The sequence below is a fragment of the Mesoplodon mirus genome (genome assembly GCF_964341445.2).
Source record: "Mesoplodon mirus genome assembly, chromosome: 5".
Taxonomy (NCBI): Eukaryota; Metazoa; Chordata; class Mammalia; order Artiodactyla; family Ziphiidae; genus Mesoplodon; species Mesoplodon mirus.
The window spans coordinates 167,836,656-168,413,371 of NC_138980.1; the positions used below are offsets into that span (position 1 = coordinate 167,836,656).

A 576,716-nucleotide genomic window follows, 5' to 3' on the forward strand; every position below is an offset into this window, starting at 1 on the left:
ATTCCTGAGTTAAGTAAATTTTGGCACACGTTCAGTATTTGAGAATAATTGGTTACATGGTTATTGAGTTAATATCTATCTTCACCCCACCATCCAGACCATAAGGACCCAAAAGAGCAGGGTGTTTCTGTAGTTGGTGCATTTTCCACCTCCAATTTTTATGACATTTAGTGGACCTTACTTAAATACTTTTGAGTTAAATGGTTATATCATGTAGTGCCTTTAGACATGTTTGTATTTTTATTTGATTTTTGTAGTATAATACATCCTTAGAATACTTATTTTTTCTCCCAGTTTCCTTCCCATCATGCTTATAAAGTTTAATTAATTATTAATATAAGTAAAGGAGTATTGATTGATTGCCTAGAACTATCTCTGACCATATCCATTTGTGAATCCATAATAAGTGAACATATATACAAGAATGCAACAGTGAGAGTCAAATTCTAAGATAGGAAAAGCACATAAATCCCCACCATGTCAATTTATAATACAGAGCTTAATAGAGCACAGGCTCCTGCTGCTGTGTCTTTAAGGAAAATGTGTTTGTTTTCACTCTGGGGTAATCTAAGCCTGTGCAGATTTGCTTTTATTTAGGTAGCTGAGACACTTTAAAAGAATGATTGTGGTGTTGCTGACTAATTTGGGTTCCAGTTCACTAAGATATATTTCATGGTATATTGTATTTCCTCAATAAATGTAAATAACACCAATTTGCAAGCAGCACTTTTGTATATTTCCTCCTTATTACATCCCATTTTGGCCACAGTTACTGAGCAACACCGAGACTGATTTATTTCCTGAGAAGAAAATAAACTATCCACATTGTGAAGGTTAAATGATACATTAACAGGAGAGAAAAATCTATTTCGTGGACCCCTGAAGGATCTTTGACACAGCAAGAATGAACTCACAGATGGAACTAAAGTCCATGCTGATGCATAAAAGAGAAGAGGAAAATGGCATACAATTCAGCACACATAATTTCAGTTTTAAATTGTAGTAATTACCCTCAAAAGGAAAACAAAAGAAGGCACTAGGCCTCCTCACACTGTAGCTATTTTATTTGGATTACTGAATACATTATATATTTCCTGTCCTAAACTATATAGGAAGGGAGGGTGTATGTATATGCTAGGAGTTGTATAGAATGATGGTAGTTGGGGATGATGTCTTTCTTTCTTCTGTTAGAATGACTGTTTACATGAAGGCAAGTTCAAAACATGCACCAAATAGGTGTACACTTCTATTTTATTAGAATTGTTTTCTGCAAACCTGAAGTAAAAGTTAAGTACTACGGGCAGATATTAACACGTGTGTTTTCTCTTGTTTTTGCCATTTCACCTACTGGTTACCTTTGGCATCATATTTCTAATGCAATAATAATGAAAATAAGAATAACATTTACCAAACAGTTCCAATATAACAGAAATGTAGGAAACCACTTCATTTGCTTGTTTCATTTATTTAAGTGGTTGAGATATTTTTTTAAAGATTGTAGAGTTGCTGACTAATGAATTTCAGTTCCCTAGGATAGATGTCGTTATACGTTGTATTCCCTCAATAAATGTAGGAAACAGCAATTTCTCTTCTCTGTACTATTATGATTCTCATTTGGTGGTTAATAAAGCTGAAGCTTCTGAGGTGAAGAGATGTGCCCAAAATAACAACACAGGGCTCAGACACAGCTGAGCCAGGTTGTGAACCCAAGTCTGACCAACTGACACCAAAGATTGCTCTTACCTACTGCACTGATCTGCCTCTTATCATAAATATTCAACTTAATATCCAGACATGAATATTTGTATTTCATTTTGGACTTAGGGAAACACGCTCTTGAGCAAGCATATTTTAATATTAGATTATGTGTTAGCATTCAGGGCTCATAAAATATAATTAAATTTACCACTGTAAATGATTGTCCTTATACCACTGTTGACTTGGAATAAATGGAAATCTCACCTCTGATGAAAAGAGGTCATACAACTGGTCACTGGCTGCCAATGTCTTTGGCATGCATGAGCAGTGCACTCTATCAGGAAGAGCTGTCAACAACCTGGAAAGGCATGAATAAATTCTAGAATTTTTAAAAAATATATTTCAATAGTCTCCAACTGCTAGAAAGCAAAGTTCCTGAAATTATATAAATTTATTTTAGAATAAAATTTTTACTGTAGAAAATATTAATGTTCTTTAAAACGATTTTAGATTCAGGTTTGTCTACATTTTCCTTAATATGTAACTAACATATAAAATAAATATAATGTTTTCTCCTGACTTCTCATAGTACACACATAACTTTAGGTTAAGATTATAGAAAATGTTTATACCATAGGAAAACATTTGTAATTAAAAATTTCATTTGTAAATCTAAGATACATTGTCATTGTTCTGATGAATTCTAATATGGACAATCTTGCTTTGAAATGTGTAAGTACTTGAATTTCACTTTCCATTGAACATTTAATCATATTAGTTCTATTGGCTTTTATCCTTATCAGAATAAGTTAAAAGCGTGATCAGGTATTTCTGAAAAATTTTATAGTGATAGTAAATAAGTCTTCTAAAACAAGATTTTTAATTTCCTTATCAAGAAAAGCATAATGCAAAGAAAAGACTAGACTATCATTGTTGCTAGGCTACATCACTGATAAATAATAAAGGCAAATTATATATTAGTAAGCCATTTCCAATTAACTCTTCCTCATCTACATTCAAAGACTTTAAAGCATATATATCAGGTAAGTAAATGATGTTACCTTATTTTGAGTCAAAATTTAAAATATTTCTTTTAAATATTGAGTGAATAGTTGTTGAAAATTATATCTATGAAGTTAAAGAAAGTAATCTTTGAATTTAGTGAATTCACTACATAAATTAACTAAGGCAAAGTACAATGATATAATTGTATAGAAATTCATTTTGAGAAAATGTGTTCCTGATTTTTTTATAACAATTGGCTGTAGTTAAGAAACAAAGAAAATTATCAGAAATCATAGTAGAGCAAACATCAGTAAAAATATATTTATCATCATGATTTCTTAAGCTTTATAAAGTTATTTAAAGTTTTATAATACTATGATTTCTAACCAAACTGCAAAGTGTATTGTTTATCAATCTACAGAAATGGGTTGAGTGGATAGCATTTCTCAAACATATATATCCATGGACTATTTTTTTTTTTTAATGGAGATATCTTGCTGTACTGGTATTTTTAGGAGCCTATTAGTGAAAGGTTGCCTGTTTTGGAAAGGTTGCCACAAAGACAAACTAAACAAGAATCTATCTTTGACTTAATGAACAATTTTGAGCAGTTGTCACACTCTGTTTACATTTCAAGCATGCAATGGTAGACAAACCACTTTTAATTTATGATAAATCATTAAACATTGAAAGTCTCTTTTTTTCATTGGTCTTTGTCTATAGACTGATGTATCAATATGTTTTAGTTACCAACTTCTGACACCTGGTGTATATGATAGCTTAGAGAAATAAAGAGAAAGGCAGACTGACTTGAGCAGATGATTATTGGGTTTTGGTAAGTTGTTGGTTTATTTGTCTTTACTTTGGCCCAATCATCAATATATTTATATTCTCAAATATGCTGTCTTTAATAATTGATCTTACAATGATGCAATATTGACCACATTTTCTTTTTACATGGTACCATGCTATTTTGAGCTGGGATAATTTTCTGTTTATCTTATTTTCTTTTTCAACACCTTTATTGCAGTATAATTGTTTTACAATGTTGTGTTAGTTTCTGCTGTATAACAAAGTGAATCAGTTATATGTATACATATATTCCCATATCCCCTCCCTGTGGCATCTCCCTCCCACCCTCCCTATCCCACCCTTCTAGGTCATGGCAAAGCACAAAGCTGATATCCCTGTTCTATACAGCTGCTTCCCACTAGCTATCTATTTTACATTTGGTAGTGTATGCTACTCTTACTTCGTTCCAGTTTACCCTTCCCCCCACCCGTGTACTCAAGTCCATTCTCTACATCTGCATCTTTATTCATGTCCTGCCCTTGGGTTTAACAGAACAATTTTTTAAATTATATATATATATATATATATATATATATATATATATATATATATGTGTGTGTGTGTGTGTGTGTGTGTGTGTGTGTGTGTTAACATACAGTATATTTTTTTCTCCTTCTGACTTACTTCACTCTGTATGACAGACTCTAGGTCCATCCACCTCACTACAAATAAATAAATTTTGTTTCTTTTTATGGATTAGTAATATTCAATTGTATATATGTGCCACATCTTCTTTATCCATTCATCAGTTGATGGACACTTAGGTTGCTTCCATGTCCTGTCTATTGTAAACAGAGCTGCAGTGAACACTGTGGTGCATGCCTCTTTTTGAATTATGCTTTTCTCAGGGTATATGCCCAGGAGTGGGATTGCTGTGTCAAATGGTAGTTCTATTTTTATTGTTTTTAAGGAACCTCCACAGTGTTCTCCATAGTGGATGTATCAATTTACATTCCCACCAACAGTGCAGGAGGGTTCCCTTTTCTCCACGCCCTCTCCAGCATTTATTGCTTCTAGATTTTTTGATGATGACCATTCTGATCAGTATGAGGTGATACCTCATCGTGGTTTTGATTTGCATTTCTCTAATGATTAGTGATGTTCAGCATCCTTTCATGTGTTTGCTGGTAATCTGTATGTCTTCTTTGGAGAAATGTCTAGTTAGGTCTTCTGCCCATTTTTGGATAGGGTTGTTCTTGTTGTTGTTGTTGCTTTTTAATATTGAGCTGCATGTGCTGCTTGTATATTTTGGAGATTAATCATTTGTCAGTTGCTTCATTTGCAAACATTTTCTCCCATTCTGAGGGTTGTCTTTTCGTCTTGTTTTTGGTTCCCTTTGCTGTACAAAAGCTTTTAAGTTTCATTAGGTCTTATTTGTTTATTTTTGTTTTTATTTCCATTACTCTAGGAGGTGGTTCAAAAAGGATCTTGCAGTGATTTATGTCATAAAGTGTTCTGCCTATGTTTCCTCTAAGAGCTTTATATTGTCTAGCCTTACATTCAGGTCTTTAATCCATTTTGAGTTTATTTTTGTGTATAGTGTTAGGGAGTGTTCTAATTTTATTCTTTTACATGTAGCTGTCCAGTTTTCCCAGCAACACCTATTGAAGAGGCTGTCTTTTCTCCACTGTATATTCTTGCCTCCTTTATCAACAATAAGGTGCCCATATGTATGTGGGTTTATCTCTGGGCTTCCTATCCTGTTCCATTGATCTATATTACTGTTTTTGTGCCAGTACTATACTGTCTTGATTACTGTAGCTTTGTAGTATAGTCTGAAGTCAGGGAGCCTGATTCCTCCAGCTCCGTTTTCCTTTCTCAAGATTGCTTTTGCTATTTGGGGTCTTTTGTGTTTCCATACAAATTGTGAAATTTTTGTTCTAGTTCTTTGCAAAATGCCAGAGATGGTTTGATAGGGATTGCATTGAATCTGTAGATTGCTTTGGGTAGTATAGCCATTTTCAAAATGTTGATTCTTCCAATCCAAGGACATGGTATATCTCTCCATCTGTTTGTATCATCTTTAATTTCTTTCATCAGTGTCATAATTTTCTGTATACAGGTCTTTGCTCTCCTTAGGTAGGTTTATTCCTAGGTGTTTTATTCTTTTTGTTGCAATGGTAAATTGGAGTGTTTCCTTAATTTCTCTTTCAGATTTTTCATCATTAGTGTATAGGGTTGCCAAAGATTTCTGAGCATTAATTTGTGTCCTGCTACTTTACCAAAATCATTGATTAGCTCTAGTAGTTTTCTGGCAGCATCTTTAGGATTCTCTATGTATAGAATCATGTCATCTGCAAAGAGTGACAATTTTACTTCTTCTTTTCCAGTTTGTATTCATTTTATTTATTTTTCTTCTCTGATTGCTGTGGCTAAAACTTCCAAAACTATGTTGAATTAGAGTGGTAAGAGTGGGCAACCTTGTCTTGATCCTGATCTTAGGGAAATGGTTTCAGTTTTTCACCATTGAGAACAATGTTGGCTGTGGGTTTGTCATATATGGCCTTTATTATGTTGAGGTAAGTTCCCTCTATGCCTACTTTCTGGAGAGTTTTTTTCATAAATGATTGTTGAATTTTCTCGAAAGCATTTTTATGAAGCTATTGAGATGATCATGTGGTTTTTATCCTTCAATTTGTTAATATGTATCACATTGATTGATTTGCATATATTGAAGAATACTTGTATCCCTGGGATAAACCCCACTTGATCATGGTGTATTATCCTTTTAATGTGCTGTTGGATTCTGTTTGTTAGTATTTTGTTGAGGATTTTGTATCTATGTTCATCAGTGTTATTGATGTGTAGTTTTCTTTTTTGTGTGACATCTTTTTCTGGTTTTGGTATCAGGGTTATGGTGGCCTCGTAGAATGAGCATGGAAGTGTTTCTCCTTCTGCTCTATTTTAGAAGAGTTTCAGAAGGATAAGTGTTAGCTCTTCTCTAAATGGTTCATAGAATTCACCTGTGAAGCCATCTTGCCCTGGGCTTTTGTTTGTTGGAAGATTTTTAATCACAGTTTCAATTTCAGTGTTTCTGATTGGTCTGTTCCTATTTTCTTTTTCTTCCTGGTTCACTCTTGGAAGGTTGTGCTTTTCATAGAATTTTCCATTTCTTCCAGGTTGTCCATTTTATTGGTATATAGTTACTTGTAGTAGTCTCTTATGATCCTTTCTATTTCTTCAGTGTCAGTTGTTTCTTCTCTTTTTTCATTTCTAATTGTTGATTTGAGTCTTCTCTCTTATTTTCTTAATGAGTCTGCCTAAAAATTTATAAATTTTGTCTATCTTCTTAAAGAACCAGCTTTTAGTTTTATTGTTCTTTTCTATTGTTACTTTCATTTATTTTTCACTTATTTCTGATCTGATCTTTATGACTTCTTTTCTTCTGCTAATTTTGGGTTTTTTTGTTCTTCTTTCTCTAATTGCTTTAAGTGTAAGATTAAGTTGTTTATGTGAGATTTTTCTTGCTTCTTGAGGTAGGATTGTATTGCTATAAACTACTCTCTTACAACTGCTTTTGCTGAACCCCATAGGTTTTGGGTAATCGTGTTTAAATTGTCATTTGTTTCTTGGTATTTTTAATTTCCTCTTTGATTTCTTCAGTGATCTCTTGGTTATTATGTAAGGTATTGTTTAGCCTCCATATGTTTGAATTTTTTACATTTTTTACCTGTAATTGATAGCTAGTCTCATAGCATTGTGGTCTGAAAAGATACTGATACAATTTCGATTATCTTAAATTTCCCAGTGCTTGATTTGTAACCCAAGATATAGTCTATCCTGGAGAATGTTCCATGAGCACTTGAGAAGAAAGTGTATTCTGTTGTTTCTGGATGGAATGTCCTATAAATATCAATTAAGTCCATCTTGTTTAATGTATCATTTAAATATTGTGTTTCCTTATTTATTTTCATTTTGGATGATCTGTCCATTGGTGAAAGTGGGGTAAGTCCCCTACTATAATTGTGTTACTGTCAATTATCCATTTTATGGCTGTTAACATTTGCCTTATGTATTGAGGTGCTCCTGTGTTGGATGCATAAATATTTACAATTGTTATATCTTCTTCTTGGATTGATCCCTTGATCATTATTTAGTGTCATTTTTCTTTTATAATAGTCTTTATTTTAAAGTCTGTTTTGTCCGTTATGAGAATGGCTACTCAAGCTTTATTTTGGTTTCCATTTGCATGGCATATCTTTTTCCATACCCTCACTTTCAATCTGTATGTGTCCCTACGTCTGAAGTGAGTCTCTTGTAGACAGCATATATATGGGTCTTGTTTTGTATCCATTCAGCCAGGCTGTGTCTTTTGGTTGGAGCCTTTAATCCATTTACATTTAAGGTAACTATCCATATGTATGTTCTTATTACCATATTCTTAATTGTTTTGGGTTTGCTTTGTAGGTCTTTTCCTTCTCCTGTGTTTCCTGCCTAGAGAAGTTCCTTTAGTATTTTTGTAAAGCTGTTTTGTGGTGCTGAATTCTCTTAACTTTTGTTTGCCTGTAAAGGTTTTATTTTCTCCATCAAATATGAATGAGATCCTTGCTGGGTAGAGTAATCTGGGTTGAAGGTTTTTCCCTTTCATCGTTTTAAATTTTTTTTGCCATCCCTTCTGGCTTGAAGATTTTGTACTGAAAGATTAGCTGTTAACCTTATGGGGATTCCATTGTATGTTATTTATTCCTTTTCTCTTGCTGCTTTTAATATTTTTTCTTGTATGTAATTTTTGGTAGTTTTATTAATATGTGTCTTGGGATATTTCTTCTTGGATTTGTCCTTTATGGGGTTTTCTGTGCTTCCTGTACTTGACTGACTATTTCCTTTCCCATTTTAGGGAAGTTTTCAGCTATAATCTCTTCAAATATTTTCTCAGATCCTTTCTTTTTCTCTTCTTCTTCTGGGACCCCTATAATTCGAATGTTGGTGTGGTTAATGTTGTCCCAGAGGTCTCTGGGACTGTCCTCAATTCTTTTCATTCTTATTTCTTTATTCTGCTCTGTGCAGTTATTTCCACTATTTTATCTTCCGGGTCACTTATCTGTTCTTCTGCCTCAATTATTCTGCTACTGATTCCTTCTAGAGAATTTTTTATTTCATTTTTTGTGTTTTTCATCATTGTTTGCTCTTTAGTTCTTCTGGTTCCTTGTTAAATGTCTCTTGTATTTTCTCCATTCTATTTCCAAGGTTGTGGATCATCTTTACTATCATTATTCTGAATTCTTTTTCAGGTAGACTGCCTATTTCCTCTTCATTTGTTTGGTCTGGTGGGTTTTTACCTTGTTCCTTCACCTGTTGCATATTTCTCTGTCTTCTGTTTTTGTTTAACTTGCTGTGTTTGGGGTCTCCTTTTTGCAGGCTACAGGTATGTAGTTCCCTTTGTTTTTGGTTTCTGCCCCCAGCAGGTGAGGTTGCTTCAGTGGGTTGTGTAGGCTTCCTGGTGGATGGATCTGGTGTCTGTGTTCTGGTGGGTGGGGCTGGATCTTGTCTTTCTCGTAGGCAGGGCCACATCTGGTGGTGTGTTTTGGGGTGTCTGTAAACTTGGTATGATTTTAGGCAGCCTCTCTGCTAATGGGTCATGTTATGTTACTGTCTTGCTAGTTGTTTAGCATGGTGTGTCCAACACTGTAGCTTGCTGGCCATTGGTGGACCTGGGTTTTAGTGCTGAGATCTTTAGTGGGGATATCTCTGGGAGAGCTCACACTGACTGATATTTCATGGGGCCAGGATGTCTCTGGTGATCCAATGTCCTGGACTTAGCTCTTCCAACTCAGAGGCTCAGTGCTGACACCTGGCTGGAGCACCAAGACCCTGTTAGCCACATGGCTGTTAGTGTTGGAGGGTCTCCTCCAGAGGTGAAGTGTGGCTGTCCCTCACCATGGGGACAAGGACCTTGGCAGCATAAGTTCTGGAAGTACTTCTTGGTGTGAGTCCTCTCAGCATCTGCCATTAGCCCCACTGAAGAGCCTGGGATACTTTTCTGAATATGTTTCTCAGAATTCAACAATTTGGAATAGTACTTCAGAACTATCTTGTATAAAGTCTTGGAATTTCGATACTAATGCTAATTTTTGCTAATTGATGCTAATATTTGCAATAAAGGGTTGCAGTGGGTAGGTTGTCAAAGTATAGAACTTCTCATTAATATGTATTCTGATGAGAATTACCTTTAATATGATAAACAATTATTTTATATATTTTCTATGTATACCTATAAATGTATATATAGATATCTACATATAAATGTAGATATATGTATAGATAAATTCAGGTTAATAAATTACCAATTTGTCTTGAGGTATTTTGCATGAAAGTTTAAACTTTAACATATATTACACACTTAAGCCTAATGGGAAGGATAAAGAGTTAGACAGTGTTTATTTGAAGTTTCTTTTTTTTTTAATTTTGGAAATAATATAGTTAATGCCTATGGATTAGGTTTGTTAGTCATGTGAAATTCCTGCTGTCATAGAATTTGTATCAATTTTCATTAATTATTTTCACTAATAATTATCACTAGATAATTAGTGATAATTTAATTAATAAAATTAATTAATATTTATCACTAGATAAGAGAACTACTGACATCCCGTTTTCATTTTTTGAATCATTAGCTGTTTATTAATTAATGAATTCTTTCTTCCACTAGCTCTAGGGACTATTAAATCAAAGTTTAATTTCTGAAAACACACATTTGTTGAGGAATATATTAATGACTAGAGGAAAAAACATGTAGCTTGCTGATTCTTACAGATAAGTATTAGCTTCAGAATGTAATTGTTTAAAAAATCTAAGTGGTATTATTAAGGATGACTAGGCTTAGTGCTTATATCTTGAGTTTCCTCTATTTGGAAAAAAAATTTTAAATAGTACAAATTGCAGAAAACTTATATAAATCTGTTACTTGTCAGTTTTTTCTGGGTTCTCTGCCAGCCTTAATTTTTTGATAATTCACAAGTCCTATTCATTCTAATACAGTTGTTTCATTGTCCAAGATCCATTTGGTCTGTGCTGACACTTCCTGACAAACTATTTTTTCAAAAGTTTTAAAAAAGGATATAGAAACTAACATGTTTTTTAGGTTACCTATTGCTAGTGTTGACCAATTCTTTTTGATAAAAGATGATCAGAAAATGTTCTAAAAAGAATTGCTGTTATACTAAACTGCAAGTCATAAATATACATTGAACTTCTGTAACTTTATTGTAAGTATGCTATATTTCTAACTGTTCATTCCTTTCCCAAAATTTTTAATGAACTGTGAATAAAAATAAAAAATTATGTCATTCCCGAATTGCAGACAGGTTGTGCTCTCAAGTTTATTTATAAGCCACTGTTAGAATTTGAAACATATTTCCCCATAAAACCTGTGTGATGAATGTGGTTAGGACAGGAAGCCAACCTGCAAGATTCTACCTATATCAAAATGTAATTAAAATGTAGCACCAGCATTATTATAGAATCTGGCCATTATTTATCTGTTGAAACAGTTTCCTGTTTATTGAAACAGTTTATTCAACTATTTATTGAAACAGTTTCCAATTTCTAACTTGGAAATTGGAGCACTTGAACTTCATCTTTCTTCTTCATATCTCTAATTGTTTGCACAATCCTCCCTGCCTTTCTTCAGCCCCACCGTCCAGAAGCTCCCTCTTCAGTAATATAAATTGAGGTCGTTTATCAGTACGGAGAAACGTCTCTCACCCAGAAACCATTTGCAGTTACAAGATCTTCATAAATCCTATAGTTATCTCTCAGACTTGCCTTTAATGCTGTGTTCTGTTTTTTTTTTGTTTTTTTTTTTTTTTTTTTTTTTTTTTTTTTTTTTGCAGTACGTGGGCCTCTCATGGGCCCAGCCGCTCCCCAGCCTGTGGGATCTTCCTGGACTGGGGCACAAACCCATGTCCCCTGCATTGGCAGGCGGACTCTCAACCACTGCACCACCAGGGAAGCCCCCTGTGTTCTGTTTTGTGGTCCCTTCTGTGTATCTGCATTTTTCAAGAAAGCAGATCCTCAATTATCATATTCTCAAAAGAATCAAAGACCTCCTCCACAATACAAAAATATTGTTTATATAAATTCAGGAAAGTAATACAATATCATAATCAAAGTATCTCTGTGGTTATTGAAATGTGATAGAATTGATCATAGGAAGATATTTCAAGATAATAAATTCAACAATTGTTTTTCAGATGAGAAAAGCAAAAGCGGTACTCATTTAGCCAATTAACTTAAGTACACAGCTGGGGAGAAAGAGCAACTATGTTTTATCACATTATCTGAAAACTTTAAGTATAAAGAAATGTGTGGATTTTTTCCCTCTGATAATATTTTCCTAAGATAGATGTATATATTGTATTATGCCTTCAAGAACCTGCCCAGATTCTCAGTCCTGACAGGTTTTGACCACTTGTGGTCACACATATAAATCCTTCTGTTTTCCTATATTCTATTAGATTATGCCCTTTGCGGAGTAATCTCTTTCTTAAAATGGAACCATTAAATTTTCTAGCACAAAAAGCAGTGCAAGAATCAGGTATTTCAACTATCCTATTCGGCAAGTAACAAAAAGATACTTAGAGAGATTGTAACTTTTTCCAGAGCACAGCCCATTTTGTCAGTGTGCAGTTTGGAAGGAACCCACTGTATTTTCTGAAGGAAGGGGAGGAATGAGGACATTCTTTGTTTCTCTCTTAGAGACAAGCAGAATCTTCTTCACAAGCCTGGCTGAATGCTGTCCATGTCTTGCAAAATTCTATTCAGATGAATGAAATGCACAGTCCTTCAAAACAAACAAGAAATCCACACCCACACAAACAAAAGAAACTGCTTGTTATTACTTAAAAAACTAGCATGAGGGCTGAAGCTCCTGATTCCATCTTTAAAACTTTCTCTAGTGAGTCATTATTTTGAGTGTTAACTACCAAAATAGTGAAATGTTGCTCTGTTCATAAGACACATGAACTTTTTTTTTTTCACCTGCATTGTCAAAATAACTTAGAAGCTAGGAGATAACAAAACACAGTCTTCTCACCATTATTTGGGATGGAGTGGAGAGAAAGGGTGCTATTCCAAATATAAGGTTAGTCACTGACAAAATAAAAATTCTGACCTTTTGGTATTAGAAATTCTGAAGCTAAAAATGTTATGACAATACTTTGCCTTTTAATTTATAACTTAAAATGTCTAATGCTTTACTATAATGTGTGGATGTTTTACATTCTATGACTCGATTTATAGCTCCTTTTTAGCTTGTCTAGTTTTTGTACAGATTTGAAAGCTATATTATGATTATCCAAGCCAAACCCTAGTTAGGTAAACCTGTTTGTAGAGATATTTAGAAATGATTTCAAGTAAATTCTATTCTTTAGTTCTTCTTTGTTACATATTTGAACAAAAAAAGTTAAAAAGAAGATATTTGAAATAATAATAATAAAGATGGTAAAATCATAACATATACTATTTATTGATTACTTTCTGTATGCCCATTTACTTGATAAATACAGGATGCTTGATAAGAGTTAAACATCATAACTACTCTGCAAGATACAAATAAGTAAGTTCTGGTTTTGAGAATGAGAAATTAAAGTTCTGAGAGACAGAGTAACGATATGCATTGGCATCTGGGCATCCAGCCAGTGATGTCACCAAATTCTGTATTCTTCCTATGTATATTAGTTTTCCTCAAATTTGGCAGGTTAAGACAACAATTATGATCTCTCACAATTTCTAAGGACCAGGAATTTAGGAATGGCTGAGCTTGGTGATTCTTGCTCAGGGTCTCTCTCAAGATGGCAATTGGCTGGGTCTGCATTCATCTCAAAGCTTAATTGAGGCTGGAGAATCCACTTCCACCATCACTCACATAGTAACAAAAGCCTGCACATGACTTTCTGGTTGTTGGAATGAGGTCCCCAGCACTTTGACACATGGGCTTCTCTGTAAGGCAGCTGATGCCAGAACAGCTGAGTCCCCCAAGAATGAGTGATCAGGAGGGAGGGAGGGAGGAAGGAAGGAAGGGAGAAAGACCCAAAACAAAGGTGCAGTGTTCTTATCACAATCTCTAAAGTGATATGTCATCAATTCCGCCATATTCTATTATTAAAAATCAGCCACTGAGACTAGCCTACGCTAAAAGTATGGGAGATGACTCTCCATTATATTGATAGGGGAGGATTAGAAATTGTGTGGTTCTATTTTTAAGACCACCACACAACTCTTATAGACTGTTTCCATCTATGTTTTGTCACAGGTAAGATACCACCTTTTTTCCATGGAAAATTATGAACATGGTAAATTTGAAGTCAGGAATTCCCTATTAGTTTTATAAGGACTAGAAATGAATTAATAACATGATGGATTACTTTACATGTTTTGGTTGAATCAAGAAAAATTAGTTGCAAGGTAATGATACGTGTGGTAAAAATTAGAGTATCATGATGTTATTCTGAGACAGAGGCTAACTATTCCTTTAGGTTAAAATAATTCGCATGTTATTTATTTGGCTTTTGATTGAGATACTGGGATCTAGACCTCAGTTATTTTATGGTTCAAACACCCTATATGAAAAAAAATACTTATTCAGTGATTGAGTGATAATAGCCAGTTACCATTTATTTTACAAAATGCCATAATATTAACTACAGAAAATTTCAATATCGGTTTTTTTTGTCTAACATTTTATTTATAAATTATCTACATCTACTATTTCAAATTATATCAGGCAGTATATTCTAAATTTAGGTTTCATAGATATTTTAATGCATTCTTATATGAATTTAAAAAATATTGAATATATTTCAAACACATACTGCTTCATACATGAATAGTTATCTGTTCCAAATTCAATGAGCTGTCCAGCCTTTCTGAAACTTGGAACTATCCACCCCACATTTAAGACTTATTCTCAAAGGTCACTCTGCTTCTGATGCAATTAATGTAGGGGATTCAAATATAAGTAGATAAATTGAAAGTTAATTAGTGTGGCTCATGTTAAGATGAAGAAAGATTTCTTGAAATGAGTGAACAAAAAGGTAAAGTAACAAAAATGAAAATGCACAATTATATATTTTCTTTATTATAAATTTAAATATACACAGTTTTGAAGCAACTTCCTCTTAAATGATAAAGTTAAAAAGTAATTATATAAGAATGAAGTAAAATATCTACTTTTAGAAATATGTGTTGATTTGTAATTAGAGGTGATCAACAGTGAATCAAAATATAATGCCCAAGGGTTTCTCCAGTATATTAATAATAATTACAGTAATCATATAACTATAATTTAAGATGAGACAATAGTATACTCACCAAATCTTATACGATTATTTTATTTTACAATTTTATAGAGGAGATTGTCACCCAGAAGTTAAATAATTTCCAAGGGCACAAGTTTTTAAATACCAAGCCAGGGTTTTTAACCTACTCTGCTTGATTCCAGAGTTTGTTTTGATTTTTCCACTTACTCAGATGAAATTTTTGGAAGTCCTCTCTAAAACAAAGCCTTTATCAATATTTTTAAAATGAATATTATTCTTAGAGGAGAAAAGGCACTATAAACATAATTGTCAGTAAGATCTTAGTGCCGTCAGCCCTCTGAATCCAGGAGTTCTGCATCCTCAGATTCAACCAATCACAACTTGAAGATATTTGGAAAAACAATTTTCCAGAAAGTTCCATAAAGCAAAACTTAGCTGCACACTGGCGACTATTTACATAGATACTATTGATGTTGTATTAGGTATTATAAGTGATCTAGAGATGATCTAAAGTATACAGGAGGATGTGCATGGGTTATACACGAACACTACACCATTTTATAGAAGAGACTTGAGCATCTGATGATTTTGGCATCTGAGGGGCATCCTGGAAACCAATCCTCTATTGACATCAAGGGACAACTGTACTAAAGGGTATATTTTTAAAATTCAGGAGAACAGGTAAAAATAATTAAACAAAAGTGATCATAGCCACAAGACTAATATATTATTATTGTCACTAATTAGTATGTGTCCCTTCAGACTTTTTTTCAATTACTTATATTTAATTTGGCTTACCCCACACATAACATTTATAACATGCTATTTCACTTAGCAATGATTTCTTCTCATTTCCCACATAATTAAATATTCATACACTACATCATTTTTATTGGCTCATTAATTCTTAACATGGTTGTACCCATTTTACTTAAGCAAGCTTTTATTAGCAATCATTTTCCCTAAATTTTCAATAAGCAGCACTGAAATACATCTCCATAAAGCTCTGTATTTACACAATCTGTGCTCGATTTTATAGAATATATTCTGAAATCTGGAATATATTTCCTATATATCATTATTAACCAATTAGAAAATGTGCTAAGTTGAAATCTTTTCTTTACAATAGCAACAGTGATTGATATACACGTAAAATTAAGAAAATCACCTCACAAAAAATTCATATGACCTATGTAAAAAAGAAAAGCAAGTCTGAAAAACTTTTCAGAATGGACTCAATCCTGAATAAATGTAAAGCTATAGCATACTCCTGGATGTTATTATACAAAATAACAAGGATAAAAACAATTCCTGAGTCTATAAATTCAGTGCTATCCTTTTTGTATATTTTCTGGAACTAAAGTTCATCTAGAAGAGAAAGCACAGAAAAATCACATGTTCTTTTCAAATTAAAGTGTGGTGTATATGTATAAATATATATATGTAAAAGAGCAAAAATCTTAAGTACCTAGTTCATTGAACTTTAATGAGGTGTAAACTCACTCCTGTTCCCTTCACCCAGATTTAAAAAAAAAAAAAAAAAAAAAAAAACAGAATTGCATTAAAATACCAAAATTATGCTGGGCCCCTACTAAGCACTGCCCACCCTCTTCAAGGTAACTACTTCTTAAGTTTTAATTCCATGACCTAGTTTACTATATTTTGAAATTTTTATAAATAGAATTGTTCATTTTGTACTCCATGTCCTTTTTTTCCCTTTAACATTCTTTTGAGTGATTTATCCATGATAGAATATATAATTGTAATTATTTAGTAATTTTTGCTCTATATTATTACTCTGTAGGAATGCAAGAGTGCTGAATGATTCAAACATAGAAGAACATTTGGGTTGTTTTAAGTTTAGTATTATTATGAGTAGTGTTGCTCTTACATGTATGTACCTTTTGGTGAATATATGTACTCATTTTTGTTAGACATAAATATGAGTGGAATTACTGGATCATAGTGTGTATAATTTAATCATTGTTTAATGTTCACTGGTTATCTGGATATGCCCTCTTGTGAAGACATTCCATTTAAACTTTTTGCCCATTTCTTTTCTCATAGTGGCTTTTGAATTATTTTCTAGGAACTCTTTACATAGGAGTAATTTATCACATATGTGAATGGCAAATATTCTTCCATGCTGGATTGCCTTTTCATTCTCTTAATGGTGTTTTTACAGTTACATCTTACATTTCTTAATTTGAATGTATTTTCATTTAATGTATTTCTTATAATTAACTTTTTGTGTGTTGTAGTTAAAATACTTTTGCATACCCTAAGGTAATGAAAAATATTCTCCTGTTTTTTTTTCTTAATAGTTCTTAGTGAAACAACTCTGCCTCTGTCTCCCCCATTTCCACTCCATCCCTAATCTATGACAACTACTTAGTGTGCTCTCCATCTCTCTATTTTTGTCATTTTGACAATGGTATATGAGTGGAATCACATACTCTATGACTTCTGGGATTGGCTTTTTTCATTCAGCATAGTTTCCTGGAGATTTATGCAGGTGTTGTGTTTATCAGTAGGATATCTTTATTGATGAGTAGTTTTCTGTGCTATTGATATACCACAGTTGGTGTAACAATTAACCTATTTAAAGAAATCTGCATTGTTTTCCAGTTCTAGGCTATAACAAACAACCCTGCTAACAACATGTGTTTATGGGTATTTGCGTGAACATAAGTTTTCATTTATCTGGGATCAGTTACATTCCTGGGTCATTTGGAACTGCTGGAGGTTTAGAATTCTGTCATTTTTAAATCTTGGGCCCCTTGACACTTGGGGTTTTAGAGCAGAGAGAAATTCAAATATATCTAATGCTTTCCTTAGATAATCTACTCCCTTAATAAGATCAAGTTCAGCATTTATGGCTTTTTTTCCCAAGAAGTTTCATTAAGCTCCCTTCAAACAGACTTTTATTGGGGGCCAGTTTGCATGATATTCTGTGAAAAATCTATCCATTGCAACTAAAATTCTTTCTCCAGGAGAATCTTCATTTTATTCTCCCATTGCCACTTTTGCTATATTTTTCCCACAGGTTCAACTGACATGCCTCTACTCTGAGAGTGAACATAGTTTAGACTGAAGCTAAAATATCTACTTCCAAGAATGATGAACTAAGTTTCCATTAAAATGAGGATATTAAATAGGCTACCTAAACCTAAATTTTGGCAGTGAGAACAAATATCCAGAAGCAAATCTTCAACAAAGACAGAATTATCTGTGTACATCAAAGAGAAAAATTCACCTTCAGAAACTCTCAGGGCTTAAATCTAACCTCATCATTCTTCTTGAGCCCCTAAGAAATTCTGCAGGCAAGTGTGACATAGTGATAAATTACTTTTTGGTGTTCACTAGTATTGGGCAAGTCTGAGAGAAGATAGAAATAGTCAGAGGTCAAATTTCACTGACTTTCTAGCTCCTGAATGTTCCCAAGAACAGTTGTGAAGATAAATGGAATTCATTTGGAAAATGTTGTATGACAGCACAAAAAAATTCCAATTTTTTTACAGCTGACAATGCATCTATGGTTTCTTTATTTTCTCTAATAATGGAAAACACCTCCATAGTAAACATAAAGAATAAGTTACCATAAGGGAATTTAAACATATGTGTTTTAATAATTAAAAACTCAAGTTATACATTTTGAATCCCCCCCCCATTATTTTGGATGTGCCCAGCCATGTACTTAATCTTAGAGACCTAATATTTTGTCAGTACTATGTCACCTTTTAATATATCTATTTTCTTAATACTATGTCACTTTTTAATATATCTATTTCTCATATTAAATAGGTAATCAGAATACTAAATAGACATGAAATATATTTATTTATTTTACTAAAGTATCTTGAATTTTTTAGAACCTATATTCATATAAAATATTAGTTTCATTTAATAATTATATATAGGTATTAAATAGTTACTAATTTATATTTTTATGTGCATACATTGAGATCTGTCATTTTTTTTCAAAAAAGAGCTTAGTAAAATTTAAATAGATCCAATTTGAAAATATCAGTGGATCTCCTTCTAGTGATTTCTGATTTTTATACTAATATGCTTTAGGATGATTAGAAATTAGAGAATCCTTACATCTCTCCTTTTATAAAAATAAAGATAAAATCTTACCCCATAATCAGTACAATTAGTCTATCTTAAAATCATTTTTAAGAATACAAGAAATTCAACATAATAGTTACACAACACAAAACTGAAAACCTTCATGATGCAAGTTTGTGCTGTAAAATAAGAGAACAATTTTTCCCACCTCTGGCCCTTATTATAGAAGTTTTCAATATGAAAACTTGTGTGTGTGTGTGTGTGTGTGTGTGTGACCATCTCTGCTTATAAACTATGGATACTTTTAAAAATCATTAAATTTGGTCAGTATTTCTGTGGCCCAAAATATATAGTTTGCTCTTTCTTTTCAAAGTACCCCTGTGGGATTCAGTAATTTGCCATGTCTAGGAATAGTGTGGATACTTGCAAAGGCTATTCAGGGAAGAAGTTTCTCACTAAGGTACTAATTCCGTGAACTGATTAACATAATTTACATAAATATTTGCATATTTACAAAAATGTTTTATGTTTTCAATTACCTATTGCTGTATAACAAATAACTCCAAACCTTAACAGCTTAAATATCAATAAATACTTAATACCTCACATAATTTTTGTGTGTCAAAAAATCAGGAGCAATTAAATTGGGTGGCTCTAGCTCTGGTTCTCTGATGAGGTCACCTTCAAAAAGTGCTGGCAGGGGCATCCATCTTCTGAAATCTTGACTGGGTCTGAAAGATGGACTCATCTGTATGCTGTTGGTGGTTGGCAGGAGACCTCAGTTTCTACCTATCTGGGCTTCTGCTTGAGTGTCCACATGATATAGTAGTTGACTTCCCCCCGAGTGGATAATCCAAGAGAACACAAGGTAGAAGTTTTCTTGAAAGTCACACTCCATAATTTCTACAATATCCTGATCATTTATACAGCTTGACCCGCCCCACTCAATGTCCAAAGGGAATACACAGGTACATAAATACCAGGAGACAAGACTCATGGAGGTCATAGATCATTACAGACAAGATCTTAGCTCAAATGGCCAATTCTGTTAAGAATTTAAGACAATATAATTGATAATTGTATGGGTAAAAACATCACAAAGCCTGTACCCCACACAAATGTTTGTTTCCAACCCCTTTACATCCTGCAAAAGTAAATTTAAATTTGATTATGATTGATCATTTTAATATGCCAGAAAGTAGTGGTACTGTATACCACAGCATTAAATTTCCTTACTAAGGGTAAACTAATGTTAACTACAAGACTTTACAGATACTCTTGTCCATTGTATTTCTAAGTAAGTGGAATTCTAGTTGTATGGTTATTTTCAGCTGAGTCAGGCAGTGTCTTCTAACTTTTGTTTTTGATAGAGTTAATCCTTTTTTATTCCTAACATTGACTATTGTATCAAATGTGCAAATTGAATTTAGTTTTTATTTTGCAGCTTAAGCTCTCTGATATCCACCCAGTTGTTCATTTTCTACTCATCCTCACTTCCCACAAAGTGCTGGGACTAGGAGAACAGAGAAGTCAGCTAGAAACACAGTCAAATAAACTGTTGGCAGAACAGTTCCCTGTAAGGCATTTCATTTGTGGTAACCCTTCATTTTATCTTTCTTTCCTCTTACTAAGAGTCCCTCTCTCCTAATTTGCACCTAGGAAACACTTTTAAAAATGAAAGTTGTAATTACATTCCATTCTCTTGGTGAACGTGTGAGTCAGTTAGAAAACAAGTGTACATACAACAGGGAGACAAGATCTGTCCAGGCTGGAGTTTGTATCTTTTCCAAAGCTGATATTTCTATTCTGAAAACAAAGCACCTAATCTTTGGGAGAAATTCAAAGGTTATATGGACCTCACACCAATCTGATGCTAGAATATTCTCCATTGTCCTGCCAAATATAATCCAGTCCATGTCATAGGGCATTTAGTCACAGGGAACTCCATTATTTCCTGAAGGAAGCTTGAACAAGTTGTTTTGTGAGTTCTTCCTTACACTGAGTTTTAGAATTATAATATTTTTCAGTGTAATCATTTTTCATTTATATGTATAATATACCTCTAAGCCAGTGCCCATTCAGATTGAATGTCTCTAGTTCCTATAACTGTTTTTCATAAGAAGTCAGGATTATGCTCCAGATTATGTATCTTTGATTCAGGAAAGTTTCCTACCAGTACTTCAGGCCTAGCCTCATTCTTCTGCTGTTCCAGCTAGGAATTCTGAAATAAATGAAATTATATTGCCATTAGAAATTGAAACTATAAGATCACTCATTTCATAATGAAGATGTACTGTCACTTTAATGAGATAGAAGGGTACATGGGCTAGTAGGTACAAGCATATTGAAGACTATCATTTAAGAGGAATTGGTGAAACGAATGCTACAGAGAGCAGACCCCAAAGGCAAAGGCTGCCAATGACCATGTTAGAAATTCAGGAGGCAGAAAGCATCTTTGGTAATTAACCTTGGATATTGTGGTCTTATTACGGATGCTATCCACTTTTGTGGAAATAGATGGTTCACTGTGTTTTTCCATTAATAGTAAAGCTTCCTCTCATGTAACTAAATCCTTTTCTGATTCCACACTTACTCAGAAACTATGATTTTTAAATTGGTTTCCTGTGTAGATCCAACTCTAAGAAATGACTGTAGTAATTATTCTGGAAAAAGTATTGCAATCTACATGATATCTTAAGCACATAATTTGGTGTTCTGGAATAACAGTATCCTGAGTTTGATTAATGTGAGTTGGTGACATTTTCTGTGTAATGTCAAAATTGTCGTTTCTCAACAATCCAGCACCCACTGGACTGAGCTAAGCCACTGAACATTTATCTATTTAACAAGTTTATTGTTAGAGGCTGAACAACATTTGCCCAAAGATGTCCACATTCTAACCCCCAGGATGTGTAAACACATTACTTTATATAGCAAACAGAACTTCACAGGTGTGTTTAAGAATCTTAAAATGGGGGAGAATATCCTGATTATCCAGGTGGGCCTAATGAAATCACGCAGGGCCATGTAAGAGGGAAGTAGGAAGATCAGAGTCAGAAGAGATGTGAGAATAGAAGCAAAGGCTGGAACAGTAAATTTGAGATGCAGGAAGGAGCCACAAGCCAAGGAAGGCAGGCAGCTTCTAGCAGCTAGAAAGAGCAAGGGAGAAGATTCTCCCCAGTCTCCAGATGGAATACAGCTCTGCCAATAAATTGATTTTAGCCTGTAAGACTCATTTTGTACTTCTGACCTCCAGAACTGTAAAATAATAAATGTGTGCTGTTTTAAGACACCAAGTGTGTGGTAATTTGTTACAGCAGTAAATGGAAATGAATACATGATTAATCTTTTGAAGACTCTCAGATGGTACCCAGTTGACCTTTTCTTTTTAACGGCTCCATCTTGCATTGAAAAATTTCTTCTTAAATGTCTGCATATATATCTGATATCACAAGTAATTCTCTTCTGGAAAGAAAAAAAAACAACTTTTTGGACAGTTTGATATCTCACATTCCTTTTTATTAAATTCTATGTTTTATGTATGCATTTTTAAATCAGATGAAGAGTGTTTAAACTTATTTATTGGTAAAATAATAAAAATATTCCTGTTAGTCATGCTTCTCCAGAAACAGAACAAATATAAAGACATCATTCACTGTAACCCTCAAGTAGAAGCAATGAAATGAACATCAATAGCAATATGAATAAACAAATATTGGTACATATATCAAGGCAATACTGTATAACATTGAAAAGATCAAACTACTGCTATACATTATGGAATGAATATATATATATATATATATATATATATATATATATATATATATATATATATATAATGTTAAGTAAAAGAAACCACACACAAATGATAACATCATATATATATATATATATATATATATATATATGTATAATGTTAAGTAAAAGAAACCACACACAAATGATAACATCATATATATATATATATATATATATATATATATATATATATATATATATATATATACACACACACAGAGACACACACACACAAAATCTTCTTTATCCATTCACCAGTTGATGGACATTTAAGTTGCTTCCATGTCTTGGCTGCTGTAAATAATGTTGCTATGAACATTGAGGTGAATATAAATATCTTTACAAATTAGAGTTTCCTCTGGATATATTCCTAGGAGTGGGATTGTCAGATCATATGGTAGCTCTATTATTAGTTTTTAAAGGAACCTCCATTACTGTTTTCCACAGTGGCTGCACCAATTTAGAATCTCACCAACAGTATAGAAGGGTTCCCTTTTCTCTACATTCTCTCCAGAATTTGTTATTTGTAGACATTTTAATGATGGCCATTATTATCAGTGAGGTGGTACCTCATTGATTTGCATTTTTCTAATAATTAGCAGTGTTGAGCACTTTTCCATGTAAATGTTGGCCATCTGTATGTCTTCTTTGGAGAAACATCTATTTAGGTCTTCTGCCTGTTTTGTGATTGAGTTGTGTGAGCTGTTTGTATATTTTGGAAATTAAGCCCTTGTCAATCATATTATTTGCAAATATTTTCTCCAATTCTATAGGTTGTCTTTTCATTTTGTTTATAGCTTCTTTTGCTGTGCAAGGTTTTTAAGTTTGATTATGTCCCATTTGTTTATTTTTGCTTTTATTCCTATTGACTTGGAAGACTGACCTAAGAAAACATTGGTATGATTTATGTCAGAGAATGTTTTGCCTAGGTTCTCTTCTAGGAGTTTTATGGTGTCGTGTCTTACATTTAAGTCTTTATGCCATTTTGAGCTTATTTTATGTATGGTGTGAGAGAGGGTTCTAACTTCATTGATTTACATGCAACTGTCCAACTCTCCCAGCACCACTTGCTGAAGAGGCTGTCTTTTCACCATTGTATATGTTTGCCTCCTTTGTTGAAGATTAACTGACCGTAGGTGTTGGGTTTATGTCTGGGCTCTCCATTCTGTTCCATTGATCTATGTGTCTCTTTTTATGCCAGTGCCTTACTGTGTTGATTACTGTAGCTTTGAGTATTGTCTGAAGACTGTAAGGGTTGTCTGTAAGTGATGATGATCAATTACACTGGAGTGCTATGTTTAGTTATATTGAACTGCTTTCATGGTAAAAATCTGTTGAGAGAGGGAGAGAGAGTGGAGGGTGGAGGAGCAAGAGGGTGCGGGAGGGAGATGTTGTTAGAATTCAGAAAAGATTGAAATTTCTTACTGCAATTTCCTAGAAATAACCCCCTCCCCTCCCCCTCTCCCCCTCCCTTCCTCCTCCCTACCTCCCTTCCTTCCTTCATTCCTTCCTTCCTTCCTTCCTTATTTCCTTCCTTCCTTATTTCCTTCCTTTTATAATGGTGAGCTACTCCAGAACCTTTGTATTGGGGTTAGTATTCTTGGTTTGCCTCTGCTAGATATTTACTTACACAAATATTTTTCCAAATGCGAGTTCAGGTTTGTTGTTTTAGTTGTTGAATCTGTGTTATAATTTTGTCAAATATGGGAATTAGGGATATATTCATTTCTAAAAATAGTATCTATAAGTTTTATTTTTTTTACTTGAGATATTAGTGATATATAACATTATATTAGTTTGAGGTATACAACATAATGATTCAATATTTGTATAATAATGATCACCACAATGTCTAGTTAACATTCATCATCACACATAGTGCCAAATTTTTTTCTTGTAATGAGGACTTTTAAGATCTTCTCTGTCAGCAACTTTCAAGTATACAATACAGTATTACTAGCTATAGTCACCATGCTGTACATTACATCCCCAGAGCTTATTTTATAACTAGAGGTTTGTACCTTTTGACCCCCTTCACCAGTTTTGCCCACCCCAACCCTCTCTTCTTTCAATTGGAAATGAAATGACAAAAGAACATAGAAAGTCACTCACACAGATATTATTTTATTAAATAAAATGTTGTCATAGGTGTTTTTTTTTTTTTTTTTTTTTTTGCGGTACGCGGGCCTCTCACTGTTGTGGCCTCTCCCGTTGCGGAGCACAGGCTCCGGACGCCCAGGCTCAGCGGCCATGGCTCACGGGCCCAGCCGCTTCACGGCATGTGGGATCTTTCTGGACCGGGGCACGAACCCGTGTCCCCTGCATTGGCAGGCGGACTCCCAACCACTGCACCACCAGGGAAGCCCCATAGGTGTTTTTGAAATTATGTGAGTAGTTTAGATTATTTACATTATTCCTTTCCCATGTATCTTTTTTTGAACTTATGCATATATTGTTAATTCATATAAAATAGTAAAAATATACAATATAATTATTTCTCTTTAGATGGTTTTATTTATATTGTTAGGATTTTTATATTTTGTATAGGAACTCCCAGTAGTAAGAAACAAAATGATATTTCAAGTTAAAATAAGAAGTAGCCTCAAAGGAAAACAGTTGCTATGTTAGGCAGAATTTAATAACTTATCCAATTTTCTAAGTTTTTTTCAGAACTGTTTAGTTTTATTTTCATTGGTCTCTGTTCAATTAATAAGTCTTAAATTTACCTCAGGGTAAACCTCATCAAAGGTTTAGTGAAAACAATTTTGTTAACAGTCTTTTTATAACAAGGGATAATCTGAAGAAGGCAATCTTGTGGTAGAATTTATTTTCAGACTTTTTAGTAGTACATGGCCTCCAACTGTAGCTGTAATTTTAACTTTCCATTGACCATCAGTTGAACATATATAGAAAAAGACATGCTACTTGCAGAATTCTTCATAAAAGGTTTAAAGACTATACTCTTCAACATATTCAACTGGCAACCCATGCTTTACTGAACATAAAAATAATCACACATTGAAAAGAAAATAAACACTTGACGAACTATAGAACATGTAGAACAAGCTGTATTCCTTAAACCATGTCTCAGAAAGTCAAATTTAAACAAAGATGACATAAATAATAGCTTAATATTATATATTATAATGATGCAGCATAATACTAAGTGGTACAATTATTTTAATACTTTAAAGAGTAAGCACATTCCTTCAGTAAACTCACGAATCTATTCATATATAACTACAAGTTGAGATTTATTTTTGCATTTAGAAGTAAAAACAACTACAATATGTTTTTGGTCTTAAAAACTGAAAATTAAAACCCTTTATTTTTCAGATTCCAGTTCATGTGGTATTTTCAAACCCTAGTTAATGTTCAAATTTAATCTTTATATAAAAGATATTACCTTGAACATATAAAAGGGAATTACTTTTTAAAATGATATAAAATTGTGAAAGAAATAAAAATGATTGATTCCAAAACAATACTTTGAGTAAAATGGTAACCTGGATGTTTGTGTCACAATCTATAGAAACTATGTCTCTCATTAGATATAGTAAAATTCTTGTAAATTCTGAAAGACAAAACAAATAACTTCAAAAATGTAATACTGGGCAAAACAGTTATGACTCTTTCTCTAAATCATTAGAAATGAAAGTGCAAAAGTCAGCCTTAGAATAAATAAATCACAAAAACCTAAGGGGAAAAAAATGAGAAATTTGTTGGTGTAATAAATGATTAGTGGATTCATTATGTGAGGTCCTCAATGCCCATGACTTGGTTTTGGAGTATAAACTGTTTTGTTTTTTTTTTTTTCTTTTTTTAAAAATTTCATTGAACACTTTAATGGTATAGCAGAATTTTCCACAATAAGATCTCAAACCTAGCTTTAAGTAATAATTTATTCCATTGCTCAAGACCAACAACTGCAAACATTAGTTTTCAAACCTTACATTCCAAATGTTCATATGGATCAGTTGAAGAGCTTATTTAAAATGTAGTTCCTAGACCATATGCCCAAAGATTGGAATTCTGTAAATCTAGATTGGGGCTCTAGAATCTGCATTTTGGGCCATCTGGAGCATTTAGTAAGCATGGCATGTTTATAGTTTTTTTTTTTTCTTTCTGTAATTAAGGGTTAAACTACCTTGAAAAGCCCAAGCATCCAAGCACACATTTTCTTTTTAAGGATTAAATGCATTTGATAGCATGTTACTACTGTTATCAATTTGAAAACACCAAGTATATAAATTATTGTAGTTTTATAAAGTTGATAAAATACATTCAGTGATATCTTTATAACTGATAGAGTTAAATTTCACACTCCCTTCATTCCTTGCTTAAAGAGGGCTTATATATAATAAAATTCCTCCATAATTATGCATATGTATATTTTCTTCTGGAATTGTCATAGGGCATTATTTCTAAGACGGCAAGATCACACACTAATGAATTTTTTTGTTGTTGTTATTTCTTTCCATGTTTTGTTATCTTCACTTGTATCAAAATGAGTATAGATTGATGCCATGCTATTAGGCATTAATACTTCAGGGAGTTAAGATACAAACTATTTTTGAAATTAAAGTGAAACTATGAAATGAATCTTTATATTTTATATATTTAGTACATAATTTCTACTTAGGCCATTTATATCAATAATCCAACCTATTATTCTAGTTCACAAAGTACTCAAAATACATACAACTTTTTAATGTGTATGAGTTTCTTTATCTTGTAAGATTCACTTTACTTAAGTATACTAAGAAAATTAAATGTTTGATGTAACTTTTGAAATAAAACATCCAAAGGAGGAGTTGGTTTACACTTTATGTATATATTTTTTTTCATAAATATGTATTTATTACTGATTGTGCATCTACAATGTTATATACAATGGAGGATGGAAAATAATGGGATCTTCTTCGAATAATTTCAAAGTGAATTCATGAAACTTAAATTCAAAAGAACAGTTAAAAAAATTGTGTGCATCACTTTTGAGTGTGCAATTATTTTCTCACAAGTGAGTAAAATAATATTGTAAGACTTCTTAAGGTGAGCTGCACATATGACTTTTAATCATATGTATTAATGGAAGGAGATCAAACATGGGCAATCACAATGATGATATATCATTAAGAATTTTAATATTCACCTTAGGATATGGTATCCCCTAAATTTAGATATTTGAAATGTTACTAAATAATAATAGTACACCATGAAGTTTAGTTTCAAAACTACCAAAAATTTATTCACCTTCATTTGCTTGCTAGGGTACAGACCACCTTGACTATCATATAATATAAAATGAGCATGTATAAAACTTGATTAAGCTCATCAGTGAGAGACACAACAGAATAATAAAGGTGATTCAAAAAGCACTTGAAGATGTGGGTATTTATCAGCATTTAAAAATTGAATGTTGAGCTGAAATAGGATTACTTGGTTAGACGTAAAACTGATTGATGTGCTTCAGAACAATTACCTTTGATATTATCTTTTCTAATGGACAGCCATTTGCATTTGATCTGACAAAAAATCTCCACGTTATCATGTAACTTACACAGTACTGAAATTTAATCAATAGTAGAGAGCACATAAGACAGATATTTTTTCTAGATATTTAGATAATCTTTGAGTACTCTATTAAAATAAGGTTTTGAAAGGGCATGCCATCTTCCTGTTGCCTTGTTTCCAAGCTTTAGATAACTTTTAACATTTCTTCTGTCATCTCCTTTTATACACATCTCATCTATAATATGACTGTCTACTTTATGGCACCATTTAATAAACTCTTCCCCTCTCCTTTTGCCAGAATAGCACTTCCCTGGAGAGAAGGAAGTGATTCAGTGTGTGAAGTCAAAGGGGCTCCCTGCAGGGCTATAGGCATCATGCTAAGTAAGAGTAAATAGAAATTGTTTGAGATGTCAACAATTAGAGCAGACATAGTCAATGAGAATTTAGAGGTACGATTAGCAATGGATAAGCCACTATATAAGAAATATTTCTTTTGAGAGTTTATGGAATCTTTATTTGGAAAGTTCTGAGAGTCATATGTCTCTCTGTGAGCATACAAGTTTTTCAAACAGATTTTTCATTCTAACTTTAGATATTTTGGATGTTGCATTAAAAATACCTTCATGTTTTGAACAGATATAATTAAATATTATTTAATATGCCCTTCAAAATGAGACACTTTAGTAATTTACTGTACTTCATACCACAGTGCTTAAGTCCAGAGCAGTGATTACACCAAATTGATCTCTTGACATTTTTCACAGCACTTCATTTTCAAAGTAGTTGGTCTTGTACACATGCATTTCAACTAAAAATATTGCAATTCAGAGGAGCTCTTCAATAAACTGTCAGATAAACCTATCCTTCTTCAATGCTTCATTCACTTGAAAGCTAAATCCTATAGGTTTGATGGTTACCTAAATGAGTGTAATTACTCTTCATTTTAGGGCTTCTAAAAATGCTTCTTCTTATTTAAAATTACTCAATTTGCATTCACCTCAGTATGTGTGGATGTTATTTGTTATTTGGAAGCCTAATTTAAATAAAATCTAATTTAATATATTTAAGTGCCTAATATAGCTAAGGCTTTGTTGTGATAGCATGGATTTTTTTTTTTCTTTTAACTTCTGAATTGTTTCATCTCTTGTTACCACAGAATGGAAATTAAGTGTCTGGCTCATGGGGCAGTTAAAAAGTAGAAAAGAAAAGAAATAGAAATATATTTAGAAATTAATCTGAAGGTGACAATTTATTTGGTCAGTTCCCCAAAATAGGAGCTTTGCCCCTGCCCTTTAACACTCTCGAAGGCAGTGTCTTAGGATTTGACATTGTGTGGATTATTTTCATTAACTCACCTGGTAAAATATAATGGGGTTCCAAGAAAAAAATTTACGATGTCACTTTTAAAATATATAGAAGATGACAGAGGAGTAAGACGTGGAGATCAACTTCCTCCCCACAAATACATCAAAAATACACCTACATGTGGAACAACTCCACCAGAACGCTTCCTGAATACTGACAGAATACCTCAGGCTTCCCAAAAGGTAGGAAACTCCCCACATACCTGGGTAGGGCAAATAAAAAACAAAAGAATAAGGATGGGACTTGCACCTCTGGGAGGGAGCTGTGAAGGAGGAAAAGTTTCCACACACTAGGAAGCCCCTTCACTGGTGAAGACAGGGGTTGGGCAGGAGGGAAGCTTCAGAGCCACAGAGGAGAGCAAAGGAACAGGAGTACAGAGGGCAAAGCATAGAGATGCCTGCACAGAGGATCGGAGCCGACCAGCACTCACCAGCCTGAGAGGCTTGTCTGCTCACCCACCGGGTTGGGTGCGAGCTGGGGGCTGAGGCTGGGGCTTTGGTCGGATGCCGGGAGAGGACTGGAGAACACAGACTGAAGGGGCTAGTGCTCCACAGCTAGCTGGGAGGGAGTCCAGAAAAAAGTCTGGACCTGCCTAAGAGGCAAGAGACCATTGTTTTGGGGTGTGCAAGGAGAGGGGATTCAAAGCACCACCTAAATGAGCTTCAGAGATGGGCGCAAGCTGTGGCTATCAGCGCGGACCTCAGAGATGGGTATGAAACGCTAAGGCTACTGATCCAGCCACCAAGAAGCCTGTGTGCAAGCACCATCACTATCCACACCTTGCCTCCTGGGAGCCTGTGCAGCCTGCCACTGCCAGGGTCCCGTGATCGAAGGACAACTTCCCCAGAGAACACATGGCATGCCTCAGGCTGGTGCAACGTCACACTGGCCTCTGGCGCTGCACGTTCGCCCTGCATTCTGTATCCCTCCCTCCCCCCAGCCTGAGCCCCCTCATCAGCTTCTCCTTTAACCCCGTCCTGTTGGAGCAAAGAACAGATGCCAGAGGGTGACCTACTTGGAGAGGCGGGGCCAAAACCAAAGCTGAAACCTAAGAGCTGTGCAAACATAGAAGAGAATTGGAAATTTCTCTGTGCAACCTCAGGAGCAGTGGATTAAATCTCCACAATCAACTTGATGTACCCTGCATCTGTGGAATACGTGATTAGACAACGAATCATCCCAAAATTGAGGCAGTGGATTTTGGGAGCAAATATAGATTTGGGGGTTGCTGTATGTGACTGTGTAGTTTCTGCTTTTTATGTTTATCTTAGTTTAGTTTTTAGTGCTTGTTATTATTGGAGGATTTGTTTATTGGTTTGGTTGCTCTCTTCTTTTTTTATTACATTTTTTATTTTTTTAATTTTAATGTATTTTTTATTTTTTTTATTTTAATAACTTTATTTTGTTTTCTTTTCTTTTTTTCTTTTTTTTTCTCCCTTTTCGTCTGAGCTGTGGGGCTGGCAGGGTCTTAGTGCTCCAGCCTTGGGTTATGAGGAATGCTTTTCCAGTTTATTGTTTGTCTTGCCAGTTGTCTCTCTTGTTTTTTTGTTTATCTGTTTGCTTGTTTTTGATTGTTTCTTTGTTGTTGCTTTTTTTTTTTTTTTTTTTTGCCACTGAAGAGCTAAGCATTACCATTCTGTATTCTAGCTCTGGTGTCACACTTAGAAAATCAGTGTCTACTTCAAGACTATGTACACATTTACTAATAGGACTTCATTTTGTACATCTCTTTTTTAATCCAGCTGGATTTTCCTTTCAAATAATAAAAACAAACAAAAAAACAAAAAACCCTCAGAGGCTCAGGGTTTCAGGCCTGAGCCTCTGAGGTGGGAGAGCCAAGTTCAGGACATTGGACCACCAGTGACCTCCTGGCCCCACGTAATATCAATTGGTGAGAGATCTCCCAGACATCTCCGTCTCAATGCTAACACCCAGCACCACTGAATGACCAGCAAGCTCCAGTGCTGGACACCCCATGCCAAACAACTAACAAGACAGGAACACAACCCAACCCATTAGCAGAGAGGCTGCCTAAAATCATAAGTTCAAAGACATCCCAAAACACACCACTGGATATGGTCATGCCCATCAGAAAGACAAGATACAGCTTCATCCACCAGAACACAGGCACCAGTCCTCTCCACCAGGAAGCCTACACAGCCCACTGAATGAACCATAACTGCTGGGGGCAGACACCAAAAACTACAGGAACTATGAACCTGCAGGCTGTGAAACAAAGACCCCAAACACAATAAGTTATGCAAAAGGAGAAGACAGAGAAATACGCAGCAGATGAAGGAGCAAGGTGAAAACCCACCAGACCAAACAAATGAAGAGGAAATAGGCAGTCTACCTGAAAAATAATTCAGAGTAATGATAGTAAAGAGGACCCAAAATCTTGGAAATAGAATGGAGAAAATACATGAAACATTTAACAAGGACCTAGAAGAACTAAAGAGCAAACTAACAATGATGAGCACCACAATAAATAAAATAAAAAATTCTCTAGAAGAAATCGATAGCCAAATAATTGAGAAAAAGGAATGGAAAAGTGACCCTTAAGTTAAAAGAGTAGAAATAACTGCTGCAGAGCAGAATAAAGAAAAAAAGAAAGAAAAGAATTGAGGACAGTCCCAGAGACCTCCGGGACAACATTCAAATTATAAGGGTCCCAGAAGAAGAAAAGAAAAAAAGAAAAAGGGAATGAGAAAATATTTGAAAAGATTATAGTTGAAAACTTCCCAAATATGGGAAAGGAAATAGTCAAGTCCGGGAAGCACAGAGAGTCCCATCCAGGATAAATCCAAGGAGAAACATGTCAAGACACATACTAATCAAACTATCAAAAATTAAATACAAATAAAGAATATTACAAGCAGCAAGGGAAAAGCAACAAATAAACATACAAGGGAACACCCATAATGTTAACAGCTGATCTTTCAGCAGAAAGTCTGCAAGCCAGAAGGGAGTTGCAGGACATTTCTAAAGAGATGAGAGGGAAAAAAGTACAACCAAGATTACTCTACCCAGCAAGGATCTCATTCAGATTCAATGAATAAATTAAAATCTTTACAGAAAACTAAAAGTTAAGAGAATTCAGCACCACCAAACCAGCTTTACAACAAATGCTAAAGGAACTTCTCTAGGCAGCAAACACAAGAGAAGGAAAAGACCTACAAAAACAAACCCCCCAAAATTAAGAAAATGGTAAAAGGGACATACATATCGATAATTACCTTAAATGTAAATAGATTAAATGCTTCAACCAAAAGACATAGAGTGGCTGAATGGATACAAAAACAAGACCTGTATATATGCTGTCTACAAGAGACCCACTTCAGACATAGAGACCCACACAGACTAAAAGTGAGGGGATGGAAAAAGATATTCCATGAAAATGGAAATCAAAAGAAAGCTGGAGTAGCAATTCTCATATCAGACAAAATAGACTTTAAAATAGACTATTATGAGAGACAAAGAAGGACATTACATAATGATCAAGGGATCAATCCAAGAAGAAGATATAACAATTGTAAATATTCATGCAGCCAACATAGGAGCACCTCAATACATATGGCAAATGCTAACAGCCATAAAAGGGAAAATTGACATTAACACCATAACAGTAGGGAACTTTAACACCACACTTTCACCAATGGACATATCAACCAATATAAAAATAAATAAGGAAACACAAGCTTTAAATGACACATTAAACACGATGGACTTAATTGATATTTATAGGACATTCCATCCAGAAACAACTGAATACGCTTTCTTCTCAAGTGCTCATAGAACATTCTCCAGGATAGATCATATCTTGGGTCACAACTCAAGCCTTGGTAAATTTAAGAAAGCTGAAATCTTATCAAGTATCTTTTCTGAACACAACACCACTATGAGACTAGATATCAGTTACAGGAAAAATAACTGTAAAAAATAAAAACATATCAAGGTGAAACAATACGCTACTAAATAACCAAGAGATTACTGAAGAAATCAAAGAGGAAATCAAAAAATACCAAGAAACAAATGACAATTAAAACATAACAACCCAAAACCTATGGGATGCAGCAAAAGCAGTTCTAAGAGGGAAGTTTATAGTAATACAATCCTTCCTCAAGAAACAAGAAAGATTTCAAGCAACCTAAGCTTACACCTAAATCAATTAGAGGAAGAAGAACAAAGAAACCCCCAGAGTTAGTAGAAGGAGAGAAATCATAAAGATCAGATAAGAAATAAATGAAAAAGAAATGAAGGAAGCAGTAGCAAAGATCAAGAAAAGTAAAAGCTGGTTCTTTAAAAAGATAGAAAAAATTGATAAACCATTAGCCAGACTTAACAAGAAAATAAAGGGAGAAGCCTCAAATCAATAGAATTAGAAATTAAAAAGGGGAAGTAACAAATGACACTGCAGAAATACAAAGGATCATGAGAGATTACCACAAGCAACTATATGCCAATACAGTGGACAACCAGGAAGAAATGGACAAATTCTTAGAAAAACACAACCTTCCAAACTGAACCAGGAAGAAATAGAAAATACAAACAGACCAATTACAAGCACTGTAATTGAAACTGTGAGTAAAAAATTCCAACACACAAAAGCCCAGGGCCAGATGGCTTCACAGGTAAATTCTATCAAATATTTAAGAAGAGCTAACATCTACCCTTCTCAAACTCGTCCAAAATATAGCAGAGGGAGGAACAGTCTCAAGCTCATTCTACGAGGCCGCCATCACCCTGATACAAAAACCAGACAAAGATGTCACAAAAAAGAAAACTACAGGCCAACAACACTGATGAACATAGATACAAAAATCCTTAACAAAATACTAGCAAACAAAATCCAATAGCACATTAAAAGGATCATACACCATGATCAAGTAGGGTTTATCCCAGGAATGCAAGGATTCTTCAATATACACAAATCAATCAATGTGATACACCATATTAACAAATTGAAGGATAAAAACCACATGATATTCTCAATGATGCAGAAAAAGCTTTTGACAAAATTCAGCACCAATTTTTGTTACAAACTCTTCAGAAAGTAGGCATAGAGGGAAATTACCTCAATGTAATAAAGGCCATAAATGATATACCCACAGCAAACATCATTCTCAGTGGTGAAAAACTGAAACCATTTCCTCTAAAATCAGGAACAAGATAAGGTTGCCCACTGTCACTACTATTATTCAACATAGTTTTGGAATTTTTAGCAACAGCAATCAGAGAAGAGAGAGAAATAAAAGGAATCCAGATTGGACAATCTCAAGGAAAACTGTCACTTCTTGCATGTGACATGATACTATACATAGAGAATCCTAAAGATGGTACCAGAAAACTACTAGAGCTAGTCAATGAATTTGGTAAAGTAGCAGGATACAAAATTTGCACAGAAATCTCTTGCATTCCTATACACTGATGATGAAAAATCTGAAAGTGAAATTAAGAAAACACTCACATTAACCACTGCAAGAAAAAGAATAAAATATCTAGGAATAAACCTACGTAAGGAGACAAAAGACCTTTATGCAGAAAATTATAAGACACTGATGAAAGAAATTAAAGATGACACAAATAGATGGAGAGATATACCATGTCCTTGGATTGGAAGAATCAACATTGTGAAAATGACTCTACTACCCAAAGCAATCTACAGATTCAATGCAATCCCTATCGAACTATCACTGGCATTTTTCACAGAACTGGAACAAAAAAATTCACAATTTGTATGGAAACATAAAAGACCCCAAATAGCCAAAGCAATCTTGAGAAAGGAAAACGGAGGTGGAGGAATCAGGCTCCCTGACTTCAGACTACACTACAAAGTTGCAGTAATCAAGACAGTACAGACACAAAAACAGAGATATAGATAAATGGAACAGGATAGAAAGCCAGGAGATAAACCCACACACATATGGTCACGTTATCTTTGATAAAGGAGGCAAGAATATACAATGGAGAAAAGACAGCCTCTTCAATAAATGGTGCTGGGAAAACTGGACAGCTACATGTGAAAGAATGGAATTGGAATGAAATGAAACTCCCAAACACCATACACAAAAATAAACTCAAATTGAATTAAAGACCTAAATGTAAGGGTAGACACTATAAAACTCTTAAAGGGAAACACATGCAGAACACTCTATGACATAAATCACAGCAAGATCCTTTCTGACCCACCTCCTAGAGAAAGGAAACTAAAACCAAAAATAAACAGGTGGGACCTAGTGACACTTAAAAACTTTTGCACAGCAAAGGAAACCATAAACAAGACCAAAAGACAACCCACAGAATGGGAGAAAGTATTTGCAAACAAAGCAACTGACAAAGGATTAATCTCCATAATATACAAGCAGCTCATGCAGCACAATATCAAAAAACAAACAACCCAATCCAAAAATGGGCAGAAGACCTAAATAGACATTTCTCCAAAGAAGATATACAGATTGACAACACACACATGAAAGGATGCTTAACATCACTAAACATTAGAGAAATGCAAATGAAAACTACAATGAGGTATCACCTCACACCAGTCAGAATGGCCATCACCAAAAAAACTACAAACAATAAATGCTGGAGAGGGTGTGGCAAAAAGAGAACCCTCTTGCCCTTTTGGTGGGAATGTAAATTGATACAGCCTCTATGGAGAACAGTATGGAGGTTCCTTAAAACACTAAAAATAAAACTACCATATGACCCAGCAATCCCACTACTGAGCATATACCCTGAGAAAATCATAATTCAAAAACAGACATGTACCACAGTGTTCATTGCAGCTCTATTTACAATAGCCAGGACATGGAAGAAACCTAAGTGTCCATCAACAGACGAATGGATAAAGAAGATGTGGCACATATATACAATGGAATTTTACTCAGCCATTAAAAGAAACGAAATTGAATTATTTGTTGTGAGGTGGATGGACCTAGAGTCTGTCATACAGTGTGAAATAAGTCAGTAATGGAAAAACAAATGTAATATGCTGACACATATATATGGAATCTTAAAAAAAAATTGGTTCTTAAGAATCTAGGGGTGGCACAGGATTAAAGACACAGACATAGAGTATGGACTTGAGGACACAGGGAGGGGGAAGGGTAAATGGGACGAAGTTAGAGAGTGGCATGGACATATATACACTACCAAATGTAAAATAGATAGCTATTGGGAAGCAACTGTATAGCACAGTGTGGCCAGCTCAGTGATTTTTGACCACCCAGAGGGTTGGGATAGTGAGGGTGGGAGGGAGACACAAGAAGTAGTGGATATGTGGATATATGTATATATTTAGCTGATTCACTTTGTTATACAGCAGAAACTAACAGAACAATGTAAAGCGATTATACTGCAATAAAGATGTTAAAAAATAAATAATAAAAGGAGAAATAAAAATTTTAAAAAAAGGAATACAAAATCTCTACAGTGAATTTATTTTAATGATTGTAATCTTCTCCGTATACAAACCCTATTTATGACATAATACCTTGTGATGAAGGGCTAGTAGATAGTGAATAATTTTTTATTGTTTAAAAAATAAAATAAAATAAAATGTATAAATAAGTCTTTATGTAAGTCTTTATTTAAGACGCAAATTGACATGCAGTCAAATGAAGCACTGAAAAGAGACCATCATTCAGACCCAAACAAGGAGCTCCAACTAGGTTTGAGTGAAACATCTTATTGAACAAATCAAATACATTTCTTACATATGTGTCTAATCTCTCACTTATGCGCACAACTTTCACTTATAGAATGTTTAATATTCTAGTATTTTGAACACGTCAACTACCACTTACCAAATGTTTGCTACAGGCATAGCATTACTCCAGTAATTATAGTAAATACTTTATATCTGCTGTTCTAGTTCTACTCACAACAATCCCAACTAAGTAAATAACAAAGCAGATATTTCAAGAAATTCACCCACTGTCACACAGGTAATAAATGGAAGAACTGAGTTTTAAATAGTGACCTAGGACTTTTAGACCCATCTTTTTTTCTATTTCATCATTTTCTTTACAAATATGGCAGTTGTTGTAAGGTCAGTTTTCAATGAAATTCCTGTCGGGTTAAGAAAAATAAGTTAGTTGGCACAAATATTTTTAAAGAGCTACAAGTTTTCTTTAAGAATTCACACAATTTTTCAATTCACTTAGGGCATTATTATCACTGTATAAAAATCTCTCTTTACAACATTACACTTGATTTTTTTTTCCAGTTGACTCTGCTTTGATTAAAGCACTAATGCATTAAGCCAGATAAACTAATTTTAGTTAAAAGGATGAAATTAGAATATCATTCATTGGGTGCAAAAGGAACATTAATATCATATCCAAGTTTATATTTCTTTATCAAAATGGAAATACATATAATGGTGGATATTTGAATTCATGAAGAAATGAATACATAGTAATAAGACAGAGAATCACGTTTCTTTTTAATCAGATCTTCTTTGATAGTACTTATTTAAAAATTTAGATAATTTGAAAATTAATTTTAAGAGAGAATTACTTTTTTGCAGATTAAAATTTAAGCACCACGAATAAAACTTTTCACAATTTTGTTTTAGGTATGATACAGTATTTATTATAGACCCTTAAACAAAATAAGCTCTGATTTGTTACATCTACTGTGTTACTTATGAGATATAATTGTAGTTAAGTTACTTAATGCTTCTGAGCCTTGATTTTTTTTTCTTTCATGGATAAAATGAGTGTGTATTATACCTTCCTCTTTGAACAATTTCAAAGCGGAATGAAAGAATGAATATAAATTGTTTAACACAATGCCAAGCACCTAATAGGAACTCAGTACTTGTTGGGTCTATTAACTTTTTCCTTTCCATCATCAACAGAAATAACTTGGGAAGCATGACAGTATTCATAACTCTTTCTTCCAGTGATAGAGCCATTGTATAGGCAGCATGGAAAGTTGTATTGCCTGAGTTTCTTGTAATATTTTTACGTGCCTCGTTTTTATGTTGTGACACTTTAACAAAAACTGAATTCATTATATGAGTACCTCTAATTAGTATGTTATAGAATTATGGATGAAGCACTGCCATTTTGTGTACTTAAAGCATAAGAGTTTTATTTAAAAATTAGAAATCTAATCAAAATATAATGTTTGATTCTGTTTTTCTTTTTCAAAGATACTGGCAATTTTCGATAAGTTAAACAATTAAAATTTTAAAAAAAAGAAATAAAACGAGTTGAAATCCTTCCAATTTTCCATACCAAAAGGGAAGAGTATTTTAGAAAACATCTTTTATCCATCCTGTACAGCTAAGTTTTCAAAATGGGAACATACTTCATACAGTGCTCTGTAGCCACCTTTATACACCTAAGAAATTAGTATATAGTATTTCCATGTCAGTAATTAAAGTGATAACTAATCATCATAAGAACCTTAATGATAAGTCTTTCTGAGCATCTAATGTATGTCATATACTGCAGGGGTCCCCAAACCCCCAGGATCTAATGCCTGATTATCTGAGGTGGAGCTGAGGTAATAATGATAGAAATAAAATGCACAATAAATGTAATGCTCCTGAATCATCATGAAACCATCCCTTCCTCCCCCGGCCCTTGGAAAAATAGTCTTCCACGAAAATACTCCCTGGTGCCAAAAAGTTTGGAGACCGCTGAATACTGCATGCAACACTTTGCGTGCATTATAAAGGTATTCAGAATGATTTTGAGAACAGTTATTATCCAGTGAAGCATTTTGTCCTAGATTTCATTTGAAGCAGGTAGCAGAACCTGTCCTCAAACCCTTGCCTCTTAGGACCAAAGACGATGCTTCTAATTACCTACTTTGGTGACTTCATCTGACACTGAAATTCCCTGTTGTGATAGCCAGCGTGAGTCTATTTGTTCTAGGTGTTAGCCTAGTCTATTTGTTCTAGGTCTAAGCCTAGTCTCTTTGTTCTAGGTCTAAGCTTACTTGTTCTAAGCCTACTTGTTCTAGGTTTTACATCCAATCTATCGTGTTCCAAAAGAAAAGGGGTAATATCTGTTTTTTCAATCTATGCTACTACAAACACACGTGCCTTGCACATAGGCAGTTTTGGACAAGTCACTTGAAAGAAAATACACAATGATTTTAGTAGCTTCATTGTATTCCTTTGTGTGTACATGCTGTGAAGTATTCCGCTTTATCTCCTTTTGATTTATACTTTTGGATCCTTATAAACTCTACCACCATGAACATCCTTCCTGTTTACATTGTTGCACAGTTGTTCAAGTTTTTCTTCTTTGGAAGAAATCCTACAATTACAGTTGCTCAATCAAAGCATGCATCCATTTAAAATTGAGGCATACTGTATGGTACTTCTACCTAGAAAGACAGTCCCAGTATTGCTTTCATAGAAGTGAATGAGAGTGACTATTTCCCTCACTTTTATTTTATTAGTTTCTGCTTTATAACAAAGTGAATCAGTTATACATATACATCTGTTCCCATATCCCTTCACTCTTGCATCTCCCTCCTTCCTACCCTCCCTATCCCACCCCTCCAGGTAGTCACAAAGCACTGAGCTGATCTCCCTGTGCTCTGCGGCTGCTTCCCGTAGCCTCAAGTCCATTCTCAAGTAGGTCTGTGTCTTTATTCCTGTTTTACCACTAAGTTCTTCATGACATTGTTTTTTAATTCCATATATATGTGTTAGCATACGGTATTTATCTTTCTCTTTCTCACTTACTTCACTCTGTATGACAGACTCTAGGTCTATTCACCTCATTACAAATAGCTCAATTTCGTTTCTTTTTATGGCTGAGTAATATTCCATTGTATATATGTGCCACATCTTCTTCATCCATTAATCCAATGATGGACACTTAGGTTGTTTCCATCTCCGAGCTATTGTGAATAGGGCTGCTATGAACATTTTGGTACATGTCTCTTTTTGAATTATGGTTTTCTCAGGGTATATGCCTAGTAGTGGGACTGCTGGGTCATATGGTAGTTCTATTTGTAGCTTTTTAAGGAACCTCCATACTGTTTTCCATAGTGGCTGTACCAATTCACAGTCCCACCAGCAGTGCAAGAGTGTTCCCTTTTCTCCACACTCTCTCCAGAATTTATTGTTTCTAGATTTTTTTTTTTTTGATGATGGCCATTCTGACTGGTGTGAGATGATATCTCATTGTAGTTTTGATTTCCGTTTCTCTAATGATTAATGATGTTGAGCATTCTTTCATGTGCTTGTTGGCAGTCTGTATATTTTCTTTAGAGAAATGTCTGTTTAGGTCTTCTGCCCATTTTTGGATTGGGTTGCTTGTTTTTTTGATATTGAGCTGCATGAACTGCTTATAAATTTTGGAGATTAATCCTTTGTCAGTTGCTTCATTTGCAAATATTTTCTCCCATTCTGAGGGTTGCCTTTTGGTCTTGTTTATGGTTTCCTTTGCTGTGCAAAAGCTTTGAAGTTTCATTAGGTCCCATTTGTTTATTTTTGTTTTTATTTCCATTTCTCTAGGAGGTGGGTCCAAAAGGATCTTGCTGTGATTTATGTCATAGAGTGTTCTGCCTATGTTTTCCTCTAAGAGTTTGATAGTTTCTGGCCTTACATTTAGGTCTTTAATCCATTTTGAGCTTATTTTTGTGTATGGTGTTAGGGAGTGATCTAATCTCATACTTTTACATGTCCCTGTCCAGTTTTCCCAGCACCACTTATTGAAGAGGCTGTCCTTTCTCCACTGTACATTCCTGTCTCCTTTATCAAAGATAAGGTGACCTTATGTACGTGGGTTTATCTCTGGGCTTTCTATCCCGTTCCATTGATCTATATTTCTGTTTTTGTGCCAGTACCACATTGTCTTGATTATTGTACCTTTGTAGTATAGTCTGAAGTCAGGGAGGCTGCTTCCTCCAGCTCCGTTTTTCTTTCTCAAGATTGCTTTGGCTATACGGGGTCTTTTGTTTTTCCAAACAAATTTTGAAATTGTTTGTTCTAGTTCTGTGAAAAATGCCAGTGGTAGTTTGATAGGGATTGCATTGAATCTGTAGAACGCTTTGGGTAGTAGAGTCATTTTCACAATATTGATTCTTCCAATCCAAGGACATGGTATATCTCTCCATCTATTTGTATCATCTTTAATTTCTTTCATCAGTGTCTTATAATTTTCTGCATACAGGTCTTTTGTCTCCTTACGTAGGTTTATTCCTAGATATATTATTCTTTTTGTTGCAATGGTAAATGGGAGTGTTTTCTTGATTTCACTTTCAGATTTTTCATCATTAGTGTACAGGAATGCCAGAGATTTCTGTGCATTAATTTTGTATCCTGCTACTTTACCAAATTCATTGATTAGTTCTAGTAGTTTTCTGGTAGCATCTTTAGGATTCTCTATGTATAGTATCATGTCATCTGCAAACAGTGACAACTTTACTTCTTCTTTTCCAATTTGGATTCCTTTTATTTCCTTTTCTTTTCTGATTGCTGTTGCTAAAACTTCCAAAACTATGTTGAATAATAGTGGTGAGAGTGGGCAGCCTTGTCTTGTTCCTGATTTTAGTAGAAATAGTTTGAGGTTTTCACCATTGAGGACAATGTTGGCTGTGGGTTTTTCATATATGGTCTTTATTATGTTGAGGAAAGTTCCCTCTATGCCTACTTTCTGCAGGGTTTTTATCATAAATAGGTGTTGAATTTTGTCAAAAGCTTTCTCTGCACCTATTGAGATGATCATATGGTTTTTCTCCTTCAATTTGTTAATATGGTTTATCACGTTGTTTGATTTTCGTATATTGAAGAGTCCTTGCATTCCTGGAATAAACCCCACTTGATCATGGTGTATGATCCTTTTAATGTGCTGTTGGATTCTGTTTGCTAGTATTTTGTTGGGGATTTTTGCATCTATGTTCATCAGTGATATTGGCCTGTAGTTTTCTTTCTTTGTGACATCCTTGTCTGGTTTTGGTATCAAGGTGATGGTGGCCTCGTAGAATGAGTTTGGGAGTGTTCCTCCGTCTGCTATATTTTGGAAGAGTTTGAGAAGGATAGGTGTTAGCTCCTCACTAAGTGTTTTATAGAATTTGCCTGTGAAGCCATCTGGTCCTGGACTTTTGTTTGTTGGAAGATTTTTAATCACAGTTTCAATTTTAGTGCTTGTGATTGGTCTATTCATATTTTCTATTTCTTCCTGATTCAGTTTTTGCATGTTGTGCATTTCTAAGAATTTGTCCATTTCTTCCATGTTGTCCATTTGATTGGCATATAGGTGCTTGTAGTAATCTCTCATGATCTTTTTTATTTCTTCAGTGTCAGTTGTTACTTCTCCTTTTTCATTTCTAATTCTATTGATTTGAGTCTTCTCCCTTTTTTTCTTGATGAGTCTGGCTAATTGTTTATCAATTTTGTTTATCTTCTCAAAGAACCAGCTTTTAGTTTTATTGGTCTTTGCTGTTGTTTCCTTCATTTCTTTTTCATTTATTTCTGCGCTGATCTTTATGGTTTCTTTCATCCTGCTAACTCTGGGGTTGTTTTGTTCTTCTTTCTTAACTGCTTTCGGTGCAGGGTCTTGTTGTTTACTCGAGATGCTTCCTGTTTCTTAAGTGGGATTGTATTGCTATAAACTACCCCAATAGAACTGTTTTTGCTGCATCCCATAGGTTTTGTGTCGTTGTGTCTCCATTGTCACTTGTTTCCAAGTATTTTTTTTTATTTTCTCTTTGATTTCTTTAGTGATCACTTCGTTATTAAGTATTGTATTTTTTAGCCTCCATGTATTTGTATTTTTTACAGATCTTTTCCTGTAATTGATGTCTAGTCTCATAGCATTGTGGTCAGAAAAGATACTTGATACAATTTCAATTTTCTTAAATTTACCAAAGCTTGATTTGTGACCCACGATATGATCTATCCTGGAGAATGTTCCATGAGCACTTGAGAAAAATGTGTATTCTTTTTTTTTGGATGGAATGTCCTATAAATATCAATTAAGTCCATCTTGTTAATGTATCATTTAAAGCTTGTTTTTACTTATTTATTTTCCTTTTGGATGATCTGTTTATTGGTGAAAGTGGGGTGCTAATGTCCCTTACTATGAGTGTGGTACTGTCGATTTCCCCTTTTATGGCTGTTAGGATTTACCTTATGTATTGAGGTGCTCCTATGTTGGGTGCATAAATATTTACAATTGTTATATCTTCTTCTTGGATTGATTCCTTGATCATTATGTAGTGTCCTTCTTTGCCTCTTCTAATAGTCTTTATTTTAAAGTCTATTTTTTCTGATATGAGAATTGCTACTCCAGCTTTCTTTTGATTTTCATTTTCATGGAATAATTTTTTTCCGTCCCCTTACTTTCAATCTGTATGTGTCTCTGGGTCTGAAGTGGGTCTCTTGTAGACAGCATATATATGGGTCTTTCTTTTGTATCCATTCAGCCAATCTGTGTCTTTTGGTGGGAGCATTTAGTCCATTTACATTTAAGGTAATTATCGATATGTATGTTCCTATTCCCATGTTCTTAATTGTTTTGGTTCATTATTGTAGTTATTTTCCTTCTGTTGTGTTTCTTGCCTAGAGAAGTTCCTTTAGCATTTGTTGTAAATCTTGTTTTGTGGTGCTGAACTCTCTCAGCTTTTGCTTGTCTGTAAACGTTTTAATTTCTTCATGAAATCTGAATGAGATCCTTGCTGGGTAGAGTAATCTTGGTTTCAGGTTTTTCTCCTTCATCCCTTTAAATATGTCCTGCCACTCCCTTCTGGCTTGTAGAGTTTCTGCTAAGAGATCAGCTGTTAACCTGATGGGAATTTCCTTGTGTGTTATTTGTTGTTTTTCCCTTGCTGCTATTAATATGTTTTCTTTGTGTTTAATTTTTGACAGTTTGATTAATATGTGTCTTGGTGTATTTCTCTTTGGATTTATTCTGTATGGCACACTCTGTGCATCCTGGACTTGATTAACTATTTCCTTTCCCATATTAGGGAAGTTTTCAACTATAATCTCTTCAAATATTTTCTCAGTCCCTTTCTTTTTCTCTTCTTCTTCTGGAACCCCTATAATTTGAATGTTTGTGTGTTTAATGTTGTCCCAGAGGTCTCTTAGACTGTCCTCAGTTCTTTTCATTCTTTTTTTTTTTTTATTCTGCTCTGCAGCAGTTATTTCCAGTATTTTATCTTCCACCTCACTTATCCGTTCTTCTGCCTCAGTTATTCTGCTATTGATCCCATCTAGAGTATTTTTTAATTTCATTTATTGTGTTTCTAATTGGTGCTTGATTCATCTTTAGTTCTTCTAAGTCCTTGTTAACTGTTTTTTGCATTTTGTCTATTCTATTTCCAAGATTTTGGATCATCTTTATTATCATTATTCTGAATTCTTTTTCAGGTAGACTGCCTATTTCCTCTTCATTTGTTAGGTCTGGTGGATTTTTATCTTGCTCCTTCCCCTGCTGTGTGTTTTTCTGTCTTCTCATTTTGCTTATCTTACTGTGTTTGGAGTCTCCTTTTTGCAGGCTGCAGGTTCATAGTCCCTGTTGTTTTTGGTGTCTGTCCCCAGTGGATAAGGTTGTTTCAGTGGGTTGTGTAGGTTTCCTGTTGGAGGGGACTGGTGCCTGTGTCCTTGTGGATGAGTCTCGATCTTGTCTTTCTGGTGGGCAGGTCCATTTCTGGTTGTGTGTTTTGGGGTATCTGTGGCCTTATTATGTTTTTAGGCAGCCTCTCTGCTAATGGGTGGAGTTGTGTTCCTGTCTTGCTAGTTGTTTGGCACAGGGTGTCCAGCACTATAGCTTGCTGTTTGTTGAGTGAAGCTGGGTGCTGGTGTTAGATGGAGATCTCTGGGAGATTTTTGCCATTTGATATTATGTGGAGCTGGGAGGTCTCTTGTGGACCAATGTCCTGAAGTTGGCTTTCCCATCTCAGAGGCACAGCACTGACTCCTGGCTGCAGCACCAAGAGCCTTTCATCCACTCGGCTCAGAATAAAAGGGAGAAAATGTAGCAAGAAAGTATTAGTAGAAGAAGAAAGAAAGAAAGGAAGAAAGAAAGAAAGAAAAAAAGAAAGGAGGGAGGGAAGGAGGAAGGAGGAAAGGTAGGAAAAATAGAGAGAAGTTAAAGTAAAATATAATAAAGTATGATAAAATATAATAGCATTATTAGAATAAAAAATATTTATTAAAAAAGTTAAAAAAATAAACGGATGGATAGAACCCTGGGACAAATGGTGGAAGCAAAGCTATACAGACAAAATTGCACACAGAAGCATCCACCTACACATTCACAAAAAGTGGAAAAGGGGAAAAAATCGTAAATCTTGCTCTCAAATTCCACCTCCTCAATTTGGGATGATTCATTGTCTATTCATGTATTCCACAAATGCATGTACATCAAGTTGATTGTGGAGATTTAATCCGCTGCTCCTGAGCCTGCTGGGAGAGATTTCCCTTTCTCTTCTTTATTCTCACAACTCCCGGGTCTCAGCTTTGGATTTGGCCCCACCTCTGCGTGTAGGTCACTGGAGGGCATCTGTTCTTCGCTCAGACAGGACGGGGTTAAAGGAGCAGCTGCTTCGGGGACTCTGGCTCACTCAGGCTGTGGGGAGGGAGGGGTACGGAGGCGGGGTGAGCCTGCAGTGGCAGAGGCTGGCGTGACGTTACACCAGCCCGAGGCGCGCCATGCGCTCTCCCGTGGGCGCTGTCCCTGGATCCTGGGACCCCGGCAGTGGCAGGCTGCACAGTCTCCCCGGAAGGGGCGTGTGGACAGTGACCTGCGCTCACACACAGGCTTCTTGGTGGTGGCAGCAGCAGCTCCAGCATCCCACACTCATCTCTGGGGTCCCCGCTGTTAGCCAAGGCTCGCACCCATCTCTGGAGCTCCTTTAAGCAACGCTCTTAATCCCCTCTCCTTGTGCACCAGGAAACAAAGAGGGAAGAAAAAGTCTCTTGCTTCTTCAGCAGGTCCAGACCTTTTTCCGGACTCCCTCCAGGCTAGCCGTGGTGCACTAACCGCTTCAGGCTGTGTTCACGCCGCCAACCCCAGTCCTCTCCCTGCGCTCCGACCGAAACGCGAGCCTCAGCTCCCAGCCCCGCCCACTCCAACGGCTGAGCAGACAAGCATCTAGGGCTGGTGAGTGCCTGAGGGCACCGATCCTCTGTGCGGGAATCTCTCCGCTTTGCCCTCCACACCCCTGTTGCTGCGCTCTCCTCCGCTACCCCGAATCTTTTCCCCTCCACCACCCGCAGTCTCCACCCACGAAGGGCCTCCTAGTGTGTGGAAACCTTTCCTCCTTCACGGCTCCCTCCCACTGGTGCAGGTCCCATCCCTATCATTTTGTCTCTGTTTATTCTGTTTTCTTTTGCCCTACACAGGTACGTGGGGAGTTTCTTGCCTTTTGGGGGTTCTGAGGTCTTCTGCCAGCATTCAGTATGTGTTTTGTAGGAGTTGTTCCACGTGTAGATGAATTTCTGGTGTATCTGTGGGGAGGAAGGTGATCTCCAGATCTTACTCTTCCGCCATCTTCCTTTCCTCACTTTTAACCATATAATATTGGGGTTTTCTGCACTTAAATTATTAGCCAAATTCAGTCCTTCCAAAATGGTAGCACACTTGTTTTGTATAGTGAACTCCCAATGTCAAGCAACTTTGAAACCATGCAGTTCAGATGGGACTTGGACCCTTGGTCTTTAAACTAATATCACACACCTGGTCTCAAGACTTAATGAAGCTCAGGTTCTTGATGTCTTGTAGCAGAAAGAATTTGGCAAGAGACAAAGTAATAGGTAAGAAGTGGATTTATTTAGAGAGAAACACACTCCACAGACAGAGTGCTGGTCATTTCAGAAGGCGAGAGAGGTGCCAGTATATGGGGTTGTCAGTTTTTATAGGTGTGGGTAATTTCATAGGCTAATGAGTGGGAGGATTATTCCAACTATTTTGGGGAAGGTGTGGGGATTTCTAGGAATTGGGCCACTGCCCACGTTTTGATCTTTTATGGTCTTCCTTGGGACTATCTTGGCGCCCATGGGTGTGTCATTTAGCGTGCTGATGTATTACAATGAGCATATAATAAGGCTCAAGGTCTAGTGGAATTTGACTTGTCTGCTGTCTTGGATCTAGTTTTTGTCATGTCCTATGGCTATGTCATTCTTTTAAATGTCCCCCTTCCCCCCTGTTTCAGCTTCACACAGGTAACTATATTTCTCACTCATCTGAAGTCTTTGGGAGCATTGAGGGCCTCTGCTCACATAGTCCTTCAGGAATTAGTTCCTTCTGTCTTGTGGCACAGTCTTTCTCTAAGGCCTCAGTGTTTTCTCTGTTCATCCAGGAGACAGTTTGAGCAAATGGAGGATTAATCACAAGGGAGGATTTTATGGGTCATGCCTGGGAGTGACTTAATCATTTCCACCTGGATTTCATTGGCCAAAACTGAGTCATCAGGCCACCTTTAACTTTGAGGGGGACCAGGAAGTTAGTACAGCTGTGAGCCTGGGAAAACTGGAACATAAGTTTAGTAACCAATGAGCCAGTCTCTACCACAGTTTTCCCTTCTTGTCACCAGATATGTTTCAATCTTCATCTTCCATGTAAAGATTGAAGGCACAGTCATACCATCTCAAAGGAGACAGTCATACATCCCAGCTATAAAATGTCCAAAATGTCTTGATGGTTGTGTTCTCCAAAAGATCAAGGTCCAAAAGATAATCCCACCCACCCACCCACCCTATACCCACACCCAAAGTCAAGGGTAGGACTTGGATAGGATCACCACAATAAAAATATTCTCTCCTGAGGAATAAAACAGAAAGGGAGGCAAGCAGAAGTTCCCAGTCCATATTAATTTTGAAATACTACTGGGGATGGGACTCAGAATCTACCAAATGAGAGGTCTTTGGTCCATTGTTCTGTATAAGGCACCAGGTTTCACTTTATAAGTGATAATTTCCTTCTCTGTGTTCTTTCCTGACTACATCTAAAGCAGACACTGGTAACCCTTCTCCTCACCTGAGGACTCCCTCTCACAACCTGCTACCTGTATGCCAGCCTCAGGGTCCAAAGTTTGGTTTGAGTTTCAAAGTGCCAGAACATTTTAGTCTGATCTCCTTGTTTCTTTAATGATAAGATTTCCTCAAAAACTGGCAGACTTCTGATCAATTTGTTTCTAACCTTTCCATATGTCAGTAAGTGCAAAGTTATTACCTAGATGAAATTAATCTCTCCTTTATTTCCTTACATCTCACCTCTATGCCCCTTCCTTCCTCAGACCAATTTTGGCTACCTTGAGGTGATCTGGAACCAAAGAGTTGAGCGTGGAGGTGAAATTCTTAATCTATTTGTGCAAAGCATGTCATTTTGTTCAGCTGACACATCTCAACAAGTTTTGTTTTGTTTTTTTAAGTCAAAGATATTTTCAAACCTACATTTCAGTTGTTGGGGTCCATATTGCAGTCAACTTTTACAAACTTTTAAATCTCTGGACTATCTCTATTCCCTTTTATCTCTTACTACTTAAATACAAAGAAATACTCACTGAGCTAATCTCATTCTCATAATACTTTTGTGAAGACAACCATTAATAACCATCATTGACTTGTCACTTAGCATGCTGTCAGCCTTACAAGTTACTGCAGATGATAATTTTACCAAAATTTGCTACTGCATAACATAACAGGTCCCAACTACAAGGTACTAATACTAATTTTGATATTAGTTAGAGGAATACTAGCAGCTCGAACAGACAAACCCCACAACATTAGTAGTTTAACACAGTAGAAGTTTATATCCAGCTCAAATAAGGCTGGATTGGGACTAAGGGTAATTCTGTTCCACAGTGTCATTCAGAGACCAGGGTCCTTCCATCTTGGCTGTCTTACTCTACTCTAAGGGTGTAGAATACTGTGGGAATCTTTCATGGGCTAGGCCTAGGTGTAGTTTTTACCACTTTCAGCCATGCTCTACTGGCAAGAACTTAGGGAACATAGCCACCCCTGCAAGAAAGGGAAGGAGATATAACACAGCTGAATGTTGAGGAGGAAAGAGAAAATGTTGGTAGACATAAGCCAGTTGTTTAACTGCTGGGAAAAAAGAAACACTTTAAGGAATAACTTTAATTTTAGCTGCCTTGTTGAAGTTGGGACATAGTCTGAATAGGAAGAAGGATAAAGTTACAATATGGTTCTTTTTAAAGTTTATTTTACTAAGGTATGAAATGAAAAGTGAATAGGAAAAATGTATCTTCATGAATACTTTTTTCAATGAAAGTGATTAAACTATCATGTGACTAAAATTTTAAAAATACAAGGAGTTGAAATATATTTACACATAGTATACCGATTTAAATTAAAAGTTAAACATGTTCTTCCACCTTGATTTAACAACTTGATGGATCCAGTTTTATTTAGGTTATTTGAATTTAAAAAGAAATAAAATGATTATATATACATATATCCTTCATGGAAGAAAAAGCACAAAGTATTTTCATGTACACAACGGCAATTCCCCAGTTACACTAGAAAAAGTCAAAATTGATGAATTGGGAGATTGGGATTGACATATATACACTAATATGTATAAAATGGATAACTAATAAGAACTTGCTGTATAAAAAAATAAATTAAATTAAATTAAAAAAATTGACAGACAAAATAATGTACCTCTTTCCATAGTTGAACTTCCTGTTAATTTTGACCCCCATCCAAACCCATTAGCCAAGTATTATTATGTCACAATGCCAAACCCTAAATTCCTTCAATAGTTATGCATTAAGCATCTCTCATATGTGAGAAATGATGCAATTTAATGGGAATTCAATAATAAATGACACACATCTACCTTAAGAGGATTACAGTTGGGTGTAATGGTTATCAGATGTTATTTCTATGATAGGCAGAATCAGGATCACCTGTGAACTCATTAGACGAGCAGTCTCAGGCTCCACCAGCAATCTGTTTCTAACAAGCCTTCTGGGTGATTCTGATGGAAGCTAAAGGTTGAGTGTCACTGGCCTAATGAGATCCTCTAGGGGCAGTTACCATGTATCAGAGAATACACTTGCCCTCCCACACTGTCTTGTCCTGAGTATCTTTCTAAATTACAGCAGTAAACAGTCAAACATGTAAGAACAGAGCTTCAGTTCTATTTACCTGCATTATGTCCTATGCACATTATGAAGGTAAATATTCCTATCAGTAAGTGACAGCAGAGAAAGCCTTGTGTGTATTTGGTAAGCAGATTCATAAAATAAAATATATGTATATTAAATATATATAAAATAAAATTCAATTCAACAAGCAGGCTTTTACTTCTCTTTATATCAAGTCTGCCTTTTTCCCCTGGAAAGTGTATAAATATATAGCTAATGGGGAACAAATCAAAAGGAAAGATCAAGACACTAAAAGAAAGAAAACTAGTCTGTTAACTATGATAGTATATATAGATGGTCTGACTGAGAAAGATTTTATTCTTATCTTGATTTGAGCTAAGATTAAAAAGAAAGCATGGGCTTCCCTGGTGGCGCAGTGGTTGAGAGTCTGCCTGCCGATGCAGGGGACACGGGTTCGTGCCTCGGTCCAGGAGGATCCCACATGCCACGGAGCGGCTGGGCCCGTGAGCCATGGCCGCTGAGCCTGCACGTCTGGAGCCTGTGCTCCGCAATGGGAGAGGCCACAACAGTGAGAGGCCCGCATACAGCAAAAAAAAAAAAAAAAAAGAAAGCATGATTAGTTACATTGAGATTGTTACTATAGAGATATGTAAAATGCTTTGTTGTATTTTCATAAAGATGTTGTGGAAGATATTATTAAAGACATTAAGAGATCCTAAACTCAGTAGCCTAAAGGCAGCAGGCAGATAACTTAAATAAGCAATTAGGACTTGATGAGATGAAAAATGAAGTAGAGAAGGCTCTGGTGACCTGGAGGTGACGAGCCACTTTAAAGTGAGCATGTACCTCTCAGCTCACAGAGATCTTGCCAAACTGAGTAGACACAAAATTTCAACAGATCTCCAGGTTTTTTGAAAAAAGTTAGAAATTTGCATTTTTAAGTAAAATCTCACAGAGATCTTGCGAAACTGAGTAGACACAAAATTTCAACAGATCTCCAGGTTTTTTGAAAGAAGTTAGAAATTTGCATTTTTAAGTAAAATCTCACAGAGATCTTGCCAAACTGAGTAGACACCAAATTTCAACAGATCTCCAGGTTTTTTGAAAGAAGTTAGAAATTTGCATTTTTAAGTAAAATCTCTAAGTGCTTTAATATTTCAAAATAAGTTATATTTCATACCATTGTGTTGGAGAAATGACATGATTCTGAGTGAGAATATGCCCTAGACCATCTACTGGTTTACAAATTGTGTACTGCATCATATTTTTTTTCAAATTCAAAAGAATTATTTCTGAGTTTTGTATCAGGAAAAATAATTTGTTTATATGTTGACACTATGAAATACAAAAAGTGAAAATGCATCCTTTTGAACTTGGGTGCCCAAAGTCTTCAAGTCGTTTTTTTTTTTTTTTTTTTTTTTTTTTGTGGTACGCTGGCCTCTCACTGTTGTGGCTTCTCCCATTGTAGAGCATAGGCTCCGGACGCGCAGGCTCAGCGGCCATGGCTCACAGGCGCAGCCGCTCCGTGGCATGTGGGATCTTCCCGGACCGGGGCACAAACCCGTGTCCCCTGCATCGGCTGGCAGACTCTCAACCACTGCACCACCAGGGAAGTCCAGCTTCAAGTCTTTATCTTCAATTTTCAGTCAACTACCAGGAAATATGTAGGCCATTTAGGATTGCACTTTATAAAAGCCTTTATTTTCAACATCTTGTTTTTCCTATACCTCCATTTAGTGATCATTCCATTTTAATTTTGTTATATCTTATTTTATGGTATATAAACTCAAATATTCCTCTGGCCTCTTAAATTGGTAAGTACATGGGCAATTACATTTAAATACAAGCCCCTGTTACAGAGGCTTCCATCCATATTTTGAACAGGAAGTTCAGATTCTGAAAAGATTGCACTCATAAAATATTTCTGAGATTTCTTAGTGTGCCCATCAGAAAGTCTGCATCGTCAGCCCATATTCCACATGGCAGGTGCCAGAGAGCTGCACCTGTAAGACTCTATTACCTAGAACACAAGCATCTTATTGCTGGACGTGAAGAAAGTTGCAACATGATACAGTCATGCCAAGGTACCCTGTGTCCCTGAGAGTTCTGGAAATTCCGAAGGTTCCCAAAGAAGTATGTCTCCCAGTGACTATGCCTGCAAACTGTAGTGCTTTACTTGCTTGCTGTTGCCACCACTGATGAACTATCACTTATTCAGTTCCAGTGTAGACTTTCAATGATTTACATAGATCAGGACAATTATGGTACTTTAAGGTAAGGGGAAAGATTTTCCTTCGCTCTGAGCCATGCTTAGGTTTTTGTTGGTTGGTTCGTTTGTCTTTAATAAGATTACTGCCTGAATTCCAAAGTTAAAGTCCTTTTCATCTATATACATGGGTTTTTCCCCCAAGTTCCCATGGAGTGACATCGTGCCTGGATTGATAATCAAAATCAGCTGTGATCCATAACCAGAAAGACCACTTCTCTCCAGAAACATGTTAGTCCTTACCTTAAGTCCCCAAGACAGATGCCCCCTTCATGCTTTATATGTTTTTTTTTCTGAAAACTTTGTCCTTTAATGAAATTTTACTTCATTGACATCTCTCCAATTCTTTCTTTTTTGTTCTTATATCTTTGATTACCTCAACAACTGATTAGGTACCTCAATTAAACTTGAAAAATCCTTTAACTTTTACCACGTAAATGAACATTTGTCATCATTTATTGACTAGAAACAAGTCACAGATTGTTCCTGTATTCAAGGGAGGAAGATGATACCAGTGCATGACCCAGAGGGGTCACCTTAGGGTGTGTCTGCCACAGGGAGATTCTGATCTCTACCTGAATGTTTTAATACAGGTGAAGACTGACTTCCCCTGCCAATAGAATCTCAGTAGAGGCTCTTAATCATCTATAACATACTGTTTTATTTATATTTGAATAAGACATTTAAACACTCTATGCTATATATAGGGTGGGAATCAAATAAGTAATTAATTACTCCCATACACTCTACAAAAATATGAGACAATTTCCATTAAGGACTTAGCTCACCAGTTTCTAAGTGTAGGCAAAATTTCTGTAACATGCCCTATCTCCTTTTACTTTTACAAAAACCCAATATAGTAGCTTTTCATGTTGTAAATGTAAAGAGATTACAAAACATATCTATGCTTAGGAATATATTACATCCTAGAAACGTGTTTGGAATCCAAATTTCTCTTCTCTGGAGTCGACATTCAATTGTTATGTTCTGTTTCCTTTCTTTGTGTTATACTGATTTCAGTGAGAAACTGAAGAGGTCAGGAATAGAGGTTTATATACAAAATATATGATAAGTTTATGAACAGATAGGAAATAAATTTTAGAGTACTACATGAATTGAACTACAAAAGTGTTAAGCTAAAATAGGCATGGGACCAGATCTCTATTTGCTATTTTAATAAATAAAATTTAAATATTAAAAAAAAATATTTAAAAATAGTTTTTAATTTTAAAAATATTTAAATAATATTTAAAATAATAATTTTTAAAAATAAAATAAAATTTAATAAAGTAAATCTGCGAGCTGCTTGTATACCAAGCAGCACTTTAGGTTCTGAGATTACACACATGATATATTTCTCACTAATGTTGAATTAAAAAAAAAAAAAAAGTTTAGGAACCTGAATTTTGACTTTTGGAGCCATGTGATCCTGGGACAGAAAGACAGATCTTCCACTCACAAATTACAGAGCTTTGGTAAATTATTTAACGTTGCCAAGTCTGTGGATGATATATTAGTACTCATCTCACGAGATTGTTATAAAGATAAGAAAAAATAATTTATGCCCAGTGTTTGGTACCCTGCATATGATACAGTGATCAATAAATGTCAGCTAAAGAAAATGATGACAGGGAAGAGGATAATTATAAGTATAATAATAAAAATGAGCCCAAAATATGAAATGTAGTGCTGTGTGAAAGAAACATACAAAGGAAAGCTGACTAAAATGTATAATGTTGATGACAAACTTATGGTAATTCCATGAGAGTAAATCTGGCCCACGGATGTATATTTCTGGGCTAGCATCATTTCCACACTTGGCAGAGCAGAATGGACTGAACACTTGGACTAGGCCACATCCAGCTTTCCGCAGTCTGTATTCACATTGTGTACTTGTTTTACTGTATCTGCCTGGGCATTTAAGTGTTATGAGTCATTAAACTTGAAGTAAAAGTGATGGTTTTCTTGCATGCCTGGACTTCTAGCACAATGAAAACATAAACTTGCCCAGGGGAAGATATAGCTCTAATCGAAGAAATGTTATTCTGTACAAACATTTGAGGAAGTCTTAGAATTTTATAACACTGGAATACTCCAAAGCTGAGTTAACAGAATATCATATAAGAAAATCAAAATGAACCCTGGCTGAAAATCTTATATTATCAAAAGGAGATGGTAAAGACACTTATGAAAAATATAATATGGATTAAAAAAAAAAGCAACATCTGATTTTGGAATATCTAGAAAAACCTATTTTCTCCTCAAATTACATCAGAATAGCACAGAATAGACCACGTTTAAAGCAACAAAGTGTATCCCTCATTTATCACTTATAACATTTATTTGGACAGTGAAATCCACTGGCTTTTTTGACAAGAGCTACAGGAACTCTAAGGGACTAAAATGACGTTGACATTCCTCACAGAATTATGAAACCAACTCAGAGTTAGGGCATGGTGTGTCGTGGTTATCAGAAACCTCATTCCTCCTACCTCCACTTAAGATTTCATGTGCTTGTACAGACAGGACATATTTTTATGTTACTAGTATTGATATTTCATTTGATTTATCAGAGGCTTGTATGAACCTGTCAACTTTTATTTAGAATACTAGAGTTTAATATTAAAATATTTTGTGTGCTGCTTAAAATCTGAAGAAGGACTTTCCCACATGAAAAATTTAATGGAAATAACATTAACAATTATTATAACTCTGAAATTGCAATATATGTTTAGCAAATCTCATAGGAACTACGTCAACTGGCATGAAAAGTGACCAGAGATTTATTTGCTTATTAAAAATTGGGGAGATTGTATAACAGAGTTATCTAGAAATGTGAATTTAAATGGAACTTCCCATCAGCAATTCCAAACACCTTAGTCTGGATAATGTAATTATAGTTTTGACTAATAACAGTTTTAGTGAAGCTACTAATGTCATATATATATATATATATATATATATGTGTGTGTGTGTGTGTGTAAACTACTTATGTGGTTTACAAAATGGATTATTCTGTTTAATCCTCACAGCCTCCTCTAAGGACAGAAAGACATAAAGTGAGATTGAAAGTTTTACTTTGGCAATTCTGGATAGAGTTATTTTTCATTAAAATCAGAGAAAATAAATATTTTACAAAGAAACATTGTTAGTGTTTTGGTAGAGAAAGTAAAAACAACTCTTTGTACATTGTAATTATAATCAAAAGATGCCTATAATATTCATTTGGGTGGATCATCCTAACAGGTGAAATTACAAGATGCTTATAATCAGCCCTTGATCCTCCAGAGTATATAGAATGAAATTAACACTAAGGAGTCTGGGATATGGCCTATCACAACTGTATTGAGTAGAGTATTAATGAAAGAGAAAGGGACCCAACACATAACTTATTATTCTAACAACTCAGATTATTTTTTGAAAACTGGCATGTTGCTTAATGTGTTTACTCCTTAAAAATAGGGTGACACTACTATGTTTTAATGCCTGTGATTAGTTAACAAATTAATTTCCTGTTTATTTTCAAAAAGTGCTTAAGAATGCTTACTAATGTGTAAATTACATAGTTCAATAAACTAAACAAAAATCATTTTTTAAAAATGTTTGTTTTACCTTCTCCATAATCTGCCTTCACAACCACTTTGCCATTTCTAACTTTGTTGTCCCTTAATGATATTTCGGTCATATTTTAGAATTTTTCTGGCCACTTACAGTTACAAAAACTTTTTTTTAAGAAGTCTGGTAGAAAATATTAAACTTAAAATCCAATTTCATCCATTTCTATCCTTACCCCACTCTTGCCCCTCTTATTTCTTCTCTTTCCCCTCCTGTATTCTCCATGCCTGCAGTGCCAGCAGTAGCTGGAACCCTCATTCTTTTATTGAAAGGGATGAGGTGCAGTCATTTATCCCCTTTTCTAGACTTTGGCCTCCAAGATTGGGTATTGGGGAGGAATGGCAATGGAGATAGGGCTCATTTTATGGAGATGGGCAGATACTTGTGTTGGAGGACACTCCTCACTTTGTTCTGGTTCAGTCCATTTCCATCAGAGGACTCTAAAGATACAGTGGTCTCTAGTCATGTGACAGGTATGATTTTCATGAGGTGATGGATTTCTGCCTGACACCACACTACAATTTGTTTGTAAGTCAATGTACATTGATTTAAATAAGTGGCAACCCCAGAGTAAAATACAGTAAAGTCAGTTTTGTGTGTGTGTGTGTGTGCCTGTGTGATCTAGTATGCATGTCTGAGGGCCTGGATTATGACAGACTTTTATAATATATCTCTGAGTGGTGATTCTCTGCTTTTTAAAATGTTAATCATCCTGGCTTCTCTAGTTCTCTTCACTTGGGTCAGTGTCCAAGTAATCATAAATAAAACTTACGAGCTGGGTCTGTCTACCCAGAGATAGGAGATGGTGTTAAATTTTGGGAAAGAGATGGAGGAAAATTTGTGGAAAATCATCTGTCATTAATTTGTGTTCCTTCAATACATATTTGAAATGTAGTAATTTATCTATAAAATAATTAAAATAGCACAACTCTAAATATATATTTAGATAAACTGATTATTTTATAATCAGTATATATATGTTAGCTGTGTCATTTATATATATATATATATATGTGATACAGTGATATATATATATATATAATCACATATATATATATATATATATATATATATATATATATCACATTTAGTGTCTTGTAAATAAGACCCTTTCTAAGTAAATCATATTTATAGAGTAATATGCTATTAATAAATATGCTATTAATAAAATCAGAAAGTAAGTCATTATGGAATAGCCTGTATTCCAAGCTTTTGATTTAAACAAAGTCTTTTAGGTACATAGCAAATGCCACATTTTTCATGAGGCATCCAAAAGTTGGAGAAAGATGGATGAATAAATAGATATTTATATAGATATTCAATCTTTTTTTCTCACTTCATTGTAAGTTTCTTTACTTTCTAATTACTATCTTATACCTGTATATTTAATTCCATTCAATTCAACAAAATTTTGTGTTAGATGTATTCCTGGCAGGGTCAGAAGGGGAGATTATTTAGGTCCTCCTAACTAGTCCCACATATTATTATTAAAAAAATAAAACTGTCGAGCAACATGAAGTAAAATAAGAATCTGATTTTTTCTATGATATCTATTTCAATACACCTTTAGAATTATTAACTCATATTATGGGAATGTTTTCTCTGAAGGGATCGTTGGAAGGGATGAGTGCACATAAAAAGTACACTCTTGGGGGGCTAAGAGTGTACTTTTTATGTGCTAAGTACTTTCCTGGATTGCCTACAGAGTAGAAAGACTCTATTACCCAAACCTAGACACCTTTAAGTATGAAAAGTGTAGACACGAATAGTCATGTCAGGACGACAGGGATAAAATGAGACCTTCCAAGGCAAACTGGGATGTGGCTACCTTATTGAGAAATCTGGCACCAAAAATAATAGGTTCTTTCCTGCACCTTTCCCCTGGCATCTTAAGTGCTGCTCTGATTACTTGATACCAGATGAGTTCTCCACACTTTTGCATTTTATGGATCTTGACTTTGCACCTGCCATGCTCTCCTCCCTTTCTTCGTTATTGGACAAAACTTAGTTGAGTTCCCTGCTACTTCTCTTCCCCTTCCCCTCCTGGTGCCCTCAATGACAAGACTGCCTTTCCTCTGTATCCAGGCTGAACTGAGAAGTCACTAAGTACCTGTCAGGTTTCCCTCGATGCTGGGTTTCGTAAGGACATGTTTCCTTCTTGACAGGATAATAATTTGATTATACTGATTATGTGTTCTTCATGCACAATCCCCATTCCAGGCTGATTGCTCTCAGAGTTTTATTATAGAAACGCCTCAAGGCATAGTTGGTTTTGTGGAAAGGAAATGCTTTCTGCGTTTTAAGAGACTTGGTTTTGTTTTTGAGAGCAAAACTGGAGAACTCTAATCCACAAGTTTATGCCTTAAACAGTGAAAAGGGTTTTGGTTTTGTTTTCCCCACATAACCAGATTTGTCAAAGATGCCTCTGGTTGTGGAGGGGAGAGAAGCAAACAAAGAAGCATTAATCTGGAAACTGGTTGGGTCTCTGAAAAGTTATCATGGTCCCTGTCATCCCTGAACTTTGTCTAGGAAAGAGGCAGCTGAAAAAGGTGGACACATTTGTTGATTCAAAGGCAGAAGTGGCCTAACCTGTTTCCTAGTTGGATCCTGGGAAAATAAGTTCTGTCCCTTTATAAATACCAACATGCCTTAGTGACAATAGAATATAAATGGCAGCATTGCATAAACAGCAAAAAAAGATGGGAGTCAAGCCTGCTCTCCCCCCATCTTCAGCAGCCCTTGAGTGATGTCAGAATGAGCCAGATTCCCCATATCCTTGAAAGAAACAAAGTGACAGCCCAGAGATATTGATGAGCATGGAGAGACATTGAGGACATGGGGAGATCCTCTAGGAGAGAGAGCCAGAGACCCACGGAGACCGCAGGATTCTCCTTTGGAACAAGCTGGGATGATTGCCTCTACCTGACACTAGGTCCTCCTCCACCAACCCCATCTGTCACCTTGAGAAGCATAAAATCCAGAAAAGACGATTTTCATTTGCATAGACAGAATTTCCTAGGATTTGACTAAACTCAATCTTGAAATCGAGATTGAGTTTTTGTTTTTGTAGAAGTAACAAAAGCTATAGTTTATACATCTGGCTGTAGATTATACATCAAGCAGTTTCAAATTGAGAGAGAAAGGATCAGGAACTCAAAGACAGTAAGTAGTTGTCATTGGACAAGTCCTGTATTTGGTATTTTACATATATTATCTCATGTATCCTGCAAAATAACTAATATACTTACAAGAGTTCTTGCAAAAGTGTGTCTTTATTCAAGGGCTTATAAGTAGATGGTTTATATTGAGATGCCATCCTAAGGAACACATGTGACCAGTAGGACATATGAACCCAGAGCAGAAAGGAGGGCCAGTCACAGCTTGTCCTCTGGAGTTGGTCATTGTGGCCAGCTAGGGCTTGATGCAGCTGGGTTCTGAGGGATTGTGGAGAAAGTACTTCAGACTTGTCTGCCCAGGGGCCCAAAGATGGGAATATCTGCCCATCAGTTAGCATTTCCTCTTTGATTGTACACTCCCTTGCACTTCAAAGTTTGTGCATGCCAGAATGGCTGAGTTCGTTCCCATAGTGTCTGCGTGCAAGAGTAGCAAGAATTCCTGGGACAGAAAATGGGAGGTATGCTGAGCATTTAAGCAAGGCCCTGCTTAGGTTAAGTTTGAGCACAACTGGTTACCACACAAAAGTCAGAATAGTTAGGTCTAGAGGACTTGAAATAGGACATAAAAGTTGTCTCCTGGATCCAGAGCTGATTTCATGAGTGTACAACCAGGGCAGGCACACAGGGCCCTGTGCTCAGAAGGGCCCTGCACTGGGGGATTAATGCTCCATGAACTTCTTATGAATGTTAGAAGTGTGTTTTCTAAGTGAAGTCAGATGGGGCAGTGGAACACCCATTGGGACTTGGGGTATCACTTCATGTCGGATCCTATGTCCCAAAGTGTCCCTATGTTTTTGGCCACTTGGTTGGTGGCTGCTCTCTGGTACCCTGAGCTCCATCAGGCTTCGTTCCCCTCTTTCCCATCCTGAGACTCCTGCTGTCTCTTCCTGGGACAATGACCCAGTTGAGTGGGCAGATAGAGGAGGGAGGACCCTTCTGTCATTGCCCTCTGTCCCAGTGGGAGCCTGGGCCTGGCCCCAGGGAGGTTTAGGGTCGGGCCCACTCCATGCGTCTTGGCGAGGGGGAGACAAGGCAGCGGCCTTCCTTTCCCCAGGGCAGAGCCATGGATGGGACGTATGGCAGGAGACTCAGATCTCCTGAACACCTCCAAGCCAGGCAAGCATACCTCAGTTTGGAAGAGAAGGCAATCCTTTGAGATTTACCATCTGCAGTGGGTTGCGGGTGTGGGAACAGAGATTGGCTTGCCCACTGTATAAACTAGTTCCTAGTTTCCAGAACTGTTTTCTAGTTTCTACATCTGACGTTTGGACAACTGGGACCTTGCTGACTGAAAAAGGGATGCTTCTCCCAAGGCTAGTGCATTCTTAGAGAAAGCAAAGGGCTCTCTGCTTTTCATATGCAAAATATACCAATGCCAAGTTCACATCTCCTCCCCCAGGAGCCTGATCTAGCTCTTCTGCTGCAGGATGTATTGATTCTCCTGCCCAAATCACCCCAGGGGGAATCCTTCTACAACTGGGAGCCTACTGAATTCTTTCAAGGCACACTTATTTAGCTTATTTACCCTACCTCACTCATTATTTCCCTAGAAAACCACCATAAAACCTTTCTAGCAGTTCCCCTGGCTCACCCTCTGCCTTGCTCTCTCTCACCCCCACAACCTCTGTCTTCTCTTGTGTTGTGCTGTGTGTCATCGTACGGCACATTTTTCCCACTCTTAAGTACTGTGGGTAATAAACTGTCTTTTCTTTCTTTCTTTTTTTTTTTTTTTTTTTTTTTTTGGCGGTACGCGCTCTGTCTCTCACTGTCATGGCCTCTCCCGCTGCGGAGCACAGGCTCTGGACGCGCAGGCTCAGCAGCCATGGCTCACGGGCCCAGCCGCTCCGAGGCACGTGGGATCTTCCCGGACCAGGGCATGAACCCATGTACCCTGCATCGGCAGGCGGACTCTCAACCACTGCACCACCAGGGAAGCCCAGGAGAAGACCTCTTAAAAAGAGAAATAATTTGGGGACCATGGACAGTTCAGAACAAGCCAGGGATTTGAGGATGATAGCCTGGCAAGAGCATCTCAGAAAGCTCTGAGAATTGTTCCCCCCATTAGACGTCAAGGCACAGTTACATACATTGTTTTTGAGACACACGGCTATACATCAAATGATATAGTATTGACAGTTTACATAATCCAGTTCTAAGCAGCATCGTGGTAGCCCCTTACAAGATGAAGAAGAAATGCTATCTTTAAGGAGTTGTCTTGTTGGTGCTACGAGAATGTTGCTCTCTATGGCCGAGCAGGTATTCCTGCTGATGCGGGGGCTTTGGTCGATGCAGAATGCACACACACAACACACAGTAGAGGGGAGAGAGGAGACCAAAGGACAGAGAAGCATTTTATGTTGAAATTTTTCTTGGCTTTCCATAAAATACGAATAAGTAAAATTTAAATTTATTTCACAGTTTTCCTCTTTTATGGGCATAAAGTAGTATATTTGAGAGAATACAATATAGAACAAAAGAATTTTGTGACACCTGACACCTTTTCTTAGCACCTAGGAAAATATCTGTTTTAAACAATTGATTATTTTGAATGATTCTGTTATTTATTTCATTTTAAATATATAGTAATAATTTAGTCTTAGGTCATCAGATTAATATCAGCTTTTGAAAGAGTGAGTGCTTGTCTCCTCTGTGGGTCATGCTCTTCTTGGGGCCTCTAGGCCACCACATTTTACAAGTTTTTTCTTACCTAGCTAGTTTCTCTACCTCAAGCTTCTTTGACGGTGCTGCTGCATTTCCTATTCATCTAAATATTCGGGATCCAAGGGCTAGTTTCTTTAATTCATTTCTATCTATACTTGTTCCACAGATGATATTGTCCGGCTTCAAAGATTCAAATATCATCTTTATTCTGACAACTCACAGCCTGGAAATCTTTCTGAACTCTTAGCTTGAATATCTTTCTGCTCCCTCATCATTTCCAAGAGCTGATCAAATAGGCAGCACAATTTTAACGTGCAGAAAACTGTCCTCTTAATATTTTCTCCTATATACCATTAAAAAACGCTGCATCCTTAGAAACTTTACAGTAAATGGAAACATTTTGTAAATGAGAACGTGACCTTTCTGGTTGTTCAGCTCAAAGGTATTGGAGTCATCTTAGAGTTACTTCTTTTCTTTTTCTTTCTTTCTTTCTTTCTTTCTTTATTTATTTTTTTTACTCTCCATATTTTAATTATCAACGAATTCTCTTGACTTGACCTTCAAAATATATCCAAAAACTGACACTTCTCAGTATTTCAAGTCCAAGATGCTCTCATCTCTCCCTTGGCCTCTGGTCCCCAGATTTCTGCCTCTGTCCCTCTATAGTCTGTTCTCTACAGAGTAGCCACAACGTTCCTGAAGAAAAGCAAATCGTGTCCTTCCTCTGCTTTAAGCACACTCCACTCAGGTTCAAAGCAAAGTTCTTACTGGGATCCTTACAGGACCTACCTCTTCCTCACCTCACCACCTCTATCTCCTTACTCATCAGCCACCTTCCTGCTCTTGGAAACAAGGCTCAGGGCCATGAGGCCATGCAAGTCCTGACCCTGATTCTCTTCCCTCAGATTCTCTACAACAAGCATGATCACCTCCTACAGCACTTAGATTAATGTCAAAAGGGAAATTTAAGCTCAGTAGTTAATTTATGCCTATAATCTCTCTGTCCAATGGGAAGCAATTACTACTACTTACAAATTTATAACCAAATGTATGAGGCACTGAGACCCTCAGTTGCTAAGAATCTATGTTCTGTCTGTGCAAAGATTTAATTACATTCTATAGGATAGTATAGGTTCCTTTTTGATATGACGAAATATATTTTTTATAATTGGTTATTTCCACCCACACATTGATGTACATTAGAATAAAGTCTTAGTCCTGATTTCAGATGGAACCAGCTTTTAGTTTTCATCCAGACCTACTAGCCAACCTGACAGGTATTATATATATATATATATATATATATATATATATATATATATATATATATATATATATATATATATATATATATATATAAGCTAAGAAGAAAGAAGCAAATACTTTAAGAAATATTTTTTAAAATCATATTATAGTAAGGTTATTAGAAGCTGTTTAGAGTGTATTGTGAGTTATGCAAATGTAAACGCTTTTTTCTCCATATTGTGAAAGAAAAAGCAAAATGGAGTCAGTGTTGCTACGAGCTTTCTCTAAAATGCAGCCAAGAGGCCATCGAGGAAGTAGGACTTATGAACATTTCAGCCTGGATGGAGTCTGTACTTTTGACTGCTTATTATCTTAACATAGGCATCCAGAACATCTGTGCAATATTCTAGAAACTCAAAGTACTTATAAGACTCTTACCCTAAATAACTCATGGCAGTGTATCGTTTAAGGACAAATATATATATATATATATATATATATATATATATTTTTTTTTTGCATCAGAACCAATCCTAATTCTTGCAAGAAAACTTTTAACAACCTTTTGGCTTTTGCCTTTATAAGCCCCTGACTCTTTCTCTTTCCCAAATCACTTGTTTTTATCTGAATCTGTGTCTCCCAAATTGCAGTTCCTAAGACCCCAAATAAAGCTGTTTGTTCTTTTGTAACATCGATACTGATTATTCAACAGCATCTATGTCCACATGGATCATGTTCAGTGGCAATCATCTTTATAAATAAGCTAATTTCTTCCTAAATTACAATGAGCTATTTTTGGATAACTTAAGCTCAAATAACACTAATATTCAAATATTTATCTAAGTCTTTGAAAACTTTTCCTACTTAGAAAATGAGGTACATAACCTTGAAGCATAAAATATACTACATACTTTAAAACATGCTGTGTAATGAGAGGGACAAGTCAGACCAATAGAAAAATGATATTTTTTTTGAAAATCAAATGATACAAAGTAGAATAAAATTATCTGCAAATATGTGAAAATTGCCTTAAAAGTGCTATAAAAATTAGAAAGAAAAAGAGGCCAATGAGAAATGAACATGGAGGCAATTTGCTGTGATGGGACTTGGGATAATCTTTGAAGGACTTGGATATGTACAAGGAACAGAAGATGAGGAAACCACATGAGCAAATATGTGATAGTCGAGGTGATCAAAACTTGCCTTAACAATATTGAATGCAATGGAACAAGCAAAGCAAAGCATCTGGTTGAGAAATATTAGAAAATAAAGCTATTCTTTGGTGGATTGTAGTGTAGAGATTCTTGAACCCTGGCAGGAAATTTCAAATTGCTAATGGTTAGAGCCATTTACAATTTTTGAATGATGCTCACAAGCAGATTATTATAAAGTTGCAGTAAGAAGTTAAATATGAGAGACACCTAACTCAGCATATTTATCCATAAGCATGTCAAACAAACAAGGGCTTTTTTATCACTCAGTGATATTGCAACAATCTTTTGCTTTTAGCTAGTTTAGAGTCTTAAGTTGGAGTTTGGTTTGAGGTGAAATTTCTAAACATGAGACATTTTGTTAAATACATTTCTAATTTGAATGTAGTGTATTGCATATGAGATTGAATTGTTTTTAATTTGTTGTTTTAATGTTTGTATAGTTTGTCCTTCATAATTTCATTTTAGAGTCAAGAAAAATGAGAGATCTGTTTATAGGCTTTTTCTTGGTTTTCTTTTTTGCCCCCTCCAGTTTGGTAACAATAATGGTTAGATTTAATGTAATTTAAAACAGGATCAATTAATTTTGATAAGTCCATCAAACTTTAACTCTAGTTTCTCATCTGGGACTAATTATTTTGCTACTTTTAGAAGAAAAAAATTGAGTTAGTAGATGTATTAGTTTTCTAGGTCTGCCATAACAGAATACCTCAAACTGGGTAGCTTAAACAACAGGAATTTGTTTTCTCACATTTCTGGAGGCTGGCAGTCCAAGTCAAGGTTCTGGTAGGAGCAGGTGGCCACCCTCTTGCTGCCCCTTCACAGGGAAAAGCAAATTTCCTCCTTTTTAAAGGACATGAGTCATCTTGAATTGGGGCCCCACTCTCACAACCTCCTTTTAACCTAATCATCTCTTGAAAGAACTTGTCACCAAATAAAGTTACATTCTGATGTCCTGGGGGTTGGGACTTTAACATGAATTTCACGGGGATAAAATTCAGCCTGTAACAGTGGTCCTTCAATAGCCTTTGTATCCATCACCCTGATTTTGAATCCAATATAATTCACAGGTATTTAGTGTTGGAAAGATGTGCAATCTACCATCGTTAGAAATGACAGTACATATTTACATGTGTGCCCAGTCTTTTATTTTCTTACAGGAAGATTGCTCATGAGTTTTTTCTAACATGGGAGACGGGATACACTGTCATTTCAGATGCCTAATACTTGGGGACAGTACTTCTTAAACATCAGTGAGGATCAGAATCACTTGTTGAAACACAGACACCTGGCCCCATCTTGAGGAATTTACTAGATGTGGGGAAGGGGGCTTGGGAATTTTCATGTCTAATCAGCTCATAGTTGAAGCCAATGTTGATTGTGTATGGAGCACAATTTAAGTAAATACCAAAATTCTAAGACAACCCACTGACTCAAGTAAATGTCATTAATTCATTTAGCATGTTTATTGAAACCAAGTGAAAGCTTCAGACAATTAGAAAGTCTTTTGCTGTGATTCTTTTGGCTTTACCCAAGCAAATGCAATTCCTCTCAATAAAGAAAATAATAACTTTGCCTTCTCCACCATTATCCCTAAATCCTTCTCTTTGTCTAAAAATCACCTTGAAAATATCTTCAATGAGTTATCAGTTGAAAGACTTTCTTTATTCTCGTTTAAAATCTGGCTTCCCAAATATAGCAACTTTTTTTTTTTTTTAAAGAAGATGTTGGAGGTAGGAGTTTATTAATTTATTTATTTATGCTGTGTTGGGTCTTTGTTTCTGTGAGAAGACTTTCTCTAGTTGTGGCAAGTGGGGGCCACTCTTCATCACAGTGCACGGGCCTCTCACTGTCGCGGCCTCTCTCATTGCGGAGCACAGGCTCCAGACGCGCAGGCTCAGTAGTTGTGGCTCACAGGCCTAGTTGTTCCAGGGCATGTGGGATCCTCCCAGACCAGGGCTCGAACCCGTGTCCCTGCATTGCCAGGCAGATTCTCAACCACTGCACCACCAGGGAAGCCCAACAACTTCTTAATCTACATACTAGTTGATGAGTTCTTATTTGTTTTAGTGGCATTAAATCAAAATGCAATTTTATCTGTTGTAGCTAAAATGGATAATAATTATTAAAACATTCCTACTGGAAAACATACTGTGTTTTGAAGATCAAGCACAGCTGGGAGCTGCATACTACCTCCAGCACCAGGTGCTGTATCTGCTGTCATTGACTTAGAATTATTTACACACATGAGCAGAAGAGTGGGGCAGTACCAAGTATTCTCATTACTGCAAAATTTGTTGTTTTTTCTAGATAATACATTTATATGGCTTAAAATAATATAAAAAGGAAAAATAAAATATATACAAGAAAATGTCCTTTCTATCCAGTACATTCCACCTGATTCCACTCTTTTCCAAATAGGAGGTATTATAAATTTATCATATATTTTTTCGAAGATTTGCATGAGGAAGTAAATATGCATGCATATTTTGTTCCATTTTTAAAGAAACATTTAGTAGCCCACTAGATACACTATTCTGAAACTTTTCCTCCTTTAACAATGTATCTTGGACATCTCTCCATATAGATACAGAAGGAGCTACCTAGTACTGGGGGACCTCTCATAATCCCTTCAACTAGTCATCTGTGGATAGATATTAACAAGTAAATGTTAACAGGTAAACTTTGGCTGTAACAAAACATTTCCTTTTAACATGGTGTTAAACATTGCATAAGTTTTACATAGATGATTTTCTGGGCCTATGATTAAATCTTATACAAGGTGTTCCTCATACGGCATGAAAATAATCTGCTGACTACCTTTTATTCTTCTTTTCAATTTTAAATGACATGTTTTAACAATCTGTAGGACAAATTACTAGCGTAAATTTATTAGTCAAGAATAAGCTTTATAGGGCTTCCCTGGCGGCGCAGTGGTTGAGAGTCCGCCTGCCGATGCAGGGGACATGGGTTCGTGCCCCGGTCCGGGAAGATCCCACATGCCGCGGAGCGGCTGGGCCCATGAGCCATGGCCGCTGAGCCTGTGGGTCCGGAGCCTGTGCTCCACAATGGGAGAGGCCACAACAGTGAGAGGCCCACATATAAAAAAAGAAAAATAAATAAAATAAAATAAGCTTTATAATTTTTGTGGAAACTGATGATTATCCTCAAAGGGATGCACCTATTTTATATAACCATAAGTAATGTGTCAGTAAAGTAATGTGGCATGTCTCCTCCCACAGGCTTACCAAAGGAGTTAGCAAAACTTGGGATGGATTGATTGATTTACAATCTATTGAGTGAAAAATTGGATGTCAGTGTAGTTTTAAAGTTTTAATTCCCATGTCTTTTATTATGAGTGAGGTTGATGATTTTCTTAACACATTTGAAAGTTTTCTTATGTTTTCTTCCTGAGAATTGTCCATTATGTCCCTTGCCAAGTTTGGGGGGATGGAATTATTGAGCATTTTGCCTCCTTTGCTTATTATGTTCAGGCCATGTAGACATATTCAGTTTTTATAAATTGTTCTTTGTTTTGTTTTGAGTTTTTTGGTTTGTTTTAGATTTTATTTTATTTATTATTTTTAATTGAAGTATAGTTGATTTACAATGCTGTACCAATCTATGCTGTACAGCAAAGTGACTCAGTTATCAAATATATATATATATATATATATATATATATATACATATATATATATATATATATATATATATATATATATATATATATATATACACACAATTTTTTATATTCTTTTACATTATGGTTTGGATAGAGTTCCCAGCTATACAGTAGGACCTTGTCATTATCCAGTTTAAATGTAATAATTTGCATCTACCATCCCCAAACTCCCAGTCCATCCCTCTCCCTCCCCCTTGTCAACCACAAATCTGATCTCTATGTCTGTGAGTCTGTTTCTGTTTTGTAGATAGGTTCATTTGTGCCATATTTTAGTTTCTAAATATTGATATAAGTTATATCCTATGGTAGTTGTCTTTTTGACTCACTTCACTTAGTTTGATAATCTCTAGTTGCATCCATGTTGCTGCAAACGGCATTATTTCATTATTTTTTATGGCTGAGTAGTATTCCACTGTATATATGTACCACATCTTCTTTATCCATTCATCTGACATTTAGATTCTTTCTATGTTTTGGCTATTGTGGATATTGCTGCCATGAACATAGGGGTGCATGTATCTTTTTTTTTTTTTTTTTTTTTTTTTTTTTTTTTTTTTTTTTTTGCGGTACGCGGGCCTCTCACTGTTGTGGCCTCTCCCGTTGCGGAGCACAGGCTCTGGACGCGCAGGCCCAGCGGCCATGGCTCACGGGCCCAGCCGCTCCGCGGCATGCGGGATCCTCCCGGACAGGGGCACGAACCCGCGTCCCCTGCATCGGCAGGCGGACTCTCAACCACTGCGCCACCAGGGAGGCCCTGCATGTATCTTTTTGAATTATGGTTTTGTCCTGGTATATGCCCAGTAGTGGGATTGCTGGATTTTATGTTAATTTTATTTTTAGTTTTCTGAAGAACCTCAGAAAACCAACTTACATTCTCACCAACAGTGTAGGAGTGTTCCCTTTTCTCCACACCCCCCTCCAGCATTTGTTATATAAATTATTTTTTATCAATTTTTTCTTCTTTTATGAGTTCATTGGAAAAAAAAAAAAAAGAGGTTTCCCACATTATAGCCTAATACATTAATAGGGGTAGCACTACGATGTTCAAGATTAGTTGGCTCATACAATTCAACTTCATCTCTCACTAGAGACAGATGGCTTTCGGAATATCTGCTATTTGTATGATTCTGGGTACAGTCTTTCTTCCCCTGCTTTGCTGAACCATACTGGGTCCAAGAGGGTTTTTCTACTAACCTGACACCTTCCTTCCCCACTCAAGATCCCATTGCAGATAAGGTGTTACCCCAGGGTGTGCACCCTCACCCTCTGAAAGTTTATTTTGGCTGAGATTCATTACTAGTGGCTCCACTTGCTTCTGTGATCTCTCTTCAACGGTTCGGTTCCTTGCCTCCATTCCCTTCTATGTAGCTCATGGAAAGTACTTAGGTTCATTTCTATGGTTTTCGGAAGCCCTTACATATAACTTAGGTTATAGGGATTAAATGTTGTTAAGGAGTGGGTGTTAGTGTTTCCCAAAATTCACATGTTGAAGCCCTAACTGCCAGTGAGGCTGTATTTGGATCTGGGCCCTCTAAGGAAGTAATTAAGGTTAAGTGAAGTCATAAGGGTAGTGATCTGATAAGATTACTGTGCTTATAAAAATAAATAACAGAAACCTCTTCTCTCTCCCTCTCTCCTCACATGTGTGAACCAAAAGCTTGAATTCTAAGACAGATAATGAGAATTAGAAAATATATGAGTTTCAACATAGCTATTAGAACTGATGTGAAACAAAAGCATTTTAGGAACACATGTCCCTCCTATTTGGATGTATGTACTGACATGTAAACCCACACGGTCCAGCCCTGCAGCAGATGTTTCACAACTGGCTTTTCTCCCCAAAGGAATTCAATAGAATGATCATCGTTTTACTGCCAATAATAATATTGTTACTAATTACAGTTGAGAGATTTACACATGCTGGGCTCTTGGAGATTTGATCTCATATACTAATTGTATTATTCATGCTGGATGCTGTTATTATACTCATTTCAAGCATGTGAACTCAGAATCTAGTGGAAGTATATCTTGCTTAGTTGACCCAGTTTACTAATGATAAGTGGCAGAGCCAAGACTGAAACTCAGATCACCCTGACTCCAAAGCCCTATGTTTTCAAGTCTACCAAGTGGTTAATCCATATAGTCTCTCTAAGGACAAGGTGAATCATGAAGATTTGCTCTCTATTTTGATAAGTTACAAAGTTAACATGATGTAGGTGAAAAAGTGTGGACAATCATTTTTTTTCCTATTTCACCATATTGTAAATGAGCTTAGTTATCTACATTTGCAAAACCATGCTAATAAAGACACATTGCAGAAACAGACTGCTTTTTTCAAAATCATGTAACATAGTTTATTCTATCAAATAATAAACTAAAAGCCTGTTTGTTTTTTTCTTGAAGATTTTACATCTTTTGGAAGAAAAAAATGTTGTCTACTGATTTCAAAGAGTGTATGCTTTTCGATGATTCAGTATTTGTATGTTCATCAATAAGATAGGGAGTATTTAAATTAATGTTCATTCTTACAATTGTGATTTGTGGTAGTTAAAATTAACTTTGGGGACTTCCCTGGTGGTCCAGTGGTTAAGACTGTGCACTTTCACTGCAGGGGCCTTGGGTTTTATCTCTGGTTAGTTGGGGAACTAAGATTCCCACATGCTGTGTGATGTGGCCAGAAAAAAAAATTAAAACAAATAAATAAAAATAACCTAAGGGCTATAGAAAACATCAAATGCATTTACTATTTGGGCAAAAAGCAATTTCAAACATTAGTATAATATGATTCAGTGTAAAAATATATCAATTTAATATTCTTCTTTCATTTATCCTCTGTTGCTACAGCTATTATTATGATTTATCTTCAGGACTATATATGGATATTAATTTTTATATATGGAAAGTAGAACTTAGAATCAAGTGAAGAAAGATGGTTTTTTTGTGGGGTTCTTTTTGTTTTGCTTTCTTTTAGTTTTGTTTTTTTGCTTTTCTCTTTATACCCAATTGTATTGTTTTTATTTCTTTATTTTCATACCTTGAGGAGGTAACACTTTTATAATATGAGGAAATAATAAAATCATCATCATAATAAATGCCTCCAGGATAAAAATCTAGACCTAGAGAATGTACTTTTAATTATTTGGAAAATGGATATAAATGCCTTCTAAATATTCCCAATAAAGATATAACAGTTAAAAAAGGCTTTATTTTTATGGGACCACAAGATAGCAATTAAGTTGATATTAACAATGTGGTAATTTCCACATGTAAAAATATCAGCAAGTTATCTAATAATACTCTGGAGGACATTTTACAGTTTTGTTGTTTTGTTTTCACCATAGTTCAACAAAGTTATACTTTAGCTGCCAACAAGAATTCACTGGAGTACCCACAGGGACTTTATTACAGGAGACCCTTCCTTATATTCAGTCTCTTGAATGATTTTATTATGCAAGCATATTACCTGCTTAATTCTCTAATTGCTAAAAGCTATAAAATAGCATATACAGGAAAATGCAATAACTAGAGATAAGAACACCAAATTGCAAATAAGAACTCTGAGATTTCAGAACGTAAAAGTAAAACCCTTTACTTTCTTTCTTTCTTTTTTTGTGGTATGCGGGCCTCTCACCATTGTGGCCTCTCCCGTTGTGGAGCACAGACTCCAGACCCACAGGCTCAGCGGCCATGGCTTATGGGCCCAGCCGCTCCGTGGCATGTGGGATCTTCTCGGACCGGATCACGAGCCCGTGTCCCCTGCATCGGCAGGCAGACTCTCAACCACTGCGCCACCAGGGAAGCCCAAACCTCTTACTTTCTAAGCTCCCTCAAAAAACAAATATTTAATGTATCTCCTATTAATACCTCAAAATTTAGTAATGTCTTGAAAATTTTAGGGTTAGTTTTCCTTTTATAGGTCTGAGAAACTAGTAACAATATAGATGATGAAAGTCTTCTACAGTTTCCCTGTGTACTTTTTATTTACCGTAAATCATCTCAAAAGAAAATTTTCCTACCATTAAGGGAAAACCCACCTATGTAGAGTTTGTTCCTCGAGTTTATCCTCATTTGCAAGGATAAGAGAATCAGACTCATTTAAACCCTAAGCTCCTTATCTTATTGAAGCTATTAGAAGACATTTGAATATGTATGACTTTCATTTTTCTAAGTTGGTAGAAATATAGATCATGGTAATATGTAAGAAAACTCACATTTATCCTAAACATTATGTGTAGTTGAGTATCAGAGTGCACACATTTACTTTTTAATTTTAGGATAGTATTTAGACATAAAAAAGAAAAGGCCCTCCTTATCTTTATATTTAAATTTTGTGGATAGAAAAAGTAACATGTAATAAAAATAAATATGAGTCAAATGCTTAAATGGAATATCTATATAAAAAAAATTATAACATTACTGACTGACACATTTCAAGGGCTTATTATGTGTTAGAAAGAGTTCTCAATGCTTTATCTTCACTTGACTCATATAATACTAACTACAACTTATGGGATAGGTACTACTATCATACTCATTCAACAGCCAGGGAACTGAAGCTTCGAAATATCAAATAATTCTCATCTCAAGGACCAACGGCAAAAAGACAAGCATAGTGATTCAACCCTATGTCTATTTAAATCCAGTGTTAGAGAAAGACATTGAACTCAAATAGAACTGGCTTCAAATTTCATCTCTCAAGCAAGCTATTTAGATGCTGTGAGTCTTAGTATCTTCAAGTAGAAAATGATCATGAAACAATTTAGTTAAATAAGGTAATGGCTTTAATATATAGCTCATTACATAGCATGTAGTGTCCATGTTTAACATGCTAACTTCTGTATTTCATTCTATAAATATATGAACATAAATTCAATGTTAAGGTAGGCTGATGGTCTCTGAGTCTTGTTTAAAATATACTGTTTTAATTAATTGTGTAATTCTTCCCCCCCAAAAAAAAATACTTTATTCTCTAGGTTTCTATGGTATGCCACCTACACCCTACCACCACTACCATCACACTGCATATTTCTCCTCTTTTTTATACAGGCTATTGATCTTCTGCTTTTAACTCTCAATGTTGAATGCCCAGTACTGAGCCCTATGCCCTGTACCCTTACTTACTTTAATTTCTTCCAACATGACTTTATTACCCCGTGGCTTTAACTTACCTTAGTATCCTGCTGACTCTTATGCTAATACCTTTAGTCCTGATCTCTCCACTGAGTTACATACTAGTTTAGTTGGCTGCCCCCTTGACATCTTTTGGATGCCTCATAAGTAGCAGATACTAAGTTTAAAGACAAAAGTCTTAATTCCTACCTTGTTACTCTCTACTCCTTTTAATTCTTTTTGAATTTTATCTTCTAATCCAACAATTATATAGTCTAACACATAGTCTTAGCTTATCTATCTATCTTTATGCCCCCTTTGCTAGTAACTTATTCTTAGCTACTATCAACTTTTTTTTAAGGGAGTATTTTAGTTTAATTAATTTATTTTTTCTTCTTTTCTTTTTAAATTGAAGTATAGTTTATTTACAATGTTGTGTTAATTACTGCTGTACAACAAAGTGATTCAGTTATACATATATATATTCTTTTTTATATATATTCTTTTCTATTATGGTTTATCACAGGATATTGAATATAGTTCTCTGTGCTATAGAGTAGGACCTTGTTGTTTATCCATTCTATATATAATAGCTTACATCTGCTAACCCCAACCTCCCTCTCCATCTCTCCCCAACCCCCTCTCCCTTGGCAACCACCAGTCTGTTCTCTATGTCCATGATTCTGTTTCTGTTTCATGGATAGGTTAATTTGTGTCATATTTTGGATTCCACATATAAGTGATATCATGTGGTATTTGTCTTTCTCTTTCTGACTTACTTCACTTAGTATGATGATCTCTAGTTGCATCCATGTTTCTGAAAATGACATTATTTCCTTCACTTTTGTGATTGAGTAGTATTCCATTGTATATATGTACCACATCTTCTTTATCCATTCATCTGTTGATGGACATTTAGGTTGTTTCCGTGTCTTGGCTGTTGAGAATAATGCTGTTATGAACAATGCTGTTATGAACATAGGCTTGCATGTATCTTTTTGAATTATAGCTTTTTCTGGATATATGCCCAGGAGTGGGATTGCTGGATCATATGGTAATTCTATTTTTAGTTCTCTGAGGAAGCTATTATCATCTTTAACGTGCACTTCTGAAGTATGCTTCAAACTCTTTCTTTATTTAATCCTGTTGGTTTCCCCATATTCCATTCTCCCAATGAATGGTAGAGTGTTCTTTTAAAGCAGTTTATGTTATGCACTCCTCAAAATATTCCACTATCTTCTCATTTCAATTAGCAGAAAATCAAATGTCCTGAGTGATGTCAGCAAGATGGCAGAATATTAAGCTCCAGATCCTCCTCCTTCCCATGTAGACACTGATTCAACAACAATACACAGAAAAACTCCCATTATGAGAAATTCAGAAACTGGTTACAAGGCTTCTTCACTCCAAGCAAGTGTGAAACCAGACATATCAAAGTCAGTAGGAAAATTTGTGGTGCTCTTTCACCATAATCCCTCCTCCTGGAAGAGTGCCATGCAATTGGGAGGAAACTCTAAGCTGTTGACTTCTCCCTGAGGAAGGACAGAAAAGACTGGACCATATGTCTATTGCTCTAAATTTTTTAGGACACTTTCAAGAGAATGGCCTCTATCTTCTGTCTTGGAATGTTGACAGGATGCACAATAATGCCGACTCTCACCACGTCTATTCAACATAGTACTGGAAGTCCTAGTCAGAGCAATTAGGCCAGAAAAAGAAAAAGGCTCCCAAATAGTAAAGGAAAATATAAAATTATCTCTAATCACAGGTGACATGATCTTATATATAGAAAAACCTAAAGATTCCACCAAAAACAAAAACAAAAACAAAACAAAACACAACCCCCTCACAAAAATAATCCTGTTAGAACTAATAAACAAATTTAACAGTTGATGAATACAAAATCAACCAACAAAAATCAGGTGTGTTGCATTGCCGTAGACTTACAAGCAGCAATCTGGAAAGGAAATTAAGAAAACAGTCTCATTTACAATAATATCAAAAGGAATAAAATACTTAGGAATAAATTTTACCAAGAATATGAAAGCCTTCTACACTGAAAACTATAAAACACTACTGAAAGAAAATTATACACAAATCGGAAAGATATGCCATGCTCATGTGTTGGAAGACTTAATATTGTTAAAACTTCCATAGCATCCAAAGCAATCTATAGATTCAATGCGACTGATACCAAGTGACATTTTTTTACATAAATGGAAAAAAAATAATCCTAAAATTCATATGAAACCAGAAAGAATTCTGATAATGAAAACAATCTTGAGAGAGAACAAAGCTGGAGGTATCACACTTCCTGATTTCAAAATGTTACAAAGCAATACTAATCAAAATAGCGTAGTCCTTGCATAAAAACAGACATTGAACATAATTGAGAATGCAGAAATAAATACAACTGATCTTCAAGTGTGCCAAAAATATGCAATGGAGAGAAGATAGTCTCTTTAACAAATTGTGTGGGAAAACTGAATATCCACATGGAAAGATTGAACTTGGATCTCAGTCTTGCACCATATAAAATATCAACTCAAAATGTCTTAAAGAGCTAAATGTAAGATCTTAAACTACAAAACTCCTAGAAGAAAACGTAGAGGGTAAACTCCTTGACATCAGTCTTGGCAAGGACTTTTTTGGATATGACACCACAAATAAAGGCAACAAAAGTAAAAATAAACAAATGGGACCACATCAAGCTAAAAAGCCTCTGAACAGTTTCCAACAAAATGAAAAGGTAATGTATGGTATGAGAAAAAATATTTGTAAATCGTATATCTGATAAAGGGTTAATATCCAAAATATATTTTTAAAAGCATACAATTCTAACAAAAAACAAAACAAAGCAAACATTCAATTAAAAAACTGGGCAGAGGATCTGAATAGGCATTTTTCCAAAGAAGACATACAGATGGTCAACAGGCACATTAAAATGTTCTCAACATCCTTAATCATCAGAGAAATGCAAATCAGAACCACAGTGAGATATCACCTCACACCTGTTTGAATGCCTCTTATCAAAATGACAAGAAATAACCATTGTTGGCAAAGATGTGGAAAAAGAGTCCCGTTATGAACCAGTGGACAAGTAAAATGGTCCAGCTGCTATTGAGAACAGTATGGAGGTTTTTCAAAAAATTAAAATAGAACCACCATATGATCCAGCAATCTCATTTCTGGGTATATATCCCAAGGAAATGGAAACAGGATCTGAAAGAGATATCTGCATTTCCATGTTGATTGCAGCATTATTCACAATAGCCAAGAGGTGGAAACAACCTCTTGTTGTTATATAAGGTATTTAAAGTAGTCAAACTCATTAAAAAAAAAAAAAAAGAATGGTGGTCACCAGGGGCTTGGGGAGGGGGAAATAGAGAGCTGTTGTTCAATAAGATTTCAGTCATGAAAGATGGAAAATTCTAGAAATCTGTACAACATCATACTTATAGGAACAATACTATATAGTTAAGATTTGATAAAAGGGAGAGCTCATGTATGTGTGTTTTACATTAATATAATAACCCACATGTTCTAAATGACAGGGCTATACTGCCTCAGAAAGCTTAAAAAATAAATAAAAATTTCATTATCTCAGAAGCTCTTAGTGCTCGTCCTTCCGTCAGTCTCTGATGCTGTAGCTCACCTCTTCCCCATCTCAGCTCCACTACCTTTGAGCACATCTGGGTTGCACTTTTTTGTTCATTATAAGCTCATCTTGAACTAAGGACCTTGAAGTTCACTGTTTTCTTGGCCTGGAATGATTTTCCCTTACATCTACATTTATTTTTTCGTGATTCAGGCCTATTCTCAAATATCAGGCCCACAGGAGAAGCCTTCTTTCTGAGCACTCATTTCGAACTTCCCTAAATTCACTCGCCTTTAAAACAACAGGTTGGTTTTCATTTGGTTTTCCTTCCATAGTATATATTTATACCTAAAAACTATTTGTATATTTGTTTACTTTTTAAGCATAATATAATAATTAACATAATAAAAAGAACATTCTTTTTTTAGTTAATCGTCCCCAGCATTAGAGCAGTGACTGACCCATAATAGATATTCAATAAATCTTTGCTGAATATTAAATGAGTTTAATATTTGAAATCAAAATCCTTAGGTGAAACCCTTGAAAACCACATGAATTGGTATCCTCTTCTAAAACTCCCTTAACTCTTTCAAATATGGAAGATGCTATTTCTCATCTCAACTCCTTTTGCATGCTATTCACACATTTTAAAATATATTTTCACTTTCCAGTTACCTTACAGGATTACTGTGAAAATCAAATAATAAAGAATATGAGAATGAGCTTACACATTATAATGTAGCATACAATTCTTTTACAGCAATGTGGAATTTAAGCTATTTATATATGTTCTAATTCTCTTGTCAGTCTCTGATTACTTTAGGGGCTGCCTTCATTTCCATTTTTTAAATCTTGCTGTCCTGCAAATCCACAGTACAGTAAATTGCATGTTTTGGAAGTTGATTAAAAATTTTTATTGGATACAAAACAGAGAGGCAGCAAATGTCCCTGCAGTATTGGATCTGCAATAGTTTGGTTCATATTGGCATTAGTGAGTATACTATAAATTATCAAACCATATCAAAAAACAGTTTAAATTGAAAACCTCGATTGCTGTTTGAACCTCTTAGGCCATTATTTTTTAACTATGTAGTAAATTAAGTTTATGTTTCTTATTAGATGATTCAGAAATTCATTCAAATATATTTCTTTATGCCCACTCTGTTCCAATTATTTGAGAAATGACAGTGGATATCCATCTTGTTTTTAAAAATTCACAGTCTAGTTTGAGAAAACAAGAAAATGTGATAAATTTTTATAGAAATAAAATGTTTTCAGTGTGTTATGTGTGGGTGCAGGGAAGAGGAAGTGGTGGGGATTTCACTTTGGGGAGACATAGAGTGAATGGTGCTTGTGTTTAAAGGATGAGTATAAAATTGTTAAGGGCTAAAATTGTTAAAGCATCCAAAAGAATGTGGGCAAGCATTGTGCATTCAAAATACTGTAATTATTAAACATATGGAGTATAGAGTTTTAGGGGATATGGCTTATGATAAACTGTCTTCTTGATCTGTATTTTTGATCTTTGTGTAGGTTGTAGAAGTTGACAATTGGGTTATAACTAGAAAAATTGTACAGACAACATGGTTTATGGCATGCACTAGGATAAAGGAACACTGAGAACCATTCTTGGTTGGAGATTGTGAATCTCTGGTGACACCAGTGCACAGATCTGTTTGATTGTCTTCACCATGCAGATGGCATATAATGGGATAGTCTTAGGGTATATCGGGCTTATAATGAGATGTAAAATTTGGCTGTATTGCTAAGAGTATGATTGTAATGGTAGAAGGTAAATTTGAACCTGAATAGAAATATAAAGTTCTATTAATTATCAGACCATTTGAACACAATATTTTATGTATATATAAAAACATCACACATGGCTTTTTCTGTGCAGGACATTTTATCATATTTTCTCATTAATTAAAATTCAGAAGTGCAATATCTCAGAGTTAAATGATATTATGACTCCTATAGATTTACATTTCCTAAGGAAAACTATCTGGAATACAGTTTTAAATTCAAAGTTGTGGGCTTCCCTGGTGGCGCAGTGGTGGAGAGTCCGCCTGCCGGTGCAGGGGACACGGGTTTGTGCCCCGGTCCGGGAAGATCCCACATGCCGCGGAGTGGCTGGGCCCGTGAGCCATGGCCACTGAGCCTGTGCATCCAGAGCCTGTGCTCCACAACGGGAGAGGCCACAACAGTGAGAGGCCCACGTACTGCAAAAAAAAAAAAAAAAAAAAATCAAAGTTGGTTTGACTCCATATTTTACAAACTTTAACATATATGTGGCATGCTAGAAAAATTTAGCACTTTATTTTCTTATAAATTGGAATCAAGATGTTATATTTTAATTAAAGCAACAAACTTTCATATAAGTTAAAGAAACTGAAATATTTCAAAAAAGGGAGGATCGTATTCCTACTTTTTATAGGAAAAGATAAGCCAGTTTACTGTGGAAATAGTTGAAGAAAATATACTAGAGAAAAGCTAAATTCTTTCCATTCCATTGTAGATTTATTATACCCACAACTAAGTATCTTTTTGGGTATGCATCAATTTGAAGCACTTATGTAGTTACTTTATAAAATGTGTGTTTTCAAAAAGTTTTTCAGAACATATGGGAAACTGTTTTAAAATTACACACACACCATACATTATATGAATAGAGAACCAGAGCTCTAAGAAAAGGCACACAAGTATTAAATATTCATTATCAAGACATTATGCAAGTACTCTTGACTCTTAATGTTTAACTTTAATTTCCTTCCAAAAAATATAAAGTCCAAAATATAATTAAAATACTTTGCTGTTATCTGAATCATGGGAAATAATTCTAATAATACGTGCAAGTTGCATGTATTGTATCATGTAAGGTGTATGCTACTGTTGCTTTTAAGAGACAGACTTTATTTTCCCAGCAGTGGTGGTAGATTTTGACTGAGTCATCCAGGTAGTCTTGACTGCATCCCTACCTCTGATTAATTCTTACAGAGCTTTCATGAGTTATTAGACCTCTTTTACATATGAGAAAATTTGGCTAAGTTCACATGACTAATAAATAGGACACTCAAAACTGATAGAAGCACAAACCTGGTTTTGTTTGTTCATTCAACTGACTCTTGACTGCCTACACAAAGGTATTCTAATCATTGAGGGTATGAAGATGACAATTAAATTCTGGCAGGAGGTTGTAGTCTAGTATGGAAGACAGGCAAGGAAATGTGTAGGTCATGTGATAAATATCACTATAGGGGAAGAAATGCAATATTTCCTTTTACCTTTTAGGTTCTTGACTGGGGCTCCTGGAATAAGACCAGTTAATAAGAGAAAAGCATACAGATTTATTTAATATGATTTTTGTGTGACATGGGATCCCTCTTAAGGAAATTAAGACCTGAAGAGGCAGTTTGAGGCAGACACTTCCATACCGAGTTGGACAAAGGGCAGAAAATCATGAAAAAGTGACAAGACAAAGGGGCTTGGGCCAATTAATAAGGTAGAGAAGTGACTACAAAGATATGAATAAATTTAGCAAGGTTTCTTTATACAGATTTCTCTTGGTCTCCATTTGCCATCTCTGGTGAGAATGTTTCTTTCCTTCCAGAACAAGGAGAACATCTATATTTGAGTTTTATGTCCTGCTTTTAGTAAGATTGAGGTGCCCTTTTGCATCTGATGATTTTCGAGTGTCTTTAACTTAAAATCTGTACACCAGGTGGTGTATTTTGGGGTGGCAAGTTCTGAACTCCGTCATGATGGTAGAGAGAACAGGGGACCTTGGGAACAGAGTGATGGTCCCTGAAAACTCACTTGGGAAACTGGTGATGTGCTGGTTATTAAAACAGAATAATGAGCTTTTTATTTAGAAGAAACAGTGTATACAGAGGCATAAAAGCTAGTTTCCCAGGCAGACAGCAAGGATGAGAGGGAAGTGAAAAGCCACTAAATATTGAAAAGTCAGGAATTTCGTGTGAGTTTTTTCTTCTCTTTCGCACGTGAGGCAAAGACATGAAGGAATTTCAAGCAGAGGGTTGAGGAGATGATAAGTAGCTAGAGGGTAGATTTCAAAGGGAGAGTCATTGAGGGAGACCGTTGTCAACCCTTCTGTTTGCATTGTGTAGTGGTATGTGCTGGGGTTGACATAGTTATAGCATAAGATATGGCTTCTGACTTCAGAGGAAAAAGAGGGAGAAAAGCAAGACCTGCACATTTTCATATTTGTGATAAAAGCTGCAGAGAAGACTGTCATGAAAAATAAGTTCTCTGGAGTTTAGAATAGCTGTCATCCAGCATTGTCCCATGTTTTTATTCTGATTTTCCTTTCCTTCCTCTGTATTTTATTTCCCAAAGCCTCCTTCATCTCCAAAGTCATGGAGGATATACTGTTTCAGCTCAGTGGTTGTTAAATCAGGGTTATGGTCAGCTCTGAGTAACAGAAGCATGAAATACCTGTGGCTTTACAAAGACTGAAATACTTTCTCTCTTAACTGAGCTCAGAAAGGCAGCCCAGGGCTCACATGGCAACTCTGCTCTACAGTGTTCTCTGGGATAAAGTTTCTTGTTCCTCTGTCTCCAGGCTATGACTCTCATTCTCACTGTCCAAAAGGGAGCTCCAGCCATCACATTCAGGATTCTAGTGGCGAGATGGAGGGAGGGGAAAGAATAGGTCAGACACATGCCAACAGTCTTCTAGGGAAATTTCCTGGAGGGTTAACAGACAGTACTTCTACTTGTATTCCATTGGCTAGAATTTAGGAATTTGACCATGCTCAGCTACAAGTGAGGCTAGAAAATGTAGTCTTTATTCTGGGGGAGTGAGGTACAGAGACTTACATGTGGCATCAAATAGTGAGGCCACTAGGAGTCTCTGTACCAGTAGAATGCCTTTAGTATTTTTTCATACTTTAAATTCATTCAAATAATCCTTTTAAAATTAATTTTATGAATCCTATCATGTGAAATACAGACACACACACACATACACAAGAACATAAAACACAAAAATAGTGTGATAGGTAGAAATATTTTTGGAAGACATGAAGAAATTCGAAATATTCATCACTCTGACAAATACAGATAAGCAAGGAAATATTGCATTTGATACCATCAGTTTCTTTTTCTATTTTCATTTTCTAATTTTTGGAATAATGTCCACGAGGCATTATGAAGATTAGAATCAGCAACATGAAAACTGGGACTAATTCTATGATATTAGCTGTTGTAGCCAGATCAAACAATATTGTGAATATCATCTTGTGAATACATATACTTTCAGGACATTGCTCTTCCTACTTCTATGTATAATTTCAGGAATATATGAAACATTAAAATAAAACTCTACATAAGCATGTTTTGCAATAATCTAAAAATAAAGTGTATCTTGAGACAGAAGTATAATGACAGTGTGAATGGTCTCTGTTTTATATATATATATATATATATATATATATATATATATATATATACACACACTTACAAACACACACACACATATGCTTATGCCAACATAGTAGGAATGTTCATACACGTATTTCATCTATCTATATATGAATAAAATATTACTCATAACGGCATACAGTATGTCATTTGCAAAGTTTACTCATGCATATTTGGCTCAATATTTGAACGGCTTCCTTAATTTTCTCTGTGTTAAAACAAACAGTGAGAAAGCAGGATTTGATTGATGAAATGAAACTTTGTTATGCAGTACCTGCACGACTTTGATTGTGACAGGCTTTTTTTTTTTTTTTTTTTTTTTGTACGCGGGCCTCTCACTATTGTGGCCTTTCCCGTTGCGGAGCACAGGCTCTGGACACGCAGGCTCAGTGGCCATGATTCACGGGCCCAGCCACTCTGCGGCATGTGGGATCTTCCCGGACCAGGGCACGAACTCATGTCCCCTGCATCGGCAGGCGGACGCTCTCAACCACTGTGCCACCAGGGAAGCCCGTGACAGGCTTTTAAGTAAAAAACAAAGTATAATGTTAACCACATCAAAGCATGCTTTTAAAAAGTTGTGCTTTGTTTTTTTTTGTTTTTTGTTTTGTAACACATTCTTAAAATTAAATGTTCTAAATTGAAACTTGGTATTTTAACACCACTCTTGCTACACAAACCCTGAATTAGTATGCCTATTTCCCATGTATTTATCCCTTCATTCAACAAATAATTAATTAGTTATTGGCTACAATATGAAAAGTACTTCACAGACCAATACAGGAAATGGAAAATATATAAGACACAATGTGAGAACTCTAAAAAATCTGACACAAAGAAAAATTAAATAGCACCTATATAAAAAATTAAAATGGTGGTCTGCCAAAGTAAGAAAGAATTAGAAAAATGTTATAGTAATTCAGAGAAGCAAGCAGTTACATTGAACTATGTTATCCAAACATTCAAGTGAAGAATTTGAGATTTTATTTTACCATGAATCTAATAAGTTAGGTTGCAAACAGTTTTATAGATGCTGGCAGAACACACAAAACTCTGGATCCAAGACTTTATTATCCACAGCACAGCAGGCAGTGTGAGTTTCCCTTGCCCCTCACATGCCATGGGGGGACAGGAAGCAGCCAGGTACATGCCACACACATAGTGTATTTGGATCACAGCTAAAGAACCCTGTTTTTTGAATCCCCTGTCTTATACAGGTCTGCTAGCACACCTCTCCACCCTTTTTTGTAGAAAAATACATTATCTTTATGATCCAGTCAGAAAACAAGTCTACCCACTTCCCCCAAAGGAGAGGGAAGTATCACTTTTTCCAAAGGCTGTTTGATATACAGACATCCTTGAAAAGATAGTATGAAACAAAGCTGTCAGTGCCTCTTGCTCAGAAAATGTGCAGAAACACAAAAGACCCGAAGAGAATTGTCTCCCAAACTAGAGGAGTCTTTGTAAAGAAACACCCTTTAGTCCAGGCCTCAGAGGATAGGTTTTACTAAATAGAGTTTGGAGAATAAGGCTGTTAAGGCAAGCAACGTTGAATGAGCCATGTCAGGAGGTAATGCCTACAATACACGTGTAGTGTTGTTGTTTTTGTTGTTTTCTAACATCTTTATTGGAGTATAATTGCACATGTAGTGGTTTTATCACCATCTCTGTGAAACTTAACATTTCCAACGGAAAAACATTATGTAAAAGTTAATGCTTCTTGTTTTATGTATGTTATTATTTAGATATTTCATTATATTTTAAACAGAGCCACATTTTCAAATAATATAAAGCATTTTACCTTTAAATTCATATGTTTTAAATATATAATAAATATATATGCTTTAAGTGAATGCAATTGATTATGTGCAAATCTTGGGACTATAATAATATCCTAAATGGTCAGATTGAAATAAAAACTATTGATATGAGAGCCAACCTGAAAATAAAACTTGCAACAAATTTAGGTGAAGCGCCCTGCAATTTCCTGTGATTTATGAGTATTTGCATTTTGACTGTAAGCAAGAGCTGTTTAATCCAATGGAGAAGAGTAAAATGAATTATTAATCAGATAAATTATCAATTAAGGAAGAATAAAACACTAGTGGAAAAAAATAGTAAAATTGAGAATAGAGAACAGGAAGGTAAAACCAAAATTTAGAAGCCAGTATCATTGGAAATTGAATAAGAACTAGACTTAGAACAAGAGAATGATACTGATATTATCCGTAATTGGATCTGAAAATGATGGAAACCATAGTTCCAGGGTCAGATATATACCTGAGAATGCATCTTGCCAGCAATAGCTATTATACCTGTAAACACCAACCTAAAGGATAACTTAAGATTTTAGAACACAACACCCTGAAAGTAGGTAGTAAGTACACACATACATACATACAAACACACATACATACACACACAGATAGATAGTAGTAAATTTATTTTTATTAAACTTAAAAAAAAGCTTTTGTTCAGTATTTGTAACTTTTTCTTTATATATGTACCCCAGAATTCAAATATAATATAAATTTTCTTATATTTAAATCTGCCTGGCAGTATGATGGATTTTAATAATTTACCATGGAAAAGTTAAGTTACATCATTTTCAAGATGTATCACCCTCTCATGAAGAACAGACTTCTCATCCAGTAGATTTACAGGTTTGACATTTGGGAAGACCCCTTCTGTGCACTGGGTATCATACTACCATTAACACGTATTTCCCCACACAAGATGTCCTTATATATCTACAATGAAAACATTCCAAAAATATGAACTTTCCATCATACTTTATCTTCTTTTGACATTTTCTACTTTAGCTAAGTTTGCTCTATACAAAGTCAGGTCAATTCCAACCAGTAATATATAATGCTAAAGTTTAGAAGTTGGTAGCAATTATAACCCTAGGCTTTTTGAACTTGTGAAATAGTATCTTACATAACCCCACACATATGGAGAATGGAAAAATACATTCATAAAATGAAGTTGACAGAGTATTTTTTACAAAGAAATTTTCAAAACAAGCAAAAGAGCAGAGAAATCTTTTTTAAAAAAGCAAACAGAAGACATTCTCTAGACTTCTTTGGATTCCCAGTTTTATAAATTAAGAATGAATCAGAAAGAAAATCCAGTCAAAGGCCCAAGTTACAAGCAATACACTTGGAGTGAATATGACAGTATTTTTCTTTGAGAATGGTGCTTACTCAGAGCCCTTTGAAGGAATGACTATACTTATAAGCTATAAATGGCTGATCATTGAACCTTGGGTGATGTTCACATAAGTCAGCATAAGGAAAGTCTTAAATGATACACAGTTACTAAATCATAAATTCAAAGAATTAACTGAACATGCTTAAATATAATCCAATAAATTTTTTTTTTCATAAATGAGAGATGTGAAGCTCAGAGAATAAAATACTCATAAAGCAACATTTTCTACAGAATGAGCATTTGAGGTCAGGTCTCTTAACTCAGTACAGTGTCATTAATTCTACTACAGAAGAGGGAGTAGTTACAAAAGCAAGAGGACTAGTATCTGGAAAGCAGCATTGAATCACTACAATTAGGTACTGCAACGGGGAGAGACATCTGCATTACACATTAGTGCAGGTAATGCATTATTGGGAAAGAATTTTGTGTTTAGAGTATTATGGTAGTAATGCTTTTTATAAGAGAACATTTTCATTTTCAAACAGCAAAAGACAACTTTGGCCAAGAAAAGCAACAAATCAATTTATTGGAAGAATATTATGTAGCTGTCACTATTGGTGAGAGGCCTTAAAAATCAGGTTTGACAAGAAGTAGGAACAAACAGAAGTTAGGCAGTAAGAATAGATGTCAGGTACTCGCCACTGAAACTGCATGTCCAAAGTGACCCTTAATTCATGCAACTGCCACTGAACTCTCCATCATGGCTGCTGAGCTCACCAGGGCTACATCTGGGTCTTAAAACCTTTACCGCTGCTGTGAAAAATGTCTCATCTTTGCCTACATTCATCCATCATCTGCTCCGGGGTATGGGAGCCTGTAATTAATATGCATATGTCATTGGTGCAAGTTCTAACTAAAAGGTTAGAAGAAGAAAGTATCTGGTATCTAGGTGTTATGCTTATGTCTCTGTTTATCAGAATTCATATATTGGAGTGTTCCAGGAAAGCAGGAAGGGTGTTTGAAGGCTGCATGCTGCTTAGTTTAAAAAAAAAAAAAAAAGGAAAATGGCTGTATCATATTTTTATTATGTTATTCTCAACCAGTGGTTTATTTTATTATTATTCGCATTTTAATTCTCACCTATACAGGGATGGATTTCTTGAAATAGAGCAGACAATTTTCACATTTGGATTTCTGTCCTCTCATTATGTAGTATATCAAATTGCTTTCAAAAGTACAGTAGTGACATTTACATTTGCTCTTTTGTTCTACGGAGCCTTACTTACCACTTCTCATAATAGACATTCATAAACATATAATGCATAGGTAGATTAAAATGCATTTATGTATTTTGGAGATGCCATTCAAGATCATTTTTGTAAAGAAAACACTCATTCTACATATCTGTAATGCATTACAAAAGCCACTTTCTTCACCTTCTACTCATGAATTATGCTTTGTTAAATAACTTGGCATAAAGGGTAAAGATGTTAATTTCACTTAAAAATCACACCAAATGGTGTGAAAGTATTAAGAAAACAACACCTTTTATATATGAATCAACTTGACTTCTAGGAAGAAAGGCTAGTTAAAGTCTCTTTTTTGAGATCTGTGACTTGACAATTGAGAAATTTTTGATAAATTAAAAATAAAACTTTAAAAATATCCAGATAATTTATTAGGTGAACTGGAGCAAATATTAAAATCAGTTATTCATCACAAATGAGAAAACTGAGACTCAAAATTAGATGTTTCACCTAAGTGCATATTGTAAATAAATTGTCAAAAAAAAGAGAAAGCCTCTGTTTTCTGACTTTCTTTCCATTGCTCTTACAATGTTGGAGCTAAAATGGTATTTCTCTTTTTTTATGTTAGAAAAGTTTTTGAGTCATTTTAATTTAAATCAATCAAAAATGTATCTTTGCCCTTAAAAATATTATAAATTTTAATTTATATTTGCCAGCTGACTAAAATAAAATCCCAGTTCAAATCCAGTATAATTCTTACACAATTGGTGAGGTAAGTATTATTATTAACCCTAATTTATGGGGAGAGATACTGATGGAGAAAACCACCTTGCTCTGGGTCTTGTGATTTTTTTTTTCATCCCCTACTTAGTTTTCTCAATTGAATAGAATAATTATACTATGACTGATTATATTCACTTTTTAAGATCATTTATATTTTCACGTCAACCACCTTGCAATTCATTTAGATCTAGTTTCTATTTGTGCTGATTTGCAAGGGTGAATTTTATGGAGTGAGAAAGTGATTCATCTATTTTTTTTTTAGATGGAATATCTATAATCTTGAGTCATTATATTTTTTTCTAAACACATGTTGAAACATGCATATATAAAAATACAGCAAAACATGCTACACAGTTTTATGTGTTTTCAATAAGCTAATAATCTTAGTCAAGCTTTTCTGTCCCAAATCCTGTCTTTTGTCTTCCAGAAATGTTTCTCAAGTTTTAATTTATTGTCCAGTTGTACTAAAACCTAAGTCCAAGTCCTCAGCATTCCTTACTTGAAAATCAAAATATTTTCCCCTCTGTTCTTTTTACCACCATCCTTTTCTTCCTTATACCTCTCTTGGCCTAGCTGCTAGAATTTTGTGTAGTGTCATTCCCAAGCTTGAATCACTGTCTTGCCTGGAGGTAAAGATCAAATCCTAGCACATCATCTACAGGTCTATTAAAACCCATGCAAGCTATGATTCGGTTGTTAATATTACTCATGTTCAATTGTGCCAATCTTATCCCCAAGCGTGGAGTAACTTTCAGTGACATACAATTTTTTCAGCCATCTTCTTTCTTCTATTTTACTTACTAAACAATTTCAGTACATACTTGATTGCTGTGATGGTTTGTGAAAACTTTTCAACCCTGGGGAGTATTTTGTTGAAATTGTGTGAGTCATATGTAGTAGAAAATTGATGTACAGAATGTGCAGTAAGTTGTATCACATCTAACAAAGGCAAAATAAACACAAAAACAAATAAAAAAATTGCACTTACAGTGGAGTCCCTAATAGATCAGGTAGTGTAAGAGATCATACTATCTCAGTTCTATGCACATACTCGTGGTCAATATTTGAGCATTTTAACACTCCCTAGGGCTTCATTTTTGTTGTTTATGTATATATTATTTGAAACTATATATATATAATATATATTGATATATATATTCAACGATATATATATACATATATAATTGAGAATTAAAAATACAAGTATGTATGTCCCTGTAAAAATGCAGCATGCAGGATTATGCCTGGCTATGTGTATGTATGCTTGTGTTTATTTCCAAAATAACTTGCATGTGTTCTTTTCCTATCATCATCACCCTGCAGAAGAGTATAATTTGCATTTAGAGCAAATACTTAAAACTGCCATGTTTTGTAATGTATATAATTTTCTCTCTTTCGATTAGGTAGAAAATGGTTGTCCCTGTTCACCAGTTGTGAAGACTTAGGATCACACAACTACAGCTTTGATTCTTCAAGTGTTTCAGGATGTAAATGTAGTCTGACCTTTCCCTGCTGGACAGTTAAATCATGGACACACTAAACAATTTAATTTGGACTGTCCTTCCAAAAGATGCTTTGGCTTCTCTCTCGAATGCTCACTAAGCATTTGTAGCTGACAAGGAAAAGGAAGAAAACTGTGAACTGGAAAGTTATCTTACAATGAAAATTACGAGCACATCTTGCATCTGTCCAGTCCTCGTGTGTCTCTGTTTTGTGCAGAGGTGTTATGGAACTGCTCAACACAGCTCCATCAAGGGGACAAGAAACCAAACCAAACACATCGAAGGTGAAACCGAAGTCCACCACCGTCCCAAAAGGGGATGGGTTTGGAATCAGTTCTTTGTTTTAGAAGAACATATGGGACCAGATCCACAATATGTTGGAAAAGTAAGTTTTTCTTTATTGGTTTGTTTTTTTCCTCTCCTGGGAAATTGGGAGGTGGGATGAGGATGGAGTTGCAGTTGGATTTGAAGAGACATGGAACTTTAAGTGAATTATGTTATAGAATGTTATTTCTTATTCTAAACATTTTAAAATAATAATTATAAAAAAATGAACTTCACCAATCATGTCACATCTCCCTAAACATCGGTTCATACAGACTAGACTGAATGTTCTTTACCAGCATATTACTCTGTCTGTTCTCTCATGTAAAATGGAGACAGTTAATTAAACACACAATTCAGTAATTTTGTCTTTATTACCATGAAGATATATTAGAATTCACCGTGTCATTTATTGGTATGTTGATACAACTTTTTTTAATCTATTGCTATTGCACATGAGGCTAAAAAGAAGACACTATATACGACATCTACTATATTTCTGCTAATTGTTACAGAGACGGTATTTGAATTTAAGTCAGCCTTTAAAAACACATGGATATTTCTCCAATCCCCCAAATTAATTTCCATACAAATATCGATCTATTTAAATATAGATTAAATATAAACTGGGTGTACAGGTTTTGTTAAAATTCCAAAAGAATGAAGTTGACAAAATGATCAGTAACTTCAGACCAACTTCCCTCTCTCTCAGAAATGCAGACAAGACAATTTAATGGCTTGTCAAACCCTTTAGGAAATTGTACACTCAGTAATAAGGGACAGTTTAAGCACGTGTCAAGGCTCCAGGGTAAAGAATAGAGTGGGAAGTAGAGAGACCTTCTAATAGATTACTGACTGTTGGAAGCAGCCACAGTTAGGTTTGTTCAGTACCTATGGGAAAAGCAGCAGTCACAGCAGTAGAATCTTTATGACTTGCAGGCTCAATGACTTCTGCCTCGCTGCTTGACTATTTATTTTCACTTTAGCACTGTTAGTACTAAAAAAAAAAAAAAATAGTACTCCATCCAAGCCACAGCACTTCCCTAATGTGTAGGCAGCACAGGAGCACAAGCCATCTGTTCTGCCCCTTTTCCAACAGCGACTGAGTTGCAGCTATATTTTCCATACAAGGCAGGAGTTATGAAGTCAGAATGTGAAACACAAAAGAGATCTGAAACAATTCTATAATTTTCTTATGTGCATATTAAAACAAGAAGGAAAACCCCTCATATTCATCCTGTGCTTTTTTTCCTACAGACTGTTCCATGAAGTAAATGTAGATAAATGTACTAAAGTAAAAACATAATATGTTGAATTACTATAAAGTTATTTTTGTTATGAACTTCAAAATCCTTTTTCTATAATCCTCTCAATCCTTGAGAAGGAGGGAGAAAAAAAGGAACAGAAAAGTGTTTCCTTTGTAGAGTACCAAAAGGAAAAATTATATATTATTAAAAAATTATGAATATTTATTGTCACTTAAATTTAACTAAAAAACGGAAACAAAATTTGCTAGAAAAGGTTAGGGAAAGATAAGATAGCTTCTCATTTTTTGGTGGGTCGCCTAGTTTGAGTGAAAAATAAAACCTCAATCAGTAGATTAGTTGCAAACAGTCTTTCTGGGCTTGGGTGCCAATGAACATATGGTTGAGAGCTTGTTAGCCATCAGGAGGTGGTGAGGGCTGTGAATCTGTTCCTTTGTGGAGGTTCTGTGGAAATTGGTATCCATTCTGTTGTAGTATTGACAGACAACTTTAAAGGGTCACACCTAAAGTTGTGGCCCTCCTATTCCCTATCTGACCTGGGGCCCCTCACTCATACATAATCATTCTACTCAATATTCTTCTGCCTTTATGAGCAATTCTAACTTGATTGTGTGGATTCATTCCCCTCATCCATAACCCCCTGCATACGTACAAACACATGTACATACATACATACATATACACATACATACATATATATGTACATACACAACTGTGACAGTTCAAAAAACCCTGCAAAGTTCAACAATCCACATGTACTTATAATAACCTCCTGTTCCATTATTTTTTTAGAGAAGATAATTTATAATTCACACTTATAAATACATTCATAATGAACGAGAGCCATATATTTTCAAAGTGTTCCTGAATAGAAGATAAAATCGTTACAGTTACTATAAGCATGAGAGGGGAGTACCTCCAAAGAGCTGAAAATTATCTCCTTTACTCCCTTCTGTCACTGAAATTCCAGCAGGAATTTTGTCAACAGAAACAAAATAATAATCATACAATACAAAATAATAATCATACAATAATCCAATGCAATATTTGTTATTAAAATAATATATTTTCTACATGCATTATATAAGTTTGTTTCCAGTCATCCTTGAGCTCTGGATAGTAATTTTGTGTATCTATAGTTATATTTCACATTATAAAACAACATCTGAAACTTTTGATAAGAGCTCAAGCCAAACTGTTTTGATACTTACCAATTTCTTTTATATTGTTTATAATAATTTTCTTTGACTTTTCTTAGTGATTGTGTTTATTATGAGGGAATTTATTTTGTTGACATTGGTCAATATGCATTATTCACTAATAAGAGATTTTTTTTTAATGAAGCTAAGGCCATGAACATAAGGTAATTTTAATGGTACATAGTATAACTATATGTACATGTATAATACATACACCATCTCACCATTAAAATATATATATATATATATATATATATATAATTATACATGTATACAGATAACTATAGTTGACAATCCATAATTTTTTTCAGACTGTAAAGGCCATGAGAAATCACATACCAAAACTAGTGTATGAATATATCTCATGGATATAACCACATGGACTTATTAAAGATCTTTTTAAATACTTGAAAGATTAGAGTAAGGAAGCTATAAGTAGTAAGTAAGTCCTTTCTTTTTAGAAATACAGGACTTTTGTTTGCAAGTAAGTCCTTTCTTCTTGGAAAAAAATATGGTAATGTCATTATAGTTTTACAACAAAAATGTTCTCTCTTTTCCAAAATGTATGTATAAACTAATATAGACCATTTAAACTGCTTTTATTTTCAAAATTGAACAGAGCTGAATGAATTCCATTATACGAACATAATTTTGTATAAAATATCACACACATCCTAAAGTGCAGGCCATGTATCACACCTAGCATTAGAGTAGACTCATTGCCTTCATGAGATAGTAATGATTAGTGAGTAAAGAGCTGAGTTTGAGTTAAGGCTTCTCTGCTTATTATCTGTATTACAACTAGCAAGTGTCTTATTTCCCTGAATTTCTGTTTCCTTACATGTAACGCTGAGAAATACTGTCTGACATTTGTGTTACTAATTCATGTGTGTTATAAAGTTTGGTTTATAGTTTAGATTATGGGTTAGTTAAACCACAGCCTGTGTACAAACTCATCTAGTTGCATGTGTTGGTATTGCTTGCATACTAAAAAAACAAAACAAAAACAAACAAACAAAAAAACCCAAACTATTGAAAAAATTTAAGCAATAATGTTTTGTGATACATGGAAATGAAATGAAATCCAAATTCAGTTTCTGTAAATAATGTTTTATTGGAATACAGCCAGACTTACATTTACATATTGTATATGGCTGTTTTCAGTCTACAATGGTAGAATTAGATAGTGGCAAGGGAAATTAAGGTCCACAAAGTATAAAATATTTACTAATGAACATTTACAGAAAATATTTGGAACTCCTCCTTAAGATATCTACCTCACCTAGTAGACTGTGAATGCTATGAAAGCAGGTTCTGGGACTACTTCATCTTCCATTTGCACAGAATCTACCTCAGTGCCTATTTTAATGATCAAATGTGGTAATTCACTGGAAAGGGTTCTATAAACTATAGCTTTTTGTAGTCATGTTAATGGTTGTGATAATTATTTGAAATTATTGACACAAAAATATCTGTTTATAAACTCTCTGTTAATCTCTGTTTATTAACTTGGTGTTTTTGTTTTTATTGTTGTTTTGTTGCATTACATGCAGTAGTGTATTGAATGTTCTTTTACACACATCATTTAGCATACATATAGGTGTATCTGTGGGAGAGATTCCCAGAGTGGGATTCTCATTTAAAAATAAATAAATCTTTAATTCTGGTGCGTGTTACCAGATCCTCCTCCATAGGTGGTGGTGTATTTTGCACCTTTTTGATGTATGAGAATAAGTATTTCTCTGCAGCAGTGCCAACAGATGGGATTGTAAAACTTGGAATTTTACAAATATTATAGGTGAAAAATTGCATCTCTGTGTACTTTCAATTTACATTTCTCTTATTATGAGTAAAATTGATCATCTTTTCATAGTTGAAGGGATATGAATATTTCTTTTTTACTAACTGACACTTCAGGCCCTTTTGTTAGTCTTTTTAACTTATACTTGTTGATATTTACATAATAGATGAAATAATTTTTTGCCAGTGATGTTACCAATAATTTTTTCACAGTTGCCGTTTGCCTTTTGACTTTGTTTATAATTTTTGCTTTATAGAAATGTATTATTTTAATTTGATCATTCTTAACATTCCTTTGACTGAAACTACATTTTTATTTGGTTTGGATTCCTCTGAAATTTGAGGATTTTGGTGTTCAGAATTCGTGACAGTAGATTAAAAATGCATTCTTCAGGTCTTAATATCTACAGTTTATTACATATACTAGAAAATATTACTTACTGAATAAAAAAGATGGTGTAAAACTGGAATAGCTTACTTTAGAGATCAGAAATTATAATTTAAAATACACATGATTTCTTATTTTTGGACACTAGTTATTGGCTGTATTGCATATATGTTTCATATTTACCAGTAGAATATATCCTAGTGTGCAGATTGTAACTGCAAAGTATATTGACTCTTACTCGTACATGCTAGGAATATTTAAATATGTGTAACTATTAGAATTTAACTAAGGACATACTTTGGAAATAATGTCTTTTAACACACAAGTGCTGGAAATGAGCTTCATATATTTCAAGCGATAATTGCTTGTGATTAGCTAGGTGTTCTGCTCCATAAATACATGTTATTTTCATTTTAAAAACATTGTAGATGACCTCTTTATCCAAGAATTCTTATATGAGAAATAAAGGAAACTCTCTGTTTACTTCAGTATATCTTTAAGTGGATATTATCCACATTTCATTATTTGGTAATTAAAGAGAATAGAATAAAAAAATCATAAACAAGAAGTAAGACACCAAAAACTGTGTCCCTACTTAGTAGCATGTTTTAGGCTAAGGTATCTAATCTATTAACAGTGTTACATTAGGGTTTGGGCTATATTGACATTAAATATATACTTGACCATAAAAGTTAATAAGAACTTAGATTTTTTTCAAGATAAACAAATTATAGTCTCTGTCTTCACTTCCCTTCATTTATGGTGTATGTTCTTATAACTGTTAGAATTTTTTCTAGATATAAACTGTAACATGGAGAAGATATTGCTTACATCTATGAAGAATTTAGTTACTAAAATTCTACCTCTCACTCCCCTCTTTACCCATGTCCTATATGTGTAAGTAGCTAAGTGTAGACTCTAGGCAATTATTCCCAATTTGCTTTATTAAAACAACAACAAACAAAAAAACAAAAAGAGGGTAAGAAAGGAATTCTAGCAGTATAAAGTAACTAAGAAAACATCTTGCCAAATTCCTCAAGTAATAGAAGGCAATGATGCTCGAAACAGTTAAGTGATCTCTTCATGGGAAGGGGGATTAGTTATGACAGTGCCAAAGAGCAAATTGTAAGATGTCTGATTCTTTAATGAAAGTCAGTTTCTAGTATACAGTGCATGAAAATCCCCCTCTCATCATCACTATTATTGCCATTAGTTTATATTTTTTACTTTCTTTAAAAGAGCACCTTCAAATCTCTTTTAATATGAAGTACTGTAGCTTCAAATTAAATAAATGATTTTGAGGTTGAAGAGAGAATAAATCATGTATGAAGGAATGTGAAGGCTCAGGCTTTTCAGAAAAAGAAAAGATAGCTTTAATGTCATCATGAACTCTGAATTAAAAATTAAACACACAGCAAGAAAAGGTCCCAATTGTCATCTGATATTGTAAAGACAATAATTTTATGAATATTTTTACCATAACTTGTTTGAAATGGAAAATGTCCTGTATTAAAACATGACATTTAAATTTTACACAAGTGACAATGTGATGACATGATGTCATTTGAAATTAATTCATGGCATACAGTTCCATTATGGATATAGAAATGTCTCAATAGTCATCATGGAAATTTAACTCTTTAGATCCAGTCCTAAAAGAAATTGGGTGCATAAAAAAGAAATTTGATTTTGTATATACTTTATTTAATTTGTAGTGATATAGAACCTGTTTTTTTTTTTAAGAAATCAGATTTCACTAAGTTTAATTTTACTTTTAGAGAAGAGTGACATTCTATCTGAACTGTTTAAAAATGTTGAAATTAATAGCATTAACATTCATTATATATAGCGTTTCTCAATGCTATGCCAGAAAAATTTTAAACATCATCAATACAAAGCAGTACCTATTATGGACACAATGCATGCATTTATTCACCTCTTGAACTTTTTATCACTATGCAAATGCACCCACCTGTGTCTGTGTGTATGTGGGCTTGAGTGTTATCAATGGTGCTAAGCCAGAGGTGACTTTAACCCCTGGGGGTGTTTGGCAATGTCTGGACGCATTTATCGTCCCTGATAAATTGTCTGTTCATTTCATTTGCATAATCACTACGATTACGGCTCCTTACAGGGTTCAGGAAAATGTCATAATGTGTTTTCAAATCAGAATAAAATATGAAAATGAATATAGCTGTCTATATTAGTCTTTATATAAGTGCAACTGCAAATAGAATTTATCATTTTAATTGAAAAACAAAAAAAGGCCCACAAAAGCAAAAGGGCCAAGGGTCCCTGAAAGTTGTAATGTGGACCTGATTTTTTGTTGTGACAAGTAGGGATGTGGTGTTACTGGAATTTAGTTAGTAGAGGCCAGGGATGCTGCTACACATTCTGTAACACACAGGACAGCCCCCACCAACAAAGAATTATCCAGCGCAAAGTGGCAGTAGTGCCAGTCTTGATCCGACATTGACACCAATAGAACACGTTTTTCTTGATCAAAATGTTTTTGAATATATTGTCCATACTATTACATCACTATAATGACATTTTACATGTCATTTATAATACACATATGAATGACTTTTAAACTTAAGTTTTTAATGCAATCTGATGATTTATTTTTCTAAGCAATGATTTTATTCCATTGTTTATTTTGATTTCTAATATGCTTGGACTTATTACTACCAATTTATTTTGTATTTTATGGGCACTATGTTTTCTGTTTGTTGTTGTTTTTTTTTCTTCTTCTTTTATTCTACAATAATAACTTCTCTTGGGATTTTTCTCTGCTGGTTTGAAAGTTTTATGTTGTATGTTTTTGATATTTGTGCTCGCTCTTAATTTTTTGTGCATTCTTGACTTCACATCAAAACTTAGTGTCTCTATCAGCCTCCTATACAATGACGTAGAATGACCACATTTTGATTACGTTATTGTGTTTTCTACTTTTTACATGCCTACTAGCCAAACTGTTTTTAAGCCACCCAATCACTCATTCTTCTTCTTATTGTTATTGTTGTTAGTATTAATGTATAAAGTATATAGTTATTTATATGTTTAACATATTTAACAACTTTTTTACTTGCCATTGCTTCTATATCAAACTTCTTGGGTTCAGTTTACTTCTTACTGAAATATGACCCAATTTCTTTTTAACAGGTATTTTAGAAAGCTTAAATTTGATACCATTACAGTTACCCTAAACAATACGAATATCTTAGGATGTTTCAACATTAATCACTTTCTCCTTTTTCATATTATATTTGTCTAGCATCATTTTTTCTCATTTATTAAAAGTAATTTCCAGATTTTTTAAATTATTATTAAAGTCATTTAAACATTGTCTTGCTTAGATTTACCCAAGTTTACCAGTATCTTTGTTTGATACTGTGTCTACCACTGTTCTTTCTCCTGGTTTGATTTACTTATTGCCTATATATGGCCTTTATTTATTTATTTATTTTTCTATTTAGCATGAAAGCAGTAAAAACTTCCTTTCTTTATTTGAAGCACTGTTTTTTTTGTGTATAGGATTCTAGGTTGAGTTTTTTCATTATCATTTTATTGAAGATATATTTTATTTTGGACCCTATGTTTGATAATGAGAAATCTGCTGAAATTCCATTTTAAATTTCATCTCTTTCTCTTAGGATGATTTCAGGATTATCTCTATGTCTCTTGTGGTCTGTAGACTTACTAATGTGTTTAGGTGCTGAAGACTTTTTTTATGGGGAGAGGGGGCTTTCTATTTTTATTGGCCTATGTATTAATTAGCCAGAGCTTCCATAGCAAAATACTATAAACTGAGTGGTTAAACAACAGAAATTTATTGTCTCATTTCTGGAGGCTGGACGTCAAATCAAGATGTCGGCAAGGTTGGTTGCTTCTGTAGTTTTTGAGGGAAGGATCTTTTCCAAGCCTCTCTCCTTGGCTTGTAGATTGCTGTCTTCATATTCACATGGTGTTCTCACTATATGGGTATCTGTGTCCAAATTTCCTTTTTCCATTAAGACATCAGTCCTCTAAAAAGATCCTATCTCCAAATAAGGTACCGGGGTTAGAATTTCAACATGTGAATTTTTTTGGTACAAAATTCAATCCATAACAGACTGAAATCAGTATTTTTGTATAATTATTAGGATTTTTATACTTTACAGAAGTATGGCATCCCATCTATTTTTTTTTTGAATTTTCTTTTCTCATTTATTGTTTCATTCTGAAACTTCTATTTGATATAATTTCTCTCAGATTCATTTCTAGCATTCTAATCCTCTCTTCAACTAAGTTGAATAGTTAGTATATTCTTTGACTTAAACTCAAATATTACCTTTAATATAAATTTAATATATTTTTAAATTTTTAGTTATTTTTGGTTCCTTTTCTCCTTTTTATATGTGACCTCTCCTTTCATTTTGACCTCTATTTCTTCTCTTATGACTTTAATTATTGCAAGCCACCTATTTCAAAATCTTGTTCAAATTTTATTATTCTTTTCATGCTTGATTAATTTGCATATTTCTTTTGTCTATCCACAGTCATGGAGATTTGATCCTGGTATGCCTTTTAAAATTTTATATTCACTTGTCTTCAATAGTGTGTGATAAATGGGAATGAGGATTTTGATGGGATTTCTCTAAAGTATAGCTTGAGGAATATCCATAGAGAGTCACTTATTTCTTTGTTTCCTGACAAAAAATTGGTTTCATAAATCTGAATAAATTTTATTTTTATTTAACATTTTTTTAATCTTTTTGTTAGTTGATTTACAACATTGTGTTATTTTCAGGTTTACAGCAAAGTGATTCAGTTAAATATATTTTAATTTTTAATTTTAACTATTGATTCTTATCCATACCTTTAATGAACACAGCAACAAAAGAACACTAGCAATACAAAAATAAATCTTGTATACCTTTCTTCTGGGCTGCAAGTTTGGGTTTCAATTTATCACAGGAAACTTTTTTTCTACCAAGAGCTCTTAACAGACCACACGCTTCCTTGTTATTTTTTTAAGCTAGTGGGTAGATAGTCTAATTTTCATTTCATGGAGTTTGTTTTCAAGTAGTCTTGCTTTGTTCAGATATCTCCTTTCTAATTTTATACCTTGAGGGACTGAAAGCCATAGTTTCCAATCTTTAGGAGATGTAAAACCAAATCTTCCTGCTCATGGCCTGTATCCAGTTTAATTTCCCCCAAAGGCATCTGAATGTCTACCAGTTACAAATGACTTTCCTGGTAAAAATCTTCTCTTCCTTCCTTTCTCCAGTGAATTACCTTTCACTGTTTATATCTCAGTTGTATTGTACTTTAAATTTATAATTGTTTATTGTAAGAGACGTCTTTATTAGTTTTGTCTGCCACTTTTATTGTCATATGTTACCTCAGGTTTTTCTTTGCACAAAAAGAATCTTTGGATTAGGTAATCTTTTTAATATTTCTTCTATATATAAATAATAATATTTTTTTACCATGATTCACTATTTTCATGCAGAAGTAGAAATGAAAATCCAAATACTCCCAAAATGGGAAAGAGTAGAAATATGCATTCCAAAAAATCATATTGCACTTCATAACTAATTGTGGACTGATTTATTTCAACAAATATTTGCCCTAAGGAAATGAATAGTTTCAACATAGGTATTAGATTATTCTCAGGAAATGTTTCATTATTTTATTGATTTTTATCCAATGAATATTTGAACATTTAATTGCACCAGACCTCACATAACAAAAGCATTTAGTTTGAGGTTGAGCCTAGACAGTCTTCAAATACATCTACTTTTTACTTTTTTTGAATTTCATAAAGAAAATACCAGGCAATTGTTACAAGAATCACAGAGTTAAATATAATGAATTTCTTTCCTCTAGGATTATTTATGTTTCACACACACACACACACACACACACTCACACACACACACACACACACATATATATATATATATATATAAATGTTTTAGCCATCTCTGCTTTTATTTTTTATTATTTATTTATTTATTTGGCTGTGTCAGGTCTTAATTGTGGCATGTGGGATCTTTCGTTGCAGCACTTGGGCTCTTTGTTGCAGCACACAAGCTTCTCTCTAGTCATGGCACATGGGCTCTAAAGTGTGCAGGCTAAGTAGTTGTAGCACGTGGGCTTAGTTGCCCTGCTGCCTGTGGGATCTTAGTTCCCTGACCAGGGATTGAACCCACGTCCCCTGCATTGGAAGGTGGATTCTTAACCACTGGACCACTAGGGAAGTCCCTATATATGGTTTATTTGTCACTATATTTATAGACATTAGAATGGTATATGGTGTGAAATCCTATTCTATGCTAAAAAATAAAATAATATAAAATATAAAAAAAATTAAAATATACTAACTTTATATAGTCTTCTCTTTGGTTTGTTTTGTTTGGAACCATAGCTTAATTTCAGTTTATTTATTTATTTTTTCAAATTTATTTTTCAAATATTTTTATTGGAGTATAGTTGATTTACAATATTGTGTTAGTGTCAAGTGTACAGCAAAGTGAATCAGTTATACATATACATATATCCACCCTTTTTCTTGATTCTTTTCCCACATAAGCCAATATGGAGTATTGAGTAGAGTTCCCTGTGCTATACAGTAGGTCCTTATTAGTTATCTATTTTATATATAGCAGTGTGTATATGTCAATCCTAACCTCCCAATTAATCTCTCCCCCCCCTTACCCCTTGGTAACCATAAGTTTGTTTTCTACATCTGTAACTCTGTATTGTAGATAAGTTCATTTGCACCCTTTTTGTAGATTCCTCATATAAGCAGTATCATATGATATTTCTCAGCTGAGTTTATTTTGACAAAGGTTAGAGACTAGGTCATATTCATTCATTTAAAATTTATTGAATACCTCCTCAGTTCTCGTCACTCTACAAGGCATTGTGTATATAGTGGTGAATGAAGCAGGTATCTTGGGAGACATTGACATTAAGCCAACATTCATACAAATAAATATTCAACCATAAACTGTGATGCAGATCATGAAAGTATGTTGTACTTGTGTGTAGTGTTAAACCTAGATTGAGGGTGAGGGAAGAACTCTCTAAGGAAGAACAGGCCAGCATCGAAAAATGAATAGGAGCTAGTCACACCAAGTTGATGCTATGCTTGTGTATGATGTTTGAGAATGGGGGAGTGTCCATTATAAAGGAGTAACACATATAAAGATCCTGAGATGGGAAGGAGTTTGTGTATTTGAGGGTCAAGGAAAGACCAGTTAACTCCAATTTAGGGGATAAGCAGTACAGAAGAGAGAGATGAGGCTCATAGATGTTACAGGGTCTCTGGAATAAAGAAATGTAGGCTTCATATTTAGAGAAATGTGAAGACATTGTTGACTTTAAGAAGAAAAGGATGTGGCATCAATATATTTGTTGCTAAGCAATCACTCTTCTATATGAGCAACAGAATTGCAGGGAAAAAGAATTTCAGGAAAATCAAAAGTAGGTTTCTGTAAAGGAGCTAATATAGCATAAAAAAGGGGGTAATGAATCATAGTTTGCTTATTTATTTTTCCATAATGATTTAAGGGATACTATATTTATGGACCATATAATGTATTATCGACTCAGGGCAACACTTGACACATACTTGCAACACATATATAAGTAGAAAGAAGTAGCAGAAGGAACACTGGACAGGTAGCCTTGATTTTTCTACTATATAATTTTTTAACCTGGGTAAATCCAAACTTTCAGAACAAAGTTTTATTATGCACATTAAAGAAGCGAATGAATGAGATGATTGCAAGAATCCTATTTCACTTTGAAAGTTATTGCTTCAACATAAATCCAACTGTTAAAATAATAACAGCATGCCATACACTGTGCTAAATGTGGAGATTATACTAATGAAAGATACAATCTCAATAATTAATGAAACGAAGGCAGGAAGAGGCGATTTCAAGAACAAATGTTGACATCACAGTGCTACTGGTGCAGTAGAGGTGTGAAACATAGGAGATGATGGTGCAAGGGGTGGAGTAACATACTTGATTTAGCTCCGTTTAGGGAAGGCTCCTCAGAAGAGGAATAATTTGAACTAATATTTGCCATCAATAGAAAATGGGACAGGTAAACTATATTGGTTAAGAGAGACCTGCACTGGAATTTTAGGAATGACATATCAAAATTATATAAGTATGGCTTCCCTGGTGGCGCAGTGGTTGAGAGTCCGCCTGCCAATGCAGGGGACACAGGTTCATGCCCCAGTCCGGGAAGATCCCACATGCCGTGGAGTGGCTGGGCCCGTGAGCCATGGCCGCTAAGCCTGCATGTCCAGAGCCTGTGCTCCACAACAGGAGAGGCCACAACAGTGAGAGGCCCGTGTATGGCAAAAAAAAAAAAAAAAAAAAGTATATAAGTAGAAATTAAGGATATACAAATACAACAGTTGGAGCACAGATCACATGTTGAGAAGTGGAAGTGGGGATGAAACCAGACAGCATGACAGGCCACCGAGGGCCAGTGCTGGTTGGAGATTCAAAGGAGAATATAGCTTATCTCCAAGTGTTTCGGAATGAATTGAAGGATTTTCAAGTGTGAAGTGACATGAGACCTACAGAACAAGTTTGAAGGCAGAGAGGATGCTTTACCATTGCACAAATCTAGACATGCATTTGGAAATTGCAGAATAATTGAAGAGAGTAAATAGATTAAAACTTTTTATTTTAAGATGTAGAATTGACAAAATTTTGCATCTATTGGGAGTGAGAAAGGGGGATGCAGAGCTGTTTGAAGATGTTGGGCAGGCTCCTCCTTAAATTTGGGGGTGGCAGCTAAAGAGTAAAGGAGGAGGATCCCGTCTGGGGGTGATGGTGATGGAGCTAGGTTTGGATAGTCTATGTCCCAGGTGCTTCGTGGGCATGAAGGTGGGTAGGTATGGAGAGATGCAGAACACCGGAGGAAGGATGCAGGCTAAAGGGTAGAAATGGGAGTTACTGGGGTTTAAGTGGTGATTGAAGCCCTGCATCAAAATTTAGGGAAACATACATAGACTTCTGGCTCAGAATGGAATTCTGTGGAACAAAATGTTATAAGGGAAAAGAGAAAACTTGGTCTAAAGTTTGCAAATAAAATTCAAGAGGACTTAGAAACAATGGACCAGAAATGGAATCAGAGTCGATAAATAGGGAGAACAATCTCAGGGAGGAGCAATTCATCAACGAAATCTGAAGCATGAGTGAGAATAAAATAACACTGTATTGTATACTTAAAAGATTGCTAAGCAGATAGAATTTATGCTATGTTCTTATCACAAATAATATAATAACAACAACAAAAGAAGGCAGGAGGAACCTTTTAGAGGTGATGGATATGTTTATGGAATAGATTGTGGTGATGGTTTCATGGATGTATAATAATTTTCAAACTCATCAAGGAGTATGCATGTATAAATATGTATAGTCTTTGTGTTTAATCATACGTCAATAAAGTGGCTTTAAAAAACTGGTAACAATAAAATATTTTTAAAAAATGAGAATTGTATTTCCACAGCTAATTTTTTACTCAGGAAGTTATTTTCTCTGATGAACCTTATTATTTACAGGAGCCTGGCCCATATTCAAGAGGATCCAGTAATGATAGAGAAGGAGGCTATAAATTAACATGAATCCATGTAGTCTTTACTTATTTGTAATAGAACTGTTCATCTTCTTCAGAACTTCTCATTGTTGCCCTCTAGCCATTACTAATCCGTAGCATCTAAAAATGTAGGTATTCCTCTATATGGTACACATCCTGAACTGTTCTCATCTGCCTTAGTGATTGACATGTCTGTGTTGGTTTGTAATATCCTGCTGGCTGTTGAAAGAAACTATCTGAAACTAGTGTAATAGGGGAATTGATTTACTAACTTGCATATCTGAAGAGTAGAACAGACTCTAGGCAAAGGCAGAATCAGAGATACAAATGATGTGATTAGGATTCTAGCCAATTCCCTACAGCTGCACACTCAGAAAATATGTGAAGCCCAAGCCCCAAAATTGGCAGGCAACAGTTCAATCAGTTTCTATGCTCTGTTATAGAAGGGATTCCCTTGCTTGCAGCTAGATAGAAAGTGAGTTTAAGTGCCCAAATATTTTTCAAATCCACATTTTAGGTTCTGTCTTTTAAAGCCTCCCATTTCTAGGTACTACTTTCTCTATGAATCAGAGTCCTATTGTTGAAAAAAAACTACATTAGTTAACAAATATATATATATATATATATATATATATATATATTACATATACACACACACATACATATAATAAGATAAATTCATTTTATGGAGAAGGCATAATTTATTTGAGCCTTATTGGACTACTGTTCAAGCACATACTGAATTAATGGCAGCCAAACTGTGCTGAATAACTTAAGTCTGGATTTCTGATTTAACCATGGAGAAAGCTGAAGTATCATAATGTGTTTAGACCAGAGCTGTCCAACAGAACTTTCTGCAGTTATAATCTCATTTTATATTTGCACTATCCATTATGGTAGCTACTAGCCACATGTGACTGTTGAACATTTCAGATGTGGCTATTGTAGTGAAGGTTCTGAATGTTTGTTTTACTAATTTAACTTTAAATAGCTACTTGCAATTTTTGATTAAAATGTTGGACGATGCAGGTTTAGACCGATTAGATAGGAAACCTAGCCCCATATTCATAATATACACAAAAGTATGGGTCTGTGAAGGTCACATAAAATTATAGGCAGACAGAATGAGATTAAACACCGTGGATCTAAAAGCTTGACTGGAGTATGTAAAGAAGGTTATGAAGACTGGGAGGGTCAAACCTGGCTCTCTTTCCCTTGGTTTCAGGCATCAGGCATTTTTATTGTTCAAATCGTTTGTATCTGTGGAGGTGTGAGTAGGTGTTGCACTCAAAGGCATGATTTAGTAAATCATTTCCTCGACTGCAACAGAATGTGACTCAATAACTTAAGTGTAAAAGTAACTTTCCAGATGGATATTGGCTAGATCACAGAACTGACAGAAAGGCCAGTGAGTCAGTGTTGAATCAGAGCAGGAACCAAGGGAAGTTTAGTGGCTATAAATGAAGCCAAGTTGCTACGCCAGGGACAGTTGAGTCAGAAGATTGCTGTTGACACGTGCCCTCAATATGCACTGCTACTGTTCTTGATAACACAACCACAAATAATACCAAATCTGTCCCTTGGTCTTTTTGTCACTTGGTCACGTTTCAAAGCTCCAGACAAGAGAGCATATGTTGCCTCAGCCTGAGTCACGTGTCAGTGGTCTGGCTGCCCAAGTGGGGCAGATGCAGTCTGGCTCCTGAAGTTTACATAATTGAGGCAGAAATGTCTCCTACCAAAGTCTCACAATGGGGTACCAATTCTTGCAAAATAAGATGGGGTTCCATAAAAGATACACTTAAACCCACATGCACACACACATTTGGCACACTGTGTGAGAAAGTTTAATATATTTGACTTTTGTTTTACTTCATTATTTTATTTTACCTATTGTGTCACCAAGATATATTAAATGTCATTCATTCTATTTAAAAATAAACAGACTCAGAATAATTATAGATCACTCTTTCTTTTTTGAAAAAAAAAGAAATGTCCACCAACTTTGTATATGTATGTTTGTATATGTGTATATTTATATATCTGTGTATGTGTGTATAAAGCTAAAAGTAATGATTCATAAACTTGTTCTAGAACATCTTGTATGCTCCGTAATTGCTTGTTCAGTTCATTAGCTGCTTTGCATGCATGGGTTCTTTCTATTGTTTTATCAAAATTATAAGAAATATTAAATCTATCTATAGTGTTCAAAGCAATAGAAACTACTTTTAGTTAAAATAGGAGGACACTAAGCAGAAAGGAAATACTATAAGAGAGACATATATATTTTACTTGAAATTACATTTCCCTCTTAAATATGACCTATGTTATGGTCCCATGCCGTTTTTTTTTTTTTCTGGCATTGCCATTGTTATTCTTGTTCTTTGAACCCTGTTATTATTGTTCCATTGAATTAAATTGACCATGATGAGTTTTTAGTTTTATTACTATTTTTATAATCATTGAGATGAGGAAAGGTAAAATAATATCTAATTACATATTGATTATTGGCACAAATAACACTAAGTAAATATTTATGTTTGGGGGGGCTGGAGCGTCAGTGCAGTACAGCTGTGAGGGAGTAAAGACTTTCTGGAGAACTGTTAATTTGCATAGAAGTTATTTCTGTTCTGCGCTTTGCAGCTGCACTGTCCTTAGTGTCTGTAAGAAATGTTAAAATAACAAGAATGAAGGTACAGAAAATCCTACATTTGGGTTAATGTATTAAAAACAAAGCTTTGATCTGGTATATATTACTAGAAGACAAATATTCATAAGATAGATACCCATAGTTTTCAGCCTTCTTTGAATATTAGAATTACATGGGAAGTTTTTAAAAATCCTCAAGCCCAGGGTGAACATTCGATCAATTAAGTCAGAAAATCTGAAAATAGAACACTGATATCAGTATTTATCAAGCTACCAAAAAAAGCCTAAATTATCTTTCAGAACTACTGGTCTTTAGGTTCGTTTTCCTAACGATACATGAGGATACCTTGAATAAAGTGACAAGAATCTTTAATTGTGTTGTAAGTTGCCACTTTGTTTAAAAATTGACATCTATAAATGAATGCTTAATGTAACATATATGTGCTTAATCTCATGGTCTTGAATAATTCCTCTTTTAAAAAGAGGAATTAAATGAGACGAAGTATTTTTTTCTCTACATATATGTCTTCTTAACACCTTTATTATTTTAATATGTTTATTTTTATTTGTACTGATATATAATACATGTACATAGGGAAAAAGGCAAATAGTACAAAAAGCTATCACAAAATTGATATTCCTCTTTTTCCCTTCCATTCCCTTCTCACAGTTTTCCTTACAGATAAAAAGCAATCTGTAATATTTTAGTTCTTTTATTTTAACTTGACTAGACTTTACCTTGATTTCCTACTGCAGTATCAATATATGAGGATCTACTACTTTAATATTCCTACCTCTTTTCCCGTTTCTCCCATGTCATCTATCATTAATTATATAGTTCTTCCCTTGGTTGTCTTTTTATTTAAAATATGTAAAATACCGACATGTTTATTCCTACTCTTGTTAACTATAGATAGGCTATAATTACTTCCCACCTTGTAGAATGAAGTACAGAAAACCCTACCATTGTACAGAAGACCTTGAGATAGATGATGAGAAAGACCTTGAGACAGATGATGAGAGTTTGAGCTAATTTCATCACTATCTCCTTTTGTTAGTTGTCTCAGACATCTTAAGTTTTTCTTAAAAATTTCTTACATTTAATTTTTCCAAGAATGTGCACTTTTGTTCAGAGAGGTTAATGGCTGGCTGTTGAGTGTTCTGCTTGAAGACATCTAGTACTTTTTTTATAATTTTTCCATTTGCCTTTATGTTTTAGAACTCCATCTCACCCCTACCCTCCATTATACTTAGCATTTTTGACTCCTAAGCTTTTCAGGAAATATGCAGGACAAGGCAAAATCCTGCATGGCAGGGCTCTTCCACACGTGTTTAAGGATATAGTTTCCTTTGTCTTTCAATATTAGTCATCATTGTTTCATTTATAATTTGTCTTTGAGGAACTTACTAAAATGTCTTTTGTTTTGGGGGCAAAACTTACCATCTTTAATTTGCAAAGTATTTATATATTTTAAATACTTCTTATAGTTTAATGAGACTTCAAGAAGAAGAAATAAAATGTTTTTTTCTCAATCCCTCATCTTGAGCAGAAAGACCTCAGGAAACCTCACATAAAGGAAAATATGTATTGTCTGTGCTGTAATGTTCCTTGAAAATGACAGGTGGTTTGCAAACTTTACATGTGCTAAATATTGGGGTTATACAAATGTGTGAAAGATACATATATCAGCATTGCTATCAAAGCCAACTAAATAGTAACCGATTTTAACATATTAACTTCATTGATTTCCATTGTGTTAGATCTTAGACAAGAGGGGAAAAAAAAATCCCCGGGACAGTAATGTAGCAGTGAAGGTATTATCATGCATTTTCATATCAACAAATAATTGTGTTTACATATGCTATGTAATAACTCTATATTCTACTCCACTTTTCCATAATTTTTAATGATAGCTTATCATTTAATGTATGCTTTATAATATATTTGTCTGAACATCCAAATTATAGAATTTAATTAACGTCTGTATTTAAAGAATTAGCAGAAGTAGAGCTTTAAAAGACCCTAAGATTTATCTGTTAGTTTTGGAATGAGTGGAAATTGATTCTTAACATCTGATACAGTTTACACTTAAAATTCTGATAAAAGCATGGAGTCAAATTTGATGGTCTTTAGAGATTTCTTGTAGACTTGCATAAGACTTATGATGAAGAATTATTCATGGTAGTAAGCAGAGACTCTGTTCATGCCACCTGCTCCCACCTCAATTACACAACAAAGATGTTAATCCATTAAGAGTATTGCCAAAGTTCTGGAAACTCATCAGGATTATTTGGGGTTTTTTCCAAATAAGTATACCTATTTTAAAATTCAAGAGATAACTATAGGTCCACATGCACTTGTAAGAAATAATACGGAGAGATATCTCTTGAAAATTCTGTCTGTCCATTTCCTCTTAATGGTAATATTTTGCAAAACTAGAGCATATTGTCACAGCCAGGATACTGACATTGATACAATTAATCAATTTTGTTCAGATTTCCTAAGCTCTCCTTATATTGATGTGTGTGTACGTGTGTGTGTGTGTGTGTGTGTGTGTGTGTGTGCGTAAGCTTTATAAAAACGTTGTCTGTGTAGCTTCATGTATCCCCACCAGGACAGTTCCACTACTGAACACTTGCAACACCACATTATCCCTTTTGTAACCACACCAATTTTACTCCTGCTACCACCTCATTTCCCTCACTCCCCAACTTTGTTTAACCTCTGACAAACAGTAAAAATTAACTTCCTTCTTCTCTACAATTTTGCCATTTAAGACATATTATAGAACTAGAAATAGAAATATACGACATACAATATGTAACCTTTTGGGATTGGCTGTTGTTCGTTTGATGTAAGTCTGGAGATTCACTCAATTTGGTGCATGTATCAATAGTTTGTTCCTTTTTATTGCTAAATAGGACTCCATGATAGACCTGTGCTACCAATTGGTTAACCATTCATCAGTTGGGGGACATCTGGGCTGATTCCAGTTTGAGCTACACAGTGAATCTGCTATGAACATTTGTTTTTAGCTGTTTGTGTGAACATAAGTTTTCATTTCTTTGGGAAAAACGTTTTTAATTTCAACAAGGTCCAATTTATGAATATTTTTCTTTTACCCATCTTGCTTTGGTGCCAAATCTAAGAACTCTTCTCCTAGTGCTATGTGCCAAAATTTTCTCCTCTTTTTCCCCCACCAGTTGTATAGTTTTAGGTTTTACATATATGTCTACAGTGTAATATGAGATAACTTTGTATACAATGTGAGGTTTAGGGCAAGGTTGTTTTTTGTTGTTTGCCTGTAGATATCCCGTTGATCCAGCACAATTTATTAAAAAGACTATCCTTCCCTCTTTGAATAATTTTTGCACCTTTGTTAAAATTCAGTTGAGCATATTTGTGTCAGTCAATTTCTGGTTCATCTTTTCTGTTCCATTGATCTACAAGTCTTTTTCTCAACCAATATCATATCTTCTTGGTTACTGTAGCTATATGGCCTGCATTGATATCAATGATAGCAAGGTTTCTTCTTTGTCAAGATTGCTTTAACTAGTTAAGAGTCTGTGTCTTCCCATAAAATTTTGGAATAAGTTTGTTTATGTCTATACAAGATCTTGCTGGAATTTTGATAGGCATTATATTAAACCTATAGATGAATTTGGGAAGAACTGACATTTTACTATGTTAAGTATTCCAATTCGTGAACATGATATCTTCATTTAGTCTTTGATATCTGTCATCAGCGTTTTGCAGTTTTCAGCATATGGTACATAAAATACTTTGTGCATATTTTATCACTGTGCAATTTATTAAATTTATGATTTTCTTTGGAGTGATTATAAATGGTATTGTGATTTAATTTTAGTTTCTGCATATTCATTGTTCCTATTGATTTGTGTTTGTTCATCTTCTGGCCTGCAAACTTGCTAAACTCATTTATTCTAGGAGATTTTTATTTCTTCCATTGGTTTGTTTGGTACATTTTCTAAATGAATAATGATGTCTTTTGCAAACAGGGAAACTTTTGATTCTACTCTTTGATGTGTGCATTTGTATTTCCTTTTCTTGTCTTAGTGCTTCACTGGCTAGCACTTAAGTACTATGCTGAATTAGAGTGGTAAGAGATGGCGTTTTTTCCATGTTCTTATCTTAGTGGAAAATTATTCATGATATGAATATGATGTTAATTGTAGGTTTATTATTTAGATGCTGTTTATCAAGTTGAGTTAATTTCTCTCTATTTCTAACTTGCTGAGAGTTTTATCATGAACAGATGGAGTTTGCCAGATGCTTTTCTGCATTGATTGGTATGACCATGTTTTTTCCTTCCTTATCTTATTGACATGGTGGGTTACATTGATTGATTTTCAAAAGTCGTACCAGCCTTGCATACCTGGACTAAATCCCACTTCATCTTTTATACATTGACGAATAAATTTATTAAGATGTTTTTGAGGACCATTGCATTCAATTTCATGAGAGATAATAATAGGTTGTTTTTGTATTGACTTTTGTTTTGGTATCAGGACAATATTGGTTTGTTAAATTAATTAGAAAATGTTCCCTCTTCTTATGTTTTCTGAAAGATATTTTGTAACATTTATATTAATATTGATATGTAATATTTGGTAGAATTACCCAGTGACAACTAGACTTCCAACATAATGTTACTGTCTGGAGCTTTTAATCGTGAATACAATTTCTTTGATGGTCATAGACAATTCAGATAATCTTTTTCACTGTGGTAGTTTGTGGTTTTCAAGGAACTGATCCATTTCTTTTAAGTTTTCAAATATGTGAGCATAAAGTTTTTCATAGTATCCCCTTATTATTATTTAAAGGCTGCAGTATCTGTAATGTTATCCATCTTTGATTCTGAATTCGTGATTTTTGTCTTCCTGCTTTTTAAAAAATATATATTTTTCATTCTTCCTAGAGATTTATCAGTTTAATTGATTTTTTGAATAATCAGAATTTTGTTTCACCAATTTTTCTATATTTTTCTTGTCTTCAATTTTATTGACTTCTGCTCTTATCTTTGTTGTTTCCTTCCTTCTATTTACTTGAATTTATGTTTCATTTTTCTCCCTAGGTCTTGAAGTAGGAACTTAAGTTATCGATATGAGACCTTATCTCATTTCTAATGTAAGCATATAGCTATAAATTTCCTTCCTAGCACCACTTTAGTTGCATTCCACATATTTTGATATGGTGTATTTTGTTTTCATTTAGTTATAAATATTTCTTATTTCCTTTGAGACTTCCTCAAATGAAATAATTTGTAAATGTCTTTTAAAATCTTTATGTATTTAGAGATTTTTCTGTTTTCTTTCTGGTGTTCATTTTTAGTTTGATTCTATTAAAATCAGATAACACATTTCATATAATTTCAATATGTTTTTAAATTTTTGGAGTTTTGTTTTGTGGCCCATGATATGGTCTATCTTGGTGAATGTTCCATGGGTACTTGATATATTATACTGTTATTTAAAAAGAGTGTTTTATATAGGCCAATCAGATCCTTTTGGTTTTTCCTATAGTTCACATATGTATCCTTGTTCATTTTCTGTCTGTATTTCTATCAGTTGATGAGGAGGGGGTGTTGAAGTTCCCAACTCTATCAGTTTTTGTTTTATGTATTTTTGAAGCTCTCTTGTGCATCCATATTGAGAATTTAACGTCTTCCTGATGGTCCTTTTTATCATTATTTTTGTCTCTTGTACTTTGCTTTGCTACAAAGTCTATTTTGTCAGATACTAAGATAACCACTAGTTTTTATTTTAATAAAATAATATTTCCATGCTATATCTTTTCCATTCTTTTATGTTCAACATCTACCTATGTCATTTAAATTGAATTGAGTGTTTCTGTAAACAGCATATAGTTGGATTTTGTTCCATTGTTCAGTCTGCTTTCTCTATATTATCATTATTATATTTAAGACATTTTCATCTAAGGTAATTATTGATATGTTAATCAATAAGAGCTCAGTTTTCTTATACATTTTCTATTTGTTTTCTCTGCTTCTCATTTGTCTGTTTCTTTTTACATGCCACTATGTGGGTTCCATGAACATTATTTAGGAGTCTATCAATTTATTTATAGTGTTTTTGTGTGTATCTCTTTGAATAGTTTTTATTGTGGTTGATCTAGTTGTTACCATATATATGTATGTATATATATATATATATATATATATATATATATATATATAATATGTGGCTTATGAGAGTCTACTAATGTCAACATTTTACCTTTTTTTTTTTTTTTTTTTTTTTTTTTTTCTGTACGCGGGCCTCTCACTGTTGTGGCCTCTCCCGTTGCGGAGCACAGGCTCCAGACACACAGGCTCCGCGGCCATGGCTCGCGGGCCCAGCCGCTCCGCGGCATGTGGGATCTTCCGGGATCAGGGCACGAACCCGTGTCCCCTGCATCGGCAGGCGGACTCTCAACCACTGCGCCACCAGGGAAGCCCAACATTTTACCATTTTGAGTGAATGCAGAAACTTCATTTTCATATTGGCCCCTTTATTTTCTTTACTTTAAAATATTATATTCTTGGATATCAGATGATGTTATAATTTTTGTTTCAATATGTAAATATGATTTTAAAAATTCACAAGGAGAGGAGAACCTATTGTATTTATTTGTATTTCTCTTTTTTTTCCTTATTACTTTGCCTTCCTGATGTTTCACAATTACTTAATCTGTCATTTCCTTTCTGTTTGAAAACTTTGTTTAGCCAATCTATAAGATTAGGTATAATGTCAACAGATTCTTTTCTTTTTCCTTCATCTGAGAATGTTTTTACTTCACTTCATTCTTGAAGGATATTTCTGCAACATAGAATTCATAGTTGACTGTGCTTTTCTTTCAAACTTTCAAAATAGTGTACCACTTCCTTCTAGTGTCCCTTATGTCATAGGAGAAATCCACTTCATTTGAATTGTTTTTTCTCTAAAGGTAATGCATCATTTCTCTCTGGCTGCTTCTAACACTTTACCTTTCATTTTCAGAAGATTAATTATAATAAATCAGAGTGTGGCTTTCTTTGCCTTTAATTTGTTTGGTGTTTTCTCAGCTTCTTGGATCTGCTGGGTGTGTTTTAACCAAATCTGGGAAGTTTTCAGTCATTATTTCTTCATAATTCTTCCAGCTTCAGTCCTTGCACCTCTCCTCTTAGAATTGTAATAATATATCTATTAAATCTTTGAGTTCCTGAGGCTTGGTTTATTGGGTCCTGATGCTCAGTTTATTTATTTATTTTTTCCAGACTATTTTCTCTCTATTTTTCAGACTGGGCGGGTTTCATTCTGTCCTCAGGTTAATTGATTCTATCCACTGTCATCTCCACTATTATGCCTATACAGTGATTTATTTTTTTCTGTTTCTACAAATTCCATTTTTAATAACTTCTCTTTCTTTGCTGAGATTTTCTATTTTTCTTATTTTTTAATTTGTTTCAAGATAATTTGTAATTTGTTATTGAAAGATTTTTATAAAAGCTACTTTAAAATCCTTGTCAGATAATTCCAACAATTGCTTCATCTTGGTGTTGGCATCAGTTGATTGTCTTTCATTATTCAGGTTGTGATTCTCTTGGTACTTGGTATAATGGGTGAGTTTTTATTATTTCCTAGACATTTTTTTTCCTATAATTATTGGAGACTCTGAGTTCTGTTTAAATGTTCTATTTTAACAGACAGCCACCCAGTTTAAGTTTAGCATGTGGATCTTGGGTTAATTTTATGGACTGTGGTTCAAATGTCAGTAAATATTCAGTGCTTTGTAGTAATATTTTGGTCTGCTTGGTTTATCTAAAGTCACTGGAGTCCCCCATTATCCCAAATGGTACTCTTGCAAGGGCCAAATGAGTTTTCCCAAGGCCAGTCTGCTAAGTGTCTCTTGGTAGTGGAGTGGTGTGGTGGAATTCCCCTACCATTGACCTTTGGCTTTTTTTGCATCCTTGGACAGGGGTGGAGAATATTGCGACCATGAAGTCAAAGATATTTCTGGGGCCAGATCAGCTAGTATTAGGTCTCTCCAGCAACTCTACCCTCAGTCTCAGTAGCTCTTGGTAGAAAAAGGGGAGTCTCACATTTTATGAGGAAACAGAGTGCTTCCACTGGCTATTTATTCTTGATGGGGCTCCCAAGCAATCCCCCTTATTGGTATTGTCTGCTTACCTGATGTGGTCAGAGGGAATTCTGTTTGATCCAGGGAAGAAATGAGCCTACTCAGGCAGCTTCTTTTCTCAGGGTTGGGAGTCATGGAAAACGAGGTCTGGATGGCATTCCCGTGTTGCTGTCCTGTTCCTCCAGACCTAGGGTAACAGACAAGCTCTCCTTCTTTCCACCTTTCAGATTCCCTGATGATTGTCCCCAGTGCCATTTCCAGGGTCTATAATTGTGCTTATGAGGAAGGAATGGGAAAATTGGATCTACACCATCTTTTCTGAACTAGAAGTCTAACACATATTTTATACATTGAATTACCTTATTTACCAGTGTGAATACACTATTATCAATTTATCTTGTTCTATAAGTGTGTTTCATGCATGGTTTTTTTAACAATAAATGCCATTAACATATGCTATTAAATCTGGTTTAATTATAGTGAGTCCTATTTCATAACATAATGTTATTTACAGCACTATTTCAAACAAAACCGAGTCCATCAGGTTGTGGCTGAATCTTGGTAATTCCATTTGGATTTTGAGAAAGAACAGTTTGTTTTTTTATACATAAATATTCAAATGTTTTTCAAGAAGATACATCTTTGAATCTGGATCACTTTTCCAGTTGTAGCATCTGGGAACTAATTTAAGACAGGGAATAATTTATTACCAAACTTATCATTTCCTATTTAGGTGATGGCTTTCCATATATGCAGAGGTATGGCTAGTCCTTCTCCCAAAACCTGTATTGAAATGAAGCTTTACCTTCTTCCAGAATACATCCAAGCCAGAGCTGGTTTATCAAGTCTTCTTCTATAACCCTCTCCCTCAGACTATATCCCAATGCTCAAGAATACAGCACAAAAAAAACCTGTTTTTTTATCTGTTTTCCTCACCCTATCTTTTCTAAGGCTAAATTACAGACAAATTATGTCTGCTCTCTTGTCCTCCTAACCTAAACTTTCACTCGTAAAATTCTTTTTCTTCCTGTTGCCGATACAGAAAAATCCACAATGAATGTAACGGGTTAAAAGCAGCTAAGATTTTATTCTAGGATTGTTCTAAGTCAACCATCCTTCTATTTTCCCCATTGGGCCTGGTTTGTACTTGGTTTACACACTGCTATCCCAAAATAAAATATAGGGAACATTGATGATAAATTTTATGATCACCTTAGCTCTGGGGCAGTAAATAGTAATTTTTGATACAGTCCCAATTATATTAGCTAAATGACTTAAAACACCCTTAAAACATTACACCCAGTTACATAAAACTCATTTAATAATTTACTTACGTTAAATATTTTGAAATTAGTACAATGTCAGTAACAAGTGACTAGTTTAGAGTAGGCTCAAGGTAGGTAACAAGTTCAATCTATTTACCACAAATAACAGCCACAGGTCACTATTTGAATGCTGACTACTTTATCCAAGTTATATGGTTTGTCTGTAGAAGAAACCAGCAAAATATGAGTGGGAATGTAGGTGAAAAAAAATATAGAATCATGGGATTTTCCTTCATAGCAAATGGAGCAATAGCAGTAGTTGTTGCAGAAGTATAGTATTATTTATTGATTGCCCAAGCCAGACTCTAGGCTAATCAATGGTTTCATTGTTCTTAATGCCATGCTATAAAGTTTGTCAAAACAACAGGGAAATAAAATGCAGGAACCAGGCTTATAATCTGATATATTCAAGAGTGCCTCTGTGCATAGATGTCTAGTGTCTTTCTCTTGAAGGAGAAGTAATATTTCTACCATAACTGGTTCATCTTTATGAAAGTGTAAATATAATTTGTTCACATAAATTATAGTTTTTGCATGTTACATATAAGTCTATATGATAATGTCTGTTGTCATAATTTTTTGTAGATATATAACAAATAAATTTGTACTTTATTGTGCACTTGTGCCTCAGCTTGCTTCTCTCAGTAAAGTGACAATACTTCTAAAAAGCCTGTGACAGAGACTTCCCTGGTGGTCCAGTCGTTAGGACTGTGCTTCCACTGAAAGGGGCATGGGTTTGATCCCTGGTGGGAGAACTAAGATCCTGCATGTTGTGTGTCCAGAAATACAAAATAAATAAATCAACAAACACAATAATAAACAAATAAATGGTGCATTGCATTTCTAAATAAATAAATAAATTAAAAGCCTGTGACAGAAAACTATCTTTAGGTTCCATTGACTAAATTTAGAAACCAAATAATGTCTGACATATTACTGTTTACCTGTCATATGTGGTTAAAAAGAAATATATACATTTAAATTCCTTAATGTTCCTGTAAAAGTAGTCTGATGTAGAACACCATGAAATGAAGTGATGGAACAAGAGCTGTGGAAAAGTGGGGACCGTCTTGCTGAATTTTTCAGAGTATTGACTTCAGCAGCGGTAAATGAATAAGTAAATCTATTTCTTTTCCTCCTGTTTCTATCACATTTCTGGTGAGAATCTGATTCACATTCAGAGTTTGAAATGGAAAATAAAAATAGAGCACTGTTTGGCTTCTGCTGTGTCAGATAATTACTTTCAAAATTCTGTAACCAGAAGCCAGTTGGGATAGGAACTGTGTTTTTATTCTTGTGAAACAGAAATTCTGTCATGTGCAGCTACAGGATTTGACTGATACCTCTGGAAGTTACCTCTCTACTGAGTGAGACTGAGTGACTATCTTATCAGTTACAAGTGATGGGAAAGCTGTTATAGGAAAGATAATTCCAAAAAGTTAATGTGTTTTCACATAATATAGATATTATTTGTTCAGTACATTTCTTATTTTGAATATAAAGAACAATGCATACAACTTTTATTAAGGGAAATATTTTTTCTTTCTGCCCCTATTAAATATATGTGGAACATTTTATATGTGTGTATGTATGCATGTATACACATATATATTTTTGAAGGTGCAGGAATATCATTAGGCTCACACATCCTCTGTCTGTGCCCAGTGTTTTGTGCCTGGCATTTTGTACATGTTCATGTTCTTTTTTTTTTTTTTATATTTGAAATCTTTATCGTTGTAATTATTAACTCCATAATAAATTAGATTATATTTTACATACTGCTTTGTAACCTAATTCTTTTTTCAGTCAATGCTTTCTATCTTTTTTTAAACGTCTTTATTGGAGTATAATTGCCTTACAATGGTGTGTTAGTTTCTGCTTTATAACATAGTGAATCAGTTATATATATACATGTTCCCATAACTCTTCCCTCTTGTGTCTCCCTCCCTCCCACCTTCCCTATCCCAACCCTCTAGGTGGTCACAAAGCACTGAGCTGATCTCCTTGTGCTATGTGGCTGCTTCCCACTAGCTATCTATTTTACGTTTGGTAGTGTATATATGTCCATGCCACTCTCTCACTTTGTCACAGTTTACCCTTCTCCCTCCCCATGTCCTCAAGTCCATTCTCAACATGATGGGAATAAAGACATGTTCATGTTTTTTGTCACACACAGTGCCACCCTCATTTTCAAAAGAGGACAACTGTTGATGATATAGACATTGATATATTTCTAACTGAAACCTCTCTTCTGTGCATCAGACTCCTATAGATAACATACATTTAATATATATGTTTGGAGGCTTCGCTGGCACCTCAGAAATTAACCAGTACAAAATTGAACTCTAATACTCTCTCCTCCCATTGGCTTGTCTCTGGTTTCCCTGCAGAGTCCTCTTTTCAATAATTATACCTCCATCCATTCAAGTGTTGAAGCAAGACACCTGAGAATCATTCTTGACACCCCTTTCACACTCACCTCTCCCTCAACCCAGTCTGTTACTGAGTCCTGTCAGCTCCTCATCTAAAATGTAGCTCACATCTGCCTGATTCTCTTCATTCCACCTCTCTCCTCCCTAATTTATTTTGCCATCATCTCTCACCTTAAACACTGCAGTAGCTTCCTAATTGGTACCCACTTCTTTTTCTGGCACGATCTAAACTCCTCCCAATCCTTTATAAACAGAAATCTGATCTCATCATTCTAGGGTTTAAAATCCTTCTGTGGCATCTAAATGGATTTAGATTAAATTCCAAATCTGTAACACAGGCTGAATGGCATGGTCTGGCCTCTGGGTGCATACCCATCCTCGTCTATTGCTACTCCTTCTTCTAGTTCTCTCAGCTACACTTGCTTATTTTATCCTCTCATAGCAACTTCTATTGTTCCTATATAGAACTTAGCAAATTGGAATTCTTTAATTTTAATTATCTGTGTATTAACAGCTGGCTTCATCATATATAGATTCCAAACTCCTTAAATGTAGGTACAATATGTCTTTTGTTTACCACGTACCGCTGGGTGGTCAGCAGATAGCCAAGCATTGGCATATAGTAGATAATCTGTAATCATTGAATAAAGGAAAGCTGAAGGAAATAAAATTTTAGAAATTACACACAGAATAAAAGGAAGAACCAGAATTGAAACATAGGCGTCCTGGTTTCCATTGTTTCATCTCCTGTAACATAGCGACTAGAAAAATTTAAGATTAGGTCTTGAAAAATTAGGGATTTTAAGAAGAGAGTAAAGAAGATTCAAGGCATAACAGGGGTATTTTGATCAGATATTTAGCCCATGAAAAGCCTGGAATATGGTTGAAACCCAAAATCGTGCAATACGCTTGGTGATGTTGACATTTATGGTATGGTGTATATGTTACATATATAGAAGAGTCATAATAATAAGGGTAATTATATATAATTTTGTCAAGTGCTTTTATCTGCATCAACTGAGATGATCATGTGATTTTTCTCCTTCATTCTGTTAATGAGATACATCACATTGATTGATTTGCATATATTGAACCATCCTTGCATCCCAAACTCTTTTTATGAAGCCAGTATCAACCTGATACCAATACCAGAGGGACATCACAGGCAGATAAAATTACAGTCCAATATTCCTGATGAACATGGATGCAAAATCTCTCAACAAAATATTAGCAACTTAATTCAATAGTACATTAAAAGGATCATAAAACATGAGTAACATCTTTCTGATTACAGTAAAAAAATATGAGAGCCACTATTAAGAATCTGAAAATTGATAAATAGGCAAGAGACGACACAATATGAACTTCTTCCAAATGAACATATGGGAACATTTCAGAAAAAGCTTATACTGGGCTGGCCTTTTCCCATTCCTTCAACTGTGGAATTTATTGCCTTAGAATTGGTGTTTTCCAGTAGTACTGGTTTCAGAGTTCTATGTATGGTTGTAAAGTAGCAACATTAGTAAAAATAATAAGCAATAACAGTAATTACAAGCATTTATATATAATATATATGTCTATATACAAACGTATTTTACAATTGCATATATTCTATATGTATACCTCTGTATATATAATATATCCATTATACAATGTATATTAATAACACATTTATTCAGTATATGCATATATTATATATGATTTCTTTATATATATATAAGATATATATAAGATTTTGTATATATAATTTCTTTAAAGATTTTAAACATTCCTCACAGATTTTAAAAGAAATACAGTGTAACCCAAGTTTGTCTTCTCTCCCTCTCCTTCTATTAGCTATTTTTGGTACTCATGCTCTTTTGAAAAACATTTTAAAAATATATACTATGAACAGTTTTTATAGTGTTTTGCATATAAGAAGTAACAAAGTTGTTTTCATTTCTTTTTTTAATTGCCCTTTGTTCTTTGCTTTCTAATTGACTACTGAGTTGACAGCTTTCTAACTGATGTCTTAATTGACTATGGAGTAGCATAAATGAACTAGAATTATAAATGTATTATTAATAACCACTACAATTATAGTGTCTAATATTTTTAAGTAATTATTAATGCTACACATTATTCTAAATGTATGTATCAACTCATGTTTACCTCATTGCAACACTCTAAGGAGATAGTACTATTGTTTTCACTTTGGAGACAAAATAAAGGCAGTGAATTAAATACCTTGCCCAAGATCATATCATCAGCGGTTGGAAGTCAGCATTTGCAGATGTGATCCTCCTGCAGAGTTCTGAGAGATTAATATTTGTAAAGGCAATTATTTTATGACAATTAGGGGGGACAAACTATCATTTTAATGTTAGCGCAGTCCAGACTGTTCCCTCAGATGCCTGAGCTCACTCAGAACCCAGGGAGGTGAGGTGGAGAAAATAACACAAATGGTTCAGATATAGGTGGCCCTTACCCTTGAATGCACATTGATTGACACTCTCACAGCTAGTCCTTATCATTAGGTAAGCAGTCAAAAAGCAGCTAAAACCCCCATTTGGGGGAACTGAAGAGAAAGACCATGGTGAATGCAGAGATACAAATATATTTTTTAAATTGATTCCAAAGAGTTTAAACTTCTCCATTAACAGCAAGTCATGATTTCACATCATGATTAAAATATATTGGAAGTTGGAGTCATTACTGTGAAGGAGGTACATGATTGTCCTTTATTCCATTGAATGGTGTTGATATTTTGATTATACAAAATTATATGTCATGTCACTTACATACTGGACACCAGTCTTGTCAATGACAAAGCACTGATACATAATCTAGTAAGAAGCTCGTTTTGCTAAAGCCAATGCAATGAGTGAGGTGAAGATGCTAAGTGTAAGTTTGAATGGATATAAATTCCAGTAAATTAACAACATCCATTTCACAGTAAAGCAAAATGTGGAACTAACCCCAGAATATATTCTTAGGTTAAAATGTTTGAAGAATGACACATTCCACCAGTTACATGTATTTATTTATTCTCCTTTCTCGTTAAGCACTTGAAATGAAGATTTTATTTTTATCATGGAGAATCTAATGATGTAAATGAATTAGCTGACACAAATTACAACAAATATTTTGTAAGAATGAAATCTCTCTTTTCATCTCAGGTCGTTTCATTTATGGCCTTCTTGAAAGTTCTATGTGTCTCCAAAGTAGACAAATTCCAGCCTCTGCTGCAGTTGCTTGGTTACCAGTTCTCAGCATCCAGAGAGTAACATAGAATATTTGAGCATTTGAAAATAACAAAAAGGTTCAATTTTTCTGTGGCTTTTTCATATCCTATTATAAGCAAACTGGTAAGCAAAATCGAACAGATTTTTCCTTTGGCATTAGTAGATTATAGGCAGTGAGTGGTAGAAATTCGACAAGAATAGGGGGGAGCAAGAGAGAGATTCCACAAACTGGTAAATATCAATAGGTGCTTTATCCAATAAAATAAGTATTACTTATCTGACATAACTTTGGAAATATTTAATTGTTTTATATTGGTTTTAAAAATAATTTTAATGGAAGTTACTACTATTCACTGCACATTTTAGAGGTGTCTTTAAATTCATTTAATTTGCCACTCTACCTTGAACTTTTTTCGATTTTTGCTATTTTATTTGGTCTTTCTCTCTCTCCTCTCATGCTAGATTTTTTTGATTGCTCTTTGAAGGTCTCACATCGGACTTTCATCTTTTCTGCTTTGTCACGTGGTCTTAGATTCCTTCATTTGTCTTTTCTCACTTCTTTAGCTTTATTTCACTCTTAGAGGCGTTGTCATGCAGTGGCAGCACCATTCAGGGATTTGGGAAAAGCCATTTTAAATAGTAATCACAGAACATAAATTTACTATTAAAATACAAAGTACAATGAAATATAAATTAGTGTTAATGTATGATATAGAATGGATATATTTTTACTTTTAAATGTTAATAGTATAACATATGGAAGTTATTGATACCAATATTTCTGTATGTAATGCACTGTTTTGATTTTCAACTATGCTAAGACAATGGTTGATGATATCCTTTTAGAACACATACAAGATATTTTCTTAAACATACAAAATCATTTATTTATAATCTTATTGTTTAAAAAATACTATATTTATTGCATCAGTGAATTTGAAATAATAGCTTATAAAATATGGTTTATTTCAGTTTTCTGGCAATATATGTATTGGAATTCTGCTCTTTTCAGTATTAATATTTGAAGAAAGGCTTTGGCATTTTGACATCTTGGATCACCGGAGAGTATCATATCATTTTAAGATGATACAATAATTGCCATACTGAGACTACAAAGATTGTAGTGAAATTTAAAAACAAATAAAAATAGCAGAGACCCAACACATGGGGAGGAGTAGTGATTAATGTAATGTGTGTTGCATGATCCTTAAACTTTTCAGCGGTTGTAACTTTCTTGCATCAGAGCTTCCCCTCTTAAACTTTAGGTTTTTTGTTTTTTTTTTTAACTATTTCTATCATTGGGAATTACAATACTCTATGGCTACTATTTCTTAGATTATCCTGCCTTGTTAATTTTGTAAAAACTTATCAAACACTATGTTTTATTAACATGACACTTGTCACAATTTACATTTCTACAAATATGTGTTTTACACTCTGTAGGTTTTTCTCAAGTAAGCTATTTGTCTGTTTTAAAAACTAAATTTGTTCTTCCATTGTTTACTATTGCTTACCATGCAAATTATTCCTGAGAATATTTTAAAACTTCCAGAAACATTTGCCTCAGGATATAGTTTATATTTTATATACATGTACTTTAAAACATGCTATCATTGGGCTTCCCTGGTGGCGCAGTGGTTGAGAGTCCGCCTGCCGATGCGGGGGCGCGGGTTTGTGCCCCGGTCCGGGAGGATCCCACATGCCATGGAGCGGTTGGGCCCATGAGCCATGGCCGCTGAGCCTGCGCGTCCGGAGCCTGTGCTCCGCAACGGGAGAGGCCACAGCAGTGAGAGGCCCGTGTACCGAAAAAAAAAAATGCTATCATTGACTTGCTATTTCAGATTTTATAAATATTGTTTCCTTCAGTATTTCACGAATTTTTTTCTTTTTGTTTTTTCCTTTAATGTTGTTTTTTCTAATTATTCTGAGAGATTATGCATTCAGGGATACAATTATAAAAAGATAACTGAGAAAAAATGAACCTTGTGGTTCCATTTACACAGTTTACCTTAGTCCCCAAATTTTTCCCCATTATTTATTCCTTAAATGAAAAAAAAAAAAAAAAAAAAAACGCTGCTTTTTAAAAAATAAATTTTGATTTTTAGTGCCTATTTTTTATTAGTGACAATTCTACATACTACTATGTAGCATATTTTTTAATTACCCTAGATGTGAATTTAAGTCTCTGTGTGAGATAATAACATGCAAAAAAAATTAAAATTTTGCTATTGAATCAATGTGAAATTTTTGAGAGCCTATAGCAACAAGTTGCCCTAAGCAGTATTCTGATAGTTTCCAGTGATCTCAATTGGTATTTACCAATATCACAGTAAGTAGTAATAGACAGATATCCGTAATTTTGACAACTAATAAGAATAATTATGCTCCTTTGCATTCCAAGATTCACTCATTCATTAAACAAATTTTGCAAGCTTTGCCACGTACCATCCTAATTTGGTATATTCAAAAATGAACATCTCTCTCCAAGAGGTCAGCCTAAGGTGAAAAGATCTTAGATTTGTGAAATGGTGCATGCCAGAGTCAGCTAGCTGCCCCCAAAGATTCTTGCTCTCCTCCTATAGAGGTACCCCCTCAGTGCCTACATTTCCCAGTCCTAATTCCATTTGTATCTATTTCCCTCAAACGGAGTAAGAATGGAAAGGATAAATTTACGCTCCATCCACAGGGGATCTGTTCTCCCTATTTTCCTTCTTTTGCCTGTGGGATGCTGAGGGTCCAGCAGAGGGCCCTGAGGCCCCAGGTGATGTCAGAGCTGCAAGCTGAAGGAGCTAGAATAGAATCCACTCCCATGGCTGCCGTCTGCCGCCAATGACTACTACACCGAGGCTGAACTTCCTGTGAGATGAAGTATATCTCTCTCAGGGTAACCCGCTGAGATTCTAAGGGTAGCTCTAGCTGTACCTTAACTAAGCAAATATCCAATGTGTAATGTATAGCATGCTGAGTGTCTATAGAGAGTGCAGTGTGGACATGGGGAAGTTAGAGTTCACGTGTATAATATCAGGAGCATCGCTGGGGGGTTATTTTGGAACTGACAGGAGCCTATACCATGCTGCCCTCTTCTGCTCACTTGAATTTCAGTTTTTGGTTATTTCCCTTTTTAGGGTTAGAGTCTGTGTATTCATGGAGACTGACTGGAAATACAGATCAATATCTTGTAGAACTGATTGACTCACCACACTGACATAGCAACCCCAAACCTCATTAACAAACCAGAAGATGTTACTTTTACTTTAATAGGTTTGCTTTAAAATATGGAGGTGAAGCAATTACTCTATTTCTCTAAAATCAAACACAAAGTAAACTCATGTATTATATACCAATATAGGGGACTGAAAAAAGCACCCAGTGCAAACTAAGAAATCTGTCATGTTGACATTTTTACATCAATGTTGAAACAGCAGGGCCATCTTAATTTAGAAATAGTTGAAGGCCTATTACATTATTTTTAGCATGCTTTATTGACTTTTTTGTTTTCCTTAATTGATTATTCTAGACTACTATATTCTTAATAGTGTACCATGAAGAGCTGGGACCTAAAGATTTTTTCCCCATTACTTTTGTTGTGTTGATGGTGGCACTGTTACATAAAAAAATACTGTTTGCCCATCTCTGAATGCTGAGCATTTTTTCTCTTCTGAATTCATTCTAGTTTTGAACGTTTTAGAACGGTGCTCCACTCATAAATGTACCCAGTGTCCATCCCATGCTTCACTGTATTTTACACTGCTTTTTGAAATACAAAAAAAGACTTGAATGTTCATTATTGCTGGGTTCCTGAACTTTACTGAAAGAAGATCACAGTGTGTATATAAGATGATGTTAGTTATGGCATGTTATAATGACTATAGATACATGTTATTCATTTTTATTTCACAAGTAATAAATGTATTCATTGTAGGAACATTGAAAATGTAGACAAAAGAAAATAATCATTTTAAAATCACCTTTTGTACTATATTTCAAAAAATTTCCCATCAACACTTTTTTATGCCATTGTAGAACTTTTTCTGTACCTATAAAATACATTTATGTGGAAAAAATCGGGTCATTCCTGTCCTAATTATTTCTAGGATTTTATTACATTTGAAAACTTATATAATAAGTTTCCATCAATAAATGTATTGATACAATAGCATTCTTAATTGATAGATAAGATTTCACTTTCAAATATACCATAATTTATCTAACTAGTTACCGATATTCAACATTGTATTTGTTTTCAATGATTCATTATTATATAGAAAGTTGCAGCGAACCTCATTGTGTACCCCATATTATAAACCGACTTTGAGTAAAGTGAAATTTCTAGGTCATATGGTAAGTGTATGTCTAACTTTATAACAAACTGCCAAACTATTTTTTAAAATGTTATATATTTCACATTCTCACAGTGATGTATGTCAATTCTTATTGCTCTTTATCCTCACTTGGAATTACCATTTTTTTATGTTAGCTATGTTAGAATGTGTGAAGGGGTAAGTTATTGTGGTTTTAATTTCTCTGCTGATATCTTTTCTGGTACATATTCTGTATATATCTTCTTTTATGAAGTGTCTGTTCACATATTTTGCATATTTTTTATTAGGAGGTTTACCTAGTCATTTTTGAATTAAAAGAATCCTTTATATATGCTGGATATAAGATCTTTGTAAGATGTATATGTTAAAAATATTTTCTCTTAGATTGAGGCTTACTATTTCATTTGGATAATGATATCTTAAGAGAAGGTTAAGTTTTGATAAAAATCTAATTTATATACTCTTCTTTACATAGTAGTGGTTTTTCTTTCTTTCTTTCTTTCTTTCTTTCTTTCCTTCCTTCTTTCTTCCTTCCTTCCTTCCTTTCTTTCTTTCTTTCTTTCTGTTTCTTTGTTTGTTTCTTTCTCTTTCTCAGAATTATTTGACTTACAAGATCCTCAGAATTTGACTGTATATTTTCTTTTAGATGGTTTACATTTTAGCTTTTGAAAGTCTATGATCCAGTTTGAATTGAATTTTGTATCAGATTTTGTTCATTTTTTTCTAGACAAATATCTAATTGTTACACTCTCATTTGTTGAAGGAACACCTTCTCTATTAACTTTGTCTAAATTGTGAATCATTTGTTGAAAGAACATCTTCTCATTAACTTTGTCTAAACTGTGACCACATACGTGTCTCTTTCTGAACTCTCTTATTCTATCTCACTGACATATATTTGATTACTGTAGTTTAAAACTAAGGCTTGATGTCATGTGGTCCTGATTTCCAAGAGCTTAAAATTTGTTCTTTTCTTTTTCCCAAATGTTTTGGCTAATCTAGGTCTTCACATTTTCATGTGAAAATCAAAGATTTTTATTTGGATTCATAAATATGTAAAGTTTTTATATATATGACATATATATATATATATATATATATATATGTAGAGAAAAGATATTTTACCAAGGTTGAGTCCTTAAATCTGTTAACATGGCATAATTCTTAATTCATTTGGATCTTCTGTAATTAGATTCTCTTTGTAATATTTTATAATTTTCAGTGTAGAGGTTTTACACATTTTATTAAATTTATTTCTAATTATGGTGCTTTCTTGATGCTATTGTAAATAGTATTTTTAAAATATGGTTTTATAAGTTTTGCTGGAAGATGGAAATGCATGTTTTAAAATATTGATTATTATTTTGTTACTTTATTAAATGCACTTAATTTTGGCAAATTTTTGGTATATATTTAGTATTTTGTAAATAGACTCTCATGCTCTCTGTGAAGATTGCCAGTGAAGTTTTGAATAGAAAGAATTAGAGTGAATATTCTTACCTTTTTTCTTAACTTGAGGAGAAAGCATTAATTTTTTTTTATCATTTAGTATACTCTTAACTGTGCTTTTTAGTGGTAATTCATTGTCAACATGAGATATTTATTTCTGTTTCTTTTTATTTTTTTGACAATTTTATTATGAGTGTGTGTTGCATTTTTTCACCCAATGTTTTTTTTTTTGCATCTGTTGAGTATTCATATGATTTTTATTCTTTATTCACTTAATGGGATGACCTATGTTGATTGAATTTCAAATTTTGAACTAATATTCCATTCCTGGGATAAACCTACTTAGTCATTTTATGTTATTCTTTCCATTTAGTGGTGAATTTTTGTTGAGAATATTCATGGAGAATATTTGCCTATAATTTTCTTTTGTTTAATATCTTTTTCAGTTTTGGAAATCCAAGTAATAATTATACATAGAAGTTGTGTATAATAATATTACTTCTTCTTTGTTTTGTTTTGTTTTGTTTATTTTTTTTTGCGGTACGTGGGCCTCTCACTGTTGTGGCCTCTCCCGTTGCGGAGCACAGACTCTGGACACACAGGCTCAGCGGTCATGGCTATGGGCCCAGCCGCTCCGCGGCATGTGGGATCTTCCCGGACTGGGGCACGAACCTGCGTCCCCTGCATCAGCAGGCAGACTCTCAACCACTGCGCCACCAGGGAGGCCCAGTTCTTCTTTGAATGTATGAAGAAAGCTTAACAATGAAAACCACTGAGTCTGGCATTTACATTTTTTTAAGAATTTTGAATTCAAATCAATTTGTTTTTAAAATATCTTTTTGTTTCTTCTTGAAGCAGATGTGATGTTATTTTCATATTTAATTTAACATGAGTATTGGTGTAAAAATCTTCATACCTTTAGTATCTTTATTAAAACCACTTTATTGACTTGTAATGGACATATAAAAAGCTGCACATATTTAATGTATATTGGGTTGGCCAAAAGTTTCGTTTGTTTTTTTCCATAAGATGGCTCTAGTAGCACTTAGTTGTCTTTAACTTCATTCCAAACAATTTTGTTAGACTGTATGTGACAGCTGTCTTGTCAGCATGCATTTTAAAAAGACTTTTTGTGTAACCATTTTAATATTGAAGTTGGAAGAAAAAGCAATATTTTTGGCATATTATGCTTTATTATTTCAAGAAAGGTAAAAACGCAACCAAAACACCAAAAAAGATTTGTGCAGTTTATGGAGAAGGTGCTGTGGCTGCTCGAACATGTCAATAGTGGTTTGAGAAGTTTCATGCTGAAGATTTCTCACTGGACCATGCTCCATGGTCGGGAAGACCAGTTGAAGTTGATAACTATTAAATCGAGACATTAATTGAGAACAATCAACATTATACCACACAAGAGATAGCCGACATACTCAAAATATCCAAATCAAGCGTCAAAAATCATTTGCACCAACTTGGTTGTGTTCATCACTTTGATGTTTTGGTTCCACCTAGGTTAAGTGAAAAATCCTTCTTGACCATATTACCACATGCAATTCTCTACTTAAACGTAATGAAAATATTCCATTTTTAAACGAAATTGTGACGGGTGACGAAAAGTGGATACTGTACAATGAGGTGGAATGGAAGAGATCCTGGGGCAAATGTACCACCACCAACCACACCAAAGGCTGGTCTTCATCTAAAGAAGGTGATGTTGTGTATATGGTGGGATTGGAAGGGAGTCCTCTATGATAAGCTCCTTCCAGAAAACCAAACGATTAATTCCAACAAGTACTGCTCCCAATTAGACCAACTGAAAGCAGCACTCAACGAAAAGCATCCAGAATTAGTCAACAGAAAACACGTAATCTTCCATCAGGATAATGCAAGACTGCGTGTTTCTTTGGCAACCAGGCAAAAACTGTTACAACTTGGCTGGGAAGTTCTGATTCATCCATCCTATTCAACAGACATTGTACCTTTGGATTTCCATTTATTTAGGTCTTTACAAAATTCTCTTAATGGAAAAAATTTCAATTCCCTGGAAGACTGTAAAAGGCACCTGGAACAGTTCTTTGCTCAAAAAGAAAAAGTTTGGGGAAGATGGAATTATGAAGTTGCCTGAAAGATGGCAGAAGATAGTGGAACAAATGGGTGAATACGTTGTTCAATAAAATTCTTGGTGAAAATGAAAAATGTGTCTTTTATTTTTACTTAAAAACTGAAGGCACTTTTTGGCCAACCCAATACAATTTGCAGAGTTTGGAAATAAGTATATCATAATCAATGCCATAAATATATACACCAGCTCCAGAACTTTCTGAAAGACCTCTTTATTTATGTATTTTTGTGTGTATGATAAGAATACTTAACATAAAATCTACCCTCTTAGCAAAATTTTCAGTATATAATACATTTATTTTTAAGTTTAGGGATGAGGCTGTACAGTGAATCTCTTATTCACCTTGCATAACTGAATCTCTGTATCCTTTGACCAGTACTTCCCTGTGCCCCTTCCCACCCCCAGCCCTGGTAACCCTCCTCTCTGCTTCTGTGAATTTGACAATTTTAAATTTCTCATCTAAATGGGATCATGTAGTATTTGTTCTTTTGTGTCTGGGTTATTTAACTTAACAGCAATGACTGAGTGAGAAATTAAAAGATGTGACTTGGATCAAAAATAGGCGGCATATATGCAGAGATAATGATATTTCTCACTTTCAACATTTCAGGTTTTTGTCCATCATCAACATAATTTTAATAATTATACTGGGAAAGTCCAGGTAAGATTTTATCCCTCACTGCTCCCTTCATGAACTCTCAATTTCAGACCCAGTGGTTCCTTCTTTATGTTTCCAAAGGAGCATTATTACTGCTGCTTCAAAGTTCGGTATTTGGCCTAATTTCCAAGTCCCTAAGTAGTCCAGTAATACAACAAAATTTTATTCAATACTCACTATATCAAAACAGTTTTGGAGTTTAGAGATTTTGATAATAACTACCATTTAGTGAAACCATGGCTTATAGGCTCAGATATATGTGTACACACATACACACACACACACACACACACATTTTATTACATGTATCAACTCATTAATCTTCATGAAAACACTATGATTCATTTATTCTGCATTTTACAGGTGAAGAAAATCAGGTTGAAATATTTGTGTTTCATTTAGTCACAAAATTCCTATGGGATGGTTACTATTTTGTGTTTCATTTTATGTTCTGATAGAAGCTGGCGATACAACACTGAGAAAGAGAAATATTCTCTCTGAGTTAATGGAGTAGTATGTCAGAAAATAAGTAAACAGGCAAAACAACAATAACAACAAAAATATGTACACACACAAATTTTTACTATGGAAGTTTTAAAATAAGTCTGAAAATGTTTTGACATCCTTCTCTTTAAGAGATGATTGATTCTAAGCTGGCTTTTGTGACTCACTCAGTCTTGATGTTATGCTGGCCTCTGTGACTCAGTCTTAATTCTAAGGTGGTCTCAGTGACTAACTTATGACTAATGAAAAGTGGTGAAGGTGATGCTGTGTGATTTCTGAGGCCAGGTCAGCAGAGGCCACACAGTTTCCTCCCAGTTTTCTTGGGTCACTCACTCTGGGAGAAGCCAGAGACCATATAAGAAGGCTGAGTCCTGAGACCACTATGCTGAAGCCTACTTTTTTTGCAGGCTTCAGCTAGATAATCATGTGCCCAGCTAAAACCCAGGAAATATAACATTAATAAGAAGAAGTAAGAGGGCATACTGGAAGAAATTTAATAGTCTTTCCCCAAATGTGAATACTTATAGCCCAGGGTCAGCAATCTACGGTTCTCTTAATTCCTTATTTGTACTTATTAGTCCCCTGGATATCTTCATTTTGCTTTTTTGAAGTTATTTGGGTTCAACATGTCCTGATATAAATTCATATTACTCCAAAAACTTGAACTTTTTCATGGTTATTAAACATATGTATATTAAGCAGCTACTACATGCCAGGAACTATGCTAAATATGCAATAAACTTTATGTTCCCCAACTTGAAAAGTACCATATTGATCACTCAGTCATGAAAGTTGGACACATCCATTCATTTGTGAAATTTTAATTTATGTCGTACTCTATGACAGGGCACTATTCTTGCTGTAGTGGTTGCAGCAGAAAACAGAAATATATTCCAGTCAGATGTAAGTTTCATAAAGTCATCCTATGTTTTGATTACTGCAGTGACTACTGTAGGAAGAATAGTGCAACATATAATGGTAATTGAAATGGAAAAATATAAAGCAAGGTAGAGAGTTAGGGAGTTCTAGGTCTATGGATGTTATTTTTATTACAATGGTCAGAGAAGAACTCATTAATAGATGACCTTTGCACAGAGACCTGAAGGTGGAGGCATCATGCTTATATATGGCATGAGAGCATTGCAAGTGAACCAGCAGAATATGTAGAAATCTTGAGGCAGGCAAGATTCCGCCTAGGGAGGTGTGAACTGATAGAAAATTAGGTTCGTGAGGCTGTGCAGAATTAGATCACATAAGTCTTTGCTGGAAGTTATGGGAAGAAGTCACACCCATCTAAACTCTGTAATTTGGCTGAGAGCTTTCATTCTTCAACCTGTTAATTTCATAGTTCAAGGTTCACCTTTATATAGTACATGTATCACAGATCTTCAATGGCTAGTGGGAAAAAAAGAAGGATATTCAAAGAAAGAAAAGGTATTGCAGTGGAACAGTAATTGCACAGTTTAAAATACAAACTGAAAAGGAAAACCACTTTTATCACATGGACGGTGACCATAGACAGAGAAAAATAAATGTGAACTCAGAATGTCTCTGAAGTCCTTGACATTTCTTTTTTCATACTTAACACGTAATTGTACAATAAATAGTCAGTTTTGTCAATGGTCTGATAAATGGAATTACCATAGTTTGCTAGATTATAAATAGGGAATGTAAATTGAGAAACCGCTTTGGTGATCAATTTGGGCAATATTTCATAAAGTTAAAGGTTCTCCTGTTCTATAAGCCACTTAGAAGGAAAATTCACATGTGCAGATATTAAATATGCAAATATATTTAAACATTTTTTGTGATCAGCTCCTTTTTTTCCCAGCTTTATTGACAAGTAATTGACATATAACATTGTGTGAGTTTAAGGTGTACAAAGTGTTGATTTGCTACACTGATATATTACAATATAATTATCACCATAGTGTTAGCTAACACCTCCATGACTTCACATAATTACCATTTCTGTTTTTGTGGTGAGAACATTTAAGATCTACTCTCTTAACAAATTTCAAGTATATAATACAGTATTATTAACTATAGTTACCATAGTTACCATGCTGTACCATAGAACTCCAGAATGTACTTATCCTGCATCAGTGAAACTTTATGCTCTTTGAACGTCTCCCCATTTCTGCCATCCTCAAGCCACTAGTAAACATTATGCTACTATTCTGTTTCTGAGTTCAGCTATTTTAGATTTCATATATAAGCTATATCATACATAATTGTCTTTCTCTGTGTGATTTATTTCCTTAGCATAATGTCCTCAAGTTTCATCCATATTATTGCAAATGGCAGGATTTTATTCTTTCTCCTGGTGGGGGGAAAAATATATATATATATATAGTGAATATATGATTTGTCCTCCTTTGAGCCTTGATGATGCCCCATACATCTCTTCAACTGCTCTCTCTCTTGCTCATCTTGTATTACACCATATTTTCCATGAAGGCTTCATGTCTCATTCATCAGTGTGATCCTCAAAGTTCAGTGACTGACCCATGGAAAGAACCCAGTAGATGATCAGGAATTTCAACTGGGCAACTGCTCAGAAATGGACTCTGCCATTCCTATAAGCTTCTCTGGTGCAGGCATCAGATGCAGGGCTAGCCAGTGACAGAAATTGTTCTTGCGGCAAGTGCAGTTGGATGCCATTTGAGCATTGTTGTTGTTGTTGTTGTTTTGAGCATTGTTTTAATAGCTAAAAAACTGAAACAATCTAAAGCGAGAGAAAAGGCTTCAAAAAATATGGCGATCTTGCGTGATGGAATGCTGTGTAACAGTCCTGTCATATTAAAGTTAATATCAAATAATCTGATTTACACGTCTCAAGAAGATCATTCATCAAAAATAATATTAACTGAAAATTTCTACTTATAGGATGGTACATGGAGAATGATGTCTTTTTAATAAAAATATTTAAGCACAAGGAGAAAAAGTGCTGTATTTTGCTTATAGATACATACATATATAGAAAAAAAGCATAAAACATTCATGAGAAAGTTGCACATATTTAGATTCAGGAAGTAGAAATTAATCTTAAAAGGATTGCAAAGGTACATAGTAAGACATTTCATTTGTTAAAATTGGGCAGCGAATTCAAAGGTGATCATTATATTATTGTCTCTACCATATATATATATATATATATATATATATATATATATATATATATATATATATATATATATAATATGGCATTTCATAATATAAAATTAGGTAAACATAAGAACATACTTTTAACTAGGCACAATATATATGTATATGATATATAATACATATCTTTAAATAAATTATATGTAATATATAATGTATAAACTATATATAGTTTACATATCTAAACACGTTTGAAATGTATGAAATGAGTTTCAATATATATATTAACTTATTATATAGTATACAAGTATACTATATAATATGCATTATATAGTATATAAATTAATTATATATGCACATATATATATAGTTGCAAATAATAGTTTATCTTTGCATTCCAAAAAGAAATAATACAAGTTGAAGAGAGATATTTGGTCATTAAAAATGTATGCAGAATATTTTCTAGAGATATAAAATAGCTCAAAATATCACAAAGTATATTTTAAAAATACTAGTTATGTTATATGCTACACATATCCATGTGATGTATGGTTATGTCTGCAAATAAGTGAGGGAAATATTACATTAAATTTTATTCTCTTGATTCCCAAAAAACATAAACAAAGTTATTTTATGTCCTTTGTCTCATCAAATAGCATGTGGATTTACTCTGTCACCCAAGGTCAAAACATTCATTGATTTACAAACATTTCATCATCATATACTATATCCCAGACTTTTAGCTCTTCAGAAGGTGTTAATTTGATGTAATCACTTTGCCCCAAACCTATTGGTCAAAGGACATTTTTTCTTTAACTCTTATCTAAAAACAGTTTAACCTTAATTTAAACATTTTTAATCTCAACTAAAAAAATGCACTTATGAAATGCTGAAATATAAAATATTTCAAAATTGGCACTATATATTATTTTGTGATTAATGCCAAAGAATTATAAAATATCACTAAATCCACAATGTCTACCAATTAACAGCCCACATGACTTCATAAATATTTGAATTTCTATTGTACATCTACACATGAGTTCCTTATCAAAATATTGTAAGATGAATGCCTGGCGTGTAGAGAATAAAAATCAATAACTTTTCTGAATGATTCCAAATTATTTGTCTGTACTATAAATTTTGGAAATAGTCTAACACTTCTCAAATATTTATGCTCTTTTAAATATGGTTTTGTGTATATTTTTCTCCATTTAAATATATCATAATCTACAAAAGACAGACTATGCATTTTTTAAAAATGCATACATTTGTTTAAAAAACAGCACCATGTTGTGCACATGGAACATAATTTAAATGGATATTGAATGAATAAATGAATAAACTTTTTTAATACAATCCTAGAAGTATGTTTCTACTTCTCTATAAAATGAAGAAAATATTAGTAATAGCTACCTGTATGATATTTGTATATAAAGGACACCAGATTATATCTGGCAAAGAATGTACAGAACATTTTAATGTTAGTAATGTATAAATAATTTAAAATGCATGAAAGGCATATTACTTACAAAAAAAGTGTATCATTCTCAAATCCTCTAGTAAATGTCTCATAAAATTCAAGTAGGTTTTAATTATTTGTACTCAATGCCATGACATCAAACAATGTGCCACGGTTAGATAAGACACTTATAGGCTCCAACAAATGAAACAGAACTATTCCTGAAAGATGTGGAGAGGGGCAGAGGGAAGGGAGACAGAAGTGCATGTAGCTCCATTTGGTGAATGAGCTTTCCTCAATAAAAGAAATGTTTGTCTTTATTATCCAGAAATTCCTAATTGAAATGGCATTTCATTTGAAATGTAAGAGCAACAGCCCATGCCCATGGGTTATTATGAGAGGTGGTTATTTAAAATTAGTCATGTTCCCCCCTCACTCTTGCTGCTTTGAAAGTTGAACATAACTAAAATAATAATATATAGATATGAGTTTTATGAGTGTAATTTATGTCTTTCATGGTCTTATTTCATCTGATGCATTATTTTCACGTCCATAGCTCTCTATAGAACCTATTTCAGAGAGGTTAAGAGACTTCTTATCTAAGTGTGCCTTACTAATAAATGGTGGAATTGGGATGTGAACAGAAGCTCATCAGATTCGTAATTTCATATTCTTTCCACTGCGGACTCCTGCATTCGTGCTATGAATGGGAGTGAGCAGATTAATTTATAATTCTGAAGTATAAACCAGCAAAACCTTCTAAAAGATTTTATCAGGATCTGCCTCTACTAATTAGGCAGAGACAAAGTCAATGAAGCTTAGAGTAGCAAAGAATTTGACATTCGTGAATCAGATGTCATATTCACAAGTCTCAGACTACGTGAAATATTAATACTAAACTACTCCCAAGAGAAGAGAGGGGTTTAGTGAAATTAAATATTTTATACAAACAAATATTGATATATTATTTCTATATGTAGGCAACACAAAGTAAAAATCTATTCCTTATAAGGTTTCCTGATAAATTCAGTAAGGTCTGAAGTTATAGAAAGGTTAACTGTGCCTTCTCCATCAGTTTTATCAGAACTAGGAGAAAAATAATTTATGTCATTAGGAATGGAGTTTGATCCAGTACACCTAACAGTTAAGGAGAACTGTTTTCATCCTTATTTTACTGTGGAGGAAACTGAGGGACGGAGAGGTTAAGTAACTTATTTCAGATCACAGAGCAAGTGAGTATAAGCATCCTCCTGAAAATTCAGAAATTTTGCCCCCAGAATTATGTTCTTGACTGTCATTCTGCTATGTTGCCTCTGTTGTAGGTAATATAGTCTTAAGAATATGGCTTTTATTATGTAAATTTGGATTTGCTCCTTTCTGCATCATAACGTACTAAGCTAGGCTATGCTACATGGAATATCCATTTTGTCCTCACTCATCTCTGGGTAGGGTGGGAGTGATCCTTTTATTTTTTCATTTATATGTCCCATGCTAATCTAATACTTGAATTGAAAATATATTTTAGGCCAGAATATACATTATCTCTGCAGAAAATAATTCAGCTGATTATAATGATAAGGAGAAATATATTTACTTGTTAGTAGAGGTCTGACACCTGTGTGCATTAATGAAGGATGCCTTAGATGTAGTGAAAAAAATGCAGAAAATACCAAAAGTTATGGATGTGAAAAACTTACCTCTGTCTCTTGCTTTTCATTTAAAATGAAAGAGAGCCAACCATTCTTTCCTCCTCTGCTCCCATGGTGTTTTCCATTTTCACCTACAATTCTCTCTGGACTCAGTCTACTATGAGTTTTTTAATTTATATGCTAGAAACTCTAGTGTTTTTTTTAAAAATGTAAAGATATCAAATAACTTAATCATTCTTCACTCTGTAACGCAAATGATCTTAAAGCAGTTTTAGTAAAACCTAATTATATATGAGTAAAAGATAAATAACCTGACAATTAGTTAAAATGTATTCATCAATCCCCTTGGCAATTATACAGAGTCCTGTATTAGAGAATTTTGGTACTGCTTACATTATCTGTCTTTTTATTACTTTGTTTTCTATAATGGTCATAATTAATTTTTCAAGAAAGTTCCAGGTCATAGCTACATTTCTATTTCCCAGTATCTTCTATAGGGTTAATGGTACCTATTTTTCCTCTCAAATGTAAATTTAAAGACTTTCCTGATATGTGCCTTGGAATAACACATTTATTTGTGAGTTTTTTTTCCCTTCAAAAGGCATTTTAAATTTTTAATTTGCTCGATTTACTTCTATATCATTCAATAAGAAAAACACTCAACAGGCCTGATTTGATCAGTTAGAGCATTTATTCTCTTATAAAAAGTATAAGTTCTTCCACTTGTGCCACTATAGTTCCCACGACCAAATCTTTGTCCAAAGCCATTATAAAATGTGAATTGAAAGTAACTCTAGCCCATATTTTTAATTTAGGAGGCATTATTAACAATCTCAAAATAAATGTGGCCATATAGAAATAAACTTCAAAGAAAGAAAGAATTTACAATAAAGCTAGAGAGACTATAGGTAAATTTGTCCCTAGTGAATTTGCTGCTGGTGATAGAAAATCATTTCATTCTTCAGGGAAGCTTTTGAAGCAGAAAGGAAAAAAGAGTCGGCATGAACCAGGCTGTGATGTTCTGGTATTTTGTAGATTAGATATCTAAGAAAAGAAAAAGTATCGACAAGCAGTATAAGGCATTTTCAAGGTAGAGATTTTTTCTTTTCTTTTTTAGGATTGTAAACTAAACAGATATATGTAAATATGTTATGAAAATTAATGTAGAAGATAAGGGTGATAGAATTTAATGTATTGATAAAATCAGAACAAAAATAACTCATGAAATTGAGACACTCTATTGATTTACGAAGAATGGGAAAATTGCATCATGAAAAGTACTAGCATAATAAGGATTCATTGTTACTTTTTACTAACAAAAAACAGATATTTATTATGTACAATTAGTCTTAAGACTTAATACAGCAGGTTAGTTTGATATCTGTAACTATGCTGAGCTAAATGATGAAAATCTTCTGTATTTGTGAAAGTGTGAGTAATTCATGAAGATGTGTATGACTTTGATTGATGGTTAAAAACAAAAACTATAGGGCTTCCCTGGTGGCACAGTGGTTGAGAGTCTGCCTGCCGATGCAGGGGACACGGGTTTGTGCCCCGGTCGGGGAAGATCCCACATGATGCGGAGTGGCTGGGCCCGTGAGCCATGGCTGCTGAGCCTGCGTGTCCGGAGCCTGTGCTCTACAACGGGAGAGTCCACAACAGTGAGAGGCCTGCGTACCAAAAAACCAAAAACCAAAAACAAACAAAAAAAAAACTATAGTTACACATTGACAATTAGAAGGGGGATGATGATAATGATGATGATGATAGTAGAGAGATGATATCTGGGTACAAAAATAAAGGATGCCTTAGACATAATGAAGCAATGCAGCTTATTGACCTTCCTATCTTGGTGATTATGTAACAGGAACTTCAAGCTACTTTCTGCTGATTCACATTTCCTCTATATAGAAGCAAAGGTTCCCAGTTGTTAGGAACAGAGGAATTCAAAGAAATCTGAGGGATTGTGGTTAAGGCAGAGTTGGAGACATGAAATCTTACCCTCCTGATCTTACTTTCAGATGTCAAATGCACACTCTAAAAATTCCTCTCTGGAGGAAGACTATTATATATGACTAAACAGATGCTGCCCAATTCCCACTTCTGAAACTGGTAAGCTGTCAAGAAGATTATATTTAAGAGCACATTAAGAAAGTGATATAAGAAGAGGCTTTAGGAGTTCCTTTCTACATCTTTCTCAAGAATGCCTGAGTTCTTGGCATATGTATAATTCATAAGTTTCCACTCTTCTATGGAAGCACCTCTATATCTAAGTAGAGAATAAATACACTGTGCACAGAACTAAACTTTGTAGTCTATGTCATTTTGTTGGGCAAAAATAACTTTTGAAATCAGACAAAAATATTCAATTCTATGAGCCACGCATTTTTAGCTATATGGTGATGAGGATAGCCTGCTAGTTGTACCCTAATATTTGATCACCTGTTGTACAATTTAGTGATAAAAATATCCCTTTTGCCTGTCTGCCAGCTAGGGAATACCTTATTCATTATATTTTATATGGCCATGATTAAGTTTTAGCAAACTGGATGTTAGTACGGTGGTATGTGCAGCTCTCCTACAGAATCTTAAGGAGGAAACTGCATGCATTCTTCCCAGTTTCTCTTTACTTTCCCCCCTTGGTTGGGACGTGCAAATACAGGAATCATAATTTTGGACCCAGACATGGAAGCTATGAATTGAGGATGGCAGAGTTGCCATGCTAGAAATAGATTGTTTACCTCTAGAGTCAATAAGACAAAGTACTCTGATACTGTATTTTACCCCTATCTGTTTGTTACAGTAATTTATTCTCTACTTAAAACAATGACCTTAAGCAAGTTTCTTAATCTCTCTGATATTAGGTTCCCTCATTAGACAAAGTGGTAACAGCAAATTTGTAGGTGTGTTGTGACAATTAAAATAACCAAAGACATTATTCAACTTCTGTTTAGTGATATTATCCTATGAAAGTTAAGGTCATGGACTTCGGTATTTTACCAGCCTTTGTGTGAATCTGTCTTAGCTATTTGCTGTCCTACACAGGTAAGATTAACTTTCCATAACCTCAGTTTACCCTCTATTAAATGGTATAATGCCTACTTCATAAGATTTTTAAACTATGTCCATATGTATTATTAAACTTACTGTGAAACATGAAAATTTAGTATTTTTTTTCTAGCCCAAAGGGAGAACATCTTTTGTTTATGCAGAGACAAAATTTTGGATAAGAGTATTGAATATGATTTCTGACCAGTAGAAGACAGCTTTGGATCCAGTGGAAGGAGGTTGTATCTTTATATAACACAAGTAGATAAAGACGGGATGGGCTGTTCCCTAAAATCCATTGGCTGGAGATGAGATACCAGTAAGAGAAGATGGTACCTTATTAGCCACAGAGTCCATGAGGGACTTACGGAGAACAGGGAAATATATTTTTGTTTCTGTGTTTTGCAGTGTGTCTGTCTTTTGGTGTACTGTCTTTTGAGTTTCCAGGTAATTCTTCATAGAGAAAGTTTCCTGAGCTCTGTGTTAAGACAGGCACACAATAAAACCAGAGGTTACCCATGCAAAGACAGCTCATATAGGTTCAACTATTAAAAACAATACATTAATACTACTTATTGCAGAACTGGAATAGCAGTTACTCAAAAAACACCTACTAGTTATGTACTATTATGTTTATTTTTTTAAGCTTAATTACTTTTTTAAAAAAATTATTTATTTTTGGCTGCATTGGGTCTTCGTTGCTGTATGTGGGCTTTCTCTAGTTGCGGTGAGTGGGGGCTACTCTTCGTTGTAGTGTGTGGGCTTCTCATTGTGGTGGCTTCTTTTGTTGTGGAGCACGGGCTCTAGGCACATGGGCTTCAGTAGTTGTAGCATGCAGGCTCAGTAGTTATGGCACACGGGCTTAGTTGCTCTAAGGCATGTGGGATCTTCCTGGACCAGGGATCAAAACTGTGTCCCTTGCATTGACAGGTGGATTCTTAACCACTGCACCACGAGGGAAGTCCCTACTATGTTTATTTTTAAATGTGAATAGCTTATGTGAACCGAGATTTTGCTTCTGTGTTCAATACCATATGCTCAGAACATAGATGACTACAGAGAGCATACTCAGTAATATTTCTGAATGAGTAAATAAATAACAAATGAGTTAATTATTAAATGTATGATTACATGAATAAAATAATGGACAAATGATGACTGATTAAATAGATAGATGAATGATAGTTATCAAGATGTCATTTACATAGTTTCTTAAATATGAGGAATTTATGGCCTCATTGACATTTTTGTTGCTCTTTTGCATTTTATCAAGGTGTAAGTGACATGTAATAAGCTCAATTAAGCATGTGACTTTGTAAGGTTTGTCATACATATACATAGTCAAAAAGATCAGAATATCCACCACCCCCAAATTTCCTCATGGCCATTGAGAATCCTTTCTGCCTGCTCCATCTATTACCATAGATAAGTTGCATTTTCCAGTGTTTAGTATAAATGACATCATGAAGGAAGTGCTCTATTTTGTCTGGCTTCTTTTAATCAGAATAATTATTTTGAGATTTATCCATGGTGTAACATATATAAATAGTTGTGGTTTTGATTTTTTGCTGCAAATGATTCTACAGTGTGTATATAACGTGGTGTGTTTATCCACCCACCTGTTAATGGAGAGAGACTAGAGCTATTTCATGGTTTTGGCTATAACAAATAAACTGCTAAGAACATGTGTGAACAACTCTTTATATGAACACATGCTTTCCTTCTTCTTGGAAAAATACTTAGGAGTGTCAAGCCTGGATCATAGAGTGCTGTATGTTAATTTTTCTAAGAAATGGGCAACTGTACCATTTTACATTCCCACCAGTAGTGTACGGGAATCCCAGTGTTCCTTCACATCCTTGCCAGCATTTGGCATGGCCAGTCTTCATTATTATTATAAAAAAAATGTTGTGATATCTCATGACACTTTTAGTTGAATTTCTCTAATGACTAATAATGTTGAGTGTTTTACCTTGTGCTTATATTCCTTCTTCTCTGGTAAATTGTTTCAACAAATATTTTACTTATATATTTAATTGGATTGTTTTTTATTATTGATTTAGTTTCTTAAATATTCTGGAGAAAAGTTCTTTATGATATATATGACTTATACAAAATTTCACCTGGTATACAACTTATTTTTTCATTCTCTTAACAATATTATCCAAAGAACAATTTTTAGAATTTGGATTAAGTGCAGTTTATCAATATATCCCTGAATGGATCATGCTTTTGATATTGTATCAAATTTTTTTTTTTTTGCCTAACTCAAGGTCACAAAGTATTTAAATATTTTTTCCAGTTTTACACTTCTAGTTTCACTGTTAGTACTATGGTTTATTTTGAGTTAATTTGTGTATATATGTGAGTTATTGAAGGATGCTTACTTAACTGTGCATTTATATCAATATCTCCTGCTTCATTTGCTGAAAAGAATATAAATTCTCCCCTGCATTGCCTTTGCATATTTGTTGAAAATCATTTGGCCATGTATGTATGTATATATTCAGGGTCTCAATATTGTTTTTCAATAATGTATCTGTCTGTCTTTGTGCAATACTATACTGTCTTGAGTACAAAAACTTTATAATTAGTCTTGAAATGGGGCAGTGTTACTCCTACTGGGCATTTAAATGACAATATGTTAAACCTATGGATTAACTTTGGAGGCTAGACATCTTAAAATATTGAGTCTTTTGACCCATACACAGTTATTTCTCCTTATAATTATGTTTTATTTTTTCTTAGCCATATTTAATTTCTCTTATTCATGTACAGGTACTTCATATCTTTTTAACATTTGTTCCTAATTATATATAATAATTTTATACTATTTAAATAATATTCTTGGTTTCAATTTTTGTTTTTTGGTTACTCATATACAGAGATAAAATTGATGGTTGATCTTATATCCTTTCATCTGGCTAAACTGACTTTTATGTTCTAACAATATTTTTGTAGATTCAATAGGATTTTTTACATAGATAATAATAATATCTCTGAATTCACACAATTTTACTTCTTTCGAATCCAGAGACCTTTTATTTATATTTTTTACCTTATTTCCTAGGGTAAATCTTTCAGTAAAATGTAAAAACAGCTGATGATAGCATACACTTTTGTCATGTTCCTGATGTTAGGAGGGGAAGCATTCCATCTTTCAAATTTAATCATGAGGTGTTAGATGTAAGTTTTTCATAGATGACCTTTATAAGATTAATATGCTTCCTTCTGTTTCTAGGTTGCTGGTAGTTTTTTATTTATTTGTTTTTATTTTTTTGTTTTCTTTTATCAGTAATGAGTGTTGGATTTTGCTAGTGTTTTGTTTTATGTCTATTGAAATGTTTGTGTTTTAATTTTTATTTTTAGTTTAATATGGTAAATTGCATTCGTTTATAAAATGTTAAATTTGCATTGCATCCTTGTGATACTTGCAACTTGGTCATGATGTTTTGGCCTTTCATATGTTGCTGGATTTGATTTGCTAATATTTCTTTAGAATTTATCTGTGTCCATGAGTGATATTTACCTGTACTTCTATAGTAATATTTTTGTCTTATTTTGGAATCAGGTGGAATTACAGAATGATTTGGAAAGTATTTTAGTCCATCCTCTTCTATTTTCTGGAAGAGTTTAGGTAGAATTGCTTATTATTATTATTTTTTTAACATTTGATTGAATTTACCAGTTAAGCCCTCTGGGCCTGAAGGCGTTTTTGTTCTTGGAAAAGTTTAAAATACAACTTCAGTCTTTTAATAGATACAGGGCTATTTGTATTATCAATCTTTTTTTGAGTGAGGTAGAAGGGTATTACTTGGGAATAACAGAGAATTGCAATTAGGACAAGTAGGCTCTGTTGAACCATAGGCTGGTCCATGAACAGAGGAGAGGGGCTACTTTTATACAGGAAAGAAAGCACTTGGGGAGGGCTGCAGTGGTTCTTCATAGGCTAAAGGCAGTGGACAGCTGGTTGTTTCTGGGTCTGGGGAAATCTTTCTTCCTGGTGGGGTCTGCAAGCTGTGGTGAGTGATGTGTGGGTGAGAGTTGCCCCTTGGGACCTCACTACGCCTTTTTTTTTGAGGTACGGGGTCCTCTTACTGTTGTGGCCTCTCCCACTGCGGAGCACAGGCTCTGGACGCACAGGCTCATGGGCCCAGACACTCTGCGGCAGTTGGGATCTTCCCAGACCAGGGCACAAACCCTTGCCCCCTGCATCGGCAGGCAAACTCTCAACCACTGCACCACCAGGGAAGCCCTCACTACTCCTTTTTAAATGAGGTTTCCTTTACTCATTTTCACACCTTCAATATGCATTGTGTAGGAAGAGAGAAAATAAAGATATCCATATAAACCTTTTTATAATTTAATATTTGCATTTCTTCCAATACTTGTGTAGAGATGTGAATATTTAAGTGCAGTTGACCCTTGAACAACTCATGTTTGAGCTGCTTGGGCCCACTTATATGTGTTTTTTTTTTCCAATAAATATACAGCTGGGACCTCCATATCTTTGGCTGAAGATTCAATCAACTGTGGATGGTGTACTGTGTTTAAGATCCACAGCTGGTTGAATTTGGGGCTGTGGAATCCACAGATATGAGGGCCTGACTATGGAACTTGTGGTCTGTGGATTTTGGTATCCGAGGCAGGTCATAGAACGAATCCCCTGTGGATACCAAGGGATAACTGTGTTATGTTGTATAATATTTTATTAATAGCATCTACTCTTGAAGGACTTGTTTTTGGTTACTAAGCATTAGAATATGTGATTTACTGACATCTCATGACTCTTTATCCCTGTGATTATCTTGACTGTTAGTTATTATTACTTATACATTTTAAATGAGAAAATCAAAACTATGGAATATTTCCATTGTTTAATACTACAAAGATGTCACACTCCAAAGCACCCACTTTTATTGTCATATTTTAATGTGGTGTCAATCAGAAAAAGAGTAACAGCCTGTCATGGCTACATGAAAGAAAAGTCTATGGGCTAACTTAATGTAAATATAGCCCAGTAGATTTTTCTAAATCTACTCATTTTCTAAAATAGCCCATTGACAATATGTGATGCTGTTCGTTACTCCATTTTTCTTCCATTTTAATTTGAGCATAGTATTAACATTGTGCCCTGTATGAATATTTCCTCTTTCCCCTTCCCTTCTCTCTCCCTGCCTCGATCCATTTCTCTTTCTTTCATTCTTTTCTTTCTTTTCTTCTTCAATATTGAGTACCTGTGGACAGATTATTTAAATAAAGAAGAAATAAGCCATTACCAATGCTTTGCATCTCTCTGAATTCCTACTGTGGTCAGTGATCCTTCTTCCTTTTGCATAAATAATGACTCTGGTAGAATAAAATACATTATGCTGGAATGTACAAATGCATTTGGGAGGTAGAAAAGAAAATTAGCTTTTGTCCCCCTTTGTATTCGTACTCTTACCTTCCAATTCACGCATGTTTCCTCTATGTTGTCAAATCCACTGATAATTCACCCACTAAAAAACTTGATTCCTATGCTATTTTTTAATTTCCAGATGGTATTCTTTCAGATGTCTGTTCATTCTTAATGACTTTTTGTTATTCAAGCATCTTTGTAATTACATCCTTTATTCCTATAATCAGTTTGTGTGCAGTATAATCTTTTTCTTATCTGATTGTACATCTGCAGTTTTTCTCAACTTCATTTCTCACTTGTGCTTGTCCAGGCGCCTTTTCATGTATTTCATTTTTATTGTTGTTGTGAATACATACTTAGTTTTCATGGGTAGTATTCCTGTGGGCCCCACTTAATGAAGCTTTCTTCTATAGAGCATGTGCATCTATCAATATCTCATCTGATAATAGGATCCTGTCCCTGTCCCTGGACTGCTTCAACTCAACTCTCTTCCTATAATTTTGTCAGAGAGCTGGTGTAGTAACCATTCCAAGCATCTTCATCTTCACAGCCTGGTTGTCATGGGAGTTTACCTGTTGTTCCAGTCTGAATCTTTGCCCTTTCTGGTTCGTGGTCTCTCCCATTCACTGTTGCTCCTGTCCAGTCTCCCAGCATCTGCTGCCTCAGCTCTGAGCACCACTTTGGTGCCCAGACATTCCAAGGATTTTGAGCCCTGGCTTTTGGGCTCTGAAATATAGGCATTTGTCTGCTTTAGCTTCTCATCACCTCCCTACCATCCTAAACTCTTGTGGCTTTGGAGGGATTCTTGAAGACCAGCAGTATCTCCAAGTGATTGATACCCTGGATCTTGTTGAGTAGAGAAAGGGTTCCACAAAATGATCCAAGAAGTTCTTTCTTTCTTTCTTTTTTTGTTTTCAATATACGTGTGTGGGAGGTGAGTGTTTATTGGCTTTCCCCTAAAATATTGATGTTTATAGAAGTGTTTTTGGCTCTCTTACCTGTTTTCTGGATTTAATTACCATCTATGAGAGTCTTTAGATTTATAGTCCATATCTTTTATTTTCTGATGTGCCATTTATCTCTCTACTGCCCAGATCTACTTATGAGTTTCCAGATAGCTCAATACTCATTTTTCCCCAACTATTATCATATTTGTATCTTCTCTTTTAAAACCATCGCCTACATTTTAGTGTCTCCTGCATTACTTTTCACCTGTAAAATACATAATCCTCCCAGTCTCCAAGTTAGTAAACAAATTGCCACCCATGACTCTACCTCTTCTTTCTTATGTTATAAAATCAATCCATTTTTAGGTTTTGAATATAATGCCTATTTACTGTCTCTCTAATGTGTCCCTGTGTTGCATCTCGAACCTGTGTGTGTGTGTGTGTGTGTGTGTGTGTGTGTAGCCTCTTAACTTGTCAGGCTTTCTGCAGTCTGCCTCTTCTAAATCAAATTCTACATTGCTTTATCACTCTAAAATTCAATTTTGCTTCTGTCATTTGCTCTCTCTATATATATATACACCTCCCTTCCAAGGTCAACATAATTGCTCAGAGTTTTTTTCTTTTTCAATAAAAACCTTTAAACTCCTTGACATGTCATTCAGGAACCTGACCCCTACCAATCTCTTCAGACTTATCCTGATCTGATCTTGTATTGTAGGCTCTAGAACTTAAGCACGAATGTCATTTTATTTGTCCTTGAATTTGCACTTACTTTTATATTGCCTAGTCCTTAATAGTTGTTAAAGTTAGTTGGTGCTTAGTAAGTGTTCAATATATAGCTGCTGACATATAAAATAGACAGATGAAATCACTTTTATGTACTCCCCAATCATGTATATATAGATGGGATCTATGTAAATAATATAGGATACATTAAGAATATCAGAAGAAAAATATAATAGAAATATTATACAATTCATCAACTTCGATTGTTCACATTCAAGAGGAGACATATAATTAATGTTTAAACTTAAATAAGTTGGATATTTAATGTATGACTATTGCAGAAGATGTGAAAATGTATCTATAATTTAGGACATTTAGACTTTTCATTAACTATATATGTGTATATGTAATAATGTCATTTGGCTAAAGTGTAAGAGTCCAGGTTCTGAAGTTAAAGGATTCAAAAATAAATTGTCTTACTTAATAGCTTTGTAACCTTGGGAAAAATTAATTAATGGCCACTTGATTTGGTTTGTTAATTTAAAAAATAGGGGTGTAAAAATAGTATTTAACTCATCGCCTCATCGGGTTACTGTAAGAAAATAAATGTCAGTCTTTTAGCAGGATATATGACGCAGGCACCTGTATAATTTTCCTACTGCTGCCATAACAAATTATCACAAACTTAGTGGCTTAAATAACATGAATTTATTATCTCATAGTTCTGGAGGTCAGAAGTCTTAAACTTTAAGTGGCAACATAGCTGCATTCCTTTTGGAGGCTCCAGGGGAAAATCTGTTTCTTTCCAAGCTTCCAGAAGCTGCCTACTTCCCTTGACTTATAGCCCATTCCTAAATCTTTAAGCCAAGCAGTATAGCATCTTCAAATATTTGTCTCTCTGTGTCTCTCTCACTGACTTTTGCTTCTGTCATCACATGTTTTCTTTTACTCTCCTGCCTCTTTCTTTCTCTTATAAGAACACTTATTACATTGGGCACATGGGGATAATCCAGGACTATCTCCCCTTAATTTGCTCACATCAGCAGAGTCTATTCTTTCATGTATTAGGGTGGCCAAAAAGTTCGTTCCATAACATCTTTGGCCAACCCAATAAAATGACATTAATAGGACATGGGCATTTAGAGAGTATAGTAACTGCAAAATAAATGTGGTTTCTATATTGTTTGTAAGAAAAAGAGTGACAGTAGGGTTCTATCAATCCAAAGTTGTCTCCAGATACTAATTAATTAATTGTTGGATTTAGTTTTATAAGATCTTGGAAGGAACATTTTAAAGGAAGATTAGTCAAATAGATTCCACAAAGAGAATACAGAATGGAAAAGTATCTGAACATTTCTTTATCTAGTAAGCTGTAGAAAAATTATAAACCTTTACTTTTGAAGGTAGAATTTCTATTTTCAAGCTCTAAGTTTTAAGTCCTACAAGGCAACTTGAAATAATTCATTGTTCTTACCAAATTTCTAAGTATTCTTTTTTCTTACCAGGCCTAATATAATTAAGAACAATGTCTGGGTATAAGTGAAAAGGGTCATGTTCAAAACCTTATTAACTTTGCACCTGAAATGATGGGTCGTTTTACCTCACTCATTTGCCAAAATAACCATTAGTAAGTTGAGGAAATTTTGAGGTAGGCTTTACAGCATTCTTGTTGTATTTCATTTTAGATTGTAAGCTCAATGGCAGGGATACTATATCAATGATTATGTTTTTATGTAGTAACCATTGCAGTATATTCTTGATGGTTAATACATTTTTATAATTGTTAATAATAAGAAAGAGTTATGCTTACATGCAATATCAGGGACATATTATAAGTGCATACTTTGAAGACATTTGAAAACTCTGTAAACCATCCCAATCAAGATAATTAAAACATTGCACTCAATCACTTGCACCCCTCATTCTGATAACCACTGATCTGATTTATCTAACTATAACTTAATTTTATCTAGTCTATACTTTTATACAAATGGAACAAATATATATGATTTTTTGCATTTGGCTCATTTTATTCAGCATACTGTTTTGAGATATAGCCTTATGCTTCAGCAGTGGATTAATTATTTCCCCAGTGCTCAGTGACTTAAAACAACAAAGATTTATTATCTCATAGTTTCTGCAAGTCAGGAATTCAGGCTTGGCATCTCTAGGTGTCTCTGATTCAAAATCTTTCATAAGCCTATGATTAAGTTGTCTGCTGGGGCTGCAATCATCTTAAGGAAAAAGTGTGCAGAAAATCCACATCCAAGTTCACTCACACATCTGTTAGCAGGCCTCAGGTCCATGCTGTGTACTGGCAGGAAATATCAGTTTTTTGCCAGGGATTCTCATACATGATAGCTTGCTTCCCTCAGGGTTCCAAGAAGGAAAGAAAGTAACAAAGAGTTGCACATGACAAGAATGGACACACATGACAGAAGCCAATGTCTTTTTATAAATATTTTTTCAAAATGACATCCTATCACTTTTATCTAATTAGAAGGAGTTACTGTGTCCCATTCATACTTTAGAATGGGGATTATATAAGTGTGTAAACAGCAGGAGATGATAATTATTATGGGTAATTACAATAGCTGCCTATCACAGTCTGCTCACTGACACCCTAGAGATTCATGTTTTTCCTACAAAATACACTCATTTCCACACAGGGTCCCCACAAGGATCATCCCATTATAGTGTTAGCTCAACACCCAGCATTTTGTCATCTAGTTCAAGAACAGCTGTAGATGAGGCTCCTTGGGTGTAGGTCCTTAAGCACATATCCTCCAGTATAGTTCTTCTTGATCTGCCATTCTGTGAAAATCTAAAGATGTCATTTGCCCACCACATACACAATGATGGGAGAGGCATAAGAAAACTAATAAATATTCAGAAAGGACAAAATTGGAGACACAAGGGAGTCACTGGTCCATAGCAAATTTGAAATTCTGTCAGGCAAATACTGGCAGTTCCTTAATTAGGTCTCAAGGTGTAGGAATAATTTTCATGACACCACCCTCAGGATTCTCTTTTCCGCAGGCCATGTCATCCTTCCTCTTTTTGTATAAAAGTTAGAATGTGTTTGAGGTGAGTCGTTTTCTTAGCTGGCATCTTGCTATTAGAATTTTGGACATCATTAGCTTCTTTTCCTTAAATTTTTGAAGAAATGTCCCTATTAAATTACAGTGTTTCATTAAATTAAATTATGAAGTTTTGTTATGACCTTTGTTGAAATTTAAGTTATAATATATAAGTATGTGGGGTCTATTTTTTGACTCTCTATTCTGTCTCTTTAACCTGTATGTCTGTATTTACACCAATGTAGTTTTCTTTTGAGACCTGAAATCAAATAGTGGAAATCTGCCAATTACGTTTCTCTTTTCCCAAACTACTTTGACTATTATAAGTCATTGGTAATTTCCATATATATTTTTAGAATCAGCTTGTCAATTTGTACAAACAGGCCCATGGTGGTATTGATTAGTATTTCATATACCTTATAGATAAATTTTAGCAAAAAAAAAAAAATATAATTTTGTGGACACTTCCAATCTATGAATATGCTAGAGCTTTCATTTTGTTCTGTTCTAAAAAAAAATAATTAGCAGTAGTTTGTAGTTTTCAGTAAAGAGAACGTCACATATCTTAAAAAATATATATTCCTGGTCTTCCTTGGTGATGCAGTGGTTGAGAATCTGCCTGCTGATGCAGGGGACACGGGTTCGTGCCCCAGTCCGGGAAGATCCCACATGCAGCAGAGCAGCTGGGCCCGTGAGCCATGGTCACTGAGCCTGCATGTCTGGAGCCTGTGCTCTGCAACGGGAAAGGCCACAACACTGAGAGGCCCACATATCACAAAAAGAATAAATGAATAAAAAAAAATTCCTAAGTATTTAGGCTTTTGGGTGTTTTCATAAATTGTATTGCTAAATGTTTTAATTGTGTTTGTTGCTAGTATGTAGAAATGCATTCAATTTTTAAATATTGTATTTGAATCCTCTGACTTTGTTAAATTCACCAGAAGTGTACTCTGTGTGTGTGTGTGTGTGTGTCTATGTGTCTATATGCATAGATTCCTTAGTATTTTACAGGGAGATGAACATATTATCTGTGAGTACAGGGAGGTTTACTTCTTTCTTTCTAATCTGTATAGTTTTTCTTTTTGTTTTTCTTTTGTTTTATTGTAATGTCTAAAACTTTCAATACAATTCTGAATATAAGTAGTAAAAATGCATGTACTTACCTTCTCAGTCTTAGCAGGAAATGTATTTGTATATTTGTCTTTCATGACAAAGTCTGATGGTTAGCTTTACCTGTTTAAGTACTGATTATGAGGTTGACAGTTTCCTTCTATTTTTAATGTGTTGAGTATATCATGAATGCACATTGACTTCTGTTGAATGCCTTTTGTGCATTCATTGAGATAACCATATAATTATTCCCCTTAATTATGTTAAAGTGGTTAATTTCATTGTTTTGTTTTTGAGTGTAAAACAAACTTTTCATTAATGTGATAGACTTCACTTGCTCATGGTATGTTACTCATTTCATATAATTCTGAATTTGATTTGCTAATTAATATGTAATGACAAATATTCCATTTATTTTTACAAGGGGGTATTGGACTCTAACAGTTTCTTGGTTTAATATCAGAATAACATTGTTTTCATAAAATATATTTGGAAGCAGTCTCTATTTTCTGGAAGGAGCTATGTCATGTTGGTATTTTCTTTTGCCTTAAATGTTTAACATTGCCTTAAATGTTTAAAAACGTCCACTGGTGAAATTGTCTGTGGCTCAAGCAGGTGTTCTCAACTGGTGATAATTTTGCTCCACAGGTAAAATTTAGGAATGTCTAGAGACTGGAAGAAAATGCTACTGGCACAAAGTGGTATAGGCTAAGAATTCTAGTAAACATCCAACAACATGCAGGATGGCCTCCCTCAGTAAGAATTATGTGGTCTAAACTATCAAAAGTGTTGAGTTTGTGAAATACTGGCTTAAAGTTTTCTTTATGGCAAGGATGTAGATTATAAAAACAATTACTTTAAAATATAACTAACTATATATCAGATTCCTTATGTGGCCTTTTCTGACTTGGTTGTGTGGGAAGTTCTAAACTAAACTTCATATTTAATTGCTTTAGCAACATTCAACCAGGATTATTTAATAGCATTCTTTCTCTCTTCATTTTCTTTGTAATTTTAACCTTTCTTCTTTATCTTTTGGCTCTTCTATTTATTGGACCAGAAGTTTTATTGTAAGTTGCCTCGAATGCTTTTTGAAAGTCTATGAATGTAAAAAATAATGTAAAAAAATAAATATGTAAACTAAAAAAAAAAACCCAAAAAACAAAAAAAACTTTTTTCCATTTTTTTAAGTCAGTTTTGATGAATTGTGTTTTTAAGAAATTTGTCCATTTCAAATGAGTTAACATTTTTGGTAGAAACTTATTTTTATTTATTTTCTTATTGACATTTTAATGCTTGTGTTATCTGTCATGGAATTCCTGATACTGGGAAATTTCTTTTTCTTTATTTTAAAAATTTTATGTTTTTGTCTTGCTAGGATTTTGTAAATTTAAGAACTTTTTGTAATAACTAAATTTTGACTCTTAAAATATTCTTCACTTGTCTTTTTTTTCCCTTTTAAAATGTCTTTTCTTAACTGTATTTTTTGTTTTTTAGTCAACATTCCTGAAGTTTAATTTTCTCTTTTTTCTATCTTCTTGATGTGGAAATTTAAATCACTGATTTTGGGCACTTTCTGTAATACAGTGGACCCTTGAATGACAGAGGTTTTAACTGCATGGGTCCACTTATACACAGATGCTTTTTCAATAAATACTTACTACAGTACTACACAATACATGGTTGGTTGAATCCATAGATACAGGACCATGGATATGGAGGGCCAACTATAGTTATCTGTGGATTTTCAGTCCCCCAATCCCATGTTGTTCAAGGGTCAATTGTATATACAGTTAAACCATAAATTTCTCTCTAAACATAGCTTTAGCTGCATTCCATACTTTTTGATATATTGTGTTTTCCTTATATTTCAATTCAATGTGTTGTTAATTCTCTGTGATTTTCCTTCCAAGTTTATTGAGATATAACTGATGTACTGCAGTGTATAAGCTCAGCATAATGATTTGACTTACATACGTCTACGAAATGATTATCACAATAAGTTTAGTGACTACCCATCATCGCATATAGATTCAAAACTAAAGAAAAAGAAAACAATTTCCTTGTGATGAGAACTCTTAGGATTGAGTCTCTTAACAACTTTGATATATAACATATCACAGTGTTAATTATATTTATCATGTTGTACATTACATCCCTGGTACTTATTTATCTTGTAACTGGAAGTTTGTATTTTTTTTTTAACCTACACGGAAGGTTCTGTGTTTTTATTGATTAGAATTGTGTACAGTTGTAATCCTTCCATCATACACATAATATACAGTAACTCTCAAATATCTGATACTAAAATAACTTACTGACAAATTCTAATATTGAACACAGAATATTTCTATCTCTATTAAAAATTTAAAAAGAAACAAAACCACTGAGTATCTTGGAAAATTTAAATTCAGACTGTTATTTCACAATTTAGAAATCTGAGTAATCCAACTTTAAGATGACTTTCTCATTGTTGAAGCTTGCTCTGTCAGTGTGCGATTTGGGACTTCCTCTTGTCTCAAGCCATTCCTGCATATGATGTACTTTGGAGGTGGGGCCTTGCAATTGTCCTTGTACTGTGCCCTGGTCAGTGTTCTGGAACCAGCCTACTAATCTGAGCTTTTTACTCTCAGCCTGAGTGTACTTGCGGAAAAAGTCACCTTGTACTTTCCCCAAAACTTCAAAATCCACTGATATCAGGGTGTCCCCTTCTGCAATACTCATGCTCAGACCTCGTCCTCCTCTCTGGTGGACTACCCCGGAGACCACTAGGCCAATGGTTCTCCCGGTTGCTGGAAGTTTGTATCTTTTTTTCGCCTTCATCCAATTCCCACTCTCCCTACATCCACCTCTGGTAACAACAAGTTGGATCCCTATTACCATGAGTTTGCTTGTTTGTTTTCTTTGAAATATAATTGACCTTCAACACTATGTTAGTTCCTATTATACAACATAGTGATTCAGTAGTTCTATACACTTCAAAATGATCACCATGATAAGTCTAGTTCTATGTCACCAAACAAAAATATTACATTGTTATTGACTATATTCCCCTCACTGTACATTTTATACCTGTGACTCATTTATTTCACAATTGGACGTTTATGCTTCTTAATCCCCCTCACCTCATCTTCTTTCCTCTCTCCACTACCTCCCCTCTGGCAACCACCAGTTTGTTCTCTGTGTCTATAACTGTTTTTGTTTTGTTATTTTTGTTCATTTGTTTTCATTTTTAGATTCCACATATGAGTGAAATCATTCAGTATTTGTATTTTCTGTTTCACTTATTTCATAGCATAATACACTCACGTCCATCCATGTTGCTGCAAATGACAAGATTTCATTCTTTTTTTTTATTGCTAATATTCCATTGTGTGTTTGTATATACACCACCTCTCCTTTATCCATTCATCTATTGATAAGCATTGAGGTTGTTTCCAATATCTTGGCTATTGTAAATAGCCAAGAACATAGGGGTGCATATGTCTTTTCTAATAGTGTTTTTGTTTTCTTCAGATAACTACCCAGTAGTGGAATGACTGGATCATCTGACAGTTTTATTTTTAACTTTTTGATGAATGTCTATTTTATTTTTCATAGTGGCTGCTCCAATTTGCATTCCCACCAACAGTGCATGAGGGTTCCCTTCTCTCCTCATCCTTGCCAGCACTTGTTATTTGTTGGTTTTTTTTTGATAATAGCTATTCTGACAGGTGTGAGGTGATATCTCATTGTAGTTTTGATTTGCATTTCCCTGATGATTTTTGATGCTGAGCATCTTTTCATGTGCCTTTTGGCCATCTGTATGTCTTCTTTGGAAAAAAATGTCTATTCAGGGCCTCTGCCCATTTTTTAATCAGGTTTTTTTTTTTTGATGTTGAGTAAAATGAGTTATGTATTTTGGATATTAACTGCTTATTGGATATATAGTTTGCAAATATCTTCTCCCATTCAGTAGGTGACCTTTTCATTTTGTTGATAGTTTCCTTCTTTGTGTAAGAGCTTTTAAGCTTGATGGAGTCCCATTTATTTATTTTTGTTAAATCTTCTTCTGACTTCTTTATGGCTTATGGTTTATTTAGAGGTGTGTTATTTAACTCCAAATAGTTGTCATTTTCTATATATCTTGTTTTGATTCATTTGTATTTTTCCATTTTCATCAAATAGCATAATCTGTAAGTTTATATCCTTTTGAAATTTATTGTTACTTGTATAATCAAGCATGTGGTCTCTCTTGGAGAATGTTCCTTGTGAGCTTGACAAGAATATGTTATTGAGCACAATGTTTTGTAAGCAATTTTGTTAAATTGATAGATAGCATAATCAAGGTTTTCTCCTTCCTTTATAATTTTGTACACTTATTCTATCAATTACTGAGAATGATGTGTTAAATATATCACCTTTAATTGTATTACCCTATTCCTTCTGTTAATTATGTCAGTTTTTGCTTCATGAATTGTTGTGTTCTATAATTAGGTTTATGCACATTTTGGATTTGTTTTTGCTCTTGATAAATCATGAAGTGGTCTCCCTTATCTCTTGTAATATACTTTGTATTGAAGTATAATTTGTCTGATATTCATAAGCTTTGCTTTTTTATACTTATAATTAGCCTGTATATCATTTTTCCATCTTTTACTTTCAGCCTTCTTATGTATTTTCATTTAAAGTACATTAGTGCAGGCAGCATGTAGCTGAGTTATTTTTTAACTCCATCTAACAGTTTCTGCCTTTTACTTGGTGTATTTAGTATATTTATGTAGGTTATTAGTTTTTTATTGAGATGTAATTCACAAAATATAATATCTGTCTTTTTTAAAGTGTACAGTTCTTTGGCATTTAACATATATGCAGAAGTGCACAACCATCACAACCCTCTAACTCCAGAACAATTGCATTGCTCCAAAAAAGAAACCTCATACTCATTAGTAGTCACTCTCCTTTTCTCTTCTGACCCCCCAGTCCCTGGCAATCACATTTTTTTAGAGATTGTTTGAAATTTGTTTTCATTTCTCTTGGGTACATACCTAAAACTAGTATTACTGGCTCATACGGTAGCTATATATGTAATTCTATGAAGAGTTGTTAAATGTTTTTTTTCCAAATGACAACATCATTTTACAATTATGTCAGCAATGTATGAGAATTCTAATTTCTCCACATCCTTGTCAACACTTGTATTTTTTATCTTCTTAAAATTTCAGTGATCCTAGTGAGGATGAAGTATCAGCTCTTTGCAATTTTAGTTTGCGTTCCCTAATGACTAATGGATGCATTTTTTTTTCCTTAGTTGCCCTTTCTAGAACCTATAGTGTAAGGATGACTAGAAGTGTCAAAAGTGGACATTTGTCTTGCTTTTGATACTTGGAGGAGAGCTTTCAGTCTTTCACTATTAATTATGATGGTAACTGTTGGTCTATTGTAGATGTATGTTATCAGGTTGAGTATATTCCCGTCTATCCCTCGTTTATTTATTATTTTTATTGTGAAAGGGTGTTAGATTTTGTCAAATTTTTTTTCAGAATCTGTGAGATAATCATATAATATTGGTATGTTTTATGATATTGATTGATTTTAGTATGTTTTAAGCAACCTTGCTTTCCTGGATAAATCACACTTTATCACTGTGTATAATCCTTTTTTTGTGTGTTGCTGAATTTGATTTGCTAGTATTTGTTGAGGATTGTTGTATCCTATATTTATAAGGTAAATTGATGTGTAGATTTCTCTTTTTGTGATATTTCTATCAGGTTTTGGTGTCAATATAATGCTGGACTCATACAATGAGTTGTAAATTATTTTTTTGGAGAACTTCACAAAGAAGTGATGTTAATTATTTCAGTGTTTGGTGGAAATCACCTGTGAGGCTATCTGGCCCTAGACTTTTCTTTGTGGGTTTTCACTGCAATTTCAGGATGTTATTTTCTAAGACTACTGTGGAGCTGAGGGGGAGGGGGGAGGATGAAAGTGGAGGAAATTGAAAGACCACCAAAGCTAACAGTTCACACAATGATTCAGCTGTTTTTCTTGCTTACCTTCTCCCTGGAATTCTGTAAGTCTTTGGTTAATTTCCAGAACTCTGAAAAAGTTGATTCTTACAACTTTTTGCCAGTGTTCTCATTGTTTTTATGGAGGAGAAATTTTTAGTTGTCCTTACTCCACCATTTTTGCTGAAGTCTATGGTATATTTACATTTAATATGATGATTGATAGGGTTGGTAGACATTGGCAATATTGGTTTTGTTCCTACTTTGTCTTATCAGTTTTTATTCTCTAACATTCCTTTCTACCTTCTCATGGTTTATTCAATTTTTTTTTTATAATTCTGCTTAATTCTTCTATTGACTTTTTAAGTTATGCATCACTTTATTAAGTTGTCATGTTTGTTCTAGTGCCAAACAATGTACATTCACAAAGTATAAAAGTCTATTTGGAATCAACATTGTACCACTTCACACCTGACACTTCATGTTTGCTACACTATTCCCTCTCCCCACTTCACACATGATACTGCCTGCTTTTCAACTTCCACTTCACCCTTCAAATTTTCCCCTTCACAAATTCAATACCTTCATGACAGTGTCTACTGGAACAAAAGCACACAACATAAGAGCTATGAGTTTAAGTTTTGTTCAGGGTCTTACTGAAGACTGCCGTGGGATACAGCCCCCCAGTAACCCTTCTGAGGGGACTGTTCCAAAGGGATATTGGAGAAGCCAGGATATATATGATTTTTGGCTAGGAAGTAAGTTCAGTCAAGCATAAATCTTAGAAATAGAGTTACAGATGTAGAACATAAACTTATGGTTACCACGGGGTAAGGGGGGATGGATAAATTGGAAGATTGGGATTGACATATACACACTACTATGTATAAAATAGATAAATAATAAGGAACTACTGTAGAGCTCTTAATAAGAAACTCTACTCAATACTGTGTAATGGCCTATATGGGAAAATGATCTAAAAAGGAATGGATATATGTGTATGTATAACTGATTCATTTTGCTGTACATCTGAAATTAACACAGCATTGTAAATCAACTATACCCCAATATTTTTTTTTAATGCATACATCTTAGTAAAAGATTACTGTTACAAAGAACAGATATCTCAGGTAATGTTTTAATGCTTTTCTATATATGAAAAAATGCAAGAATCTGAGTACATTAAATTTCTTCCTGAGGTATACACCAAACTATCTAAGGGGCTTGTTTTTCCAAAGCACAGAGTGCCTCATCCTGTTTTTCATCCTGAGCTCCTCTCAGGGTGCAATGTCCGTCAGCGGCTGCAGTGGCTAATGCCTTAGTCCTTGTAGAACTGGGTGGTGAGCCACATTCTTTGTTTTACAACAGTATAATTGCGTTTATCTGCCTATTCCATTTTTTTCTACTTCCGTCATACCTTTTAGTCAAATAACCTTATAAAACCCATCTTACAATGTTATTAATCTTGCTTTAAATAGTCAGTTGTCTAAGTTGATTTTTTAGGTGTTTTTTTAAAAATATGTTTGCCTCTCCACTCTCCACTTTTAGATCTCTTCATTCCTTCCTGTTAAACCAAGTTTCCTCTTGGTATTATTTTAATATCTTGACTCTATTTTATAACTTTGTAATTTCTTTATTTCCTATTTGGTACACTATAATGTATCATGAAATTATTTGTGAAAATGTTAACAATCATATTTCATTCTTTGGTAATATTCATTGAAAAGGTGTGTGTTGGGTACTGGAAACATGAAAACAAATGAAATGTGGCTCTTGCCCTCAATGAGAGTCAAGTAAATTGGGAGAGCTGGGGAATTTCATTGAAAAAAAAGCAGTAAGTGCTGAATGACAGGTAAACAAGGGATTCTTTGGCATCACAAAGGAATGGCAGCTTATTTGAATGAAAAGTTCAAAGGATACTTCACAAAATATAGGAAACTACTTATCTCTGAGCAGATAAATAGAAAATATTGAGTTTGAAGGGGATCAGCTGTGGACAGTCTGACTCTTTTGGAGCTAGATTATCTAGTTTAATTTGACTGAAGTTTAGTATCCATGGTGAAGTGTGAAAAGATCAAGTTGGACACACAGACAGGAGCCAGATGGAGGGGAATTCCAGCTGAAGGCGGTGGGATGCTCTAAAAGTGATTATTCAGGAAATGACCAAATTCAAATTTTATAAATAACACACTGAACTGTAATGTGAATAGAACGTGGATGGAACAGAAACAGAAAGATAATAGGAACATTTAGGGGATAACAGCAATAATCAAAGTTAGTGTGAGACCATGAATTAACTCAGTGGTAACTATGATGGAGAGAAGGGGGTGGAGGGGTGGGAGGTTTTAAGGAGATGGAATCAAAGAATTTAGAAAGTTTAAATAAGGAGAAATGAAGAAAGAATCAGTATTAACACATAAAATTTCATCTTGAGTGACAGGAGAGTAGGATAGCTCTGGTTATTCAATCTGATGATAAACACAACAGAAGATACAGAAGATACAGAATGAGTTCAGGCTTGTAACTGAGCAACTTGGATTTTATGGTTTAAAAATTTCTGAATATCATTTCTATCCTTAGCAAGCTTAACTGAGAGGAAAATCTGTGCACAATTGTAGACCGCATAATTTTTATTTCAACATGCAGAGTTATGTGGGCTCAACACTGTGTGGAATAACTTCATATTCCAGCACAGAAAAACTTAGCAAAACAGCTCATACTGTCTTCCTCATTTATCCTCAATCCACAGTTTATTCCATTAAAACAAAAACAAAAACAAAAAACTTCACTATTCCCATTTCTGCATTTCCAGAGTGAACACTCAATATTTGAGAGTTTTGCACTCTGTGTCCTGTGTTGAATTAGCATCATCTTGTTCTTAAAATGGCCCTTTACTTTAAAAAATATGTTATTCACTAACATATTCAATAACCAGGATATGTTTGCTGACCTTAGAACAATTTCTGTTGAGTGTTAGGGTTAAATCCAGAATGCAAATGCTTAAGGAAAAAGTTTGATGAGAATTTTTTTTTTAATTGAAAATCTTTTTCATCTTTTTATAGAAATGGAGAAATACGTCTATAAATTGAGAGTCAGCACCCTTTGGGGAAAACTTCCAGCAACAGAAAGTTGGTTTCAACTCATACCTCTATCAGAAAGTTGACTTCTTTGTGGGTCTGATGATCTTCATTGCTCACTGTGCTAAAAATCTTTATAACTTTATAGCTCTCTATGATTCGTCTCAGCATACTGCTTGTTACATAGTGGGGTTGCAATTAATTTCTCCCCTTTAATTACATCAAATTGGTTTTTAACCTAGAATAAGCACAAGGCCAGAGGGATAGCTGAATAGAGTTGTGGAAATAATAAAGCTTAGGTGAGGGACATATGAGATGGGAAGGGATACATATCCAAAAATTTCAAGACTGACTAAACATGCAGACATTTATGAGTAAGCTTTAGCTAGCAATGCTGGACAACTTAATACCGTAGACTGAGAGATGTGGCTGAATTCAGGACAGAATTTAGCACCCTGAGGCATGGCCATAAGAAAGACCAAATTCTTAAACATCTCAGAATGAGAAGTAAACAAAGATTAAAGGCTATGCATGGAGACCAAATGGTACCTGAGATTTTCTAATTATTCTTACTGTTTTGAGAAACGGCTGCAATATATTATGGCTTTACCACACAATTGGCCTTAATAAAACCCAGAATCCTTGTTTAATAACAGCAGCAACATTTATACTAAAAAGTAATGGATACTCATTCAATAACTTAAAACTATGAAATAAATATAAAGGAAAATTGACTAGCTCACTTCAGTGTAGCCTCTTTTTCTGTCTTCCCTCTAGTGTAAGATTCCTGGATTATATCTTTCTCTAATTTTCTACTTGATCATGTTAATAAATAGGAATATAATATATATGTAGTTTTATTGTTATTTATATTTTTTCTCTAAATAAGATCTTGTCTTCTATATTATTCTACAATATGATTTTCTCAATGAACAGCAAATTATGGATATTCAGAGCTAATATATTCACATTATTATTTTAATAATTCATAAGTTGTAAAGCTATCTCACTCCAGCTGAAACTTCAGATTTCTTTTGCCTCTAAAATAATCAATAATTATTATTTTTATATAGTTATCATTATACACAGGTGCTTAATTTTCCATTTTATTTTCTCCCCCAGGACACTAACATGCTTTATTGATTGTTCTTTCTCAGTATCTTCTGGTCCCTCTACCTTTTGAATTTTGAAACCCTACAGGTTTCAATCATCAGCCCTTCCATTTTTTTCTCCATTTATTTCATTGATAATATCATACTGTTTCATCACTCAAAATACTACCTTTGTCCTGATACCTACCAAGTTTATAAAGCCAACAACATTTGTCTTCTGAACTCCAGGCTGCATATACAAATGACTTCTTGGAATTTCCACTGGTATCTCTAGTAGAAATATCTCATTTAGCATGTCTGAAGTTGAATTCCTAATCTTCTCCTTTCAACTTCCTGTGCCTGGATCCTTTCACATCTCGGTTGATTGCAACTTCATACTTTTAGCAACTGTGACCAAACACCTAACATTTGTGCTTCACTTCTCCTTTCACTTATACCCCATATCATCTTTTTTAGGGAATCTTTGTTTTTTCCATTTCTTTCATTTTTTTCCAGGTTTACTGAAATAATCGACATATGACGGTGTGTAAGTTGAAGATGTACAACATGTTGATTTGATACAATTGTGTATGGCAAAACAATTACCACTGTATCCTTATCTAAATCCTCCATCCCATTATATAATTATCATTTTCTTTCTGTGGTGAGAACATCTGAGATCTCTTCACTTAGTATCTGATAGGCTCTTATTAGCTATAATCATTATGCGATGCATTAGATTCCCCAGAACTTGTTCATTTTATAGCTGGAGGTTGGTACTCTTTGACCAACAGCTCTCTTCCCACACCCCTCAGCCCCTGGTAACCACCATTCTAGTCTCTGTTTCTATGAGTCTAGCTTCTTTAGATTTTACATATAAGTGATATACAGTATATGTCTTTCTCTGTCTGACTTATCCCTTTTAGCATAATGTCCTCCAGGTCCATCCATGTTGTCACAAATGGCAGGATGTCCTTTCTCATGGCTTAATATTATTTCATTGTATGTATATATACCACATCTTCTTCATCCATTCATCTCTTGACAGACACTCAGGTTGTTTAGTATCTTGGCTACTGTGAATAATGCTGCAGTGAACTTGGGACTGTCCCTATCTCATCAAGATCCAGTTTTCATTTCCTTTGTATATATACCCAGAAGGGTAATTGCTGGATCATATGGTAGTTCTATTTTTAATTTTTTGAGGAACCTCCATACTGTTTTCCATAGGAGCTGTAACAATTTATGTTCCGACCAATAGTGCAAAAGTGTCTTTTTCTCTACATTCTCACCAATGCTTAAATCTCGTCTTTTTGATGATAGCTGTTCTAACAAGTGTGAGATGATGTTTCATTATAGTTTTGATTTGCACTTCCCTGATGATTAGTGATGTCAAGCACCTTTTCATGTACCTGTTGGCCATTTGTATATCTTCTCTGGAAAAATATCTTTTCAGTTACTCTGTCCAATTTTGAATTGGATTATTTGCTTTTTTGCTATTGGGTTGTATTGCTTCTTTGTATATTTTGGATATTAAGCCCTTACCAAATATATGAGTTGCAAAGAATTCCTCCTATTCCCTAGGTGGCCTCTTCATTTTGTTGATAGTTTTGTTTGCTGTGCAGAAGTTTTTCAGTTCAGTGTAGCCCCACTTGCTTATTTTTGTTTTGGTGTTGTTTGCTTCACTTTCAAAATATATTCATGATATATTATTTCCTACTATTTCCTACCACCTTCACTACTACCCCTGCTCCATGCTGTTGTCATCAGTCATCTTGTTACTGCAGTAGCATTCTGTCAGTGCCTGTTGCCTTCACTTTTGTTCCTCTATTTCCTGTTCTCAGTAATGAAGCCAGCAGGATCACTTTGAGATGTAAATTGATGATGACACTCCACTGTCATAACCATCCAGTGTCTCCAAGTCATACAGTGATCCTTCATGATCTCACTTCCAGTAAGTTCTCTGATGTCTTGTCCACTACCCTTCTCTTTGCCCATGCTGCTCCAGTTATACTGGCCTCCTCCTGGTTTCTGGAACCTGCTAGTAATATTCCTAACCTGATCCTTTCGCTCTTTGTTACCCCTGCCTGGGATGCTCTTTCTTGAAGTATGCATTTGGCTATCTCCCTCACCTTCTTCCAGAATTTGCTAAGATGTCATCTTTTTAATATGTCTTATCTGACTCCTTTATTAGTTTCTCATTGCTGCTATAACAAATTACCAAATTAGTGGCTTAAAACAACACTTTTTTTTTTCCTAATAATTATTTCGGTCAGTAGTTCAACATAGTTTTCATGTGGTTAAAATCAAGGTGTAGGCAGGGTCTCGTTCCTTCTGTAGGCTCTGGGGAAGAATCCATTTTCTTGGCTTTTCCCGCTTCTAGAGATGTCTCTTGGGAGTTACACAAAGTCTCTTACATTTCAGACCCAGCAATGAAGCGCTGAATCCTTCTCACACTTCCATTGCTCTCTATCACCCAGCTGGGATGGATTCCTCCCCCTTTTAAGGACACAGATATTCAGATCTGTCCCATCTAAAAGAAACCAAGGTAATTTCCTCGTCTCAAAAGACCTCAACTTCAATCATATCTTTTTTTCATGTAAAGCAACATATTCAAACACTCCCAGAATAAAGACATAGACATCTTTGAGGGACAAATATTCTACCTACCATATTCCTTTATTTAATATCACCACTTCTATTTACCACCTGACCACTTCTGATATTACTTCATTTTTTCTCTCTTTCCTTTTTAACTGTGGGTCTTGCATATTGTGTATTGTCATGTTTTCTGCTTACTGTCTGCTTTTCCCCAGTGGAATGAATGTAGGCATTACCCAGGCAGGGATCTCAGCCTGTTTGTTCAGTGATGGATTTAAGTACAGAGTACCATGACTGGCACATGGTGGACATTCCAAAAAATGTTTGTTGGATGAATAAACTCCTCAAAGTGATTGACAGATCAAATGAGACTCTTACATTTTGTTGTCAGATGAATTTTCCAAAAGACTGAAGCTATTCACACTGCCATTATCTTTCTTTGCCCTCCCTTCTCAGTGCAATTACTGCTTTCTTAACAAGGAAAAGGGGCTAAAATGAAGAGCGATGAACAAATTTAAATGGGGATAAAATCGCAGCACACTGGAATGTGTGGGCAGTTGTTTGGGCCAGTATTTTTATGGAATTATAATAATGTTTAGTATTCTGTGAGGTTTTTTTTTTTCTTTAAAACCAGCTGCCAGAGCCACCCCTTTCTCAACTAGACCTTGACTGGGAGACAAAAGAAGACATGAGCTCTGACAGATAATAGGTAGTCCTGTGTCTTATATATATCTCCCTTCAATTCTAATCAATTGGTCACTTTTTGAGGCTTCCCAGAAATTAATAGCGAAATTCTCAACCACTGAATGCCTCCTGCACTGCCCAAATATTTGGCGCACCTGAATGGGGCTCTCTGAAGTAGAGCTGATGCCTACAGAATTAAAACAACCTCAGACGTTTTTAGAGGTATTTTGTAGTTTTCCATCTTGTGTGTTAATAGCCCTAAGCTGCGATTCAGGGGTTATAATAGTTAAAAATGTGTTCCTTTCTGCTCCTTTTCCCTTCCTCCTTTTCATTCACTTGTTTCCTTTTCTAAGAATACTAATAAAGCAGTTAAAAGATAGAAACTAAAATCAACATGTGACCTTTGCATGTTTGCAAAGACCTTGGATGTTTATAGTTAAACAAATGCAAACCTTATTTTCTTACCCTCATCTAATTTCTTAACCTTTTAATTGATTAACATTAGCTTTGTGGTTGAACACAACGCTTTACTGTTACTGTTTTTAACATACCTTTTTATGTATTGATGCGTAATTAAAACTGATGGTTATGTATTCCTTTTTTTTGCATGAAGAGGGTGATGTGTTAATTACCAATAGGCTGTTACTCTTCGATGTGTTTTTCCTTTGCATCAATTACTTATTAAGAGTTCAATTGAATTTTGTTTTGTCTGCTTATAGTTTAAAATATAACACATTCTGGAATGAGAGATGCATAATAAGTTTTAATGGCATGCCTTTCCTATGATCCTCACATAGGTCTCACATTGCATCACTTGCATTTTATGTGGTGGAGAAAATGATTATAATGGAATTACCGTATAATATTTCTGACTGTTTCTACTGCAATTATTATTGTAAATAGATTTCCTACTCATAAAAATGCATAAATTATGTAGTCCAAAGTATCACAATTTTAAGTTAGTGACCTATCTTTATAATATAGCTTGAAGTCCTAACTAAAAGCAACTTTCAAAATTAATTGCTCTGACACCATCTTCTTAACCTTTTAGAGTTATTCGTCCCCAAAGGATAGAATATTATCTCAGTGAGGAATTCTGCATTAGAGTAAAAGATATACATTTTTAGATCTGGATCCTAATGTGGTCCAGGGTGAATAATTTGTCTTCTGAGGGGAACTCATGTGTGTCACATTAACTTTCTAAGTGCTGTGGGTTACTCCTTAATACCAAGGAAGCGATAATTTATTCAAAGAATGTCAGAGAAGTGTTCATTTTGCTTCACTTGGGTGACTATGTTTTCTTTCTGCATTCTCCTCCCCTTTTCTGTTCTTTAAAGAACAATTAATTAACCCTATGTTTTTATGTGATCAGATACACAAGGATTTTTTACTCTTGCTTTAGGACAGTATAATAACTCTCCTTTAGCATAAAAATATCACTCACTATGCAAAATCTCATGACTCTAAAAGTACATTTCCACCACTGTGTGTTACAATAACACCATGTTACTATTCTCTTTGTAGTATTTCTGAACTATATATGATGAAAATCAACTTTATCTTCCAAATATTTTTATATATTTAATGTAAAAAAGATAGAAATCTCTCAAATCGTCTAGTAGCTAGTTAAATTTACAATGTAATAGTTTACTGGTTACTAAGTCAGTACCGTGTATATATCCAGAGCATTCCTAATTTACATACTAGACTCCCATTCCCTTTCATTTGATGTCTCATTGCTGCCCACCCTCGAAGATAGCACATTTCTAGTCTGATTATCTGTATAACTTGATTATTTGTATCTAAAAGTTTTCTCTCCATGTCTGAAGATTTCTACCTCTACTGCATTCATTACTGCTCATCCATTTCATTCATGTATTCATTCATTCACTCACTCATTCATTCATCATGTTTTGCCTTACAAAACCTAATACAAAACATGTGTTCTTCCAGAATCTTAAAACCTACTTGTTAAGGAAAACAAGACAGTGTAGCCAGTGTTTCCCCCAACCTCTGTTGCAGAGTGCATGTTGTAAATAGAACTAAAGATTTGAAAATAGGTCCAATGGAAAAGAGGTAATCCTGAGGGTGGATCACTGAGAGGTGGGACGAATTGGGAGATTAGGAATCACATATATACACTACCATGTATAAAATAGAGTCTGTCATACAGAGTGAAGTAAGTCAGAAAGAGAAAAACAAATACCATATGTTAACACATATATATGGAATCTAAAAAAAAAAAATGTTTCTGAAGAACCTAGGGGCAGCACAGGAATAAAGACACAGATGTAGAGAATGGACTTGAGGACACGGGGAGGGGGAAGGGTAAGCTGGGACAAAGTGAGAGAGTAGCACTGACACATATACACTACCAAACATAAAATAGGTAGCTAGTGGGAAGCAGCTGCATAGCACAGGGCGATCAGTTCAGTGATTTGTGAGCACCTAGAGGGGTGGGGTAGGGAGGTTGGTAGGGAGACACAAGAGGAAGGGGATATGGGGACGTATGTATACATATAGCTGATTCACTTTATTATACAGCAGAAAGTAACACAACATTGTAAAGCAATTATACTCCAATAAAGATGTTAAAAAAAAAAAAAAGCTAGTGGGGACACACTATAAAGCACAGGAAACTCAGCTCGGTGCTCGGTGATGACCTGACCTAGATGAGTAGGATGGGGGTGTGGAAGGAGGGAGGTCCAAGAGAGAGGGGATATATGTATACATATAGCTGACTCACTTTATTGTACAGCAGAAACTAACACAACATTTGGAGTAAAACAATTATACTCCAAAAAGATTTTTTTAATTAAAAGAAAATCATATAAACTATTAATCAATTGACCTACTGCTACTGTGCTGGGTTTCCACTAGTGTTACATGGTAACTCTCATTTCAAGATTCCAGCAGGCCAGATGAGAGATTTAAAAAAATCCATTAATAAAGTGATCATCTACCTTAGTAAAACACTCAAACTGAGTATTATCAACAACTTATGTAATCCAATACATAGTTAAAATATTTTGATGTAACTTTGACTGTGTTGTACAGTAATATAAATACTGGTGAAAAATACAGTTCACTGATTGTATTGCACATTTATTTTCTAATTAGATATAACTTCTGAAATATGCTAAGTTATATAATTCTCAAAACTTTAAAAATGTGAAGTCAGCTTCAAGTTTTAAAATCTAAAGCCATAAAGCTACTGACATTTATCTTTTATTTGAATTATTTAGCATAATCAGTATAAAACACAGAACATATAATTTTTTAACAGATGCTTTAGACTGACAACTTTACTACTTCTTTTACATATTTCTGTTTCTGGTCTACATCCATATGCCTATTTAAAAATATATATATAGTTAACTCTTTTTAATGTGAACCTTTAATCCAAGACTAAATAATTTCAAATTTAGCTCGCTAAAAATATAAAAGAGTATGCGAATATATCCTGAGGAAAAGAGTTAATTGTCACCATTGTTTTGTCTTTCAAAAATTAGCTGTTAGAAGGCTTAAACCTTGCCCTTAAGTGTTTTTAATTAATTATATTTATAATATATAGATTTATAAGTTATATAAAGTATAGCAGTAGCTATTAAAACGATCTCACCTTTTGTTAATTTAATAACACAAAAGTTCCAGAAAAGGTTTTAGAAACATTTGTTCAATGAATTTGTTGCTTTACTTTGCTGTGCTTTGGTCATGGATAGAGGCAAAGTTGGAGAATGTGAAACAGACTGTTCTATCAATGTTGCATAGATGTCTACTGCATAAATGATAAATCTTTTCTTGTAGGTGCTAAAATGATGTGTCAAGAGACATAAATAAATGAATAAATTCACTTTCATACATGCATGCAACTGTCTCTATGCAACTCATTTTACTGCTTCTTTTAGTAGTTAATTTACTAATGAAGTGTGAAACTTTGAAAGCTGTGTTTTTCATATTTTGCTAATGTATTTTTACTCCTTTTTAGAAAAACTCCAAAAAAGCAGTTTTGAAATGATTTAATTGGTTGAATCTAACTGAGTGATTCCCATCAGAATTTTGTCCCTGATTATGTCCTATGTGTTTTCAAGAAATAAGTTAAACTTTTCCTGATGTACTATTATTTATGTTTCAGATGCCTTCATTTTCCCATAAGAATAGTTCTTTCCTTATATTGTCTTTTTCTATATTTTATATGTATTTATTTATAGCTGCATTGGGTCTTTTAAATTTTTTTAACATGTTTATTGGAGTATAATTGCTTTACAATATTGTGTTAGTTTCTGCTGTATAACAAAGTGAATCAGCTATATGTATACATATATCCCCATATCCCCTTCCTCTTGTGTCTCCCTCCCACCCTCCCTAGGTGGTCACAAAGCACCAAGCTGATCTCCCTGTGCTATGAGGTTACTTCCCACTAGCTATATATTTTACATTTGGTAGTGTATATTTGTCAGTGGTACTCTCTCACTTTGTCCCAGCTTACCCTTCCCCTCCTGGTGTCCCTTTTTTTTTTTTTTTTTTTTTTTTTTTTTTATATTCCATACGTAAGTGTTAACATTTGGTATTTGTTTTTCTCTTTCTGACTTAATTCACTCTGTGTGACAGACTCTAGATCCATCCACCTCACTGCAAATAACTCAGTTTCATTTCTTTTTATGGCTGAGTAATATTCCATTTTATATATATATATATATATATATATATATATATATATATATATATATGCCACATCTTCTTTAACCATTCATCTGTCAATGGATACTTAGGTTGCTTCCATGTCCTGGCTCTTGTAAATTGTGCTGCAATGAACATTGTGGTACATGTCTCTTTTAGAATTATGGGTTTCTCAGGGTATATGCCCAGTAGTGGGATTGCTGGGACATATATTAGTTCTATTTGTAGTTTTTTAAGGAACCTTCATACGTTCTCCATAGTGGTTGTATCAGTTTACATTCCCACCAACAGTGCAGGAGGGTTCCCTTTTCACCACACCCTTTCCAGCATTTATTGTTTCTAGCTTTTTCATAATGGCCATTCATTTCTGATGCAGGCTTTCTCTAGTTGTGGCGAGTGGGGACTACTCTTCACTGAAGTGGGTGGGCTTCTCATTGCGATGGCTTCTCTTGCTGTGGAGCATGGGCTCTATGGCACGTGGGCTTCAGTAGTTGTGGCATGCGGGCTCAGTAGTTGTGGCTCATGGGCTCAGTAGTTGTGGTTCATGAGCTTAGTTGCTCTGCGACATGTGGGATCTTCCCAGACCAGGGATCGGACCCCTGTTCCCTGCATTGACAGGTGGATTCTTAACCACTGTGCCACCAGGGAAATCCCTATATTTTATCTTTTAAAATATATCTTCTAAGAGTTCAGAGACTTTAACATAAACCTTGAAAATTTTCACTTTACTGTGGCTAGAAACCAAAATGCTATGTGAACAAGGTTATATATTTTCAATGTTTGCAAGGGTCAGAAATGTGCAAAAAGTGAGTAGTTGAGGTTATGTGATGAAAAAGGTTTCATATGAAGGATAACTGTTCAGATCTCTTGGGAGAAACCATTCTTCAGGTATGTGTTTGCAATTTAAGAAAATACTGAGGTTGTTCTTAGCTAGAAATATAGCAGTAGTATTCATAGAAATATTTAACTGAACTTTGATGTTATAAGTTATAGCAAGATATTAAGTGTGAACCATAGGCAGTTTAAAAGAATTTGCTAATATATATATGATAAATAGAAGCTTATAATTATCTTACCGTTATTTATCTTTCTTGTTGAAATCCTCTGCTGAAATATTACTCTATAATGTCTATTCAAAGAATATTCGATCATTTTAATTTAATAAGTGAAATTTTTTAGTGTATCTCAATTAATTAAAAATTAGGAGGCTTCCCTCATGGCGCAGTGGTTGAGAGTCTGCCTGCTAATGCAGGGGACACGGGTTCGAGCCCTGGTCTGGGAGGATCCCATATGCCACGGAGCAACTAGGCCCGTGAGCCACAACTACTGAGCCTGCGCTCCACAACAAGAGAGGCTGCGATAGTGAGAGTCCCGCACACCATGATGAAGAATGGCCCCCGCTTGCCACAACTAGAGAAAGCCCTCGCACAGAAACGAAGACCCAACACAGCAAAAATAAAAAAATTAATTTAAAAAAATAGGGCCTACTTATTGATTAAATCTATTACTGTTATTTAAATTTTGAGTTAATGTTTCATAAATTTTCAAGAAAGAAAATATTCTACCACAAGTATTTTTAAAATTCTAAATGTAAACAATTAATCTAGAAAATATTTATTTTTCTAAATTATAAAATTAATGCTTCTGTGACAAATAAGTGCCTCTTTTGTGGAATTTTTAATAAATAATTTGAATGTCAATTTGTCTTACAATGTTTTAAAAAAATCCCTACAAATGTGGAAGGCAGCAGTGATTTACTGGTAGTTTCTTTTTTCAGTTCTATTCTATGTAGGTAGTAAAGTGTGGATTTAGTAGAATGACCACAAGGGTTATTGTTTTTCTTTCAATAAGTATTGCTTATTAATTTTTCTTCCATCAATAATTGTATCTTAGGCAGATCATAATAAAAATATCCATATTAATACCAACTGGAGAAAAACTGCACTCCAATAGATGATTGTAGCAACCCATGGGACACTGTGGAGAGGAGAAAAGTCACAGTCAAACTAAGTATTAAATTATAGATTTAATAGAGAGAACACTATGTGAATGAAGTTGGAGTATAATTTCGTGTTAAATTATTCCATCTTTATTTACAGCTGCACTCCAATTCTGACAAAGGTGATGGATCTGTGAAGTACATCCTTACTGGAGAAGGTGCTGGGACTATATTTATCATTGATGATACCACGGGTGACATCCACTCAACAAAAAGCCTAGACAGAGAACAGAAGACCCACTATGTGCTTCATGCTCAGGCTATTGACAGACGAACAAACAAGCCCCTTGAACCTGAATCTGAGTTTATCATCAAAGTGCAAGACATCAATGACAATGCTCCAAAGTTCACAGATGGACCATATATCGTAACTGTGCCTGAAATGTCAGATATGGGTAAGAGAAACCATTTTTATATTTTGGCATTTAATATATTTTTGGTGATCCAAAAATCATCTTTTGAAGACCAGTTTTTAAATTTTTTGGGGGGAGTGAAGAAATCTGAAGAAGTTCCAAAATATTTTCATAATTTTCTATGGCCTAAGGTATTATAGAATATTTGGCCTAGCTATTCTAATATTTATTAAAACAAATTTCTGAATCTGTAAGTTTAAGAAACAGCTTGATCTCAAGGTAAAACAACCATAAATGAGAAAACACTTGCAATTCTTGCTTAACTGGCATAATTCTTTGACCATGCCAACACATTCAGTGACAATTTGTATAGATACATATAATATAATGTTGGAAATCAATTGCTATGTCTTTTATGCTTGCAGGTTATGATTAAATTATAATAGTATTAATAGTACAAGCAATAGCTACATTAATCAATAAACTTTGCTGATACTCCTAAGCATTTACATCCCTTATTTATTTGAAAATATATGACCACCCTGTGAAGTATTTTGAATACCGCTTTAAAGCTGTGCAAATTGGTGTACAGTATATAAGTAACTTTCCGAAATTCTTTCCTAAATTGCTAGAAGAAATTGACTCTAGGCTGTCCTGAATGCAGAGCCTGCACTGCATTTGACAAGTCGCGATTGAGGTCTCCAGTCTTCTGATCATCTAGGGTTCTCCCACCGCTCGCAGATTTCCATGGTTTAGCTATTTTAGTTTATTTTCATCTCAGATGATAAATTTCCTAAATATAATTAAAATAAAGTTCAGTTGTGATAATAATATTTTTATTACCTCTGTGAGGCTCTCAGTTTGAATTTAGAATGTATATTTTGAATAAAGGTTTTACATATTTAAGTTTTAAGTTACATATTTAAGTATATGTATGGGTTTTAAATTAGGTATTATAGTCACGAATCAAATCACTCTGTGCAATTGGATATATATATATATATATATATATATATATATACACATATAGTTTTATAATTTGAATTTTTTTCCAGTTTTATTGAGATATAATTGACATACAGCACTGTATGAGATTAAGGTGAACAGCATGATGGCTTAACTTACATATATTGCAAAATGATTACCACAATATGTTTTGTTAACATCCTTTGTCTCATATACATAAGGTTTTTTAATTCAAGATTGCAGTTTATATTTTTTTCCCCACATCCACTCATTTTAGCTCTCCTGAGATTAGCAGATAGCTTCTGAAGCCATTGGGGAAGCAGGTTAGAAAGAGAGTCTAAGTTATCCTTCTTAACCAGAATCTCAGGGGAGAAAGCCGTTGCTAACCTGGCTCCCCAGGGACCAGAGTAGAATGCAGGGTCCAGACTCAGAGAGCCTGTGGAAAGGCCCAGAAGACACTCATGCTCATTGGTCTCTTAGGAAAGTTGAACAACTCAACACCATTATTTCTGGCAGGTGAGAGTTTGTAAGAAAACTCCAGAACAGACTTGCTCCTAGCACCTTGTCAAGGGACTGACAGCCCATCTGCCAGTCCTCTTCTCCTATAAAAGCAAAGAGCTCTATGACTCCACCACTTGTGAGAATGCCACTGGTAAGGTACTGCCAGGGGCCAAGTAAGAACCCCAGGGAGTGCAAAGGAAATGACGGTCACCAGTGCAGGCAAAGCACCATAGAGAGAAAAATGGGCACAGCAGTCATTACCAAGAAAGAGTATTGAACGGTAGATAATCAGAGCACTTAGTGTTTTAAGCACACTGCAGAGAGATTTCCGTAACTCAAAGCCATGTTTTCTATAAACAAGTAAACAACAAAAAAATCAATGTATGTATTGAAGCATGAAGGGTCACTGATAAGACCCAAATTATTTTTCTGGAACTTAAGAACATCCCAGACTGGAAGAAGGAGCTAAAAATCAGAGGACAAAAATACAAATATATGGCAATTGTGAGAAATAGATGAGACATAGAGTTTATGTTAATTAGACCTAGCATGTGAATAACACATGTTTCCAGAGAGCAGGAAACAGCAGATGAAGGAGAGGGTTATAAAAGTGTTATAAAAAAATAACACTTTTTCCTGGAGGTGAGGAATATACAGAATTTACAAGTTTAACAGACTTTCTGACTTCCTGGAAAGGGTAATAGAATAAGAATCAAACTTAGGCTTTAGGAACTTTGCCAGGATTCAACTAAGGATACAGAGAAAATTTTTACAAATTTTCAGATATTTAAAAATTACCTATTAGGAAAAAACATTTTCACATCATATTTATCACTTGAAATATTTGAAAGTGGTTAACAATTGAATACCACTGTCAGCCTACAGAGAAAAGACTGAAACCCCAAATCCTTCATTCAGGCAAAACATGATTCATCTGTTAGCATGAAATAAATATATGGAGAAGGATCCAGAAAGTATATCATCCTCCCACGTTATCTAGAAAAAATATTTAGGAAAACAGGTGACATTGAAAATAGTTGAAATGAATCAGAACAGAGATTGAAAAGCCAAGGAAAATGACAAGGGGAGGAAAAAAAGTTATCAGAAATGTACCCTGAAATATATACGTGTGTGTGAACACAGTGAAAGCTAAGTGCATACATGTGAGCCTGTTAAAGAATGCTGGACATTTAGGAAGCATGAAGCATAAAGGAATCATTGCAGCAAAGGCTGGAGGACTTAGGAACAAGCCAAGACATTTCAGTCCTCATCTAGGACTTGGAGAGAAAGGTAGGAATGGGAGGGAAATACTAGTGAAGCTGACCCTTGAACTACACGGGTGTGAACTGCGTGGGTCCACTTATATAGGAACCTCTTACACAAAGGCCAACCGTAATAGGTTATCTGTGGGTTTTTGACTGCACAGGAGGTTGGTACCCCTAACCCCCAAGTTGTTCAAGGGTCAACTGTATCCTTAAGTTCTTTTATGGAGACAAGTATGGTTGAAGGAGAAATATATAATGCCTGAAAGTAGTGGAGAAAGGGGACAAAGCAGAGTAGGCTTTCAGTCTCTTTTGTACCACAGTTCCATGCATGATTTCTGGTGTATGGCAAGAAAGAGTATGGCAAGCTTTAGGCTGAATATTGGAAATCATATTGTGTGTGTGTGTATGAACTCACTGTGGAAAAACAAATACATAAAAATCATTATAATAGCATCAAATGCACATTGTAATATGAACATATGGAAGGTGATATAAAAGTTAGTGGAGTGAGAAACTCACTTTACATTGTGGGCTTAAGAGTGAGTGGTATTTGCACTGCTTCTAATTTTAGAAATCAAACAAACAACAACAAAAAACTAGTAATGTGGTGCAGGACAGAACAGTAAACCATGGCAGTGGAGACAAATGCAGCCTGCTCTCTGTTTCTGTAAACAAAGTTTTACCAGAACAAAACCATACCCATTCATTTAAATATTGCTATGGTACTTGGGCTTTGCAGTAGCAGAGTTGAGTTTGCAGCCAACACTATGGCTCACAAAGCCTAAAATCTTTACTATGTTGCCTTTGTTTGTTTGTTTCTATTGGGTCACCTTTATTTCAACCCTTGGGCGGAGTCTAGGTCAGAGGGCTTTTATATTTTTTTTATTTTATTTTACTTTTTTTTAACATCTTCACTGGAGCATAATTGCTTCACAATGGTGTGTTAGTTTCTGCTTTATAACAAAGTGAGTCAGCTATAATTATAAATATTTTCCCATATCTCTTCCTTCTTGCATCACCCTCCCTCCCACACTCCCTATCCCACCCCTCTAGTGGTCACAAAGCACCGAGCTGATCTCCCTGTGCTATGTAGCTGCTTCCCACTAGCTATCTATTTTACGTTTGGTAGTGTATATAAGTCCATGCCACTCTCTCACTTTGTCACAGCTTACCCTTCCCCCTCCCCATATCCTCAAGTCCATTCTCTAGTAGGTCTGTGTCTTTATTCCTGTCTTACCCCTAGGTTCTTCATGACATTATTTTTTTTTTCCTTAGATTCCATATATATGTGTTAGCATATGGTATTTGTCTTTCTCTTTCTGACTTACTTCACTCTGTATGACGGACTCTAAGTCCATATGTTGTCTTTTACAGTAAAAGTTTGCCAACCTCTATTGTAAGGGATTTTAGAGAATGACCCTCTAACACTCTTGATAAACAGTCATCTGCTGATCCAGGGCAGTTAGTGTTCTGACAGCCCAGCTGACTATATACACATATACAAAAACATGACATTTGTCACAAAAAATAGGATCATGCTTCTTCTTCCCTTTAGGTAAATGCTGTTAGTTATCCAATATTCAGCTTCCCCTTCCCTATTACTAAGAGGACTGAGTTTTGATCAGGGTGACACTGTACAGAATTAAATATTCACCTCCTACCATACCTTTTCATCTAAGAATGACCATGCGATGTAATTCTAGATGGTAGGATGTTAAGCACAGGCAATTAGGTAGAACTTCCAGGAAAGATGTAGGTTTCCTGTCAAAAAATCACACCCGGCATAGTTCACCCATCACCATTTTCCTTTCAATTGTTGCCTAAAGCAGACGTGGTACAGAAATGTAGCAGCCACTTGCAATCATAAAGATGAAAGCCTGTTGCTTAGTGCAGAAAGATAAAAGGGTCCGGAAGAATGATCCATTACAGAACTGATGCTCCTGTTCTGGTCTGCGAATCCCAAGAGCCTTCTTACGAAAGTAAATCTCACCTTTTTAAGCTACCGAGTTGGATTTCAGATACATGCAGCTGCACTGAATCTGAATTGATAGGTGGACAAATTCTAGGTTTCAACATGAACCTAATAACCAAAGAATTGAAGCTAATACTGATCCAAAGGAGTGGCAAATAAGGTTTTAGCATCAGAAAAGAAAAAGTGATGCCAGTTTCTATTAAGTGGCTTGATTTGGGAATGATACAGAAAATCATCCCTCCTTTCCATTTCTACTATGTAATTGTAATGCTAGATGATTTTGCTATGGCACCAATATTTCTTTCTGTATTTGGTGAAGCTAACAGTTGGTTTCAAATGTCGAAATCATGTTTCCTATCAACTGTAGAATCAATTGGATCCATAGAAGTTCTGATGAGTGGATAAAATGACTACAATCAAATAAACATGGGGAAATTACATTAGCAGAAGATTCTTAGGAAAAATAAACACATGTTAATTATATAAAAAAATCTCAAATTTCACTAGTAATTTAAGAAACCACAAAGGAGAAGGAGATAGCAATGTTCACCTACCAAGTATGCAAATTTGATAATTCACAAAATTGTTAATGTGCAGAACCGTTAGCAGAAAGGTTGATTTTCATAGTTTTTTGGAGGGTAATTTGGCAATGTCTATCAAAAATTTTAAAAGAACATATATCTATTGTAGAAAACTATTTTTTAGATATACTGACATGGATATGCAAAGATATAAAAGGAAGGATACCCATTGTAGTATTGTTCACAATAGTGAAAAATAGAAAACGCACTTAAAGTACGCTGATAAAGAAGTTCTCAAATGAATGATTCTTCATATACTGATACCCTAGGCAGCCTTAAAATGAATGAATTTAAACGGTGTATGCTGACATTCAAAGATCCAGAGTATTTTAGTGAGAAAAAAATTTTCAGAAATCTATGTGGAATAGAAACTACTTTATTTTTAAAAATAAATACGAGTTACAGAATATGCATACTCCTACATAAGAAATATCTGAAGGAGACACACACACACGTAAAAGTGATTACTTCTACAAAGAAGGCTGCAGGTTTATTTGGTATGAGAGAAGTACATTCTTCTTTATTAAAATAATATATACATGGTATTTATAAAATGATAATGAAAAGTAAAATGTAGATTTGTGAAAATAGACATTAATAATATTTACATTTAAAACTATACCAGTTCCCAATACTAATATTAGCTAACAATATTGTGATAGGTGACAACAAAATTTTCACAAGAGAGGGTGACTGATAAGATCATTATTTTTACCATATACACATTAATTGAGTTTCGAATCATCCAGTCATTAAAAAACAACTGTATCCTTTAATCTCTCCAATTCTTTCTGGAAAGAAGGAGAGAGAGAGTGAAGGCATTTAGTGTGCCAAGAAATGTGATAGTGGCTAGTAATAAAATGGTAAATAAAACAAGACCCCTAAATTTGAGCAGGCTGCAGACATGTAAACAGAACATTTCAATATGGCGTTTGATAAGCAAAAAAATAGAGGGCCCATACAGTTGGACTGGGAGCCCTGCTTGCAGACTAGAGAAGACATCCTCTGAATCTTATATAATGTATGTGGCTTTTTCAGTTAGACAAGGAGAAAAAAGTGCATTTTACATAGAGGACACATGATAAAAAACACTCCTCTCTCTTCCCTGTGGGCTTGTATAATTTAGAGTGTGTGTGTGCATGTGTGCAAGTGCACCTGCTTGTGTGATTAAGGGGGCATAGACAGGATCATCATGCAAATGATGGATTCCCTATAGAGCTATGCAAAATGTGATATGAGAATACAGAGGGGGCAAGAGAAGGCAGTACTAGGGACCTCTTATGTATGCACGTTTTTATCAGATGACTGTTTCTTGTATATCCATTGCTAAGAAATGGTCATGGAGCCCTCCAAGGAGTTGCTGGGTGTTATATTGCCAGTGAGAAAAGCATAATGTGGTAGTATATTTCTGTCAGTGAGTAACAGAAAGCAGACAAAGTCTGTGGCATTCTGGATGTTTTCAAAAAGAAAGATGCAAAATAAACGGAAGTGGTTTTTGATGAATGTTTTAAAATAAGGTTTTTCTTTATCTCTTAGATTTACATACACCATGTAATTTCAACTATTATCTAGGGAATCATATCCCCTTAGAAGAGTTTTGCAACCTTTCCACTATTGACATTTGGGACTGGATAGTTCTTTGTTATGGGGGCTGTCCTGTGCATTGTAGGATGTTCAGTAGCATCCCTGGTCTCTCTACTTATTAGATTTCAATAGCATCCCTCCCACCGCTGCCATATCGTGATGTCTTCAGACATCACCCAAAGATCTCTGGAGGCCAAAATTGCTCTCAGTTGAGAATCAGTGCCCTAAGAAACATGCAAAATAAAAGAATTAAAAGATTTCAAAATAGAAACATGAATGGGAGAAAAGATATTTGTTAAATTTCAAGTCACTTCCGAAGAGAATCCCATAGTGTTGAAATGCTCATGCCATATATTTTGTGACCAAAACAAATTCTATCTGCCCAGGTAAGCAATTTTCATGTTTAAGTATTAGTTGCCATATTTAAATGGATAACATTATGAAAACAGTGAGGAAAACCATTGAATAAAGTAGGGATATTTGTGCTCACAGGAAGAAGAGTAACAGTGTGGCTACATGACAGTCATCGTGGTGCTCATTTAAATCTGCCTGTTTTTGTAGCATTGATTTAGAAAAGGACAATTTGAATTATGATGGGTGTCTAGTAAGCTACTGGGTGTCACATTGCTTTTTAAAAAACTTATCTAAAAATGTGATTGCCTTCAACAAAGTGAACATATGTGGACAGAATGACATTATAATATTCTGGAGGGCAAATGTAACCTGATAGGACTGTGAAGAGACTGGTACATATTTTATCAATACACACTTAACAATTTTTGTTTTCTTTTATTCTCTGATATGTGGTTTATTATCATTCCAATCTTGATGACTTTACCACCTCCTACCGATTATTCTATAGAAGTGCTTCTTTACTTTGATTTTCCGTAATTTTGTTAAAAGTCTGTGTTTTTCAAAGAGGACAGTAACCATGAGATGAAATTATTCCCTTTTTGGAGTCAGTGTTCGGGTGCATGTGTGGCTTTTTGAAAATGAAGATAGAATGAATAAAATATTATTTGTAAATAGCATTGCCATTCTCAGATGGAAAGGGAACAATTGTCTTAAGACTTTTAGTGATATTATGATAATATATATTATTATAAAAAAGCTAGCAAAGGTTTATTTTTAATTGTGTGTATTGGTAAATCTCTTTTTTAAAAAATAATAATTTTGTCTCTTCTATTTGTGTGTAAGATACCCACATTTCTTCAATTCTAATATTGCTTTTGCCTGGAATCGATAGTACAAATTTAAATTTGGTTGCATTGCAATCACCTTAAATTTTCAAAAAATTGCTTTATATAGGGAAATTGTTTCAAAGAAAACCATGCTAGATCACAGTCTAATTTGCTTGAAAATAAATTTCACATCTTCTTTTTTTTTCATGGAAACATATTTATAAGGAAATATATAAATCTCTACCTATTCTCTTCTATATGTTAATAAAATATACCAATAATTAAACATTATTTAAAAGCATTTTTAAATTGTAAGAGATTATAGGAATAATTGTTTTAAATTAATTGGAGAGAGAATAGAATATACTTTATGAAAATTATGAATATATAATTTATGAACTCTAATTTCAGTGGAGTACTAAAACTTAATTTGGCATATCAGGAGAAGATACAAAGTTTTACTCTATGACCCTTAAATTCTGCAAGGTTCTTTGTCTTTGGAGATGTATTAATACATCCCCAATCTTTTTCATGTTTTCTTTGTTCCCTTCCAACCTCTAAACCCCAGACCTGTTTCCATTTGCAGCTGTGTTCTTTGTTGCAAAGCAACAAGAAGAGACACCAGCTGTGCTTATTTTATTGTGCTGCTTGTTGGGGAAATAATTTAATTCTTCCCAAGCATCTTGGGAGCTTCACCTGGATGTCTTCCAGGATTCTAGTAGCCATTTTATAATTATTACGCTGGGGCATAACTTCAGAATGAGATAATTTCAGTAAAGTGAAGCTGACACTGCAATTCTACATAGTAGATTAGAGTGCATATGAAGAATCATATAGAGCAAGTGGTGAATCATACATTGGACAAAATTTTCGAAGATTCATAAGTTTTTTTTCTTCTTAACTTCCTTCTCATAACTTTTCTTCTGTATCAGTTAGCTTTTGTTCTGTAAAAAACCAAACCACAATTTACTGGCTCAAAATATCATCCATTGTACATGGACCATCAGAAAGAGAAATTAAGAAAACAATCCTTTTTACAATAGCATCAAAAAGAATAAAATACTTAGGAATAAATTTAACAGAGGAGGTGAAAGATCTGTACACTGAAAACTATAAGACACTGAGGAAAGAAATTGAAGGAGACCAAATAAATGGAAAGATAGTCTGTGCTCATGGATTGGAAGAATACTGTTAAGATGTCCATATTACCTAAGGTAATCTACAGATTTAATAGAATCCCTATGAAAATCACAATGGTGTTTTCCACATAAATAGAACAAACAATCCTAAAATTTGTATGGATCCTCAAAAGACCCCAAGAAGCCACAGCAATCATGAGAAAGAATAAAACTCGAGGCATCACACTTCCTGATTTCAAACTATATTATAAACGTGTAGTGATCAAAACAGTGCAGTACTGGAATAAAAACAGACACATAGATCAATGGATCAGAATAAAGAGCCCAGAAGTACCCATGTATATATGGTTAATGAATTTATGACAAAAGAACTAAGAATATATAGTGAGGAAAGTATAGTCTCTTTGATAAATGGGGTAGGGAAAACTGGATAGCTACATGCAAAAGAATTAATCTGGATCCCTATCTTACACCATACACAAAAATCAACTCAAAATGGATTAAAGACATGTTGAATGTAACACTTGCAACCGTAGAACTCCTAGAGGAAAACATAGTGGATAAACTCCTTGACATCAATCTTGGCAACGACTTTTAAAATTTGACTCCAAAAGCAGAAATAAGCAAGTGGGACTTTAGAAAGTTTCTACACAGCAAAGGAAACCATCAACAAAAAGAAAAAAAAAAAACTTCATGAAATGGGGGAAATACTTCACATTCATTCTTAGGGCAGCATTTCAAGAGAGTGAGAGCAGAAGTTTCAAGGGTTTTCGAAGAGAAGGCTCAGAAGTTCTACTACTCTAATTTTGCTGTATTCTATTACTGTACATCACTTGAAACAATGTTCTGTAAATATTTATTGAATGATAATATGTCACCTCTTTCCACCTACACTTATGTTTGGAGGAAAGAGTTTGTAAAAATACAGCCTCTTAATTTTTTGAACATCATTGTTTGGATATCTGGTAAAACAGTTTTATTGCTTTATGGAGTAATGATTCTTTTTTATTTTCTTGTAAATAATTACATTTGTTTTTTTTCAAGAAGGACCACAAAACCAATTTATTTTCTCACATTTATTCAATGATTGATATGATCTACCAGATTGCATTTTATGCTACTTCAGATTCCTTAGTTTCTCCATTTACTTTTTTAGAAAGTATACTAGACTTGGAATTCCCCAATAAAACTGATCAATTCATAATAGAAAGTACTTCACTGGAATAGATAAATTATTTCACCATAAGTTGGACCCAAATTTACAAAAATTAAATCTCCACGTTATGTTTTTTTGTTTGTTTGTTTTTGGCCGCACCATGGGACTTGCGGGATCTTAGTTCCCTGACCAGGGATTGAACCCAGGACCTCTGCAGTGAAAGTGCACAGTCCTAACAACTGGACTGCCAGGGAATTCCCAAATCTTCATGTAATGTTTTAAAAAATATATTCAAAAATGATTTTCATGTATATGCTCCTCAGTGTAGGAAATGTGAATACAAAGCAAATCAATCAGTTTTGGCAATACTAGATACAACTTATGTTCAAGTAAATGTAAAAAAATATAATGGGTGAAATTTTCATAATGGCTAAAGGAACATTCTGGTGTATAAATTATCCTTGGAACTTAATACTTCTCTTCATGGAGATAATGTCTTTTAAAAAAAAAATACAACTAAATTTTTTTACTACACCTGACCTTAGGGCATCCTGGGCTTATTACAGTGGTCCCCAACCTTTTTGGCACCAGGACTCGTTTCGTGAAAGACAATTTTTCCATGGACGGGGGGGGCAGGTTGGGGGGGTTGGGGGATGGTTCAGATGGTAATGTGAGACACGGTTCAGGCAGTAATGCAAGCAGAAGCAGTTAGCAGCAATGGGGAGCGGCAGATGAAGCTTCATTCTCTCGCCCACCGCTCACCTCCTGCTGTGTGGCCCGGTTCCTAACAGGCAGCAGACCAGTACGTGTCCATGGCCTGGGGGTTGAGGACCCCCAGCTTATATTTTATTGCTCACTACTTTATATTATACATTAATTTGAGCTTATCTGATATTTTACTGATTTGTAGGTCCTTCACATTTTTTATTATTTTATTTCTGTGTCATATGCACCTAACAAAGTATCACAAATATAATAGTCAATAAATAAATAGACTCTATATGGAATAAAGACAAATTATACTTTTTATAGAGGTGAAGAGCTATTATTCCATGTGATTTTTCCCTGTATACTTATCACATAAATGTATAGATATAAAATTTTCATATTAAAATCATTCTTAATATTTACAAAAATTTACTGATATTTTATATAAATGTATCCTGATTATGGCCACTTTTGTTGTTTTCCTCCCTCTCCTCTCCTTTCCTCTTCTTTCCTTTCTTCTTTCTTTCCTTTCTGGAGAAATAGACCAAACCAAAAATCGCATATTAGACACTTGCCGTTACTTAATTATCACTGATAAATTATAAAGTGAAAAATATGGGAATTCCCTGGTGGTCCAGTGGTTAGGACTCCGCACTTTTACTGCCGAGGGCCCGGGTTCAGTCCCTGGTCGGGGAACGAAGATCCCTCTAGCTATGCCAAAACAAAATGAAACAAAAAGCCTTGAAGCAGTCTTTCTGTCACTAAGCCTCTCTGAGTCTATAATCACTGTCCTAAAATGAAGCAGCTATACATTCCCATCATTATATATATATATATATATATATATATATATATATATATATATATATATATATATATATATATATATATAAGTGTGAAATCATTGTATTAGAGCACATACTGCTGAAATTTCTAAAAACTCATGTGCAATAAATTCAACCTCACTTTTTTTGGTAGTTTTGCCATTTTCTAGGAGTCAGTTATAGAGTGAAGGCATAGCAATCAGGTGTGGGGTGAACGTTCTGTGTTCAAGTATACAGAGAAGGCTCAGCATGAGGTATAGGGAAAAGGCTCAGCAAAGAGGACTAGAGTGAATACACAGTGCCCAGCAAACAGGTACAGAGTGAACATACAGGGATCAGGACCAGAGGAAGTCATTGTGACCACTTGTAGAATGAAGACACAGTGATTAAGTATAAAGTAAAAACACTGCATTCAAGTATAACAAGAAGGTATAGTGCTGAGGTGTGACAGAAGGCAAAGTGATCAGGTAGAGAGAGATGGCACAGTGAGAAAGAGGAATGTCTGTGCCACCGTAGATTCCTGCTGCCATCTACCAGATGTCTTTATTCCCTCTGTTTTTCAGGGTTCAGTCCTTGAGAGTCATAATTGCCTGCCGTCTGTCTTAATTGAGAGTCCTCTTGAAGTCCGTTAAGTTTCTCTCAGCTAAATTTCTTTTCCCACCTTAGTAAATGGAAAATATTTTCTTGCTCCCATACACTGGTAAGGAGAAAACTCTGTGAAGGTTAGTCTAGATCTTTTATGCTTTCACATGTTAAGCGGCCCCCTTATTATTAAATATCTTATGGTCTTTATTATTCTGAGGTATGTTCTCTTTATATCTACTTTGTTCAGATTTTTTTAAGATAAGGGAGTGTTGAGTTTTGTTAAACACTTTTCTGCATCTATTCATGTGACTTTTATTCTTCAAATTGTTAATATGTTGTATCACATTGACTGATTTGCAAATATTAAACCATCCTTACGCTCTTGGGATAAATCCCACTTGATCATGGTGTATGACCCTTTTAATGTATTGTTAAATACATTAAAAAAGGGCAGTGCTGTGTGTGGGTGTGTGTGATTTTCCTCTCTGGTTTTGGTATCAGGGTGATGTTGACCTAGTGGAATGAGGAGTTCAGAAGCACATTTTCCTCTTCAATTTTTTGGAATAGTTTGGGAACTATATACCTTAATTCTTCTTTAAATGTTTGGTAGAATTCACCTGTGAAACTATCTGGTCGTGGATTTTTGTTTGTTAGGTGTTTTTTTGATTACTGATTCAAGTTTGTTACTAATGATTGGTCTGTTCATATTTTGTACTTTTTCTTGATTCAGTCTTGGAAGATTGTATATTTCTAGGAATTCATCTATTTCTTCTAGGTTGTCCAATTTGTTGGCTTATAATTATTTGTAATAATCTCTTATGATGCTTTATATTTCTGTGGTGTTGGTTGTAACTTCTCTTCCATTTCTGATTTTATTTATTTGAGCTTTTTTTTTTCTTCATGGGTCTGGCTAAAGATTTATCAATTTTCTTTATCTTTTCAAAGAACCAGCTCTTAGTTTCCTTGAATTTTCTATTGTTTTTCTAGTCTATATTTCATTTGATTCTGCTCTGATCTGAATATTTCCTTTCTTCTACTAACTTTGGGCTTTGTTTTTCTTCTTTTTCTAATTTCTTTAGGTGTAAGGTTAGATTATTTATTTGAGATTTTTCTTGTTTCCTGAGATAAGTCTTTATCACTACAAACTTCCCTCTTTGAACTGTTTTTGCTGTGTCCCATACATTTTAGAACAGTTTTTCCATTTTAATTTGCCTGGCTGTTTGTGAGGCCCACCCAGACATGACTACTGTAGGCACGTTAGTGGGCAGGGATGGTACCCAGCTTGGCTGGTTTAGAAGTGTGATTCTAAGTGTGATTCAGCTGCTGCGAGAGTGGTGATGCACTGGGCTGGCTCCAACATGTCTGACTGTGAGGCACCGCCACAAGTGCTGGTGTGCTAGGCTGGACCGCAGAGTGGGAGCTGCTTTAGAAAGCCTCTGGTGGCAGCTGGGGACACGCACTGGATGGGGTAGGGTGGAAACTGCTTTGGAGGGGTGCTGGTGCCAGTCCTCAGGGGAACACCAAGGCAGGGCACATAGTGTTAACTAGTTAATGCAGAGTGACAGAAATGGTGCCCAGCAGTGCTGGGCCAGCTAGGTGAAAAGAGAGTAAAAAAAAAAAAAAAAAAATGGCACCCACCAGCACTTCTCTCCCTGGAGAAAGTTTCACCTGCTCCCTGCTCCTTCAGTCCGTGTCCTAAAATTAGTCAATGAATCTCCTTCTCACATGACCCAGGCACATTTTAAGCTGTTGTCTCTGCACTAGGGCTTGGGGTGAGTAAGTTTGTACGTAAGGCCTTCGTTAGCGATGTATTAATTTCCTCTGGCTCTCCTAGACGTAAGCCCCACTGATTTTCAAATCCAAACATTATGGGAGCTCGTCTTCTCCATGCAGGTTTCCTAGGCTGGGGAGCACAGTGTGGGGCTCAGGACACAGGGAGGCCTCTGCAGTTGTGATACCCTTCCCACTTGTGAATTGTCACACCAGGGGTATGGGTTTCACTAGACTGAATCTCTGCCCCTCCTATAGTTTTCATGTGGCCTTTTCTTAAATCCTTAACTGTAGAAATTCTGTTCTGCTGGTCTTCAGGTTGTTATCAGAGATTGTTGTTCTATATGTGGTTGTAGTTTTAGTGTGTCCATGGGAGAAGGTGAGCTGAGGATTTTCATCCTTTGCTGTCTTGAACTGGACTTGGAGTTATCTACTATTAAATTTCACCTAATCAATCCTAATCTGACTTTGCTATTGACTTTCTTCATGGAAGAAAATTAGTATTGAATTTTTGGTAGCACACTGAACAGTTGTTGGCAAAGGAATCATACAAGCCATGGTTCCATTTAACTAAGGCCATCAAAATGGAATGTTTCCCCAGTCTCACTGATGCGTTCATTAGTGTAAGTCTAACTAAATGATCTCAGTAAATCTTCCACTGCTGTATCACACTGAAGTGCCATGAAATATTGGAAAAATTGTGCTCCTTCTGAAGGGGACACTGCTTTGGAAGTTTATCACAGCATGGCATGTATATATGGCAAGGAAGAAGCAAACAGAAAAATAAGAACATGGGATGGCCTTTGTTTTACCCAACTGTTTGTGGTAAGTTGTTATCAGCAACAGAAAGAAACTCAACTAGAAGAATCTAAGTGCACATCAGTAAACAATACAGACTATCATGTAGCTGTGAAATTTATATTTACAAAGATGGCATGGACATTTCCATGCCATGTTCTGTTATCACAGAAAAAGCTGCATAGAGTTCAGTTTAGTATGTACATGACTACAAGACAGACCTTTGAATGAGTGGAGAGAGTTATGAAAAGACATGTAAGACACTGCTATGATTGCTTTTCTTAAGGGAAATAGGACAGGAGGTATATTTTTCTTACTAAGATCATGCTTGACTTCTTTAATTTAAAATATTCTGTAAGATAAATACAATTAACAAAAAGAGATTGCTTTGAGTAGGAGTATTTCTGTATTGTCCTCCCAGCAAAGAGATGTAAGTGCACCAGTCTTGGAATTGCTTTGTAACTAAATTTACACTTTGTGTGATTAAAGCAGTTACTGACAAAGTCACGGAAACCTTGGCGATTCCAAGCAACATTTCATAAACCTCTTCCACCAGGTTTAATTTTCAGTCTTAAAAACATATATATACACATACATATATATGTGTATATATGCACACACACATACACAAAATGACACTTATACACATTTTATAATAAAATTATGTATAATTATATATATATATATATATATACATATTTACATATATACATATACACAATAATAATAATATAGCCAGCCTAGTGAGGCAATAAAACTCTGTGGTCTATACTTTGATTTACCTGATTGAGTGCTTTGCAAACACCTGTATGTACAGAACCAAAGTAGCACGCATGTGATATATTTATGTTTGTATATTTTAAATAATCTAGATCATATGTTTAAATAATTTGATCTCAGGAATTAGTTTTGGTATACATCAAGAGAGAAAACAGGAAGAAACATTGCATATAGATGAGCCAAAGAGCAAGAACTATAATTATGAAACATTTTATGTAACTGTATCATAAAGGCCATTTTCCCCAAACATAGTGTAGTATTTTTAATTCAAAAGAGTCATTTTCAGCAAAGTTCCACAGCAACATTGTAGAGGGTGGCAGTTCAGTAGACAGTGCCCTTGAAGGAGGATAACTTGATGCAAAGTAACACTAGCCCAACCATAGTTTGCAGTGTGAGTGAGAAATCAACTTTTATTGTTTAATGCCTCTGAAATGTAGGGATTGTTACTGCAACATAATTTAACCCACTCTTTCTGATATTTCTCCCCTTGACACATCTGAGAGGATATTCCAAAAGTATTTTGAAATACATAAGTATTTCAAAAAGAAATCATAATAACAAGATAGGGTGCCAACAGTGGATAAATCCAGAGATTCCAAAAATTCCAGAGCATTGAAAACATTAAAAATTAATTAATGGGGTAAAAGAGACAGATCAAATTTACAGGCCTAAACACTAAAGGTGAAAACTGTTCTGCTCCCAAATCCCCTGTAAATACAAAAATAACAGAGGAAGTCACTTGGGCAACTTATTAAAGATTTCAAAGCAAGGAAGAATTTTTTCAACCTATTCTGTACATACAAAGAAAATGTGTTTTTATTATACCATTAAAGCCTTTGATTTTGGTTTGGTTTGATTTTCCTAAGGATGGCTCACATAGGGGTATTGGGACATAAGGATGAAGCAGAAAATAGCTTCCAGTAAACCAGAAAACCCACATAAGAGGGAAACAAAAAAGAATAAAAGAGCTCTTACCAGTAGGTGAATATCACAAAGCCCTTTCTTCTGATGCAAACGACTCCTCCCCCTGGGGACACAAGAGTCCTTGATCTATCTGGCAATATATGAACCCATTCTGCCACACTTATTAAGATGGAGCACTCCAACTTAACAGGGGAAACATCAAATCCATTTTTAAAATTTTTATTTTAAATTTTATGTTTTCTGCTTTATTGAGGTATAATTGACAAATAGGAATTGCATATATGTAAGGTGTATAAGTTGATGTTTTGATGTATGTGTACATTGTCAAGTGATCATTATGGTCAAGCTTATTAACATATCTATCACCTCACATAGTTACCATTTTCTTTTTCCCTTCCTTTTTTTAACGTATGTGTGTATGTAGTGAGAAGACTTAAGATCTACCCTCTTAACAAATTTCAATTATGCAATACGGTATTGTTTACCATAGTCACTTTGCAGTACATTACATCTACAAAACTCATTCATCTTGCATAACTGAAACATTGTATCCTTTTCCAACATCTCCTCATTTTCTCTCTCCATGCCCTACCCCTGGAAGCCACTATTGTATTCTCTGTTTTAGGAGTTCGAATATTTTAGAGTCCACATATAAGTAAGATCATGCAGTATTTGTCTTTCTGTGTCTGGCTTATTTTCCTTAGTATAATGCCTTCCAGGTTCACCCATGTTGTTGCAAATGGCAGGATATCCTTCTTATTTTATGGCTGAAATATAGCTACATCTGTATCACATTCTCCTTATCTATTCATCTCTCCGTGGACATTTAGGTGTTTCTAATGACCTCAGATATATAAGTGAAAAAATATCAAAGATGAAAAGATGATGAATTATATATGTTTCCTCAGAAATCATTACAGGCACAACATCTGCTGCCTAAAATCAATGTAGCAAGAGATAGGGATTTAAACATTTTATCTATAACAATAAAAGTAATGCTACCAAAATTAAAATTAATAAGTAATTAAAATTGCATGGTGGGGGAGATATATTGGGAGGTAATGTAGATGCAGTGCATTCTTCATCTTTAATTATATCAATGACAATTTTCAATTGTGATACAATGAGAAAAATTTAAATTAAAATGAAAGAACAAATATTAGGACAAAGAAAATGTTGCTACTATTAATAGTAGATCTGGTAAGAGTAGGTATGGGACTAAGAAATAAAGAGGATTTTAATTTTATATCTGTATTGTTATGTTTTATTTTTGGTTACTGTAAAATATGGAGACTGTGCTATTAAAATATTTAAAAATCAATTTTTCAGCTAACTGGTGAAAAAGAAATTGAAATTATTGTATTTATTCAATGATTGATATTCATGACTGTCAGTTGTTTATGTGAGTGGATATGTACACATATATTTACATAAGTATGTATATATAACACGTAGCATATACTTTATTATCTTCTATTAAACACTTCTGAAAAATTATTGCAACTTTTGGGAGCAAAGAAGGACAAAATATTTCTGTCCCTGGTATTTTGTTTGGTAGTAATTGTTTCATAGTTTATTGGTTTTGATTTTATTTCTGCTTTTGTTTTTATCATTGAATGAAAATTCAGCTTAAATAATAGTGTGTTATTCAGAAAAATGCTGAACTTGTTAATAACTTTTATTTTTTAAATGGAATACTTTGTAAAGCATGAGCATTAAAACAACTTATAGATACAAATTCTAATTTTCAATAAGAAATTGATATAAAATCAGCAATTATGCAGTGCACTTGATTATCACACATGTTAAACTAGGGAATACTTTAAGAAGTATTGAATTACTATTCCTCTATATCTGTAAATAAATAGATTGATAGATAGAGATATATATGTATGAATTTTCCTCCACGTTAAAAACATTCTCCCCGAAATTCTCATTTTAAAATTTTGCATAAAATAGACAGCTCTCCAAATGATATATTTGTCACATTCCAATATGTTAAGTAATTTCAAGCTATTGAATGTAAAGAACACCCAGATTCTCATTTGAAAGTAGTAACTATATTAGAGTCAAGTACAGAACCTAATCTTTATATTTGGTAAAGTAGTCATTATCCAGAATAGAAATGAATGATACTTGGGGAGAAACGTGTTAATACCTTCTTTATGCATTGGAGCTTAATCAGGAAAATCAAATCCACTGTCATTTAGTTCAATAGAAGGGACTGTGTCTGTGGAACAAGTTACAAAAATGGTAGGAGAAATGAAAAGCCAAATGGTGAACTGTGAGGCAACCACTGAAGGAATTGAGCATCCTTATGGCTGGGAGGGTGGTGTTACCTGACCCCAGGAGCTGGATTTTAGTGAACAGACATGGTAAGCACTAATTAATGTCAATGACAAGTGTTAGATTCCTACAAACAGCAGAACAGGATAGGAAAGTAATGTGAAAGCAACATGCAAGTGGATTTAGAAGATATGTAAGACTGGTGGGGATATGATAGTCAAGTCACTTTTTACTGCAACCATTTACTCTGTACAGAAATCAAGAGAATTGTGAGCATTCTATAAGGCTACAGAAGAGTACATCACTGTTGTCGGTACTTGGAGATTTCTTCCCCCTATGTATTTTATATACAGACTCTGCTGACAAAATATATTTACTGACTTGGCCTTTGGCTATGGTGTGTATGTGGGGTGAAATATAATTCTGCCTCTCTACAAGTAGATGAATCTGGACAGGAATTACATACCACCAAGGAAACAGACAAGAACAAAGCAGAAGATCTTGTAACTATTAACACTCAACAGATCATGACTGAATGTAGCGATGGCATATATGGGAAAGAACATCACGTAAAACAGAGAGGACCAGCTTGAATTCTGCCTTCTCAAATTGTTAACTCTATAACCTTCATGTACCTCGATGCTTCCATCTGTAAAATGGCATTGGGTGTAATTTTCTCAATAGATTTATCTTATTATTAAATTAAATGACATATAGCAGAGGGATCCCACATTACTGGCACTAAATACATATTTTTTCCTTAATTTTTTCATTTATGGAATATGATAAAAAGTTTACTTGAGTAATGTCAAATCTCACATTTGGTAGTTCCATAAAAAGGATCTAATTGAAAGAACACAGAAACTAACAATAGCTGTGATTGAAAATATACAATTAGAATGGTGAATTCTGCTCTGTTACCCAGATGTTTCATAAGTGTACTTGCAGAGGATTTTTTTTAATCCAGTGACTCTTGTGTGAATACTCAAGGCTTTATAAAATTACATGATGACTGGAATACTGTGTTATTTCTCTGATGGTGAAATTACAGTCCTCCTGTGAGGAATGAAATTTAAGTTGTACCTTGATGACTATTACTTTTTCACAGTCCCTGGAAAAATCTTCTGGGAATTAAGCCCTAAGAGATTCCTTCAGAGAGATACTCTCAGCCTTCATAAATCTCCAGCTTATTTTTACTTAGAGTTCTTGCTCAATGTTAATTCACTTGAGATTTTAACAGAGCTGTGAACCCTGACAAGTCATGAATAATGATTTGCAGTCCCAGAGAATATTTGTTTGGTACTAAAATGCCTTATTAAATATTTCAAATTGATCTTCTGAGACTTTCAGGAAAGTCCCCTTTGTTTCTCATTGATATGTAATGTTACAAAATGTATGCTGTTTATAAAACAGTAGTACAAAAAGAAACCACATGGAAAGACTGACACAGGGCAGTCCCAAAAGGAAACAAGACAAGTTTTATTGTAGAAAAGAGATCTTGAAAGCTTTTGTATGTACTTGAATCTTTTCAGATTTGTTTCAAACATCACCTGAGAGGCTCTAATCCCTAGCACAGGATTAGCTAAGTGTGCACCGTAGGAAATATTTAACGTGAAAATATTGTACACTAAATAGCTGATGAAACTTTAACTTTAAGATGCAATGTTTCTGTGGTTATTGTTTTTAATGAAAACAGTTGTAAAAATTTTTAAAAAATGATTATATAGCATTTTTAAAGTTTTCTTTGATTGGAAGCCAGTTATGTAGAGAAGGGACTGTTGATTTAATACCTATTGACCAAATCCATATAATAATTTCCAGATAAAATTAGATTCTTATTTTAATATTTTAGTGGAATAATGGAATTTTAGGTATCTTTACGTCTTTTTCTTGGAAATCTAGCACTTTAGAGGATAATAATTTTCTCTTTTCTATTATGTACACAGTTAGGACCCATAGCATTAATAAAGGAAATGAATTGTCCAATGTGGGATACTTTTCTCAGACATAGATATATCCATACCAATAATTTATTTTTCACTTAAACTTTTAACCAGGAATAAAAAAACGTCTTTATTAAAATGACCAATGTAACTAATTAATTTACTTAGAATGCTAACAGGTGGATCACTAGTAATGCCTAATATTCAGAAAAAAAATCAAATACCATTAATTCCTACCTAATTTAATTTTATCTACTTGTAAGATTAACTTTTGATTTTATCTCCTTTTTGATGTATCTGGCATCAAATAGTCTAGGATATTATCAATCATTTTTTTTCTTGGCTTGTAACTTCAGACTCTTGTCCAGAGACAAAGAACAACCATAAATTCTGATAATAAATGTCACTTCCTTCCACTGCAGCTGTAGCACAATGTATCAGTTTGCTAGGGTTGCTTGCACCAAAGGATCACAAACTCGGTAGCTTAAACAACACAAGTTTATTGTATCACTGTTCCTGAAGCTAGATGCCTGAGGTTAAGGTATCAGTAGGGCCATGTTCCCTCTTCAAGCACTGGGGAAGCATCTGTTCCAACTCTCTCCTCCAGCTTCTAGTGCTTTGCTGGCCGTCTTTGACTTACCTTGGCTTGTGCAAGTATCACCTTGATCTCTGCCTTCATCTTCACATAATGTACTTCCTGTGTGTGTATGTGTGTGTGTGTGTGTCTGTCTGTCTCCCTCTAAATTTCCTGTTTTTATAAGGACACCAGTCATATTAGAGTAGGGGCCCAAACTACTGCAGTGTGACTTCATCTTAATTAATTACATCTATAATGACCCTATTTCCTAATAAAATCACCTCTTAAAGAACTGGAGTTCAGAAATTCAACATATGAACTTTGAGGGAAAACAATCCAACTCATAAAACACACCCTAAGGCGTTTTATGTTTTTATTATTTATATATTTCTAATTTTAAAAAGCCATTTTTTTCCTTAATGTAAAAGAACTTCCAAAAGCACCAATGGTTCTTAAAATGTTCCCATCAAACCTTCAAATAAACAAGAAAATAAAATAAGTATAATGTTTTCCTTTTTGTTTAGAACTCTTTGGTAGGTAATCTTTGAACAATTTATTTTCCACGCTTGCTATTTAACTCACTCCTGCTGTATTCTGGGGCAGGTTGATTTTTGGTTGAGTTGTGCTGTACATATACCTATGCTCCCTTCAACCAGCAATCTGTTTACTCAAAGTGTCAGACTGATACCTTCAGATGTCACCAAAAACAACGATAAAGATAATTTACTGTTCTTTGCTTTACACACAAATAGAATTGACCACTACCCTTGAGACCAACGGTACAGAAGTGTCTGTGATTGATAATGACCATACTTTTTGACCACGGTAGATAGAGAGTTAGTATATTTTCTTTCTCTCCTCTGGAACTCTTTTCTGCTCTGCCCACTTCTTTTTGGTACTTTAAACCATCACTTAGTCAACACCACCATACTACTTTTATTTCTTTTCTTCCTCCTTTTTGTTTATTTCATTTGTCACTCCACTCATGCATCTCAGCTTTCACTTAACAAGCCTGGGTTTTTTTTTTTTTTTTTTCTTTTTTTTTTTTTTTTTTTTTCGGTATGCGGGCCTCTCACTGCTGTGGCCTCTCCCATTGCGGAGCACAGGCTCCGGACGCGCAGGCCCAGCGGCCATGGCTCACGGGCCCAGCCGCTCCGCGGCATATGGGATCCTCCCAGACCGGGGCACGAACCCGTATCCCCTGCATCGGCAGGCGGACTCTCAACCACTGCGCCACCAGGGAGGCCCCAAGCCTGGGTTTTTAAAGACAGCTCAAGCCAAGAAGAGCACTCTTTCTTTCCTGTGATGGTCCAGCCTGTCACAGTAAATGATGTGTGATCTTGCACTATTTGCCTTTCCCAGTTTTCTTCATGGAATGGTTGCTTTGGGGCTACAGTATAGACATTAAAATTATTTAGACCTAAATCACTATTGTAAGGCCACAGCAAGTTTTAAAACCTGAGCATTTTATAACTGTGGTTTCTTAAAAGATGGCCATTATTTTACTGCTTTCTATCTATACTGCTTTTTTTTTTTTGAATCCTAGTAATTCTTGTATGCCCGGTATGATCAGCATTTTTCCTATAAGTTCAAATACTTGACTGGTATAATTTTATAACATTTTAACCACAGTATGGGCTTTTTTACACATTTTAGAGTCTGACGTAGGTACCTACTACAGATTTTAGTTTCTTCAATGAGGTACCAAATGAAAATGTTTCCTTCCTAAACCAACATTTTTGGGTAAATATCTACCTACTGGTATTCTCTGAACAAGCTGGAGATATGAATATGGGTATGGAACAGGTGTTGAGACGTCACAGAAGAAGTCTTTAATGTTCTATAGTAATTATTATACTTAGTCATAGAAGAGGTAGTCTACAGGTGATTAGCTCTGGAAAGTTTATCAAGCCAGCAATCATAGTGATATAATAAGAAAAATTATGGTACACATCCAAGCCCAAATAAGGCTCTCTAAGAATGGACTAACAGTGAAGCAAGAAGATATAGATTTTAAACTTTAAAATTTGAGGTCATCATAGATTCACATGCACTCATGAGAAACGATACAGATTTCTTGTACCCTTTACCCAGTTTTACCCCATGGTAACATCCTGCAAAATATCCAATATAAAACAATATCATAACCAGGTTATTGAAATTATTTACCAATTTTATTTAGATTTCCCTAGTTTTACCTGTGTGTGTATGTATGTGTTTAGTTCGCATGTATCCTTAATCAAAATACTGAACAATTCCAGCATCATCATCTCTCATATTGCCCTTTTATGACCAAACCCACCCCTTTCCACTCCTTCTTTCCCAAACTCTGGCAACTACTAATCTGTCATCCAGTTTTAAAATTGCATCACTTCAAGAATGTTAAATTAATGGAGTCATAGATTATATAGCCTTTGAGGATTGTCTTTTCACCTCCTGAGTATGATTCCCTGAAGATTTTATCCAAGTTAGTGCCTATATTAATATTCTGTTCATTTTTATTGCTAAGTAGTATTCCAAAGTAATAGTGTACCATAGTTGGTTTAACCATTTTCCCATTGAAGGATATCTGGGTTTCTTCCAGTTTGGTGCTACTAAGAATAATGTTGCTGTGAATAGTTGTAAATAGGCTTTTATGTGAGTGTATATTTTTATTACTTTAGCATAAATGCCCAAGAGTACAATTTGCTGGATTGTATGGTAAATGTATGTTTGTTTATTTAAGAATTTTATAAAATTACATTTCCACCAGCAGTGTATGAGAGGCCTAATTTCCTGCCAGAATTTGGTGTCACCATTATGTTTTATTATCCACAATTAGAAATTTATCTTAGGTATAACACAGTCCTTTTCTTTTGAGTGTGCATAATTACTAGTTATATTTTTGCTTAACATCTCAATGTAAAAATACTATTTAGAGGCTAAAATCATAGCATTTTATTAAAAATCTATATACAGTCTTCCCTCAGTATCTGCAGGGAATTGGTTCCAGGACCCCCGTGGACACCAGAACCTGCAGATACTCAAGTCCCATAGCTGGCCCTCCATAGCCATATCTGTGGGATCCATATCCAGAAATTCAACCACAGCAGATCATAACATAGTACACAATCAGCAGTTCGTTGCATTCGTGGATGTGGAACCAAATAAATGGAGGGTCAACTGTACATTTATGTTCTACTAATAAGGATTGTCAAATGAAGTTGGCATACTAAGTCTATTAACTTTTCTAGGATCCTTTGAAGGTACAGAAAAAGTTTTGCTTAAAGTTGTGTCTGAATTCCAACATAGAAGTAAAAACTTTGTAGTTAAGTAGATATTAGACCCTTAGTAGGTGTGTCAGACCTAAATTATAGACTTAACTACTAAAATTAAAAACTGAAGGGGCCTCCCTGGTGGCGCAGTGGTTGAGAGTCCGCCTGCCGATGCAGGGGATATGGGTTCGTGCCCCGGTCTGGGAGGATCCCATATGCCGCGGAGCGGCTGGGCCCGTGAGCCATGGCCGCTGGGCCTGCGCGTCCGGAGCCTGTGCTCCGCAACGGGAGAGGCCACAACAGTGAGAGGCCCGCATACCGCAAAAAGAAAAAAAAAAAAAAAAAAAAAACTGAAAATTGTCAGTAGCCCCAGCATTGTTCAATAGTCAACTGTACACTCTCAAAATACTTTTGATTTTTATCCCCAGTTAACACCTATTTGATTCTTGAGCATTGACCTAACCCGACACTGATTATGTGAGGGTTAAAAGAGACACTTTATAATGGTATCAGCATATAAAGAATCACATTAAACTATCTGAAACCAAACACTCCATTCTGGGCTCTCATTTAGGACAATTAGTGGCACGGAAAGAAAGCAGGACCGTGTTTGAGAGATAAATCTAAGAAATACAAGAAATTATCACTCTCCATTCAGCATTACCTTTTTCTGTGTACAAATTAATCATGTGTTTAATACCATCACACACTAAAATTTGTTTTCCTGAATGCACAGGTACCTCTGTTCTACAGGTGACAGCCACTGATGCAGATGACCCTACCTATGGAAACAGTGCTCGGGTGGTTTACAGCATTCTCCAGGGACAGCCCTACTTCTCTGTAGACCCTAAAACAGGTTAGTGTTTTTATGGATAATTTGTGTGAAGACGCATGCTACACTAAAAGAAAGCAATATTTTCATGTCTGTGTACTCTTCTACATTAGACATTGTTATTTTAGCACATTAAAAAATGCCCTCACTTTTTCTAAAACAATGTGATTGAATAATTGAAGATAAATTAACTGTTCTCCTTAATATTTAATTATCCATCATTTATATCCATACCAGTAAAATGCGTCTTATCTTTGCATATTTCTGTGACATTTAAATAAATGCTATTTAAAACAGAGGTTGCATAACGCTTCAGCCCTCAAGTATTGTGTTACGTAAAACAAATTAACTGAGAATAAAGCCAAACGTATATAAGCATTTGTTAAGGAAGAATATGGATTCTGCTCCGCTTCTTCTCTTTTCTGTAGCCGAAATAATCATATCATATTATATTATGTGATGCCAAAATGAAAATGAAGGATACTCCAAAATTCATTTTAGGGCTATATTATAGCATCATCGTCTAAAAAACACAAAAACTTATGGCCTTATTTACAAACAATTTGTAAATAGAAACTTGGCTAAAGCTAAATATAAACCCATTTTTAATGTAGCTAAATGTTCAGTATGAAATGTTTCAAGTTTAATAAACAGTTGCAAGAATGTATATAATCAGGAGACACAGATGGAGCAGAGAGAGGTCCAGGATGTTCCAGCAGCTTCCTGGATCCTTTCTGGTCATGTGAGATGAATTCTGAATCAAGTTAACATGTAGGATCTTTGAGTAAAGGGCACTGTCACATAAGTAACACAGAAGAGTCATATTTGGTCATAAATATCCCCTTATCCTCATATTGTTACATAGCGTACAACAGATTTTCAGGGAACCCTGCTCAGTACGTCTACAGATTACAGTTTATTAACCATTGTCTCAGTCAGTGAGGTACATCAGCCAAAATGATGCTATGGACAATCATATTCCTATAGTTAATGTCATTAGATTGCTAGGAGGATTGTCATTATCATGTTTACAAGAAGGTGCCTTCTCTTTTTCCCTGGTGCACTCCAACACAAAGTACACTGGGCAGGAAGAGATCTCAGACATACTGCTTAACCCCTTAAATTTCTATAATTTAAGAAGAAAAGAATGAAAAAGGTGTATATAGATATGTAAATAAAGAATATACACATATATATCCACATATTATATACATTACAATTATAAAATGAATTATAATATTTAATTAAGTGAAATAAAAAATAAGAGTTGGGAGATAATAGAAATAAACAACATAATGTAACCTAAAGTGAGTATGAGATATGTAAGTTCTTGTAGTACTAAGCTATTACTGAATAGTTAGAAATAAAATTGTTTATTAACCGAATAATCAAAATTCTGGGACAAAAATTATATATATATATGTACACACATCTATACATGTATATATATGCATATACATATATATATATATATATATATATATATATACACATATATATATATGTACATGTTGTTTTGGTTGGAGACTTTTAAATTAATTGAAAATATTTTTTATTGAGGTGTATTTGACGTATAACACTGTAAATTTCAGGGTTACAAAATGTTGATTTAATGCACTTATATATTGTAATATGGTAGCCATTGTAGTGATAGAAAATCTTAAGCCAAATCTTTATTTGATAATAGCATTGCTCATTTTGTGGTACTTTCCCAATAACCATGGTTCTTTTTTATATGAAAGATGTGTATTTCTCACTTTAAATATGCATCTTCCTGAAGGAAAGAAATGAGGAGACCGTTCCAGTTACCTTGTTTTAGGATTGCACACACAAAAACACATGTTCATACATGCACACACGTGCACACATACATGGATTTACTCAACTGTCCTTATAGAAAGCCAATTTTTTATTTATACATAAATATTATATTTACTTAATTGAACATGGCTAGGATATAGACATCTTATATGGATTTTAAGACTTTCCACACATTTATTGATCTCCTTTAATACCAAATACCAAATTCTGTGTGTTAGTGTATGTTTGAGTTACCTGTCTGAGTGTTTGCATGTGTTGGTGTGAGCACATGCAGGTAGGTGTGTGTGTGTGTGCATGCATATTTACTTTGGACAAAGAAAACAGGCCATTGAGGAGAAGATTTGACTAGTGTTAGACTCTGCTGTAGCTTGTGTTTTAGTGAAGCAAATACATCAAACACAATATTCAAATAAAAATTGTATTTGGTTGTACATATATATTATGGGTTAATTAAGTACTTCAGAAAAAAAATAATTATCTGAAATATAAATAGGCTGCTATTCAGGTACTGTTCTATTGAAATGATCTTTGCTCCTACATTTTTTTTCTTCCTTTCTTTAAGCAAAATGATTTATTGAATGAAGTGTATGTCTCCACGTTGATGTTTTAATTGCAATATTGTATTGTCTGAAGCATCATGGGAGTCTATGGATATATACTCTACTACAAAGATTGTTTAAATATGCCAAAAATCTTAGCTTGTTGTCTGTAGAAAGTGCTAAGAGCGATTAGAAAACAAAATGCTGAGTATTCTCTTCAAAGCTAAGACTTTTTTTGGTAATTTAAGCTTAAAAGACCTCTTACAATGCAATTAAACATCCTTAGAATTAATGAATTTAGTGAAAATTGTGCCTTAAATAACTGGAATAAAATACAAACATACTTAGAACTAAGGAATCAGTTGCTATAGATGAGATGTTATATAATAAATGTTGGGATAGTAGTTACTTAAAAATGTACATTTTAATAATAATACTTTAATTCTATCCTCTCATTTGACATGACTGTATGATAACGTTTCCAATTAGTACTTTCGATGAAGACAACTTATAATAAATCAGAAATTTTGTGCCCAAATAGAGTTGTGAGTGATTATGGTTAAGATCAGGACTTTGGATTGCCTTGTTTCCATCATGTTAAAAGGTACATCTTGGGGCCTCCCTGGTGGCGCAGTGGTTGAGAGTCCGCCTGCCGATGCAGGGGATGCGGGTTCGTGCCCCGGTCTGGGAGGATCCCATATGCCGCGGAGCGGCTGGGCCCGTGAGCCATGGCCGCTGGGCCTGCGCGTCCGGAGCCTGTGCTCCTCAACGGGAGAGGCCACAACAGTGAGAGGCCCGCATACCGCAAAAAGAAAAAAAAAAAAAAAAAAAAGGTACATCTTGGTACTTAACCTGATTTTCCAATGACAAGCTGACAGTGAGGCCTTGCTTCCTATTATATTAACTATGTTTGAATTGCTGTATCCAGAGAAAAGAATTTTGTGGCTCTTGAGTCACTATACTATACACAATTTGTTTAATAAGATATGTATTGTTTTATACTGGAATCCCATTAATCAATATGATGAAACATAAATCTCGTGAATAACTTATTGTTTCAAATAAGTTTTGTTGCATAAACTATTTCATGATGTTTGCTTAATGTATAACAACAAAAGAGGAATACCCATTAATGAGTGATTTAACATTAACTACTATTTGAAAGATACAGAAGACTATGAAAAAATAACTCAGATGATAATGAATTGTAAAAGACATATAATATTTCCAGCCAGACTCATGTAGAAATCGTGTTAATGTAGGCTTTATGAGGATAATTCTACTTAAATATATTCATTTTAATTTAGCAAGAAAACACTTTTAGAGTTATTATATGGAGGAAACATTTCAATGTCCATGAAAACTACTAACCCTAAGCAAGGTAATTTGAGGAAGGCAGCTGAGTAAGAAAGCCATATGAAGTGGTTAGAGAACTGAAGTGAAGATAAATCTGGGCTTATGGTTGTTTATTAACACAACTCAAATCTCAATTGTACTCCAGTTAATACACTGTCAACTGCTTTAAAAATAAATCTATATGTACAAGAACTCTTTGCTTCTTTAGAAACTACAAAATTTAGGTCAGGAGGTGATAATAGAAGCTTGATGATTGAGTTGTTATAAAATAACTACTTCCCTTGACTTAGGTCGAAGACAAAACCAGAAACCTACCATGTTTCTTTCCAGGGTCTTAGAATGGAGGATTCACAAAGAGCAGGTATGAGGTTTTTAAATGAGAATGCATATCTTTTAATGGTCGTGGTATTTATAGCCACTTGAAGATTTTCTCCACTAGCTGTTTCATAGTCCACAACTTATGAATTACTTCTTGTTATTTTAGCTGGTACATATACGTTAAAGTATGCCTGTACCTATTTCACATGGAAATGTGTTGAATCTTCCTTATGGTCAATTCAGGAAACATGAAAACCTGAATTAAGACCTGATGTCAGGGAAAACAGGGTATGCAGGTTTACAAAATCCGATTTATTCTTTATTTACAACAGCTTACAGTGCTAGCATTGGTGAAGACCAGCTCTTTTGACCATAATTAATATGAAACACAAATCAGTGATAGTCAATGATGGATTCTGCATAAATGGCACTCATAGTGGTTTTTTGCCACACAAATAATAAAGACTATAGAAACATTTATGCAGTTTAATATAGATGCACTTATATTTTAAATTGGAACAGATGTATATGTATGACTGATTCACTTTGTTATAAAGCAGAAACTAATAAAAAATAAATTAAAAAAAATGGAAATTAAAAATAAATAAATATATAAATAAATAAATTGTGAATCATTTTTCATACAATCTTTATTAATTTTTATTTATTTAAAATGAATATTTAATTATAAAATATAGTAACTTAAAACATTTCTGTTGATAAATTCTACATTTAATTTTCAGATACATATGAATAGTAAACTAGAAAGACTACCTTTTAATTATATATTGATACAAAGAACATACCAGATTTTTTTCAACACTTCTAGTTCACTTTAGTACTTGAATGTTTCTGCGACATGATGTTAAAAAAGGGTAGACATTGGGTTTCAAATCTCTTGTCTGTCAAACTTTTCTGCATTAATGACATGCATTCCACAGGGAACAGGGCAGTTGACATCAAATAAAATGCACTACACCTAGTGATGCCTATTGGTTCTAAAGGCACAAATAATATTACTACTTATTTTTTAAAGGCATTATTGTAAATATAATAAAGAAATATTTAATTGGCCTTCCTATGAAAACAAATATTTTGTCATGTTATAGTTTAATTAGTATAGTAAAGTAATTCATATTTATTATTTTTTTCCAAAATACCAAGGGTTATTCCAAAATGACTTGGGAATACTTCATGGTCAAATCTTAGGATGTACTTAGTATCATAGTAAATTGATCAAGTTACTTAAATTTTATGTTCTAGTTTCCTTGTATATATATTTATAATGATAATGCTGATTCCAGTGAGGAGGGTAATGCAATGCTGTTACTTAATCCAGTCATTGGAAAAACATAGGTACTCAGTAAGGTTATCTCATTTTGCTCTCTTTCCTTTAACATTGACAAGAATTTCCAAAATTACTATATAGTTCACCATGATGAGTTTGAAAGAGTCCATCTAAAGTAGAAAAAAAAAAAGATTTCATTTGGAAGATTATTTTTAGTCCAAATAACCACACAAAATTTTAAAAAGTAAGAGTTCCACTATTAAATCTTAGGTAAATTCCTTTTCTGAAATTTCAAAGAAAGTTGTCTTTATAAATATAATTTTTTTTTGCTTATTGTAATTTTTTTATTTAGTTTTAAAATTTCCTTTTTTATCACTTTTAATTCTCCACTGAAATTATTAATCTAGTCTTTTCTTTTTTAAGATGTTTCTTGGAGTATAATTGCTTTACAATGTTGTGTTAGTTTTGCTGTGAATCAGCTATATGTATACATATATCCCCATATCCCTTCCCTGTTGAGCCTCCTTCCCACCCTCCCTATCCCACACCACTAGGTGGACACAAAGCACCAAACTGACATCCCTGTGTTATGCGGCTGCTTCCCACTAGCGATTTTACATTTGCTGTTGCATATATATCAGTGCTACTCTCTCACTTCGGCCCAGCCTACCCTTCCCCCTCCCCATATCCTCAAGTCCAGTCTCTATGTCTGCATCTTTATTCCTGTCCTGCCCCTAGGTTCATCAGAAACATTTTTTTTTTTTTTAGATTCCATATATACGTGTTAGCATACAGTATTGGTTTCTCACTTTCTGACTTACTTTACTCTGAATGATAGACTCTAGGTCCATCCAACTTACTACAAATAACTCAATTTCATTTCTTTTTATGTCTGAGTAATAGTCCATTGTATACATGTATCATATCTTCTTTATCCATTCATCTGTCGATGGACACTTAGGTTGCTTCCATGTCCCAGCTATTGTAAATAGTGCTGCAGTGAATATCGTGGTACATATCTCTTTTTGAATTATGGTTTTCTCAGGATATATGCCCAGTAGTGGGATTGCTGGGTCATATGGTAGTTCTATTTTTAGTTTTTTAAGGGACCTCCATAGTGGCTATATCAATTTACATTCCCACCAACAGTGCAAGAGTGTTCCCTTATCTCCACATCCTCTCCAGCTTTTATTGTTTGTAGATTTTTTGATGATGGCCATTCTGACCAGTGTGAGAAGATACCTTATTATGGTTTTGATTTGAATTTCACTAATGATTAGTGACGTTGAGCATCCTTTCATGTGTTTGTTGGCAATGTGTATATCTTCTTTGGAGAAATGTCTATTTATATCTTCTGCCCATTTTTGGATTGGGTTGTTTGATGTTTTTTGATATTGAGCTGCATGAGCTGCTTATATATTTTGGAGATTAACCCTTTGTCAGTTGCTTCATTTGCAAATATTTTCTCCCATTCTGAGGATTGTCTTTTGGTCTTGTTTATGGTTTACTTAGCTGTGCAAAAGTTTGTAAGTTTCATTAGGTTCCATTTGTTTATTTTTGTTTTTATATCCTTTACTCTAGGAGGTGGGTCAAAAAGGATCTTGCTGTGATTTATGTCATAGAGTGTTCTGCCTAGGTTTTTCTCTAACAGTTTTATAGTGTCTGGCCTTACATTTAGGTCTTTAATCCATTTTGAGTTTATTTTTGTGTATAGTGTTAAGGAGTGTTCTAACTTCATTCTTTTACATGTAGCTGTCCAATTTTCCCAGCACTACTTATTGAAGAGGCTGTCTTTTCTCCATTGTATATTCTTGTCTCCTTTATCAAAGATAAGGTGACCATATGTGCGTAGGTTTATCTCTGGGCTTTCTATCCTGTTCCATTGATCTGTATTTCTGTTTTGGTGCCAGAACCATAGTTTCTTGATTACTCTAGCTTTGTAGTACAGCCTGAAGTCAGGGTGCCTGATTCTTCCCACTGAGTTTTTCTTTCTAATGATTGCTTTGGCTATTCAGGGTGTTTTGTGTTTCCATACATATTATAAAATTTTTAGTTCTTGTTCTGTGAAAAATGTCATTGGTAATTTGATAGGGATTGCATTGAATCTGTAGATTGCTTTGGGTAGTATAGTAATTTTCACAATGTTGATTCCTCCAATCCAAGAACATGGTATGTCTCTCCAGGGTCTTATAATTTTTTGCATACAGATCTTTTGTATCCTTAGGTAGATTTATTCCTAGGTATTTTATTCTTTTTGTTGCAATGGTAAGTGGGAGTGTTTCCTTAATTTCTCTCTCAGATTTTTCATCGTTAGTGTATAGGAAGGAAAGAGATTTATATGCTTAACTTTGTGTCCTGCTACCTTACCTAATTCAATGATTAACTCTACTAGTTTTCTGGTAGCATCTTTAGGAATCTTTATGTATTGTGTCATATCATCTGCAAACAGTGTCACTTTTATTTCTTCTTTTCCAATTTGGATTCTTTTATTTCTTTTTCTTCTTTTATTTCTTTTTCTTCTAATTGCTGTGGCTAAAACTTCCAAAACTATGTTGAATAATAGTGGTGAGAGTGGGCAACCCTGTCTTCTTCCTGATCTTAGTTGAAATGGTTTCAGCTTTTCACCATTGAGAATGATGTTGGCTTTGAGTTTGTCATATATGGCCTTTATTATGTTGAGGAAAGTTCCCTCTATGCCTACTTTCTGCAGGGTTTTTATCATAAATGGGTGTTGAATTTTGTCGAAAGCTTTCTCTGCATCTACTGAGATGATCATATGTTTTTTCTCCTTCAATTGGTTAATATGGTGTATCACATTGATTGATTTGCATATATTGAAGAATCTTTGCATTCCTGGAATAAACCCACTTGATCATGGTGTATGATCTTTTTAATGTGCTGTTGGATTCTGTTTGCTAGTATTTTGTTGAGGACTTTTGCATCTATGTTCATCAGTGATATTGGCCTGTAGTTTTCTTTCTTTGTGACATCCTTGCCTGGTTTTGGTATCAAGGTGATGGTGGCCTCATAGAATGAGTTTGGGAGTGTCCATCCCTCTGCTATATTTTAGAAGAGTTTGAGAAGGGTAGGTGTAAGCTCTTCTCTAAATGTTTGATAGAATTCACCTGTGAAGGCATCTTGCCCTGGGCTTTTGTTTGTTTGAAGATTTTTAATCACAGTCTCATTATCAGTGCTTGTGATTTGTCTGTTCATATTTTCTATTTCCTCCTCGTTCAGTTTTAGAAGCTTCTACCTTTCTAAGAATTTGTCCATTTCAACCACGTTATCCATTGTATTGACATATAGTTGCATCTAGTAATCTCTCATGATCCCTTGTATTTCTGCAGTGTCAGTTGTTACTTCTTTTTCATTTCTAATTCTGTCGATTTAAATCTTCTCCCTTCTTTTCTTGATGGGTCTGTCTAATGGTTTATCAGTTTTGTTGATCTTCCCAAAGAACCAGCTTTTAGTTTTGTTGATCTTTGCTATCTTTCCTTCATTTCTTTTTCATTTATCTCTGATCTGATCTTTATGATTTCTTTCCTTCTGCTAACTTTATTTTTTGTTGTTGTTGTTGTTGTTGTTCTTTCTCTAATTGCTTTAGATGTAAGGTTAGGTTGTTTATTTGAGGTGTTTCTTATTTCTTGAGGTAAGATTGTATTGCTCTAAACATCCCTCTTAGAACTGCTTTTGCTGCATCCCATATGTTTTGGGTCTTCGTGTTTCCATTGTCATTTGTTTCTAGGTGTTCGTTGATTTCCTCTTTGATTTCTTCATGATCCCTTGGTTATTTAGTAGTGTACTGTTTAGCCTCCATGTGTTTCTATGTTTTACATTGTTTTTTCCTGTAATTGCTATCTTGTCTCATAGCATTGTGGTCAGGAAACATACTTGATACAATTTCAATTTTCTTAAGTTTACCAAGGCTTGATTTGTGATCCAAGATATGATCTGTCCTGGAGTATGTTCCATGAGCACTTGAGAAGAAAGTACACTGTGTTGTTTTTAGATGGAATCTCCTATAAATATCAATTAAATCCATCTTGTTTAATGTGTCATTTAAAGCCTACGTTTCCTTATTTATTTTCATTTTGGATGATCTGTCCATTGTTGAAAGTGGGGTGTTAAAGTCCCCTAAAGTCCCCTGTGTTACTGTCAATTTCCCCTTTTATGGCTGTTAGCATTTGTCTTATGTATTGAAGTGCTCCTATGTTGGGTGTATTGTAATTGTAAACAAATATTTACAATTGTTATATCTTCTTCTTGGATTGACCCCTTGATCATTATGTAATGTCCTTCTTTGTCTCTTGTAATAGTCTTTTTTTTTTTTTTTTTTTTTCTTTTTGCGGTATGCGGGCCTCTCACTGTTGTGGCCTCTCCCGTTGCGGATCACAGGCTCCGGATGCGCAGGCCCAGCGGCCATGGCTCACGGGCCCAGCCGCTCCGCGGCATATGGGATCCTCCCAGACTGGGGCACGAACCCGTATCCCCTGCATCGGCAGGCGGACTCTCAACCACTGCGCCACCAGGGAGGCCCAATAGTCTTTTTTTAAAGTCTATTTTGTCTGATATGAGAATTGTTACTCCAGCTTTCTTTTGATTTCTGTTTGCATGCAATATCTTTTTTCCATCCCCTCACTTTCAGTCTGCCCCTAGGTCTGAAGTGAGTCTCTTGTAGACAGCATATATACATGTTTTCTTTTTGTATCCATTCAGCCAGTGTTTGTCTTTTGGTTGGAGCATTTAATCCATTTACATTTAAGGTAATTATCAATATGTATGCTCCTATTCCCATTTTCTTAATTGTTTTGGGTTTGTTATTGTAGGTCTTTTCCTTCTTTTGTGTTTTCTGCCTAGAGAAGTTCCTTTAGCATTTGCTGTAAAGCTGTTTTTGTGGTGCTGAATTCTCTTAACTTTTGTTTGTCTGTAAAGGTTTTATTTTCTCCATCAAATATGAATGAGATCCTTGCTGGGTAGAGTAATCTTGGTTGAAAGTTTTTCCCTTTCATCACTTTAAATATGTCCTCCCACTCCCTTCTGGCTTGCAGAGTTTCTGGTGAAAGATCAGCTGTTAACCTTATGAAGATCCCCTTGTATGTTATTTATTGCTTTTCCCTTGCTGCTTTTAATACTTTTTCTTTGTATTTAATTTTTGATAGTTTGATTAATATGTGTCTCACCATCTTTCTCCTTGGATTTATTTTGTATGGGATGCTCTTTGCTTCCTGGAGTTGATTGATTATTTCCCATGTTTGGGACGTTTTCAACTATAATCTCTTCAAATATTTTCTCAGTCCCTTTCTTTTTCTATTCTTTTTCCAGGACCTCTATAATTCGAATGTTGGTGCATTTAACATTGTCCCAGTGGTCTCTGAGACTGTCCTCAATTCTTTTCATTCTTTTTTTCTTTATTCTGCTCTGAGGCTGTTATTTCCACTATTTTATCTTCCAGGTCACTTATCTGTTCTTCTGCCTCAATTCTTCTGTTATTGATTCCTTCTAGAGAAATTTTAATTTCATTTATTGTGTTGTTCATCATTGTTTGCTCTTTAGTTCTTCTAGGTCCTTGTTAAGCTTTTCTTGTATTTTCTCCATTCTATTTCCAAGATTTTGGATCATCTTTACTATCATTACTCTGAATTCTTTTTCAGGTAGACTGCCTCTTTTCTCTTCATTTGTTTGGTTGGTTTTTACTTTGCTCCTTCATCTGCTGTGTATTTCTCTGTCTTCTCATTTTGCATAACTTACTGTGTTTGGGATCTCCTTTTCTCAGGCTGTAGGCTCATAGTTCCTGTTGTTTCTTGTGTCTTCCACCAGTGAGTGAGGTTGGTTCAGTGGCTTGTGTAGGCTTCCTGGTAGAGAGGGCTGGTGTCTGTGTTCTGGTGGGTGGGGCTGAATCTTGTCCTCCTGTTGGGCATGGCCATGTCTGGTGGTGTGCTTTGGGGTGTTTGTAAATGTAGTATGACTTTTGGCAGCCTCTCTACTAATGGGTGGGCTTGTGTTCCTGTCTTGCTAGTTTGGCATGGAGCATCCAGCACTGGAGCTTCCTGGCCATTGGCTGGTGCTGGGTCCTAGTGTTGAGATGGAGATCTCTGAGAGAGCTCTCACTGATTGATATTACGTGGGGCCTGGTGGTCTCTGATGGTCCAATGTCCTGGACTTCGCTGTCCCACCTCAGAGGCTCAGGCCTGACACCCAGCTAGAGCACTAAGACCCTGCCAGCCATACAGCTCAGAAGAAAAAGAAGAAAAGAAAAGAAAATGAAAGAAAAGAAAAGAAAAGGAACACATAAGACCCCAAACCAAATGGTAAAATCATAACTAAACAGACAAAATCACAGGAAGAAACATACACACACACTCATAAGAAGAAAACAAACAAACAACAGCAACAAAAAATGTGAACAGTCAGAACCCCAGAATAAATGGTAAAAGCAAACCTAAAGAGACATAATCATACAAAAAAATACCTATACACACTCACAAAAAAAGAAAAAAAGAAAAAAATAATACTAAATAATAAATTTAAAAAATATATTAAATTAAAAAAAATTTAAAAAAGAAGAGAGTAACCAAAGCAATAATCAAATGCACCAGTGATAACAAACACTAAAAACTAAACTAAGATAAACATAAAAAACAGAAACAAATCTGAGACAGAAAACAAACCCCAAGTCTACAGTTGCTCCCAAAGTCTACCACTTCAATTTTGTGAAAATTCATTGTATATTCAGGTATTCTACTGATGCAGGGTTCATTAAGTTGATTGTGGGGTTTTAATCTGCTGCTCCTGAGGCTGCTGGCAGAAATTTCCCTTTCTTCTGCCCCTGGGTTTCAGCTTTGGATTGGCTCTGCCTCTGAATGTCAGTCACCTGGGGGTGTCTCTTTCCCGCCCAGACAGGAGGGTGTTAAAGGAGCGGCTGTTTAGGGTGCTCTGGCTCACTCAGGCTGGGGGTAAGGAAGGTTACTCTAGTCATAATTGGAATGCGGGGTGAGCCTGCAGCAGCAGAGGCCAACATGACGTTGCAGCAACCTGCAGTGTGCCATGTGTTCTCCCGGGGAAGTTGTCCCTGGATCATGGGACCCTGGCAGTGGCAGGCTGCACCTGCTCCCGGGAGGGGACATGTGGATAGTGACCGGTGCTTGAAAACAGGATTCTTGGTGGCTGCAGCAGCAGCATTAGCATTCCATGCCCGTCTCTGGGGCTGAAGCTGATAGCCATGGCTCACACCCATCTCTGGAGCTCATTTAGGCAGTGCTCTGCCTTCTGTGGGCAGACAGGGAAGGAATCTCCTCTCTTCACACATCCTGAAACAACGGTCTCTTGAGGCAGGTCCAGACTTTTTCCCAGACTCCCTCCCGGCTAGCTGTGGCACACTAGCCCCCTTCAGGCTATGTTCATGCAGCCAACCCCAGTCCTCTCCCTGGGATCTGACCTCCAAAGCCCGAGCCTCAGCTCCCAGCCCCCACCCACCACTGCGGGTGAGCAGACAAGCCTCTCAGGCTAGTGAGTGTTGGTCAGCAATGATCCTCTGTGTGCGAATCTTTCCACTTTGCCCTAGGCACCCCTGTTGTTACACTCTCCTCCATGGCTCTGAAGCTTCCTCCCCACCCACTCCCTGTCTCTGCCAGTGAAGGGGCTTCCTAGTGTGTGGAAACTTTTCCTCCTTCACAGCTCCCTCCCAGAGGTGCAGGTCCCATCCTTATTATTTTGTCTCTGTTTTTCCTTTTTTTTCTTTTGCCCTACCCAGGTACGTGGGGAGTTTTTTGCCTTTTGGGAAGTCTGAGGTCTTCTGCCAGCATTCAGTAGGTGTTCTGTAGGAGTTGTTCCACATGTAATTGAATTTTTGATGTATTTGTGGGGAGAAAGGTGATCTCCACCTCTTACTCCTCCACCATCTTGAAAGTCTCCCCTATAAATATTATTAATAAGAGAAAAGTGTTTTAGAAAATGTGGAATGGTAATTTAAAGGGAAATAAATTAGGTAAAATAACTAGCCTTTTAGCTTAAATATGACTGTCCCAACTCAGAATAGTGTCTCTAGATGAGGCAAAGTTGCATGCTTACTGTGAAGTAATTGTCTTAAATGCTTAGGTCTTAACCAATAATAGATTTGATGCTCAAAAATGAGCTTTTCTTAACTTCTTGTAGTAGACATCAATCAGCTATTAAAAAAGCACTTAGTGGAGGGCCTCAATTCGTTTCCTAGGTTGTAACTGAAAACAAGGTTTGTAACATTCTTCAGTCTGCATGATGTATTTAAATACATCAACAATTTTGGTTGTATTTAATCTCAGTATTCAACTTCAGATGTATTTCATTTCAAAAATGAACAAAAAATGTTTGTAGAAGATCATTATGTATGTTTGGTTAAAAGATGTAAAGCCTCTTTAAATGTTTTATAGATTTCAATATTAATTTTTCATAATTCTATATGAAAATCTACTTGCATACAGTTTTTCCCCAAAACAATATTTTATATTTATTAATAACTAAGAAGTTAAAACATTTAATTATGGCCCATAATATCTGTAGAAGGTAGAGTATTCCACAGTAGAATATGTTTTGTCAGTTTTTCTCCTTCATATCCCATCCTTAATTCATATAATAACAATAATAATAATTGCATGCACAAAATTTTTCAAATAATTTTCCTATGATTGAGTACATAACACACAAAAATGTTAATTGGTAATCCCAATGCTAAAAAATTTGCCTCTCTTAGAGAAAAATGCCATGCAGTAATTCAAAGCTGTGTCATATCATCAATTTGCTGAAAGAAATATTGTCATGCTTTGTCTTCTTTAGGAAAGAATTCTAAAGAGTTCCTGAACTGCAGCAGAGTGTATGGGGATTAACAACCCAAGAAGTCCATTTTATATAGCATTTAAGATATAGTTAACACACTATGGTAGACACAAGTGGTTGTCCACTCAATACTGATTTCTTACTCTGCTGATCCTATCAGAACTCTGATTTTCTGTGTAGTGACATAACTCAGTTAAAAAATTAGATTTCCTAGCCTCCCCACAGCTTCTGTGACCCAGTTCTGGTCAGTGAGATATAAAGGAAAGACCACTGGGTTTTTTTAGGAAAGTTTTGTTATCTCTATACAGGTGCCAGTGCTTCCTCTTTTGATCTTTCAATCTTCTAGATTTAAGTAGCATTGACATGTATACACTATCAAATGTAAAATAGATAGTTAGTGGGAAGCAGCTGCATAGCACAGGGAGATCAGCTTGGTGCTTTGTGACCACCTAGAAGGGTGGGATAGGGAGGGTGGGAGGGAGACACAAGAGGAAGGGGATATGTGTATATATGTATATATATATATATATATATATATATATACATATATATATATGGCTGACTCACTTTGTTATATAGCAGAAACAAAGACAACATTGTAAAGCACTTATACTCCAATAAAGATGTTTAAAAAAAAAGTAATTGTTGGCAGTACGGTAGCAATTTTGTGATCATGCAACAAGTACACAAGATAAAAGTTACATGCAAAACATTGCTGAACAAGAAGCTGGCAGGGTTGTCTCTCTGGATATGTTATTTTTAGGTACAGGCACATTCAATGCTGAGAGCTGGATCTTTGTGAAAGGTGTTTTGCAGGATGATAAATCACATTGATAGCACAATGCACTTCCCAGGCAGGTGTAGAGCAGGCTCCCTGAGATGACATTCAATCCTCTCAATCCAAAATCCATGATACACAGAGAGCACCCTGCTCTCTGTGTATGAGTAGCCATTTTACAGTTCTCCTACCAGTACTAAACTGGAAAAGGAAGTTTGACATACTGGCTTAAGTTAAATATCAAAAGTTATACTAAAAATTGATATTTGTGACATCAGAGAATAGAACCAAAGGCAGTTTTCTCTGATACTCCATTGATAATGCATATTTGGAAAAAGAAAAATACTGTCGTCTTGAAGTAGCAAAGTATTTTAAAGACACTATAGATGTCTGATAACTCTCCTTCTCGGTAGCAAGGATATCATCATGTCCTATGACATGAAGAAATTTCATAATATCTATTGAATTGAATTGCTATGGGTATAGTTCTCATGAAACAAAATTATAGATTAGTGTTCTGAGTTAGTCAGTTAAACTGCTTGTTTTAGCCTTAGATGGATTCATATAATTGAATGGGTTTAAATTGGACACTTAAGTGAATTTCATAGTATGTAAATTAAACTTAAATAAAGCTGTTGAACAAGCAAACAAAGAAATGAAACCAATTGAATCTGCCTTTTCACAAATATCAACTTCTTGTAACAAAGTTTACTAGCTGTTACCAGGAAGGGAAAACAATAATTTCACTGACTGTAAAATAGAAGTGATAGGAAATGATAGGAATCACTGTTGGTTAATTAGAACATGTTTTATACTATTTCTTCCTGGTAAAAAAAAAAGAAAGCACATAGATTTATCTTCTTTTGTACTTCACTCTGTGTATCCTGATCCTCAATAGCGACTGTCACAGAAAATGCCAGGAATTAATATATTGGTATCTTGAGTCCTATTAGCTGCATGATAATTAATTTTTGAATACTGAATAGATGGATGACAGGAAATATTCCAATTGTATTGTGCATCACCTGTGGAATGAAGTCACCAAGCAATTCAATTTTTCTCCGTATATTTATATTTATTCTAAGAGGCTATTTCTTCCCCTGAAACGTACTGCAATCACGTTGACTTCCTTAGAATTTTCCCTAATCAAATATCTTAGATATTTAAAATGAAATCTAGACTGAATTAGGATAATATTATTTCTATCTATCTATCTATCTATCTAGTATCTATTATAATATGATTGCTAATGTAGTGATATCGCACTACATAAATATGGTAAAGGATTATCTATATTCACTATACTGTGCAAGGGATTTCTAGGGTTTATTTACTACTTGTTACAAGTTTGTACCCTTAAAGACGATCACTCTTATCCCCTCAGCCCCTCCATCCCCTGGTAACCACCATTTTACTCCCTGTTTTTTTTACAAGTTTAATGTTTTTAGATTTACACATAAGTGATGTTATGACAGCTCCTTTAAGATGTGGACATAACTATGTTGTTTTGCCCTCCAAACCAGATCCCACATAGTGACTTACACCTGGAAATATGTTTCTAATTTTCTTTTCTCAGGAGATATATTATCTAACTTTAACTACAAAATTATGTCTATAAAAGTTCTGTAGAAAAAAAATGATTTTTATTGCAAATTTGATTTTATGTAATTGTTACTTTCATTACACTTTCTAATGTGTGCCTCATCTTTGTTCTTCTATAAACATCCTTTTAAAATTTTCCTATTTCTGTCAGTCATGTAACTTTATAGTTTAGGATCTTTCTTAAATGAATGACAGAAAATTAGTATCTAACTGCTGTTAGAAAGCTAAGTATTTGGGGGGATCATCATAAAAAAGTCATTAGTGAGTTGCAAGATCACAAAGAAAACTATTCCTGGCAAATTAAAAAAACATATCTAATATGTATATAGTTGAAAAATGAATTCCTAGAATGCAAACTCCTTGAGAATTTCCATTACTCATTTTTATATCTTCCATAATGATTCATACATTGTGTGACATATACATGAGAACACTATATTTATAGAAATAAAATGTGATTCATGGAGGGTGGTTTCCAAAATAACATGAGTTTCTAATATAACTCTCATTTTATGTTATTACCATAATTTACCATAATTATTTCATTTTTCAAACATTTTCCTCTTATTGAATTTAGACAGGTGGAGTGTCTGAATCAGAAAAGAATAATGAAGTTGTAGGCTTGAGAATATTTATTTTTTCCTCTCTCTCATTTTCTTCTTTCTTTGGTCTTATGTGCCTAACTCTTACAACTTTATGCAATAAGCCTGTCTTTTAACTTTTACATAAATTGCTGAAGCTCCCATCCCATGCAGTTTGGGAAGAAAAGTGCTGTCCCCAGTATATATATATATATATTTATGGTATGTGGGCCCCTCACTGCTGTGGCCTCTCCCATTGTGGAGCACAGGCTCTGGACGCACAGGCTCAGTGGCCATGGCTCATGTGCCCAGCTGCTCTGTGGCATGTGGTATCTTCCCAGACCGGGGCACGAACACGTGTCCCCTGCATTGGCAGGCAGACTCTCAAGCACTGCACCACCAGGGAAGCACTCTCCCAGTATTTTTTTGAAGGTTCAAGTAGAAACAGGGAGGAAGATCCTCTTTGGCTTGCCAGGTCCCAAGTCCAATTTTAGCTCTTAGGGCTACTATTTTCAGTCTGCCTCTGCTGGAGAACAGAGTTCCCATTCCTTCAATGCCCAAAACACTGTTAACACAGGATCCTGGAGGAACTAGAATTTCTTGAAGGTTCAGGAATTGTGGGAGGTAATTATGACTCATGCAAAAGAAATCAACTGGAAACAGAAAAATGTTTCAAATTCTTCATTAATCTGTCTCATTGGAAATTTGAACCACCATTTTATTTCAATAAGGCCCCCTCTCACTCTTTGCACTACTTTTTCTTGTTTCCATCTTCTCAACAACTTCCAGAATATTCTACAGAAACTCAATTGTTATTATGCAGAGAAATATGGAACTTCTTTTACTTCTCTTTGTTCTCCTGACACCTACAAGGGGGCTTTCCCCTTCTCCAAGCAACAATACAGTATGAGTGTTTTCTTCTAAGAGTCATTGTCCTTCCTTCACAGAGATACATGTCAGCCTTCTTTTAAAACACATGAATTTCCCATTTTGTTAATGGAATATTTCCCCAAAATTCATGGCTTAAGCATTTCAATAACTCAGCCATATTTCTCATCCTTTTCTGTATCTCTACTACCAGTTATCATTTTTATTTACAGTAATTTACACACTACAAGCACTATTTGTTCTCTTTGTATTTCTTGACCCTGGCTTGTTTTCCTTCTTCACCTTTCTTTTTTTCTTTCTCACTCTATTGCCCCACTTTAGTCACTAAAATTCCATATGCTTTTTTTTTAAAGGCTTTTCTATTTTTTCTCTAAATCTGGTGATAACTAAGGAGTTTCACAGAATGAGAATTATAAAAAACTGCTATGATATTGACAAAGCTTATGGGCTATTCTTGTGGGAAAAAAAAAAACAAAACTCTTCCTACTGGGAATGTTCAGGTACATGAATACATGCACAGCCCTGGGAGTCTGCAAAAATGTACGGATGACAAGCTTTGGTGTGGGCACACCTGTGCTTGCAAAAGACCCATAGGAGACTGTCATTCTTATTTTGTGAAACATTCTTCCAAAGCAGGAGTAAGTTAAGTATTAAGAGATGAGGGCTTTGTGGTCCCAATCCTTCCCTGTGCAGAAGCTGTGCATGCAAACCTCAGAAAACTAAAATAAAAGCAAATGTCATAAATAGCTTTGAAAAGCCCTCTGCTATCTATCAACTTATAATGTTATATGTATTATAAATTGTGATATACTTTTTAGAAATTATGTGTATGTGTGTGTCAGTATCATACACAGTTATGGCCCACAATTGACATTTGTTCCACATTCTCGAAGCATTTATTTATGTATTCATTGTGTGAATAAATATTTATGATGCCTTATATGTGGCATTTCCTCTGTTAGCTGAGCATTTATGGTCTTACTTATGGTTTTGCTGACACGGACTCTACCCACTCAAAATGCTCATTTCCCTCTAATATCATCACTTGAAAACAAATCCAGAAACAGCAAATATGCCTGTCAAGATGGTTCATTGTTGTTCACATTCTTTCAGTCCTGCCAAACACTGGTGAACTGCTCCATCCAGCTGACTGCTTGATTGACTGCTAGATGTAGCTGATTGATAGGTGTGGTAGACCCAAAGGAATAGTCTTTTGTTTAAGGCACTTGATAATTATATGTAAATACAGTCAATAATATTAACACTTTTGCTTCTCTGAGTTTAATTAAAAGCTAGGCAAGTTGAGTGACTCATGGAAACCAATTTGATTTTTAGAATTAACTGTTCTCTACCCAGTACTTCTTAAGTATATGGCTTTTTATCTGCAGCTGTAGTTCTCAATCTTTATGTTGCCTCAACAACTTTCAGTATTCACATTTGTAGCACATTCTCTTCAGGAATATTAAAAATAATGATTCTCAATGGACAAAAGAGAGAAAGTATTGGACAATAGGGCAGGAACATAGAATACTCAACAAAATAATTTATTGAAACATGGAGGTTAAAGCTTTTAAATTTTTTTTAAATTTCTTTTTTCATTACTTTCTCAATGAACCATTCTGATACACTATTTGTGGGCTACCACAATCAAATCATGACTTTCAGTAACTACATTTATGTAAGAAAATGAGCATGGTATAGTGGAAAGTGTTAGTGGTTGTGACTTCAGAAAAGTAATTTATTCTGTCTGAGTCACTATTTTGTCATCTGTAAAATGAGGAAACCAATGAGTACCTTACATGATTATTTTAGAGATGAGAGACAATATATTCATGATATCCTGGATAGTTCCTAATGTTTGCCTGCAGTTATGATTTATATACCCATTTTGACTAATGTAGTCATTGTTTGTGTTTTTATGTTATATATGTGAATACACTATATTACTCTTGAGATGAAACATGGCTATCTTGCTTTTGTTTAAACACACCTCCTAGCATACAACATCACATTATGATAAGTGATTAAACATGTCTGTTGCCATTTTGTGTTATGTGTATTTTACCACAATAAAAAAAGAAGCAAATGTCTGTTGCCTTAAATTTAATTTTCTCATCTCCATAAAACTTTTCTTACCTTTGATATGGTTTTCCAACTGTTTAGATATGTGTCATTGAACAGCACTGGTGTTGTTTGTTCCATGCAAGTGCAGCATGGTATTCTAAGCAAGCAATTGGAGCTTGATATATAACTCTCATTCATAGGATAAATTGTGCAGAGTCTTATATACTCAGAAGCTAAATAATTTTGATGGGACATAGTTTAATGACTACTTTGGCAAATAGTAGAATCTATTTTTTTCAGAAGGTAAAATAGGACAGGTATATCTCTGGGAAAAAATATTGTAACAGTACATTAAGTAATATCTAGAACAAATTGAACATACAAAACACTTTTGATCTAAAGGTGTGTCTTCATATCAAACATACAAAGAAGAACATTTGCCGATCCTTCTCAAACTCTTCCAGTAGATTGAAGAGGAGAGAACACTCACAAAGACATTCTATGAAGCCACCATCACCCTGATACCAAAATCAGATGAAGATACCAACAAAAAAGAAAATTATAAGCCAATATCTTTGATGAATGTAGATGCAAAAATTCCCAACAAAATACTAGCAAACTGAATCCAACAACACATAAAGAAGATCATATCCCATGACCAAGTGAGATTCATCCCAAGTTCACAAGGATAGTTCAACATACGCAAATCAATCAATTTGACACACCATATCAACAAAAGAAAAGAAAAAAAAAAACACATGATTATCTCAATAGGTGCAGTAAAAGCATTTGACAAAATTCAACATCGATTTATGATAAAAATTCTTACCAAAATGGGTATACAGTGTATGTATCTCAGCATAATAAAAGCTATTTATGACAAACCCACAGCCAGTATAATACTCAATGGTGAAAAGTTGAAAGCCATCCCACTAAATTCTAAAACAGGACAAGGATGCCCACTCTCACTTCCTCTAGTCAATATAGTACTGGAAGTCCTAGCCACAGCAATCAGACAAGAAAAAGAAATAAAGTGTATCCAAATTTGAAGGAAAGAGGTAAAATCATCACCATATGCAGATGACATTATACTATATATAGAAAATCCTAAAGACTCCACACAAAAACTACTAGAACTGATAAATGAATTCAGCAAGGTAGCAGGATACAAGATTAACATAAAGAAATTGGTTGCATTTCTTTATACTAACAATGAAATAGCAAAGGATTGTAAACAAACAATAACTTATAAAATCTCACCAAAACAATTAGAATACTTAGAATAAACCTGACTAAGGAGGTGAAAGACTTATATGCTCAGGACAATAAAACATCAATAAAGTAAGTTAAAGATGATTCAAAGAAATGGAAATGTATCCCATGCTCTTGGATTGAAATAATTAATATTGTTAAAATGGCGATACTACTCAAAGCTATCTACAGATTTAATGCAATCCCTATCAAATTACCCATGACACTTTTCATAGAACTAGAACAAATAATCCTAAAATTTATATGGAACAATAAAAGACCCAGAATTGCCAAAGCAATCCTCAGGAAAAAGAACAAGGCAGGAGGTGTAGCCCTCCTAGACTTGAGAAAATATTACAAACCCACAGTAATCAAAACAGCATGGTATTGGCGTAAAAATAGACATGTGGATCAATACAACAGAATAGAGAGCCCAGAAATAAACCCACACACCTATGGTCAATTAATTTTCCACAAAAGAGGCAAGAATATACAATGGGGAAAAGAAAGTCTCTTCAGAAAATGGTTTTGGGAAAGTTGGACAGCAGCATGCATATCAATGAAGTTAGAACACACCCTCATACCATACACAAAAATAAACCCAAAATGGCTTAAAGACTTAAATATAAGACAAGACACCATAAAACTCCTGGAAGAGTTCATAGGCAAAACATTCTCTGACATAAATCATATCAGTGTTTTCTTAGGTCAGTCTCCCAAGGCAATAGACATAAAAATAAACAAATGGGACCTAATCAAACTTACAAGCTTTTGCATAGCAAAGGAAACCATAAGAGAAAAGACAACTTACAGAATGGGAGAAAATATTTGCAAACAATGAAACCAACAATTGCTTAATTTCCAAAATATACAAACAGCTCATACAACTCAACAACAACAAGAAAAACCCCAAACAACCCAATTGAGAAATGGATAGAAGACCTAAATAGACGTCTCTCCAAAAAAGACATACAGATGGCTAATAGGCACATGGAAAGATGCTCAACATTACTAATTATTAGAGAAATGTAAATCAAAACTACAATGAGGTACCACCTCACACCAGTCAGAATGGCCATCATTAAATGGTCTACAAATAACAAATGCTAGAGAGGGTGTGGAGAAAAGGGAACCCTCCTATACTGTTGGTGGGAATGTAAATTGGTGCAGCCACTATGGGAGACAGTATGGAGGTTCCTCAGAAAACTAAAAATATAATTACCATATGATCCAGGAATCCCACTCCTGTGCATATAACCAGACAAAACTCTAATTCAAAAAGATACACACACCCCTATGTTCATAGCAGAACTATTCACAATAGCCAAGACATGGAAACAACCTAAATGTCCATCGACAGATGAATGGATAAAGAAGATGTAGTGCATATATACAATGGAACATTACTCAGCCATTAAAATAATAATAATAATAATAATGCCATTTGCAGCAACATGGATGTAACTAGAGATTATCATGCTAAGTGAATTAAGTCAGAAAGAGAAAAACAAATACCATATGATATCACTTAGATGTGGAATCTAAAATATGGCACAAATAAACCTATCTATGAAATGAAGACAAACTCACAGACCTAGAGAATACACTTATGGTTACCAAGGGGGTGCGGGGGTGGAGGAGAGATGGCCTGGGAATTTGGGGTTAGTAGATGCAAACTATTACATAAAGAATGGATAAATGAGGTCATACTGTATAGCACAAGGAACTATATTCAATATCCTGGGATACCCGTAATGGAAAATAATAGAAAAACGAATGTATATATGTGTATAACTGAGTCATTTTGCTGTACAGCAGAAATTAACACAACATTGTAACTCAACTGTATTTCACTAAATAAATAAAGATATATCTTTAAAATATGGATTATGATCCTTAGTGGAAAGACTTGGAGTCAGCAAACTGTGGACTGGATCCTGATTTCACTTATTATTTTTGAAGTATAATTTGGAAACCTTATTTAACCTTTCACAGACCCATTTGAATGACATTTGGAAGCATTGAATAAGACAACATAGATGAGCATATACAACCCAGTACAAAATATGAGCATGTTAAGAGATTAAAGATGTGTATATAATCAGTAAGCATGCCTGTGCATACAACTGTATTGAATAGATGCTGAATTAACCTGTTAAAAACGCTGATCATTGAAATATTTCTATATTAGAAAAACAAAGACAGGTATCAGCTGGAATATAACTCATGTAGTATTTCAGGACAGAGGGGATGCTGATTAGGGTCCAGGTAGTGTGGTTCTCTACTCTGCAATTGTTGGAAAAGAGGGGCCTCAGTTATATTAGGGGTCCTGTAGAGAAGAAGACTCAGTCATGTTTGGGACCCTGTAGAGAAGAGAAACAGACTGACTTTGACTATCCTAAGGAATACATTTGATGGAAACTGCGATTATATCCTATGCTAAGAGCATCCAGTTCCTAGTTGTGTCCTGCTCTTTCACCTCCAAGTCAAAGTTGGTGAGCATTCCTCTGAAGTCCAAAGGGTGTAATCACCTATCATGATCTCTTCAAGGCACATAAACATTGAAACACATACATTCAGAACTCTCTCTTTCCTTCTCCCATTTCTCTTTTCCCAAAATCGTCATTTATATAGATACATTGTTTTATTTTAATTTCACACACATTTATCAAAAACTACAACTTTTTTTATGGATGGAAATTATGCCTATTTTCAATTATTTCTATGCTGTTTCCTATTTACAATATTCTCCTCATGCAATAACTTTGGATTTATGGTTATTTTTAACTCATGTCATAATTTCAAACACATAGGTATTTAAAAGATAACTTTTAGAAATATTTTATTATTTATTGAGTCATATTAGACACATGCAATATAGAAAACCACTTTCTTGACCTTTGGATTCCAAGGATTACTATCACAGATCTTATTATTCTATATATCTACTAAGTTGTAATACAATTAGCTATAAAGAAAACAATAACAAGTCTTTGATCTCAATGTGCAAAATTATAAAATGGTAGTGATGTTCTTAAGAAAAACAGATGAAACTAATAATTCTCAGAAGACTTCCATATTTGAAAATATGGGTTCATATCAATTATTTTACCAAAATAATCTCATTATCAAGAACATGACCAATTCTGGAATATAGACTGGAATTGCTGGTTCCCAAATGAATACAGCTCTTCACAGAAATGATAAAACAGCCAGAGTTTGAAAAGACAGGCATATATAAACAGACATAGAATTTATCTGCCATTGAGAAGCTGCAGCATTTACAGTATTTAAAAATGTTCCCACTTGCCAGGGACAGAAAGAAGATTCCATGTGAATTTCCATAAGGCATCCCTGACTAAGAGACCTGGAGCAGGCAAGACTAGAAACTACTTCCCTAGACGAGGCCCATGTTCATCTGAGGAAGATAGAGGCATCATAAAGGCTTAGATGGATTGACTCTACTTTCTCTCTCTCTGGGAACTCATGGAGTACATTCAGGGCTGTCCACATTGCTTTTCTCTTTTCTAATATTGATAAAGCCTTTTTTTAAAAATTATCATGCACATCATGTGGGTCATTGGAGTGAAAGGTTTTTAATCTTTCTTCTTGTGACTTGAAAAAATATATATATTCTCTTATTCTAGAAATATTGAACTTTCCTCCTTGTATTTTCTTCCTTTGTTCAAAAGCTAAGGCCTTTTCTCAGGAGTATTCAATCATACCACTGTGTCAATTTTCTTCTGATGATTTTATATAGTATCATGAGAAGATATTGTCAGATTTATGAATAATCCTTATGTACAACTATCCACACTGTATAGCTTGCTAGTACCCTGACTAGTAAAATGGAATTTTTAAATCCATACATTAAGGATTTAAATATAAACTACTTAACTAATATGCCTACAGCCAAAATGAATACATATTTAATACACAATTTTGCATTTGGAATACAATTTAAATAATTATCAGTTTTATGTTCTATTAACATGAATTATGTGAAATATGCTGCTGAGATTGATCTATAGCTGATTATTCTCATTCCAATAAACCATGAGATTTAACTTTCTTTTGTATTTGAAAAGTCAGAGAATCACCTGCAGCAATTGCCAAATATTGGGATATATGTGGGAGGAGATTCATATTTTTAGAACATAAACAAGTGTTATTTTCTACTTCTCTGGATATTTTCCTCTTTTTAAAAGTAACATGTGTTTCAACTAAAGCTTCCATTATTTCTATAACTCATATAAAAGGAAAATCTCTCATAAGATTCATTTCAACTAATTCGTTCATTCAGTCAGTATCCGTTGCTTACCCTGTATGTGTAAGACTCTGAAATGTTAACTTTTGTTCAGTTAATAGAATAAAATCAGGGTCTAAATTGCTGACTACATCTTCCTTCTCTGATTTTAACAAAATACTACCAGGAAACAAAAATGAAGCTTCCAAACTGGCAATCACAATTATTTAAATTAACTATGCCCATAATATTTTCCCTGTAGAATGAGATGGATATGCCCAATCTTACTTGAAGCCACTTTTATAAACAGTAAATGCATTGTCTTATTGAGAACAACTGGGTGTCTCCTGTGATCTCTTTGTAACTGATAAATCATGTTCAAAACAGTATTCAACCAAAAAATGTTGTCAGTGGTGACAGCATTTAGACAAATTCAGATCTCTGTCACTAAAGCTTATGTTGATTATGCAATATGCCTGTATACTGTGTAGCATATCTTTGCCCATAAAGCACACTGACACAATTCCTTCTAAGATTATCATAAATGTATTTTTAACCTCCAAATCAAGACACAAGTTTTAAAATGAGTGTTTAGAGAATTATTTACATGAAAGCTTTAGAGAGATGAAAAAAATCTATACTTAAGCTAATGTTTTTTATTAAAAAATATGAATAATCCACTACAGTTATCTGAAACACAGTTGGTCTATAGTTACCTAACTTTTGAAATCTATGAAATAAAGCAATTGATTTGCTTTAGTAATTAAATTGTCTTTTCTGTGTGGACATGCAAAACTATATTGGGTAACAAAATTCCCTCAAATTCTAATCAAAATTCTAGGTTTTCATTGGCTTTCAGGGCTCCAATTTAAAGAGATAGTTATTTGAATGGAATGTAATATTGCATTTTCTTTGAAGTCCAGACATGATCAGAAAAAAGAAAAAAAATTACTAGTGAGCTCTGGGAAGCAAATTTTACAAGGGATTGAACAGTGGACCCAGATTCAGATGACAGAGTTGCATTTCTGCTCCGACATATACTCCTCATGTGGCCCAATTAAATTAGTTCTTGACCCTTAGCATCAACTTTCTCCTGTATGAAATGTGAATAAATATGTCTCCCTTAATTTCCTGTCAGGATAGATATGAGCATTAAAAATCTTACACACTTGGACACACACATGCAGAATCAGACACATGTAAAGCTTTATGTGTTCTAAGGAATTATTAATATAATTTAATTGCAGTAAAGTGGTGCTGCAATGTATATTCTAAGTAAATAAGTGTGGAAATGCATACTCTTATTTGACAGTAGGTAAACAGCAGTGCAATCAAACCTATTTTGACTTCTATGTTTGAGCTTTTGATTGGTGATGTTGAAGATGAACTCACTTCTGGAAGCTGTTTATCCACCTCACACACTTAAGGAAATTCAACTTTGGTTCTAATCAAAGTTAAAGGTTGCTATACCTGGTGCTTGCAATAAATTCTGACTTCGACTCTTAGAGTTGAAGTTATCCAAAATGTCAGCTTGAAGAGCATTAACCTGGTCCTGATTGCAGCCCCCAGGATGCTGATTGCCATGGGGAAAGCTGTATAAAGGACAAGCCCATGTGTCACTGTCAGGGAAGGAACAATAATTGTGATTTTATGACTAATTTTATAACTGATTGTATGTCAGGCAAAAAAAATGCTATTACATTTTTAGGCTTTGAATGTGTTCTAAATTTTACATGGAGTAGACAAGCTATTTCTGCTGTATGAGCAGATCAGCGATCATTGATTTGGTCTCTTTCTGGCTGGCAAGATGATATTTAACATGCAAGAGCCCTGCACGCTTAGAGTTAACACTGCAGTGATATTTTAAAAACGTATCCTTTGTAGCAAAGATACAACATGACCACAATTTATGCCCCTAATGTGTACTTGTTCAATAAAAAAAACCAAACTAACAAAAAAAAATTAGTTTGGAGACAGAAGGTCAAGGCAGGAAAAGAAAATAATTATGAGTGTATCCTTCCAACAAATTGTGGCATTGTTCTATATGCACACACAGTCCTAGATCTATAATTCTACTACCCGTCCATTTCACACATGCATGCATGAATGTGTGCACAGAATCGCACACTAGGAAAGAGGTATTTTATTGTACCGCAGGCAATCAAGTGAAATAAAGGACAAAACTCTGGGTTCAGTCAACACTAATTACCTGAGACTCCCTCTGTTTCAGGCCTTGTCCTAGGTATGCACTACTCCCAAACTGTAGCAAGATTGCCTCTCCTCATGATATAATTTCTCTTCTAGATATCCTTCTTGAAGTGTCACCTAAGCCTCTGACCTTATTACATTATGTGATTCACCTTACATAGCTGACCTTGTCATTCATTTCTTCAACAAAAATTCATTAACATTCAATAAGCACTAACATTCATCTCCCACAAAATGCCAGAGACTCTAGTAGGCAATAGGAATAAAAGATAAAGATTACTCACCCCACACACATACATACGCACACAGAGATTAATTATAAATTAATTATACCAATAATTTCTTTGGTATTTTATTTTAAGATACCAAGAATTTTCAGGAATGGATATGGAGGGAAGTACAGATTACTAATTATATAGAAATAATAAAATCCTTCCCAATTAGAAATTCCCAAGAAAAATGCATTAAATTATTTTAGATTGTTTTAAAAGTTTTAATTGTTTTTCTAACTTTTCAAAACATAAAGTTAATTTCAATTCTTTTACATAATTTCTAAGAATATTTATTGCTTGAAATTGAAAAATATGGTTTATCTTTTACTAATTCTGAAAGTGGAGATTTAGAGTTAGTACAGATTTAACAAACAGTAAGGTAATTGCTATTGAAATAGTTATATGTTTTGAAACTTAATTTTAAAAAGTGTTGTTTCTAAACTTCACTGTCTAAACTTCAAAGAAGTTTCAGATGTTGTTTTATAGTGCCCTTGTTTCTTTCTGAGTGTTCTTTGCATTTTCAAAGAATTTTATGCAAATACTTAATAAAGCCCTCTGTAGTTCAGAAATGTAGGTATAAACTTAGAATCTACAATACTTAAGATCATATAATCAACTCCTTTGGTATTACAGGTATAATCACTTGACCAAATTATACTTAAAGAAACACGAAAGCTACTTTTGTGTATACTGAATCACTTTTCCATCTTAGGTGATTGTCTTTGATGAGTTGAAATGGACAAAGTTTTCCATTTTTTTCAAATAAATTTAAATTAATATAGAGTTATTACTACTTTATTTAATATATCTACAGTAATGGCTTAATTAAAATCACATCATTTTTGAGACAGACTATACAATTTATTTTTGTTCATTCTTTGTAATAATATTTTTAATCCCCCAACAATTTTCTCCACATATTCTTATCACTAGCTTGAGGTAGTCCTTGATTGACTGTTCACAGTGGAGAAAACATTTATGATATCTCTAGTTGTAATTATAAGCCCCCTGGGTTTTTTTTTGCAACAATGCAAATAGTAGTGATTTAGTGAATTTGAAATACAGTGAGTTCTGTTATAAAGCCTGTTTTGTAGACACAAATGTATTCCAATGTGATAATTTTTGCATAATGCAAATTTTGCTTTTGTTTATGCACTATTTTATCCATAAGAAACACTAGGTGAACACAGAAGAATGTGTCCAGTGGAAAACACAAAATGTGCAAAAATGCACATTTCACACTTCTACTAGCTACCTCACTGCATTTGTAATAAGCCCCACACCTCCCCACATCAGGTGATTTCAGAGAACCCTCCTGCCATCACTTGACTGTAATTCAAGTTGCAACTCTTGCAACACCCATTTTCACATGCAAATGTCAGTTTTCTTCAAGGAAAAGTTCTGTATTTATTGCAGTATTCATGAATTTCTTAAGCATTTAACGGGTGTAAACAATTATCATTAAGTTTCTAATTTGTTACTGACAATCTTTCTGTGTATTATTTTCCCATCTGAACAAAGTTATAATTTACATATTTCTACATTTTTATTATTCCTATTAAAATATTTAACTATATATATAATAATGCATTTAATTAGTTCTATAGCTGAATGTAATTATATTTTATTATATTAAAACATGTTTCTATTAATGGTTTTATTTTTTCTCAATACTTTTGCCTTGTAAATAACACCTTGGTCAATATATATTTATTCATATACATTAATATATTGGTTGGGGGGGATGAGAGAAACAGGTGAGAGAGATTAAGAGGTACAAATTTCTATTTACAAAATAAATGATTTGAGGATGATTTTATATAAAAAGCACAAAATATATATTTAAATAATATTTTCATCCATTTATTCATATTTCCTGGGTAGAAAAATTTGTTTGCAGATTAAGTTGTTGCTATTTTTAATAAAATTATATATTTTACAGTATTTTGAATATTATAAACTGACATCTGTATAAAATGTAGGCTATGTTACTTTCTTAATTTCTCCTAAGTAAAAGCAATAGAGCAATGGGTTTATAGAGATGATTGGAAGAGTTTCTCAACTGGAAGGGAAAATGATTTAAAAAGGAAAACTGGGGAAAACTGTCCCAGTTGGGTGGGAAACTCTGTCTCAGGAAAACTGGGACAGAGAAGTTGATAGAAATGATGACAAAACTATAAAACAACTCTCTAGATCAGAGCAACTCCTTTCTCTTTCCTCCCTCACTCACTATGTGCCATTCTTAGCTTCTAGGTGCTCAAGGCTATTTGAGCATGCAGGCATTGCACAAATAAAATGGAGAGTTGTTTGAGCAATAGTAAAACAGGGGACAATGTATAGATAATGCCCAGAGGGAGGAAAGTTGAACTATCTGGGAAGAAGATTAGAAAATGTGCCCAAGTAAAATTTTAGTGAATTTATATATCAGGAAGATCTTCTTACAGATGACACTTTGAGTAGACATGGAAGATGAAGCTAAATGACAAATAATTTTAATAGCTATCATCTGTTGTATTCCTAAATTATGTTCACTTCACTATTAAACAATAATTTAATTTAATATTAACAGAAACTCTATGAGATAATGATAATGATCAGATTATTGTTAAATAAACCAAGAGTTAGAGTTTAAATGACCCCTTCAAGATCATAATCTAGCAAGACTGAAAATTGGCATTCTAAAACAATCTCTAACATTCAAAACCCATGATGTTAACCAGTATGAAATTCTACTATCTTTTCTCCCAAGCCTACCCTCACCACACAACAATCACCAATATAGAGTAAAAGAAGAGATAAAGGAAAACTACATTATAAGGATTAAACCTGATGGATATCCATGAACCTGCAGAAGTGGCCACATGGATGAAAATAGTGATCACATTTCTAAAGGACCCAGCACATACTAGGAAAATAATATATGAGAAAATTATTAAACTACTATAGTACAGTTTCTGATTATATAGAGTATAGGGCATACATAATTGCTAAGAAAATATAAGAGATTTCTTTAAGCAGCAATGTCAGGTTAGGCTCTTCCTTAAGGATTAGTGATCAACAGCACAACACAAATCCCAGAAGGATTACAGAGTCAGATGTATATGAAAACAAACCTTATAAAATGGAATAAAGTATGTGAGTATTGTTCAAATATCTAAAAGGTAAAAAGCTTTCTAAACAGTAAAGTATTGGAAAATATGACAAATAATAAACAAATAAATATGACAAATAATATGACAAATTGGAAAATATGACAAATAATAAACTCTATAAGTAACTTCCATAGTAATAAAATACATTATGCTTTTGTTCACCTATAAACTTATAATTCTTTCACCTATCAACTGAGTTAACATGATGCTGCTCAAGAGGGCTTGATGAAACTAACAATTCCTAACGTGCTTATATAAAGAAATGTGGTACTATCAATTTATCAGTCAATATCTTGTCAGAAAAAAAGTTATTCTGAAAGTTATTTTAACAGAGAGGAAATAAGGAATCTTTCAAAAATGTGTTAGAGAACAGTAAATACAAAAATAAAAAAAGACACTGAATAACTCAAAGATAGTAACGGCCAGGAAGCAACTACCCTCTGCCCCTCCCCATCTAGGACTTGGTAACAGAGCGGAGAGACTGGAGTTAATAGAACGTAGAAGTTTAGAGAATGGGACCCACCTAACTCTGGTACTCTGAAATGGGGAAACAGGTCTCTGAGGAAGAGGTGCTGTCCAGATGCTATTGGCATTTCAGAAGCTTGGAAGAGGGACCTCATGGAGACATGAGGGCTCTCTAAGGAGTGATTCTGCATTACTGGGGCTGATACCTTTGAGGGATACACAAGCTGGTTCTGGAAGTTCCAAACAACAAAAACAGTATCAGAAAAGGAGGCAGGAGCAAAGTGATGGAGCCAGGGGGACAAATGAAAAAAATAAGAAGGATCTTGTCCTTCTCCCTCCTCCTGCCTTCCTACTCCCTCTGGTGTCCCTATTGATAGAATCTAAAAGGGAACAGCTGTTAAAGCAGATCTGTCATTTGCAGTGTCTGACCCTTAGCATCAGGAATCAAAATGTAAAAAAGTTGTAAATAAAGAGAGATGTGGAGTTGAGAAACAAGAGCTTTAAAACGACCCCATGTCTCAAGGATCTTAAATCCTTTATATCCTTTCTCTAGGACTCAATCTTAAGGGGATGATCAGAAACTTAAAGAAAATTTGTGAGCAAAGATGCTGTCTATGGTATTGTGTATAAGATCATATATTTTAAACACAACCTAAATCTTTAAGAATAAGAGAGTGGAAAAATAATTTATCATCATTTGATAGGATAGAATACTACATGGTCATTAAAATGATAAGAGCAAAGCCTTTTTATGACACACAAACTGTTTAAGGAAAATGTGGATATTCTAGGTTAAGGTAATGTTAGTGTTGTGTGGCATAGAGAGTGAAAATATAGTAATTAAATAAAACAGAGGATTATTTCTCTCTCAGAAAAGTAGCCCAGCTTGTTTGGGTTGGCGAGGCAACTCAACTTCATGTGGGTATATAGGGTCTCATATTCCTTTTATGTTATTACTCAGCTCTTTATGAAGATATTTTTCTTGCCTGCAGTTCAGCTAAAGGAAAGTTAAAAGATGCTTAAGCCCTGGAAATGCAACTGATCTTTAAGTTATTTTTGAGCTACTGCCACAATATAAGGAAGTAGTTTTGAATGATTAAAGTAAATATTATTTTGAGAGCATTGCATTGGTAGCACAATTGCTCAACTCTTTAGTGATGTTAAAGAGGAATTTTTGTGTCAGAAAAGTAAATGGGTAAAAAGAGTGTCGAGTATCTTTTTTTTTTTTTTTTTTTTTTTTTTGCGGTATGCGGGCCTCTCACTGTTATGGCCTCTCCCGTTGCGGAGCACAGGTTCCGGACGCGCAGGCTCAGCAGCCATGGCTCACGGGCCCAGCCGCTCCACGGCATGTGGGATCTTCCCAGACCGGGGCACGAACCCGCATCCCCTGCATCGGCAGGCGGACTCTCAACCACTGCGCCACCAGGGAAGCCCTGTCGAGTATCTTTTTAAATTTGTTTCTGCGATCTCATAAATTATAAAATATTATTATTTTGGAGGCTTTTTAACTTTTCAAATTTATGACAAAATTTTATTTACATGGACATTTGCAAACTAAATTATCAAAGCATTTAGCTATATTTAATTCAGGTTTATTTTTGATACACTTAATAGCCATTTTACCCCTGTGTTGCATATATAAAGTTTATGATAATAATTGACTGGTGACATATAGTTAATGTAATTAAGAGACAATCAACTAGTGACTCATATAGTTAATATAAAGTTAAGACATGCAGGTACAAATGATAAAAACCTCCATCTGAAGAAAATAATTTGTAGAAAAAAATCATAAGCACATTAAAAAAAGGTAGAAAAAGAGAAATAAGATAGTTTGTTATAGAAGTCAAACTTTTAAACAAATTATGAGTGAGCACTTACTGATGTTCTTTCTTTTTTATCTTTCTTTGGATTTTATTTTTTGTAGCAATGTTTGGATTTTTAAAATTAAATCCTTAAGTGAAAATCAGTTTTTATGTAGTTCCTTCATTTTGCAAAGTCAACTTTTAAATGTGCTGAACTCTTAGGTTTGCAAATCCTTGTGAAGAACATGTCTTATTTTCTTACTATTAAGTTGAGCCCTCTTCTACTCACCAAATTCACTATGATGCAAACTTATGAGTTTAATATTATCTCTTCTGCTGCCACGTCAGAAAAATATATAGAAGCTGTAATCTAAAAAATTGTTCCTTTTCCTCTGCAATTACTATTCCGTTTGTGAGGACCTTGTGAAATTTGATTTGTGTAAATGAATTTCTATGTTAAATTATGATTTATATAATGGTTGAGAGGTCAGAATGCTGGGACCCTAGTGTGACTTCACACTTTTTGTCTATGTGAACCCGGCAAAGTCATTTAAATGGAAAATATAATAGCAGCTCTCTCACAGCTTTATTGCAACAATTACATGTGTTTATAATTGTGGAATTTATTGCATAGAAAACTACCATAGTGTTTTAAGCATTGTTATTCCAATTACAGGAGTAAGACAGATTTGTGAAATTTAAACAATGAAAAAGTAAAATACAGAAAGCTGATTGAAGTTATGTGAGTCAACTAAAATAAATATTTCAGTAGCACATTTTCTAGAGAAACCTGGATTCAGTATCCAAAGAAACAGCCACAAGAAATATCTGGAAATTTATATTTCTTCTCAAAAATCTGGTTTATATTAGTTTATATGTGGGTTAAGAAGGCTTAAATTTTCCAAAATTCTAGATATAAACCAGAACTAAAAACTTTCTAATTATAATCATCTGGTTTTATCAATAAAATACAGTTTAATTGCTAAAATAAATAGCTAGAAACACATAAATACCTATTTCAAAAGACTATTGTGGCTTCTAAAATATTTCAGAAGTGATACAATATTACTCCTTAGTAAATAATTTTGTTTCTGCCAATATTCGATCTAACGGTATTGAACCTGACAGTTTCTAGTAATTCCTAGCAGTCTAAGAAAAGCAAAACAAAGAGGAAAGAGCAGAGTATAGTGAAAGGACAACTCTTTATTGTATATTACATATAATAATAGAGTCTGAGTCTAAAAATCTTGGCTTTTAAAATACCCCTGACCAGCAGATTATAAACAAATACTTCAATCAAATATTATCACTGATAATAACCCCATTCCCAGTAATACTATACTTCTGTTTTTCAATACAGGTATTGACAAAATACTTCTCACAGCCTCTAATCTTTCTGTCAGATAATACCTATATTTTTATCATATTGCTTTTTTTCACCCATATTACTATTCCTATGGGAGTGGTCTTTCAAAGTAAGCTCTCCTGAACTTTAAGGGATTGACACCCCCATCCAGTAAAGAAAATTGTACTAATTTACTTGGTCCTTTATTAATATTTCTGGGGATTAAAATGCTTACGGGAATCATATAGAGAAAAATGGTGAACACAGGTCAGTTTATTTCAGAGAAAATGAAGAGGTATGATTCGTTTTCTCAAGCGAACCTTCTCAATACCAAAGGCTTCAGTAGGATAACATGAGAGAAATTGTCCAGTCCTCTGAGTAAAAGTAGTAATCATTGATTTACTAAGCACTTTTCCAACTGCATTACTTTAATTCCCATAGAAGCTCTATCAATGCTACAATATTATTATCTGGATTTTATAGATGGGTAAGCCAGAACACAGGAAAGTGAAAATACTTCCCCAAGGTCACACAGGTAGCCAGTAGTGAATATGCAGTTCAAACTCTGCAGGCTGGTGCTTTACCAATACATGATGTTGCTATTCTATCAGCCTAAGGGTTGTCCGTGTATCTTGATGCAGCTGTGGAATCAGATTCTACAGTGGCTTTGTTGAACACAGTTCCAAACATTGAGGTCTTAACACATATTTTATGCTTCTCAATCTTTTGCAAAACAACATTTTGTTTGGTTTTTGAGGGGAGGAAATCTAGTTGTACACTATACAATAATAATTAATTATCTGCTTGTGTTTATTGAAAAATATTCAGGAATTGGTCCTACATGCCAGCATTCCTTTCTCCATCCTTGGTGGTGACTATTTGTTACATAAAGAAATCATCATGTATGTGCATTAGGGTCTACTCAAGTCATGCTCTTGATCCGTCTTTGGAATTGAGCTAGACACGTCTCGTTACATTTACATGCATTTAGGTTTCAAAATTATGTTTCTCCATTATATACATGATTCTTCTGACTTTACTCTGTTCCACAGTTTATTTTTTTCTTTGTTTTCATGATCGTTTATCCACCGTATAATTTTCTGTTATGAACTAAGACAAACTTTGAGATTGAGTTAAATTTAAATTGATTTACTTAATAAAATTCTATTTGACAAGGTCTCATGTCAAAATTCTGTAACCTAACACTAAGACCATAAGATTTCACCGATTTTCATCAGGCAAACTTTGCCTGCTTTCATAACTCTGAATGGGACCACAGAGGAGTCAGATGAGAAAAGCACAGTTAACCTAATATCAACCCTACAGTAGTCTAACTCTAACTCTAATAGAATATTAGGATGTGAAAGGATCTGCTAGATTTGATGAAACAAGCACAGAAGGTTGTGACCCGAAAGCACATTAATTCTCATAAGTTTTCTCTGACTGCTCAGTGTCTGAACTTTATCTGCTTCTTACATTGATAAATTACATAAGATAATTTACTCTCCTTTTTTTAAGCAAAACCTTACCCCTTGTCCATAAATTTCCAATGAATTTCAAGCTGGTGTATCTAAGTGCTTATCAGGTATTTCTAGTTGGATATAAACCAGTACTACACGCTGTGATATGCACTTACAGTTCTCTATTTCTTTTCTTTTCTCATCACTCATTCATTTGGATTAGCCAGATAGTAACCTAGACATTCTTCTAGAATTTTCCTTTTATTTCACCTCCTGATAGTTAATCTTTCTTCATGGAATTTTGATGTATTCTCTGCAATACATTTTGATTCTGTCAACTCTTCTTTATTCCCATTAATGATACATAATCATTTGTCATTTTCCTCAAAAGTGCTACAAAGTCCCCCAGTTGGTCTTATGTTTCCCAGTTTGTGTTGCCTGGATTCTCTCATACCTGTTGAGCAGAAATCCTGGAATGGGCTTCAAAAAGTATATGAATATCTTGAAACTTTTTGTAAATATTGCTATCCCCATCCAATCATAGACTTCTGCATATTCATACAGAGTGAGAATGAGCTTTTTAATGTATATCTTTCCATATTATGAATCTGCTTACAATTCTTCAGTATCTCCCAATCCTTAGAAATAAAAGTTGAAATTGTCCTAGATGTCACAGAAGCCCCTTTGTGTCCAGATACTTGATTCAATCTTTAGTCACACATCTAACTATCCTTAAGTGCAGCAACACAAACTTTGGCTTTCATTCTTTGCCCTCCCTCATAATAAGTGTTTATGTTCCTTAAAATCTATGCTGATTTACTGATTTCAGGTATTTCTTCTCACTAACAGAATTTGCTTACTTAAAATTTCTATATTGAAAACATAACTAATTTGCACCATTTCTTTAATTACCTTAAGCCATTAAGACCTTTCCATATTTTATCTGAAAAAAAAATTAGCAATTTTTAACAAAAGACACTGCATCCATATAAATAAGTATTTCAGTAATCTCAATTGCTTTAAAACTAGTCTATTTTGCTTTATTAAACCACAATTGTTTGTGAGGCTATATTTAAATAAGGAATAAAATAATATACCAAAAACTGAAATACTAAATATGATTCCATTCCCAGCCAGTTTTTTCACAATGCCTTAACTATAACACACTGTGTTTATATAGATATTCATAGAGTAAAATTAATTTTCAGGAAATAATATTACATCAATTTTGGTTTGTGCTTTCTTTATAATGGGCACTTTGCCTGAGAAAAGGAGAGGAAAATATGTATTACTGGAAAAATCAATAGATCTCAATAATGTATATATAGATATGTATATATAGGTATGTAAGTATATCTATATCATCTATCTAACTATCTATCAATCATCTATCTATCTATCTATAGAGGGAGAGAGAGAGAGATCAGTGTAATGATGTTATAGAATAAGAAGGTCAAGGGAAAAAAACAGAAAAGATTTCACCTGTGTTCAGCAAATATTTACTCAATGCAAGACCTTGTACAAGTAAAATATAATGGTTAACAGCAACAACAACTAAAAACAAAACAATTAATTACTATGTTCTGGATCTTAGTATATGTAGGGATCCTGGGATATATATAGGGCTATATGTATGGGTCTGAGTGCGGCTTGAGAACGTGCATGTGAACAAGTTCTCAGGCAATGCTGATTCTTCTGGAATCAGCTTTTCCAGTGTTAATGCAAGGAAACAGATATTTGTCCTGGTAAGACTGTTTCAGGACTGAGGTGTCATTCAGTCAGGGAACATAATACCATGTAGTGACCTTCATTTCTTATTTTTGACAATTAAGAAACATCATTCATTACAAGACTGTGTTCATTTATTGTAAAAAATCTCTTTCATTCATACATCTTTGAAACCACACTGAGCTCTTTGACTTTCATTTATTTTATTCAAAACTGAGCTAAGCTGATAAGTCTTTTATTATTTTATATAATAGTGACTAATTCTCTGCAGCCATTCTTGATAGACAGTTATCTCTTATTAATTAAATGGATAGCATTTACATTTTAAATTACTATAGCAGGTCTTTTATGATAGTGGTCTAATGACGTAGAAGAATAAAGAAACATTTAAAATAAGTGGAAGGTCATTATCATCCTATTTGTTTTTTCAAAGCTAATGAGAATCATAGAATCTAATAGAATATTAATGAGGGCTTTATGTCAATTTAAAAGTCTGGGTGAAAATATAACAATACATATGCAAATGCCTTCGTAAGTGCATGCAAATACCACAAACAGCCTCACAGAGAATATCTAGTATTGTCTCATTCAAAAATGCATAGGAAAAATAAAATGTAATTGCATAAAGAAGTTTTTAATTAGTAACTACCCATGCATTCATTACAGATGATTTGTCCCATTTTAAGTTTTCAAATTTATACTTTTACATTGAGAGAGTCCTTGTTATTACAGAAAAGAAATCAATAAACCAACCACAATTTTAAGAGAAAATGAGGGAATATTTTGTAATTTTTGATTACCTTTTTTACTATTGGTAAAACTAAATGCCCCAAAACATGTTTAATCTTTTTTTTATTATTATGGTACATGTCACATGGCTAGTTAGGAAGAAGAAAATACAACTAAAATAGTGCTTTAGTATCATAAGGAAATTCCTATTGTAAATGGCATTTGTTTGGTATATCAGCCACATTAAGGTGAGAACAAATATCAACTGGATTTTAATATAAGGTTAAAATAATTCATCAATGTGAGGACATTCATATCTATAAAACCTTATAAAACAGGACATTTGAGTAAAAATATATTTGATCCTTTGATAAAATAATAAAAATACATGTATAAGTTTACCCGTTGTTTAAAATGACAAATATTACTGTATAAATTATCTGTAATAAATAGTATTTAAATAGTCTGTTTAATTACTTTGAATATTACTCCTACGTTTGAGTCACTCAAGATTAGTAAACTAGTTTATGTATATATGTATATATACACTATTTCTTACCTAACATACACTGTGGTTATAAGTCTCATGAAAAATATTAGATTTTAAAATCAGAAAAGATGGTTTTATGGTTTTAGGATAAGAACAATACATAATCTATTATAATGAACTGATTAAATATTAAATATAGTCATTTAAAAGTACAAAATAATATTGACAGTAAATTATCAAATGTCTAATTCATCAAACTGTTATTTTATATAGTTAGAAAGAGTTTGATCTATTCTGTCCAGATAAAGTATGAAATACTTGAATTCATCATCAACTTGACCTGTGTACATAACATTTCTTTACTTCTGTCATTATCAGTTTAGTTTGGGGGCACAAAATTATTTTCTTGGCAAATTTTAATTTCTAATTTAAAAATGAAAACATGTTTTATCCAAACACAACACATTAAGGAATTGGGATTTAATTCAAAACTTTATTAAAATTGATGATTTCAACATTTAAAAAAACACAGTTGAGTGTCAATTCATACCATAATTTTATTTTATTTTAAATTTTTATTGAGTATAGTTGATTTACAATGTTGTGTTAGTTTCAGGTGTACAGCAAAGTGAATCAGTAATACTCACATATATATATATACATATATCCACTCATTTTTAAATTATTTTTCCATACAGCCCATTACAGAGTATTGAGTAGAATTCCCTGTGCTGTATAGTAGGTCCTTATTAGTTATCTATTTTATATAGAGTAGTGTGTATATGTCAGTCCTAACCTCCCAATTAATCCCTCCCCCCGCTTACCCCTTGGTAACTGTAAGTTTGTTTTCTACATCTGTAACTCTATTTCTGTTTTGTAGATAAGTTAATCTGTACCCTTTTTTAGAATCCACATATAAGCAGTATCATATGATATTTGTCTTTCTCTGTGTGACTTACTTCACTCACTATGACAGTCTGTCTATCCATGTTGCTGCAAATGGCATTATTTCATTCTTTTTTATGCCTGAGTAATATTCCATTGTATATATTTACTACATCTTCTTTATCCATTCATCTATTGATGGACATTTAGGTTGCTTCCATGTCTTTGCTATTGTAAATAGTGCTGCAATGAACATTGGGGTGCGTGTATCTTTTCATTTTTATTCAATACATTTCTTCCTCTTTTTGCATATCTTCCCCTATCCTCCAACACAGACTTTGACATGGGCACAAGTAAATCTTTTATTAAATATAATGGCCTGTACAAGCTCTTAATCTCCCTCTTTCCCAGGTGTGTGCCCTTACTTCTTTATGTCTTCCGCCATTCCTCTTGCAGGTTTTGTGATATTGAAATATTCTAGTTCTCTTTAGATGCAGAACATTTTGCTAAAACACAATTTGCTTTTGGGAGATTGATTTAATCATATGGTTTTTGGAAAACTGACCTTTATCTATTTCTATCTGCCTACAAAACACTTTCTTAAATTTTTTACTTGTGCACAAATTCAACATGTTTAAATATAACAGAAATAATTTTTTAGTCATGTGTTCATTGGCTGGTGTCATAGAATTTCATCTATTTTCCCAGAGCAGACATTGGAAGATATATTTGATTATTCTTTTCCATTTGTCATTTAGGATGAGTCATCTAAACATCATTTATTCCTGAAAACCTGTCATGGATATTCTTTGTTTTAGTTCTGTTAAAGATCATTATTACATTTTCCTTAGCTTTTCTTACTAAGCTAAATAAGTTCAACTTGAATTTATATACCTTTTTCTCAATCCATCTTGCAGAACAGTACAATGTTCATACTAAATCACTGCTCTGTGTATCACATATTCTGACCAATATCTTATTGCAAGTAATTTAAAATCTAAAGTTCCATACTATCAAGACATTGCTTAAACTCTCACTACCATAATAATAACTCTTTTATGGCATAATCACACTTCTTTCTTAGGTTAACTTCCTTTCTGTTCCCTAATCTAATATCATATTTCCATGTGCAAATGATTTCTATTTTCAGGAGTATCCCTGTTTTTCATGTTAATATCCTGATCCATTCTCCCTTTCCATTCATAACTTACATGTTACCTGAGCTTCAAAAATTTAAAGATCAAAACAATTTGCTTTTGTTAATGAGGATCTATAATGACTTAAGCAGTAGCATAGAATTTTATTCATGTATGCTATTGCCTAACCAACATAACTGAAAGTTGTTGATAAGAAGAAGCACTTATTTAATTTCCAGGTGTCTTTTAGTCTCCCATCCTACAGAGAATAACATTGAACACATAGCAGCTGTATGGATATTAATCAATAATTTTAAAGTTAAGTCTTTTTAGGCAATAAAATGTAAATATAATTTGGATATTTGACGATTCATTCCCCAGTTTATTACTTATGTAGAAAATAATTTTTAGTCCAGAAACAAAAAAAATGTATCTAATAATTAAAGGTGTCTAGAATTGTTTTTGTTTATTTTGAGATAGATTATATAATTTTATAATGTATTATTTCATCCTTCATAAAATGACATGAATAGTATTGATACCATAATAAAATAATTTTATATGTATTCTTTCCACAACATTCCAGATAAGTGATAATATAGGTCTAAGGTTTTATTCTTCTTCTTTTTTAATGTTTATCTTTATAAATATGTCAAGAAAGTTTTTATGGAAATATTCTACCAATTATTACTTATAATGGTTGTTGTCTAACCTGTGGAAATCTTCTTGTCTATATTTCCTTAAGCCATTCAGTCTTTCTTTCAAACATATTTATGAATACTCAACTCTATGTCATTCATTCTTCTACATATGGATATACAGGAAAAAATAAAACTGATATGATTCTTGCCCTCAAGGAAAATTACAGAAATTCTTCATGCCTTAGTTTCAAGAGCTGTGAAATGGAGGTAGTGGTACCAACCTTGGGTTTGTTTTTCGAATTATCTGGTTTAATGTGGTGAAGTGTACAGTACTGTGTCTCACACATAGGATACAGTCAATAAATGCTTGCTTATTTCAGTGCAACCTATGCTGCCATCACTCTTTTTGATGGACACATCATAGAGGGGACTCAATTTGAGCATATATTTAAATAAACATTCTAAATATCTTTGCACATGCTTTGGGCCTGTTTTTTAAAACATGCAGTCGATTTTTTCATCCTTAGGTTTAGAATTTTACATTATTTTTCATCCTTTCAGTTATAATCGGTTTTTCTACCTAGATTGGATTTTGTTTTAATGAACCTGAGTTTCTCTCAATTTGGCATAGTTTGTACATTTGATCAGCTTTCCACCTATGTCAACATATTAATCACAAATACAATAATAACTTACAGAACTGATGAATCATCTGAAGGCCTTCTAAATGCTGCTACAAATTTCTTGAGTTTCAAACTAATTTTGCCATAAGAAAATTGGATCATAGGAGATAAGTTTAGGATATTTTGAGTGTCCCTAAGCATTAATTCCTTCAGAATAAATTTTTCTATTTGTTTAAAAGGCTAGTAGAGTGATTATGTCAAAAACATTATTATAATCAAAGTCACTATATTTTTTTAAAGATTTCAGGATATATTGTATTTAGATTAACAAGTCATGACTTGCTGCTGAATGCATGTTACTTCACAGAGATTAATGCATTTCTTCAAAATTCTTGCACACTGTTTCTTGAATAATTTATTCCATTGTTCAACATTCATTTTGTCGAATCAATTTCAGGAAATAAACTTGTCAATATATTAATTAAAAAACTTGGGCTTCCCTGGTGGTGCAGTGGTTGAGAGTCCTCCTGCCGATGCAGGGGACACGGGTTTGTTCCCCGGTCCAGGAAGATCCCACATGCCACAGAGTGGCTAGGCCCTTGAGCCATGGCCGCGGAGCCTGCACGTCCAGAGCCTGTGCTCCACAATGGGAGAGGCCACAAAAGTGAGAGACCCGCATACCACACACACACACAAAAAAATCTTATAAATTCTAAGTATCTTTTTTTTTTTCCTCAACAAATCTATGAACTATATGCAAAAGTTAAATACTGGAGTATCTAACTTTGTTTTCTTCCTTTTTTTTTTTTTTTCGGGCCTCTCACTGTTGTGGCCTCTCCCGTTGTGGAGCACAGGCTCCGGATGCACAGGCTCAGTGGCCATGGCTCACGGGCCTAGCCACTCCGCAGCATGTGGGATCTTCACGGACTGGGGCATGAACCCGTGTCCCCTGCATTGGCAGGTGGACTCTCAACCACTGCGCCACCAGGGAAGCCCTCTTCCAGTTTTCAAAGTTTCTATTGTTCAAGGCTAAAGAAAAACTCTCTGAGAATGAATTCCATTCTGTGACATAGAATTTCAATTCTCAAAACATTTCCTGTGATATATTAATAGACTCATTGAAAATGAATAAAATGAAGAAATGTTCACTGGTCAAGTAAACTGAGAATTGGAGTTACATAGGTTTATTCAGTGCAAAACTTATCAATGTGTTTAGCACATAACAAAGTGAAATAGCCCAGAGGGAGATGGGGTAGCTTCCATTTTCTTATTGATTAAACAATTATCTCATTTTCTTACCTATAGAGATTATCTCTCAAGCTTGGTGTTCTACCAAGTTCACTTGAAAAGTTTTGGCTTAGGAGCATCTTAGCTTAAAACTGCTCCCAGACTCATCTAGCAGGCTAAGAATTTAAGATTTAGGTGTAGAAGTACTCAAAATCAAATGACTCCCTTAATCAATGTCCATGTACTTGAAAGGATTTTATCATTCTTATAATACTTGAAAGTATAGGGGATGATCAAGTTCATATTTGTTTGTAAATGTCAGATATAACCAACACATATTTTGTATATTATGAAGTATTGAAAAAAATTGTAAATTATAATTTTGCAGGAGCATAGAACCATTTTATTTCCTCGCTAAGGCATTTTCTCCTAATAAAATTCTGTCATTATTTGAAGGGTTCCCAAAATGCCCAAATTGCCATTAGCAATATAAAAGGAAATGTTTTTGAAAGCATTAATTTTGTTACTTTTAAGACACAGTTGCATTATTGTAATATTTAAATATCTTCAAACAAAAACTCCTCAAAACTGTGAGATGAGTACTTTAGTGTAATTTCCAGCTTCATTGTAATTTCCAGAGTTTTATGTGATCTTTTCTCATTTGTGTTAAAACAAAATGGGGAATTAACATAGATACATTCATTCCCCTATTTTTATACCAATTTCCCCAAGTCCTCTTTGTTCATTCTGCATTTTTTCTAAAATTATACCAGCTAGATAAGCCTACCTACTTATTCTCACATACATAGTATTTTATTTGCTATGGAAATGAAAACATAGGTGCATTATGCTATAATTTTAAATACATTTTTTCCTGCACACTTTGCATTCATTTCACATACCCTACATGTCATGAGTAAAACAAAAGCTCATAATAAATGCATGGATGGAGAAAAATAGTAGAGATATAATAGTATGCCATTTACAGCTTATCACACTGCCATGAATTGTATAGGAAAGGTGGAATAGATAGTTAATGGAAAAGACATTTTAAGTGTTTTATTAAACAGGATGGGGGACCCCAAGCTTCTGGAACTAAAGCGTGGAGATAATACACGCTGTGCAATTATGTACTTTTCAGGTGTTAAACTACATCTCTATGGCATTGAAGCATAAAATCACAGCAAGAATTCTTGTATGGCGATAGTTACCTCTATTACGCACAGTAAGAAACAGCACACTGGGAAACTAGATGACCCATTTATTCTTTCTTTTCCTCAAAATATCTATGTGACATTTCATCAGAACCACTGTTCAAATGGGTTGCATATGCTCACTTGAAATAAATGCCAGAATATCAAGATAAATTCCAAAAGCTGAATAGCATCTTGAACATTCCGGGTAAGAGCTTAGATATATTTTCATATGTAAAAGAATGAACAGTTTTTAAAAGAACATGCTCCCTTGTATGAGATTTAAAACATCTGTAAATAAGTTATATGTAAAAAAAAAAAGTCAGTATATATATTTTTAAATGTTAAAAAAAGTCAGTGAAAAAAGTAAGCCAAACTGGTGACTGCATTTTACTAGATCCCACATATTTTCTGTTACCCAATGGGCATGAGAGTCTCAAAAAACATGAGTTTGAATTTGGACTGAGACATGAGTATTATGAATTATTTTTTTCTCCTGAGGTGGAGTAAATGTAATAGCTGACTTGCTGTATCATCCACTTTGGGTTTTGGCTTCACAAAAACCTGCAATCTAGCCCCAGATTCTAAAAGGGGGGTGGAATGGGATGGAGAGTGTCAATCATTAGGTGACCCCTAAACTCAAGAGCTGATAGCAGAGGGTAAATTGAATACTCACTGTCCATCTGGGCTTGAGTGTATGTGAGTCAGGCTCTTAGAAAGGTCTTATTTCTCCTTGTAAAATCCTTCTCATCTCCAAAATATTGTATTACATTTGATGAAATCCTTTTATTCCAAACTCCATTCTACAGGTCATTCTGTGTATTTTATTATATCTTTATCTTGTTTTACAAAGTATTTCCAAAAATGTAATTACCAACATGAGACTTTGCATTTGAACCTCACTTTACTGATTGACTTTTTGAGTCTGTTCTCTCACTAGTTTTGTTGAAAGGGAAATAAGTAAAAAGTAGAAGAAACTTAAATATTATTTTATTTAAAAAGATATATCCTCTGGTCTATGAACCACCTTTTATAAATGCAACATATTATATTTCTTTTTTGGTTACCAAGTTGACTAAAGGATGCTGTAAGCTATCATTCATATTTTGCCTTTTTTACAAAAGTACATTAAGAAATAAAATTTGTTCAAGAACCTCATTTCTGATCTTAAAATAACTTGTATGTAATATGTTTGGGGTATTTAAAAAATTAGAAACTAAAAAGGAAAAGGAAATTTAAAAGATTAGAAAATAGGTGCTGTTCAAATTGAATAGATATGTGAATGTAATAATAACTTTTCTTTCAAAGCCTAAAGGATAATTATATTGTCAATATGCTTCAGAATTCCTACTGTTTTGTTTTCTGTTTAATTTTTTTTTGCCCTCCCACAGGAAAATACGTTTGCATCCTCAATCCCCTCTTTCTTCTCACCATTACTACATTAGTATTAGTTTTCTGTGGCTGTTTAACAAATTACAATTAAGAGGCTTGAAACAGTAGCACTGTTATCTCACAGTTATCTCATAGGTGGACTACACTGGGTTGTCTGCTAGAGTCTCACAACGCTGAAATCAAGGTGTCAGCTGACTCGGTTTTTACCTGTATCCTGAGGCTCTGGGGCTCTGTGAGGGAGCTCTTTCCACTTGTTAGCAGAATCCAGTTCCAAGCTTTTGTAGAACTGAAATCCCAGTTCTCTTGCTGCTCTGAGGCAGGGGTGGACACTCGCCTCTCTAAGAGGCTGCTCTGAGGTCCTTCCACAGCAGGTGCCCCTCAGTCTTCAAATCCAACAACACAATAGCTCTTTTGAAATGAGATGAAAACTGGTACAAGTGTATTGGAAAGCAGTTTGACAATTTCTTCCAAAACTAAACATCCTCTTACCATCAAACTCAGCCATTGTGCTCCTTGGTATTTACCCAGAGCTGAAATTTTATGTCTATACAAAAATCTGAACTTGGATGTTTATAGCAGCTTTATTCATAATTGCCAAACACTGGAAGCAACCAAGATGTCTTTCAGTAGGTGAATGGGTAAACTGTGGTATATCCAGACAATGGAATCTTATTCAGTGCTAACAAGAAGTGAGCTATCAATTCATGAAAAGACATGAAGGAAACTAAAATGTGTATTACTAAGTGAAAAAAGAGAATCTGAGAAGGCTACATAAGATGTGATTCCAACTATATGACTTCCTGGAAAAGTCAAACTGTGGATGTAGAAAAAAATCAGGGATTTGGAGTGGGGAGATGGAGAATAGGTGAAGCACAAATGATTTTTAGGGCAGTGAAACTATTTTGTTTATACTAATATGGTGGATACATGTCATTATACATTTGTCCAAACTCACAGAATGTAAAATAACAAGAGTGAACTCTAATGTAAAATATGGAATTTGATAGTAATGTGTCAATGTAGGTTTACCAATTGTAACAAATATACCATGCTGTTGGCAGATGTTGACAGTGGGAAAGGTATGTATGAGTAGGGACAGCGGTATATGGGAAATCTTGGTACCTTCTACTCAATTTTGCTGTGAAACTAAAAGAACTCTAAAAAATAGTCCTCTAAAAAATAATACAATACAATAAAATATATGGTGAATTTGGATGTTGTGAAAACTTTATTTATCATGATTTAAACAGTCTAAAAAAAAATCTGAGTAATATTGGGTTGACCAAAAAGTTTGTTCATTTTTTTTTTCTGTAAGATGGCTCTAGTAGTACTTAGTTGTCTTTAACTTCATTTGAAACAATTTTGTTAGACTGTATTGTGACAGCTGTCATATCAGCGTGCATTAAAAAAAACAGCAAATTTGGTGAATTTTTGTGTAGCCATTTTAATATTGAAGATGGAAGAAAAAAAGCAATATTTTCAGCATATTATGCTTTAGTATTTCAAGAATGGTAAACACACAACTGAAATGCAAAAAAAGATTTGTGCAGTGTATGGAGAAGGTGCTGTGACTGAACGTGTCAAAAGTGGTTTGGGAATTTTCTTGCTGGAGATTTCTTGCTGGAAGATGCTCCATTGTCTGGTAGACCAGTTGAAGTTGGTAGTAGTTTAGGCTTTAGCTATAGATCTATGACCTGATAATTTCCTTCTATTCCTAGTTTGCTAAGAGCTTTTGATTATTAATTGATATTGAATTTTATCAAATGTTATTTTTCTGTTGAGAGGACCATATTGATTTGATTTTTTAATCTATCAATAGATAGATGATTCTATCAGTGATGATTTACATTTGTTAATTTTCAAATGTTTTTTTGGCCTTGTATTCCTAGTTAAACCTCCATTTGGTCATGATGTATTATTCTTTTTTATATAGTGTTCTATATAGCTTACCAAAATTTTACTGAGAAATTTTATATTTATGTTGATATAAAAAATTTGTCTCTAGTTGTGTTTTCTGGTAATATTTTCATTTGATTTGATGTCACTCTAATTTTATTTAGTAAAATGAGTTGGAAAACATTCCTTACTTTATTTTCTGGTTGAATTAGTGTAGACTTACTATTATGTATTTCCTACAATTTTGATAGAATTTGTCAGAAAAATTATTTGGCCCTGGAGTTTCTTTGATGAAATACTAACTACATATACAGTTTGCTTTAATAGAATTAGGACTTTTAATGTTATCTGTTTTATCTGGAATGATCACTGGTAGTTTGTGTCATTCAAGGAACCTTTCCATTGTATTGAAATTTTTGAAATAAACTTGTTCACATATTCCCTTATAATCCTTTTAATTTCTGTAGAATCTGGAGTGATGTTCATATTTTATTTATTGTAATGATGATTTATATATTCTCTCTTTTTCATGTCCAGTTTTACTAGAGATTTATTGATTTTATCAATCTGTAAAAAAAAAACCTTTATTTTCTTGGTTTTATCTGTTGTTTTCCTTTTTCTAATTTCATTCAATTTGCTTTGTGTTCTTTCTTTCTCCTTATTGTAGGTGTGATTTACTCTTATACTTCTTACCTCAAGACAGAATCTTAGATCACTAATTTGAAACTGTTCTTTCCTTTCTAATGTAATTATTTATTGCTATAACTTTCTCTGTATGCATGCTATAGTTGCATTACCCAAATTTTCAAATATTGCGTTTTGATTTTAATGCAGTTCAAATTATTTTCTAATTTCCCTGTGGCTACTTTTTTGACCCCCAGCTTATTTAGAAATGTATTGCTCAATTTCCAAATGTTTTGAATATTTCGCTATTATTAATTTCTAATTTAATGTTGCTAGTGTGAGATCATACTCTGTATGATTCCAGTTCTTGTAAATGTATTAAGATTGGTTTTATGGCCGTGTTATCTGCTCTACCTTGTTGAGTGTACCACGTGCCCTTGATAAGAATGTATATTTTCTCTTACTGAGTGGAATGTTCTATAATGTAGTTCGTTGCTTGATAGAATTGTTTAGATCTTCTAAATCCTCACTTATGTTCATCTGCAACCTTTAGTTTCTACCTTATAGTTAGCCTTTGCAAGCTCAGCTGTCTGAAGTGATCCAAAAAAGGTATTATTTCTTTGATTAGCCAATTTATGTTGTTTTCATTGTTATTGTTGTTTTGGTGATGGCAATGTTGTTCCTAACTTTCAATATCCTAAGTGGAAGACAGAAAACTCAATTAGAATTTTAGAGAAAAATGGAAAACAGTTATCAGCTCTGCCTTCTGTACTTTGACAGGTTTTTACATACTGTTTTAGGGGAATCCTTACTAATCCACTGTCAGTATTTTACTATGATAGATAAGAAATGCTCATAATGAGGCAAATATTTGTCTTATTTTATTTACATTTTAAAACAACATAAAAACTGAATGATAGATTAATAAATATGCTACTAGAATTCTTCTGAAAGTATGACATGAAATCACTTAGAAATTGAAAACTAGCGTTTAATCTCTATCCACATTGCTTTCAGGTGTACAACATAATAATTCAATATTTGTATATATTGCAAAATGATCACCATGATAAGTCTAGTTAATGTTTTGAATTCTATTATAGTGATTAAACAATATCTTAAATAAGACAATAAGAATAAGAGTAGTGGGAAGTTGGAACTGCCAATGTTGAGAAATTAAATTCCCCCATGTCTTAAAAAAAAATAAAATAACATTTTACCTTGTGATTTTGTTATGAGTCCCAAATTCTTCTAACACGATATTGACATCATCAGCAGCTTAAGGAGTAACAAATTGGATAAAGAGTAAGTGTCTCTATGGTACTGGACTGTCATACTTTTCACCAATGTTTAAAATAGTTGGAATTGGTTCTGTAGATGCAGTTCATCTTATACTGATCAAGCTGCTAAATATTTAATGTTTTTCTCATTCACTATTTATTTAATATGAGATCCACACATAGTAATTTAGCTATTTTCATAGTTATTTTGTTTCAAAGAATTTTTGATCCAAAGCCATACCATAAAAAAGACCAGAAAGTGTTTACTATAAGGTAATTTAACAGCAAAGCACTGAGATAGAGAGCCCTGTTTTTTTCCCCCAATTACTTCTGATTGTGTGGACAGTCACTCTTATTTAACTATAGAATTTTGAAAGACAATTTAATTTGACCTGACAATATTAACTTGATTTTCTAAAAGATAGATGCTAAAAGAAGCTGATAACTATCAAATAAATGTTCTAGGCACAATAAATTTGCTTATATTTAGTACTGTTTATCAATAGCAATTGTATAGTTAAAAGTATTAATTATTACCACCATGGGTGCCCCCTATATTACAAACAGTTTCACAGACAGTTTGTATACTCTATATAAGTAAATAATACTGAAGGCTTAGAAAATAAATGTTTTATTCTCCTTTTAGAATTTGGGAAACCGGATCCTATTAATGAACTTTTCCAGAAATACAGTTTTTAACCTGTTTTACTCAAAAGTCAGTGTTGCACTAAGTTAACTCTTTGACAAACCATGAGATATAATATAAAACTTTCCTATGTGTTGACATGACATGTACATGCTGTCATTGTTTCATGGGAAGAACATAATCTTTTAAGCTCCTAAGCCACATATAAAAATGACCATATCCAGATTAAAAAATGCAAATGTAGATGCTAAATCTCAGTACAAGAAAACTGAATAAAGCAATGGCAAAGAAATAACTTTGATACAGGAGAATAATCTTATAAGAGTTTCTAAATATTTTCAATAGTAGCTTCAATTTTGAATGAAGTTAATTGTCTAGTGATCAGATTGACTAATTCTAGATACAAAGCATCCTCAGTTTGCTCTAATGTCATTTATCCCTGGGTAGGGCTTTTATACAAGGGATAAGAGTTGTACATTGTAGGAGGCCTTTCTGCTCAGAATCTCAGCTGGCAGGCACACCATCCCAAAGGGCAAACTGCAAACTTTCTGTTAAGAACCAGAAAAGACCAACTCCTACAGGGAAATTGCTATTCCTCACCGAGTCCAAAAAATATGAGCTTCCCAGAGTAAGAATAGTTAACGATTTTCAGTTTCAAAGCACAATTCTCTTGAAAATAGAGAAGATGTTTTATGGAAATGAATGATACTTTGTTTTTCAGTTGGAAAATGCATCTAAAGCTGATTCAGCAAAACTAAACCTATCTTTTAGATCAATTATTTTAAACTTCACAATATTTAAAACAAATGGAAACCTTTACATTTCTTTAGAGACCATGGATTACAAAAGATCTGAATATATTTATTGAAATGAATTGATAAACAGTTATATTATAAATTCAAACTGTATATAAAATAATGTCTTAAAAATAGTGTTATTTCTAAGAGTATATGAATACCTTATAAGGCATTTATATAAAGGCATTGATGATACCAAGTCTTGAATGTGGGCTTTATTTTTCAAAGTTTTATTTAAGAGTTAATATTATTGAAAACTGGCATCTTTTTCCTTTCTTTACATATAATACAGGATAATTTATTTTAAAATTTATAATTTTATATACTTGTTTCTAATTACAAGTTATCATCTTCCTTGTTTGATACATTACCTCCCAAGTAAAAAAATCATAGATATGCACATATATTTGATTTCTAGTTAGGTAGGAAACTGAATATTGATGACAAGAGAGTACTGGTTCAACTAACTAAATTCTGATCTAACATTTATACATTTCACAAAAAGGATTACTGCTGTCATATCCTTGACTTTTAACATGTTATGTATTCTTCAGGACCAAAGATCAATGTTAATTTCTCCAAACCTCAAAATATATTTAATTATCTTGCCTGTTCAGCCCCATACCATGTTGTTTGTTTTTCTATTGTACAAACATCTATTATACAAATAATAGATGTTAGTATATTTCTATTATATAAACAAGTATGGTAATCATCTAAAGCCCTACTTGCTATGAGGTGGTTGTATGATTTAATAGCCACACACAAGCTAAATTGTCCTCTATCTTTTTTTAAGATTTATTGAGGTAATGGGCATATAACATTGTGTAAAATTTGAGGTATACAATGTGATGATTTGATACACACGCACATATATATATATATTTGTAATTACCATTTTGTTTTGAGATCATCCAAGGTCTACTCTCTTAGCAACAGTTAAGTATATAATACAGTATTGTTAACTCTAGTCACCATGCTGTACATTAGATCCCCAGATGTACTCATCTTATTAGCTGGAAGTTTGTACTCTTTTGACTGACATCTCCCCATGCTCCACCTCCATTTTCTGGCAACAGTCCTTCTCCTTTATTCTTCTATGAGTTTGGCTTTTTTAGATTTTTACATGAACACGATACCATAGAGTATTTGCCTTCTCTAACCAACTTGTTTCACTTAGCATAATATAATGTCCCCAAGTTTCAGCCATATTGTCACAAATGTCAGGATTTCCTTCTTTCTCATGGCTGGATATACTCCCTTGTATTTATGCGTGTATACACACCACGTATTCTTTAACCATTCGTCTGTAGGTAGATACTTATGTTTTTTCCATATCTTGGCTATTGTGAATAACATTGTCCTGAACAGATCTTGATTTCATTTCATTTGGATATATATGCAGAAGTGAAATTGCTGAATCATATGGTAGTTCCATTTTTAATTTTTTGAGTAACCTCTATACTGTTCCATAGTGGCTGTATATTCCTGTTAACAGTTCATAAGACTTCCCTTTTCTCCACATCCTCACCAGTACTTGTTATCTCTTGTCCTTTTGGTGATAGCCATTCTAACAGATGTGAGGTGATGTATCATTGTGGTTTTAATTAGTATTTTCTGATGATTAGTGATGTTGAGCATCTTTTCATGTATCTGATGACCATTTGTATCTCTTCTTTAGAAAAATGCTATTTAGTTCCTTTTGCCATTTTTGTTTACAATTGTTTGTGGGTTTGGTTTTTTTGTTTGTTTGCTTTTGAGTTGTATAAATTCCTTAATATTTTAAATATTAACCCCATATCAGATATTTGATTTGCAAATATTTTCTCCCATTCTGTAGGTTTTTACATTTTGTTGACTGTTTCTTTTGTTTTGCAGAAGCTTTTTTAGTTGATGTAATCCCTCTTATTAATTCTTGCTTTTGTTGCTTATTCTGTTGGTATCTTAACTAGAATATCATTGCCAAGGTCAAAGTCAAGAAGCTTTTCCCCTATGGTTTCTTCTAGGAGTCTTATAGTTTCAGGTCTTATGCTTAAGTCTTTAATCTACTTCAAGTTAATTTTTGTGAGTGGTGTAAAATAAGAGTACTATTTCTTTATTCTGCATAAAATTATACAGTTTCCTCAGTACCATTTATTATTGAAGAGACTATCCTTTTTCCCATTGGCTCTGTTCCCATTTTTCCCTTGGCTCTGTTGTCAAATATTAGTTTACCTTTTATACAGGGTTTATTTTGGGGAACTTGATTCTGTTCCATTGGGCTATACATCTATTTTTTTATGTCAGAACCATACTGCTTTTGTTACTATGGCTTTCTAATACATTTTTATGAAGAAGTGTGACAACTTCATCTTTGTTCGGGATTGCTTTGCCTAGTTGAGGTCTTTTGTAGCTCTGTAATAATGTTAGGAATGTTTTTTCCTATTTCTGTGAAAAATGACATTGAAAATTTGATAGGGACTGCATTGAATCTATAAATCTCTTTAAGTAATACAGATATTTTAACAGTATTAATTCTGTCAGTCCATGAACACCAAATAACTTTCCATTTGTTTGTTTCTTCTTCAATTTCTTTCATCAATATTTTACAGTTTTCAGTTTACAGATTTTTACCTCCTTGGTTAAATTTATTTCTAAGTGTTTTATTGTTTTTGATGATATTGTGAATGTGAGTACTTTATTTCTTTTTCAGATATTTTGTTGTTAGTATACAGAAATGCAACTGATTTCCGTATGCTGATTTTGTATCCTGCAAATTTACTGAATTTGTTGATTAGGTCTAAGAGTCTTTTAGTTAAGTCTTTAGAATTTTCCATATATAAGATCATACCATCTGCAAACAAACACGGTTTTACTTCATTCTTACCAAATTGGTTGCATTTTATTTCTTTTTCTTGCCTGTTTGCTCTGAATATGACTTTTAGAGCTATATGTAATAAAAGTGGTAAGAAAGGGTATTTTCGTCTTGTTCCTGATCTTAGAGGAAAATTGCTTAACCTTTCATTGGGTATGATGTTAGCTATGGGCTTGTCACATGTGCTGTTTATTGTATTGAGGTGAATTCCTTCTATACCCAATTTGTTGAGAATTTTATCATGAAAGGATGCTGTATTTTGATTTTAATCTTTGAAAATTTGCTAGGTTTTGTTTTGTGACCTATCATGATTTATCCTGGAGGATATTTCATATGTCTTGAAAAGAATATGCATTCTTCTGCTGTTGGAGACAATGTTCTGTATATGTCTGTTAGGTTCATTTGATCTAAAATATAGTTCAAATCCAATATTTCCTTATTGATCATTTTGTCTGGATGATCTATCCATTATTGAAAATGAGGTATTGGTGTCCCCTACTAATATTGTATTGTTGTCTATTTCTCCATAAAATTTGTTAGTATTTGCTCAGTATATTTAGGACTAAGATGTTGGGTGCACGTTTATTTATGATTATTATTTCCAATTGATGAATTGACTCCTTTATTGTTGTATAATGACCTTCTTTGTCTCTTGTGATCATTTTTGGCTTAAAATCTATTTTTTTTTTATGATATAAGTATAGCTATCCCTGCTTTCCTTTGGTTTCCACTTGCATGGAATATCTTTTTCCATCCCTTCACTTTGAGCCTATGTGTGTCCTTAAAGCTGAAGTGAGTCTCTTATAGGCAGCATATAGTTGTTTCTTTGTTTTTCTGTCTAGCAACTATGCCTTTTGATTGAAGAATTTAAATAATTTATATTAAAAGTAATGTTTGATAGGTAAGAACTTATTAATGCCATCTTCTTGTTTTTGGCTTTTTTGTGGTTTCCTTGTTTTTCCCTCTCTTCCTGCCTTCCTTTGTGAATGGATGACTTTCTTTGGTGGTATACTTTGCTTCCCTTCTCTTTATCATTTGTGTGTCTACTGTAGGATTTTGCTTTGTGATTACCATGAGGTTACATAAAATATCTATTGATATAATCCTAATAACAACTAAACTATAGTCACATGCAAAATTACTATCCCTTTTGTGTTTTTGATGTCAAAATTTACCTCTTTTTATATGTGCATCCATTAACAAATTATTGTAGCTGTAGTTATTTTCAATACTTTAGTCTTTTAACCTTTATACTAGAGTTAGTGTTTAGCACACTACCATATTATAGTATTATTCTGAATTTGACTGTACACTTACCTTTACCAGTATATTGTATATTTTTAGATGTTTTCATATTACTAATTAGTGTCCTTTTATTTCAGCTTGAAGAACTTCTTTCATCATTTCTTGTAAGGCAGTGCTGGTGGTGATGAACTCCCTCAGCTTTTTCTTTTCTAAGAAAGCCTTTATCTCCCCTTTATTTTTAAAGGACAGCTTTGTCAGTTAGAGTATTCTTGCTTGGCAGTTTTTTATTTCTTTCTTTCGGCATTTTGGATATACCATCCTATTCTCTCATGGCCTGTAAGAATCACCTGAGAAATCTGTTGATAGCCTTATGGTGTTTTTTTTTTTTTTTTAATTACAAGCTTTTTATTTTTTCTAAAGATTCTCTCTTTGTTTGTGATTTTTTTTATTATAATGTGTCTTTAAGATAATCTCTTTAACTTACATTTTTTGGTGACCTGTGACCTTCATGAACTTGCATTTGCAAATCGCTCCATGTATTTGAGAAGTTCTTGGCCATTATTTCTTTAAATAAGTTTTCTGCCCCCTTCTCCCTCTCTTCTCCTAAGACTCCAATACTTCAATGATTATTTCTTTTGAGGTTATTCAATACATCACATATGCTTTTATTCTTCCATTCTTTTTTCTTTGTTCTCCTCTTACTGGATAATTTCAAAGTTATTGTCTTCTAATTCACAGATTTTAAAATTCTTTTTGATCCATTCTGCTGTTGATTTTCTCTGTTGCATTTTTCATTTCATTTATTGTATTTTTTTAGCTCCAGAATATTTTTTATATGATTTCTCTCTTTTTGTTAAACTTTGTATTTTGTTCATGTATTATATTCCTGATTGCACTGAATTGTCTTTCTGTATTTTCTTGTACCTAATTTAACTTCTTTAAAACAGCTATTTTTAATTCTTTATTGGGTAAAATGCAGACGTTCGTGTCTTTGGGGAAGATAATTATGATCCCTTAGTGGAGTCGAGTTTCCTTGATTTTTGCATATTTCTTGGAGTCTTGAGATACTGTTTTTGTATTTTCGGTAGTGATCGCCCCTTCCAGTTTTTACTAACTGACTTTGGGAGAGAAATAACTTCTGGAAGTCCTGGTAGGGATTCTGAGGTTTTCTCAGACCTTCTGTAGAGATGCCCGCTTCACGCTTCTTGCTCCCTCTTGTGGCAAAATTCTTAGATTTGTATGCCTTCTTTTGATCATGCAACACATCAGGCCAAGTGCTGACAGCCTCTTTTCACTTTCCCCAGAGTGCCCTAAAGCTCATCTCTGTGGTTTCTTCCTGGCCCGCATAGCCAGGCTGGCTTTCAGCACGTGGTCACCAGCCATCTGCCAAAGCTCACTCTGGACAGTTTCATGAGTGTGCAGAAAGCCAGCCACAGGGTGGGAGTGAGGCGTGTATAGTAATGGGGGTGCCTGTGTGCCATTTGTGGGGAATCAGCAGGCCAGGCATCCCCAGTGGCTCATGAGCTGGCGTCTTGATGGAGTCTGTGATACCTTTAATAGGATCTGTGTCCTTTGAATGATCTTTGACAGTCCTCTTTGTTGCTCTCCGGTTTCTTCTCACCTCCCATTCATAGAGCTCACTACTCAGTACTCTGGGTGGGGCGAGAGGTAGTTGGGCCTCTTTGGCAAAGTCCCACACAGCTGGGGCAGCCAGGCATTCACTCACATGCTCTCACTTTCCCTCAAGGGTAAATCATGGGTCAAAATGGTCTCAATTGTCACTAAGCTGTGCCACCTCAGGGGGAGATGACTCAGGTAAAGTAAAATGGCTCCTCTTACCCTCTCCAATGTATTAAGTCTCAGATGTTTTTGTTCCAATGATGCACTGGAACTTCTATGCTGGAAACCTGGACCTCCACATAGAAGCCTTGGGTGATTATCTAAGATCCTTTTCTCCAGGGGCTCTTAAACAGCAGTTGAGAAGGCCTGGAGCCAGTTCATTGGCCACTGCAGGATCCATAGCTGTGACTGAGGTCTCTGTGAATATTACCCCATGCATGGGTAGGCAGACTCTTCCCAGGTCCCTTGGCATATGGTGCAGGATCCCATAGCTCCCACTAAAGCATTTTTGTCCAAGGATGGATGCCAAATCTTTGTTGTTGAGGAGGGATGCTAACTATGAGAGGTGACTTATTCAGCTGTGTTGCTGATGTCACCCTAGCATCTATCTTGAATTGAGACATTAGTGTTCTACTTGGAACCTGAACTAGCACTAGGTACTCTATAATACTGTACAGAAGTTAATTCCATTTGTTATTCTCTGTACAAATGTCAAAAGAGTGGTCAGCTTGCATGCATATATGTGTCAGCAAAAATTTAGTGTTTTCTATAATATTTCATCAGTCTCTGTTTTTGTTTGATTGCTTGTTCCTTCTCTTCCTTGTTAACATTTGGTCACTCCAACATGCAGTTTATATATTTGCAAATCTTTAGCAAGTTCTGATTCAGTTGCAATAATTATCTTCTATTCGTCACATATCTGTGCTGCCCAAAATGAGGAAGAAAATGTGTTCCTATATCCACACTTTCTTTATAGTCAGCCTCAATAGAACTTGTTTAAGTGGCAGCATAATCCACCTGTAGTTGTTTTCTTGTTTGCAAATCGTCTTAGCTCAGTTTTAACATATCTTTTTCTATTAAAAATTATATTTCAAGAAAAAGTTTATTAAAAGAATTTAAATGCTATTTCTGAATTTGTTCAATTCAATTAAAGAAAAAGACAAAAATATGATTATCACTAGATTATGGGAGATATAGTAAATTAAAATTGAATATGATATCCTGGCAATAATTTCAGTAAAACGTTAGAAAGAGTTGCCTTATTTTTTAAAACATGCTCAGAGATAAGTATTCAAAAATAAATTTCCTGCCTACCTGCATGAAGGTAACTTTAAGGGAAATTGTATTCTTGTTGGTTATGCCTGAATATATTTCATAGTCAGAATTTCAATTACTAAGGACCTTACATTAATGAGCCAGGAAAAATCTGTCAGTAAAAAAAAAAAAAGTAAGTGAGTAGACTAGAAGTATCTCTTCTCTTGTGCTTCTTCTGTGTATGGGAAAAATCAATTTGCTTTCATCGTAATCCCAAATAGAAGAAGCAATTGACTTTGGGGAAATCCTGTAAAATTTATTGCTGACACCATGTTAGAGAGTACTTTCTAAGGATGACAGAATACATGAATTGATTTTGCTTCCAGTGACACCGGGATAAATGATTCTCTCAATCACATAGTGTAGCTCTGGGGTTTGTTGTCACTTTTCCCTGCAGTTTAAAAGGTTTATATCAAATATGTGGGAGGACAGTCTGAAAGGAGATATCTAATATGGTACTTAATTAATATGATATATCCAACTGCCATTGCCTGCATATAGATACTATACAGAGTTAGTTACTAAATATATAGGAAAGGAAATATTGACTTAAATATAACAGCAGGGTTTAAACATTAGCAAATATATTAAGGGATTAAATAATGTACTACACAAATATTAATTGAAATTCAATTTAAGAAAGATATAATTTAGAGAGAAACTCTCTTATTTAGAACTATATTCCCTTATTTATCAACTTTAATATTTATAGTATATAAATGCATATAGTTGTTAAATACAGTGGTTGATTTTGGAAGACTTCATAGAATTCTTGAGTAAATAATATTTATATCTTGCCACCTTAACAGGGTATTTGTGAGGCATAAGGACACAGAGTGTGTGTGAGTATAAGACAATATGGTGTACATAGACATATGCATACCTGTATGTGTATGTATTTTATTAGTATACATTGAAACCTACACACATATACATTCACAGACACTTATCCATTCACATGTACACATACAGACATGCATCAGAGATATTGCGGGTTCAGTTTCAGACAACTGTAATGAAACAAATATCACAATAAATTGAGTCACATTTTTTTGGGTTTCCCAGTGCATATAAAAGTTATGGTTACAGTATACTGTAGTCTACAGAGTATGAAATAGCATTATGTCTAAAAAAAGTACATACCTTAATTTTAAAATACTTTAAAATTGCTAAAAATTGTTAACCATAATCTGAGCCTTCAGTGAGTCATAGTACTAACATTAAAGGTTGCAAATCAGCATAGCAAGTATAATAGTAATAAAAAAGTTTAAAATATTGTTAGAGTTACCAAATGTGACACAGCGACATGAAGAGAGCAAATGTTTTTGGAAAAGTGGCACCAATAAACTTGCTCTACCCAGGGTTGCCACAAACCTTTATATCTGAGAAGCCCAATAAAGCAAAACATGCTAAGATGAGGTATGCCTGTAATCAATTTCATATATGCACATGTAATTTACATATTATAAAGTATTTTCAAATACATAAGGTATAAGCAGATTTTTTGAAGCTATGCAATAGAAGATAAAATAACAGAATATTATAGATGTTTTGTAACTTCTTTTCCTCCTCCCACTTATGCCTCCCCCATCTCCAAAAAGAACCTCATGGGAGTCAAAACCAGGATTAAAATACAAACATTCTATTTTTAAAGACCTATGTGACAGATTGCAAGTTAGCCCATCCTATTCTCTCATCAGTTCCACAGAGGGCTCTAAAGAAAGGCTGAGGGAAAAACAATACGACTATTTCATCTCCCTCTGAGGAGAAGTAGGAGATGTCTATCATTACTTCCAAAGGGAAGGACTCAAGTGTCCTTTGGGGAATATTAAATAGTCACACACCTGCCTCCTTTAAGAGAGGTAGTGGTCAAAAACATGGAAGATATGACCTTAACAGAGGAAATTGGCAGCAGACTGCCCATCAACCACTTCCACGAACCCCTTCTTGGGCAAAGGCATGGAATACTTCCCTTCATCTTAAGCCAAGTAAAGGAGGTTTGAAGATAAGCACAGCAAGAGTGTGTCATATGTTCATTGGGGCTTGATGACCAGAGAGGCCAGCAGAAGAGACTACACATCATAGGCTAAGGTGGCAGCGAGAGAAAGCCAAACCTTTACTTCTAGCAAGATGAATGTGCTCCACACACAGCAAAATAAGACAACCTTGGGGATTCTGCTCAAGAGCACTGCCTGAAAGTTTAAAATAACCCTCAGTGACAGAGTGTTAGCTTCTTTTGACACAAAGGAGGAGAAGTGGTAAGTAAGGTGCTGGAGAAGTTTTGGACATTGTCTACATCAAGATGATTGTTATTGCAGGTCCACAAAAATGGACCCTGAGAAAGATCCAGCAAGGGTGCCTCAGTGATGGAGAGGACACCAACCCAAGATCATAGCTAACTCTGTCATGTATGATTGTGTTGCCTTAGCAAATCCATCCCTTCCTTTGGGTCAGATTCTGGAAGGGTTTAAAATTGCAGCTGAGTTGAGAGTAGAGAAAAAATGATATCTAAAGAAGAAACAAACTAGCCCATGTCCCACTGGAGGCTTACAGGTCTTAAGCAGACCCAAGCTTGGGATCTGCTGTTATGGACCAGATTGTTGTTGTGGCAGGATTTAATGAATATCCTATCTGGAATTTTTATGCCAAAGCAAGGAACTATTTATATTGTATATTATGTGGACTGCCTAAAAAGCTAGAGGGATTGTCTGAGGTTTTATCCAGGAGCATAAAAAAGGATTAGACCCCAAGGCAGATATAAAGGCAGGAGTAAAAGTAGTTGGGTTTCTCATTACAAGCCAAATCTAGGTCATTAAAAAATCCAGTGTTCAAAGGTGTGAAGCTATTTCGATGTCTAGTAACTCTCCTTGTAAAGAAACACATCCTTTTACCTAAACTTAAAGAAAACATGTATTTCCTATCTTAATTATAGATGTATTACAATTTGTCCCCGCTTTGCCACTCCTGATACCCCCTTAGCTCATATACCATCATGCCTCCATGGTCCCTCTGAATGGTTTTGCTACCTGTGGTCTTAGAATTCTTAATGTATACTCAACACTTTCTCCAGCTGGTATTTCAAAAAATCAGAATCCAGTCATTTCAATTTTTGCTTCATAAACTCCAATCTTCACCTCCTCAACATCTTCAGAATAAAAGCCATATTTTTTTATCAACACATATCAGACCCTTTTGTGATCTGTCTCTTATCTTGCCTTTCAAGGATCATGTTTTCTATCACTACATAAACTCCCTTTGCTCAAATATTTCCTCAAAAATATGATGCCGGCACATCTGTCTGTAAAATGTCAGTATCACTGCCTCACTCCTTCCACCATTTTTGTAACATGACTAATGTCTACTTTTCCATCAAAATTAGTCCCAGAGACACTTCTAACTGGTGATTTCCTTAAAAGCCCTTCCTAGCTTTTTTCAGCTATGACTCTGAGCTAAACCTCTCTACCCTGTTATGTTAACCTCCCACAAATTTCTGTCCTAGCACTAGGTCTGTCACAAGGAGGTAATAAATAGATACTGTTAATAACATAAAAAATTGTCAGTAAAATAAAACTTCTAAAGAAAATCATATTCTAATCATTTGTTTCCACCAACATGTGAATATGATAAAAATGATACAGATTAAATGAAATTTAAATAATAAAATTGATGGTAAATCATACCTACCAAATAAAAGATTGGTACCTTGTATGAAAAAGTATATAAAAAGTTAATACGAATAGTATTGATAGCTACTATTTATCAGTGCTAACTTAATCCCAAATAAGTTTTATAACCTTACAAAGAACATTATATAAGTTAATTAAACTTCAAAAATTTGTAGCTTACTCTTATTTTTCCATTCTTTATATGAGGCAACTGCTGTTCTGAGAGATTAAGTAAATTCACAGAGCTAAAAAAGAGCAAGACAGAGAGAGAACCCTATTCCTGTCTGATTCTGAAGTTCTTTCAGTTAACTTCTCATTTTCACAGAAGAATTCTTATGACCCATAATTCTTGTTTTTATTATATCTGCTTATCATAGATATATATCCCTTTAAATAAAAACAGAAAAGCAGGTTGATACTTTTAGCTTGGTTCCTAAGTGTGTTCAAGGGATAAGGGAAGAAAGAAAGAGTTTTGTCTTATGGTTTCGATGAGACTCACATAGAAGTTCCATTCTGGACAATCTTTTAGATTAAATCCTCTCTCTGGTTAAAGGTTTCTTTTCTCCTTTAACATCTTTTTTTGGACAGAACTTGAATTCTTGTGTTCCTGCTTCTGATGGGGTGTGAGTACCTCTAAACTGTTGTGATGCTGATGCTGAGAGGCAGGTCTTTCAACTTTATGTCTCCATATTTTAAATGTATTTTTAGAATTATATATACAACTATCTATGAAAAAAATGTCTTTGACGAGCAATTCTGTTGAAATACTTTTTTTTTTTTAATCCAGATAGACATTCTGGCAACATTATTCCTATAATTTTGTCTGGAAAATATTTCCTTCATGTGTTCATTGTTCCCACATTGACTTAAAACACATATACTATAGGGATAAAATAAACGGGGGTTACATATTTGTCAGTTAGTGTTAATTTTTACTTAATCTTAATTGGAAGACTTTTTTGTTTTACAATGACAAACATTGTAATTGTAAAAGTAAAATTGTAAAAAGTCCTAAGCAAGGACTTTTCTATATGGATACCCACAGATTTCTAAGAAGCTGATTTAATATTAGAATTTATTATGTGAAGTTTTTAATGTGTAGTTCAGAACAAGTGGTTTATAGATTTCCATGACACGTTCTGTTTCTTCTTGCCTTGATTGAAAACTCTTGAAAAAATCTGTAGATTAAGCATATGTTCCAGGGTAGGAATAAGAAGTAATTCACTGGGAATTCCTTATTTAGCTTCTGCCATAAAACTTTCCTTGCTGTAAGAGTAAGAAAAATATTCTGTAAGAGTAAGCAAAATATGCAAACACATCAAAAATATATACTAGGGTCACAAAATAAGGTGAATCTTTTCATTGCATAGAAATATATATATTTTTTTTCCTAATTTAAATTAAAAATATCCCTTCATGTATAAAATTTAATTCATCATGAAGAATATGAGAGAAGAAGATTTGGAGTCATAAAACTAAAAACGTTATAATATTAGTTGAAATCTAAGTTTTTTTCTTTAATTCATTATTAAAATTACTGGGGAAAATTGACACCTGATTATAAATAATTCATAATCAAAACAGAGATTTTATGTACAAAATGATGTGAGCATCAGTTGAATAGCTAAGGGGTGAAATACGAAAGAGGAACATTTAATTAAGCAGCAAGTAGTATTTGGTTCAAAAGTTGAGTCTGAAAACAAAATACAACGTAAAATTGGAAATTGATTAGTAATATTTAGTTACTTACAAGACCTTCCAGAATGTCTAATCTGACTTCTTCCCTTTATATTAAGACATTAAATGTACAAGGCATTTAGCTAAGATATGTTTAGATCTGTTTCTAGAATAAGACTATCCCAATGGATACTTTGATAGTTCTACTCTTAAGTATCTTTAAAACACATCATATCATTTTTTTTCCTGCCTGTATACATCTGTTTTTGAATAGTTGGTGTTTTCAGATATTTTCAATTACAAATGCATACCTAAAGTATCTAATAAGAATAGTTTATTGATTTCCTCACTTTTCTTATATGGTAAGTGAAAGTAGCATTTTCAGAAATGATGGCTGAACACCCTGGTCTCCTGATGGTATATCACCATCAAATACAAAACTAGTAGAAGAGAACGCAGCAGCAGTATAAGTGGTCAGTGATGCATCTGGGGCTTGGCTTAGGCTTTTAGGCACACTGACCCTCCAATTTACTGGACCTGTTCCCTGTGTAAGTATTGCTGCAGAGAAGAGATTGCTGCTTCTAAATTGTCTCTGCCTGCTTGGGGCTGGCCTCTGGGACTCACTACAAAAACCTTTCTTAAATTGCATTAATCGCTAATGGCCTAAGGGATTCGAAATTTTGCATTTCTTGCCCTTAAGTTAGGAATGTCAGTGAGAACCATAACTCCTCTAACTTTATCTTGTGAGACCACACTTCTTTCCTGGGGCGGTGGGGTGTAAATATGCCCAAATCTTCAATTAACCTTGAAATTGGAAAAAAAAAATACAGAAAAACAAAAGAAACAAAATCCTTGCATCAATACCTTTCAATGCTATTCCCTTTTATTATAATTCTCTCTTAACTGTGAGCATTTTGATCTGAAAGTTCATTATCTTCCAGTCAGAAAAATTCCCCCCTTCACCTTATCCTCATTTGTCATTTCCTCCCCTCCCGGTCTTCTATCTTTGATCAATGCATGTGTTGTATTTTATCATTTTTAACAACTTTGTTGTCACTTATTAGATAAGTTTATCCCCTGTATTGGCTTTTCTCTCTCTCTTATCTCTTATACTTTTTTTTCACTCTTTTCTATGAGAAAATTTCAACATGTTTTCTACATCATTTATTTGATATGAATTTTTCAGTACTGATGCTGTAGCTTATTGCTTCTAAATTTGTAATTTAATTTAAATTCAGTAATAAATTTTGTGGTGTTTTAAATGTATTTTTTCTCATTTAGGCCACATTTAAATTTTTATTCCGGTTTCTCCATCTCAGTAAATGACAAATGCATTCTTCTTGTTGCTCAGGTCAAATCAAACAACAACAAAATAAAAAGTCATCCTGAGTTTTTCCTTTCTCCCACATCTTACAGCCCATCCATCAGCAAGCCTCATCAACACTACCTTCAATATATAACCTCAATTAATCACTTCATTTCTCCTCTGTTTCTAATATCTTAGGTGGAGACTTTATCACTTTACATAGAAGACCTCAATATCATCTGATCTCATCTCCCCAATTCTATCCTTACTCCCACATAGTGCATTCTCCACAAAACATCCACTGAAGGATCCTTTTACTTTATTTTATTTTATTTTTTAACATCTTTATTGGAGAGCAATTGCTTTACAATGGTGTGTTAGTTTCTGCTTTATAACAAAGTGAATCAACTATACATGTCCATATATCACCATATCTCCTCCCTCTTGCATCTCCCTTCCACCCTCCCTATCCCCCTCCTCTAGGTGGTCACAAAGCACCAAGCTGATCTCCTGTGCTATGCAGCTGCTTCCCACTAGCTATCTATTTTACATCTGGTAGTGTATATATGTCCATGCCACTTTCTCACTTCATCCCAGCTTACCCTTCACCCTCCCCGTGTCCTCAAATCCATTATCTATGTCTGCATCTTTATTCCCGTCCTGCACCAAGGTTGAAAGGATCCTTTTAAACCTCACCCAATCATGTTAACTTTAACAAACGGTATTATTGTTCACAATCACCTGCTTCTTCCTTTTTCTCCGGTATATGTTCTTCCACACATGTGATGTTGAGATTTTCAGGAGAAAGAGTACATATCCTGACATCATCCAGAGGCTTGGCGATGTGACTTGTGTGGTAATTTGATGTGAACGCAGTGATCTGGGCCAGTTCCCAGCAGAAGTAACTCCATCTCTCTTGCTCTTCCCGTCTACCTTGGCACATGGTTGTTCAGCCTAGGCTCCAGAATGGAAGGACACAGAGGAGAGCTACAGCTGACCTCTATCCTTGGATGTGGAACATGAACAAGAAATAAATCCTTATTGTTTATGTCAGAGCTCAGCCTATCCAGGCAGAGTCCTCTACCTTCTCTACGAAAACCATCCAATGTTTCCCACAAACTGGAAGACCAGACCCTTTCGAGGGCCTGCAGGGCCTTCCTTGAGTTAGTCTCTCCACCTCCCTGCTCTGATTTACTTTCACCGTATACCCTCTGCTCCAGCCACACCACCCCCTAACGCTCCTGCACTCCTCCAGCTCTCTCTAGCTTTGCAGTTTGCATTTATTTTCACTTCTGCCTGCAAGGCTTTTCTTAAATTAGCCCATGGTTCATTCCCTCCCTTCACTCTAAGATCAGCTCTCACCTTTCATAAACGTCTTTTCTAACCAGTCAGGAAAATATTCAGACCGAGTCAACTTCTTGTTTCACACTCTGCTTTGTCTTCATACAACCTATTGCTTATATCTTTAAAAACAACAGTAACAGCATTTATTGAGTAGTTATCACATGCAAGCACTGTTCCAAGTCTTTTCTGTGTTTTATCTCATCTTATCCTCTCAATAACACGATGAAAAAAGCACTGTTATTATCTTATTTTACAGATTAGGAAACTGAAGGACGAAGAGGTTAAGTAACTTGGCCACATTCACAGAGAATTAAGTGAAAAAGCCTAGGCATTCTCATTTTAGAGAACAGGCTCTTAGTCATTATGCTAAGCCTGAAATTTTCTCAAGTGTGTAGATGACTTCTCCTTGGGGCTACACACTATTCATCTAGAAGCTGTTGAGAGATCCCTTGCCAAGATCAGAAGTTGAAAGGTGGCGTGATGTAACCTGGCATTATTATTTCATAGGTTCAGCAGCCTTAGAGAAGCAAAGATGCTATTGGGGCCATACCAAATCCCAGCAAGGGGAGCAGACATTCTGTTAATTCTGTCCCTGTTTTTTAAATTTTTTCTACTCTTTATTTTTGTAATTTTGGGGAGGATCCACATACAGAAGATCAGTTTTTCAGTATCTAGCTTATTCACAATATCCATGGAATAATTATATCAAAACTTCTTCCTAGCTATGACCCAATGTCAGGGAAAAACCTTGAACTCCACTGTATGGGGAAAAGGAACAGCAGTTCTAATGAGTCATCTGCTTTCCTTTTATTGTTGCTTTGCTAGCTCTAGTCTTCCAGATATAGGTGATTCAGAATGACTTAGATGCACAGCACAGTAAACAGGCTTTGAACACATTGCTTTCATCTCTTATAGCCCCTACTCATTTGGGTATGTTGGTGAACTTTGATGGTGTTTTTGTGTTTCCTGTGACACAGCCACAGTATTAGAAAAAAATGTACACTTCATCCCTAAGAATGTTTCTATCATTTGGTTTTCCAATCCATGACCACCTGGCTTGCATTCAATTTGTCCAGGGCAGTGAGGAGGAAACAGATAATAAACAATAAAAAAATAATAAAAATAAAATTACATAGAATGTTAGAAGCTGGTTACTGCTGTAGAATAAAAAGAGCAATTAAAACAAAGCAATTAGGAGTGCCCAGACTAGGACAAAACAAAACGTTTGGTATTAAATAAGGAGTTAGGGTTGGTGTGTCGGCAGTAATATTAGTATGTCCAATCTAAATGGATAAAAATCTACCTGCAATTTGTAGAGTTCCAAAGCTCTACTTTAATCTTCCCCAGAGGAGTAAAATTCCATTAAGAAAAGAGATACAGATGATTTTCATTCAGTCTTTTCTCTCAGGTTTGCTTGAAAGGTGATGGTATTTACTCTGTCATTTCTGGCTGAGTCATATTGCTTAGAAAAGGTAATTCCATCATTACAGAAGTACGATACAAAAGAAAATCTATGCTTGCAAAATGCCAATAGGAGTAGAGATTTGGCTGAGAACAAACATCATCATGATTTCAGCTGTTTTTCTTTTCTTGTTTTCACTATCTGAATGATATACTATACTAATATGTTAGTAACTGTGAACATAGCATGAGAAATTTCTGACAAAAGATGAAAGAATGCATAGAATACAGAGTAGTGGGTTTTTTTTTTAATAGTGACTATGGTAATTCCACAATTTTATATGGAGAGTTTTGTCTTTATAAATGAAAATAGTTTGAATTTAATTTATATTGATAATATATCTTGGAGTTTAGAGATAGCAGTGTATGTGAAAATTACTAGTCCAACGTTTTAAAAGTAAATAATTAAATTTAAATCATAAATGAATTTCTTTATACCCTCAAGATACATCATGTGAACAAAACATTTACAAAACACAGAAATAAAGCACTTTTGTTACAGAAACGTTTGAATTAAAAAAAGCATGCCTCTTGGAGACACGGGTTCGTGGCCCTGTCTGGGAAGATCCCACATGCCACGGAGTGGCTGGGCCCATGAACCATGGCCACTGAGCCTGCGCATCCGGAGCCTGTGCTCCACAACAGGAGAGGCCACAACAATGAGAGGCCCGCGTACCACAAAAAAAAAAAAAAAAAAAAAAAAAAAATCATGCATCTTTAGTTGGAAATATGTTTGTGCATGGCATTTGAACCATCAAAGAGGTGATTAATATTTATTAACTAAGTTCCAGAACTAGGTGTATTTGTAAATCCACAGCTTATAATCCTATTCTGTAATGTTTATTGCCCTGAGTGAATCAGACTCTATAAAAATCAGGGGAGAACTTTTTAAATTAGTAATTGAAAATCATCGATTGAGCCAAGCCTGTTTCAGCAAATAGTGGTTGTACAGGTAATATTTCACAATTCATTGGCACTTTACTAAGAGAAAAATCCCACTTTACTTTTAGGAAACTTTCCCTTGCTGCCATCACCTATAATAAATATACAGTTTTGACTAAAAATTAATGGGAATGCCTATTTTTCCTCTGCCAAAGCACATAAAAATGATTGTACCTCTTGGGAATTTCTTTGGAGAATTCTATTCTATACACCATGTCAAGCTTGTTAAACATACCTTTGAACTTCCCTTTCAAAATCATATTCAGAGACAGTTTGTAGTGCAAAAGTAAAATAGAATTTAGATAGATAAATACATATATGCATACATATAAATACATAGGTTCTGCTTTCTAAGAATTTATACTCTTTTTTTAATTCAAACACGTCATAATCATTTTCTTTAATTTCTTATTAATTAGATTTAGCTTTAAGTTGCTACATGTATTTCCAACCATCAGATGCAACTTCCGAAGATGAAGGACTTTATTATTAAGGGTTTACAAAGCAATAATTTCTTCTTCTGGTCTTCCAGGAGTGGTTCCAAAAAAATATCACAATAGCAACATCTTTGACATGAGAATTAAACCAAGAGAAGACAACTTTTGGAGTTCCCATATGTATTTGCCTATGTAAATTTTGGTTTTATATAATTTAAGAATTACATAATGATCAAAATCACCTAATGATCAAGCATCAGTAAAATTATCAAATATAGACTTATGTCAAAAAAGTTGCCTACAGTAAAATATAAAGTACTCCCATAGGCAACTCTGGTTAACTAGGCCTACTAATTTATGAAAGGAACATCCTACATTCATTCATTTGCTCTGGAAAAACAAATCTGTCATCAATGATCAGTAGAAAATCACTAAACACTTATCAGCTAATCCAGATGAGTCATGTAATACTTTGTGTCTTCCTCTTCATCAATGAATTAAGAATAATGTAAAAATTTTTTTTCCTGTCATGTCACAGGGCCATATGGAGTTGAAAATTAGATTGTTTATGTTACAAAACTCAGTAAAGGTTGAAATACTATATAAAAATTGTGAGGGCTTCCCTGGTTGCGCAGTGGTTGAGAGTCCACCTGCCGATGCAGGGGACACAGGGTCGTGCCCCAGTCCAGGGAGATCCCACATGCCGCAGAGCGGCTGGGCCCGTGAGCCATGGCCGCTGAGCCTGCGCATCCGGAGCCTGCGCGTCCGGAGCCTGTGCTCGGCAATAGGAGAGGCCACAACAGTGAGAGGCCAGCGTACCGCAAAAAAAAATAATAATAATGAATAAATAAATAAATAAATAAATAAAAATTGTGAGAACAGTGTTCATCTAAGCATATTCTTTGGGAGAATATTATCTGACCTTCCTGACACATGAAACTATATAAAAATATTAAGAACAATGTTAAATTTTGCTTATGATTTTGCTTGTGCTTTTCTGGGCACTTTTCCATGCTGTGCACATGCTATTTTATTTAATCATTATAGTAGCCTTATGACAAGATGAGAACATATGATCCACATTTTCTAAGGGAGGAAACTGAGTCACAGAGAAGTAATTTTCTTAAGGCCACACTGTTAATCAGTGAGAATAGGATTTGAATTCCATCAGCCTGTCTGCAGAACCCATGTTCTTAAACCATACACTGTTTTCAACATTGTCTAGATTTCCAGTGTGGAGGAAAACATCATCTTGCTCGATTAAATAACAGTGTTGTTATGTATCAAAATTTAGTTATTTACAGCTTTTTCTTTCACACATTATAAAAATAGTTCTGCAGAAATAGCTTAATATGACATTAGGTGAGAGAACAATAGAATTTTTCCTTTAGCTTAAATTCCCATATGCTATTACAAGCATACTTCAGGGAAAAAGAATTTGTCTTGCATTTGACTGATGTTTCTAAACATCTAACAAGTTACTGGAGTAGTATAATTGCACCCAAGACCTTCTCATTCATTTCTAACCATGGTCTACATATTTTGGTAGCCAGAAAATAATTTAAATATTGATTAGGAGATATCCCACACCTCAATGCCTCATTCTCTAAATAAATTTTTTAAATGTTTGAAATAATCCAGGTTGAACTAACTTGGTCATACAGCATTAGTAAAAGCTCATTCTCTTTAATCTGTAAGCACACGTGTTTAGGGACTGTTTTCTGTGCCCCTTTGTAGTCTCAGCACTTAATATGTGATAACACAATCAACTCTCACTGAATTATTTATTTCATTATATGAATTAACTGAATTATTTTGGTGATTTCCAATTTTTTAGAAATTGATTCTTTTAACATGTGAAATGGAATTGGAGGAAATAGGCTGTGTTGTATATCTGTTGAAATATGGAGATTAGGCTGATGTCTTTGTTTCATTAATAATTCTGTTTAATGGCAGGTTTGCAAAGTAAAATCTGAAGACAATATATAGTAAATCTACTGTAGGGAAAAGATACATTATAGGGGTCCAGATATACAGAAATTTTATGATTGCCTTTATTTGCAGTGAGGTGCTAGGTAAGCAATTGTGCAGTGTAGTTGAATACACTGCATGGGGCACCACTTACAACATCATACGGTGTTCTCGACTGAGAGGGTTCCAGCAGTCAGAGCAACCTTTGCAGCCTGTGGGGAAGAAGGGAGCCACAGCAGGCAACTGGAGAATGCATGCAAAAGCACGGGTGCGATGCTTCAATGGAAAGCTTTCACCTACAGAACACAGGGAGGGAGGGACACAAACGGTAGATTTCATCTTCTTCACCTAAATGATGATGCCCCAATTAAAGAGAAAAGATGGAAAGCAGTTTCTATAAGCTTAAGTTTTGATTAGTAGGAACTGGGACCTCAAGATAATTAAGTGAACTAGCTGCAAAATCATATTTAGCATATTCTTGGCACATGGAAAATTTTCATAATTATATATATATATATATATATATATATATATATATATATATATACACACACACACACACACATACCGAGAGATAATGACCATCCTGACAGTATATAGTAAAAACTTGCTAATATAATTGGGATTGCAGGAAACTCTAAAGAAAGGGATAGCCCTGGATTTGGGAGTAACAATGTGTCTTTAGAAGCATCAAGAAGAAACTCAGAAAGAATGAAGGGAAAGTAACTCTATATTCGGATAAGAGATGTTCGATGTAGTCAACCTGTCGAAAACATGGTTATAAGAAGCATTTCTAATTGGAATTGCAAGCAAAAACAGGCAAACCTCTAGAACTACACATTGAGATATTGCCAATGCCTAGGCAAACAAAACAAATAGCTCATCATTCTAAATTCACTGGGGGAAAAGAAAAATCAGAGAACAGTTTAGGAATTGTGAGGTTTCCGACTTGTATACTAGGTTTGGAAAAAATATATATACCCAATTTGAATAAAACAGGAAAAAAATGCCTTCAAATTAGATTATAAGTATATCGATCATTCGATATGTGATATGCACGTTTCTAAATGTTTTCATGAATTTACTAATGTAATTTCACATAAGTAACATATGTAATATTGGTGTTTCCATGTACAGTTGAGGAAAGTTAGACAAGATAATGGTGGAACTGAGATTTGAGTGTAGGCAACTGGCTGTAAACCCAGAGGCCTTCAACCATATCATGTTGCCAAAATATGTCATTTTTGCAAATAGTCTACCCATGTAGCTAGGGAAAAATTCCAATGCTTAAAACATGCAATTAATGACCAAAAAGTGAAGTTAAAAAGGAAAAAAAATGATACAGTAAATCTCTTAAAATATTCATGTAGAATAATAGATATTTTTATTTTGTACTGAGGTATAATTGATGTATAACATTATATTGGTTTCAGGTGTACAACATGATTCAATATTTGTATTATATATTGCAAAATGATCACCTCAATAAGTCTAGCTAACATCTGTCACTATACAGAGTTACAGCTTTTTTTCTTATGAAGATACACCTCTCTACTCTCTTAGAACTTTCAAGTATGCAATACAGTATTATTAACTATAGTTACCATGTTGTACATTACATCCCCATGACTTATTTATTTTATAACTGGAAGTTTGTACATTTTGACCCCCTTCACCCATTTTACCTACGCTCCACCCACACCCTGCCTCCTATTTTCTGTATCTATGAAGTTTTAGGGTTTTTGTTTGTTTTAGGTTCCACATATAAATGAGATAATACAGTATTTGTCTTTTTCTGTCTGACTTACCTCACTTAGCATAATGCTCTCAAAGTCCATTCATGTTGTCACAAATGATAAGGTTTTATTATTTTCTTAGCTGATAATAGTTTTTTAAAATAGCCCATTATAAATATAAATTTTAATGATATTAATAGTCTGCAGTACTTACCTCTGAATGACTTTAAATGTAGTATTGGATGCTGGTTAGCTATATTTCTTCTGTATTTCAAAAAGACAATATTATCTTCAATTTTTATGAATAAAATGTGAATACATTTCTTAAGACAGCTCATAAACACTTTAACAAAGCTCTGAATATTTTTGTGGTATATAGCAAAGTCTCTTGACCCAGTCTGCAACTTGAAAATAGCCCAAGAGTTCGAGAAATGGCTGGTCCAGTGACCTTGCCAAAGTTACTACAAGGAGAGTTAAGAAGTAAATATATATTTTTAAATCAAGGGCTTTAGTAAAAAAAAAAAAAAATCTGTTACAAAGCAAAGCAAAAATTGACAAACTGAGAATCAGTTTGGATCTCAAATGACATAATGAAGGAGTAAAATTGGAAAGAGATATGTCTATATATATATATATATATATATATATATATATATTATGCTACTGCTTCTGAACTAATGTCGAATATGTCAAAATTCCTACTTAATACACCTTCTCAATTGTCCATATGCATGAAATATCTCAGGCTTATGACTTACCTTTACTCACATCTGGTGCTCTCTGTTTAGTTAATTCCTTTTAGAATTATTTCTGAAAGGGAAATACTACAAAGCAAGATATATAAACCCTTGCTTGGTGAGCTCATGCAGTAACTTTGATAAGTGGTTCTTGAGGCACTGGAGAGACATCTATAGGTTCCCTGGAACCCTAAGAGTGAAAAGCATTAAAATAAGCAGTGAAAAGTGCTAAATCAACAAAAGTGATATGATTTCTGGGTTTATTTTAATAGATAAAGTCTGTAAATAATTAAATCAATGTCTCATTTAGCCTTTCTTCCTCAGCCATTATTTGCCATGTTAATTCTCTTCCTGGTTAAATCCTTGTTCCATAGTCTTATCTGATTATTTTCTTGTTCTCTAATATAACTCTCTTCAAATTCTAAATAAATCTTTATGAAGAATTCTCAAATATTTCCAGCAAATCAGATTGTTATATTCAGTCTGTAATATATTACATTGATTCATACAGTATTTGTTCTACTTACTTCTTAGGCTGCCTTAAGTTCTTTTTTCTGCCTGGTCTTCCTACTAAGAGAAAAAATGAAAATATATTGAATGGCAAGTGATTCAGTGAAAAAAAAGATCTTGATATGAAAATTAGAAAGCAGCCACATCCAAACTGTAGAATTCTTGTCCACCTCACAAAACACAAACATTCTTAGCTACAAAACAAAGACAAAACACATACATATGCACAAAACAAAAAAACAAGAAACAATGGATCCACACTAAGCCTATATGCTACTTTAGGGAATTTAGAAATGACATTAAAAATATAAAGCTACAACAGGGCAGGTTTTATATATTATATTAGTTCTAGTTGCCAGTTATCTTGTAGGACATAGCTTGTCAAAGGAAGGGCCACACTGGTAACTAATTAATAAGTGACAGAAGGAGGCTATGGATAGACAGTTTAAATTAGTGACTGAAAAAAAAAATCTACTCCCCACTTCTTAAATTATTTTTTTCTACAAATCTTTTTTCTTCCACTTTTGGGGGCATGTTGTGTACTTTCCTAAGTATCTCTAAATGATCTTTATATTGTGCAAGAAAAATCCTTCAAATTTGCTAGAGGAAAGTTCAGTGTAGTCAAGCTGTTATAGTACTTTCTGACTACACTTGAATTATACCTTGCTAACATAAAGGACTAATTCGGGTAATTCTATCCATCCAGTAGTCATTTTATAGAAGGAACAAAGTAATGATATTTTCAGTCAAAATAGTCATCTATTGTTTGACATTCACTAAGATTAGATACATTGATTTTATCTCATTTGCCTTTTTTTTAAGTAAATTTTTTTCTGTCCTGATTGGTAATTTTTTAGTACATGATACAAGGAATAAAGATTCAATAGAGAGCAATTTAAGTCATTAATTATAATTAGTGGCACTCTATTCATTATGTTGGGCAAGAGTGAGTTTATATCCATCTGTCTCTTTATAAGTATCATTATTATCCTGAATCGCCAACCCAGACCTTTCTACAAACACCATGTGTTCAACTACCCATGAGTCTTTTTCACATAGATAGTTTATAAGCACATAAAAGTCAATAGAACCATGAATTAACACTCTCTTCACTGATCTTTATCTTATACTCTTAATCTTGTAGAGGGATTCCCCGCTGACCAAGTTCTTAAGCCAAATGCCCGAGTGTCATCAGAATCACTTCCTTTCCCTCACACCCTACTTCCAATCAGTCATCTTGTCCTTAAAAATGTCCTTCAAAATGCCTCACATATCCTTTTCTTCGTTTTATATCTACTGTTAAGTTTCGAGCTGGCCACCACATTCACTATTATGATGTCCCTGACATCATACTTGACTTAGCAACAGCATTTGTCAGGCTGGATCCATTTCTCTTCCTTGAAATACTTTTGCCAGGATGCCACACCCTCTTGGTTTTCCCCCTGTCTCAAGGATCATTGCTTTTGAGTTGCTTCTACCTTTTCTCCTAAACTCACTGGCCTGTGGCAGTGTTCAGTATCTGAGCCTCTTTTATACACTCATTCCTTTGCTAATCTCATCAGTCTTAATGAGGTATAAATATATTCTTTTTATGTTGAACACATTATGAGGAGAGTCTGAACTGCTTCCCTAAACACCAGCATACTGTATGCCAACTGAAAATCTCTGCCCCGGGGGTTGAAGATACATATGACAGAGTATGTCCAAAACCACTTTCTGAAACTCCATCTACCTACCCACAAACAGTTTTTCTAACAGTTTTCTATGTCTCCATCCAAAAAGCTTGGACCACACTCTGTTTCTATTTTTCTTTGATACAACACATCTATTTCATCAGCTAACATTACCTTCAAGACATCTCCTCACTTCTGTTTTAACAAACTTTATTGTAATTATCTCTTCACCTATGTCCTTAATTCCACCCTGTTCCACCTAGTCTATTGCCAACACAGCAGCCAAAGAACATGTTTTTGTTTTTCAGCCACGGCACACAGCTTGTGGGATCTTAGTTTCCTGACCAGGGATTGAACTCAGGCCCTTGGCAATGAGAATGTGGAGTCCTAACCACTGGACCGCCATGTGAAAATATGTCAGATCACATCACCCCTTTGCTCAAAATCTGCCCATGTCTTCTCATCTCTTTTATGGCCAAAGTCAAAAGCACTACAACAATGCACATGCCTGTAAATGATCTTGCCTATAATGTCATTCTGATCTCACCTCCTCTTCTTTTTGTTCTTTTTGCTTTAGAGATGCTGGCCTCAGAGGTTTCCCTCCAACAAGCCAGAAAGTAGCCACATTAGAACATTTGCACTTGTGACTCTTTGCCTGGAACTCTGTCAAGTCTATTTAACGCTAGTCATCAGTGGTGTGCTAGTAAATATTTAACAACCAAAAGTATGTAAGCGTGTAAATAAGCAAATTTCACTGATTAAAAAAAGATATGTAGCACCCCATTTACAAACAATTATAATGCATACATTAATCCTTATTATAAATTCCACATAGCCTATTGTTTCTTACAGAATGCTTGCATTGATTTCTGCCAAACGCTTGCATCCACACACAACCTATTGTTGCAATCCAATGAATATTGACTAAATCCTACTGCACATAAATGCTTGATTACTATCTGATTCAGCAAAGAAGTTGCTCAGGTCATTGACAAATGAGTTTAGTTCCAGCTTGGGTGCTGGTTGATACTTTTGTTTACATTAGCCTGTAGATAAAAGATGTTTGTAAAAACTTCAGTTTTTCATCAATTATATAAGCCACTTTTTTTTTCTGCTAAGTTGAACAATAGGTTTCATTAGTTAGAATAGTATTTCTTCATTAGTTAGAATAGTATTTCTTCAAATTTTGTGTTATTTGAATGTAATAGCTACACACGAGTTTAATATGCTTTATTTATGCTTTCTCCTTTACTTTCTCAAGTCCAGACAATCACTAACTAAATAGATTAAGCCTTGATTTAGTCAGCATTTGCTGACTCTCATAATAAAAATATTTCCACTGCCCATGATTTTCAAATTACCAAGATGACACCACTGAACATATTGTTGGGAAAGGATGAGCAGTAGTACAAAATTCTGTAGTATTTCTACCACACAGATAAAATAAACAAATAACAACAAGAGTATATATAATAGTAAAATATAGTAATTCACTTAGAAATAGATGTTTTCAGATACTTTTAAAGATATGATGTTGAATTATAAATTTATATAATTTAATTATTAGCAATGGCTATATTTACTAACCAGCTGTCCAAATTCTTTTTTTTTTTTCACATCTTTACTGGAGTATAATTGTTTCATAATGTTGTGTCAGTTTCTGCTGTACAACAAAGTGAATCAGCCATATGTATACATATATCTCTATATCCCCACCCTCTTGCATCTCCCTCCCACCCTCCCTATCCCACCCCTCTGGGTGTCCACAAAGCACCAAGCTGATCTCCCTGTGCTATGCAGCTGCTTCCCACTAGCTATCTTTTTTACACTTGGCAGTGTATGTATGTCAGTGTCTCACTTCATCACAGCTTCCCCTTCCCCCTCTGTGTCCTCAAGTCTGTTCTCTACATCTGCATCTTTATTCCTGCCTTGCCACTAGGTTCATCAGTACCACGTTTTTAGTTTTCATATATATGAGTTAACATACGGTATTTGTTTTTCTCTTTCTGACTTACTTCACTCTGTATGACAGGCTCTAGGTCCATCCACCTCACTACAAATAACTCAGTTTCGTTCCTTTTTATGGCTGAGCAATATTCCATTGTATATATGTACCACTACCATATGACCCAGCAATCCCACTACTGGGCATATACACTGAGAAAACCATAATTCAAAAAGAGACATGTATCCCAATGTTCATTGCAGCACTATTTATAATAGCCAGGACATGGAAGCACCTAAATGTCCATCAACAGATGAATGGATAAAGAAGTTGTGTCCGAATTCTTAAAATTTTAACAATCAACTCTTGTGAGCCAGAACTAGCTAACTCCAACATCTCACTATTTTAGTCCTAATTAAAACTGTAAGCCCAAATTAAATGCTTCATTTTCCCCCCTAACCATTAACACCACCTAATCTGCTGTGTATCATATAGATAATTATCTTGTTGGTGTTTTTGTTTGTTTGTTTGTTTTCCTAATCTGCCTTCTTTAGAATGTAAGCTTTTTGAGGGCAGTGATTTTGTCTGCCCATAGGACAGTATCTGGATTTTAGTGCACTCTATTACACTCTATTACAACTAGTAGTTGAAGGAATGAATGACTCTTTACAGTTCACATGATAAAGAAATTCAAAGCCACTCTTCATGATCATACATTTGTATAATACCTAGTCTTTGATCCCTGAGACTACCCACACAAAGTTCTTTCTCCATCTACATCTTTTCCATGACATTGCGTTCTTTCACAAATTTTTTTTTTTCATATTTTGTGTTTTTTTCTTAGGGTACCTTCACCAGTCCCTTTCTGGTCAAAGTAACTCTTATGATTTTATTTAAAGAGTTTCCTATACAGGCTCAAAGAAAAGGCTCACATATTCAATATGTATTCATTTTTTTGGTGCAATATATTATTTTACTTAGTGTCATGGGTTGAACTGTACTCTCCCCCCACAATTTGTATGTTGAATTCCAAACCTCAGGATCTCATAAGGTGACCTTATTTGGAGATAGGGTCTTTGCAGAGGTAATCAAGTTAAAGCGAAGTTACAGGGTGAGCCATAATACAACATGACTGATGTCCTTATAAAAAGGAGAAATTTAGACATAAAGATATCACAGCAGGAAGATGATTTGAAGATACAGGAAGAGTGTATTGTGGGCATGAAAACAGTCATCTGCAAGCCAAAGAGAGAGGCCTGGAACAGACCCATCCCTCGCAGACCCCAGGAAGAACGAATCCTGCCAATACCTTGGTTTCAGAATTTTAGCTTCCAGAACTGTGAAACAATGAGTCTTCATTGTTAAGCCAACCAGTTGGTGGTACTTTATTACAGAATCCCTAGCAAGCTAATACATTTAATATGCAAAGGTAATAAATTAAATTTAGTAACTTATTTGTTTTATATCGATTTTAGTTTTATTCTAAACTCCAAATTTAATGCTATGATGAATTCCTATGGGTTTTGTGGCACTTCATTCATTCAGCAAATATCCGTTGAGGTCAACTATGGGTTGGGGATGGTTTTAGGGCAATGAGGATACAGCAATGAAAACGCAATGAACAAAACTCTTTGGCCTTGTGGAGCTTTTAGTTTAGTGGGGAAGGATGAATAGTTGCCAAAATAAGTAAATTGGCATAATGATAAGAAATAAATTCGTGTGATGGCAATACAGAATATAAGAGGGTAAAATTGAGAGAAACAAGACAATGAGGTCTTTGGGAAAGGTAGGAATAGTATACTGTGGCCAGTTTGCTGCAGATGAGATGAAAACAGACATTATCCATTGGATCAATGATAGGATTGAAGGGAAGATCACATGAGCATTTTTAATAATTTACATCTTCAATGGAGGGGCTTGAAATGAGGGAGAACAAAGTAGGTTCCCTGTGAGGTAGACCCAGATGCACGTCTCCTTTAAAGAAGGACTTGCAGCCCAGCATGGGGAGTAAATTCATCATCTCACTCCCAGATGACAGCTCCTTCAAGGTCTATCCCGAGTGCTGATAAACACCTTGCAGAAGCCACGTCATTTCTGGGATAACCCTCATCCAGTGACTGAGCGTGGTGGACACTCAGGCAGTATACCCCAGCTGCATTTGCCTAAACTTTGTCAGACCTGCATCCCGGACTAATATCCGCCTCTCATCATTCATGCTCCTTCTCCTCTCCCTTCACAGTGGCTCCTTAGTAAATATCCTGCACCTAAGTCTCCACTTCAGCAACTATTTCATACTATATATAGACAACTGTTTTTTTTTTGTTGTTGTTGTTTTTTGTTTGTTTATAGAGATTTGGCTTCAAGAATTGCAGAAATTCGGGGATGGTATATTTTTTTCATTTTTTATATGACAGGTACTATCGCATGTGGTATGCAAAGATTATAGAGATGTTTACATTGGTCACAGTGCAGGGAGAGATATAAGAATCCCTATGCCTGTTCACTTCTACTCATCTACCATTTTATCATCACTGGAGAAACAAAGTAAAAGTTAACATTTGGATGAAAGTTTCTATTTGATCTGTCTGATTTTACTGTTTGGTGTTTCACATCTCTATTCATCATAGGCAAAATAATGACTTTTGAATTTTTCTACCATGGAGTCGATTTTTGATAATTTTTTAAATGCAAATTCCTTTTTTGAGCAACATATTAAATTATTCGATATTCTCAGAAATCAACAGAATGACATATTTATCAGTTTCCAGTCATTCCTTCTCTTTCCATAGTTGTCTTCAATGTTTGCTCCTCAGCTACTTTTTTCTTTCTTAGAAATCCTTTTCTAGAAAAATATTCACGTACTGATTAAAAGCTCCACTTGACAAAGCATATAAGAATAATCATTTCCAGTTAATCTTTCCAGGGTTAAGGGCTTTCAACTCATTCTCTTAATCAAAGGAACAAAAATCTGTTCACATATTGATGCATCCAGCTTCTGTGCCTTGGGTTATCAAATAGTAATGAACACTATGCCATTTTTCTATCACACAGTAAAAAAACACCAGAATTTTACATTTACATAACTCAACAAGCACTCAAATATTTTGTCAATATTTAACTTAGAATGTAGTACCCTTCTGCGTTCTACGTTCTGTTATTACCACTTAGCTGCTAGTTAAACAGGGTACCAGATTATTCATTTATGCAATACTTACATCTAGTAAATGCTAAGAACGTTCCCAAGCTACTATCATTGCTCACTTGAACCTTTGAAGAGTGTGAACAAATAAAGCTTTAACACATGAGTAAACCTCTCTCCCAGGAATGAGACACTATAAAACTTTCACCATTTTTGAGCCACTTAATGTTCCTTTTATTTTATGTGACATGCCACTATGCTTGTAAGTAATATTCACAATTAGTTTCCCTGTTCATATGATCTTACCATGTTGGCTCTCAGTGATACTGAAGCCACAATGGACACTCATTAGTTAATAACAAATGTATCTATAAATTAATGACTATCAGACATCTAAAGTTGAATTATTTACTAGTCAAATTTATACTATCGGTATAATCTGTCTCCAAATACTGTCAAGCATGTTAATCTCTTATCATTTTTTAAATTTCCAGTGGATTATAGGGACTGTCATAGTTAAATGATTGATTTTATGTTTTCACTTTTTTTTTCTGTTTTAGATTTTTTTTATATATCTTTATTGGAGTATAATTGCTTTACAATGTGTGTTAGTTTCTGCTGTATAACAAAGTGAATCAGCTATACATACATCCCCATATCCCCTCCTTCTTGCGTCTCCCTCCCACCCTCCCTATCCCACCCCTCTATAGGTGGCCACAAAGCACCGAGCTGATCTCCCTGTGCTATGCGGCTACTTCCCACTAGCTATCCATTTTACATTTGGTAGTGTATGTATGTCAGTGCTTCTCTCTCACTTGGTCCCAGCTTCCCCTTCCACCCCTGTGTCAAATCCGTTCTCTACATCTGCATCTTTATCCCTGCCCTGCCACTAGGATCATCAGTACCGTTTTCTTAGTTTCCATATATGTGCGTTAGCATACAGTATTTGTTTTTCTCTTTCTGACTTACTTCACTCTGTATGATAGACTCTAGATACATCCACCTCATTACAAATAACTCAGTTTTGTTCTTTTTATGGCTGAGTAATATTCCATTGTATATATGTACCACTTCTTCTTTATCCATTCATGTGTCAGTGGACATTTAGGTTGTTTCCATGTCCTGGCAATTGTAAATAGTGCTGCAGTGAACATTGTGGTACGTGTATCTTTTTGAATTATGGTTTTCTCAGGGTATATGCCCAGTAGTCAGATTTCTGGGTCATATGGTAGTTTTATTTTTAGTTTTTTAAGGAACCTCCATACTGTTCTCCATAGTGGTTGTATCAATTTACATTCCCACCAACAGTGCAAGAGGGTTCCCTTTCTCCACAGCCCCTCCAGCATTTATTATTCATAGCTTTATTTATTTATTTATTTATTTATTTATTTATTTATTTATCTTTGGCTGTGTTGGGTCTTCCTTGCTGCATACAGGTTTTCTCTAGTTGCATCGAGCGGGGACTGCTCTTCATTGGGTTGCACGGGCTTCTCATTGTGGTGGCTTCTCTTGTTGTGGAGCACGGGCTCTAGGTGCACGGGCTTCAGTAGTTGTGACACATGGGCTCACTAGTTGTGGCTCATGGGCTCTAGAGCACAGGCTCAGTAGATGCTGTGCATGGGCTTAGTTGCTCTGTGGCATGTGGGATCTTCCTGGACCAGGGCTCGAACCCGTGTTCCCTGCCTTGGCAGGCAGATTCTTAACCACTGCATCACCAGAGAAGTCCCTACTTGTCATTTTTTTTGGTGTTTTTTTTTTTTTCTATTTTTGCGGTATGCGGGCCTCTCACTGTTGTGGCCTCTCCCGTTGTGGAGCACAGGCTCCAGATGCGCAGGCTCAGCAGCCATGGGTCATGGGCCGAGCCACTCCACGGCATGTGGGATCTTCCCGGACTGGGGCACAAACCTGCGTCCCATGCATCGGCAGGAAGACTCTCAACCACTGTGCCACCAGGGAAGCCCTGTAGGTTTTTTGACGATGGACATTCTGACTGGTGTGAGGTGATACCTCATTGATATTTTCACTTTCGACTTATCTTTAAAAGATCAAAGGCAGTAAGAATGCATGAGCATTCTTGAAAGCCTAAAGACAACTTTATCATATTTTTCAATTATATTGGCACTTTTTTATGTTGCTCCTTGAATGTACTACAATCATCCTGACCCCATTCTAATTCTTATTCTAAGACACTTAATAGTCACTTGAGTTCTCCACAGGTGCCTTAAGGAATCAACCATGAATTATGTGCCAAAAAAATACAACACATATTACAGGCATACTCTTGAAAACTGAAGGCTAATTTTATAGATTGGACACATAAGTTTGTTTAGTACTGCTATTTGCTCTATGTAATATGTATAACGTGTAGATAATATATATGCATATATATCCATAGGTATAGCATGCATATTGTGATATACAGCTTACTGTAAATGGTAATGGCTTCTTAGATTATTAGATTATGATAAAATGCATCATAAAATAAAATCATTCTCTAAATGAAAAAATAAAACTTTGAAAATTCAAAAAAGCAAATGACACAATACGTAAATTGGTATTACAAGAGGAATTGTCAATTTTGAGTTACTTACAGGTCTATGTTGTCGACTAGACCATTACTAATAGAACTGGTTGGTCATTTGTATATGTATATTTTATAAAGCAATGTTTTAGTATTTTCCTTAATTAAATGCCTTTAAGTATAGTTGTCTCAAAAACAGATATTCCAAAGTTTTTTGATATAATCATATTAAGTACCATTTCTTAAATAGCATCTGTGACCCAAAAAATCCTATATAAATCATTTTACCTTTTTAAATTCATTTTAACCATCTAATGATAAAAACTAAAAAAATTAAATAAATTGTAGAAAAAAATAAACAAATTAATAGAAAAATATATCAATATTTAAACAAGGAATATCTACATAATAAACTTAGTATTCTTTTTTTGTGTTTGTATTTTTAGCCCCTAAGTTTGTAATAAACCACATGAATAAGCTATTTTGGGAAAATTATACTTGACTACTTCTAGATTTCTAAATTTCTTTCTTATTATTTCATTATTATTTTCCATGACAATACATTTATATTTAAGTTGGAGTATATCTGGATTCAGTATCTTGTAATAAAATATTTTATCTGATATTATAAATATTTGAAATTACATTTATATATAATTCTCTTAATTAAAAATATCACGTATAATTTTATTACTCCCATAGAGTACAAATTACCAGATGATAATAATCTTAATAATTTCAGATTTTACAAGAAGTTTTATTCCCTGTGTTCATTACACATCAGTTATATGAAGGTCAATTTTATTTTCCCTCTTCTCTTTATCTTCCAAATACTATGTTTACCTGAACTCATGAAATATGTATACATGTACTATAGCTGTAGTACTTTAGACATAGGCTTTTCTGTATAGTATATGTACATGCACTCCACCTCTGGAGAGAAGGGTGGGGTGGGAAGAAGAGAAGGAGGGGAAGGAAGGAGAGAGAAACGGAGAGGGTAATGGAGAGAGAAGAGAATATAGTATTTAGGGAACACCTAGTCTTGGTTTAATGGTGTTAAGGGTAGATCTAGAAAGCCAACCATCATTTATTTCCCTGTGAGGAATATATGTGTGTGTGTGTTTGTACATATGTGTGTATGTATGTATGTATGTATATGTGTGTATACATATGTGTATGTGTATGCATAGGTGTATGTATATATGTATGTTTGCAAATTTTTATGTGTGTGTCTGTGTGTGTATTCCAAATTTGAATGCCATTGCAAACTACCCCAAACCAGAGCCTTGAAAACAACAGTGATTTTGGAAGTCAAGAAGTTGAGCAGGAGTTATCTGGGGAATTTCTTGATCCATGAGACACTGACTGTGTTACTTGGTAGCATTCAGCTGGCACCTTCACTCATTCAAAGATGAGTTCACTCATATGCCTAGTGCTTCAGTGGGAAGAGCTGGGGAACTGGGCTCAGATGCATCCCTAGCCCTTTCCATCTCATGGCATCTCTCTGTGGTCTCTAGCAGGGTAGTTAGACTACTTATCTGAAGGCTCAGAGTTCATACATACCAAGGTAGAAGCTTCCAGTCGTCTTAAGTCCAGGGCAGAAATTTTCATACTATCACTTCCACTGTACTGTATTTGTCAAAGCAATCATACGCCAGCCACAGTTAATGGTGCTGGTATTTGATACCCTGCAAAAAGACCATAAACAGGTAATGGCCACTTGCAGCAAGATGAATCTTAGGTTTCTAAGTTTCTCACTCTTTCTCCTGTTGAACAAAAGGCTGAAACCTCATTTTTTGGAGTCAGATCATTTGGTTACCCATTATATCCACCGTTTTCTGGACATTTCCTTGATTATAATCAGAACTTTGATCCCAATGCCATTAGGACCCAAACTGGCCAAGAGAAACAGATATTTCTTCTGATACCACGTTATAAAGATGCAGACATTCTCCCAAAATCTACTTCAGGTTCTTTTGCTGTATTTTCCTCTATTTACTCACAAGGAATCAGAAGCTCAGAAGGTAGTGATTGTGACAGCAGGCTGTGAATTCTAATTACATGGATTAAATACTGACTGTATGATACCTATCTGTCCTTGGGCACTTTTCTTAACCTTTCTGTTCTTGCAATCCCTCTTTGATTAAAAAAAAGGGGATAATATGAATAGCATCCATAATCAGTTGATGTGAAGACTTAGTGTGAGGATTTAGTGATTTAACATAAATATCCCTCATTACGCTTAACAAATACTTCATAACTGTCAGTAGTTCTATCATGGTCATTATCATCATCACCACTGGAATATCATCACCCAGGGAAGACTTTTTTGAAGTTTATTATTTACTTTTCTCCCTGCAGTGCTGTCTCAGTACATTTTTGTTGACCGGAGTTGTTAAGCTGAAAGCCTGCAAGTCTATAGAATATTTGGCCTTCACAAATGCACTGGCAAACCTATGATTTTATCAGTGTGGTTATTAAATATATTGACTAGAAAGACTGGTCTTTGGAAGTTGTAGATCACATTGAAACCTTAATAACAGATATAAATATTAAGTATAATGCAAAAATGAGAAAAATATTGAAATAAAAGCTTCTAGGTCAGAAGCATATTTATTGATGCATAAACACAACTACATTCTCTTTGAATCTATCTGATCTATGTCCCCAAATCCATAGAGAAGGTAATGCCCATTTTTTATAATACTGTTCCTCTTTCCACTTCCTCTTCTCTTTCCTCTCTCTCCACAAACACACCCCTCCCTGTCTCTCTCTTTCACAGTACTACAAGCCTCTCCTAAGGGTCTACAAGGTTAAGGACTTCATTAGTTGAACTAATGACACTGTGGCATTCTGATTTTACTGTCAGGAATTCCTGGGTTATATTTCAGCTTCTGCAAATTTCTGATCTGGAGAAAGTTATTTAAACTTTGAGCTTTCTCTCTCATGAAGAATATGGTGAAAAAATATGAGCTATATACCTGAAGAGAGTACCTAGGTCACAGCCCATACTCAAAACCTGTGAACTCGCCATCCTTTTCTCCTCACCAGAAATAAAACGTTTCACCATCCATTTTAATGGTAGGAAGAAAAAAATCTAGAAGAGGAATAATTGAATCTTCCTACTAAATCATAAAAATGTCTACATTCATGAATTTAGGATCGTTAATTACATGAGTCATAGCTTGAAGTTAAATATGTTTCTTTTTTTAATTCTGGGATGCTAGTGTTTCATATATCTTATATTTTTTCTTTAAAAATAAAATATATAGCATAGTGAAAATATAAATAAAATTCGGAAGTTTAATCAGTTATCCACTGAAGCTTTAGAGTCTGAAATGTGCTAAATTTATCCATAGAGATAACCATGCATCTGCCCAACCACAGCCCGTAACAACTTACCAGTAGTGAAGTGTAGTGTCTTGACTTTCCACAGGGACATCAGTGGAGCTATTCAAACTTTCAGTCACTTGAGGAACAAAACCTAGAATTATTCTGAGAGTATTAATGAGTACCTAATCTCTATTATTCTCCTACAGCTGTTTTCCAATGAAGCCAATGTTGTCAATACAGCCATGCACATTCTATATTCACACCTTTGTTCATGTCAGATCCCCTTTCCATGGATTCTCTACTTCTCCATCTATCTTTCCATATCCTACAAACTTGTCATTGTCCCATAAAGTGCTCCTTGGTCATGTTCATCCATTTTGATAACTAAAACCTTCCAAGTCTGTGTTTTGTCTTCCATTTAATAAAATCTATTTGTGGTATTACTTAACTTTCCATATTTGAATATTTATTTCCCTGTCTGTAAACACTCTAATCATGACCTTCTAAAGTTATAAGCTCTATCCTATATGTCTTTGTATTCCACATTTTAAATAGAGCAGAGACACATTCAATATACATTGGATTGGTGACAAATGAAGAAAAAAGGTTTCTGAAACTGTGGTAATGTTGCATATATATAGATTCAATGTCTGAATGTTTTTGATTTCAATGTAGACAGAAATTTATGGAAGCCACATTATCTTTACAAAGTTAGTAGGGAAAATTCATAATGTGTAGTTGAAAAGAAGTAGCATATAATATACCAAATGTTGAAACAAATAGCAATTTAATATATAACATAAAAAATCTCCCAGGTACCTAGATCATCACAATTAGGTAGTTGGAAAGATGAATTAATCCTGCCATGATATTAAGTGTCATTGTGTAGAAATTGAAACTTCTAAGCATTTATAAACCTCTCAGTGTACATATTAATTATTTTAAATGAGCAGATCCTCCAATGAAATATGAGCACCTTGAGGCCAGATATCATATGTTCTCAACTGTAAGTGGATATCTCAAATTGGACTGCTCATGATAATCACAGAAGGGGCTTATCACAAATATTGATTGATGCTGGGCCCACTTCCCCAGATTCTGATTTAGTAGGTCTAAAATAGTGCCCTTGGAGTTGCATGATAATTGTCACTTCATGTGATTTTGTTAAGTGGCCCTTGTGCCTCATTAGAGAAACACTAGGGCTCCAATACATTTTAATAGACATTACAAAATGACATAATAGACTTTAAATGAATGAATGAACGATTGAACAAATTCAGAGGCAAAGCAAGCAATTGAGCCAAAATGAGTAGGTGTAGTTAAAACCTGGAAGAAAATCTACCAGTTCCTCTTATAAATGCATATATGTACCTTGAAGGTTTTTGTAGGAATTTGAATGTCCTGCTTGTTTATTTGTTCCGAACTTTTAGGGGTTTTATTTTGAAGTCTTCTGTGGTATTATCTAATCAACTAGATTTGTATATTTCCATCTTAAATACTTTTTAGTGGGTAAAGTACAAGAACAATTTTTGGAGGGTCTATTGCTCTATATGAATATCATCAGTCAGGAAACAAAAACACAAAGTGGGTTAGTGAGACAGGTTCATTGAGTAATGTTTATGACCACAGACGAGTTTCAATGTTATGAGCCTGTATTGAGCAGAGAGTCATTGCCAGTTACAGGCCCCTACATAACAACGTGATTGGGAAGCAGTAGTCAAAAGGTAATTTGCAGGCAGTGGGGCACCTACAATTGTTTAAAAGGAAAGTAATAAGAAACAAACAAAATGATACAAGGGTAAGGACATCCTGTTGATTCAACCCAGCATCAGAGGAGAATAAGAGGAACAATTTCTGTTAAAATTTTTGAAGTAAACATTGCCAGTGAATATATCAAACATTCAGAATATGCCATTACCAGTTACCTAGAATTTACTGAAAAGAGGAGAGTTTTCCTTGTTTTTAAACAAACAAACAATGTAATAATTTATGGTGATTAATTTAGCTGCTCTGAGTTGTTTTCTTCACAAATTTGGTTAATAAAAAGGCCATGTGGTAAGTCCTTATTATGTTTATTTGGAAGACAAAAATAAGTTATATTACAATTACTGGGTCCTTGGGTACATGGCAGAAAAGCCAAACAAAAAAACAAAATATCAGTTCTTATTTGGACTGTGTAAATATAGTTTATCTTAGTCTTGTACATGAGTTTAGGCTTCACAATTTTGAAAAATGTATATTACTATTGCATATATTTTATTGTCTGTGCTCATGTGTATATCCTCACATATGCTTTTATTGACATGAGAAGATGGCAATAAAAAGTGAAGAAATGTATGAATTCATAATGGCAGAACTTCGTCTTTCTAATTGTGGTTTTTCAAAACATAGTTTTGACCCACTTACACTGGAATCACCTGTAGTAGTTGTTATGGATATTGGGGGAGGTCATCCAGAGAATGTGAATGCCAGTTGACCAGCAAGCTGGACCCAGGCAATAAGAGACTCCGCATCCCCTTCTCTGACCTTGGAATGTGCGTTCTGCCCACATTTCCCACAGTGGAAGTTATTTTCAAGGATGCAGTCTTGAGCGAGCAAGGTTTCAGGATGCAAGGTTAATATATAAAAGTCAATCTCTTTCCTATATGCCAGCAGTGAACAAGTTGACTTTGATTTAAAAACACAATATGATTTAGGTTAGCTTCCCCTAGAAGAAATACTTGGGTATAATCTAACAAAAAAAAGGTGTGAAATTGATATGAGGAAAACTACAAAACTCTCATGAAAGAAACAAATAAGAAGTATTGTTAAATAAATGGAGATATATTTTGTGTCCATGGAGAGGTAAAACTCAATATTTTCAGTTCTTCTCAACTTTATCAATGGAATATCAATCAAAATCCCAAAAAGTTCTTTTGTAGTCATTGAAAAACTTGTTTTAAAGTTTGTATGTAGAATCAAAAGACCCAGAATAACCAACACAGTATTAAAGGAGAAGAACAAATTAGGAAGACTGACAGTACCCTGATTCAATATTTACTATAAAGCTATAGTAATCAAGGCAGTGTAGTATTGATGAACAAATAGACAAATATACCAATGGAACAGATTAGAGAGCCCAGAAATTGTTTCTCATGCATGTAGTCAACTGACCTTTGACAAAGAAGTAAATATTATACAATGGAGACAAACTTGCTATTTCCACAAATGGTGCTGGGATAAATTGAAAACCACATGCCAAAAAAATGACACAGATATTACACTCTTAGCTAAAAGTAACTCAAAATATGTCACAGACCTAAATATAAAACTATAAAATTCCTAGAAGGTAACATAGAAGAAAATCTAGATGACATTAGCTATCTTAGGTATCTTAGGCTGTGACTTTAGGTATAACACCAAAGTTGTGATTGATGAAAGAAATAATTTATAATATGGATTTCAAAGTAATTAAAAACTTCTAAACTGTGGAAGACACTGTCAAGAGAATGAAAAGACAAGTAATAGCCAGAGACAAACAATATTTGCAAAAGACTTATTAATAGGGGACTGTTATCTAACATATACAAATAACTCTTAAAATTCAACAATAAGAAAACAATAACCTGATTTTTAAAAATGGACAAAAGACCTTAACAGACACCTCACCAAAGAAGACATACATATAGACATAAACATATGGAACGATTTTCATCATTATGTGCCATTAAGGAAATGCAAATTAAAACATCAGTGAGATACCATTATACACCTAATACAATGGTGATAGTCTGAACACTGACAACACCAAAACCTGGCAAAAATGTGAAGCAACAGAAATTCATTCATTGTTGGTGGGGATGCAAAATGGTACAGCCACTTTGGAAGACAATTTGGCAGTTTCTTATAAAACTAAACAGACTCCTAACATAAGATCCAGCAATCACACTCCTTTATATTTACTTCAAGGATTTGAAGACTTATGTCCACACAAAAACCTGCACACAGATGTTTATAGCAGTTTTATTCATAATCACCAAACCTTGAAAGCAACCAAGATGTCCTTTAGTAGGTGAATGAATAAACATTGGCACATCCAAGTAGGGGAATATTATTCAGCACTAAAAAGAAATGAGCTATCAAGACATGGTAAGACGTGGAGGATCCTTAAATGCCTTTTACTAATTGAAGAAGCCAATCTGAAAAAAATTGCACACTGTATGAATCCAGTAATACAACTTTTTGGAAAAGGCAAAATGTGCAAACAGTAAAAAGATCAGTGATTGCCAAGGTTGAGGGGAGGAATGGTGAATAGGTGGAATAAAGAGGATTTTTAGGGCAGTTAAATTATTCTGTGCAATACTGCAATGATGAATACATATCATTATGCATGTGTCCAAACCCATAGAATGTACAACACCAAGTGATCCCTAACATAAATTACGTACTTTGGGTGGTAACATGTCAATGTAGGCTCATCACCTGTAAAAAATGCATCATTTTAATACAGAATGGTGCTAGCTGGGGAGGCTGTGTGTGTCAGGAGGAAGAGGGTACAGGGTAACTGTCTGTACTTTCTTAATTTTACTATGGACCTAAAACTGCTCTAGAAAATAAAGTCTACTTAAGAGGAAAAAATGTGTTACTGTGCATCAGCTGTGTTCTAGACTACCCTACTTACAAGCATCTGGGACACATGTTTGAATAAGATTATTGTATACAGGGATCATGTTGCTATGGCAATTTGCCTGAACATTCCCCAGTTACCTATGTGCCTTCAGGGGAGGTCATAGCTAAGCACATGCAACTGAACCATTCTCAAGAGAACAGAGAGTTTAAATGAACCCTTAAACAATTGTTTCTGAGAAAGATGTGTCAATTCTGGATATGCTCTTTTCTTTCCATAGCAAATTTAGCTGACAAATTTCTTCCCATTTCATGTCAGAGTAGCAGTATTATAAAAGAAGGGAGATAATGGCAATTGCAATGAAATTATTAAGGTCCATGCTGTAAAACAGGGGTTGTGCTAATTCGTCTTCTCTGATCCTCTGAAATGAATTACATTCAAATTGCATAAAACTATCTATCATTCACTTTTTTAATGACAGATTTTATTTTCACATATGTATATTCTTCAAATATCACTGTAATGATTTCATTGTAAAACATCCTGGGCAGTAATCTCATACTTCTACACATCAGAGACAAGTCCCATTTCTAGTGTATTCTTTTTAGAATGGCATTTTTTTTCAAATATCAGAGAGTATACATTTCTTTCATTAAATATTTTCATAAATTCTTAACTTGTTCCTTTCTGTATCTATTTAATTTTTTCTTATATAATTACCATATGTGATAAAACATTCTATTTAGTAAGGATGCTTGAGGCTTTTTCATATGCATGAATTAGATGAATCATTTATCATATTATTATAATTTCTTTTGATAAGAATAATTTTCATTCTTATTTAGCTTCAGGAAAGTTCTCCTAAATTCCCTCAATTATATGTTCACAAGTTTTGAAAGTAGGGGGATCTCTTTTCCTGGGGCCTGTGGCTCTCCTCTCAGAGCATCGCATGTGCAATCAATTCAGTGAAAAAAAAAAAAAAAAAGGAAGCGGTTAAGTGTTCTACATTCAAAACAACTGATTGACTAATCCTTTCCAACTTTAAAAGACTATCTTTTCCACTTGGATATACAAACCCATTTTCTCCTATTATATCAGTATATTGTCTGCAAAAGTATTTGTCAAGCTCTATAGTTGGCAGTCATTATAAATGGCACTGTCCCGTGAATTAACTAATCAAGTGTGAGTTTAATTGAAGCCATTGGTGTCTTTCTCAAAAGTGACCTGATCTAACTCTTTTGAATAAAAGTAAAAAGATGGTTGTTAAATGGTAACCTATGTTTGGAGTAGCAAATATATTTATATTGTACATTTATATGAATATAAAATATAAATATAAACACATGTATGCTTATATATTTATATGCTTGTGTTTAATATGGCTCATGTATATGAGGACAATTTTTTTTTATTTTAAGACATATTTGATAGTCCTTGCATAAACTTGACCTGCTAGAAAATGTGTTCCAGTTTCTAAATGTAAGGCTTTGTTGACAAATCTATCTAATTTATGTGTGTGTGTGTGTTTACCTACACATAACTACATATGGATATATAACATTTTGTATCTCTTTATTGAATCCAGTATTAATTAATGAGAAAGTGCATTAAATGTCTTTTTTGGTACTACAAGAAAAAGAATGTGGCTTCTACATGCAAGTCTTGGAACCAATCTCATCACTTTATTTTGCTTGTGTACTTAGATCTAGTTCTTATTATAGTTGTTATTTCCTGACAAAAAGTCAGTTTCTTAGTCTTGATAAATGTTAAAATCCCTCCTGCCTATAATCTTTGTTCAAGTGTCTACACTCTGCCAATGTTTTTCATCATCAAATTTTGACAACCCTCTCAGAAAACTAAGTAAATTGTTCTGTAGGGAGGAAAATTAACCACTCAAAACATCTCAGCTGACACTTGCGAGGAGAATGAGTTGTGAAATATTCAGGCCACCAGCAGAAGGAAAGATCAGGGACTGCAGGGCTGTCCTCTAGAGGCCAGTGACCCCAAAGACCACCAAGAGATGGGTATCTTCATTTACCTCTAATAGATTGGTTTGGGATGCATGGTTATAAATAAATATTTCGATGAGACAGTTTTAATAACATTGTCAAGGTACTGTTTGTCTCAGAAGCCTGGTTTTCTCTCAAAAGCATTTCAGTTAAAACTACTTTTCTTAAAAGAAAAAAATAAAAAAGAGAGAGATACCTATGTTGCTTCTCATTTAATGTATAATCCATACTGTTTTGTTTAAAATATGTATTACAGGAGTTATTAGAACTGCCTTACATAATATGGACAGAGAAGCCAGAGAACATTACTCAGTGGTCATTCAAGCCAAAGACATGGCTGGGCAAGTTGGAGGGCTGTCGGGATCCACTACGGTCAACATCACCCTGACAGATGTCAATGACAACCCCCCACGGTTTCCTCAAAGTACGTACCTGTTTCTTCTGGTTTGCACTTATCACTATTCATTTATGTAAAACAGATTGAAATACAGTTGACTCTTGAACAACACAGATTTGAGCTGCAAGGGTCCACTTTTACATGGATTTTTCTCAGTAGTAAGTACCACAGGACTACATGATCAGATCTGTGGTTGGTTGTAACTGCAGATACTGAGGAACCTGGATACAAAGGGCCGACTATAAGTTATATGCATTTTTGGACAGCATAGAGGTTGGACGCTCCTAAACTCCATGTTGTTCAAGGGTCAACTATACTTGAACATATAATATCATGTTACTATTATCTTAAATGGGAATATTTTGTTTTTCATGGTCTTCCTTTTATACACAAGACTAAAGAAATCACTCCATCTGTGGTCTCCTGAACCTGGCAGATAATTGTCACTGTGTTAGATAGCCATTTCAGTTGGCATCACAGTTAAATACTAAAAATAAGATAGTGGTACTAAGGAATGATATCCTGCATTTGCTGAAGTAGTTATGTATTACTAAGGAATTCATGGAGATATTCATAATACATTTTGATAAGGGCATTCTACTCTTGCAAAATAGTCAAAAATGCATGTTTTGTGACTGAAATTTAAAAAAAAAATCCTGCAAGTTAGGAATGAACACTTTTCACATACACACACACACAAACATGCCATCCAACCACAGGGTACGGCTAATATAATAAAGTCTGATCTCAAAGTAGAATATGAACTTTGTGAATACAGAGCACAAACTCTCAGGCAATTCAAGGGGAGAGAGTGTTAGTTCTGTGAGCTCAGAATGAAATTGTGTTTATGACACCCTCAGAAAGGGAAAGAAACATATTTGAGTATTTCTAATGTGGCAGAAACTGTGGATGGCATTTTATAGAATAACCATTAATTATCATAACAGTCCTGTAGGGGAGCTGTCCTACTTACACATGCTGTTTAAAAACTGTAACGAAGTAGACAGCATGGGATGTCAATAAAGACTCTCCACAAGTCAGTATGAAAGGCCATCCCCAGGCTTATCTCTCAGCATCATTCTCAGTACACTCCATACACGATGGAATACTGCCTGTTCCAAAAACATAACAGTTTGTGCATCCTTAAATCAGCCCAGAATTTTCCACACTCACGTGCCTTTGTTTAAAAGCCCACTTACTGGGTTTCCCTGGTGGCGCAGTGGTTGAAAGACCACCTGCTGATGCAGGGGACGCGGGTTTGTGCCCCAGTCTGGGAAGATCCCACATGCGGCGGAGCGGCTGGGACCGTGAGCCATGGCCGCTGAGCCTGCGCGTCCGGAGCCTGTGCTCCGCAATGGGAGAGGCCACAACAGTGAGAGTCCCGTGTACCGCAAGAAAATAAATAAATAATAAATTAAAAAATAAAATAAATAAAAGCCCACTTACAAGTTTCTCTGACCTCTGTTGCAGAATTAGCAGAGTTAATTAACCCTCATTTCCTGTTATATAGCACTTTCCCATGAACGTTTATGCTGTGTTTATTTCCATAGGTGCATATCTCCCCTACTGTGAGTCCCTCTAAGTAATAATGATGCTTGACTTGTCTTTGTACCCTTAAATATTCAGATCGTTGCCGAACCCTTGATAAATGATTACTAAATGAATGAGTAAATTAGTCAAATTTAAATACTCTGTCAAACTACTTTTGTTAAAAGACAATTTAAGAAAAAAAAATGTCATGAAGAACCTAGTGGTAAGACAGGAATAAAGACACAGATCTACTAGAGAATGGACTTGAGGATATGGGGAGGGGGAAGGGTAAGCTGTGACAAAGCGAAAGAGCGGCATGGACATATATACACTACCAAACGTAAGGTAGATAGATAGTGGGAAGCAGCCGCAGAGCACAGGGAGATCAGCTCGGTGCTTTGGGACAGCCTGGAGGGGTGGGATAGGGAGGGTGGGAGGGAGACGCAAAAGGGAGGGGATATGGGAACATATGTATATGTATAACTGATTAAATTTGTTATAAAGCAGAAAAAAAAAAAAGACCAGTGTTAAAGAAATGCAGGACTAATTCATAGTTAGGTAAAGCCACTTTAAAATATCGATTCTAAGGATAAGATTATGTGACCTGGTTCTTTTATGTGGCTTTTGCTCCATGAAGAAAATATGTTTGAAAGAAAATTATAAATCATAGATAGGTCCACATTATTAAGCCATGAAGTATAATTAAATTTCAAGTCATTTTACAAAATTATAGTGATTTTTTTTTCTTTTTTTTTCCGTACGCGGGCCTCTCACTGTTGTGGTCTCTCCCGTTGTGGAGCACAGGCTCCAGACACGCAGGCTCAGTGGCCATGGCTCACGGGCCCAGACTCTCCACGGCATGTGGGATCTTCCCGGACCCGGGCACGAACCCACGTCCCCTGCATCGGCAGGCGGACTCTCAACCACTGCGCCACCAGGGAAGCCCTACAGTGTACTTTTGTATTCATTTTATCCCTTATTCCACACAATATACATATACACATATTTCATTATGAGAAAAGTGCTGTTGAACTCAGGTGAATATAAACTTTATTATAATTTACAACACCAACCTTATTTTCAACCTACCTTATTTTCAAATAAATTCTACCACCACTATTTTAAAGATATATATTAATATCATAACCCTTATTGTAATAGAGTGAAAAACTCAAATTCTACACAGTAGAGGCTCAATAAATGCTTGATCTTGGTACAAATAACATCTTCCATTCTTTCTCTCCCTCCTTCTCTCCATAAACTGATTTTTAAATTGACAAGTCCATTAAAACTGATTTTAGAAATCAACAGAAAATTGTAATGGTGATGAATACAGAAAAGTGTATTCCTAATTTATTTTGATTGATGATAGTTGCTGAAGCATCAGTTCATAGGAAAAACAATTGTTTTACCTGACAAGGACACAGAATAAACGTACATTCATTGAATTAACTCATTATATCCAATGGGATCTACATGTCTTCCATCTGTAGCAGTCTGTACATAATGACTGACAACTGTCAATCCTGCCACATGTTGAGATGCTCTTAGTGTTTTGAAGCAGAGGCAGTACACACCCGGAACCTCACACTCTGATCTGTTTAAAAGATATTTTATTGTGCACGCATATTGCACTAAACACATTGCTGCTTTCAGAATGATTTGGTGTCACCATGACAAGAATAGCTTGCAGTAAAGTATTCTTTAATTTTGCCACAAGCATTATAATTCACCAAGTGGCTAGATATATAGTGGGAAACTTTGCAAACTGCATGGAGGAAAAAAATGTGATGTGCTATGAGGACTTGCATTCATGAAGCACCATGAAATGCACCAGGAAATCTATAAACAGTTCAAATTCTATAAAGATCAGTCATCAAACAGACCCAGTAGTCTGTTTCTCTTAAGATGTTTTTGTTTTGTTTTGTTTACAGTTCTCCTTCTGACTTTTTTTTTTTTCTCTTCACTTGAGAGAGCCATGTTTTACCATAACTGACTGACTCAGGTTTAAACATCTGGCATGCAAAGCTTTGTAAAATATTCCCTCATAGCATTTTTTACAATGTCTTTCTCTTCCTATCAATTTGCTATGGCCTGTGAAAATCAGCTTGTTACATCTTGTATCATAACTTAAAGTTATCAGTGTACCTTAATTTAAGGTAAATGGGTTTTGAGTAAGCATTTGAGAGTTACATGTGAACTAGACTAATAATTTGCCCTACAAAGACTCTCTACACTAGGCAGATGCAAACTCAGTGGCCTGGAATACAAGGCAAACGAAAGTCCAGGTGGAAGCGGGCTGCCTGTCAGTGTCAGGGAGGCTATGGGGGAGAACAGACATTGGATGGTACATGTCCAACTACACATGACAAATTAGAAAAGGGAAGTACTTGTCAGACTCACAGTGAAAGAGAACAAATCAGCCCATCTGTGGCTTGAATCCTTACTCAAAGGACACAAGTGATGCCCGGTTCTTCTTCAGAGACAATATCTCAAGGTGTAAGTTCCTCAATATTAGTACTTTTATTGAAAGGAATCTATTCTAATTCTGAAGATTCTTGCTATTTCCTTCTCTGGTTTTAACTATGCTATGGTTATTCCATAATTGATTCTCAGACAGATAAAAAGTCACTGAGGTCTATTATTCTGTGTAAAGAAAATGTGCATAAATATCAGTAAATTTCATGAAAGCTCATAAAGCAAACCTTCTATAGCCTAAATGAAGGAAGTTGTATTTGAGAATTGTCCTCATAGAGTAAATAACCAATCTGGGGAAACAAGAAGAACACATGTCAAATAATCATTAATTAAAGAGCAGAAATTTGATCGTTTAACAAAAATTCCCCTAAGAACTTGAAATAATTGCAAAATTAAGTCATCCAACAACTTTAGCCTGTTTGTGACTCGAGTTGATATAGTGCAATGTTAATATTGGGAGGCTCAAGTCCTAAAAGTTCAGTAGATGTCAGTATTTCCCATAAACCTAAGAATGAGAAAACTAACTGATGTGGGTAAATTTAATGTTAGTAAAAGAGGTAATATCACTGATGGAAATATTGACATTGATGTCATTTTTTTGATGGTAAAATATTTTAGATGAAGGCCTGTTGTTTTAAAGTTATTATTTGCATTTTCATGAGAACAAATCTAAATGGCATATAATATATTCAGCATTAATATTTGATTTGAAACAAATTAAAAGAAACAAGCAAGCAAGCTTCTCCTTTGATCCATCAAAATGTGAAGTACATATTTCAATTACCACCAAGTTGGAGTTTTTCTAGCATACTTTAAAAAAAATACCTAGTTTATTTTACCATGGTTACAGGCATATATTTTGAAACTTCTTGAGTTTTTTTTAAGTGTCAACATGTACTTGATTTAAAAGAAGGTAAATTCCACAGCTTCATGGTTAGTTTTCTACATATATAAATTAGTTCAAGTTTATTCATTATGTCACTGCAATTTTCTATATTCAAACAGAAGTTTTTTTTTTTTTTTTGTCAGCTCTTGAGAGATGTATGTTATTATATCCCATTATGATACTGGATTTTTCTATTTTTTCTTCTATTTTTTATTAGTATTTTTTGGTTTTGTTTTATTTTGGTTAGATATAGTTTGAAATCATGTTACCAGATGCACACAGATTTAAGGTATGATATCTTCTTCTTTGAAAGTATGTCATTGTGAAACATCTCTCTTTAATAATGGTTCATAAATTAAAGTCCAATTTATCTGACATTAATATAACTATTCCAGATATTTTGTTTTCCTTTTTTTTAGTTAACAGCTGTATGGTATAATATTTTTCATCATTTTACTTTTTTACTATATTGTTCTTATTTTTTTTAAGTTTCATTTAAGACACTAAGTTTTTGTTGATTTGTTTTAATCTGGTTTCACATTTCTGTTGTTTATTTTTATTTACTATACTTATAATTAATTACTGGTACATTTCTATTTAAGTCTACCATCTTGCTACTTTTTTCTTTTATTTCTTTTCTCTCTTTCCTTACTTTCTATGAATTATTCTTGTATTTAATTTTGTTCATTTTATCCTCCATCAATATTTTTTATTTTACTTTCTTCTATTTTTCTTTAATGTTTGCTCTAGATATTTCAATTTATTTCATTCCACCTTAAAATATAATTTATCACTTGAAAAATGGAATAACTTTAAACTTTAAAAATCTTTTATTTTTGCTATTTTTGTCATCTTATAAATTAAGCCTTATGTGAAATTGTAATTTTGTTTTGTTTTGTGTTGTTAAAGAATCATGTTTTAAGTCAATTATAATTTATCCTTCCTGGTGCTATTTATTTTCTTTATTTTCCGTTTTTCCTTCTATAGTCATTAATCATTTTAAAAGGAAATTCTAAATTTTCTTTAAAAATCCCTTTCTCTTCCTTTAGTGCTAGTCTACTATCAATGATTTTTTTCCTTTTTAGTTTTTGTCATAAACATTCTTTTTCCTACCATTTTAAAAGGGTAATTTCCAATGGAAATGGAATTCTAGCTCGAAGGATATTTTTCTCTATTTCAAAAATTAATGATGTAATGTCTGCTGACCACCATCTTGTCTGTTAAAAAAAAATCCATCTCAGTCTTATTATCATTTTACTATAGTTTATTCTACTTTAATGGATCTTTCTTATTTTAAGATATTCTGTGCTTAACTTTCCAGAAGTTTAACTATGTTGTACCTAGGAGGTATTTACTTTTTTAAGAATCTGCTTTTCAATTATAAGGCATTTTAAAGCTATCTTTTATTGAGTTCCAAGGAATTTTGGTCAGCATTTACTCAAATATTTCTTCTATATTATTTCCTCACTTCTTAACTACTGGTTCTGCAAAAGGATACATGTATGCTCTTTTAAATATCCATCATCAGTCTACTTTTCTATATATATATATATTTTTGTTGTTGTTGTTGTTGTTTTGTATAGATATGTGTGTTTATGGACATGGGCATATATTTCTTAGAAATAATTTGATTGTTACTAGTTAATCTTTACAAATCAATTTCTAATTCTTCATAGAATGCTGAAAAAAGTAGGAATGATTTTCATTTGGGATTTATAAGTTTACAGTTTTTTCAGTTTTTTATGAGTCATGCTTATGATTAAAAGTGAGAGAGTGTTAAAAAGTGGCCCATTGTATCATTACTTTGAAGAAAATAAATTTGTACAGGAGAATCAGCTTTGCAATGCTGCATGTTGACACATGATAACACAGAATGTTGGTTAAGCATATTCCCAATTACAGTGAATATTCTGATATAGGACAATTGTCCTTTTAATGTGTGGCATTTGAATGACTGTAGAATTAGTCTTTTATTCATGTATTAAAAATATTGCAGGCAGAGCTTAACGTAATGCTTAATGATTAGTATTCAATACAAGTGTCTTAGATTCAGGGACATCCCAGATTCTTTGTGTGTCTTTTTTTTTTTTTAATTTGAATGTAGCATTTCCAATGTATACTCTATCTGCATAAAACAATTTAATGTAGAGATTTTGAAACTCTCTGGTTAACCTTATGATGTCAGACATCCTGTATAAATCATAGTACAGTATCTTAACCACTTATGTGTCAATCAACTTCTCCCAGAATCATCTATAAATAGATATGTATCTTGTGTAAAGGTAGTCACTTTCCCAAGTAAATATTTTTCATGTAATAAACATATTAACTAGTCAGAATAAATGTAATGATAAGTTGATTACAGTTCTTATAGGCTAGGGCATGCGGTTAATCTTAGGAAATGACTTATTTGCTCACCTGGTAAAGCTACTGAAGCAAAGGTACAAGGTCTTTTAAAAATCAATTAGAATCAAGACTATCCTGGGAAAAAAAGTATATTAAAAGGGACAAGCTTCAATGAACCAAATTCTCTTTTATTATTCCCATGAAGTCTTCCTTTCTTAAAGGTACTTCAGTTAATCATTAACATTTTGTGATGGTGTCTAAGAAATTATTTGAAAAGGATCACATATGGCATATGAAATTATGGAATATTCAGAAAAAATTATGAAATAATATCTGTATCTCTGTCACATAAAATTATGTACTCTTAACACCAAAATAGGTAACATTAGCACTATTTAGAGGTATATTTAAAACTTGCTAATGAGGTAGAATATCACTTAGAAATTATTCACATATATTCAAACTAAGAAAAAAAAAGACACTACTAATGTACTATAAACCATTTGATACCTAAAATTCAAAAATACACATTACACCACCTCATGGCTCAACAAGTCTAAGCTTCACATCCAGCCATTTAAATCATAAATGTTCCAGTATATTTAACTTTCCCAGATAAGGAGAAATTCTATCTTAAAATAATTTAAAGCATCAAAAATGCTATAGACTCTGTAGTAGACATTTGGTGTAACAGACGTTTCATTCATAGAAAAAATTCTGTCTACACACTTTCTAATTTTTTTCCATGGAAAATATAGTTGCCAAGAGTGAACCAACCTTCATGATATTTACAAAAAAAGGAAATGTAAGTGTATACATAATCAACATTTTGACAACAATTAGGTAGCTAATATTAAAAAGGAGCTTCAATTTAGAGGAATGAAGAAAAACAAGTTGAAGACTTGTTTGATATGACAAGTCTAGTCTCTATAAGCTGGCACCAGCTATAGAACTCAGAGGCTCCTTCTTTCCAATATGGCCACCTCTTCAGCTAGGGAGCTTCCCCTCTTACATATTTGCCTAGGTGCTGTAGTGCTCTCTGTCTCCTGACTTTGAAAATATAGAGAACATTATAGGAGTGGGAGTTCCTTTCTATGGGAGCTCTGTTGTAGAGTTCTGTGAAGCCTAAATGTCATACTCTGGACAAATAAGAGTTTAGGGAATTATGTGCATTCTGCTACTGATGTAATTATGTTTTCCCTCAATAAATTTTAATTTATATTTTCATGTGGGTGTAGTAGTGTGAGTGAATCTGCACTTCAAGTGGGAAATTTGCAAGCTGATGTTGTGAGAGCCCAGAGAGAGTATAAGGCAGGATGTATGCATTGCAAGCTAGCATCTTAGCTTGTTAGCCCTGGAGAAAGGAGGAAGTATATAATTACAGGAACTTATTAGAGATGATACTAGAGTTAAGTGTCTGGCATGAAACCAGGGCTTGCTCTGAAATGAAAAACGGAAAAACTGTACTTATCAATCAACAGAAGATGCAACATAGACACTGACATTGGGGGAAATAGATTAGACACAGCTGAATACAGAATAAGTAAACTGGAAGATATGTTTGAAGAAAATTAACCAGAATGCATCTGAGAAGCTGAAGATTAGAGAGAGAGTGAGAACGAGAGAGAGAGAGAGAGAGAGAAATATGCACCAAAGAAAATAAGCTTCAATGTACAATCATAGGACTTTCATATGAAGATAACAAAGAAAATGGTGAGGCAGTGTTCAAAACACAAAAACAAAAAAGTAAACTAAGAGTTTTCAAGAATAAATACTGACATGAAACCTTAGATAAACAATTATTAGAAGATCCAAACAGAGTGGAAAAATACTATCACCTAGATGTGTTATGGTGAACTTTAGAATTCCAAAACCAAAGAGAAAACCATTTAACTCACTATGAACTTATCATCAACAAAAGCAGAGTACAGATGACAATAGAGACTTGTCTTCAAAATTGATGAGAAGGGGGAAAAACTGTTACTCTAGTAATCTTTAACACGCTAAATTGCATTAAAAGTGAAGATGATATAAAGATACATTAAAACAAAAGGAATGAATTCATTGTTCAGAGAACCTCATTGGAAAACTACTTAAAATGTTTGTCTCAGAGGCTGCAATCTTTATACAACATTCATTCTCATTTGTCTTCCTCAGAGAATTCTGTTTGGAATAGTATTTTACTGACTTCTCATCCTCAAATACTTGGTGTCTCTCTTACCTTCCCTGGCAAATTTAATTATTCTCTCCCTGTCTCTGTCATGCTTTCCAGTGATTAGAATATATTTTCCCATTGAATTTAGGATTCACCAGTTAATTTGACCAAGACACCAACAACAATAAATTATGTGGATTTGTGTTTGAAGAAGAACAAAGTATGAAGTAATGCTTATAGGATGCTAGAAGGTGACTGTGTTTTGCTTTGATAAATATATTCCTAGGGTAAGTTGGAAGGCAGAAAATGTACCTAATGAAGCTATGGCTTTAGGAGAAGAGATATTAAGAGAGAATGTCTATAATATGAGTTGATTTTTATTAGCTGTATTTGATAAGATACTACAAGAAAGAGGTCAGCTCAGAAAAAAAAAATCGTGTATTTTCTAATAGGCATGAAAGAGAAGAGGAAGAAATTAGAAATTTCATGACTTTTAGGGCTAAAAATGCAAATGTAAAGGGTTCAACAAATAAATTAGCCTTAGAGCCTTAGGGACAGAAACACATAATGATTGCAGACAATAATTTCTGAATTGCTATGAGCCACTGACATATTTTCCCTTTTAAACAGGGTGTTTATTTCAACAATTTTGTCCTTATTCATCCCCAGTTATATATTGAATTTTTGGTGGGCAAATAATGTGTCCTAATTCAGTGGTCTCTGGAACAAGAAAAGCCACATTGTATATGATTATATCAAAAAGTCTTGAAATCAAGACTGGTGCCATGTTTTAAAGAGATTTGGGGGTGTCAGGGAGCAGGTAAGTGGATTTTACCTCTAAGGGGCACATAGTTATTTGAGTCTAGAGAGTGGACAGTGAATGGATTGTATTATTTGTTCACAATTATTTCTTTCCCTCCCTTATCATGCTTTCCTGTAGGTGGTATATATGTCCCTGCTACTTTAACTGTGCTTTGCCAATGACTTTGTTTTGTTAACAGAATATGAGAAGACATGTCATGAGCCACTTTAAATGCCTTTAAGTGGTTTCATTCTGTGTTCCTGATCTTGCCTTCCCAATGACTGCCTTTTCAGCTCATATTCTGAGATGAAAATTCACTTGGAATTGAGCCTAACCTAGTAGTTGTAGCTTAGTCATAGTTCTCATATAATGCAAGATAGAATTAAATATTTGTTTTTGTAAGCTACTGAGATATTTTGGTGATTAATCAACACAGAAACAGCTGATTAATAAACATGCTATATCTGTCATATTTAGCATTATCACAGCATAATATACTGTATAGTTTTGTCATATATCTTGCCCATTTTCTTTCTCATAAGAATGTAGACTCCATAAGGATGAGGATTTTTGTCTGTTTTGTTTATTGTATACTTAGTACCTGAAATTATGCTGGCACACATAAGTAACATTTACTGAATGAGTCAATAATCTAGACTGATCCAAAACTTCATGTTGAAGAGTGCATATTCATAAATAATCAAGAACTCTTAAGGGAAAATAATGGGGGAGAGGCTGATGAAACAGATATCAACATCCATTTGGTTTGGAAAATAGGTCTAGTGGACTTTGTGGAGCCCTTAGGAAGCAGTGTAATATATACTGCAGAACTTGGTATAGGTCCAAATTGGAGTTACAGATTAAAATACATTAGGAAATGAAAGGCACTGGCACCACAGGTCATCATTGTAAAAAGTAGATAAATTGACATCATAAATGTTTACCAAATTGATTAAAGTCATAGGCTATTTATGCTTTAAAATAAAATGAGATTATTTTATGGCACTAGAAGAGGGGAAGATTTAAAAAAAAAAAGGACATTAAACATAAAATGATCAATCAATATTACTACATAAACATTAAATTTCTTTAAGCAAAATATATACACAGGGAAAAGACAAATTAAAAAAACATAACAGTCATAATAATAATTACATATCATTAATGAGATTAGAAGCTTTTAAAAAACCTTTTGTATTACAATACCAGAAATGTTAGGAGCATTACTGCAATCAAATGGAAGATAATCTTACAGATATCCAGAGATCTGAGGATAAGCCAACTATAGGCAACACATTTTCTTTTTAGAAAACTAATTATCATTTTTAATATAATTGAAACAAAAATAGTTTCAGTATAATAGGTAAAGAAGTCTTGGAAGTTTCTGATATAGATACATTGTTGTCCAAATAGTTAAGAAAAAGAAAAAAAAAACAGGCACCCTGATGATGTGTAAAAGGAGATGTAGGAAATAAATTAGGAGTTCTAGAAAATTGAATATGCTTAATTAAGATCAGCCTTGAAAGCAGTAAAACTCGAAAGAACCAATAGTAATATAAAAACAGTGATATAAAAATGAGGGAAAAGAGAAAAATCTTTATACAATAAGCCCAATAGTATTTTATATGTAGGGGAAGACAGAGAGAAAAATTATGAACGCAAAAATATCCCTTCAAAAACAAAAACCACAAAAAAATAAACGTTTTGAAAGAAAACTTTCATGACTAGGAAAAAAGAGACTCAGAACTCAGATTAAAGCATCTCAACATATTTTAATATAAAAATACTACCAGAGCTAAACACATCCTGGTGATATTTGTTTATTATAAAGACAAAAATAATCTCAAAATGATGGATGCAAGAAAAAAGCTTTCCTAACAGCATTAAGTCAGCTGGGTTATTGTAGTTTTCTCCTCCACCAAAATATATCCCATCTCCTCACAATATATACTGGTTCAAATGTGGACACTGTAGTTGGTTTGGGGGGAGGTTTTTTTTTAATTAATTAATTAATTAATTAATTAATTAATTAATTTATGGCTGATTGGGTCTTCGTTGCTGCATACAGGCTTTCTCTAGTTGCAGTGAGCGGGGGCTACTCTTTGTTACAGTGTGCGGGCTTATTTCAGTGGCTTCTCTTGTTGCAGGCTCTAGGTGCACAGGCTTCAGTAGTTGTGGCACATGTGCTCAGTAGTTGTGGCTCACAGGCTTAGTTGCTCTGCAGCATTTGGGATCTTCCTCGACAAGGGATCAAATCTGTGTCCCCCGCATTGGCAGGCAGATTCTTAAACACTGCGCCACCAGGGAAGTCCTTGAGGGTGTTTTTGTATTACCATTTTACAAGTCATTACCTACTTCAACCATCAACCAAACAAAAAATTTGCTTTGCCATGAAGGATTTTTTTTCAGTGATTCTTTACTGCTACACAATTCTGCTAGAATACCCTTCCACAGTTGATGACTGTCATAACAATAACCAGGGCTGTTCTGTTGTAGCCTGTGTATATGACAACCAAATTATTTACTATGAGTGTACTGGGGCAGCATAATTATTAAATATGATTTTTTTTTACAAAAGCAAAGAGACGGGTTAAGAAATGTAATGACTGTTTTACTTACTAAATAATGTGAAACATAAATTTCTGTATCTTTAAAAACATGTTAAATGATTTGGGTTTTTATTTTTTTAATCCATAACCTATTCTATAAAAGATATTTTTTTAAATCAATTCCTTTGTTATATCAACTAGATCTATGATTATATCTATGCCATTATGAGATTTTAAAATAAATAAATATGTTCTAGCTATGAAATTTATATATTTCACATATATAGTTATATGCATGACAAGTTTTCTCTAGTAAACACTCAAGAAAATGAAACTGGGAAAAAAATAAAAATCTCTCCCCTTAATTTTAACATGGAGAATTAAGAATTAAGTCTCTTGTTTTAAATTTGTGTTTGTCCTTATGGACATAATTATAAAATTTATTTCTGGGAAACGAATACATGATCTCTCTCTCTCTCTCTCTCTCTCTCTCTCTCTCTCTCAAGCTTATACATAAATGGTGATACTGGTGATACATAAAATCTAATACATAAATGATGAAACACACACTCAAGTAATATGTTGTGTGTATATATACCATGTGTTTATGTGTGTGTGCTTATATGTGTCTGTGTGAAATAAAAATCTCAATGTGAAAAAAAAACTCAATGTGTGTTTTTTTTTTAAGTCCTCCTTTCTCCTTTTGAAAATTGGATAACACTTATACAATATATAACCTGTTTTTGAGCTCAGTCAGAGTACTCTAAGGATTTTTTGGCAACTATAGAAATGCTGATTAGACTGTACTCTAAAATTATCCAAGATAGTGTCTTTTTATTTTTCCCCAGAGAAATTACTGATTAAAAATAACATGGAAAGGCACAAGATCATTTACCATGTATACTGTTTCTATGAGTTATGACCTTTGTTAATCTTATTTAGATAAGAGTACATTGTTTTCTAAATAATAAACTGACTCTTCCTATGTGATTGAATTATATCATGAATAGCAAGGCAGAACTTTAGACTATTAGTCAAAGATTTCTAAATACATTTTGAACCATATATTTTAAAGTTTCTCCCAAGTGTTTTTTACTCCTATAGGGAATGCCAGGTTTCATAAAATAACAGGTAAACAAAAGTTTGTGTATTATAATTATTATTCAAAGGTGATAATACCTAGTTATTTATGGACTATTGAATCTCAGTTGTCAGAATTCTTAAAGGTGATTCTACATGTTATATGTCTTCAGGATTGATAGTTGCATGTTTTTTTGTTTTTTGTTTTGTTAGAATTAGTGTTTAGAGTAAGTTTTGTCTGATATCTTTTGTTATTTTAGGATAATTTTATATATTTCCTCCCATAGTTAATCATATTATCCTAAAAATGTGATAGAACATAAAGGTATTAAATTTAGGATTAAAGTTTCAAAGGTACATATGAATATTTATGTTAAACACAAATACTAATAAAATATTTGAGCATTAAATGCACACTGGGCTCTTTAGAATATGCTTTCTACTCTAAAAAAACCCGGTCCCAGAGCCCTTGGTTTCCTTGAAATTATTTAATTCAAAGTAACTCTTTTTATATACTTAGTGATCTTTATTGTCAGAGACATCCAATGCTCATTGAGTTCATCTCCATTTATCATAATATCTCTGTTTTTTTCTAATTTCCTCTTTTAGTAATCCTATAATTATCTCACTAGAATATCATATACACACACATACATACACGCTCAGTAGTTTTATTTTCCAAGTTGCTGAAATTTTTTTTCTTATTAGACAGACTCTTTATTCATTATTTTTATTCATTTGCCTATCAATGGACACTCAGGTTGTTTCCATATCTTGGCCATTGTAAATAATGCTGTAATGAACATGAGAATACAGACATCTCTTTGAGATCATAATTTCAATTCTTTGGGATATATACCCTGAAGTGGGATTTCTGGATCATATTGTAGTTCCATTTTTAATCTTCTGAGGGACCTCCATACTGTTTTACATAGTTGCTACACAATTTTACATTCCTACCAACAGTGTACAAGGATTCCAATTTCTCCACAACCTTGCCAACACATTTTATCTTTTGTTCTTCAACAATAGCCAGTCTAGCAGGTATGAGGTGGTCTCTCACTATAGTGATAATTTGCTTTTCACTGATAATTAATGATGTTGAGCATCTTTTCATATACCTGTTGGCTATTGGTGTGTCTTCTCTGGAGATACGTCTGCTCAAATACTTTGCTCATTTTAAAAATTGGGTTATTCATGGTCTTTGTTTTGTTTTGCTATTGACTTGTAGGAGTTACTTATGTATTTTGGAAATTAACCCCTATCAGATATATGGTTTACAAATATTTTCATGCATCCTATATGTTGCCTTTTAATTCTGTTGATTGTCTCCTTTGCTGTGAAGAAGATTTTTTTTAGTTTGATGTAGTCCCACTAATCTACTCTTGCTTTTATTGTCTATGCTTTGTGTCATATTCAAGAAATTATTGCCAAGACCAGTGTCAAGAAGGCTTTTTCCCATGTTTTCTTATAGGAATTTTACATTTTCACATTTTACATCTAAGTTGTTAATTCATTTTAAGTTGATTTTTGTGTATAGTAACATAGGTATCCAATTTCATTTTTTGCATGTATGTATCTACTTTTCCAATACTATTTGGTGAAGAAACTCAGTTGCCAATATTCTTACTCTTGGCACCCTTATGAAAGATCAATTGACCTTATATGCATGGGTTTAATTCTGAATTCTCTGTCTTGTTTTATTGGTCTATATGTCTATATTTATGCCAGCACCATACTGATTAATTACTGTAGCTTTGTAATATATTTTGAAATCAGGAAGTATAAAACCTTCAGTTTTGTTCTTTTTTCTCATGATTGTTTTATATATGTTGGGTATTTTGTAGTTTCATAAATATTTTAAGATAATACTTTTCTATTTCTGTGAAAAAGTGCCATTGGAATTGTGATTAGACTAGCATAGCATTAAATTTGTAGATTTCTTTGGGTAGTATGGACACTTTGACAATATTAAGCCTTATAATCCTTGAGTAGATGTCTTTCCATTTTTCATGTCTCCTTTAATTTATTTTGTTTTATCAATGTTTCGTAGTTTTCAATACACAGTGATTTTATCTCCTTGCTTAAGTTTATTCCTAAGTATTTTATTCTTTTCAATGCTATTGTGAATATGATTTTTTTTCTGAATTTCCTTTATGGATTGTTCATCGTTAGTGTATAGGAACACAACTGACTTTTGTGTGTTGATGTTGAGAACTGCCAATTATACTGAATCTGTTTCTTCATTCTAACAGGGTTTTTATTTGTTTATTTGGTTTTGTTTTTGTCTTATGGAGTCTCTAGGATTTTCTACCTACAGATCATGTCATGTGCAAACAGAGATAATTCTACTTCTTCCTTTCTCACTGTATTCCTTTTACTTTTTCTTCCTTATTTATTTGGCTAGAACTTCCAGTACAATGTTGAATAGAAGTAGGTGAGAATGGGCTCCTTGTCTTCTTCTGGATCTTTGAAGAAAACTTTTTTATTTTTTAACATTGAGTGATATTAGCTCTGAGCTTATCATATATGTTTTCATTATTTTGAGGTATCTTCCTTCTATACCTAGTTTGTTTTGGTATATATTCAATAATAATGGAATATTATTCAATGCTGAAAAAGAATAGAATTCTACTATATGTGACATGTATGAACCTGGAAAACATTATGCTAAGTAAAACAAGTCAGTCACAGAAGGACAAGTACTGTATGATTCCACTTATATGAGGTTTCCAAAACAGTCAAACTTGCAGAAGCATATAATTCAATAGTGGTTGTAAAGAGCAAAAAGAATAGAGGAAATGGGGAGTTGTTGTAAAGGTTCAGTTATGCTAGAAGATTAAATTATAGAGCCCTGCTGTACCACATAGTGACTATAGTTAACAATGCAGTGTTGTGCACAGCCAAATATGTTAATAAGGTTGATCTCACGTTAAATATTTTTACCACAAAAAACAAAATAAAACAAAAACATGCAAGGAAACTTTGGAAAGCATTGATGTATTTATCACCTCGATTTTGGTGATGATATTGCCAGTGTTTGCATTTGTCTAAACTCATGAAATTGTACACATTAAATATATACAATTCTTTGTATATCAAGTGTACCTCAATAAAGCTATCAAAAAAAGATACTCACTGCAGTTATTCTCCTGTAATATAGAGTAATTTTAAGTATCTGGTTATTCATTCAGTCCTTGGACATTCTGCAGAAATATTCTAAACCTCTCTTGATTTATAAATAAATATTATCTATCATCTATTTTGTAGTGATTAGTAGACATTTCATTTTGAATACTTTGGTATTATACATTTTAATAGTTTGAATCAGATGGGCATTATACACTTTTTAGGATATCCACTATACTTAGAATTATCCTTTTGAGTTGTATAATACCATCTTTAATTTCATGTCTAATTATTATTTCTAAAATATTATCCTCTTTTATAAGGCTTTTTTTAAGAGGATTTTTTGATTTACAACAAAATTGGGAGGGAGATGCAGATGTTCCCCATGTATCTTCTGCCCCTGCACTTAAATAGTCTCCCCCATTGTCAACATCAATCACCAAAATTCTACTTTTGTTTTTTAACCAAGGATGAACTTATATTGACACATAATAGTCACCTAAAGTCCATAGTTTAACTTAGGGTTTACTCTTGATATTACATAGTTTATGGGTTTGGACAAATGTATAATGTAGAATGACCACCATTATAGTGTCACACAGGATGTTTTCACTGTCTTGAACATCCTCTTTGTTCTGCCTATTCATCTCTCCCCACCCCACCCCTGGAAACCACTGATATTTTTCTTGACTCCATAGTTTTGCTTTTCCAGAATGTCATATAATTGGAATCATAGAGTATGTAGCCTTTTCAGATTGGCCTCTTTCATTTAATAATGTGCACTTATTGTTTCTCCATGTCTTTACATGCCTTGGTAGCTCATTTCTTTTTAAAAATAATATTTCCTTGTGTAGATGTGCCACAGTTTATTTATCTATTCACCAACTGAAGAACATCTTGGTGGCTTCCGAGTTTGGGCCATGATAAATAAAGCTGCTATAAATAGTCTTGTGTAGGTTTTTATGTCAAAAGAAATTTTCATCTCCTTTGGGTAAAAACCAAGGAGCGTGATTACTGGATGGTATGGTATCCTCTAGGAGGATGAGCTGAAAATTTGAATATGACAAGTGGTTCATCTTGAGCATTGGCCATAACAACAATAATTTATTTCTTTATAAAATAAGATGTGGAGATCAAAAGACATTTAAATACATTATTCCAAGAATAAAATTTATCATGATTTTTGTTTGTTTGTTTGGATTTTTGTTTTGTCATGACTTTGGTTTAAATTTCCCCAAACATTATGCAAAGTGACACAGGATGACAAGAACTAAAATGGTCCTTTGTATTTTGCAAATCACTGACAACTACAGTGCAGTTGTATATGGATTATCTATTGCTGTATTGCAAACCAATCCAATTTAGCAGCTTAAAACAATGAATATTTATTATCTCACTATTTCTGGAGATCAGGAATCTAGGTTTGACTTAGCTGGGTGCCTCGGGTTCAGGTTCATGAGATCCCAGTGTAGCCAGCAGCAGAGGTTATGGTCTTATTCAAAGGCTTGCCTAGGGGGAGGCAGGGATGGTTTTTGCTTCCAGCTTACTAACATGATTATTGTCAGTTTTCAGTCACTTGTCATATGGTCCACTAGGTAGGGCTTCAATACAACCTGGTAGCTGGATTCCCCCAGGGGAACAATCTAAGGGAAAGTGAGAAAGTGTACCCATGATAGAAACCACGGTCCTTTCATAACCTAATCTTGAAAGTGACACCTCATTAATTTTGCTATGTTCAATTTATTAGAATTGAGTCACTATACCTAGCCAACATTTGAGGAAAAATAATTACTTAAGGGCATGAATATCAAAAAGTAGGAAACATCAGGGGCCACTTAGAGACTGCATACTAAAAGTTGTTTCACAGTTTATAATCCATAAATTCTCAACCTTATGGAAAGTGTATAAAATGTTAAAGTACTAATCTTAATATACTCCATTTTGTCCAATGGGGCATGGGGAAAAGTTTCTATACTTGTAATACTTGGTGTATCAACAAGTATCAATTCTTCCTTTGCACTTGATCTTCTTCTTCCAGGGATATGCTTCCTCTTGTAGGACTCTACCAAAATGTTTTCTGGGCCATGAATCTTTATGACATACTGGTACAGATTTTGCAACTTTCTTTGTGGAAACAATGTGCTTTGTAATACTACTATCATAATAGTTCTGTGATTTACTTATTTATCTCTGTGTGCTGACTTTTTTGTTGTTGTTGTTGTTTATTTTACAAGTGTCATCATCCTAGTTTTAGCTAGTTGAAAGTCTTTTGTGAGGCTTACTGAATTATGGGAAGTTATAGTTTAGCTGGAATTTATAGACTTTAGAAACCAGGAACTTGACTTCCTAGACTACCTCAAAAAGTTATAGGTGATATGTTCTAATTTATTTTGCAACATTTCTATATATTTTTTCATCAGAACAATGTTCTATTTTGTATGTAACTGCCTAGGAACATCATAATATTTTTAAGGATTCTGAAAATTATTATGGCCCTTAGATTAGTTATTTCAACATGAATTTTGGAAATATGGCCATTATCAGAAGCCCCTTACAATGTTTCACAGCCTTGCCATCAAAGAGGGACTGACGCTCTTTCCTAGTTCCAGTTTGAATATTTCAGGAACATACTCTTTTTGTTAATCATTGTGAATCAGCTGCCTATCCTTTTACCCTTCAACTGTGAAGGGAAAGGTGCAGTCCTGTAAAAACGCGGGTCTCATGCTCTTCTCAGGTCAATTAGCTTTGTCAGGAGGGATAGAGCCTTTAACAATATGACAGATCCTGATAAAAGCACGTGATTCAGCTCAGGGGATCATGTGTTTCACAGAAGAAGGTGCTCTACCCATGAAATGTTATGTTGGTGAGGTCTGTTGAACTAAAAAATAACATTTGAAGTCAAGTAGTGTAAATATATTTATAGAGGAGAACTGGGAAATATCTCTGTTGAATAATGAATAAACTCAGACACACACACACACACACACACACACATGTCGATGTTCAGTAGCAACATATAGCACTTTAAAACATACAATTGTACCTTTAGAAGCAAATTAGAATACTCCATACATTTACCAGATGCACTAACCTAAAAAAACTTATTATCATACCACAACTAAACAATTATTACCTCAGAGAAATTATTTTTATAGATGTTTTATATTCACTTATCCATGTGGTCTAATTGTATTTATGTATAATGTTAAATCACCATTAATTTAATCATGGTTGAAAATCTTTATAAAATTACATTTTAATTAAAGATTTATGTTATTTATATAGCTATTTGAGATTTGCTAAAATAAATAACTTGCCGTAATAGATATGATTCTAACTTGACAATAAAACAATTGGTAACAACATGTCCATTATGCTTAATGTCTAATTCATAAGTGTCTATAGGGAAATGTGAACATTTGTGGAAGAGATATAAGCATAAATAGATGTATGGTCTAAATATGTTAATGTCTCTTTCTTATGATTATTATTTTATGAACATTATTATCATTAAATAAGTTTAATATGAAATATTTTTCAGAGCACTATCAGCTGTATGTTCCTGAGTCAGCTCAAGTTGGTTCAGCTGTTGGGAAAATCAAGGCAAATGATGCGGACACTGGTTTAAATGCGGATATGACATACTCCATCCTTAATGGTGATGGTGTTGGGATATTCTCCATCTCCACTGACAAAGAGACCAGAGAAGGGATCCTTTCCTTAAAGAAGGTAAATATATATATATATATATATATATATATATATATATATATATATATATATATATATATATATATATATATACTGTATATATATATACTGTTAGTGATTTAAGCAATTCACTCATTTCTCCATGAATGGAAATTTGGCAGAGGTATGAATAATGTATATTGTCATGTCATTAAAATGATCAAATATTTCCTCTTTAATATGTAATTACATTTTAATTATGACTATGTCTAACTGTCTAAATCCTCTCCTAAGAAATGTATTTTAGTAGGGTGGGAAGATTGGATATACAATACACTATGAATGTGTCACCCCATCTTTGTTTTCAGATAACAGATTTATCATGAATGCCTGTTCTATTAATGTCATTATTCTATGCTGTACTAATCAGAGTAGCATTAAGAGACCTTCTAACTAATGTAAAAAACTTCATCATGTTGGCTAACAATATTTAGACGAGTTTGCTTGACGGTCATGGATCTTTTAGTGAAGCCATTAACCTTCTTCCCCATTCTTTTTTATTCCTAAGAATTTGTCATTGGACTAAATCTATTGCTTTTTGCTTTTAAGAGACAATAATGCGCATGTCCTTGTAAAAATGAAGTGGAACACAGGCAATTAGCAAAGAAGGATTTAAATGTAATTCCTAATGCAGTATGTCTCAGTCTTTAAATGTTTAACAACTTCAGCTTGTAAATCTAGTAACATTTAGGTCCCTAGGCCCTTCCCTCCATATTTTGATTCAGAAAGGATGGAGTGGGGATAAAGAATTGGCCTTTTTAACAAGTACTCCAGATGATTCTACTGTGTAATATGTTCAGAGCACAGGCTGAGAAATTTTATTCTGATGTGCTACTGTAATATCGAAGTGAATCAATCAATCTATCTTTCAATCTATCAATCATCTATTTATCTATTTCAATCTAGCTATCTTTCATCTATCATCTAGCTTTATATCTAGTCATCTATTTGTGTATTTTGTATACACTTTTCACACTGCGTAAAATCTATTTATTCTTCTAATAATCACAATTTTATATTGATTTAAAATTGAGGATTAATATGCCTTTTGTATGTTACAAAAGGGGCCTGCAAAGTAGAGCTTAAAGCGTATAAATACTTAAGAAGTAGTCATCACTGGTCTATATAAAATATTGATTCTTCACCTAAAATATCTCATTTTCATCTTTCTGAGATTGTCAAACTTGGATCAAAAATGTGTTAATAAAAGTAGTCAACTTCCATGTCTTTATTTAACAAATATGTGAGCTTTGAGTGTCTCTTATGTGCCAGTAACTGTGCTCTACTAGAGTCATGAGAGCCTGAGCATAACCAAAGTCACTGTCTTCTTGCATAGAGCTTCCAATCTATGGAAGTGGAGAGATACCAATCAAGTATCACATGCATTCTTAGATAGGTAATAAAACTGTTCTATGAAGGAGAGTTATACAGTGCAGTTGGGAAAACAAAATCTAGGGTGTTTGATGCTGTCTGATAGTCAGCAGTGATTGAACAGAGAACTGAAAGAAACTTAGGAGGTAGTTAGGTAAAGAGCATTACAGGAAGAGGAAAGAAAACACAACAAGAACCTGAATAGAATAGAACATGATAGAGTAAGGACCTAAAGAACTTCATTGATCCTGGAGCAGAGAGTGAGGGAGTTAGTGTATAGGTGAACACTCAGGGCCCTGTTAAAGTTTACCCAATGGAGAGCCATTGAAGCTATCTAAGCAGGAAGTGATAAGGTCTCATTTGATGTCAGTATTTCTAATTAACTGTTAATATAAACTACACAAGGACAAGGCTATTTTTTAACTCATCACTGAATTCCCAATGTCTCGCATGTTTTCTGACATTGAGCAGGCATTCAAAAAACATTAGAGTATTTAATGGATATACTATGGATTAAAAAATGAAGTGAGGATTGTCTGCTTTTCATTCCTTGGATGGCTTCTTCACTCAGGTAAATCCAAGTAAGCAGATGAATAACTCTTTCTGAAAGATGAGTCTTGAACCCTAGGGAATACCAGTATTTAAGAAACAAGCAGAAAGCAGGAAAGAAATAGAGTCTTTGAAGAAAATATCAAAAAACAGAAGTGAATTTTAACATTGAAAATTCCCAAGGGATGCTGAACAGGAGGAAGATAGTCATTAAAAATGTGAAGGATTCTAGAACTGAAACACAATTTAGGATTACAGAGATTCATTCGATTTGGCAAAAGGGAGCAGGGTGACTGTCACGAGCAGTTTTCAGCTCTCCATCTGCATCCGCATCATCATTATCATCACAATAGATAGTAACAGCAGATAACATTTGTTAAGTGTTTCCTCTGTGTCAGGATGAGTTTTAAGAACTTTTCCCAAATATTTATTGAGCTGGTACACCAATTATCATTCCTTTCAATCTAAATGGAACATTATGATATATAGGGAATATTATTATTCTCACTAATAAAACAAACTGAATCACAGAGATAAATAATTGTATCCATGTAGAAACTGATTGACAGAAAATTGAACTCAGGCATCTGTCTCTTCAGAGTCTGAAAAGTTACCCATTTTACATACTTGAATGAAAAAAAATATATATATATATAATTATTATTATTATTATTTGCTACAATGAAGAGAAGAAGAAATTTAGTATGGTGGAGAGAAAATTGGAGGCAAATAAATGGGAGAAAAAATTAAAAGGAAAAAAAAAGAAAAAACAACACTATCCCCTTTGATAAGCTTTGTAGTAAAGCCAGGGAGAAACTTTAAAAAGTGAATAAATGAGAACATCATAAAATGGAGATGTTAATTGTAAGTTGGGAGACTGAAAGTGTGTTTATAGCAGATGGATAAAAGGTCAATAGAGACAAGAAACTGATGATACTAAAGAGAGGGTAATTGAATTTAAAAGATGCTCTGAGGTAGAAATGGCCCTGTTTAGGATCTCGATCACAGGTGGAAAGAAATAACCTATGATAATATTCTTCCTTCTTTGACAAAATCAAACAGGAGGGAGAAATAAATGTTTGCAGATAAGTTTGCAACGATTTAGCTGAAATATGTGTGGGGTGTGAGGGTAGTGGTGGATGATGTGAATACACACATAATCCAAAATACAAGCATATATTGTGGGGTTAAGGACAATGGGGATCTTACCACCCTGCATGGCCTCAATTAATTTGATGCTGTTTGTGAGAAATGAAGGCAAAATTATATATGTGCATATGTGTGCACATATATGTAGTTAACGTTCTCTATTCTATATTGCATACACATATACACATACTCAATAGGTATTTTTAAGGTAAGTGTTTCAATTGCATAAATGGTAATGACTATGTACTGAAAATAACCTTGATAATGAGTCCAAATTATCTTTCTCTTTTTTTCCTGAATTTATTTTCTAATGTACTCTACACTTCCTCTAAAATGCATTAATATTTGCATTGATCTATTTTCTTAGTCCTTCAGATTAGGATTATCAGTTTTAGAGTTATTCCATTGCTGTATATTTTATGTTATAAATAATTACAATTTGAAAACTAAACTGTATAACTCTGTGGATTTTAACCTTTAAGAGGCACTCATTCAGATGACAGGGAACAGTAAAAACAGTCCTTTCAAGCCTGTTCCTTATTTAATCTCTAAGGCAGCTCACTTTAGCCAGCAAGGCAGAACAGCTAATCTTCCCAAAGATCAAAATCAGCACTGCTCTATAAATCAGCTTGCAAGAGCATCTGCACATTCTTGTCCATATCATGCCTTCATCAGAAAATTGCCAAGTTGAATTCACCAGTCCATGGTGTGGTACATTGTAAATACCCTTTGATAACTTTCATTTATTGTTTAATGGAGCCTGACTGGGTGGAAAGGGGGAAAAATGATATGGATGAATGCAACTTGATGTGCTCTTTCCTCTGACATAAACCCTGTAGTTAAGGATGGGCTTCATAGCAGTCTCTCTCCGATTCTCTTCTTGTGGTCCATATGCCAATTTCTTTCTTTATAATAAGCAGTTGTTCCATTTTCCTTTTTAATTCAAGGCTCCGATCCTATTTGTTTTCCTGACTCTCAGCAAATACTGTCTGTAGTATCACTTTTCTTCTTCAAGTGTATTTAACTGCAAATACAATGTCTAATATTTTAAGCCAAAAATCTTAAACTTGGTTTTCAAGTCAATGAAGGGTGGTGGAAAATACAATCTTTACTGTCAGATGAAATATAAATTTTGGTCTTGCCATTTAAGAGATCTATGAATTATCTCAAGTCTTTTAATCTTCAGCTTTCTTATTTAACGTTTTACGAAGTGATAATTACAAAGAGATAAAATAAGGTAAAATAGTACTCTAGGCTGTGTCTGGCTAATAAGTACAATAATACCTCAATATCTTTTGGAACTCCAAAAAAGAGGGGATATATGTATATGTATAGCTGATTCATGCTGTATAGTAGAAACTAACACAATATTGTAAAGCAACTATACTTCAATAAACATTAATTTTTAAAAATAAAACAAAAGTTACCATAAAAAAGTACAATAATACCTCAATATCTACAATTCTTGTCTTCCTTTCTTTTTCTATTTGCACCAAATTTTAATTACACTTTCCAGACCTCTCCATGTGGTTATTTTACTGCCCTCCTTTATTTCATGTTATCCAAATCACTTGTAATCACACAAAGAATTACACATCCTGTGTATATATTTTGAATGATGTCAATATTTTCTTATTGAAGCATAGTTGATTTACAATGTTGTGTTAGTTTCAGGTGTACAGCACAGTGATTCCTATATATCTATATCTATCTATCTATCTATCTATCTCCTTTTTCAGATTTTTTCCCTTATAGGTTATTACAAAATATTGAGTATAGTTCCCTCTGCTATAAAGTAGGTCCTTGTTGGTTATCTGTTATATATAGTAGTGTGTATATGTTAACTCCATCCTCCTAATTTATCCCTCCCCACCCCCCTTCCTCTTTGGCATCACATGCATATGCTGCCACTCATGGCTCTTCGTGATCTACTTCCCCCTCTGTCTTCTGTAAAATATTTTTATCAAAGTTCAAGTTTAATTTTGTCTTTGCAGTGCAACATTTCCAGGGATGTTTCAGTCACAAATACTTTCTTTGAATTATCTTCTCTGTTTTATGTATCAAGGTAGGCATTTCACTAATTTTTCAGTGTAGGAAACACAGCAATTCCATATCCCTCTTAAATCTGCTAGATCTAATAGAGTAGAAAGAACTTATTCTAATTATTCATTATGAATGCACTGATAATTTCCATGAATGTGTATCTGTGTGTGCTACAAGTGTATCTCTGTCCACAGTAGTTATTAAACATTTTTGCAACTGAGTACCTTCAATTTTTTTAAATTTTTATACTGTAGTGTGTAAAATATCTTTATACAAATTTATTTAACAAAGGATCAGAGATGGATGGTGAGAGTAAACATAAAAAGTTATACAAGTATTTTTTAAGTTTAAATTAAACCTAAGAGAAAGTATATGAAATGTTTCCAGTTATAGCCATACTAGGTCCATTGCAAATAGCCACATTTAAAAATTTTTAGTGGATTGCATTTATTGAAATTTTCTTTATCATTTCTTTGACTTGTGTTGAGTGACAGAATAAGAATCAGGACTTTCTTTGCTATTGGGTTGTAAAGTTTGGGGATTGTGAACCACAATGTGCAATAAAAAAATAAGGCATCCTGGGCCTCCCTGGTGGTGCAGTGGTTGAGAGTCCGCCTGCCGATGCAGGGGATACGGGTTCGTGCCCCAGTCTGGGAGGATCCCATATGCTGCGGAGCGGCTGGGCCCGTGAGCCATGGCCGCTGGGCCTGCGCGTCCGGAGCCTGTGCTCTGCAACGGGAGAGGCCACAACAGTGAGAGGCCCGCATACAGCAAAAAGAAAAAAAATAAAATAAGGCATCCCAACTTATTATAAATGCACACACAGGCAAACACATATGCACACTTTGTATATAAGAAGAAATAGGTTTCTAATGCTAATGAACTATTTACAGAAACTAAACATTCATTAGAGATTTTATTATTTAAAAAATCAGCCAAGCTACTACTTTTATTCTTATAAGATTCTAATATCTGGAAAGTGGTCCTCCTGCTCAGCCAGAAGCTGAAGAGGAAAGTCCAACTTTCAATTCAATGAAATCTATCACTATATTTATAATACCTTTTGATAGATGATGGCTTTGGGCAAACTTTTGTTCTGACTCTTCATCTATAGGCATGGCCATGGGTGATAGATCCACTGAAACTATTTTGAACATCAATTAACAGTTTTTAACACATATTCCTACAATATAATTTAGTGTACTCATTGAAATAGCCTGTTGAGTTAAGCTATCCACACCCATGGGTTATTGGTAAGTTTTCATATGTGTGGGGCTATTGAAATATCCACACACATAACACACATGTATATGTGTTAATATGTAAATATATATAAATAATATAATATAGAATATATAAATATACTTCATATATATTATGTATGTGTATTTGTTATTTAAAATATTTTAAAATATTTAAAATATTTTCATTCATTTCTCCAGTCTTCAAAATGAGAGTGAGTTAATATGTAAGATTTATTTGTATCAATAACCTTGGAATTATACACATTAAATGATCATGACACTCTTCTGCATAGAGAAATTTATAATATAGCTTATACACGTGTTCCAGTCTTCGCAGAATGTCCACCATCCAGGAGAGGACTTTCACAAGGACCACGAATCATGGCATAATAAGAAAGCCTAGCTGATGAAACATTTAACCTCATGCAATTTTTCTTATGTTTTTGGCAAACTACTACCATGTAAGATATGCCATTTTTCAGAAAACAATAATTAATAATAATCTCAGTCACTATTCCAGGATTTGGCCACTTTTTGCATAATTGAAGTGACATTTTTTCATGTATCAAAATGTTGATATCTGTCCTATTATTATCCTCCCATTCATGCAATGGAAAACCAGGATGATGATGCAATATAGAAACTGGACCAAGGAGAGGTTCTATGGAGTCTCTTCTCTTATTATTTAGGAAAATATAATTTTAGGACTTTCTTAAACTCCAAGAAGAACTGAGTCATAGATCAACTTGGCTAAGTGTTGTTTTCAGTATCCATCTATTTATGATGGTTATATAGTTCCAGAGGAGGAGTATATTAGTGTGATTTAATGAATAGTAGAAGTGATTAATGAGAAACAATTAAGATGTTCCAAATATGTAAAGCTGGCTAGAAAGATGATAACTTATCTACAGGAATATGAAATGTGTTCATATTAAAGAGGGAAAATTATGATTTTAAAAGTTAGAAAGAGCAATAATATGTGAAAGTAATTACTAGGAGTAATAGGATAAAATTAAGAAACTAAAACTTAAGATGAAAATTGGAGTCAACTCAGTGACAGTGAACTGCATTAGGACATTAAACAGTAACTAAAGAAAAGTAAGAGGAGCCCCACTGCCTGGGGAAGTTAAAATTACACCAGAATAAACACATTAAAAAAAATTAAAATTGAAGTTAACTAGTTAATTTCTCATTTCAGATAAATGATTGTTTCCTAGTATAACTATATCTTATGTGATAACTGACACATAAGTTATTAAAAAATAATTTTAATTTACTAAATTTGATAACAATAATCATAGCATTTGTTAACTAAGGGCATCAATGAGTTGGTAGCTTTGTTTTCTGACTCTCAGAACTTGGACCACAAGTGAGACTTGTCCAGGGAATTAAACCCAAAACAAATTCTATAAAAATGAATAAAGAATCTGATGGTGTTCCAGGAATATTTCTCTCTAAACATTAATATTATGTTAGTAAACTCCAGGAGAACACCTTTGCCTTAGGATCATCTACTTCTTGTCTTAAACACTGAACTCGTAATCCAAATTTGCAGTTTTTAAAAAAAGAAAAGGAAACTTGGCATAGTTCTGAAACTTTGTTAAATGAAATAAACTATGTTCAAATTGTAAACACTCACCCTCCCCCAACCAAATACCTTGGTGAGGACAGATATATGGAGTAAATAATGGTGAACATTATCAAAGACTGGAGCCTATTCTTTCCAAGAGTCTGCAAGTAGCTCAAAAGGGAAGAACTCTTTCCACAGTTCTTTTTTTCAGCTTGATTGTTTTAATCATCTGTTCAATCCAAATGATTATTGTCAGAATCCAGCCCAAAAAACCTACAAGCATGGGCAGTTGAAATTTTAATATAGTATAGCTGGAAAAAAGCTATTTATTATGCTCATAAACAACCTCTGGCTCTATAATCGCCCTTATCGAGTTACTACTGTGCCTCATGTTTATGGAATTACTCTGTATCCACTTTTGTTTTGTTTTGTTTTAAGGCAGGAGAAGGGTATGTTTTGTGTTATGTAAACTCATAGCCAGACATTTCATGTTTTTGCCTTCTTTGGTACTCTGACAACCTGAGTACATTACATTTTCTTGTAACTTTTTTCCTCCACCTTTTCATCAAAACCAGGTTTTAGATGAATAGGTCCCACTGTTCTTGGTATACTGTTTTTGATAGACTATTTTAGGTAATAAAAAAAATCTGCTGGTAACTATGGAAGGTGAAACCCACAGGCAGAGTTCTAACTAATTTCCCAGGAGCAAAAGATTACTAGGAAATTACTGGGATATCTCTTTACAATGTATGAATGGTAAGTATTTGGAAAGTTTTACCAGGGTTTACAGTAAGAGGAAAAATAAGAATTATAATCCTAATCCAATCTCTATATACTATTGTAGTTTTAATACAAAACAAAGAATTAACATACTTTATATTGTATACAAAATCCTGCAATCTCCAAGAATAAATAGTGTAATTTCTTCCCAGTTTTTCTATACTTGCAATTTAGCACTGCCATGTTTTCTTCATAAATGGGGTTGTTAAAAATATTTCCATCTACATTAATTCATCTGCTTCTAAATTCCGGTCCCAACCTGAAATAATCCTCCTCTTTCCTTAGTGATTCAAGATGGGTCCTATCCATCCATCTGCCTGAAAAACAAGTCCTCCAAAATGATTATCCTTCTCTTGGGGTAGTTAAATATACATGAGATAATCATAAACATGAAACCATGTGTTCACATAAACAGCCTGTACATTTGCAGTAGGTAGGTGAGTGCTAAGAAAAATGGCATCTAACGTGCCAGGGGACCTGATAAAAATGGAAAAAGAGATGCCTGTCATATTGGATGCACAGCTTGATAATAATATCTGATGGGGTAGAGGTGGCCAAAAATATCCCCACAAATTTCATTGAGAGTCTTTCTCTCAATGAACCTTAATCATTATAAAGTCTACCAGATGCAGCAAATTGAGTCTAAAAAATTACACTGATATTAAACAAATAGTAAACCTACCAGGTGTGTTGCTTTCCATGAGCAAAATGCCTGGATTCTGACAGTCCATGCTCCTCTGCACCAAGGGGACCACACCTGTGCACCTAATTCTTTTTTTTTTAATTTAATTAATTAATTTATTTTATATTTATTTTAGGCTGCGTTGGGTCTTTGTTGCTGCACATGGGCTTTCTCTAGTTGTGGTGAGATGAGGCGACTCTTCATTGCAGTGCATGGGCTTCTCACTTTGGTGGCTTCTCTTGTTGTGGAGTACTGGCTCTAGGCGCGCAGGCTTCAGTAGTTGCAGCACATGGGCTCAGTAGTTGTTGTGCACCTAATTCTTGATAGGCAGAAAGTGTGTACCATTTCTAGAACAGGTGATTTAAATTTGGATGAAACTTCATGAATTAACCTAAGACATACTTATTTACTAATGTTAAGGAGAGAGGAGTCAAGGAAAGAAGTACAATAAATCTGTGGGTCCAACTGAAAGTAATACAATCTGCCAAACACAATGGATGTTAGTTACTTTGGCAATTCATTTCTAGTTTTAATTCCCTGAGAAGAAAATGAATCCCACTTGGTGGGTTATAAACTTCAGATCAATTAGACCTTCTTTAAAGTAAAAAATCTAAAATACATAATATCTGCACCATATATAAATGTATATGTATTGTATATATGGTTCATATTTAAGAATTTTAGTTTTAAAATTATTTAAAATTGTATTTTGTCTTATAAACACTTGTAAAATATTGTAATGACCCAGTCTCATCCATGTCCCTGAGAAGTATTCTAGGTTCTTAGTATCTGGTTTGGAAATTAACTGGTTGTTTTTCCTTCTATGCAATCTCCAGTCTCTGGGAAGGCCAATTTTCTAAGGCAATTCAGAAAAAAATAGGGGAAATAATCATCAGTAGGACTGATCTTCTGTTTATAAGATCCCATTAAGGATACTCTATAAATTCTCCTTGGCTTTTAGGGTAAAGGAACATATCTGAGTTCCTCCATAGGGAATGATCATACTCTGATCCTGCTAAGAAAGAAGGCTGCAAGATTGAAGCAGGCTACTGAAAAATCAGTGAAAGAAATAGGGATGAAAAAGTATCTATTGTTTCTTTTCATAGGTGTTAATCTATAGGTAATTCACAATGCTCAAAATAAAGGCTGATATCTGTATCACCTGCACTAACATCAACATGGAGACTTTTGATGTTGCTAATCCTAAATCTAAGCTCATTTTAGGTCACAGAGCCAATGTGCGTCATGTTTAACACTTTCAAAACCTTCATTTCTTACCTAAAAAGGTACTTCCCCTTGCAAATATTACCTACCTGCTCACACACTTCTGTATCTATGTTTGTATCCTTATTATTTTCATAATACCTACTATGTCTCATAACACTAAATGTACAGTGCTATAAATGTCTATAAATCTTATAATAGACTGTGTATTCCCTGGGACAAAACACTAGACTAACTTTATTCTTATTCATTATTGTATGCTAAGCCAAATTAATGATTCCTGACATATATGATTAATAGAAAAAAAATTGGCTAGGTGATTTAAAAAATAAGAAAAAATAAAAAAATTATGAAAAACTATTAATGTAAATTCAAAGCTAAAATGTAAATGTTAAAAATGAACAGAATACTGTAATAAAAAATAAAGTTGATCAAAACATAATAAAGGTCTATGACATAAATCACAGCAAGATCCTTTTGGACCCACCTCCTAGAGAAATGGAAATAAAAACACAGATAAACAAATGGGACCTAATGAAACTTCAAAGCTTTTGCACAGCAAAGGAAACCATAAACAAGACCAAAAGACAACCCTCAGAATGGGAGAAAATATTTGCAAATGAAGCAACTGACAAAGGATTAATCTCCAAAATTTATAAACAGCTCATGCAGCTCAATAGCAAAAAAACAAACAACCCAATCCAAAAATGGGCAGAAGACTTAAATAGGCATTTCTCCAAAGAAGATATACAGACTGCCAACAAACACATGAAAGAATGCTCAACATCATTAATCATTAGAGAAATGCAAATCAAAACTACAATGAGGTATCATCTCACACCAGTCAGAATGGCCATCATCAAGAAATCTAGAAACAATAAATGCTGGAGAGGGTGTGGAGAAAAGGGAACACTCTTGCACTGCTGGTGGGAATGTGAATTGGTACAGCCACTATGGAGAATGGTATGGAGGTTCCTTAAAAAACTACAAATAGAACTACCATATGACCCAGCAATCCCACTACTGGGCATATACCCTGAGAAAACCATAATTCAAAAAGAGACATGTACCAAAATGTTCATCGCAGCTCTATTCACAATAGCCCGGAGATGGAAACAACCTAAGTGTCCATCATCGGATGAATGGATAAAGAAGATGTGGCACATATATACAATGGAATATTACTCAACCATAAAAAGAAATGAAACTGAGCTATTTGTAATGAGGTGGATAGACCTAGAGTCTGTCATACAGAGTGAAGTAAGTCAGAAAGAGAAAGACAAATACCGTATGCTAACACATATATACGGAATTAAAAAAAAAATGTCATGAAGAACCTAGGGGTAAAACGGGAATAAAGACACAGACCTACTTGAGAATGGACTTGAGGATATGGGGAGGGGGAAGGGTAAGCTGTGACAAAGCGAAAGAGAGGCATGGACATATATACACTACCAAACGTAAGGTAGATAGATAGTGGGAAGCAGCCGCAGAGCACAGGGAGATCAGCTCGGTGCTTTGTGACCGCCTGGAGGGGTGGGATGGGGAGGGTGGGAGGGAGGGAGACGCAGGAGGGAAGGGATGTGGGAACAGATGTATATGTATGACTGATTCACTTTGTTCTAAAGCAGAAACTAATAAAAAAAATTAAAAAAAAAACATAATAAAGGGAATGAAAAAACAAAACTAATACATGAAATGGTATTAGCAGCAAAAAAGAAAGTAAAGAAAATACAATTAAAACAACAAAAATTCAAAAGTCTGTATAAAATCTTTTGCTAAAATTTCAAGAAAATATTGTTGAACTGAAAGTGTAAACATTTATCCAATTTTAAAATAAGATACCAAGTTTAAAACCAGCAAGGTGAAAATAAGATAATAGATACAAATCAATGATGAGAGATAAATTGTTTAAATGCAAAATAAAAAAATGTATTTTTTAAATTTAGCAAATTAGTAGCAAATATTTTAAAAATTAATAATTTAAGTTGTAGAGGAGATAGAAATTACCAGAAGGGACTAAGAATGAGTCTGCAAAAATCAATATTTGTTTGACTGTGGGAAATTTCCTTTTGTTGCTAGTTATCATCGTATTTATGGCTCTGAAAAATCACAATTGATTTAGATTTGAGTTTCCATGATTTCTGCTTTAGGTGTTACTGTTAAGATAAACTTCATAGTTTGTTTATAAATGGAAGTAGACTGACCTAAACTTACTCATGTTTGTTTGTCTGTTTCAAAAAAAGGAAAAGAAAATATTTGTTTGACAAGTGATGGTAGTCATAATATTGGAAACTTTATTTTTTTTCCCACAGCCACTGAACTATGAGAAAAAGAAGTCATATACCCTCAACATAGAAGGAGCCAATACACATCTTGATTTTCGCTTTTCTCACTTGGGTCCTTTTAAAGATGCTACCATGCTGAAGATCATTGTTGGGGATGTAGATGAACCACCACTATTTTCCATGCCTTCCTATGTCATGGAAGTCTATGAAAATGCCAAGATTGGGACTGTTGTTGGCACAGTTTTGGCACAAGATCCCGACAGTGCTAACAGCTTAGTAAGGTATGATATACTTCCACCTTTTAGACATATACAGATTTTATTGACTCTCACAGTAATTTAAAATGAATTAAATAATATTTAAAATATTTCTTTTCTATGTTATTTCCTTTCTTTTTTTTGCATATATACCATTGTATTATTTTTTAACAACTTTATTGGAGTATAATTGCTTTACAATGGTGTGTTAGTTTCTGCAGTATAAAAAAGTGAATTGGCTATATGCATATGTATATCCCCATAACCCCTCCCTCTTTTGTCTCCCTCCCACCCTCCTTATCCCACCCCTCTAGGTGATCACAAAGCAACCAGCTGATCTCCCCGTGCTATGCAGCTGCTTCCCACTAGCTATCTATTTTACATTTGGTAGTGTATATATGTCAATGCCACTCTCTCACTTCGTCTGAACTTACCCTTCCCCCTCCACATGTCATCAAGTCCATTCTGCCTCTTTATTCCTGTCCTTCCCCTAGGTTCATCGAACCTGTTTTTTTTTTTTTTTTAGATTCCATATATATGTGTTAGCATATAGTAATTGTTTTAATCTTTCTGACTTACTTCACTCTGTATGACAGACTATAGGTCCATCCACCTTACTACAAAAAACTCAGTTTCGTTTCTTTTTATGGCTGAGTAATACTCCACTGTACATATGTGCCACATCCTCTTTATCCATTCATCTGTAGATGGACACTTAGGTTGCTTCCATGTCCTGACTATTGTAAATAGAGCTTCAATGAACATTGTGGTACATGACCCTCTTTGAATTATGGTTTTCTCAAGGTATATGCCCAGTAGTGGGATTGCTGGGTCATATGGTAGCTCTATTTTTTAGTTTTTTTAAGGAACCTCCATACTGTTCTCCAGTGGTTGTACCAATTTACATTCCCACCAACAGTGCAAGAGGGGTCCCTTTTCTCCACATCCTCTCCAGCATTTATTGTTTCTAGATATTTTGATGATGGCCATTCTGACTGGTGTGAGGTGATACCTCATTGTAGTTTTGATTTGCATTTCTCTAATAATGAGTGGTGTTGGGCATCTTTTCATGTGTTTGTTGGCAATTTGTATATCTTCTTTGGAGAAATGTCTATTTAGGTCTTCTGCCCATTTTTGGATTGGGTTGTTTGTTGTTTTGATATTGAGCTGCCTGAGCCACTTGCGTATTTGGAGATTAATCCTTTGTCACTTACTTCATTTGCAAATATTTTCTCCCATTCTGAGGGTTGTCTTTTCATCTTGTTTATGGTTTCCTTTGCTGTGCAAAAGCTTTTGTTTCATTAGGTCCCAATTGTATATTTTTATTTTTATTACTATTTCTCTAGGAGGTGGGTCAAAAAGGATCATGCTGTGATTTATAACATAGAGTATTCTGTCTATGTTTTCCAGTAAGAGTTTTTTATTGTCTGGCCTTACATTTAGGACTTTAATCCATTTTGAGTTTAGTTTTGTGTGTGATGTTAGTGAGTGTTCTAATTTCTGTCTTTTACATGTAGTTGTCCAATTCTCCCAGCACCACTTATTGAAGAGGCTGTCTTTTCTCGATTTTATACTCTTGCCTCCTTTATCAAAGATAAGGTGACCATATGTGTGTGGGTGTATCTCTGGGCTTTCTATCCTGTTCCATTGATCTATATTTCTGTTTTTGTGCCAGTATCACACTGTCTTGATTACTGTAGCTTTGTAGTATAATCTGAAGACAGGGAGCCTGATTCCTTCAGCTCTGTTTTTTCTTTCTCAAGATTGCTTTGGCTATATGGGGTCTTTTGTCTTTCCATACAAACTATGACATTTTTCCTTCTAGTTCTATAAAAAATGCCTTTGGTAGTTTGATAGGCATTGCATTGAATCTGTAGATTGCTTTGGATAGTATAGTCATTTTCAAAATCTTGATTTTTCCAATCCAAGAACATTGTATATCTCTCCATCTGTTTGTATCATCTTTAAATTATTTCATCAGTATCTTATAGTTTTCTGCCGACAGGTTTTTGTCTCCCTAAGTAGGTTTATTCCTAGGTATTTTATTATTTTTGTTGCAATGGTAAATGGGAGTATTTCCATAATTTCTCTTTCAGATATTTCATCATTAGTGTATAGGAATGCAAGAGATTTTGGTGCATTAATTTTGTATCCTGACACTCTACCAAATCCATTGATTAGCCCTAGTAGTTTTCTGGTAGCATCTTTAGGATTCTGTAGGTATCGTATCATGTCATTTTCAAACAGTGACAATTTTACTTCTTCTTTTATGATTTGGTTTCCTTTTATTTCTTTTTCTTCTCTGATTGCTGTGGCTACAACTTCCAAAACTATGTTGAGTAATAGTGGTGAGAGTAGGCAACCTTGTCTTTTTCCTGATCTTAGAGGAAATGATTTTAGTTTTTCAACATGAAGAACATTGTTGGCTGTGGGTTTGTCATATATTTCCTTTATTATGTTGAGGTAGATTTCCTCTATGCCTACTTTCTGGAGTGTCTTAATCATAAATGGGTATTGAATTTTGTCAAAAGTTTTTTTTTTTTTTCATCTATTGAGATGATCATATGGTTTTAATCCTTCAATTTATTAATATAGTATATCACATTAACTGACTTGCATATATTGAAGAATCCTTGCATTCCTGGGGTAAACCCCACTTGATCATGATGTATGATTCTTTTAATGTGCTGTCGGATTCTGTTAGCTCATATTTTGTTGAGGATTTTTGCATCTATGTTCATCAGAGATACTGACTTGTAGTTTTCTTTTTTTGTGACGTCTTTGTCTGGTTTTGGTGTCAGGGTGATGTTGCCTCGTAGAATGAGTTTGGGAGTGTTCCTCCCTCTGCTATATTTTGGAAGAGTTTGAGAGGGATAGGTGTTCGCTCTTCTCTAAATGTTTAAGAAAATTCACCTGTGATGCCAGTTGTTCCTGGGCTTTTGTTTGTTGGAAGATTTTTAATCACAATTTCAATTTCAGTGCTCATAGTCAGTCTGTTTATATTTTCTATTTCTTCCTGGTTCAGTCTCAGAAGGTTTTCCTTTTCTAATAATGTGTCCATTTCTTTCAGTGTGTCCATTTTATTGGGATATAGTTGCTTGTAGTAATGTCTCATGATCCTTTGTATTTCTGCAGTGTCAGTTACTTCTCCTTTTTCATTTCTCATTCTGTTGATTTGTGTCTTCTCCCTTTTTTTCTTGATGAGTCTGGCTAATGGTTTATCAATTTTGTTTATCTTCTCAAAGAACCACGTTTCATTGATCTTTGCTATTGTTTCCTTTATTTCATTTTCATTTATCTCTGATCTGATCTTATGACTTCTTTCCTCTGCTAACTTTGGGGGTTTTTTGTTCTTCTTTCTCTAAATGCTTTAGGTTTAAATTTAGGTGGTTTGTTTGAGATTTTTCTTGTTTCTTGAGATAGGATTGTATTGCTATAAACATCCCTCTTAGAACTCCTTTTGCTACATCCCATAGGTTTGGGGTTGTCATGCTTTCATTGCCATTTGTTTCTAGGTATGTTCTTATTTTCTCTTTAATTTCTTCAGTGATCTCTTGGTTATTTAGTAATGTATTGTTTAGCCTCCATGTGTTTGTATTTTTTACAGTTTTTTTTTCCTGTAACTGATATTTAGTCTCATAGTGCTGTGGTCAGAAATGATACTTGATAAGATTTCAATTTTCTTAAATTTACTGAGGCTTGATTTGTGGCACAAGACATGATCTACCCTGGAGAATGTTCTATGAGCACTTGAGAATAAAGTGTATTCAGTTGTTTCTGGATGCAATGTCCTATAAATAGCAGTTAAGTCTATCTTTCTTAATGTGTCATTTAAAGCTTGTGTTTCCTTATTTATTTTCATTTTGGCTGATATGTCCATTGTTTAAAGTGGGATGTTGAAGCTCCCTACTGTTATTGTGTTAATGTCAATTTTCCCTTTTATGGCTGTTAGCATTTGCCATATGTATTGAGGTGCTCCTATGTTTGGTGCATTAATATTTACAACTGTTATATCTTCTTCTTAGGTTGATCCCTTGATCATTATGTAGTGACTTTCTTTGTCTCCTATAATAGTCTTTATTTTAAAGTCTATTTTGTCTGATATGAGAATTGATACTCCAGCTTTATGTTGATTTCCATTTGCATTCAATATCTTTTTCCACCCCCTCACTTTCAGTCTGTGTGGGTCTCTATGTCTGAAGTGGATCTGTTGTAGATAGCATATATTTGGGTCTTGTTTTGTATCCATTCATCCAGTCTATGTCTTTTGGTTGGAACATTTAGTCCATTTATATTTAAAGTTATTATTGAGATATATGTTCCTATTACCATTTTCTTAATTGTTTTTGGTTTGTTATTGTAGGTCTTTTCCTCCTCTTGTGTTTCCTGACTAGAGAAGTTCCTTTAGCATTTGTTGTGAAGCTGGTTTGGTGGTGCAGAATTCTCTTAACTTTTGTTTATCTAAAGGTTTTAATTTCTCCATCAAATCTGAATGAGATCCTTGCTGGGTATATTAATCTTGGTTTAGGTTTTTCCCTTTCATCACTTTAAATATGTCCTGCCACTCCCTTCTGAATTGCAGAATTACTGCTGAAAAATCAGCTGTTAACCTTATGGGGATTCCCATATATGTTATTTGTTGCTTTTCCCATTACTGCTTTTAATATTTTTTCTTTGTATTTAATTTTTGATTCTTTGATTAATATGGGTCTCAGCATGTTTCTCTTTGGGTTTATTCTGTATTGTACTCTCTGTGCTTCCTGGACTTGATTGACCATTTATTTTCCCATGTTAGGAAAGTTTTCCACTATAATCTCTTCAAATATTTTCTCAAACTCTTTCTTTTTCTCTCCTTCTTCTTGGATCCCTATAATTTGCATGTTGGTGCATTTAATTTTGTCCCAGATGTCTCTGTGACTGTCCTCAATTCTTTTCATTCATTTTTCTTTATTCTGCTCCCTGACAGTTATTTCCACCATTTTATCTTCCAGTTCACTTTTCCGTTCTTCTGCCTCAGTTATTCTGATATTGATTCTTTCTAGAGTATTTTTAATTTCAGTAATTGTGTTGTTCATCACTTTGTTTGCTCTTTAGTTATTCTAGATGCTTGTTAAATGTTTCTTGTATTTTCTCTATTCTGTTTCTGAGATTTTGGATCATCTTTACTATCATTACTATGAATTCTTTTTCAGGTAGGTTGCCTATTTTATCTTCATTTATTTGGTCTTGGAGGTTTTTACCTTTTTCCTTTGTCTGTAACTTTTTTTTTTTTGATGGGTGGTGCTGTATTCCTGTCTTACTGGTTGTTTGGCCTGAGACGTCCAGCACTGGATTTTCTAGGCAGTTTGATAAAGCTGGGTCTTGGTGCTGAGATGAGGACCTCTGGGAGGCCTCAATCCAATTAATATTCCCTGGCATCTGAGGTTCTCTCTTAGTCCATTGGTTTGGACTCAGAGTTCCCACCACAGGAGCTTGGGCTAGACCTCCACCCTGGGAACCAATATTTTGCAAGCACCCATTCCCTAGTTTTATCTCTTGGCTCCCATCTAGTCACTTCACATTTTTGGCATCTTTATTCAGAGAGCCTCTTCTCCTGAAGCCACAAAGACAAACTGTCACAGCCACACGTCCCAGCCATATTATTTTCTATTAATATAATTCAACTATAATCTTAGCTGATTCTTTAACTGAATAAATAACAGATGGGTTTCTGTCAAGTTTAGCATACATGTAGCTATCTCCATGAATATACTGGTGACCACACAGATGAGTTTTTTTTTTTTCCATTTGACTTAATAAATGGGAGCATAATTGACTGGAAATATTTAGAGAGAAATATTTAATCACAAAGAAGAGAATCGTTGGTATCTTAGCAATAGGAAGTATAAATACACACACAAAAAAATGAGCGTTTGGGAATAAACATTCAGCTCTGACTCCTTGTTCTGCCACCATGGCTATAAGCCTTTAGGAAATTACTTATCCTTATTTGTGAAAGAACACCACAGATATCTATCTCTCAGAGTTACTGTGAGAGTGTTTCAAGCTATGTGCTTTAAGTGTTAAGCAGAGTGGCCTGCACCTAATAGTCATTCAATAAATTCTAACTTGTCCAAGGCAAGTTAGAGGCTCACTTCTGAAGACAGGAAGACCAATGTGGGAATTCTGGTGATTTGATTTACTAACTGTGTCATCTTATACAGTCATTCAACCTTGTTGAGTTTTGATAGCAAAAATATGAACAAGGAATAATAATGTTGCATACATATATTGAGGGAATTAAATTAGACTGACAGAAAGTATTTAGCATAGTCAGTAAGTGCTCACTGACTAATATTTTATTATTGTCATATGTCATGCAGAGATAATTAAAGGTTTCCTTGCATAATAAGAAGGGTGTTTGGGTTTTTGTTTGTTTGTTTGTTTGTTTATGTCTCAATTATGACAAAATCAAAGAATTGCATAATGTATAAAACTCTTTAGCTACACTGTATTTATACCCTCAGATAATCCTAAGGCCCTAGAAAGTCTGAACTCTGAAACAAATATTTCTGCTTTTTCTGAAGTTTGTCTTCTCACTTTCTTTAGTTCTCATCTATTTTAACAAAAGCTAATATGATAAGTATTCTCCTTGATATCTATGTAAAGTGTTTCCATTTCCTTTTATATAAGCATGATTGTTCTTAAGTTTTTAAAAAATGGCCACAGCACTCATGTCTGGAAAGAAACAATTTTCCAAGCACAGAGGTATATATGAAACAATTCTGCTTCAACTGTGAATGCAATAACATTACCTTGTTAGTTGAGAACCCTTCTGTCACACTGAGAGCAAGAGTTGGGCATTGCTTGAAGCAGGATAGACAAAGTATACAATATAATAGGCATAAACCCAGTTGTGAAAATTGATCTTTAATTAAGTGATGCAAGCAGAAGTTGATATGCTTACTTGTCCAAGCACAGAAAAGACCACGATGCTTCATCATTCCATAGAATGCCATATTTTAATAGCATTTTTGACACTTAATAAGGAAAATGTGTCTACATTGAAAGTTAACGTTATAAAGATATTTATAAATGTGGCCATTTACCAAAAGGGTCCAACAGCTTTTGATAGTAAAAATATTTCATGTTGTGAGTTTGATGTGGAAATATTTGATAAACATTGATGAGACTTTTTAAAAAAAATATAAAACTTGATATTAATGATGCATTCTATATTTTTAATTAAAGGAGGTGGGAGGTACATTGATTTTTAAAAGTGATATTTAAAGCACCTTATTATATGCAAATATTATGATATTCCTCAGGATAAAGAAATTAAACACATGCACACACACAGAGCAGCTTGAAGTCCAGTGGAGAGAAAAAAATTTATATCCTTTGATAAGGGTGATAAAAGTCTCATACATATGTAGGGAATAAGCATGCCTGACCTCTTCCGGAGGGAGTGAGTTGAGGAAGATTGAATTGAAGCTCAAAACCCAGGTTAAGGATTAGACAGGTGAAGAATAGAGAACATAACTGCAGTTTGTTGTGTACACAAGGAGCTTAGTTTACTTGTGCGGGAATAGCAAATAATGAGGTTGTAAAAAGATGCTTTAGAGAGATCATGAAAAGGCTTTGCACTTGGAAAAGGCTTTCCAAGATGACATCTTGGAAATTTATCCTGACAGCAGTGTCAGTGGGGGGAAAAGATAAATCACAGATGCATGAGTGAGTTTAATAAGAAACAGTGATAGGAAGATTGCATTTCAAAATAAATAATAATGAAATTTCAGAATGCTGTAAAGGGTGGATTATATGTTCCTAAAAGGTAGGCCAAAGGAGGAAAAATTGAGGTCAGGAACAAACTTGTTTCAATGTTGCTCTATATATCCCAACATACCAAAAAAAAAACAAAAAACAAACAAAAAAAAACTATTCCACATAAAACAGTGGTCACCCAAGGGCAAATTCCCCCCTACCGGGGGACATTTGACAATGTCTGAAGACGTGTTTGGCTGTCACAACTGCATGTGGAATGCTACCATCATTTGTAGGCAGAGGTCAGGGATGGTTCTGAACATCCTACAACTCAAAACTGAGTCCCCACAACAGAGAATTATCTGGTCCGTAATATCAGTGGTGCTAAGTTTTTAAAACCCTCACCCAGAGTACACCAAACAGGGTAGTACATTGGTAAAATGGGGGTGCTAATTATACTCATGGAAAGAAATTTTAAAAACATATTTTTGGGAAATGCATACCAGCATGTATGTTTCACATATATGTGTATTCATGTGAATGTTTCAACATACGTTTCATTTAGTAAAAAACTACAAAAAATATGTTTATATATAATGGTTCCATTATATTGTTAATTGCCTCGGTAATTGCTCTATATCATTGGGAGCATTTAATTGAACACCAGCTATGTTACACACATTCGCCCAGTTGTTGCTCTGCAAAGGTGACGGGTATATTGTCTTTACATGCAAATATTGAGAAGCACAAATCCATTAGCATGTACATTATCCTTTCTGCTTTGTTTTGGTTAGACAACTAAAATGAATCCTTCCAAAGCTGCCTTAAAATAATCAGACTCCATAGCTGGTGTTTGGGGGCATAACTTACGTAATATTTTTTCTTGATTTTAACAAAAGTGTGTCATTTACATGGGCCTCTAGGTGCAAACAGTGAATAAAGCAGAAAACATTAACAAATACAAAAGTAATGTTCATACTTCCACCTTCCCCAGGGACCAAATATTTGTACTAATTAAGGAGGTGCACATTGAGAGATGTACCTTGCCATGTGCCCTGAAATGCAATTAACTCCAAGTCGGTAGAATTGATAATGAAAGGGAGTTTGAGTCTCACAGACATTTGTGAAAAGCTTCCTGACTTGTCTTTTGTATTTCCATTTTCTAAACTATTAGTAAGATTCTTCATATTTCTAAGAGCATATCATGTCTAGCTTTTGTCTTTTTTAACTCAAAACAAGGATATGCAATTTACAGCAATATCATCATCAACTTTCTTAAAAATAAAATCAGGATCAGGCTATTTACCAGTAGTGAAGAAACCTTGATTTAAACTGGCTGTGCTCACTTGCTGGCATACTGGAAATGGAATTCAGGAATTTCCTGAGTAGCTACTGACAGATGAGCAGTCCTATGATGGACACAAGAAGCAGGAGAGTTTTCTGAAAATGTGGCTATTAAAAACAGTGACCATTTGCTGTTTGTTATCTGTGGGCCAGGGTTTTGTAACAGCATGCCCCAAACACTTGTAACAACCCTAATAAGTCTGCAATATTAGTCCCATTCTATAGATGAAGAAACTAAGGTACAGACAGGTAATTTGGCCAAATTTACATAGTGATAAAGTGGCAGATCCAGAAGTTAAACCCAGTTTTGCTTTACTACAAAATCCCTGCTTTTTTAAAGCCCCTAAATCTGCCTCTTGTATATTTCAATTAATAATAGTAGTAAACTGCATTTACAGAAGTCTGATATCACAAAGTAGGAAACGAATGTTTCCCATGTTCAGATGTGTTTCATATTCTGGGAAAAAGAGATGCTGAAGAGAATTCCATTTTTAACTCTAGCATCTCACGAAAAAACCTGTTCTTTATTTTAGAGTTTCTCCATATTGTAAAGTCAAAGACTTATGCCACTTGTTTAGTGCAACATAAAGAAATTATTGAAGCCCTCAATTAATAATTCTCATAGGATGAAGAGCCTTAGTATGAATTTATATGAGTAAGTATATCCCCCCATCTTTACTTCTTTTCTACTCTGATTTATAAACTGAATTTATCTATACATTTACTTATTGGTAAATATTTTAATATTTTCTTTGTATAGAAACTTTAAAGCCATCAGAAAGAAATATTAAAAATCTTGCATATTTTTTTTCAAATGCTTACCTTGACATTATTTAGGAAACAATAGCCAATATATATGCTAACATAAGAAATAAAATTGTGATCAGGTTTGGAAATATTGGTTAAATTTTAAAAAAAAATCTTCCTAAAATATTTTTAAAAAAATAAAGAATAGTTGCAGAGAATTAGAAGTCATTACTCATCTTGTTTTGAGTTTAATTGTAGCCTCAGAGAATAAATGATTCCAGTATATTCACGGCATCCTTATTAGTGTGTTGTTTTCTTACACATTTCTGAAATTTTCACATAGCTCATGATGAGATGGCAGTTAGGAATATCTCATTAATTTGGAATGTAATAACAGCAAAAAATAGATATTTCAAAATAATGACAAGGTCATGGTAAACTTGAAAAAGAAAGTAAAAAATTTTGATTAAGAAAGTTTAAATACAGGATTCAAACTTCTGAAAAGAAAGACAAGAATACTCAGAAAATGTGCTTCAAAATATATTCATATTAAACTGAGATTTTATTCTGTAGACCAAATTGACTTATAAAAGTTTAGCTTAGTGAAAGTCAAGAATATCTTAATTGGACTTTTAATAGAAAGTTTAATATACCCTCATCAAAACCGTCATAGTCTTCTGATACAAAGGAGATAACTCATTAAGGACATTTTATGCAAACTGAGTTCAGCTAGAAAGCAGGCTTCCATTTAAAACCGGAAGTCTGTCTTTGACTTGTGTTTTGTCATTTATCAATCACATTGCAGATAACAAAGTTAGCACATTTAGATTGACCATTACTTTACTGTTTGTAAACAGTACTGTTTACTGTTAAACATCATGTGACTATGGCATTTGAGAATGTGAAGGGACCTAAAGATTACCGAGACAATCCTGTTCTTACAGAGATGAAGATATCATAGACTAAGATGCCTGAGTGACTGGATCCCAATCACACAGCTAACTAACCATAGAGATTGGATAGAATGTGGTCACTTTTACCATGTTTCAATAAAGATACAGAAGACCACTGAACATTTTTAAATTTGGGGCTCAAATTTACCTAATGGCCTAGTATGTGATGGTAACCACCCCAAATCAGAGTCCTGACACGAGAAGGAGAACCTATTTTCCGGGTGAGCATGTGTAACTCATTTAGCCCTGGAATGAATGCCTAAATCCAGGCTTAGTGACGTCTTTTAGTCTACTGACTGCAGACTAAAACATCCAAATAGCTTTCATGTAAATTTTTCAAAGAAATTTTTAAAAATACTTAAAATGGTCAATAGCATTTCCAGAACTCAAGATTACTGGAATTTTTAAAACCTTAAGTACTAAGAGTCATAAATAACAGGCAGAAACATATTTTCTTGTGTAGCGATTTTACTTCTTTATGTGCTTTTGTTTCTTTGGATCGAGGTTTTGGTTCAGGAAGTTAAAAAGCTTTCCAAAATATCTATGTGCTATGTGTGCTGCCCATTTTATTAAGCACAATACACTATCAAGTGACAAATGATCCCTGTGTTCTATTTTTTTTAGAAAGATTATTTTCTGGATGCATGACTTGTGGAATAAATTACATCCCCAAAATGAGCTAAGGGAATCTTAAACTTGTTTAATGAATCTGAGCTATACAACAGGTGTGTGACTTTTTGTTAAATTAAAGATGAGGCCAAGCTGCTGTAATATCCCAAAGAGTGTATATTGATTAAACTTTATCCCATCTATTGATCATAGTGAATAAAACTTACAAAAACTGTTTTGGAGGCAAAATCTCAAATAAATTTGCTTAACCACTCACATTCTCTATGTACAAGTATCAAAAGTGTGACAACTGAAAGGCATCTACACTTTATTTATTTATTTATTTATTTTTTTAATTTTTTTTTTTTTTTTTTTTTGCGATACATGGGCCTCTCACTGTTGTGGTCTCTCCCGTTGCGGAGCTCAGGCTCTGGACGCACAGGCTCAGCGGCCATGGCTCACAGGCTCAGTCGCTCCGCGGCATGTGGGATCTCCCTGGACCGGGGCATGAACCCGTGTCCCCTGCATCGGCAGGCAGACCCTCAACCACTGCGCAACCAGGGAAACCCGACATCTACACTTTTAGCCAAGTGATGTTTCTCAAAATAAATCACTGTAAGAATAGATTTCCATTACATAAGTTTTAAATTAATTTTTATGGTGAAATGGACAAATTATAATGAAAATAATAAGTGCTTCTGAGGACTGAAATTTTGTTATCAAAGTGAAAAATAACTTTTCTAATGTACTTTAACACGACTGATAATTATCTTGAATCTATGCCTATATAATCAAAGGGAAATTGAGTGTCAAATGATGAACTGGGTCATTTGTTTAAAGTAGCTTCTGTTGAAGAAAATACTTGAATAGAGGTAATCATTACTGAGATTGACTGCTTCCTGTGATCATAACTTGTCTGCCTATTTGCTCACAAATTCTAATTTTAACAATAAATTTTCATTTTATTTCAATGTAATGCATTTTCTTTTCACTTTGCCCATTGCACTAAAACATATTTACTAGAAATATGAAATGGTGCATATATTGAATGACAGAACAGACAGTAGTTGTAGGAATAAAAATTGTAACCCAGGTTTATAAACTATAGTGGCAACTTCGCAAGATCTCCTGTGTTAAAAGGACCCATTTCTCTGCCAGTGTGAAATTAGTCAGGGTTTGAATATGGAATTGTCAAATTACAGGGCTCTAAAGGACTAGTGGACAAATCTGAGCTGGCATAAGCTTAATTGCACTTCCTCTGGTCTATAGCCAGGAGATTATCAGTCCCCCATAGGTAACATCTTACTGATCATTGATCATATAATTTCCTAAGTAGCATTTAGTATATTGGGTTGGCCATAAAGTCCATTTGGGTGTTTCCCTTCAGAAAAACCCAAGCGAACATTTTGACCAGCCCAATGGATATTATCTTGACACCTACTTCATGGAGGATGTGGTGAGATTATAGTAGTGGTCGGGTTATAATGTGCTGTAATCATCATATTAGAGTAGCCCTTGAATCTGCCTCACTATTTCCACCCTCATACTAACCCTTTTGGTCACATATGTTGTAGATTCGTCTAAAGCATCAGCTAGATGTACTATGGAGTGGCTTTTTTTCTTAGATTCAACATGAGGTCTAAAAAAATTGGGTGTTAAAAATGAAAATTGTATTATGACTTAAAATTAGTTTGAGAACTATAAGTTAAATGAAATACTGCAAAAAAATGTACATTTATTTGTCCTTTTTGCAATGTTTAGATATCTCTCAATGAAAGGAAAACACAAACTACATACACACTGTAAAAAAAAAGTTTATTTCCTGAGTTATTATAACAAATTTCAAACACAATATTAAGAATATGTATAAAGGATAATGTTAGGAATCTATAACGTCATAATCTCTATATGAAAACATACTTCTCTTGATAAGTAAAGCATATAACTTATTGGCCTGATTATTTCCACCAAAATATTTACAAAAGAGGTAAAGGCTACAATGAAAGGCCTTACTTAATTTTACATTAGGTATTAACAGGTTCTTCTTTATATTTGTTGAATGCCTGGTTAGTTTATTCATTCGCTTATGAGGCAAAGTCATACACCTATGCTATTCAGGTGGAATAACTTTATTCTCATAAACTTTCCAAATGAAAGTTGACTCATGTGCATGGAGAAGGAAATTAAAAATAATTTAGTTTTCTGACAGATTTCTTTTTTTTTAGAAATGGACAGCAGTTCATGCTATCTGTATGGAGACTCTTGTTCATTCAGTAGTAACCCTTATTCAGATCCCACTGTGTTCAGATACTTTGCCAGAAGAAAAGGACAAACAAAGAAATGAAAAAAAAAATTACTATTTTTGAAGTGTCTCAACAAAATAGACCCATGTTTTCCAAGAAAGAAAAAAAAAGAGAAAACCATCTTAAGAGACATTAAGGCAAATAACAGTTATCTACTGAGGCATATCACTTGATATTCAAGCATAAAATACTTTCATATATTACCTCATTTTATTGTCAAAATAAAATTATGATGTAGGTGGTATCTCCATTATGCTAACAAAGAAAGCTCAGAGAGGTGACACATTCCTTAGGGTCATAGGGCTAATAAGTGGTTTTATCTGTGATGAACATCACGTTTACTTGGTTTCCAAGCCTGTGTTTATTCTTACTATTGATCCATGCTATTTTCACAGTATGATGGATCTATTTTAGAAACAAATTTCCATAGAATTCATCTTTACGCAGTGAATGAATCAAAGCCAGGATCTACAGTTTATTATACACTGAGGAAAATAATATAGGAGATGTTTTTCAGTGGCCTGAAGAGGTTATTACCTCTATGATATCTGAAAATTGGAAAATTTGTTTTGGGTAAACCCTCCTTGGCATTCTTTTCGTCTATTAATCTTTGAAAACCAACCTATGCAGAAGTGCACTGTGGATTGCACTTTTTCCCACCAACCACCTCTAATCTCTCTCTCAAGCCTTCTCTCATTGGTTTAGTTGATGATATGATTGAATCAATATTCATTCCATATCAAAGAATACTTTATTTTAAAGTAAGTTCTTCTACTCTAGTGTAACACTGTGTAGGGGTAGTAATGTTGACTGGGGCATTAACGTGGGAGTGAAAGAGGGAACTTCTGTCTGTCTCCTACCTACATTCTCAACATGAAGCCTCTCTCTTTGTTCCTCTCTTACTAGTCTAATACCAAAATAATAGTTCTAAAATATGCCACCACCCTTCACAAACCAGAGCTAAGATATCTGTCTCTCTCTCATCTGAAATTACTAAATTTTATACTTTCTAGATAATCTCTAATGCACATCTCTCCTGTTACTTATCCTTCAAGACTGATCACACCCATGTTCTCCCTGAAGACTTTAATTGCTTATAATTTTACTCTGACCTCTGATTTTAAACTCTCTGAGCATCAATCAGTATTACCTTGCAAACACTTCCTTTTTCTTTTTTGCCTACTTGTTTTCCTAACTAAATCATGTCTAAATAATTCTCAGGTCTTGCTATTTCCTCTCTTTTAAATATTTCTTTTTCCTTTCTTGTACTTCTTCAAATAAATATCTTTGGAATGAATGGGTAAATCTTCAAATACTTTCTACTTTTAAAAAAATCTTATAAATATTTCTTAATTTTTTAAACTTGTTTTAGGAACAAGTGTTTGTTTTGTTTTTTTAATGTGCTTGCATTTATTTATTTATTTATCTATTTATTTATTTATTTTTGGCCATGCCCTGCAGCATGTGGGATCTTAGTTCCCTGACCAGGGATCAAACCTGCAACTCCTGCAGTGGAAACGTGGTATCCTAACCACTGGACCACCAGGGAATTCCCAATATTTCTTAATTGACAGTATTGATTTTTAATCTCTTGCACTAACTAGCTCTTTTATGTTGAATGAAATTCTCCATCACCCTGTGCATCGGTTTTCTCCTCTATAAAAAAGTGTCTATTAATAGTACCTATCTCATCCAGTTGTTCTGGGTATGTAATAAAATAATGTTTAGAACACACTTAAAGCACAATATAGTACACTGTAAGGGATCCATAAATGTTAGCCTTTTTTATCTCATATCAGTTTGCTTTTTTAAATGACTTATAAATATGTATAAGTGTTTCCTACCATTCTCAAATATCATCTCTATATAGTCTTATGTAAGGGGGAAAGTAGAATGTAAAGAATATCTTTAAACATCTTATCCAGTTATATACACTATAGCCTCAATTTACGTAGGTTCATTTCTTATAGCTATGAACTAAGATATTAAAAAAAAAAATTCTCCAAACTAATTCCTTAGGCTTCATGATCAATCCCGATTTAGAACCTATACCACCTAGGCAAATGGTTACATTATTTTATACTTGCTGGATATATCTAAAAATGTCAAATTAACATTTTCAAAAAACCTTATATATATATATATATATATATATATATATATATATATATATATATATATGTTCATGAAGTAGTAATATGTTGTGTTTACTTTTTGAAGGTTTGTGAAGGAAATCAATGTATTTTATTACAAAAATATTTTGAAAAGTTACCTACTGAGAATATTTTATCTTTTTTTTTGATAAACAGTTTTATGGACCCATATAACTTCTTAATTTTAAATAATTAGCATTGAGTCATTGTAGATATAACTGCCCACCACCCCACCCCAAATAGTTTTGAATAGTTTCTTTCACATTTCTCTTTTCCCTTTTTCTGTGTTTTTATAACTATGGCTAGGCAGAAATCCAAGGGTACTTAAGCACAACTATTTAGTTCTACTTGAGTCGAAATTCAATTGCAATTCCATGAATAAGACTTTTTGGCTTAAAGCATTGTCCTAATATCTAGCCCTTATGTTGCAGATTTCCCAAGAGAGTTAGGTCACATAGAAAACTAAGAAGTAAATAACTTGAGTCTGAGGACACGTGCCTCACATTATACCTACCATTTAAACATAGGTTATATATTTTTCAAATTCAAATAAAAATATATGTATTCTAAAAGTATTTAACCACAAGTACTAGCACTTAATGTTAGAAAGCTCTGTGTGAAGTGCCTAAGAGAGGGGGATTGTTCTGGTGAAGAGGCTGTACATTTTCAAAATCTTAATTTAGCTTATAAACAAAGAAAACTCATTTTCTTCCAGATTGACAGCTGTGAAGTGATCAGATTACTAATATGGGGCATGTTCTTCTATACTACACAGGGTTGCATTGATAGCAATGTAATCTGAGCTTTGCTGAGAGTTGCTGCAGGAAACATTGAAGTTGAATAATATTTTTTTAATCTCAGGTCCAACTTTAGAATACAGGAACCATTATTCTTAAACTACCGCAAAATGGAAAGTATCTTGAAGACAGGTTACTTTAGATGATACAATAACAAGATTGCCAACTGATTACATTTTAAAGGATGTTATTCCTTTCATGTGACAAGATTTCTCACATCTCGTTATCAATTCAGCTTTCATCAGCGTCAGGTCCCTGCGGAAGGATATTATGAGACTGTTTTTTTTTTATTATATAAACTCAAGTCAAAAAAAGTAAATCATCTTTAGGATTCTCTCTATATAGTATCATGTCATCTGCAAACAGTGACAACTTTACTTTTTATTTTCCATTTTGGATTCCTTTTATTTCTTCTTCTTCTCTGATTGCTGTGGCTAAAACTTCCAAAATTATATTGAATAAGAGTGGTGAGAGTGGACAACCTTGTCTTCTTCCTGATCTTAGTGGAAATGCTTTCAGTTTTTCACCATTGAGGACAATATTGGCTGTGGCTTTGTCATATATGGCCTTTATTATGTTGAGGAAAGTTCCCTCTATGCCTACTTTCTACAGGGTTTTTATCATAAATGGGTGTTGAATTTTGTCGAAAGCTTTCTCTGCATCTATTGAGAAGATCATATGTTTTTTCTCCTTCAACTTGTTAATATGGTTTATCACATTGATTGATTTGCATATATTGAAGAATCCTTGCATTTCTGGAATAAACTCACTTGACCATGGTGTATGATCCTTTTAATGTGCTGTTGGATTCTGTTTGCTGGTAATTTGTTGAGGATTTTTGCATCTATGCTCATTAGTGATATTAGCCTGTAGTTTTCTTTCTTTGTGACATCTCTGTCTGGTTTTGGTATCAGGGTGATGGTGGCCTCGTAGAATGAGTTTGGGAGTATTCCTCCCTCTACTAAATTTTGGAAGAGTTTGAGAGAGATAGGTGTTAGCTCTTCGCTAAATGTTTGATAGAATTCGCCTGTGAAGCCATCTCGTCCTGGGCTTTTGTTTGTTGGAAGATTTTTAATAACTGTTTCAATTTCAGTGCTTGTGATTGGTCTGTTCATATTTTCTATTTCTTCCTGGTTCAGTCTCAGCAGGTTGTGCATTTCTAAGAATTTGTCCATTTCTTCCAGGTCGTCCATTTATTGGCATAGAGTTGATTGTAGTAATCTCTCATGATCCTTTGTATTTCTGCAGTGTCAATTGTTACTTCTTATTCATTTCTAATTCTATATGATACTATACATAGAGAATCCTAAAGATGCTACAAGAAAACTACTAGAGCTAATCAATGAATTTGGTAAAGTAGCAGGATACAAAATTAATGCACAGAAATCTCTGGCATTCCTATACAATAATGATGAAAAATCTGAAAATGAAATTAAGAAAACACTCCCATTGGGCTTCCCTGGTGGTGCAATGGTTGAGAGTCTGCCTGCCAATGCAGGGGACACGGGTTCATGCCCCAGCCTGGGAAGATCCCACGTGCCACAGAGTGGCTAGGCCCATGAGCCATGGTTGCTGAGCCTGCACGTCCAGAACCTGTGCTCCACAACGGGAGAGACCACAAGAGTGAGAGGCCCGCGTACTGCAAAAAATTAAAAAAATAAAAGAAAAAAAGAAAAAAAAAAGAAAACACTCCCATTTACCATTACAACATAAATAATAAAATATCTAGGAATAAACCTACCTAAGGAGACAAAAGACCTGTATGCAGAAAATTATAAGACACTGATGAAAGAAATTAAATATGATACAAATATATGGAGAGATATACCATGTTCTTTTTTTTCTTTGTGTGTGGTGGGGGGGGCTTATGTGGACCTCTCACTATTGTGGCCTCTCCGGTTGCATAGCACAGGATGTGGATGAACAGGCTTAGCATCCATGGCTCATGGGTCCAGCCACTCCATGGCATGTGGGATCTTCCTGGACTGGGGCATGAACCCGTGTCCCCTGCATCAGCAAGCAGACTGTCAACCATTGCATCACAAGGGAAGCCCTATACCATGTTCTTTGATTGGAAGATCAACATTGTGAAAATGACTCTACTACCCAAAGCAATCAACAGATTCAATGCAATTCTTATCAAATTACCACTGGCATTTTTCACAGAGCTAGAACAAAAAAATTTCACAATTTGTATGGAAACACACAAGACCCCGAATAGCCAAAGCAATCTTGAGAACAAAAAATGGAGCTGGAGGAATCAGGCTTCCTGACTTCAGACTATACTACAAAGCTACACTAATCAAGACAGCATCATACTGGCACAAAAACAGAAATATAGATCAGTGGAACAGGATAGAAAACACAGAGATAAACCCACACACATATGGTCACCTTATCTTTGGTAAAGGAGGCAAGAATATACAGTGGAGAAAAGACAGCCTCTTCAATAAGTGGTGCTGGGAAAACTGGACAGGGACATGTAAAAGTATGAGATTAGAACACTCCCTAACACCATACACAAAAATAAGCTCAAAATGGATCAAAGACCTAAATGTAAGGCCAGAAACTACCAAACTCTTGGAGGAAAACATAGGCAGAACACTCCATGACATAAATCAAAGCAAGATCCTTTTGGACCCACCTCCTAGAGAAATGGAAGTAGAAAGAAAAATAAACAAAAGGGACCTAATGAAACTTCAAAGCTTTTGCACAGCAAAGGAAACCATAAACAAGACCAAAAGACAACCCTCAGAATGGGAGAAAATATTTGCAAATGAAGCAACTGACAAAGGATTAATCTCCAAAATTTACAAGCAGCTCATGCAGCTCAATAACAAAAATAAAAATAAAAAAACAAACAACCCAATCCAAAAATGGGCAGAAAACCTAAATAAACATTTCTCCAAAGAAGATATACAGATTGCCAACAAACACATGAAAGAATGCTCAACATCATTAATCATCAGAGAAATTCAAATCAAAACTACAATGAGATATCATCTCACACCAGTCAGAATGGCCATCATCAAAAAAAAATCTAGAAACAATAAATACTGGACAGAGTGTGGAGAAAAGGGAACACTCTTGCACTGCTGGTGGGAATGTGAATTTGTACAGCCACTATGGAGAACAGTATGGAGGTTCCTTAAACAACTACGAATAGAACTACCATATGACCCAGCAATCCCACTACTGGGCATATACCCTGAGAAAACCATAATTCAAAAAGAGTCATGTACCAAAATGTTCATTTCAGCTCCATTTACAATAGCCAGGAGATGGAAGCAACCTAAGTGTCCATCACCAGATGAATGGATAAGGAAGATTTGGCACATATATACAATGGAATACTACTCAGCCATAAAAAGAAATGAAACTGAGTTATTTGTAGTGAGGTAGATGGACGTAGAGGCTGTCATATAGAGTGAAGTAAGTCAGAGAGAGAAAAACAAATACCGTATGCTAACACCTGTATATGGAATTTAAGGAAAAAAATATGAAGAACATAGGGGCAAGACGGGAATAAAGACACAGACCTACTAGAGAATGGACTTGAGGATATGGAGAGGGGGAAGGGTAAGCTGTGACAAAGTGAGAGAGTGTCATGGACATAAATACACTACTGAACATAAAATAGATAGCTAGTGGGAAGCAGCCGCATAACACAGGGAGATCAGCTCTGTGCTTTGTGACCACCTAGAGGGTGGGATATGGAGCGTGAGGGAGGGAGACGCAAGAGGGAAGAGATATGGGAACATATGTATATGTATAACTAATTCCCCTTGTTATAAAGAAGAAATAAACACACCATTGTAAAGCAATTATACTCCAATAAAGATGCTAAAAAAATTAAAAAAAATTAAAAAAAAGAAAGTCAGTCAGTTTCTGTGCACCATGGTCTAATGCTTTAGGAAAGCCCAATGGCATACGTCTTTACCACTATTCTTTAGTTTCTGGATCGTGTGTCTCTTTGAATCAGATTTGCTTCGTACCCCTATCTTTTCTCATTTAAATTGATTTTGCATATTGAATTTTCTTTAATTAACATATATTTATTATTAGAACAAACGGTACACAATATAACCAATTCCTTGTTTTGATCACACAGTTTCAAGTGATATGTTCTGTTTCTGTCAGGTGCTATTTTCACTAAATGAGCTCCTAGATTTCTTGGGATGCTCTATAACTTGGATCTCTGTGGTGATATTAATATCTTCTGCTATGTTTGTGCATGTGTGTCCACAGGTTGTTATGAGGTTTATACCTGAGCGATATGTTCTAGGTACCCTGTTAACACCGTATGCCTATGCAAGGCACAGTTTGTATTTCAGTTATGCTTATACTCTGTTGTAGAAAGTATGATGAAGTTTGTAATATTTCCATCACCATAATCACCTATCTTCTGAGATTTTCCTCATGTTAAAATGGAAGAAGTGTCTCTGTTACTTTTAGTGGAAATCCTTATATTTGTGCTCTGGAACACGGTCTGTTCACATTCTCATGAATTTTCTCTTTTTAGATATCCCCCCCCCTTCTTTTTTGTGGCTGCACCACATGGCATGTGGGATCTCAGTTCCCCCATCCCCCCAGGGATCGAACCCCTACCCCCACGTTGGAAGTGTGGAATCTTAAACATTGGAATGCCAGGGAAGTCCCCTTTTTTTTCCTCCCTCTTTAAAATTATTATTTTCTTCAGCAAAGACAGTGACTAATATTTCCCATATCAGAAAAAAAAAATAATTTGTTGAACCCACTTCTCTGATGACATAAGCCACCATTTTTCTCATCTTTACTTCAGGTACTGTTATCCGATAAAATCTCAGGACTCATGGGCTTCCTATATTCACATTCAATATACCTTTGACTCCACTACAGTAAAACTTCCATCCTTTCATATCTTATTGAAACTACTCTTTTCAAATTAGCCAATGATGTCCATCCTGTCAAATACAATTCAGCCTTTACTAACCTCACTCAACTTAATAAAATTTACCTCAGCTGTCCACTTAGAACACTCTTTTCTTTACTTCTATGCCTCCTCTCCCTCCCAGTTTTCCTTCTCCCTTGGGCTGTTCCTCTCCTTTTGCTGGTACCTTCTCCTATTCAGATGCTGGACTGCTTTAGACTCAAAAGTTTGGATGCTGTACTGCTCAATCTTTCCCTTCCTTTTCTCTTACAACTCTCTCTCAGATGAGATTGTTCCCATTACTTTATATTTAGGCTGATCTATCTCAAATTTATATTTCCTGTTCAGAAAGTACACTTGAACTCCACACCCATTTCTAATTTTCTTCTTTTTATTCCATATGTTTATTTAATTGACATCTAAGATATAACATGTCAAAATCATTGATTTCTCCCAAAGGGAATCTTTCCCCTAACATTTTATCCAGCTGCATGAATGGGCTTATTAATTACATGCTAGGTCAAGTATATAGATACAACACAAAAATTGAGTCATTTGTAATTTCTTCTTTTTACCAATGCCACCACAATGAAAAGCTTTATAGGTTATAGTCAATATATAGCACTATTTTACACACTTCTTTTTCTTCTAATTTTTCCACTTTTGTCCATGATGACATCATTTCTTTTCAGAATTGTTTTTAACATTCTACAATGCAAGATTGAATGCAGCCACTGTTATTTTTCCAGAATCTCAATAGATCCATTATTTCCTTTGTTAAATATGTTTTCCCATCGATTTTATAAAAAAAATTAAAACTCTTTACCATGTGCTATAGGATTTGCTCGTCCTATGCCCTAGCCATCCACTTCATTCATTCTGCCAGGTACACTGAAACACCTATCTGTTTTTAAACCAAGTCAAGCTTTTTCTTTAATTTAGATCTTGCACTTTAGTTCCCTATATTCAAACATTCTGCCTCTTGCACTTTTCATGTAATAGTTCATCTTTTTTTCTTCAGGTGTAGATGAAATGTCACTTAAGCTAAGATTAATGATGAGGGAAGAAGTATTAGAGGTTTGAGGAGAAAAAAAAACACCTCATTAAATTGTTTTAGGAATAGTTTGGAACATTTCTAGAACATATGATGATTGTTGACTATATTATTTATTCACATTTATGTTAATTAACTATTGCTGAATAATGTAAAACCCCAAAACTCAGGGTATAGGAAAAAGTCATGTATGACCATGGTGTATGTGTCTGTGGGTTAGCTGAGGATCAGCTGAACTAGGCTGGCTTCTCTTTGCCAAGTCTGCTCATCTCCAGGGGCATTCCTACATTTGCTCATTTACTAGGTACCTCTACTCTAGGATGGGAAGCTGACAGTTCTGCCCTGGGGGCTCATCTTTCTTCTGGGAACCAGTGGACTAGCCCTGGAATGTGCTTCTTATGGTAGTGGCAGAGCATAAGAGGAAACATTTAAAGTCTCATGAAATCTAGACCCAAATGTGGAACAGAACACCATCACTTGCAACTCATTCTATTGCCAAAGTAAGCTGGAGGCCAAAGGTAATAGAAGAGAGCCCTACAAAATTACATGAACTAGTGAGGGAAGAAGATTTGTGGCTGAGGATGCAAACTACTTCCTGTTTATTTGCTCATTCTTTGACTAAACAAGGTGCTAGGTGATGGAGACACAATGGTCATTATTTAAAATGTTTTGTTTTCCATTTTGTATTTATCTTCAAGCCTCAGCTATGATGAAATTCTAAGATAAATTAATCTTTGACATCTGTTATCCTAAAAACATTGTACATATAGCAATGAGAAGTTTCATTAAAGGTTTAATTTTTTCCCCAATGTACTATGGTCTTCACAGAGGCAGTTTTTTTTAATCCTTCCCTTATTAATTACTATGTTTTTGCTATCTACTACCTACTATTCTATTCATGGAGTTTAGTGTTTTGTTTTTTAACTTTTTGAATTAGTAATTGAATTAAATCTTAACTAAGGACTGTCAGAAAAATAATTGATATCATTTCTGTGCAAATATAAAACTGGTGGGCAAATCTTAAGGGCCAAATATGGGAAGCAAAAATACACATTTCAATATTTGAGTATATTAGATTTAATACCTCCCTTGGTTCAGTTTTCTTTTCTTCATTATAGCATCAAGTAAAAGAGTATCCATTTTTTTTAAATTTTTCTCTAGGTACTTCATTGACTACAATGCTGAAGATGACAGGTTTTTCAACATTGATGCCAACACTGGAACGATTAAGACTACCAAGGTTCTTGATAGAGAAGAAACTCCATGGTACAACATCACAGTTGCTGCCTCAGAAAATGGTAAATCTCTTTACATTATGTACCATAGGAAAGATGTCACTTATACATGAAGATTTATGCTGAGACTTTCTCTGGAGCAGGGCTTTCATGATTTCTATTTTTTATGCCATTATCTAACAGAGTGCACAGAATGTAATCAATACAATTACTCACTGTCAGATGCAGTGAATAAAGATTATACCTTTTTCTTTACTTTAATCCCCACAAAGTGGTGGAAAATTGGCATCACAGAACACTTAGTCTGCATCACTGAGTCAAAATATTTGGTTCTCTTCTTAATTGTGAGATCTGCTTTGTCATGTGCTTATGCCTTACTTAAGTAGAAGAAGAATGCTTCATATACGGTGGAGCAGTTTAGGAAAATAAGGAGAAAAAACAAAAATCTAACATTTTACTTGAATAATTTTATCAGTATAACTCCCTTCCTCAAGCTTCAATTAACACTTAGAAATTTTAGAGCAAAATAATAGCTCTTGGAATTTCAACAGGCAGGTCTAAGTTCTTTTCAAGAGACGTACATGGTATACAACTGAGGAAGGCCATTGTTCCATCCTCATCCAGAGCATTGCATTGTGATAAATACCTAAGTTTTTTTTTAAAGCATAAATATCAACAATTATCTCTGAGTTCAAAAAGATGTACATAACTGTCTTCAACTGAAATTAGAATAAAGCTTTAGGAAAATGGACTACTGTCAAAAAATGAAGTCTTTCTTTAAATGTTGAGAAATAAATGAAAGGTACAAATTGCCCCAAGTTTAGTATTATATATACTCTACTAAAATTTAGTATAGTATACCCAGCTTACATATACATTTTAAAAGATTCCAACATACACATGAGTGAACTATAAATGTTAAAATTTAGGAAAACTTCATGTTAGAAAATAAAGCTATGTAAAATGAATTTATGTTCTCTCTTTCTTTTGCCCTCAGAAGGTCTAAGAAAATTTTAAAATATTAAAACTTCATTTAGAAATAGTTTACATACCATACCATTCACCTTTTTAAGGTGTATAGTTTAATGAGTTTTAGTAAATTCAGAGCTGTGCATCAATCACCACAATTGATTTTAGAATATGTTCATTACTTCAAAAAGAAATCCTGTACCCCTTAGTCATCACCCTCTACTCCCCCTTCCCCATGCCTCAACCCAAGAACCGACTAATCTAGTTTTTATTTCTATAGATGTCTTAGTCTGTTTAGGCTGCTATAACAAAATATCATAAACTGAGTGCTTTAAACAGCAAATATTTTTTTCTCACAGTTCTGGAGTCTGGAAATCCGAGATCAAAGGGCCAACAGATTTGGTGTCTGGTGAGAACCCACTTCCTGGTTCATAGATGGCTGTCTCCTAGTGGTGTACTTACATGGTAGCAAGGGCAAGGAATCTCTCCGGAGTCTCTTTTATAGGGGTACTAATCTCACTCATGAGTGGTCCACTCTGAATTCTGGGGAGACATAAACATTCAGTCTATAGCGATAGATTTGCCTTTTATTGGTATTTCATATAAAATAATCAATAACACATGGTCCTTTGTGACTGGCTTATTTCACTTAGCATGATATTTTCAAAGTTCATTTACATTGTAGCATGTATCAGTATTTCCTTCTTATTGATAAAAAAAATTTCCATTATATGGATATACCACATTTTATTTATCCATTCATCACTTGATAGATGTTTGTGTTGCTTCCACTTTTTGCCTAATTTGAAGAATGCTGTTAAGAGCATTAATATGAATGTTTCTGTGTAGTTGAGTTTTCATTTCTTTGGGATATATACCTAGGAGTGGGCTGTGGGGTCATAAAGAAACTATATTTAAAATTTTGATGAACAGCCAGATTGTTTTCCAAAGTGGTTAAATTTTACATTCACAACAATACAATATGGGGGTTCTAATTACTCTATATTATTAGCAGTATTTATTATTATATACTGACCATAATCATTCTAGTGGGTGTGGGCTGATAGCTCATTGTGGTTTATGCTCTTTTATAATATCCTTTATCACAAATCAATAATTAAGCTACTCCAGTCTTTTCTATTCCACCTGAATTTTTTATGTTTCGTATCTGAAAAATCAACTCAAGTGGTTTCCATTTAGATATTTTTTCAGCACAGTATTTCCCTTTGAAAATAAGCATTTTCAAAGGGAAATACTGTGCTGAAAAGTTACTTTTAAATAAGTGTTATAAAGAATACATGAGTGGGTTCATTTGTTACCATTCTGGTTAATTTTCATTTTCAAAATAACGAGACTAGGTCTAGATTTGCATGTTCTTAGTCAACCAAGGACAATAAAATAGCTGTCAAATGATAAAGGCTCGTTTAAAATTAGTTTTAAAATAAAAGAATAAATGGATTGATATACTGAAGTAGATGTGATGGAGACACTGAAAAGTCTCCAAAAATATTGTGTAGTTCTTGAGAACAGGTTCCATGTACAGAAGAAGAAAGGGAAGAATCCCTGGAGAGAATGATACTTGCTTGTCAGAAACAATAGGGCCTTTTTTAAAATAACATCAAGTTCAACTCCTAGGTATTTTGATCAGAAGCCATACCTCAGATCGCTTCTAAATCTCACCTCAGCCCAAATAATATTTGTATCAAGTAGAAGCTAATTTATAAATATACATGAGTTCAAGTATATCATGAAAATTATATTATTTGCAATCATTACAAAAGGAAATGTTCATTTTTACTAAAGTAACATCTTAAATATGTACTTACTGTGTTCTTTTTCTTTTATTTCCTTTATTTTTTTACTATCTGCTAGTATTTCATATGGGAAATGAGTTAATACACATCTACTAAGTAAAACAGTACAGTAAAGAGTAACATCCTGAATTTTATTGATGGTAATACAGAAGCCTTAGAGACTCCACAATGAGCACTACTAAAATATAATTTAATCCTAATCATAAACAGGTATGTAGAAAGAATGAGCACTAGTTAAGATTTTATAGCCATATTGGGAGACTGTGTCTGGAAAAGCTCACATTCACTTACTGATTACTTGGCCTAAGTGCTTATTAAACAGAGTTGGGAGCCCTTCCGTGTACAATTGTTTGTAAGCATTTACTTTAACATGAGCCATGTCATCAAAGTATTTTCTGTTTTGGATACTTTTTCAACAGGATCTTTTTAAAGGCTTTTTTTTTTTTTTTTTTTTTTAGTGCAGTTTTAGGTTCATAGCAAAATTGAGAGGAATGGACAGAGACTTCCCATATATTCTCTGCACCTTCACATGCTTAGCTTTCTCTGTTATCAACATTCCCCCAACAGAGTGATATATTTGTTACAATTGATGAACCTACATTGACACATCATAATCAACCAAAATTTATAGTTTAATTTAGGATTAACTCCTTATTCTATGGCTTTGGATAAATGTATAATGGCATAAACCCATCAATATAATATCATACAGAGTAATTTGAGTGCACTAAAAATCTTCTGTGCTGCACCTGTTCATGTCTCCCCATCCCTACTCCTGACAACCACTGATCTTCTTATTGGCTCCATAGTTTTACCTTTTCCAGAATGTCATGTAGTTGAAATCATATAGTATGTAGCCTTTCAGGTTGGCTTCGTTCACTTAGTAATATGGGTTGAAGGTTCCTCCATGTTTTTTATGTCTTGATAACTCATTTCTTTTTGTACTCAATAATATTCCATTGTCAGCATGTACCAGAGTTTATCCATTCATCATCTGAAGACGAATTCATCTTAGTTGTTTCCAAGTTTTGGCAATGATGAAATAAAGCTGCTATAAACATCCATGTGTAGGTTTTTGTGTGGCCAGAAAGTTTCAGCTCCTTTGGTAAATACAAAATGTGCACTCCTTAGATCATATGATAAGAGTATGTTTAGTTTTATAAGAAATTGACAAAGCATCTTATGAAACAGCTGTGCCATTTTGAATAGCCACCAGATATGAATGATTAAGAGTTCCCATTGTTCCACATCTTAACCAGCATTTGGTATTGTCAGTCTTCCCTGGGCCACTCATAGATATGTAGTAGTATCTTGCTTTAATTTGCACTTTCCTGATGACATATATGTGAAGCATATTTTCATATACTTATTTGCCATGTGTATGTTTTCTTTGGTGAAGTATCTATTAAGGTATTTGGCCCATTTTTTAATCAGGTTGTTTGTTTTCTTAACGTTTAATTTTGACTCCTTTGCATGTTTTGTGTAACTAATTTATTAGATATGTCTTTTGCAAATATTTTCTCCCAGTATGTGTCTTATCTTCTCATTCTATTGGCATTGTCTTTCAAGAGCAGAAATGGGATTTTCTAAAATCTTAATGTAACAGTTTTGATGAGACTGTTGTTCTATGGAATTAAAATTAGAAGTTAATGTTTTAAAATACTAGTTTAGCCTACCTAGGGCTTAAGAGAAGAGAAATTTTCCTTCTCTGGGCAGATGAAACAATGCACCAGGATTTAAGAGAAAATAAGAGCAAAGCACCTCTGTGCAAAAGAAAACAAAAACAAAATATTGGTCTTTCCTTCAGGTGAACAGGCCTCCTTCTAGAGGACCAATGTGAAAGCTGAGGGTGTCACAGCTGAAGTGGGCATACTTTGAGCATTCATGTGGGGCTCAGATGCAATGCAGCTGTTAATTACCTGATGTTTGGCTCTGCTTTTTTCATCCTATGGTTCTAGGTTAAAGTGATTATTCAGCTGCCCAGTCATGCAGGAAAGGCAGGAAACGTGGGTCTGGTCTGTGATATCTTTTACTGCTGCAGCTAAACATAACTATCAGCTATTTGCACTGGTATGGTGTGCTTTATAGCCATGTCATCCTAACAACAATTTTTGTGAAATAGAGAAGACAGATATTTTCTCATTTTATAAGAGAAAGGAAAGTGAGACTCACACAAAATATGAATCTAAATATTTTGGTTCCTATATCTGTTCTTATTCTAATATGACCCTCTGTGGCATCTGATGTCCATTGAACCCAAGTACTGGTCAAGTATTTTAACTGATTGAGGTGTATTCTATTATTTTAAAAATTCATTCTGATACATAAGATTATTTTCACAATTTTAAAGAATACACTAATAATCAGATAAATTCAATATGTATCTTTGGTCAGGGAAATAGAAAGTGGTGTCTTATTATCACATATAAGAGTTCTGGTGGAAGGGTACTTTCTCAGTAAATACCTGTGGAACATTTATGTTACATGTAACAATGTAATCCATAATGGAGCTATTTGGTAACTTCTATTACTTTTCTATTAATGTGTAACAAATAATCATATGATTTCTTTAGGTCAGAAGTCCAGGAGTGTTCAACTGAGTTCTCTGCTTTAAATCTGGAAAGACTGAAATCATGTGTCAGCTGGGCTGGGCTCTTATCTGAAAGCTCCAGGGAAGAATCTGATTTCCTGCTCATTTTCCTTGTTGGCAGAATCCACTTTCTTGAGGATGTAGGTGTGAGGGCTCCATTCTTTTTCTGGTTGTTAGCTGAGGCAGTTTCCTCCTCTTAGAAGTTGCCTGCATTCCTTTACCTTCTTCAAACAAGCAACAGTGTGTCAAATCCTTCTTATGCTTGAATCTATTCAATTTTCTCTTCTGCTACCATCTGGAGAAAGTCTCTGCTTTCAGTGGTTTTCACCCAACTGGGTCAGGCCCACCCAAATAACCTTTGTGTTTTAAGGTCACCTGACTTGGGACATTAATTACAACTTCAAAATTCCTTCAAAAGAGTACACAGATTAGTGTTTAGTTGAATAACCAAGGGACAGAAATCATGCGCTGGCAACTTTAGAATTCTACCTACCATAACCCTAAAATATCTGTAAAATTTGAGGGTATTATTTTTTATAGGATAATAAACATTCTTTCAAACTTATATGTCATCACTTACTTTTCCTTTAATATGACTCTTTAGTAAAATAATAACACTAGTAATCACTCAATAAGTAGTTCTTAATATATTTTTCAAGTGACTAGCTCTCATCTCTCTCAATTTCCATGTTAATGTCTCAGCTCAGATAATGTATAGTTTTATTCGAAGTGCTTTTCAGAAACTGCCAATGTGTTCATCACTTCCCAATAGCTAAACAAAAGAGTACTTTGCATTTCTTATCTCCCCTGGTTCCTTTGTGATGTTTGACTATATTAATCATCATCTTTCCTCTTGGAATGTTCCACTTCCTTGGCTACCATTCCAGTACTTTGGTATGGTATACTTTATAATCTTGGTCCTAAAGTATACCTTAACTAACTCACTCAGAATGCATTAATAAATTATATTTGCTAGGTAGTGTAGTATTTTAGGCACTAGTGATATTGAGGGTATTATTTTGTCTTTGAGGAATTTGAGTCTAATGAAAAAGACAAGTTAAGCAAATAATTGCATTATGGAAAATTACTGTAATGATTTCTTTTTTTAATTCTTAAATTTAATTCTTTTTTAATACATCAGGTTCTTATTAGTTATCCACTTTATACATATTAGTGTATATATGTCAATCCCAGTCTCCCAATTCATCCCACCACCACTCCCCCACCCCCCGTGTTGCTTTCCCCCCTTGGTGTCCATATGTTTGTTCTCTACATCTATGTATCAATTTCTGCCCTGCAAACCAGTTCATCTGTACCATTTTTCTAGGTTCCACACATATGCGTTAATATACGATATTTGTTTTTCTCTTTCTGGCTTACTTCGCTCTGTATGACAGCTTCTAGATTCATCTACATCTCTGCAAATGACACAATTTCGTACTTTTTATGACTGAGTAATATTCCATTGTATATATGTACCACATCTTCTTTATCCATTTGTCTGTCGATGGGCATTTAGTTTGCTTCTGTGACCTGGCTATTGTAAATAGTGCTGTAATGAGCACTGGGGTGCATGTGTCTTTTTGAATTATGGTTTTCTCTGGGTATATGCCCAGTAGTGGGATTGCTGGATCATATGGTAATTCTATTTTTAGTTTTTTTAAGGAAGCTCCATACTGTTCTCCATAGTGGCTGTATCAATTTACATTCCCACCAACAGTGCAAGAGGGTTACCTTTTCTCCACACCCTCTCCAGAATTTGTTGTTTGTAGATTTTCTGATGAGGCCCATTCTAAGTGGTGTGAGGTAATACCTCATTGTAGTTTTGATTTGCATTTCTCTAATAATTAGTGATGTTGAGCATATTTTCATGTGCCTCTTGGCCATCTGTATGTCTTCTTTGTAGAAATGTCTATTTAGGTCTTTGACCTATTTTTGGATTGGGTTGTTAGTTGTCTTGATATTGAGCTGCATGAGTTGCTTGTATGTTTTGGAGGTTAATCCTTTGTCTGTTGATTCATTTGCAAATTTTTTTATCCCATTCTGAGGGCTGTCTTTTCATCTTGTTTATAGTTTTATTTGCTTTGCAAAAGCTTTTAAGTTTCATTAGGTCCCACTTGTTTATTTTTGGTTCTATTTCCATTACTCTAGGAGGTGGATCAAAAAAGATCTTGCTGTGATTTATGTCAAAGAGTGTTTTTCCTGTGTTTTCCTCTAAGAGTTTTATAGTATCAGGTCTTACATTTAGGTCTCTAATTCATTTTGAGTTTATTTTTGCATATGGTGTTAGAGAGTGTTCTAATTTCATTCCTTTACATGTAGCTGTCCAGTTTTCCCAGCACCACTTATTGAAGAGACTGTCTTTTCTCCATTGTATATCCTTGTCTCCTTTGTCATAGATTAGTTGACCCTATGTGTGTGGGTTTATCTCTGGACTTTCTATCTTGTTCCATTGATCTATATTTCTGTTTTTGTGCCAGTACCATATAGTCTTGATTACTGTAGCTTTCTAGTATAGTCTGAAGACAGGGAGTTTGATTCCTCCAGCTCTGTTTTTTTTTCCCTCAAGACTGCTTTGGCTATTCAGAGTCTTTTGTGTCTCCATACAAATTTTAAGATTTTTTCTTCTAGTTCTGTAAAAAATGCCATCGGTAATTTGATAGGGATTGCATTGAATCTGTAAATTGCTTTGGGTAGTATAGTCATTTTCACAATATTGATTCTTCCAATCCAAGACCATGGTATATCTATCTCTACATCTGTTTGTATCATCTTTAATTTCTTTCATCAGTGTCTTAGAGATTTCTGCATATAGGTCTTTTGTCTCCATAGATAATTTTATTCCTAAATATTTTATTATTTATGTTGTTATGGTAAATGGGAGTGTTTCCTTAAATTCCCTTTCAGATTTTTCATCATTAGTGTATGGAATGCAAGAGATTTTGGTGCATTAATTTTGTATCCTGCAACTTTACCAAATTCATTGATTAGCTCTAGTGGTTTTCTGGTGGCATTTTAGGATTCTCTATGTGTAGTATCATGTCATCTGCAAACAGTGAGAGTTTTACTTCTTTTCCAATTTGTATTCCTTTTACTTCTTTTTTCTTCTCTGATTGCCATGGCTAGGACTTCCAAAACTATGTTGAATAATAGTGGTGAGAGTGGACATCCTTGCCTTGTTGCTGATCTTAGAGGAAATGCTTTCAGGTTTTCACCATTGAGAATGATGTTTGCTGTGGGTTTGTCATATATTGCCTTTATTATGTTGAAGTAGGTTCCCTCTGTGCCCACTTTCTGGAGAGTTTTTGTCATAAATGGGTGTTGAATTTTGTCAAAAGATTTTTCTGTATCTACTGAAATTATCATATGGTTCTTATTATTGAATTTGTTAATATGGTGTATCACTTTGATTGATTTTCGTATATTGAAGAATCTTTCCATCCCTGGGATAAATCCCAATTGTTCATGGTGTGTGATCCTTTTAATGTGTTGTTGGCTTCTGTTTGCTAGTATTTCATTGAGGATTTTTACATCTATATTCATCAGTGATATTAGTCTGTAATTTTCTTTTTCTGTAGTATCTGTGTCTTGTTTTGGTATCAGGAAGATGGTGGCCTCATGGAATGAGTATGGGACTGTTCCTTCCTCTGCAATTTTTTAGAAGAGTTTGAGAATAATGGGTGTTAGCTCTTCTCTAAATGTTTGATAGAATTCATGTGAAGCCATCTGGTCCTGGACTTTTGTTTTTTGGAAGATTTTTAATCACAGTTTCAATTTCATTACTTGTGATTTGTCTGTTCATATTTTCTATTTCTTCCTTCAGTATTGGAATGCTCTGCATTTCTAAGAATTTGTCCATGTCTTCCAGATTGTCCATTTTATTGGCATAGAGTTGCATGTAGTGGCCTCTTAGGATGCTTTGTATTTCTGTGGTGTCTGTTGTAACTTCTTTTTCATTTCTAATTTTATTGATATGAGTCCTCTCCCTCTTTTTTTGATGAGTCTGGCTAATGGTTTATCAATTTTGTTTATCTTCTCAAAGAACCAGCTTTCAGTTTTATTGATCTTTGCTATTGTTTTCTTTGTTTCTATTTCATTTATTTCTGCTCTGATCTTTATGATTTATTTCCTTCTGCTAACTTTGGGTTTTGTTTGTTCTTTCTCTAGTTCCTTTAGGTATAAGGTTAGATGGTTTATTTGAGATTTTTCTTGTTTCTTGAGGTAGGCTTGTATTGCTATAAACTTCCCTGTTAGAACTGCTTTTGCTGTATCCCATAGGATTTGGATCATAGTGTTTTCATTGTCATTTGTCTCTAGGTATTTTTTGATTCCCTCTTTGCTTTCTTCAGTGATCTCTTGCTTATTTAGTAATGTATTGTTTAGCCTCCATGTGTTTGTGTTTTTTATGCTTTTTTTTCCCCCTGTAATTGATTTCTAATCTCAAAGCTTTGTGGTCAGAAAAGATGCTTGATATGGTTTCAATTTTCTTAAATTTACTGAGGCTTGATTTGTGACCCAAGATGTGATCTATCCTGGATAATGTTCCATGTGCACTTGAGAAGAAAGTGTAATCTGCTGTATTTGAATGGAATGTCCTGTAAATATTAATTAAATCTATCTGGTCTATTGTTTCAATTAAAACTTGTGTTTCCTTATTAATTTTCTGTTTGGGTGGTCTGTCCCTTGGTGTAAGTGAGGTGTTATAATCCCCCACTATTACTGTGTTACTGTCAATTTCCTCTTTTAGAGCTGTTAGCAGTTGCTTTATGTATTGAGGTGATCCTACGTTAGGTGCATATGTATTTATAATTGTTATATCTTCTTCTTGGATTGATCCCATGATCATTATGTAGTGTCCTTCCTTGTCTCTTGGAACATTCTTTATTTTAAAGTCCATTTTACCTTATATGAGTATTGTGACTCCAGCTTTCTTTTGATTTCCATTTTCATGGAATATCTTTTTCCATCCTCTCACTTTCAGTCTGTATGTGTCTCTAGGTCTGAAGTGGGTCTCTTGTAGACAGCATATATATATATGTCTTGTTTTTGTATCCATTCAGCAAGCCTGTGTCTTTTGGTTGGAGCATTTAATCCATTCACGTTTAAGGTAATTATCGATATGTATGTCCCTATTACCATTTTCTTAATTGTTATGGGTTTGTTTTTGTAGTTCTTTTTCTTCTCCTGTTTTTCCCACTTAGAGAAGTTCCTTTAGCATTTGTTGTAGAGCTGGTTCGGTGGTGCTGAATTCTCTTAGCTTTTGCTTGTCTGTAAAGCTTTTGATTTTTCCATTGACTCTGAATAAGATCATTGACAGGTAGAGTAATCTTGGTTGTAGGTGCTTCCCTTTCATCACTTTAAATATGTCATGCCATTCCCTTCTGGCTTGTAGAGTTTCTGCTGAGAAATCAGCTGTTAACCTTATGGGAGTTCCCATGTATGTTATTTGTCATTTTTCCCTGGCTGCTTTCAATAATTTTTCTTTGTCTTTAACTTTCACCAATTTGATTACTATGTGTCTTGGTGTGTTTCTCCTTAGGTTTGTCCTGCCTGCGACTCTCTGCACTTCCTGGACTTGGGTGGTTATTTCCTTTCCCATGTTAGGGAAATTTTCAACTATAATCTCTTCAAATATTTTCTCGGGTCATTCATCTTTCTTCTCCTTCTGGGGCCCATATAACGTGAATGTTGTTGTGTTTAATGTTTTCTCAGAGGTCTCTTAGGCTGTCTTCATTTATTTTCATTCTTTTTTCTTTATTCTATTCCACAGCAGTAAATCCCACCATTCTGTCTTCCAGGTCACTCATCCATTCTTCTGCCTCAGTTATTCTGTTATTGATTCCTTCTAGTGTATTTTTCATTACAGTTGTTTTATTGTTCATCTCTGTTTTTTTGCTCTTTAATTATTCTAGGTCTTTGTTAAACATTTCTTGCATCTTCCCGATCTTTGCCTCCATCTTTTTTCTGAGGTCCTGGATCATCTTCACTATCATTATTCTGATTTTTTTTTCTGGAAAGTTGCCTATCTCCACTTTATTTTGTTGTTTTTCTGGGGTTTTGTCTTGTTCCTTCATCTTGTACATAGTCCTCTGCCTTTTTACTTTGTGTATCTTTCTCTGAATATTGCTTTCATTCTGCAGGCTGCAGGATTGTAGTTCTTCTTGCTTCTGCTGTCTGCCCTCTGGTTGATGAGTCTATCTAAGAGGCTTGTGGAATTTTCCTGATGTGAGGGACTTGTGGTGGGTAGAGCTGGGTGTTGCTCTGGTGGGCAGAGCTCAGTAAAACTTTAATCTGCTTGTTTGCTGATGGGTGGGGCTGGGTTCCCTCCATTCTGGTTGTTTGGCCTGAGGTGACCCAACACTGGAGCCTACCTGGCTCTTTGGTGGGGCTAATGGAGGACTCTGGGAAGGCTCACACCAAGGAGTACTTCCCAGAATTTCTGCTGCCAGTGTAATTTTCCTCACAGTGAGACAAAGCTACACCTCGCCTCTGTAGGAGACTGTCCAACACTAGCAAGTAGGTCTGGTTCAGTCTCCTGTGGGGTCACTGCTACTTCCCTTGGGTCCCAATGTGCACACTATTTTGTGTGTGCCCTCCAGGAGTGGAGTCTCTGTTTCCCCCAGTCCTGTTGAAGTCCTATAATCAAATCCCTGTAACCTTCAAAGTCTGATTCTCTATGAATTCCTCCTCCTGTTGCCAGCCCCCCAGGTTGGGAAGCCTGACATGGGGCTCAGAACCTTCACTCCAGTGGGTGGACTTCTGTGGTATAAGTGTTCTCCAGTTTGTAAGTCACAGATGCAGCAGTTATGGGATTTGATTTTATTTGTAATTGTGCCCCTCCTACAATCTCATTGTGGCTTCTCCTTTGTCTTTGGATGTTGGATATCTTATTTGGTGAGTTCCAGTATCTTCCTGTCAATGATTGTTCAGCAGTTAGTTGTGATTTCAATTCTCTCGCCAGAGGGAGTTTTAGTGATAAATTTTTTAGAGACTAGAGAAACATGTAAACATGGTGACTTAATCTCTCTAAGAGGACCAGTGAAGATTTCATAGCATGGATAATTCATGGATTCAGCCTTGAGATGAGTAAAGATTAACCTGCATTCTGCTGTCAACTGTACCTGTATTATTCAGGGTGCTAGAGAGAAACAGAACCAATAGGATTCAGAATCAATAAGGTGATTCATTTTGAGGAATTGGCTTATATTGGCTCCTGCAGTTATGGAGGCTGGCAAGTCTAAAATCCTCAGATCCCATGTCCTAGGGTACATCTTAAGGCCAGAACTAGGGAGAGCCATTGCCTCAAAGGCCATAGCGGCAAGAGAATTCTCTCTTATGTGAAGGAGGATCAGCCTTTGGTTCTATTCAGTTCTTCAGCTGACTGGATAATGCTCACTCACATAATGGAGAACAATCTGCTTTACTCAGTCTTCCAATTTAAATGTTAATCTTATCTAGAGACAGGCTCACAAAAGCACACAGAATAATGTTGGACCAAATATCTGTGATCCCCATGAATTAGAAACTGGTTGTGGCCCAGTGTCCTGGGTTTTATCAGGCCCTGCACATGATTCTCATTCATTCTAACGTTTGAAAAAACACTGACCTATGTGATTCTAATGTAAATTAAGTTTAAGAAACATTGTTTTTAATAATAATTTGATTTATCTCATAGTTCCATGTAGCACTACTCTCATGGGCATGTACACATGTGCATGCACACACACACACAGTCACTCACACACATACACTTGTCCTGTTTGCCTGAGAAATAAACTTCATATGTGACATATGTGTTTTTTTCTTTATAATATTTTGCCCTCTGTTCTCAGTTTAATCCTGTGAAAAATATATATCACGCTTTTAGTCACAGACCTTCAAACAGGTCACATTCTTTAAATAAGGTTATAATCCTTTCATCTCTCAAAGCCCTCTTCTCATTTTCTTCTGCTTTACAAACAGCTATTTTCTTTCAAGAACTTTTTCAAGTGTCACAGCATCTGTGAAATTTTTCTCAACTTCTCAGGCAAACTTTACAGCTCCTTCCCTTCTGTACTCTACCTTTATGTGGCCCTTAGGATAACGCCCATCACTTACTAGTCTTGAATATAGCACTTATCACATTTTATTGTAGTATTTTTCACCTTTAATACATTGTGAACATCTCAAGTCTAAGAATCAGGTCTATTTTTTCTGTGTTTATCAGAGTATTCCCAAATTCTTCATAAGTTTTCAGACAGGACTGGGTTAATGAAATTTTGTTGAATTCATGAATATTATTTGCCCTCATTTCTCCATCCACCTTAATTACCCAACAACTTCATCATTCACTACACATTGCAATGATCACTGTATATTTCCCATTTTACCTAAAATATTCGATTTCTCCTTGTTCTATGCACTGAATGCGAGAATGTATTCTATCTGATCAATACACCAAAGTGGGACTCTCTTTCATTAATTGCTTGCATGACAGTTGTACTTCCAAAGGAGTCAAAGTTGAAAAGATGCTCATTTATTCATACTTCTAATGAGTCCAAAAGGTACTGCTGTCTCTAGAGTTCACAGTTTAAGCAACAATAACAACAACTGCATGTTTGTGCACTGATACGAAGATCTGCCTCAGCTCCCTGCTTCATTTTTTTCTCTCAGATTATATGCGTAATTCAAGTCCAGAAACCAGTGCATACATGTTCTTTATTCATTGAATCTTTCTCTTTTTTCTCCCTCAATTCTCATGCAAACATATTCAAAGATTAGGATCCACAAATTTCAAATTTAGTCCAATTGTTAACTGCAGGCAATGGAAATTAAATTTAGATTTTCTGAACTCATTCCTTGTTGACTTTTAATGCGAAATTAATTTTTGTTAACAGCTGCAGCTAGCAATATAAACCCTGTTACTGAAGAGTGAGTGGTTTTAAGTCCCTTTGGCTTCTACACTTTCTTTTGTTATTGTCAGTGTGCTTATTTTGATATATAAAGTTTGTCTTCCACAGTGTGTTCATATTAGCAATTTCCCTATCACACAAACGTTCCCAATGGGCCTTTTTTCCTTGGCACACAAAGGGAATAACACACAAAGAAACTGGCATTGCTTTAACCAATGATCAAAAGTAATACAATAAAATACTTTTTTTTGAAATTTTTATTTATACATGCATGGGCCAGTGTATTAGTTACCTATAGCCATATGACAGATTACTCCAAAATATCAAAAAAATAATTCAATTTGGTCTAAGATTTAAAATAAATTTATTGGTTCATTTACCTGCAAATTTCATAGGTGAAGCGGGCTTCAGGCTTACTTAGATCAGGTATCTATCTCCATTTCTCTGTGATTTTTCCATTTATGCATTTCTTTTTATCTCATGTTTTGCTTTAATGTTTCTATATTATAGTAACAAGCAACTAGTACTATGTTAACTTTTAGTATATTAACAGGATGAATACCACCTTAGGCTGGGATACACTCAACCTCATTCACACCCAGGGTGAGATAAACTGTCACTTTGGATAACCATTAAAAACATTGCTCCGATTAAGTCATTTATGAACTAACCTTCATTCACTGTCTTTAAAAATAATATTTAATGCATGAAATGTGCCCACAATTTAATTACTTAGTGTAGCAAAATGTATGGGATTGTCCACATTGGCTCAGGACCTTTGAGGTTCATATTTTTATCTTCAGTTGCAGTCAAGTCAATTCAAAACTCTTGGATTCTACACACAAGGAGGAGTTTGATCCAACAATTATAATATCTAATACATTCTATTTTTCTCATTGTTTACCCAATATGTCAATACATTGAGGGATTACTAATTGCACTATCCCAATCTCAGTATCAAATTCTAAAAGAATTAGAACACATTTGTTTATTCAAAAGAAGCTCGGGCTTCCCTGCTGGTGCAGTGGTTGAGAGTCTGCCTGCTGATGCAGGGGATACGGGTTCGTGCCTCAGTCCGGGAAGATCCCACATGCCGTGGAGCGGCTGGGCCTGTGAGCCATGGACGCTGAGCTTGCACATCCGGAGCCTGTGCTCTGCAACGGGAGAGGCCACAGCAGTGAGAGGCCCATGTACCACAGAAAAACAAAAAACAAACAAACAAACAAAAAAAAACTCAAGTAACTCAAGCAATTATATACAGTCCTGCTAAATATGTATTTTTATTGTTTTTCCTCTCTCTACATGTTTTCAATACTTTTTCAAATTACCTTTCATGCATCAGATAATCTTGCTTCTCTAGTGACATAAAATAAGACCAGTCAGAAAAGAGTGTCTACATTTTCCTTCTATCATATCTACCAACATAACTAGTACTGTGGGCAATAATCCCTGTAAATCTGACTTTGTCAGGTTACTGTGAAAGAACTCTTCACGCTATGCTTATGGTCACCCCACTATGTGTGCCCTGAATCCTGTCCTTCCTTGCTCACTCTGAGACATTGCACCATTAATAATTTCTCCTCTTTCCTGTATTTTTATTTTGCCTTATTTGGTACATAATTCCCCTGTCCTCAAAAACAGGCTTTATTTTCTATCTGGAAATAAAATCAACTCAAGCAAGCAAAACCCAAAAACCTTCCCTGATGCAATGTTTCCCTCCAGATACACCTCTACTATTTCATTCCCTTGACTGAAAAACTCCTTGAAAGAATTGCCTATATCCACAGTCTGCCTCTTCTCTTCTCTCAGGCTCTTTCAACCTCAATCTAAAGAGTCTTATCTTTATTACTTCACCAAAATCACTCTTGTCCTTCATACTGCAAAATCCAATGTATAGTTCTCATGCCTCCATTTGCTCAAAAAGTTTGCAAATCTGACACAACTCCTTCGAAACAAGTTCTTTCTTTAACTAAAGAAAACAACATTCTTATTCCTTCACCGATTCTTCTTTCTCAGCATGCTGCTTAGTTCCTCCCAATCTCTTCATTCATTGAATTGTGGTGCCTCCCGATTTTCAGTCCTCAAACTTTTCTTGAGTTATTGCCCAAGTAATCTCATTCAATCTAATGGATTTTGTTAACATCTACATAGAGATAACTCTTGAATTTAAATCTGCAGCAGCTTGGTCACCTTTCCCCTGAATACCATACTAGCCACCCTGATGTCTTTTCTCCGAGGTCTCAAACTCAACATGATCCAAGTAAAACTTTTCCTCAAAATCCAATTTCTCTGTAAATTTGCTCCTCCAGAGACCTTATCCATCTCAACAATGATAGTCATAGTCTTCAGATCGCTATGTAAATCACCCAGGGTCATATTTGACTCTTCTATTTCTGTCATGCTGCACTTCCAGTTCATCAGACATTTCTGTCAGATATACCTTAAAAAATATCCATGAGGCGACCTCTTCTTCCTACTTCTACCACTCCCACCCTTGTCTAAACAACCATAACTCCCACTGGATTAGTGCAATAGCTTTCTAAATAGTCTAAATAGTCTTTAACACTTGCCTCCTTTAATCTGCCATAATGTTCCTTTTAAATCATAAGTAGTACCACGTAGTTATTATTTTCAGTATGACAAAATAGTCCCAAAGAAATTAAGGCTCCAAAACATGACAGTCATATAGAGTGAACCAAGATACACACACACACACACACACAAACACACACACACATTCACACTCACATCCTGCCAAACAAAGCGTAAAAATAAGGCATGTTTTCTGTTTTCAACTTCGTTCTGGGTAGAGGAAGTGAAAATGTGAAAATATTACCTATTAGAAACACTGAGTACATGACAGTTCTTACATGTAATTTCACATCACCTTGGCCTCAATGACTCTTTGACAAGTGTGAAACAGAAATGTTTTCAAACAACTAAAGTTGAGGAGGTTAACATTTTTCCTTTGGAAGTTCTTAGAAAGAAAGAAAATTATCTCAGAAGGAAGGTTTAAGATCCAATAAGGAATGATGGCAAAGCAAATGGTACATATGAGGACACTGACTCTGTAATAACATAAAATGTCAAATTTGATGGATTAACAAAACCTCAAGCATCATCATCATCACTGTAACTTATAGTCATAAATTTGCAAGACTTGATAGGAATTAAAGCATTTAAAAGTTCTTATAGGGCTTCCCTGGTGGTGCCGAGGTTAAGAATCTGCCTGCCAATGCAGGGGACACGGGTCGGAGCCCTCGTCCAGGAAGATCCCACATGCCAAGGAACAACTAAACCCGTGTGCCATAACTACTGAGCCTGCACTCTATAGCCTGCAAGCCACAACGACTGAAGCCTGTGCACCTAGAGCCCATGCTCTGCAACAAGAGAAGCCACCACAATGAGAAGCCCATGCACCACAAGGAAGAGTAGCCCCTGCTCTCCTCAAGTAGGGAAAGCCCGTGTGCAGCAACAAAGACCCAACACAGCCAAAAATAAATAAATAAATAAATAAATAAATAAATAAAATAAAAGTTCTTTAATGTTCAGGAAGAAAGTGAAGATGCCAATTGTTTTTAGATTTTCCAGAGTTACACAAGCATGTTAACATTTCTAGATTAAAAAAATAAAAGAAACTCAGTATACGGATGTAAAATTAGAATGGAAATTTAATAAGAATAAAACCTTAATCTACCAGAAAGTAATATTACAAAGGATTAAAAACAGAAAAATTAGGACAAATTTGAAGCACACAATAAAGTGGTAAAAATATATATTAATAACCAAAGTGGCATAAATGAGATAAACAATGCTACCATAATGTAGTGAAATAAGAAAAAAAAATCTTTATGCTATTCCTAATAGGCACATGATAAGATATAAAGATATATATGTTTTAAAATAATAGAACACAATAAAAAATAGACAATACTAACCAAAAGAAATCTGGCAGAACTGTTAGTATCAGACAAAATATACTTTAAAACAAAAAGCTATCATGATGATAAGAAAGTCACCCAGTAATGTAACCATTTGGAACTTGTATGCACCTAACTAAATGCATTCAAAACAAACAAAAAATATAATCATGCAGGAAAACAGTAACAGATCTCTCTCAGAAATATTTTATTAAGCAGACTAAAAAGTCAATAATGATAAAAGTGTTTCAAAGAACAAAAGAAAAACACGAGTTTAACTACATATATATGTATATATATTTTGCAGTAAACTTAAAGAGTACATATCATTTTCAAAGAAACACATAAAGCAAAATATACTAACATTGATGACATATTAAACCACGTAGCAATTTTGAAAAAGAAATGTGTTAATACAATTTGCATCCTTTGAAAACCATGCAAATTGCTAAAAGACAGTGTTATTGGCAGGCCAGTGGGGAGAATGGACAGACGCTGCAACAAACAGTTGAAGACACAGGTATGTCATCTGGCTCTGAAAATGAAAGTACACTTATTTAGCTACCTTACAACTATAAAAAATAAGCACTTCCAATTTGTGGAAGAAAAAAAATTAATCCTTAAATGAAACATAGGATAATATGACTATGACTTAGGAAAAGAGAAAGTTTTATAAAAATACAAATTGTAAAACCCTTAAAGGAAGACACTGATAAACAAAACTATGAAAATTGTGCTTAGTTTGTAATTAGAACATAACTTGAAATAATGAATGAAGATATGTATATGTATGTATATATACACACATATCTCTATTGATATATGGATACATTAAAATAATTGGACCAACTATTTTTCAACTGGTGTTGTAAGATATATCAAATATTGATATATTGATATCTTAAGTATATAGTCAGTTTAAGTAATAAAATAAACACTAATTTAAGAGCCACCCACCTTGAAGAAATAAGATTTACATGTGCCTCACTGTGACATTATTCTCCATTCCACCCAGAGCTCATCAATATTGAATTTTGTATTATTTGTATATAACTACATCTTTGTATTTATTGACTCATAGGCATTGTAAATATAAGTGGCCTAATATTATATGCAGTTTCTGTGAATTTTTTTTTTTTTTGGTTCTGTGTTTTAAAGATTCATCCATGTAGAGAAGTACAACAAAAATTTATTCATTTTCACTGTGATGAGAAAATAAATGTATTTTAACTAACTAATGCATACAACTTCCAATGGCTTTGGGTTGTTTTCTATTTTATATAGCTTCAGGTATTATTAATATTGCTGATATTACTTGTTTTATACATGGTTCTTATTGCATGTGAAAAACTTCTCTAGGTATATACCAAGAGTGCACATACTAAGAGCATATATTTCTAGAAGTATTCTCAAATGTTTTTCAAAAAGAGAATGTTTAACATATGTTTTTAATAAATATGTAACTATATTCAATGATTGACTCTGAAATTAGTGTGTATGTTTAATATGTGAGTTAAAGATCTCAACCAATAGATTTCATTTTATGCAGAAAAATTCCACTCTAAAATGTTTGTATTCAGTTGCAAAATTACACTAACTGTCCTAAGTCTCACCTTTCTTGTTCCTTGAAATTGTAAGAATTTAAAGGTTATAGAAAATATGTTTTAATATCTTGTATATGAATCTGGACACATTATAGATATTTTTTATAAATGTAGACTGCTCTGGCTTTTTTATTGTTTTCATTATATATACTTCTCCACTTTTACTTCTATATTCATGAAGGGTATTGATTTATATCTAATTAATTATCATTGTATTATCAATAAAGTCCTTACATTTTCTAGTAGGCAGTAATGCATAATACTTAAGAATACTAAATCTGAATTAAGGGATGCTCCAGTTAGATTCTGTTTCTGTTCATTATAAGTAGTTGAAACTTGGGGAAATTAACAAAAATATTACATATTTTCTTATCTATAACAAAGGATTACAGTAAGGATTAATTGAAGTATCTTTACCCAGTATCTGGCACATGGTGTCATAATAAATGTCAGTTCTTATCATTATTATAAATATGACTGAACTATATGCTAAATTAACATCAGTCATTACTTGGTACATCTTCATGGGGCTTAGGGACAAAATTACATTTCGGAAACCACTAAAAAGTAGCACACAGATCAAAAAGTTGGAAATACATTTTTATAAATTATTATATATAATGATAAAATATTCTAACACCTATGTCAACATTTAGAAAGTGATTTTACATTGGAGCCCTATTAAAGTACATTAATTACACTCTCTTAACTATGACTGATTTTGTGTAACACTTACTTAGTTTATGCCCACAATCAACTGTATGCCAGTAATTAGAATAGGATTCTGTCTAGGATGTATGAGCATTCTATTCTTCTTAACTAAGGGTTTTTTGTTTGTTTTAAAAATGACAACATTTACATTTACTAAAACGTACAGATCTCCTTACACTTCAATAGATTTTCAAAGGCACACTTCCATGTAATCTCATCCCTATCATGATACAGGACATTTCAGTACCTTCAGAGTGGTTCTCCTTTACAGTCAATCCCCTTACCCTTCATTCCTCAGAGGTAACAATATTGTGATTTATTCTGTCATGTTCAATTTATAGAATTTCATATAAATGGAATCAACAAGTGTATAAGATTTGGGGCATACAGTATATATATATTTTGGGCTGCTTTTGAACAACATAATATTTTGAAATTAATCCATATTTCTTAGTAGCAGTAATTTATTTCTTGGTATTTATAAATAATATTCCTTTATGAATATAACATAATTTGTCTATTTTTCTGTTGATGAGTGGTCAATTTGTTTCCTGTTTGGGGCTATTATTTGTAAAGCTCCTATAAATATTTGTACCCCAGTATGTGTATGGCTATGTTTTCATTTTTCTGGATAAATACCTATGAGTTGAATGTTTCCATCACACAACATGTGCACGTTTAACTTTATGAAAAATAAACTATTTTTCAATGTTGTTGTAACATTTGTCATTGTTAGAGATTTCAGTAATTAAAATGGGAAACAGAAGCTTAGGTTATTTTCCTTATCAAAACTATGTTCCTTGGAGCTGCAATATTATGGTGGTTTTCGTGCTCTTGTACATTGGATGTCTTAAGCTGAATGTAGTTTAGGGGATCCTTTCTAATTACAGGAAGGTACTTCTTTCCTTCAACACTGTTATCTGACCTGGGACAAATCTGTACTATACACTATGTAAATGGCTAACGAGTCAATTGCAAACCAAGTGAATGTACAAATCTTAGTGCTGGTGCTGAAATCTCTTCAGGATAGTCATCATGATCTCAAAGTTTGTTTCAAAATTTGCAAGCATCAAGCGTCAATCATAACTGAAGATGGAACACTAATGAGTGTTGAATTCTCATGCTTTAGGTGTACTTCCTTATTAGAGTTTTTGGTTCTCTGTTACTTTTACCATACTGTTTCATTTAAATTTCCTACATACTACCTTCCTTTGTGCGATTGAAATAAAATTGCAGTATATAAAAAAAATAAACATAAATAAAACAAAAAATAAAAACACGAGAATTCTGGCTTTGTGCCTCATCATTTGAAGTGGATAATCTCTTTAAATTTTAGCCATTAATTTGGGAGTGTAGTAGAGTTACATTGTGTTACTAATTTCTGTATCTTTAAGGATAAAATATGCTAAACACTTTTTCACATCTGTACTGGTCATATGTATATATTACTCTGTGATAGCATTTTCCCACTTTGTTTTGAGTTGATTTCTTATAATTAAATATTGTAAGAATTATCTTTATATTCTGAGCATAAATTCTTGGAGATATAACATAATATGACTATTTCAGTCATGAGCCTTGATGTTTTGTTTACTTAACTGTATTTTTAGAAGAACAGAAAAATTTAATTATCATGAGTTAACATTATCAGTTTTTCTTTTATAATGTCATCCCTTTGTCTTGTCTATAACATGTTTGCCTACCCAGGACTGTGAATATTTTCTTCTAATAGCTTTGTATTTTTAGGTCTTAAATTTAGGTTCAACGCTCATCTAGAATTGTCCCTCAGTGATGTAGGGATGGTAGTAGATTATTTTCCCATACAGGAAAATGACTGAATCACTTTGGAAAATTTGACAAAAATCAATTTACCATATATGCCTGTTACTATTTTTGGATACTCTTTCCTGTTCTATTGATTTCTCTGTCTATACTATTATATGTGTCTGTATGCCAGTGGTACATTATCTTCATTACTGTAACTTTACAGAGAATTTTGAAATCAGGAAGCAAAAGATTTACAACTATGATCGTCATTTGCACAATGGATTTAGAATTCTGTTTGTTTTTTTTTTTTTTTGCATTTCCTTATAAGTTTTAGAAACAGTGTGCCAATTTCTACCAAAAAAAAGAAAAAAGCTACTGAGATTTGGATTGGTATTGGATTAAAATTTATAAATCATTTGGGGAGAATTGACATTTTAATAGTGTCAAATCTTCTAATCCATGTATATGGTATATATCTCCATTTATTTAATTATTCCTTGATTTCTCCTAGCAATGTATTGTAGTTTTCATGTGGAAGTATTATGCATCTTTTGTAAAACTTCTCTCTGAGAATTTTGTGATTTTTTAGGCCACTTTACACATTTTTAAACAAATATTTATTAATTAAAGCTTTATTTCCATAATATTTAAATTTAAAAATCTAATATCATTATTCATAATATAATTAATATCTAAACTAAGTGATACTATTTCTCGGCTCCAAGGAAAAAATCTCAGAATATACCATTGTTTTGTTTAAAAGTCAGATTTATAAAGGAGTAATTTACATAGTAACATCACTTTTTTAAGTATAAATTTTGGTGAATTTTGCAGAGACATCTAGTCATATGAGTAATGCCACAAAAATTATATAGCATAACTCTATCACTTTCAGAAAGTTCACTTTGAAATGATTTCCCTTCCCCTACTTCCAAATCTTAGAAACTAGTGATTGATTTCTGAGTCAATAGTTTTGCTTTACATAGATGTAATAAAAATAAAAGGTAAAACATATAGACTCTTTTGATTGGCTTTTTTTCATGTAGCATAGGCTTTTGATATCTGTCCATGACATTATCAATAGGTAATTACCAGTTATTCTCTTATATGTATGTATACCACACTTTATTTTTAAATTTTTGATGGAAATATGACTTGTTTCCTCCTTTTAGCTATTCTGAATAAAGCTTCTATCAATATTTACCATCAGATTTTCTGAGGACATATATTTTAGTTTACCTTGGGTCAAGAGGTAGAGGTGGGATTGTTGGGCCAAATAATATGTTTAAGTTACAAAAATATTTCTAATTGTTTCCCAAAGTAGCTATTACCATTGCCACCAACAGTTACTCCTCAGCCTTGACATTGTCAGTGTATCCACCCCCCCAATTCTAGTGTGGAGGGACATAACATTGTTATTTCAATTTGCATTTCACTACAGACTAGTGATGCTGAAAATATTTTTATGTGCTTACATCTATATATCTGCTGTTGTAAAATTGCTGTTAAAATTTGTGCACATTTTTATAAAGTTGTTTAGCTTTTTAGAATTTAGTTTTGAGATTTTAATATACTATGGATATATGACTTTATCAGGTATCTTCTTTTCAAAATTTTTTTTATATTATGTGTCTTATCTTTTCATTTTCTTAATAAACATTACTTTACAGTGCTGTTCGAGGAAGGGTAAGTTTTTGGAAAAAGTATAATTGTATATTTTAGGTTTATTTTATGATTCTTGACTTTCTTGGCATTATCTAAGAAATGTTTGCTAAAACATAAGGTAATAAAGCTTTTACCATATTAGTGATTATATATTTAAATGTAAGGTTTTATGTTTTAGTCTATGGTTTATTTTGAGCCATGTTTTGTATATAATGAGTGGTAAGAATCAAGATTAATTTACTTTACATATGAATTTACAACACAACCACAATTTGTTATAAATGCTAATATCTATCTATTTAATTATCATGACAACTTTGACCATAAACACTGGACTCTCTTCCATGCATACGAACAGTTTTATATATATATATATATATATATATATATATATATATATATATATAATATTATTATATAATTATATATATTATTTAAAATAATATATATTATATATATATTATAATATATATATATAATATATATAATATTATATAAATTATACAATAAACATATTATAAAACTTCAGGGAATTTCATAAAAAATGTTGTACTTAAATTATTTTGAATTTATCTTTACGTTTTCCTTCATTTGGATTAAATCAATTTTGGATTCTTCAATGAGGCAGTGCATGTGGTTTTTACAGGACTGATGACAGTAACCCCAAGCAGCCTATCTATTCTCAGAGATAAGACTTTATCTCTACATCCAGAGATCTGAGATTGGTGAATGATTATGTAGTCAAATATTTTAATGCAAATAGTTAAAATATATATGTATCTAATTTGTATTAATGAATTATTTTTAGCTATTTTGTTAAAATTAACAAAAGCACTTTGAGTTGTTGGCTGTATATGATAAGAAAATTTTTATTATCCTTATATTGTTCACCCAGAAAATGAAAAAAAATATAAAATTATTTATTTTATTACTGAACTTTTAGGCAGCATAAAAGTATGACTGCAAATATAAGCTCAAAGGACAGAACAATAGTTGATCACAAGCTGAATTTTGGGAACCCTAACAAAGATAAAAGCTATAATAGTTCATAGGCATTATGGAGGAATAAACCAAGATGGAAAATAAATGTTAAAACTGAATTATTACTTAAAACATAGAAAATAAACATTACATTTGTTAGATCCTTTAATATAATTGAATGGGCCAATTGTGACATTTTAATAGAGTTTTTTAAAATATATTTTTAATTATTTTTATAATCAACAGCAAATACTTAGATTGTCCATCCCAATGTAATGATTTTCATATAGAGGCGAATTATTTTGACTACAGTTCTGATTTGTAGAACAAAGACAGTGTTCATTCTTGAAATGAAAGATATGACAAAGTTTGGAAACCTCCAACTTATACTAGTCTCAGGCAATAACACTAAAGACATATTAGAAGTGTTGGAGGATCTATGGGTAACTAGGAAAAAAATAATGTCCTTAAGGAAGCTGAGATTTATTTTAAGTAATTCACTCCAACCTGGGATCTTTATTGATGATCAGGGCGTTAATAAGATTTTATATCATAAACTGACAAAAAATTAAATAAATGCATGGATTGAGTTTTGAGTGATGCATTTCTAATTGCCTTATAATTTGTGAAGGTGCTTCTAGGCAAGTATTAGTTTTCTTTAACTATTATGAAATAAGTGATCTAAAACATGTAGGGTTGCTTTAGTTTTCTATTGTATAATAATCACAAAATGTTTTATTTTAAACCATTTTGTCTGACTACAGGAAAGATATGTTTGAGGATTAATTTACTAGATATCAGATATACATTCTTATCCATTATAACAAATTATTTTTATTACAATATTTGATTTTTCAACTAATATTTAAACAAGATATAAAGAAGGGAAAGAAGGAGAGAAAAAAGGGCATATTAGGGACACCAGGCACATACCAGACATTGTGATAATTTTATCCATAAAGTAATTCTTATATATATTAAATGTATATTAATGATTTTGTATTACTTATTAACTATTTTATCTTATTTTTTGCCTATATATTAAATGACTTACATATACAAGATTTTAAAAAGTCAAGAAAAAATATCAAAACTACCTTTGTTTTCAAACAAATATATCATGTGGAATATATGAGATTCACTTGAGCACTTACTTGTTTGCAAAACTTATGTTTATATAAATTGTTTAAGGAAATGGTGGAAACGTTTGTTCACAAATAAAATATTAGCCAAGCATGTTAAAATGTCTATCACCTGTGCATATTAACTTTTGAGAGTGCAGACTGTTTTGGTTTGTAGATATTTTGCTTATAGTGAAATCTTTTCATAGAAATCAAAGAAGCAGACCACAAAAATAAAAATTTTTAATTCATTGTTATAAGTGTGGACATTTATGAAATTTAGACAGTTATAAATGCAATCATCTAATTAAATTTGTAATCACTGCATTTTAGTATTTTAGAAGTATATAAGGTTTTTCATTGTGAGTGAATTTTCATAAAGAAAAAGAATGAAACCACATTTTCAGAAAAATAATCTACATGATATAAACAAGAAAATTTAATATATTTATATATTTTCCAACTATTTAATACTAACTTCAGAATATGAATAATTAGAAATCTACTGAATTCCCTAGTAAACCTTGCTACATATACTAATGAATATGATTTATGTTTTTAGGAGGACATATTTAAGTAATAATGGCTTTGGAGTAAACCTATATTACATACATAAGTCACAATTTCAAAAAAGACACATTGAGAAAATACTATTACTGTATCTCCAATCCATATTGACAATGAGAAATCTAGAGGGGGGCATATTTCACCGTTTCTGTGTCCTCTAGAGCCCAACATAGTAGCGAGTACATATCAGATTTTCAAAGTAACTCACTAGATAAAATAGATTATTCTTCAAGTTATTGTGAATCCTCTACATATCTTTATTCATTTATTTATTTTTATTTTTTAACATCTTTATTGGAGTATAATTGCTTTACAATGTTGTGTTGGTTTCTGTTGTACAACAAAGTGAATCAGTTATACATATACATATGTTCCCCTATCTCTTCCCTCTTGCATCTCCCTCCCTCCCACCCTCCCTATCCCACTCCTCTAGGTGGTCACAAAACACCAAGCTGATCCCTCTGTGCTATGCGGCTGCTTCCCACTAGCTATCTATTTTATATTTGGTAGTGTATATATGTCCATGCTACTCTCTCACTTTGTCCCAGCTTACCCTTCCCCCTCCGCGTATCCCCAAGTCCATTCTCTAGTCAGTCTGTGGCTTTATTCCCCTTTACATATCTTAATATGCAGTTTTCATTTGCACTGGGATACAACCTTCACTGCATCCTTATCTCCATAGAGGGCTGTCTGCTGATGTGAGCTCCTGTTCCACCTGTATTGCATAAAACCTGGATGATTTGTACATAGTTCAGGATCCTTTGTGCTGAAAATCACATGTATAGGATTGTCAGTGTGCCATCTATTTTGTTCTCGATTCTGGTTTGTCCTTCATTTTCAGAAAGGATTAAAATTGGTATTCTGCTTCGTCCCAGTGTTTTAAAGTTTACATAGCTTCTTTAATTGTTTCTCAAAAACACAGTTTGGCACATTACATGATTCTTATTCCTGTTTACAGATTAAATAATTAAGGTATAGAAATAACAAATAACTTTCCAAAGTTCATGTTCCTTAAGAGTTCTGGAAAGGTCCTCCTACTGATGTTTGTCTAAATATGGTGTATTTTATTTACTCTGCCATCAAGAGGACTGAAAACTGATTTTTAGAAATGAAGCATGGACCTAAAAATAATAGTAGCAATAATAGAAATGTTGCATTAAGAATTCCAGGGACATTATCCAATTTTTGCCTTAGGAAAATGCTTCTCACACACATGAATATGTTCACATTTATAGGTAAAGTGATTAGCATTCAAAGGGTAGAATACTAACCCTAGGACTGTGGGATATAATAAATAAAAACCCAAAGGAACTTGCCAATTTACTAATATAGATTTAGCTAATTTCATTATTGAACAGAAAATACTAGAATGAGTGTAGGTAGGCCAAAAGTGGTTACAAAACTATAGTGGGTTTTCAGCTCTAATTATCTGGAATTTAAAGCTATAGGTTTTATACACCATCCCACTTTTAGGAAATAGACAGGAATTATTCAATTTGCATCAGTAATGACGTTAAGCTTACTCTGACATTCTGTTTTTCATAACTCTTTATCCGTATCTTCTGAGGTTCCCATGACAGTACATGTCCTGCAGATCATTAGCTGCATCTACAGTAAGGTTAGATTCAGTTTAACTTCCCCACAGAACATAAAATGGTAGTAAGCCTACAGACAAATCAATACCTGTTTGATCCCAGCCCTGTACTTTTAATCCTTAAGTGATGGAATAGTAATTGTACCCTGGAGATATACAATAATATTGGAGCAACATGGAGAGATTCTGTTTCCATCCAGAAGGATTTAGTTTCCTGTACCCAAGTATGGAATGTGGCCAGGCTATGCCAGTTCCAAAGGACAGCGTGAGTGATACAGAGGTGTGGCAGTGAGAAGGCCATGCTTGAAAACAGTCAAATGCTTAGGTGTTTTTTTATTCTAGTCCTTCCTCACGATACAGTCTTTCCAGAATCCTCTCTTACAAAACAGTTTTCTGATACGCCAAGGTTACTTCTAACTCTTCCTTTTCAGAAAAGGAGCAGAGAACTATTTACGCATTTTAAGGCTGCTGATACCAATGAATAAAACTAATAATATTATTCTTGCCTCAGATTTCTGGAACAGACTGCTTTTGTCTGCTCTTAAATGTAAGCAAATACCTGGTTGAGAAATATAGGACTACACTAACAATGGTTACAATAGAAAAGATATATTTATATAGTGGCAGTAGTAAGGCCTGAGAAGTAAACCATAACCTTGGCTTTGCCAAGATATGTCATTTAAACAGTGTCAATTTCAATTTTGTAATTTAGAACATGAGATTTCAGGCTGAATATTCTCTTTCAGGTTTTAGCTTCTAGAAAAGCTTAGCAATGATTTTTCATAATAAGTAACTCTAAATAAGCAAATATTTAAATTAGCATTTTACTAATTTTAATTTCATGGATCTATTTATCTTTATAATACAAAATATTATATTAATTAATTATCTAATATAATACATAAGCATCTCATTATCTTTCACTGTATAGTGACAAAAATTCATTAATGCCAATTCTATTAGCTATTATATATTAAGCAATCTACACAATATATTAATTTTAAGATGTTTTTGTAACTTTTTTCTGTATACTTAATGTAGTACTCAACACTTACAAAGAAGATATTGCAAAACATAATAATAAATAAATTTTAACATATCACTGTACTTAAGAATTAGTGTTATTAGGAACATATCCTCAACAATATATTATTTCATTCTGCAATCAGTTATTTAGTTTTGTGTATTTTTTTTTCAGCTTTGCAAAATTCTACCATATTTGAATACAATCTTCTGAGACATTTCTGAAAAAATATTTCAATCAACATTTTGTTTCTAAGATTTTCCCTAATGTTGTAGCTATGTTGTTATTTATTTATTTTCTTTATGATATAAATAATCACATATTGCATCTATTCAGCCATTGTTGGACATTTGTAATTTCCTGTTGTTGTTCCTGTTAATTGTGCTGGTGGTGTATGTTTTCAAGAGATTTTCCTTCGGATATGATCCAAGGAAATGGCTGGATCTTGAACGTGAGTGTATACAACCGTATGAATTATTACATGTGGTTTACTTTAATTTGCAGTCATTCCCATTGGTCTATATCAATCCAGCACTTGGAGAATCTTGTCAAGCTTCTTGATATTGTGTCAATATTGTTGTGATGAATAAATGATAACTTATTTTGGTTAAGCTGTATTTCTTTAAATACTATTGATGTTGGAAACTTTTTCACGTTTATTTGTCACTTATATTATTTCTTCTGTTAAATGTTTGTCCTTCGTTTTACCCATTTTTATATTGAGCTATCTTTTTTTCTTATTGATTGAATACATTGCATTATATATTAGAGATACAGATCCTTTGTCAGTTGTGTGTGCTGCAAATATTTTTACTCATTTTGTGACATTTTGTCCTCTTTGTGGCATATTTGGAAGAAATGAAAAAGTCACATTTCACTGTAATCAAATTTATCAATGCTTCCTTTATGATTAGTGCCTTTTATATTTTGAAATCTTTCATGAGCTTTAATATATTATATGCTAATATTTTTCTAAAGTATGTATAGATTTTGCCTTATACATTTAAGTCCTTAATTATTTAAAATGTATTTTTGTGTATAGTGTAGTTGTGGCCCATTTTATAATGATGATAATGGCATGGTAACAAGCTTTACTAAAACTATTTCTTGATCAATCTGTACTTTCCCCATTGATCTACAATAGTATTATTACCATATATTAAATTTCTGTATATAGTGGATCTATGGCTGTGTTCTGTTTTCTGTTTCTGTTTGTCTATTGCTTTGACTCTGTCAAAGTGACCTAGGTTCTAATTCCAAATAATAAAGCTTGATAAATGGTAAAACAATTTTCCTTTATTGTACTTCATTCAAGTCTGGACAATCTTAGTACTTATAAATTTTAGAATCAGCTTTCATTTCTCATTGGATGTCTATTAGATTACATCAAAAATACACATCAATTTGGAGAGGCTGGTTTTATTTATGATATTTTGTCTTCCAACAACATAGGCAACATACTTCTTAATTACTTTAGATCTACTTTAATGATATTCAATAAAATGTTTCGCATATGTCTTTCATATACTTTGTTAGATTTATTTCAAGGATCCTTATAGCTTTGTTTATTAATTCTTGTTAGTTTTTGACCATTAAGAATGATGTTGTACTTTTTGTTGTTGTTTGTTGAATGTATCCTTAATCAGCTTGAGAGGATACATTCTGTTCCTAGATTGCTAAGAGCTTTTTTTTTTTTTTTGATTTTGATTTGCTTTGTTTAGAATGTATGGATATTAAAATTTTTTTCTATGTGTATTAAGATAAGCATCTATGTGGTTTTTTGTCCCTCCTTTAATTCATTAACTTTTTGTATAACATTTACGCTTCTTAAAATTCCTTTCTTCATTTCTTCTCTCCCTCCTGCCTTCCTTCCTTCCTTCCATCCTCCCTCGCTCCCTCCCTTCTTTCTTTCCTTGGTTTAATGCCAAACTATGCAAGCATTCCTAGAACTAAACTGATGACAGACTTTCATTTCCATTCCAGTAGAGTGGGTTTGGTATTATTTCGTTTAGTCCAATGACAGCTAATATCTCTCATGAGTGGGAGCATATGGTATTGATATTAAAGTTTTACTGGCCACAAAATACAAGTTGTAGAGTATTTCCTCCTTACTCTGTCTTCTGGGGAAAAGATGTATAAGACTGAAGTTACCTGTATCTTTAACTGTAGATAAAATTATCTAGGCCTGATTTTTTACCTAAAAATTTAGTCTCTTTAGTTATTGTAGTACTACTCTGATTTTCTACTTCTTTTAAAAGTACCTATGGCATGTCTAATCCATCCATTTTCTTAATGGATAATTAAATAATGGATAATTTAAAAATCCATTATCTTTAATAATTTCTGTGTATATATATATATTCCCTTTTTCCTAATGTGTTTAGTTTTTGCTTTCTCATTAATTTTTCCATTATGAATTCTTCAGTTTTAGCTTTGATGCATAAAATAAGCAAACATTTATCTTTTCTTATATCTCAGAACTAATAAACTTACTGAAATATGAGAAGACTGCACTCAAAAAGTATTTTAAAATATTAACTGTAATATTTTGATGTTTACCAGAGTTATATATGAATTCCATGTTAAGTTCTAATTTAAATTATTCTTTATTTTTCCTCAAGTATGACTTGACACCAGAAACTGCATATATTCTCCTGTAAGAAAAATTTTACCCTGGTGTAAAGAACTTTACCTTCCATTTTCTCCTAGTTGATTTAGACTTGAAACCTTGAATGTTTTAAAGATTATGTGATTTTTTTCCAACTACTCTGTTTTTCTTAGATTAATGATGAAACCAGTTGTTCTTCCCTTAGACTCTGATAGCATACAATGAATTCTGACAACTTTCTCCCATTTCAGTTCCTGAATAGCATGTAATTTCCTTGATATGAAAAAATATCATTTTAGCATTCATGTCATGCCTTGGTGTTCATTTTTCTATAAGTTAATGAGTTCTAACAAAGAGTGCCATCATAAAGTTGTCTTTTGTCAAAAGTCCTGCTGCAGCATATGGGGCTAGTGACAAGCTACAGTATTAAGGAGATTGGTTTTAAACCAAGCCTCTAAAGTGTGCATGGAAATACTAAATGCATCTCTATGTGTTTTGCAGACAATCCGAGTTTGCTGAGCCATGTCACAGTGGTTATTAGAGTTCTGGATGTCAATGACAATCCACCTGAACTTGCCAGGGAATATGATATTGTTGTCTGTGAAAATTCTAAGCCTGGCCAGGTAAGTTAATTTTTTCCTTCCTAACATTTGAATGGAAGAAAAATAAGCAGCTCTATTTCTATTATTCTTAGGTATAGTCCTCAAAGATCCCCCAGTGTTATTTTTGTGTTTAGTAAAAATAATTTTATAAAGCTTCATTTTAAGTACCAAGTAGATTTCTTGAGACTCATAGAAAATACATTTTCTCCAGATCCCAAATGTAATTAAACCAATGAACTCATTCATGTATGTTTTTATTATACCAATAAAATGATATTGAATGATTTGGGTACAGCCTGTATTAAATAAGGAGGGAACAGTGAACTTTTCCTGTCCTAATGAAGCTTAGAGACTAGAGTGGGGAGGAGAGACTGGCCTGGTCTACATATTTTGTAGGGAATGAGGGAGTCACATACAATGGCCATTGTGTGATATTGATACTAGAAGATGATTAGGTTTTAACCTGAAGAGTGTGAATGATTGGTGGAGGTGGGGAGAGTGAAGGATGGAGAGAAGAGCTTAAACATAAGACATGAATCTGGATGTAACATGGCAGCCAGTTAAAGGAGCATGACAATTCTGAAGGGAGGTCAGTGTTTTGACTCCCATAAAGCAAGTGGGACATGGTAAGGGAATGTGCATCTGTCTTCTCTGCTGTGTAACAAATTACACAAGCTTAACAGCTTAAAACAACACATATGTATCATCTCATAGTTTCTGCAGATCAGAATTCTGCTCATGGCCTGGCTAGGTCTTTGCAGGAGTCTCATACAATGTAATCAAACTGAGTTCTTACCTGAGGCTTGGGGATCTCTTCCGAGCTCACGTGGTTGTTGGTGGCATTGAGTTACTTTCAGCTGCAGACCTTAGAGCTTCAGGATGTTCCATGTCTCTTCAGTGTTCCCCAGAGTTCTGAGATGCCACCCAGTGTTTGTGTGTGTGTGTTTGTGTGTGTGTGTTTGTGTGTGTGTGTTTGTATGTGTATGTGTCATATGGGTTCCCCAACATGGCCACTTACTTCATCAAACAAGTAAAGAGAGTCTCTCTGGTGAGTCTGACAGTCTCATATAATGTAATGTAACCAGTGTGATGATATATCAACAATTTTGCCACATTCTATTGGTCAGAAGCGGGACGCAAGTCACAATGACTTTAGAGGAAGGGATTACAAAGAGGCATGCATTCCATGATGGACAACTTGAAGTCTGTTGGTCACAGATGAATTGAGAAAAGTCAAAAGGGTCTAGGTCCAGCTGAGTCAGATAACCCTTTTTACTATCTTTGGCAAACCAGAATAAATATATCATCCAAAATTATTTTAAATCATTTTGAAGCTTATGACAAAATTATAGTCCTGAGAAACATTGCCTTGTGTATGAGGGACAATCAATTATGGCTTGCTAAAGTTATCATTGATTTTATGTTTTTAATATTTCCAGGGGAGGTATTTACATATATAAATGGAGGGCACTTTATGTAAAAACATGAAATTTTCTCGTGTTCATTTCTCACAAGAAAATTAGAAAATATGAATGAGGACAAAATGCCTGAAAATTATATTTGAAAGTATTTACAGGTTATCTGGTTTACTCTTAGCAATGTATTAAGATTATCACTTCCAGTGCTTAAATATTTTTCCATATCACCATTTCAAAAACAGTATTTTATGGTACAGATGTATAATGATTTACTTCCCAAATCATACTTCAATTGTGTTAGAAATGGATGCACACATGCTAGAATTATTTTCTTAACATATATTATACAAGTACAATTGAGAAAAATGTTAAACATGCAAATAGAAAATTTAGATTTAAAAAAATACAGCCACTTAATATAGGATTTCAAGTTTGGTAATAACATCAGATTAGACATAGCTGAAGAGAAAATAGTGAACTGGAAAGTAGGTTAGATTAAATATTCATGTTAAAGCATGGAAAGACAAGAAGATAGAAAACATTAAAAAGAATATGAAAGATAAGGAACATGAAGGTCTAATACACAAGTTATCGAATTCTCAGAGGGATATTAAAAAAGTGAATTGGGCAGAAGTTGTATTTGAGGAGATCATGACTGAAAAAATTTCCATACTGTTGGTAAGCAACAAGTCAAAAATTCAAGAAGCATAGAGAAAAACAAAAACAAAAATCTAAGCAACTGTTTACAAAAATAACTTTACCAAGATGAATTGAAATAAAATTTCAGAAAAAATATTAAGTTTAAAATTTAAAACATCTAGAGAAAAAAGACATAATACTGTTATGGGGAAAAAAACGGATGTAGTGTCAGGCAAAGAGTTCTTGGATGACACCAAAAGCATAATCCATAAAAGAAAAAAAAATTGATAAATTGGACTTGATCAAAACTAAACATTTTTGCTTTCTGAAAGGTCCTGTTAAGAGTATAAGAAGAAAAACCACATAGTGGGAAAAGATACTTGCACATCATTTATCCAATGAAGGATTAGTATGTAGAATATAAAAATAATACACAAAACCTTTAAAAGAACAATTTCAAAACCTGATTATTTAATCAGGAAGAATGAAAGATTAAGAAAAAGAAAAAAGAAAAAAAAAGATGAAAGATAAATCCAAAGAGCCAGAGATACTATCTGACAACCATGAATTCTTTTGTGTACCAAAAATTGTCTTTAAAAATGCAGACAAGAAAAACTCGTATTTAGACAAAAACAAACAACAACAACAAAAAGTGACAATTCCTTGCCAATACACACATTAAAGCTGTTTTTGGAAAAAGAAAAAGGAAAATAATCAAATTGGCATCTTGGAGTGGCAAGAATCCTTAAAGACCAAAGCAGTCAGTAAATATATTGTTAACAATAAATTATTAATGAGTGAATAGAAAACAAAGGAATATTTTCTGCTGTTTAAAATATACATAGTATACATGGGAACAGGGTGTCAGAAGGAAGGAGACAAAGTTAAAATATTCTAAACTCCTTAAATTTGGGGTAATTGATAAACTACTAATATAGAATAGATTTTATGTGTAAAGAATGAATACAGTAATTTTTAGTTTAAGTAATAAAATAGTAAAAGACTATGTAACTAACAAGATAATAGAAACTGGAATTGAAAATACTCCTAAATAAAGTGATGTTTGACAGTTTTATTTCTTGACCTTTATTATGTTTATTAAAATGTTCATTCAATTAAATAGTTTACACATTTACAAAATTGTTGCATGTGATTTTATCCTGCTTTTTTTATGTTTTATGATACAAAGATAAAGGGAAAAAATCTTTTATATAGGACCTATTTTCAAGGATCCTAGAAGGGCATATTTTAAAACTAAAATGTAAACTTAATAAAACATGAAGTGTATAACCAATTTAATATTTCCAAAATAACCCTGTGAATTTCTGTGAAGTTTTTAAAATTCAAAGTTAGAATGACAAATTTTCATATTTGCTCTTGAGATATAGTTTTGTTTTATAACACAAGATAGGCAAAATAAAAGAGAAAGGCTTAGTACATAAATTTATAATAGCTAGGTTGAAGTCATGGTAATTTTTTTAAAAAAAAACAAGAAATAAAATATATATATGGAACAAGTAGAAAAAAAAGCAAACAAATATAATGTAAACTTAAAGAAGTATATGTCAATATTTATATTAAAATAAAATCACCAAAATATTTAAGAAATGTCTACTGAGATTATTGTGCTGAGAGTTTTAGTATGCTTTTGTCAGAAACTGATAGAATAATCACATAAATTTTTATTAAGGAAACTGAAATTTGAATACCACAATTAACAAATTTTACTGTTTAACAAATATAGAAAAATGCATTGAACAATTTTGATTACGCATTCTTTCAAAACTTACACAAAACATTGACCAAAATTAACATGTTCAGCACCACAAGGCAAGTTTTAATAATTTTCAAATAATTGGCCTCATTTGTATTACAATAAAATAATGCAAATAATTCAAAAATATTGCTAGAAAAACTCCATCAGAAATGAAGAAAGACACTTCTAAATAAGCCATGAGCCAATAAAGTAATAAAAATTGAAAATAGTTAAATGGAATGATAATCAAAATATACTGTATCAGAAAGGAAATAAGGGCAATCAGTTTTTTTATTCATTTTATGCTGACAACAAATGTTGAAATCAAAACCTGAAAAGGATATAATTTGAATTATAGATATTCTCTTTCATGAACATAGCAATATCATAAATAAAATATTGTCAAAGCAAATCCATAAAAATAATTACTTTAAAATGAAAAGGAGAAAAATTAAAATTCATTTTGATAGGTGAAGCCAAAGGTTTTGATAAAGTTAAACATTCATTAATAATAACAATACTACTAATAATAGTGGTAATACTACTATACAGTAGTTGAAATTGTGAATATAATTGATACTTGTGCTAAATATAAGGTCACTATAAACGTATTTCTTCTTTTTCTTTATAGTAGAAACAATTAGAAAATGAAACTTAAAACACTATACCATTTAATATCACTTTAAGAAAATAAAATATCTAGAAATAAATACTGCTTTTCTTAGGTATCAATCACCTAATCTATAAATAACAACTTTTATTAAACTTAGGACATTTCCCTCACTGAATCTTTGTTTCTTTGGTTCCTAGGTTATTCAGAGAATTTAAACTTAGATCATTTGAAATGTGACCTAAAGAATCAAAAATCATCAGCTTATTTTAGATGTTTTCTTTTTAGATTATTTCTTCTAAAATTTTTGTTTTAATTAACTAATTAATTAATTAATAATTTCACTTCAAGGATAAAGTGTGGTCTTGTATTAGGAGCAACTTACAATACCAGTTTTGTAGGTGTAGGTGAAATTACTGAATTTCTGAACAGATGACACTCAGCCCTTGTTCTTGGATCAGCCGGTCCTTCCCCTGTGGATGTAAACATCTTCTCTGTAATCGAAAATGCTAGTCTCAGGTTTCTGGCTTGAACTCTCTTCATATTGGCATGTGACCTTGACTTTTTCCATTGACCTCGTGTGTTGTCCACTTTTTGCTCATGAGGAAGTCCATTCAGGCATTCTCACTGGCCATGTTCTCCTCTTAATGTCACATTGTTAGCCTGGGTCCTTCTGTTTTACCCTCTACACTGACCACCTAAACTCTGTAGCCTTCCCTAAGAAGTAATTTAATGTGATGTTGACAAGTGATCTCTTCATCTCTAAAATGGAGAAAATTGTCAGAATTTCAGGGCCCTTCCAAGCCTGAGATTCTATGAGTATATGACTAGATAAGTCTTAAATTCCTTTAAGTGTGGGTTGTCCTGTTCTCCTCAGGTGAAAAGTTATTCCATTTTTTAGAGAGGGCTAAATCTGTGACAAACCGTTTCTTTTGTGAGTCCCATTAAACATTTGTATAGTATTTATCTTTTTTTCATATAACTGTTACTATTTTCAAGACATAATTCCTAGACCTAGCCCCCCAAAGTTCTAATATATTTTAAGTTATGTGATTACTTCTTATTCTTTGTAAATTATATTCACATTTAGCATCATTGCTGTCTTTAGTATTGCATGATTTTAGATGTCACTGTAAGAGAACTGGATTCTTTATGTTATCTGAGCTTTTGTTTCCAACTCTTTCACCAAAGTGAATTTAGACTTTTAGTTGAGGGAATAAAAGCATCATTTTAAAAGTATTGCTTATTACACCTGCATTTAAACAAATCATTACCCATTCATGTAGTCAATTGTATGATTAACCCATTACAGTGGAAAATTGTCTGAATTTTTCTATTATTTAATTTTGAGGTCTTTGTTTCATTTACTCTTATGATTGTAGCATTTCTGGAGAAACTATATTTTGATGCAGTGTTGGAATAGGAAACTATTTAAATAATGATTTGTGAACTGGCTTTTCTGAAGCATATTTTTATTGTCAGAGTTCCTCTTTCTATGACAATTGTTTTTAGAATCACAACACTTCTGTTATGGATGTTGTGCATTTAAATGTAACAGCATGTGGCTACAGTAAAGAGACTGGTCTTTTCTGAAAGCAGAGATTCAAACCACATGTAAGAGCAGAGTTCAGGTCGATTCAGGTATCAATATAAACTTCAACAATATATTTCTCTGAGTTAATATATTTTCCTGTTCTGAAAAAAACCTTTTAAGTACCTTACATTAAAAAAAACATTACAAAAAAGAAAATCATGCGTGCATGAAATTTGAACTCAGTTCCCAAAGAAGAGTGAATTCAAAATAGTTGAGATGTGCCTGTACCTAGAAACTTTGAGAAATAACAAAAGGGATTCTTTCTGTCTTATTCGTATTGACTTTTGCCTCTGTATTTTTTCTTTTTAGAAGTAAACTTAGAAAACATAACATATAAAAGAAAACATTTTATTACCTAACACCAGCCTCTGGCCCCATGATATCCATGGTATTATTGATATTATTAACAATACAACTTTGTATGAAAATAGTAAACTAGATCAGTAGAGATTTTACATCTTATCAAAGATAAACCTCAGCTAACTAAGAAAAGTTGATATTATTATCAAATGAAATGATCATTTGAGATCATATTATAAGGCAAACTCTATTAATATGCAATGCGTACCATAGAATTTCCTTTTTAATTTGTTTTAGTTAGCGTTAGCTCATTTACCAAATAGAAGACTATGTTATCTGTATAAATTTCTGATACTATTTTTCCTAATTAAAGTACTCTAGAAGTGATAGATTTTAAATATGTCTTAAACACATTTAAACAAGGGCATACCTTTATTTAATAAAAGGAATATAAAATTAGTTTTAATTATTTTCTAACAAAAGTGAATCCTTATTCATGGGCATTATCAAAAAATTCTGCTAGTAATTATTTATAAATACCATCCATCAATTTGAGTTTTCTCTCCCTTTGTTAGAGTAAATCTCAGATCTTTCAAAATAATCAAATACTTTATGTACTTATTGCATAATGTGCAAGTGATAGAAAACATTTGAGTCCAGTTAGAAGGAAAGAGAATCAGAAAATGATTTTTTTTTTTATGGATCATACATCACCAACTAGCTGCACAAACAGAGAACACAGATAGCACAGTGTAGATAAATAAGTAAGTATGAAAAAATGGTAGAAAATATTGATGAATGGAAACATGGCAATTATCTGATATCTGTCAGAAGTTTAAATCTTCTAAAAATCATAAACATGTTAACTTCTTAGGTATGATTTCTATTAAAAGTCTGAAGAAGCAAATGGAAATCCCATTTCCTAACGAAAGAGAAAAGGTGATTAGTAAAACAACCAAACAATAAATTGAATATACCTTCTCTCATCAAGAGAACATCTAGGAGTTCTAAATTTAAAAAAAAAATAGACCAACATACTAGGGTTTTTAGAATCATCTCTCAGAAATATTATGGGAAAATATTTAAGTACAGATGCATGTCCAACAGTTCTACAAAAGTTCAAGATGAATCATTCACTCTTAAACAAAGTGTGGTAACCAACTTATCATTTATTATGTAGATGAGACTGAGAACCCTTTCTGAGGAAGAAAAATTTGCCATAAGTGAGCTTCCTGGTAAATTGAGATTAGAAATTACCTGTATAAAAATGGAAGGGATATTTATATTTTAGAGATAACAAAAAATAGTAAATGTAATATAATATGAATTATATCAGTGTTTAACAAATTGAATAGGCTCATGTTTGTAAAAATTTAAGAAAATTTAAAATAAGTGATAAATTAACTTTGAAATGAGAAGAAAAGAAAATTGTTCCAAAACATTGATAACAGAAAACATAAATAACTCAGTTTATTTAAATTAATTGTTCTTTACCAATCCCCTCCAGAGTTACATTCTCGGATAAGAAGTGAACTTGCAAATGTGTCAGTATGTTATGAGGTATCATTGAGGAAATAGGATTGTAAATTGGAGAATCACAATGAATGAAGAATAAGAGTGAGAAGACATTTATTTCCCCAAAGAAAAATTTATATGGCTGCCCCTTAGAATCTGTGGGGAATTGGTTCCAGGACCCCACGCCCCTCAGGATAACAGAATCCACAAGTGCTCAAATCCCTTATATCAAATGGTGTAGTTTTTGCATATAACCTACACACATCCTCCCATATACTTTAAATCATCTCTTATAATATTTTATAATACCTAATACAATGTGAATACTATGTAAATAGTTGTAAATACAATGTAAATGCCATCCTAAATAGTTGCCACAGCATGGCATCAAGTTTTACTTTTTGGAACTTTCTGGAATTTTTAAAAATATTTTTGGCCCATGGTGGTTGAATCCACAGATTCAGAACCACGGACATGGAAGGCTGACAGTATTTGTTTTATTTAACCCTGAAAAAAAGCCTTAAAAATTTGATATTTTATTTCAATTTGATACTAAGTAACTAACATGTAGAAAATGTAGTTGTGTTCTTCAGATTTTGCACGCTCTAAATGCTATGGAGCTTTTCCTGTACTTGAGAAAAATCATAAAGATTGCTTCAGATTATCCATCAGTTTATTCTATTTATAGTCAAAAGGCAATAACAAGAAAAAAAAAAAAAGATCTGTCCAGATACTAGTTGTGCTTTCAATGTAAAAAAAAAAAAAAAATCAGCAGCTATGTAAATTTTCAATTCATAGATAAATAATATGGAGGGAAATAATGAAGAGAAGAAGGATAGAAATTTCTTGGAATATGTATGGGGAGGGGCTTTCACCAGGATCTCCAGCTGAGAAAGTAAATTCTGAATGGTGATGGGAAAGGGCATAAGGAATGAGCCATGGAAATATATGGAGGAAATTGATCACTTCTATACCCTGAAGCTCTTTCTTCACTTTCACTTTATGAAAACACATCTCTTCTGCTCCTACTCTCTCTGACCACTCATTCTCAGTACCTTTATATTCCTCCTCATCTCCCTCACAAGCTAAGAGTCTCAGTACCTGGAGAGGAATTTAGGTTTTAACTATGATGCATTTTGGTGGATTATCTCATGGTAAAATATGGTGAAATACGTGAAATATGGTGAAACTGAGTAAAATGTTCTTAGAAATCATATCCATTTTTGAAATGCACATACTATATTTCATATGCAGGAAATACTATTTTTCTGGCTCTACTTTCTCTCTGTTTTCAATTTCTCTAAGGAAAAGCTGGAAAGAGGACACTTGAGCATTAGGATACTATTTTTTTTTTCAAAAGGAAAATATGATCTTGCTTGTTTGTTTCAATGTTACTTTTAAAGATTGTAATGACTCTAACAATCGGAATGTATGTGCTGTTCTTAGGCTACCTGCAATATTTTTTTTATATATTCTAACTTTCTCTGTTCTTAATGTGCGTAAAGTCCAAATTTGGGTATTGCTTTCTCTCAACCACTAAGGATTAAAAAAAATTCCTAAATCTCTGGGTGATCTAGTTTTACCTCTGCCAGATTTTTACAGATTTGAGGCACATCACACTACTTTTGGGACTCAGAGTCCTCGTCTCTAAAATGCAGGGGCTGGATCATGATCTCAAAGGTCTTCTAAAACAAAAATTATGACTCTAGTGCTTTTGCATTTGCTGACTGGGAACAACACGTACAGAAAGGCTGTTTTACATCAACACTGGGATATTGGTATTTGTACAAACCATATTTCACGTCTCCCCAAACAGGTGTTCACACAAAACCTTACAACTAACTGGATCCAAGGTACTGTGGGTAATAAAGGAAAAAAAAAAAATGTTTGTGCCCTGCTAGAAAATAAAGTGTGAATGATTATATGGTGTGCCATAATACATTTCTTAAAGTGTAACGCAAGGGAGAGCAAATTAGCTGATACTTTTACTAGAATAAGAATTTGAAAACACTCAAGTTGGTTATTGAAAATGTTATAATATAATTAAAATCAAGGGAAGAAGCCAAATTAAATTTACTGTTTAATTTTGTCTTTTCTTTAGGTTATTCATACCATCAGTGCCACTGATAAGGATGATTTTGCCAATGGACAAAGGTTTAACTTCTTTCTTGATGAACATCTCTCTATAAACCCAAACTTCACTCTGAAGGACAATGAAGGTGAACATGAATACATATATTTTTTGATCTCTGTGGTATCTGCTTTGACTTGATATGGAGTAGGCCTGAGCAGCTTTGCTTTATTCTTATATACTCATGAACAGCTTGCAAATCAACATTTAAAGTCAGTTTGATGTTAATGTGTTATGATCCGTGAATAGCTTGTGTTTAAATTGAGCCATATGTACAAATAACTTTCAATGAGTTTATTCAGAAGCATCCTTTAAACAAGAAATGTTCATGTAATATGCTCTTGGGCAAATTTTAAGAGAAATCTTAGCTGACAAACATGTTTATGAGAACTGCTGCAACTGCTAGGAGGTGGAAAAATTTTAAATTAGGATAAATGAAAAATATGTCCTAGGGACAATTAGAAAAGGAACTGCAATGTTTGAAATCATCTTGCTTTAGCAAGGCTATCAAGATGTGCTGTACAAATTATATTTCCCCTTGTTATTATGAATATTTTTCCAAAATATGGATAGATACATATGCATAATTACAGAGCATTGCGGAATTTTTTGAATTATTTTTGTTTAACCTTCTTAATGTGTAGAGAAAAAAGAACATAATAACTAGAGAAGATTCACCATGATTTAGATTCCTGATTTGGTAGATTCCTCAAAGTTGTGTAAAAGTCATTCTTCCGTATGGGAGGGAAACAACAAGCCACTCAATATGTACACTGTTCTGACTGGCATCAACTTTCTTCTTCTCAAAACTAGTTTTTGATCACATATATCTGAATATACTGTTATTTAGGATTTAAGACGTGCCTCAGAATAACATGAAAGAAACAATAGCACATACATTTTGAAGTAAATAGTTAATTCCTTCTCTGTACCCTTCATGGAGAAGCATTTTCAAGTTAAAGCAAAAATAAAATCACTAAATGACAACCTACTAAACATTTTTTCCATTATCTCTAAGCTTCCTTAAATAATAACAGGGATACTAAATTGTGTATGTGGCCATAAGAAAATTCATATAAAAATACCAAGCTTGTTTGTCTCTCTCAGTTTAACTATCCCTGTGGTCAGCTGTACTTATGGCAGTACATATTTATCCATGTTTGTGTATGACAAATTGTATTTAATTGACTATTGAACATTTATTTACATATGGACATCCCACCCTACAATCCCAAATATATTTAAATATTATAATTAACTATGCTAAATATCTGAAAATCAATTCATATTTTCCGTATTCAAATAATCGCATAATTTGGAGAGCATTCAACTTTCTGCTTTAGTATACTGAAATTTACTATATTTAGAAACACATATTTAGAAATCATATTTCAGTTGAACTTTTTCTATCCCAATAAAAATTGTATTTACATTTTAAAAGCAGTTTTAATTTGATGATATTATAAAGAAAAATTGACTTATATTTGAAGATGTGCTGTAACCAAGCTATTTAGTGTAAATAACTCCCGAAGTATTTTAGAAAAACAAGAGAATTTTACTGTTGTTGAAACCCACATTAGTGACTAAAAGTCCTTCATTCAAGATTATTATGCCTGGAATTTCTCAATTTAACTAATGAATATATTCAAAAGGTCTCATTTTAGTTATATGACAACATTACCAGTGCTGGGAACTCACATTCAAAAAATTTCCCTCAAATATGTACACACTTTTGAAAGTGTTTATAATGCTGATGTAAATTTTTTAACATTTATTTTAACCATATATATGAATGCTTTAAATCAGCTATGCCATCTCAAGTATGTGATGCTTGTGGACAGTTGTATGGGAGTAAAGATGTTTTAATTTATTTTTAAATTCATTTAATTTATTTCAAGCATTTTTGGGAATTGATGAAATTGTATATAACACAAATAATTTCTTTCAGATAGAAAAATCATCAATGTTCTGAAAAAAAGATGCTAGCACATAGGTGAAAACACATGCTTGAGTAAACAGCCTTGTTTATGCTAGATAAGACAAGCCACCAAACTTCTCTCAATGTCAGTTTTTACATCCATTATGTTTTGGTTTGAAATATCTACTTTGTAGCATTGGGGGAATTAATGATGCTGTATAAAGATATTAGAGTCAAGATGGCTTTTTTCTCTAAACAGAAGGCAGTTGTGGATAATAATTTATAAAGATGAAATTTAAAATGGAATAGTCATACCAAACTGAATATATACATATATTCATGGGTACATAAACACATCTCTGGCCAACAACCAGAACAAACTGTAAAGAGTAAGAGTCAGCAAGTCCAGGCCTACTGGATCCTGCAGCTTGGTCATTGCATTCCGAGTTAGTAAACATTTACATGCCCCCAGAACATAAAGAAATCTAGAAGAAAAAATTAAAACCATTGTTCTTCTGTGCCCCCTGCTTACATGAATATGAATATTCAAGGAACAATAGAAACCACACAGAGACTTCAAGCCAGGAAGAGTGATCAGGAAGCCATTGGTTTAGTGGCATCTCCAAAACTTTTATGGCAAAAAGTGAGTAGAGACAAAAAGCTGTTTCTAAAATTAGACAGAGAGAAATGCATATTGTTGTGTATGATAAATCTGAAAGTCAAAAAACTAAAACATAGTCAATAAATAATAAGAAATAAATCAGAAAATGAATTCACTCTGAATCATGCAAAATACATAAATGAACAGAAAAATACTTGAATATTAGCATATTTAACATTTTCAAAATTTAAAAAAAGATTTTTTTAAAAAGACCGTGAAGTGAATACATGAAATGAGACAATGAAAGAAAATATTTATATAAAAATAACTTTAAAATCCTTATTAAAATAAAACTAGTTTTTTCATAGATAGAAAAGTATATAAACTGACATGAAAATATATAGATGTTTAGTGTTATATACATAATTATATATAAACATATATATAGAAATTAAAATTTTAAATTTTGTTTATATATATATGTATGTATACATGTCATGTATACATAAGATATATATTAAAATATAGGTATTAAATATACAGAAATGTATATAGAACTATATCTAGAAATTACATACATTTAGTTATACATATAGACTATATAGATATAAATTATTCATACATTTCAAATTTATGTGTAAACATATATGTATATATACATGTATGATGTATATATGTATATGTGTATATATATGTATACGTTGTATATACACACACAGAGATACAAAGAGAGAACAATAAAAAAAACTGCATTACTTCTAGACTGGACACAGAGAGATTGAACAAATCAAGCATAAAATCCATTAATTCAAGCAAATGAAGTTCAGATACATCAACATTTTTAAAAATTGTGAGAACAATTAACAGATATGGAATATAAAATATCTGGAAGAATTAGAAAGAAATTATAGCAACAAGCAATATATGTAGATAAAATTGCATGACAATTTTTCAAAGTTGAAAATATGTGGACCCTCACGATTAACATGAACACCAGGGACTTCCCTGGTGGTGTAGTGGTTAAGAATAGCTGGCCAATGCAGGGGACATGGGTTCGAGCCCTGGTCCGGGAAGATCCCGCATGCCATGGAGCAACAAAGCCTGTGCACCACAACTACTGATCCTGCACTCTAGAACCTGTGAGCCACAACTACTGAGCCCACATACCACAACTGCTGAAGCCCATGCACCTAGAGCCCATGCTCCACAACATGAGAAGCCCATGCACTGTAATGAAGAGTAGCCCCCACTCGCTACAACTAAAGAAAACCTGTGCACAGCAAAAAAGACCGAACACAGCCAAAAATAAACAAATAAATAAATAAAATTAAAAAAAATTAGCTATTATAAAAAAAAGAACACCCAAAGGCAAGCAGGAAATCAAATCTATACTTGAATATGCCAGTTAAAAAGTGCTAAACTTCAAAGATAAAGAGAACAAAATATTTAATCAAAAAGAAAAGGCAGAATATTCAGAAAGCAATAATAATTAGATCTAAAGTAGATTCCTGTTAAAAAAGAAAAAAAAAATAGATGACAAACGTTGATAACAATTATATGCACAAACTGCTAAAGGAAAGTAATTTCCTATTGTCAACATTCTCTATATTTAGTTAGCAGAGGTAACCTATCAGGAATTAAGGGAGGACAGTTATTAAAGACTTTTTTCCAATGTATAAGAAAAGGAACTTTTAAAATTTTAGCTACTGACATTTTGGCAAATTGTATTAATCTTTGCCTTCAGGATCTCTGCAAGAAATAATAGACAAAAAAGCCTTGCAATTAACATTTCATTTCAAATGTTAAAACTTGAAGAGTTAACACTAGAATAATAGAGAGTTAATAGAAGAAGAGTCTGTAATTTCCAAAGCAAGAAGAGATTTTTAAAAAGTTAAATAATAAAACTTATTTCATCAGTAGAACAAAGGTCAGAAAGTAGAATAAAAGATGCAAAATAGAAGCAATGACAATTTTATTTGAAGTAGAAAGTAGTTCAAATATACCATAGTCACAGATTAAATATCATGTTTAAAGATATTTTATTTTAAAAATAGACTGTTATATGCTGCTTACAAGAGATATGCCAAATTCAAAATGTGGTAGGAAATTTTACATAAAAAGTTAGAAATATTTAGCTATTGCTTAAAAAAAACAGCTATTGCTGAAAAAGAAAACAATTCCCAAACTAGTTTTCTTAAAATAAAGCACATTTATTCATTTATTTAGCTCACATTTCTAAGAATTAACAATTTCTGATGGGTTCAGCTGGACAATTCTGCTAGTCTCAGGATATTTCAATCACTACAATTAATCAGCAGTGTACTGAATGTTCTCCTCAGTCCAAAAAGATAAAACAAAACAAAAATAGAACAAAAGAACAATAATAAATACAAACAAAACATAAGATTATCATTGTTAACAAATGAGATGCAATTGTCTTTCTGAAAATTTAAAAGAATCCGCAGAAACATCTTAAGAGACAATTGGATAGATTGCCAAATTTTGGAATACAAATAAATGCCCCAAATGGCTAGATTTTCTATATGTAAAAAACATGAATAAATAGCAAATCAGATAAATTTAAAATGGTAAAAAGAAATCAAACAAATTAACAAAAAACACTTCTAAGATCATCAGAGAAAATATATCCAATAAATAATGTTCAAGTCAGCATTATGAAAGGCAATGTTACTGAAAATATTAAAAAAACATAAAAATAATATATTTACCCCATTAGTAAATCAACACTCAAATTTCCAAATTAATCTATAAGTTAAATATATTTTTTACCATAAACTGAATATAATAATCTGTTAATAAAATGCAAATGGTAAAGGGTTGAGTAAAGTAAGAATGTAAGAAAAGAAGAAAAGGCATGTGTATAGTTAAAGGAAAGAGAAGAAAAGAGGGCATATCCTAATGTATCAAGATATTATAAAGATGGTAAAGATTTACATCTCTATAAAAGGAAGAAATGGCTATCAACTAAAGCAATGGGTGTTTGGAGTACCTTTTCTTTGAATGGATGTATTTGCTTTGATAGATAAGACTCTTGCTTTCTTGAACAGAATGTTAGCTCAAGGAATAATCTGTTAATTGTTTCCTCTACTTATTATGAAGATGATATTAGGTAGTGTAAACCCTGACAGCTGGCTTTTCTTTTCTTTTTTCTTTTTTTTTTTTTTGTAATGTAACTGCGTGACTAAAATTTGATTGATTCACAGGGATCCATTTCAAAGAAGCAGCCACTTCAAAGATGGCTGTCTTGAATAAACACATTGTCAGCCATTAGTAGATAGAAAGACAGCTCCCCCATTCCCTTTTGTTCTAGATATTTTTGGGTGATTTCAGTAACTGATCATTTGGGCCTTTTTTTTTTCTTCTCTTCCCCAACTTTAAATTCCTGTTCTTATGTTTTAAATTCATCTGTAAAGAGTGAACTTGAGAAACTCTAGGCCTCTACCCTTGACCACAATAAAAGCTGAATTCCAGAGACATATACCTTAATAGTGTTTATGCCTGGAATCATAGCTAATGTCCTCATATCAACTAAGAAGATTTTCCACCATCTATACCCTGGTGGGATTCTCCTATTCACAGCCCAGATCTGCTTGATAAATACTTAAATTTAAGGTAATGTTTCATGTTGTTCCAGTTCTTTGCCATCTTTGTTAGATCTTTCCTGCCCTATATTTTATCCCTCATTAATTTGGAATCTGCTAATTTATCTGAACATTAGTGAACAAATGTCTTCTTAAGTGTTCCATCCTACCTATATAAAAGTTTCTTTATTTGGGGCCTATTTTTGTTTATTATTCACTGTGACATATGTTAGGAATATACTGGTAGAAAACACCAGCATGTAACTAATATTCTGCTCAAGGAAGCAAGTGTCCTATCAAATCAAATACATGCACTCAAAGAAAATGTGGTCCGCTCACTGCTTTGGTTGATAGCTGTTTCATATTCCTTTTTTTCTTCTTTTTGTTCCTTTTATAGAGATATAGATCTTGTGAAATTCTCTATAATTTCTTTTATGTTTTCTATCTTTTTTTCTCCCTCTATTTTCTTGAACATATTAATCTTAATGATTTTACAATCACTGTCAGCTAACTCTATTTTCCTAATAAAGTGATAAATTTTCCTTTTGTTTTTCATCAGGGGGACTGGGGAGTCAGTACTGGGATATAATGGTCTTGTTTCTTAATATATCTAGCAATTTTTAGTTGGGTGTCACACATAGTGTCTAAACCTAGAAGAGTCTCAAATCGTAATATATTTCTTCAAAGAGTGTTTGCTATTTTCTTGGATGAGCAATTAGAGAGGGGCATCATTACAGGTGAACCTCAGAGACACCTTGGGTTCAGTTCCAAACTGCCACAATAAAGCAATTAGCATAATAAAGTGAGTCACATGATTTTTTATGCTTTCCAGTGCATATAAAAGTTTTGTTTACACTATACTGTAGTCTATTAAGTGTGAAATAGCATTATGTCTAAAAAATGTACAAACTTTAATTTAAAAATACTCTATTGCTAAAAAATGCTAACCATCTTCTGGGCTTTCAGCTAATCAGTGCTGAAATACTCATTTGCAAGATTACAAACTAATAGTCCATGGACCTTCTTTTAGTGACGTTTCAAAGAAACAACTACAATAAAATACATCTCTGCCTATTTAAGATGACAATCATATGACAATTAGGGAAGGGTATTTTAAAATACTGAATGCCTCAGAAAATATAAAAACCATGTGTCAATTATAGTAAAATTCTATTGACAAAATATTTGGAGCTATAGTGAACAAATGAAAATAAAATAAAAATAAATTTCTGAAAAAGTAAGGAGAGTATAAAACAAACAATATATGATTAAATATCAAACAAAAATAATGATTTGAGTAGCATATATTCTCATAGAAAAGCAATAATGATAATATGATAAGATATATAATATTTCTTAAGAAATGTCTATGAAATGCACTTTGAATATTTTCAGTAAGAATATAATCATGTATTGTATTGAATTAAAAATGAAAAAAAAACACCTGAAATACACACACACACACACACACACACACAGACTCAGCCCTATCCCCTCCCCTGACATTTTACATGGGGCTGTCCAGTGTGTTCTCCAGCCTCACACTATATTGCTATTCACCACCATTCTTATTCTCCTTTCTTAGAATGTTTTCCTCTAAAAGAAATTCTATAGTTAGCTCTTAAGTTAACATTGTTTTTTTCCTTCCATTCAGTCTTCAAGGCATTATCTGCTGTGTATGAGACAGTGATCTAAGCTGTACAAATGCAAGGAAATAAAAGACATATCTCTTGCTTTTAGGTGTCTCTCCATCTATTTGGGAAAATAAAGATGAAATGAACTGTAACTTGCAATTGAAGGCAGTGAAATGTGAGTTACTTTAGAGAGATCACTGAAAGTCCTATAATTAAAAAAAGTGAACATGATTTGACTTTACAGGATAGAGTCCATACCCTCAGGTAGAGTGGATCAGAGAATACTTTTCAATGAGGTGGGGAATGAAGACAGCATAGAGGTGACAGAATGCAACATTAGTCCTAAGAATCTAGCCAGGGAGATGTGGCAGAGCAGAGGCATGAGCATTTTAATTCACTATTAAAAACACTAAATATTAAACACTGTGCTGTATTTTGTGCTCCCCCCAAACAAGTAAGATATTCTGCCATTAATTCTTTATTTGCTGTAGTACCAAACTGTAGCAGATAGAAAAAAATTTTGCTAACCAACCGTCTTCAATATTTATCTGGAAAATTATGATCCCTTACCTATTAAATAAGAAACATTTTGATTTGGAAAATAGCCAAGTGATGGATTTCTATTTTTTTAACAACATATACAGCAAAACGTATATTGTAAATACGTTTTTTGATAATGACTTTACTTTTATCATTAACTAATATACTGGTAATAACACAATTTTATTTAAAATTAAAAACTGGAGTTCAGATGGTAATTTTTAAGTTACAGCATTTAAAAATTATATTACCTTAAAACAACAATGAAAGAATGATATGTTTTCTGATTAAAATGTAGTTTTTTCTGCAACCATCTTCTCTTCAAATTGTGATAGGTAAACTTTTCATCTTGGCATCAAAGAAACCCATTGTATAATTTCAACTTTTTAACCAAATATCTATAATAAATGAACTAAAGCCATAATGTCATAAAGTCTGTGAGTCTAGGCTTACCCCAGGAGGGTCTGTGCATACAGTACCTTTGTTCATTCATTTTGTAATAGAAAAGTGTAACCTAATCCACCAATGTAAAATCACCATTAGTCTACAAGTCTGTTCTGCTTCATGATCTTCATGCTGCCTCTTGAGGGACTAGGTTTTATTTGATGAAAGGAGATTTGCCAGACTAATTCCTAGGCTTAATTCCGAATGTCAAGTGCATTTGTAAATCTTACAGATTTTAGTCGGAGAAGAGATTATTTTTAACTATGTATATGTTTGTATCTCTGTTTATTTTCAGGATTCTAAATCACATTTCATGTGCCTTTCAGATTGAAAATCTTTATCATAATTTAATTGATAATTTGCTATCAAGAACATCTACTGCTCATATTTGTCTCTAAGTTATCTTCTTTAGATACATGTTTTCCACTTCTGTAGACATTTCCAGTCTTTAAAAATGAATGGGTTTGGGCTTCCCTGGTGGCGTAGTGGATGAGGGTCTGCCCGCCGATGCAGGGGACACGGGTTCGTGCCTCAGTCCGGGAAGATCCCATATGCAGTGGAGCGGCTGGGCTCGTGAGCCATGGCCACTGAGCCTGCGTGTCCAGAGGCTGTGCTCCGCAACGGGAGAGGCCACAACAATGAGAGGCCCGCATACTGCCAAAAAAAAAAAAAAAAAAGGTTCACTAATGCAACATTGCAAAGCAACTATACTCCAATAAAAATTAATTTTGAAAAAGAAAAAAATGAATGGGCTCAAATAGCACATTCTTTTTAAAATAGTGAGTGAACTGCACCAAAAATGACCATTTTAAATCATATTAAATGGAAGATTCTGTAGACTGTCACTTTCACCTTGTTGCAGAATTTTGAAGATTCTTTTTCCCTTGGTTTTATTACTTTTTATTATTTCCTTGTAACATTACTTTTAAAAGTGAAGGTCTTATTATTTATAAGTTTTATCATTTTTGACAAAATACTTAATAACCATTGTCAGACAACACTGATTTTCCTTGTGGCTGTTTGGGTTTGGTGAAGGAATATCTAAGTTTATGTTGCATTGATTTTAAGATAAGGGATATTTTCAAATTTGACTATGAGCTGTTAAAAAGATGTATTTTGGGGCATTTTCGTCCAGATTTCATAGTCCACTGATAGTGAAATGCAGTTTGTTAGTTTGATACATATTGGAAATCATGAGAAATTTTACGTTTATTTTGTACTTCTTTGGCATTGTAAGATCCCTAGTAGTTGATATTCCCATCATTTATTTTTGTCCTTCAAATGAGAACTCACAGCTGGTATTGTAATGTGCTTAATGTCTCTATAGATTATAACCATCTAAAATTCTGTTTTTTTCCACAAGGCTTCAAGAGACCATTTAGCATTTTTTCTCCCATTCCTAAATAAAATAGCACATGCACCGTCTGTCCTGAGAATATAGTTGCAAATGATGCCTCAAACAGCCCCTAGGGGGTGTGGGAGCACCTGTGCCCCAAGTCACTACTGTCAGTGATGAGGCTGAGACAGGAGGCACGATGTTTTTGTTCAGCTAGGAACTTCCTTTCTCCTCCGGGTCAAGTCTCAGTCTTCACTTACTAGCATTTACCCAGTCATACTTGATAGACTCCCACTATTCTTTATGGAAAGGCAGAGACTCAAAGCTTGACTAGTGAGAAGACAAACAGTCTGTAAGCCATTATGACCCCAATATGGGAAAGGGTGACTTGCAAATGTAGTGGTTTGTTTTAGTGAGTCTTTTGCTTTAGATAGAAAAATATGCTTTTATTCTCTCCTTAGTGATTTTAACCTCTGTTGACTTTTTTTTTTTACTTTAATGTATTTTTTTTTCTAATGGGTTTGTCAGCCCACACCTTATCACCTTCTTATATTCCTACTCACAGTGACAGAAAAAAAAAAAAAAGGAAAACAGAACAAAACAAATAGCTGACACATATTCTAAGCAATAAAAATATGACCAGTTTTGCCATTCTGTGCCCCTTTGTTTTGCTTTCCAATTGTGAAAATGTAGATTACACATTTTTGCCTTAATTCTTTCCTTTCTCGGAATCACATAAATGCTGCAGGAGTCATCAACTCTACCCTCTGCCTTAAGGGGGTAAAATTTATTTTAAAACAGATTTTTAAATAATTTTAAGAGCAGGAATATGTGTTTGCTTTTTCAGTCTCTCTAAAGATTAATCTTTAGAGTTTCTGTCAGTGTTTATAAATATCATGACTCCATAATTTATTGTACTTGACTCATCCATTTCCTACTAAAAATGTAGTATTTATTAAAGGTATGTGATAAATATTGAGTAGAGGGTTTCTGTTGAAATTCATATACTTTATTTTTTAGTTTTTTGGTAAACCATTGTTCTCTGTACTTCTACAGTTTCTGCAATTATTATATTATTGTGATATGCTTATGAATTATTTTAGATTTTGGGTAGGGTTTCTACTTAAAAAGCTATTTTTCAGGGCTTCCCTGGTGGCGCAGTGGTTGGGAGTCCACCTGCCGGTGCGGGGGACGTGGGTTCGTGCCCCAGTCCGGGAGGATCCCACGTGCCGCAGGGCGGCTGGGCCCGTGGGCCATGGCCGTTGGGCCTGCGCGTCTGGAGCCTGTGCTCCACAACGAGAGAGGTCACAGGGGTGGGAGGCCCGCCTACCGCAAAAAAAAAAAAAAAAAAAAGCTATTTTTCTTCTTTATTACCCTATTCATCTAAACTAACACTCTTTTTTTTTTTTTTTTTTTTTTGCTGTACGCGGGCCTCTCACTGTTGTGGCCTCTCCCCTTGCGGAGCACAGGCTCCGGACGCACAGGCTCAGCGGCCATGGCTCACGGGCCCAGCCGCTCCACGGCATATGGGATCCTCCCAGACCGGGGCACGAACCCGTATCCCCTGCATCGGCAGGCGGACTCTCAACCACTGCGCCACCAGGGAGGCCCTAAACTAACACTCTTATGCAAATTTCTATGTGTTTTTCATGAGCAGATTTGCTGATATTCTTCAAGATTCATATTTTTGTTTCATATGTATTCATGTTCTTTTTTTTACATCACAGAGTCTTGTATACATAGACATAATTAATAGCAAAGAAGGCTGAGCTGTTTTCAAATGTGGTTTTCATATGTTGATAATAGATGGTAGCTTCTTTTTAGAAAAAGCTGTTTTCCTGCTGTGAGTGGAGGAATAGCACTTAAGAGAAAATGGCAAAATAAACTTAGAATAGGTAGCTAGTCTATGGCATCTGATGAAATACGGATATTAATAAATTGATTCCTAACCTCCTTTGAGAACTTAGAGTTACCCTATATACTTATTGGGGTCGCTTAAGATGGAAACAACTATTTACCAGCATCGTTTATGAATCTGAAAGCAGAATCTTTAGACAATGTATGGTTGTACTTATCTGGGATTTAAAATGCATCAAGAAGGAGTGTGGCAGGTAGTCAAAGGGGTGACATTCCAGGGTGCAAATAGGAACATAATAACATATTGGATCATGCATTTGTGGTTTAGCAGAAACACAAGTGAGGCCAGGAGAATGTTTACAAACTCAAATGAACTTGCAGAATCCAGTTGAAAATTGAGATTAGGGCAATTCTAGGATTAAAAGAATGGAAAGTCAGGAAACAGGAGAAAAAAATCAACCTTCAGCAGAGAGCATGAGGAGATCATGATAGATTAGTTCATTTTGGTTTTAATTTCTTAATACATGTCAATATAATGAGGAAACTGTAACAGAAGGCAGGCTCCTGTTGAGTGTAGTTCAAATCATTATTTATCAAGTACCTGTTATGTGAAAGGTACTTTGCAGGAAAGCAAAAGAGCGTTGTTTCCTGCATGGGCTCTGATGAGAGTTAAATTATAAATGGATCTTATTGCTGCTGGAAGACCAGATAAAAATGAAATGCTATGAAGCCATACATATATATCTCTTTGGTAGATGTTAAGTTTCTATCTCCCATCTTTTTCTTCAGCTTTAAAAAAAAGTTTAGTCCAATTACAGAGATACATCTGAGGATCTGAAATGTTTCTGCTATTGTGATAGATTTGGAAATATTATTTTAATAGTCTGCTAGGCTATACTTGAGACAAAGTTGACCTTTATGTCTGCATGATCAAATAAGGAATCCGTTGAAATGGCAGGGAGGGTATAGGCATCTGATAATTTAAGAGTTTTGAAGAACAGGTGATTTTTTAAAAATCAATTAACTGTAAACATAATGGTTTATTTCTCAATTCTATTCCACTGGTCTCTATGTCTATCTTTATGGCAGTACTACAAGGTCTTGATTACTATAGCTTTGTAGTCAGTTTTGAAATCGGAAGTGTGAGTCCTCTGATTTTGTTCTTTTTCAGGATTGTTTTGACTATTTGAGATTCATTGCATTTCCATTTGAATTTAGGATGAGTTTTTTCCTTTTCTGCAAAAAACACCATTGGAATTTTGATAGGGACTACTTTGAATCTACTTTTGGTAACATTGTCATCTTAACAATATTGTCTTCCAACCTATAAACATGGGATATCTTCTCATTTATTTAGATATTTAATTTCTTTCCATGAAGTTGTGTAGTTTTGGGTATACAAGGCTTGTGCTTTTTTTGTTAAATGTATTAAACATTTTATTCTCTTTTATGCTATTGTAAATGAAAATTTTTTATACAACTTTTTTTGGAGTATAATTGATTCATAATGTTGTGTTGGTTTCTGTTGTATAACAAAGTAAATCAGCCATATGCATACATATATCCCCATATCCCCTCCTTCTTGAGCTTCCCTCCCACCCTCCCTATCCCACCCCTCTAGGTTGTCACAAAGCACCCAGCTGATCTTCCTGTGCTATGCTACTGCTTCCCACTAGCTATCTATTTTACATTTGGTAGCGTATATACGTCAATGCTTCTCTCACTTCTCCCCAGCTTCCCCCTCCTCACCCCATGTCCTCAAGTCCATTCTCTATGTCTATGTCTTTATTCCTAACCTGCCACTTTTATTTAGGTTCTAATACTTTCCAAGATATAAGGTAATTTTGGACTTTAATGCAGGATGTGTTTTTGCCCAAGGGAGTATTTTAAAAGCATGCCTTATTTTAACTTAAACTGTACTACAGTTTATGAAAGTAGCACAGAGATTAGATCCTTTCAAGATCTTTCAAACTATTGAACAAAGAAATAATAGAGCACATACTACTAGTTCAAGTAAATTATATCTGAATTTTAGAAGCACTGTGTTACTTGTATTATACTGTTGTATTCTGTAGCCTTCTGTCCCTATAGAAATGTAGAAGTTGGAAGTGTATCTATCTACCCAACCGTGTATTTTACTGTAATATTTTTTGTGTGAAAGATCCCCCCCCAAATTATCAATTATGAAGTCCCTGGACTGCCTATAGTTGCAAAAATAAAATTTTGTTATTATTATTGTTTGTCAAAGGACTCAAAATTTCAATTATTTCACAGTCATCACAATGATATTTGTAAATATCTCTATGATTCAGCTATTGTATATCTGTGTGGCAGTCTCCCTGTTTCCTCCTATAGGTGTCTATATCATTTTCTGAACAAAATGGGATATGCAACAAAATAAATACTACATTGTCATCGATGTTGAAAGACTAAACCATGTTCAAGGCTATTTCCACATTGCATCAAAGTTATAGTTGCTGGGAATGTCAGGAAAATATTGATTATATTCAGAAAGACATTAATTATTGACAGAGTTTCCCAAACTTTTCTTTAAATTTCTAAGTCATTTCAGGCCCCTAAATTCATATAAGACATGTAGAATTATTATTATTATTATTATTTGTGTGTGTGTGTGTGTGTGTGGTACACGGTCCTCTCACTGTTGTGGCCTCACCCGTTGTGGAGCACAGGCTCCGGACATACAGGCTCAGTGGCCATGGCTCACGGGCCTAGCAGCTCCGCGGCAAGTGGGATCTTCCCGGACCAGGGCACGAACCCGTGTCCCCTGCATCGGCAGGTGGAGCTGCAACCACTGCACCACCAGGGAAGCCCAGACATGTAGAATTTTCACACTGTTTGTTTCAAAGATTCTTCAAATGACATACTTTTCTAATGCTTTTATCACAGTCAAGGTCTTCTAAACTGGGTTAAAGTATCACTTTTAAGATAGTAGACCCAAATTTATGTGCTGTATTCTAATGAAGTCTTCTCAATAAAGATATGCATAAAAATTCCGTATAATTATTGAATCCTTCTGAGACTGTTTTAGATCTATTGCCTCATTGCTGCATTCAGATAATATATGTATTCAAAAATAATAGATGTTACTCAAAATCTCTCCCATATGATACTTTTCAAAGTTTACTGTCTAACACATATCTTTAGTTCCTGTCTTCTTTTTAGCTTAAGGTCTTTGTGCTAGCTGTTCAAAATCTCCTTAAATCTTAATCCAATACGTTAGCTATATTAGCTTGGCTTCCAAGTGTTCTATAATCTTCTGTCTTCATCCAAACTCTTGACAGTTAGAATTATGAACCAAACTTGGGTACACATTATTAGAGATTGTCCTTTATTTGACATTGATAATTAGCTCTTCTCATCCACAGATTCTACATCCTGCTATGGGTTCCCTTTATTCAGTTTATATTAGTTTTTTATGCAGTTTAAAGTAGTTATGCAAGACTTTCTGTAGTACTTGGTTTATTTTTTAAACATTATATTTCAAGTTTAGAGATTTTTTGTTCTTCTTGTCACCTAATATTTCAGTTTCAGCAAGGCAAAATTTGTTCTCATATGTATATGTATATTTATGTGTGTGTGTGTGTATGTGTGTGTGTATGTATGTATATATATATATATATATATATATATATATATATATATATATATGTTCTTATCCCTTTCATTTTATTTCAAAGTTTTCTTGTTCAAGTTCAGTGAGCCTATTGCCAAGTATATTTTTTGCAGTTCCAGGGAGATACACAATATCCCTTGTCAAGAGTTCATTATTCTGCTGTGATAAGCCTTTCTGGGTAGGAAGCTCTTTGCTTCGTGAATCCTCTTTTCTTTTCAAAAGTCAAACCTTCAGCTGGAAAAATGAAAGAATATTGTCATGTCTCCATGTGTGAGAGCTTTCTATTTGAGAAATTAAAATGCACTAGAAACATATTCAGGCTTTCTTCTTGTTTCTCATCATGTTTCTGATTGCATTTCCAATAATTATCTTGAAAAAGAACAAGCTTCTAGATTAAGAATGTAAAGTGGACACGAGGCTAGAGACATGAAAGACAGTCCCCATCTACCCCTGCATGTTATCATGTCATTCCACACATTATGATATTTACTGAGACCAGGGACCAGTGTCTTACATCTCTTCTTCAGAGGATCGGCAGTGAGATTCTCAAAACGTGTTTGTTCCTATGAGCTCATGTTCATACCTTTTCCTTAGGCTAAGGGATTGTGCATATATGTAAGTTTATATTAATCTTGAAGCAACATCCTACACCTGATACATGTGCTTACTCAAAGGTCAGGTTTCCAGGAGAGTACCTGTGATGGCTATACTCTTAAAATCACATGTGACGCAGTTTGTCCTCCTTTTTTTCCCATCATTCTGAAACCTGCTTCAGAGTATGCAATCGACACACTTTTCTTTAAATTTCTCTTCTTCCAGGTGAGAAAATATTTTAATAACTTATTAGATTATTTATTTATGTTCTATAACAAATTTTCCACAACTTATACATATGTATGTGCATATATGTGTGTATATAATATTAATTTATGTATATAATGTGTATTAGTCATGTTTTATTACCTGCATTATATTGAATATTTGAAATATTTATTATCTTTCTATTGCATTAGTTTGGCAATGTACAACCAAGAGAATATAGTTGTAGGGTATTGTATCATGACTATTATAAACATACTCATAATTAAAAATAATCAATTTTCAGAATAAGAGAAATTGATAGGAGAAAAAGAATCCCTAAAAGTAATTGTCTAATGATTTACTGACTTTTTAGTGAAAAGTAATTAACTCAGATGTGTAGTCACAGGTTGGATGCTCTTGGAAGCAGGCTCTGGATTGGAGTTTAGGGGGCAGGATGTTTATTGGAGTGTGCTCTCATGATCGATATCTGTGGACCACAGTGGGAGTGGAAGAAAGAAAGGCAGAGTGAGCAACTGAGCTGCTATGCAATTTGAATGTGTCCATGGCTGACCCCATGGGAAAGCTCTGGAACTAAACTTGCCCTTCAGTATTTTCTGCATTCAGCAGAAATGGCTTGACATTTATAACTTTGCAGCAATAAGTCTTTGGTTATATGTCGCTCCAGAAAAGTGTAACCTTGGACCAGGTGGCAATCTACAGTTCGGGCAACAAGTCACTTCATGCAAGGGTTCTGAGCAGCACATCCAAGTGTGCACCAAAAGGATCTTTTAGCTAACAGACATGGAAGGGGGACTAACAATGCTAAGATAAACATTTCCTATGTGCACCTGAGGCATCAATACCAATTGGAAGTGAACTGGTGGAGAAGAGGCAGTATGATATCCTGGTTTTGAGCAGGGTTCTAGAATGCATTGGGGTTGTAGCTTGATTATTCACTAGCTCTGTGATTTGAGGCAATTTATTCTCTGGGACTGAGGTTATTTATTTTAAAATTATTATTGCTAATAAAAATGATTTTCCCTAAAATGTAAGTAATTTAACATTCTCTCCCTTATAGGGTTGTGTGGACTGATCAAAATACATCATGCAATCATTTACTATAGTACATAGCATTTTAAAAGCACATAAAAAATGAAATTAACTATTTTATTCATTATTAACTTACCCATGGTGTGCCCACTATAACAAGAATGCTTCAAATCACAAGTTTAAAATAGTTTATCAATTGATCTGGTGTCTCCATAAATACATTATCTGTACCAATGATTTTTAAACATTTTTGTACATTAACCTCACCCGAAGTTCACTAAAAATATAGATGTCTATTTCTATCACTTATCTTCAGAGTCACCAGGTTTGTGGTAGGAACCACTGGCTCACCCCAAAGTCTGGTATCCATGTATCATTTTCAATCCTTTGGCTATTATGCCCATTTCCCAAATGCGTATCGCTTCCTTCCTCCTCTGTAATCCACTATTTCCCCTCCCCTTTGGTCCAGGCCCTATTAACTTTTCACATACGTTTCTCCATTTGAGAATGAGTTTTAGTCCCTGGTTAATAATCTCCCCTTCACATTCCTTTATCAATTTCATAAACGGAAAAGAAATCACACATGCCCATTTTATCCATTAAAGGAACTGTGAATCTTTAATGGCGGCTTTACTAAGTCCATGTTGTTCTGCTTATGTCTGTCATAGATAACACAGCCAGCATTCTGACAAGGCGGAGGAGATTTAGTCGAACTATTCAGGATGTGTATTACCTCCCCATTATGATCTCTGACGGTGGAATCCCCTCTCTCAGCAGCAGCAGTACCCTCACCATCAGGGTTTGTGCGTGCGAGAGAGACGGGCGTGTGCGGACCTGCCGTGCAGAAGCCCTCCTGTCCTCGGCTGGCTTGAGTACAGGAGCCTTAATCGCTATTCTACTGTGTGTTGTCATTCTCCTAGGTAAGTCATTCTAAATTTTAGTGTGTGATGACGATTCTGAGTGTACCATACAATGGCGCGTTAGAAAAGAGAGTGAAAGACACACACACACACACACACACACACAGAGAGAGAGAGAGAGAGAGAGAGAGAGAGTCATATTGACAAAACTTTGGAATTAGTAGTGCTTTACATGATAACAAGGCATGACTGTTTATTTTAATTAACTTTCTCAATACCATAGTTAATTTGGAAATGATTTGGTTCAAATGTGATGAAAGAGTTGAAATATTAAAAGAAGGGATACAATAAGAGAAATCTTTTTGGAAAGGACCTATTTTAGAAAGAATTGATATTAAATATTCTAAATTTCCTATTGAAAAGGAATTTACAATTTTTTTCAAAGAACATAAATGACATTACTCTGCAATGAATCTAACCACCAAATAAAAGGAATAAATTTATTGTAGAAATTTCTATCAGTCTAAAATGAGTTTATCACCAATCTTAGCTGAATTTTAAAGGACTAAATATAAAATATTTTTTGCCTCAGGATATCAAATTTTATTAAATTAAAACTAATACATTTTTAGTTTATTTTGCATTACATTTTATTTTAATAGAAAATAATGTACTTTCTCTAATTTTATGTTATATTTTTAATAGTAGGAATCTTATCACAACTGCATTTGAAAGTAATATTACTATAATCTCTTTATAATTGCTATACAAAACAAGAAAGGAAATCCAGATTTTTTTGTAGGAAAGGCAGATGTAAATAATCTTTTGCTTTATAGTTTAAAATGGGTACATATATATTTTTCCAGTGTGTCCTCTCCCTCTAGTTTTCTCTTAGGACCCTTATCTTTTGTTCTTTTCTTGCTACTGTGCATATATAAGGAAAACAAACAAACTATGTACTTTGAGACACAGATATTTTTGCAAAGAATATCCCTTGTTTTTTTCCTGGGTTAGAAGACAAATTACCCGTACAGAAGAGTGGAGATCAAGGTGGAATAAGACTGAGTAGAAAGGATGTTTAGGCAGGGTCGAGGCAGGTTGGGGTAAAATGGCAAAAATTGTGGGCTTTGTTCTAGGAGTTTAAGGAGAAGTTGAAAGCAGGCGCATCCCATCATAAAGTTTGCATGTTGAAGAAAGATGATTATGAATGAAGTGGAGAACAGATCTTATGCCTGTAAAGAGAGCAGGTAGGCAAACCGACTAGGAATATGACACATTTGTCTCACTCAGATATAGCATAATTTGGACCAGTATACTTAAAATGGAGATGAAGAAAGATTGATAGTACCAAGATGTTTTAGGTGAAATCAAAAGTGGTCTTGGGTAATAGGCTGCAAATCACAGGATGGAAATATTTACCAAAATATTTACTGAATGCTTATTGGAAGTACCTGAGATTCCATTTGAAAACTGCAGTGTTAATTATTTCAGGTCAGTGAACAAATATTTAATGTTTATGACATGGTGTCTTTTCTTGGAACAAGTTTCCAAAGGCTAAAAGTAAAGTAGCCAAAAAAAAAAAAAAAAAAAAGTGATCTTGGATAAACTGGCTATGAGACTGAGTTAGAACAGTATCCAAGAAGACTTTTCATCTCTTGCTGAATGTGGGCCCTGATCTTCCCTGGGTTGGGGGACACCAGAAATGCGTTTTGTTGATGTCACCACAGCAAGAGTCTATAAAGAGAGAGAGGATAGAATAGGACTGAGCTGCGATAAACTCCAGTGTGATCGCTAAATCAAGAAGGATGCGATAGCAGAGAGCAAAGGAAAAATCACAGAACAAGGAACAAAATTAATAAGATATAATATCCTAAAACAAAGAAAATAAGTGCATCAAGGAGGACAGAGCATTCAACAGTGTTCAAAGCTGCCCAAAAGTTAAATAACCTGAGTAGCAAAAAGTATCAATTACACTTAGCAACTTGGAGTGTGGAGGTTTGATTCACCATAACAAAAACTATTTCACTGCAGTACAGTCTTTTGCAGAAGTGTGGTAGAGATGGTAGCTGGGAAAATCAGGCTTTCTTGATTTTATTAATTTATATATTGATTATTTATATATATTTAACAGCTATTTTCTTTAGAAATTAACAAATTAACTTTTTTGTCTTTGAAAATGAAAACCGAAATATCACAAACCAAAAAGGAAAACAAAACAAGAACAAAACCCCAAAGAATAAACAACCATAAACATTGAACCCTCTAGGGTTCCTAACTGAAACTGAAAAGAATAGAACTCAGTGACTTTTCGTAAGTCAATTTTACTTCAATTAAATCAAAAACGAAAACACAAACAAAAACAAAACACTCTGACATTACTATAAGTTCCTCCAGAGACCTTATTCTAAAAGATATTTCAACTGGTGGAGGCATGTTACCTTTGGCTATTGTTTTCATTTATCATCATAAAATTATTTTTGCATACTAAAATTAAAAATCTTTAAAATTGAAAGATGTCAATATAAGGTACATTTAGGTATACTATATAAAATAACATTTTATTATTTCATGAAACAATACATCCCTTGAATTGACTTTATGAAAATGTTGTTTCTCCTTTGGGGTAAATAAGAGAACATTTCTATATTTTATGCTGTACCTCAGGGCTAATGAAACAAAGTTCCTATTTGATATGTTTGTTCTTTCAATTTTTATTGAAACTCAAATGTGTCTTTACAGTTTTATGCGAAGGTTGCAGAATTTTTTAAGCTTAGATTTAAGCAATCACTATTTATAATGTAATTTAAATTTTTCATGACATTTTAAGGGTTTTTATCATTATTCAGAAAATATCTGACCCACAGACTTGGATGGAGTCATTTGTAGTTATGAAATAATGTTGGTTAATATGTGAGCTCATAGGTTTCAAGGAAAGTATCAACAACATCAGAGCTAGCAATACATTTAGAACTTGTAATTCTGAGATAGCATTCAACCTAAACAGCTAAATAAATCATGAAGTTAATCTTTTAATACTGAAAAATGTTTTACTTAGTAGCTGTTTGTGAACATGACTATGATTGTGGAAACTCAGTCCCAGTTTTGCCACTAATTAACTGTGTGATCTCAGGACCCATGAAGTCTCTTGTTTCTATTTCTGAATCTACGAAAATAAAGTTTCAACTAGAATGACCTTAGAGTCATCTGTAAACTTTTGTGGTGCTTATTTATGTTTTATTATAGGTTAAATATGATTCAATATTTTACAGTTTGGTCAGACTCCATCTATGTATATATTGATTACCAGAAGATGGTGCTTGAAAACTAAAGGGCCTAACTTTAAATGGTAAATGTAAACCCTGTGAGTTGAGTTATGTTTTGTCAGGATTACCTTTTCAGATCCATTTCAAGGAATGGATAGAAAAGAATTTAGAGTGAGCCATCATGATGCAATCAGAGTTTGGTGTCAGAGGAGGGGATTGTCAGACTCCTCTTTCCCTCCCAGAGATCTGACATTTCTTTCCCAACCCACCCTATTACTTGTCAGAGGGACCAGAACTGTTGACAGAGTGAACCAGTGCAAGAGACCATTGAATCAGGATCTGCATCAGACCTCTTCCAGCTACCTTTGTAGTCCATGCATCACATATGATCTGCCGACCTAGATGAATCCACCACATAGTTTGCTCCTATTCTTGGATGTAAATTTCATCATAAATCGGGATCAAAGTGGGTGTGATGGGAGGAGAGTGAGGAACTAAGAGAGGAGGTGGAATTGATGAGAAGATAACTGCCAACCTGTTTGCCATGAAAGCTATTTTAAATGACCTTGTGGGCTCCCCTGAGTTTGAAAAATTGTTTCAGTGAGAAGTGTCATTACCAATTATGGCTACAGAAGCTAATCAAAATCATCTCCCTGACTTGGGCCACCTCATTCTACCAAGTTTAGTACTCACATATGATGGTATAAAAAAAAGAAGTGATATTTAGGGGTAAACAAATCTGCTATGAAAAGTAGTTTGGGGGAGTATGTTAGGAGTCAGTACATAATGTATTCAAGTGCAAGTTGTATGTCAGTTTTAGTTATGAAAACTCAAAGCCCCTTAGTACTCTAAGCACTGGAATGATAATATAAGTAAGTAAATATAATATAGGAGAAAACAAAGAGAAAACTGTTTCCACAAATCTGAATTCTTTTACGAATAGAATAAATTACTGACACAATAAATTCATTATAATTTTCTTATATAAAAAGAAGCACTTGGGTTTAAAATCCTGGCCAGACTTAAAGAAAAGAAAAAGAAATATACTAACCAAGAATAAAATATTCATTAGAATAAAGACATTTCAAAAATACTACAATTAATTCATTTTATTCCAGACTATGTAATCAAACTTGAAAATACCAGAAATCATTTATAATATAATTTTGAACAAAGGACAAGCTCTGTACCTCTCTCTCTCTCTCTCTCTCTTTTAATAACACCATGGCTCTGTCATATTATATTTTCCCAGATGAACCACTGAAAGAAGTACTACCCTGTTATACATGTATGGTTTGATATACTGTGGGAGACTAATTTGAATATACTTATTTGCCTGCCAGTTTGCAAATAGGGATTTAACTCTCAAATTTATATGTATGATTATTATCTTCACTTATTCTCTTCAAATAAATTTGGCCTTGGGATTTGGGGGGAAACATTTAGTTTGTTTATCAAACTTTAAAAAATATTCTCAAGCAAAATTAGGTGTTTGGTATTATTAGGAGCAGTAAGTTGATTTTTAAAAAATATGTAAAAATGATTTTCCTAGTGAGACTATTACTATTCATGAAGGTTCACTTAACCCAGTGCCACATTATCACTGTCACATAGATTATTCTTTTGTTCATCCACATAAGAATTGTTTACAAGGGCTTCCCTGGTGGCGCAGTGGTTGAGAGTCCGCCTGCCGATGCAGGGGACAAGGGTTCGTTTTCCGGTCCGGGAAGATACCATGTGCCATGGAGCGGCTGAGCCCGTGAGCCATGGCTGCTGAGCCTGCACGTCCGGAGCCTGTGCTCTGCAACGGGAGAGGCCACGACAGTTAGAGGCCAGTGTACCAAAAAAAAAAAAAAAATGTTTACAGAGTATCTGCTGTGTGCCATTTGCTCCAGAAACCTCTACTGATCAAATATGATTGTAAAGAAATTCATTAGGAGTGTACCTTCTCATTCATGTTTCCACATTCTTCTCTGAATTGATTTGAATTTGCCTTTGACTAAAGGGACCATATGTCCATATTTGTCCTGATATCCTGATGTCATTATAAAGGAAATCCCCTTCCACCCTTCAAAAGTGTCCCAGATTGTACAGCTATTTATAAATTAATCTTTATAATAAATAGTTATGTAACAAATCTAGGAATCATTTGTCACTGGCAAGTAACTCTCTTTGTCTAGAAAAGAGATCGATGTAAAACTCTAAATTCAAACTTACCTAGTATCTATATTTTGAATCAACACATAAATATCAGGAATATTTTCTTAAATTAGGGGAAATAAGCAAATAGAAGCTATCATAATAATAAACCCAGCATTATCCACTGTGTTTCATTAGGCAAATATGATACTGATATTGGTGAAGTTTGCAAATTACCTCCATACTTCGATAATAGTACTGATCACATTCTTCCTGTTATACATGCACATAAAGTCCCTTGGCATCAACTACCGACCATTTCAACATAAGGAAAATAACTTGATTTATTGACAAAAGTAAGAAATTTTACTATAATAAATTAGGCAGTCTGTAGAAATAGATGTCTTGATCTAGAGCAGCCTCCTCAGTTAATCATAAAAATGAGCAAAAATATATAGTAGATGATAAATATAAACCTCTGGGTAGAATGGAGTGCATTACTTGAGGATACTGCTTGGGCCACTGAATTAGAAAGCTGTAGGCTGGATTTACACTAAAATAAACAGTGAGGTATTAAATGCATACTGATGTCATTCAGTGAAATGTTTCTTTGTTGTTGTTTGTTTGTTTCTTTTTCCCAAAAAGAACGTATAAGCAACGTGAATGGGAAACTACTGTATTCTGTAGCAGAGCATTTATGAAGCAGAGCCACATGCAGCATCAGCATTTCATTTTCTGCTTTTTCTGTAATCACTCCCTTTCCAACACAGTGACTCACTAATTCTCCATGTCTACTATAATCTCCCCATTGCATTTCCTCATTACTTAGGCAGTATCCTCTTATTCCATGCTTTTCCAGATGATTCCCTGACCCTCCCTAAAGATGCTTTGTCTCTTTTTTCTTTATTCCCACAGGTTCCCACGTGCTTCTTGTATGCAAAATTAGCTTCTTCCCAGTACACTGTGACCACCTCTTTCCACATATAGTAGAGTTCCCTCTCATAATTATCTTTTCCACTTCTGGCTTGAATATCTATTCCTCTTTCTCTCTATATTTTCAAGTCTTAACATCACATATACACTATGATATCTAGTTCAAATACAGGCAAAGCTTATCTCTATTGTGTATGGGTATACATAAACAGGGGTTAAACTATAAAGAGCAGCAAGGAAACAATAAAAAAAAGAAGAATAGAAGTTAGTTTTTAGAGGAGAAGGGTAAAAGTGTGGATTCGAGGGTGTCAGGTATGTTATTTAGCACAGAATAGGCAACCCGGTATTTGCTTGCTTTCTGACCATTTGTTAAAGCTTACATATAATCAGTATTTACAGATAAAATACAGTTTACAGACATAAATAAATAAATAAACAAAATACAGTATAGAAATGTGAGTTTTATATAAAGAATATATATCTGTAGGAGTTTCTGTGTGTGTGTATGTATACACATACACCTACAGATATATTACATGGGACATACTTAAGCTATATATATGTATAAGCTATAATATACTTTTGAGATATATATATATACACACTTATGCTATAATATGTATAGCATAAATATATCCTATGCATAATATTGGGATAAATATCTACTATATATACTTAATGTGTTCATAAAATATTTGCACATTATATGAGATATATGTAATTGTACATTACACATATATATGTATGTGTAGACATACACATATTATATATAGTATGTAATATGTATGTATACATATATTATACATGTATTTTTGTTGTGTTTCATCTCATATTATACATATATGATGCATGTATATATTTCTTGTTATTCATATCAAATTTACATTTAATTAAGTGTCCTGCATTATTTGCTAAATCTAACAACCCTACATTCCATTTGAATATACCTCTCTGATTATTATATTATAAGGGATGTTTTAAATACTAGTGAAACTTATAATTATTATCATAAAGCCTAAATTATCAGCTAACCAAGAAGCAAACAGTCTGTAGAGATGAAGTAAAAGGTATTGGGCCTAATGACATAAAGTAGACATATACTTCTATTTAGTAATGTTTTAATACCATCAAATAGAGTAATCTGAAACTATTGAAAAACCACCAATGCAAAATACCCAAGACCTATCTCTATTGATTTATTCAACAGCTACAACATTATTGATAATAAGAACCTATTAATTGCTTTTGGCTAAGTTGCCCTAAGACACACGGCCAACAGGTCACTCAGTTCCTTGTTCTATATTTTTAAAATAATGAAGTTGAATATGGTAATGGAAACATCATCATCTTTTGTGTGAAAAGTCATAAACTACAGCCCAAGGTTTCCCACCTGCCATTTGTGTGGTCTTACGGTTACATGGTATTTACTCATGTAATCTCTACTGAGTCTCAGTTTCTTCATTTTAAAAATGAGGAAATCCCCAGCTCTGCTTTGAGGATTAAGTTATAAAGTTATGTAAAGAGCATTGTGTAAACAAAAAAATTCCTATGAAACATAACTTATGTACAAATAAAATAACATCTTTGCAGCTTGATAGATAAGTGCAATAATTAATGCCTGATAATATTATTCTAAAGAATAATGAACAAACGAGTTGTACCATGCAAAATATCCCTGCTTTGATTTTCTACAAAACATCAAAAGGAAAGAGTTAAAGATAGGGGCTCCTTCTTCCTATTCTACAAAAACTTAAAGTATCCTGCCTTTAGTGTACTCCTTAGAAGGATAAGTATCTGTAGATTGACTCTCACACAGAATTATTTTTTCAGTCAAAATTTCATATTGCTTTTCCATCATCTGTTTCTCTGACTGAATGATTAGACTTCATCACCGTTCACAAATCCTGAAGCCATAGCCTGGCAAATGAGAATATCACAGAGTTCTCCAGAAGATCAGCTATTCCCAATGTTTTGTAGAGATAGATAGTCATTTTCTACATTCTTCAAGATGTTAAAAATTCTTGCGGTGGTATTCACAGAGTGCAGAGATCAGGGCTGTGTTACAACGTAAGCCTAAATGGAATGTAGCTGATGACAGTGGCTGGGAATTGCTGATGTCCAATCTCCAAGAATGTCCTTCTTCTTTTTCTAACCCTTCATCCTCTTTCCGTTTTTCCTTAGCAATTGTAGTACTTTTCATCACCCTGAGACGCAGCAAAAAAGAGCCCCTGATCATTTCAGAGGAGGACGTGCGGGAGAACGTGGTCACCTATGATGACGAGGGGGGTGGCGAGGAAGACACCGAGGCCTTTGACATCACAGCCTTGAGGAATCCATCTGCTGCCGAGGAGCTCAAGCACCGGAGAGATATCAGACCGGAAGTGAAACTCACCCCCAGGCACCAGACGTTTTCCACCCTGGAATGTATAGATGTTCAGGAGTTTATTAAGCAAAGACTGGCTGAAGCTGACCTAGACCCCAGCGTCCCGCCTTATGACTCTCTGCAGACTTACGCCTATGAGGGTCAGAGATCGGAAGCTGGGTCCATCAGCTCGCTGGATTCAGCAACCACACAATCAGACCAGGATTATCAGTACCTTGGAGACTGGGGACCCGAGTTTAAAAAGTTAGCTGAACTCTATGGAGAAATAGAATCTGAAAGAACAACTTAGGGGTCAATTCTTGCAACCTTCTAGAATTCGCTTCCTGAGCAAGTGGAGATATAACCTCAGCAATGGCAAGGAAGAAGCTTGGAAACAGTACTAGGAACTGAGCAAGCAGAGCACAGCTACTGTAGAAACAAGTGCCCTTTTCATGATCGAAACTGGGTTATTTAATCGGAAGAAAGTCAAATTAGAAAAAAAAATACAGAGAAAAAGCTATTGTTCCTTGTGTATATTTTCAATTGCTCAATAAAGTCTGTGTACTGTTTAATGAAGAATACCTGAATTAAGCCAAACAATGATATTTGTTTCAATATTTTGTGATCTCTTTTCAAAAGCAAAACTGAACAAAAAGTTTCCAAATCACTTATGACTCTGATTTCTAGGGGTGGTACACTGCAAAATGAAACTGGTGAAGTTAGTCACGACCTCTTTTTCCACTATTTTGGGTGGACTCTTGAGACCCACACCCTGTTTTTGTGACACATCTCATTAGCTTTGTCTTGTGTTGAAATGACACGAGGTATTTCCAATATACCAGGCCACTCTGTCATGGACTTGTATGTACCATTTTCCTTTGCCCTCCCCACTTCTTTTCTCCATATGAAATTGATGGAGCATGGGGATTTGCTGCTTGCACTATGATGTATGCAACTTCTGTGCGCCAGTTGTGCACTGCTCTGAATCACGGAGACTACTGTCTCTCTCTTGCCTGTCCCCCTTTATTTTAACAGGAGAACCCCCTTTTTTAAGTGGATAGAGTGAATGTTTTAAGATATACTCAGATCATCTCTGTCAGGGAAAGATTTAATTAAAAAAAAAAACAACCTACAAACCTTATCCTGTACAAAACCTTGAGGAACTCTATACTTTTCCCCCCATTTGTTTTAGTGCATTTACATCAGCAATTCTGATCAGTCCTGTACCTAAAATTGGTTGTCAAATATTTGATGATTTGTTTATACTTGTCTAATTTGCTTATTTTTAACATGGCAGTCATTAAAAAAAAAGAACCTCATATGATAACTATGTAGTCTGAAAAGACTATCCTTCAACTTACATAAACTTCGTAAACGTATGATTGACTTGTCCTTATTCTTCACAGAAGCTCAGACTTTCCCTCTCTCACTGATTGATTAGCCCTTTATATTTGAGACCCACAGAAAATGTGTAGGGCTTGGAGCAAAAAAATAGGAGTTTCCCACTTATTATTCTCAGACACGTCTCTTCAAGTCAGAGTCCAAAACTACAAAATAGAGATGGCAAAGACTTCCCTGCTTAACTTACAGGGTTATGTGAAGATCAATAAGCATCTGTAAAAATGTTTTGCCAACTGCAAAGTGTTCTGTTATGTAAAGGCTGGTAGACACTATCATTTTCTAATTCCACTATTTCATAATTATAGAGTTATATACATTTTGAATAAAATACTATATTACCATGGGGGAATTTCATTAAACCTTCAACAGTGAAGCAACTGCTAACTGGAAATATAATATGAAAGTTTAATTCCTTGATATTTTCCCAAATAGGCTAATTTTTTTCAGAATGTCTAGGGTTTTCCCCCTAAATTGCTTAGATAACAGTTCGCTATTGTTGATATTGGTCGTGAAATAAAAATTCATAGCATAATGATTCTACTCTCCAAAAATGACCACATTTATGTATTTTAGATTAATTGTAATTTTGAAACCCTCAAATTAAGATTTATTTTAAGGGGAAGTTTTGCCTTTTCTCTTTAAACATATTATAATCTAGAGTCTTCAAAAGTTATATGACATTTTCTGTCTGATTCTACTGATGTGCAAAATTTTGAATTTTGACTCTGTTCACAATTGCCCTGTGCTATTATTTTTCAATTTTGAGGTATGGGAAGTAAGTAAATTTAATTTGAAAATTTCTCAATTTGTCTTTGAAGCCTGAGGAATAAAATGTAATTTAAGTTTTTACAACATTTTAGCTTTCCAGATGCTGCTTTATCATTTTTTATATCATAATAGTATGCATTCCAGTATAAAGCTAAATCAAAAGAGACACTCAGGGGTTTTGGGGAACAACCTCTGGAGACCCATACTCTGATTATGCAAATGCTGGACTACATTCACCCTGACAGAAGGGTCCACCTTTGAAAAATGACTGTGGATGCTGGTGCTTTGACTTTCCTATGCAAAGAGGACCAGAAAAAACAGGTTTTGGATGTCCCGTAGGTTTTTGGATTTAGATTTTTGATAAACTATTCACAACTTTTGTTTTGTTTTGTTTTAATATTCATCTGGCAACTTTACAGGTAAAAGCTTGAAAGAGGAGAATACATGTATAAACCATTTAAACGTAAAAGCCAAGGTCCTCTGCATGGTTTTGAGTATGGAAACATTTCCCTGATTTTGTGGAGAAAATGCTCCAGATCCATCTGATTTTAATTACACATTTTAATGATAATGAATTACTTCTAAGCCCCTGATATTAAATCTCATATAGAGGCAAAATGGAGCTTCTGTAGTATTGAAATAATATGTTCCTATATTGATTTATTTTAGAATTTTGTTAAGGAAAGCATTCCAAATATTATTTTTATATAAATTCTGAAATGAGGCAATTATATCATTATTATAAGTATGGCCTGGGTCTCATATTTTTTACTGTGCTACTTTGGGTCAAAAAACCAATAATGATATTTAAATGCTCTGCAAATGGACTGAAGTCATTTAACATTCAATACCTTGTTTTAAAAACTTCAGTTGACTAGTGTGAAAAGTTAATTCTCAAAGAGTTTAGTGGGTAAAGAGTTTGCACATACTCTGAACCCTCTCTAGCCACAGATAATCAGCTATGGAATATGTGATTCCATATGGATTCCACTATGTAATCGCTAATGTGTCTCAGCACATTTTGTAAGCCTTGGTTGGTATTTACAGAAAAAAATATAACTTTGAAATCAGTTTACTTATTTCCAAGAGAAGAATTTTCCACAGACAGACCTTATACAATGTGGTGGCTGCTAAATTAGAGGAAATACATACAGTTATAACTTTTTTATCCAATGGATTTCTTAATAGAATTTATAAATTCCAAGTAACCTTTGTGCAGACGTAGGTCTTGGAGAAATTACTAAAGACCTATCATCGTAAATTCTTTCTATGATAAATCTGTACATACACAGATTTGAAGGGGAAATTGAAGAGGAAATTATCCCTAAGATAAGGCTCTATGTAAAGTTATGACTTTCCCATAACCAGGTATAAGAAGGAAAATATTCTGAGAAATGGCATTCATGTAACCACACGCCCATACACACACATATGTCTTCTTGAAGAATCTTTAGAGAGTAAAAGAATATTCAAAATATTGACTTAGATATTGATATGATCCAAATATGTGATGCATACAAAATTTAAGTACCCAGCATATGGAAGATTCAGTAAGAAGTTAACAAACATTTTGTTTTTTGGCTTTTATTTTGTGTCTAGCCTCAGCCTAACCTTCAGTGTTGTCCATGATTGAAGCTGGTTTCACAGAGCAGAAAAAACTATTAATAATAAATCAAAATTTTAGAAATGATGAGTTAATGAACTCAGTGTGGCTATTAAATACTAAAAAGTGATTTGACTTAGATTCTTAGTGTACTACAATGTAGTCAGAAGTCTGGATCAAAGAAGGGCAATGTACTAAGTACACCATTTTCAGCAATGTTGAAAGCTTACATAAACGATTAGTCATTGTTTTATTTGTTCCTACAAACCTGCATCCATAACTTTGATTCATTATCCTTTTGGTTTAGCTGAATATATAGGGAAAACACACAGAAATTCAGGTAGACTCGTTCATGTCAGCAGCCGTCAAGAAGTTCCAGGTACACTGGAACACTGGAACATGCATAGATCCAATAGGTACACTGGAACATGCATAGATCCAATATTTTTGGGTAAAACTTCATCTGCTTTTTAGTATGGGCAGTGCTTGATCAGCTATTCAACAAAGCAGAACTCTAAAGCCGATCATTCTGGAAAGAGGCAAGAGCCCCATTTTTCAAACTCAAATTGTACTTAGCTTCAAAGTATGGTTACATTCAATTAATTTACTTGCCTTTCAATTTCAAGAATAGAACAAATCTCAGAACTGTCCTTGGTAGATATGTGACTCAAATTCTCTCTCTTTTTTTACATTTAGGATTAAAGGCAAATCAAATATTATCTGAAGGAAACAAAACCACTTCAACTTTTATTTTCTACCTCATCAGCAGAAGGTAATTTTTTTTGTAATATAGAATTAGAAATCTCATAAACCCCACAGTCAAAACTAGCTCACAATCATTTGAAGATAACACTAGCACAGAACCCACTCTTTTTTCAAAGATTCCAAATACATCATTTCAAAATGAAAATATTAATAGCAACAGTTTTTAACATGTCAAAAGATGTATTCTGCCTTTGGCTTCTACCAATGAAAGAAGTAGTGAGGAACTTGTTTTGTTTTTGTTTTGATTAGAGATTAAAAAAACAAGTTGTGTTCTTATTTGAAGCTTGATAAAAAAAAAAGCTTTTAGGCTAGTAAGGAATGATTGCATTTATCTTATTTGCTGAGTCTATGGAAATGAAGGATTTTTACCCTTCTACAGAGACATCAAACCTATTTTAGTAATAATTTGTTTTTAAAGTCTTAGGTGAAAATAAATGGGAAAATAGGAATTCAAAGACTCCTGAAATGATATTCTGTGAGGAAGGCATGTGTCATTTACAGATGGAAGTGGATTCATCTGATGATTTTGTCTTACTGCCCAGCAATATTACCTTCAGAAATTAAAAAATGGGTCATAATATTTAGTGTCACCCTAATGATTTTATCAAGGCAAGTTTTCTTGTGTCATAATGCATCAAATTCTTATTCTAAAATATTTATTGCCATTTTCAAAGTGTCACTTCAAATGCCTTCATTTCAAACAGGAATTCATACAATCTAACATTGTGATTTACTGAGTAAGCTCTTCTAAACATGCATCATATGTAAGATACTATTCCAGGCACTGTGAAGGCTGTAAAAAAAAAAAAAAAAAGTGTCTTGGTGATAGGTGTTATCATCAATGAAATGAGAGTCTCACTTGAGAGTTAAGACCTACATATAAAAAGCTATAGACAATATAATATAAACAAAAAAGTGGCAAATGTTCTAAAATAGGCTCAGGTATATCTAGAAAAGGTTTTAGGGTCACATTAAAACTGTGTCTGTAGTATAGAATCTTGAGGTACTCCCCAGGACATGGGGAATAATACATGTCCAGAGGGAGGGAGAAGCAGAGGGAGCCATTTCACCAATTGTCCAAAAGTAGATCATTCAACATGGGGTAGAGGACTCATGCAAGGCAATAGTGATAACATAAGGTGTTAGGAGAAGTTAGACTTAGATTTAAGGTGATTCAATGGCACTCATCCTTTAATCAATGTCAATGAGTTTATTTTTCTCCTAAACAGAAAAATGACCATGTCCAGACATCTCTTTTAAGAAACTCAGTCTTTCATTAATGTCTATCATTCAGTGAAGATATCTTAAAGAAAGATTACAGAGTCATTTGTGCCTATAGCAGGAATATTAGATTATTTTAATTATTTCCAAAACAGAATATCCATTTTAGGAATATATTTTGAGAAGGCAAAAAATGAACAAAAAGGCATAGGTGATTTACATTTCAGGGTTTAATTGTTTGGCCACTTAATTTGATCAATTTATTCATCCTAATAAAAATAAATTTAAATGAGGGCAAAGGGGATACTTTTAAGAACAATATTTATTCATATACATTTATTCTTAACTGGACAAATGTGTCCATCTTCTATAATCATCTTTTTAGGTATAAAAATATTTTTGGACTAAAAAGAAATAATAACCAAAGACCAAACTGATGCCCTATTAAAACTGCATCAGTTATTTTTAATTAGTCACAAACTTTAATGTTTGCGACACTAGATGTCTCATACTCTAGTGTTTCATTTTATTTAAAAAATTGCATTTTGATTTGTTTTCAAAAAGTGACTATCGTAAATATGAAGATGCAATGATAGAGGTAGATTTCTTAAACTTAGAAATTCCTACTTTTAAATCTTGTTTCTACTTTTTCTTTTTTCACATTTACTTGCTTTTTTAAAAACAACCTTTGAAAAGCTATATTTGAGCAATTTCTATATCTCATGTATTTTTCAGAAAGAATTCAAGAAAATGTTTTTCAGAAATAGAAAACAGTTATCATGCTGTTTTCAAGGTTTAGATTTTCATCACATTTTCTCTCCCTCTGTCACTAATCATGCCCTTCCTCACCAAAAAGTTATAAAAGAAAATTGCATTCAGAAAAATACTCTGTGACAGTAACTTTCCTGTGAGCCTGTTTCCTTCCAAGATTTTTTTTTTTTTTTTTTAGCTCTTTCGGTCAGCACTGTGTATTTCCAATCTCCTGGAAGTCATCATGTCTTCTGCCTTCCAAAGATAGTTGGGGGAGAAGTCATTTTTGTTCATATGAAATATGTTTCAAATATTTCAGATGGCTTGGATGATCCCTTTCATAAGTCATTGAAATTAAAAATGAACTTGAAATAGTGCTTTCCTTCTTTTAAGCATTTTTAGTATCATGTTTTAAAAGTTTAAAGTACATTTTTTTTAAAAATCAGTATAATTTTATGGATACAATTTCCTTTACTTCAAAGAGACATTAGAAAATTGTTTTCTCAGAAAAACTAACACTGAATAAGTCTCCCAAATTTCATCACCTAAGTGACATTTTTCTCTTTTCAGTTGCACATAATTTCCCATTGATTCCACAATGATGATAAATGGAAGTTAGCATATCAATAAAATACTTCATGAAAATTTAGTTTTAATCATATCTTCTCATTTTGGTTGTGATACGATGCTTAAGCTTCTTTTAATTTGTATTTCACTAAATTCCCTGCAGAATATGATTTCCAAGGCATGGAAAGATTAACATTCCTTCCCTGCCTCTTACTGACATTTGTCATTTCCTTTCATTGTCCCATCTTATATTTGCTGTCCTACCCATCCTTAGCTGTCTCAGATTCAGTTTGAGAGAATGAATAATTCAGGGAAATGAAAGACCTGACTGGGACAAATAACTTAAAAAAAAAGGTCAGAACTCAGCTTTCTTGATTCCTAATCAATGTTTTGAATTAAAACATGAAACTGGAAAACATTAACAGAATATATCTATACTTAGATTAATAAAGAAAAAAAAAAACAACCAAAAACCTTAGGACTTGGAGTCCAGGATTGAGAACATGTCAGGAATCTGTGACTACAACTACTTATATAAGTTTAAATATCATTTTAAACATTGTTTAAATCCCCCTGCCATTTGAAGCAGAAATAATAATATCTTTATATTTACCTCACAGAACTGATATGAATACCAGATGTAATCTTGTGTTTGAAACACAGAAATGAGTAAAGTTTTGGCAAATTATTTTTTTATTATCATGGTTTTTTTTGGTTCCTCAACATTCCCCATCTTCTGGCTTCAGAAAATTGTGACTTGGGCTATAAATTACAGGTATGAAGGCTTTACAAAGTTTCAACACAGACTAAGCATGGTGATGTATTCCCCACCCAAGCAGGCAAAGAATATAACCATCTACTATAGCCATTTGATCCTTCTTTTCACCATGCAGAGGACAAAGGAAATTATTATTTCTACTTCACTATGTGTCTTTGATTTCCTTTAATAACTTTAGTACATAAAAATTTAAATATGATTAAACTAATAAATTAAAATTGTGTTATAACTTATATTTAATACTCTTCTGTTTTTCAGAATCTTTTTTGAATGAAAATCAGTTTCTCTTGTTGATATAATTATTTTAATTTTTTTTTAAAAAATAATTTTTCTGATTTTTTTAAGAAATAGAATTGAAATGTTTAGAGGTTTGGAGGTTCATAAAAACTCTGAAAATCCAAGAGAAACAAAACTCATTAGCATAGCCATGAAGAACATTTTTCATTATTAAGGAAACACACTTCTATGATATGTGAGAGCTCTTTGCGTGGTGTTACAGGGATTCTATCATGAATAATGACACCATATTATTATATAATAACTAATAAACACCAAAATATAATAAACACTCAAGTGTCATGTAGTGCTTGGAAATTCTTAAATAGAATAGACATGATGCAGGATCTAGAAGAAAACCTGGCATTTCCTTCAAATTTCATTTTTTTCCTCCAATTTATCCACAACCTTAACATACCAGGGTGTTAATTTTCATTGAAACGTTATTTACTGTGATAGAGTTATATTTCTAATAGAGAAGAAAATCTATTCTCTAATTTCAATCAAAGAAGAATGTTCCCATTTTAGGAAGCATTGAACAAAATAAAAATGATTTCTTCAGAGGCTAATCCTTCACCTGCGAGAAAATAAAACTTCATATTCCACATACAGGAAAAGAAACACTTGTTTTCATAAAACATAGCTTCCTTTTGAGGAAATTGACATCAGTAAAATTTTATTAACACACAGTAATTTAAGAATATTAAGACAGATCTTGGACTTCCCTGGCAGTCCAGTGGTTAAGGTTTCATGCTTCCACTGCAGGGCATGCAGGTTCCATCCCTAGTCAGGGAACTAAGATCCCACATGCTGCGTGGCATAGCATATATATATATATATATATATATATATATATATATATATATATATATATAAAGACAGGTCTTATTGGAAACAAGAATATATTTTGAGAAAATTTCTTCTTTTCTCTATATCCCCCTCACATGCCAGCCCACTTCTGTTAAGTGTCAGTCTAATCTCCTTGTTTACTGACAGGGTAGAAATCCCTGCATAAGTCAAATAACAGAATTCCACAACTTTCCCTTTTTCTCTCCCAAATCTTATTTTGTTTCAACAAACAAATTTGAAATCTAGGACTCTTCATCAATCCCTTTGAAGTCTACATCCATAGCTACTTATTTTTCTGTCAGTTAGTTAAAGGATTGTTCTCTCAAATTTTCATTCAGCCTTTACACAAAAAAGACTGTTGAAGAAGTTCCAAAAAAAAAAAACGGACCAAAAAAAAAAAAAAAAAAAAAAGCTTGTGTTGGTGAAATTGTACAGGTCCCTAGAATGTTACTCCCTGGCACAACTACTGCTTTCTTGCCAGTGATTTCTTAAAGAGGACCAACCAACAACCTAGGCAGATTGCACTTAATTTCTGGAAGAAAAAATTAAATGAGGGGAACTGAATTTCTTTATCTCCAAAGTGAAGGTTTTGATAATATTACTTACAATAGAACAGATCCTAACTCTAGGGAAAGGGAAGTAAACAAGGGATTGTTTTATAAAATGCTAGTGACCACATCAAGAAGATTAAAGCCAGAGGTAGATAGAAAGAGGTTAGAATACTTGGAGTTGGAGATTTTTTCATATGGCAATGGGGGAACTAAGACTCCTTAGGCAGCGTTATAGAGCCTGACGATGAGAATTTAATTTTGCTCAGTTATACTTTTAAATAAAAGCACCTGCCTACCACTATGCACAGGGGCTGAAAAAGGGCAGTTTGGCAAATCAAATGAAAAAAGAGGCACAAACCCCCAACATATTTGAGGAATGAAAATGCCTCAATCATCGAAATTATTATAACAAAAGACTTTAGTAAATTAGGACAGATAGCTAATGGCAGTCGCTTTTAGTATGACTTTGGAAATCAAATTCTTGGTAATAAGAGAGGTACTCAGTGTAGGGGTCTCCTTAGGAAAGCCTGCCCTGGTTACATTTTCAGATAGAAATTGGAAGGAAAAATAAAGCTACCCCAATTTAAGACACAGGGAGAAATTTCAGGAATCAAAATCAAATAATTAAAGGAGGCATAAACCATCAGTCTGAGTACATACAGTTTACAGTTGTTTCTAGATCCAGATCACAACTCACAATAGACAAGATCTTACAAGCACAGAGAGAACTACACAGTTTACCAATTCCTTATGGATATTGGATGTATCCCATGAGAAGTTGCTATGAAACATTTTTTCCTGCATTCCACAAAACATTAAGATTTTCCAGGAAAAGATGGTTGAAAATTTCAACCCTGAGCCATGACTACCCTGATATAATTCAATATATTTTGAACTAGGAAAACAGCAATAGAGAAACCTTATCACAATGAATAATGTATGAATAACAATCAACAAACAGGTGTCCCTGGGTTGTGAGTAGAACGGGGTGGAAAATAGACTTTGGAGGAGCTGCCAGGTTTTCTTCTATATTCTGTACCGTATCTATTCTATTCAAGAATTTCCAAACACTGGGTGATATTTGAGTGTTCCTTACATTTGGGTGTTTATTAATCATTGTGTAATAACATAGTGTTATGATATTGATAGGGTCCCTGTAGTTCCCCCAAAGAGCTCTCAGATTTGAATGGTGCCCCCTGAGATTACCAGATACATGTATTTTTACCTTACAAAATAGTCCAATACCCTAAAGCATGAGTGCTACTGAATGTATTATCAATAAAATCATTAAAGAACAAGAAAGAGACTGACTTTAAGGGGCAAAAAAAAAATTATATAAAAAGAACACTGTCATTGATGGAGTCAGATTTAATAGTTCATGACAATTTTTATTGATGAAATATATACATAGATTTTATACATAATTATTTATACATGTATGAATAAAGAAAAATAAAGAAATAATATAGTCTATTTAAAGCTCCCCAGGAGCATATGCTCAATCACATTATCTTCTACCCTCCAAGAGATAGCCACTATCCTGATTTTTGCTTTCCCTTATAATTTCAACAATATGTATCTTTGTATCTTATATGAATATAATAATAATTTATTCTCTGAGTTTCCTTTCCTGATATATATTTTTGAAAGCTCACATTTTATCATTGGCCAAAATTACTGTCAGTAATACTGGTGTGGGGAAACTTTCTGGAACATAAACCATGACAAAGAATTGTCCTCGGTTGAAGCAAGTGTTCCTGTGTTCCTGGCTTTTATACTGTGGTATTTGTGATTTGCTGCTCAGAGAAATCTCTCAGGAATCTCCCAGAAAGATGGTTTTTGTCAACCAAGGGAGATTCTGCATAAAAGACACTCAGAGCAGCTTGGATGGGGCTACTAACCAGTAAAGAGGATCCAACTGGTACCAGCAGTGTCTACCCTGTGAGTTCTCCTCTTCTAGTCTGTTAATTGAAAGTTTCTTAGTGTTAATAAACTTTCTAAAAGAGATCCAAATTGTATACATTATTTTTTATAAAAGTTGATGGAATCAGTTTGTTAATATTTTGACTGAGTTTTCTGTAGCTATGCTCACAAATGAAATTCGCTTACTGCTTTATTTTCTCATATTGCCTTTTCGAATTGTGGTGTCAAGGATATTCTAGTATCCAAATAAAAATTAGGAACTTTACCATATTTTTATTTTCTCGATTATTTTATAGCAGATTGGGGAAACTTGTTCTTTGAAAACCTGACGGAACTCATCTGCAAAATTATCTGTGCCTATAGCGGGGGAGGGGAGAGTGGAGAAGAGTAAGACTTAATGCTTGACTCAGTTGTTTAATGATTATAGAAATATTCAGATTTTCTAATTCTTCTTCAGTTAGTTTTAATAAAACCACACTTTTCTAGATATTTACCTTTTTTTAATATTTAAAAATTTTAAGAAGATATTCTTCTTATAGTCATATTATCTTACAATCTTTGTAATATCTCCTGCATCTGCATTTATCACCCTTTTATTCTAAAATGTTTTTCTGCCTCTCCCATTTTATTTTTATCAAATTTGAAATAATTTTGTCAATTTCATAACTTTTAATGAATAATTTTTAATTTTCATATTTCTTTCTACAGCATTTCCTTTTTATTCCCTAATTTCTGTTCTCAGCTTCATGCTCTTCAAATTCCTTCCAGTTTATTTGGCTTTATTAATTGATCTTTACTTAACATTTTAAGTTTGCAACTTAACTAATTTAAATTCAGATTGTCTTATTTTCTAATACTAGCCTTTCAAGATATAAATCTCTCTCCCACCCTCATCACTTTTCTATCTACATTTATTAGAGCAATACTATGTACTATAACAGACAACAGTCCAAATCTCATTGGTTTATAAGAATAGAAGTTTATTTCTTACTCTGGTAAAGTAAAAGTAAGTGTTCCTGATTTGTAGCTGGATCAACCCATATTAAGCAATGATCCATAAAGCAATGATCCGTAAATCCAGTCACCTTCCACTTTATATCTCTGATATACCTTAGGTCTTGGAGACAAATGCTGGACCCTCTGCATCCAATTGCCTCATGGAAGACAGACATATTCATTCACATTTTACTTGGTGAAGTCTGGTACCATGGCTCACCTAGATGCAAGAAAAGGTATGAAACATTGACTATTGCAGTGCATTAGAGTTCATTGCCCAAGGTGGTCATTGGAAACTTATGTAAACATCCTCTGCCTACACATGTCAAAATTTCAGATACTCAGAAGTAAAGGAAATGTTCAAAATAAACCATAATTTTTGCACAGTTTTGGTATCAAAAACCATGGTTATCAGTTGGGGAACAATGGGAAATGTCCTAAAATCTAAGTTTTCAAATGCCAGCCAAGGGCCAAATATTAAGTAGGCCTTTGTAAGGAAAGCTCTCTTAGGTTTACTATGCTAATTATTTTCTGCAAACTTGCCTTGTTTTTTGAGGAAATGTGTCCAGTTTCTCACCATTAACTATGTTAGATTTAAGGTTTTGTCATAGATATTTATCAAGTTGAGGAAGTTCCTAACTATTCCTAGTTTGCTGAGGGTATTTATCATAAATGGGAGTATTAGTCAGGGTTCTCTAGATAAAAAGAACCAGTAGGATGTGTATATATATATAGAAGGGTATTTATTATAAGTAATTGACTGAAGCATTATGGAAGTTAGCCAGTCCAATATCTGTGGTGTGGATGGCAAGATGGAGGCTCAGGAGAGCCTATGGCACAAATGAAGTCCAAAGGCATTCTGATGAAGAACTACCACTTGCTCTAGAAGGCTGGTCTTTTTGTTCTACTCAGGTCTGTAACTAATTAGATTGTGGAGGGAAATCTGCTTGCTCAGAGTTCACCAATTTAAATGTTAATCTCATCTAAAAACACCCTCAACTTTGACACATAAACTTAACCATCACCATGGGCACCAGATTTTGTCAAAGGCTTTTCCAGATGAGTTGATATGAGTACATGGCTTTTCTTCTTTAACCTGTTGATATGGAAGATTCCATTAATTGATTTCCAAATGTTGAAACAATTTTGGAAAATAATGATAAATTCCACTTGGTCTTGGTGTGTAAGTTATTTTTACTGCTGTATAATAAAGACTTTGTCTAATCATTGTCTTGTGTTCCTGGGATGGAGCTTCTAAACCTTTAGCATATCCTGAGTGATAGGAGTGTCTTTGTTATTCATGGTGGGCCCCTGAAATCATCCCTTAGTTTATGCTAATGAGATAACTTATGGTGGATCCCCAACAGTTTCAAGATGAGTAAAGGGTGAAAGCTGACCATGCCAGGAAAACCAACTATGTGATTTGAATGTTGGATCTTTGAGCCAGGTGATTTAAACCCAAACTCAGAGGTGTAGATGGGGGCTAGAATGAAGTACAGTCATTTAGACAATAATTCAATCAATCGTACCTCCATAATGAGGCCCAATAAAACTCTGGACATCAAACTTATTTGAGCTTTCTGGTTGGTAAACCCAGGGATGGGTTAGGAGGGTAAAGTTTTTAATAGACATGTCTATTAAAATTGTTTCTTTCTCCTTGTGTCAGGTTCAGTAGTTTATATCTTTCAAGGAATTGTTCATTTCATCTAATTTGTTGAGTTGTTTACAATATTCCTTTATTATCTGTATAATATCCATGAGATTTCACTCAGCTTACATCACTCTTCTTTTCTTGCATGTTGTCTACTTTTTCCATTAGTGCCCTTACCTATTAATTATAATTATTTCATATTCCAAAAAAAGTCATCTTTAAGTCTAATTCCGATACTTCCTTGGTCCCTTCAGGCTGTGTTTTGTCCTTGTCTTTCAACATGTCTAGTAACTTTCTGTTGAAAGCCAGATATGGTTAGTCAGGTAAGTGGGGCTTATATTATGAGATTTTATGATCATCTAGCTACAATTTGAACACTGTTTAAAGTTTGTGTTACCTTCACATGCCAGAGAATTCATAATCCTCTATTGTCCTTGTTTTTGTCTTTCCTGTTGTCCTGAACTCCTCCTTCAATAGGTCTGTGCCTTACAGCTCTTTTGGCTGTAATCCACAGTTTCGGTTGTATATAATACACTGTAGCCCTGCTGATATGGTGGTAAGAAATGGGGAAAGGGAAGTGCCCTATAATCTCATGATTAAATCTATGCATTTTACTTTTCCTGTGTCCTTGGGCTGTGATTTTTTTTTTTCACAAGTGCTTCTCAGTTTACACCCTCTCTAAGCCTTAGCTTAGAGGTGAAGTGTCTTCCCTTAGGTGGAATAATGCTGTGATAAAGCCTTTTTCTCATTTCCCTTGTTACAAAGAAAAAGCTGTGTTTATTTCTCAGTGATTGATTTCCCCTCACCTTGCCGGAGCCAGAAGGAAATCTTTCTTGACTCTTTGATGCAAGAACTTGATGGATTTCTTATAAGTAAGAACTTAATTGTGGACCCCTTCAAGCTTGAGGCCCCAGGATTTCTTTATGCTCACACTAGTCCACAATGAGCCTCTAGCAATTTGTCAAAATTACCACTCAACTGTCCCTGTCAGTTTTGACTCCAATGACCACTGATCTAGGCAAGCAAATCTTGGCTGTTATTCTGTGTATTTGCGTTTCTTTCTAGATTTCTGTGTGGCAGTTCTTCCTAAGGCCTCATTTCTCTGATAGGTTCAAGAAAATTCATTGATTTTTAGTTTATTGAGTTTTTTTCCTTTTTTCTTCTTCTTGTAAGGATGGGATTTGTGACTTCCAAAATTTTCATACGTGAAGGCTGAAACCAAGAATGAATGGTCATTTTTAATACATTCATTCTATTATCACACATTTAATAAGCCCTTTTATTTAGTTTAATATATTGATTCCATATGTTCATTCATATCTTTTCTATTTACAGAATCTTTCATCTTCCAGTCTTTGAGGTGACCCTGCTAATATCTGAGGAGCAGGGACAAACTGTCACCACAAATTCTGACCAAATTGCAGAGTTGTGAGTAAAATAAATGATTGTTGCTATTTTAAAACACTGACTTGGAAGTGATTCATTATGAATTAGTAAAAAACTAGAATATGTAGGTTAAGGGAAGATTTTTGTCATTGTTGTCTTATCCACTAATAGAATTACTATCTACTAGGAACTATCTCAAACTAAATAATCTGATGACACTTGCATTTGGAGTCCTTTTTCAGCCTTGTATTATGGCTAGAATGTATTTACCAGTTCTTAGAGGAAAATTGTCATTGATCTTATTTCGTCCTCTTAGATCCAGACCCCAAAGTGTGATGGGCTGCTCTCTTTTCTGTCTCCTTTTACAGTGTGATTGTCTTAATTCTCACCTTTATTGATGTTTCACTTTTCTTGCTTCTAGACATATGAGGAGGTTTCTAATCTGAAGTCTCAACTTTCATGAGCCCGTAAGCTTTTTCTCCTGTCTCTCTCTCTCTCTCTCTCTCTCTCTCTCTCTCTCTCTCTCTCTATATATATATATATATATATATATATATATATATATATAATTTGTTTTTTTTTAAATTTATCTTTGGCGCATTGGGTCTTTGTTGCTGCGCACAGGCTTTCTCTAGTTGCGGCGAGCAGGGGCTACTCTTTGTTTGCAGTGCATGGGCTTCTCATTGTAGTGGCTTCTCTTGTTGCAGAGCAGGGCTCTAGGTGTGCAGGCTTCAGTAGTTGTAGCACGTGGGCTCAGTGGTTGTGGGTCATGGGCTCCAGAGCACGGGCTCAGTAGTCGTGGTGCACGGGCTTAGTTGCTTCATGGAATGTGGGATCTTCCCAGACAAGGGCTCGAACCCACATCCCCTGTGTTGGCAAGCAGACTCTTAATCAGTGCACCACCAGGGAAATCCCTCTCTATAGTTTTTTTTAAGCATAATTTCCAGGTCAGAAAGCCCATAGGATCACTGCTGACTAGACAAATTGCTTTCCTTTCTGGATTCATGCTTTTTCACTGTTTGGGACCCGTGAAAATTCCCTTTATATAATTGCCTGCTCAGCGGTATCTTTTAAAAATATGTCTGTATTTTATCAAATATTTGAAGTGTTTTCCACAAAGAGGCTTTCTTGTTTTTTTAAGATATCATATGCCCGTGTTGCCAGAAAGAGAATTATCTTGCATTTCTACACTCTTCTTAAGTTCTTATTTTAGAACAATTCTCTAAAGGTTAGTAGCCAATCATGCCAGATATATCTCAAAAAAAAAAACCCACAAAAAGCACACACACAAACAAATCAGTTGTTGTTGTATTACACCTCAAATAAAAAGAAATAAGTGAAAAGGATACGATGAACCATGTTCAATCATTTTTAGCTTGAGAATATATTCACTGCCATCCCTTGCTTCTGCTTTTATTTATTTATTTTTTTGGAACGTTCATTTAGTGAGGATCTTCGGGGGTCATGAAGCAATTTGTGTTTGCAGAAGTTTATTGCTATCACTCATAGGAAAAATTCGTATAGCTCACATATCTCTTGGGTGTATTCTCTTTACTTGAGAATCCATGTAAATTTTGCTTTCACAAAAGGAGAGTGAAGGTTCAGCTTTGAACCCCCTCTTATTCCATCCACTTAATTTCTTCATGTGTTGAATATATATGCACACAAACACACACACATATAAAATTAAAATTACTATTTTCAACCACAAATCCCTGCTAAACCATAGAAATAAATACATTTGTATTTTCATTCATTAAAATAATTCACAGAATTACCTAGTCATGTATTTTTAATTTCTAAGTATTTAATATCTTAGGTCACATTTTTAATATCTTAGGTCACATTTAATATCTTTAGGTCACATTTTATAAATTATATTTATAATTTACTGTATTATGATCTGGGAATATGACTTTAATTTTTGAATATTTAAAATATTATAACCGAATGGTCTGATAAATATTCTTTTAAATATTACATGGCTATGTAATAATATTTATTCTGAGTTCAAAGGATGCAATGCTTTATATTGAAAAGAATTCTGATACCAAATAGTTTATTATTTTCTTCATGTTTTCATAGTTTATTCTGTCTCTCTGACATCTTAGATTTTGTTGAATTCAAGATGTTTTAGGGAATGTCTAAGTTTTCATTGTTTTTCACTGTTTGAGTTTTTCAAACTGAAGACATGGGTATTTCTCAAACTTGTCAGTATTGCCTCCTATTATTTTACTGTTTCTCTTCCATCTGTCCTTTTCTTATCATAACAATATTTTTATTAATATATAATTTATTGAAACTCTTATTCCTCATACTTGTCTCTCTTTGTATTTTCACTTTGAGTTTTTAGATATTTCTTTGATTTGGTATCAGAGGTTACTAATTTAGAGATTGATGGTGACAATCCATTCTCCAATTTATCTACTTTTGTTGTGATTTGTTGCTTTTAAGATCTAGATATTTATCGGATTCTGATTGAATTTCCTGAAATATCTTCAACTTACTTGAAAATGCAGTCTCTTTCCTTTAGTGACTGTGTTGTTGGTTTAGGCACCATATTTAGTTCTACCTTCTGTCTTTATACTGTTGTTATCCAATAGAAATATAATGTGAGATAAAATGTTAGTGTAATATATAAATATGACTATATCATAGATTATATAAAATATGCAATTTCATATATTTTTAGTTTTCACATTAAAAACAAGTAATAAGAAAATGTAAAATTAATTTGGATAACATATTTGATTTAACTCAATATATAAAAATATGAAACATCAAAATATCACTATAATATGCAGTCAATATAAATATTAATAAGATAACTTTATTTTTTGTTGTATTTTTTAAATTGGCTCTATGTTTTACTCTAAGCAGACATCTTAATTCAGTCACCAAATTTTCATCAGTTACAATGAAATGTAGTCTCATATATATATATATATATTTTTTTTTTTTTTCTTTTTTTTCAGATTCTTTTCCCTTATAGGTTATTACAAAATATCAAGTATAGTTCCCTGTACTATACAGTAGGTCCTTGTTATCAATCTATTTTACATATAATAGTGCATATATGTTAATCCCAAACTCCTAATTTATCCCCCCCATACTGTAAATGCTTTAATCTGGATTTTTAAACTTAATATGATATCAAGAGCCTTTTTGTTTACTGTGCTGTACACCTGAAACTAACATGATATTGTAAGTCAACTCTACTTCAATCAAAAATATTTACAGTAAAAGAAAAAATGAAATGTCTCACTCATGGGAGCCACATTTCAGGTGCTTAATAGACATAGGTATCTATTGAACAGTTCAGTCCTGGTACTTGGACACCTTAATGTCTTGTTATTTGACAATTTTTCTTTTATTCAGTTCTGGCTCTTAAAAAATACAAAGGATAGAATACAATGCTTCTCATACTATACCAGTGTTAGGACAAGGGAAACCTTAGTTGACCTATTTTCTTTCTTAGCATCTTTGAGACCAGAGGTAATAGGGATTATGACACTGACAAAATCTTGGGTCCCTTAGGGCCAAGTCATGAAAAGATACACATACAGGTACAAGCATGATAATCTCAAAAAAGGTATAAGGATAATTTGATGAACTTAACAGTCCTGCATGACTAGAAAAAACTTTAACAGAAGAAACAAGAAGAGAAGACACATAACAATAAAAATTCCAGGCTTCCCTGGTGGCGCAGTGGTTGAGAGTCCGTGTGCCAATGCAGGGGACATGGGTTCATGCCTCAGTCTGGGAAGATCCCACATGCCGCAGAGCAGCTGGGCCTGTGAGCCATGGCCGCTGAGCCTGCGTGTCTGGAGCCTGTGCTCCGCAACGGGAGAGGCCACAACAGTGAGAGACCCGTGTACCGCAAAATAAATAAATAAATAAATAAACAGATAATAAATAAATAAAATAAAAACTCCTTATTGAAAATGAAGGTAGATGTAACTATTTTCATTGAGAAGTTTATTAGGAACAAGAGTAGGGCACATTATTGAATCTACTATTCAATATATGGAAGATCTGATCAGAAAAAAAGAAAGAAAAGAAAAATAGACATTTTTATGACAAAAATTTCAGAGAAAAAAAATGCCTTTATTTGAGATCATGTGATTGTCCAAGTAGAACATCTGATAAAGTCTAGAAACAATTTATCAGTGGTACAAAGAGATTAGTAATATTGCTAGACACAAGTGTATTGGGGATAAATGAGTACCTTTCTTTATAAAAATAAAGTTTTAAAGTACAATACAAATAAAAGAAGTTATTATTCTAGATAAAAACAAGAACAGTATGGAGGTTCCTTAAAAAACTAAAAATAGAACTACCATATGATCCAGCAATCCCACTACTAGGCATATACCCTGAGAAAACCATAATTCAAAAAGAGACATGTACCAAAATGTTCATTGCAGCTCTATTCACAATAGCCCGGAGATGGAAACAACCTAAGTGTCCATCATCGGATGAATGGATAAAGAAGATGTGGCACATATATACAATGGAATATTACTCAGCCATAAAAAGAAACGAAACTGAGCTATTTGTAATGAGGTGGATAGACCTAGAGTCTGTCATACAGAGTGAAGTAAGTCAGAAAGAGAAAGACAAATAACGTATGCTAACACATATATATGGAATTAAAAAAAAAATGTCATGAAGAACCTAGGGGTAAAACGGGAATAAAGACACAGACCTACTTGAGAATGGACTTGAGGATATGGGGAGGAGGATGGGTAAGCTGTGACAAAATGAAAGAGAGGCATGGACATATATACACTACCAAACGTAAGGTAGATAGATAGTGGGAAGCAGCCGCAGAGCACAGGGAGATCAGCTCGGTGCTTTGTGAGTGCCTGGAGGGGTGGGATGGGGAGGGTGGGAGGGAGGGAGATGCATGAGGGAAGGGATGTGGGAACAGATGTATATGTATGACTGATTCACTTTGTTATAAACAGAAACTAATAAAAAAAGTAAAAAAAAAATAAAAAATAAAAAAATAAAACTCAGTTTATTCACCCAAAAGGAAAAAAAAAAAGAATTATAAACCTTACTTTTATTACCTGAAATATGGATCAATTGCATTTTATATTTAGATTATACATAGATGTGACCTTCAACAACATATTACAGCAATCAATGTTTATGGCCAGACAATTCCATATGATACTATGCAGAAGGATGACTTCTGGGACATTGTAGCATGAAGTCAGCATATCATCCACTGTCAGATTTCTGGTCTGTCTTCTAAACAGTTTTCCACAAAATGTATTTAACATTTTATTTCTTAGCAATGTTCTTACTAGGCTTTTGCTGTCAATTTTTGGACATTGCCTCAGTGGAAAGACAGGTATTATACCTTAGGATTCTTTACTTCGTGGATAAATTAATATGATTTTCCTTCTAATCAACAATTTCAGATGTTCTATGGCAATGTATCACAGTAACCAAAAACTGTGATAGTTTGTTTCTGGATATTGTGTCATAGTACTAATCAATATGATACTCAACAATAATGGAAAATTCTATAAGCTGTGTTTTCCAATATGGTAGCCACAGTCATATATGACAATTGTGCAACTAAAAAATTGAAGTTTTAATTTTATTTAAATTTAATTGATTTAAATTTTCATAGTCATGTTCAAGGCTAGTGGATAACTATATTAAATAACACAGCTATAGATCACAATTGCCATTAGAAAAAGATGTTACCTTTAAGTGTATTTTGTGTTTAAACATCAATATACCATTTAAAAATATGTCCTGTTTTGAACATTATGGATGTAATTCCATCATTCATAGAAGAAAGAAGGAAGAGTTTTCTTTCCACCTCAACATATATTGAGCTTGACTACAGTATCCTCAAAGTACTCTTACACAGGCTCACTAAATAAATGAGCCAATGAACTCATTAAGGACAAAAATAATTTTGTTTATGGGAAAAGCAGAACTTATTTGGCCTCATTTAGAGCATACAAGCATTGTGTGTTGCTCTCTACTTAACAAGCCATAATGTAGATCTGGATAATCTCCCAAAACTAAAATTTCAGAAAAATGAATAAGTATACACCATGCCTTCCTTTTCTTCATAATAGGAATAAATAATGTGATACCATGTGTGACTAATTTTTAGGCCTATAAGGTAATCTAATTTATGTTTATAGCATCTCCAAATATTCTATGAATTAAAGAAATCACTTAGGTTAAAGCAAAATAAAATGCTATGTTCTGGTTTTTGTTTGTTTGCTTTGTTTTGTTTTTCCCTAACAATAACTGTCATGAGAACCTTAAATTCACATGGATCCAAATGGCTATAAAACTTTTAAGTATACCATTTTATCAAGGCATAATTAACATAAAATAAAGTTCACATATTTAAAATATTCATTTTGATAAGTTCTGATGTATGCATATATCCTTTAAGCCATTATCACAGTCAAAATGCCAAAATTTTCTACTAGAGTTGAACTGCATAGTTGACAGAAAAACAAACTGAAAGAAGTCAGATATTTCACAATTTTATATTCTACATGGAATAAGTAATTAATATCTCTACTACCAATGGAAAATAATGTCAATAAATAATATTTCCACTGTCATCTTTAAGATCTAAACTTTAGAATAAATACTAAATCACCACAGCACATGGAGAAGACAGAAAGTAATCCCTTGTCAACCAATGCTATTTTCATTTAGAAATAGTCATCCTTCATGATTAGCTTATGCTACATAAGCATTTGTAGAATGGAATTCAAGACACTTGAATAATGATAGAATAAGGAACTTAGCTCCCTTCTCAAAGAAGTCAAACTTATATAAGATGTCATTTTATGTGTCCCCAAGGAAACAGTGTCAATATTAATCCACGTGTTGGAAAATTACCAATCTGAAGGAAAATGGGATTTTATTTTATGAAAGTACAGTGGAAGTGTGCAGTGAGAAGTGTTAATATCTGTTGGAATTTCATGTAGACTCACATATAATTCAGCCGATGAAGGTTTTAATAGACGTGTGTGTTAGAGATTTCTCACAATATTCCATAATTCATTTGTGTTTCTAATACTCCAGCTACTTCTTCCATTATTTTATAATAAGTTGGTATATCAGTCTTATGAAATATGATATAATCACTATACAGCAAACATCATTGTTGTCAAGGTTAACGCTTGTCTAGCCCCTTACAACTTGTAAAATTATCTTTGATTAAAATTTTTATTTTTTTTGCAATTTTACAAGAGAGGAAACTGAAAGTCAGGAATAAAACAATATATAGCAGTGATTGGGCTAGAGAAAAATCTTTTCATTCTCATATCAGGGACTCTGTTCTCTACATGGTTAATTCAATTTAAATTTAACTTAGTTTCTGAATATAAATAGCAGCCATATGTTGTAAACAGCTGAAGGCCTAATGACTGATAGTATCTTGCCAAATAATCAAACAATAATGTGAAAGTGGCATGATGCAGTAAAAGAGTATCAAACTGAAAACAAGAAAGGAGACTGTATGAAGTTCTATCTCCCAGATGACAAGTTGTGTGCTGTGACATGACTCTTAATATTACTGGGTGTAAGTCTACTCATCTTTAAAATGGTGATAAGACATGGGATCTCTAACCTTAGTTCACACTTTGAAAAGTAGAAAATTCTACATTATTTTTCCTTTTCTTATGTGATTTCACTCAATTTAAGGTGTTTTATTTTTAACATTTAATCATCATTATCATGGAAGAGAATGGATATTTCATTCCTAAGGGTGCACAACCAGAAATTTCAGTTCTTTCATTAATTTACTCAGTTCCAGATTTCCTGAAAATAATTTCTCTGACAAAAGCCTTGAAAATTCAATGTTTGTACTACCTAGTCAGATGCAGGTATTTTATCTATGATTCCTACATGCTAAAACTTGTGAATCTGTTCTGAAATTTTGACTTTATTTTGCCGTAATTGTTTCTGATTCTTTTGTATCTGTGACTATTTTTAGACTGGGCCAAAAAATGATTAATTGCTCATTGCCCTCTGTGCCACCCAATGTCAAGTATAATTCCTTGAAGTAATATGTGGTGCTTACCAATGTTTCAGGCTCAACATCTTGACTGGATTACGAGAGCATTAAACTAAAACTTATGTGCCAATGGGAGTATTCCTTTTAAGTTTTCTCATAATTCCTTAATTCCAAAGAGTCTTTCCCAACATTTCCATGATAATTATATGATCACATTAGAAAAATGGAAGTGCGTAAAAATCTAAGGACTGTGTGAACAAACAGGAAAATGAAGACAACTGATAAATTCTTCCATGGTAACATCGAAAAGAACTATTTATTAAAATGCAATACACAAATTTTAATGAGGAAAAAAGCAAAGAAAGTGGAACACAACCTTCCCTTGAGTTTACCTTGATTGCACTGATGAAGGGCTAACTGTTTCTCAATTGGGAGTATGTTGTTTTTGGTTTTCAGCACAGATGTTCCCTTCTGCAGGAAGTAAACTCCAGTTTTTCACATATATACTAAAATTTGTGCAATTTTTAGGTAGGCGTCAGTCAGCTGTTGGATAAATGATTGCACATCTGTGTTCACATGTATTTCACAACTGAATTTCATTCTCAAGTCTGGGAAAATGTTAATTTAATAACTCACAGTCTGTATCTTAATTATTTTTGATTTAGTCCCAGGTAGATATCACTAACATATGTGGCAGTGCCAGTTTTACAGTTCTCATATCTAAACATAGTATGTTTTATGCCTCAGACATTTCAATATTAATTTTATTTTTCTCACCTGATTAATTGAATATTTCTTAAACTTGATAACACTGTGATGCTAAGAATGTAGCCACATAGTCTAGTGATCCCAGGTAAAGAATACTAAGCTCCATTATTGTAATTGTAATTGTGGGGTTTCAGACATGCTAGCACTCAACACCAGCTACCAATGTTTGAAGGCAGCCACATTCTTCAAGGGTTTTAAATAGGGCAAAATGCACATTCCTAAGACAGCTAATAGTCTAGGTACTCTCATACCAAAATTTAGTTGTAAATATTAATACTACCAGTTAGATGGGACATTTGAAGCATTCTGCTGTCAGGAAAACTAATTAAGTACTAGATGATGTAGAAAGATGGCCTCATTTAATCCTCATTATGATTTGATGAGTTAAGAATTAATATTTAGTAAAAAATACTGCTAAAATCCCATAGCTTTTTCCTGGCAAAGTTGAGGTTTAAGAGTTGGATTTCTAGATACACCAGAAATACAGCTACACGTGGAACAACTCCTACAGAACACCTATTGAACACTGGCAGAAGACCTCAGACCTCCCAAAAGGCAAGAAACTCCCCATGTACCTGGGTAGGGTAAAGCGGAGAGATTCCCGCACAGAGGATCGATGCCAACCGGCATTCACCAGCCTGAGAGGCTTGTTTGCTTGCCCGCCGGGGCAGGCAGTGCTGGGAGCTGAGGCTCAGGCTTCAGTTGGAGCGCAGGGAGAAGACTGGGTTTGGTGGTGTGAACACAGCCTGAAGGGGCTAATGCACCACAGCTAGCTGGGAGGGAGTCTGGGGAAAAGTTTGGACCTGCCGAAGAGGCAAGAGACTTTTTCTTCCCTCTTTGTTTCCTGGTGCATGAGGAGAGGGGATTAAGAGCGCTGCTTGGAGGAGCTCCAGAGATGGGCGTGAGCCACGGCTGAAAGCGTGGACCCCAGAGACAGGCGTGGAATGCTGGGGCTGCTGCCACCGCCGCGAGACCTGTGTGCAAGTGCAGGTCACTGTCCATGACCCCTTCCGGGGAGACTGTGCATCCCGTCACTGCCGGGGTACCAGGATCCAGGCACGGGTTCCCTGGGAGAACGCACGGCGTGCCTCGGGCTGGTGCAACGTCACGCCAGCCTCTGCCACTGCAGGCTCCACCCGCACACAATGCCCCTCCCTGCCCCCCAGCCTGAGTGAGCCAGAGTCACCGAAGTGGCTGCTCCTTTAACCCTGTCCTGTCTGAGTGAAGAACAGATGCCCTCCTGCGACCTACATGGAGAGGTGGGGCCAAATCCAAAGCTGAGACCCGGGAGCTGTGAGAACAAAGAAGAGAAAGGGAAATCTCTCCCAGCAGCCTCAGAAGCAGCAGATTAAAGCTCCACAATCAACTTGATGTACCCTGCATCTGTGGAATACATGAATAGACAAGGAATCATCCCAAATTGAGGAGGCAGGAGTCAGTGCTGTGCCTCTGAGGTGGGAGAGCCAACTTCAGAACACTGGTCCGCAAGAGACCTCCCAACTCCACATAATATCAAATGGCGAAAATCTTCCAGAGATCTCCATCTCAACACCAGCACCCAGCTTAATTCAACGACCAGCAAGCTACAGTGCTGGACACCCTATACCAAACAACTAGCAAGACAGGAACACAATGCCACCCATTAGCAGAGAGGCTGCCTAAAATCATAAAAAGTCTGCAGACACCCCAAAATTCACCACCAGACGTGGAATTGTCCGCCAGAAAGACAAGATCGAGCCTCATCCACCAGAACACAGGCACTAGTCCCCTCCACCAGGAAGCCTACACAACCTACTGAACCAACCTTAGCAACTGGGGACAGACACCAAAAACAAAGGGAACTACGAACCTGCAGCCTGCAAAAAGGAGACCCCAAACACAGTAACATAAGCAAAATGAGAAGACAGAAAAATACACAGCAGGTGAAGGAGCAAGATAAAAACCCACCAGACCTAACAAATGAAGAGGAAATAGACAGTCTACCTGAAAAAGAATTCAGAATAATGATAGTAAAGATGATCCAAGATTCCATTTCCAAGATCCAAAATCTTGGAAATAGAATAGACAAAATGCAAGAAACAGTTAACAAGGACCTAGAAGAACTAAAGATGAATCAAGCATCGATTAAAAACACAATAAATGAATGAAAAATACTCTAGATGGGATCAATAGCAGAATAACTGAGGCAGAAGAACGGATAAGTGAGGTGGAAGATAAAATAGTGGAAATAACTGATGCAGAGCAAAATAAAGAAAAAAGAATGAAAAGAACAGAGGACAGTCTCAGAGACCTCTGGGACAACACTAAATGCACCAACATTTGAATTATAGGCGTTCCAGAAGAAGAAAAGAAAAAGAAAGGGACTGAGAAAATATTTGAAGAGATTATAGTTGAAAATTTCCCTAATATAGGAAAGAAAATAATTAATCAAGTCCAGGAGGCACAGAGAGTCCCATACAGAATAAATCCAAGGAGAAATACGCCAAGACACATATTAATCAAACTGTCAAAAATTAAACACAAAGAAATCATATTAAAAGCAGCAAGGGAAAAACAACAAATAACACACAAGGGAATCCCCATCAGGTTAACAGCTGATCTCTCAGCAGAAACTCTTTAAGCCAGAAGGGAGTGGCAGGACATAATTAAACTGATGAAAGAGAGAAACCTGCAACCAAGATTACTCTACCCAGCAAGGATCTCATTCAGATTTGATGGAGAAATTAAAAGCTTTACAGGCAAGCAAAAGCTGAGAGAGTTCAGCACCACCAAACCAGCTTTAAAACAAATGCTAAAGGAACTTGTCTAGGCAAGAAACACAACAGAAGGAAAATACCTACAATAATGAACCCAAAACAATTAAAGAAATGGGAATAGGAACATACATATCAATAATTACCTTAAATGTAAATGGACTAAATTCTCCCACCAAAAGACACAGAGTGGCTGAATGGATACAAAAACAAGACCCATATATATGCTGTCTACAAGAGACCCACTTCAGACCTAGAGACACATACAGATAGAAAGTAAGGGGATGGAAAAAGATATTCCATGCAAATGGAAATCAAAAGAAAGCTGGAGTAGCCATTCTTATATCAGACAAAATAGACTTTAAAATAAAGATTATTAGAAGAGACAAAGAAGGACACTACATAACGATAAAGGGATCGATCCAAGAAGAAGCTATAACAATTGTAAATATTTATGCACCCAACGTAGGAGCACCTCAATACATAAGGCAAATACTAACAGCCATAAAAGGGGAAATCGAGAGTAACACACTCATAGTAGGGGACTTTAACACCCCACTTTCACCAATGGACAGATCATCCAAAATGAAAATAAATAAGGAAACACAAGCTTTAAATGATACATTAAACAAGATGGACTTCGTTGATATTTATAGGACATTCCATCCAAAAACAACAGAATACACATTTTTCTCAAGTGCTCATGGAACATTCTCCAGGATAGATCATACCTTGGGTCACAAATCAAGCCTTGGTAAATTCAAGAAAATTGAAATTGTATCAAGTATCTTTTCTGACCACAATGCTATGAGACTAGACATCAATTACAGGAAAAGATCTGTAAAAAATACAAACACATGGAGGCTAAACAATACACTACTCAATAACGAAGTGATCACTGAAGAAATCAAAGAGGAAATAAAAAAATACCTAGAAACAAATGACAATGGAGACACGACGACCCAAAACCTATGGGACGCAGCAAAAGCAGTTCTAAGGGGGAAGTTTAAAGAAATACAATCCCACCTCAAGAAACAGGAAACATCTAGAGTAAACAACCTGACCCTGCACCTAAAGCAATTAGAGAAAGAAGAACAAAAAACCCCCAAAGTTAGCAGAAGGAAAGAAATCATAAAGATCAGATCAGAAATAAATGAAAAAGAAATGAAGGAAACGATAGCAAAGATCAATAAAACTAAAAACTGGTTCTTTGAGAAGATAAACAAAATTGATAAACCATTAGCCAGAATCATCAAGAAAAAAAGGGAGAAGACTCAAATCAATAGAATTAGAAATGAAAAAGGAGAAGTAACAACTGACACTGCAGAAATACAAAAGATCATGAGAGATTACTATAAGCAACTCTATGCCAATAAAATGGACAACCTGGAAGAAATGGACAAATTCTTAGAAATGCACAACCTGCCAAGAGTGAATCAGGAAGAAATAGAAAATATGAATAGACCAATCACAAGCACTGAAATTGAAACTGTGATTAAAAATCTTCCATCAAACAAAAGCCCAGGACCAGATGGCTTCACAGGCGAATTCTATCAAACGTTTAGAGAAGAGCTAACCCCTATCCTTCTCAACCTCCTCGAAAATATAGCAGACGGAGGAGCACTCCCAAACTCATTCTACGAGGCTACCATCACCTTGATACCAAAACCAGGCAAGGATGTCACAAAGAAAGAAAGATACAGGTCAATATCACTGATGAACATAGATGCAAAAATCCTCAACAAAATACTAGCAAACAGAATCCAACAGTACATTAAGAGGATCGTACAACATGATCAAGTGGGGTTTATTCCAGGAATGCAAGGATTCTTCAATATATTCAAATCAATCAATGTGATACACCATATTAACAAATTGAAGGAAAAAAACCATATGATCATCTCAATAGATACAGAGAAAGCCTTTGACAAAATTCAACACCCATTTATGATAAAAACCCTGCAGATAGTAGGCATAGAGGGAACTTTCCTCAACATAATAAAGCCCATATATGACAAACCCACAGCCAGCATCGTCCTCAATGGTGAAAAAGTGAAACCATTTCCACTAAGATCAGGAACAAGACAAGGCTGCCCACTCTCACCACTCTTGTTCAACTTAGTTTTGGAAGTTTTAGCCACAGCAATCAGAGAAGAAAAGGAAATAAAAGGAATCCAAATTGGCAAAGAAGAAGTAGAGCTGTCACTGTTTGCAGGTGACATGATACTATACATAGAGAATCCTAAAGATGCTACCAGAAAACTACTAGAGCTAATCAATGAATTTGGTAAAGTAGCAGGATACAAAATTAATGCACAGAAATTTCTGGCATTCCTGTACACTAATGATGAAAAATCTGAAAGTGAAATCAAGAAAACACTCCCATTTACCATTGCAACAAAAAGAATAAAATATCTAGGAATAAACCTATCTTAGGAGACAAAAGACCTGTATGCAGAAAATTACAAGACACTGATGAAAGAAATTAAAGATGATACAAATAGATGGAGAGATATACCATGCTCCTGGATTGGAGGAATCAATAGTGTGAAAATGACTCTACTACTGAAAGCAATCTACAGATTCAATGCAATCCCTATCAAACTACCACTGGCATTTTTCACAGAACTGGAACAAAAAAATTTCACAATTTGTATGGAAACACAAAAGACCCCGAATAGCCAAAGCAATCTTGAGAATGAAAAATGGAGCTGGAGGAATCAGGCTTCCTGACTTCAGACTATACTACAAAGCTACACTAATCAAGACAGAATTGTACTGGCACAAAAACAGAAATATAGATCAATGGAACATGATAGAAATCCCAGAGATAAACCCACGCATATATGGTCAACTTATCTTTGATAAAGGAGGCAGGAATGTACAGTGGAGAAAGGACAGCCTCTTCAATAAGTGGTGCTGGGAAAACTGGACAGGGACATGTAAAAGTATGATGTTAGATCATTCCCTAACACCATACACGAAAATAAGCTCAAAATGGATTAAAGACGTAAATGTAAGGCCAGAAACTATCAAATTCTTAGAGGAAAACATAGGCAGAACACTCTAGGACATAAATCACAGCAAAATCCTTTTGGACCCACCTCCTAGAGAAATGGAAATAAAAACAAAGATAAACAAATGGGACCTAATGAAACTTAAAAAGCTTTTGCACAGCAAAGGAAACCATAAACAAGACCAAAAGACAACCCTCAGAATTGGAGAAAATATTTGCAAATGAAGCAACTGACAAAGGATTAATCTCCAAAATTTATAAACAGCTCATGCAGCTCAATACCAAAAATCAAACAATCCAATCCAAAAATGGGCAGAAGACTTAAATAGGCATTTTTACAAAGAAGATACACAGACTGTGAACAAACACATGAAAGAATGCTCAACATCATTAATCATTAGAGAAATGCAAATCAAAACTACAATGAGATATCATCTCACACCAGTCAGAATGGCCATCATCAAGAAATCTAGAAACAATAAATGCTGGAGAGGGTGTGGAGAAGAGGGAACACTCTTGCACTGCTGGTGGGAATGTGAACTGGTACAGCCACTATGGAGAACAGTATGGAGGTTCCTTTAAAAACAACAAATAGAACTACCATATGACCCAGCAATCCCACTACTAGGCATATACCCTGAGAAAACCATAATTCAAAAAGAGACATGTACCAAAATGTTCATTGCAGCTCTATTCACAATAGCCCAGAGATGGAAACAACCTAAGTGTCCATCATCGGATGAATGGATAAAAAAGATGTGGCACATATATACAATGGAATATTACTCAGCCATAAAAAGAAACGAAACTGAGCTATTTGTAATGAGGTGGATAGACCTAGAGTCTGTCATACAGAGTGAAGTAATTCAGAAAGAGAAAGACAAATACCGTATGCTAACACATATATATGGAATTTAAGAAAAAAAAAATGTCATGAAGAACCTAAGGGTAAAACAGGGATAAAGACACAGACCTACTTGAGAATGGACTTGAGGATATGGGGAGGGGGAAGGGTAAGCTGTGACAAAGCGAAAGAGAGGCCTGGACATATATACAGTACCAAACGTAAGGTAGATAGATAGTGGGAAGCAGCCGCAGAGCACAGGGAGATCAGCTCGGTGCTTTGTGACCGCCTGGAGGGGTGGGATATGGAGGGTGGGAGGGAGGGAGATGCAAGTGGGAGGGGATGGGGGAACAGATGTATATGTATGACTGACTCAATTTCTTTTAAAGCAGAAACTAATTTAAAAAAAAAGACTTGGATTTCTTACTCAGTGGAAAGCTATGATTACAGGTGCTCAGCATTTCCTTAGAAAACAAGATAATAAATATTTACTAACTTGGAATTAAAATATTAACTATACATCAGCTCTTAATTCATAATTCAGACAAACGTTTTGCAAAGAAGACTTATTATGAGTGTCTTTGTGTGTCAAGGATTGTAGCATGGGTTTCAGGTTCATATTAAAATACAAAACTATGTCCTATTAAGGCCATGTATTTTACCATTAGTCTGTATTCATAGCATAATAGTGAATATATTTCATAAAGTATTTTTTACTGTGTTGTTATTTGTCAGAAATTATTCCCCGAACCTGACATTTGAAAAATTCAGGTAATTATTTTCATTCTGTAATGAGGAACTTTTCAACTTTTAGGACAGACCTCAGAAAGGAAATTACCAAACACATCAATTGACTTAAATTCGCATCTTGCCTTTAGAACAAGGATGGTTTTTAATGTTCCTTCATTATTAAATTTAACCATAGTAAAATATACACATGTTTATTACTTAATGTTTTTAGAAAGGTCGCTAAATAGGGGTACTATCATTATCAAATAAAATCCAGCAGAAAAAAAAATAATAAATCCTAAAAATAGAGTATAGGTACTAAAAATGAAATGTTAAGGAGTTACCAAAATATCTTCACAGTATGCTGAGTTGAAGTATTTGGTCTAATAGCAAAGAGTGTTAATACCCTACATTTCCCATAGCTATCCTTGCTACAAGGAATATGCAGTGTTGTTCTCATACCAAATCCATGTTTGTGCTCCTGTATGGAATTCTTCCATTCCTAATATCACATGAAGGATTTTATTTCAACCTTCTTTGAAGTCATTCTTACCCAGTGCTTTATGTTCTGCTCTCCCATGTGTTACACTGTTAGAGCAATTCAAAATGTAATGATCATTTCCTTGAATCATTCCCTCTGTATTAATTAAGGAAAAATGATATTCTCTTGAAATTCCTCAGTTGATGCTGCAAATGTGCTTCTGTTGCCCATTACTTTTAAATATTTTTACTCTAGAAATGAGTAAACATGTCATTATGGATTTGCTCTCTTCCCATTGTGAAGGATCTCACTAGCTCTCTTTAGGTGTAGGGTCAAGGCTCACACTCTATCAGAATTACCAACTTTGAGGATTTATAAAGGTTGCAGGTTTTTTTCCAAGGAGAAAGCAAATTTAAACTAAGTAAAACATGAAAAAAAAAAGCCATCTCTGTGTATTCCTCACAAATATCCTCCTGTTTCCAGCAGCTGAGGATCTATTGGTTAACCATTTTTTACCCACCACATTAAGGCAACAGTAGTTCCATAATGATAAAGAGTCTCAAATTATCTTTTTATTGACTGTAATTACCTCAATTACAGTAAAGCCTACGGACAACTAGGGATACATAATTACAACACATTTGTACTTAAAAATGGAGTTCCAATACTTAAAGATCAGTATTTACTTGGAACTACTTTGAAAGAAACTGCCACAAGTGGATTTATGCTAAATTATCCACAAACCTACAAGATGGTTAAAGATGTTTCAATTTTATTGTACAGAATATCAAGTGCAAAACTCCAAATGGCATGGCGAAATTTAAAAGGAAAGAAAATACATGTTCAAGACTTTCAGAGTAATGCTCAGCCTGTTTTACAGTTCTTGAAATTGATCTTATTCAACCAGATGAACTTTATGTGAAAAAAATTCTAATCAGAATCATAAATAGTTCATATTCATAAAATTGAATTTCAAACCAGTTGTTCTACCAACAACCTATTGAATTTAAATAAATTTTCCAATAATCCTATTTGGAATTCCATAGATTCAGTCTGCAGGGTGCACTTTCTTCAGAATTACTTCTATTCTATTGATCTAGTAAGACAAAAGCAAGTCACACATGGATTATAGGCGCTTAATTTAAAAGCAAAAGATACAGTATGGTTTTGTCATTCCAAAATGAGCAAAACAATTATGATTTGTAGTTCTTAGATGACAGACATATTTCTAAGAGAATCAAGTGGTGTATTTCAGACTTATCCATTACTGGCACTCTTACACTTAAGAGTATATCAAATTTCTGTGTATTAGGCAGAAATGATAGTGGCTAGTCCATGGTGAATTACTTTTCCTAGATGTTTCAGTTGGAGGCTATTTTTGGGTAAAATAGCTTCTCGTCCAGCTGAACCCTTTGATAAAATATCCAGTAATGGTCAATTATTTTTATAACTTGACCTGTTGTAGCTAATATGCAGAAAGCCACGTAGAAAAAAATGAGGTTAATGAAAGTTCAGGATCCATGATTTTGCCATGTTGTACCTAAGTTTCTAATAAAATTTATCTACTCATCATGTAACTCATCATTTCTTCCCCACTCCCATACCACCCTACTACCTATAACTTGATTCCAATCAGCTTACCTTTTGTTTCTGCTTTATCCATTTACATGGGTTTTGCCTAGCACTGTGATTCCTCGGTTTTTCTCTCTTTTGTGTTTGGCATCCTTTTTAAACCATAGCTTAACTGATGGTGGCTTAGTCGTCACTGTTAATTTCTCCTCCATTTCAAATAAGCAATACTTCATCTTAACAAATCTGCATAGTAGAGGCAAAATGAACCATGTATGCTTAGACCCAGCTACTTTTCAGTGCTGCACAAAGTAGAAAAAAAATGTGAAATTACATGTTAGAAAAGAATGTTTTCCCTCAGTTTAAAACCACAGAGTGGTTAAGAAGGCAGTGTTTTTCTCCCATTATCCTTGTGGCAAAGTTTTATTTCTATATGGGGTTTTAGCACTGAGGAAAAAAAGCCGAAGGTGTTAGAATCATCTTATTAAAATGACTACACAGCATCCTTTGTCAAGTATTCATTTAGGATTTTAAAACGTATTGGAATTTAAAGCATATTAAGAGGTCACATATGGATTTTACTATGTACATGCTTCTGAAATTTAGTTAAGTTCTTGAGAATCTAAATTGAGAGAAAATCGTCCCAGTACCTTTTAAAGTGGGATTTTTCTAATGCTATATATATATATATATATATATATATATATATATATATATATATATATATATCATCCACTGTGACAGAAGTAAGATGTTTTAAGACCACACCTCCTCAAGGACGTTACTCAGGTTTTCTCATCCTGGGCACTAGAATCTTAATAAAAATAATTAATTACAGTCTATTTTCCATAGAACTTAGAATGATTCTGGCTTTCAAGTGGATAATAAATGCTCAATAAATATGTGGAGAATAGATAAATCAAGGCACTTTATGAGGAAAAGAAATTATGGGAGTTGTATAGAGATTGTTAACAAAAAAACTATAATTTTATATCACATTTATATAAAGTGGGTTGAATTTTAACTGCCAAGCCCCCTATACAGAGATTTAGCAAAAATTATTTTTAAGGTGCTATGTACTGATTAGGTACATGTGTTTTCCTCCTTTTTAGTCATTCTGTGCATTATCGATCTTCTGTTCCACCCTCTATACCTCCAGGAGCAATCTCCATCAGAATGGCAACTTTAATTTAATGTCAGGGTTTTAGACCTCAGTCACTGAAATTTTTCCATCCTTACTTGCTCAAGCAGTGAATTTTTATTAACACTTTCTATATCACACAGCTTACTGACGTTTAAGAAACTACATTCTATAAAATGCGTGGTTTCTCCTTTTGGGTGGAAATTACTGTTTCTATGCCTCTTCTCCTGAACTCCTTTTCTTTCACTCTTTAATTTTCTTCAGTATTCTTGAAATTTGCTGAATTGTGAAATAATTTAATTCCTTCTTTGGTAGGAAAGAGGCATTTCTTGACTGAGCATGACCCGACTTAGAATTTATTTTTTTTTAAATAATAAAAACTTGGGACTTCTCTGGTGGCTCAGTGGTTAAGAATCCACCTGCCAATGCAGGGGACATGGGTTCTGAGCCCTGGTCCAAGAAGATCCCACATGCCGTGGAGCAACTAAGCCCGTAAGCCACAACTACTGAGCCTGTGCTCTAGAGCCCATGAGCCACAGCTACTGAGTCCACACGACACAACTACTGAAGCCCACGTGCCTGGTGCCCATGCTTTGCAACAAGAGAAGCCACCACAATGAAAAGCCTGCTCACTGCAAAAAAGAGTAGCCCTCGCTTCCTTCATATAGAGAATGCCTACCTGCAGCAGTGAAGATCCAACACAGCCAAATTTGTTTAAAAATAATAATTAGTTAAAAAATAATGATAATAATAAAAACTTACTTCTCATACAACAGCCTTCCCTCCACCAAAACCCAATTAACAACCTGCACCCTACAGTTCAGGATTTTAATCTTTAAGCATGGCAATCATTTGTTAAACTACAATACTGTTTAGCCTTTTCGTGTATGTATGTGTGTTTCATTAGTTATGTAAATAGTTTTATGTACATCCAAATGGTTATATATATATATATATATATATATATATATATTAGTTACTGATAAATGGTAATAGCAGCCTGCCTACATGAAAATGAGTATTTATTCTTCTGGATCATGTATTTTATTACAGTCTACTGAGGTTGCATCTATAGCTGGCAAGACTTGGAGATTTAATAGCAAGTGTATTACATCTGAAGCCATTTGATATAGTGTTCCCCAGCCTCCTTGCCTCAAATCTGTATCATCCATAATAGACTTTTATTGAAGAAAGGATGGTGGGAATAGGAGATTGCATCCAAATTCCTGTGGCATACTCCCTGATTGAAACCTCTGGCAAGAATGGTTTTGATTTATTCTGAACTTGAGGACACGGGGAGGGGGAAGGGTAAGCTGGGACTAAGTGAGAGAGTGGCATTGACATATATACACTACCAAATGTAGAAGAGCTAGTGGGAAGCAGCCACATAGCACAGGGAGATCAGCTTGTTGTTTTGTGACCACCTAGAGGAGTGGGATAGGGAGGGTGGGAAGGAGACACAAGAGGGAGGGGATATGGGGACATATGTATGCATATAGCTGATTCACTTTGTTATACAGCAGAAACTAACACACCATTGTAAAGCAAATATGCTTCAGTAAAGATGTTAAATAAAAAAGAATGGCTTTGCTTCAGTTTTGGATTTGTTGAGTCTTCCTTGTAGAAAGAACTGAAGGAGTGGAGAACATAGCTTTTCAACACCACACTTTTCCTCAAGCAATTCTTCAAGCCAGAGTCATAGTTTTGCGAACCTCTCTTATTTTGAAATGGGTTGGCTCAAGCAGGCTTTTACATTTTATTCAATGTTATATCACATATTGTTACTTTCCTTTAGTTTCAGTATTTTCCCCAACTTCTAACTCTTCAGAAAGCTATTGATCTCACTGGGTGACATGAGAGATTTCCCATCAAATGTTGTCTTTTCCACAGAAAGTATGGAAAGTTAACAATTGTTCAAAACTATATTATCTTACCTTGTGGAAGGTAATGTTTATCTTGGTATTAAATGCTGCCTTTCCAAAGATCAAGTGCTACTTTGAATAGTGGACGTTCTACTCACCCGTGTGACTGAGGATCGTTGTTAAATAATTCTGAATTTCAGTTTTCTCACCTGGAAATGGAGTGACAGATCAATAGAAATTACTGTACGTATATACATAATGCTTTTGAGCCTTTTTTTTTTTTTTTTCCTGATGGGCCATCAAGAGTGGGGAATATATGTATAGTCCTAACTGAAAACTTTCTGCTGAGTCCCTGGCTTATCTAACAAATTCAAAGTGGATCTGGGGTGAGGTGAGATGGAAATATAGACCTTGCAATGGTTCTGGCTGTCTTTTCACTTCCTACTTCTCTTTGTGTTTTTGTGGTTTTGTTTTATTGTGTTATGTTTGTCATTCTTCTGTTTAAGGTTTTGTTGACTTTTCCAGTTTTCTTAAATACACTATCTTTATTTTATTCATTTATCTTACCCAGATAACCTCTTTTTTCCAATACAATAAATTTTCCCCTCTAGACTGTCTCTCCAGTTAATTTTGCCCACACAGCAAAAATCTCTCCCATTAAGATGTCATTTGTGGTATTTTATTCTATCATACATGAGAAGGGCAAAGAAAAATATTTCAGAAATTGAAGGACAAAGAAAACGTAATTGGACCCCGGAGGAAGATGGCGGAAGAGTAAGACACGGAGATCACCTTCCTCCCCACAGATACATCAGAAATTCATTTACACGTGGAACAACTCCTACAGAACACCTACTGAATGCTGACAGAAGACCTCAGACCCCCCAAAAGGCAAGAAACTCCCCACATACCGGGGTAGGGCAAAAGAAAAAAAAGAATAAACAGAGACAATAGGATAGGGACGGGACCTGCACCAGTGGGAGGGAGCCATGAAGGAGGGAAGGATTCTACACAATACAAGCCCCTTCGTGGGCGGAGACTGCAGGTGGCAGAGGGGGAAAGCTTCGGTAGCGGAGGAGAGCAGAGCAACAGGGGTGCGGAGGGCAAAGCGGAGAGATTCCAGCACAGAGGATCGGTGCCCTCAGGCACACACCAGCCTGAGAGGCTTGTCTGCTTGGCCGCCGGGGCGGGCGGGGCTGGGAGCTGAGGCTCGGGTTTCGGGTTTCAGTTGGAGCGCAGGGAGAGGACTGGGGCTGGCGGCAGGAAGAGAGCCTGAAGGGGTTAGTGCACCACGGCTAGCCCGGAGGGAGTCCGGGGAAAGGGTCTGGAGCCGCCGAAGAGGCAAGAGACTTTTTTCCCTTTTGTTTCCTGGTGTGCGAGGAGAGGGCATTAAGAGGGCTGCTTGGGGAAGCGCCAGAGACAGGCGCAAGCCACGGGTAAGGCGCAGACCTCGGAGACGGGCGTGGGACACTGGGGCTGCCGCTGACGCCGCCGCCGCGGCGCGGGGCCTGTGTGTGAGCGCAGGTCACTGTCCGCCCCGCCTTCCGGGGGGCCTGTGCACCCCGCCACTGCCGGGGTCCCGGGACCCGGGGATGGCTTTCCCAGGAAAGCGCACGGAGCGCCACGGGCTGCTGCAATGTCACGCTGGCCTCTGCCGCTGCAGGCCCGCCCCACACTGCGTGCCCCTCCCTCCCCTCTGCCTGAGTGAGCCAGAGCCCCCGAATCAGCGGCTCCTTTAAACCTGTCCTGTCTGAGCGAAGAACGGACGCCCTCCAGCGACCTACGCGCAGAGGCGGGGCCAGGTCCAAGGCTGAGACCCGGGAGCTGTGAGAGCAGAGACAGGGAAATCTCTCTGTGCAGCCTCAGAGGCAGCGGATTAAAGCTCCACGGTCCATTTGATGTGCCCTGCATCTGTGGAGTGCATGAATGGACAGCGAATCATCCCAAATTGAGGAAGTGGACTTTGAGGACAAGATTTAAGACTTTCCCCCCTTTTCCTCTTTTTACAACGAATTATCCCAAATTAAGGAGGTGGACTTAGAGAGCAAGATTTCAGACTTCTCGCCCTTTTCCTCTTTTTACAACGAATTATCCCAAATTGAGGAGGTGGACTTGGAGAGCAAGATTTTTGATTTTTCCCCCTGCTCTCTTTTTGTGAATGTGTATGTGTAATCTTCTGTGTAAGATTCTCTCTGTATAGCTTTGCTTCCACCATATGTCCAAGGGTTCTATCGGTCCGGTTTTTTTTTTTTTTCAATAATTACGTTTTCAATTTTAATAACGCTACTATATTTCATACTTTATTCTATTTTACTTTACCTGCTCTTTCTTTTTTTCCTACCTTCCCTTCCTCCCTCCCTCCCTCTGCTCCTCCTTTCCTTCTTTCTTTTTCTTTCCTCCCTCCCTCCCTCCCACCCTTCTTCTTTCCACTTTCTTTTTCTTTCCTTCCTCCCTCCCTCCCTCCTGTCTTTCTTTCTTTCTTTCCTTCCTCCCTCCCTTCTTCCATTCACTCTTCCTTTTGCTTTCATTCCTCCCTCCCTCCCTCCTTTCTTTCCTTCTTTCTTTCCATCCTTCCTCCCTCCCTCCCTCCTTTCTTTCTTCCTTCCTTCCTTCCTTTCTTCCCTTCTTCCTTTCTTTCCCTCTCTCTTTCTTTCTTCTACTAATTCTTTCTTTCTACTTTTTCTCCCTGTTATTCTGAGCCGGGTGGATGAAACACTCTTGGTGCTGCAGCCAGGAGTCAGTGCTGTGCCTCTGATGTGGGAGAGCCAACTTCAGGACATGGGTCCACAAGAGACCTCCCAGCTCCACATAATATCAAGCAGCGAAAATCTCCCAGAGATCTCCATCTCAACACCAGCACCCAGCTTCAGTCAACGACCAGCAAGCTACAGTGCTGGTCACCCTATGCTAAGCAACTAGCAAGGCAGGAACACAACCCCACCCATTAGCAGAGAGGCTACCTAAAAACATAATAAGGCCATAGGCACCCCAAAACACACCACCAGACGTGGACCTGTCCACCAGAAAGACAAGATGGAGCCTCAACCACCAGAACACAGACATTAGTCCCCCCCACAAGGAAGCCTACACAACCTACTGAAACGACCTTAGCCACTGGGGACAGACACCAAAAACAAAGGGAACTACGAACCCGCAGCCTGCAAAAAGGAGACCCCAAACACAGTAACATAAGCAAAATGAGAAGACAGAAAAACACACAGCAGGTGAAGGAGCAAGATAAAAAACTACCAGACCTAACAAATGAAGAGGTAATAGGCAGTCTACCTGAAAAAGAATTCAGAATAATGATAGTAAAGATGATCCAAGATTCCATTTCCAAGATCCAAAATCTTGGAAATAGAATAGACAAAATGCAAGAAACAGTTAACAAGGACCTAGAAGAACTAAAGATGAATCAAGCATCGATTAAAAACACAATAAATGAATGAAAAATACTCTAGATGGGATCAATAGCAGAATAACTGAGGCAGAAGAACGGATAAGTGAGGTGGAAGATAAAATAGTGGAAATAACTGATGCAGAGCAAAATAAAGAAAAAAGAATGAAAAGAACAGAGGACAGTCTCAGAGACCTCTGGGACAACATTTAATGCACCAACATTTGAATTATAGGGGTTCCAGAAGAAGAAGAGAAAAAGAAACGGACTGAGAAAATATTTGAAGAGATTATAGTTGAAAACTTCGCTAATATGGGAAAGGAAACAGTTAATCAAGTCCAGGAGGCACAGAGAGTCCCATACAGAATAAATCCAAGGAGAAATACGCCAAGACACATATTAATCAAACTGTCAAAAATTAAACACAAAGAAATCATATTAAAAGCAGCAAGGGAAAAACAACAAATAACACACAAGGGAATCCCCATCAGGTTAACAGCTGATCTCTCAGCAGAAACTCTACAAGCCAGAAGGGAGTGGCAGGACATAATTAAAGTGATGAAGGAGAGAAACCTGCAACCAAGATTACTCTACCCAGCAAGGATCTCATTCAGATTTGATGGAGAAATTAAAAGCTTTACAGGCAAGCAAAAGCTGAGAGAGTTCAGCACCACCAAACCAGCTTTAAAACAAATGCTAAAGGAACTTGTCTAGGCAAGAAACACAACAGAAGGAATATACCTACAATAACGAACCCAAAGCAATTAAGGAAATGGGAATAGGAAAATACATATCAATAATTACCTTAAATGTAAATGGACTAAATGCTCCCACCAAAAGACACAGAGTGGCTGAATGGATACAAAAACAAGACCCATATATATGCTGTCTACAAGAGACCCACTTCAGACCTAGAGACACATACAGATTGAAAGTAAGGAGATGGAAAAAGATATTCCATGCAAATGGAAATCAAAAGAAAGCTGGAGTAGCAATTCTTATATCAGACAAAATAGACTTTAAAATAGAGACTATTAGAAGAGACAAAGAAGAACACTACATAATGATAAAGGGATCGTTCCAAGAAGAAGATATACCACTAGTAAATATTTATGCACCCAACATAGGAGCACCTCAATACATAAGGCAAATACTAACAGCCATAAAAGGGGAAATCCACAGTAACACAATCATAGTAGGGGACTTTAACACCCCACTTTCACCAATGGACAGATCATCCAAAATGAAAATAAATAAGGAAACACAAGCTTTAAATGGTACATTAAACAAGATGGATTTAATTGATATCTATAGGACATTCCATCCAAAAACAACAGAATACACATTTTTCTCAAGTGCTCATGGAACATTCTCCAGGATAGATCATATCTTGGGTCACAAATCAAGCCTTGGTAAATTTAAGAAAATTGAAATTGTATCAAGTATCTTTTCTGACCACAATGCTATGAGACTAGACATCAATTACAGGAAAAGATCTATAAAAAATACAAACACATGGAGGCTAAACAATACACTACTCAATAACGAAGTGATCACTGAAGAAATCAAAGAGGAAATAAAAAAATACCTAGAAACAAATGACAATTGTGACACGACGACCCTAAACCTATGGGACACAGCAAAAGCAGTCCTAAGGGGGAAGTTTATAGCAATACAATCCCACCTTAAGAAACAGGAAACATTTCGAGTAAACAACCTGACCCTGCACCTAAAGCAATTAGAGAAAGAAGAACAAAAAACCCCCAAAGTTAGCAGAAGGAAAGAAATCATAAAGATCAGATCAGAAATAAATGAAAAAGAAATGAAGGAAACGATAGCAAAGATCAATAAAACTAAAAACTGGTTCTTTGAGAAGATAAACAAAATTGACAAACCATTAGCCAGATTCATCAAGAAAAGAAGGGAGAAGACTCAAATCAATAGAATTAGAAATGAAAAAGGAGAAGTAACAACTGGCACTGCAGAAATACAAAAGATCAGGAGAGATTACTATAAGCAACTCTATGCCAATAAAATGGACAACCTGGAAGAAATGGACAAATTCTTAGAAATGCACAACCTGCCAAGAGTGAATCAGGAAGAAATAGAAAATATGAATAGACCAATCACAAGCACTGAAATTGAAACTGTGATTAAAAATCTTCCATCAAACAAAAGCCCAGGACCAGATGGCTTCACAGGCGAATTCTATCAAACATTTAGAGAAGAGCTAACACCCATCCTTCTCAAACTCTTCCAAACAATATCAGAGGAAGGAACACTCCCAAACTCATTCTACGAGGCCACCATCACCTTGATACCAAAACCAGGCAAGGATGTCACAAAGAAAGAAAACTACAGGCCAATATCACTGATGAACATAGATGCAAAAATCCTCAACAAAATACTAGCAAACAGAATCCAACAGCACATTAAGAGGATCGTACACCATGATCAAGTGGGGTTTATTCCAGGAATGCAAGGATTCTTCAATATATGCAAATCAATCAATGTGATACACCATATTAACAAGTTGAAGGAGAAAAAATATATGATCATCTGAATAGATGCAGAGAAAGCTTTTGACAAAATTCAACACCGATTTATGATAAAAACCCTGCAGAAAGTAGGCATAGAGGGAACTTTCCTCAACATAATAGAGGCCATATATGACAAACCCACAGCCAACATTGTCCTCAATGGTGAAAAACTGAAACCATTTCCAGTAAGATCAGGAACAAGACAAGGCTGCCCACTCTCACCACTCTTATTCAACATAGTTTTGGAAGTTTTAGCCACAGCAATCAGAGAAGAAAAGGAAATAAAAGGAATCCAAATTGAAAAAGAAGAAGTAAAGCTGTCACTGTTTGCAGATGGCATGATACTATACATAGAGAATCCTAAAGATGCTACTGAAAAACTACTAGAGCTAATCAATGAATTTGGTAAAGCAGCAGGATACAAAATTAATGTACAGAAATCTCTGGCATTCCTGTACACTAATGATGAAAAATATGAAAATGAAATCAAGAAAACACTCTCATTTACCATTGCAACAAAAATAATAAAATATCTAGGAATAAACCTATCTTAGGAGACAAAAGACCTGTATGCAGAAAATTATAAGACACTGATGAAAAAATTAAAGATGATACAAATAGATGGAGAGATATACCATGCTCCTGGATTGGAAGAATCCATATTGTGAAAATGGCTCTACTACCCAAAGCAATCTACATATTCAATGCAATCCCTATCAAGCTACCACTGGCATTTTTCACAGAACTAGAACAAAAAATTTCAAAATTTGTTTGGAAAAACAAAAGACCCCGAATAGCCAAAGCAATCTTGAGAACGAAAAATGGAGCTGGAGGAATCAGGCTCCCTGACTTCAGACTATACTACAAAGCTACAGTAATTAAGACAGTATGGTACTGGCATAAAAACAGAAAGATAGATCAGTGGATCAGGATAGAAAGCCCAGAGATATACCCACGCACATATGGCCAACTTATCTTTGATAAAGGAGGCAGGAATGTACAGTGGAGAAAGGACAGTCTCTTCAATAAGTGGTGCTGGGAAAACTGGACAAGGACATGTAAAAGTTTGAGATTAGATCATTCCCTAACACCATACACAAAAATAAGCTCAAAATGGATTAAAGACCTAAATGTAAGGCCAGAAACTATCAAACTCTTAGAGGAAAACATAGGTAGAACACTCTATGACATAAATCACAGCAAGATCCTTTTGGACCCACCTCCTAGAGAAATGGAAATAAAAACAAAGATAAACAAATGGGACCTAATGAAACTTCAAAGCTTTTGCACAGCAAAGGAAACCATAAACAAGACCAAAAGACAACCCTCAGAATGGGAGAAAATATTTGCAAATGAAGCAACTGACAAAGGATTAATCTCCAAAATTTATAAACAGCTCATGCAGCTCAATAGCAAAAAAACAAACAACCCAATCCAAAAATGGGCAGAAGACTTAAATAGGCATTTCTCCAAAGAAGATATACAGACTGCCAACAAACACATGAAGGAATGCTCAACATCATTAATCATTAGAGAAATGCAAATCAAAACTACAATGAGATATCATCTCACACCAGTCAGAATGGCCATCATCAAGAAATCTAGAAACAATAAATGCTGGAGAGGGTGTGGAGAAGAGGGAACACTCTTGCACTGCTGGTGGGAATGTGAACTGGTACAGCCACTATGGAGAACAGTATGGAGGTTCCTTAAAATACTAAAAATAGAACTACCATATGACCCAGCAATCCCACTACTAGGCATATACCCTGAGAAAACCATAATTCCAAAAGAGACATGTACCAAAATGTTCATTGCAGCTCTATTCACAATAGCCCGGAGATGGAAACAACCTAAGTGTCCATCATCGGATGAATGGATAAAGAAGGTGTGGCACATATATACAATGGAATATTACTCAGCCATAAAAAGAAACGAAACTGAGCTATTTGTAATGAGATGGATAGACCTAGAGTCTGTCATACAGAGTGAAGTAATTCAGAAAGAGAAAGACAAATACCGTATGCTAACACATATATATGGAATTTAAAAAAAAAGTCATGAAGAACCTAGGGGTAAAACGGGAATAAAGACACAGACCTACTTGAGAATGGACTTGAGGATATGGGGAGGGGGAAGGGTAAGCTGTGACAAAGCGAAAGAGAGGCCTGGACATATATACAGTACCAAACGTAAGGTAGATAGATAGTGGGAAGCAGCCGCAGAGCACAGGGAGATCAGCTCGGTGCTTTGTGACCGCCTGGAGGGGTGGGATGGGGAGGGTGGGAGGGAGGGAGATGCATGAGGGAAAGGATGTGGGAACAGATGTATATGTATGACTGATTCACTTCGTTATAAAGCAGAAACTAATAAAACAAAAGAAAAGAAAACGTAATTTATTGGGTGAGGAAAATAATTGAGATGTTGGAAAAAACCTAGTCAGTATAACAGTAAATCTGAAGAGATCTTAACAGAGAGGGGGAAACATTTCCAAAATAATAGTGAACAAAGCTGATATATTTTCAGTTAAACTTAATGAAATTATACAGTAAGAGTTTATGCTGAAATCTAAGTATTACAGAGTATAAATTAAAAACCTAATTTTGTTTACAAATATAATAACTAATTTTCTTAACACATGAAAAAGTGCTTTGGAGAGCTGGAAGTAAAAGTTATTAAAGTCTTTTCTTGACAGGCATGGTCATTATTTAATTTGGCATTCTGATAAAAAGTATATAAAAATTCTATCACATTTTAGAAATGGAGGAGGTATAGACATTTTAAAATTACTTGCTAGATCAAGAATAAAATAGAGAAAAAAGAATAGTAACAATAAGGAAAGCATATTATATGGTAAACATACAACAAATATTGAGTAAGAAATGGTTGGAGGGAATAGATCAAGATAGTCCTAAAATGTTTTAGTTTTGATTAGGTGACAATCAAAAACCTAAGAAAGCATATTCAAGATAGATGTTGTTTAAAGCAAATCTATCTTAAACAAAAAGATAGTGAAACTATGCAACAGGTAAAAATAAAGGAGTAGTTTTATCTGAATATTTTGAAATAGAGTATTTACCAAAGTAACATATTACTCTTTGAAAAGGCAATTAGTAGTTTTATACTATTATATTATAAATATATAAAAATATTTTTTAAAAGCATTATAAAAAATAGAGACTTTCACACATACAGACATTCACGTATTTAAATACCAATGCATATAAATAAATAAATGCAAGAAATAAAAAGCTTAATATTGATATATCCTAAACTGCTTGTAGAAATACAGGAAGGAAGACAAGAGGGGGTACCATTTTTGCTCTAAACACAGCTTTATTCTTATTTCTAGTGTGCATTCAGGTGCATGTTACTTTCATATTTGATAAAAGTTAATTTATACAAAAAAGATATTTAGGGCGATTATAAGTGTTGGACTTTACTGTTTATGTTCTAGTCTTATCTAATAATGCCCATCTATGGGACTGTAATTATACCCTTTGAATTTGGGTTTATATAATTTAAAATGATATGCAGGACACAAGTGGAAGTTCACTCTTGTATCTATCATGTCGTTCTTGGTACTAGATAGTTTGAGAAATAATGTCATGATTTATTTAAACACTTCTAGTCACACGTGTAGACAACTATAAAGAGTTTGAATGGTAGAGGAATTGATCTCATTGGTCCCAAATGATACAAAGGAAGGTGGAAACTATTGGACAAATGTCTCCTTGAATCTGATAAAGGTACTTTTCTAACACATATTTGATATCTTCCATTGAGAAGGCCAGAAATATATGGTTTACCACAGTCCTCAAAAAAGACACATTTGGATTAAAAGGAAAAAAATAGTAAACAAAACTAGAAAAAAATTTGGAACATAAGTGGCATATTACAGCATTGAGTAAAAATACATTTAACATAGAAAAACAATTGTAGAATAAGAGAGTTTATCAAAGTTTTGGTAATAGACCTAATTTATGAATGGAAAATAAGTTTCTGCTCATGTTAACTAAATTAAAACATGATTTATTACTCATATAGTATATGTATAGTTGATTCACTTTGTTATAAAGCAGAAACTAACACACCATTGTAAAACAATTATACTCCAATAAAGATGTTAAAAAATTAATATAGTTTAAATTATGATTTTATTTAGAATAATTGTATTATTTACAAACCCTCTTTTTTTTCCAAATAGGGTTAAAACATTATACAAAATGCATATACTATATCAAGGTAAAAATAGTTCAACAAATAGGGAACAATGAAAGAAGACATCAATGGAATAAAGACAGAAATGGTAATATGTGGCCAATATATTATGGTAAAAAGTTCAGCATCAAATCAATTATATACTTGTAGTTTCCAAAAGTCAAAATAAAGGACAAAAATCACCACTGGTTATGTGAATTATGTTTTTATATGCAAAAAATATCAATCAAATATTTATTTTAAGACCACAGATATTCTTAAAAGGGAGACCCCTACGACTGCATCATTAGATGCCATTATATAATCAGTAACTAACACATAAACTCCTTGCAGTAAGTACGACAAGAATTTGCATACTTTTGTCTAAAATCCCTCAGTGTAGAATAATACTACAAAGTCAAAACATATTTCAGAAAATGTTGGTTTTTTATGGTTGGAGCAAAAAGTGTGGAGGATGTTGATTCATATAATTCAGATACACAAGCCTGATGGTTTGACTTAATTCTTAATCTAGATATTCTTCTGTAAACATGGTTATGAGTTGAATGTATCACTGAAAATTCATATGTTGAAGTTCTAACCCTCAGTAACTCAGAATGTAAACTTATTTTGAAATAGAGACATTGCAGGGATAATTAGTCAAATTAAAATGATGTCATTGGGGTGAGCTCTAATCCAACGTGACTGGTATCCTAAAAAGGAGAAATTTGGACACAGAGACAAATACACATAGAGGGAAGACAATGTGAGGAAACACAGTGGAAACACAACGTGACAATGAAGGTAGATGGAGTGATATTTCTACTAGCCAAGAAACCAACCCTGCTAACGCCTTGATCTTGTACTTCTAGACTTCAGAAATGTGAGACAGTATATTTCTGATGTGTAAGCCACCTTGTTTGTGGTAGTTTCTTATGGCAGCCCTAGCAAACTAATACAAACAGTGTTTCTCTTTACCATGCTTTTGATAAATGTTGTGCTGCTATGCTTTTGAGGATATAAGCTTTTAGAAATACCTGGAGCTGAGTGTTCTGTGTTGCAAGACCCCGTGTTTTTTTTTTTAAACTTTCTGCAGCCCTACTGATAGGCTTCACAAGGGCAAATATTTTTGTCTTTTTGCTCACTGATATAATCTAAGCCATCTGAATGGTATGTTTGGCATATGGTCCACACTCAGCAGATATTTGTTGCATGACTGATTGAATTCTCTTAAGAGAGTTGAAGGATCTAACTACTGCTTCTCACTGAGTAGACTGGTATTCAACAGTATCACAGAAGCGGACCAAGGGAGTACTTATCAACAGATCCAAAAGATTTCCTCAGCAAATAATTATGGATTAGCTCCATAAGGAAAAATATTAAGTTGAGCCTCTAAATTCTCATATTAAAGAGAATACAAGAATGTTATTTTCAAGCTTGTATTTCCAAATATCCATCATTGAACCCTGATGTAAGAAGAAGTGAGAAATAAAATCCACAGTGGAAGGTAAGCCTGGAAAATCTCTGAAAGTACCTTTTTCTAATCTTTTAGAAGAAGCCTTTAGACAGACTTTTTATTCATCAGTCTCTCCAGAAGGTTGAAAAATGATTGGACTTACACAGTCTGGCAAATCATCAAGAGGTACATGTAAAAAACAACTGTCATTATCTCATTCCAAAAGAAAAGTATGAATGCACCCCACTTTGGCACAATTGCTAACCTGAAAACAGAAAAGCAATCCACATGTTCGGTTTCTGCAGTTGCACTATTTTAATAGAATGAGGGCAATGAAAGTAGTTAATTTGATCTTCCATTGTTGGCTATAAAAGAATCTTGAAATCATCAGGGCGAGTGGTGACAGCTCAGTTTTTACTGTGACTCTGCCCAAGCTTAAGGACATGTCTAATGGAAAGAAAACCCATCTGTTGTTTTACTTGTTATCACCTAATTTTCTGATTTTTAAGGGACTATTTCTGATAATTCTGATTCATTATTTCACTTTAGAGACACATCTATAAGAAATCTATGCTGAATGTATACAACTTAATCCCAGTCCTGCAAAGATCAATACATACTAAAAAGAATATTATATATATATATATAATTTTTTTTTTTGGGGGGGGGGGCGGTATGCAGACCTCTCACTGCCGTGGCCTCTCCCGTTGTGGAGCACAGGCTCCGGACGCGCAGGCTCAGCAGCCATGGCTCACGGGCACAGCCGCTCCACGGCATGTGGGATCTTCCCGGACCGGGGAACGAACCTGTGTCCCCTACATCAGCAGGTGGACTCTCCACCACTGCACCACCAGGGAAACCCAGAATATTATATTTTTAATGTGATTCTTAGATCATAACAAAAAGAAATTAAAATGATCTGAGTTGGATTAGGCATACTGAAATCTAATCTGCTTCTCAATTAAAATAGTATTGATGATATTAGAAATGTATTTTATTTGATTCTGAGTAAAGGTTCCTAATACTTTAAAATACTGTTCAGAGCAAGAAATAGTTTACTGACAATGGAAATCATCAGTTTGTCTTGTTTCTGTGTTAATTTGAAAAGTATTTTCAATTTGTGTGAGGCAATAGTCTGTAATTAGATATTTTTAATGTGAAAACACTATGAAAAATATCCAAACATATTTGAAAAATAATTATCAAGACTGTACAATCTTTAATTATACAGAAAAATAAAACACACATATAATTGCTTACCATTTATGGATAGATAAAAATAAGAATAAAGATATTAGTGAAGATTGTTATAAGTAAGCATATGATTTAAAATTAGGCAGATCTGAATTCAAATACTGGCTATCTTTAGGAGTAATTTAACTTGGTCATATTATTTTACTTCTTGAAGCCTCAGTTTTCTTATAAGGACAATGGAGGCAAATAATGTTTTAGTTATAGGCTTTTTCCTGATTATTAGGGACTTTATGCACTGCTTGGTGTCTTAAGGTCTTCAGTGAATAGGACTCTTCATATTAGAATTAATATTAATACTTTGAATCTAGGCCCAAGAGAGTTGGAGTTACTAATCTAAGTGGGTCTACAGCTTGGAGTAATGACTTTACATTTGGATATGGGGGCAAACCAGATTAACTATTCCATGGAAAAATAAAAAGTGATATCAATACAGAGGTAGATCAAATGCAAAGTTTGTTCTTAGAGAAAACACATTTTAATTTTTATTTTTATTGAAATATAGTTGACATAAAATAGTATGTTATTTTCAAGAATGATTTGACTTTTAAGTACATTATGAAATGATCACATGGTAACTCTAGTAACCATCTGTCCCCATAGAAAGTGAAATTATTAGAGTGTTATTAACCATATTCCTTTTGTTGTATATTACATCCCATGACTTATTTATTTTGTAACTGGAAGTTTGTACCCTTAATTCCCTTCCTCTATTTCACGCAGCCCCAAGTCCCTTTTCCTCTGGCAATCACTCACTTGTTTTCTGTATCTACGAGCCTGATTTTGTTTGGTTTGGTTTGCTAATTTTATAGTATAGAGTCCATATAAAAGTGAGATCATAGAGTATTTGCTTTTCTCTGTCTGGCTTATTTCACTTATCACAATACCCTCTGGATTCATCCATGTTGTCACTCCTTCATTTGGAGCATATTCCTCTGTGTCCTAATTTTGCCTAATTCTCTGTGTTCATTTCTGTTTTTGGTAGGTCTATTATGTCTCCGAACCTCAAGGAAGTGGCCTTATTTAGGAGATACCACACGGGGCCCAGCAGCATGCCTCCCTCTGGCCACCAGAGCTACATGCTCCAGGGACGTCCCCTATGTGGGCTGAATATGGCTTTCTATGGTGGCTGGGCTGACTTCTTGGGCATGCTGGTAGGTGTGGTTAACCCCTACAGGGCTGGCTGCAATGCTTGTGAGGCCAGTGTGGCCCTGCAGATGGGCAGGGAAGGCTCGCTGTGATTTAAAAAAAGAAAAAAAATCTTTAAAATAAGTAAAATGACCATATAAGAATAGCAAAAAAAAAAAAAAAAAGGTTCATTTTAACTCCATCCTTGATATCTAAAATATATATAGATCAGGATAGTATAAGTAGCTAATCTAAATCGAAAGAAATTGAAACATCCAAAGGAATGGATCTTTGAAACAGGAAGCCTGAGAGCAGCTTTTAGAGATGAAATAATAGGAAAGATCTATGGCTTGAGAATAAACACCTGGCCACTGTAACATATGTTGAATAATCAGCAAATGGGAAATATCCCAAGATAGAATATCAGGAATCATCTGTTACTGTAGCAAGCAAAGCCTATATGATATATAGTAGATAGGAAAGGATGCTTCATTTTTTGGGTTCCATTAGACTCATGGAATTATGCAGCCACAGGAGAATTGTAAAACACTGCAACCAGTAGAAAGTGTGAATCCTACTGCCTACATTATATTATTGTCTAGATCCAAAGTTTTAGATGTGAGGGAATGAACTTTAATTTGAATATATATTTAAAGACCAAGCCCTAATTTCCATCACACTTTTGTCTCTGGAATTTCCAGTTCGCTCCTCCTATTAAGAAACAGAAAGAAAATAAATTAATACATTCAAATTGTGGCAACATTTTGTGAGTCCAGACTCTTTGCACAGTCATCTTCCATCTGGAAGGATAGAATCGAGGACCTTTAAGAAGATATATTGCCAAACTAAATTGTGTAAACTCCCTGATATTATTTTTATGTTCTTCTGGCCACTGAGTCCTTGGGAGAAATGTGCTATGAAGCATGTGGGGAAGTTTAGAATTTCTGATCAAAGGGGATAGATACAATTTACAGCACTTCTTCAATTATATTCTCTTCTTCTTTCTTTTACCCTGAATGTAATAACTCATCATTAGCAATAATCTAGAGAATATGAAGTAAAGATAATACTAGAATCATAAAGTGAGCTGGCAAGCTTTTTCTTCTTTTATGTACAATAGAATACTTTTATAGCATAAAATTATCTTTTTCTTGATCATTTCATAAAATGGATGATGTATATGGTTTTTTCAATGACCACAATTTCATCTGTTGATTCAAAATTATAAGTATTGATAAGGAAATTCAGCTTTTATATGTTTATTGAGAAAGTTTTAGAAATTATATATCCATGAAAATTACCCATTCATCTATATTAAATTTTCTTTACAAAGGTGTATCTACTTAACATCTATTTAACTTGTAGTCCTGTCTATTTTATAGTCCCCAAATTATTTACTTTCAGCCATACTTTGTTTTTGAATTTGTCTTGAAGTTTTAAAATCTTATTAATCCTTTCAAAGAACCATATTTTGTTTCTCCTTCCTCTTCTCTTCCTCCTCTTCTCCTTTTCCTTTCATCTCCATATTCTATTTTTTTCTATTTTATTTATTTCTTCTCTGATAGATTTTCCCCCTCTGTTTTCTAAGGGTTAATTTATTGCTTTTATAAACTTTCAGGCCTTTTACTTTCAATATTTTCTTATTTTCTAAATTTTACACTTAAGGAAAAAAAAAATATTTTCCAAGTGCTGCTTTATTTGTATCACACTAGTTTTAAGATGTAGTGTTCTCATTGTCATTCACTTCAAAATAGTAATAATATAGTATTATTCATCTTTTTTATTGTTTAACAGACATTATTTTCTTTACTTTTAACAATTCCTTTCACTGTCATAAATACCATGTATTTCAAGAAATAGCATGCTTCTAATAATAGTGCTAAATAATTCCGAAACATCCTGTAGGTAGTAGAAGTTCTCAAGAATTCCTTTATGGTGGTTTATATTAGACAGTTTCTCCATATATATTTCCCAAATTTACAGAGTTATTTTGAAAAGTAGATGATATGAAAAAAAGACAAGCCATTGAGTGTCAAAAAACACCAATTATTAACTCTATGTCCCTGGATATGTTGTTGCTACATTTTTAGTCCCATTGTTTTCTTATCAGATACTTGCTTGTGATAATATTCCTCAGACTTTAGGAGAAGATTAATTAGATTATTTATTTAAAGCTACTTCTTCAGTTATAAAACACCATGCAACATATTTTTGTATTTTTTTTTTGATTGGAGTATAATTGCTTTACAATATTGTGTTAGGTTCTGCTGTACAACAAAGTGAATTAGCTATATATATACATATATCCCCTCCCTCTTGGACCTCCCCCATGTTCCCCAGCCCCCTCCCATCTAGATCATCACAGAGCACTGAACTGAGCTCCTTGTGCTATACAGCAGCTTCCCACTAGCTATCTATATTTCACATGTTAGTGTATATATGTCAATTCTAATATCCTAATTTGTCCCACCCTCCCCTTCCCACCCTGTGTCCACATGTCCATTCTCTACATCTGCCTCTCTGTTCCTGCCCTGCAAATAGGTTCACCTACCATTTTTCTAGATTCTACCTATATGCATTAATATTCACCATTTAGTATTTGTTTTTCTTTCTGACTTACTTCACTTAGTATGACAGCAACTTTTAATATAATAAAGTGACATGTTTCAGAAAGATGAAAAGCTTGAGGTCTCAGTAAACACAATAGTTTAGTGAATACTGAACTCTTGGTATCATGGTTAAAAATAAAAAACTGAACCCCCATCCTTCTTGTTATATAATGTGGTTCAGAAATTATAGTTTGAGACGTAAAGGAAATGGTATTTAGCTCCTGTCTTCACTAAAGGGAGTTGTCAAAAACTATGGACAATTTGAGGCTCTATCTCATTTGCATGCTAACAAGTTAGCTTTCCAGTTTCAAAAGTAGTAAGAAAGCCCAGGACATCTGGGTCAGAGACAAAGAACGTTATTACTCACGGAGAGAAGCATGAATTTCAATGTTCACCTACTAAGGTGAACATTGCCTCTGCCCCAATTCCCTTAGGGCAATGTAGAGTAACCCAGTTGAAAGCCATACACAGGGTGGTCACAAATGAATGATCCCCAAGTTTAGATAAACCCCAATTTATAAGGGGCTATGAGCAAACCTGTCCAACATTTCCCTGGAGAGAAGCATTATTCTTATTATCCTGATCAGACAGTAAAAATATACCTTTTGCTCCAGATGGAGATACCCTATCTTTCAAGGCTATTTTCTATGCAAACATCCTTGAAATAAATAATCTGGAAACACAACGTATCAATGCTTCTTCATGAGATTTTAAGAAATGCAAGAGATCCATTAAGAATTGTCTCTCAACAGGATAATTCAGTACACATTTGTGCCCAAAAATAACACTGATTATTTTTATTGCAAATTTACATGTACTTTTTCTGGAAAACATAAAAATTAGTACAGATTCTATAAGAAATATTTTGGGAACTAAGATTTTGACATTTAGTTCTGTTTACTAATAACTATGATGATTTTGTATATGAATTAAATGATTGAAGAGTCAAGAAGTAATCACATGATTCATGACAAAGAATGACATTTATTTGTAATTTCTAAATTAAATGACATATCCTGAGCTATGTTTTCATTTTGAAATAAGATCACATCATCTATGATATTTCACCTCTCAAAGATGGAATAAAAATAATCTAAATGAATGTCTTCTACTTGTAAAATCTGATAACAAGTACTAGATAATATGAATTAAACATTTTCAAACAAGTATTGATGGCTTAATAAAAGCATTTTGGACAAATCTAGTACATAAATGATTAATCCATGTCAAAATATAAATTACTGACAAAAGCATGTGACCAGTCAGTATAGTATTGCTAACTGCCCATTTCAAGGAATAATCTATGTGTAAGAATTACCCTGACATTTTCCTCAGGCAAGGCAATTGAGAGAAATATATTTAGTCTCTTAGCCATTTCCCTTTTATGTATAAGAACTTCATTTACACCCTCTTTACATAGTAATCCCACTGATTTTCAAGATGGCTTCCTTCTGTTAATATGAAGTTAGAACTTCATAATTTTGCCTTCAATATTACTATCTGGTGATTCTCATTTATTTTTATCCTGCCTGTCTTCCAGTTTTGTTTCCACATGAATAAAGAGATGCAATGAAAGTTACCTGAATAAAGAATCTCTGATATGCTTTCAGGGTGCAGTTCTGGGTATGCATCTAGACTTGACCTTGTATGATTTCAGGGTCTTAAAGTGAAAAGTAAACAAGGTTGGTAGCATATTCAAACTTGAATGGGCTGCACACTTAAATTATTAGAAAAAGGGATCCATTGTGAATAAACAGCCTCTGAAATGTGCCATGGCATGAATGTCACCCAAGATTTTAAATTATAATTTGAATGACAATATTGATGGCTGAAGCTTTCAGATATGTATCATGAGCATAATCTGAATATGGATTTATATAATCTCAGATTTTAATTTTAATGTGAATCTATAACAATGTTATCTATAAGAGATATGTTTTAAATTTTTAAAACAAACTGCTCATGCTCAAGAACATTATAAGTTATCTCAATGGTGATTCATGTAAAACAGATACCTGGGGCATTTATTTGTCAGAACTAATTTGTGCCAACAATGTGTTGAGAAACAGAGTCCGTCTAATTGAAACTGACATATCATTGTTGAAAGCATAATGTGTTGATAAAAGATTTGATAAATCTCCAGTGGTCACCAACTCTTGGAAACAATATTATTCTCAATTCCTAGTATTACAATTTTACTTGTAGAGAAAGTATGCAAAAAAGTCTTACCTTATAGTATCTGAAGCCAAGAGTAAGGAAAAGAGACTAGACCCTCTTGAGAAAAATAAGGAAGTTATACAGAAGCAGTTTCCAACTAAAAATTACAAAGATTATTGTAATGGTCAGAAATCTTATCATTATAACTATGGAATAGATTACTTACTTAGAAGTAACCATCGGTGGAATTATCCAATATATACTGAATTATTGCTCACAAACAACAATCTCATGATTTGTTGGCCATGAGAATGGCCCTGTGGAAATTCCTATACAACACGGGTGTTCTGTAATACTGTGAGCATTGACATTTTAAAATTTCCTTCTTCTTATTTTTTTTTTCCTTTTGACAGGAACAATATAAAGCAATATTTTTTCAAAACACAGCTGAAAATAATGCTAATTAGTAGGAGAAGTATATTAACATAAGTATGGTCCAAGAGGAGAGATTATTAAATTAATTCACTCTTTAAACTTGAATCTGTACTCTTGAAAGGCACTACGATTGCATTTAAATGGTTAAATTTCAGTCAATTTTTGGAAGAAGTCACCAAGAGAAAATTAAACTTGTGGAAGATAAAGGTTTTTCAGAATGAGTTTTACATTTTGGTGGGCAATATTATTTAAAACTAATAATCTTCAAAGAAGTTTGAATTCGAAAGGATGAGCCAAGAGGTATATAATGCTTCTTGCATATCAAGGTGTGTTCTCAGAGAATAATATCTGCCATATAGCCTCTGGTGTGGCATAAATTCTTTTACCTCTCTTATAGAAGAAATTTCCTGCTTGTCTCTGCAATAGCTGCTTTTCTTCATGCACAGCTCCTGGTCCTATAATGATGTTAGATCTATACTACATTGTTCAAGTTCCCATAGTCACTAGCTATTTATCAGAGAGCTAACTAGTGAACACCGAGAAGAATAGCAAGTAGCAAAATCAACATAGTTTCTCCTAAATTGACACATCAAAATATCTTTGTTTTAATTGATGATTGTATGTTTTATCTATTGCTGCATAAACAATCATCTCACAGTTTAACAACTTAAGACAGCAACAAACACTTATTATCTTCAATTTCTGAGGGTGGGAATCCAGGTGTCATTTTGTTGGTTCCCTCTGTCTCAAGGTGTCTTATGGTTTTGTAGTTGTACTATTGGCAGGGGGTGTGGACATATCTGAAAGAGTAACAGCAGGGAAATTATCTGCTTCTAAGATCACCCTCATGATTGTTGGCTGGCTTCAGTCTCTTGTTACCTGGGTGCCTGCACGAGGCTGTTTCATGACATGTCAACAAGTTATCACACAGCATGGTAGTTAGCTTCTACTAGGGAAATAATACAAAAGAGAACGAGAGAGACAAACCAAGATGAAACAACAGATTTTTTAGCCTAATCTCAGAAGTTGTATGATGTCACTTCTACTATATTTTATTAGTTATAGTAAGTCCAGGCCACATTCAAGGGGCGGGGAGTAAACAAGACAATGAATATCAGGTGATAGGAATTAATGACAGACATCCTAGAGTTTTTTCACCACAGTGGTCTTCTATTTTTTATTCTCTGGGTTCCTACTCAAAATACTCAGGATCTATATACAGGAATACACGGTTCTCAATAAAATCTGTTTTGTTAGCAACAAGGGAATCACTACTCACAGATATCATGGCCTCACCACATTACTGGTGTTCAAGCAAACTAATAAGTTTAAACTCCTCTTATTAAGGATGTCCTATGTCATTCTCTGATACTATTTGATAGAAAACCAAAATTGGCATTTGATAAATAAAGATTATATTTTAATTAAAAAATAAAGATTCATTTTAATATTAAGAAAATGTACTGTATTAATTTGACTATTTTCTTGAGTATCTGTGACAGAGAAGAACAAACCTGACTCCTTATTGGATCTATTCTGTTAGCTCTAAGCTTTGTGTTCTGTGCTTAGTCATGCTGGCTCTACACCTTTGTAAAAGAATGCTGCCATAGCCTGAAATAAAACCCATAGCACTTTCTCAATGCTCTGTCTCCCAGCCTTGATCTTCAAAGGTATAGCACTTTTTCATTCACACCGAGATCAAAAGTTACAGAACAGAAAATAGTAATCATCTTATTGGAGGTTTACAGGAACATTGTGACCAGACCTATGCAGATGGCTGCAAAAACATAGTATTTGGCACCAAGAAGTCTGCAAAAACCAACCACTTCCCCTCTCCTTTTATTATAAAAGACGGCTGAATTCTTACTTTGGTAAGATGGCTCTTTTGGACACTAGTCCATCATCTTCTCAATCTGTTGGCTTTCCAAATAATGTTGCTATTCCTTGTCTCAACACCACATCTCTCAATTTGTTGGCCTGTCTTGCAGTCAGCAGTAGGAGCATGGACTCTGTAACAGATCTATCTCTACATCATTTTTATTCCCATACTATTGAAATGCATTTCTATCCCTCTGTCATTATTAAGTTCACTCTCTTTTCAAAGAAATGGAAGAATTTAAATTTATCAGAGGAGGACAGTTCTTCACATTCTCAGTTTTTCTGTTGGTCTCAATCTCATTTTGGTCCCTGAGTCTAATAACCTGTACCCTCACACCATGTACTTCCTTGTACCCTACATCCAGTATATGCTACTTTGGTTTGATATTTACCTTGAATTCCAAGTCTTTTGCTTGATTTATTACCTGCTGTTAATTGTTCATCTATGATGTCCCTTTACCTGACTGGTTGAATTCCTATCTTTTGATTTAGAGATGGACATACTTTATTTATTCTATGTGTACCTTAGCAAGTAGAATATTGCTGCATGTTTAATAATATTGCTATTAACTGTATCTGTAAATATTCTTATAGTCTGCAAAGCTTTATTTAATACTTCTCATATTTAATAATTATAATAACATTGCTAGTTACATATTACAATTTTATGACTGAGTTAATTGAAATGAGGTGAAGTGATGCCTGTATTGTACAGTTATTTAATGGCAGAACCAATACTTAAATACAGATTTTGTCTACTGTATACTTTAAAGTCCATATACATAAATGGTTACATTCCATAATATTAGAATAAAAATTATAAAACAGTTCTATAATTAAAGGGGACGATTATTTTAATAAACCAGGAATAACTAGGAGGAAACTTGTTTCAGAGAAATTTTGTTTTAAGTAAGGTGCTTAAAATGATATATCCTTGTAATCGTTTTGGTAAGTCTAGGTCTTACGTTCTGTACTACCAAATGCAAGGAATGTTACTTTTGGATATTTGGCTGATTTTTGAAATGCTGGCTCCCTTTAAGTGTTTGTAGCACTGCTTCTTGTCACACTCTGCCAGAAATCTTAGCATGCCATCCACTAATGATATTGCTAGAAAGAACAAAAGCTGAGGCAGGAGCCCCAGGATAAAGATTAAGGAAATGAACTTATCTGGTGAGCAGTAAACAATTTAAATTGCTGTAATCAATTCAATAAAGTGGGTATTAGAATGTGGTATTTAAACACTAAATGATTTTTTAAAAAATGTTGTACATACATATCTTCAACGGATTTTTTTTTTGATGCAGAGAGATGATTCTATTTTATTTAGAAAAGAAAAAAAAATCTGCACCACTGTATTGATTTAACGTTTTTATCCCTGAAGCTTCTCATATACAAAATAACATTGCCAAAATTTCAAATCGCTAATTTTATTTCTTTGATTACATTATATTAAAAAATTATAGTTGTGGAACATTGCAGAGGGAGATAAAGGGATCCATTTATTATCAAATATCTCCCCTCTCTCTTCTCTGTGTTATTATTTTCAATACTAAATATTGGAACTAGACAGAGTTTCTAAAGAAGAGAAACTATTTAACCCAAGTTATTTCTATAAAGGAATAAGAAAATTAATCTTCATTTAGGATTCATTCTTTGCCCAGAGTCCTACATGAGTTATTCCATTTTTTCTTGTCAGTAGCTTTGCCACATGGTTATTATTTTACAGGTTAGAGGAGTAAAGAGTGTTTGAATAATTTATTTATAACAAGGGTAACAATGAGTAAACCTAGGAGCTCAATAGCTTCTTTTAATTTTTTCTTACAGTTTATAGGAGAATACTACAAAGAGGTAGTGGTGGTAGCCATAGAGAGAGGTCCATTGATTAAGTTCTGTGGGATGTAGCTTGTTTGCTTTTTCCCTAGTGAAAGACTCATTTTTAAATTATGGATTCATCTACAAACTATGGCTTGCTAAAGTAATATTAATTATTACAAGTTAAGCAAAATGTTGAGACAGCAAAATGTTAAAATAAAATTAACATTATTTACTGTTTCAAAATCTACCTATGATGCTGCTTATGTCTGGTTATGGCTAATGAGATAATGTAAGTTAAGTAGAGAATAAAATAGTTACATATTATTTATATTTGAATGATGATTTGAATATTCATACATTGATTCATTTTATAGGAGATGTTTTACTCAATCTGCCTTAGTCTCAAATGACTCATCCTTCCTTGTATACACCTAATTCCTTTACCCTTCTTTTTATCTTAATAATGTATCAAGTCCCAGCATTATCAACTCTGAAACACTTCATTATTTTTGAAGGTGGATTTTGCTCTTCTGTGCTTCCTTAGCATCCTGTTCACATGTATACTTCCATCGATCACATCACCAATAAAACTGTTATCTTCTCATCACCCTTGCAAAAAATTTAAAAAAAGATGAAAAAGAAAAACTAACAAACAAAGCCCCTACATTTTAATCAACATCCAGCCTCTCCTACTTCTCTTTGTATAGAATTAGCCATATCTTGGTATTAGGCTAGTCAGCTTCTGTTCTGTATACCATATTTTCTACTTCCTTATGAATTATTCCTTTATTTCCTTGAAAACCATCAACATTCTTTCTCTCTTCCATCTTGTCAAAAAAAAAAAAAAAAGAATTACATTTTACTTGATTCCAATGCATCTCAGAATAATCCCCAGTCCTTCTTCTCTCCTTTAAAGCCAAGTTTCTTGAAAGGGTAGCATGTACTCACTACACATTCGTTCTTCAGATCACTCCAATCTGAAAATTGTCTCCACTACTCCATGAAATAATTCTCACCTAGGTCACAAATAACTTCCTCATTGCTAAATATTAATGCCAATTTTTATTCTTCATATTAATGAAAGTCTTTGCATCATTTGACATGCTTTTCCCTTTACCATTATTCTCCTTTTTGTGTGTGTGTTTATGTGTGTGTGTGTGATTTCATATCATCCCTGATTTTTTTCTTCTACTCAAATATTTTTTTCTCAATGTTATTGATTTTTGTGTATTGTGATCTCTCTTGCTTGTCACAGTCTAACTTCAACTGATATGACACCTCATATTTAGTTTTAGGAACTTACAATTGCAAGCTTCCATTTCCTCCTTTCCAGTCCTTGAACTCTTTTTTATGTTTATTTCTGAATACGTTACACATACTGCACAATACACTATCATTTCTTCTAGACAGTCAATTATTTTCATACACTTAAAATAAGAAAATAAGTATTCTATGTTTACCCAACTTTCTAAAGTATTTTCAGGACTGCTACTTTTTTAGCATATTTCAAATTTCCATCTGGTATCACATTTCTTCTTCTGGAAGAATTGTCTGTAATATTTTTTTGTAGTGAAGTTCAAGCCTTCTGATAATGAATTCTTCTGAATTTCTAAATTTTGTTTTGTCTGAGAAGGACTTTAGTTAATGTGTGTTTAGATAAATATGATTATTGAGATATACATAAAATAAACTACACATATTTAGAGTTTAAATTTTAATAATTTTTGCCATAATTATTGTCAATGAAACTATCATCAAAGGAAAAAATAAGCAGATTTATTACCCCCATATACTTAGGCAACTACTGTTCTCCTTTAGTAACTATATTTTTTAAGTGTTGATAAATTCTGATATATCACTTTATTCATTTATAGATTGTACTTCTGATGGTGTGTTATCTAAAGAATATTTGCCTAATCCAAGCTCATCAAGATTTTCTTATATGTTTTTATATAAACTTAAGCTTTAAATTTAGGTCTGAGATTAATTTTAAGTTACTTTTCACCCTCTGGTATATTTTTTCTTCAAGTGTCAAAGATCTCCAAGTGATCCCAACATCCACCCCTTCCTACTCTTACATTCACGCATCTGTAAGATAGTTGCCTAGAACAGGTCTAAAGTTAATTTTTATATGGCATAATCAATGGATCAAAGTTTTTACTTTGTCATAAGGATACCCAACTTTTTCATCACCATTTGTTGAAGAGACAATTCTTTCTTCATTGAATTGCCTTAGAACATTTATCAGTTGTCTAAATATGTGGGAACCTCATTTTTTGGGTTTTCCATTGTGTTTCCTTATTCTATTTGTTTATCTTTAAATGAATACTATATATAAAAAATAAGTCTAGAGGTCATGGAATGTTAGTCCTTCAACAATTGTTTTTCTTCAAAGTTGTTTTGTTTATGATAAGTCCTTTATAGCCCATATGGATTTTAGAATCAATTTGTCAATTTAAAGAAAACTAAAGATAAAATTATGGAATTCTGTATGGGATTGAGTTGAATCTACAGATTAGTTGAAGGAGAATAGACATTTTAACTCTATATATATATACATCTTTACTGGAGTATAATTGCTTTACAATGGTGTGTTAATTTCTGCTTTATAACAAAGTGAATCAGTTATACATATACATATATCCTCATATCTCTTCCCTCTTGCATCTCCCTCCTTCCCACCCTCCCTATCCTACTCCTCTGGGTGGTCACAAAGCACCGAGTTGATCTCCCTGTGCTATTAAGTCTCGTCAGTATAGCTCTCTGTTATTTTAGGTAACTGATTTCTTTTATCAATAATTTGTCATTTTCAGGGTACAGATTTTACCCATATTTTACCAGAATATCCCCTAGATATTCCAAAATTTTGCTGCCATTATATTTGTGTTGTTTAAGATTTTTAGTTTGATTGTATCATGCTGGTATTTATAATATAGTTAAATTTGTACTTTCATATTTCTACCCAGTAACACTGCTACACTCACTCATTAGTTCTAGTGTCTATTTTGTAAATATCATTGGATTTGTTACAACAATCCTTATATAATCTGTGAATAACGACAGCTTTGTTACTTCATTTCCATTATAATTGCCTTTTGTTTCTTTTTCATGGCTTATTACATCTGCTGAAATCTCCAGTACAAGGTTGATTAGAAACACTCCCAAATTCATTCCAAGAAGCCACCATCACCCTGATACCAAAACCAGAAAAATATATCACAAAAAAGAAAATTATAGACCAATATCATTGATGAACATAGATGCAAAAATCCTCAGCAAAATACTAACAAGCAGAATCCAACAACACATTAAAAGGATCATACAACATGATTAAGTGGGACTTATCCCAGTGATGCAAGGATTCTTCAATATATGCAAATCAATCAATGTGATACACCACATTAACAAATTAAGGAATAAATACAATATGATTATCTCAATAGATGCAGCAAAAGCTTTTGACAAAATTCAACACCTATTTATGATAAAAACTCTCCAGAAAATGGGTAGAGAGAGGACCTACCTCAACATAATAAAGTCCATAAATGACAAACCGACAGAAAGCATCAGACTCATTGGTGAAAAACTGAAAGCATTTCCACTAAGATCAGGAACAAGACAAGGATGTCCACTCTCACCACTCTTATTCAACATACTTTTGGAAGTCCTAGCCGGGCAATCAGAGAAGAAAAAGAAATCAAATAAATACAAATTGGAAAAGAAGAAATAAAACTGTCACTGTTTGTAGATTACATGATACTATACATAGAAAATCCTAAAGAAGCCACCAGAAAACTACTAGAAATAATCAATGAAGTTGGTAAGGTTGCAGGATACAAAATTAATGCACAGAAATCTCTGGCATTCCTATATACCACCAACAACAAAAAAATCAGAAAGAGAAATTAAGGAAACACTCCCATTTACAATTGCAACAAAAAGAAGAAAATACCTAGGAATAAACCTGCCTAAGGAGGTGAAAGACTTGTACTCAGAAAACTATAAAACACTGATGAAAGAAATCAAAGATGATATAAACAGATGGAGAAATATACCATGTTCTTGGATTGGAGGAATCAATATTATGAAAATGACTATGCTATCCAAAACAATCTACAGATACAATGCAATCCCTATCAAACTACCAATGGCATTCTTCACAGAATTAGAGCAAAAAATTTTATAATTCGTATGGAAACACAAATAAGCATGAATAGCAAAAGCAATCTTGAGAAAGAAAAATGGAGTTGGAGGAATCAGGCTCTCCAACTTCAAACTATACCACAAAGCTACAGTAATCAAGACAGTATGGTACTGGAACAAAAACAGAAATATAGCTCAATTTTACAGGATAGAATGCCCAGAGATAAACCCACACACGTATGGTTACCTAATTTAAGACAAAGGAGGCAAGAACATAAAATGGAGAAAAGACAGCCCTTCAATAAGTGGTGTTGGGAAAACTGGACAGCTACATGTAAAAGAATAAAATTAGAACACTACCTAACACCATACACAAAACTAAACTCAAAATGGATTAAAGACCTAAATGTAACACCAGACACTATGAAACTCTTAGAGGAAAACACAGGAAGAACATTCTTTGACATAAACCACAGTAAGATCTTTTTGACCCACCTCCTAGAGTAGTGGGAACGAAAACAAAAATAAACAAATGAGACTTAATTAAACTTAAAAGCTTTTGCACAACAAAGGAAACCATAAACAAGGTGAAAAGAGCACCCTTAGAATGGGAGAAAATATTTGCAAATGAAACAACAGACAGAGGATTAATCTCCAGAATATACAAACAGCTCATGGAGCTCAATATATATATATATATATAAACAAAACAAACAAACAAACAAACAAAAAAACAATCCAATTAAAAATTGGGTGGAAGACTTAAATAGACATTTAACCAAGGAAGACATACAGATAGCCAAGAGGCACATGAAAAGATGCTCAACATCACTAATTATTAGAGGAATGTAAATCAGAACTACAATGAGGTATCACTTCATGCCAGTCAGAATGACCATTATCAAAAAGTCTAGAAATAATAAATGCTGGAAAGGGTGTGGTTAAAAGGGAACTCTCCTTCACTGTTGGTGGGAATAAAATTGATAAAACCACTATGGAGAACAGTATGGAGGTTCCTTCAAAAACTAAAAATAAAACTACCATATGACCCAGCAGTCCCACTACTTGGCATATACTCTGAGAAAATCATAATTCAAAAAGAGACATGTATCACAATGTTCATTGCAGCACTATTTACAATAGCCAGGACATGGAAGCAACCAAAATGTCCATCAACAGATGAATGGATAAAGAAGATGTGGCACATATATACAATGGAATATTACTCAGCCATAAAAAGAAACAAAACTGAGTTATTTGTAGTGAGGTGGATGGACCTAGAGTCTGTCCTACAGAGTGAAGTAACTCAGAAAGATAAAAGCAAATACCATATGCTAACGCATATATATGGAATCTAAAAAAAAAAAAAAAGCAGTACTGATGAACCTAGTTGCAGGGCAGGAATAAAGATTTAGACACAGAGAATGGACTTGAGGGCATGGGGTGGGAGGGGGAAGCTGGGTCAAAGTGAGGGTAACATTGACATATATACACTACCGGATGTAAAATAGCTAGTGGGAAGAAGCAGCATAGCACAGGTAGATCAGCTACATGCTTTGCAATGACCTAGAGGTGTGGGGTAGGGAGAATGGGAGGGAGGCTCAAGAGGCAGCGGATATGGGGACATATGTATGCATATGGCTGATTCACTTTGGTGTACAAAAGAAACTAAGTATTGTGAAGGAATTATAATCCAATAAAGATCTGTTAAAAATATGTGGTGAGAGAGACATATCTGTCTTATCCTTAAGCATTCCCTCTTTATTCTTTCATATTTAATATCATTAAATGTGGTATTATCTGTAGTTTTTTTTCTCAGATGTCTTTTATCAGGCTGAGGAAATTTCTATTTCTCATTTGCTGAAAGTTGCTTTATTTATTTTTTAATCAGGAGTGATTAAAATCAGGAATGATTTCTAGATTTTTTCAAATGACTTTTCTACATCTATTTAATTAATTGTATGGATTTAAATTAGTTGTTTGAAATGAATTGCATTCATTAATTTCCATTATATCAACCTTATATTCTTATGAAAAACTACACTTTGTCATGATATATTATCCTTTGTATATGTTATTGGATGTAATTAGCTAAGTTTTAGAAAATGATTTCCATCTTAGTTTTCATGATGGATATTGATGTAAGTACTGAATACATGTACTTTTAGAAATAAGACTAAAATATATTCTCAAATATCCAAATAAAATAGTACCTATAGGGCTTCCCTGGTGGCACAGTGGTTGAGAGTCCCCCTCCCGATGCAGGGGACACAGGTTCATGCCCCGGTCTGGGAAGATCCCACATGCCGCGGAGCGGCTGGGCCCGTGAGCCATGGCCACTGAGCCTGCGCATCTGGAGCCTGTGCTCTGCAACGGGAGAGGCCACAACTGTGAGAGGCCCGCGTACAGCTAAAAAAAAATAAATAAAATAGTACCTATATGCATTAACTTTATAGAAATGATGCAATTACCAAAAATATAAGGAAAAGTAGAAAAAAATATTGATTAGAGGCTCTGCAATAACTAGAAATCAAAAGATATTGTTTTATTTTGAAAAGACCAGGTAATAATTATCATAGTATTAAATATTATGTTAATGTAAAGGTGATAATTATGACATATAATGTAGCTGGATTAAAGATTTGTTATTTGCTCATATCAGAGAACTAATATAGATAACTTAATCCTAATGAATAAAGTTATTTTATAAAAACATAATTGGAAAGTTAAGCACTAGAAAACATCACAAAAGTTAAAAAAAACAGAAAAACGGAAAACATAGCATAAAAGTGCAAAAGGAACTAAGATCAAACACACATATTGTCATATCAATAAATATAAATGTGTTTAATTCACCTATTGAATTTCAATTCAGACTGAATACAAGACAAATCTGAAATGTTTGTCCTAGATAAAGGATGTACCTAAAACAAAATGATGCAGAAAATTTGAAAATAAAAGCATAAGCTATGATCTATTAAATATGGACAAAGTCATAGTGGAAAACTGAATATTAAAAAAGGAGAAATAGTAATTTTCATATCAGCCATCTAAATGCAAACCACAAAGCATTAATTAAAGCAAAGAAGACTTGTAACACTGACATTTTGCAGCAAGTGCAAACAGCAAACTACTATGCATTTATAGAGTAGAATAAGAGAGCCCTCTATGCAACTTTTTGTAGTAGCTCCAAGAAATCATTTTAAATGAAAAGGATCTTGAATCACAATATGAATAGGAGGCTATCTTAGGTAACATTTAGTAAATGCACCATCATACTCTTATTCAGTGATAAATATTTGTTTTAAGAGATTAGCATACCAAATTTTAGATTTACACATGATTATTTTCTTTTTCAAGAATAGAATTTTTAAAATGCAATCATTTCATTTGGGTTGAAGCATGACTTGAAATAACAGAAATACATAATGTATGACATACATTTAATATGTTAAAATTTGAAATGAGCTTCAGTTTATGAGAATCAGAAATTCCCTCTACAGATAAATACAATATTGTGTTTTGATATTTCAAAAAATAATAATTTTTATTATGTTATAAAAGCTAGTATTCCGTTGTATTTAGCTATTTGTACAGCCATGATGATTGCTATCACTCAGTAATTCTAGACTGGCAGTTTAGTATATAAAGAATATTAAGTCTGTTCCAGATTATTATTAACTTCCAGTTCAAAATGGTATCATATAGGTGAAAGAATTATTTGTCTTCTTGAATTTAAACAAAAAGGATTATTTTTCAATGTTTTAAAATAACACAAATAGATGTTTGCTTTAGCTATATTTCTTTAAGTAATTATTTATTCAATGTACATTACTTATGTTACCATTTAATTAATCAATGTATATTATTTTCCTAGTATAGCTAGATGCAGAAAATATTAACTGGTATTTTTGTAAATTAAAAAGATGGAAGTCAAAATGATGATAGAATCCAGAAATTGTGCAGGATTTTTAATATTTAGACTGTATCCTTTATTGGGTTACCTTTGAATGCAATACTTGCATTTACAAAAGGGTAAAAATTGATGGGATGACCTTTCTTTAATTTTGCTTCATTCAAAGCTTGTGTGAATGTGACTGAATCAAAAAGGATTAAATTATTTGTAAAATCCAATTTACCACACTGTAGCACATTCCCAGAAACACCAATCCTGAGCCTTTAAAGTCATTTAAGAGGCTGTGTAGTTTGGGTCTAACTACAGTTGAATAACTTAAAGAAGGTAGTAAAACACTTTGAAAAAATATATATGCGTGTATAAAATGAAATCCTCCTGGGCACACTCAACCCACCTTCTTTCCACCCAATTTTTTTCTGAACTCTATTTGGTTGAATTCAAACTAGTTCTTCCTGCCTTCTACCATCTCTCTCTTCCTTCCCCTCCCTCTCTCCTCTTTTCCTTCCCTTCTGTTCTAGGCCATGGGCAATACATTGGCATCAAATGGTGAACAAGTGGGAGATGGTCCTCATCCTTGTGAGTCCTTTTTATTTTGATTCAATATGGGAACCGATCTATATTGATGTATATATGAGTGTGAATGTTCCTGTGTGTGTGTGTGTGTGTGTGTGTTGTGGTTATGAAGAGAGAAACAGAGACAGAGACAGAGAAGAGAGAGAAAGGTTTGAAAAGCAGAGATTATTTACTTTAATATTATTTTTGTGTGATATGACACATAAAGTAAAAAGCAATTTTACAAAACCTTTATCTCTAAGCTACTTGGAGCAAGGTTAAGATTTTGTTTTCATTAAAGGAAGTGAATAGATGTGAGTCATTTAAAAAGGCAAGGTACTACTGATTTCAAGAAAGCATTCCCAAAGTTCCTCCTTTAATTTTTGAGGACCCTATAAAATTATGAAGATATAATCATATTTAGTAGATATTTTCAATATAAACTATGATGTCATTAATAGAAGATGATTGACAACAGAATAAGTATATATTTTCTACCAGTGTTAAAATGAATAATTATAAGATTATAAGTAAAAGTAATTTTATTAATCTAGAATTGTAGCCTAAAAGTAAATTTAAAATTTTTTAACAGTTCGAATTATTAAGCATAGGTTAGGTAACTTTACTATAGTGAACAAACTCAGCATCTCATTTCTTTCTCACACATTTCCATCAAAATTAGCTTGGGGAGGCTCTGCTTTACCTCTTTATTCCTGAAGGACCAAATCTCAGGGTGCTTAACACTCCGTGCATCTGTGATTTCCTAGGCAGGAGAATGGAATCATGACAACTCAACAGTGGCTCCTGGAGGTGCCATCTGGGAAATATACCAGTCATTTCTTCCGACCTTTCCTTTGTCAGAGCAAATCACCTAGTCACACCACACTTCGAAAGTGAAGGGAAGTATAATCTGACCATGCCCATGGAAGATGGGGAGCCAGAAATATATTTGAAGAACACAAATGACAAAAAGTGCAATAACGTACTGTAAATGCAAGCATTTGAGTATCAAAAATTCAATGCACGGGTGAGGCACACATTGCCACTAGTTGATGTGAAAAATTCAGCTGAAGACAGTTCAGCAATGTGAGACGTGGATTGAACAATCCCTATGTATTTTGGCTGCATTAACAAATTTTTGTCAAAATGAGAAGTGGTAGTCTTGTAGTCTCACTGTCCTTCCCAGCTCTATCAGCTGTCAGCCAACAGCCTTCAGTATAGATAGAAATCGATAATCTCAGACTCAGGAGCCAGTGGCATTCTTTGTCTGGGATTAATCTTACATCTTAAAACATGCATTTGTGTTGTCAATATTCCCTAATTTTGTCTTTATGAAAGAGCCTCTGCTGTGATTTTGTTTGCATGACAATTAGCCTGGGAGGCAGAATCATTCTAAATTCATCTGCACTAATGGCTTCTGATATTTTATAAGGCTTGATAAATCTCTCTTCCCAAAACATTGTCCTTAAACCTAAACCTTAGCAATAGGCAAGGATACTACTTCAAATTGCACCTACACATGAAAATTTCCCTATCTTTCCCAAGATTCCAGCATCAACTCTGGCAATGAAACATCTTGTCATTGCTACAGAATGGGATTTGTCCTATTTGTATACTGATAAGGTCCAGATTGTGCTTGAAATTAGTATTATTTTAGTTAACTAATATTGTTTTGATAATCTTCCATAGGAACCCATTCTTTCAGGCCTCTTTTTCTGTCTGAGTCAAAGCTCTCTATTTTCGGTGGATGCTGTAACCAGTTACCACAAACTTGCTGATTTAAAAGAGCAGAAATCTATTCACTCAGTAATCTTCTGCAGTTGAAGATAACTCTTGGTTAAAATGTGAACATGAACTCTTTAATTCCATGCCTCTGACTCTATTTCTATTGAAATGATCATAAACATTTGAGAAAGAAGGTACTATCAGCATTAGAAATCAAACAAAGAATGGTGTTATCCACAAAGAGAAATGTATTCTTGAAGGCCAAAATGAAGAAGACACCAGGTTTTATTGCTGGTGAGGACCAAGATCTTGATGGAATTAAAAGGGAGTCTTGCAAAGCAGAAACTCACAAACTTTAACTTCTGAGTCAAAGCACTTGGGTTCAAGGACTGGTCAAAGAAGATGGCATAGGATTGCAACATGGGAAAAGACATTTGGTAGAGTCCTGTGTGCAGTTTGCTGCTGAGCTCACTCCATTTACATTCTGTTAACAACTGACATGGGAGATGTACTCTGACATGGGTCACTTTGGAGGCACTGCCCAAGTTGATTTCCAGTGACAGAAAAAATATGATTTGGGAAAATGTGCCCTCCGCAAACTGATCTGATTTTAACAAATATGTAATACAAGTCTTCATTTTGAACAAACCCACTCCTTGTGGACCCACAGCCTCCAGCAATAATTCCCTCTGTCTTTCCCTACAGTATTCACCCAACACTCTAACCTTTTAATGTCACTTTCGAATATTAAACCAATTCAAAACTTTCTTGTGAAATTTTATCCATGTATTTCTGTATTTTATTAAAATAATGGATTAATAAGTTCACCAAATATCAGCTACTTCTTCAAGCTTTAGCTAATTAACATGGTTTCACTTCTACAATTGTGTTCATGGCACTGAAGTGTTTAGCGGCAGTTAGGTGCTACAATGGAACATTTCCATCCTTCCCAAAGACATAAACATATTTCACCTTGTATTTTTTCAGTTATTACTTAGTTTTGATGATATGATACAAAGCTGCTTTGAAATAGCAGAAATTCATTCTGAAGATGATGTAGAGTTTCATTCTGTGTGGTGACCCATTTCATTAGTCAATGCCAATTTTTAGTCTTTATCATGTACACACTTATTATTTATATATTTACAATACCTTCATAAAATTATTGCATATATAACATTTATTGGAACTTCATAATGATATGGTCATCCATTATTCTATGGTATCTTTTTCTTTTCTTACCTTTGATAATTTACACATTAACTCAACTCAAGTCATTATATTTTTGGTAAACCATGTCAACACTTTTTTCTCTGTACAAATGGAGATATAGGAGTAAACATGGTATCATTCTATAGTATCTTCTCTTAACATATATTTTTCATTTAACAGAAGATCATGAAAATGCTTCCAAGCCTTCTGCCAATATATATATATATATATATATATATATATATATATATATATATATATAATTATATATATAATTTTTAATAGCTGGATAATATTCCCCATTAAAAAGTACCATTGTTTGCTTAACCATTTCCTGTTGACAGCTGTTCCATATATTCCCAGGTTTCTGCTGCTGCAAAAGATGTCAAAATAACCACTGTATAATTTTTACATAGTGATGCTATCATCTCTATAGATCCTTGTATAAAGTGGGGTTATTGAGTTAAGGATTTATACTTTAATTTTAATTGCTATTATCAGATTGCTTTAAAGAACTACTTTACCAATGCACATTTCTAACAGCAGTATGTGAGAATGTCACTTTCCTTATATTCTTGCAAAAGCAGGTGGTGTTTATTCAACTTTTCCTAATTATGAGTCTATTTCATTGTTTCTTTTATTAAATTTCTTTGACAACCTCTAAGATTGAGCATTTTTCCTTCAGTCTATTGGAAGCTTCGGGATTCTCTTTGGATATCCCATTTCATGGATTCAATTACTTTGCCAATTTTTTTATCACACTCTATCTTTTTTCTTAATTAGTAGCAGGTGTTTAGACAATACAAATATCAATTTTTTATCTCTATTAAACATTGGCTAATCACCTTGCTTTGAAGCTATGTAATGGTATAATTTTAAATTAAAAAGTGTAAAATTTTGTATAGTCAAATATTATATATGTTATTGTTTCTCGGTTTCTTCTCTTATTTCTGTTTCCCTTTCCCTAGTGCATGCATTTATTCCACTAACATTCATTATTTACTCTTGATTCTTTTTAAAGTGTTTTGCATTTCATACAATTTACATTGATTTCTCTACAATATGAAACAAAATTTCAAGTATATATTTCCAGATGCATAACATTTTTTTTTCAGCAAAACTACTATCCCCATAGAAATAAAATACCATCCTATTATATATTAAATTCCAAGGCATCCTAGAATCTAATATTGGACTCTTCTTTCTGCATCTTTTTAGGAAACCTACTTTTTATTACTATTAAAACACATTATTTTTTAAGTTGCTTAAAAGTATGGTTTAATATTTCATGACAAAACTTTTTCTAACTATTGTACGTTTTCTGTATTTTTAAATATTCTTCATTATTTCCTTCCACAAGACTATAACATTATCTTATCTAACTTTTAAAAGTCAGTAAATTTCCAGGGATACACACAAAAAAATCTATGTGTTTATTTTAACTTTAGAATCAGACAACAAATATTTCTCCATATTTTCTACTAAGAAAAACTAAGAGCCCAGGGAGACCTTCCAGACGACGGAGGAGTAAGACATGGAGATCACCTTCCTCCTCACAAATACATCAGAAATACATCTACATGTGGAGCAACTCCTACAGAACACCTACTGAATGCTGGCAGAAGATCTCAGACTTCCCAAAAGGCAAGAAACTCCCCACATACTTGAGTAGGGCAAAAGAAAAAAGAAAAAAAAAACAGAGACAGAACAATAGGGACAGGAACTGCACCTCTGGGAGGGAGCTGTGAAGGAGGAGAAGTTTCCACAAAGTAGGAAGCCCTTTCATAGGTGGAGACCGGGTGGGGGGGGTGGGCAGGGGTGAAGCTTTGGAGTCACGGAGGAGAGCACAGCAACAGGGGTGCAGAGGGCAAAGTGGAGAGATTCCCTCACAGAGGATTGGTGCCGACCAGCACTCACCAGCCTGAGAGACTTGTCTGCTCACACGCTGGGGCGGGTGGGGGCTGGGAGCTGAGGCCACAGCAATCAGAAACGAAAAAGAAATACAGGTATCCAAATAAGAAAAGTAGAAGTAAAATTGTCAGTGTTTCCAGATGACATGATACTATATATAGAAAATCCTACAGATGTTACCAGTAAACTACTACAGCTAATCAATGAATTTGGCAAAGTAACAGGATATGAAACTAATGCACAGATATTTCTTCTATTCCTATACATTAGTGATGAAAAATCAGAAAGAGAAATTAAGGAAACACTCCCATTTACCATTGCAACAAAAATAATAAAATACCTAGGAATAAACCTACCAAGAAGACAAAAGATCTGTAGGCAGAAAACAATAAGACACTGATGAAAGACATTAAAGATGATACAAACAGATGGAGAGATATACCATGTTCTTGGACTGGAAGAATCAACATTGTGAAAATGTCTATACTACCCAAAGCAATCTGTAGATTCAATGCAATACCTATCAAACTACCAATGGCATTTTTCACAAAACTAGAACAAAAAATTTCACAATTAGTATGGAAACACTAAAGGCCCCAAAGAGCTAAAGCAATCTTGAGAAAGAAAAACGGAGCTGGAGGAATCAGGCTACTGGACTTCAGACTATACTACAAAGCTACAGTAATCAAGACAGTATGGTACTGGCACAAAACAGAAATATAGATCAATGGAACAGGATAGAAAGCCTAGAGATAAATCCATGTATATATGGTCACCTTATCCTTGATATAGGAGGCAAGAATATACAGTGGAGAAAATACAGCCTCTTCAGTAAGTGGTGCTAAGAAAACTGGACAGCTACATGTAAAAGAATGAAATTAGAACACTACCTAACACTATACACAAAAGTAAAATCAAAATGGATTAAAGACCTAAATATACGTCCAGACACTATAAAACTCTTAGAGGAAAATACAGGCAGAACACTCTATGACATAAATCACAGCAAGATCCTTTTTGACCCACCTCCTAGAGAAATGGAAATAAAAACAAAAACAAACAAATGGGACTGAATGAAATTTAAAAGCTTTTCACAACAAAGGAAAGCAAAAATAAGATGAGAAGACAACCCTCAAAATCGGAGAAAATATTTGCAAAAGAAGCAACTGGCAAAGGATTAATTTCTGAAATTTACAAGGAGCTCATATAGCTCCATATCATAAAACAAACTACCTAATCCAAAGATGGGCAGAAGACCTAAATAGACATTTCTCCAAAGAAGATATACAGATTGCCAGCAAACACATGAATGGATGCTCAACATCACTAATCATTAGAGAAATGTAAATTAAAACTACAGTGAGGTATCACTTCACACCAGTCAGAATGGTGATCATCAAAAAATCTACAAACAATAAATGCTGGAGAGGGTATGGAGAAAAGGGAACCCTCTTGCACTGTTGGTGGGAATGTAAATTGATACAGCCACTATGGAGAACAGTGTGGAGGTCCCTTAAAAATCTAAAAATAGAATTACCATAGAGTCCACCAATCCTACTAGTGGGCATATACCCTGAGAAAACCACAATTCAAAAAGAGTCATGTACCACAGTGTTCACTGCAGCTTTATTTACAATAGCCAGGACATGGAAGCAACCTAAGTGTCCATCGACAGATGAATGGATAAAGAAGATATGACACATGTATTCCATGGAATATTACTCAGCCATTAAAAGAAATGAAATTGAGTTATTTATAGTGATTTGGATGTACCTAGAATCTGTCATACAGAGTGAAGTAACTCAGAAAGAGAAAAACAAATACCATATGGTAACACATATATATTGACTCTAAAAAAAAAAAATGAATCTGAAGAACCTGGGGCAAGGACAGGAATAAAGATGTAGACAGAGAGAATGGACTTGAGGACATAGGGAGGGGAAATGGTAAGCTGGGACAAAGTGAGAGAGTGGCATGGACATATATCCACTACCAAATGTAAAAGAGTTAGCTAGTGGAAAACAGCTACATAGCACAGGAAGATCAGCTCAGTGTTTTGTGACCACCTAGAGGGATGGGATAGGAGGGTGGGAGGGAGACTGAAGATGGAGGAGATATGGGGAAATATGTATATGTATAGCCAATTCACTTTGTTATAAAGCAGAAACTAACACACCATTGTAAAGAAATTATACTCCAATAAAGATATTAAAAAAAGAAAAAAAACGTTTTTCAAATGGCTACTAAAATCAATATACCCTACATCCTTTGTCTTTCTTTTAAAATATTTGTTTAATTTTGCATGAATTCATAGAGTGGAATAGTATAATTTTTAACTGTTATCTAATAGACTGTAAGGAAACTCTTTATAAAACAATTATTTCCAGTATTTTGCCATTCCCATCAATCTGTCATCCATTAAACCAAAGACTGGGACTTAGTTTTGGCATTCTCTGTTTTGTGCTCCTTTTTCCATTTTCAGTATTTATTCAGAAATCATCAATTAGTTCTTCCAGCTTATAATTTTTATTAGAAAATCTCCCAGAGTGTGGAGTTTCCATTTTTTTCTGGAGCAAAACACACTGAGGTACTTTGATTTTATTGGGATTTAAATTGGGACACCAAGAGATAGGGACCAATCAATGAGTTTCACAAACACATTATTATCTTTCAACAGTAATTCTCAACAGTATTGAGGTATTTTCTGCATTGCCTCAGTCTTTTGCCTGATGATGAAGAATTTAATTTTTTTCCCTTAGTTTTCTGGAAGTTCTTGAAGCTCAGAGCTGCCATTTAACATTGATCAAGATGTTGCCGGGGAAGGAGCTATTAAAAGGTGACTTTCAAGTCTACAACCAAGTCCCTTTAAGGAACACTGGACAGCAATTCTCAAAAATTAAGAGAATTGCAGACCATGTTATTTCTTGTACTGTGGCATCACCTTGAAACTCATAAGATGAACATTTACAAACTTCTTTTGAGAAGAAAAGATGTATATATTTCCAAATCTACAAATATTAAAAGGATCAAGTACAGCTGATCCCTAGAAAATGAACTTAAAGAAAAACAGATCTCTAGATGTTATCCATTAGGACAGATAGGGAAAGAACAGTGTGTGCTTGGATGCTTGGCATACTTTGTTCAAAAACAATCATCACTGTGGTAAAGTAAAATTGACAATAAAACATAAGAATTGCATTTGGCTTCAGAGATTACTTCAATATATTAGAAGGAAGCGGACCTTATGATCTAAAAGAAACTATTTGTCTTTAAAAATCAGAAATATTCACCAACATATAAGGCAGCTTGCTTTTAGCAGACTTTGCCATCAGCAGCATGTGTATTTAATACTTTCAACCACAGAAATAAATATGGTTTTCTTTCTTGTGGAAAAAAAAATTACTAGCATTAAGTTTAACAATTGCATACAAGACTGTTTCATACACCCAACCATTCATCACTATAGTGACAAAGTGTTATTACAGATTGACAGTAATTAATAAAATGGTCTCTTGAAATAAGAATGGGGAAGGAACCCCTATGGAGCTCTGAGAGATGGTAGTTTTGAGTTTCACTGTTATTTTAGCAACACACTGTTCTAATCATTTCACCTGTTACTGAAGACAGGGAGAAATGAGATGGCTGAAAGCAGAGGACCAGAGGATAACTGTCAATAATCATGACTTACTAGTCCCATTTGTTCTGGTGAAAAGGAAAAATCAGTATATAGTGTCAGGACAGATCTGAGGTCCATGGATTTTCCATACCAATTACCTTGATGTTAGAAAGATAATGTTTTATGAATGAAAGATTAGTAAAATTGAGCAGGAACCTGTGGGGCCCTCCCAGGTACAAAAACCTTTGTATGTTCTCCATTTTATGTTTGTAGTAATAAGGCTTCAGCCTCCTCACTTTCCCTGAGTTCCAAAGGGCAGATTCAAACAGCTACTAAATAGGGAGAGGAAGGAATGCAGAAACCAAGGAAAGGCAGTCAAGAACAACAGTTTTATCTGTGGTATCCTTTGTTTTGCAAAAGATTTTACATTTTGTTAGGTCCTATTTGTTTACTTTTGTTTGTAGTTTCATTACTCTAGGTGGTGGATTGGAAAAGATCTTACTGTGATTTATGTCAGAGAGTGTTCTGCCTATATTTTCCTCTAAGAGTTTTATAGTATTTGGCCTTACAGTTAGGTCTTTAATCTATTTTGAGTTTATTTTTGTGTATGGTGTTAGGGAGTGTTCTAATTTCATTCTTTTACATATAGCTGTCCAGTTTTCCCAGCACCACTTATTGAAGAGACTGTCATTTCTCCATCGTTTATTCTTACCTGTGTTGTCATAGATTAGGTGGCCATAGGTGGGTGGGTTTATGTCTGGAGTCTCTATCCCACTCCATTGATCTATTTTTCTGTTTTTGTGCCAGTACCATACTGTACTGATTACTGTAGCTTTGTAGTATAGTCTTAAGTCAGGGGGCCTGATTTCTCCAGCTCCATCCTTCTTTCTCAAGATTGCTTTCTCTATTTGGGGTCTTGTGTGTTTCCATAGAAAGTGTAATTTTTTTTAATTCTAATTCTGTGAAAAATGCCCTTGGTAATTTGATAGGGATTGATTGCTTTGTGTAATATAGTCATTTTCACAATACTGATTCTTCCAATCCAAGAACATGGTATATCTCTCCATCTGCTTGTGTCATCTTTGATTTCCTTCATCAGTATCTTAGAGGTATCTGAGTACAGGTATTTTGCCTCCTTAAGTAGGTGTATTCCTAAGTGTTTTATTCTTTTTGATGTGATGGTAAATGGGATTGTTTCCTCAATCTCTCTTTCTGCTCTTTCACTGTTAGTGTATAGGAATGCAAGATATTTCTGTGTATTGATTTTGTATCCTGCACCCTTACCAAGACAACACTCAGAATGGGAGAAAATATTTACAAACGAAGCAACTGACAAGGGATTAATCTCCAAAATATACAAATAGCTCATGCAGCTCAATATCAAAAAATGAAATCACCCAATCAAAAAGAGGGCAGAAGACCTAAATAGAAATTTCTCCAGAAAAGACATACAGATGGCCAAGAAACACATGAAAAGATGCTCAACAACACTAATTATTAGAGAAATGCAAATCAAAACTACAGTGAGGTATCACCTCACACCAGTCAGAATGGCCATCATCAAAAATTCTACAAACAATAAATTCTGTAGAGGGTGTGGAGAAAATGGAACCCTCCTACACTGTTGGTGGGAATGTAAATTGCTACAGCCACTGTGGAGAACAGTATGGAGTTTCCTTAAAAAAACTAAAAGTAGAGCTAACTTATGACCTAGAAATCCCACTCCTAGACATATATCCATAGAAAACCATAATTCAAAAGGATGAATGCACCCCAATGTTCATTGCAACACTATTTACAACAGCCAGGACATGGAAGCAACCAAGTGTCCATTGCCAGTGGAATGGATAAAGAAGATGTGGTACATATGTAGAATGGAATATTACCCAGCCATAAAAAGGAACAAAATAGTACCATTTACAGAGACATGGATGGACCTAGAGACTGTCATACAGACTGAAGTAAATCATAAAGAGAAAAAACAAATACCATATAATATCACTTATATGTGGAATCTAGAAAAAAATGGTAGAGATGAACTTATTTGCAAAACAGAAATAGGGTCACAGTTGTAGATAAAAAAATACTTATGGTTACCAAGAGGGGAAGGGGGAGTGGGATGAATTGGGAGATTGGGATTGACATATATACACAACTATGTATAAAATAGATAACTAATGAGAACCCACTGTACAGCACAGGAAACTCTACTCAGTGCTCTGTGATGATCTAAATGGGAAGGAAATCGAAATAAGAGTGGATATATGTATACATACAACTGATTCACTTTGCTGTACAGCAAGAAACTAACACAACATTGTAAAGCAACTATACTCCAATAAAAGTTAATAATAAACAAAGGAAGCAATACTACAGTGACAGGGCAGGGTCCCCATTCCTCTTGGGGGATGTGAATAGCAATCTGGTACATATCATTGAGTTCTACAGGAGCTGGGCCCCACTGGAGAATGGTAACTTTAGGCTGAGCCAAGAGTAGACCTCATACTGGTTGGAAGCAGAAGGCTGATGACTGAGATTCCTGGAACACAGCACTGTTACCTCCCCACAAACCAATCAGAGGAAGATCACAGGCCCTGCAAAATTCCCCACCCCACCAAATTTACCTTTCAACACTCTTCCCTAAAGCCCATTGGGGAGTTTAGATTTCTTGAGCATGAACCACCTGTTCTCCATGTTTGGCCCTTGCAATAAACCTTTCTCTGCTCCAAACACCACGTTTCGGTTTGTGTGGCCTCACTGTTCATTGGACACATGAACTTGGGTTTGAAAACATTAGGACACTTGCGGACAAAGATTAAGTTTAACAACTCTATTAAGTACAAAGTTGATTCATAGATGCTCCCCTGTTCTCTACACATCCACCCACACTCTATACCATCCATTCTAAAGAGAAGAAGACCATACACAGAGATACACACGTACACAAATATGCCAGAGGCTGCCATAAGCTGTGGTTCCATCATCCATTTTCCATTTATTTTTTATACATGGAATATAATTTTTCTTACTTATTGACTTAAAAAATGGAGGTACAAATTAGAGTTGCATAGTTTCACTTTCTGTCAGATTTTTATATTTACTGCAGCACATATGTTATTATATGTTTTATGATCTTCATAAGACCAACCCTAGGCTTACTTTTACTTACACTCTGCAATTTAAAGGTAGTGTTTTCGGTTTCTATTTTCGGTTTCTCCAGGTGGATTACGTATACAGGAAATGTTTCTAAAGGAGAGGTTTTCAAATTTCTCTTCATCACTTTTAATAATGGCTGTATATTTTTTAACAATATACATAGTAAAATATCTGGGTCCCCATGGCAAATGCATTGTCTATTTGCTTGGTCACAAGGAAAATGAGCAAGCTTTGCCTCAGGCCAATTTCAGTGGGAGAAATTGCTCCCAGGCTCCCATTTCAGTGCTTTCCACTTCTGCCCAACCCCTGTGGTCCCTCATTAAGCTCCTTCTACACTCCGCACTCTTGTGACTCTTTCTTTCCCTCTTCCCTGTAATTGCTCTAAGGGAACTGAAATGAAAATGAAGACAGGATTCATTTTGTGTGTGGACATTTGCAGAAGAGCAGCATTTCACAGAGCTCAGAGCCCAGAGGTACAGGTGGAAACACAGATTCAAAGCTGAACATGATCTGAGGAGTTAAATTATTAAAAAAAAAATTGTCTTTCCTCCTTCAATGGAGAGAAGAATGATTTTCTAAATTATAGGAAATAAAAAATAGAAAATTTTAACATTTATTTTCCCTTTGTGAGGACTTGTGCCTCAAAATGTAACAATCTCTTTAATATATGTGTCCATTTTCAGTACCTTTTAAATTAGTAGTTTCTTTAATTTGCCAGGTGTAAAATATATTATCCTCATAATGACCCCACAATATGTTATTTTGGAGCCAATAAATAAAGTGGAAAATGATGACAAATACGTGCTGACTTTGAATCATGGACTCCAAGCAGATTCCTCTACTGAGTCACAGACGTTCCTTGGCTGAACATTTCCAATGGCAATTCCTTCTGGGCATTTCAAATATAAAATTTCTAGAGTGATTTCCACTACTCATGTTTCCTCCACCTTTTTCCCATTCTCTTTATCTTTGAAACTCATTCAGAGGTCAGCATTGTCTGACTAGTTTTATCAAAAGCTGTTAAGAGTATTTCATAAAGGATCAGTTTCCCATGAAGGCAAACAGTTACAACAACCCATTAGGATTAATACAACTACTTTAAAGAATGTGCAGAACAGACTAAATAGAGCCCATAAATGGTTATGAACGAAGAGAGGTGATGGAGAGACAAGCCCAGTAGGCCCCTCCCAGGGCTTTCTCATTTAGATGTTATTCTTGGACATCAAGAGTTCTGAATGTTGAACTATATAATAGTTGATAATAACCCTCTTACTTCAAACTCAGTATTGAATAGTTTTGTTCAACCATAACCTCAGATTTGTATATATTTTTTGAAGTTTAGAATTATTCCAGGAAGTTTAGAAGTAGGTTTATTAATGTGTATATCAGTGTGAGATCATTTCATGAGAAGTTAGAGAAGAGACATGCACTTTCCTTCACAGCATTGAAGTACCTATAAATATTCCCATAAATGTACTTTGAAAGTTCATTCTGTGGAGGTGGGAGTAACTTGTTTACAAAAATCTGGCACACAGTGCTTCCCTGGTGGCACAGTGGTTGAGGGCCCACCTGCCGATGTAGGGGACATGGGTTCATGCCCCGGTCCAGGAAGATCCCACATGCAGTGGAGTGGCTGGGCCCATGAGCCATGGCCATTGAGCCTGCACATCCAGAGCCTGTGCTCCACAACAGGAGAGGCCATAACAGTGAGAGACCCATATACCACAAAAAAAAAAAAGAAAAGAAAAAAAGAAAAGGAAAGAATATATACATATTTTGTAAAATAGGAAAATTAAAGCCTGATTAATAGACAATTCAAAGGAGTGGTTATTACTGAATATGGGTGAATGAAATCAGATAGTGGCAAACAGAGAGTTTCAAAATTATTAGTAATATTCCTTTCCATATTTTGAGTTGTGGACATGACGTGTTTAATGAATAGACCAAATCTGGAGCTGTAAAAGGTGAAATAAACCTTTGATTACATACCTAATGTACATCAAGAGATATCTAAAGCTATTAAAAAGAAAATGAATTGAAAAAATATATTTATGAGGTGTATGAAGATGAATTTAATAAGATATGCAAACTGAATAAAAAAAGGGTGAATGATTAAACAGGAAATTCAGAGTAACATCAGTCAAATATCTAATGATCTAGAGAAAGTTGCCCATATTCCTAAATCTGAGAAAAAAATAATGAAACAAAGAGATATACTTTATTACATACCAGAATGGCAAAAATTGAAAACAAACAAACAAACTGACTTCTTGAAGCAATATGGGAAAATGAGGAAGAAACATAAAACAATAAAGTAATTTTGGAAAGCCATCTAGCACTATTTCATTAAATTAAAAATCCAGCAAACATTATACTCAGTAATCTTACTCCAAGGAATCAAATCTTAAGAAATAAATCTACTGGTTTATAATGAAAATGAGATAAAGCATATTGTGCTTTTTTTTTAGAGTGCAGATTCTGGAATCCAATATTGGCTATTTGTTTGTCCTTGGAAAATTTACTTAATTTCTCTGTTTCTTAGTCTTCTTATCTGTTAAATAATTATAGTACTTTATGAAATCATTATATTATGCCCTTTTAGTGTTGTTGAGAATACCTATAAAGGAATTGACTGTATACACAAGGTTCTTAATGTTGATCATAGAAATGGGGAGTTAATCTATAAAACTGTGGGCATTAAGGATTGTTTAAAAACACGGTATGTGTAATATTTGAATATGTAGCATCCATAAATGTTATATATTCAAGTATCATACGTGCTTATCTATACACATGAAGTGATACAAAAGGGATTGTCTCCAAGAAGGAAAAAAGCAAAAACAATTGACAGTTAAAGCAAAGTAAATAACTAAAAGTTGAAAATTAAAAGATAGGGAAGAAGATCCAAGCTAAACAATAAAATGCAGATCTACTTCTTGAATGATGTGTTTATTATCTGTTATTTATTTATTTATTATTATTATTTTTTTTGTGGTACGTGGGCCTCTCTCTGTTGTGGCCTCTCCCTATGCAGAGCACAGGTTCTGGACGCGCAGGCTCAGTGGCCATGGCTCACAGGCCCAGCTGCTCCATGGCATGTGGGAACTTCCCGGACCAGGGTACAAACCTGTGCCCCCTGCATCGGCAGGCGGACTCTCAACAACTGTGCCACCAGGGAAGCCCTATTATCTGTTATTAAAAAAAAAATTTCCTTAGATTGCAACATTTTTTTTCATTTAATATATAGTTTACTAATATATAGCAATTTTTTTCCTGGATCTGTTCTTCCACAGCTCAGTCTAACCAGATAAACACATCATTTAAGTTCTACTTATATAACTTCTTTAAGAAAGTCCCTTATTTTTCATGCAGTGTTTTTTTTTCTTTTTATGACATCATTTTTAAAAGAAAATTTAGAAGGATATTTAAGAAATAGGTGAAACGTAAAAAAATTTCTATTAAAAAACATGTAATAGTAATGGTCTAAAAGTGTGCTGAAACTGACTCATAATGGTTTGTGAGAGTGAGCAAATTGTTAAATTTTCAACATTCCATGTTAGCAGTCTGAAATCAGGCATAATGAGTGTATTTGTTGTCTAAGGCTGTGGTAATGAAATAGCACAAACAGACAGGATTAAACAACAGAAATCTGTGGTCTCACAGTTCCAGAGGCTAGAAGTCTATGATGAAGTTACCAGGGCCATCCCCCTCCAATGGTGCTGGGGAAGCAGTCTTTCAAGTCTTCCTGTTACTGAATGCAAGTTCATGTAGATGGCGCAAAGCGAAGCCAAACAATATGGAAATGTTGGATTTTGGAGCAGAGAAAAGTTTATTGCAGGAACATACAAGGAGATGGGTGGTTTGTTTCCCCAAAACCCAGAACTCTCTGAAGGGTTTCAGCAAAGCATTTCTAAAGGCCACGTGAAGGAGGGGCGTGGTGGGTTGTTGTACATTTAGTGCAGGAATCCTTTGTTCTTGCAGCTGTCCACTTAGGTCAGGTCACTACCTGTCCAACAAGACAAACATATTGTCTGTTCTGCAACTTCTTATCTCTATATGGATGGAAAGTGCTATACCCTTAAATGTCACGGCCTTGCAAATCGGCTATTCTGTATATTTCAAGCTATAGGCAATATCCTGAACTCAAAGCAAAAGCAGTAGAATATAAGGGTTAAAGTAAAAGAAACAGATCTAATATGGAGTCAGAGTTGCTTTTCCCTATGACATTCTCACCAAGCCTCTGGTAGTTCTTAGGCTTGTCTCAGCATAATTTCAGTCATGACATGATGTTCTCCCTGAGTACCAATCTGTATCTAAGTCCAAGTTTTAAAGTAATTTTAGAAAGCCATCAAGCACTGTTTCATTACATTATATATCTACTAAACATTAGACTCAGTAATCTCACTCTTGAGAATCACTATTGTTTTTGAATTAGGGTTCACCCTACTGACCTCATTTTTACTTGATTACCTCTGCAAATAATTTATCTCCAAAAAAGTTCAGTTTCTGATGTACTGGAGGTAAGGACTGCAACATATCTTTGGAGGGGGCACAGTTCATCCTTTAACAGTAAGAGTATTTACAAGATGAAAATTGGCCAACACTACACATGCTTTTCCATTCCTAAAGCCAGGTAAATTTACCAGCACACTACTTATGTGTGTCATATCAGATAAACAGACATTATTAAGTGTTGGTTTCCCTCTTGGGGAGAAAATATGAGAAACAGAGAAAATATAAGTATTAAGAATGCAAAACCACTGGACTCACACTCACATTACTTAGAAGTACATTCTTTTTGAGTAATTGGGGAATCAAATCTCCAAGCTTAAATAATTATCACACAATTCTTGTGTACCTAATGATCTTCTAGACTAATTTAAAGGTAATTATATCTTATTTTAAAGTATTATATATTGGTCCTGAACTTCAACAATTTTATTACCTGTTTCCTATTTTTGTTTGTTTTGTTTTGTTCTTCTAGCCGTTTTGGATTTTTAGACAGAGTATTACCAAGTTTATTAAGCTTGGAAGTAATAATGATAGAATAGTGGAATAGAAGAGAATAAAATAGAATTAGCATAATATAAATCAGCATAGCAATAAAGTAGAACATTGCTAATTAGAGTTATATTTGTATTAAGACTTATTTTGAATGGTCAAACACTTTTTTAACTAAGTATTTACAAAATAAGTTGCTGATATATAACAATCAACATAATCCTTCTTCCCCCATAAAAAGTATTTTTTCCAGATCATCTGAAAATATCTCATTTTCCTTGATTTCTTTCAACTTTTGTAGTAGTGAAAAGATTAAACGTATTAATACTGATTACACTAAAAAAGGTTGCATTTTCTAGATTACTTCTTGAGATAAACATGTAAAGTAGTTAAGCTAGCCGGAATTTTTTTTTTATTTATGAAAATATTCCTCATACACTTTCAAAAAGGTTTGCAACTGGGCTTCCCTGGTGGTGCAGTGGTTGGGGGTCCGCCTGCCGATGCAGGGGATGTGGGTTCGTGCCCCAGTCCGGGAGGATCCCGCGTGCTCCGGAGCGGCTGGGCCCGTGAGCCTGCGCGTCTGGAGCCTGTGCTCCACAGCGGGAGAGGCCACAGCAGTGAGAGGCCCGCGTACCACACACACACACAAAAAAGTTTGCAACTAAGAAGTGATTGACACAAACTCTATTGTTTGTTGAACTACAGGAGAAAGAAAAGAAATAAAATATATATTCTCCTGTGGAGAGTGAATTTTAAGTATGAGTGCCAAAGTTTCCTAGTGGATGGAAAAGAAAAAAATAATTTTCTGATATCTGTTTCCTTTCCCATTTCATTTCTTCACACCCACATTTCTATGGATGACAATCAATTTTTTTCCATCAGTGTAAAAATTACTATATTTTGAAATAAATCCTCTAGAAAATGAGAATATATAAAAATGTGTTAGTAAATTTACAAATAGAACAAATTATTTATTTATTAAATAAATATTGAATAAGCATCTTCCATTTGTTCTGCACACACCAAAATAAATGAGATCATCCTGTCTGTGAGAAACATACCATCAATTTATAAAGATAGAAAATAATCAAATGATCACAATATTATCCATAAAGAGATAACTACAATTAAGTATAATCATTTTTATAATTTTTATATATTGAAATAAATCAAGGATTGAAAAGGAAGCAAAGAAAGTAAAAAGCAGAGTTCTCTTTCTTAAGTCAAAAATAAAGGTTTATACCTGTTAATATAGTGTTGATCATGGAGGCATGTATTCTTTTGCAAAACATTTTAATAAGTGATGCCTTATTAAAATGATTTCCCTTGGATACCATTTTAATTCACTTGGGCTTCTCAGTTTTGGATTCTAAAAAACCCAACACAAAACACAAAATATTTCTTAAAATGACTCTTATTCTTCTGGTAAGACATTTTCCCCCTAGTTGCAAAAACACAGATAGACTCAGGCAGTGCTGAGTAAAAGATGTTTTATAATCTTTTCCCTATAGAAAGTCATAGGGAAAAGAAGGCATCTCTAGGAAATAGCTGAGCCCTTGCTCTCCATCTATCTCTCCCCTTCATTCTCCCCATTTTCATGAGAGTCTTGACATTCCTCTACTGAATTTACAATTTCTCCCTTCACTCCAACTTCATTGTCCTCTCTTTACTTAATGCCCCCCCAACCCTTCATGTTGATGGGCTGTGAATTTTCCAAAGTATATTTTGCACAAACCTGTAAAGGTTGCTTTGTTCTCTCAAGATATCAAGACTATTCCATTCCATCTATCACTGCCAGGACATGCCCCCTTTATATTGTAGGTTAGATTTCAGGAAAAGGGAACAAGAGTTATCCAGGCTTTAACCAACCCTGCCACTTTTCAGTATTTCAGCAAGATTTCTGGACTGAACAGTTTCATTATCATGTAATGTGGATCTGGAAACAAATAGATACAACCCTAATGCAGTCCTGCAGTGTAATTTTACCCACCTTAGAAATATAAGCAAGCACACATAATACTATATGCATGAACTTAAAAAAATTAAAAATTACAAGGCATGTCTAGGGAACTTCAAACATATTTGAGAGAGCATGCATTCTTGTATTTAAAAGTTTCTACAGGACCATCAAATCGACATCAGTGGACCTAGATTTAGAATTGATCAAAGATTCATTGAGAATCTTCCTTACACCAGTTTAGTTAGATTTAGACAATATAAGGAAGCAAAGCAACTCAGAGAGAAAAAAAAAAAAAAAAAGAGTTGTATTGGGAAGTCCCACAACATGTCAAGCACAGTTTCTTAGGCACTTTACTCTACTTCTCTCCTCTCTTGTCAAAAAGAGAAACTTGAAGCAGGCACAGACTCCTTCAGCTCAGGGAAGTCACCTCTCCCTTCTAGACTTCTGTATATACCATGCATTTCATGTGCCCTCCCCTGGGCACATGTGCCGAGATTATACCTACCAGTGAAGCTGCAACTCCTTAATCAGGAGTGTCCCTTTGAAGAATTCTGAAAACCAGGTAAAAACTAACAGTTATTATTTTGTACATTTTTTCAACTTGTATAATCTGTACCTCAGTGCTGCAAGAATGGAAATCCAGTCATTCTAAGCATCCTGGGTCTTGAGGCAAACTTCAGACCAACAATTAACCATTTGCCTGAACAGGTTTGAAAAACAGTTGAAACCACCATATCCAGGATTTCTCTAATGATGAAAAAGTCCAGGATGGACTTCATGGGTTTTTATGAACCCCCTGAGAATACCTGTGCAATTGTCTGTCAGTATGTCCATTTTAGCTGGGAAAGGATAAAAAGTTTCATCAAACTTTCAAACTTTGTGATTAAAAGAAAAAAAAAAGCAGAATCCTGCATCACATGCAGCAGGATTTGATAAAAGGGCTTATATTAGACAGTCTCAAAGAAGCAAAAGAGCAAACTAAAATGTCCACAGCACTTATCAGAGACATTGCTTTCTGGGAGAAATAGAGTCCAGCATAGTAACTAGAAAACACTTCTTATTTCCTAAATGCTAATGCAATGGCTCAAAATCCCTCTGGAGTTAACATTGCTGTGTTCAATATTAATGTGATTTAATTGTACTTCAGAAGGATTTACCTATAGTCCAGACTTTTTATTTCTATAAATCTGCCATTTTACTATGAAGGGGAAGTCTTTTCGAGAGTAAATTCATCCATTCACAAAAGACTCATTAATATTTACCTCTCCTATGTTCATACTAAAGCATGATTTAATAATAATGTTTATAATTTCAGAATGTTCTAGTGTCCTGTCAAAAAAAACCACATCTATCATATTGATTTGTTTCTAACATCCACAGGTTAGTGATCAGAGGCACCACAGGCGATACAACATCTCGTATCTTTGGTTGCAACTATATTTATTGAGGACTGTTAAGCAACACAGGTTTTGTCAATTTGAGTTACCTGTAAAAACATAACTCATTTTTCTTCAATTGACTAAACTAATTTGGGGAAATTTACAAAGATAAAGCCTGGCAAAAATGATTGATTACCTTTTATCATGGGGAAGATATGTTGATGTATTTCATGAACAAAATTTATGTATATTTTATAGAGCACACTTGTGATTTTAGGGAAATATTTTCGATTTTTCCTTAAATGGTACTAATCTATTTTTATTTTAAAACAAATTATTAATAGCTATTGAAGCCTTGAAAACTAATTTATATATCTAAAGTTTATAACACTTCCATTTATATAGACATGTTGAGAATCTCATTTAGAGCATTTTATATTTTTAGATAAATCTTATTTCAAATAGTTTTGTGTGTATGTATATTGTTTCGGCAAAGTATAAATCCATTGAGTGATTTTTACAAAGAGACTTCTCCTATTTCATTAGGCCAAAATTTGCATGTAGACTTTTCTCTAAATTTGTAAATGACAAATTAGAAAGAGTTCACGAAAATGCATTTAGCATGCGTGAGGAAGTGTCCTTAGGCTGTGACTTGGTTATTTCTTAAATCAATGTATTTTAAAATATATTTTTATCATTCTTGAGATCAATAGCCCTTTCCTAAAATTTTACCCTCATAATGTAGGCAATACGAGATATTACAGCTGCACATTTAATTAAATTTAATATAAATAAATAAAAATGTAAACTAATTTTCAATATTTTATGTGCCAGCACTGTGTCATAATAATACCAAGCTTAAGAAGGAACTGTGTAATATGAGCTCTGTCCAGATTTAACACATCCATCTTTGAAATGATGAATTCACTTCAAATTCAGGGAATTTATATGATGGTCATAAATTTTATATACACTTATCTTAACTTAAAAAAAATGTTCTCTGTCAACTTTTATTGGCTGAGTTATGCTATGACAAATAAAGAAATCTCCAAATTTAACAGCTTAAAAAAAGTTTATGTAGCAGTTGTTCTACATGCCTATCACAGGTCATCCAGGGATGCAGTTTATTGAAATTCGTAAGGGTCAATTCTTATGGGACTCAATGTGAATTCAGGCTTCCATGATCACAGAAGTTGAAGTAAGAAGACACAGTCAGTACTCCACATGATGGATCATAAGGCTTCTTCCCAGAAGTGGTATAATATCTTACAACCATACGTATTTCATAGACAAAAATAAAATACATGGTCAACTGAACAGAGATGAATACATTTCTCTAAAAAAAGGAACATATGGTAGTTTTTTTAGTTGAATAGAAATATAGTCTCTCTCAGATAAATTAGTTTAGAAATTGTTCAAAATCTTTCTACTTAGTTAAAATGTAAGCTTTCATTTTCCTCTTACTAAGAAAAGATTATTGTAATGATTTCCATGAATATTTATCAATAGTAAAGAATGTGACTAGAACTACAAGTAGACCTAAAAATATCACTGACTTTCATATGTAATTCCCTATTTGGGTTATAGATTGTACATACATTCCATCTATCTATCTATCTATCTATCTATCTATCTATCATCTATCTATCTTGCATGATTTAAAAATGCAAGTTAAATTCTATAATCCTTTGTTTTCTTATTTCTGAAATGGTGCTACTTGTATCTATCTTATAGAGATGTTGAGACCACATGACCTAATGTGTGCAGAGCTAGGAATGCTACAGACGTATACAAATTTTAGGGATGGTGGTATATTTTACTATTCAGATAATGTGATTCTATTATTATATGCATCTATAAGAATAAAACCAGTTTAACTTGAAAACTTGAGAATATTTAACTGAATACTATCAGAGAACAAAACTGTATTTCCACCCTTAGGAAATATATAAAATAAAATAAAAAAAATTTAATCTGCCATGGTGTGGTCCATAAATCATTGCTTTATATCATAGAAAAGCATATCCAGCTCTTATTTTACCAGCTTATTTCTCTACAGGGGCTAAAATCCTAGTGAAGGAAGTATTCAGAATTCTGTAATGAGTGATTGGAAGTGAGTGACTGGAGTGATTGGAGGTCCCAAAGACCGAGAATGACACTGAATGATAAAGAAGAAGCAACTGAAGCAATGAAGAAAATGCTTCAGAGAATGTAATATTTCTTCATGTCAGTTGATAATCACTTCAGTGAGATGTATACCTTTCATACAAGAAAGGATGATCAAAAAAATAAAATAAATCCTGTAAAAAATATTTGTAGGCATACAGTATCAGAGAGACTAGCCAGCTTTATTTTCAAAGTATAAAAGAAATTAATTGAACTGTGAAAATATTATCTGGATGTGGAAATACAAATGATATCAGATATGTGATTCATGGCCACTGACATGAAAGACCTTGAACTCCACATATGAAGATACCGTTTAAACACATCTAAATTGAAATAAAATGCAACATTAATATTCAAGGTTTATTTTAATACAGTGTTAATTAATATTGAGTCTTGAGTTGTGTATATTAATCACACATATTTGTATATGAGAAACAACAACGTTAAAAAGAGGATTCTTTCAATCATGATTACTTTGACAAATAATTTTGCATATCTGCTACATAACTGTTTTAGGCTTTAGGATCATAGTGGGAACAGTAGTCCACGTCTTCATTGAACAAGTGGCTTAGTGGGTGATACAGTTAAAATAAGAAATACACAAATGGATAAAATATTTATAAATCTGGGTGAGAACTACACCTAAAACAAACAAACAAAAAGTTACAAGCTAATATGACAGCAAAAAACAAACAAAAAATCATCATACAAGGTGGTCTATAAGAAAGCTGTTTTTGTAGTAACAGACTCTGTGGTTATAGTCACACTTATCTTTCACTCTTGATTTGCAAATTGGCAGTGACTCTATTTGGCCCTGCTCCTTATGTCTTCATATTCTGAATATCAGGTGAAAGAAGCAAACCCCTTTTGATGGGTGAAGACAAGAAAAAGAGGTTGTATCAATCTACAGAGGCACATTGAAGACTTAAAACATATGTATAATCCACCAAGGAAAGTAAAACACATAGCCAAGCCCTACAATGGGACACGGCAAAGATAGGACATAAAATAGTCTTACAGGGGAAGGAGAAAATGATAGGAAAAAACCCCTCTGATTTGGCACAGTCTGTTTTCTTCGTCTTAAATATTCATTTCTCTCCCAAATGAAAATATAACTCTTCCTCTCTGCTGGGAATTAATCCCCAAAACCTCTTCCCATCATAATACGAGACTCAAAGTCCAGGGATTTTTAATATACTTCAGTTCCAGATGAAGTTTCTCCTAATTTAGGTGGCTAACAAGTCAAAATACAAGTTACCTAACTCTCCTCAGATACAATGCACAATAATCCAGAATAGCCAAAATGAACCCATTCAAGAAAGAGAATAGGACATGCCGGCCAATGAAATTTTGGGCCAACCCAATAGTAGTCAGAATAACCTGGAGATGAACAAAGTTCACCCAGTGGTCTACAGATCTTTTGCTCAGACAGCTGTTGGTCAAATTTGTACCTAAGAGCTTCTACCTCCTAATGTTTAAAAAATTCCTTTTTCAAAACATATTTATTCAAACTAAAGGAGGAAGAAGAGGAGAATTTTAACAAAAGTAACTTTTTATTTATAACAACAAAGTTAATATTACTAAGAAGAAATTTCATACTCTGATAAATGTGAGATATAATGTTTTCCTTTAAAATATTGATTTTAAAGATTGTCCATTAATATATTTACAACTATGTCCAGATTTGATTTTTAACCATGGAATAATTATTGAGAAATATTTAGATTGTGCACCTCAAACTGGCAGAGACTGTGCCTCATATCACTGTATTTATCTTTGACATTATGTACCTAGTACAGTGCTAGACCTTATTAAACAGTTATTGATTGGTTGGACAATAAAGAAATTGCTTTGGAAGGCAGAGAGCATGGCCAATTGCTTCTGAATGTTTTGACCTACTTTAAAATTCATTTCCCCCTTCTTCTTAGCAGATTTATATTGAAAATTCCCACGGCAGGTGTACAAAAGACAACCACAGAGGTGCTGTCTGACCCTTACATCTTTAGCAATACTGTTTGCTGGTACTTGTGTTGGCCCTATCACTACGTTTTTTTCTCTTTCTATGATTCTGGAGCTGGTGAGTTGGGCTAAGTGGGGGACCCCTTAGCCCAACTAGCTAAGTGTCATGGTTTGGAGCAAAATCTTGGGTCTCTGAAAGCAATGTTCACATCCTAGCTGTGTCCCTCACTAGCTGTTGACCTCGGGCCAATTATTCTTAGCTTCCATATCTCTGAGGATCACTTTGCTTGACTGTTAAATGGGGATAATAACACCCACCTCATTGGGTTGTGAGGATTAAATCTCTCAAATATTTGTATGCCTTCCTCTATGTTTCTGCCCCAATTACATATGTATTTATTTATGGAGAGCAGTGTGGCAGAGGTTTTCAAAGTGAGAAGGGAATTAGTTTCTTCATCTGAACAGGAGTCATTATTGAACGAGGAATCCAATGGTGTAACAACCTTCGTAGGGATGTCTCAACACACTTTTTAGGGTGCCTCACCTGCTAGAGTTGTGGGAAGACTTCAGATACTTGGCAGAGATAACATTTTGGGAGAGGATGGCATCAGCTGCAGCTTTATCCACCTCAGCCTTATTTCTAATCCTGCCTGCCATCAGCTCAGGAATGTCTTTCCAATGGAGCTCATGCCGCTTCTCTTAGGTAATGGTCACTATGATATTTTGCCGGATGCCCTGGTAAAGCAAAATTGTCCTTTAGTAGGGCAAGCCTGTTGTACAGTCAACCACAGATGGGATATACTTTCCAGTAGGCTCCAGTTCTCTGATCTCAAACCAAAAGAGAAGTACATACATGCTCATGCTGGGGTTAAGGCTGGTTTTGCTCAGGGTAGTTAACTTGGTGGCTGGAACTGGCATGGAGAGTGGCATGGGTGCAGGGAAGAAGCATCAGGATGGCTGAGGTGGACTCTTAAGCTCAGGTCCTTGCAGGTGGAGTAGGGCTAATAAACACCAAAGACTTTAAACACAATGGGCTTGGTTTTGATGTACTCCACAAGTGATTCAGTGACCTTCACGGTCTTGAATGTAGTCAAGTTTCAGGCTTTCAAGACCCTCCATAATCTACCCCCAACTGACTTTCCTTTTCTATTAGAAATAAAGCTCCTAGAAGACAGGGTTTTTTTGTTTGTTTGTTTTGTTTTGTTTTAATTTATTTATTGTTTATTTATTTTGGATGTGCTGGGTCTTAGTTGCAGTATGTGTGATCATTGTTGTGGCACTTGGGATGTTTAGTTGCAGCATGCATGCAAGATATACTTCCCCGACCGAGGACAAAACCCAGGCACCCTGAGTTGGGAGCATGGAGTTTTACCCACTGGGCCACCAAGGGAGTCCCGGCAGGGGCTTCATATCTTTTTATCATTGTATCTCAGTTGCTTACATAAGCACGTCGGATATTATAGGCAGGCAGGCAGTATTTTTAAAAATGAAAGAAAGCAGGAAAAAAAAAAGCAGGAAGGAAACTAAAAAAGAAAACTAAATACATTATTGAATTCAACTGACAATTTTAAAGTTTATACAGAAAAATAAGTTAAAATATTTTAACACTTGAAAATATTATTTAAAAAGTAAACATAGTTTGGATTTTATTATATATTAATATTACAAAATATAATTTAAATGATTGGGGATTAGCTAAAAAGCTGAACATGTTGAACAACCAGAGTCAAGAAATCCTAAAATAACATTATATAATAGTACACAATAAAAGACATTATATGTAAGTATATAACAGTCAAATAATTATTTTGTTAATACAGTCTATTAGAATATCTGTTTATATCACTAGCAAAATTTAAGAAATATATTTGTAATACTTTTACCTATAAAAAATGACAGATATCAGTAAGACTTAAAACTTACAAATCATAGCAATACATATGGAGGTGGGTAACTCTCAAAACCATGCAGGACAGGAAATTTTTAAATGACAGAAGCAATAGAATAACCTAAAAACTGTAAGAAATAATAAAGAAGAGACAGGTCAATGAAAACAAAATACTATGTTTATACTGATGAAACTAATGGAAGAATATGTCTGTAGGTCCTCAGTTAAATGGGTTGTTAAAATCTGTCAAATTATGATTAGTTCTGCACAAGAACAACATTTCTGTTCTGAGTGGACTAGAATATAAAGATGACTCCAAAAAAAAGAAATCGGAGGAACTGAAATTATATGCTGAAGTTCTTCTGCCAAACTCGTATCTTGGAGAAGATCATTAGGGGTGGGGGTATAGAGAATCTGGAAAGCCTTCTGGAGTCTCATTCCAGAAGAATGGAAAAATCACATGACTATAGAAGCATGGGTGTAAAATATGTGTTTCTCTCTAACCAAAAAGTTACATTAGGAAGACAAATATATAATGACCCAAAAGAGGGAAATAAAAATTTAGCAAATAATTTTTAGAAATGTTATTTCTGAAACTATAAGTGTGTAAATCATTCTTTGTACTTTATCTAGTATGATAATTGCATCTAAAATAAATTACATGTGGTGTTGAAAGTTTTTAGTTTCTATCTATTGGAAAATCATAGTACAAATCCAACACATCCTAAAAAAGTACACTAACAGAGCTAAATATTGTGTGGTTTTATATGTCTAATATTTAAAAGAAAATGTATTTGAAGAACATCATTTGAGTAACTTAAAAACAAATTAAAAAAAGAAGAAACTCTTAAATGGAGACCCTAATAAAGACCTTGTACATAAGACAATAAATTGACATTCCAGGGTTAATTTTGTTTTGATAATTTTATCTTTACATTAAGTTGCTCTAATTTCCTTGATTGAGAAGACAATTGAAAGACAACTGAAACACAGACTTCCTAATTTGATTGTCTTAAACATTGTTTTAATGTAAATTAAACTGAATGGCTGGAATAGAGATGTGGAATAGAATTTGTCTGACCAAGTGTACCACTATTCTAATCCTATAAAGAGAAGGAATGGGACTTAATTTCTGATAACATAGCCATCAAATAAGGACTTATACTTCCTGTTAGCTGTATTCCTGCACAGAAAGCATTCACATTTTGACTTAAAACTTGTCTATTTAATACTATTAATTAAGACATATTGTACAGGTTCATTTAGGATATGCAACCACTAGATTTATTTTGGCTTTTATTTTACTTGCAGTAGCTACAATACAAAAATCTATTAATCTGCATGTTGTAATTACAATATATTCATGTTGTTTGAATTAAAAAACGATCAGGAATGCATGTAGTTTTCCTATTTGTCATGACTGGTTATGCAAATCCATTTTATCTCAAATATTCTTAAATGTAGCTTCACATTTTAGATCTCATTAAATGAAAAGTAGAAAGGCACAAAACTATCAACCAAGAATAATGATTTTTTTTTTTTTTTTTTTTTTTTTGCAGTACACAGACCTCTCACTGTTGTGGCCTCTCCCGTTGCGGAGCACAGGCTCTGGATGCACAGGCTTAGTGGCCATGGCTCACGGGCCCAGCTGCTCTGCGGCATGTGGGATCTTCCCGGACTGGGCACGAACCCATGTCCCCTGCATCGGCAGGCAGACTCTCAACCACTGCGCCACCAGGGAAGCCTGATGATTTTTTTTATTCTCTAGTTTCATCTTAATCATAGACATTTTTTGTTCATTTTCTGTTTTAAATTATAGTGTGCTGACTTGGTTCTGATAATATGCTTCATTTAATTTGGTTATGCATTACCAGAGGTAACTATAGGCACATTCCTTAATATCAACTCAGATAGTTTCTCATATGGTGAAACTCTTATTCTTAGATCAGCATACTATGAGCCAGGTGCTGATGCAAAGATCTTAAAAATGGAAACTAAAAAAAAATAAAAATAAAAAAATAACCCTCATTGGAATTCAGGCAAAACCATCCCACACAATCCTAAAGTATATAAACAGGCAAGTTATAAATACAATATAATTACAGCAAAGTGGGATAACTGTATCAAGAAAGACTTTTCTATTGTATTGATTCCCATCAAATTTGTCACTAGATGTTAAACTTTAATTAAAAGGTAATCATTGTCAGTCACTTTATTTCCTAGTTTTAAGTAAGTGTATTATCATTTTCAATGAAGTTGACATTATTCATTGTCAAGAACACCTTTGGAGGAAAATAAACCTGTGTTGTTAATATTCATTCTCTGGGAGTCAGGTGGTAGAGTCAAGTCATGGGAGATGTTCTATCAATGTCACTATGAATAGAGCAGAAACCTGGGGAATACCGATTATTGGAAGAAATTTCAAGAACTTCTTTGGGTTGAAAATATTTGGTTCTTTCATCATTTCATCAGCTGCATTAACTCAGAATCAGGGAAAAACAGCAAAGTAGTTATGAGAGACAATTAAAAGTAAGCAGTGTTCTCAACTGCCAGGGTTAAATACAGGGAAAATTTTGAAATATATTAACATAAAAAGTAAACTTAATATATGGTAGAAATATAATTATTTAAAATAAATTATAGTTTTCAGAGTACTGGTATTTTGTCTCCTTAGGTAGGTTTATTCCTAGGTATTTTATTCTTTTTGATGTGGTGGTAAATGGGATTGTCTCCTTAATTTCTGTTTCTGCTCTTTCATTGTTCATGTATAGGAATGCAAGAGATTTCTGTGTATTAATTTTGTATCCTGAAACTTTACCAAATTAATTGATTAGCTCTCACAGTTTTCTAAATTTCGTCTTGGCCAAATACCATTTTGTGGATAAATGATATTTGCTTGCAATGTTTTTTTTTTTGAAAGTTTATTGAGTTTGTGTAAACAATTTTGGACTAATTAAGTAAGGCAAAATGGAGGTTTTATATATGCATATGGCACCATTATACATATATAATGATTTACAGTATTAAATTTGTTTACTATTTACAAAATCCCTCTGCTAGTCCCTGAGTCTGGTGGAATGGAAGCTACTTTTAACTGGATGTGGCATAGCATTTCTAGATAGATTGGCATGGACAAAATTAGATCATCCTTATAGCTAAAATGTAAAAATAACCAAAACATTTAGAAACTATCCTAGATATATTCAAGGTTTGGGGAAAGAATAAAACACCTTACATATTGGAAAATAGTGTTTGGCAAAAACTAAATCTGTTTTCCATACAGTACTGCATTTTGTTCATTCTCTACATTATTAATATTTCTAAAGACAATCTTAGATGACTGGAAATAGGATTCTTTTAGGATGACTTCTGTACTGTTATTCAGTGAGTTCATATTCCCAAAGAAAAAATATAGACATTGTTTTTCTGGTCTCATTTTACAGGGAAGCATTTTCACCTATAGCATTGCTAAGTTAGCAACTATTATAATTACCCATGTTCCTTGGGTACTAAGGGTTAATAAGTTGTCCTCTAAGAGAGAAAAAGGAAAAAAAAAATTCAAGATGCCAAAAACTCATATTTCCTTTTTAGTTGGTGTCTTGTGGGAAGGTACTAAAGAAAAGAAGAAAATGAATTTTCTTTTCTCTGATTCCTTCTGTTCTCGGCAAAATATAGCTTCCCCAGGGGAAGTAATTCTGGAGTATTATCCAAATGAGGAAACCGCTGTTCTGATGGCACCAATCAAATGTGCTTTATTTCGGCCACATTTAGCTCATCTAGATCATGTGTCATTTTTCAGTATCAATCATTCTGTTTCCAATAAATCTCTTCATTTGCATACATCTTAAAAGTGTCAAACTTAAACTTTTATGATTATATATACATTCCATATAGATTTTTTCACTAACATACAGCTAGATTGTGAGCTTTTAGTCTATTTTAAATTAATACACTTCTTCACAGGTTTCAGATGATTATTTTTTAATTTATATGTGATACAATAAAAATTATTCCAGATAATCATACTAAAAATTGAAAATGTGTTCTGATGAATAGAATATATTTATGGTTGACTGCTTTATGTAATAAAATTGAAATGTTTTTCCCAATCATCTATACTTGTTTATGCTTTGCTTGATTATTCAAACTTTTATCTAAAAATATCTCCATAAACATAAAGACTATGAGTTTCACAGTTTATTATAATCCTGCCTTATTAGTCTATTTGAAAAAAATAAATCTGAACAAAAACTATTCTGTAAGCAAAATTGATCACCTCCAGTGTTGTCTCTTTTCTGTTTTAAACTTTTAATTTTCATTTATAGTTTATTTTAACTAAGTCTGTACAAATTTCCTTTATAATCAGTGTCCCCTGCTATAGGGAATTTGTTATCTGCTCTACATAGTTCCACACTTTGCTAAACATGATTGAATCAGATGTCTTAAAACCCTGAATTAACATCTAATAAAGAATTCTTTCATCCTTGATAATGTATTGCTTCATTCCCATTAAAATAGGCAACCTATTACTTCAGGCAGTTTGGTGGACAAGGTATAAAATGGAACCTGACATAGTACACTGTTCCAGATTAAACCTCTCCACTCTGGGCTGAAAAGCTATTTTGCATACATAGTGATTTTACTTAAAAACACAGTCCCATGTATTATGTAATCGTAACTCCACAAATTTTGGAATCTGACCAGTATGACCTGTCTCCTTACTGTTTTAACACCTTCTTCACTACAAAGACCCTATGCTGTACTTACACATATACTAAATTTAACAAAGTGTTACATTTACACTTAGAGATAAACATATATGTAGTGATTGCTCATAGCTCATAATCTTAGCTATGTAACAAAACAAGGAATTTGAAGGAAGCAATTTGGACCAGAAATTATCATCAAATATGAGAAATGTAAACACATGAATTTTTAAGTATTAAATTAATGTAAGAATTTTCCTGAAGGATTTTTTTTTTGCAAACAATTAGTGTCTTTTAGACTATTTGTACATTCACAATTAACTTTGGAAGTCAACTTCATATTTTATATTATTTAGAGCATCATTTCATTTTGTTTGTATATGTATTTAAATCAGTGTGTGTATCTGTGTGTGTTGGTATGTCTATATGAGTCTGTGTATTTGTTTGGGTGGGTGTGTTTTGTGTGTCTATGTGTGTATTAGAATTATTTGAAATAGATTCCAGAAAAAAGATATGCATATTCTATTACTAAAAGAAAAAAAAAACTAATTTTAAAGGTCAAAAAATGCTCAAAATTAATTTTCAAATGTTCAAAAAATCTTTGTATATTCAGATTCCTTTGTATGAAAATATTCACAAATTAACAATTTTTACCTCTTTTGTGCCTATAGTATATTTCTTGGCAGAATGGACAAAATAACACCAGTATTCTATGTTGAAATTTTCTTTAATTTCCATAGAATGACAAATGATAAAAATCTCTGCAGAATCATTTGGAATGTGATATCAAATATAGATACTTTATGAATACTGCCATCCCATCATGTAGCCACACTTCTTTTTCCTTCAACTTGAACTTTGTGTGGCAGATAAAAGCCTGAAAACTAATGGGATTTGCACTATGGTTGATATCTCAGAGCACTGCTTTTAGAATTGACATTTGGTGGAAAACGTGCACAAACTCATTATGAAACAGATTATACAATTAAATAAAAAGGTAGCAGCTGGACATTGCAAGGATTTTATATGAAAATCACAGCAAACATTGCTTAACTTTATGGAATCAGATTTCCAATGGATTTGTTGTCTGCTGCGCAAGATTCACAGTGGCAATTCAATTACTGCTACTCACAGGGAACTTGTATTTCTGCAAAACTTTTATCCTCAGCTCACCTCAATTATGATAAAGCAGTAGAACAAATTCATACATTTAGGAGAAAAAAAATATATTACAACCTGATAATGCACATTTAAAAACCTGCTGCTAATTGTTATCTATTGCAATTTAAGTAGTGTATTATATGAGAATTCAAAATTCAACACAACCTCTTCATCATTAAAATGTCATTGAAATGTGAATATTTACTTAAGATTAGTTGACTGTATGTAATATACACTTCATGTATTTGCATATGTATAAATGATTATAAAGATAGCATATCACTGCCTTTGATATACTTCTGATTTGAAATATTTCATGTCAATGTTGCTATATGTACTTATTATTTCTAATAACATAACTGATTTTCTTTTATTTGAAAGGGGAGCAAAATTAGATTCTACATTTGTTGAATAAAACTCACTCCTTTTCTTTCTTTTTTTTTTTTTTTTTTCCTTTTTTGGAGGGGAGAGGGGCAATCCTCATGACATAAATAACTATAATTTGATTCTAAAACAACCATTTTCTTCATGTTTTAACATTTCTGAAATCTGAATCTGTTTGCAGTCAATTGCTTATAACAATTATAATTGTTGGTGTTTCCTTTTTTCCTTTCATATTATAAAATGATGGCATAATACAATAAATATTGGATTTTTTCTTATTCTAAAATGAAGGAAAAATAATAACACATTTGAAAACACTTTCATATACATTGTCTTTAATTATTTAATTCAGAAGCTATTTACTGAATATCTAGTTCATATGCTGCACTATAGTTAGCAATAAATTTGGTACAAGCCCAGCCTTTATGGAGCTCTGAAATAGTGGGAAAAACATTCAAGACAAATATTCAATATACACTAATGTTACAAGGTTACCTAAACCATGCGTGGAAGGTCAGAAAATAATTTTGGAGAAAAATTGTGCAGTTCTCAGAATAACTATGCTTTAGCAGTTTAGGGATTGAAAAGGTGATATTCCAAAGAGAAAGATTATGAGTCCAAAGGCTCAGAAGTGATAAATGACCACTTAAACCAGCTCGTAAGAACTGAAGATAAGGTAAAGGGAAATAATAATACCAGAAGGAAAGAAGGAAACATAACACGAAGAGTATTTAATGACAAAGAGATTGGACTATACTCTTAGGACAACTGGGGGCTGCAAAACTAAGTCACCTATTTCAATTGAAAAGTTTTACTGGATCTTTGTTCCTAAGAGGATTTTTCAATTTTATCTCATTGTGTTTAATAGATCAAGACAGGCAGTGATTCCAGTCTCCTAAGGCCTTCCATCTCTGGAAACTATTTTCTTCAATTATTGTTCAAAAACTAGCCAACTCTTGTCTGTGCTCATCTCTATCTTGTAATAACTAATAGCAGTCATTTCACACTATTATTTTCGGGTTTAAAATCTCTTGACCAGTATCTAGAGGTTTCAGAAGCTTCAGTTTACCATTTTTTCAACTTCCTAACTACATGAATCTTTAACTTTTCAAACTCCAATTTTATTTTATTTTATTTTATTTTGGCCTCACATTTCCCAAGTACCATGCCATATATGGTAGGCTTTTGCTGATGGACAAACTCAGCAGTATGTTGATAAGTATTTAACAACCTAATATAAAAAGTAAATAAATAAGTAAATAAAACACATAAAGCCTTGATTTGTAGCATTTGATTAAATACTTCCACCATAGATAATTTGAGACTATCAACTTCCTGGCCATGAGCAGAGCTGAGCTTTCTTGAACCATCAATAGGAAGCCCAATACAAGACACCATTTTTTGTGTAAGTTAAGGTAATAATAACAGTAGATACAATTCCTAATCCAGGTTGTGTTTGTTGATTGAAAATCATCTTATTGTTTCCACATTCTTTAAAATGTAGCTTTGCAGTTTCTTTCATGAAGAGGGGGATCTAGTTAACAGGATTCACTTGCTTTGACCAAGAGTATGTGGCAGAAGTTACTATGACACTTCTGAGTCTAGGTCTCAAGAGTCTTTGTACACTTTCCTTCTCTACTTTACCCCTCTGCCTTCACTATGAGAGCAAGCCCAGAGCAACCAGCTGAGGGACACAAGAAGGAGAGTTGTGTCATCAGCTAAGAAGAAGCACAAACAGCCAGCTCCCACCAAACTTGTCACACCAAAACAACAACAAGACTAACTGGGACCAGACTCAGTCTAGATTAGCCAAACCATCAGCCAACTTATAGATCACTGAAGAATAGGGGTGATTATTTTTCAGCAATCCTGAACTGAAGCTTCTTCTCTCTTTCTCTCCACACACACACACACACACACACACACACACACACACACTTCAAAACTTTGTTGACAAATTGAGGAAGATGATGGCTGTTAGAAGTTATTTGTCTATCAACCACTCCTATTATTTAAAGTGTTTGAACAATATCCTTGCCAGGCATTTATACATATAACATATATTATACATATGTATATTCTTTATATGTTAATATATAAGACAAACATTATGTATAGTATAAAAATATATATAATATATATAAAAATATATCATTTCTACTGACTGTAGACTGGAGTAGTGATCTAATTTCTCACCCTATCTTTGGTTCCATTCATTGCCTTGCCATCTATTTTCTTCTCAGCACTTTGTCCTAAATTTATTCAAATGATTTTCCCAAATATGCAAAAATGCAAAGTGTTAATGGAAGCCCCTCTTCCCAATTACCCCTTCAGGTTCAGTTTGCAGGTGCTCAGTGAAGAAGGTGGAAACTCCTCTGTTACACTGAACAGAGGAGTTCATGGGAAGTGATAACATGGCTGCAGGAGGAAAGACAGTTTGAACATTGTTGGCTTGAAAAGAGAGCAGGTAATTATGATAACCAGGGATTAGTTGATTGGTGATTGTTTTTGTCCCCCTACCACCTTGTTTAAGATTTTTTTTGATGTAGGCTATTTTCAAAGTCTTTATTGAATTTCTTACAACACTGCTTTTTTTTATGTTTTGGTTTTTTGGCCACGAGTCATCCGGGATCTTAGCTCCCTGACCAGGGATCGAACACACACCCTCTGCTTTGGAAGACAAAGCCTTAACCACTGGACTGCCAGGGAAGTCCCAGTTTTTTGCCCTTTTTTTTTTTTTTTTTTTTTTTTTTTTTTTTTTGCTGTACGCGGGCCTCTCACTGCTGTGGCCTCTCCTGTTGCGGAGCACAGGCTCCGGACACACAGGCTCCGCGGCCATGGCTCGCGGGCCCAGCCGCTCCGCGGCATGTGGGATCTTCCGGGATCGGGGCACGAACCCGTGTCCCCTGCATCGGCAGGCGGACTCTCAACCACTGCGCCACCAGGGAAGCCCTGCCCTTTTAATAAGACATATTTGAGGATAGTTAAAAGGCAAAAGGAAAGCTCCAGTCTGAAGAAAAAGTCTGAAAATTATAAAGTCAAAAATTCTTGAGAAGACTGAAGAAGATTAAGTCTAAAGCAAACTTTAAAAGTTCAGAAGCCAATGAGAATCATTGGTTGCTTTAATGGATATTTGACAAAATTTTTCTGTAGAGTGTAAATATTTTAGACTTTGAGGAACAGATACTGATAAAACTACTCAGCATTGTCATTTTAGGATGGCAACAATAGGTAAAAGAATGGAAATTGCTGTGCTCCAATAAGATTTTTTTTTTCAAAATAGGCAGCAGGCCATGGGCTCCAGTTTGCCACCATTGTTTTAATGGAAGAAAAAACAAAGGAGCAGAGGATATTGAAGCTGTAGGAATGCTTTTGTGTAAGTAGTTTTTGTGAATTGAAGATGGGAGGGTGTTAACCAGAAACAAAAAGACTACTAGATATTTCTCATCCAAAGATAGGTTTATTCAGGATCTAGAGAAAATTACAATTCTGTGTCTCCAACCATGGTGAGTCCTGTGCAAGTCCCTGCACAGCAAGGGAAAGAGAACACTGTTATAGAGGGAAAGGATGATGGGAAGTCTATAGTAAACAAAGGGTCTTTGGCTTTTCATTGGCTGAGCCCTTGCCAGGAAATAAGAGGAGTCTTTCATCTTTCACAGGGCATGAGAGTTCCGCCTTCTGGTCTCCCAAGTCTATTTACTTGAGGGCTTTATTTATTTATTTATACAAGGAGTTGGCTTTTTCTGATGTTGTTATAATATCTGTAATTTAGGTGACAAAATGATTTGTTGATCTTATGTGTTTGGGAGGGGTGATTACAAGAGATTAGGACATTTTTAAAAAGTACTTTCAAAGCATGAGTTGATCTGGGAAAATGAATAGAATCCTTTGGAGTGTTAGGAGCTATCTGAGATTTGTCATCAGAACTTTGCCTGCTCGGTTGAAACTTCCTCCAATAACTCTCACCTGGAGAAAATAGAAAGTTGAGTTCAGCCATAGTCAGGCCACTGACAGTCAAGTGAAAAACAAATGGATAAACAACCAAACAAGCAAAAAATATTTTTACCTCCCTGCCACCTTTAAGGTAAGAAAGAGTAAGGGTGTGTGGGGGTAAAAGTATTTTCAATACTGTTAATGAGCTTGCAATTTGTGAATCTGAACTAGCTAGGAAGAGAAGAAAACACTGCCTGATTAGGAAGTGTAGAATGTCCATAGACTTAATGTACTCATAAAGTAGAAAAGCAGAGTTAGTGGTGAAAACTGGTAGAAAGTAAGAAGTCTGTGGCTTATAGACAAATTCTTGGGGGCCCACAAGCTATCTACAAAGGTTTTAATTCATTTTTATTTGAAGAATAATTTAAAAATTACCTTGAGTGTATTTTATATGATTTAAGTAAACATCTTTTGACCAAATACTGTCAAGCTATCTTTGTATCCTTTGATACATGTTTAAGATTATGTTGGCACCTTCAAATAGCAGTGCTATGGCCACAAAAAAGAAAAATCAGTCAGACTTAATTCATTAATGAAGATTTTGTGATGAATGAAATACTAGTGGTACAAGGTCAGGCTGCACTAATAAAAGTTTCACAAAAGATTCACTAGAGAAAAGAAGTGGAAATTGAGAACTCATACATTAAACAAGGCTTAATTAACTCAAAATAATCTGAAACTAAAGAATGATTTCTTTTTAATTAAGTAACACAAGCTACTATATTAAATTATAATTAATTTAAAATTCATTATTTTTGTAATTTAGTTTATATTAATATGATTATGCATATTAGTATGACAATGTGATATATGGGTAAAATTATATGGGTAAAATTGTTACTATAATTTTGATTACACTTATCTCAGTGATGTCATTAAAATAATTTAACAAAAAAAAGGGGTAAAGTTTGAACAATGCCATTATAGGTGCTATACATATTTTTGATAATTTAAATATATTAAATATTAGTTTAGAATGATAATTATGATGAGTCATATGGCAAAGATGCACATGTTTATGTGAATTGGAAAATAAACCCTAAAAGAATTCAAGTCAGCTTTGGTGTGTTCCATCATTCTGGCTCTGTTCAAATCCTTTTGGAATGCAAAAAGCCCTTGTGAAAGCTATGATTAACTAGTTACATTTTCATAACTGAGGTCTAATTATAAGTTTAGACATATCCTTGCCTAGCAAAGAAAAAGCCATAGCTGCTGACAGCTGCACAAGCTATAAACACTGGGAACAAAGTAAAGGAATTTGAAACAGCTGTGACTTTGTCAGGGTAATACCCTGCCGTTTCTCTTCTGTGAGGTGAGAGAAGATGTATCATTAAGCACACAACAAAACACATCTTTCTGGGAGAATCACTGGTCCTCATAGGTTGTAAAATTATAACTGCCAATTTTTTAAACAAAGCCTACAACTATCAGAGTTTTAAATAGAAAACAATGTACTGCAATCACAAAACATTCACAAACCTTTTCTCAGAAAAAATTGTCTTCATGCTGTTTTTGATTTCCTTATGATAGGATGAAATTCTTTCAGTTTGCAAAGACAGTATGGTGAAGAGCAGAATTTAGAGATGTCTCTGGCAGTTTGAGAAGGTAAAATATTTTATAACATTAAACATTAGCCATTAAATTTCTAATTTTTGATTGAAATAATGTGAAGAATTTTAATAAAATTATATATCTATTTTTCTTTGTATATTTTACATACCTACATACCTAAATATACATAGATACAAGCATATATTATAGTTAAATGTAGTCAAATAGTCGTGGGGGGGGCACGTGTGCATGTGTTTGGCATTTTATTATATACAATACTTGACAATTTGGTAATATTTGATTATGAAATATAATTATATATATATATATATATATATATATATATATATATATATATATATAGGGAGAGAGAGAGAGAGAGAGAATTTTACTATTTGGTTTTCATATTAAACTCTTATCACTAAAAATTAACTTTTATATAAGAAGATCAGAATTCCCAACATTGAAATAGTTTCACTGTAATAAGTGCTTTTTGCTAATCTCACAACATAAAATAAACCAGCAATTTGTAGAGGTTTTCCACTATGTGGCCTCATTTATACATTCATTCAACAAATGTATGTGGACAGTTAAAATGCAGCAGGCACTACCTCGGGCCTGTGGTTCAAGGTGTTACTGACCAGGGTCCTTGGATTTTTAATCAATGGAAATTGCTAAGAGGCCAGAAGAGAAATTCAGAGAAGGCTTTTTGGCACTCATGATGCAGCATGAGGAAGCAAAAATAAGTAACAGGTGCCCTTGCTTGTTCTCCGATTAGGGCAACCTTGTTCCTTAAATGGGGTGAGGGTAGAGATGGGCTGGTGGGTTGGGCAGGCTTAGATGGTCTGCCTGCCCCCTTGGTGGTGCAGTGTGCAGGGATCATGCACAGTACTCTGCTTTTGCTCCTGGTATCTCAGAAATGGCAGTGGATTTGTGGCTTTTCTGTATTTTGTTTATTGTTGATAATTGCCTCAACTGAACATGCATGTGGTTATTTTTAGTCCCTTATAGTTTCTCAGTTCTGTTGCTGGAAGAGATATTTGTCAAGATGAAAGTGCAAGCACTCCAGTAAAAGGTCCTAGGTCCTGGCCTACCTTAAAGCTGGTGAACAAAATAGACACAACCTCATGCACTTTTCAGTCTAGAGGGGAAGTTGGCCAATGAAAAATGTCAACAATATATCATCTATTTTACTAATCCAAAAATGCAGTTTTCTTTTTTTTTTTTTTTTTTTTTTTGCATTTTAACAACCCTCAACTGATAATGTAAGAGAGAAGAACAAAGCTGACTCTCTAGTGGATCTATTCCTTTAGCTCAAAGCTTAGTGCTCTGTTGCTTGTGCTTAGTCATGCTGCCTCTGTTCCTTTGTAAAACAATGTTGCCTATAGCCTGAAATACACATAATAGACATTTTGCAATGCTCTGCTTTCAAGGCTTGACCTTTAAAGCTATAACAATATTTTTATTCATATAGAGATAAAAAGCTGCAGAATAGAAAATAATATTTGTCTTGTTGGAGGTTTACAGGAACATAATGACCAGACTTACATGGACAGCTGTAAGAACAAAAGATTATCAAAACCCCTCCAGGGTCTGGCCAGCAGCAAGAAGTCTGCAATGATAAGCCACACCTCCTCCCTTTTTAGTATAAAAGAAGCCTGAATTCTAACTCAGTTAAGATGGTTCTTTGGGACACTAGTCCACCATCTTCTCAGTCTGTTGGCTTTCCAATATTCTTTGCCTCAACACCTCGTCTCTCAATTTAGTGACTTGTCCTGTGGCCAGCATTAGGGGCTTGGACTCAATAACAATGACATTGTCTGATTAATTGTGTCTTTCTCTTGCTATGGTGCAGACAGTAGTCTTTGAGTAGTCTAAGTAGAATTAATTGTCATTGTTGGCCAGTAGGCACATTTAGTCCACTAAATGTTCACATGTCTTTGTTTCAGTAGAGTCAGGTGTTTTGTTCAACAAAATTTCTCAACCCTTAAGAGAAAGGAATTCATAGGCATAACAGTGCCTTGTTAATTAATAAATTAGTTAATTAATTAGTTAACATAAAAGAAGGGGGATTTCCCTTCAACTTAATAATGATGAGAAAAGATGTCTGCAGGGCTCAGGGGAAGAGAGAAGGATTGGATCTGCCAATAGTTCATAGAAAGTGAAAGTAAAGGGGCAGCTTGATTTGGTTTTGACCCAGGTATGTACAATTACAGAATAAGTACATGCATAAGCCTGTCTAGTTGCCACTGCTAGTGGTGGTTCTGGAAAGCTTCCCCCATTGATATTTCACTGAACAAGATATTTTAAGACTATTTGAAGAAGGAACAGGAGTCCTGGTTATTGATAATGTCTGCTGAAATTAAGAAAATGCCAACACCAAAACTTGCAAAATGTGTGCCAGTAGTTTAGTTTACAACCTAGGAAACAATGGTAAAGTAATCTTTGCTTACTTTAGAAGTATTGTTTTCTTTCTCCACATTTGCCAATTTTCTTAATAGCATATAGTACAATACTGCATGGAAAACATGAACAGCAGTAACAGTGAATCAAAATACAAAGTAGAAAAGTTAAACTTTTTGAATTCAAGGAATTTAAGGAAGGTTTAAGGATACCTTCACTAATTTATTTTGATTATAATTACATTTTTAATATGTAAAAAGGTGATAAATGTTGAATAAGATTCAAAGTGTTATTTTAGGTAGCTTAAAATGAAAATTCTGACTGATAGAAAATCAATATATCATAGTTTAGCAAAGTTGCTGCTTTCCTAGCAGTATATAAAATGATTTTGTCTTCCATTCAGTTACAAATTTAGTGAAATAAATGATAATTAAAATATCTGCTTAAAGGAAACAAGATAAGGGCTAAGACTGTAAATTGGGGAATGCTTTTCATTGGATCATCAGAAGGGACAAGCTTAATAATTATGTTGAGATTGTATCCAGAAAATCCCAACTATATTAGAATTGTATCCAGAAAACTTGGCATGTGCATGGTCATGCTAGACAGAGTAGGGGAAGACTGCACAAGGTGAAGGACAAGGTGAAATAGTGAAAAAAGTTTGGCATGTGGGAGTAGAGTAAGGATGTTTGCTTGGACTGTAATAGACTTGAAGAGAGTGCTATTGAGATGAGGTGCAAATGGTAAATAGAACAAGGTAGAGTCCACATTTTATTCTAAATGCAATAGGAAAGCATTTGGGTTGAGAATAACATCTGATTTTTAATGTAGAAGTATTATTCCCATTACTCTGTGGAGAATAGTTCGAAAGCATGAAGACAGGCATGAGGGGATGAGTTAGGAGTCTACTGCAATAACCCATCTGGCAGAACAACCAGAGCAGGGACAAAGGAGAGCAGGAAAAGCAGACATATTATAGATTTTTTAAAAATGTGGTTTTTTTTAATACATAGGAAGTATTAAGTTTCAGATATAATAAATGAGGGAGAGAAAAGAGGGCAAAATGGCTCCAACGTTTCTTGCCTGAATAGTTGTTTAAATTCTGGCACAAACACATGGTAGTTCAAGGAGGAATGGATTTGGGGGAGATAATTCAGGATTTCTGCCTGGTACATGTTTACAACACTTAAGAGACATCTGCATGGAGATATCAAGTAGGAATTTAGATAAATGGGACTGAGGCTAAAAGAAGAAGTCTACATGGAAGAGATAAACTTAGAAAACATCAGCATAGCATGTTCACTGAAGAAATATGATGCTTATTTCACCTAAGGAGAAAGACTAAAAAGATAACAGGGCCTCCCTGGTGGCGCAGTGGTTGAGAGTCCGCCTGCCGATGCAGGGGATACGGGTTCGTGCCCCGGTCTGGGAGGATCCCATATGCCGCGGAGCGGCTGGGCCCGTGAGCCATGGCCGCTGAGCCTGCGTGTCCGGAGCCTGTGCTCTGCAACGGGAGAGGCCACAACAGTGAGAGGCCCGCGTACCGCAAAAAAAAAAAAAAAAAAAAAAAAAAAAAGATAACAAAGATCTGAGGCATACCAATAAGATATGGAAATGAAGAAAAGGATCTGGCAAAGTAAAAAGAAACACAGATTTAAGTGGAAAACTGAAGCCCATGGTGTCTGGGAATCCAAGAGAGAGTATGGCAATAAGAAAGAGTGGTTGAATACATGACTTGTTGTGGTAACATTTCAAAAGGTGAGAGCAGAGGAATTGCCAAATGATTTGGCAATAAGACACTGAGAAAAATATATGGAAGCAGCTGAATCCAGCCTGGTGGGGGGGACAGATAAGTAAAAGGCAGATTCAGAGGATGCAGGAGGAATACTCTCAAGAGGTATGCCAATGAAAGGAACTAGATAAATGAGGTATAAGATGGAAATCAATTTATTGTCAAGAGGGAGAATCATATTTATTATTGTTATTATTACTTTATTTTAATGATAATATCCTAGGAAGACTGTATATTCTTGGGTAAGAGGTAAGCAAGATTATTAGGAAGGAAGAACTTGATTGAATATATGGTAGCAAGAAGCCAAGTCCTTGAGAAAGAAAGAAAACTCAGTATAAAAGCAGGAATTGCTTTCAGATTGCAGAGACCCTTGTAGTGTGAGAGTGAGAACAACCCTCACAGGCCTCCAACTGTGGGGAACATAACTGAACAACGGGGTGATAGGGGCAAAATTAGAAAAAAAAGGAAAATTAGTGAGGACATAAATGTAAAATTTCAAAGAAAATATTTACTGTCATTATAATGAATGAATTCCAGGAACTGAGGTTGCTAACAGCTGAGCATACAAATAGCTTTTTTTTGAGAAATTAATTTCTGAGAGAAATTAATATTATCAATGAAAACTAAAAGATTTTGAAGAACCCGAAACATTGGAAGAGTGGATACTGAATGGTGGTGGTGGTGGTAGGAGGGTGGTATTGGTGAAAATTAGTCAATATAAGTAACAAGTTTATGACTCAATCTAAATATGCCCATTTTCTAGTTATTCAGGAGCTCTGCAGAAGAAGATGTTGCATCTATTACCAATCTACCTACCAGTGTGCCATTTCACCCCTCAGTGAGTTGGAACCCAGAATTATCCATCGATCATGCCTTCACAAATTCAAGGAGAGAATCTCTCCCATAAATTATCACAGTGATATTAGCAAGGAAAATGAATGTAGGGCATATAGAAGCCAATTAATATCCCAAACAATTAATATCTAATGTTACAATAAACCTGGAAATGGAATATTATTCAGCCATAAAAAGAATGAAATAATGCCATTTGCAGCAACATGGATGGATCTAAAGTTTTTCATACTCAGTGAAGTCAGACAGAGAAAGACAAATATCACATGATATCACTTATATGTGGAATCTAAAAAAATTGTACAAGTGAAAAAACCTACTTACAAAACAGAAATAGAGTCACAGATGTAGGAAACAAACTTATGGTTAGAAGCAGGTAAAGGGAGCTAGGGATAAATTGAGAGATTGGGATTGACATATACACACTACTATATATAAAATTGTTAACTAATAAGAACCTACTGTATAGCACAGGGAATTCTACTCAATACACTGTAATGACCTATATGGGAATAGAAGTTAAAAAGAGTGGATATATGAATTTGTATAACTGACTCACATTGCTGTACACCTGAAACTAACATAACATTGTAAACCAACCATAGTCCAATAAAATTTAACTTAAAAAAATAAACCTGGAAAAACCAATACCTGTTGGAAGGAGAGATGTAGAAGAGTTGGTGAGTATTTTAGAATGTTTTCCAAGCAATTCTGTTACAGCCTCACCTCTCATCCTGGACAGCTTACCTCATTTTGAGTAGTTTAGCTCATGGAAGGCAACAGCACTTTCTTACAAAGTGTACCTGATTGTTACTGTCAAAATGAACAATATTCAAATGCTGCATTCCAATGCACTAATGGTGTATTTGACTCAGTTGTATCATCTATCTTCATTAAGTCTTTGACTTTTATATTTCTACTGTATAAGCAAGGGTATTGATCTACTATTACAAAGCTAAAACTTTTGTCAAATGATAAAAGTAACACTTCCTTAAAAGACACAAAACTTTTCCTTTAGCTATAGTAATAAGCCACTTGTCACAAATTCCGTCAGTACAGAATGGATCTGATTCAGTGGTTAAGACTAAAACAACCCCAAAATTTCAAAGTTAATTCAATTATTTTCACAATCTTAAATCCACTAAATTGGATTGCACTTACTTATTTAGGTTAGGAATGATCGATTTCAAAGCACTTACTATTATTTTTATTTGAGATGGAAATTAATCATTTGTGGGAGCTCATCCTAAAAACAGCCTTTTTGAAAGGAAGCTGATATTATCCAAAATTACTTATTGATTTTCTCTGATTTAGAAAGTTGAATAGTGATAGGTGAACACTATAGGTTTTTAGAATTGTTAATTATTTTATTGTGGTTAACAGGAAAACATTCAGATAATTTGGTTATGCAGAAAGGTTCTCAAAGTGTCTATTGTCTGGAAATAAGACAGTAATGCAGAAATAAATCTGTCCTTCTATTTTCAATCAGATGCTCTCAGTATTTTAATAAAATCAAACAGTAATGATTGTTATGTATACAAATAAAACCCCTTAGATTGTAATCATGAAAATGAATATTGACTTGTCAAACAATCGCCCATGTTACCATATGTGACAGTGGGAGATTGCAGAGATTACAATGTACCATGACTAAGTGAAACTCAATTTAATTGGAAATATGTGCAAGTTTTATTATATTTTATGAATATTTTGAACTGATAATGATGAAGCTTTTTGACCTAACTAGAATTAAATTACAACAGCTGTGATATCTCCATTCCAACACATGTAAAATGAACACAGCACTTTGAACATCTGTTCTGCAATAAAAGAGGGCTAACTGCTGCAATCTCAATGACAGTCAAGTAGAATTGCCAGATTCCAACAGAGAGCAAAGAAAGAAGAAGCAAGTTGGAAGAATTTAGTATTCACTAAAGTAAAAGACAATTTTTTTTCAAAAAGAAAAATATTGAAGAATTTTGCAGTGAAGTAGTTTATAAGTTTAAGATGTTTAAACATAGATGGAGTATTTATTCCTTAAATACATAAGTATATCAATGAATGAATAAATAAATAAACAAGCACAGTTTCCAGAATTCCTCAAAGTAGAATTAGAGGGCCTGGGTACACACCCCTTTGGAAATCTTATGCAAGCTATAAACCTTTTCCAAAGGGAATATAATACATATTCAGAAAATGATTTCAAGGCATCCATTTATTCTCACATTCCCTCCTCAAGTATCTAAGTTTAGAACATCTGTTCGATAGTTTGGGTTTTATTTGTTTTTGTGTGTGTGTTCATGTTAAGAAACAAGACAAAGAAAAAATAAGTGAAAAATAGCCATATTAATATCTGTAATTATCATTATTATATTGCACATTAAAAATCTCTAATTGAAATTGCAAGTAAAAAGTAGAGAAAACTGATTAACCAAAAACCTTGAGACAAGTGGAAATTGTTCATGTGCAACATAAACGCCGTGTGTTCATTAAAGCCATTATGAACCATATATATGGCATATGTTACATAATGTATAGTTTCATGATATTACAACTATCTCTTTAAAATTTTCTATTTAAAGCTACTGAGGGCTTCCCTGGTAGTTCAGTGGTCAAGAATCTGCCTTTCAATGCAGGGGAACACGAGTTCAAGCGCTGGTTTGGGAAGATCTCACATGCTGTGGAGCAGCAAAGCCCGTGCGCCACAACTACTGAGCCCGCATGCCTAGAGCCCATGCTCCGCAACAAGAGAAGCCACCACAGTGAGAAACCTATGCATGGCAACGAAGAGTAGCCCCCACTTGCTGCAACTAGAGAAAGCCCACACACAGCAATAAAGACCCAATGCAGCCAAAAAATAAATTAATTAATTAAATTAAAAAAAATAAAGTCTTGAAATTTTGGTGCTTTAGATTCAAGGATAAATCAAAATGTTGTCAGACATGTTAGAACATAGCACTGGATGTTGAAAAAAATAAGTTTGAGGTAAATATCAAGAAGAGAGAGCATAAGATGTGCATCTAAATCATGAGTGAAAGGAAGAAAGTAAGAAGCATTTAAGAAAGTTTTTAGTAATCAGTAGGCACTGCCTTTTTTTAAAGAAATAATCAACAATGACATAAAGAATTAATATCAGAAAAAATGGGGTTTGGTTTTAAAACTATTAAACCAATTTATTGAGATATAATTGATACATAAAAGTTGTAGATAGTTAATGCATTGGGTTGGCCAAAAAGTTCATTCGGGTTTTTCCATAACATTTTATGAAAAACTCAAATGAAATTTTTGGCCAACCCCATATATGACTCAATGAGTTTGAAGATAAATAGGCATTGTTTTTATGATAAAGCTGTTTTGAAGATTTAATGAGGAAGAGGATTCAATTTTCCTCCTTGGCATCTGTAGGGTGTCTCCATGATACTGGCCTTATTCTGCTTTGCACTCAGGGTGCTCATGACCAATAATACCCTGGTCAACAACACCACCACTTTGAGATGTCTCTCCCTGGCTGCCTCCTAAGTGCCTTCTCAGCCACTTGTACCTTAATTTGAAAAGATATTGAGTCTTCTCCTCAATCTTGTTAATTTCTCTCTCCCATTTGAAAGACACAATTCTTGGACATATTTTCATCAATTTTGAAATTGAAACAAAATCATACATCTCATCTAAATACAAACATATAAACATTAGGACAAATTCTGCTTTATTTTCAAACTCTTGCAACAAATTCCATCTTTGATACACAGTCTTTCATAAAATTACTTTTTCCCATCACTACTAGGGACTCACTTGCCTTGAGGAAATAAGAAAAGTCTTCAGCCCAACATAAAAGAAACTCTGTGATCAAGCTTAGGCTAGCCATTCAGGATTAATTGTTTGCATGGCATCACATTACAATGCATGATTCCTTGATTCTGACTTCCTATTATTACTCTGTATATAGCATACCATTTCTCTGTCCCATGCTTTCTTCTGAAGTTCCTTTGTCTATCTTCCACCCACAATTATCATATCATGAATCACATTCTGCTAAAATAATTCTCCTAAACCTTCTTTCCCCAGAGCCTAAGTAAGGTCATTCACATCTTTTATCCCATGTATAATGCCTAAATTTTATCACTTACCACTTTCTTTTGTAATTAGATTCAACAATTACTTCCATCTCTGCCAGTTGACTATAGTCTACTCTTGAGCAGAAACTGTGGTATTCCATTTTGTGACCTTAGCACCCAGCATAAAACCATGTAAACCATGGACAAAGCATTTGCTTATTACATGAAAGAATTCAATTGAGAAGACTCTTGGTGTGGTGGTAAAAACATACATGCTTTGATATTAGACCATTCGGGATTAAAGTTTTAACTCTATCAGTTATCAGTTCTGTGATATTAGGTAAGAAAAATTATCTTCTGATTCACAAACATTACTCATCTGGAAAACTAGATTAACAGTGAATGGAATTTTGTAGTTTATTGAAAATCAGGATAATGTATTTTAATGTAACAAATAAGGATTAAAGCATGGAGAAAATAAGAAATTATTTTCCCTCTATCCCCATTGCTAGTGTTAAATCTGTTTATTGAATTTTTTAAAGGACTTTAAAGGGAGATCTGACTTCTCAAAAATGAATGGACAGAAATAGGTAACCAGAATCTCTCTCCAGTGGCCTCAGTTTATGGTTATTCAATCCCTGCTTTGGAATCTCTTGAGGAGAGTTATAATTCTTCATTTAATAAAACTGCATATACTTATAAAAGTAAAAATGTTTGTAAGTTTCCAACCTTAAGAGATTTACTTTAAAATGCATTTAAATGTATGGCTATTGAAAAAAAAAAGTCTTTGAGCCCTTTTGTTTTATATACCATTTCAAGAGACTCTAAGAAATCAGTAATAATGTACAAAAATAATAGTACACAACATAACAACATTAATTTTATTTTAAGAAGTTAACTTTTAAATTGAGTTTTTAAAGACTGATCAACAATGTAAAATCTTTGTCACACTAACACTTTTGCAACATCTTTAACATTTGAGGCAATACAGAACTTTGGCCTCACATATGATGTGGCTGTTTATAAATAATTTTCCTCACTGTTGGATGCCAATAGACTCAGGGCCACTCAGCCAAAAAAATTACAAAATTACTACCTTTTGTGATCATTTTTGTCATTTAGGTTTTCAGAGGACCGCAGCAAGTACAAATGCTATTTTGACAAAAATGTGTGTTTGGCAGAAGCCACCATCTTAGATTTGAAACTCAAAGTTTCTTCATTGATTCTTTAATTTTCTTTCTTTTAAAAAATTCATAAGTACATGATAATTGCTATGGATGACTGAAAATGTTCTATAAAGTTTCTTGGAAAAAATATTCTGGAGATTTTTTGAGAGAGTGGTTTCATTTCTCTGTAATTTTTACAGAAAGAAATTTGGTCATAAAAAGCTACTCCTATGTTAAATAGTTACCATACGAGTCAGTAATTCCATTCCTATATATCTACTCAAGAGAAATAAAAACGTGTCAACACAAAACTTATACATGAATGTTCTCAGCAACACTATTCATAATTGTCAAGAAATAGAAATAACCCAAATATCCATCAACTGATGAATGTATAAATAAAATGTGATTATATACATGCAATAGAATATTATCTGCAAATAAAAGGCATGGAATACTGCTACATGCTACAAAGTTATGCCATGTGAAATGGGCCAGTCACAGGATACTACATACTGTATGATTCTATTTATTTAACATTTCCAGATTTTGTTCATATAAAATAGATAAATCCATAGAGACAGGATGTAAAGTTATGGTTGCCAGGGACTGAGGATTAGTGAAGGGAGAGGGAGTGACTGATAACAGATGTGAGATTTCTTTTTGGGGTGATGAAAATGTCCTAAATGAGCTTGTATTAATGGTTGCACAGCTCCTTAAATATAGTAAAAAAACAGTGAATTGTATACTCAAAACAGGGAAATTTTGTGTTATGCAAATTATTTCAATAAAACAGTTTAAATACACATTTTTCTCAAAGATTAAAGGGTTTACTATACTAAGTAGTAAAATTGTTTTATATTTTAACAAAAAATACCATGAAAAAGTAATATTAGTTTCAAAAGATAACAATAAGTCACCTGCTTAGACATATTTATTCTAAAATATTCAAGGTTTAATATTTTTCATGGACCTATCCTTATGAATATTAAAACATAACAACTACAAATAAACAGTAATGACTAGTTTGAAAGATATAGAAATGTAAAAGCTTCAAATTTTACTTAAATCTACTTCTTAACATACTTTTATTTGCTTTTTTATTTTTATATATACAAATTATCTAAGTAGGCTTTTGCTTCATTGGAGTAACTGTTAAAATAAACTAACAAAATTCAAGGAAAGATAATTGTCTATTAAATAAATTTTTGTGTCTATATCCAACCACATCTCTTCAAAGATTTTTATATACTGTCATTCTTTTACTCTTTTCTTCTATGGCAAGCTGGCTTTGTTCCTATCACATCACTGAAGTTTATGTCTACATAATTACATACAGCTTACTAGGTCCATCAAAGACTAAATCTTTTCAGTTTTAGCTGTAGACATCTTAACCTCATCTCTATCAGAGACTGTAAGATACTTTTATTTCCTATGAGGTCATTGTTTGTGGCTACAGCTAGTTCTAATTGTCAGTTACCTAAACTTTCAAGGACATCAGTTCTGCTTGTCAGCTGCATTCAGTCTGGATGCTGCGTGCATGGCATCCTTCTTGTCTTGTAGTTTTCTAACCCCAGGTGAGAGTTTTCCCTCCAACATGATGATACCAACACAGTGAAACCAATGTCTCTCTTTTCCACATTTACCCTATCAACCTGAGTTTTCCTTACTATTTTTTCCATACAGCCAAATTATTTGTCTCCATGGAAATTCCTTCCACTGCTGATTTCTTACCCAACCACTTTACTGTTCATAACTTCTTACCTACTGTTCACCTTTTTTGATTTAAAATATATTTCATAGGTAATTATTCTCACACCAGGATCACACATGGTATGGAGGCCTCCCAGGTTACCGTAACCAAAGAACTTCATAAGAAATAGTACTTCCAGCAGAAGCTATGTGTAAAGCTTGATCCAATAAAATTTCCTTGAGCTTTCAAGAGAAGGAACTCTGTGGTGAAAGTCGGCTCTTGTTAAGATTACATTTTGGCTCAGCTGTCTACAGGTTTTAACATAAAATGAATTATCAAATAAAATTTTTAAAAATTTTTAAACTACTTTTTCAACAAGTTATGTGAAACTGGAAGCACAAGGCTTTGAAAATAGTGAAACATCAAAGCTGGAGAGTGCTTTCTTCTCTTTCTTTTCGGACTGAGCATATTATTTTACTTTAATGATGCTAATACATCACCAGGGAAAAAATGTACTGGTCACTTAGAGTTTATGCTATAGAGCAGTGAAAAGTTGGTGCATAGATACAATGTTTTAACAGGATCCAGATTAGGAATAGTCGTAGGTAATAGGAGATCATGCATTTAAGCAAAAATGACACTTTTAGAATTCATAAAATTGTTGAACAGTAAAATTTTAAGACCTCTAGACCCTGAGTCAGAAACCTGCTCTTTGAAGTATAATTGCTCCTCTGTTTTTAAGCCTAAAGGCTGTTAAAAATAAGGATTCATAAAGAACCCACAGAAACTCTGCAGTCACCCAAGAACACTGCATTATATATAAAAATATTGTAATCCAAAATTGGAAGGCAATCAACTCTCCCACACCCAACACAAGTCACAATGAGTTTGAATAGCATTCTTTTTGCCTCTTTCAAAACACAAAGCTCTCTTTTCTTTTTTCCTTTTGTTTATGGCATCTCGGTGTAAAACAAAAGTCAAGTACTCTTATTTGACAAGATTTTGTGATCTCTTGGTCACTGCTACTCACTTTCTTAGGTTTTGAAATAATACATACAATGTTGTATTTGTGTTTGAATGGTCATTTGGATGGTACATCTGCTGTAATCACTTTGTATTGAAGAAACAACCTCAAAAATCACAGTTAAACAACACAGCTTTTTTTGAGATTGCCGATGAATTATAGCATTTCGGGAGCCTGCACTTTAACCTCAGTTCTTATTCTTGAACCCAGGCTGAAAGAGCTGCCCACATCTAGGATATGCTGTTCTCATAAGTGAGTGAGGAACAAAATGAAACAGAGCCAAATCACACAAGTACATTGCATGCTTCTGCACAGTTGTGGGGAAAATTTTGTCTGCTTACACATCCCTGGGCAAAACAATATATGTTGGAGGCCCAGTCAGCAACACATTTTCAACCTCTAGGGAGGCATGGCAAGGGTGGGGAGAGAACAAAAACTGTGAACAACGAATATATTCTACCACAGTTGACCCCCTTGGTGAGAAACATTCACTTTCCCTTAATGCAATTAAATCCATCATCTCCAAGAGATTCCAAATGCCTCATCCAATTATTCCTTCAGACTTAAAATTTGGGGCCTCATGGTCTGCATCAGGTCAGAATGCAGTTTTGCTTGATCCAGATCTGTGAACTGAAATAAGATATCTCTTCTTCCCATCACACACACACACACACACAAACACACACACACACAGAGTATAGAATGGTGAAACAGTAATAAGACAAATATAGTAAATTATCACATCTAGAAAGGAGGAAAGAGTAAACACCTACAAGTCACTGATCAATAGCATTTCTGAAGATAAGACAAAATGTGTGAAGTCCCCCAATTTTTTTTTTCTTTTTTTTTGGTATGCGGGCCTCTCACTGTTGTGGTCTCTCTCGTTGTGGAGCACAGGCTCAGAGGCCATGGCTCACGGGGCCAGCCGCTCTGCAGCATGTGGGATCTTCCTGGACCGGGGCACGAACCCATGGGCCCTGCATCGGCAGGCAGACTCCCAACCACTACACCACCAGAGAAGACCCCCCCCCAATTCTTGACATATGAAATATTCCTTGATTAGGTTCTTGTTCATCCAAGGAGGAGCTCTCTGAAACGTTGTTCTCCATGGCTCTTGGTTCTATCTTTGGAAACTTATTCTATCAGTTTCCTTGAATGCTTTTGAAGAGAGGTGAAGACTATTCACTTTGGGGTGATTAAACAGTTTTCTAAGTATGTTTCCTGTACTTAGTAATTTGGGATCCCAAGAGTTATCTTGAATAGTCACAATATTTGTTACTCCAGACTGTCAGGATATTAGGCAACTCAACACACTCAATTTTTAAAAACATTTTACTAACTGATTCCATTCAACTCCAAATGCCCATCAATAGAAGCATGCCTCTCTCTATCTGATTAGAACCACCTTGATTTCTCAGGCTTCCATAGAATAATATCCTTGCTCTCTTTCCTAGAGCCATTCACTTTAATTGAATGAATTTCTAAATGCACTATTATTAGTCTAATCATATATTTTGACAAAGGATATGATGACTACATCCTTGATTTTTTTTATTTTCCTGAGATTCCTTTACTGGCTAGAATTGAGGAGTTGTTTCTTCAAATCCTTGTAGTCCTGATATTCTGGATTCTTTCATTTTCTTTCTTTCTTTCTTTCTTTTTTTTTTTTTGTGGTATGCGGGCCTCTCACTGCTGTGGCTTCTCCTGCTGCGGAGCAAATGCTCCGGACACGCAGGTTCAGAAGCCATGGCTCACGGGCCCAGCTGCTCCGTAGCATGTGGGATCTTCCAGGACCAGGGCACAAACCCGTGTCCCCTGCATCGGCAGACGGACTCTCAACCACTGCGCCACCAGGGAAGCCCATTTTCTTTTTTTTAATGCTGACTGTAAACAAGCTTTTTTTGTTTTTTCTGAGCCAACCTAATTTTTGCAATATTTATCCAATGAAGCTATTAATAAAAAATGTATGCTATCAATAATCTCTCTTGGGTGAAACCTCATTTCCCAAAGCTACAGTTTTATTTCACAAATTTTGTGCCTTCCAAGTTACTACAGGTGGTAGTCATAAGCAATATTTTTCTGAGACATAATATGGTTTCAAACTTCAATAGTGTTTTCCTCACTAGTTGGTATCCAGAACCAAAGCTTATGCACATATTTTAAAGGTTTGCTGTGGCAGTTTGCCACTTTTGTAGACATTTCTTTTTCAGTCAGTGCTTGCTGTGGAAGCAAACAACACTAATATTCTAGAACTTATACAAACCAACATGTTTTTATTGTTCATATTAAATGATGGCTGCAGATTCGATGTTGCTCGGTTAGCCTGGCAACACTTGGCTTCACCTGCCTTCTCATTCAACAATGCAGGCTGAGGGAGAAATCCATATTTAGGACATGTTGTGGTTGTGGCAGGGGACAGAATTTCAAGAGGCAAAGGCAGAAGGCACATGAGTGCATTGAGACATTCTGTTTTGGCGTCCATGTAATATATTTCCTCTTCCTGCCTTCCATCGGCCAGGGAAGTCTCATTGTTAAAGTCAGTTGGCAACACACTCTTACAGGGAAGCATGGCAGGATGTAAGGGTAAATACTTGAGAATCATAATACAACATTTTTCAACATCCCATACGGGCTGAACTGTGTCCCCCACTCCAAAAATTTTATATGTTGAAATCTGAAACCCCGGTACCTTGGAATGTAATATTTACAGACAGTTTTTTTTTTTTTAAAGTAATTAAAACAAGGTCATTAGCGTGGGCTATCATCCAAATAACAAGTCCCCTAAGAAGAGGAAATCCAGACACAGACATGCATAGAGGGAGAATGCCATGTTTTAGTTTGCTTAGGTTGCCATGACAAAATACTACAGACTAGATAACTTAAACAACAGAAATTTATTTCCTCACAGTTCTGGAGGCTTGAATTCTCAGATCAAGGAACCAGTGTCTTTCAGTTTTGCAGCCTCTTTCTGATTGGCAGTCAGTTGCCTTCTTGCAGTTCTCATAGGGCCTTTCCTGTGAGAGAGTTCCTGTGCCCTGTCCTCTTCCCACCAGTGCTATTGGATAAGAGCCCCCATTTATGACATCATTTTACCTTAGAATTATATCCTTAAAGGCCCTATATCCAAATATAGTTACATTGGAGCTTAAGGCCTCTACTATGAATGTGGCAGATGGGGCAGAGTTTGGTTCATAACATGCCAGATGAAGACCCAGAGAGAAGAGCCAAAGACAGAGGTCTGGAATACATCCTTGCTGGCACCTTGATCTTGGACTTCTGGTTTTCAGAACTGAGAGAAAGTAAATTTCTGTTGTTTAAGCCACCCATTCTGGGGCGCTTTGTTATGGCAGCTGTAGCAAACGGATACATCATCCAAAGCCTCCCACTCTCCCCTGCCTCTCTGTCACAGTTCTTCAGTTATTACTCCTTTGCCCACAGCCAGGATACTGTCAAAGTAGGACCCAGCTCAAAGTCGAAACAGTACATTTCAATATAGAACCTCTAACAATAGGTTCATGTGCCTCCAGCCCTGTTTTTCCATTACTTTCACCACGTTGTACCTGCTTTATAATCTTGTAAGACTTCCAGACTCTTGATTATTTCCTAATGCATATAAAACATTGCTCATGTGTTAACTTTCTTGCTTAATTAAGCAAATCACTTTAGGGCAACATCAACCTCGGTGAGAGGAAATATTCATTGTTTTCTCTCTCCCTTGTTGTTCCGCTGCATTTGTTCTAAATAGGACCAGTGTGGTTTAATTCTTAGTTAAGTAACTGAATATTTGTAAGACTAGAATTCTACTTAAAATGATTTAAATGAAAGTGGCTAATTAAAAGAAACCTCATGGAATGTAAGAAGTGGAGTACTAACTTCTTCAGATGGAGTGTTAGATCTAGCCACCTAGAATTGTTAAATGGTCCCCATTAACCCATATTTCCCTCCTTTTACTATTATTTCTCTCAGCCCTCTTAAAACAATAAAACAAGGAGACCATTATACTGAGGTGGCTCTAATGCTGTGGTGGCTTACATAAGCAAGCCAAAATCAGTCTGTAAATGCCTCAAGGTTACCAAATTGAACCCTCTGGACAACCAATCAAAAATAGGCAACCAACTAGGCTTTAAGCTACAGCCAATCAATAACCTTCTTGCTTTGCCTCTGGCTTTTCTCTGTAAGAGTGTTTTCCCAGCTCCTGCTGGTGGAGCATGTCTAACCACTTCTGGTTTGATGGTGCCTGTTTCCAATTGATTTTTGCTCAAACTCTTAAAATTTTACCATGCTTCTGCTTATCTTTTAAAAGCCCATATTAGCATATAAACTTAGAATTTAAGTTCATCAAGACAGGGTTTTGTCTGTTTCATTCACTGTTTTATCCCTTGTGCCTAGAACTCCAAGAGAAGCAGGGTAAGTGCTAAATATAAATGAAGACAAGGACTGAAGAATACAGGGCTAGCCAGAGACATGGCCCATGACAATGGCTAATATAACTAAAAATTTCCAGTTGAGAGGAAAAGTCAGCACTGACCATAGGCTGAGACTAGAGAGCCTAGAGTCTGTCTTCCTTGCTGAAAGACCCACTAGGTAATAGCTTTTTATTCAGTGTATAGTTCCTTTTGCCATTGTCTTGCAGGTAACAGCTGAATGAGGAGGAGAAGTACTGGGTTACAGAGAAAAAAGACATTTACTCATCTCTCCCCAACCCCTGTGGTGCAAGGGACCAGCGTACATTGTTGGGAAAACGTAGTTTGAAACAAAAGCTCTTCTCACCTCAGAGAACTTCCCTGCAAAAGTAGAGGAGAAAAAAAAATAGTTTTATTATTCAATAAGGCTTAAACCAGAATGTGATACATATCATCTGTGACCTTCTAACAGATTGCAAAGATCAAATAAAATCATACCCATTTATACAGACAAGCAGATACAACACTTTAAATACATGTTACAAGGACTTGATAGTGACATTCATCACACAGAGATTATCTTAAATTCACACAGTGATTGGAGTGATCACCTGTTAGCTAATTGTCTTTATCCAAAGAAATAATAAATTTCTCATACTGTTATGATAGGAAATATGTTTGCAGCATGAAACGAGGCTCCTGCAGAAGTTAGTTTCCTCTCCTCCCACAGGAAATGGGGCTCCATCTTCCTTGATGATGGCATTTCAGAGATGGTTGCTAAGTCATTGAGAAAGACATTCCTGGGTCATAAATCTGATGAGAGATTATTTAGTTTTTAAAATATTTATGTACATTTAGATGAGACAGAGAAAAATCTTACAAGTTTCCTAAAGCAAATGCCCTAAGATAAATGGGGGAGTAAGGGGTGTAATCTCTCCTTATTTTCAACAGGTAACTACCCAGTCACGTTGTCTCTATGAGACAAAACCACAGTTAATTGTTAAATGCTTAGAAGGCACTTTTGAGCAGACAACTCATGGACTTAGACAAGATGAAACTGTCCTTTGGGATCCCAGTAATACTTTCCAAACCCAGATACAAACTGGTGGCTGTGATTGGAAATCAGATGATTTTATATTTCGTTACAGTAGAAGAACTTGGTGATAAAAGACTAAGCAATGCTTAAGGAAAATGAGGAAAAAGACCTCTGGCTTGGATTTATTATAAAATGTTCATTTATTACAGGGCTTTGGACTGAGAGAGGAGATATACACTCACTTGGCTGGAACATGGGTCATGTTTACCATTTTAATCACAACTCAGGTCCCACTTTAATTCTCTGAAATACAATTTTTATATTTTATTCCTACTTGCAGTTTCCTGATTGTTAGTTCTCAAATTCTTAGTTGTTTTACGTTCCAACTGCATCTGTAACAATGAGAGCTCCACACTAAAACAGGTGCCTCAAAAGAGAACAGCACTTTTGAACACAATCTACTTTAATTACTAGGATATTAGCTCTTCTACCAACGATGGTTTTATTTGCATGAGACAGTCTTGGAAATTGTAAGGTATGATAGCAATCACCTAACTCCATCTCCTCTACAATGCAATTCCTCTCTAACTTCTGGCTGTTCCCAATACAGGAATAATCTCCAAGCCTCCCAGGCTCCTTTACATAGAGACTGCATTAGGTTACATCATGGAGGTGATTTACTTTGGGAAGATTCCCTGACTCCTTAAGGCTAAACTATGAGCCCTTCCTAAGTGCTATCTGCTATGTTTCTTCAGTAAGACTGTCTTACAGTTGACTCTTTTATTTCAGCATTGCCTGCTAGACTAATTTCAGGTTCTATAAATAACCTTTATTGATCATGTTCTTTATGGTAATGAGCTCTCAGCACAGTGTATCTCATATAGTAGATATACAATAATTTTTTTGACTTGGTGAATGAATAGTCATATAATATTACCTGTGTCAACTCTAAAGATATTTTTGAAGACAATATGATCATCCTAGGATAAAATTTCTGAATTTTGAACTAAGAATAATATCTTTACCCAATTGGCATGATTCATTGTGGAATTAATGAAGTTTTCTAATTTAGCTTAGATTCTTAGAAGGTTAGAGTTGAACATTTGATTCCCGCATAAAATATGATTGCATCCACTTTACAAATGGGCTCTCTTATTTTTCTTTTTAAAATATTTCACAGAAATTCTCGTGTGACTCTAAGTTATTTTGGCATTAATAACTATCATACATCATCACAAAGCACCTGAAATTCATTCTGAAATAAACACAGAATATCATTTAAAATTTTTTAGAAAAACTATAATGCCAGAAAAAAATTCATTTTTTACAACAAACCCAAATCTCTTTCCTCTTAAAAATCAGAATCGTTTATGAGGGATTTTACATTATTCTAAGGCACTCTATCTTAGACATTAAAATATATTACAATTTCTAGATTTCACTCTTCTGTATATATGCAGGATTACCTGGTATTAAGCTATATGATTCTTTGATTGTGTGGAAGAAAATATTAAAATTAATACTGATTAAAGTTAAAACTGACCTTTATGGAAGAAATAAGCTAATTACAGATTACTTTTGCTATTGAGAGGGGAAAAAATCCTCTTTCTTAGCTCAAAGAAATTCTTTAGATATAAACCAGAGCTCTAAAACCTTAGCTGGCTACAAAACTATATTAATCCATTCATGCTCATGTTTATAATATTCCTAACTTAACTTGTAAAGCAAGTTGTTTGGGAAAAAACTCAAAAAACAAAACATCTGTGCACAGAAATAAAAAAGACGCCAAAGTTCACCTAATGTACTAAACAGCCAAATTCCCATTTATTTAACTAAATAAACAGTTTGTATTGCAAAGTAATTTAAATATTCTATTAATTTGTATAATCTATGATGTTAAGAAAACAGGTTGTTGAAATGATTGTATGACTTGAAATGTCCATCAACGGAGGAATGGGTAAAGAAGATGTGGTATATATGTGTGTGTATATATATATATATATATATATATATATATATATATATATATATATACACACAATGGAATATTACTCAGCCATATGAAGGAATGAAATAATGCCATTTGCAGCAACATGGATGGACCTAGAGACTGTCATACTGAGTGAAGTAAGTCAGACAGAGAAAGACAAATATCCCATGATATCCCTTATATGTGGAATCTAAAAAGAAAAAAAAAAGGTACAAATGAACCTATTTACAAAACAGAAATAGACTCACAGATGCAGAAAAACAAAACAACAAAAACAACAACAACAACAACAACAACACTTATGGTTACCAAGAGGGAAGTGGAGTGGATCAACTGGGAGACTGGGATTGACAGATACACACTACTATACATAAAATAGATAACTAATAAGAATCTACTGTATAGCACAGGGAACTCTACTCAGTACTCTGTAATGACCTATATGGGAATAGAATCTAAAAAAGAGTGGATGTATGTATATGTATAACTGATTCACTTTGCTGTACACCTGAAACTAACACACATTGTAAATCAATTCTACTCCAATAAAAATTACTTTTAAAAAACTTTTCAAAAAAGAATAAAGGTCAATCTAATTTCAGAATTAGCCATTTATTATAGGTTAATCTGTAATCCCCCAAATTTATGTGTTGAAGTCCTAACCCACAGAACCTCAGGATGTGACCTTATTTGGCAGTAGCATCATTGAAGATGCAGTTAGTTAAAATGAGGTCATACTGTAGTAGGATGGGTCCCTAATCCAATATAACTAGTGTCCTTATAAAAAGGAGAAATTTGGACACAAATACACATGCAGAATCTCAGACGGGGGAAAGCCATGTGAACATGAAGATAGAGATGGGGGTAATGCATCTACAGGTCAAGGAGTGCCAGAGATTGTCAGCAACTCACCAGAACCTAAGGGAGAGACATCCAATTCTCAAATGGAACTAACCCTGCTGACACCTTGACACTGGATTTGCAGCCTCTAAAGCTATCAGTCAGTTAACTGTTTTTGCTTAAGCTACCCAGTTTACTTTTGACGGTGTCTTAGAAAATGAGTACAACATGCGATTCATTTTTTCCCACTGTTCTGCAGTAATCAACTCACTGCTTACAGACAAAACACCAGCTACACACTGATCATGGACTTTACGTGACATGTCTATTGTGATGGATTGATAATCACATATACTATATTTGCATACTTATTACTCTATTTTCTTTAACTTTCATATACAGTGCATGGCTTTCTAAGCATCCTAAGTCATGACTGATGTATCTGAGCTGATCCAAAGATATTTGAAGTGGATATACATTCTCAATTTTGCTATTACTGAAGTAAACATTCTAAATTGCATGCATATTATTTTTAACCTGAGATGTTTCATGTTTTAGTGACATTTACTGATTCAGTCACCTCTGATACAGCTTTGCCCCCTTTTTACTATAAATACTACATTTGATCCAGTACAGAATAGTTCTTGGAAGACGTTAAGATGAACTTTCTGTCATAGAATGTCCCACATTATTAGCTAAAAACAACCAATGAAATATTGATAACAAGAAAACAGTGTTTTCCTACGGTTTATAGGTTAACAAGTGATAGATTAGTCTATAGTACTTTTTTTGGGAAATTTAAAATTTAAAGTGATAAGTGATTGATAACACTCATGTGAAAAAAAATACATATATATTTTTATTCACTAATCCCACAAGTTTCTTAAGTATTTTGTTCTTACTAATTACGATGAAAAAAAGGACTCCAGTTTGTGTATCACCATTTTGTTTTGCTTGCTTCCACAATATCACATTATGTCTTTTTAACCAGTGGATTCCAGAAGATAAGCCATCTCCCACCAAAGTATTCACTGTAACACTCAGTGACCTTGAAAATCCTTTAAATAGCCCAAATTTTAATATGAAAAACATACTCTTTCATTGCTTTTATTATTTTGTGAGAATTTTCAATAGTTGTTTTATATATATTTTTACATAATCCTGTATTGGACTATGCAATATACTTTGGGGCATGATAAGGAAAAATACTTATGGTCTTTCAGGCTGGAAGTGGCTCGTTCTATAAAACAATAAACAGAAGGTAGAGGAATGACCTCTCATTGCCTACTTAAAATGGAAAGCAAGCTATTAGAAAACAGTTACATTATACAGTATCACCTAGCATGTATTCATAACATCTATTTCCTTTGTATAATATTATCTATCTGACTATCTTAGGCTAAAACTCTCACATGATTCATTCTATTGTTTTTAGTAACATAATGAGAGCTTTTAACAAACTAAATGATCCCCTGGTGGCAACAAACACATCTCATGCCTAATCTTTGCTTGTAATACCATTTTCCAAAAAAAGGAACTAGTGCTTCTTGAAAAAGTGCTGATTCTAGGTCTGGGGCAGGACATTTAAAACATGTACCTAGAATATCTTATAATAATAATAAGTAAGGAATTGTTTAAACACACACACACACACACACACAACTAATGTGGTTATGTCAGAGAGACAGAGATATCAACTTAAAGAGCTCCCAATGGCTAAAGATGGAATAACTTGAGCTTCAAAGTTAGTACAATTTTATTGGACTAACCCAAAGAATAAAATAAATATCCGTAAGTCCTTATTTTTATAAATGGTCAAATAAGTAAACAAATGAGCAGATGAGAATAGATTAATCTTCCTCTATGCAGAATATCCCAATCAATTTATATGGATACATCATCCTCAGGGAGGTGAAACAGAACACACACTCTGGAAGTGTGGGCTGTGTGTAGTGGTTTCCTTACAAAAAGTAGTCTGGAAAGGGGGAAAAAAGCATAAGTCCACAGTGAAGAAACCTGACAAACATGTCCTCAGCAAAGTGATAATGGTTAACATCAGCAGTGCTCATGCCTGTTGACTGTGTGCACCATTGACATGATGTTATGAGAATGACATTTTCAGTTGTGGTCTTCTTCCCCAAACCTCCACAACCACTGATGAAAAAAAAAATTAAACAAATCCCAATTGAGGAATATTCTACAAAATATCTGACTAGTTCTCTTCAAAACTTTCAAAGCCATCAAAAATGAGCAAAGTCACAGTCAAAATGACCCTAAGGAGTCAGGAGGCCTCCATGTGTTGTGGGATGCTGAAAGAGAAAAAGAACATTAGCTTAAAATTATGGAAACATGAATAAAACATGGACTTCAGTTAAAACAAGAGTATTCATATTGGATCACTTATTGAGACACATGTACCATACTAACGTAAGATGTTAATAATAAAGGAAACTGAGTATGTGGTATCTGGGAACTTTCTGTACTATCTTTGCATTTTTTTTATTTTTTTATTTTATTTATTTTTTTTGTGGTACGCGGGCCTCTCACTGTTGTGGCCTCTCCCATTGCGGAGCACAGGCTCCGGACGCACAGGCTCAGAGGCCATGGATCATGGGCCCAGCCACCACGTGGCATGTGGGATCTTCCTGGACCAGGGCACGAACCCATGCCCCCTGCATCGGCAGGCGGACTCTCAACCACTGTGCCACCAGGGAAGCCCGCAATTTTTCTGTAAATCTAAAACTACTCAAAAGTAAACAGTTTATAAAAATATAAATAATGAGATGGCATTTAGAATTAAACACTGCATGTAGAGGTCATAAGATTACTTGCTTTAGGCTAAGAAAAAACTGACGTGTTTTCAATATGACATGATATTTTGGTTTTATTTAGAGCTAAAATTAGTAATAGAACAAGATAAAATGCTTAAAATTATTTATTATCCACACTAGAGATAAAACTTTTAATAATAAAATTCATCAAATTTTAAGATAAAAGAAAGAATTTTTTGACACTTATTTTCACAATTAAGATTATAGAGAAATAAACATAATATAACTGGGCAAAGAAATATAGAACATAGATTAAATGACCATCCCCAAACTGGATTTGATATTATTGGTTCATGAAAAATAACAATATTTTATCCACCCTGGAATGAAGAAAATACAAAGTCCATATAAACCCAGTACATTTTTGGCATTATAAATAAAAGTTGTATAGATTTGGAAAAGAGAAGATGAGCCACCTTTCAGCATGGAAACTATGAAAAAATCAGTTTACTTGTTTTATTGTCAAAAATTTAAATTACTAATTTACTTCACCCTAACACAACAAATTCACTTGAAATCAAGTTGGGTTCTTTCTGACAATCAACTCTACTCTCAAAATCAAAGGTTTTTCTCAGAATGAAAATATGAAAAATAATGTTTCATAGGATTTGAATTTCATCCCAAAGCAGAATACCATAATCCTTCTGAACATGGCACAATTGTTGTGTTTACATATGCTCTTTTATGGAGATTTTTATGAGGAAGTCTATGTATTTGGAAGGGAATATTATATCATGATTTTAAAAATAAGAGCTTACCACATATTAACACTTTGTGCATCTGTTGTGAAAATAAATAGCACATAATAAAATTTTAAATTCAGGTCGTGTCCCTTTCCTGCATAAAGTGAAAAGAAAATACACACTCCAGTAACTCAGCTGGTCATAATGCCTTGCTATTACAAATATACTTTTATCTACTTTATTCAGAACGGGTGGGCAACTAGCTTACACAGACTGAGAAAGATCTCAGGACTATTTTCTGAGAATTATTTTTCTCTTATATTAGGATTCTTTTATGGGACAAAGGAAGTGTGGGCTTGATTATTTTCTGACACTGTGGTGACTAGCATAGTGACTTGAGCAAGCTATCAAAGGTTCTTTCTATGGACTGTTTATATTTTTTGTGAGACTATTCTGTATTAAGGTAGCTACACTTAAATGTATGGGCACTAAAGAAAAATGGGTACTTATAATGGAGTAGGAGTAGTTTGGTCTTTATCATTCTCCACCTTGTGACTCTTTTTGAGTCTTGTAATTTATGGAACAATTTGTAACATTTGGTATGGCTCCTTGTAGAAATTAACAGTGGGTTTAAAGAAAATATAATTGATTCCTGGATATGCTAGCAATCAGAGAATAGCAGCTATCCACCACCATACTGAAAAAGGAGACAGTTGGGGTGGTGGTGTTTGCGTGAGGAATGGGGGAGAATTGTCTTCCTAACAAAGCAATATTAAACCGGGACAGTTACAAAATAAAAGCTGCTAAATATCCTATAGTAAGTTCCCACCTGTCCCTCTGAAAGTAGAGTGTTCCTATGAAAACTTTTGTAAGTCAAAATGACATAAAACAAAGAAGCACAGAGATAAACCCATACACATATGGTCACCTTATTTTTGATACAGGAGGCAAGAATGTATAATGGAGAAAAGATAGCCTCTTCAATAAGTGGTGTTGGGAAAACTGGACAGCTACATGTAAAACAATGAAATTAGAACACGCCTTAACACCATACACAAAAGTAAACTCAAACTGGATTAAAGACCTAAATGTAAGGCCAGACACTATAAAACTCTTAGAGGAAAACATAGGCAGAACACTCTGTGGCATAAATCACAGCAAGAGCCTTTTTGACACACCTCTTAGAGAAATTGAGATAAAAACAAAAATAAACAAATGGGACGTAATGAAACTTAAAAACTTTTCCACAGCAGAGGAAAACAAACAGGATGAATAGACAACCTTCAGAATGGGAGAAAATATTTGCAAATGAAGCAGCTGACAAAGGATTAATCTCCAAAATATACAGGCAGCTCATGCAGCTCAATATCAAAAAAAATAAAAACCCAATCCAAAAATGGGCAGAAGACCTAAATAGACATTTCTTCAAAGGAGATATACAGATGGCCAACAAACACATGAAAGGATGCTCAACATCACTAATCATTGGAGAAATGCAAATCAAAACTACAATGAGGTATCACCTCACACTGGTCAGAATGGCCATCATCAAAAAATCTACAAATAATAAATGTTGGAGAGGGTGTAGAGAAAAGTGAACCCTCTTGCACTCTTGGTGGGAATGTAAATTGATACAGTGACTATGGAGAACAATATGGAGGTTCCTTAGAAAACTAAAAATAGAACTATCATATGACCCAGCAATCCCACTACTGGGCATATATCCTGAGAAAACCATAATTCAAAAAGAGACATGTACCACAATGCTCACCGAAGCACTATTTACAGTAGCCAGGACATGAAATCAACCTAAGTGTCAATCAACAGATGAATGGATAAAGAAGATGTGGCACATATATACAATGGAATATTACTCAGCCATTAAAAGAAATGAAATTGAGTTATTTATAGTGAGGTGGATGGACCTAGAGTCTGTCATACAGAGTGAAGTCAGAAAGAGAAAAACAAATACTGTATGCTAACACATGTATATGGAATCTAAAAAAAAAATAATAAAAGGTTCTGAAGAACCTAGGGGCAGAAAAGGAATAAAGACGCAGACATAGATAATGGACTTGAGGACATGGGGAAGGAGAAGGGTAAGCTGGGACAAAGTGAGAGAGTGGCATGGATATGTATACACTACCAAGTATAAAATAGATAGCTAGTGGGAAGCAGCCACATAACACAGGGAGATCAGCTTGATGCTTTGTGACCACCTAGAGGGGCAGAATAGGGAGGGTGAGAGGGAGACGTAAGAGGGAGGAGATATGTGGATATATGTATATATATATAGTTGACTCACTTTGTTATAAAACAGAAACTATCATACTATTGTAATGCAATTATATGCCAATAAAGATGTTAAAAAAAAACCAACGAAGCAGCAATTACTTTAGACACATCTTACTAATGGATGCAAAAAATAAAAGAAATTGAGATGAAACAGTTGCTCACACAGTTCAAAGCTGTGGCAGCTTGATGCTGAGGTGTTGAATGTGAGTCCAGGGAAGAAGCTTGGTTGGGCCACTTTGGGGGTGTGCTGTTGCCTTTATAACCAGTCTCTGCAAAACAAAGGCTGAATGCTATTTTTGCTTTTTGCCTTTTTTCATAAAAGCGAAAATCCTCCTTGGGTTTCTTTCAATTGGTGTAAACAGGGTACTAATATATGTCTTTCATAAAAGCAAAGCAGTTATAAAGTTAACTTTTAAGAAACCGACATACCTCTATGCCTTACTGGATTCTCAGCCTCTATCATAAGCCCTGATGTTATGTTTGCATGTCTGTCCTCCAGCAGGTCTTAGAGAAGAGATACACCTGTGGTTTACACTTAGTCTGATGTGGATTCCTAGAATAACCCTTTCCTCCTCTAGACTAAAACTGTTACAGGGAAGTATAAAATAAGGTTTCCCTTCTAGGCTTTTGAAACAAACTTGAAAGTCTTTTTTTTTTTTTCTTAATTTTTTTTCCTCCTACTTTAGAATCCTAGAAATTTAAATATAACTTTTAAGTGACATTTAAATAATGTTTGATTTTATGACCTAATACATTTCTTACAAGATTAGGATTCTAAATAGAAACAATTCCTCAATTTTCAAGTTTTTGCCATCTAGATGTACTCTAAAGAATGATTTCATTTTTGGTCTATTAATTTAAATTGTAAGAAATTGTTATTATTAGGCCAATACGACCTATAAATCAGCTATTTCATATGGTCAAGCTAATATTTCTACTTACTCAAGTGTCCCATATCTAATAGACAATAACAGTACCCTTTGCATTCTGAGTTAATGATTCTGGGTCTTTGCTGAGAATGCCTCAAGAATCTAAAGTTTGTCAAATCACCTTGAGAGAGGAGTTTCTCCCTCAGAATGCTTCATGAATATAGGGTGACTTTGAATGGCTACGAGGAGGATCAGAGGAGGTGTGAACACCTCACTCACCTGCCCTTAGTTCCTGATTAGGTGTTTTTATTAGAGCTAAATACATGTGTTGGAGAACCCGTACAATTTAAGGCCATCTCTTGTATTTCCATTCGTGAAAAAACCTATCTTACAGAGCAGGACCATCATAACAATCAGGCACTAAGCAGGAGTGGTCAACTTTTGCAAGGAAAGGTGCCTATATTAACTTGATCTAGCCTGGAACAAAACAAAAGCAAAACAAACCTTCTCCTAATAGAAATGGAGATAGAACAATCAACGTAAAAGAGGGATAGCAGAGAGGAAAGACAGACTAGCTCTGTTTCTGATCCCAATGGAAGACAACATAGCCTATTTTCTGCTCACTGGTGTGCGGTAACTTACAGAAAATACTGTTTTAAATTTAACCTGAGGATTTTATCGCAACAACATAATGCACTACCAGACTCTAATTCTGGCCGAGAAGACAGAGAGTGAGTAGTACTGGTTGAATATTTTGGGAAGCAAGAGTCCAAATAGAGATCAGTTCAATTGTAGACCAGTTGTTTAAAAAAGGGAAAAAAGATGGTAAAGTTTTGAGGAGAAACAAAAAGTGGGCAAGACTTCATTAATTTCCAGACAAAGACTCGGAAGTGTAGAAGTTTTAAATAGATTAAAGTTATTCTATAAAAGGTGTTAAAAACCAAACCAACAAGTTCTTTTTTTTTTTTTTTAAAGTTAACTTAGAAAGTTGGAAACAAGCTAGGTATTTCTTAAAGGTTTTCTCGGTTCTTATTAAAATGACAAAGAGAAGGAAAAAATAGAAACATGATAGAATATGAAGAGAATTTCACTCACTGCCCTGAGGATGAAACTGCAGTGAATATATTAGAGTGGTTTATTCCTTGGATGGAACCTTCTAGGAGGTTAGAATTTTCCTCTTGTTACCCTCTAAATGAGATGATATATTCGCTGATATTTCTGATTCTAAAACTGGGGTCCAGTGTGAACACTACAAGTACATAACTCTCCATAGCTTTCCCAGGTAGTTATAAAAAAGTTAACATTTCTTTATGCTTATCTGTTTTTTAGACCTTGTCTCATTGACTTAACACACATTTTATTTTCTGTTAAACAAATCTTACCAACTACATGTACACTTTTTGTTTTTTTTTTTTTTTTTCGGTACGCGGGCCTCTCACTGTTGTGGCCTCTCCCGTTGTGGAGCACAGGCTCCGGACGCGCAGGCTCAGTGGCCATGGCTCACGGGCTGAGCCACTCCACGGCATGTGGGATCTTCCCAGACCGGGGCACGTACCCATGTCCCCTGCATCGGCAGGTGGACTCTCAACCACTGCGCCACCAGGGAAGCCCCATGTACACTTTTTAAGAGTAACAATTGAGCTTTATATTTCTCCACAGTTTATTGAACATAAAAGGACCATGTTAAACTTTTCTGAAAAGCAATTTATTTTTATCTCTATGATACCTTCGATAAATAACAAGTAGATTACTTCTATTTAATATAATATTGACATCAATTATAGCAAGAAGTTTAATTTATCTTATTGATAAATAGTTACAGTGTTTTTAAAAATGAAATAACAGATTGGAGTGCTCTTCAAGGGACTTGAACATCGGTATGAACATTTAGCAAGAGTTTTGGAATTCTAATGCTTTTCCAGATCATTTATCTTCATCCTATCCATGCAAATTGTGCATCAAGATGATTATAGGTACTAGAAGCAATTACATGTGTCTAACCTATTAAGAGTACTCTAAGTTCCACATAAATTAAGCCAAATTTCCAAGAGTTAATTAACTAAATGTATGAAAACTTGATTATAATTTGGCCTCTGGCATTTTGAAAATTATTAATCCCCTTAAATTATCTTATTTTATTGCTTCCCTTTTACAGAAATTCTCTAAATACAGTAAAGTAAGAAATCATATCACCAAAAGAAAAAAAAGAAAAAAAAGACAGTTTGCCTCTCCTGGATTTGGAAATTACACAGTTGCTTTCAACTAAAAGTACTTACAATCCAAGAAAATCAGTTAATATCTAAAAGGCAAATTTGGAGAAATCTGTATGTGAGGTTTTAAAAACGGAACTTAGGGCTTCCCTGGTGGCGCAGTGGTTGAGAGTCCGCCTGCCGATGCAGGGGACATGGGTTCATGCTCCGGTCTGGGAAGATCCCACATGCCGCGGAGCGGCTAGGCCCATGAGCCATGGCCACTGAGCCTGCGTGTCTGGAGCCTGTGCTCCGCAAGGGGAGAGGCCACAACAGTGAGAGGCCCGCATACTGCAAAAAAATAAAAATAAAAATAAATAAAAATAAAAAATAAAAAAATAAAAATAAAAACGGAACTTATTTTCACAAAAAGGAAAGCAGTGTTTGTTTCCAGTTTTACAATTATAAGTTTTGATCACAAAATACGGTTTGAAAAAATGTCCAAGGCAGGAGAATGGGGAGCCTTAAGAAATGGTAACTTGCAGGAACATCTTCTATATTTCATAAAGATGGATTCTTGGAAAATAGACCTTAAATTATCTCTGTTGCACCTCATCAATTTATGAGCAAGGACATAGAATAATCTCCCGTTTAAATCAGGCCATGTTAAATTTAGGAATTGTAGTTTATTTTCTTCTCTCTTTTTTTTTTATGGGGGACTTGAATGATTTGCACCTAATTAAGGCAGGTTAACTGCACATTTGATATATTTCTATCACATCTATTCATATTGAAAACATCTGTGTAATTTTACATGTCAGTTATATATGATTACAGAATTATATTCAAATAATATTATGTGACCCCTTTAAATTTGTCTTACAGTCATTTTAAATTCTCATATTTTTATTGCTTGTAGACCTCTTACAAATCGTGATTATGACCAAGTAAAGAATGTGGAATACCCATAATCTCCATCACCCAGAAATAACACTTGCATGAGGTCATACTGTATTACAGTAGCCCCACACAGACACAGAGGGAAAACATTCTATGATGATGGAAGCAGAAATTGGAGTGATGCATCTACAAGCCAATGAACTCCAAGGATTTCTAGCAACCATTGGAAGCTAGGAAGAGGCAAAAAAGGATTTTTTCCCTAGGACTCAGAGGGAGAGTGGGTCTGAAGACAGATTGATGTAAGACTTCTAGCATCCAGAACTATCAGAGAATAAATTTAAGTTTTTTTAAGACACCTAATTTATGATACTTTGTTTTGGTATTCCTAGGAAACAAATACTTCATAAATGTCCTTCTTACCATTTATGGACACTACAGTCAATGGTATTTCACACCTTGACTTGTTTATACCTTGATATAAACAGAATGTTTGAATCCCAAAATCATATGTTGAAACCTAATTCCCAATGAGATGGTATCTGGAGGTGGATTATCTGGGAGTTGATTAGGTCATGAGGGTAGATCCCTCATGAATCAGATTAGTGCCTTATAAAAGAGACCCCACAGAGTTCCTTAGCCCCTTCTGCCATATGAGGACATCTCACCAGACACCAAATCTGATGATACCTTATCTTGGTCTTTTCAGTTTCTAGAACTGTAAAAAATAAATGTCTGCTGTTTGCATATCACCTAATCTATAATATTTATTATAGCAGCCTGAAAGGACTAAGACATACATATACCATAAATACTGCTTGAGGTCATCAAATATTCTTCATGGAAATAATTGTACATGATGACTAGTTTAACATAAAGAAGTCCTTCTGTAGTTATATGACCATTACCCAGTCATAAAATTTTAAGTGTTTTTTTTTTTTGCATGCATTTTATTAAGTACATGTCTGATGTTAAAGGATGAGTCTTAAAATTTGGGGAACTATTTGTTTTTGGAAAGAAATTGTACTAAACTAAATTGAAAGATGCTGGTTACTGATTATTGACAAATGCATTTGGCTTTGAAATTAAATTTAGTTATAATAACCTGTTCAATTTTATTGTAGTGATTACTTATACATTTAATTTTTGATTATTTTCTTTTCCTGGGAATTGTTGATCATTTCATCTATCCAATTCTGAAAGAAGTTTAGTGAAATATCTGACTATTATTACAATTTATTAACATTTTACATATTTATCATTTCCCTTTATACATTTAGTTTCTATGTAGTTTTGTGCATACATGATGTGATGCATATCTTAAAGTTCCTTATAAACAACATAAAAATGAGGTTTTTAAGAATTATTTGACATAAATTTTAATTTTTAAGGGGATTTAGTAATTACTTAAATTAATCACATGGAATGTTGCTTTGGCTTTGGCTTACTTTAGGCTTATTATTTATCTTACATTGTTTCTTTCTCCTGTTATTATATCCTATTATTGTTGATTGGATCAACTTGCTATTTATCTTATCTCTATTGGCGATTTCTTCTGTACCTTTCTTTTGATTTGTATAGTGCTCTCATTTTCCAGTTGTCATAATGAAACATATATTTCTATATATTATAGGGGTAAAAAAGGTAACTAATATCCTCTCTTACTTTCACTCTCCCCAGCACACCCCAAGCCACCACATAAAATGAGTTACTTAAAATGTTTCTCTTTGACACTTACTTACCAAAGAGATTTTTAAGTTAATATTTCTTTCTCTTTTTTTCCATTCACGTATCTCCAAGCTCTAAGTCTTTGCTAAAATATTATATGTATTTAGCAAGCCTTGACTAGGAGGTACTTTTAAGATATGTTTTATCTGTTTCAAATGTTTTAATTAACACTAATTACACAATTATATTGTTTCTAGCACTGCCCATTTACAACACCTCTATTGTTATGTATTGAATGTTTGTGTTCTCTCCAAATTCATATGTTGAAGCCCTATCCCCAAGAGTGGCTGTTTTTGAAGATGGGGCCTCTAAATAAGTAATTAATGTTAAATGGGGTCATAAGAGTGGGATCCTGATCTGATAGGTTTAGTGTCCTTATAAGATGACATGCCAGAGAGCTGTCTTTCTCTCTTTCTCCACCAACACATGATCCAAGCAAAGGCCATATGAGGAATAGAAAGAAGGTGTCTGTCTGCAAGCCAGAAAAAGAGACCTCACCAGAAACCAACCTTGCTGGCCCTTGATCTGGGGCTCCCAGCCTTCAGAACTGAAAAAATAAATTTCTGTTGTTTAAGCCACCAGTCTGTGATATTTTGTTATGGCAGCACAAGAAAACTAACACATCTATGTTCCAGACTCTGTAAAAAAATAATAAAAAAATAAAATCATAAGATTGCTAGCTGGGCACAGGATTCTTGGCATTTAATTCTTTATCCTCCTTACCAGTTATTTGAAGATGTTCTGCTCCTCTCAAATTTCCATTGTAACTAACAAAGTCAATCTGCATAAATAAGATTATTTTCAAGACAAAAACATTCTACTCTAATAATAGAGCTGGCTTTTACTCCACTTTCCGGAATGCTTTTTGTTAAGGTTTATTAATTCTGATCTCCAAACCTCTGATGTTTTGTTTTCCTTCAAGATTGTCATGGCTTTGATATGTTTATTCCTTGTTCATCTAGTATAGGGTTGGTAATCTACAGCTCAAGGGTCAAATCTGCCCCCTTGTTTTTTGTGTAAAGTTTTATTAGAACATAACAATGCTTATTCATTTTTGTATTGTCTATGGTTTCTGTACTGTCTACTGTTTTCCTTAGAGTTGAATAGTCATGACAGAGATCTTATGACCAGCAAAGGCTGAATTATTTACTATCTGGCTCTTTACTGAGAAATGTCCTACCCCTGATCTAAATCACTAATTATATTTTATACTCATACCTTCTTCTCCTTCAATGCAAGCAAAATAATCCTTCAGAAATGGATTTCCAAATCTCTCAGAAAGCTCTTATTATTTTAATTTAATATTGTGTTTCCCCATCTGGCTCTACTTCACCAGGACCTAATATTACATTCTGAGAGATCCATTTATAATTTCTCTCTCACTTGACCCTCTTAAATGTCTTAATTTTTCTTTTGCCTACCTTTAGGCTCAGATGAAGCTGGTCATATAGTTTAACTAGCAACACACATTCAAACAGAGGCAAACTTTGCATACAGCAGCTGCTGGTGATGTGTTGGGTGATCAGACAGTAGGGAAGAGTTTCTAAACTGATTTTGGGTAGGTAAAAAGTACTAGAAGAATGCAGGATTTTAGGAATTCAGAATTAGTGGCGGGAGCCCATGTGTTTCTGAAGATGATAAAGGGATTTATCACCTTTTTCATGAACACAGTGCTGATGGCAGCCCACTTCCTTCTTTATTTCTGAACTTCCTTTAAGACCCTAGATTGTAATGTTGGTGTTTACAGAATACTACTTTTAAGGCTATAGAGTTTCCTCCTTAGTTATAACTGAGCAAAGCACTGTAAGGTTTTTCTGAGATATCTAAGGTTTATAAAGTCCATGGCAAACAGTAGCATACATTTTAAACCAAGATGTGTTTGGTCAGATTTTACAAATTGCAAAAAATGGATGGAAGCAGACGGGATTTAATTTTCAAAAATTAGAAAGCACTGACACTTGAAGAGGGAGAGGTGGTTCTAGAAAGATGGTTGCCCCACTCTCCTGCCCATCTTCCTAACTTCCATCTGTAAGTCAACTACAGAATACCTGACCCGGAAGAGGACCTTCTGGGAGCAGGTAGAATCAGAGTAGTACACGTTCTTGTACTATCTGGGGTTTGGACAGAAAGCGTGAGTGTAGGAGTTTATTTTCTTCTGTGTGAGTGTGGGATTTGGTCAGAAATCCCTAGTGCAATGATCAGAATTCCACAATTCACAAAGGGAACTTCACCTAGAGATCCATGAATCCCAGACAATGAAAGTACACCATTGTGTGTGTGTGTGTGTGTGTGTTGTACGACAACCTGCTCATGATTTAAAGCTTCATGAAGCATCTCCAAGATCCTGTTAACACTGTGGTTCAAATTCCACCTTAATCCTTCGCCTAGGTTAGTATAAGGCTTTGCAAAAATATATATTGAGAACGCAATATGAGACTAGCTTTATGCTAAATACCAGGAATCCAAAGAGGAAAAATATAAATGTGACCTACAGAATCCACATCAGAGAGACAGACACAGGACTTTTCAATGTCTTATGATAAATGCTGCAGTAAAGGTTTGCTTATATGTCATCAGAACATCAACTTAGGGCTAGATCCAGTCAGTAATTTTGCTGATAAAGATCCAGTGGTTTTCTTCATTTACTATACAATTAAAATTTTATTTTGCTTAGGTTTAAAAACCATGATAAATTCTTGGCTACAGAAGGTCTATCTTTCTAATAAAATAGAATTTAAAATCTGTGACCATATATCCTCCAAGATTACAAATGTATTTTACATATTTCTCTTTCCATTTGATCTTGATGACAAATTGTTTGAGAGAGAGAGATCATATCCTATAATCTTTATTATAACCTCAGAAAACATAATAGATTAATACATAAATTATAATTCACAAAATTATTTGTAAACCTGCTCTGAACAAAGGATCCAATAAGGTTATGTTTGGTAGAGTTAGAGAGATTTTGGGCAGCAATAAAAATGACATTTTTATGCCTGTTCTGGAAAGCCAGAATTTTATTTAACTTTATGTTAGTGAGTGAGAAAGATCATATTTAAATAAATTAATTTCTCATGTCTTGCTTTGTACAAACTAAAAAAAGCAAAATAAAAGATTATTTTGATAGTTTTTGTTTTTCTGCCTAAAAGGAATGAGTCATTGAAAGTATGAGATCAAAAAGAGAAATATTTAAACTAGAATTTATAAAGAATAGGAATAATAGGGTCATTGTCTTCACAGACTAGTGAAACACATGTTTTAAATGGTGTGAAGTTGTTAGTGATTTTAAAAATAAAGTAAAAACTAAACCATGTTGACTTCATAGCCTGCAGTGAAAACAAACTAAGCCTTAAATATTAACATTTGGTGCCATTTCTTGTCCTATGAATATTACAATGAAGACCAATTTCAACTAATCTGTCTTCACACAGTTCAGTTTCACAGTATAATTCCAGACAAATGGACTAAAATGAGCTAAGTATCTGTACACCAACTTCTTCTCAGCAATGATTTATTTCCCTAATAAAAAGTAATCAGTATTCTCTACTTTGAAGAAGTATGATATAAATAATATAAAGTATAGAATATGAAAAAAAAGAAAAAAGGTCAACAATTTATACCTAGGACATGATTTTGGTATCATTGGTCTAAGAATCTGAGGATCAGAAGTTCATTTCAATCTACATTTGGCTAAATTGGCTCAAGAACCCTGGGGGGGGTAAAATGAAAACTTTTTACTTCTAAAAAATGGAATTGGCTGTACGATTTCATTTTAGTGTGCATTTGTAAGACATGATAAACTATACACCATAAACGATTATGCTACCCTGATTATCAAGACTGTAGTTTGGTGGTTTTTATAAAACTTTAGAACAAACAGAATTTTGTATTCTTTTCATTCAATAACATTTCTATTATAAAATTAAATATGGATTATACTCAGAAAATTTTGTATTATCATGCATTTTTCATCATTACACATAGTACAAGCAATACAGGAGCAGGATGATTGCCAAAAATGTGCTAGCAGTTGTATTTTAATTAATATTTTGCTATCTCTATCATTTAGTATATCATATGCATAACATATTATGTAAAAATATAAACTAAATATAAATATATTAGTGTTCTATATGGTCTGCCATAACAAATTACCACTTAGCAGCTTAAAACAATGTATAATATTTATGACCTCATAGTTCTGACACAGCATCACCAAGCTAAAATTTAGTTGATGGCAAGGCTGCATTCTTTCCTGAAGGCTCTATTCAGATTTTATTTCTTTGCTGACTGTCAAGGGAGAGCTCTTCACAGCTTCAGAAGGCACCCATATTCATCGGTTTGTGACCCCCTTTTTCATCTTCAAACGCACAATGGTGTGTTGAATTCTCATCTTCCAAACTCTCTTATCTCTGCCATCCTGTGTTTCTCTAACTGACTCTTCTGCATTCTGCTTCCATGTTTATGAGCCCATGAGATTACTTGTATTGGACTCATCCACATAATCCAAAATAATCTTCTATTTTAAGGTAAACATCATTCCATATGCAAAGTTAATCTTGTCATTTAACATAATACATTTACAGGTTCCAGAAATGACGGTGTGGAAAACAGAGGGAGGGCCATTACTCTGCCTATCAAAACCCATTTCTTGAAATTGTTGAGTTCTTTAGGATCTAGCAATTAGTGCAAGGAAAAAATGTCTTTTAATCTCTATCTTTAACCAGCAGTTTGAGGAAGTTGATTGCTTTTTCAGAGGCTCAACTTATATATTGATATAGATGTATATCTACCCCACAAAGTGAGTCTGAATATATCAAGTATCTGTAAAATCCTAGCACAGTATGGCGGCACAGAGGGGGAAAAATAAAAGGATTTTCATCACCTTATCTCCACCTTCCTTGATCCTTTCCTTACCCATTCTTTTTTTTTTTTTTTTCCGGTGCACGGGCCTCTCACTGTGTGGCCTCTCCCGTTGCGAAGCACAGGCTCTGGACGCACAGGCTCAGCGGTCATGGCTCACAGGCCTGGCCGCTCCATGGCATGTGAGATCTTCCCGGACCTGGGCACGAACCCGAGTCCCCTGCATTGGCAGGCGGACTCTCAATCACTGCGCCACCAGGGAAGCCCTCCTTACCCATTCTCTAATGCTTGTTGTCCCCAGAAAATATATTTCTCCTTTTCTCTTTTTTACTCTAAAAAATCTCTTTCTAAACTAATTAATTCCCAAAGCTGGTTGTCCTCTACATATCCCACAATATGTACAATTTGATATATTTCAAACAGAACACATAATTGAACTCCCATCTTCCCACATCTGTCTACCTCCTGCATTTGATGCTTAGTGAATGACATTCACCCCCATCACCAAGGCTAATACCAGAGATTATCCTGGATATTTTCATCTCCACCACCAGCCTCAATCAACCTGTAAAGGCCTATGGATGCTACCAAATAACTCAGATCTGTCCAGCTGCATAGCTGGTGTATTATATCAGGCTTTTTATCTTGGTTCTCTAAGCTTTTAGTATTGCTCACTAACACGAAAAAATTCAGAGGCTGCCTTTCAGTACTTCAATTGAATTATTGAGGATTGTTCTACACTTTTGACCACTCTGTCCTCCAAACACTCACTCTTAGCCTCTTTAAACTAAGATAACCTCTTTCTTTCCTCTATCGTGATGTGCCCTTTGATGGGTAATTTTTTGTGTCAACTTGGCTAGATGATGGCACCCAGTTTTCTTTTGTTTTGTTTTGTTTTGTTTGCTCAAACGCCGTCTAGATGTTGCTGTAAAGGTATTGTGTAGATGTAGATAACAATGGCAATCAGTTGACTGAGTAAAGTTGATTGCTCTCCATAATATATATAGACATCATGCAAACCAAAGGAGGTTTCCCAAAGAAAAATAAATTTTGTGTACAGACTGCAAAATAGAAATTCTGTATGAATTTTCAGCCTTTAAATTTAAGATGACTTCAAATCCTACCTGAATCTCCATCCTGTTGGCTGCAATGCATATTTTAACTTGCTTGACTGCATAATCACTCTAATCAATTTCTTAAAATATCTCTCTCTGTCTCTGTCTCTCTGTATATATATACACATACATACACACACAGATATACACATAGACAAAATAACCTAAATACAAGGAAATATATATATATTAATATTCCTATAATATATTATATTATATATGAATTATAATATATCTTCTTATAGAATAGTCTATACAATATCCCCAAGTATGAAGACTGTGAAAAGGCTAGCCCACAAATACCTTCTAGAGCCAAACAAATGCAGACTTAAAAGTTAAAATTAAAAAATATTCTCTCATATCAATCACCAATTTCCATTCCTGTTGATTCTAACACCAAAATAACTCAAAATTCTTTACCATCTTCTTTTCCATCACTTCATTATCTAACCTAGTCCAATCTTTTAACAGCTTGTCTACATTCATTCATTTTTTGTCTTTATCTTCAATAGTATTTCTTTGACTTCAGAAAAAAAAATTACATTCTTCCTAACCTATTTTTTCCAATCTCATTCCTCACTATTTCCCCCCTCTAAAACTCTAATTAAGTCATTACTGTTCATCTTTCTTCTTAAGGTCTTCTTTTATGCTCTACCCTTGGCCTGGGACGCTCTTCTTCTCTTCCACCTACTTAACTTCTACTGAAATCTACATCTTACTGTCCACTTATTTTATATCTTCAGGTAGGTCTTTATGTTATTCCGTCTCACTCTCACTGTATACTTTATTTCCATTTGTTTTAGCATTCATTAGACTTAATCTCACTAGTTCAGTATTACTCTTTCCTTGTCGAACACAAAACCTCATAAGGACAGAGCTTGAGTTTGCCTTGTTTTCACCTATATCCCTGTGGCTAGACAGATAATCACAAACATTTAGTATTCAATACATCTGTGTTCAAGGATGAGCTAATAAATGCATGAATGCACTTTCCTCTATTTCTTCTATATAGATTCTCCTCAAATTCACCATTGCTCCATAGTTAGATTCACTGTCCTTGAACATAAAATTAAATATACCAAACCTCTGCCTAAAATCATTCTGTGGTTCACCATCAATTTAAGAATGAAATTCACATAGCTTGCTATGGCACATTTGACACTTCATTATTTAAATTACAGGGAAAATACATATTAAATAATGAAGAGCCCTATAGCTCCATTGTTTCCTTGTAATCCCAGTAAAGATAAGGCAGGGAAATAACAGAATTAAAACTGTGAAACTGTCACCGTTTCTTAATAGATTCCCCCAAACCTGAACAATTTCCCTGGGCACTGAGGACCCAAAAAAGTTCCCAGATCTGAGGAATCATAGAGCGGAGGAAATTTTTTGTCTTAATTTCTTTGTCTTTAACTTTTCACCTCTATTCTGTACAGCCAAGTTTATTTGTCAATTTAGAGAGAGGCAACCAGTAGCAAAACATAGGCCTGGATATTTACCTGACCTTTTCTTCACACTGTCATCCCCTGACCTCTAATACTGTACTGCTACCTAAACACAGCAGAGCTAGCTCTTGTCCCAGACCTCTCTTCTTCAGCAGTATCAAACTAATTGCAGTTGCTCAAATTCACCATATTCTGTCATTTATTCAACAAATATTACTCAAATGCCTACTTCATGTCAGACAATTTTCTATGCTTGAGTAAATAAAATACATCCCTACTATGTTACAAAACTTATATTCTAGTATCATGCATGTGTATCTTATATATACTAATGCCTTTTAAGAAAATGGGTTTCCCCAGTTCTATATGGAACACCCAAAACCACCTTCCAAATTCAGCTTAAATATTGTCACTCATGAGAAATCTTCCACATCTGTTCCCTCAATACTATGCAGAGCATGATTGCAGCACTTAATATGAAACTTTGTAATTGCTGAGTAGCTTTTTCATCCAGGACTCTGATCCCGTTCATTGTGGAGACTCTGTCATCACCTCCTTTATATATACAAGTTCCATCCTGGCCTCAGATGAGACTTTTCACTGAAATAATAGACAACACTGAATCACAGTTAAATGCTACATTTATACCTGATAAACGTCATGGGGAAAAAAGAGTGGTACAGATTGTTTCAGGTTATGGACTATTGAGGGAAAGGTTAAAAGTGAGTGTCTGATTTAAGGGATAATACTAAGAGAAGGGTCTTTAATAAGACTGAGTAAAAGCTGTACCATAAACTTGTTTGTTCTGATCCCCTTCCAGCTACAAATGTGTTTGTACTAATAGGGATGTCTCTGAGGAAGTAAGATCAGACCCAGTGGATCTACTTCCTCTTTAGTTAGACTTAGTGATTTCAAGTCTCTCTTATGTCAGAATCATAATACTTTAATCTAGTTTTCAGTCTAGATTTCTACATAGTTGTCCAGGTGTGGAGCTCAGAGGGATATGTCCCAGTGAAGCAGAGTGCATTTTTAATGGACCTAATTTGAACAAACCTTAATTTGAGACTATAAGGAAGAATAATTTTCTTTTTACCACTCATTCTCCACCCACCTGCCCCATGTAGGAGGTCCTCATGATCAGTGTTTTTTTTTGTTTTTTGTTTTTTGTTTTTCTACTGATGCCTATGTTAGTACTCTTGTCATAGACTCTTAGTCCATCTGGACTGGGCTTTATTGTGATTTCTTTTCAACTGTTTGAAGGCTGAATAAAAGACTCACTCTCTAGACACATTCCTAATGAACAAGGAGGTATATGCATAATGTTCTCCTTTAACTGACTCAGTTTTGTAAGTTCACAGCTTCATTTTATAGTCTCATCTAGCAGATTAAGGTATAAATCAGCATAATAGATGGGGCAGGAAGCTTATGTGTGATTTCAAGAGAATTTCACTTTTATCTTCCCCAGGGGTAGAATTTATCCATTCATCACTGGCTAAATTTTCTACATTCACTAGCAAACTATGGTTCAGCTGGTAAACCTAAGTAATGGGATCTGTATTTCAGAATCCTGGGAAACTGTGTGTTGGTTAAAGCAAAGGAATCAAACAATTCATTTATTGCAACTCACTTTGGCTCATCAGTATCCATGAATAGGTCATCTTTTGTCACTACTTGTTTTGTGCAAAATGAACAGATTTAAATGGCCAACCATTTCCCCATCATCTAGTAATTGTATACTAAAATTGTTAGTGTTTTATCCTGATTATCCATCTCAAATCAAATACATGACTGAGGAACAGGGTCAACCTGCTAATATTAAGGCCATGTATAATCACAAATTGTATAGCTATTATAAACACAGATTGTAGAGTCAGATTGGCTGGGTTCAAAACCTGGCTCCACCCCGTATAGACGTTGGGAATTTACTCATATCACAGTCTCCATAGGCTTAATTTCTTCACCTATAAAATGGTGAGAGCATTGGAACATCTAGGACAGAATGGAGTGAGGATTAAATAAAATAATTGATGGAAAGTTCACAGCACAGTGCTTCGTGCAGAAAAATGAACAGTAAATATGGAGCTTCATGATGTAAGCTATGAATATTAAAAAAAAATTATGTGAACTTGGACAGGGAGAAATAAGAAAACATTGAATCTTCCTAATACTTCAAAACACACTGAAGATGTGACATCCTTTAAAATGTTTGTCATTTCCAGGCTTCTTTAATAAGAACTGAATATCCATTGATATAAAATGTCTGTGAGATACTTTAGAGACAAAAACCAAATCTTACAGATGGTGAAAAAATGTGGGGATTTTAAGAAAGGTGGCTATACATCCTGGTTGATCTAATAAAATCCAGATTTATATATGCTGTCATGGTGTTAAAAATTAACAGCATCCTCATTCATTCTCAAAATGATTTTGTTTGAATAATAAATTATATGGTCACACTACTCCTTTTTTTTTTACTTTTGGCTGTGTTGGGTCTTCGTTTCTGTGTGAGGGCTTTCTCTAGTTGTGGCAAGTGGGGGCCACTCTTCATCGCTGTGTGCAGGCCTCTCACTATCGCAGCCTCTCTTGTTGCGGAGCACAAGCTCCAGACGCGCAGGCTCAGTAGTTGTGGCTCATGGGCCTAATTGCTCCGCAGCATGTGGGATCTTCCCAGACCAGGGCTCAAACCCGTGTCCCCTGCATTAGCAGGCAGATTCTCAACCACTGTGCCACCAGGAAAGCCCCTGGTCACACTACCCTTAAAAGATGTAGAATCATATAAACGTTCTCCAAGCTCTCAGTTAATTTTCTTTTTGCTTGAGCACATATTCCACAGAGAGATTGAAACAAAATGTAAGAAAAGTATGTATTTATTCACTAATCAGCAGTTCAATTGGTCTATGTGACTATTAGGTTTAATTGCCTGCAAATCATGATCTAGTACATTACTGTTGGCAACCTGATTTCCATAAAGAGCTTCCAAATCAAATATTCAGTCAACATACTTCCAGCTTATGAACCCACAGCCCAAAACAAAAATTCCATTGAGTTTTAAGGTATTCTGATAATAAAGGAAGGTTTTATAAAAATGATAGTGACCTAGGATAGAGACAATTATTCCAAAATTACATTTCTATGGTAATCAGGCTAACATAAAAATTTAATGTGAAAAGTTAAATATCAAGGTTGCTTTTAAATTAATCAGTTATAGTGCTGTTGCTATTCATCAAATCCTCATGCTTTTTAGAAAACTAAATGATTGTATGATGTATTTATTTGCACTAACACACACTTCATGTTCTAAACTGAAGGGTAAGAGGACTATAATCTATGTTGGAAGACAATTCTCAGTGGGCCTTTTGTATTTCTGCATATCAGGTGGCCAGAGACACTGGTAGCCATTTTCTAGACTATCTTTTTAAGGATGTTTGCATAAGGAGTAGCCTTCTAAGAGAGAGAGAGTGTCTCCCTCCAGAGCAGATGGCAGGTGTGTTAAAGTTTAATAAAGATAATGTCTTCCCACTAGGGAAAGCTTGGGTAACTTTGTTGGCATCTCATTATAAAAGTTTGGTGTTTCCTAAACTCAGGTTTCCTCAGCTGTGATGCAAATCACATTTTCATCATCCACCTAGACCCACCTGATCTGCCTCCATTGGATTACTGGTGTATGAAAAACAATGTAAATATGAAGCTCATAGTGTCTGCTCTAATATAATAATAAAGTCCTTTGTCTGTGACCCAGGAGTCTTGAATCTATGTCAGCATTTTTGAAATTGTGGCAGGCTAATTTGTTACCATGCAAACCAGTAAATTTCTCACCATTGAATCTCCACATTATTTACATTCTAAAGGATTCACTTGTTAAAATGTTTGTTGTAGAGAAGTGTGTATAGTCACTTGAAGATCTGAGTTTTCATAGATGTTTCAATGCTCTCGTTCACTTCTATGTAATCACTCCCACTTTTTCTTCACTTAACCCACTAAGGGTATAAAACAATATAAAAATTTTTACAGGTAAAAGATGCTTTCACCCTTGCAAAGTTAATTTTTGAAAGTTGAATGAATAAAATAAGAAAAATAACTGATTTTAACAGATTCATTTTAGACCATAACACTGCATCTCATTCTTTATCCAATTTGCAACTGAGAGTTTTCTCTCTCTCTTTTTTTTTTTTTTTTTTTTTTTTTTTTTGCGGTACGCGGGCCTCTCACAGTTGTGGCCTCTCCCGTTGTGGAGCACAGGCTCCGGACGTGCAGGCTCAGCGGCCATGACTCACGGGTCCAGCCGCTCTGCGGCATGTGGGATCTTCCCGGATCGGGGCACGAACCCATGTCCCCTGCATCGGCAGGCGGACTCTCAACCACTGCGCCACCAGGGAAGCCCAATGATGACCTTTTTAATTTTTTAAATAATGAACTTTTTCCCAAGTATAAATACTTATTACTATCAATCATTTTTTCCCTATTTTGTAAATCCATCTCTTCTCAGGTATTCTTCCCATGCTAGTGAACTGCTTTTTGAGTATATAGATATTATTATCCAGCCACCACTTAAGACAAATTCCCATCACCTAAAGTATCAAGTACTACTGTTTTGCTGAAAATGCATGTTTTTTCTTGAACTGCTCCCTATCTACTTGAACATCACTCTGTTCCTCTCTTCTGATTCCTAAACATAAACCTGACTAACTCTTCAATATACCTCAAGTAAGACATTTTCTCTCCATCTGTTAACCTTTACACATGCTGATTCTTTTTTCTGTGCTACTCCCCATCCCCTTTTCTCCATTTATCCAATCCTAACAATTCAGTGTAAATTTCACCTCTTTTTGAAAACTTCCAGGACACATATGAGCAGAATGAGTTGTTAAACTTAGCTTTGTTTCCATAATAAACTGTGCATTTTAAAAATAAACTCTATATTCTGTTTATATTTTGATTTCTTCAAGGAAAAATGGTAGTGAAGTATTGACAGATTCTTACAATTAATATTATTTATAAGTTCTCTCTCTTTGTGGAAGAGCCAGAGTCTTTTCTTTCAAATATCAACTTGCTTTGGTGAAGTTATTCAAGAATAACATTGCATTTTTACTGATTTCCTATAAAAGTGGCATTACTAAATAAAAATAAACGTTTTGCTAAAGCCAAAAGTAAAATAAGAACATATGCTGTGAGATACCTAGGTGCTCTATCTACCAGGGTACGCATAAAATTTTTCTGTTTTGATGAATGGATGTCAAATGTTTCCCAGACTTGATTTTTGTCCCCTCAAACTTAATCAGAATTTACTTGACATCAGCAGCAGCTAGTGCCTTCTATTATCAGATAATTTTTTAAGAACACAAAATCACTGTGAATCAATATAATCTCCATACTGTGGTATGAGGAATTCTAAGATATCCCCTGGTATCTCCTTCCACTGGTGGTACACGTTGTATAGTTCTCTCCTCTTGAGTGCAGCTGGGAACAGTGACCTGCTTCTAACAATACAATATGGCAAAAATGATGGGACATCACACACATGATTAAGACTTACACCATACAAAAGTCTGTGCTAGAAGAATAGAGTCTCCTGCTGGTCTGGAAGAAGTAATCCTGTACACTACGAACTGCCTATGGAGAGGGTCACATGGCAAGAATCTGCAGTTGACCTTTAGATTGTTGAGGGTCACAGTCACAGGGCCACAGTGAAATGAATTTTCCCAAAAACATGAGTGAACCTGGAAACATTATTTTCCATTTGAGCTTCCAGATAAGAATGAAGCCCAGTTGACAAATTTATTGCAACCATGTGTGACCCTAAGCAAAGGACCAACTAAGCTGTGTCTGGATTCTTTACCTACATAGATTGTGAGGTAATAAATGTATATTGTTTTAGGGCACTAAATTTTTAGTAATTTGTTATGCAGCTTTAGGAAACTAATATAGAGCATCAATAAAATTTGAATACATGTATTATTGGCTGCTAATATCAGGTATAACCCCTTTCTCTAGATTTCACCTAATGTGGAATTTTCTAAACACAGTAAGAAAATGTTCAGGATACGAAGAATCCTAGACACTATTCAAAGTTTACTCCAATAATCTTTAATCCCTACTCAAAATATTAGTTAAATATATTTATTTTGATCACATTCATTTCAGTCTTTTTTATATGATTTCTCCCTTTTCTCTATGTCTTATTGTTCTTGACTTTTCACCACCTGAAACTTGTTCACTTTGTGGCTAAGTGATCCTAGCAATGGATTTACATAAGCACATTTTTACAAAATATGCAAAAGTAAAGATTTTAACCACAGTTGTTTAAGAATACTGCCTCTTTCAGCTTTGGTCTCCAGTCTGCACACTTCCTTTCTTGTGTGTGACTTTTGAAGTGGCTATAGTTATTCTGGATATCCAACTATGGGAAAATGATCTGGGGGCATGTTTAGGAGTTAGCCTTATTCATTTATGTTCAGAGTAACTTCTGTATCTTTTTAAGTTATTGCCAACTTTCTTAATGTTAGAATATGTTCCAGAAACACGTCTATGGCCTGGATTTCTGACTCATACAAAGTTGTGAAACCCAGGATGTGTATAATATGTGCTTATACCGATTATACTCTTAATGTAATCAGAGAAAAAACGACCTTCACAGAATCTAAATTTGTTGGCTCTTGTTACCTTGCAATTTTTTTCTGTATTCTTATTTCAAGTTAATCTAGCTGCCCATATGTATTTTTTTAAGTGTAATAAGATTATCTGCCCACTATAAAGCTGTTCAGGCTTTGCAATATGAGAATAAAACCATTTTAAGCATTCTAAAACATATTTTCAAAATCTGAGAAGTGAAACCCAAACACAAATAAATTGCTAAAGTTTATTTTAAAAGTTGATATGGCTTAAATATGTCATTCAATTGCAATTCTAAAAGACATTTCGGAATGTTATTATAAAACAGAAGAAATAACAGATGCCTAGTTTGGACACTTATGAAAGGAGGCCTTTTTTGTTGGATTAATATTTGTTTATTGAAGAACTGAGGAAAAATTCAGATTGGAAATAAATGAAATGTGCAGTAATGATAAATATACTTAGTGTAATTAATAGAAAACATTTTGGTATTATGAAGTAAATTATTATAGAAATTTGATAATATTAAATATAATAATTCACTAAGAATAAGAGACAAATTCCAAAAATAATTAACAAATAAGGTTTGGGTTTTGTGAGCCCATTCATATGAAGGAATTAATCATAAGAAAATATATCAAAAATTTAAATGAACTGTTCATTTGACATATAAGACCAATACCAGTGGTGGTAACATAAAGTAATAAAATGTCTTTTCCATAAAATATTAAAGACAAAGTAGTTCATGAGTGAATACTGAAGATTAGTCACTGAAGAAAAAAATTTGAAATACCTTGAAATCTTACAGCTCATATACCAAAAATAGTTTGATACGAATTTCCCCAAGTTTAACAGCAATTCTAAAAAGTTGTATGACACCATAAAAATTTACTATGAAGCCCAAAGCTACTTTTCTAAATGATCAGTAATATAATAATAAAAAATGTATCTAGTATACTAAAGAAAAGATGGAAATATTTTCTCTTTCTCTTAAAGAAAATATCATAAAACATTTTCATATTAGAGGGTGATCAGAATATGCAGCCAAAATTACTAAGTAAAAGTGATATAGAAGCATATCAGGCTGTTAATTAATAAAAATACACTATTTTTTCCTAACTTTTTAATTTGTGAGCCCTTTAAACTTTTAGTACGTTTTGATTTCTTTTCTCATTTTAAATATATAGTTGCGTGCACAATCAGTTTTGTAGTGTTTTCTTTTTTTTTTTTTCTTTTTTTTTTTGTGGTACGTGGGTCTCTCACTGTTGTGGTCTCTCCCTTTGCGGAGCACAGGCTCTGGACGCACAGGCTCAGTGGCCATGGGTCACAGGTCTAGCCACTCCGCGGCCTGTGGGATCTTCCCAGACCGGGGCACGAACCCGTGTCCCCTGCATCGGCAGGCGGACTCTCAACCACTGCACCACCAGGGAAGCCCTTGTAGTGTTTTCTTAAAACTGGCTCTTTATATTATATACCCTTGAATCTATCCCAAATTTGGTGTGGGAAGTGCAACAGAGTGCTTTTCTTATAAGTACTTTTTTTTTTTTTTCTATAGGGAAGCAGTGGATGCTTTTATGCATAGTGTTTGAGCAGATACACTTAATGGTAAGGACACACAGTCAGGGATTCACTCCCTTCTTCCAGACAGGTCAACTATTCTCCAGTAACTACATCACACACAATTTTTGAATAGAAGATTCTCAAGGGAATTTAACAAGTTTATAATGTTCCATCTTTTGCAATAATGTTAAAGAAGATGGATAGCAGTGTGTAGTTTAACTATTTACTTGAACATATACTTAACAGTCATTGTTGGGGTTTGTTTGCCTTAGTTTGTTTGTTTCTCTCTCTTTCTAAGAAGGGGGAAAAAAGTAACTTTCTGATGAATTCTAGGGAACGTTTATGTCTCTGAAATAAGTCTTGCAGAAACTATCTTGAACCACTGATTATATATATATATATATATATATATATATATATATATATATATATATATATATATATTTGGCCAGGAGGCTTTCAGGATATTAGTTCTCCAACCAGGGATTGAACTTGGGCTCTCAGCAGTGAAAGCATGGAGTCCTAACCACTGGATCACCAGTGAATCCCCAAACCATTGATACTCCTGATTAGAGCTAAGGGATATGTTAAGAGAGGATTCAGGGCAACACACACCATCAGAAGAGTCAGACACAATTTCTGCAAAAGCTTTGGCCTCATGAATTCTTGGGGAAATAGAGAAAGGGACAGTTTGCTCAGCATGTATTGATCCTATGGTCTTCACTAGTTCCAGCCAGATTTCCATCTAAAAGGAAACATTTACAATTAGCTTTTTGTGACATCTTACTGATATAAACTTTACATAGGATAAAGTTCACCTACTGAGGTATACAGTTGAATGATTTTAAGTATGTTTACAGAATGATGGAATCATCACCATAATTTAGCAGTACTTCCCTAACACACTCTTTCATCTTCATCAGTCATAGGCAACCACTAATTTCTTTCCTGATATATTTTCTTATTTTGTATGTTTCATATAAAGAGAGAATCATACAATATCATATTTTGTGACTAGCTTCTTTCCTGTAACATAATGTTCATCCTTACTGTAGCAGGTATCAATACTGCATTCTTTCTATTGTCAAATAATATTCCACTGTATAGACATATATCACTATATTTATCAATTTATCAGTAAATGGACATTTGAGTTATTTCCAATTTTTAGCTATTAGGAATAATGCTGCTGTGAACATTTATATACATGTTTTTGTGTAGATGTATGTTCTCTTGCCTCTTGGTTAGAAGTTTAAGATTAGACTTGCTAGATTATATGGCAACTCTATTTTTTAAACTGCCAAACAGTTTTCCAAAGTAGCTGTATTAATTTATAATACTTTTCCACCTGCAATGGATGTGAATTCTAATTTTCCTACATCCATGTTGACACGTGTTACTCTCTGTATTAGGGCTCTCTAGAGAAACAGAACCAAGGAATATAAAAGGAAATTTATTAAGAGGAAATTGTTCCCATAATTATGAGTGCTGAAAAATCCCATGCAAGCTAGAGGTCCAGGAAAGCTTGTGGTATAATTTAGTCCAATTCCTAAGACCATGAGCAACTTTAGAGGAGCTCATGATGTAAATCCATGTTCAAAGGTGGGAGAAGATGAGATGTGATGTCCCAGCTCAACAGTGAGGCAGGAGAAAAGAGGCAAATTTCAACTTCCTCTGCCTTTTGATTCATGCATGACATCAGCGGATTGGATTATGACCACTCACATTTGGTAGTGTGACCTACTTGAATAAGTCCATTGATTCAAATGTAAATCTCACCCAGAAACACCTTCACAGAAATAATGCTCAGTGGAATATCTGGGCATCGCTTACACAGTCAAATAGGCAGGTAAAAATCACTATAACATTATCTCATTTGTTATAAGCATTCTGGTGAATGTGAAGTTCAGGTATATCATTGTGATTTTATTCTGCATCACCCTAAGTAATGTTGGGTACCTTTTCACATGCTTAATAGCCTTTTGTACATCTTTAGGGAAATATTTATTCAAATACTTTGGCATTTTAAATTTAAATTTTATTTATCTTTTTATTATCTAGTACAAGTTTAATATTTTTATTAATAGGCTATATTTTAGAACAGTTGTTGATTTACAGAAAAATTGAGCCTATATTTTTATTTTTACCTTTTCCTAAAAACAGTTTCCTCTGTTATTAACACCTTACCTTAGTCTGGTAATTTTCTAACCATTAATAATTTAGTTTTGATATATTATCATTCACTAAAGCCCATAGTTTATTCAGGTTTTTCTTTCTTTTTTTCTTTTTTTAGTTTTTATCTAATGTCTGGAACTTTTGACACCAATATTAAAATAACTAAATAACTTTTTCAACCATTTCCTTCTCCTCTGATTCCCCCCAACTTCATCAAAACAAAGGCAGCAGAAAGTGTGTCTGAAGATAAAAATGTCAAGAGGAGCTTTAGTATAATTGGGGACAGATCTCCAGTGTCCTGTGTGAGATTCTAGCAATGTGTTCACATGATCACAATTTTCTTAACTTAGAAAAATGAGATTTTTAAAAATATATTTGTATAAATAAGGCTTGAAGCATGTAAAACCTTCAAACCCCCCAAACTTGTATGAATCCCCAAATACTTTTTATTATTCAAGAATATAAGACAACATCAGGTAGGTTTGGCATCAAATTTTACATGACAGTAAATACTTCAAGTTACCTATATTTTAACTGGCAGTAAAGGTAAGGTGTTCCAGTCATAGAAAACTTATTATTGGGAGCTCAACAAAGTGTGATAGAAAAATATATCATCTTTTCCCCATTAATTATCCCCAAGGAGAAATGTCATATCCTTCAGAGAAAATGGAAAGCAGGACAGTATTAACATACACTCTGCTTGCTTGGGTCATACCAATTCTGTTTGAATAGTATCACTTTCATGATTAATGTTAGTCCTCTACAGAATAAAGATACTTTATATTTAAAAACCAGCAACACATTTCTTATCATGTCTGTTGAGCATATTGTTTCTTACATTATTCATATCTACTTGAAGACTCTTGTGAGAAATTCATCTTGAGCCTTAGTTTAACTATAGTGCTATGGGGCAAATAATTTTACTTTTACCCTATGAATATGGTGAAGTGTATGAATTATAAAATTCCTGAGATGTTTGCTAGAAAGCCTAGAGCTAAGATATAAGATATTCATCTACAGAAGTGCCTCGATCGGTCTATCTATCTCTATATATATCTATCATCTATAAAACACCTTTTTAGCTCAAACTGTCCTAATTCTTGTTTGCTCATCTTTTCCTGCACCTAAACTTAGGATCTTCCATTTTATTTTATATGATGTCTTTGCAAGTCAATTTAAAATCTATTTTAGAATAAGGCAGGATATAAATTAAAAATATATGTAATAATCAAATAATGAATACAAGTAAAATTGAGTCTTGAAATAAACCTAGCTTTATGGGTATGCCTCATTAGTTTCCTAGCATAGTTTTGAAGTTGAGAAAATGTACCTTAATTTTATTTTGCTATTGAAAAAAGCAGCTTCTCTAGTATCTTTTAGTTAGAAATTTTCACACTGCTGCACGTTTGGGGATTTGCTTTACCTAAATAGAACCTCCATTTCACCCATCAGTTTCTATGACCTAGAGTTTGAAAAGCCTTGGACTGATTGGTTGATTGGTTGTTTCAAGTATTAAGATCTCTTCCCCACACACTCAAGACTCGCCAACCCAGCACTAATCTTGAATCAATCCTGAGGATTATTTTTAAAATTTTGCCTACAATTGTGGAATGTCTGGATTTAAATTTATGATTACCAAGATCTATGAATATATCTGACCTTGTTATATTGACACTCTATCTCTTTTTTCTTGTCAAAATGTTGTTTGATTTCCTAACTTATTCAATTTTTGTGGAAATTGAATCTATCGCATTAAATCAATTATTCTTGGAACCCTGACCCACCCTTGCCAGGCTAATCACTCTAAACTAGATTATATCTCCCATTCTCCTAGCTAGAGTTAGATGGTTTAGCCAAAACAGAAGAACCACATTCCACCACATGCATGAT

General features: G+C 34.3%; 2 protein-coding genes across 2 annotated transcripts; one reads left to right on the forward strand and one right to left on the reverse strand.

Annotated features, from left to right (window-relative positions):
* Positions 1 to 89,471: 89,471 nt before the first annotated feature.
* CDH18 (cadherin 18) lies at positions 89,472 to 418,713 on the forward strand (the record flags this gene model as incomplete). Its single annotated transcript, XM_082621654.1, has 11 exons — positions 89,472 to 89,699; positions 171,475 to 171,769; positions 197,258 to 197,377; positions 291,189 to 291,356; positions 311,826 to 312,013; positions 324,962 to 325,215; positions 348,965 to 349,101; positions 381,366 to 381,487; positions 391,400 to 391,517; positions 409,515 to 409,766; positions 418,223 to 418,713. The coding sequence occupies 11 exons, from the start codon at positions 89,472 to 89,474 to the stop codon at positions 418,711 to 418,713; spliced, it is 2,373 nt and encodes a 790-aa protein (XP_082477780.1).
* Positions 153,675 to 153,984, reverse strand: LOC309804312 (acylphosphatase-1-like). The gene has a single exon (XM_082621655.1). The coding sequence runs from the start codon at positions 153,977 to 153,979 to the stop codon at positions 153,686 to 153,688; it is 294 nt and encodes a 97-aa protein (XP_082477781.1). The 5' UTR covers positions 153,980 to 153,984; the 3' UTR covers positions 153,675 to 153,685.
* Positions 418,714 to 576,716: the final 158,003 nt, after the last annotated feature.

Bases quoted from the DNA above. Each gene is read 5' to 3' on its own strand.
- LOC309804312 (XM_082621655.1), bottom strand. From the start codon at position 153,979: ATGAGTATTGCAGAAGGGGACACCCTGATATCAGTGGATTTTGAAGTT.